Below are 576716 nucleotides of genomic sequence, written 5' to 3' on the forward strand. Positions count from 1 at the left end.
ACAGAAGTAAGTGTCGGCCTGTATAGGCCCCAAAAAATAAGCCCACATGGGTTTACCTGACAGCTAAGAACGTAGTATTCTGTGGCTTAAGGTACATTAGGCATTCACAGGATACAGAAGTAAGTGTCGGCCAGTATTGTCCCCAAAAATTAGCCCACATGGGTTTACCTGACAGCAAAGAAAGTTGCATTCTGTGGCTGGAGGTACATTAGGCATTCACAGAAAAAATAATTGTCGGCCCTGAAAGGCCCCAAAAATTTGCCATTCAATGGACATGAAATGCCTTTTATGCCGCTGCATTTAGACAAGGACCAGGAATTGTTGTGGGTGGATGGCGGTCTGGCAGATATTTGTGGCCTGGCATGAGGAATTTCAATGAAACATGGTCTACTGGTCACATGTGTTGAATTCCTCAGAGATCCATGCCTCATTCATTTTTATAAATGTGAGGTAGTCTACACTGTCATGAGCTAGGCGAGTGCGCTTATCGGTCACGATCCACCCTGCTGCGCTGAACGTCCTTTCAGACAGGACACTGGACGGGGGGCAAGCCAACATTTCCATTGCAAATTGTGCAAGCTCTGGCCAGAGGTCAAGCCTGCCCACCCAATAGTCCAGGGGTTCATCACTCCTCAGAGCGTCCACATCGGCCGTTAACCTGATGTAGTCTGACACCTGTCGGTCTAGGCGTTCCCTGATGCTGGATCCGGAGTACAGCAGTCGATGGTTCGGCTGAAAGAAGGATCTCATATCTGAAGTGACCAAGACATCTTCAAACCGCCCTCTTCTTGCAGGCGCTGTTGGATTGCTACCCGCAACTGTCTCTCTGTGACTGGAAATTCCTCTACCAGCACATGCAAAAGCAGAATGCAGCATTTCCCGCAGCAAGGCCTGGAAGTGCTGCATTCTGACCGCCCTCTGTGATTGTGGTAACATTTCCACCATTTTTTGTTTGTACCGGGGGTCTAAGTACGTTGCCACCCAGTACTGGTCCTTGGCCTTTATGCTTTTTATACGGGGGTCCCCCTTAAAACACAGGAGCAAGAAGGCCCCCATTCGCACTAAACTGGAAGCGGTGTAGTGGCCTGCTTCCAGCTCATCATCCAGGATAATGTTGTCCTCGCTCTCCTCCCCCCATTCACGGATAACACCAGGGATCCCAGAAAGTTTTAAAGCATGCTCTTCTTGCTTCTTATCCCCCCCCCAGCACCATCCTCCTCTGACCCTCTTCAGACCTTTGCAGTTGACTTGTCTCAGATGCAGTAGCACCCACTGGGAATTTATCCAACATTGCGACTTCCTCATCTTCCCGCTCCTCGACGGCTTGTTCAATGACGCGACGCAATGTACGCTCCAGAAAGAAGGCGTACGGTACAATGTCACTGATGGCGCCCTGGCCGTGCCTGACCAGTTTGGTGATCTCATAGAATGGCCGTAGAAGTCTGCATGTGTCCCGCATGAGCAGCCACTGGCGAGGTGAAAAAAACCCAAGGTCCCCAGAACCTGTCTTGCCGCAAAGTTCGTACAGGTAGCCGTTAACTGCACGTTTCTGCTGGAGCAGAATATCAAGCATATGCAACATTGAGTTCCATCGCATCGGGCAGTCACAAATAAGACACCTGATGGGCAGGTTGTGTCGCCACTGAATGTCTGCAAGGCGAGCCATGGCTGTGTAAGATCATCTGAAATGGCCCGAGATTTTCCTGGCCTGCTGCAAGACATCCTGGACCCCAGGGTATTTGGCAATGAATCGCTGCACCACCAAGTTCAGGACGTGTGCCATGCATGGCACGTGTGTTATTTTGCCCTGTTTCAGCATGCCCAGCAGATTGGCACCGTTGTCGCACACCACTTTACAAACTGTCAAATTCAGCGGTGTCAGCCACTGATCTGCCTGTGAATGCAAAGCTGAAAGGAATGCAGGACCAGTGTGGCTCTTGGCTTCCAGGCACAACAGATGCAGCACAGCATGGCAACGTCTCACCTGGCATGTGGAATAGGTTCTGGGGATCTTGGGCGGAGCAGCAGAAGAGACGGTAGCAGCGGAAAAGGAGGAGTCCGCCGAGGAGGAGAGGGAGGATGGAGGAGGAGGAGGAGAAGAAGAGACAGGCCTGCATGCAATCCGTGGCAGTACAACCAAATCTACACCGGTGCCACGGGTTACATGCTTGACGGCCGTCAGAAGGTTCACCCAGTGGGCAGTAAAAGTGATATACCTTCCCTGCCCATGTTTGCTAGACCATGGGTATGTGGTCAGATGTATCTTGGCACCAACACTGTGTCCCAGAGATATATTCACTTGCCGCTAAACATGGCCATACAGCTCTGGAATGCCCTTCTGCGAGAAATATTTCCTGCCTGGGACCTTCCATTGTGGTGTTCTAATTGCCACAAATTTACAAAAGGCCTCCGAATCCACCAGTTGATATGGCAGTAGTTGGCGGGCTATCAGTTCCGACAAGCCAGCAGTCAAACGTTGGGCAAGAGGGTTATCCGGCGTCATTATTTTTTTCCTCTCCAACATTTGGGCCACAGAAGCCTGCCTTTTTCAGGAACAACGTGACGACGGCATCATCGAAGGTGGAGTGGAGGACAAATGTGAGTAGAGAGGAGAAGGAGGAGAAGAGGCTGGACGGTTAGAGCCTGGAGTGTGGCTTTGTGGGTTCTGACGGTGTTGCTCCCACTGGGCTTGGTGATGGGAGTTCAGGTGCCTTCTTAAGGCGGTTGTCCCTAGGTGAGTGTTGGGCTTGCCGCGACTTATGCGTTGACTGCAAAGGCTGCAGATGGCAACACTGTTGTCAGCAATGGACTCATTAAAAAAAGCCCCCACTGCGGAGCCATGTGCGTCCTGGGAGCGCCAGATGTGACTGTACATGGTTGATGGCTTGCTCCTGATACATTTGCAGTCTGCTTTGTACCTCTTGTGCAATGCAGGTTCTGCCTGCCTCTCCTCCCTATCTGCTGGTCCGTCTCTCCCTCTGAAGTCCCCTCCTCTTCCTCTCTTGTGGCCATCCACGTGACGTCCATAGACATGTTATCATCCACGTCACCTTCCCAACCACAAACAATCGAGATCTCGGAGTAGGTAGCAATAGCGAGGACCAACCTCCTTGGGCTGATCTGGGTACTGTCTTTAGACTGCTGAGTGGCGGCTGTTGCTACTTCCTCTTCCTAATCCGATGCCAACAATGGCTGCGCATCGCAAATGTCTTGTGATGGATCGGAAAATAATTCCAGTGACTCAAGCGGAGGGTAGGTGGTTGTGGTGTCTTTGGGGGTGCACAAAGCAGAGAGTGAAGGGGGTGCAGATAGAGAGGATGAGGAGGGTGCAGAAGAGGAAGGCTGAGTGAGCCACTCAACCAAGTCTGGTGCGTCCTTTGACGTAATCGAACGCGCCTTCTGAAGCTTCACACTTTGGCTCCGGCCTACTGCTCCTGCCCTACCTCTACCACCCCTGCGTAAGTGCCTGCCTCTTCCTCTGCCTGTCATATTTTTAAATTACCCTGTGACAAAAGTCTCTAGAGAATCACAGTATATCTGGAAAAAGGTATATAACACCACGCTTCAATCTGTGGTATTGGGGGCCACAGGTTTATCACACCAGTTCTACAAATAATTGGCCAGTAACTGTTGTCACTGTGTGTAGCACAGTTAACACAGCAAAAGAGGCCAACTATTTGCATGACTTAAATACAATCTTAGAAAAGTGTACTGTTAAATAACACCCCACTTCAATATGTGACATTGGGGGGCCACTGGTTTATCACACCAGTTGTTCAAAAAATTGGCCAGGGAGTTTGGCACTGTGTGTATCAGAGTTACCACAGCAAAAAAAGGAATTTGTTGCAGGACACAAATACACTTGTAAAAGTATACTCAGATAACACCCCACTTCAATATGAGGTATTGGGGGGCCACTGGTTTATCACATCAGTTTTTCAAAAAATTGGCCAGGGAGTTTGGCACTGTGTGTATCAGAGTTAACACAGCAAAAGAGGCAATATTGTTGCAGGACACAAATACACTTATGAAAGTATACTCAGATAACACCCCACTTCAATATGTGGTATTGGGGGGCCACTGGTCTATCACACCCGTTGTTCAAAAAATGGCCAGTGAGTTTGGCACTGTGTGTAGCAGAGTTAACACAGCAAAAGAGGCAATATTGCTGCAGGACACAAATACACTTTTGAAAGTATATTCAGATAACACCCCACTTCAATATGTGGCATTGGGGGGTCACTGGTTTATCACACCAGTTGTTCAAAAAATTGGCCAGGGAGTTTGGCACTGTGTGCATCAGACTTAGCACAGCAAAAGAGGCAATATTGTTGCAGGACACAAATACAATTGGAAAAGTATACTCAGATAACACCCCACTTCAATATGTGGTATTGGGGGGCCACTGTTGGTTTATCACACCAGTTATAATACATTAAAAGTGCTTTTGTCACTATTTGTAGTATTGCTGCAGCAAAGCTCACCACACCAGTCACAATGCTGCACAGTGCACAAAACAAATCTACTATTATATGCTTTCTATATTACAAAGTATATTATACCGTGGAATACACCCCTATATAATGCACTGCACACCAATACCAAAAAAATTCCAGCCCTTTAAATTACTTTTGTTTACATTAACAGAGCGATTTGTGTCACGGCAGATCTGTCCCTAGAGCACACTGGATACCTGTCCCTAAACTGAACAGAAACTGCACACCAATACCAAAAAAATTCCAGCCCTTAAAATGACTATTATGGACATTAACAGAGCGATTTGTGTCACTGCAGATTTGTCCCTAGAGCACACTGGATACCGGTCCCTAAACTGAACAGAAACTGCACACCAATACCAAAAAAATTTCAGCCCTTTAAATTACTTTTGTGGACATTAACAGAGCGATTTGTGTCACTGCCGATCTCTAACTGTCCCTTAAGCACAGACTGTATACCTGTCCCTAAACTCAAAAGAGACTGTAGTAGATCTATACCGAAATACCAGCCCTGAAAAGGACTTTTGTGGATCTTAACAGAGCTATTTGTGTCTGGCAATCTCTCCCTCATGAACACAGCAGACCTTTACCTACGCTGACAAAAAGCAGAATGGGAAATGGCCGGCTGCTCTGGTCTATTTATAAGGTAGGGTGCATGTCCATGTGCTGAAATGTTTCAATTGGCTGTCCCGTTTCACCTGACGGCTGCGTCATGGGTCAAAGTTCCCTTAATGTAAACTAATATGGCCGCTGTGAACAACGCCATGTGTTCGCAAAATTTGCCGCGAACCAATCACTGGGCGAACTGCAAGGCCATCTCTAATCACAAGTGCTCAGCGGCAATCGCTAAATAAAACAAGACTTTACTTGAGTATGCACTACACAGACACTCCACTGACACTCTACAACATACTGCAGTAAAACTGCACTGCTGCACTGCAATATACTGTGTAAATGTGCAATAAGGCACTGAAATCTACTGCCTTAAACGTGCACCTATGCACTAAATTATACAGCGTCAAACATGCAGTAGCGCACTGAAATATACTTTGTTAAACTTGCAGTAATGCACTGAAATATACATTGTTAAACGTGCAGTAAGGCACTGAAATATACTGCGTTAAACGGGCAGTAATGCACTGAAATATACGGAGTTAAATGTGCAGTAACGCACTAAAATATACTTTGTTAAATGTGCAGTAACGCACTGAAATATACTTTGTTAAATGTGCATTGACCACTTAAGCCCCGGAGGATTTGGCTGCTCAAAGACCAGGGGGTATTTTGCGATTCGGCACTGCGTGACTTTAACGGACAATTGTGCGGTTGTGCAACACTGTACCCAAATGAAATTGACATCCTTTTTTTCCCACAAACAGAGCTTTCTTTTGGTGGTATTTGATCACCTGTGCAATTTTTACTTTTTGCGCTATAAACAATAATAGAGCGACAATTTTGAAAAAATAACAATATTTTTTCACATTTTTTTTATATGAAATCCCCCCCCCCCCCCAAAAATGTAAAAATCAATATTTTTTAACATTTTAGGCCAATTTGTTTTCTGCTACATATTTTTGGTAAGAAAAATCGCAATAAGCGTATTTTGATTGGTTTGCGCAAAAGTTATTACGTTTACTAACTAAGGGAAAGATTTTTGTCATTTTTATTATTTTTTTTTTAACGAGTAATGGCGGCGATCTTTTTTTGCGGGACTGCGACATTGCGGCGGACAGATCGGACCCTTGACTGACATTTTTGACACTTTTGGGAGTACCAGTGACATTACTACAGTAATTAGTGTTATACATATGCACTGTTACTGTAAAAATGGCACTGGCAGGCAAGGGGTTAAGTGTGTCCCTAGGGGCGTGCTTCTAACTGTAAAGGGGCTTGGCTTTTGATGTAACCACAGAGACATACAATCCTACATAGCAGGATCGTATGATCTCTGCTGTTACATCAGGGAGAATGACAGGCGGCTTTGTTTACATTAGCCACCTGCCTTTCTCCCTCTCTAGCGGGAGATCGTGAGTGACCGGCGGAAATTGGACCCGCCGGTCACTCGCGCGGGGATGCCCGTGAACGGACGGGCCGGGAGCGCGCCTCCGGCAGCGCGCGCTCGCCCCCTATTGGCTCGCAGACGACTGTTGTACCCATACGCCACTTTGCCTGCATGGGGCTGACCGCCGCAGTATATGTACTTGCGGCGGTCGGCAAGTGGTTAAGGCACTGAAATATACTTAGTTAAATGTGCACTAACACACTGAAATATACTTCGTTAAACATGCACTAATGCGCTGAAATATACTGCGTTAATCATGTAGTAACGCACTGAAATGTACTGCGTTAAAATAATGCACGGAAATACGCTGCATTAAACGTGCAGTAATGCACTGAAGTATACTGGGTTAAACATGCAGTAACACACTGAAATCTACATTGTTGAACATGCACTAATGCACTGAACTATACTGTGTTAAATGTGCAGTAACACACTGAAAAATACTGTGGTAAACGTACTCTAACGCATTGAACTATATTGCACTAAACATGCAGTAGCATACTGAAATATACTGCGTTAAACGTGCAGTAATACACTGAAATGTACTGCGTTAAACGTGTAGTAATGCACTGAAATATGCTGCATTAAACGTGCAGTAACACACTGAAGTATATTGGGTTAAATATGCAGTAACACGCTGAAATCTGCTTTGTTGAACATGCACTAACGTACTGAACTATACTGAGTTAATCGTGCAGTAATGCACTGACATATACTGCGCTAAACACGCAGTAGCATACCGATATATACTGCGTTAAACGTATAGTATCGCACTAAAGAGTATTGAGTTAAATGTGCAGTAGCGCTTGACGTGTACAGCGTTAAACGTGCACTAACACACTGAACTATACTGCGTTAAACAAGCAGTAACGCACTGAAATCTGCAGTGTTAAACGCGCACTAACGCATTGAAATATATGTCGTTAAATGTGCACTAACACACTGAAATACACTGCATTAAACGTGCAGTAACACACTAAAATATACCTTGTCAAATGTGCAGTAATGCACTGAAATATACTTCGTAAAACGTGCACAAATGCACTTAAATGTACTGCGTTAAACGTTTACTACCGCACTAAAACATACTGAGGTAAACGGGCAGTAACACACTGAAATATACTTAGTTGAATGTGCAGTAACATATTAAACTATATTGCGTTAAATGTGCAGTAACACATTGAAATATACAGTGTTAAACGTGCAGTAACTTACTTAAACATTTGATAAATGAGTAGGGGTACTATACCCCATACTCATTCACATGGAGGGGTAGGATCTGGGAGTTTCTAGATTATGATAAGTCCTCGCTGACCCTTTCCAAAAGCGCATTGGCAGAAAAAAGCATAAATGTGAACATGTACCATTGGAAACCATGTCAAATGGACTGTAGAACGTTTCTGCAAACTGCGAAACACACTACAAAATGCATAGGTGTGAACCTAGACTTAAGGTTGCATTCAATAACTAAGTGTTTGAAAAAAGATAATCACTTTGGGCTAACACTGGTAAATATTGAGAGGAAACAAAATGAAGTTAAGTAAAGGTGTGAGAAATTAAAGTTAATTACATGCAGTTCAATAAATAATTTTTTTAGCATTTTTCCTACACATTGCTATTTTGTTCTGAATTTATTATTTAAGGCTAGGTTTACATCTGTGCATGTGGTTCCTGCAGCAGGTTCACACCTGTTCCCACAGCTAAAACCACCCACACAGAAAAACACGCTGGATGCATGCGGGTGCCATTAATCTCAATGGCACGCCAAACGCAGTGTAAATTGCACCCACACTGGGAACCTCACTGCACAAAAATGGGTACGTTCAAAACGTAGTGTTTTTGTGGCCCACGTTTGCGCGGGCACAGCAGGCTTTTGAAATGAATGGGCTGGCATGCTAGCGTTTCCACAAAAAAAGGTACAGGCATCCTTTTCAAAAATGGGATGGCAAGGAAATCGCATGGAATTTTTGACCATGGGATTGCCCTGCGTTTCCAGCACCTGCAAATGCGCTGCGTTTTTACATGCATGAGGCTGCCATTCACTCACTGTGAGTGTTTTTGGGAATTACTGCGATTCCCACAGCCACACGCATAGGTGTGAACCTAGCGTAAGGGAATGCGTAGTGTTTTCATACATATTTGGTCAAGATTACAAACAACTAAAATGTAAACACCTGTTACTTTTTTGAAACCCGGTAAACAGAATATTTCATATGAATACTATGCAGAGTTTTATCTAGCCAGAAGATAAGCTCTGGGCTTTTTGTAAATGCTTTACGGTTTCTTTTAACCAAGATGTGCAAATGATGTGCAACGTCTTACAATTTGTTTTCTTTAGAAAGCAGCAGCATCCCAAGTAGAAAGGTCTTTCCCCATCAGCATGTAAAGCAGTGGTCTCTCTGCAGAAGTATGACACCCCCCCTGCTGAGTCAACCAGTAATGGCTCATACACACTTTAAGAAAATCGGACAAACATTTTCATCTGAGGAAGGATCATACAATTTTCTGATAGTGTGTACACAACTTTCGACAGCCGATTCCGAACAAAAATTTCCAAAGGGACAAACTCCAAAATGTTTTTGTATGGGAACAAAATAAACAATTTTTGTTTATTATTGAATTGAGGCACTGAGGACATTCATGGTACAGTATGAACTCACAGCACAGTGATTATATAAAAGTATACAAGAGTTTATTATATCAATGGATATTTCAAAAAATCACCCAAAGAGGGAAAAGGGAACAGGAGAAATGATTGTTCACTTAAAGACAGATTCACAATTAAAGCAGTTGTATCCTCACAACATAAAAAAAAAAACCTGCAAGACAAAGGCATAATGAGCTAGTATGCATCGCATACTCGCTCATTATGAAATACTTACCTTAGAACGAAGCCCTGACACGGTCGCCCGGACAACGCTGAGGGAGCTGTTATGTTCCCTCGGTGTCTTTTCCGGGTTCAGCGGCCCTGGTGTTGTGAGTGGCTGGAGCCGCGATGATGTCATCGCATTATATGTGCGGGAGTTTACTTTCTGGCAAGGAGCCGGCAAAGAGCGCTGAAGGTCCGCCAGACCTTCAGAGCGCATGCGCCGCTGCTGTCAGCAGCTGCATGCAGGGTGAATATATTCATTTTACCTACAGGCAAGCCTTATTATAGGCTTACCTGTAGGTAAAAGTTTAATGGCGGAGTATACTTCCGCTTTAAAATAGAACACCACAAAATTCCTCTAATACAGATTGGATATTAACCACGGTGTCCACCCAAGTATGCGAGACCTCTAATAGTATATCTCCAATCATACTCTACATGTTTCATGGAATTTATATTGATGTGGTCCCTGGTGAGTATGCTTTGCTACCCCTTGTCACACATGGGAGTAAGTCACACATGTGCAAGTCACAAGCAAGTCTCAAGTCTTTACCTTCAAGTCTCAAGAAAGTCCCAAGTTACTGTGGCAAAAAGTCAAGTCAAGTCCCTGCTAGAAGTCAAGCAAGTCAAGTCAAGTCATTTATTTTGGTCAAGTCACACATCAAGTCAAAATACTGATCTAACCCAATTTTCACCTTTAAATCAGTTAAAAGTCAGTGGTCAGGAAAGGTTTTGTTTTATTTTTCAACATTAACAAAACTGCTTAGTGCTTTTTTCTTGGCATATTAAAGAAACACTTTGAATGCCCAAACAGCTCAAAATCCTCCATCCGGTCATGTTTCAACGCCACAGTCACTAAAAAATGTTAAGTATTTCCACTGTTAAACAGCCAGTGTCCTAAAAATCAGAACACACTGAGGTGTTTTAAGTGACTGTGGTGTCAGAAACATAACAGGCACATTAATTTTGCTTTAACACATCTTGAGAAAATGCAAATATTTAATAACTTAAAAGTAAAGTCATTTCAAGTCATATGTCTCAAGTCAAAGTCAAGTCTCAAGTCATGAATACCAAGTCAAAGTCAAGTTGAGTCTTTTATTAATTTTAGTCAAGCAAGTCTCAAGTCCTCAAACTGGTGACCTAAGTTTGACTCAAGTCAAGTCAGTGACTTAAGTCCCCCACCTCTTCCCCTTGTGGCATTTGGGTATCATTGGGGACAGAATCTGGGTCTTGTAAGAATATTTAATAATAAATATCTCGCGCTCGTACTTAATTATGTCAGAATATTTATACTGCTCTGAATAAAGCAGTGTATTTATTTATGGTCAATAAGCAAAGATCTGTGCGGTAGGAGAGTCTCCACTTATTCCATAAATCAATGTCGTGAATTCTTTTTAATTGATTAATTTCTTTTTAAAAGCATATACCAATCTTAGTGAGTACAGTCTACAGTATGGAATATATATATAAAATATTTATTCTCAAGACATGTAAATCACAATATATGATCAAACAAGAAGTGACACAAAAAGATAACTTCTACAGAAAATACTAACTTCAAATAATCAATGCAATGTGATGTTTAGCTCAATAATGAAAGTGAAACTAAAACAAAGTGAAAGTGAAACCAAAACGAAAGCAAGATTACCATTTCTTCCCAGGTATAGTATAAGCCATACATTTATGTTCTATATAAACAGACTACAATGGTCTGCGTAATCACATAGCCCAAAGTCATTCCACTGCAGATGGAATGAGAATAAGCCATGCAAAACGGAAGACTTAAAATTGCAAATAATGCACTGAATCTGATATTAATAAAAGTGTATAAAAACAAAAATCAGCTTTTTAGAGAAAAATCTACCATGGTTTATAAGGCTGGGATTGTAATCTCATTACCCTTAAATATGCAATATAAAACATATAAGGAAGGAATAAACAATTGTTGAATAAACGCTCTCATAAATTATCTTTGGCATCTGATACCCTAGAGGAGCTCACTAAGACCCGTCAGGAGTTGCTGGAGGACCTTGGTAGATCGGTTCGCAGGAACTTTGCCCTCTCTCATGGCTTTTTCTACGAGCATTCCAACAAGTCGGGCAGGCTCCTTGCCAGAGCTCTCCAAAAGCGTAGGGCGGCCAACACCATCCATTCCATTTCCGACTCTTCGGGCAAGGCGCACGCTTCTACTCCCGATATAGCGGCCCAATTTGTACGCTATTACACGGACCTATACAATTTGCCGCGAGTGAACTCGCCTGATCTTTTGCAATCTAGGGCGCATGAGATTCGCCAATTCTTGTCCCAACACTCTCCTCCGCCGCTTTCGGAGGAGGTGTTGGTCTCCCTCAATGCTCCTATATCAACTACGGAAGTTTTGACGGCCCTCAAGCAGTCCAAGCCCGGGAAATCCCCTGGTCCGGACGGATTGACGGTTGGTTACTACAAGACTTTTGCGGATCAACTGATTTCACACATGGTGAGGGCCTTTAATGCCTTCTCCGATGTGCCTACCTTGGGACCGGACTTTTTGGAGGCCCATGTCGCTGTCCTCCCTAAGCCTGGGAAGGACGCGACGTTAGTGCCAAATTACCGTCCCATATCTCTACTCAATGTGGATATCAAATTGTTTGCGAAAGTACTAGCTAACCGCCTTCTTCCCTCCATTCCCGAGGTGGTGTCCCTTGATCAGGTTGGTTTTGTCCCCGGACGCGAGGCGCGGGACAACACTACCAAGGCGATTCATTTACACCACTGGTTGTCCACGTCGCGTACGCCTGGCTTCTTTTTGTCCCTCGATGCGGAGAAGGCGTTCGACAGGGTGGCCTGGGACTACATGTCCGCTGCGCTTGAGGCCCTTGGCTTAAGAGATAGGTTCTTGCGCTTTGTCTCTATCCTTTACTCCAACCCCTCTGCTAGGGTCAAGGTGAATGGATCCCTGTCGGACACCTTCTCTGTGTCGAACGGTACCAGACAGGGTTGCCCGCTATCTCCCCTGATTTACATTCTCACTCTGGAACCCCTTTTGCGCCAGATTCAGGCTAGTTCGGACATCAAGGGGGTTTCACTGCAGGGAAAGACATACAAACTAGCGGCATACGCTGACGATGTTTTGCTCTTCCTCACTGATCCTCTGCTTTCGGTCCCCAACCTTTTATCCGTTCTTGCACGTTTCCAAGATCTTTCCAATTTAAAAATCAATTACTCCAAATCTCGGGCACTCAACATTTCCCTCCCTCCCTCTCTCTTACAACTTTGCCAATCCAATTTTCCATTTGAATGGGACCCCCACTCCATCACATACCTCGGCGTTCAATTGCCTAGCTCCCTCTCCGACCTTTATTCCAAGAACCACCTGGCGATCTTAAACACAGTGGAAAGAGACTTGCACTCCTGGACGCAGGGTCGCTTCTCCTGGTTTGGCAGGGTCGCCATCGTCAAGATGAACATCCTCCCCCGCCTGCTCTACATCCTTCAAGCCCTACCCATACGTATACCGCCTGCTTTCTTTAAATCTTTTAGGCTCCTGTGCACTAAATTCCTGTGGGCCTCTAAGAAACCCAGGCTTAGTTGGGATCTGCTTACCCGTCCTAAACAGGAGGGCGGATTGGGATTCCCTCATTTACTCAAGTATTATCAGGCATGCCATTTATCCAGGGTGGTGGATTGGCATGCCCATGCGAGGTCTAAGGACTGGGTGTCTCTCGAGGGGGCCTTGGCGTCCTTCCCCGCCCACCACTTACCTTGGTCGGCTCCGTCCAAGATTCCGCGCTCCACCTTAGCTAACCCCCTGACTGGAGCTACTATACGGGTATTTCACGCCCTTCGTGAGCAGCTGGATCTCTCACCGCGGCGCAGCCCTTTAACTCCCCTACATTCCACCCCTGATTTCCCCCCTGGTCTCCCGTTTGTGCCTGCCGAGGGCCCCTCTTCGGACGTACCCTTTCAGGCTCGCCACTTCCTTGACGGCCCTGGACTACTGTCATATCGGGATCTTTGTCAGCGTTTTCCGAAGGCATCTATCCCTTTCTATTGCTACCTCCAAATTCGTCACTTCCTGACTCACACGCAGAAACTATCGGAATGGGGCCGTTCCCTGACTTCTTTGGAGCGTCTCTGTGATGCCCCTGGTCCGCACCGGCATATGGTCTCGATCTTATATTCTATGCTGTTTCCTTCCTCTCACGCACATACAGAGGCTCTTTGGGCGCGATGGACTCGGGAGCTGGGAGTGGACCTCTCAGAAGACGACTGGTCTCGGGTGCTTTTCCACATGCACAAGGGTTCCCTGAACGTATTGACCCAAGAAACTGGGTATAAACTCTACTCCAGGTGGTATAGGACTCCAGATCTTCTGCACAAATTTTCTTCCTCCAATTCTCCGCAGTGCTGGAGGTGTCTGCAACACAAAGGAACCCTACTACATGTATGGTGGGACTGTCCCGTTCTGCAACCGTTCTGGAAAGAGGTTCAAGCCTTAATCTGCCGTATTACCACGTACACGCCGGACTACTCGCCGGCACAATATCTTTTGCACCACACCTCACTCTCCTACGCCAGCTACAAAAAGTCCCTGACCTTACATCTGATCAATGCAGCCCGGATGTGCGTGCCGTGCCATTGGCTGTCCACCACACCCCCGTCGGTTGCTGAATGGCTTCGCAGGGTTCGGCGGGTGGCGGAGATGGAGGACATCGTGGCCCAAGCCAAGGACTCACACCATCAGTACCGCACAACCTGGGCACCCTGGACACACTTTCAAACGTTGCCAGAATTCCAAACCTTGAGCACTTGAAAATCGCTGGCTAATTTGTAATCCTCTTGTTTTGCACCGAGGATATACCCCTTATTCTGGGGTGCTTTCATCGATGTTCAGTTCCCTATGACTCTTTTGATGCTTGTCCCCTGCCGGAGTGCAATGCCCCCCCCCCCCCCCTGTGTTACCCTCCCCCTCCTCCCCTTTGTGTTTTCCTCATTCGCCCCACTTGGCCCCTTTCCTATATCCCTTCCCGATCCCCTTCACTCGTGCCCTCCCTCCCTCTTAGGCCTCTCACTAAATCACTCAGGGTTCTCCATTTAGCACTCTGCGGTGGCTCTGGTTCCACCGATGACGGATGTGGCGCCCATGTTCAGAGATGTCCATACCGGATTCCTCACTCTTCTGCGGTGGATCCCCCACTCTCTGACACAGGTAGCTCCCTTTAAGGGGTGTCGGGTTTGGGGGAACCACTAGGCTTTCTTACAGGTAACCCTCATATTCCGGTTCCCACCAGGTGGGAGGGTGCTCTACCCAACGAACCCTTCCAATAGACCCATATTCCCTTGGCACTCCCACGAGCTCTCTATTTTTACACCTTGGTGCTATATGTCACTTTATGGGTTTGCCTATGTTCTCTTATTGTCCCTCACGTGCATTGTACTGCTTACCTGTATATCACTTTTGTACTTGCTCATTTTTGTGGGCTTTGTCAAATGCCCATTACTGCCTTGATCTTTTTTGTACTATGTATGCTTTTTACCTTAATAAACTGTTTGGAAAAAAAAAAAAACAATTGTTGAATAAAATCAAATATCATAGCATATTATATTTACCACACTTAAGATGGCCGCTAGCTTCAAATGGGCGTTACCAGAGTCCTAAGATGGACGCCTTTCTTAAGATGGTGGCTTCCCTTCAAGTTTCAGATGAATGATGGACAAATAGAGTATGTCTGGATGAGTCTATCGAGGAATGTAATAGCGTGTGTGGTGTAAGTGAGAGGTGTGTTGTCAGTAGTGTAAAGTGATGTGTTCTATCTCTCATCTGGGTTGGTCTTTTATATGGTAAGAACAAAGAGCTATAAAAATTACCATAGGTAAAACCCAGAGGGATGAAACATTATCCCAATTGGTCGGGATATTCTATACCTAAACTGGTGAGGTCAGAGACACACCTCTTTTGATAATTAACCCAATACTTGGTATAATAAAATTAAAGGACGATTTCTCTATATGTAAGAGTAATCATAAAACACATAAAACTTTGTCCAGACTCCCAGTACATACATAAATGCCCATCTGTATCTCCATCATTCACCTTGGCAAGTAATGCCATTTCAATAATTATATTATTTAACACAATATAATATTTTTATATGGGAATATCTCAAATTATCTCAAGACTGCACCCGGTATTTCGTCTACAGGAGGCAGTATTGCACCGTTCATTAGATTTTGTATTTAACATACGTCACAACATACAATGACCTACTATTTGCAAGTGACCTTGTTGACCTGTTGACTAGTGAAAGCCCATTAAATCACTTGTCTGTGTCTTACACTGTCAATTAAGATGTCTGGCCTGTAGGATTTACAACACCTTGAACACTTAGACTAGACTAAAACAATTCTTATATAAACACTCCTACCACATACCTTAAAATGAAGTAATTAGTATTCACTTTAGTTTTAAGTCTAAGTAAGATTACTACTATGAGAATATAAACCCAAAATGTGATACAATATTCCAAAATATATATATGTATATGCCTTACATAATATAATGACATAATTATGGCTAATATCTTCTCACATATAATAATGTATCTTTAAAAAAACTTATATAGTTCTCATTTTAAAATGTCTGATGAAAAACACTGAGCCATTGTCTATTGTTAAATACTTATAAACAGACTGGCACTACCATCCCCTTAACATCTGGTCAGACTGACTAAGTCTTATCTGATAGAGATGTCAAAAAGGCCTCTTATTTATGATTTTAAAAGAAATACAAAGATCTTTGTTGAAACCATAGACCCTTTGTAAACTTGTAAGAGACATTTTGCAACAAGACATATATGAACCTTCTTTCACCTTAAAAACAAGATGGATCCTGTCCTGTTCAGAACCTTTTATGCATAATATGAATATACATGGCTTTTAAAATCATTTTTATTTTACCTATTATTATTTGAATCGATCACCCCCAATAATCCCAACATACCCCCCCCCCTTTCTTCCCAGTAGGCAAGTGAGCAACTTAGGCATATCTGGGGAGAAAGCTTTTAGAAGGAGTAGCAAAAGAAAAAAAAATGTCTTGTTCTCTTTTTGTAAGAGAATAGTTCATATTGGGAATTGTTCATAACTTTTAAGTAAAGCGGTAAAAAAAAAAATTGAGAAAAAAAAATCAGTTCAAAATGTCAGTTTGTAGCAACTTTGCCAGTGTTAGCTATGTCACAAACTGTTCCTTATTAGTCTCTTTGAATTCTGATCTCCTGGTAAAGAAACACAAATGTTCCTTGAAATCTGCATCTCCAGTTTGCAAAGTTTTAATGGAGACAGAAATTAACTGCTGCAATGGCATTGGCAACTACCATTCAAAGCGCAGTAAAACAATGTTAGCAATCAGGAATCTGAGAAATCGGTTTGGACGTTCAACCTTGGATGTTGGTTGTATAATGAATGGTTTCAGCATGGTCTAGAGTGTCATACACCCAGACTGAGGTTTGCTCACACCATTCTCACATCTCCTTCAACTGAAAACAGGAGGTAGTGCGATTCCTCTCAATGGATCTCCTCAGATCAAGTGCACAAAGATCTGTAGAAACAAATCTTCCTCTCCGTCAACAAGAATCTGGGGCGTCTCGCAGCTTGATTCCTGAAGAGGGATACGATTCAATGAGGGGTTCCGTCCTGAGCTGGGCTCTAAGGAGAGATGACCCATCCGATCGCTGTGTCTTTGGCAAACATCATCGTCTGTACCAATCAACGACCTGGCATGGAAGGTTAATCTCTTCCTATTGGATGAAACATATAGTATGAATATACATTCTTATCAATTGACATTTTAATGCGATGTTGGTACCCTAAGCTTTCTCAGAGTTCTCCTTTAATCCACCGTGTGATTAGTCTTTTATATGACCTCAATGGAAGGTGAGACTATATATGGGACCTTTCCTAGGGCGACTGACTTCCGGGGCTTATTAACATGGGAATGTATTTATCACCATGGATACTACGCATTGGACAATTAAACAATGATACAATATTTTGTTTAAAATTTACCTACTACTTAGGAGAAAAAAATATATATATCTCCCCCTATGGGGCATCAATGCAATTTATTGGAGGCAATAAAACTACCTGGCATTGAGGATTCCTTCTTGGTTACCGTATACAACCTTTAACCTCTTGACTTCATTACGTCATTAGGGTTTGATCCTCCTTGGTGTCACCGTCATTGGCGATTTTTCGAAATATGTCCGCTTTAAGTGACCTGTTTGAGTCAGAGGGATGAAGTGACCACTGAAAAATAGGAGGGTAGTTAGTATCTAACAACCAAGATTCCCCTGGCAGAGATTTCAGGATCCTCAATGCTGTGACCTGGGATAAAATGGTGTTAGAACCTCTGTATCCTATGCCTCTATTCAGTGTATCCCTTCTGATTCCTGCCATTTGGGCATTTAAGGATTTTGTGGCCTTTGGCTGGCCATAGGATTTGTTCCTAAAGAGGAATTATTTTAATTCTGGGTTGCAGTGCCCTGAGTGAACCAAGTGATCAGCTGATCAATTTTTACAGAATTAAATTATTGGCTCCGCCTCCTGCGGTACCTATGTCTCTCGGGTTCAGACAAATGGGACAGATCCCCATCAGAACCAGTTGCTGGGTTCTGGCGTGAGGTCTGGGCCTTAATGTCTCTCGATCTTCCCGAGGATTTTGGGGATCCCTAAGATGGGGCAAATCCCTATTTATTTGTGGGTGTCCCCCCCTTGTTGATGGGATGTCCGGTGTCCTCCTTTAGGTATCCGGTGTCCCCTTGGGGCCTAGGTGGCATGTCTTGCTCCTTTGCCAAACTTATTATTATGTGCATGGGCAATGCCTCAAAGTACAGGGATTTAAATTCCAGGTGGTTGTACTCAGGCTCCTTCATTGAAGGGTGTTAGGCACTTTTGAGTACAGCAAATAAAAAAAAATCAATGGGGTTTTGGTGCTGTGTACATTTTTAAATTGTAGATAACAGCTCTAGCAGCAGTAAAGTTTTTGTATGGGCTGGATTTTAAATTACATCCTTGAGGCACAACACAGAAAGTTGTTTTCATAGGCCTCAAGATGATCAATAATGTCTAAGGACCTTTTCTTTAAAAAAAATCAGGACAGTACTCTTTTTAAAACTTTTTTTCCTGGAGGTGTATGGTGTCTTTTTAGGGGTGCTAGTCTTTTTGCAGTGACCTGATATGACTCATACCTATTTATACATGGCTGCCCAATTTCTGCCTTCCTATTTTAGGAATATGGCTGGGGTAGGACATGGACTCTTTGCCTGACTATCCCCCCTTGTCTGGGTCATAACCATCAGACTGGGAATCATATCTGGGTCTATGAATAATTATTTCATATTTTAAAATGCAGGACTAATTAAGCATTGCCCTTATGCATGGACACCATGACCTTTTGGACCTCTTTTATTTAGTTACTAATGAGTTCCTGTCATGACATGAACTGTTACATTTTTATTTTATTTATTTTTTTTTAATTTTCCACTGCTGGTTACTCGGCAACTTTTTGCTAGAAAAATATTTTTCCTTGCTCAAAACTTCCTTATTATTGCATTAATCATTTACATTTCACTTTCAAATGGTTACTTTCATTACAGTTTACTTTATAAGACTTCTACCACAGTTCTACTTCATTTTGCAGTTTCACGCTACATTCTCTTAACTTATGTGTCCCAATAGAAGTTACTTTCACCTGCTCAAGGAGGTTCCTAACCTCATTCTCTCATTTATTTGGAGTGGAGATCAAAACTTTACTAAACTCCTTTTTGCTGAGCCTTTTGGTGCAGTTCCTCACAGAAATACAGTAAGATTGGCCATGACTCTAAAAGTATGTGATCACGCCTCCTGACGTCTTTTGGTGTTAGATAAGCTTATTGGTGAGTTCATACAGCGGGTTGTCCTCTACCCAGTCAGATGCCCATTTTTTGGCCTGACAATTGAGGATTTTGATATATGACTCTAACCAGCATTTACATATTCCACCATTTCAGACTCAGAGAGGTGTTTCCACACATTTATGATCTGTGCCGAATCTACTGGGGTTGTGGCATTACCACTAGGGATTTACACCTTGCCAGAGTTGGCAGCGTGAACATTACCTGCTGTAGACATTTTTAAGGCATTTCTATCACATTCACAATTAATAAAAAAAAAAAATTCCAAAAATTTTTTTTTTTTTTTTAAAGTTATTGATTATGTCACCTGATCATAATTATGATTGGCATATGTAAGAAATCAATAATTATCTCGCTGGGGCCTCCATTATATGTAAGCATATTTAATAATAAATATCTCACGCTCGTACTTAATTATGTCAGAATATTTATACTGCTCTGAATAAAGCAGTGTATTTATTTATGTTCAATAAGCAAAGATCTGTGCGGTAGGAGAGTCTCCACTTATTCCATAAATCAATGTCGTGAATTCTTTTTAATTGATTAATTTCTTTTTAAAAGCATATACCAATCTTAGTGAGTACAGTCTACAGTATGGAATATATATATAAAATATTTATTCTCAAGACATGTAAATCACAATATATGATCAAACAAGAAGTGACACAAAAAGATAACTTCTACAGAAAATACTAACTTCAAATAATCAATGCAATGTGATGTTTAGCTCAATAATGAAAGTGAAACTAAAACAAAGTGAAAGTGAAACCAAAACGAAAGCAAGATTACCATTTCTTCCCAGGTATAGTATAAGCCATAAATTTATGTTCTATATAAACAGACTACAATGGTCTGCGTAATCACACAGCCCAAATTCATTCCACTGCAGATGGAATGAGAATAAGCCATGCAAAACGGAAGACTTAAAATTGCAAATAATGCACTGAATCTGATATTAATAAAAGTGTATAAAAACAAAAAACAGCTTTTTAGAGAAAAATCTACCATGGTTTATACGGCTGGGATTGTAATCTCATTACCCTTAAATATGCAATATAAAACATATAAGGAAGGAATAAACAATTGTTGAATAAAATCAAATATCATAGCATATTATATTTACCACATTTAAGATGGCCGCTAGCTTCAAATGGGCGTTACCAGAGTCCTAAGATGGACGCCTTTCTTAAGATGGTGGCTTCCCTTCAAGTTTCAGATGAATGATGGACAAATAGAGTATGTCTGGATGAGTCTATCGAGGAATGTAATAGCGTGTGTGGTGTAAGTGTGAGGTGTGTTGTCAGTAGTGTAAAGTGATGTGTTCTATCTCTCATCTGGGTTGGTCTTTTATATGGTAAGAACAAAGAGCTATAAAAATTACCATAGGTAAAACCCAGAGGGATGAAACATTATCCCAATTGGTCAGGATATTCTATACCTAAACTGGTGAGGTCAGAGACACACCTCTTTTGATAATTAACCCAATACTTGGTATAATAAAATTAAAGGACGATTTCTCTATATGTAAGAGTAATCATAAAACACATAAAACTTTGTCCAGACTCCCAGTACATACATAAATGCCCATCTGTATCTCCATCATTCACCTTGGCAAGTAATGCCATTTAAATAATTATATTATTTAACACAATATAATATTTTTATATGGGAATATCTCAAATTATCTCAAGACTGCACCTGGTATTTCGTCTACAGGAGGCAGTATTGCACCGTTCATTAGATTTTGTATTTAACATACGTCACAACATACAATGGCCTACTATTTGCAAGTGACCTTGTTGACCTGTTGACTAGTGAAAGCCCATTAAATCACTTGTCTGTGTCTTACACTGTCAATTAAGATGTCTGGCCTGTAGGATTTACAACACCTTGAACACTTAGACTAGACTAAAACAATTCTTATATAAACACTCCTACCACATACCTTAAAATGAAGTAATTAGTATTCACTTTAGTTTTAAGTCTAAGTAAGATTACTACTATGAGAATATAAACCCAAAATGTGATACAATATTCCTAAATATATATATGTATATGCCTTACATAATATAATGACATAATTATGGCTAATATCTTCTCACATTTAATAATGTATCTTTAAAAAAACTTATATAGTTCTCATTTTAAAATGTCTGATGAAAAACACTGAGCCATTGTCTATTGTTAAATACTTATAAACAGACTGGCACTACCATCCCCTTAACATCTGGTCAGACTGACTAAGTATTATCTGATAGAGATGTCAAAAAGGCCTCTTATTTATGATTTTAAAAGAAATACAAAGATCTTTGTTGAAACCATAGACCCTTTGTAAACTTGTAAGAGACATTTTGCATCAAGACATATATGAACCTTCTTTCACCTTAAAAACAAGATGGATCCTGTCCTGTGCAGAACCTTTTATGCATAATATGAATATACATGGCTTTTAAAATCATTTTTATTTTACCTATTATTATTTGAATCAATCACCCCCAATAATCCCGACAGTCTATCTATGCTTATATTCACTTTCTGGTAGTGAATTAATCTCTGTGATTTTATGTATATACAGCATTTGTACATTCGTATGTCTATGTCTGTTTTATTGTGTTTGCTGTTTATATACATTATTTTGGGTTTGTATCTTTCCACAGATTACACATTCCTCTTGAATCAAACTCCTGAAGAAGCGGACATTCCGCGAAACATGTAGAGTGTGATTGGAGATATACTATTAAAGGTCCCCCATACTTGGGTGGACACCTTGGTTAATATCCAATCTGTATTTGAGGAATTTTGCTGTGTTCTATTTTAATTGTGTGACTGTCCTTCAGTAGAAATCATTTATCCAGTTCACTTTTCCCTTTATGGGTGATTTTTTTTTATTATCCCTTGATGTAATAAACGTTTGTATATTTTTATATAATCACTGTTTTGTGAGTTCATACTGTACCATGAAAGTCCTCAGTGCCTCATACCAATTTTCTACTCTATATGGGAATATATAGGACGAAGGTACATTTTTCATCTGTTAGTTCATGTAGCATACACCTTATGTTTTGATTTTCATTTAATGTGTACCATTTTTGTATGATTTCCATACGAGAAAAATCAGAAAGGAGGGGGCGTGGCTTGCGCGCGTGCTGGATGGCTGCATGAGCTGAGAGCTCTCGGTAGCCGGCCGGAGAATCTATCAGCATCGGGGAAGCACAGACTACCACAGCACCTCTTTCTACTCCACATACCCTCCTGATCATCTAGGGAGATATCCGGTCGCAAAAGGAAGGATGAGAGAGGCCCGAAGAAACTTACGGCCTTCTTCTCTAAACCGCCCGCACAGCCTGGGAGAACCCAAGATGGCGCCGACACGATGGCGGATCGCGGCCGCGCCACGGCCTATACGGACCTACCTGATGCGGTCCCTCTTTCAGCGGAGCCCCTGTCTTTCACCACAACACCGGACTCCTCTCCTGCAACACCGGTCTCATGCAGCCCTGCGAAAACCCGCATGCGTTTGGACCCGGAAGACCCCTCTGAGCCTGCAGTGAGTACTCCATTACCTTCCATGCAATCTATGTCTGCACTACAATCATCTATTGCTGCCTTTCCTAACACGGGCTAGCCTGTACTGGATACCACTATGAAAAATATGCTGATCACTTTTCAATCTTCTCTTATGGCTAATCTCACCACTATCATGCACAAATTCTCCTGTGATATGAAACATGTGGGTAATAGGGTGTCACATATAGAGCACAGAATGGAGGAATGCACAGAGACAGTGAATGATCTCATAGATGCCTACACTGAACAGAAAGATGACAATGAGTGGATTAAACACAAGTTGGAAGATCTAGAAGATCAATCATGCCATAATAACATTAAAATTAGAGGCATTCCGGAATCGGTTCAACCTGCTGAACTGTTACAGCATGCATCTACTATGTTTTCCACGATGGTGCCAGAATTGACTCCTATAGAACTGACCATTGACAGGATTCACAGACTTCCCAAACCACACCACCTGGAGGATTCTGTCCCTAGAGACGTGCTACTACGCATGCACTTTTATCCTGCTAAAGAAAAAATACTACAAGTATCCAGACAACTAGGCACACTGCCTGCACCTTATGCAGAAATAAAACTTTTTGCAGACTTGTCCCAACACACACTGCAGTAAAGAAGACAATTGAAGACCCTAACCAAGGCTCTCTTCAATCATAAGATTATGTATAAATGGCGACACCCTGCAACCCTGCTCGTTACCTACAATGGGATCCCCCACGCCATTTCCACTATTGAAGGCGGCATGAAACTTCTCCACTCATGGGGCATCATACCAGAACCACCTAAAGGTTTCCAAGATGGGCCAAGGCAATCTTCCTCTCCTAGCTCCAGGGCCCATCTGGGGCCCATAAAGCAGAAATTTCACCCATGATACCCTGCGCTTCCCCTCCTCAACACTAATTAGTCCGGCTGGGCTACTACTATACGCCTACTCTTCTCCAAACACTCTCTGCCCACCTTTGGTGGAGAACCCCCCACTTCACTGTCAGCAAGCCTACAACAGGGTACCTCTTGCTGACTACTGTTCACCATTTGGTGACTTGGTTTGCTATCATATTGAACTGCCCTAGTTCATTCTCATACATACATTCAGTTATCTTTTTTTTTTTTTTTATTGCTCCCTTTCACTGGGGCTGCTGTGCCTGTTCTCCTTTTTTCTATTTTTTGTTTTTTGCTTACCGCACAGTACTTACAGTTTGTTGCAGTAACATCAGACCTTCAAGACCACAAGTGCCCACAGTTGAGCTTCAGTGCAAGAACTTTCTCGCCCTAATCACCCCATCGGAGAGAGGGCGTTCTCATCCAACATCACCTCGACAATTAAGGTTACCATCAATCTCATTTCAACAGGTATAAACTTCCTCTTTACTGTCATTACCATCAGGATACCATGTCTTTTACTATCCTATCCTTGAATGCTAGAGGACTTAACCACCCTGCAAAGCGGGCCTCATTGTGGTCCACAGCCAATTCTCTACATGGCGACATCATCTGTGTACAAGAGACACACCTTTCCCAATCTGCAACCCCAAAGTGCAGCCATAAACATTTCCCCTTTTTTTATCTGGCCTCTGGGAAAAAGAAACGTAAAGGAGTCCTCATAGCTGTTAAACACTCTTTGGCCTTCCAATATCACAAATCTATCTTAGACCCCAAAGGTCGCTACATCATACTCAGGTGCTCGATAGACAATCAAAACTATACCATTGTCAATCTTTATGCTCCCAATAGCCACCAAATGACATTTATTCGTTCAGTGGTTCAAAAAGCTAAGTCCCTCCAGTGAGGTAATTTACTTATCTGTGGTGACTTTAATCTAGCGCCAGACAGCACTTTGGACACATCTGCCACCCCTAGGAGGCATAACGCATCTCTTTCCAGATTCATATGGGCTAACGATCTCTATGACATGTGGAGGTGCTGTCATGCAGCGGAGAGGGACTATTCTTACCTTTCCCCTCCTCATGGTACCTACTCACGCATTGATCTATGCATATCTGATAAACAAATATTGGAACGTGTTTCTGCTGCAGAGCTCCACACGGCCACCTGGTCGGATCACTCCCCGCTGACCATCTCAGTGAAACATGGCCCCCCTGCACAATCCACCTTTGTATGGAGGTTGCACAATCATGTTTTATCTAATCCAACATACACAAGTGAAATCCAATCCCATTTGGACAACTTCATGTCCGAAAATTGTCTCCCTGAGTCTGACCCGTTGGTCATGTGGAACGCTCATAAAGCTGTCTTAAGAGGAGTATTTCTGCAAATAAGTGCTAGGGATAGGAAGAGGAGGATGCAGCAGCTGGATGATATCACTAAAAAACTATCTTCCTTAGATTCCCAAAACAAAGAAAATCCTTCTCCCACACTACAGTCGCAAATTTTCGCTCTCAGACAAGACCTTAGAGCCTTCCTACTGGACAAATTTAGTTATAATCTCAAGAAGTGGAAAGCTACTATGTACTCCACTAGCAACAAAGCCACCAAAGCTATGGCCTTTCGCATTAAGGGGCAGAGGCTTAAGTCTAGAATCCCCTACATGTATTGTATCATCCCAAATCAAAAGAAAAACTACTCAAACCCAATCTTATAGCTGATGCCTTTAGCACTTATTACGAGTTCCTCTACAACCTCAAAACTGACCAAGCGACACACCAACCTTCCCCCTCCGACATCCACAACTTTCTCGAACGCATCGACTTACCATCTATTCCTCTCCATGACGTTGAGTCACTCAACCGACCCTTCTCCGACCTGGAAATAACTAATGCCATCTCCACACTCCCCAACCTGAAATCACCAGGACCAGACGGTTATTCGGCCGAATACTATAAGAAATTCAGTAATTCCTTAATTCCCCTTTTACGTGCGGTATTCAATTCTGCTGCCTCCTCCTCAGCCTTCCCAAAAGAGATGCTAAGTGCCATGATTGTAACCCTACCCAAACCTGGAAAATAACCAAACCAGCCCCAAAACTTTAGGCCCATCTAAATATTGACGTGAAGATTTATGCCAAGGTGATAGCCACTAGATTAGTAGACCTCTTTCCCACTATAATCCATAAAGACCAATCAGGTTTTACCAAGGGCCGGCAGGCTTCGGACGCTACCAGACGCGTTATCAACGCTATACATCATGCGGGCCTCTGTGGAACGCTTTCTCTGCTCCTATCCTTGGATGCGGAGAAGGCGTTCGACAGGGTCCATTGGGGATTGCTCTCGGCCGGTCTACAGAAATTTGGATTTCGGGGCTTTATTCACAATGCCATAATGGCCCTATATTCCACGCCTTCTGCAATAGTCCGTACAACGGAAGCAATTTCCACCCGTTCAATATTTCAAACGGCACCAGACAGGGGTGCCCCCTCTCCCCCTTGATATTCAACATGATTATGGAAACCCTAGCCGAACATATCCATTCCAATCCTAAAATATCAGGAATAAGTATGGCAGACCAACATCATAAAATGAGTCTCTTTGCGGACGACGTAATCCTTATGATTACTAACCCCACTGCCTCCTTACAGGAAATTCAGAGGATACTAAAATGGTTTGGGGAGGTCTCATTTTATAAAGTTAATGAATCCAAGTCCAATATATTGGGTATCAGCAACAGCAATTCCCGTATACGTGGGCAGACCACAGCATATCATATCTAGGTGTGCAGCTAAACGCATCCACTAAAACATTTTTTAAACATAACTTCATTTCAGCACGTGCTAAATTACAGGACAACCTTAAGCAAGTGGCCTCCTCTGAATTCTCCTGGTTAGGAAGGTTGGCAGCTTTCAAAATGATGTATCTCCCACAGCTGCTATATTTATACAGGGCTCTCCCAATCCCGATACCAAAACAGTACTTCAGATCTCTCCAAACCTTACTATCTACATATATATGGCAGGGTAAAAAATCCAGATGTGCACATACTAAATGAATCAAACATCGTTCTGCCGGGGGCACTGGGTATGTGGATATACATGACTATTATCTAGCATCAGTCCTCACTCCATTGCAGGACTGGTTTAAACCAACCCCTACCACTTTATGGAGCACCATGGAATCTACTTATTGCAATAGAAAATACCTATTTGCTAGGCTCATGGCAACTACCTTGGGTGCAAAAATTCCTTCCTACCTTTCCCCATTTATGGTTGCTGCAGCCAAGGCGTGGAAGATACTAGTGACACAGGATTCCTCCCCTCATCTCCAAATTCCACTTAAGATTCTGTTATCGGCCCTGCACTCACTCATGGACCAAGTATATATTTTGGATTGGCAGAAGAAAGGCATTACTCACATCAACGACCTATATCACGACTCCAAACTTCTCCCATTTGGGACTCTACAGACCAACTTTAATCTTTCACACTCTGCGTTATTTACCTACATGAAATTGACCCATTTTTTAACCTCCCTCCCACCTTGGTCAAAGTTTATCCATGTCCATGCATGGCTATACCTCACAAGCAGAGGGCCCCCTAAACAGAAACGCATAACCACCTTTTATAACCTCCTTCAACATAAAACCTCTTTTGTTAAAACCTCCCCCCATCTACTATGGGAACGAGACATGGGTACACAATATACGGACAAACAATGGACTCGAGCACTGCAATCCGTATATTTGGCCACTAGCTGCTCCAATTTATGGGAGCTTTCCATTTAATTCTCCCTTAGATGGTATCTGACACCTTCTAGAATCCACAAATTTGATCCAAATAATGATGGTACATGCTGGCGACTTTGCGGACATGATGGTACTCTATTCCACATATTATGGCAATGCCCACATCTTACCCGATACTGGAAGGCCGTATTCACAATTTTCTAAGAAATTACACAAATCTCTATAACTCATACCCTTGGACTTGCACTACTGTCCCTAGAGATAGATCAGTTTACCAAACCCCTAAGACACACCGTGACACATATCCTACTTGCGGCCAGACTCAATCTTACACGAGCCTGGAAACAAGAACTGCCACCGACAACTCAGGGAGTTATTGACCTCACCAACACGCATTACATGTTTGAACGCACCCTGTCTCTTAAAAACCGATCTGCACAAACTACATCTCAACTATGGCTACCTTGGACCGATTGGCTTGAGCGTCTAATGGCCAATTCCTCCCCCCAATAATCTTTCCATCCCCCTCTTTACTCCCCTCTTGTTCCACCACTGGAGAGCCACTTCCTCCTTTCCCCTTCTGCACTTGGGCACAGTATAGTTCCCCATAGGGGTGCCCAAGTGTAGGGGGTAAATAGGCGTCAAGTTGCCGTTTTCTCTCTTTAGTAGGGGAACTAGCGTGATTCTCTATTACTGCAGGTATCTCACATGCCAATACATTGCTATTTGCTGGTGGGTACTGATTCCATCACATATTGTACGATGTCCTTAGATGTTACTGCTTGTACTTCTTGCCACATATAGTGGCTAGTTTAAAGATTTATAAGGACTTTGTTGCGCTTGTTATTTTATGTTATATTTCCAACCAATGTAATTGACATATTGCTTATTACTTGTATATCATATGCTCTGTATTTACTTGAAAATCCAATAAAAACAGTTTTGAAAAAAGAAAAATCAGAAAAGAAACGCATGATCCGAAACAATAAACAACAAAAAAAAGCCTTGGTCGTAGAAGAATTTTCGTACATCTTTCTTTCTTCAGTTCTGACTTTGCTGTGATACAAGGAAAATTGGGCGTTCATTCTCCCGATTTTCTTAGTGTGTACCCCACTTAAAGCTTAAGATCTGGTTCTGCCTTACACACTGCTCACTGACAGAAAACATACTGGAGGAATCCCTATTGCACTGGAAGAAATCATATTGCAATATATACCATATAGGATATGTAAAAATTAAAAAAAATATAAAAAATCCAATTAAAAGTTCATTTTATTGAAGCAAGCAATAGTAAATAGAAATGACAGACTTAAAACTATATATAGTTATTCACACTATTTCTGCTACTGCCTTAGACATTTTAATTTATATTCAGCAACATGTTCATAATAGAATATAATTCATGCATTATGCCTACAAACAGGTTTAATATTTCATCATCATGAAAGGAGGAAGAGGCTAAGAATTGTGATTCATCTATTTTAGTAAGGCGAATTTCCACCTTCCAAGTGCACTTTCACGGGGCTATGCATTTTAAAGAGATCCATCACCAATGACATTGTAATACTCAGTTGTAACTGGAACATTTGTAATAAACACAGCCTCAGTGTTCCCCTATTCTCATTGTTGCAAATCATAAACAAAGTCACAGCAGAAAGTCACAAATGACACAAGCAGAATTTACAGATGAACTCCTAAAATTTGATAGCAGTACATTTTGTATAAAGCAGCAGTCTAGTTTACGGTTAATAAGATGCCCTTGTATCACAGTGCATGTTTTGTCTTTCTTCAGAAATGAAGTAGTGATGGATAGCATACACTGAAAAGGAGAAAGGATGTTTTGACTTTTTAAATAATTTATAGAAATAATTTATAGAAAGCAGTAACATGTTAAGATTGTGTATACTAGTCAAAATACTGGGGTACTGAGAGAGAACCACAGACAGGGGAAATTTCTAACTAATTAAATTATCTTTCCCTTTTTTCTGTAAATAGAAATTCCCTTGATGTACCCCATACAGGATTTCTTGTATATCAGTTAGATGTTAAAACTGCTCCCTGATAGTATAAAATAGTAAAATATACAGTATACTGTATACACTGTGTGTATGTGTGTATATATATATATATATATATATATATATATATATATATATATATATATATATATATATACACAATGGATTTGAAATGAAACAAACAAGATGTGCTTTAACTGCAGACCTTTAGCTTTCATTTGAGGGTATTTACATCCAAATCAGTTGAACAGTGTAGGAATAACAACAGTTTGTATATGTGCTTCCCACTTTTTAAGGGACCAAAAGTAATGGGACAGATTAACAATCATAAATCAAACTTTCACTTTTTAATACTTGGTTGCAAATCCTTTGCAGTCAATGACAGCCTGAAGTCAGGAACGCATAGACATCACCAGACGCTGGGTTTCATCCCTGGTGATACTCTGCCAGGCCTCTACTGCAACTGTCTTCAAATCCTGCTTGTTCTTGGGGCATTTTCCCTTCAGTTTTGTCTTCAGCAAGTGAAATGCATGCTCAATCAGATTTAGGTCAGGTGACTGACTTGGCCATTGCATAACATTCCACTTCTTTCCCTTAAAAAAGTCTTTGGTTGCTTTCGCAGTATGCTTCGGGTCATTGTCCATCTGCATTATGAAGTGTCGTCCAGTGAGTTCTGAAGCATTTGGCTGAATATGAGCAGATAATATTGCCAGAAACACTTCAGAATTCATCCTGCTGCTTTTGTCAGCAGTCACATCATCAATAAATACCAGTTCCATTGGCAGCCATACATGCCCACGCCATGACACTACCACCACATGCTTCACTGATGAGGTGGTATGCTTTGGATCATGAGCAGTTCCTTTCCTTCTCCATACTCTTCTCTTCCCATCACTCTGGTACAAGTTGATCTTGGTCTCATCTGTCCATAGGATGTTGTTCCAGAACTGTGAAGGCTTTTTTAGATGTTGTTTGGCAAACTCAAATCTGACCTTCCTGTTTTTGAGGCTCGCCAATGGATTACATCTTGTGGTGAACCCTCTGTATTCACTCTGTCGAAGTCTTCTCTTGATTGTTGACTTGGACACACATACACCTACCTCCTGGAGAGTGTTCTTGATCTGGCCAACTGTTGTGAAGGGTGTTTTCTTCACCAGGGAAAGAATTCTTTGGTCATTCACCACAATTGTTTTCCGTGGTCTTCCGGGTCTTTTGGTGTTGCTGAGCTCACCGGTGTGTTCTTTCTTTTTAAGGATGTTCCAAACAGTTAATTCTGCCACACCTAATGTTTTTGCTATCTCTCTGATGGGTTTGTTTTGTGTTTTCAGCCTAATGATGGCTTGCTTTACTGATAGTGACAACTCTTTGGATCTCATATTGAGAGTTGACATGCAACAGATTCCAAATGCAAATAGCACACTTGAAATGAACTCTGGACCTTTTTTTCTGCTCATTGTACATAGGATAATGAGGGAATAACACAGACCTGGCCATGGAACAGCTGAGCAGCCAATTGTCCCATTACTTTTGGTTCCTTAAAAAATGGGAGGCACATATACAAACTGTTGTAATTCCTACAACTTTCACCTGATTTGGATGTAAATACCCTCAAATTAAAGCTGAAAGTCTGCAGTTAAAGCACATCTTGCTTGTTTCATTTCAAATCCATTGTGGTGGTGTATATAGCCAAAAATATTATAATTACATAGTTACATAGTAGATGAGGTTGAATAAAGACAGTAGTCCATCCAGTTCAACCTGTGTAGGTGTGTGTGGCTGTAATCATCTCACATAGCCCTGAATGTTCTGATCCTTGAGATGTATGTCTAAGAGTCTTTTGAAAGCCACCATACTTCCCGCAGAAGCCACCTCTTGTAGTAGAGAATTCCACAATCTTGTAGCCCTAACAGTAAAGAACCCCTCACGTTGCCTGGGGTTAAAACGCTTCTCCTCCAATCGCATTGTATGCCCTCTAGTCCTCATGCAATCCCTTCGACTGAACAGCTTTTTTTCTATGCTGAGATCCCCATTGAGATATTTATAAATTGCTATCATGTCCCCCCTCAGGCGTCTCTTCTCCAGGGAGAATAAATCAAGCGATTGCAGACGCTCTTCATAATTAAGGTCCTCCAATCCCCTAATCAGTTTAGTTGCCCTTCTCTGGACTCTCTCCAGCTCCAGCACATCCCTCCTGAGGACTGGCGACCAGAACTGGACAGAATACTCCAGATGCGGTCGGACCAGAGTTTTATAAAGTGGAAGGATTATAGTGTTATCTCTGGAATACATCTCTTTCTTTATGCATGCTAATATTCTGCTGGCTTTGGCAGCTGCCGCTTGACATTGCATGCTATTGCCTAATCTAATGCTATTGCGTAATCTATCATCAACCAAGAACCCAGATCCTTCTCCATTTTTGATTCCCCCAAGGGTTCCCCTCCTAATGTGTATTGTGCTTTTATGTTTTTAGTCTCCAAGTTCAAAACCTTACACTTCTCCACATTAAACCTCATTTGCCATGTCGATATCTGCTTCATGCTGTGCAGTTATTGCCCTGGCCAATTTTGTGTCATCTGCAAAAACTGATAACGAACTACTGATCCCGACCTCAATGCTGTTTATGAATAAATTGAACAAGGTCGGTCCCAGGACTGAGCCCTGGGGGACCCCGCTTACTACCTCAGACCAGTCTGAGTATGTGCTGTTTATTACCACCCTTTGGACACGCCCTTTTAGCCAGTTGCGTATCCAAGAGCAAACCCTGCTGTCGATACCTGCAGACCTTATTTTATAAATTAAGCGCTTGTGGGGAACTGTATCAAACGCCTTAGCGAAATCCAAGTACACCACATCCACTGGTCTGCCCCTATCTAGCTCACAGCTCACCTCCTCGTAGAATGTTAAGAGATAGGTTTGACAAGAACGCCCACTTGTAAACCCGTGCTGATTACTGCTGATGATGTTGTTGTCTTTAGCAAACTCTACGATATAGTCCATTATCATCCCCTCCAGAAGTTTACATACTAATGATGTCAAACTGACAGGCCTATAATTTCCGGGGATATGCCTCTGTCCCTTTTTGAATATCGGAATCACGTTAGCTTTCTTCCAATCCCCTGGTACATCTCCTGTCCTAATACTGTCAGCAAAGATCAGGAACAGTGGCCTAGATATAACCTTACTGAGTTCTTTGAGTACTCTCGGATGTACGCCATCCGGGCCTGGTGATTTGTTTGTGTTAAGTTTATCCAGCCTTTCCCTGATTTCACCCTCTGTTAGCCATAGTGGCAAGTCCTGTGTTACTACTAACCATACAGTCATGGTCATTGAACGCCTCCGTTTCCTGTGTAAGGACTGACGAGAAAAAAGCATTCACGGTTGCTTTTTCAGTGTCCTCTGTAACCATCCTCCCATCATCGTTAATTATGTGTGCAATATGCTCTGCCCTAGTTTTTTTGCTGTTGATATATTTAAAGAATTTCTTTTTTTTTTTTTTTTAATATCCTCCGCTATTTGTGTCTCAAAGTTGATTTTAGCTATCTTGATTTTGTGTTTACTTTTCTTATTTGCCTCCTTGTATTGCTCGAAAGCCGATACTGTGCCCTCTGATTTATATTTCTTGAAGGCCAATTTTTTTCCCCTAATAAGTTTTTTAACTCTAAGGTTTAGCCAGCCAGGTTTGGCTTTGTCTCTTCTAAATGTATTTCCCATTGTAATGCACTGCAAGATGCATTTGCTTAATATGTTCCTAAAGCATTCCCATTTTTCCTCTGTGGTCAGTGATCCCAGGGCTTGGTCCCAGTTTACCCTTTCCATCAATGAGTACATTTTTGGAAAGTTTGCCCTTCTGAAGTTTAGGGTTCTTATGTTCCCCACTTGCCTTGTTATATTGTTATTTACACTAAATGTGATCATCCTGTGATCGCTAGAGCCCAGGTAGTCCTGGACTCCTACCTCCGAGATTAGGTCTGGGTCATTAGTGATCAATAGATCCAGGACTGCATTTTCTCTAGTCGGATAGTACACCAACTGTGACATGTAATTATCCTGTAAGGTTTCCGTGATAATAATTGTGTCAATGTCCCAATATTTATGGACCTGACTTTATATATATATACAGTAATCCCCCGCTCCATCGCGGTTCAGTTTTTGCGGTCCCGGTAATTCGCGGTTTTTTTTGTAATGTTATTTTACTATATAAATCATTAAAAATGAAATATTTTTGTGTTTTCCATAGCTCTTGCTCTGTCTCTTAGTATCTTTTATGTGTTTAAATGAGTTTCTATTGTTTTAAAAGTGTGTTTAAAGACCTTAAAATGCTTCTACACGTACAGTGACAGTAAAATAAACATGCCTACAATGCATTTTAATAGGGTTTTTCTATTTCGCAGAATTTCACTTTTCGCGGCTGGGTCCGGAATGTAACCCCCGCAATGGAGGGGGGTTTACTGTATATATATAAATAGATATATATATATATATATATATAGTATCTCACAAAAGTGACTACAATCCTCACATTTTTGTAAATATTTTCTTATATCTTTTCATGTGACAACACTGAAGAAATTACACTTTGCTACAATGTAAAGTAGTGAGTGTACAGCTCGTATAACAGTGTAAATTTGCTGTCCCCTCAAAATAACTCAACACACAGCCATTAATGTCTAAACCGCTGGCAACAAAAGTGAATACACCCCTAAGTGAAAATGTCCAAATTGGGCCCAATTAGCCATTTTCCCTCCCTGGTGTCATGTGACTCATTAGTGTTACAAGGTCTCAGGTGTGAATGGGGAGCAGGTGTGTTAAATTTGGTTTTATCGCTCTCACTCTCTCATACTGGTCACTGGAATTTCAACATGGCAAAGAACTCTTTGAGGATCTGAAAAAAAAAGAATTGTTGCTCTACGTAAAGATGGCCTAGACTATAAGAAGATTGCCAAGATCCTGAAACTGAGCTGCAGCACGGTGACCAAGACCATACAGTGGTTTAACAGGACATGTTCCACTCAGAACAGGCCACGCCATGGTCGACCAAAGAAGTTGAGTGCATGTGCTCAGCATCATATCCAGAGGTTTTCTTTGGGAAATAGACATATGAGTGCTGTCAGCATTGCTGCAGAGGTTGAAGGGGTGGGGGGTCAGCCTGTCAGTGCTCAGACCATACGCCGCACACTGCATCAAATTGGTTTGCATGGCTGTCATCCCAGAAGGAAGCCTCTTCTAAATATGATGAACAAGAAAGCCCATAAACAGTTTTCTGAAGACAAGCAGACTTAGGACATGGATTACTGGAACCATGTCCTGTGGTTTGATGAGACCACGATAAACTTATTTGGTTCAGATGGTGTCAAGCGTGTGTGGCTGCAACCAGGTGAGGAGTACAAAGACAAGTGTCTCTTGCCTACAATCAAGCATGGGGGTGGGAGTGCCATGGTCTGGGGCTGCATGAGTGCTGCCGGCACTGGGGAGCGACAGTTTATTGAGGAAACCATGAATACCAACATGTACTGTGACATACTAAAGCAGAGCATGATCCCCTCTCTTCGGAGACTGGTCGTAGGGCAGTATTCCAACATGATAGCGACCCCAAACACACCTCCAAGATGACCACTGCCTTGCTAAAGAATCTGAGGGTAAAGGTGATGGACTAGTCAAGCATGTCTCCAGACCTACACCCTATTGACCATCTGTGGGGCATCCTCAAATGGAAGGTGGAGGAGTGTAAGGTCTCTAACATCAACCAGCTCCCTAATGTCATCTTGGAGGAGTGGAAGAGAACTCCAATGGCAACCTGTGAGCTCTGGTGAACTCCATGCCCAAGAGGGTTAAGGCAATGCTGGAAAATAATAATGGCCACACAAAATATTGAAACTTTGGGTCCAACTTGGACATTTTCACTCAGGGGTGTACTCACTTTTGTTGTCAGCGGTTTAGACATTAATGGCTGCGTGTTGAGTTATTTTGAGGGGACAGCAAATTTACACTGTTATACAAGCTGTACACTCACTACTTTACATTGTAACAAAGTGTAATATCTTCAGTTTTGTCACATGAAAAGATAGAATAAAATATTTACAAAAATGTGGGGGGGGGGGGAACTCTTTTGTGAGATACTGCAATATACATATATGTATATATATATTGCAGATCACTGGTTCTTAGATGATGTGGCTGTATTTGTTTTTTGTTCTTTTGCTTTTCTCCTGTTTTCACTTACTGATAAGACACTTACCTTCCTAGGGTGGCAACAATCACTTACTATAATGTATCTATGGAGCAAGAGAAATGCGCATAATCACATAGATCTACGTAGTTATAGTGCCTTGCGAAAGTATTCGGCCCACTTGAACTTTGCGACCTTTTGCCACATTTCAGGCTTCAAACATGAAGAAATAAAACTGTATTTTTTTGTGAAGAATCAACAACAAGTGGGACACAATCATGAAGTGGAATGAAATTTATTGGATATTTCAAACTTTGTTAACAAATAAAAAACTCAACAATTGGGCGAGCAAAATTATTCAGCCCCTTTACTTTCAGTGCAGCAAACTCTCTCCAGAAGTTCAGTGAGGATCTCTGAATGATCCAATGTTGACCTTAAGGACTAATGATGATAAATAGAATCCACTTGTGTGTAGTCAAGTCTCCGTATAATTGCACCTGCACTGTGATAGTCTCAGAGGTCCGTTTAAAGTGCAGAGAGCATCATGAAGAACAAGGAACACACCAGGCAGGTACGAGATACTGTTGTGAAGAAGCTTAAAGCCGGATTTGGATACAAAAAGATTTCCAAAGCTTTAAACATCCCAAGGAGCACTGTGCAAGCGATAATCTTGAAATGGAAGGAGTATCAGACCACTGCAAATCTATGAAGACCTGGCCGTCCCTCTAAACTTTTAGCTTATACAAGGAGAAGACTGATCAGAGATGCAGCCAAGAGGCCCATGATGACTCTGGATGAACTGCAGAGATCTACAGCTGAGGTGGGAGACTCTGTCCATAGGACAACAATCAGTCGTATACTGCACAAATCTGGCCTTTATGGAAGAGTGGCAAGAAGAAAGCCATTTCTTAAAGATATCCATAAAAAGTGTCGTTTAAAGTTTGCCACAAGCCACCTGGGAGACACACCAAACATATGGAAGAAGGTGCTCTGGTCAGATGAAACCAAAATCAAACTTTTTGGCAACAATGCAAAACGTTATGTTTGGTGTAAAAGTAACACAGCTCATCACCCTGAACACACCATCCCCACTGTCAAACATGGTGGTGGCAGCATCATGGTTTGGGTTCACAAATAAACATATCCAGGTGTTAGAATGGCCAAGTCAAAGTCCAGACCTGAATCCAATCGAGAATCTGTGGAAAGAACTGAAAACTGCTGTTCACAAACGCTCTCCATCCAACCTCACTGAGCTCGAGCTGTTTTGCAAGGAGGAATGGGCAAAAATTTCAGTCTCTCGATGTGCAAAACTGATAGAGACATACCCCAAGCGACATACAGCTGTAATCGCAGCAAAAGGTGGCGCTACAAAGTATTAACTTAAGGGGGATGAATAATTTTGCACGCCCAATTTTTCAGTTTTTTATTTGCTAACACAGTTTGAAATATCAAATAAATTGTGTTTCACTTCATGATTGTGTCCCACTTGTTGTTGATTCTTCACAAAAAATTACAGTTTTATATCTTTATGTTTGAAGTCTGAAATGTGGCAAAAGGTCGCAAAGTTCAAGGGGGCCGAATACTTTCGCAAGGCACTGTATGTAAATGTGGTCTCGGACCACCGCTGGCCTCCGGCGATCTTCAGGGAGACTGACAGGAGAGCCGCCTGCCTTTTTAAACAAAGCAGGCAGCTCTCCTGTCACACAGGCACAGTGAGATTGTGTGTTTCAGCTAAGCACCGATCTCTGTGTGTCTGTCACAGGGCCTTCCCCCCCCCCCCCCACAGTTAGTAAGCACAATTTAGGTGCACACTTAATCCCTTTAATTCCCCCCCCCCCAGTATTAATCTCTTCCCTGCCAGTGTCATTTATATAGTAACAGTTCATATTATTTAGCACTGATCACTGTATTGGTGTCACTAGCCCCCAAAAAGTGTCACTAAGTGTCAGATTCGTCCATCGCAATGTCACAATCCAGCTAGAAATCGCTGATCGCCGCCATTACTAATAAAAACAATAAAAAGAATAAAAAGTCCAAAAATCTATCCCATAGTTTGTAAACGCTATAACTTTTGCTCAAACCGATTAATATACGCTTTTTGGGATTTTTTTTTACCAAAAATATGTAGCAGAATACAAATTGGCCTAAACTGATAAAAAAATTAGATTTTTTAAATTTTTTTATTGGGAATGTTTTATACCAGAAATTAAAAAAAAATCAAAAACCGCAGAGGTGATCAAATACCACCAAAAGAAAGCTCTAATTGTATTTGGGTACATCATCGAACGACCGCACAATTGTTAGTTAAGTCAACCCAGTGCCGAATCACAAAAAATGAACTGGTCATTAAGAGGGTAAAACCTTCTGGGGCTGAAGTGGTCAAAGTGGTTGTACACCCTCACATATACCCAGTGAAGTGAACAGCCTGAGATGATACACAGAGAGTAAACAAATTCTCCTACATAGATTTTACCTGTTTATCTGCAGTCTTCTCTACCGTACACCCCTTCAAAAGGGCAGAAAAGTGTTAAAATCTTTCTTCATCTGTCAGAAGCACAGAGGAGGGGGCAGACTTCAGTAGCAGTGTGTGAGAGCTGATTGGAGGAAAGGCACACCCCCCCCCTCCCCTCCACACAGCCGAAGAACTGTGTTCTGAATAGGCAAGCTCCATTCTGAGATCCCTTCCGACACAAATTTATTTCAAGTGTCGGGAATGCTTCTCAGAAGTGATTCATGCTGATAAGAGAGGAACAAAGCAACAGAGAGAAAGTTCACTTAGAGCTTTGGGGAGAGATAAATAAACACTGCAGATATATGTACTTTGTTCAGATTCCTTTACTGGGGTTTACAACCACAGGGAAGTATGTGCAGACTACAGAACACTTCCTCCACTCCTCAACTCCATATCACAGAGCTGGATGGCATGGCCAATAACAAAAAAATGATTGATATAAGGTTGCAGAGTGCATATGAAACAAGCCAGCACTAGTAATCTGGCAGGATCAACTGTTTTTTTCCTTATCAAATATAACAAAATTATTTTAATGGCATTATTAATGGACCATAAGGGAGAAAATAATAGAAGTATAAAGTTAGGGTTTATATACATTTATTGTCCCTCAGCACAATTTCTTGTGCTGGAGGGACCATAGTCTGCCTTCCCTTTTACAACGGAAGCCTGCAGCAGTACAAGGTCAGAAACCGTGCTGTCACTATCTCAGCCAAGTTTTCTGACTGGTTCCTAATCCACTGATCACAATGACAGCCAATTATAGTGATCACATGTTTTTTTTTGCACACAGGTCTTTTAGCTCAGCAGGTACTTTCACAGCAACAGCCAGCAGGCTGTAGATGTTAACATGATGTACAGGCTGCATTTTTTTAATTATTTAAGCTGTTGGAAGTTTAAATGACATTTTCCTAAACATTTTGACATAAAAGCAAAATGTATAGATTGGCAGTAGTAGCAGTGAGCACCTCAGCAACCTGTGAACAAGGAACAGACAGGGCTGCTGTGTGCATTCACAGTAATGCAGTTGAAAACCTTTGGTGTACATTAAAATAAATAAACAAATTGTACATGTTGCGAGTAAAGCAGCAGGTTCAAATAAACCTGCATGCTAGAAAAGGCAAAAAGCAACGTACATAAGGGTATTTATCAATGAACCCTGGCATTTGCCAAGGCCACAAGGCACAGTGAAATATCAAACATTTTTATTTTGACTTTTTTTTCTCACCTTTAACCTCCCTGGCGGTAATCCCAAGTGTGGCTTGGGGTTAATTTTCATTACCAAAAGCCATAACTCCGAGCCACATTCGGGATTTCCCTGTAGTGAAACTTACCTGTCATTATGATACCCCGATGTCCTCCGGCCGATGCCGGTGTTCTATCAGAATACCGCTACCTATCAGATTCTGCAACTGGAAGTAACGTTTGGACGAGTAAACTTACTGCGCTTGTGCCATGCATTCCAACATGGGCACTATGCGTTCTAATAGCTTTCCTAATGTGACAGAACATGATGCAGCATTAGACATGTTCTTCTTACACCCAAGCAACTCTTGAATTTCAGAATGATTTTAGCAGTAAACTCACCTTATATACTGAAATAGACTATTTCACTGCGACTGAGTGAAATAGTCTATTTCACTATAAAATCAGTTTGTCGCTGAGCAGTGCAGGGTGTACCAAGATGGCCGTCACCACCTTCTACCTGTAGGTTTCTCGCTATATTTACTATATTATCATAATAATAGAAATGTAATACTGTTATTCAGTCTGTAAGGTGAGTTTACTGATAAAGTAAATCTTAAATGTAAGACTTGCATGGGTGTAAGAAGATGTCCGCAGCTTCTTCGTGTTCTGTCACATCAGGAAAGCTATTGGAACGCATAGTGGCCATGTTGGAACGCATGGCGCATGTGCAGTAAGTTTTTCTTTCTGAATGCCACTTCCGGTTGCAGAATCTGATAGGTAGCGGTATTCTAAAAGAACACTGGCATCCATTTTCCAGGTTCCCTTCCCTGCGAGCGCTGCAAATTTAAAAAGTACACAAAACATGACATGATACATTGTAATCTGTTAGGATTACATTACTGTAGTAAACCATTGAACCTCAGTTTTGTCCCTAGTGCTTTGTCCAGTGCCCTACCTGCACTTTTACGGTTTTATTCCTTTTTTTATTAATATTTTTTTATTATTAATTTATTAGTTTATTTACTAATTTAATTTGTTAATTTATTAATTTATTCATATATATATATTTTTTTTACTTTTATAGTTTTATTCCTAAGAATTACAGGCCTACAATATAAAACAACAGATTCCCATGCAAAACAATGTACCACTTTGTTAATTTTATTATTATCACTGCATGCTTACTCTTAGCTCTATATTTATATATATTTATATGTATATATATTGTTTTGATAGAGCATCTATTTTACACAAAAGTATATTTTATGTTGAAAAGTCATTGGCAAAACACCTTTTTTGCGGATCTGTATGTTGTGGCCTATTTACATGTATGTTTTATTATGGCATTTATCCAAGCGGGAGTTCTAATACTACAGCCCAGCCCATTGTGGGAGGGACTTGTGGTTTAGGGTCATCTATGTATGACTATTTAAAGATCAGCTGCCCACACTCCAAATCCAGCTCTGAGGAAGAGGGGCTACCCCACGAAACGCATCAGCTTCCTTTGGAGATATTCATTCCATGACTGCCGTTGATTAGCAGACCATGCTAGGTGGAAATCTGGGTTTATTTATACCTTTATCTGCTTGTCTTCCTTATTTGTGAGTATGATGTGTATATATTTTAACCACTTTAAGACCGGAAGGATTTGTCCCCTTAATGACCAGGCCTCTTTTTTCAACTTGGCACTGCGTGAATTTAACTGACAATTGCGTGGTCGTACGACGCTGTACCCAAACAAAATATATGTCCTTTTTTCCACAAATAGAGCTTTCTTTTGGTGGTATTTGATCACCTGTACGATTTTTATTTTTTGCGCTATAAACAAAAAAAAGAGCGACAATTTTTTAACATTTTAAGCCAATTTGTTTTCTGGCACATATTTTTGGTTAAAAAAAAAAAACGCAATAAGCATATTTTGATTGGTTTGCGCAAAAGTTATTGTGTCTACTAACTACAGGAAAGATTTATGTCATTTATATTGTTTTTTTTTTACTAGTAATGGCGTCGATTTGTGATTTTTTTGCGGAACTGCGACATTGATCGAACCCCTGACTGACATTTTTGACACTTTTGGGGTGACCAGTGATATTACTACAGTAATCAGTGCTAAAAATATGCACTGTTACTGTAATAATGACACTGGCAGGGAAGGGGTTGACATTGTTGGTGATCAAGGGGTTAAATGTGAGCCTAGGGGAGTGATTCTAACTGTGGGGGGTGTGTGGCTTGTGAAATGACCATAGATACCTGTGTTCCTATATAAAAGGATCACAGGGGCTCTATGATCATTCCAGGGAGAAGAACGGTCAGCTGTGTTTACAACCATACTTCTCTCTCAGCGGGGAACGATCGCGGGTGTCAGGCGGCCATCGGAGCCGCCTGCCCACTGCATTGGCTTCCCCGCTGACTCTCCCCCTGCTTGCGACCAACATACAGTTACGGCAGTTCGTGCAGGAGCTGCTGCCTGCCGCAGTACAACTGTGGCGGGCGGTCGTAAATCGGTTAAATAATTTTTTTTTTGCAAAGGTAATGCGCTAGGCGGCTGCGCCCTCGTTACTTTTTCTTTTCACAGAAGACAGAGGATCCTGGGACAGGTTAGTGTGGGTTTATTAACAGACAGCTGCTACAGTTTTTGTAGCTGCTGATGTTAAACAAACAGAAAATGACTGGAGTTCCTCTTTTGGAAACTTTTAAAGACCTTGTCAATGAACATGGGAAGTGGAGGGAGAGGGGCCTATTCCCTGAGACCCCAGACACGCAAATTGTAAGAAATTTAATCAATGTGTCACATCGCACTTCAACCCCAGGAGAGACATCCCTTTTATCCAAGGGTTTAGGATTCTGTCCTTCTCAGCATTTTGACCTTTTTGGGACACTACTTGACGTCAATAAATTTATTAGAAACATTACCATAAAAAGACACTTTTTTAAAGAGAATAATGATTCTGAGGATTCTTCTGTTTTGGAATTGACATATGAAGAACAACCAGATTGCTTTTCTTTCCAAGAAACATGTTCTCTCATGGATTTAACAGAGCTGGCCTTGGAGAGCAATGAGACTGGACGCATTGGCAATATAATTAATGAAGATATTATTAAAGTGGAGATGAAAAATAAATCTGATTTTTATCCAGTCAATGCATGCACAGACAGCATGGACAGATTTCAAAAATGCATAGAAAGGGATCTGACACAGTTGAGCAATCACCTCAATCCCGGTGCAGATGGCGCACATATAGACAACCTAACACGGGAAGAAAGGTCTGCCCTCCATAGCTTACAAAAAGATGATTCTATAGTCATAAAAAATTCCGACAAAGGAGGGGCAGTAGTCGTTATGGACGCCGCCATGTACCGGGAAGAGGCCTTGAGGCAACTCTCAGATAATAATACCTATAAAATTCTATATAATGATCCTACATTGCTGTTCAAGGGTGCTCTGAGTAATTTAATCCAGAAGGGCATATATTTAGGCATATTTAGTGTTAAGGAGGCAGAAACATTGATACCTACACATCCCATCATACCCATTTTCCACCACCTACCAAAGACGCATAAATCCCTTTAGATTAGATCCCTTATATGGTAGACCCATTGTGGCAGGTATAGGGTCCTTAAATGAAAAGTTGGGACAATGGCTGGATAGCCAGTTACAGCCATTAGTCAAGTCTTTACCCAGTTTTTTAAAAGACACGAAACACTTATTGTCCATCATGCAGGAGGTGGCGTGGAAGCAGGAATATGTATGGGTCACTTGTGATGTGGCCAGTTTGTACTCATGTATTCCACATCATCTGTCCATATCTGCAGTGTCCTTTTATTTGGAGCATTTTTCAGCTTTGCCTCCTACCCACAGTGCCTATATTTTGGAAGTCTTGGAGTTTTTGTTGTCACATAATTACTTTTCGTTTGATGGCTCTTTCTATCTCCAGAGGTGTGGGGCTGCGATGGGCGCTAAGTTTTCGCCCTCACTCGCCAACCTCTTCATGGGTTGGTGGGAGTGGTCCCACATCTTTGGAGATAGAAATCCATTTAGGCAATACATACATTTATTTTTTCGCTATATAGACGATTTGCTGTTTATTTGCGACAGCAAAATGGGCAGCTTGGATTTTTTTTTTAATTATTTGAACCTCAATGAAAAAAATTTGACTTTTACTGGTTGCAGTAATGATCATCAAATATGCTTTCTTGGTGTTCTTCTCACCTCCTCTAATGGCCGGGTCATCACTAATTTATATAGAAAGCCTCTGTCTGGGAACACTCTTCTTTTGGCCCAATCTAACCATCCAATCCATACTATTAGAGGCATACCAATCGGCCAATTTATCCGATTGCGCCGCATATGCAGCGAAGACATTGACTTTGAGCGGGAGTCAAATTAGTTGTTTTTGCGTTTCAGACAAAGAGGGTATCCTGTTTGGATGCTCAAACGGGCAAAAAAGATTGCAGAAAGCAAAGACAGGTGCCAGCTCCTTTCTGAACATCAGAAATGTAGAAACAAACCAAGACTTTCAGCAAGTGAGAAATATAATCAATAAGTATTTGCCAATTTTATTTGAGGATGAAATACAAATGAAAATATTAGAGAATGGGATCAATGTCATTCCTAGATGAGCACGCTCTTTAGGTACATCCCTCTCGCCAAGTCTTTTTTGTCCAGGAGGTAAACCCCAGACCACATGGCTATATTTTAAGGGCAACCACAAATGTGGTGGTAATGACTGTTCTAGTTGTCCCCACATACTTGGGGGCCAAACGGTTGTCTCTAATTCAAACGGCAAAAGTATCCAATTGAAACAATTTTTTAATTGCAATACTAGCAATGTGATTTACATCATTACTTGTGGGATATGTGGTATGCAGTATATTGGACGCACCACTCGCCGTTTGCGGGAGAGATTCCGGGAGCATTTAAGTGCCATCAGGACAAAAAAATCCACCAATATAGCGAGACATATCAATAACCTACATAATGGAGATTTTAGCTCCTTGCATGTCCAGGTGATAGAAAAAGTCAAACTCCCCTTTAGAGGTGGGGATCTGTTCAGGAGCTTATGTAAAAGAGAGGTATATTGGATATTCCATCTAGGTAATCGCATTCCAAGTGGAATGAATTTTGAATGGGATGTTTCCCACTATTTTGAGTAAAGGATAATACCATTTCACCCCCCCTCCTCTCCTTTCCCCCTCCTTCCCCCCTCCCCTCCCCTCTCTACCATCTCTTTCCCTCCCTCCTTTTCCCCTCCTCTCCCCCCCCCTTCCCCCCCCCTTTTTTTTCTTTCCCCCCCTTCTCCCTTCCTTTTTTATAAGCTTATTTGTTTATATACAATAACGACTGAACTTGTAGCCATTTTTTGACTGAAAGGATTTTATATAATATATTCCCTCCAATACGGGTAAGATGGCTTTTTTTTTTTTTGTCTCTTTTGGGGGTGGATACATATATGTATAAGGAACCTCCCCTTTACATTAGATATTATGGTTCCACACAGGTCTTGACATGCTTTGTTTGTTGGGTGGGATCAGAAATGATGTATGACTGGAATGTGTATTCACTTAGACATATAGAAGAGTCTCCCCTCATGAGCCGTGGATATGTTTTTGCTTTGTTTAAAGCGACTACAAAATCGCACGTGATTTTTTTTAGACTTCACTAAATTATTTTGCCATATAAACATATATGTGAAGGGTTCTCTGGTTGTTTTGCTCCCAGTGGGTTGTCAGGGCTTAGCTGGTTTTGAATAGGAGTAGATATATATGGTGCGCATAAAAAATGTTTTATATATTTTTTTATATATATATATTTTTTGTTTAAATAGTGAATTGATCTTTTTTCATCATGCGCATCATGTGTATTTATTCCTCCTCCTCCTTTTGTATCTATATACATGTATTCATTTATTTGGTTATAGATAGTTTTTTTGTATCTTTCTGCTAAAATTTTATATTGAATGTTTGATACTATGTTTGTTTGTTTATATATGGAATATTGTGGGTCTTTGCATACACATTCAATCTATATGTTGTTCATGGATTTATTGTTTTCTTGGAGTAAAAAAGTTTTTTTGCAAATTTTTGAACAACGATTGGAACAATCGGATTGAATGTGTATGTCCTCTTTTATGCAGCCAGACCAATCGGTCTTCATCTATTTGAGCCAGGTGTCTATGTTCCGGAAACCACTTGTTTGATTGGACAAGATAGTGCTGCCTGGCTCATAAATGATCACACATGTCTGCTTGCAATCAGCAATGAATAAGCACATGGTGTGAAACGCGTTTGCTGCTATCCTGTTTGTCTTGCACATGTCGATGTTGGACTTTTTGATTTGAAGAAATAAAACTCAATTAACCCTTTGATCTCCCCCCCCAGCGGACATGTCTCCGCTGACATCCGATGCCCCGTAGAGATGCATGAGGCATCCGTTCAGATCCGCCAAAAAAACGGACAGGCGGATCTGAATGGTCCGCCTGTGTGAAAGGGGCCTTAGACAGATTCACATTATCAGTAGGGTTGAGCGAACACCTAGATGTCCGTGTTCGACGGGTTCGGCCGAACTTTAAAAAAAAGTCCGGGTCCGTGTCCCGGACTTTTACCGAACTTTTCCCGGACACCGAACCCCATTGAAGTCAATGGGGACCCGAACTTTAAGGCACTAAAATGGCTCTAAAACACCAAAGGAAAGGGCTAGAGTGCTGCAAATGGCAGCAAAACGTAATTAAGAGCATGGCAAGTGCTCTGCAAACAAATGTGGATAGGGAAATAACTTAAAACAACAAAAAAAAAACAGAAAAATAAAACAATGTTCTTCTTCATCTCTGAAGGACGAGGCCCATATGGAGTAGGAGGGAGGTTGAGGTGGTGGTGGATGTGGCGGTGACATAGGCGTGCGCACAGGGTGTGCTGGGTGTGCCTGGGCACACCCTAATCACCTAGGGCACATAGCATTGCCAGTGAGGAGATGGGAAAGATCTCCCTGGGACCTGCTCTGCTCTATTTCTCCTTGCCTACAGGTACATGGCCCCGATACATTACTCTCCCTGCTGGCAAACACATGCATGTGTATTTCAACTTTGGGGTGCACACCTTAATGCAATAGGCTGCGCACACCTATGGGCGGTGTAGGTGGAAGCGGCGGTGGAGGAGGACCAGGGCCGGATTAACAGCATCATGGGCTTGGTGCTGAGGATTTTGAAGGGCCTTAAGGGCCGTGCCTTGCCATGCACCCAGAGGAGGAAGGGTGCAGCCATGCATGCCTAATTCAACATGGGATGCTGTCTCTGAAGCCCATAAACACATCCATGCATCGCCAACTGTCCCTCCTTGTCCGGCCTTCACGCTGTGTGGGGAGGTTCTGAGGGTGCTGCCTGGGGAAGCGAGCATAGAAGCCAGACTTCTGTGTTTACAAGTGACAGAAGAGCGGTAACAGTGAATATGGCCAACCCGGGGCCTATATAAAAGGTAGGGGCCTGGAGCTGCAGCTCCAATAGCCCCTACATTAATCTGGCCCTGAGGAGGAGGACGAGGTAGCCAACACTGCTTCTTTTCAAAAATTTTAAATGAGGGTACACCCCAAAAGAGTGAGAAAGAGCAAAAATGGAACAATGGGTGGGTAAGGTCGGTATCCATTGCTATTCTGCATAAGGTACGGAAAAGTCCCGTGGGATCCATGCCTGGTTCATTTTAATGAACGTGAGCTTGTCCACATTGTCTCTGGACAGGCGGCTGCGCTTGTCTGTTATAACGCCCCCAGCCGTGCTAAATACCCGTTCAGATAATACACTGGCTGCAGGGCACGCCAGCACCTCCAAGGCGTAAAGGGCAAGCTCAGGCCATGTGCCCAATTTGGAGACCCAGAAGTTGAAGGGGGCAGACCCGTCATTCACTACATGTAGGCGTGTGCACACATACTGCTCCACCATGTTGGTAAAATGCTGCCTCCTGCTAAGACGTTCCATCTGAGCTGCTGGTGCTGCTGTTTGTTGTGGCGTGCTGACAAAGCTTTTCCACATTTCGGCCATGCTAACCCTGCCTTCTGAGGTGCTGGCGGTGCCCTGGTTGCGTTGGCGACCTCCTCCTCCTCCTCCTCTGCCTTGTGCTTCCACTGTGGCCCCGCTGTCAGATGGGAATGCCAGCAGCATGGCGTCTACCAGTGTGCGCTTGTACTCGCGCATCTTGCGATCGCGCTCCAGTGAGTGAATTAAGGACGGTACGTTGTCCTTGTAACGGGGATCCAGCAGCGTGGCCACCCAGTAATCAGCACAAGTTAGAATGTGGGCAACTCGGCGGTCGTTGTGGAGACACTGCAGCATGTAATCGCTCATGTGTGCCAGGCTGCCCAGAGGCGACGAAAGGCTGTCCTCTGTGGGAGGTGTATCGTCCGTGTCCTCTGTATCCCCCCAGCCACGCACCAGTGATGGCCATGAGCTGGCCTGGGTGCCACCCTGCTGTGAACATGGTTCCATCTCCTCCTCCAGCTCCTCCTCCTCCTCATCCTCCTCATCCTCCAGAACTGTGCCCCTGCTGGACAATTGCGTCCCTGGCGTTTGCGTGTGCAGGAACCCACCCTCGGAGCCCCTTGCGAATGACTGCCCTGAAAGCCTTGGAAATGTTACCTCTTCATCCTCCTCCTCCTCCTCATCCTGTGCCACATCCTCTTCCATCATCGCCCGAATTGTTTTTTCAAGGAGGCATAGAAGTGGGATAGTTAAGCTGAGAACGGCGTCATTGCCACTGGCCATGTTGGTGGAGTACTCAAAACAGCGCAACAAGGCACACAGGTCTCGCATGGAGGCCCAGTTATTGGTGGTGAAGTGGTGCTGTTCCGCAGAGCGACTCACGCGTGCGTGCTGCAGCTGAAACTCCACTATGGCCTGCTGCTGCTCGCACAGTCTTTCCAGCATGTGCAAGGTGGAGTTCCACCTTGTGGGCACGTCACATATGAGGCGGTGAGCGGGAAGGCCGAAGTTACGCTGCAGCGCTGCCAGGCGAGCAGCAGCAGGGTGAGAACGCCGAAAGTGCGCACAAACGGCCCGCACTTTCTGCAGCAGCTCTGACATATCGGGGTAGTTTTTAAGGAACCTCTGCACCACCAAATTCAGCACATGCGCCAGGCAAGGGATGTGCGTCAAACCGGCTAGGCCCAGAGCTGCTATGAGATTTCGCCCGTTATCACACACCACCAGGCCGGGCTTGAGGCTCGCTGGCAGCAACCACTCATTTGTCTGCTGTTCCATGCTCCTCCACAACTCCTGCGCGGTGTGTGGTTTGTCCCCCAAACAGGCAAGTTGTAAAACTGCCTGCTGTCGTTTACCCCTGGCCGTGCTGAAGTTGGTGGTGAAGGTGTTACGCTGTCCGGATGAGGAGGCGGTAGAGGATGAGGAAGCGGAGTAGGAGGAGTTACGAACAGGAGGCAAACTGAAGCGCCCTGCAATCCTCGGTGGTGGAAGGACATGCGCCAAATTGCTATCCGCCTCAGGCCCATCCGCCACTGCATTTACCCAGTGTGCCGTTAGGGAGATATAACGCCCCTGACCGTGCTTACTGGTCCACGTATCCGTAGTTAGGTGGACCTTGGCACAGATGGCGTTGCGCAGTGCACACCTGATATTTTCCCCCACTTGGTTGTGCAGGGAAGGGATGGCTTGCCTGGAAAAGTAGTGGCGGCTGGGCACGACGTACTGTGGGACAGCCACCGACATAAGGTTTTTAAAACTGTGCGTCTCCACCAGACGGAATGACAGCATTTCAAAGGCCAATAATTTTGAAATGCTGGCATTCAGGGCCAGGGATCGCGGGTGGGTAGGGGGGTACTTCCTCTTCCTCTCAAGTGTTTGGGAGATGGAAAGCTGAACGCTTCCACGGGACATTGTGGAGATGGTTGTTGGTGACCCAGGTGGTGGTGTTGCTGACAGATCGTCTGTTTGCGGGGTGGCAGGTGCCGGTATCACTACAGATGTGGCTGGAGCGGCCGAGACTGCAGCAGAAGAGGAAGCAGGATGAGCCAGAGACGTTTCTTGGTTTTGAAGGTGTGTACTCCACTGCAGCTCGTGCTTTGCACTTAGATGCCTGATCATGCAGGTTGTGCTCAGGTTGAGAAGGTTCATGCCTCGCTTCAAGCTCTGATTGCACAGGGTGCAAACCACTCGTGTCCTGTCATCAGCACATTTTCTAAAGAACTTCCACGCTAGAGAACTCCTTTGAGCTGACTTTGGTGCGCTCGTTCCCTTGCTGCGTTGGGCAGTAGCGGGCGTAGTGTCTAGGGCACGGCCGCTCCGCTTCTGCACCCTGCTCCCTCTTCTGCTGTGCTGGTGGCTCTGTGCGACCACCGCCTCTTCCTCCAAACTACTCAGGTCACCTGCATGACGTTCATTCCATGTGGGGTCGAGGACCTCATCGTCCTCCACATCATCTTCCACCCAGTCTTCACCCCTGCCCTCCTTGTCGGTCTCCACAATGCTGAACGCCGCAGCAGTTGGCACCTGCGTTTCGTCATCATCGGAGACGTGCTGCGATGATCCTTGCATGTACTCATCTTGAGAAATAAGTGGTTGGGCATCGCTGCACTCAATCTCTTCCACTTCTGGGGCAGGGCTAGGTGGATGGCCCTGGGAAACCCTGCTGACAGAGTCCTCAAAAAGAATAAGAGACTGCTGTATGGCTTGGGGCTCAGACTGCTGGCCTGATTTGCAAGGGGGTGAGGTGAAAGACGGTTGGACATTGGCTGCAGGTGCCAACTCTGACCTTTCTGCAGTAGACTGGGTGGGAGACAATGTGAAGGAACTGGAGGCACTGTCAGCAGCAAACCAATCTACTATCGCCTCAACTTGTTCTGGCCTCATCACTTCTAGGGGCGTTTGATGCCCTACCAAATACTGATGCAGGTTCTGTCGCCTACTCACACTTGAGGAAGGTGTTTCACTTGTGCGTGTAGCTGGCACAGATCGACCATGTCCTCTCCTTGCAACAGGAGCTCTACCAGCAGCACCACGACCCAGGCCACGGCCCTTATTTGACGGTCTCCTCATATTTCTGTAATTTAAGATCTTGCCCTAGAAAGGTTTTTATTGAATAGCGGAATAGAAAATATGATCCAAAAAAAGTGTATGTATATCACACGTACACAACCACACTAGGCCCCAATTACTATTGTTTGTACCCCTAAAAGGCTAGATGAGGAGTAGGGGGAGTATGGAACAGGCAGCACCCTCAAACCTTCAGAAGTATGAGATGAACCCCAACAACTTGGAAAGGTGGATCTCTCTCACACGTACCGACACAGACTATCCCGCAATTCAATTGATCCTCAAAGGTTTTTATTGAATAGCGGAATAGGAAATATGATCAAAAAAAGTGTATGTATCTCGCACGTACACAACCACACTAGGCCCCAATTACTATTGTTTGTACCCCTAAAAGGCTAGATGAGGAGTAGGGGGGGTATGGAACAGGCAGCACCCTCAAACCTTCAGAAGTATGAGATGAACCCCAACAACTTGGAAAGGTGGATCTCTCTCACACGTACCGACACAGACTATCCCGCAATTCAATTGATCCTCAAAGGTTTTTATTGAATAGCGGAATAGGAAATATGATCAAAAAAAGTGTATGTATCTCGCACGTACACAACCACACTAGGCCCCAATTACTATTGTTTGTACCCCTAAAAGGCTAGATGAGGAGTAGGGGGGGTATGGAACAGGCAGCACCCTCAAACCTTCAGAAGTATGAGATGAACCCCAACAACTTGGAAAGGTGGATCTCTCTCACACGTACCGACACAGACTATCCCGCAATTCAATTGATCCTCAAAGGTTTTTATTGAATAGCGGAATAGGAAATATGATCAAAAAAAGTGTATGTATCTCGCACGTACACAACCACACTAGGCCCCAATTACTATTGTTTGTACCCCTAAAAGGCTAGATGAGGAGTAGGGGGGGTATGGAACAGGCAGCACCCTCAAACCTTCAGAAGTATGAGATGAACCCCAACAACTTGGAAAGGTGGATCTCTCTCACACGTACCGACACAGACTATCCCCCAATTTAACTGATCCCCAAAGGTTTTTGATTAAATAGCGGAATAGAAAATATGATCCCAAAAAAGTGTATGTATATCACACGTACACAACCACACTAGGCCCCAATTACTATTGTTTGTACCCCTAAAAGGCTAGGAGTAGGGGGAGTATGGAACAGGCAGCACCCTCAAACCTTCAGAAGTATGAGATGAACCCCAACAACTTGGAAAGGTGGATCTCTCTCACACGTACCAACACAGACTATCCCCCAATTTAACTGATCCCCAAAGGTTTTTGATTAAATAGCGGAATAGAAAATATGATCCCAAAAAAGTGTATGTATATCACACGTACACAACCACACTAGGCCCCAATTACTATTGTTTGTACCCCTAAAAGGCTAGGAGTAGGGGGAGTATGGAACAGGCAGCACCCTCAAACCTTCAGAAGTATGAGATGAACCCCAACAACTTGGAAAGGTGGATCTCTCTCACACGTACCAACACAGACTATCCCCCAATTTAACTGATCCCCAGAGGTTTTTGATTAAATAGCGGAATAGAAAATATGATCCCAAAAAAGTGTATGTATATCACACGTACACAACCACACTAGGCCCCAATTACTATTGTTTGTACCCCTAAAAGGCTAGGAGTAGGGGGAGTATGGAACAGGCAGCACCCTCAAACCTTCAGAAGTATGAGATGAACCCCAACAACTTGGAAAGGTGGATCTCTCTCACACGTACCAACACAGACTATCCCCCAATTTAACTGATCCCCAAAGGTTTTTGATTAAATAGCGGAATAGAAAATATGATCCCAAAAAAGTGTATGTATATCACACGTACACAACCACACTAGGCCCCAATTACTATTGTTTGTACCCCTAAAAGGCTAGGAGTAGGGGGAGTATGGAACAGGCAGCACCCTCAAACCTTCAGAAGTATGAGATGAACCCCAACAACTTGGAAAGGTGGATCTCTCTCACACGTACCAACACAGACTATCCCCCAATTTAACTGATCCCCAAAGGTTTTTGATTAAATAGCGGAATAGAAAATATGATCCCAAAAAAGTGTATGTATATCACACGTACACAACCACACTAGGCCCCAATTACTATTGTTTGTACCCCTAAAAGGCTAGGAGTAGGGGGAGTATGGAACAGGCAGCACCCTCAAACCTTCAGAAGTATGAGATGAACCCCAACAACTTGGAAAGGTGGATCTCTCTCACACGTACCAACACAGACTATCCCCCAATTTAACTGATCCCCAGAAGTTTTTGATTAAATAGCGGAATAGAAAATATGATCCCAAAAAAGTGTATGTATATCACACGTACACAACCACACTAGGCCCCAATTACTATTGTTTGTACCCCTAAAAGGCTAGGAGTAGGGGGAGTATGGAACAGGCAGCACCCTCAAACCTTCAGAAGTATGAGATGAACCCCAACAACTTGGAAAGGTGGATCTCTCTCACACGTACCAACACAGACTATCCCCCAATTTAACTGATCCCCAAAGGTTTTTGATTAAATAGCGGAATAGAAAATATGATCCCAAAAAAGTGTATGTATATCACACGTACACAACCACACTAGGCCCCAATTACTATTGTTTGTACCCCTAAAAGGCTAGGAGTAGGGGGAGTATGGAACAGGCAGCACCCTCAAACCTTCAGAAGTATGAGATGAACCCCAACAACTTGGAAAGGTGGATCTCTCTCACACGTACCAACACAGACTATCCCCCAATTTAACTGATCCCCAAAGGTTTTTGATTAAATAGCGGAATAGAAAATATGATCCCAAAAAAGTGTATGTATATCACACGTACACAACCACACTAGGCCCCAATTACTATTGTTTGTACCCCTAAAAGGCTAGGAGTAGGGGGAGTATGGAACAGGCAGCACCCTCAAACCTTCAGAAGTATGAGATGAACCCCAACAACTTGGAAAGGTGGATCTCTCTCACACGTACCAACACAGACTATCCCCCAATTTAACTGATCCCCAAAGGTTTTTGATTAAATAGCGGAATAGAAAATATGATCCCAAAAAAGTGTATGTATATCACACGTACACAACCACACTAGGCCCCAATTACTATTGTTTGTACCCCTAAAAGGCTAGGAGTAGGGGGAGTATGGAACAGGCAGCACCCTCAAACCTTCAGAAGTATGAGATGAACCCCAACAACTTGGAAAGGTGGATCTCTCTCACACGTACCAACACAGACTATCCCCCAATTTAACTGATCCCCAGAGGTTTTTGATTAAATAGCGGAATAGAAAATATGATCCCAAAAAAGTGTATGTATATCACACGTACACAACCACACTAGGCCCCAATTACTATTGTTTGTACCCCTAAAAGGCTAGGAGTAAGGGGAGTATGGAACAGGCAGCACCCTCAAACCTTCAGAAGTATGAGATGAACCCCAACAACTTGGAAAGGTGGATCTCTCTCACACGTACCAACACAGACTATCCCCCAATTTAACTGATCCCCAAAGGTTTTTGATTAAATAGCGGAATAGAAAATATGATCCCAAAAAAGTGTATGTATATCACACGTACACAACCACACTAGGCCCCAATTACTATTGTTTGTACCCCTAAAAGGCTAGGAGTAGGGGGAGTATGGAACAGGCAGCACCCTCAAACCTTCAGAAGTATGAGATGAACCCCAACAACTTGGAAAGGTGGATCTCTCTCACACGTACCAACACAGACTATCCCCCAATTTAACTGATCCCCAGAGGTTTTTGATTAAATAGCGGAATAGAAAATATGATCCCAAAAAAGTGTATGTATATCACACGTACACAACCACACTAGGCCCCAATTACTATTGTTTGTACCCCTAAAAGGCTAGGAGTAGGGGGAGTATGGAACAGGCAGCACCCTCAAACCTTCAGAAGTATGAGATGAACCCCAACAACTTGGAAAGGTGGATCTCTCTCACACGTACCAACACAGACTATCCCCCAATTTAACTGATCCCCAAAGGTTTTTGATTAAATAGCGGAATAGAAAATATGATCCCAAAAAAGTGTATGTATATCACACGTACACAACCACACTAGGCCCCAATTACTATTGTTTGTACCCCTAAAAGGCTAGGAGTAGGGGGAGTATGGAACAGGCAGCACCCTCAAACCTTCAGAAGTATGAGATGAACCCCAACAACTTGGAAAGGTGGATCTCTCTCACACGTACCAACACAGACTATCCCCCAATTTAACTGATCCCCAAAGGTTTTTGATTAAATAGCGGAATAGAAAATATGATCCCAAAAAAGTGTATGTATATCACACGTACACAACCACACTAGGCCCCAATTACTATTGTTTGTACCCCTAAAAGGCTAGGAGTAGGGGGAGTATGGAACAGGCAGCACCCTCAAACCTTCAGAAGTATGAGATGAACCCCAACAACTTGGAAAGGTGGATCTCTCTCACACGTACCAACACAGACTATCCCCCAATTTAACTGATCCCCAAAGGTTTTTGATTAAATAGCGGAATAGAAAATATGATCCCAAAAAAGTGTATGTATATCACACGTACACAACCACACTAGGCCCCAATTACTATTGTTTGTACCCCTAAAAGGCTAGGAGTAGGGGGAGTATGGAACAGGCAGCACCCTCAAACCTTCAGAAGTATGAGATGAACCCCAACAACTTGGAAAGGTGGATCTCTCTCACACGTACCAACACAGACTATCCCCCAATTTAACTGATCCCCAAAGGTTTTTGATTAAATAGCGGAATAGAAAATATGATCCCAAAAAAGTGTATGTATATCACACGTACACAACCACACTAGGCCCCAATTACTATTGTTTGTACCCCTAAAAGGCTAGGAGTAGGGGGAGTATGGAACAGGCAGCACCCTCAAACCTTCAGAAGTATGAGATGAACCCCAACAACTTGGAAAGGTGGATCTCTCTCACACGTACCAACACAGACTATCCCCCAATTTAACTGATCCCCAGAGGTTTTTGATTAAATAGCGGAATAGAAAATATGATCCCAAAAAAGTGTATGTATATCACACGTACACAACCACACTAGGCCCCAATTACTATTGTTTGTACCCCTAAAAGGCTAGGAGTAGGGGGAGTATGGAACAGGCAGCACCCTCAAACCTTCAGAAGTATGAGATGAACCCCAACAACTTGGAAAGGTGGATCTCTCTCACACGTACCAACACAGACTATCCCCCAATTTAACTGATCCCCAAAGGTTTTTGATTAAATAGCGGAATAGAAAATATGATCCCAAAAAAGTGTATGTATATCACACGTACACAACCACACTAGGCCCCAATTACTATTGTTTGTACCCCTAAAAGGCTAGGAGTAGGGGGAGTATGGAACAGGCAGCACCCTCAAACCTTCAGAAGTATGAGATGAACCCCAACAACTTGGAAAGGTGGATCTCTCTCACACGTACCAACACAGACTATCCCCCAATTTAACTGATCCCCAGAGGTTTTTGATTAAATAGCGGAATAGAAAATATGATCCCAAAAAAGTGTATGTATATCACACGTACACAACCACACTAGGCCCCAATTACTATTGTTTGTACCCCTAAAAGGCTAGGAGTAAGGGGAGTATGGAACAGGCAGCACCCTCAAACCTTCAGAAGTATGAGATGAACCCCAACAACTTGGAAAGGTGGATCTCTCTCACACGTACCAACACAGACTATCCCCCAATTTAACTGATCCCCAAAGGTTTTTGATTAAATAGCGGAATAGAAAATATGATCCCAAAAAAGTGTATGTATATCACACGTACACAACCACACTAGGCCCCAATTACTATTGTTTGTACCCCTAAAAGGCTAGGAGTAGGGGGAGTATGGAACAGGCAGCACCCTCAAACCTTCAGAAGTATGAGATGAACCCCAACAACTTGGAAAGGTGGATCTCTCTCACACGTACCAACACAGACTATCCCCCAATTTAACTGATCCCCAGAGGTTTTTGATTAAATAGCGGAATAGAAAATATGATCCCAAAAAAGTGTATGTATATCACACGTACACAACCACACTAGGCCCCAATTACTATTGTTTGTACCCCTAAAAGGCTAGGAGTAGGGGGAGTATGGAACAGGCAGCACCCTCAAACCTTCAGAAGTATGAGATGAACCCCAACAACTTGGAAAGGTGGATCTCTCTCACACGTACCAACACAGACTATCCCCCAATTTAACTGATCCCCAAAGGTTTTTGATTAAATAGCGGAATAGAAAATATGATCCCAAAAAAGTGTATGTATATCACACGTACACAACCACACTAGGCCCCAATTACTATTGTTTGTACCCCTAAAAGGCTAGGAGTAGGGGGAGTATGGAACAGGCAGCACCCTCAAACCTTCAGAAGTATGAGATGAACCCCAACAACTTGGAAAGGTGGATCTCTCTCACACGTACCAACACAGACTATCCCCCAATTTAACTGATCCCCAAAGGTTTTTGATTAAATAGCGGAATAGAAAATATGATCCCAAAAAAGTGTATGTATATCACACGTACACAACCACACTAGGCCCCAATTACTATTGTTTGTACCCCTAAAAGGCTAGGAGTAGGGGGAGTATGGAACAGGCAGCACCCTCAAACCTTCAGAAGTATGAGATGAACCCCAACAACTTGGAAAGGTGGATCTCTCTCACACGTACCAACACAGACTATCCCCCAATTTAACTGATCCCCAGAGGTTTTTGATTAAATAGCGGAATAGAAAATATGATCCCAAAAAAGTGTATGTATATCACACGTACACAACCACACTAGGCCCCAATTACTATTGTTTGTACCCCTAAAAGGCTAGGAGTAGGGGGAGTATGGAACAGGCAGCACCCTCAAACCTTCAGAAGTATGAGATGAACCCCAACAACTTGGAAAGGTGGATCTCTCTCACACGTACCAACACAGACTATCCCCCAATTTAACTGATCCCCAAAGGTTTTTGATTAAATAGCGGAATAGAAAATATGATCCCAAAAAAGTGTATGTATATCACACGTACACAACCACACTAGGCCCCAATTACTATTGTTTGTACCCCTAAAAGGCTAGGAGTAGGGGGAGTATGGAACAGGCAGCACCCTCAAACCTTCAGAAGTATGAGATGAACCCCAACAACTTGGAAAGGTGGATCTCTCTCACACGTACCAACACAGACTATCCCCCAATTTAACTGATCCCCAAAGGTTTTTGATTAAATAGCGGAATAGAAAATATGATCCCAAAAAAGTGTATGTATATCACACGTACACAACCACACTAGGCCCCAATTACTATTGTTTGTACCCCTAAAAGGCTAGGAGTAGGGGGAGTATGGAACAGGCAGCACCCTCAAACCTTCAGAAGTATGAGATGAACCCCAACAACTTGGAAAGGTGGATCTCTCTCACACGTACCAACACAGACTATCCCCCAATTTAACTGATCCCCAAAGGTTTTTGATTAAATAGCGGAATAGAAAATATGATCCCAAAAAAGTGTATGTATATCACACGTACACAACCACACTAGGCCCCAATTACTATTGTTTGTACCCCGAAAAGGCTAGGAGTAGGGGGAGTATGGAACAGGCAGCACCCTCAAACCTTCAGAAGTATGAGATGAACCCCAACAACTTGGAAAGGTGGATCTCTCTCACACGTACCAACACAGACTATCCCCCAATTTAACTGATCCCCAAAGGTTTTTGATTAAATAGCGGAATAGAAAATATGATCCCAAAAAAGTGTATGTATATCACACGTACACAACCACACTAGGCCCCAATTACTATTGTTTGTACCCCTAAAAGGCTAGGAGTAGGGGGAGTATGGAACAGGCAGCACCCTCAAACCTTCAGAAGTATGAGATGAACCCCAACAACTTGGAAAGGTGGATCTCTCTCACACGTACCAACACAGACTATCCCCCAATTTAACTGATCCCCAAAGGTTTTTGATTAAATAGCGGAATAGAAAATATGATCCCAAAAAAGTGTATGTATATCACACGTACACAACCACACTAGGCCCCAATTACTATTGTTTGTACCCCTAAAAGGCTAGATGAGGAGTAGGGGGAGTATGGAACAGGCAGCACCCTCAAACCTTCAGAAGTATGAGATGAACCCCAACAACTTGGAAAGGTGGATCTCTCTCACACGTACCAACACAGACTATCCCCCAATTTAACTGATCCCCAAAGGTTTTTGATTAAATAGCGGAATAGAAAATATGATCCCAAAAAAGTGTATGTATATCACACGTACACAACCACACTAGGCCCCAATTACTATTGTTTGTACCCCTAAAAGGCTAGATGAGGAGTAGGGGGAGTATGGAACAGGCAGCACCCTCAAACCTTCAGAAGTATGAGATTGTGTTCACTGTACCCCACAAAGATTGAGTTCACTGCACCCCACAATGATTGTGTTCACTGCACCCCACAAAGATTGTGTTCACTGCACCTCACAAAGATTGTGTTCACTGTACCCCCCAAAGATTGTGTTCACTGCACCCCACAAAGATTCTGTTCACTGTACCCCACAAAGATTGTGTTCACTGCACCCCAAAAAGATTGTGTTCACTGCACCCCAAAAAGGATGTTGTTCACTGCACCCCAAAAAGGATGTTGTTCACTCCACCCCAAAAAGATTGTGTTCACTGCACCCCACAAAGATTGTGTTCACTGCACCCCAAAAAGATTGTGTTCACTGCACCCCAAAAATGATTTTGTTCACTGCACCCCAAAAAGGATTTTGTTCACTGCACCCCAAAAAGGATGTTGTTCACTCCACCCCAAAAAGATTGTGTTCACTGCACCCCAAAAAGATTGTGTTCACTGCACCCCACAAAGGATTTTGTTCACTGCACCCCAAAAAGATTGTGTTCACTGCACCCCAAAAAGGATGTTGTTCACTGCACCCCAAAAAGGATTTTGTTCACTGCACCCCAAAAAGATTGTGTTCACTGCACCCCACAAAGGATTTTGTTCACTGCACCCCACAAAGATTGTGTTCACTGCACACCAAAAAGGATTGTGTTCACTGCACCCCAAAAAGATTTTGTTCACTGCACCCCAAAAAGATTGTGTTCACTGCAGCCCAAAAAGATTGTGTTCACTGCAGCCCAAAAAGATTGTGTTCACTGCAGCCCAAAAAGATTGTGTTCACTGCAGCCCAAAAAGATTGTGTTCACTGCAGCTCACACACAGAAAAATGGATGTGGATCACTGACACCTGCCTCCAATCCCACACCACACAGCAATATCGATTGTAGTTTGTAGAACACAGTTTCCCTAAAATTCAGCAGACTCTGTCCCTAACAGGATTGAGAAGAGATCGTAGATCAGGATTGAGTGCAGATTCACCCCACCCCCCACACAGCAATATCGATTGTAGTTTGTAGAAGACACTGACCCTATAATTCAGCAGACTCTATCCCTAAAATGCCTACAACTCGCCCTGCCTAAACACTCCGACCTGTCCCTCAATTCTATCCGGACACAAATGGTTTTTTCCTGCCTATCTTTCCCTAATCAGCAGCCAGCACGTTGATGTGTGCTCTGTCCCTGAATCTAAGCAGCATAATGACGCCGCTGCGGCTGCCTCGAACTTATAAAGACTTGGTCACATGCTTCAGACGGCCAATCACAGCTACTGAGACATTTGCAGGCATGGCTGGGATGGCTTAAGGCACACCAGTTAAACGATTGTTGATTGGCTGTTGAAAGCCCGCCATGAAAAGAGCGCCAAAGCATGCAAAACCCGGAAATAAAACGACCGAACACGGATTTTTACCCGAACATACAGTAAAGTGTCCGTGTCCGTGTTCGGGTACAAAAAATCCAATTATTCGGTACGAACACGAATAATACAGTCCGTGTTCGCTCAACACTAATTATCAGTTGTAACTAGATTTGAACATTGTCTGTTCTAACAAAGAGTGAATAGTGCAGTGACTGGGCCTTTTGCATTGTATATTAATAAGCACAGACCTGGGACGGGCTCACTCTTTACATTTAAAAAAAAAAAAAAACTTGCAGTCAGCCAAGACACCCCCTTCCAAAAAACATCTAAAAGGTAATAAAACATTTTGACATTTTTTGCTGTGCGAATAGGAACACATAACAAACATTAAGTGGGTTTTTCCTCAAATTTGACTGCAAAAGTGGAAATATGCTTTAAGCTTTAATTAAAATAGTATGCAGCTATAGCATGCTATTTTGTCCCCTAAATGGGATGGATGCACATAAACCTTTTTAGATGGACTTAAAAACATTATGGAAAATCACATTTTTATTTTAGGCACACCATGCCTTAGTTACTCTAAGGTTACTTCTAATTTACCCTGAAAGGATTTGGATAGAAAGTGATTTTGGTATCTGAGGTGTAGAGTTTTTTTTTTTTTACTATACTTGATTTACTTCAAAGATTTATATCTATTACATTTCTCTGCCTTTTATCTTTGACATGTGTTGTACTTTTTAGTATGCCAGTACATTGCTCATTGTAGGTAGAGTCCAGCATGTAACACTATCACAGAAATTAAAACTGAAGAAAAAAGCACAAAAAGGTATTGAACAATACATAACAATTCCTGATGGATGCAAATAAATACTTTTAGCTACAATATGATCTGTTTTAATGGGAAACATTACAGACTCTACCACACAAAGCGATGGGAGAAGACTGGAAGAGGAACTTTACAGAATCTTTACTATAGCGATAACCATAACATAGTGCATCAACTAAGCTAACCACCTGCCGACCAGTCGCCCCACATATACTGCGTCAGGTCGGCTTTATTACGTGAAACGACTTACCTGGACCTTGTATCTTTTGATTGGCCAGAGGGGGAGCCAATCAGCAGGCCACCTGCGATTGCTCCCCATAGAGACAGAATGGCAGTCTGCCTATGTAAACAAGGCAGAGCGCCGTTCTGTCACAGATGAACACAGGGATCCTGTGTTCCTGCTATTCAGAAACACAGATTTCTATATTCATCTACTTAGTCCATCCCCCACACAGTTAGAAAGCATCCCCTAGGGACAGACTTAACCCTTTGATCTCCCCCCTGGTGTTAACTCCTTCACTGGCTGTTTCGTTAGTACAGTAACAGTGCATATTTTTAGCACTGATTACTGTAGTAATGTCACTGGTTCCCTCAAAAGTGTCAAAAGTGTAAGTTAGGTGTCCAATCTGTCCACCTCAAGGTCGCAGTCCCGCTAAAAATTTCTGATTGCCGACATTAATAGTAAAAAATAAAGAAATAAATACAAATGCCATAAATCTATCCCCTAGTTTGTAAACGTGATAGCTTTTGCGCAAACCAATCAATATACACGTATTGGGATTTTATTTTACCAAAAATATGGCAGAATATATATTGGCCTAAAATTATGAAAACATTTTATTTTTTTTATTTTTTTTTATTGGCTGTGTCTTATAGCAGAAAGTAAAACATCTTGTTGTTGTTTGTTTGTTTGTTTTTTTCAGAATTGTCGCTCTTTTCTTGTTTATAGCTTAAAAAATAAAAACCACAGAGGGGATCAAATACCACCAAAAGAAAGCTCTATTTGTGGGGAAAAAAGGACATCAATTTTATTTGGACACAGCGTCCCAAGATCGCGCAATTGTCAGTTAAAATAATGCATTGCCGTATAGCAAAAAAAATGGCCTGCTCATTAAGGGGGTAAAAACCTTCCGGTCCAGAAGTGGTTAAACAACCCAAAAATGATTGTACCTTTTTAAAGGATCTTTATAAACTCTAACAATGTTTCAATGTTATTTTTACCTGGAAAAAAATGATGTTCTTTATATGTTCAATTAATTTAATTTGCTTGCTTCCCTTTACACTATTTAAATATGTCTACATCTTTGAACTTTTCATTATGTCTCCTGCTTTGTTTTATAAATGTATATGCAAATGTAATGTGTGACAAATATATTTGTATAGGTTGCTTAACAAATCTATTACATACATTTTTCTTTTCACACTTCCTAATAAATACCAACAGTCTAATGGAGCTGCGGGTGTAAGTAAACAAAATGAAAATGAATGTTCCAAAACTGGCCTATCTTTTTAGCAAATAGGGCAGAAGAGCTGCTTTTAAATGACAGGACGATGTCCTTGTTTATAGCAGCATTAATGAAATATCACATAAGTCAAATAACACTGCACATCTCCTGGGTAAAATGCTGTACTAGACAAAAAAAAAAAAACTTGTTAAACAGAATGCCTGCAAACATAACACATTTATCTTACTGGGAGCTGTCATGACCTCCCACCAGAGCATAATACGAAGCAAATTATTTTTTAGATGAAAAAATACAATTTGGCTTTTGGGTGGAGAGATTTTGTAGTTCACTGATAGAGTCCCAGGCATTTGGTTATAAGTCATTATTAAAAGCTAATTCATTTAGTTTGGTTTGTAAAAAAAAAAAAAAAACTACTGCTAAAAAAAGAGAACAAGAAACTGTTTAAAAAGAAATGCCCTTGAAAACCTTCATTATTCATAAACACATGACATAACATTCTTGCTGTCTTGTTAATGCTGCACTTAGTGATACCCATAAGAATAGAAGGTCACTTTCTATCAATGCTAAGCTTAATGTTGCAAGTAGATTCTGCAGTAGATGTTCTGTCCACTAAAACAATTTATTTACTTTTGTCCTCATTTGCTTCTTAAGCAACCTAGCAATACTCGGAAGTAAAAGGCAATAAAGCTAGTAGAAGTTAAGAACAAATGAGCTCTTCCTAACCTAAATGGAATGTAAAATTGATATTAACATTTTAGAGCTGTTTAAGATTCCATTTAGAAAATATTAGTACCATTACAAAATATTTTTTTAGAATTAAAGTTGCCTATAGGAGCCTAGGCTCCCATCCAGTACTGGTGGCTTCTATTTTCTAATACAATACATTGGAAGTATGCCACTTTTGCAGAGTTCTGCTCCTGCAACTAGCTCTGCTTTTGGAATTCAGGTAATCATTACACTCCAGCACTGTATGAAATGTGGGGTTGTCACTAGGGATGATCGAACGGTTCGGGTCGACCATCGGTTCGGCCCGAACATTGGGTGTTCGAGGTTCGGCCGAATTTAGAACTTTTTGCCCAAAAAGTTCGGAATTCGGCAACCAGAACCGCCCAAAATGCAATGCTTCAGGAAATGGGCTTTAAAAGCCCGTGATTGGACCAGAACCATTAGCAAAAGCCAATTGAGGGGGCAGGAGAATGTGATTGGAGTGACTAGGGGGTCCCTAGACCAATCATTAGTGAATACGCCCCCCAGTATACAAGATCGCCCCCGCCATATTCCTAGCATTGTTATACTGGACATGGAAGAGAGTGGAAGCAGTTCTGTTCATTTTACTTTAAAAGTGTCATTTAGCTATTTTTAGTGTGAGGAAAGGGATATCTAGTGTAGTTAGAGTGCTCCTTTACACTTAAGTTAGCTTCAAAAATTTAGTTTCTGTAGGGAAAGTGTTAAGTGTAAGGGGACCGTAGTGTAGTGTAGGGTTAACTGGCAGTGACTGCTATGGCAGGGTGACAAAACCCTTCCATAGCAGGGTGACCGCTATAGAGAAATGATCATTTCTCTGAATTGCTTCGGCACACCCATAAGGCTTCTCACCAGCCAAGCATTTTTTATGCTGCAGGGGCTGCCACTGCCAGTGCTTTTTTGAGGACATGTTTGATGTCAGACATGACATCTGAACATGTGTATAGGGGGTATATACATACACATATATGTCTGAATATATACCCCTAGACATATATAGGTGTGATAGTAGCAGAAATAAATGTTTGCGCTAATGAAATCATTTACAGTAATATATTTCTGCTACTATCACACCTATACATGTCTAGGGGTATATATTCAGACATATATGTGTATATATACCCCCTATACACATGTTCAGATGTTTTGCCTGCCTCAAAAGAACCCAAAAAACAATGCCAAAAAAACGCTAGCGTCAAAAAAAAAAATGCCCAGGTGTGTTTTTGCTGGCATTTTTTGGGGGGTTTTGGAGGCAGGCAAAACATCTGAACTTGTGTATAGTGGTGTATATACACACATCCATATATTTATATACACACCTAGACATATATAGGTGTGATAGTAGCAGAAATATATGCTTGCGCTAATGAAATCATTTAGAGTAATATATTTCTGCTACTATCACACCTATATATGTCTAGGTGTGTATATAAATATATGGATGTGTGTATATACACCACTATACACAAGTTCAGATGTTTTGCCTGCCTCCAAAACCCCCCAAAAAATGCCAGCAAAAACACACCTGGGCATTTTTTTTTGACGCTAGCGTTTTTTTGGCATTTTTTTGGGTTCTTTTGAGGCAGGCAAAACATTTGAACATGTATATAGGGGGTATATATACACATATATGTCTGAATATATACCCCTAGACATATATAGGTGTGATAGTAGCAGAAATATATTACTGTAAATGATTTCATTAGCGCAAGCATTTATTTCTGCTACTATCACACCTATATATGTCTAGGGGTATATATTCAGACATATATGTGTATATATACCCCCTATACACATGTTCAGATGTCATGTCTGACATCAAACATGTCCTCAAAAAAGCACTGGCAGTGGCAGCCCCTGCAGCATAAAAAATGCTTGGCTGGTGAGAAGCCATATGGGTGTGCCGAAGCAATTCAGAGAAATGATCATTTCTCTATAGCGGTCACCCTGCTATGGAAGGGTTTTGTCACCCTGCCATAGCAGTCACTGCCAGTTAACCCTACACTACACTACGGTCCCCTTACACTTAACACTTTCCCTACAGAAACTAAATTTGTGAAGCTAACTTAAGTGTAAAGGAGCACTCTAACTACACTAGATATCCCTTTCCTCACACTAATAAATAAAAATCAAAAAATCTTTTTTTTTTTTTAATTTTTCAATAATTGGCTTTTTTATCAAAAATGGCAATTTTTAAGAACTTTTTTTTGTGTGATTTTGTGTCTGGGGGGTCTAAAAGGTGTACCTGTAAAGTTTCAGCTCTGTAGCATGTCCAGAACCAGAAAAAAATGAAAATTTATATCAAATACTTACCGTAATTTTCCTTTCCTGATGGACTCCATGGCAGCATATGTATCGGGTTTGGCCCCGCCTCCAAACCTACCCATAGGACATCACTCCCATAAATCTTTGCACCTGTTCAGCACACGTGTTCTGTAACTATCCTCCTCAGAATCCGGGAGGGAACTCCTGCTGCCATGGAGTCCATCAGGAAAGGAAAATTACGGTAAGTATTTGATATAAATTTTCCGTTTTCCTGACATACGTATCGGGAAATAACTCGCCGTACACAAAAGGGTGGGCAGGTGCTGAACAAAAGTTTAATTTTACTCTGTCAAACAGACAGGACTTGTAAACCAAAGTTAACAGAAGAAAGAGCCGCCGGCTCAACACAATAGTGAGACAAAAAGTATTTATAGAGGACCTGGACGCTGCTCTACAAATCACTTCAGGGGAGACGTGTCTGGACACTGCCCAGGACGTAGAGACACTCCGAGTTGAATGAGCCGTAATCGCCACTGAAGGGGTCAAGCCCTTAGCCCTATAAGCCCATTGGATAGTTTGGATGATCCAAGAAGAGATGGACCTTGAAGAAGCCTGAAGACCCTTGTTCTTTCCACTGAAAGTGACAAACAAATGATCTGACTGTCGAAAGGAGACCGTAGCTTCCAGATACTGCTTGAGGCGATTTCAAACATCCAGCAGATGGACAGAAGAATCTTCTTCTTGCCTAAAGGTAGGCAGAACTATTTCCGTGTTTTCATGAAAAACTGAAGTAACCTTTGGTCTAGCCTCCAGCATAGGGATTAATACTACCCTGTCTGGAAAGAAGGTTAGAAAGGGCTCCTGTGCCCCTAAAGCTCCGATTTCAGAGGCTCTCTTCGCCGATGTAATGGCTACCAGGAACACGGTCATCAATGTCAACTCCTTGATGGTAAGAGTTTCATCTGTGTCACGTAATCGTTGTGATAGAAAGTCCAGAACTAAGGGGAGATCCCATTTGGGAAACCTTGGCTTTTTCTGGGGCCTGAGTCTCATTGCCCCTTTGAAGAATTGTCGGACTAGTGTATGGGTAGCCCAAGAAATGCCGGTAAAGGCTGAAATAGCCGACACCTGAACTCTCAGAGAACTCACTGATAGAGGAAGATCTAGACCAGACTGTAGAAAGTTTAGCACATCCTGAATCCTGATGGATGAATGAGGGTTGAACCTAGTGGCCAGATGAGAGGAAAATCTTGACCAAATTCTCTCATACACTTTATTAGTTTAACTCCCTCTGGCACTCAAAAGTGTAGAGATGGCCTCTTCAGAGCACCCTAAGGCTTGTAGCCTTCCCCTCTCAACAGCCAAACCTTCAGATGCAGCCGGGCTGGACAAGGATGCAATATGGTGCCTTGAGATAGTAGATCCTGCATGAGAGGCAGCGGAATCATTTCTTGAACGCTGAGAAGTGTTAACAGAGGGAACCAAGGCCTGTTGGGCCAGAATGGAATCACCGCCACTATTTCCGCTGCTTCCGACCTGAGTCTCCGGAGAAACTGAAGGATTATGGGAACTGGGGGAAAGGCATATGCCCTGTTGAACCTACAACAATCCGTGAGGGCGTCCAACCCCAGAGCCTGAGGATCCCTGAACCTCGCACAGTATTTTTTCAACCTGTGGTTGCGAGGAGAGGCAAACAGGTCTACCCCTGGGGAGAACCCCAGGCTCAGGATCCACTCGAAGACCTCCTCGTGGAGAGACCACTCGTTGTTGTCCAACTGCACACGAGATAGAAAGTCGGCTTGGACACCTTGGACTCCCGGAACATACACTGTTGACAGGTCAGACAAGTTCTTTTGAGCCCAGACCATAATTGGCTCCACCTTTCGCAGCAAGGTCCAACTGCGTGTCCCTCCTTGCTTCCTTATGTATGCGACTGCTGAGGTGTTGTCCAGTCTTAGCATCACTGGAAGACCTTTTGTCAAGTGAGGGAACGCTTTCAGAGCTTGAAGGGCCGCCAGTAGCTCCAGAATGTTGGACATTATCCCCTGGGAGGGGAATTTCCATTTGCCCTGAGACACTTCCGAGAGGCAATGAGCCCCCCCAACCTGTGCTGCTGGAATCCGATGTTATCACAACCCATGAGGTCTGTACAAGAGAATGGCAGCACAGAAGATGCTCCCGCTGCAGCCACCATGGAAGACTTGCTCTCACGGCTGGGATCAGGAAGATGGTATGATCCAAATGCCAGGTGTCCCATTGACGAAGAAAGCCTTTTTGGAAAGGCCTCATTCTCCATAGGGCCCACTTTACCATGGGAGCTACAGCCACCATGATCCCAATTATTCTCAAGCAATGACGCGCTTGGAGGTGAGGTGATGCGAGGGCACGGAGAATCCTGTCCCTGACCACCGTGATTTTCTCCTCCGGAAGGGATACTGTCGCTGTTAGTGTATTGAACAAGGCCCCGAGGTAGACGAGAGACTGGGTGGGAATTAGATGACTTTTCTCTAGATTTAGCAGCCACCCAAACATCTGAAGGGTGGACACCACCTGGTCCAGGTGCTTCAACAGCCAAGATTTGTCTTGGGACAAGAAGAGCAGATCGTCCAAGTAATGATGTAAGCGAATGCCCTTTGTTCTCAATAGAGCTACCACAGCCAGCAAAACTTTCGAGAAGGTTCGTGGAGAAGTGGAGAGCCCGAAGGGGAGGCAAGTGAACTGAAGGTGTAATTAATTGACGGAAAACCGGAGGTATTTCTGGAAATCTTCTGCAACAGGGACATGGAAATAGGCGTCCTTTAAGTCTATAGACACCATCCAGTCCGCAGGTTGGACCGCCTGTTGAATAGAAAGAAGAGTTTCCATCTTGAACCTTTCCTTTCTGATGAATTGATTTAGAAAGGTCGGATCGATGACTGGCCTCCATGTTCCATTTTTCTTGCGAACCAAGAAAAGAGGGGAGTAGATTCCCTGGCTGCACTCTGGTTCTGGTACGGAGACGACAGCCCCTTGAGAAACTAGTGACTATGTAGGAAAATAGTGCCTGGCGCTTCTCTCCTGAGGGTGGCAGGGAGGTAGGAAGAAACCTTGATCTTGGAGTTTCTCTGAAAATCCACTTGTGCCCGTACGTGACTGTCCTGACAGTCCAGGAGTCTCGGACTGAGGCCGCCCAGACATGCCGGAAGTGTAGCAACCGAGCCCCCACCCGACATGTCTGAGCCGGCCCAATCTCAAAAAGACTTGGTCTTATCACGTTCACCGGAGGGGACACTCTTAGAAGGTTTCCGCGAGGAGGTTTGTCATGATCTCCAGTTGCAACCAAATTCTCTGCCAGGCCTATAGGTACGTGCTTCCCTGGCACGGTCAGGAACATACCTTCTGGGTTATCCTTTCCTTGGATTTAGAGGGCATCGAGCCTGAGGGAGAAAACCAGACCTGCTGCCCGTGGCCCTGGTTATCGCCTCATCCAGCTTATTCCCAAAGAGGGAGGAGCCTCCAAAAGGAATATGGCTTTAGACTTGTTTGGAAGCTGGGTCAGCCATCCAAGGGCGGAGCCACAAAGCCCTCTTGGCCGTTACTGAGGACAGCATAACCCTGGCCAACAGACGTATAAGGTCAATAGATGCCCCCCCCCCAGAAAAGACAAAGCCATCTTAAGTTCCTGAATCGGGGAACTTCTGGCAGCCTCCTCAGAAAGGCTTCAGAAGGACTCATCCACTAAGTCAGACCATAACTCCATTGCTTTGGATAATGAGGCTAAGGCCAGTGCCGGCTTGCAGGCCATTCCCGCAGTCAGGTAGATTCTTAAGATCAGAATCCATCCTCCTATCCAAAGGATCTTTAAAGGAGGCTGTGTCCTCTAGTGGGAGGGTCACATGTTTGACCAGCCTCATGACTGCGGCGTCCACCAAGGGAGGAGATTCTAGATGTTTTACATCTTCTTCCTTGAAAGGATATAACCGGGACATTTTGGAAAGCATGGAATTCTTCCTTTCCACTTTATTCCATTCTTCAGTAATGATATCCCCTAATTCACCCAGAAAAGGGAAGGTGAGTCGCTCTTTGCAGAGCTGCTTAAATAATCTCTTCTGTTTTTGGCGGAGAAAACAGCAGAGTCTTCCCAATTCAGGGTCTCTCTTACCGCTCTGACTAAGGAGGGGACGAGAGCATACTCAAATCCCAAGCAGAGATCTTCAATCTCTGAATCACTCTCTGACAGGTGACTAGGTTGAGAGGTTTCAGGATCTTCCCTAGGCTGTCTTCCAAGGGGAGGGCTTGGAGGAGTCACTTCTGGGCTATGCGCCCGACCTACTCCCATGTCTGCCAGGGAATCCTTGACGACCCTCTTGACTAGGGCCTCCAGTCGCTGGTCTGGATTGTCCCTCTCTCCCGCAGCTTGAGAGAAGCATTTGTCACACATTGACTTGCTTTCAGGGACACATGCACCACAACCCCAACAGCCCACTCTATCTGGGCGTCGCGAGGGGCCTGCTGAGGCAGATGATTTCCCACGATGATGGGAGCCTGACTGTGACCTCTGAGCAGATCTCGAGGAGGAGTGCCGGTGGTGAGAACTTGAGCGATGCTCACTCTTGCGTGAGGAATGCCGTTCCGACCTAGGAGGGCTGTAAAACAAAGGAACAAAGCAAGACAAACAAGGAGCCAGGACATAAATGATGCCCTAATCCCCCCCTCTCTACACACCCCAACCCCCAAGCCCCATATACCTATTAAGGGCGGGCTGAGGGTGAGGAGGCTTCCATCTGGCGCTGACCTGCAGGGATGAGCCGGACAATGGGATCAGAGAGGAAGAAAGAGGAGAGGGGGAATAACTCCCAAAAACCTGGGGCCGGTACTCACCAGGAAGACCGTATGGGCAAATGCAGAGCAGAAGCGGATGCCGCAGGTAGACACACAGAGAAACCGACAGCAAAATACAGACTTCCAGCAACAGAGTGTATGATCTACACACTCTGCTGACACCTGAAGGATTTTCAATATGGCACCCGCTGACATCATCAAGCAGCGCCGAAAAACCCAACTGCACATGCTCCACATCGTCACTGAGCATGTGCGAGAACCAAGCCTCGTTCTGAGGCGCCCGCACATGCTCAGTAGCCCTAGCCACCAGGAAATAACAGGAAATAAGGAAAGAACATACAAAACCAGCTGAAATAAAAACTTAAGCTGCCATGGAGTTAAACAAATATGACAGGCAAGAAGTACTCACGACCACCAACGAACCGCTAGCCACCAGGGATGGATGAGCATACAGCACACACCGGACTTCATGATTCTTTCAGGGTACCGGCCACCCGCAGCAGCTGGGCTTTTTGGCCAAGGTGCACGTCAGAAGAATCTTCGCCCCTGCTCCATACCCTGCAACAGCTGGGGCTTATTGGAGAACTCAATACCCGAATGGTAGAGACATCCATCTCCTGGAATCCATCTTCAGGTAGGATACAGGTAATCCATTAGGAGGACAAAAAAAGAACATGTGTGCTGAACAGGTGCAAAGATTTATGGGAGTGATGTCCTATGGGTAGGTTTGGAGGCGGGGCCAAACCCGATACGTATGCTGCCATGGAGTCTGTCAGGAAAAAGATCATATAGGTGTTAAAGGAGGGTCCCACATCCCTGTTCTACTGAAAAATTATCTTTTTTTTTTCATGGTTCTGGACATGCTACAGAGCTGAAACTTCACATGTACACTTTTTAGACCCCCCGGATACTAAATCCAAAGTCAAAATCAAAAAATCTCTCTCTTTTTTTTTTTCAATAATTGGCTTTTTTATCAAAAATGAACATTTTTAAGAACTTTTTTTGTGTGATTAATAGTTAATGGGGCATGACCCAGAACCCTAGGCACTTTTTAGGGGCATTTATTGGGTTTTAGGGCTTAAAAATTGTGTTTTTTGATTACCGAAGTTCGGGTCCCATTGATTTCAATGGGGTTCTGAAATCTGAACCGAACTTTTGGAAAATTCGGGTGTTCTGGTCGAACCGAACTTTTCAAAAGTTCGATCATCCCTAGTTGTCACTACTGTGCTGCTTGCCTTATGAGGGAGTTATACCTAAAAACCTGCACTTCATGTTTTCCCTGCTTCTGCTTTATTAGCTCTGTAGATCTGAGATTCCTACAACTCTAGTACTACTTTATGAATATTCCCCCACCGTCTTCAGGGGGGGTGGCTTTGAAATGAGGAAGCAAAGTCCTGCACCTGTACCAAGATATGAACAAGACCACAAAAATCTCTTGGAAATCACATAAAATTAATGCATCATTAAAAAAAACACCAAACAAGAACCAGGAGATAGTACCAAAATGTCCCACCTATATAGGGCACTACCTTCAAGTTAGAGACTCCAGGATATTAAGTTTACAGAGGTGCTGATAATCCTTTTCTGTGTACTAAGGGTTAAAACGTGTGGAACCTGATTCCATGCATACCCTGAAAACAGAGTCTAAGAAGTGAGGGAAGACCTTACCATGCTTGTCAAGTTCTACAGGTATAGTGCCCTACAGGGCTCAGACTTAAAGGCAGTGCTCTATATAAGGACTTTTTGGGACTATCATCATCCGGTCATTTGTGGAGGGTTTTTCCCTATACATTTACTTATTGTTACTGTCAAGTGGTATTTGTGCTCTCTTCTGTGGTTTTGTTAAGACCTTTTATGTCTTTCCCAGGTTAATCTATAGTAGAGTTGAATTTCTTTTCACTTTAATCCAGTCCTTTCAGACACTGTGGTGTGCTAAGGAATACTGTGCTTGTTTAATTGTTCTGGCCATCTCCATGTACCACACAGTGTCAAACAAGAAATGGCAAGCCAATAACAACAGAGCCACAGGCAATACTGACAGACCACTGTAAATACTTCTGGAAAATAGGAAAATGAAAACATCTAGCTTGAAGGAGTATATTCACACATAAACTACAGGGAATGTTTCAACTTAGTTAACCTGTTGAAAACTGTGTCACATATACACTATATTACCAAAAGTATTGGGACGTCTGCCTTTACACACACATGAACTTTAATGGCATCCCAGTCGTAGTCCGTAGGGTTCAATATTGAGTTGGCCCTCCCTTTGCAGCTATAACAGCTTTAACATTTCTGGGAAGGCTGTCCACAAGGTTTAGGAGTGTGTCCATGGGAATGTGACATACTGAAGCAGAGCATGATCCTCTCCCTTCAGAGACTGGGCCGCAGGGCAGTATACCAACATGATAACGACCACAAACACACCTCCAAGATGACCACTGCCTTGCTAAAGAAGCTGAGGGTAAAGGTGATGGACTGGCCAAGCATGTCTCCAGACCTAATCCCTATTGAGCATCTGTGGGGCATCCTCAAACGGAAGGGGGAGGAGTGCAAGGTCTCTAACATCCCCCAGCTCCGTGATGTCGTCATGGAGGAGTGGAAGAGGACTCCAGTGGCAACCTGTGAAGCTCTGGTGAACTCCATGTCTAAGAGGGTAAAGGCAGTGCTGGAAAATAATGGTGGTTAAACAAAATAGTGCACTTGGGCCCAATTTGTAAAAGTTTCATTTAGGGGTGTAATCAATTTGTTGCCAGCGGTTTAGACAATAATGGCTGTGGGCTGAGTTATTTTGAGGGGACAGCAAATTTACACTGTTAAACAAGCTGTACACTCACTACTTTACATTGTAGCAAAGTGTCATTTCTTCAGTGTTGTCACATGAAAAGATATAATAAAATATTTACATAAATGTGGGGGTGTACTCACTTTTGTAAGATACTATATATATATATATATATATACATACATACATACTGTGTGTATGTATATATATATATATATATATATATATATATATATATATATAGTATATATGTGTGTATGTAGAAACATTATATAAATAAATAAATAAAATAAAAATATATATATATATTATATATATACTGTATATATATATATATATATATATATATATATATATATATATATATATATATATATATATATATATATATAATGTTTCTACATACACACAAGCTTGCTGTTTACCTGTGTTTGTATGATATCTTTCTATAGTCAAAGAAAGAAAAACAGCTAAGAGTAAGAGTAAAAATAAAATAAATTAATATCACCTGATACAAGCTGAGCACTTTCCCTAAGAGGTTCCCCCCCATCAAGCTAAATACATATATTCATTTCTAATGGCAATTTACTCTGTTCCTTTATTGTATATGCCTTAAAAATATTATACCAATTTTCCTATATTCTATCTTTTGTGTGTTGTGAGGGATGGCTGGATATGGCCATTCTTTCTTTCATATGCTATATATACTATTCTCTTCTGCAACAATGCATGTTCCATTTACTCTGCCTGTACTTTTAATATGCCATTTGTATTTTAAATAGTCAGCTAAGGGTTTTCATTATAAATGACCCTGGAGTCCAGCATTTCCCACTTACTAGGCAAACATAAATACATTTCCCAGCATTTCCCTTCCATTCTATTTGTTCCTTCTTATGTTGTATCTTGAGCATTTGACAATTGCTTTATTCCATGCTTTGTAAACATCAAAGTCACCAGATTACAAAGCAAGTTCTCATCACCATCTGCGTGCATAGTTAATACATCACAGTATTTTGACAATTACCTGTATATTAATAGAAAGCAGCATGCCAAATCATGTTTTTTCTTTGCTAAAAAATTGAAGGTGAGAATCAGGATATTTTCCTAGATGAATTATATTATTTTAAGATGCATAAAGTTTTGCCAAATTTCTAGCACATGAGCAACTTCTAAAAAAAACACAAATTGTAAACCAGAACTTTATAAATATCCTAACATGGTCAATATGGGTAATATTAACTACTGTATTGTAAAATGCCATTGGATAACAGTAAAAAAATCTTAACAGGTAACACATTGCTAAAATAATCCAGATGTAAAAACAATTGTGGTACAGAATAATGTTTTCAAATAATTTTCCTTATAGAAGTTGGAAGATAAAAAGTCTTTCAAGTGCCATAGATTCCATTACCCAGAAATATCCTCTCTATGTATCTTAGATTGCAGAAATAACTCCAGGGTATGTAATAATAATGGAAAGTTTAATTAAAAAAAAAAAGCAAAACATCTATAAAACTGAACTCCAGGAAGGAAACAAACACTACAAAATGAAAGCCAAAGGCTTACCTTTGCCCCATGTGTCCTTTTACGTGATATAATCTGCAGATTTGGCAGCAATATTGTGCCAGAAACATGTCCTTTGTAAAGTCTGTGCAGGACTGTTTACATTTTGAACGACATATTACAGCTTTTCTCTCCCCATGGAAAATAGCTAGCTATTGTGTTTCTTCCTTCTTGAAGTTCAGTTGCTGGGACAGATCACCACAGTATTGATTGATATCCATTTCAAATAGTTCTTCTAGGCAGAGATGCATAGTAACTAAGTAGAACTACTTCACTACTGTACTTAAGTACCGAAAGGCGGTAACTGTACTTTCCTGGAGTAGAATTTTTTTCTCCTACTTCCACTTTTACTTCACTACATTTTTTCGATGATTTCAATACTTCTACTCCATTATTTTTTTTTTTTTGTGCTGCATAGTTACTCGTTACTATTATAAAAATTACCACTGCCAGAACAGTAGATGGCAGGTTTCATGAAGTTCAAAAAAATGTGTATAATGTCATGTGTAAATCAGCGCATATGAAAATAAATGCTACTGTATGTATAAATAAAATGGTCTACATATCTGCTGTTAAGGGGAAAGAGAACCTCCCCCAACCAAGGAGAGTCACAAGCGTACATAGACTTTTTTTCTGGTAAGAGGCTGATTTTGCTTTTTTCACTGGAAGTTGAGAGCACAGGTTTTGCAGTTTTGTTTCACTGGAAGAGTCTATTTGGATATTATTTTGCACTTAACTTCATCTGCCGGGTAAGGGGGAAATCCATAAGGTGGTGGGAGTCTGCACCTATTATTTGGAATAGCACCTGTTTGATTCCTGCACCTTTGAAAAATATATTCATCTTGTTTTGTCACATATATATGGTATTATGGCATTATGGCATTATATATATATGGACTTTTTATTGACTTTGATTTCATACACTCTTCCTTTTTTTCATTATTGGAATATATTGTTGTATATCACATTGGTTTATATATGATTTTGCGCACCAATAAGCTATGGGGAAAAAAAACATGCAGGGAAGAGAAGGAGGGATGCTTTAAAGGGGAAAGGAGGGACATACTTTATCTGTTTTTGTTTACAAAAAGTTACAGCCAAAGGAATTGCGATTGTCCTTTAGGTTAATCATTTGAAATAATAAAAAACAATATGATATTCAAACGTCAAACGTTTGACTTCTTTCTTTAATAACTACATAACACAGTACTTGTACTTTTACTTTCAGTACTTGAGTAGCATTTTTTTTAAAAAAACTACTGGTACTTTTACTTTCAGTACTTGAGTAGCAAAATTTAAAAAAAAAACTACTTGCACTACTTAAGTACAAAAAATGTTGAATACTTTAGTACTTCAGTCACTTTTTGATAGAGCACTTCCACTTCTGCTCAAGTCACTTTTTGATCGAGCACTTGTACTTTTACTCAAGTATGGGTTTTGAGTACTTTATACAAGTGTACTTCTAGGTGACAGCATGGTTCTTCACTGCCCACAGATTCGCCCACCAATGCCACTACTTTCCAATGAATCATGTTTCCTTTGGCACAATCAAGCACATTGGTTGTGATATGTGGTTCCATTATAGGTCCTCCTCCAGGTGTTCAGCCATGCCAAAAATCTGGGCTGCCAGTGACGATATCACGAGCAATTAAAACATTTAAAAGAAACTGAGGTATACATTTTAAATGTTTTATTAAATGTGCATGGAGACAGGGAGTTAATACAGAAAAGTTCAGTTTTATTTATTAAGAAGCAGTCAAGCTCCAGCCAAAAAATTGTATATAAACCCGAGAGGAGCAGCTTGGGGAAACAATGTCATTGGTTTTTCAACTTCTATCCTCTGGTAACCACCCACTTAGATTGTTTGACATTTCTGCCAGCTCACAAAGAGAGGGGCCACTGCAAAGGGCTGAACTGTGTAAGGCAACATGTGAACATAACCATGAACAAAAAGGAACCATAATTTACATGACTGTGTCATCAATGGATCAGCATCTAAGATAGAGGTAGATTGTGATCCTGGCTGGTGCCCTAGATAAATGGAAGTTGTGTCAAGGAGGGTACTGTTATCAATTTGAGTTTTACATTTGCACAATACATATACAAAAACATACGGCCATTCAGTTCAACCAACAGAAAATAAAAACAAATATAAAACCTCCATATACACAATCTTATACCTACAGTTAATTAAGAGGAAGGTAGAAATCCCTATTAAGCATGATCCAATTTGCTCCAGCAGGGGAAAAAAGATTCCTTCCTGATCCCTGCAGCTCTTAGAAATCCAGATCTTTTTTTAACCAAATCTTCTGAGCTGGCCAGAATTGGTTATTGATGGAATCTATTCCACATTTTCACAGCTGTTACAGTGAAAAATCCTTTACATATGTGGAGGCTAAATTTCTTTTCCCTCTGACATAAAGAGTTCCCATTGTCCTAATGACCTGAAAGTCAGTGCCTAATGACCTGAAAGTGAATAATTCTGCACCAAGTTCACTATATAGACCACTTATGTATTTATACATATTTAATAGGCGTAATTTGGCCCAAAGTAGTTGGAAGTTCTCAACTTTATTGTCAGGATCCACCCCCATGGATGACCTGCAGCTGGCTCAGCTGCTCAGCATTAGGGACGATCGAACGGTTCAGGTCGACCATCGGTTCGACACGAACATTGGCTGTTCGAGGTTCGGCCGAATTTAGAACTTTTTGCCCAAAAAGTTCCGAATTCGGCAACCAGAACCGACCAAAATGCAATGGGACAGGAAATGGGCTTTAAAAGCCCATGATTGGACCAGAACCATTAGCAAAAGCCAATTGAGGGGGCAGGAGAATGCTAGGAATGTGATTGGAGTGACTAGGGGGTCCATAGACCAATCATTAGTAAATACGCCCCCCAGTATATAAGATAGCCCCGCCAAATTCCTAGCATTGTTATACAGGGACATGGAAGAGAGGGGAAGCAGTTCGTGGACTTCTGCTACAAAGTGTCATTTAGCATTTATTAGTGTGAGGAAAGGGATATCTAGTGTAGTTAGGGTGCTCTTTTACACTTTAGTTAGCTTTAATAATTTAGTTTCTGTAGGGAAAGTGTTAAGTGCCAGGGTGACCGTAGTGTAGTGAACTGACAGTGACTGCTATGGCAGGGTGACCAAACCCTTCCATATCAGGTGACCGCTATAGAGAAAAGCTAGTTTCTCTGAAGTCACTTTCGCTGCAGTAATATGGCTTCGCCCCTGTCAGCTTGCTTTTTGGCTGCAGGCGTCTATAGGGATTTTTTGAGCACATGTTTGGAGTCAGGCATGACATCTGAACATGTGTATAGGGGGTATATATACACACCCATGTATGTATATATACACCTGCACATACAGTGGGTACGGAAAGTATTCAGACCCCCTTAAATTTTTCACTCTTTGTTATATTTCAGCCATTTGCTAAAATCATTTAAGTTCATTCTTCTTCCTCATGAATGTACACATAGCACCCCATACTTACAGAAAAACACAGAATTGTTGACATTGTTGTAGATTTATTAAAAAAGAAAAACTGAAATATCACATGGTCCTAAGTATTCAGACCCTTTGCTCAGTATTTAGTAGAAGCCCCCTTTTGATCTAATACAGCCAGGAGTCTTTTTGGGAAAGATGCAACAAGTCTTTCACACCTGGATTTGGGGATCCTCTGCCATTCCTCCTTGCAGATCCTCTCCAGTTCTGTCAGGTTGGATGGTAAACGTTGGTGGACAGCCATTTTTAGGTCTCTCCAGAAATGCTCAATTGGGTTTAAGTCAGGGCTCTGGCTGGGCCATTCAAGAACAGTCACGGAGTTGTTGTGAAGCCACTCCTTCGTTATTTTAGCTGTGTGCTTAGGGTCATTGTCTTGTTGGAAGGTAAACCTTCGGCCCAGTCTGAGGTCCAGAGCACTCTGGAGAAGGTTTTTGTCCAGGATATCCCTGTACTTGGCCGCATTCATCTTTCCCTCGATTGCAACCAGTCGTCCTGTCCCTGCAGCTGAAAAACAACCCCACAGCATGATGCTGCCACCACCATGCTTCACTGTTGGGACTGTATTGAAAGGGGATGAGCAGTGCCTGGTTTTCTCCACACACACCGCTTAGAATTAAGGCCAAAAAGTTCTATTTTGGTCTCATCAGACCAGAGAATCTTATTTCTCACCATCTTGGAGTCCTTCAGGTGTTTTTTAGCAAACTCCATGCGGGCTTTCATGTGTCTTACACTGAGGAGAGGCTTCCGTCGGGCCACTCTGCCATAAAGCCCCGACTGGTGGAGGGCTGCAGTGATGGTTGACTTTCTACAACTTTCTCCCATCTCCTGACTACATCTCTGGAGCTCAGCCACAGTGATCTTTGGGTTCTTCTTTACCTCTCTCACCAAGGCTCTTCTCCCCCGATAGCTCAGTTTGGCCGGACGGCCAGCTCTAGGAAGGGTTATGGTCGTCCCAAACGTCTTCCATTTGAGGATTACGGAGGCCACTGTGCTCTTAGGAACCTTAAGTGCAGCAGAAATCTTTTTGTAACCTTGGCCAGATCTGTGCCTTGCCACAATTCTGTCTCTGAGCTCTTCAGGCAGTTCCTTTGACCTCATGATTCTCATTTGCTCTGACATGCATTGTGATCTGGAAGGTCTTATATAGACAGGTGTGTGGCTTTCCTAATCAAGTCCAATCAGTATAATCAAACACAGCTGGACTCAAATGAAGGTGTAGAACCATCTCAAGGATGATCAGAAGAAATGGAAAGCACATGAGTTAAATATATGAGTGTCACAGCAAAGGGTCTGAATACTTAGGACCATGTGATATTTCAGTTTTTCTTTTTTTAATAAATCTGCAACAATGTCAACAATTCTGTGTTTTTCTGTCAGTATGGGGTGCTATGTGTGCATTCATGAGGAAGAAGAATGAACTTAAATGATTTTAGCAAATGGCTGCAATATAACAAAGAGTGAAAAATTTAAGGGGGTCTGAATACTTTCCGTACCCACTGTATATAGGTGTGAAAGGAGCAGAAAACACTACTTGCGCTAATGAAATAATTAACACCAATATAGTTACGCTCCTATCACACCTATATATGTCCTAAGTGTAAAATACATATAAGTATGTGTGTATATATACCACTATACACAAGTTCAGATGTTTTGCCTGCCTCCAAAGAACCCAAAAAAATGCCCAAAAAAACGCTAGCGCCAAAAAAAAACACCCAGGTGTGTTGTTGCAGGCATTTTTTGGGGGTTTTGGAGGCAGGCAAAACATCTGAACTTGTGTATAGTGGTATATACTGTATACACACATACTTATATGTATTTTACACTTAGACATATATAGGTGTGATAGGAGCGTAACTATATTGGTGTTAATTATTTCATTAGCACAAGCATATATTTCTGCTACTATCACACCTATATATGTCTGGGTGTATATATACATATAAGTATGTGTGTATATATACCCATATACACAAGTTCAGATGTTTTGCCTGCTCCAAAGAACCCAAAAAAATGCCCAAAAAAACGCTAGCGCCAAAAAAAAAAACGCCCAGGTGTGTTGTTGCAGGCATTTTTTGGGGGTTTTTGGAGGCAGGCAAAACATCTGAACTTGTGTATAGTGGTATATATACACACATACTTATATGTATTTTACACTTAGACATATATAGGTGTGAAAGGAGCGTAACTATATTGGTGTTAATTATTTCATTAGCGCAAACATATATTTCTGCTACTATCACACCTATATATGTCTAGGTGTATATATACATATAAGTATGTGTGTATATATACCCATATACACAAGTTCAGATGTTTTGCCTGCCTGAAAAGACTCCAAAAAATGCCCAAAAAAACGCTTGCTACTAAACCGGCAAGGTGTGAAAAGAGAGAAGCCACTAACCTGTTCTATAAGTGACAAAATACAAACAATCTTTTTTTATGGTTCTGGACATGCTACAGAGCTGAAACTTCACAGGTACACTTTTTAGACCCCCCAGATACTAAATCCAAAGATTTTTTTTTTTTTTTTTTTTTAATTTTTTCAATAATTGGCTCTCTATCAAAAATGACAATTTTTAAGACCTTTTTTTTTTGTGATTAATAGTCCCTGGGGTATGACCCAGAACCCTAGGCACTTTTTAGGGTCATTTATTGGGTTTTAGGGCTTCAAAATTGTGTTTTTTGATTACTGAAGTTGGGGTCCTATTGATTTCAATGGGGTTCTGAAATCCGGGCCAAACTTTTGGGAGGTTCGGGTGTTCTGGTCGAACCAAACTTTTCAAAAGTTCGATCATCCCTACTCAGCATGCTGCCGAGAGCCTGTGCAAGCCATTCTCACCCCCTGAACTTCCCGGCATTCCAGTGAGTTCTGGAGGGACAGAACAGAGAGCCGTGACCGAAACTCATCGGCTCTCTGCTTAGTGAAGTTTGAGAAATGAGAGATCAGCGGTCCTTGAATGCTCATTTTTGGTCTTAGAGGCAGCAGGGGACAGATGTAGCATTGGATTCATGCTGAATACACCTGTGTGGTGAGTATGAATGTTTTTAATCCTATATTTCTTTTTACTCTTAATAATGCCTTTGAAGGTGTGCATCTCTGTGATTGCAAGCAAATGACATGCACAAGCACCTTTCCAAGGGTCTGCAGTGTATGGATTTTGGGGGACCTTTGGAGGGGTTTGTGTGCTGTTTAAATAAAAAGTAAAGGCTGTCAATGGCATGTCATTTGTAAGGAATGTTTATATATATATATATATATATATATATATATATATATATATATATATATATATATATATATAAATAATGCATGAGGTCCCCCAGGAATTCTATACCAGACCACCTTTCAAGCTGCAGAAATCTGATTTTGGAATGAAAGGTGCCAATTTATAACCAAGATGATTTAACCTTCTATTAAACTATAGTTCAATAAAATCAGCAGTTTAAGCCCAAATAAATGAGAACCTTGAACTCATCTTTGTTACTTTTGAACTTCTCTGCTTAAACAAAGCCTGTGGTGTGGCATCCTTTCTCAATATACCCTTAACATTAAAATAATATATAAACCACTTCAGCCCCGGAAGATTTTACCCCCTTCCTGACCAGGCCCTATTTTGCAATTCGGCACAGCATTACTTTAACGGACAATTGCACAGTCGTGCGATGCTGTACCCAAACTAAATTTACGTCCTTTTTTTCCCACAAATAGAGCTTTCTTTTGGTGGTATTTGATCACCTGTGCGACTTTTATATTTTACGCTATAAACAATTTTGAAAAAAAAAAAAACAATATTTTTCATATTCTGCTATATAACATTCCCCCAAAAAATTTAAAAAACAAAATTGTTTTTACATTTTTAGGCCAATTTGTTTTCTACTACATATTTTTCACAAAAAAAATCACAATAAGCGTATTCTGATTGGTTAACTATGGGAAACATTTATGTCATTTTTATTGTTTTTTTTTTTTTTACTAGTAATGGTGGCGATCTGCGATTTTTTGCGGGACTGCGACATTGCGGCGGACAGATCGGACCCCTAACTAACATTTTTGACACTTTTGGGGGTACCAGTGACATTACTACAGTAATCAGTGCTAAAAATATGCACTGTTACTGTAATAATGCCATTGGCAGGGCAGGGGGTTAACCCTGTGAGTGATCAAAAGATTAAATGTAAGCCTAGGGGAGTGATTCTAACTGTGGGGGGGTGTGGCTTTTGAAATGACCAGAGAGACATGTGATCCTATATAGCAGGATCACATGTGCTCTATGATTATCACAGGGAGAAGGACGATCGGCTGTGTTTACAACAGCCGACCGTCCTTCTCTCTCAGCGGGGAATGACTGGGGAGCAATCGCAGCATCGGCTTCCCTGCTGATGAGCGGGGGCGGAAGTGTGCCTCCGGTGGCACGCGCTTGCCCCCTAGACCCCCCGAGAGCGAGCGACGTACATGTACGGCGATTTGTCTGGGAGCGGCTGCCTGCCGCAGTACATCTGCGGCGGGCGGGCGTAAACACGTTAACCAATGCAATTTTAAACTTTGACATCTTATCTGATATCAATAATTGAATAATAGAGTGCCCTTGGTTCCTGAGCCGTCCAAAAAAAATTATATTCTATTCAAATGTGAGTTTACTAACGTAAGGTTTAGAATAGGTTCACTTTAAATTCACACAAAAGGGACAAACTAGTTTCAAGAGGACACACTAGCAGGTTGAAGCACTGCCTGGAAATCACTAGGACATAAGGAGCAAATTACTCCTGCTGATGGTTGTATCCCTACATAGAAATTATTTTATTAAAACTAACCTATGGCTGCCTCACTAAGTTAGTTATAGTAAGTAAAATGTATAGCTCTGCCTTTTTAAAGATTTAGAAGCTGCATGGTAATTTTATAAAGCAAAGCATATTCTGGATTGTAATTGAGATTGAAACATGTTTTGTGACCGTTAATAACCCTTATTTTGCATGTATGCCAATTATTGAGTAACCTTGATGCTCCATTTATAAATCTGCTGCAATTGCCATTCACAAATAATTACTTTAGTGCAGTTATAAGCTGTTGGAACGATAATCAATTATAAATGAAAGCAACTATGTCAGCCTTACAGCGTTTTTGCTGCAATCAAATGTCAACCATAATAAGACAATAACCTGCAAAAAGTTTATAACAGTACTAATACAATGAAACATAAAATAATCAGCACACGTTTGTATCCCTCTCCAGTTGACCCAACCCTTGTAATCAATACATGAAGATGTATATCAAAACTATTATTATATCACAAACTTCCAAAATTTCAAATGCTAATTAGATTGGTGTAAAAGATTGTTTTGTAAAAAAAAGTTTTCTAAAGTGCAATGTACACTGTGTCAAAGGAGAGAAAAAAAAAGTGCAAGTGTAAAATAAATAAGCAAAAAATTCTTAAATATCACAAAAACTGTGTAAATAATTCATAAATATGTTAATCCTAAAAAACTGCAAAGTATGGTAAAAACCTTTCAATTCATATAGAAAAATCTTGTGAAAAAAATGATTTAAAAAACAATCAGTGTAAAAGAGTCCCAAAGTATAAACAATGCTTTCTCTTCAGTGTCCACTCGTGAAAAAACACCCAGTGTGCTCCTTCCAACGTATCCCCCAAACTGATTTACCAGAAATAGAGCCAATCAAATTATAAACCAGCAAACACACTTCAAATAGTATAAATATTCTCCAGCAGGATGGTCTAAAATTCACAGATTTGCTCTTCCGACTTTCTCCATAGATATTATATAGGGATGATCGAACGGTTCGGGTCGACCATCGGTTCGACCCGAACATTGACTGTTCGAAATTCGGCTGAATTTCAAACTTTTTGCTGAAAAAGTTCAGAATTTGGCAACCAGAACGGATCAAAATGCAATGGGACAGGAACTGGGCTTTAAAAGCCCGTGATTGGAACAGAAGCATCAGTAAAAGCCAATTGAGGGGGTGGGAGAATGCTAGGAATGTGATTGGAGTGACTAGGGGGTCCAGAGGCCAATCAGTAGTGAATATGCCCCCCAGTATATAAGATAGCCCCGCCAAATCTCTAGCATTGTAATACAGGGATGTGGAAGAGAGTGGAAGCAGTTCTGTTACTCCTGCTTCAAAGTGTCATTTAGCAATTATTAGTGTGAGGAAAGGGATATCTAGTGTAGTTAGGGTACTATTTTCCACTATAGTTAGATTTAATAATCTAGTTTCTGTAGGGAAAGTGTTAAGTGTCAGGGGGACCGTAGTGTAGTGTAGAGTTAATTGACTCTGACTGCTATGGCAGGGTGACCAAACCCTTCCATGTCAGGGTGAACGCCATAGAAAAAAGATCGTTTCTATTAAAATTGCAGTAGAGCAGGATAGTGGCTTCGCTACTTTCACACCTGGGTGTTTTTGTTGCAGGCATTTTTTGGGGCATTGTTTGGGCATCTTTGGAGGCAGGCATGACATCTGAACTTCTGTGTAGGGGTATATATACACACACACATGTATGTATATATACACATACACATATATAGGTGTGAAAGTAGCAGAACCCTATGCCTGCGCTAATGAAATAATTTGCAGGCATAGGGCTACGCTCCTATCACACCTATATGTGTGTATGTGTATAAATACATATAAGTGTGTGTGTATATATACCCCTATACAGAAGTTCAGATGTTATGCCTGCCTCCAAAGACGCCCAAAAAATGCCCAAAAAAACGCCTGCAACAAAAACGCCCAGGTGTGTTGTTGCAGGCGTTTTTATGGGCATTTTTTGGGCATCTTTGGAGGCAGGCATAAGATCTGAACTTCTGTATAGGGGTATATATACACACACACACATATATGTATTTATACACATACACACATATAGGTGTGATAGGAGCGTAGCCCTATGCCTGCAAATTATTTAATTAACGCAGGCATAGGGTTCTGCTACTTTCACACCTATATATGTGTATGTGTATATATATATACATGTGTGTGTATATACCCCTACACAGAAGTTCAGATGTCATGCCTGCCTCCAAACACATCCACAAAAAAGCCCTATAAACGCCTGCAACAAAAACGGCCAGGTGTGAAAATAGCGGAGCCACTATCCTGCTCTACTGCAATTCTAATACAAACAATCTTTTTTTTTTTCTGGTTCTGGACATGCTACAGAGCTGAAACTCCACAGGTAAACTTTTTAGACCCCCAAGACACTAAATTCAAAGAAATCTATTTTTTTTTCAATAATTTTTTCAATAATTGGCTTTCTATCAAAAATTACAATTTTTAAGAACTTTTTTTTGTGTGATTAACCACTCTGCAACCGCTCACAGTAATACTACTGTGGCAGAGTGGTTCGTTATCGTCCAGCCACGTAGTATTAACGTGACTGGACACTCCCCCTTCTGGGCGGCGCTTGTGCGCCGCCGGAGGCTCGCTCCCGCTGTTTTCATTCACAGCGGGAGTCGGGCCAGGGGAGGAGCAGCGGCGATCGCCGCTGCTCTTACCCGATCGTCGGGGATCGAGTCTGGAGATCCGCCCGCTGTGTGTAAACACAGCGGGCGGATCTCCATAGTGACAGGGAGTGACAGATCGGACTGTTCAGCATAGCTGGACATCCGATCTGTCCATGACTCACACAGTCACCTCCCCCCCTACACGTCAGTAAGCACCAGGCATACATTAACCCCTCCCTCTCCAATAAAATTAACCCCTTCCCTGCCAGTGTCATTTTTACAGTAACAGTGCATATTTATAGCACTGATTACTGCAGTAATGTCACTGGTACCCCCAAAAGTGTCAAAAATGTCAGTCAGGGGTCCGGTCTGTCCGCCGCAATGTCGCAGTCCCGCAAAAAAAATCGCAGATCGCCGCCATTACGCGTTAAAAAAAAAACACCAAAAATGACAGAAATCTTTCCCTTTGTTAGTAAACGCAATAACTTTTGCGCAAACCAATCAAAATACGCTTATTGCGATTTTTTTTACCAAACATATGTAGCATAAAACAAATTGGCCAAAAATTTTTAAAAAAATTGGTTTTTACATCTTTTTTGGGGGGAATTTCATATAAAAAAATGTTAAAAATATTGTTATTTTTTCAAAATAAACGCTCTTTTTTTGTTTATAGCGCAAAAAGTAAAAATCGCACAGGTGATCAAATACCACCAAAAGAAAGCTCTGTTTGTGGGAAAAAAAGGACGTAAATTTCGTTTGGGTACGGCGTCGCACGACCGCGCAATTGTCAGTTGAAGTCGCACAGCGCCGAATCGCAAAAAGTGGCCTGGACGGAAGACAGCAAAATCCTCCGGTGGTAAAGTGGTTAATAGTCCCTGGGGCATGACCCAGAACCCTAGGCACTTTTTAGGGGTATTTATTGGGTTTTAGGGCTTCAAAATTGTGTTTTTTGATTACCGAAGTTCTGGTTCCATTGATTTCAATGGGGTTCTGAAATCCGGGCTGAACCTTTGGGAAGTTTGGGTGTTCTGGTCGAACCGAACTTTTCAAAAGTTCGATCATCCCTAATATTATATTCTCAGAGGTATACCAGGTAGGGTTAAAAAAAGAGAAGGAAGGATTCCATAGTGTAAATCCGTATAATCAATGATTTATTGAAACATATTTAAAAGAACTCACATTTCTGTGTGTCTACCCTACACTGGGATGAATCGCTTGTTAAAACCTATGGCCCCGGGGGGCATGGCGATCGCCAACGAACATGGCCGCATAGCTTCTGAGCTCTGCTCCACACAGGGACAAATCGGCACACATCTAACCTCCCTCTCCCGCCCGACTCACCGCAAATCGCCCGCTAGACTCCCCGCACTGCTCGCCGCTCCGGGATATGAGGAGACACCGCCTGGATCCTCCGCCAGTGCAGACACTCTCAGCCTTCTTCCTCATCATGCAGCGTGGACACAGCCAACATGGCACCGCTGACAAGCTCCAACCTGCCAGCTCCGCATCCACGTCCATCCGTGGTGGGATCCACTCAGGAGCAGCTGCATCTGCAACATCAGGCAAGTGCTCAGCCTTCCTCCTCTCCTCCTCACTCTGAGCCCTCCTCTCCCACATCCAGAAGCCCAGTCAAATCTAGGCCGCGGATTGAGCATCCCCATCATAAGGCCTCCATCTCCCCCATGGACACCATTGCGGCTCCATCTCCGGACCCCTTCCTGAACTTTCCCTCTTCTGACCAACCACTTTCAGTAGCGCTAATGAAGGAAATGCTCCAATCCCTTAGAACATCCATCCACCTTGATATGCAATCCTGCATCAGAGAGTGCAAAGCAGACATGGGGGATAGGGTTAACCACGTTGAACAACAAATGTGTGACTTTAACTCCTCATTTAACACATTGGTGGACTCCCATTCCGCTCATCATGAAGTTATCTCCTCTATGCAAGCAAAAATAGCTGATCTGGAGGACAGACCCGCAGGAACAATATGAAGATCCATGGTATCCCTGAGAATATCCTGCCGCAACAACTCCCCCATTTTGCCAAAGACCTTTTCCTTGCGGTGCTCCCCTCCCTCTCCTCTGCGGATCTAACAATTGACAGGATCCATCGGGTCCCCAAACCCTCCTTCCTGCCCTCTGAAACCCCCCCGAGCTGTGCTGATGCACATACACTTTTTTCAAGAGAAGGAAAATATCCTGTCAGCATTGATCTGCCACCTCAAGCTGCCAACCTTCAGGTTTTACCTGATCTATCCCAATTCACCCTCCAGAGATGCCGCAATCTCTCCTCCACAGGGCCGGATTAACATAGGGGCTATTGGAGCTGCAGCTCCAGGCCCCTCCCTGAATATAGGCCAATGCCAGTGGCTTATCGATATCTACCTGTGCTGTCTTGAAGAAGGAGAATCCCACTCTGCACTGCACACGTGAAGGAAAGAAGTCTCAGCTGCTGCAGCTGAGTCCGGTTCCTGCCGATGCCTGGCTCCTATAACAGGATCTGTTACACTCACACAGATCCTCAGTGTAAAGGAGATGCAGGCAGCTGTCTGGGGGAGGGGTGCTGATGTCATACTAACCAGCAGAAGCCCGGGAGAAAGGAAATATTTCATGCTGCTGAGGTTAGTAAACTTATTAGGAAGAGAGGATTGTGCAAAAACTCTCCTGGGGGCTGTGATGATTGTGGGAGAGACTGCTGCTTCCCACCATGTAATGTGTTCCCTTTTGCCCACAATGTAATGTGTTATGCCATACAGTTCCCTCCATGTCATATGCTGTGCCATGCAGTGCCTGCCATGTAATATGCAGTGCCCACCATGTAATATACTGTGCCATGCAGTGTCCACTATTTTATGAGCAGTGCCCACTATGCCATATGATGTACCATGCAGTGTCCACCATGTCATGTGCTGTACCATGCAGTTCCCACCATGTAATGTGCTGTGCCATGCAGGGCCTACCATGTAATGTGCAGTGCCCATCATGCCATGTGCTGTGTCATGCAGTGGCCACCATGTCACGTGCAGTGCCCACCATGTCATGTGCAGTTCCCACCATGTCATGTGCAGTGCCCACCATGTCATGTGCTGTGCCATGCAGTGGCCACCATGTCACGTGCAGTGCCCACCATGTCATGTGCTGTGCCCAGCATGCAATGTGTTTTGCCCACTGTGTAATGTGCTATGCAGCAGTGTCCATCATGTCATGTGCTGTGCAGAGCCCACAATGTCATCTGCTATGCCATGCAGTGCCCACCATGTAATGTGCTGTGCAGTGGTCACCATGTCACATGCAGTGCCCACCATGTAATTTGCTGTGCCCAGCATTTAATGCGTTGTGCCCACCCTGTAATGTGCTGTGCAGCAGTGCCTACCATGTCATATACAGTTCCCACCATGTAATGTGCTGTGCACTGCCCACCATGTCATGTGTATTGCCCACCATGTAATGTGCTATGCCATGAAGGCCTCTCATGTCAATTGCTGTTCAGTGCCCACCATGTCATGTGCTGTGTTGTGCCTACCTTGTCATGTGCTGCACAATGCAATGCCTACCATGTAATGTGCTGTACCCACCATGTAATGTGCTGTGTATTTCCCACCATGTCGTGTGCCGTGCAGTACCCACTATAAAATGTGCTGTGCCGTGCAGTGCTCACCATGTCATGTGCTTTGCCCACCATGTAATGTGCTGTGTTTTGCAGTGCCCACCATGTCATGTGCAGTGCTCACCATGAAATGTGGTGCACCCACAATGTATTGTGGTGCCGTGGAGTGCCCACCAGGTAATGTGCTGTCCAGTGCCCACCATGCCATGTGCAGTACCCACCATATATTGTGCTGTGCCCACCATATGATGTGCAGTGCCCACTTGTAATGTGCAGTGCCCAAAATGTAATGTGTTCAGCTGTGCCAGCCATGTCATGTGCTGTGCCCACCATATAAGGTGATGTGCCCACCATGTGAGGTGTTGTGCCCACCATGTCATGTGCTGTGCAGTGCCCACTATGTCATGTGTTGTGCCCACCATGTAATGTGCTGTATCCATGTATCCACCATTTAGTGTGCTGTGCCCACCATGTAATGTACTGTACTTTGCTATTACCCCATGTATTGTACTATACTGTGCCCCCCCCCCCCCCCACAGACTCACCTCCCCTCTACCCTTTCTCTCTCTCTCTCCCCCTTACCCCCCTCTTTCCTACCACCCACTCTCTCTCTCACCCTCTCTCTATCCCCATTTTTCTCACCCCCTCTTTCTCTCTTTCTTTCTCTCACTCTCACTTTCACCCCTCTCTCTCTCATCCCCTCGTTTCAGCCCCCTCTCTCTCTTTCAACCCCCTTCTCTCTCTCTCAGCCCATCTCTTACTCTCTTTAATTTGTTTTAACAAAAAAATGTTTGCGTTTTCATTTTATTTTTTATTTTGTTTTTCATTTTATTTGTTTTTATAAAAAGGCCCACCAAAATCCTCAGCACCAGGCCCATGATGCTCTTAATCCGGCCCTGCTCCTCCATCACAAAGGCCTTATGCAACCATAAGCTTATCTACCGCTGGAAATACCCAGCTAAGTTGGAAATAACCCACAACGGTTTAAAGCACATTGTTTCCTCCTTGGAGGAAGGAATTCGCCTTCTTCGTTCCTGGAACTTCCTGCCTGAAGAACAGGATGGACACAGGAATGTGGCTCCTCCCCCACCCACTCACCTTCGCCAAGAATGGCACACAGTCTCCCACAAAAAGTCTTCCAAGAAGAATAAGGGAGCTAGGGAGGACTTGCTACCTACCTCATCATCTTTCATTCCCTGAGAGTGCTGCGGGTACATGTTGATGTACCCTCTACCCTCCGTACCCTGCAGTGATCACTGCCCTGGCCCTACCAAGGCCACTTTTCTTATTGTTGCATTTTTTTTTTTCATACTGTTTTTGCATCCATACGGACAGATTCACTTTTCTACTGCACGTCTGTTTTTTTTGTACCAAACTTCTTTTTACCCACTCAATTTCAACATCCCGTTCCCATCCCATTGCTTCCAACGATGGCAATAATTGCTGCCTTTTGGCATGCAACCTGGACACCAATCCCTGTGTTAATGGCCTATCCTCATCTTCTCTACGGGACTCCTACCTCAGCTTTCTTCTGCCTACTCTACATCTACTGAACTCTGACACCTTCCTCATCCCCCTACCATGGGTATTAGGTACATGGGCACAAGAAACTCACTTCAACCTCCATGCGTCCCCGAACTGTTCTCATCCGGCTTTCCCACACATCTTCCAAGCCTCTGCACCTGAAAAAAAGAGAGGGGTTCTTATTGCTATCTGTGACACCATCACGTTCTCCCTCACGGACTCCACGATTGATCCTGATGGTCGGTATATTATTTTGAAATGTATTATCAACAATCTTCCTCTTACGTTAGTATCAATTTATGCACCTAATGTACGGCAGAAAAAATTTCTCCGTAAACTGCTAAAGAAGGTTTCCTCCTCCAAATATGGTAACCTACTTGTCTGTGGCGATCTGAACGTGCCGGTCAACCCGGACCTCGACACATCCTCCCCTCACAGCAGGCGTTCCCTCTCCCTGGGGGATCTGCTTGAGGTTAAGGATCTGTACGATGCCTGGCGTTGCTTGAACTCTACTGACAGGTTCTATACCTATTACTCCCCGTGTCACAACTCATACTTCTTTCTTGTAGACAAAATTTTACTCCAAAGAGTCTCTGCTGCCTCTATCCATGATATAATATGGTCAGATCATGCTCCGATATTGCTCCAAATTGAGGATGGTAATTCCTTTTCCACGGCAAGAGTTTGGAGGTGTAATGCGTCCCTTTTCCAGGACCCTAACACTCAACAACTTGTCTCCCAGAATTTGCCACAAATCTTCACACTTAATTCCCCCTCAGATACCAACATATTTAACAACTGGTGCGCTCATAAAGTGTTTATGAGAGGCATACTTCTTAAACGTAACTCCCAAGTCCGTAAAGCATATCGTTCTAAACTGGATACCCTGCTTGCTGACATCCGCTCCCTGGATGCCCAAAATCAATCCTTCCCTACCCAAGCTCTACCGGATAGACTAGCCACCCTCAGTCATTCCCTTAGAGAACTCTTATCTTCCCAACACGATCTCTACATGCGTAAACTAAAACTCACCTATTATGCCAACAACAATAGGGCCGGTAAAGTCTTGGCCAATCGGGGGGCAAAAATGAAAATCTCCTCCCTCACCCATCCCCACACCCAGACCAACTTTACTTCCCCCAAGCGATAGCTGACGCATTCCCGGACTACTACGGTTCCCTTTATAACTTATCGAACTGCGCTAATACCCCACAACCCACAAGTGCTAACATTACTGATTTCCTCTCCAAGCTCCATCTCCCATCCCTCTCGACGTCCCAACTTGACACCTTAAATGCACCCTTTACCATTGAGGAAATTTCCTCAGTCATACACTCATTACCAAATGGCAAATCCCCTGGTCCTGATGGTCTCTCCTCAGAATACTTTAAAACCTACCTCCCCATATTGTCCCCACACCTCCTTTCTGTGTTCCAAGCAGCAGTCACTAGTGGTTCATTCTCTAAGGAAATGCTAATGGCCCATGTTGTCACTATCCCCAAACCTGGGAAGCCCCCAACACCCCCTCTAATTTCCGCCCGATTTCTCTCCTCAATGTGGATGTAAAAATCTACGCAAAACTCCAAGCAACTAGACTCCAAACTATACTTCCCTCCCTGATTGCCCTTGACCAATCTGACTTTATGCAAGGCCGTCAACCCTCGGGCGCTACCCGTCGTATGATCAACCTTATCCACCATGCCAAATGTAGTCGAACACCTTCTCTCCTTCTATCTATAGATGCGGAGAAGGCGTTCTACAGAGTCCACTGGGGGTACCTTAGAGCAACGCTCCATAAGTTTGGCTTCCAGGGACCGATTCTCTCGGCCATACTAGCGCTGTATTCTTGCCCCTCAGCTAAGGTATTGACCAATGGCATGCTCTCTGTATCAAATGGTGAATAACAACAAAATTTATAATTCAGGTATACTGGACAGCCACTGACATATCTCGTGAATATTTACAATGAAAAGCAGGCACCAAGAGCAGTTTTGATAAAACAAAACTTTACTGGACATCATAAACACAAAGCTTCCTTACACATCTTAACCACTTAACGACCGGCGCACGACGATCTACGTCGGCACTCAGCCCCGGCCAGGCAAACTGACGTAGGCCTACGTCAGCACTTTTTGCCGGCCCTGTGCGCGCTCCCGTGCCCCGCCGCCGCCGCCGATGACTCGATTGGGTTCAGAACCGATCAGTCATCAGGTCCAGGCCAATCATTTTTGGTCTGGACCTGTTGATCGGTCCTGCCCAATCAGATCATCCTCTAAGCCTGTGAAATGTAAACACAGGCTTAGAGGAGATGTGCCCTCCCCCCACAACGGTCTTTTTGGATCCAGCGTGAGAGGAGAGCACATCTTACTGTGAGTATTGCACCAAGCACACCCACACACAGTTAGATAGGCACATTTCACCCCCGATCGCCCCCCCAATTAACCCCTACAGCACCTGACACAACACACACTATATACAGCATATAGCATATACCTATATACCTGTATAAGTGTGATTTGTGAACAGGTGTAGCCCTTGCGACCCCCCCTTTTCCACTCAAATTACCCCCCACCCCCCCCTAATAAAGATTTAACCCACTGATCCCCCCTGAACCCCCCCTGATCACCGCCGTTAACCCCTACACCCTCTGTCACATCAGCACTAATACAAACGCAATATACGGTGTTATTGTATTTTTGTATTAGTGTTATTGTGATCAGAATTAGCGCAGGCGACTAAGTTTCTGTCCCAAGAAGGTTTAGGGTCCCCGCCACCCGACCAATAAAGATTTAAGCCCCTGACCCCCCCCTGATCACCCCTACACCCCCTGCCATAACACACACCGTATACAGTATATAGCATTTTGCTATATACCCGTATAAGTGTGATTTGTGGTCAGGTCTAGCGCTTGCGACCCCCCCTTTTCCACTTGAATTACCCGCCACCCCCCCCTAATAAAGATTTGAGCCCCTGATCCCCCCTGATCCCCTCCTGATCACCGCTAGTTAACCCCTACACCCTCTGTCACATCAGCACTAATACAAACGTAATATACTGTGTTTTTGTATTTTTGTATTAGTGTGATTGTGATCAGAATTAGCGCAGGCGACTAAGTTTGTGTCCCAAGCAGGTTTAGGGTCCCCCCCACCCGCCCAATAAAGATTTAATCCCCTGATCCCCCCCTGATCACCCCTACACCCCCTGCCACAACGCACACTGTATACAGTATATAGCATTTTCTATATACCCGTATAAGTGTGACTTGTGACCAGGTTTAGCGCTTGCCACCGTTCCTTTTATCCTTAGGATACCCGCCAGCCCCTTCCAATAAAGATTTAAACCCCTGATCCCCCCCTGATCACATCCCGTTAACCCCTACACCCTCTGTCACATTAGCACTAATACACACATAATATACTGTTTTTACTGTATTTTGTATTGGTGTCATTGTGACTTGAGGTTGTGCTAGCTAGCTAGTTTCTTTCCCAAAGGAGGTTTAGGGTCCCCGCCACCCCCCCCCCCAGATCCCCAGCGCATAGTTTAGAAATAACCCCTTGATTGCCACACACACACGCACGCACGCACGCACATACACTTCCATTTCTAGTATAGTGTTTGAACAGATCAATATCTGATCTGATCAGAACTATACTAGCGCCCCCATAGTTTAGGGTTCCCAAAACGCAGTGTTTGCACGATCAGCACTGATTCCTGCCAGCACCTGCGTTTAACCCTTTCACCCAGGTAAGTGTAGTAATCAACAGATTACTGTCACTTACAAAAAAACACAAGACACAAAACCGCTGTGTTAGCAGAGTCAGGCCTGATCCCTGCTAGCATTAGCAGTTTTTTTGGTAGCGCTTGAAAAAATCTTCGACAACCAGGTGCTTTTATTACCTGTGAGTCGCATCACTGTACGGGTAAATTTAGTTACCAAAATGTCTAAACGTTCGTACAGTGATGAAGCTATTTACAGTATAATGACCATGTCAGGTGAGAGCGATGGGGAAGCCTCACCGGCAGAATCAGGGTCAGTATACGAACCAAATGACAGCAGCGGCTCCCTGACAGATAGCTCCGACGACAGATGGGTCCCTGTTAGACCCAGGCGTACCCGACCCCATTCTGGTGTTGTTGAGATGCAGGAATCGCAGGGTGCTCGTATGGAGCAGAGTGTGGGTACTAGTGCCGCTCATCCTTCTGGCGACCTGGCAAGCGCCAGCGGCCTAGTACACCCTGGACCTAGTACAACCAGCACTGCAGTAAGACCTGGTGACGTGGCGAGTCCCCTAAGTGCAGTTGAAGCTGGTGCGGTGGCTAGCACAAGTAGTGGCCCGCAGCCACCGCGTATTCGAAGACAGGCCCGTAGAGCCCATAGTGCCCTCCCTGATGCGCTGGCATTTCCTAATTGGCAACCCACTGATACTACAGCGCCAGTACTTCCCCCATTCACCGCCCAACCTGGAATCCACGTGGAGACAGCTGGTTTTACGCCCCTGAACTTTTTTGAGCTGTTCTTCACGGAAGATCTTTTCAGATCTATTGTGGATCAATCAAATTTATATGCTCAACAATTTATCGCCGCCAACCCAAATTCGCCCCTTGCCAGACAATTCGGCTGGAAACCTTTAACGGTTTCCGAATTTAAGATCTTTCTGGGTCTTTCCCTCCACATGGGCATAACTAAACAGAGTGAATTGCGGCTATATTGGTCCACTAGCCCACTTCACCATATGCATCACATGTACTCTGCCTCCATGTCCAGGGCGAGATATGAGCAAATTCTGCGATTCATGCATTTCAGCGACAATGAAATCTGTCGTCCTCGGGGAGACCCTGCATACGATCGGCTCCACAAAATTCGGCCCCTCATAGACCACTTCAATCAGCGGTTTGCAGCCTTGTTTACCCCCGAGCAAGTTGTCTGCGTTGACGAGTCCCTGATTAAATTTACTGGCCGCCTTGCTATGAAACAGTACCTCCCCAGCAAGCGTGCCAGATACGGGGTCAAACTGTATAAATTGTGTGACAGGGCCACAGGCTATACAGTTAGTTTCCGGGTCTATGAGGGAAAAGATAGCTGTGTGGAGCCCCCCAACTGCCCAGACTACATAGGGAGCAGCGGTAAGATCGTTTGGGACTTGGTGTCACCCTTATCCGGAAAGGGGTACCATTTGTACGTGGACAACTTTTATACAAGCATGCCACTATTTAGTCACCTGCTCGAATTACAAATTGGCGCATGTGGCACCGTGCGACCTAATCGCCGGGGCTTCCCCCAACGGCTTGTAGATTCCCGTCTTAGTCGGGGGGCGAGAGCCTGCTTGAAAACGGACAAATTGCTTGCGGTGAAGTGGAAGGATACACGGGATGTTTATGTTCTGTCCTCCCTTCACGCAGACACGACAATCCAAATCACTACGGCAACTGGCGTTGTGGAGAAACCCCTCTGTGTCCACGAATATAACCTTAACATGGGAGGGGTGGACCTTAACGACCAGATTTTGGCGCCGTATTTAGTTGCCCGTAAAGCCAGACGCTGGTACAAAAAAGTGTCTGTTTATTTATTCCAATTGGCGATGCTGAACGCCTTTGTCCTATACAAGGCGTCAGGACGAACTGGATCTTTCCGAGAATTCCAGGAAGAGATCATCCTTGCCTACCTGTACCCAGGAGGCATGCCTGCCCAACTTCCCCTTCCAGATGCAGTGAGCCGGCTGCATGAGAGGCATTTTCCTTATGCCCTCCCGAGTACCCCTACCCAAAGATGGCCCCAAAGAAGATGTCGTGTCTGTCGCAGGCGCGGATTTAGGCGTGACACCCGTTATTATTGTCCCAAATGTCCTGACCAACCTGGTCTCTGCATCGGGGAATGTTTTGAGCGCTACCATACACTAGTGGAGTATTAGTGTAGGGTACAGCACGACACAGTGTAGGGCACACAAACACAGGGTCTCGAAGGATGTTGGATGTCCATCGACATTTTGAGAGACCCAAGCTGGAAGAGAAGATCGCAGAAGATCGCAGTCCCAAATCAAGACATGAAGAAACAGTTAGAAAGAAAAATAAAAGGATCCAAAAACTGTTGTTGTGTCAGTCATTTTATATGTCCTTCTACTCTTCTTACTGTACATTTAGATGTCCTTTGTTTGTTTTTTCATTCTTTTGTGACCTGTTTCTCCTGCAGGTACTCGTCGGCTACCACGCATTGATTTTATATATTCTGACACAAACAGTGTTTGCGCTCAGCATATATGGATACCTTTGCTGATAGCAGCTGTGGTGATTTTCTGATTTCAGCACTGCAGTTAAAATCCTATTTTGGTATACGTGGATAGCGCCGTGTATACCCATCATTAAATTCAGTGGGTGGTTGTTTGGGCGGTTAATGATGAGAATCCAAAAACTTTTGTTGTTGTCAGTCATTTTATATGTCCTACTCTTCCTAATGTACTTTTTTTTAATGTACTTTGTTTTTTCATTCTTTTGTGACCTGTTTCTCTTGCAGGTACTTGTCGGCTACCACGCATTGATTTTATATATTCTGACACAAACAGTGTTTGCGCTCAGCATATATGGATACCTTTGCTGATAGCAGCTGTGGTGATTTTCTGATTTCAGCACTGCAGTTAAAATCCTATTTTGGTATACGTGGATAGCGCCGTGTATACCCATCATTAAATTCAGTGGGTGGTTGTTTGGGCGGTTAATGATGAGAATCCAAAAACTTTTGTTGTTGTCAGTCATTTTATATGTCCTACTCTTCCTAATGTACTTTTTTTTAATGTACTTTGTTTTTTCATTCTTTTGTGACCTGTTTCTCTTGCAGGTACTTGTCGGCTACCACGCATTGATTTTATATATTCTGACACAAACAGTGTTTGCGCTCAGCATATATGGATACCTTTGCTGATAGCAGCTGTGGTGATTTTCTGATTTCAGCACTGCAGTTAAAATCCTATTTTGGTATACGTGGATAGTGCCGTGTATACCCATCATTAAATTCAGTGGGTGGTTGTTTGGGCGGTTAATGATGAGTAATACTACGCATTATTCCTGTGCTGATTTCTGATAGGTTCTCTTTTTTCCCGTTCAGCCCACAGGCTGCATGAAAAAAAAAAAAAACCTATATGCCAAACAAGGACTAGCAATGTACTGGTACGTTGCTGGACTTTGAGTGGTTATACCAGGATGATGCCTGCAGATTTAGGCATCATCTTGGTATAGTTTTTTACAGCCAGCGGTCGGCTTACATGTAAAAGCAATCCTAGCAGGTAATTGGCCGCTAGACTGCTTTTACATGCAGTGGGAGGGGCCTCCCCCCCCACCGCCGCCTTCCGCAGCCTTCCGTGGTTTTTCCCGGGCTCTCCTGTCCCACCAGTTAACCCGAGAGTGCAGCCGGTGGTTCAGTTATCTAACCATAGAGCTAATTGAAGATTAGAATGGCTCCAATCATCTCTATGGCCTAAGATGCCGGAGGCTACGAGCATTTCATGACTTCTTTTTCGCCAGAAATAAACAGGGCCATTGGGAAATTGGGAAAGTATTTTATCACACCAATTTTGGCGTGGTCAGAAGCATTAAGGTCAGAGGAGAGATCTAGAGTATAAAAGACCCCAATTTTTAAAAAAAAGAGTACCTGTCACTACCGATTGCTATCATAGGGGATATCTAAATTCACTGTGATAGCAATAAAAATGATTTAAAAAAAAAAAAATTAAAGGAAAGGTGTCAAAATAACATAAAAGAGCAAAAAAAAAAAAAAAAAAAAAAATCGAGCTCCGCCCCCTTTCCCCCGTGCTTGCGCGCAATGGCACACGCAAGCGTTGGTCTAGTGTCATATGTAAACCGCAATTTCAGCATGCATGTGAGGTATCGCCGCGATCGCCAGATCGAGTGCAGTAATTCTTGCAGTAGACCTCCTCTGTAAGTCTAAAGTGGTAACCTGTAGAGACTTTTAAAGGTTTTTAAAAATGTACGTACGTTTTTGCCGCTGCGCAGGTGTGCGCAATTTTTAAAGCATGTCATGTCAGGTGTCTATGAACTCGGCATAAGATCATCTTTTAAATTTTACCAAACAAATTGGAATTATATAGTGTATTTGTGCAATAAATTTAAAAAAAATGTATTTTTTTCGCAAAAATTGCGTTTGGAAAATCTGTGCGCAAATACCGTGTGACAAAAAAAATTGCAACATCCACCATTTTATTCTATAGGGCCTCTGCTTTAAAGAAATATATAATGTTTGGGGGTTCAAAGTAATTTTCTAGTAAAAAAAAAATATTTTTTCATGTAAACAAAAAGGCACAGAAAAGGCTTGGTTTTCAAGTGGTTAGAAGAGTGGGTGATGTGTGGCTAAGATTGAGCGTAAAATGCCGGGACTGTTCAAACACCCCCCAAATGACCCCTTTTTGAAAAGTAGACACCCAAAGCTATTTGCTGAGAGGCATGGTGAGTCCATGGAATATTTTATATTTTGCTACAAGTGTCGGGAAAATTATTATTTCTTTTTTTTTTGTTGTTTTTTTACAGAAAGTTGTCACTAAATGATATATTGCTCACACATGCCATGTGTATATGTGAAATGACACCCCAAAATACATTCTGCTGCTTCTCCTGAGTACAGGGATACCCCATGTGTGAGACTTTTTTGCAGTCTAGCCGAGTACAGGACCCCGAAATCCAACCTCCACTTTCAGGCTTTCCAAGGGCGTAAATTGTTGATTTCACTCCTGACTACCTATCACAGTTTCGGAGGCCCTAAAATTCTAAGATAGCACAAAACCCCCCCAAATGACCCCATTTTGGAAAGTAGACACCCCAAGCAGTTTGCTGAGAGGCATGGTGAGTCCATGGAATATTTTATATTTTACCACAAGTTCCGGGAAATATATATATATATATATATATTTTTTTTTTTTTACACAAAGCTGTCAGTAAATGATATATTGCTCACACATGCCACGGGTATATGTGAAATGACACCCCAAAATACATTCTGCTGCTTCTCCTGAGTACAGGGATACCCCATGTGTGAGACTTTTTTGCAGTCTAGCCGAGTACAGGACCCCGAAATCCAACCTCCACTTTCAGGCTTTCCAAGGGCGTAAATTGTTGATTTCACTCCTGACTACCTATCACAGTTTCGGAGGCCCTAAAATTCTAAGATAGCACAAAACCCCCCCAAATGACCCCATTTTGGAAAGTAGACACCCCAAGCTGTTTGCTGAGAGGCATGGTGAGTCCATGGAATATTTTATATTTTACCACAAGTTCCGGGAAATATATATATATATATATATATTTTTTTTTTTTTTTTTACACAAAGCTGTCAGTAAATGATATATTGCTCACACATGCCACGGGTATATGTGAAATGACACCCCAAAATACATTCTGCTGCTTCTCCTGAGTACAGGGATACCCCATGTGTGAGACTTTTTTGCAGTCTAGCCGAGTACAGGACCCCGAAATCCAACCTCCACTTTCAGGCTTTCCAAGGGCGTAAATTGTTGATTTCACTCCTGACTACCTATCACAGTTTCGGAGGCCCTAAAATTCTAAGATAGCACAAAACCCCCCCAAATGACCCCATTTTGGAAAGTAGACACCCCAAGCTGTTTGCTGAGAGGCATGGTGAGTCCATGGAATATTTTATATTTTACCACAAGTTCCGGGAAATATATATATATATATATATATATATATATATTTTTTTTTTTTACACAAAGCTGTCAGTAAATGATATATTGCTCACACATGCCATGTGTATATGTGAAATGACACCCCAAAATACATTCTGCTGCTTCTCCTGAGTACAGGGATACCCCATGTGTGAGACTTTTTTGCAGTCTAGCCGAGTACAGGACCCCGAAATCCAACCTCCACTTTCAGGCTTTCCAAGGGCGTAAATTGTTGATTTCACTCCTGACTACCTATCACAGTTTCGGAGGCCCTAAAATTCTAAGATAGCACAAAACCCCCCCAAATGACCCCATTTTGGAAAGTAGACACCCCAAGCTGTTTGCTGAGAGGCATGGTGAGTCCATGGAATATTTTATATTTTACCACAAGTTCCGGGAAATATATATATATATATATATATTTTTTTTTTTTTTTACACAAAGCTGTCAGTAAATGATATATTGCTCACACATGCCACGGGTATATGTGAAATGACACCCCAAAATACATTCTGCTGCTTCTCCTGAGTACAGGGATACCCCATGTGTGAGACTTTTTTGCAGTCTAGCCGAGTACAGGACCCCGAAATCCAACCTCCACTTTCAGGCTTTCCAAGGGCGTAAATTGTTGATTTCACTCCTGACTACCTATCACAGTTTCGGAGGCCCTAAAATTCTAAGATAGCACAAAACCCCCCCAAATGACCCCATTTTGGAAAGTAGACACCCCAAGCTGTTTGCTGAGAGGCATGGTGAGTCCATGGAATATTTTATATTTTACCACAAGTTCCGGGAAATATATATATATATATATATTTTTTTTTTTTTTACACAAAGCTGTCAGTAAATGATATATTGCTCACACATGCCACGGGTATATGTGAAATGACACCCCAAAATACATTCTGCTGCTTCTCCTGAGTACAGGGATACCCCATGTGTGAGACTTTTTTGCAGTCTAGCCGAGTACAGGACCCCGAAATCCAACCTCCACTTTCAGGCTTTCCAAGGGCGTAAATTGTTGATTTCACTCCTGACTACCTATCACAGTTTCGGAGGCCCTAAAATTCTAAGATAGCACAAAACCCCCCCAAATGACCCCATTTTGGAAAGTAGACACCCCAAGCTGTTTGCTGAGAGGCATGGTGAGTCCATGGAATATTTTATATTTTACCACAAGTTCCGGGAAATATATATATATATATATATTTTTTTTTTTTTTACACAAAGCTGTCAGTAAATGATATATTGCTCACACATGCCACGGGTATATGTGAAATGACACCCCAAAATACATTCTGCTGCTTCTCCTGAGTACAGGGATACCCCATGTGTGAGACTTTTTTGCAGTCTAGCCGAGTACAGGACCCCGAAATCCAACCTCCACTTTCAGGCTTTCCAAGGGCGTAAATTGTTGATTTCACTCCTGACTACCTATCACAGTTTCGGAGGCCCTAAAATTCTAAGATAGCACAAAACCCCCCCAAATGACCCCATTTTGGAAAGTAGACACCCCAAGCTGTTTGCTGAGAGGCATGGTGAGTCCATGGAATATTTTATATTTTACCACAAGTTCCGGGAAATATATATATATATATATATTTTTTTTTTTTTTACACAAAGCTGTCAGTAAATGATATATTGCTCACACATGCCACGGGTATATGTGAAATGACACCCCAAAATACATTCTGCTGCTTCTCCTGAGTACAGGGATACCCCATGTGTGAGACTTTTTTGCAGTCTAGCCGAGTACAGGACCCCGAAAACCAACCTCCACTTTCAGGCTTTCCAAGGGCGTAAATTGTTGATTTCACTCCTGACTACCTATCACAGTTTCGGAGGCCCTAAAATTCCAAGATAGCACAAAACCCCCCCAAATGACCCCATTTTGGAAAGTAGACACCCTGAGCTATTTGCAGAGAGGCATGTTGAGTGTTTTGCAGATCTCACTTTTTGTCACAAAGTTTTGGAAATTGAAAAAAGAGGAAAAAAAATGCATTTTCCTGTTTTTTCTTCATTTTCCAAAAAAAATGAGAGCTGCAAAATACTCACCATGCCTCTCAGCAAATAGATTGGAGTGTCTACTTTGCAAAATGGGGTCATTTGGGGGGGTTTTGTGCCATCTTGGCCTTTTATGGACTTCAAAAGTGTGATAGGTAGTAAGGAGTGAGATCAACAATTTACGCCCTTAGAAAGCCAGAAGGTGCAGATTGGTTTTCCGGGTCCTGTACGCGGCTAGACTGCAAAAAAGTCTCACACATGGGGTATCCTTGTACTCAGGAGAAGCAGCAGAATGTATTTTGGGGTGTCATTTCACATATACCCATGGCATGTGTGAGCAATATATCATTTACTGACAACTTTGTGTAAAAAAAAAAAAAATATATATATATATTTCCCGGAACTTGTGGCAAAATATAAAATATTCCATGGACTCACCATGCCTCTCAGCAAATAGCTTGGGGTGTCTACTTTGCAAAATGGGGTCATTTGGGGGGGTTTTGTGCTATTTTGGAATTTTAGGGCCTCCGAAACTGCGACAGGTAGTGCAGAGGTGACATGAACAATTTACGCCATTAGAAAACCTGAGAGTGTTGATTGGTTTTCGCGGTCCTGTACACAGCTAGGCTCCCAAAAAGTCTCACACATGGGGCATCCCCATACTCAGGAGAAGTGGCAGAATGTATTTTGGGGTGTCATTCCACATATACCCATGTCATGTGTGAGAAATTTATCTTTTAGTGACAACGTTGTGTAAAAAAAAAAAATTAAAAAAAAAATTGTAATTTTCCCGAAACTTGTGGCAAAATATAAAATATTCCATGGACTCACCATGCCTCTCAGCAAACAGCTTGGGGTGTCTACTTTCCAAAATGGGGTCATTTGGGGGGGTTTTGTGGTATCTTGACATTTCAGGGCCTCCAAAACCGTTATAGGTAGTGAGAAAATGCAATGAAAAATGTACGCCCTTTGAAATTCTGATGGTGGTGATTTGTTTTCCGGCTCCCGTACACAGCTACGCTCCCAAAAAGTCTCACATATGTGGTATCCCTGTACTCAGGAGAAGCAGCAGAATATATTTTGGGGTGTAATTACACATATACCCATGGCATGTGTGAGCAATATATCATTTCAATGACAACTTTGTGTAAAAAAAAAAAAAAAAATTATTTTTGTCATTTTTCAAACACCTGTGACAAAAAAATAAAATATTCAATGAGCTCAACATGCCCCTCAGAACATTCCTTAGGATGTCTACTTTCCAAAAAGTGGTAGTTTGGGGGGGTTTTGTACTGCCCCGCCATTTTAGCACTTCATGAAATGAGATAGGCAGTCAGAAATTAAAGCTTCGTAAATTTCAGTATTTACACCATAGTTTGTAGACGCTATAACTTTTGCGCAAACCAATAAAAATACGCTCATTGATTTTTTTTTTGTCAAAGACATGTAGCTAAATATATTTTGGCCAAAAAAAATGACATAAATTGAGTATATTGGATATTTTTTAAAAGACAAAGTTGAAAATGTCATTTTTTTGCAAAATTTTCGCTCTTTTTTTATTAATATCGCAAAAAATAAAAAGCGCAGAGGTGATCAAATACCACCAAAAGAAAGCTCTGTTTGTGGGAAAAAAAGGACGTAAATTTCGTTTAGGTACTGCATTGCATGACCGCGCAATTATCAGTTAAAGTCACGAAGTGCCAAGTTGAAAAAAGGGGTCTGGACCTTTAGCAGCCAAATCCTCCGGGGCTTAAGTGGTTAAAAGTTACCATTATTGGACATCATAATACATAAAGCTTCCTTACACAGAAAAGTTACCATGAACAAATACACTTTAAACATACAACTCTTGTCCCAAGAATATTGAATAAATACTTAGCTTTGGTAGTTGTAACAGCTTCCAATAGATCTCTGCAACAAAAAGGGGTCTTGGCCACATGTTTCCAAATAGCCAACCTTCCAAACGAACAAACAAGCAAGGCTACATCATAATGGATGTGAAAGGGCCAAAGGGTGAGGTAGAAGAAAGGCTTTCTCATGCAAATTGACCCTTTTATAATCCTGTACACAGAAAGACCTCCCACAGGATGTGGTCATATCTTTTGACCACTCCTAGGTAGTGAGGTCATCCACACATGGCTGCACCTCCCCCCTACAAGCACATGGTTCATTAAATATGCGGCAGCCATTTTAAATTATTACACATGGATGGCAACATTTGTAAAAAAATCCACAACTGATACACTCTCCAAATTGTTTGACATCACAAATGGCACCCGTCAAGGATGTCCCCTCTCCCCATTTATTTTCAATTTGGCCATTGAGTCACTTGCCGAAGTGGTTCGGTCGCATCAACATATCACGGGCTTTAAATTGAACCACCAATCCCATACAATCAACCTTTTTGCAGACGACATCATCCTCTCCCTGTCAAACCCTACCGTGTCACTCCCATTTGCTCACGACCTCCTTCAGAAAGTTAGCGCCATCTCCTTCTATAAGGTAAACTTCTCTAAATCAGTAATCCTAGACCTAGGAGTTAGTACCCCTGCTAAATCCCACCTAGCTTCCTCCCTTCCCTATATATGGACAGATCAAAGCATTTCCTATTTAGGTATCTCCCTTGAGCCCTCCATCCCCAAAATGACCTCTATAAACCTGGATCACCTCCTGCTCCAGCTCCATAAAGATTTGGATTCCCTGGCTAAATTTGAGATCTCCTGGGTAGGTAGGATTGCCACTTTTAAGATGCTTCTATTACCAAAGATTTTATACCTCTTTAGAACCCTACCGATCCCCCTTTCCATCTTCTATCTCAATAAACTCTCCAAATGTTTGAAACAATTCCTCTGGCAAGGAAAGAAGGCCAGCTGTGCACTTAAACATCTGACTCTCCACAGGAAAGCCGGAGGTCTCGGTCTGCCGGACATTGGGGATTACTACACTGCCTCGCTCCTAGCACAACTGCCCCGATGGTTTGCAGACCCGAGACTCTCCTGCTGGACACACCTCGAAACAGCCTGTTCATTCACCTTGGACCTTTGCCTCCTACTCCTTGCGGACTCCTGGAGACCAGTTAACCTCCTCAACCCCTCTCCTCCCATGCACGCATCCATTTCACACTCTAAGAATACCCCCAATAACACAAAGGTTAGGCTCCTGCTTAAACAACTGTTGACATTTGAAGCCCTGTCTTCTCGTCACAACCTCTGTAACACAGCTTTATTCTCCTACACCCGCATCACATCCTTCTTGCACAAATACCCCCCACCAGTCGTCAAAATAGACTTCCAGGCTTGGAACCACATTACTAATCCCCAAATCCACACCAAAGGCATAACCCTGTTTTACTCCCTGCTCCATCAGAAATGCCAGCTGAGCAAGACCCCCCTCATGCTAGCTTGGGAAACTGACCTCCATAAAGAGTTCACACTCAACCAATGGGCAAAGGCACTCCATTTTGGCTATCACTCTTCCCACTGTATAAACCATTGGGAAACCTTTCAGAAGCTGCTAACACGTTGGTACAGAACTCCTCACATAATAGCTCGTTATTATCATTTCCAATCTCCATTGTGCTGGAGGGACTGTGGACAACAAGGGACCATCCTCCATACCTTTTGGTCCTGTAAATCACTCACCAGCTACTGGAAGAAGATATTCTCAATCATCTCAACTATCACTAATACGTCTGTTCCTCCGGAACCAGCATTGGCACTGCTGCTCCTAGGAATAGACTCCTTCCCATCTGCATACATAACTCTCACCTCCCACATATTGGTTGCCTCTAACCTAGCTATCACACATCACTGGTGTAGCTCCTCGCCCCCTAACCCTTCTGAAGTCCTCTCGCAAGTTCAACTAAATTGCCAATACGAACGTCTCCTGGCACTCAGATCTTCCTCCTACCAATCTTTTGAAACCATCTGGAAACCCTGGTGGGTTTGGTGGGGAGGGTCTCCCTCCCCTCAACTATCACCCCAGACCACCTTGTCCCATCCTGGCCAAAGCGCCTCTTCTCTGTTTCCCCCTTAACGCAGATTTACTTCCCCCACTGTTCCCCTTAAAAGTCCTCCTGGTACACTATTTGTTCTTTCTCCACATTTGTGGTACAACTGATGTTCTATTTCTGTTGATGACTTGAAACATTTATCTCAGTGTTCATAATCCGTATGCTTTGATCAATCTTCATTTTCATGCAGTACTTGTTTTTTTTTTTCCTTTTTTTGTTTTTTTACATTTGTTACTTCTCCTTCATTTCCTTGTCTGCGGCTGCGTCCGCAAGCTTGTTTTCGCTTTTTATGACTTTGTTAAAACTTTAATAAAAATTATTTGAAATAAAACCTCTGGCCCCGCCCTACTAGTTTCGTCACTCGACGTCCATAGCAGGCCAGGACAACGACCAACACTGCAACACAGCATTGTCTGACACTCCGGGCTTGCAGCTGGAGCCAGAGAGAGGTTTTAACAAGCGATTCATCCCAGTGTCAGGTAGACACATTCCGAGTCAGTTTGGGGGGATAGGTGGAAGGAACACACTGGGTGTTTTTTCACGAGTGGACACTGAAGAGAAAGCATCAAATGAATTATATATTTTGGCACTGTTTGCACTTTGGGACTCTTTTACACTGATTGTTTTTAAAACATATTTTTTCACAAGATTTTTCTATATGAATTGAAACGTTTTTACCGTAATTTGCAGTTTTTTTTAAGATTAACAAATTCATGAATTATTTACACAGTTTTTGCAATATTTAAGAATTGTTTGCTTATTTATTTTACACTTGCACTTTTTTTCTCTCCTTTGACACAGCGTACATTGCACTTTAGAAAATTTTTTTTTACAAAACAATCTTTCACACGAATCTAATTAGAATTTGAAATTTTGGAAGTTTGTAATATAATAATATTTTTTGATATACATCTTCATTTATTGATTACAAGGGTTGGGTCAACTAGAAAGGGATACAAACGTGCGCTGATTATTTTTTTTTTTTTTCCAAAATATTTTTATTAAATGAAATTGAACAAGTCATACAGCAAGACTGGAAAGGCATTTGGTGAACATAAAGTATTGCATTGAACAAGGAGAATACAATAATCTTATAACCAAGAATGGATAACAAGTCAACCTAAACATATCGTCAAGAGGAAAGGTATTTGACAAATAACGAAAAGTCAAGTACATCGTGAGAAAGGATTTATCTTGAACATGCCAAAATTAGAGAGCTAAATAAAGATCGGTTCATGGGTGTGAGTGAAAGGCATAAAGGGTTGGTAAAGATCCGACTATAAGAATAGGATCTCCTTGTGGTTTATTCCATAGCTGAGATCTGAAGGGTATGGAGAAGGTGTTGTCTAAGTGATAGGTAGGTCAGCTATGTTGATTATGTAATAATCTAGGGGTAAATAAATGTATGACTGGGCGCTTGTGGAGGGTCAAGGTGGTACCCTGATGTGGCCAAATTAACCCTCCGTTCAAATGCGGTTGGGAGGGAGGTAAGGGGGGGGGTAGGAGAGGGTTAGGGGGGGAGTCTGACTCAGTCCCTGTTCCGGGGTCGTTCACACTTAGTCTAATGTTAGAGGGAGGGGTTGGGCAGAGTGAGTACTATTAAGGGCGGTATGGAGGGTTCTCGTCCGATGAGAAAGGAAAAAGACACGATGAACTCCCACTTTCCACCCTTGTTTAGGGATGGGAGCATCATATAGTTGGAAAAATAAAATTCGGATGAGTCCTCCACTTTTCAATGTGTATCGGATAAAGAAAAATTAAGGGGTATGTGTCAGGATGGTCCAGTGTCACAAGTCATTATTGGGAAGAGAAACGTTGGTGTTATTATGCGACATAAGTGCGTTATAGGTAGAGGATGATTTAAAAGTGGACCATGTAGCCCAAATGTGAGCGTATTTATCAGGTGAGTCGCGTGCAATTGCTATGAGTTGTTCAAATTTTGCAATTTTATCTATTCTTTGGATCCATTCCTTTATGGAGGGTGGGGATTGAGACTTCCAGTGTAAAGGGATGCATGCTTTTGCGGCATTGATCAGAAATGGTGTTATAGATTTGCAGTAGCGGCGTGGAGGGGTTGTGGTGTGTTGTAGTAGGAAATGTGCCGGTGCGTAACGTAGTGAGATATTTAGATGTGTCGTTATGATTTCATGGATTTTGGACCAGAAAGGTTGGATTCTGGGACAAGTCCAGAAAAGATGAAGAAGTGTTCCTTGATGTTCGTGACATCTCCAGCAAGTCGGGGGTGAATCAGGGTAGAATTTGTGTAGGATCGTTGGGGTCCTGTACCACCTGGTCAAGAGTTTGTAGCATGATTCCTGCATTGAGACGTTGAGGGAGCTTTTATGTGTAATAAAGCAAATATTTTCCCATTCGCGTTTAGTGAGTTGAATGTTCAGGTCTGATTCCCAGGTATGTATAATTTTGGCTGTGACTATCTCCGAGTCTGCGAAGAGCATATTATAGGTTGTGGAAATCATATGTCGTTGGGGGGTGTTGCTCGTGCATAGAGTTTCGAATGGAGTTAGAGATCTGGTTAGGTCATTGGAGCGGTTCTGCGTGTTTAGGAATCTAAAATTCTTGTCAAGTGGCAAGCCCAATAGTATTTTTTCATATCTGGGAGACCGATACCACCCATAAGTTTCGGTTTAGACAAAAGATCAAATGAGAGTCTTGGTCTGGATTGGTGCCAAAGAAATTTAATACATGTGGATTTGAAGGCTTGAAAAAAGGTGGATGGTAATTTAATGGGGATTGTCTGTAGTAGGTATAGGATGCGGGGAAGGACATTCATTTTAATGATAGCTGCTCTACCGAACCACGAGAAATGGGGTTTGGACCAATTGCCAATGTCTTCTTTAATGGTTTTTAATACAGGGAGGAAGTTTTTGGCAAATAGGTCTTTTAAGTTTGTTGGTAGGTGTATGCCCAGGTATTTTATGGACTCTTGTTGCCATTGGAAGGGAAAGTTGCATTTACATTGAGCTACTATCTTCGAGGGTAAGGAAATGTTCAGTGCATGGGACTTTGAAAAATTTATTTTAAAATTCGAAATGCTTTGAAAAAGTTTAAATTCGTGTAGTAATGTAGGGATGGATAGTAGTGGTTGGCCAAGGAAAAGATGAATGTCGTCTGCGAAGGCAGCTATTTTATATATTTTGGAGCCAATTGTGATACCATGGATATTTTGGTTGGCGTCTAAGGAGCGCAAGAAGGGTTCTAGAGTGAGTATGAATAAAATAGGGGATAGGGGACAGCCCTGTCTGGTGCCGTTACCGATGGAAAAGGCGTCTGACAGGTGTCCGTTGACCTTGACTTTCGCTGAAGGGGTGGAGTATAGAGACATGATAAACCGTAATAATCTATCTGGAAAGCCTAAGTGTTTTAGAACATCAGCCATATAGGTCCAGTCAAGCCTGTCAAACGCCTTTTCAGCATCTAAGGACAGCATAAAGCCTTCAAGTTTGGAAGTAGACATGCAATTGTGTACATTTATTGCTTTTATCGTATTGTCGCGGGCCTCGCGGCCTGGAACGAAACCTACTTGGTTTTTATTGATTAGGTTTGGGATGATAGGGAGAAGTCTGTTTGCTAGGATTTTAGCAAACAATTTGATATCAACATTCAATAAAGAAATGGGTCTATAATTCGTCACTGAGGTGGGGTCCTTTCCTTCTTTGTGTATGACAGTAATATGGGCTTCTAGCAATCTGTTTGGAGGGAGAGGTGGAGATGACAATGAATTAAAAGTCTTTATCATGGGGCCAGAGAGAATGTCTAGATAGGTCCTGTAATATGGGGCGGTAAAGCCGTCTGGGCCCGGGACTTTTGCCAACTTTAAGTTGTTTAACTGCTATATTAAGTTCATCCTGGGATATGGGTTTTTCTAGATCTTGGGCTGTTTCAGGAGTGATGGGAGCCGGGCAATGCTTAAGGAGGAAATCACGGATCAGGGTGGGTTTGTCAGTCTCAGCAGGAGAAGGGTTAAGATTGTATAGTTTAGAATAATAATGTTGAAATTGGGCAGCGATATCTGGGGAGCTAGCGGAAACATGACCTTGGCCGTTTTTAATATTGCGAACAGAAAGCGACGCTTTTTTGGCCTGGAGGGCTCTTGCTAGATATTGGCCGCTTTTGTTACCGTGCTCATAGAATAATTTCTGTTGCAAGATGAATTTGCGTCTGACTCTAAGATTCAGTTCGTCTAGGAGAAGTTGTCTATTTTTGATAAGGTCATTATAGGTGTCTTCAGCTTGTGTACGCTTATGTGAGGCCTCAAGGGATTTAATTGTCTGAATGAGTGAATTGGTTTTGGTTTGGTGTGCTTTTTTCTTAGAGGCTTTCAGCGCTAGTAGTACTCCTCTTATAACGCATTTATGTGCTTCCCAGATGGTAATGGGAGAGGTATCTGCGTTATCGTTCAACGTGAAGAAGTCAGAAATCGCCGAGCGGATGTGTTGGACGTCTGAATCAAGAGTCAGCAGCGAAGCATCTAGTCTCCAGAATTTGGAGTGGTAGGTATGGGATGGGAGAGAGAGTGTCAGCGATACAGGATGGTGATCAGATAAGATTAAGGGTTCGATTGTGGCTTTTTTGATGTAGGGGAGATCTTTTTGAGACAGAAAAATATAGTCGAGTCTGGAATATCTGTTGTGGGGGGAAGAGAAAAAAGTATAATCTTTTGTGGATGGGTGGGTAGTGCGCCAGGAGTCATGAAGTAAGAGATCTGAAGCTGTTTTCTGATCTGTTTCAGGGCTCTATAGGGCAGAGAGGATGAGCCTGTGGAAGTGTCTAGTAGTGGATATAGAGCGACATTGAAGTCACCGCCTAGAATCATGATACCTTTTTGGAAGCCCGAAAGGGTGTGTGCAATTTTCCTGAAAAAGGAGATCTGGGCCGTGTTTGGACTGTAGATGTTGGCCAGTGTGAAAGGTTTATTGTCTATTTGGCCCTTGAGAAAAATAAATCTACCTTCCGGGTCAATCACCGAGTCATGGAGCGTCCAGTCAAGCTTTTTGGAGATCAATATAGCTACCCCTTTAGTTTTGCCTAGGGGGTTTGTAGATAGATAAACCGTGTTGTATATGTGGTTTGAAAATTTAGGAGTGTCTCGGGAGCGGAAGTGTGTCTCTTGGAGGTAGACAATATCTGCTTTGAGTTTTCTCATAAGGTCAAGGACTTGTGAACGCTTTTGTGGAATATTCAGGCCTTTGACATTCAGAGATACTATTTTAAGTGGGACTGAATTCTGAGTAGTGGGAGTAGAAGTCATGTTGAATGTCAGAAGTAGGTAGCGTTGGTGTAGGGGTATAGATCTGATGGGATTTTCTTGTACTCGAAAGGGGCTTAGTTTGAGTTTGAATGTAGACGGTGGAACAGGGACCGGTCAGAGTTTGGGGGGTAGTGGGTGGGGGGGATGGGTAAGTTAAGGTTATATATGGGGGATGAGTAAACGAGACTAGGGAGGTGGAGTATATCCCACCCTAGTTGAGTATTTACAGTTCGAGAGAGTTCGACAGGGAAGAGAAAAAATCAATTCCTGTCTCTTGGAGGTGTAAATGACTCTCGGGTTGGAAATGGATCCCAAGGGGTCCCATGCCAGCCCAGGGGATGGGTGGTAAGGTTTGGTGTACGGCTCGTCTGGTAAAATAATTTGCTTAAGGGATATGACAGGTTGCCGGGGAGCGAACAAGGGGGGATGAGGGGATGTATACGGAGGAAAGTTTATTTTACCAAAACTGGAAGATATATTGGCCAGAAGGAGGATCAGAGGAGTGTATAGGGACTTCTGAGTGTATCCCAATGTCAGTCCAGAGAAGTTAGTTAGAGGAGAAAAAAAAAAAAAAAAAAAATTTAAAAATTTAAAAATTAAAAAAAAAAAAAAAAAGGGGGGTGGGTCTTCAGGTGGGGGGGTATAAAGACTATGGGAGTACGTGTGAAGCCAAGAGGGATCAGTAATGGAGAAGGTTAAATAGTGTGTATGATTACTTGTACAGGGGAAAAGAGGTAATTACACAAATATATATACCTGTTAGGACATATTTCGAGGCATGTGTATAGCAATACAGGAGGGAAGGAGGTAGGAACCAGGGGAGAGTGGTGCATCAAATGAGAACCATAACATACATGAAGGGTCAGTGTTCCGGAACCTCTGTTTATATTAATTAAAGGATAACAAGGGTCTAACAGACTTCCTTTATTTTTTAATTTTTCTCTTCCTTTCTTTTTTTTTTTTCCCTTTCCCCTTCTTCCTCATCTCTCCTTTCCCGCCTCTCTCTTCTTGGGGAGGTGGAGGAAAAGGGTACCTTAAAGTAGGTGGTTTATATTGCGAGTAGGATTGGGAGGGAAAGGAAGTTTTTAGGCTTAAGTTTAGCATATCTGGAATATGGGGTAATTGTGTAACAGTGGAACTGTGGGGGGACCGGAACACTGATTCCCACTATATTAAAATACATTACCAACAATGTCAGGATCAACGATAGAAAATGCTGGTAACAAAATTAACAGTAGGTATAAGACAATCAATGTTGTCAATTTCAAAACTAGGTATTCAAACAGTGATCACAACTGCGATCCTTGACAAGGTCCATTGAAATGAAGAGTAGGTTGATCAGGGTGTAGAATGAGGTGGAGTTGTATTAGTCTTTTAAATTGGGATTGCAAATTGGGGGGGGAGGGGGGGGGGAACTTTAGGTCCGTATTTCAAGATGGACATAGTCTGTAGTTTGAGGTGGGGAGAGGGATATCTTTGGATGGGGCAATGCGGGATGAATCAAACATAAGAGGGAGTGGGTGGTCCGGAGACTTAAGATGAGTGTGTGAAACCAAATAATACATTACCAGTCCCTAAGTGGAAGGTAGAGGCAGGTCTTTAGAAGAGCAAGTGAACCTTCAAGTTCGGAACTTGGTGAAGTCTGTGGGTGTGCGGTAGCTTTGCAGAGATGAGACTTCTTACTTATGCATAGATGAAGGTAATGTTCTTGTGGCTGAAGGAGTCTTTAAGTTGAGAATATTGTATCTGTAAAAAGAGGGTTAATGTAAGAGAGAAAAAAAAAAAAAAACGAAAAGAAAAAAAAAGAGAAGGGGGGGGGGGTGGGAGAAAAACAAGGAGAAAGAGAGTCTCTGGGAAAGGATTTTCCTGAAGAGGTGGTTTCTGTGTGTTTTAGATCGGATCTTCATGACAAGGTTTTCTATGGACTGGAGATGCTGTTGGGCTTCCATTGTTGTTCCTGTGGGGTTGAGATTGAGAGAAGAGTTCACGTCTCGGGGAGGCTGATCTTTGGCGTCTCTGGTGAATATCCTCTCTCTCCGGAATAGTGTCCATAGACGTCACCCTCCGAACGGAAGGGAGTTGTGGAGGTCTGTACCAGTCGGGGAGGTCGATGCGCGGGAGATCTAGGATAGCGCAAAAAGAACGGCAGATCTTCCGGGAAGCGTAGGGTTGCAGTTCGGCCATTAGAGGATGCTTGCAGGCAAAACGGGAATTTCCAACGGTATTGGATATTTTTGTTGCGGAGTGATTCCAGTAGGGGACGAAGGTCTCTTCTCCTTTGTAATGTGATTGGGGATAAATCTTGATAGATTTTGATTTCGGAACCCTGGAATAGGAGTGTATGGCGGTCTCTGGCCCGTCTAAGTATATCTTCCTTAAGTCTAAAATTCACCAGACAGCACACTATGTCCCTGAGAGGATCAGTGTCTCTCGACCTAGGTCTCAGGGCCCTATGTAGGCGTTCAAATTCAATTGGGACTTCTGGTGGTCTGCCAAGGATGTCGTTGAAAATCTGTGTCGTTGCATTAGTGATTTGGCTTGGTTCCACTGTTTCAGGGAGACCTCTTACCCGAAGGTTATGACGACGACCCCTGTTGTCCAGATCCTCCATGTGTCGCTGTAATTCTCTCAGTTGGGAGGAGTGGGCAATGGATGTGGTGTTAAGCGCAGTGATCTCTTCCGACTGTAGTTCAGATCTCTCCTCAATTGAGTCAATTCTGACTGTGATGTTCTGGATGTCTCTTTTTATGTCTGTCACAGCCAAGGCCAGAGAGGCTTTTATTTCATCTGCTATGGCTCTCAGGTGAGTGAAATTGAGCGGCGTTGTAGTCGGAGTTATTGTTAGGGGATTCTGGTCCATAATCATATGTGGTTCAAGGATCCCATAATTGGAGCAAGGATTGTTAGCAGATTGGGTAGTGGGGAGAGAGTTGGTAAGATTTGCAGGAAGTGCAGCGGTGGCGGTTCCCTTCGTGACATCAGAATAGGCTCGGGTTGAAGCTGGGGCCTCGCGTGCTTGCTGTTGGCGGAACAGATCGGGGATGCTTTTACACGATTGCATCGTCGGGTCGCGGGGGGACCGAGAGCGGGAAGGTGAGGAGTGGGTGGACGATTTCCCCTTGCCTGTCATTAGCGTAGTTGAGGACGAGCAGCGCTAATTGTGGTGCTTAATCCCCTGGGCTGGCTGGGAGCTATGGAGTTAGGCAGCCATGACCAATGATCGCCAATTCACGCCCCTCAGGGTTCGCTTTGGGTGAGCAGTGTGGGGTGTTGAGTGCTTACCCCGTGGCTGATGTGTGGATGGAGTCTGCAGAAAAGATCACTGCATCCAGGGCTGCTAGGCCTCCGCTTTGGGTGTCTTTCTGATGCTAAATAGAGTCACTGGCAGGTGGATGGCGGGTCCTGTGGGCTCTAGCAGGAGTCGGATGCCTGTGAGGGGGAGGCAGTGAGTCTAATTGGGCCTGTGTAGCCGCCGCCGCGCCGGACGTCGGACCGCGGCGACCGCTAGGAAAGTCCGCGGCTTCAACAGGTGTGTAGGCCTCAATCTCGGAGCTCCGGATCCCGGCCGCCTAGGACGAAAATAGGCAGATCGGTCTGCACAGGGGATCGCGGAGGATCAGTGGCAGCCCAGTGGGTATATTAATTGGGGGTCTAGGCGGAGGATGCTAGAGGATTGTATGGCAAGATAGCCAGAGCTCTCTCTGATTATTTTATGTTTCATCTTGATGTAGTACATCTGCAGTAAATCAGCAGCAGTTTGTGGTGATTTTCCCTCTTTTTGTTTTACAATTTAACCATTGATTTCCAAGGTGCTTGATCAAAAAAAAAATGTTCTTTTTATTACTAATACAATGTTTTATTTAATAGTATATTTATAATATACAGTCAGGCCCATAAATATTGGGACATTGACACAATTCTAATCTTTTTGGCTCTATACACCACCACAATGGATTTGAACGGAAACAAACAAGATGTGCTTTAACTGCAGACTTTCAGCTTTATTTTAAAAGTATTTACATCCAACTCAGGTGAACAGTGTAGGAATTACAACAGTTTGTATATGTGCCTCCCACTTTTTAAGGGACCAAAAGTAATGGGACAGATTACCAATCATAAATCAAACTTTCACTTTTTAATATTTGGTTGCAAATCCTTTGCAGTCAATTACAGCCTGAAGTCTGGAACGCATAGACATTACCAGACGCTGGGTTTCATCCCTGGTGATGCTCTGCCAGGCCTCTACTGCAACTGTCTTCAGTTCCTGCTTGTTCTTGGGGCATTTTCCCTTCAGTTTTTTCTTCAGCAAGTGAAATGCATGCTCAATTGGATTCAGGTCAGGTGATTGACTTGGCCATTGCATAACATTCCACTTCTTTCCCCTAAAAAACTCTTTGGTTGCTTTCACAGTAGGCTTCAGGTCATTGTCCATCTGCACTGTGAAGCGCCGTCCAATGAGTTCTGAAGCATTTGGCTGAATATGAGCAGATAATATTGCCCGAATTAATTCAGAATTCATCCTGCTGCTTTTGTCAGCAGTCACATCATCAATAAATACAAGAGAACCAGTTCCATTGGCAGCCATACATGCCCACGCCATGACACTACCACCACCACCACTTCACTGATGAGGTGGTATGCTTTGGATCATGAGCAGTTCCTTTCCTTCTCCATACTCTTCTCTTCCCATCACTCTGGTACAAGTTGATCTTGGTCTCATCTGTCCATAGGATGTTGTTCCAGGACTGTGAAGGCTTTTTAGATGTTGTTTAGCAAACTCTAATCTGGCCTTCCTGTTTTTGAGGCTTGCCAATGGTTTACATCTTGTGGTGAACCCTCTGTATTCACTCTGGTGAAGTCTTCTCTTGATTGTTCACTTTGACACACATACACCTACCTCCTGGAGAGTGTTCTTGATCTGGCCAACTGTTGTGAAGGGTGTTTTTTCCACCAGGGAAAGAATTCTTCAGTCATCCACAACAGTTGTTTTCCGTGGTCTTCCGGTCTTTTGGTGTTGCTGAGCTTACCGGTGCATTCTTTCTTTTTAAAGATGTTCCAAACAGTTGATTTGGCAACACCTAATGTTTTTGTTATCTCTCTGATAGGTTTGTTTTGTTTTTTCAGCCTAATGAGGGCTTGCTTCACTGATAGTGACAGCTCTTTGGATCTCATATTGAGAGTTGACAGCAACAGATTCCAAATGTAAATAGCACACTTGAAATTAACTCTGGACCTTTTATCTGCTCCTTGTAAATGGGATAATGAGGGAATAAACACACACCTGGCCATGGAACAGCTGAGCAGCCAATTGTCCCATTACTTTTGGTCCCTTAAAAAGTGGGAGGCACATATACAAACTGTTGTAATTCCTACACCGTTCACCTGATTTGGATGTAAAAACCCTCAAATTAAAGCTGAAAGTCTGCAGTTAAAGCACATCTTGTTCGTTTCATTTCAAATCCATTGTGGTGGTGTATAGAGCCAAAAATATTAGAATTGTGTCCATGTCCCAATATTTATGGACCTGACTATATTAACATGGCCAAAGCTTTTTTGGTCATATTTCTCTTGTAGGCCACAGGAGTGCATTTGTGCACTCCTATGACCCAGAATCAGCCAGCAGTGTACCAAAGCCTCCTGTTGGCTAAAATCACAGAGCTGTTTCCAACCTCTGGAAGGATACTGTATTTACTATTTTGTCTGGATCCATTCAACTGCTTGACTGAGAGCCAGCTGCACCCACCCCTCTCCAGCCTGGTGCCCCAATGAGCACTGGAGGAGCAGAGCACAGAACGGTGGCTGACAGTCCCCACTATCTGCTCAGAGTAGACCGAGTAATCAGTGGTCATGTGATCACTCATTTCAAAGGGTTAGTGCTCTCCCTAAACTTCTCCTTTGCATATGCCATATTTGCTTGAAGGGCAAAATCACATTACCAAAGTTTAAAAGTACTTGCTCAAAAGATGTAGTGCTTCTTTTAGGAGCTCTGAAAAAAAGTATAATTGTTTAGAAGGTGGCTGCACACTTAAGGCCACTTTCACACTGCAGCACCACAGTGTGGGTGTACCTGCAGTTTTTATATTCATATTTTTATCATGTCCTGTGTAGAGTTGAGCGGACACCTGGATGTCCCTGTTTGGCGCGTTCGGCCGAACTTGAAAAAAAAGTCCGGGTCCGTGTCCCGGACTTTTTCCGAACTTTATACGGACACCGAACCCCATTGAAGTCAATGGGGACCCGAACTTTCAGGCACTAAAATGGCTCTAAAACACCAATGAAAAGGGCTAGAGTGCTGCAAATGGCAGCAAAACCTAGTTAAGAGCATGGCAAGTGCTCTGCAAACAAATGTAAAATAAAACAATTTTCTTCATCTGTGAAGGACGAGGCCCATATGGAGTAGGAGGGAGGTTGAGGTGGCGGTGGATGTGGTGGTGTAGGTGGAAGTGGCGGTGGAGGGGGACGAGGTAGCCAACACTGCTATTTTTCAGTCATTTTAAATTAGGGTACACCCCAAAAGAGTGAGAAAGATCAAAAATGGAACAATGGCTGGGTAAGGTCGGTATCCATCTCTGTTCTGCACAAGGTACGAAAAAGTCCTGTGGGATCCATGCCTGGTTCATTTTAATGACCGTGAGCTTGTCCACATTGTCTCTGGACAGGCGGCTGCGCTTGTCTGTGATAACGCCCCCAGCCGTGCTAAATACACGTTCAGATAATACACTGGCTGCAGGGCACGCCAGCACCTCCAAGGCGTAAAGGGCAAGCTCAGGCCATGTGCCCAATTTGGAGACCCAGAAGTTGAAGGGGGCAGACCCATCATTCACTACATGTAGGCGTGTGCACACATACTGCTCCACCATGTTGGTGAAATGCTGCCTCCTGCTAAGACGTTCTATATGAGCTGCTGGTGCTGCTGTTTGTTGTGGCGTGCTGACAAAGCTTTTCCACATTTCGGCCATGCTAACCCTGCCTTCTGAGGTGCTGGCGGTGCCCTGGTTGCGTTGGCGACCTCTTCCTCCTCCTCCTCCTCTGCCTTGGCCTTGTGCTTCTTCTGTGGCCCCGCTGTCAGGTGGAAATGCCAGCAGCATAGCGTCTACCAGTGTGCGCTTGTACTCGCGCATCTTGCGATCGCGCTCCAGTGAGTGAATTAAGGACGGTACGTTGTCCTTGTAATGGGGATCCAGCAGCGTGGCCACCCAGTAATCAGCACAAGTTAGAATGTGGGCAACTCAGCAGTCGTTGTGAAGACACTGCAGCATGTAATCGCTCATGTGTGCCAGGCTGCCCAGAGGCAACGAAAGGCTGTCCTCTGTGGGAGGTGTATCATCTGTGTCTTCTGTATCCCCCCCAGCCACGCACCAGTGATGGCCATGAGCTGGCCTGGGTGCCACACTGCTGTTAACATGGCTCCATCTCCTCCTCCATCTCCTCCTCATCCTCCAGAACTGTGCCCCTGCTGGACAATTGTGTCCCTGGCGTTTGTGTGTGCAGGAACCCACCCTCGGAGCCACTTGCGAATGACTGGCCTGAAAGCCTTGGAAATGTTACCTCTTCATCCTCCTCCTCCTCCTCTTCCTGTGCCACATCCTCTTCCATCATCGCCCATTTCGTTTTTTGAAGGAGGCATAGAAGTGGGTGGAGTACTCAAAACAGCACAACAAGGCACACAGGTCTCGCATGGAGGCCCAGTTATTGGTGGTGAAGTGGTGCTGTTCCGCAGAGCGACTCACGCGTGCGTGCTGCAGCTGAAACTCCACTATGGCCTGCTGCTGCTCGCACAGTCTTTCCAGCATGTGCAAGGTGGAGTTCCACCTTGTGGGCACGTCACATACGGCCCGCACTTTCTGCAGCAGCTCTGACATATCGGGGTCATTTTTAAGGAACCTCTGCACCACCAAATTCAGCACATGCGCTAGGCAAAGGATGTGCGTCAAACAGACTAGGCCAAGAGCTGCTATGAGATTTCGCCTGTTATCGCACACCACCAGGCCAGGCTTGAGGCTCGCTGGCAGCAACCACTCATTTGTCTGCTGTTCCATGCTTCTCCACAACTCCTGCGCAGTGTGTGGTTTTTCCCCGAAACAGGCAAGTTTTAAAACTGCCTGCTGTCGTTTACCCCTGGCTGTGCTGAAGTTGGTGGTGAAGGTGTTACGCTGACCTGATGAGCAGGCGGTAGAGGATGAGGAAGCGGAATAGGAGGAGTTAGGAACAGGAGGCAAACTGAAGCGCCCTGCAATCCTCGGCGGTGGAAGGACATGCACCAAATTGCTATCCGCCTCAGGCCCATCTGCCACTGCATTTACCCAGTGTGCCGTTAGGGAGATATAACGCCCCTGACCGTGCTTACTGGTCCACGTATCGGTAGTTAGGTGGACCTTGCCACAGATGGCGTTGCGCAGTGCACACCTGATTTTTTTCCCCACTTGGTTGTGCAAGGGAAGGGATGGCTTGCCTTGAAAAATAGTGGCGGCTGGGCACGACGTACTGTTGGACAGCCACCCACATAAGGCTTTTAAAACTGTGCGTCTCCACCAGACGGAATGACAGCATTTCAAATGCCAAGAATTTTGAAATGCTGGCATTCAGGGCCAGGGATCGCGGGTGGGTAGGGGGGTACTTCCTCTTCCTCTGAAGTGTTTGGGAGATGGAAAGCTGAACGCTTCCACGGGACATTGTGGAGATGGTTGGTGACCCAGGTGGGGGTGTTGCTGACAGATGGTCTGTTTGCGGGGTGGCAGGTGCCGGTATCACTACAGAGGTGGATGAAGAGGCAGAGACTGCAGCAGAAGAGGAAGCAGGAGGAGCCAGAGACCTTTCTTGGTTTTGAAGGTGTCTACTCCACTGCAGCTCGTGCTTTGCACTTAGATGCCTGATCATGCAGGTTGTGCTCAGGTTGAGAAGGTTTATGCCTCGCTTCAGGCTCTGATTGCACAGGGTTATAACCACTCGTGTCCTGTCATCAGTACATTTTCTGAAGAACTTCCACGCTAGAGAACTCCTTTGAGCTGGCTTTGGTGTGCTCGGTCCCTTGCTGCGTTGGGCAGTAGCAGGCGTAGTGTCTAGGGCACGGCCGCTCCGCTTCTGCACCCTGCTCCCTCTTCTGCTGTGCTGGTGGCTCTGTGCGACCACCGCCTCTTCCTCCAAACTACTCAGGTCACCTGCATGACCTTCATTCCATGTGGGGTCGAGGACCTCATCGTCCTCCACATCATCTTCCACCCAGTCTTCACCCCTGCCCTCCTTGTCGGTCTCCACAATTCTGAGTGCCGCAGCAGTTGGCACCTGCGTTTCATCATCATCGGAGACGTGCTGCGATGGTCCTTCCATGTACTCATCTTGAAAAATAAGTGGTTGGGCATCGCTGCACTCAATCTCTTCCACTTCTGGGGCAGGGCTAGGTGGATGGCCCTGGGAAACCCTGCTGACAGAGTCATCAAAAAGAAGAAGAGACTGCTGCATGACTTGGGGCTCAGACTGCTTGCCTGATTTGCAAGGGGTTGAGGTGAAAGACGGTTGGACATCGGCTGCAGGTGCCAACTCTGACCTTTCTGCAGTAGACTGGGTGGGAGACAATGTGAAGGAACTGGAGGCACTGTCAGCAGCAAACCAATCTACTATCGCCTCTACTTGTTCTGGCCTCAACACTTGTAGAGGCGCATGATGCCCTACCAAATACTGCTGCAGGTTCTGTCGCCTACTCACACTTGAGGAAGGTGTTTCACTTGTGCGTGTAGCTGGCACAGATCGACCAGGTCCTCTCCTTGCAACAGGAGCTCTACCAGCAGCACCACGACCCAGGCCACGGCCCCTATTTGACGGTCTCCTCATATTTCTGTAATTTATGATCTTGCCCTAGAAAGGTGTTTATTGAATAGCGGAATAGAAAAAGGGATATAAAATGGTGTATCTCAAACGTACAAACACAGACTAGGCCCCGATTACAAGTTTTTGTACCCTAATCGAGGATGAGGAAGAAGAGTAGGAGGAGTTCGGAACAGGAGGCAAACTGAAGCACCCTGCAATCCTTGGCGGTGGAAGGAGATGCGCCAAACAAATTTAAAAGGCGTATCTCACACGTACCGATACAGACTATGCGGTAATTTAATTTTTTACACTCCAAAAGGGTGTATATTGAATAGCGGAATAGGAAAAATTTTATAAAACGGTGTATCTCACACGCACAAACACAGACTAGGCCCCGATTACAATTTTTTGTACCCTAAAGGGAGGATGAGGAAGAGGAGTAGGAGTAGTTCGGAACAGGAGGCAAACTGAAGCGCCCTGCAATCCTTGGCGGTGGAAGGAGATGCGCCAAACAAATTTAAAAGGCGTATCTCACACGTACCGATACAGACTATGCCGTAATTTAATTTTTTACACTCCAAAAGGGTGTATATTGAATAGCGGAATAGAAAATTTTTTATAAAACGGTGTATCTCACACGTACAAACACAGACTAGGCCCCGATTACAATTTTTTGTACCCTAAAGGTAGGATGAGGATGAGGAGTAGGAGGAGTTCGGAACAGGAGGCAAACTGAAGCACCATGCAATCCTCGGCAGTGGAAGATGCGCCCCAAAAATTTGGAAGGTGTATCTCACACGTACCGATACAGACTATGCCGCAATTTAATTGTTTTTACCCCAAAGGGTGTAGATTGAATAGCGGAATAGAAAATATGATATAAAAAGGTGTATCTCACACGTACAAACCCAGACTAGGCCCCAATTACAATTTTTTGTCACCCTGCAATCCTCGGCGGTGGAAGATGCGCCCCAAAAATTTGGAAGGTGTATCTCACACGTACCGATACAGACTATGCCGCGATTTAATTCTTTTTACCCCAAAGGGTGTAGATTGAATAGCGGAATAGAAAATATGATATCAAAAGGCGAATCTCACACGTACAGACCCAGACTAGGCCCCGTTTACTATTTTTTGTACCCTAAAGGCAGGATGAGGAGTAGGAGGAGTTCGAAACAGGCAGGAGGCAAACTGAAGCACCCTGCAATCCTCGGCGGTGGAAGATGCGCCCCAAAAATTGGAAAGGTGTATCTCAAACGTATCTCACACCGATACAGACTATCCCGCAATTTAATTGTTTTTACCCCAAAGGGTGTAGATTGAATAGCGGAATAGAAAATATGATATAAAAAGGTGTATCTCACACGTACAAATCCAGATTAGGCCCCAATTACAATTTTTTGTACCCTAAAGGCAGGATGAGGAGTAGGAGGAGTTCGGAACAGGTAGGAGGCAAACTGAAGCACCCTGCAATCCTCGGCGGTGGAAGATGCGCCCCAAAAATTTGGAAGGTGTATCTCACACGTACCGATACAGACTATGCCGCAATTTAATTCTTTTTACCCCAAAGGGTGTAGATTGAATAGCGGAATAGAAAATATGATATAAAAAGTTGTATCTATCTCACACGTACAGACCCAGACTAGGCCCTGATTACTATTTTTTGTACCCTAAAGGCAGGATGAGGAGTAGGAGGAGTTCGGAACAGGCAGGAGGCAAACTGAAGCACCCTGCAATCCTCGGCGGTGGAAGATGCGCCCCAAAAGTTTGGAAGGTGTATCTCACACGTACTGAAACAGACTATGCCGCAATTTAATTATTTTTACCCCAAAGGGTGTAGATTGAATAGCGGAATAGAAAATATGATATAAAATTGGTGATTTTTCAATAGCACATGTGAACACAGCAGTGTCTTGTGTTTTATGTCACGGTCAGTTCTGCAGCAGGCTATGAAGGGAAAAAAAAAAGAAAATTCCCCTTTAAGTTTGTAATTTTTAAATAGATTAGTACAGACTATGCCACAATTTAATTTTTTTTTAACCAAAAAGGGTGTATATTGAATAGTGGAATTGAAAAAAGTGTATAAAATTGAAAATCACTCAATAGCACATGTGAACAACACAGCAGTGTCTTATGTCATGATCAGCTCAGAGAGAGTCACCAGCAAGCAGGCTATGAAGGGGAAAAAAAAATATTCCCCTTTAACTTGTAGTAAAATATAGCTGATGAACATGTACATGATGAAAATATAGCTGCACACAACTGACTGATAAAAATAGATTTTTTTATCCCTCCTCCTCCTCAGTGGGCTCAAGTGAGGGCAAAAAGATTGTTCACTGCACCACCCCCCACACAGCAAAATCGATGTAGATCGCTAACGGACGATTGTTCTGTCCCTGCTTACTCGCTCCAGCCTGTCCCTAATATGCTCAAATAACTGTCCCTGCCTACACTCCGACCTGTCCCTGCATTCTTTTTGGACACAATACAATTTTTCACTGTCTGTCCCTAATCAGCAGCCAGCACGTATGATGTGTGCTCTCTCCCTAATCTACAGCAGAATGACGCAGCGCGCTGGGGCTCTCGAACTTATAAAGACATGGTCACATGCTTCAGATGGCCAATCACAGCTACTAATACATTAGTAGGCATGGCTGGGATGGCTTAAGGCACACCAGTTAAACGCTTGTTGATCGGCTGTTGAAAGCCCGCCATTAAAAGCGCGCCATTACATACAAAACAGGAAATAAAATGACCGAACACGGATTTTAAACCCGAACATACAGTAAAGTTTTCGGGTCCGTGTTCGGGTAACAAAATTCCAATTATTTGGTACGAACACGAATAATACAGTCCGTGTTCGCTCAACACTAGTCCTGTGTTTTTGGCACATTTTCTGGAAGCGCACCAAAAGTCCTCCATGCTGCATCTTTGGTGCTCTTTCAAAAACGTGGGACATAGCAGTGTAAACGTGGCCTTAGAGATTAAATCCTATTACTTATGAAGAGCCACCTGATTCATTTTGATTCTTCGAGACCAAATTGTGAATGGTGGTAGACAGTTATTTATTATGTCAGTCTAGTATGTAACAAAAGTGCAAAGTAACTCAATAATTGCTTTCATGTTTCTTGTTAAATTGTTTTTATTAAGATTATTTCAAATAGTAACAAACAGGGAAAGTAAATCATAATAATAACAGAGGAAGGAAATCATAATAATAACAGAGGAAAGCAAACTCATAAAACATTGATATTATGGCCAGTAGCACATAGGTGCAGTTATGTAATCTAACTTCATGCCCATGTAGATAAGCCATTACAGCATTAAGCAATCTAAATATACGAATAGCATTAATACTTATAAGATGGGGTCGCTGATGGCCATTCTCTAATAGGGCCACCCCCAACCCCCTAAACACCCCAAATGGGTACACACTGTGTCCAGTTAGGGGGGAGGGGGTAGACCCTCCGACAGCTAAACATCCGTGGACCACCATATATTAGACTGACATGTACATAGTTCTACAAGGTGTTATTTGTGACACTAACAGAGAATACATGAAAGGTAAAGTAAAGGGAATACTCTTTGGTAGTAAATCAAAGCAGGCTAATTGGGCTTGAGACCAGGAGCGGCATTAGGATGCTTTAACCAGTGAATCCATTGTTTGCTAAAGGTAGGCATTCTATGATCTTTAACAGCTAGTAACTTCTCAAAATGACATTGTGTGTTTACCCGTGAAGTAAGTTCCTGAATTTTTGGTGACTCAGGTGATTTCCAATGGTGAGTGATGGTCAATCTGGCAGCAAACAAGATGTGGAGTACTATAGTCTGGTACTTCGGAGGGATCAGATCTATTCCCAAGTTCAAAAGTGCCAAAGCCGGCCAGATAGAGAAGGTCGTGCCCAGAAAAACTCCAAGCAAAACCTCCACTTCCTTCCAAAGGGTTGAACAAAGGTGCAATCCCAAAGGATATGATACAGTGTTCCTACCTTATTGCACCGTCTCCAACACAACGCACTGGAGGAGGGATAGATTTTAGATAGCCTATGAGGTGTTAAGTACCATCCATGGTATATTTTCAGAAATTGTTCCCAATGATCAATACATTTAGACAGTTTATAGTTGACCGTGATGGCCTTATGCCATTGTGAATCTGTAAAGGTCAATTGGAATTCAGATTCCCATTTAGTCCTACTTGGGCCCAATGAAGGTGCTTGGGTATTCATATACAAGTTGTAAAAAAAAGATATGCCCCGTGTGCCAGATATAGCGTGGCCCCTAAGGAAGTCCCATGCCGTAGCAGGGATGGATAACTGGAAGGCAAGTTTGTTAGTTTTGTGAAAATGGCAAATTTGTGCGGTTTTAAAGCAGTCTGCGGGAAGAGAGCTATCCTTAACGCTGAGCCAATAGTTGTGGCCATTTTTTTTCCAATCTAATGTCGAGAAGGATGGAATGATCCATTCGTAAGCCCCCAATGGAATATCTAAATTACGCCTTTCAAGGGTCTGATGGCGAATGGACAGTAAGGATCGCCAGGCAGTTAGTGTGGCCGTATAGTAGGATGATGGATGCGGTGGGTCGAGGAGGACAAGGATGAGGCAGCTAATAGTGCCCCTAGATCCTGGTGCACTAGAAGGGATCTCTCCATGAAAACCCAAAGTTTGTCTGAAGGTTCCTGTAGCCAATATTGCATTTGGTCAAGGAGTGAGGCGGTATGATAAAAGGGGATGTTGGGGAGCCCCGCACCTCTGTGGGTTCTCTTGCTCACCAGCGTTTTAAGGGCTATTCTCGGCCTTTTGCCAGACCATATCAAGGTCCTAAGAAGGGTATTACATTTCGCAAAGAAACTAGATGGTAGTGATATTGGGAGGGTGCGGAAAAAATATAATAGTTTGGGAAGAAGCTGCATCTTAAATGCAGCCATTTTACCTAGCCAAGATAGTTGTGCTTTATTTATCTGCTTCATATCATGTTCTATGTTACGGAGTAGAGGTGGGAAATTAGCCTCATATAGTTCAGAGGTGGATGGTGTCAGCTGGATGCCTAGGTAGGAAATGGTGCCATGTTCCCATTGAAAGGGGAATTGAGCTTTCAAATGGGCCAAGTTATCTTGGGTTAAATAAAGTGGGAGTGCTTGGCATTTGGTTGTGTTAAGTTTGTAGTACGATACTTGGCCAAAGGTGTCTATTACTTGTTGAACTTGGGCGAGAGATGTTTGTGGATCGGAAAGCGACAGAATAACGTCGTCTGCAAAAAGCCCTATTTTGTGCTCCTGGTTACCTATTGTTATCCCTCTAATAAGAGGGTCTGCTCTAATAGCTGCCGCTAACGGTTCGATGGTTAAAGTGAATATCATTGGGGACAACGGACAGCCCTGTCGGGTGCCGTTGGATAGGTCAAAAGATCTAGATAAAGAACCAGAGGTAAATACCTTTGCAGAAGGGTTTTTGTATAAGGTCATTATGGCAGAGTAAAGCCGGCCTGAAATGCCGAATTTATATAAGACTCTGTCCAGGTACTGCCAATGGACCCTATCAAAAGCCTTTTCCGCGTCCAAACTAAGGAGCACGGAAGGCAATTGATGGGTCCCAACCTGGTGAATTAAATTAATCATCCTCCTAGTGCCGTCTGGTGCTTATCTGCCTTTAACAAAGCCGACCTGTTCAGGACTTATAAGAGTCAGGGTAACTTCCAAGAGCCTATTTGCGAGTACCTTTGCGTATATCTTCACATCAGAATTTAGTAAAGATATAGGCTGGTAGTGTTGAGGGAGAGTGGGGTCTTTCCCTGGTTTCGGTAGAGTAATAATAATAGCTTCCATCATTTCTTTGGGAAATTGCTCGGTGGAGACTGCCTCGTTAAAAAGATTAGACAAGTGAGGAGTGAGAATGTCAGAGAACGCTTTATAATACTCTGAGGACAGGCCGTCTGCGCCTGGCGCTTTATGGGATGGAAAATCTTTAATTACCTTGGTGATTTCTTGAGGGTCTATAGGTCTATTTACTAATTCTAGGGTCGATGCATCTATTGCGGGTAACCTCAATTTGTCCAAAAAAGTGTTAATTTCCTCTAGAGAGGGCTGATGTACACCAGGGTCCTCCCGCAAATTATACAATGAGGAGTAGTAATCGCTAAAGTTCTGTGCTATGTCATGTGGGCTAATAGCCAAGGTACCTTTGGCGTGATGAGCCAGTTGGGAGATCCGGGTTCTAGTGCGTTGTTGCTGCAACTGTCTGGCTAACCATTTCCCTGCTTTGTTTCTCTGCGAATAGGAGGATGCTTTTAATTTTAGGATATACCTATCATGGTTATCTAACAGGGCCAATCTAAGATCAGATCTAACCTTAGTGAGTTCTGTCAGTACCGAGTCCTGTAAATTAATTTTATGCAAATTCTCCAGCCGAGCAATCTCCGCCAGAAGAGACGATATATATTGTGTTTTTTTACGTTTAACTCTGGCATTCATCTGTATTAGCAATCCCTGAATGAATGCCTTGTGAGCACACCATAGATTAAATATATCAACCGAGCCCCCTGCATTGAAGAAAAAAAACTCCTGAAGGCGGACCTTCAATTCCCCAGTGCAAGCCGGATCAGCCAGCAAAAAGGTATTATTCCTCCATAAAGAGGTATTGAACCTGGGGTTACCATCCGTGATCTCAAGAGAGACCGGCGCATGGTCAGACCAGGAAATGTTATCAATTGTTGCATCAGATACTTTCAACAACAGCTTACGATCAACCAGGAAATAGTCAATTCTGCTATAAGAGGAATGCGGATTAGAGAAAAAAGTGAAGTCCTGTCCAGTGGGATTCAAACACCGCCAGGGATCGTGGAAGTCCTCTTAAAAAACATAGGGAGCCAGACCTAACTTTTTCTTGCGAGTTCTAGCTGTGGAATCTATAGATGGGTCCATGGTGATATTAAAGTCTCCACAAAGAAGAACATACCCCCTCTGCACTGATCTCACCTTCTTCATCACTTTCCGAACAAACTTTTGTTGATGGGTATTAGGAGCATATAGTGTGACCAGGGTATAGGTAATGTTATTGACGGTTGCCACAACAATCAGGAACTGGCCATTGACATCCCTAACTAGGTCCAGTAAGTGAAAGGACAGAGTGTCCCTGAATGCCATCATGACAACCCTTTGTTTTTTAGAAAAGTTTGCCTGAAAAATATGTGGAAAAGATCTGTGAGAGCATTTAGGTGGGTTCAGTGCTGTGAAGTGCGTCTCCTGTACGCATAGAATATGTGCTTGTTTGTTAACAGCGTCTTTCCAAAGAGATCTCCTTTTGTGTGGGCTATTTAGCCCCTTTGTATTAAGAGATACTAGTTTCAGTACCATGGCAACACAATAGAAAAAGTATACAAAGGGAGTGCCACAAAGTCACATCAGGTGATAAAGAAGTGCACGGTGCACCAACAAAAGGTTTGCTGATGAAATAAAAATAAAATATATATATATAAGACAACAAAAAAGGGGAAAATTTGAACATACAGGCAGCCGCCCTGGCAACAGAGGGCCTCCAGCGGCCCATTGTACAGGCGAATCCTATACGCATCTCTAAGGGGTTAAGATCAATAGTCCAGCCGGACGGGATCTGTCAATTTAGGAGGGGAAAAGCAACTTAAGGGAGTACAGTCAGGTAGGGGCCCAGAGAGCTCGGTGTAATAATTCCAAGGCGGAGGAACCACAGCGCGGTGTGGTAGGAGGGTCAGCGACCCGAATTGCCCGCTTGGGAGGGTTGGTCCGCGATGTCTTCATCATCCTCTGGGGGGAGTAGTCCCCATTTTCTCATTAAGAGGAGGCCCTCATCCAGGTCAGAAATCCAAAAGGTCCTGTTGTTCCTTTCAATTTCAAGTTTAGTCGGGAACTTCCACCTGTACTTGATGTTATTGTTGCGCAGGATTTTTTGTGATGGTGTTAAGATTTTTCCTGGCAGCTACAGTGGCTTGGGAAAGATCTGTGTAGAGTGAGATACCTGCATATGGTTCAGGCAGGGAGGCACGTTGTCTTGCATATTGCATTAAGCGATCTTTCACATGAAAGAAATGTATTTTTGCAATGACGTCTCTAGGTACTCTCTCAGGCAAAAAGGACGGCTTAGGGAGCCTATGAACCCTGTCAATTGTCAAATCCTGACCTTGCACATCAGGGAGGAGTTCAGCAATCATCTTTTGTAGATAGGAACAGAGTTCCACCGCAGGAACCAACTCAGCAATGCCGCGAAACTTAATATTGTTGCGGCGGGAGCGGTCCTCCAAGTCCGCCATTTTTATTTTCATGGTGCGCATTTCATCCAACAGAGCATAATGGGCATCTACTAATGCATTGTGAGCCTGAGCATAATCACTCATATTAAATTCCACTTGATCAACCCTATTACCTAGAGCTTCCATTTCAGCTTTAGTTTGTTTCATAAAGCTTGACATGTCATGTTGCAAAGCTCCCCGCAGTGTAATAAGCATATCCTTCATTGTGGAATCAATTATGGGCTGGCCAGCAGTGGGAAAAGCATCCAGTTTTTCCCCAAAGAGATTTGTGTCAGGTGGAGTAATTACAGAGGAGGGAGAGGTACTCACTTGAGTAGTTGTAATGTCCAGCTTCCTCTGTTTCACTGGGCTCTGGAAAATCAAGGTGTCAGGGTGACCATTCCCCTCATGTGTATATTCTTGCCTTAAGGAATCTGTCTCATGAGACACAGCAGCAGCAGCTGCTGCTGTGTGTCTGTGTGGCAGTGCTGTGAGGCAGGTGCCATTTTGACTTCTCTGAGGCCCCGCTGTACTGAAGAAATTTTTACGTTTGCGGGGTCCTTCCCGCGACTTGCGTTTCCTCATGTGAAAAGTAAAGTTGTGGGGTAATAGTAGAGGTGTCTAGGGATGAATTTGCTACCTTCCTTGTCGCTGTGAGCCACCTATTGCTTTCATGTTTCATTGTTCTTACTCACTGCAAAAAATCCCTAACAAAATAACGTATTTGTAAATATGCAGAAAAGTTGTCAAGACACATACATTGCTGTTTTGATAGAGTTGGCCTTAATACACCATTTGTTTTTTTTTTTTTGGCAAACAACTGCAAACAATTACATCTAAAGTATTATTATAATAATATGTCTGGAGACACTCCAAAACGTGACTAGCAATGTCTTTGCCAAGCAGGGGGAAGCAGCACATTCACTTTAATACAACCCTCTCTAATAGCATATTTTAAATATACCCTGAGTTGAAGTTATTGTTCCATCAGTTGACAGCTTGTCTCTTTTCTGTATGTGAGTAGGTGCAGAGTGATGGATGCAGCAGCCAGAAAACACATGAAGTCTAAGTGCCGTAACAGGAATATATTGTAACAAAAGTCCAGCAACACACAACAGATCCAGCAGGAAGGCAACCCAACTGGCAACACTCACAAGCTGTAAGAGTGATGAAATAGCAGATTGAAGACTCAGAAGTGCCAGCAGTGTCTCAAGGAGTGGAATGCTGCCTGGCCAGTATGTACGCAAATAAGGAGGCCTCCAGAAAAGATGGCATGTCCCTGCACTTTCCTTACTTCTCCGTAACCTTTCCCTGATAATAAGCATTGTCCCTGACAGATAGGTACCCTCTCCTTATACTGCTACTTGCAAAAAAGTAGTCTTTAATAGACTTTTATTTACCCAAGAAGGTCACCAAAGCCACATAAGGTTCCAGCATCCAATCTAAGTGTCACCTTCCAGCGTCTGCGGAAACCATAGAGAAAGTAGGTTCCCCTTGACTTCCTCCCCCCTCTGCATTGCTGCTGCGGGCAAGCACCACCTCTAGTGGAGAAAATAGACTGCACCTGTCTACATGCATTCTAATGTCTTTTACTCATAGATTAAATGTAATTTCCTAACAGAAAAAACTATCATAAATGTTTTTCATTTCTATCAGTTAGTCATTTCCCTTGGACCTCTGAAAAGAAGTCTGGATATAATGAAACCATTGTGCTAATTATTAGGATATTCTCCAGACCTTGGTGTTTTAAAAAAAAATTATCTCTGTCCTGATAACTAAAAAGTTGGACTAAATCAGCTTTGGCAATATTCCAGGTTGAGGAGGTGAAACGGAACTCGATGTGCCCTATCAACTGCGAAAAGGGGATGTAAAAGTTTCTTTCACAAATATAGAGAAAAAAACATTTCAGCTACATCTCCCTCTATGGATTTCTTTGGAATTCAATCAATTTTAATGCTTTTAGTATTTCAGTGAAATCAATTTTCACAATTATTCAATTTGTTGGTATTTGCATGTGTTTGTAACATAGGACAATGTATTTCTTGCTTTACAGATTGTATAACATGTGCTATATCACTTATGTTATTTTCCAAAACTCAAATCTTTTCAGTGACTTTCTTTAAATCCTGTCTGACAAAAGTCATTCCTTCTGGTCATTGAATAAAGCAATAGGAGAGTCACACACCTGCACTGCCAGCAGAGCAGGTTCCTTCTCCCTTGGGTTGATTGTCAAGATAAATGTTCTTACAGTCCCTGGAATTCATAAACACTGGCGCAGATAGATTTTACAAAAGTGTTTCCCATGCATTCTAAAAGTGGTGTAGAATACTTAAAATTCATGTACCTGCCTAAAACTTGTACTCGAATTTGACGCATGCTACATGCAAATAATTCATGGAAAATCTGTCTGTGCCAGGCTTTATAAGTAGAGATGGACGAACATCGGCCAGGGCAGTTCGCGAACGTCAGCCGCAAATTTTCTCAAAAGTCCAGGAACCACAAGTTCACGGTGGGACCACTGACTTTAATGGGAGGCGAACTTTAAAAACCTTTAGGTCATATTTGCAGCCACAAAAGACCTACTAGCTGTGCACAAATAGTCCCAGCACATGGACAATGTCATAACAGAAGTATTGCAATTGGAAAAATTGCCCTAAATTTTTTTATTTATTTTTTTTTTTTTACAGCAAAAATGTATTATTATTTTTTTCATAAATCAGCCAGAACTGACAGCAGCCGGTAAATACATGTCTAATACATATAGAGTCCATTCACACATCTGTAAAATGGGTCCGCATCCATTCCACAATTTGGTGGGACCTTTACAGACCCATTGCTTTTCATTTCCAGTCTGAAAAATTAGGCATGCACAGGATAAAGAAGTAAGTGTCGGCCATTCCAGGCCCCTAAAATTAGCCCACATGCCTTTACCTGACAGCTAAGAACGTAGTATTCTATGGCTGAAGGTACATTAGGCATTCACAGAATACAGTAGTAAGTGTCGGCCAGTATTGGCCCAAAAAAATAGCCCACATGGGTTTACCTGACAGCTAAGAATGTAGTATTTTGTGGCTGAATGTACATTAGGCATTCACATGATACAGAAGTAAGTGTCGGCCATAAAAGGCCCAAAAAATTAGGCCCAGATGTGTTTACCTGACAGCTAAGAATGTAGTATTCTGTGGCTGAAGGTACATTAGGCATTCACAGGATACAGAAGTAAGTGTCGGCCAGTATTGGCCCCAAAAATGAGCCCACATGGGTTTACCCAACAGCTAAGAACGTAGTATTCTAGTACATTAGGCATTCACACAGGATACAGAAGTAAGTGTCGGCCTGTATAGGCTTCAAAATTAGCTCACATGGGTTTAACTGACAGGAAAGAACGTAGTATTTGGTGGCTGGAGGTACATTAGGCATTCACACAGTATACAGAACAGAAGTAAGTGTCGGCCTGTATAGGCTCCAAAAATTAGCCCACATGGGTTTAACTGACAGCTAAGAACGTAGTGTATTTCATAGCTAGAGGTACATTAGGCATTCACACAGTATACAGAATAAAGTGTCGGCCTGTATAGGCTCCAAAAATTAGCTCACATGGGTTTAACTGACAGCAAGGAACATAGTGTATTTGATGGCTAGAGGCACATTAGGCATTCACAGGATAAAGAAGTAAGTGTCGGCCTGTATAGGCCCCAAAAATTAGCTCACATGGGTTTAACTGACAGGAAAGAACGTAGTATTTGGTGGCTGGAGGTACATTAGGCATTCACACAGTATACAGAAGTACAGTAAGTGTCGGCCTGTATAGGCTCCAAAAATTAGCTCACATGGGTTTAACTGACAGCAAAGAACGTAGTGTATTTGATGGCTGGAGGTACATTAGGCATTCACAGGATACAGAAGTAAGTGTCGGCCTGTATAGGCCCCAAAAAATTAGCCCACATAGGTTTAACTGACAGCAGAGAACGTAGTGTATTTGATGGCTAGAGGTACATTGGGCATTGACAGTATACAGAAGAAAGTGTCGGCCTGTATAGGCCCCAAAAATAAGCTCATATGGGTTTAACTGACAGCAAAGAACGTAGTGTATTTGATGGCTGGAGGTACATTAGGCATTCACACAGTATACAGAAGTAAGTGTCTGCCTGTATAGGCTCCAAAAATTAGCTCACATGGGTTTAACTGACAGCGAAGAACGTAGTATTTGGTGGCTGGAGGTACATTAGGCATTCACGCAGTATACAGAAGTAAGTGTTGGCATGTATAGGCTCCAAAAATTAGCTCACATGGGTTTAACTGACAGCAAAGAACATAGTGTATTTGATGGCTAGAGGCACATTAGGCATTCACAGGATACAGAAGTAAGTGTCGGACTGTATAGGCCCCAAAAATTAGCTAACATGGGTTTACCTGACAGCAGAGAACGTAGTGTATTTGATGGCTAGAGGTACATTGGGCATTGACAGTATACAGAAGAAAGTGTCGGCCTGTATAGGCCCCAAAAATAAGCTCAGATGGGTTTAACTGACAGCAAAGAACGTAGTGTATTTGATGGCTGGAGGTACATTAGGCTTTCACACAGTATACAGAAGTAAGTGTCGGCCTGTATAGGCTCCAAAAATTAGCTCACATGGGTTTAACTGACAGCGAAGAACGTAGTATTTGGTGGCTGGAGGTACATTAGGCATTCACGCAGTATACAGAAGTAAGTGTTGGCATGTATAGGCTCCAAAAATTAGCTCACATGGGTTTAACTGACAGCAAAGAACATAGTGTATTTGATGGCTAGAGGCACATTAGGCATTCACAGGATACAGAAGTAAGTGTCGGCCTGTATAGGCCCCAAAAATTAGCTAACATGGGTTTACCTGACAGGAAAGAATGTAGTATTTGGTGGCTGGAGGTACATTAGGCATTCACACAGTATACAGAAGTAAGTGTCGGCCTGTATAGGCCTCAAAAATTAGCCCACATGGGTTTAACTGACAGCAAAGAACGTAGTGTATTTGATGTCTAGCGGTACATTAGGCATTCACAGTATACAGAAGTGTCGGCCTGTATAGGCCAAAAAATTAGCCCACATGAGTTTAACTGACAGCAAATGGTGGTTCTAGGGAGGGATGCCTACCATTCGGAAATGTTGAGCATCCTCTCGGATGATACCACCTACGCCCCCTTACAGGTTAATCCCACTCGTAAATATAAATCCTCTCTTTTGAAAATAGTGGAGGAAGGTTTTTCTAGTGGGATTCTTAACAAAAAAGAAAAAGCCTTTTTGGTCCCTGTGGCCCCCAGGGTTCCAATTATGTACATCTTACCGAAGATCCACAAGGATCCAGTCCGGCCTCCGGGTAGGCCTATCATCAGTGGCCTGGACTCCGTGACTTCCAGAGTGGGGAGGTATGTGGACCATTTTCTTCAGCCACTTGTGTCGTGCATGCCTTCATATTTGAAGGATACGACACAGGTGATTAATACCTTGAAGGAAATTGTGTGGGAGGAGGGATGTCTGCTGGTGACAGCGGACGTCACCTCCCTTTACACAATCATCTCCCACTCTGATGGTATGGAAGCAGTTGATTTTTTCTTGTCTAGGGATTCACCAATACCTAAAAGACAGCAGGATTTTATCCTTTGTTTACTTAATTTTGCTATGAAGCACAATTATTTTTGGTACGGGGGACAGTACTACCTCCAACAAAGAGGAGTTGCCATGGGAGCCAAATTCGCTCCTTCTATGGCTAACTTATTTATGGCCAAGTGGGAGGATGATGTCGTCTATTCGGGGGTGTTCCCGGAGCTCCTCTTATGGAGGCGCTATATAGACGACATCATCCTCCTTTGGAGGGGGGATCACCCCTCTTTGGATCGGTTCATGTGTACTCTGAATACCAATACCAGGGGCATAGAGCTCAAATATGAGGCCAGTGAGTGTGAGATCAATTTTTTGGATCTTTGTATCAGAGTTGAGGGGAGTCATTTGATTACCTCGACACACTTCAAAGACACCGACCACAATGGCTACATTAGCTTGGACAGCTGTCATCACCGCCCATGGCTTAAAGGGGTGCCGAAAAGTCAGTTTCGACGCATCAGGCGGAACTGTTCCAGGCTATGTGACTATTGGGACGAGGTCGGTGTCTTGAAGGAACGTTTTGTCTCCAAGGGGTATAACCCTGATGAACTCAATTCCATCGCTAGGGAAATTGGGTCCATGCAACGTGAGCATATTCTGGATCCGGCATCCAGACCATTGGTTCCGGTGGATTCCTCTGTACCTTTTAGGGCCCCCACTAAATTTACTTTCTTTACAAGCTATTCGTCCCAGCATTATCTGGTAAAGAAACTCCTAAGGAAACACTGGAGTGTTCTGAGGAGCGACAGAGTCTTGGGGCCGTTACTACCTGAGGTTCCAGCTATTACATACAGAGGTTTACCCCCGTTGCGACTATCTATTGCTCCCAACATTGTGGATCCCCCTAAAAGACCAGTCCCTTTCTTTCAGATGAAGGGTTTTTACCCTTGCAGGCGTTGTTCCACCTGTAAAATAAATGAGTTGAAATCTAGGAAATATACCAACTTTTCATCTAATGTCACTGGGAACACCTACCAGATTGAGCATTTTGCCACTTGCACCACCAAAAATGTGGTGTATCTAATTACGTGCTCATGTGGACTCCACTATGTTGGCCGCACCATTCAACCTTTTCAGGTGCGGATGAATGAACACGTGGCCAATATTAGAAAGGGATTCCCCAAACATTCCCTTTCTAAACATTTTGCTCTAAAACATGCCAAGGATCCCAAAGGCACCTCCTTCATGATCATTGACGTATTACAGCCCCATTGGAGAGGGTGTCATATCAGGAGAGAGGTGTCACGACTTGAAACAAAATGGATATACCGTCTCAAGGTATACAGGCCATTTGGCCTAAATATCGAATGGGACGTCAATGCGTTTTTGAATAATAGTTAGTGTCCTTTGAGTATCCAATTTTGTTTACATCCATTACCTTTTCTCCTTAAGGGTGTGTTTCATGGCTGGATTATTTTATTATATTTTTGTAATATTTGAGTTAAGTGTTTTGATGATTGTAATTTCATATTATTACATGTTTTATGGTTGTTTAAAAGTTATGTAATTTTTACCTCTTATCAATTTTATTCTTTTTTAACTTTTATGCCTTAGCCCATTGTGTTGCTTGGATTGAGGGGGCCTTTCCGGTGTACCGGGTTAAAGGGGTGATTTCATTCAATTTTGCTTCCCCGGCTACGTTTGCAGCCGCATGAACTTTATATTTTGCAGCCGGTGTGTTCATTTGCGCCCCTGCACTTATCACTTCCGGGTATATTTAGCTGTTTGCGCTCCATGTTTGAAGCGCTGAGGTCATTTCCGGTGCTTCCTGTCCCACTCGTTTTGACAGCTGTATGCTATTGGCCTCATTAGGTGTCCTTATATGTAGTATGACACCAACGCTCGCTCACGCCCCCTTGAGAACGTCCATCCGACGAAAAGCTTCGGGGAGGAGCGGAACGAGCGTCACTCCGTCATACCCGGAACCTGGAAGTACCCTGCACCGTTCCACTGCCCATGATGTGGCTAGAGGCTTGATGTTATTGTATTTGGGTGAGTGCAATACCTTTTTCTACCTAATAAAATACCTAGACAGTATCACGCTATGGGCCGCTTTTGTCTTTTTCCACATTACACTCTGAGAGCGGGTCCTTAAAGTGTCAGCACATCTTTTACATTGGTGAACACCGGATGATTGGATTCGTACCGGAGCTGACTTGCTGGATACAGGCGAAGTAGTCCTCTAACTACTTACCGTGTATGCCCCGTCTCTCTCTGGTAAGAGGCTATATGTGGTGAAGGGTTTCACAAGCGTCTGTCTGCAATTTACACCTGGGTGGAAATTTACCTTGCATTCTCATGAACTGTATACCCATCAAGGCTGAATGTGGCTGTGATGTGATTCCCAGTCATTGCTGCTCTTCTTCCATGGGATTTATTGACTGTTCTACTGAGCGCGACTCCTTTCTCATCAAAGAATGTAGTGTATTTGATGGCTAGAGGTACATTAGGCATTCACAGGATACAGAAGTAAGTGTCGGCCTGTATAGGCCCCAAAATTTAGCCCACATGGGTTTAACTGACAGCAAAGAACGTAGTGTATTTGATGGTTAGAGGTACATTAGGCATTCACAGGATACAGAAGTAAGTGTCGGCCTGTATAGGCCCCAAAAATTAGCTCACATGGGTTTAAGTGACAGCAAAGAACGTAGTATTTGGTGGCTGGAGTTACATAAGGCATTCACACAGTATACAGAAGTAAGTGTCGGCCTGTATTGGCTACAAAAATTAGCTCACATGGGTTTAACTGACAGCAAAGAACGTAGTGTATTTGGTGGCTGGAGGTACATTAGGCATTCACAGGATACAGAAGTAAGTGTCGGCCTGTATAGGCTAGGGATGATCGACCGGTTCGGGTCGACCATTGGATCGACCCGAACATTGGCTGTTCGAGGTTCGGCCGAATTTAGAACTTTTTGCCCAAAAAGTTCGGAATTCGGCAACCAGAACCAACCAAAAGGCAATGGGACAGGAAATGGGCTTAAAAAGCCCATGATTGGACCAGAACTAGAGTTGAGCGGACACCTGGATGTCCGTGTTCGGCGGGTTCGGCCGAACTTGAAAAAAAAGTCCGGGTCAGTGTCCCGGACTTTTTCCGAACTTTACCCGGACACCGAACCCCATTGAAGACAATGGGGACCCAAACTTTCAGGCACTAAAATGGCTCTAAAACACCAATGGAAAGGGCTAGAGTGCTGCAAATGGCAGCACAACGTAGTTAAGAGCATGGCAAGTGCCCTGCAAACAAATGTGAATAGGGAAATAACTTAAAACAACAAAAAAAACCCAGAAAAATAAAACAATTTTCTTCATCTGTGAAGGACGAGGCCCATATGGAGTGGGAGGGAGGTTGAGGTGGCGGTGGATGTGGCGGTGTAGGTGGAAGCGGCGGTGGAGAGGGACGAGGTAGCCAAAACTGCTTTTTTTCAGTCATTTTAAATTAGGGTACACCCCAAAAGAGTGAGAAAGATCAAAAATATAACAACAATGGCTGGGTAAGGTCGGTATCCATCTCTATTCTGCACAAGGTATGGAAAATCCTGTGGGATCCATGCCTGGTTCATTTTAATGAACGTGAGCTTGTCCACATTGTCTCTGGACAGGCGGCTGCGCTTTTCTGTGATAATGCCCCCAGCCGTGCTAAATACACGTTCAGATAATACACTGGCTGCAGGGCACGCCAGCACATCCAAGGCGTAAAGGGCAAGCTCAGGCCATGTGCCCAATTTGGAGACCCAGAAGTTGAAGGGGGCAGACCCGTCATTCACTACATGTAGGCGTGTGCACACATACTGCTCCACCATGTTGGTGAAATGCTGCCTCCTGCTAAGACGTTCCATATGAGATGCTGGTGCTGCTGTTTGTTGTGGCGTGCTGAAAAAGCTTTTCCACATTTCGGCCATGCTAACCCTGCCTTCTGAGGTGCTGGGCGGTGCCCTGGTTGCGTTGGCCACCTCTTCCTCCTCCTCCTCTGCCTTGGCCTTGTGCTTCCAATGTGGCCTCGCTGTCAGGTGGGAATGCCAACAGCATCGCGTCTACCAGCGTGCGCTTGTACTCGCTCATCTTGCGATCGCGCTCCAGTGAGTGAATTAAGGATGGTACGTTGTCCTTGTAACGGGGATCCAGCAGCGTGGCCACCCAGTAATCAGCACAAGTTAGAATGTGGGCAACTCGGCGGTCGTTGTGGAGACACTGCAGCATGTAATCGCTCATGTGTGCCAGGCTGCCCAGAGGCAACGAAAGGCTTTCCTCTGTGGGAGGTGTATCGTCTGTGTCCTCTGTATCCCCCCAGCCACGCACCAGTGATGGCCATGAGCTGGCCTGGATGCCACCCTGCTGTGAACATGGTTCCATCTCCTCCTCCATCTCCTCCTCCTCAACCTCCTCATCCTCCAGAACTGTGCCCCTGCTGGACAATTGTGTCCCTGGCGTTTGTGGGTGCAGGAGCCCACCCTCGGAGCCACTTGCGAATGACTGCCCTGAAAGCCTTGGAAATGTTACCTCTTCATCCTCCTCCTCCTCATCCTGTGCCACATCCTCTTCCATCATCGCCCGAATCGTTTTTTGAAGGAGGTATAGAAGTGGGATAGTTAAGCTGACAACGGCATCATCGGCACTGGCCATGTTGGTGGAGTACTCAAAACAGCGCAACAAGGCACACAGGTCTCGCATGGAGGTCCAGTTATTGGTGGTGAAGTGGTGCTGTTCCGCAGAGCGACTCACGCGTGCGTGCTGCAGCTGGAACTCCACTATGGCCTGCTGCTGCTCGCACAGTCTTTCCAGCATGTGCAAGGTGGAGTTCCACCTTGTGGGCACGTCACATATGAGGCGGTGAGTGGGAAGGCCGAAGTTACGCTGCAGCGCTGACAGGCGAACAGCAGCAGGGTGAGAACACCGAAAGTGCGCACAGATGGCCCTCACTTTCTGCAGCAGCTCTGACATATCGGGGTAATTTTTAAGGAACCTCTGCACCACCAAATTCAGCACATGCGCCAGGCAAGGGATGTGCGTCAAACTGGCTAGGCCCAGAGCTGCTATGAGATTTCGCCCGTTATCACACACCACCAGGCCGGGCTTGAGGAGGCGGTAGAGGATGAGGAAGCGGAGTAGGAGGAGTTAGGAACAGGAGGCAAACTGAAGCGCCCTGCAATCCTCGGTGGTGGAAGGACATGCGCCAAGTTGCTATCCGCCTCAGGCCCATCCACCACTGCATTTACCCAGTGTGCCGTTAGGGATATATAACGCCCCTGACCGTGCTTACTGGTCCACGTATCGGTAGTTAGGTGGACCTTGGCACAGATGGCGTTGCGCAGTGCACACCTGATTTTTTCCCCCACTTGGTTGTGCAGGGAAGGGATGGCTTGCCTGGAAAAGTAGTGGCGGCTTGGCACGACGTACTGTGGGACAGCCACCGACATAAGGCTTTTAAACTGTGCGTCTCCACCAGACGGAATGACAGCATTTCAAAGGCCAAGAATTTTGAAATGCTGGCATTCAGGGCCAGGGATCGCGGGTGGGTAGGGGGGTACTTCCTCTTCCTCTGAAGTGTTTGGTAGATGGAAAGCTGAAGGCTTCCACGGGACATTGTGGAGATAGTTGGTGACCCAGGTGGTGGTGTTGCTGACAGATCCTCTGTTTGCGGTGTGGCAGGTGCCGGTATCACTACAGAGGTGGATGAAGAGGCTGAGACTGCAGCAGAAGAGGAAGCAGGAGGAGCCAGAGACCTTTCTTGGTTTTGAAGGTGTCTACTCCACTGCAGCTCGTGCTTTGCACTTAGATGCCTGATCATGCAGGTTGTGCTCAGGTTGAGAAGGTTTATGCCTCGCTTCAGGCTCTGATTGCACAGGGTGCAAACCATTCGTGTCCTGTCATCAGCACATTTTCTGAAGAACTTCCACGCTAGAGAACTCCTTTGAGCTGGCTTTGGTGCGCTCGGTCCCTTGCTGCGTTGGGCAGTAGCAGGCGTAGTGTCTAGGGCACGGCCGCTCCGCTTCTGCACCCTGCTCCCTCTTCTGCTGTGCTAGTGGCTCTGTGCGACCACCGCCTCTTCCTCCAAACTACTCAGGTCACCTGCATGACCTTCATTCCATGTGGGGTCGAGGACCTCATTGTCCTCCACATCATCTTCCACCCAGTCTTCACCCCTGCCCTCCTTGTCGGTCTCCACAATTCTGAGTGCCGCAGCAGTTGGCACCTGCATTTCGTCATCATCAGAGACGTGCTGCGATGGTCCTTCCATGTACTCATCTTGAGAAATAAGTGGTTGGGCATCGCTTCCCTCAATCTCTTCCACTTCTGGGGCAGGGCTAGGTGGATGGCCCTGGGAAACCCTGCTGACAGAGTCATCAAAAAAAACAAGAGACTGCTGCATGACTTGGGGCTCAGACTGCTTGCCTGATTTGCAAGGGGGTGAGGTGAAAGACGGTTGGACATTGGCTGCAGGTGCCAACTCTGACCTTTCTGCAGTAGACTGGGTGGGAGACAATGTGAAGGAACTGGAGGCACTGTTAGCAACCCAATCTACTATCGCCTGTACTTCTTCTGGCCTCATCACTTCTAGAGGCACATGATGCCCTACCAAATACTGCTGCAGGTTCTGTCGCCTACTCACACTTGAGGAAGGTGTTTCACTTGTGCGTGTAACTGGCACAGATCGACCACGTCCTCTCCTTGCAACAGGAGCTCAACCAGCAGCACCACCACCCAGGCCACGGTCTCCTCATATTTCTGTAATTTATGATCTTGCCCTAGAAAGGTGTTTATTGAATAGCGGAACAAAACAACAACAGTATCGCACGGGTGTATCTCACAGTCAAATATGCAAACTATGCCGCAATTTTATTTTTTACACTCCAAAAGGGTGTATATTGAATAGCGGAATAGAAAAACATTTATAAAACGGTGTATCTCACACGTACAAACACAGACTAGGCCCCGATTACAATTTTTTGTACCCTAAAGGGAGGATGAGGATGAGGAAGAGGAGTAGGAGGAGTTCGGAACAGGAGGCAAACTGAAGCGCCCTGCAATCCTCGGCGGTAGAAGGAGATGCGCCAAACAAATTTAAAAGGTGTATCTCACACGTACCGATACAGACTATGCCGTAATTTAATTTTTTACACTCAAAAAGGGTGTATATTGAATAGCGGAATAGAACATTTTTTATAAAACAGTGTATCTCACACGTACAAACACAGTCTAGGCCCCGATTAGAATTTTTTGTACCCTAAAGGCAGGATGAGGAGTAGGAGGAGTTCGGAACAGGCAGGAGGCAAACTGAAGCACCCTGCAATCCTCGGCGGTGTAAGATGCGCCCCAAAAATTGGAAAGGTGTATCTCACACGTACCGAAACAGACTATGCCGCAATTTAATTCTTTTTACCCCAAAGGGTGTAGATTGAATAGCGGAATAGAAAATATGATATAAAAAGGTGTATCTATCTCACACGTACAGACCCAGACTAGGCCCCGATTACTATTTTTTGTACCCTAAAGGCAGGATGAGGAGTAGGAGGAGTTCGGAACAGGCAGGAGGCAAACTGAAGCACCCTGCAATCCTCGGCGGTGGAAGATGCGCCCCAAAAATTTGAAAGGTATATCTCACACGTTCCAAAACAGACTATGCCGCAATTTAATTCTTTTTACCCCAAAGGGTGTGGATTGAACAGCGGAATAGAAAATATATCAAAAGGTGTATCTATCTCACACGTACGGACCCAGACTAGGCCCGATTACTATTTTTTGTACCCTAAAGGCAGGATGAGGAGTAGGAGGAGTTTGGAACAGGCAGGAGGCAAACTGAAGCACCCTGCAATCCTCGGCGGTGGAAGATGCGCCCCAAAAATTGGAAAGGTGTATCTCACACATACCGATACAGACTATGCCGCAATTTAATTATTTTTACCCCAAGGGTGTAGATTGAATAGCGGATTAGAAAATATGATATCAAAAGGTGTATCTATTTAACACGTACAGACCCAGACTAGGCCCCGATTACTATTTTTTGTACCCTAAAGGCAGGATGAGGAGTAGGAGGAGTTCGGAACAGGCAGGAGGCAAACTGAAACACCCTGCAATCCTCGGCGGTGTAAGATGCGCCCCAAAAATTGGAAAGGTGTATCTCACACGTACCAATACAGACTATGCCGCAATTTAATTATTTTTACCCCAAGGGTGTAGATTGAATAGCGGAATAGAAAAAAGTATATAGAATTGGTGATTTTTCAATAGCACATGTGAACACAGCAGTGTCTTATGTTTTATGCCACGGTCAGCTCAGCTGCAGGCTATGAAGGGAAAAAAAAAATTCCCCTGTAACTTTGTAATTTTTAAATAGCAGATTAGTACAGACTATGCCACAATTTAATTTTTTTTAACCCAAAAGGGTGTATATTGAATAGTGGAATATAAAAAAGTGTATAAAATTGAAAATCACTCAATAGCACATGTGAACACAGCAGTGTCTTATGTCACAGTCAGCACTGGAGCAAAAAGGCTATGAAGGGGTAAAAAAAAAAAAAAATCCCTTTTAACTTGTAGTATAATAGATCTAAGATGAACACTGCACACAACTGAGTGATAAAATTAGATTTTTTTTTCTCCCTCCTCCTCCTCCTCCTCAGTGGGCTTAAGTGAGGGCAAAAAGATTGTTCACTGCACCACCCCCACACAGCAAAATCGATGTATACTGTCCCTACCTAATTTCCAGCCTGTCCCTAATATGCTCAATAAGATTGTTCACTGCACCACCCCCCACACAGCAAAATCGATGTAGAAGACTGACCCTGCCTAATCTCCAGCCTCACCCTAAAATGCTCTAATAACTTCCCTGCCTGCACTCCGACCTGTCCCTGCATTCTTTTCGGACACAATTTTTCACAGAATCACTGTCTGTCCCTAATCAGCAGCCAGCACGTATGATGTGTGCTCTGTCCCTAAACTACAGCAGAATGACGCGGCGCGCTGGGGCTCTCAAACTTATAAAGACATGGTCACATGCTTCAGATGGCCAATCACAGCTACTAATACATTAGTAGGCATGGCTGGGATGGCTTAAGGCACACCAGTTAAACACTTGTTGATTGGCTGTTGAAAGCCCGCCATTAAAAGCGCGCCATTACATACAAAACAGGAAATAAAATGACCGAACACGGATTTTAAACCCGAACATACAGTAAAGTTTTCGGGTCCGTGTTCGGGTAATAAAAATCCAATTATTCGGTATGAACACGAATAATACAGTCCGTGTTCGCTCAACACTAACCAGAACCATTAGCAAAAGCCAACTGAGGGGGCAGGAGAATGCTAGGAATGTGATTGGAGTGACTAGGGGGTCCATAGACTAATCATTAGTGAATACGCCCCCCAGTATATAAGATAGCCCCCGCCAAATTCCTAGCATTGTTATACAGGGACATGGAAGAGAGTGGAAGCAGTTTGTGGACTTCTGCTACAAAGTGTCATTTAGCATTTATTAGTGTGAGGAAAGGGATATCTAGTGTAGTTAGGGTGCTCTTTTACACTTTAGTTAGCTTTAATTTATTCAGTTTCTGTAGGGAAAGTATTAAAGAGGTTGTAAACTCGCATTTTTTTTTCACCCTGCAAGAGAAAGACACAATGAGCTAGAATGCATCTCATACTAGCTCATTATGCAATACTTACCTTAGAACGAGCCCCCGCCGTGCCGCTCACTCACCTCTATGACGGGCGACATGTCCAGTCGCCCGTCTTCCGGGATCGCGGCATCCGGCCATCTGATTGGCCGGTGCCGCGGTGACGTCACTCCCGCGCACGCGTGCGAGAGCCGACAGTCACAGCACGAGCGGCCGTTCCTTCAGAGCGCATGCGCCAGTGACGTCACTGGCTGTATGTAAGGTAAATATCTCCTAAACGGTACATGTTTAGGAGATATTTACAGTACCTATAGGTAAGCCTTATCATAGGCTTACCTATAGGTACAAGTTGTAGAGGAGGGTTTACTTCCCTTTTAAGTGTAAGGGGACCATAGTGTAGTGAAGGGTAGGGTTAACTGACAGTGACTGCTATGGCAGGGTGACAAAACCCTTCCATATCAGGGTGACCGCTATAGAGAAAAGCTAGTTTCTCTTGTGTCACTTTCGCTGCAGTAATATGGCTTCGCCCCCGTCAGCATTCTTTTTGGCTGCAGGCGTCTATAGGGATCTTTTGAGCACATGTTTGGAGTCAGGCATGACATCTGAACATGTGTACAGGGGGTATATATACACACCCATGTATGTATATATACACCTAGACATATATAGGTGTGAAAGGAGCAGAAAAAAACTACTTGCGCTAATGAAATAATTAACACCAATATAGTTACGCTCCTATCACACCTATATATGTCTAAGTGTAAAATACATATAAGTATGTGTGTATATTTACCACTATACACAAGTTCAGATGTTTTGCCTGCCTCCAAAAACCCCCAACAACACACCTGGGCGTTTTTTTTTTTTTGGCGCTAGCGTTTTTTTGGGCATTTTTTGGGGTTCTTTGGAGGCAGGCAAAACATCTGAACTTGTGTATAGTGGTATATATACCACTATACACAAGTTCAGATGTTTTTCCTGCCTCCAAAGAACCCCAAAAAATGCCCAAAAAAATGCTTGCTTCTAAACCGGCAAGGTGTGAAAAGCGAGAAGTCACTAACCTGTTCTATAAGTGACCTAATAAAAACAATTTTTTTTTATGGTTCTGGACATGCTACAGAGCTGAAACTTCACAGGTACACTTTTTAGACCCCCCAGATACTAAATCCAATTAATTTTTTTTTTTTAATTTTTTTTTTAATTTTTTAAATAATTGGCTCTCTATCAAAAATGACACTTTTTAAGAACTTTTTTTGTGTGATTAATAGTCCCTGGGGTATGACCCAGAACCCTAGGCACTTTTTAGGGGCGTTTATTGGGTTTTAGGGCTTCAAAATTGTGTTTTTTGATTACCAAAGTTCGGGTCCCATTGATTTCAATGGGGTTCTGAAATCCGGGCCGAACTTTCGGGAAGTTTGGATGTTCTGGCCGAACCGAACTTTTGAAAAGTTCGATCATCTTTAGTATAGGCCCCAAAAATTAGCCCACATGGGTTTAACTGACAGCAAAGAACGTAGTGTATTTGATGGCTAGAGGTACATTAGGCATTGACAGTATACAGAAGTAAGTGTCGGCCTGTATATGCCCCAAAAATTAGCCCCCATGGGTTTAACTGACAGCAAAGAACGTAGTGTATTTGATGGCTAGAGGTACATTAGGCATTCACAGGATACAGAAGTAAGTGTCGGCCTGTATAGGCCCCAAAAATTAGCTCAGATGGGTTTAAGTGACAGCAAAGAATGTAGTGTATTTGATGGCTGGAGGTACATTAGGCATTAACACAGTATACAGAAGTAAGTGTCGGCCTGTATAGGCTACAAAAATTAGCTCACATGGGTTTAACTGACAGCAAAGAACGTAGTATTTGGTGGGTGGAGGTACATTAGGCATTCACGCAGTATACAGAAGTAAGTGTCGGCCAGTAAAAGCGCCAAAAATTAGCTCACATGGGTTTAACTGACAGCAAAGAACGTAGTGTATTTGATGGCTAGAGGTACATTAGGCATTCACAGGATACAGAAGTAAGTGTCGGCCTGTATAGGCCCCAAAAATTAGCTCACATGGGTTTAACTGACAGCAAAGAACGTAGTATTTGATGGCTAGAGGTACATTAGGCATTCACAGGATACAGAAGTAAGTGTCGGCCTGTATAGGCCCCAAAAATTAGCTCACATGTGTTTAACTGACAGCAAAGAAGGTAGTATTTGATGGCTAGAGGTACATTAGGCATTCACAGGATACAGAAGTAAGTGTCGGCCTGTATAGGCCCCAAAAATTAGCTCAGATGGGTTTAAGTGACAGCAAAGAATGTAGTGTATTTGATGGCTGGAGGTACATTAGGCATTCACACAGTATACAGAAGTAAATTTTGGCCTGTATAGGCTCCAAAAATTAGCTCACATGGGTTTAACTGACAGCAAAGAACGTAGTGTATTTGATGGCTAGAGGTACATTAGGCATTTACAGTATACAGAAGTAAGTGTCGGCCTGTATAGGCCCCAAAAATTAGCCATTCAATGGACATGAAATGCCTTTTATGCTGCTGTATTTAGCGAAGACAAGGACCAGGAATTGTTGTGGGTGGATGGCGGTCTGGCAGATATTTATGGCCTGTGATGAGGAATTTCAATGAAACATGGTCTGCTGGTGGTCACATGTGTTGAATTCTTCAGAGGTAGTCTACACTGTCATGAGCTAGGCGAGTGCGCTTATCGGTCACGATCCCCCCTGCTGCGCTGAACGTCCTTTCGGACAAGACACTGGATGGGGGGCAAGCCAACAGTTCCATTGCAAATTGTGCAAGCTCTGGCCAGAGGTCAAGCCTGCCCACCCAGTAGTCCAGGGGTTCATCACTCCTTAGAGCGTTCACATCGGCCATTAACCTGATGTAGTCGGACACCTGTTGGACACGTTTTTTTACACTCCAACATTTGTGCCACAGAAGCCTGCCTTTTTCCAGAACAACGTGACGACGGCATCATGGAAGGTGGAGTGGAGGACAACTGTGAGGAGACAGGAGAAGGAGAAGAGGCTGGACGGTGAGAGCCTGGAGTGTGGCTTTGTTGGTTCTGACGGTGTTGCTCCCACTGGGCTCGGTGATGGGATTTCAGGTGCCTTCTTAAGGCGGTTGTCCCTAGGTGAGTTTTGGGCTTACCGTGACTTATGCGTTGACTGCAAAGGCTGCAGATGGCAACACTGTTGTCAGCAACGGACACTTTAAAAAAAGCCCACACTGCGGAGCCATGTGCCGGCGTCCTGGGAGCGCCAGATGTGACTGTACATTTTTGATGGCTCGCTCCTGATACATTTGCAGTCTGCTTTGTACCTCTTGTGCAATGCAAGTTCTGCCTGCCTGTCCTCCCTATCTGCCGGTCCGTCAGTCCGCCAGTTCTACAAATAATTTTCCAGTAACTGTTGTCACTGTGTGTAGCACAGTTAACACAGCAAAAGAGGCCAAATTTTTGCAGGACTAAAATACAATCTTAGAAAAATATACTGTTAAATATAGCCCCCCTTCAATATGTGGTATTGTGGGCCACTGGTCTATCACACCAGTTGTTCAAAAAATTGGCCAGTGAGTTTGGCACTGTGTGTACCAGACTTTACTCAGCAAAAGAGGCAATATTGTTGCAGGACACAAATACACTTGTAAAAGTTTACTCAGATAACACCCCCTATAATATGTGCGCTTGGGGGGGCCACTGGTCTATCACACCAGTTGTTCAAAAAATTGGCCAGTGAGTTTGGCACTGTGTGTATCAGACTTAACACAGCAAAAGAGGCAATATTGTTGCAGGCCACAAATACACTTGTAAAAGTATACTCAGATAACATCCCACTTCAATCTGTGGTATTGGGGGGCCACTGGTTTATTGCACCAGTTCTACAAATAATTGGCCAGTAACTGTTGTCACTGTGTGTAGCACAGTTTACACAGCAAGAGGCCAATTTTTTGCAGGACTAAAATACACTCTTAGAAAATTATACTGTTAAATAACACCCCACTTCAATATGTGGTATTGGGGGGCCGCTGGTCTATCACACCAGTTCAAAAAAATGGCCAGTGAGTTTGGCACTGTGTGTACCAGATTTAACACAGCAAAAGAGGCAATACTGTTGCAGGACACAAATACACTTGTAAAAGTTTACTCAGATAACACCCCACTTCAATATGTGGTATTGGGGGGCCACTGGTCTATCACACCAGTTGTTCAAAAAAAGTGGCCAGTGAGTTTGGCACTGTGTGTACCAGACTTAATACAGCAAAAGAGGCAATACTGTTGCAGGACACAAATACACTTGTAAAAGTATACTCAGATAACACCCCGCTTCAATCTGTGGTATTGGGGGGCCACAGGTTTATTACAACATATCTACAAATAATTGGCCAGTAACTGTTGTCACTGTGTGTAGCACAGTTTAAACATCAAGAGGCCAAATTTTTGCAGGACTAAAATACACTCTTAGAAAATTATACTGTTAAATATAACCCCACTTCAATATGTGGTATTGGGGGGGCATTGGTCTATCACACCAGTTATAATACATTATACGTGCTTTTGTCACTGTGTGCAGTATTGCTGCAGCAACGTTCAGTCACACCACACCTGTCACAATGCTGCACAGTGCACAATAATACTACTAATCCACTATAATATGCTTTCTACAAAGTATATTATACTGTGGGTTACCCCCCCCCCCCCTTTTAGTGCACTGCACAGCAATACCAAAAAATTTGCAGCCCTTTAAATGACTTTTGTGGACATTAACAGAGCGATTTTTGTGACTGCAGCCAATCTCTCTATCTGCCCCTAAAGCACAGACTGGATACCTGTCCCTAACCTGAAAAGAGGCTGGACCTATACCGAAATACCAGCCCTGAAAAGGACTTTTGTGGACATTAACAGAGCGATTTGTGTGACTGCTGCTGTGCTGATCTCTAACTGCCCCTAAAACACCAACTGGATACCTGCCCCTAATCTGAAAAGATACTGTAGTAGACCTATACTGAAATAGCAGCCCTGAAAAGGACTTTTGTGGATCTTCCCAGAGCTATTTGTGTCTGGCAATCTCTCCCTCATGAACACAGCAGACCTCTCCCTACGCTAGCAAAAAGCAGAATGTGAAATGGCCAACAGCTCAGGTCTATTTATAGGGTTGGGGGCATGTCCATGTGCTAAAATGTTTTAATTGGCTGTCCCGTTCCACCTGACGACTGTGTCATGGGTCAAAGTTCTACCCAATTTAAACTAATATGGCCACCGCGAACAACACCATGTGTTCAAAAAATTGGCGGGTAGCGAACAACCAAAATTCGCCCCGAACCAACCGCCGGGCGAACCGCAAGGCCATCTCTATTTATAAGTTCCAGGGACTGTGAGTACATTTATATTGCACATAATGGCAAACAGCCAGGGGGGTAGGAGAAACCTGTTTTGGTGTCAGTTCTGGAACAGTTTCTCTTTTTATTCTGAGAGTGAGTTGGTTCTAGTTACAGTAGATCCACTTTTGTAAGATACAAAGTGTCGATATTTTATTTTAAAACTACCTGAATTTGGTGCATGAGTCACCGGTAGAACCAAAGGTGTCTCAAATTCTGTATGAATATGAAGCAGTACATTCACAAAAGGGGTTAACTGCAGAAAGGTGGCGATGCAGCTTTATTGAATTCACCCCCAGTAGCTTTAGGTTCAACATTCCCCACATCGCCCAAATCTAAAATGGTGGACTGTGTTTGTTTTGTCAGCTTTGGAGAGAAGATATAGTTGAAAACAACTCTGTAGGACATCTTATTTTGACCTTGAGCAGATTTTTCCTTCCCATCTCAAAGGATGGATGGATCTCAATCAGAACATTCTTCATATTGAGGCAGAATGGACTAATACCCTGAGGGCTACACATCATCTAGGGCTTAACTATCAACTTAGTTTTACATCTTTCTTGTAGAAACATATAGTCATATAGGGAGCTAGGTGATCTCTACTTCTGTTCTTTTCTCTTATTAATTGAATATAGGAGCTATTTGTAAGATGATCATTCATCTAGATTACGAACCTCCCAACTACAAGCAAGTCACCTCTTGGGTCTATTATTACTTTTTTGTTGTTTTATGTCTCTTTTTGCGGCACTTGTCTTATATGATGGGATATAATATGAGAGTTCTTGCACAAGTGGTGGTGGTAATTAGGGATGATCGAACGGTTCGGGTCGACCATCGGTTCGACCTGAAAATTGGCTGTTCGAAATTCGGCCGAATTCCAAACTTTTTGTGGTAAAAGTTCGGAATTCGGCCACCAGAACCGCCCAAAATGCAGTGGGACAGGAACTGGGCTTTAAAAGCCTGTGATTGGCCCAGAAACATCAATAAAAGCAGATTGGAGTGACTAGGGGGTCCAGAGGCCAATCAGGAGAGAATACTCCCCCCTATACGCCCCCCAGTATATAACATAGCCCTTCCAAATCTCTAGCACTGTAATAGAGAGGCTGTGCAATAGAGTGGAAGCATTTCTGTTACTCCTGCTGCTCCAGTGTCATTTTGCAATTATTAGTGTGAGGAAAGGGATATACAGTGTAGTTGGGGTACTATATACCACTATAGTTAGATTCAATAATCTAGTTTCTGTAGGGAAAGTTTTAGTGTCAGGGTGACCGTAGTGTAGTTTAGGGTGAACTGACTCTGCTATGCCACGGTGACCGAACTCTTCCTTGTCAGGGTGACCATAATGTAGTTTAGGGTGAACTGACTCTGCTATGCCAGGGTGACCGAACTCTTCCATGTCAGGGTGACCGTAATGTAGATACAGTATATACAGTATATATATGGAATCAAAAAACACCATTTTGAAGCCCTAAAACCCAATAAATGCCCCTAAAAAGTGTCTAGGGTTCTGGGTTATGCCCCAGGGACTATTATTCACACAAAAAAAGTTCTTAAAAATTGTCGTTTTTGATAGAGATATATATATATAAATATATGTGTGTATATATATATATATATATATATATATATATATATATATATATATGGAATAAAAAAGCCTAGGGTTCTGGGTCATGCCCCAGGGACTATTATTCACACAAAAAAAGTTATTAAAAATTGTCGTTTTGATAGAGATATATATATAAATATATGTGTGTGTATATATATATATATGGAATCAAAAAACACCATTTTGAAGCCCTAAAACCCAATAAATGCCCCTAAAAGGTGCTTAGGGTTCTGGGTCATGCCCCAGGGACTATTAATCACACAAAAAAAGTTCCTTAAAATTGTCATTTTTGATAGAGAGCCAATTATTGAAAAAATTATTGAAAAAAAAAATTAGATTTCTTTGGATTTAGTGTCTGGAGGGTCTAAAATGTGTACCTGTGAAGATTCAGCTCTGTAGCATGTCCAGAACCAGAAAAAAATTATAATTTTTCTTAGAATTTCAGTAGCGCAGGGATGGGGTTACGCTCCTTTCACACCTAGGCGTTTTTGTTTCAGGCGTTTATTGGGCATTTTTTGGGCGTCTTTGGAGGCAGGCATGGCATCTGAACTTCTGTATAGGGGTATATATACACACACACACACACACACACACACATATATATATATATATATATATATATATATATATATATATATATATATATATATACACACACATATAGGTGTGAAAGGAGGGTAACACCATCCCTGTTCTACTAAAATTCTAAGAAAATTTATCTTTTTTTTCTGGTTCTGGACATGCTACAGAGCTGAAACTTCACAGGTACACTTTTTAGACACCCCCCCGACACTAAATCCAAAGAAATCTCTTTTTTTTTTTCAAAAATGTTTTCAATAATTGGCTCTCTATCAAAAACGACAATTTTTGAGAACTTTTTTTGTGTGATTAATAGTCCCTGGGGCATGACCCAGAACCCTAGGCACTTTTTAGGGGCATTTATTGGGTTTTAGGGCTTCAAACTGGTGTTTTTTGATTCCATAAGTTCGGGTCCCATTGATTTCAATGGGGTTCTGGAATCTGAACCGAACTTTTGGGAAATTCGGGTGTTCTGGTCGAACCAAATTTTTCAAAAGTTTGATCGTCCCTAGTGGTAATATGATTTTTTTTACATTAGGGCACTATAAGGAGTAGGGGGGGGGGTGCAAATGAGTGGATGGGGCTTACGGTGGTGATAGCTGGTAGAGGTTTATGATCCTTTATGTGGTACATATACCTATGCTTGTGAGGGCTTGTTCTTTTTTTTTTTTTTCTGTCATTGCTCTTGATGTCCTTTGTAGGTCCTGACTTATGGTCACCACACCGCAGAGTCTGTGTTTCTGGTTGTTCCCCTTTGCTGGTCTACCAATATTGTTGGTGGCCCTTTGTGTAGGACGTTTTTGGCAGGAATCTCCTGGCCAATATTCCAACTTTGAACGACCAATGATCAGGGAGCGAGAACCCACTATGTGTCAATTTCAGTTGGGATGGATGTGTTTCAATCTAGAACACATGCTTATTTTCACTGTGCTACTACCCTTACGTATAATGCAACTTCCAACACTGGGAAATGTTGGGTGGCAGCCATGGTGTACCCTATCTTTGGCAGGGACTTTTGGACAGTAGTCTGGGAGTTCTTGCATGGCATGGTAACACACACTGCTGTTTCCTCATACTGTAAATGCATAATTGATACTCCCTGGTAATTTCTCTACATTAAGTCCAATATGTGCAAAATAGTGGCAGATGTTATTACCGATCAGGTTCATATGATAGTTACATAGTCAGGTTGAAATATGACACAAGTCCATGTAGTTCAAACAATAGCAAAAAAATAAATAAATAATAATATTAACAATAATAAATAAAAAATGAATAGAAAACCTACATTTTTAAAATCCTAAACCCACTATTGATCCATGGTAAAGTAGAAAATAAATCCTTTAAAGCATGGTCTAATTCACTCCAGCAGGGGAAAAATAAATTCCCTTCTGATCCCATAGAAGGTTAATGGATATACAGTATCCTGGATCAACCATCTCTATACCTATATATGTCAAATCACCTAGATTTGTTTTTAGGAATGCATACAGCCCTTTTCAAACCAACTACTGAGCTGCCACATGATTACTTGCTGTGCTCTTGCAATTGATTGTTATCTTTTGTATTGGTAATACTATTAAACGGAGGTTGGCTTGTTTGTTTCATAAATGCCAAGTCTGATAAAAGACTGGATTTGTGATGTGAAACATAGATATGAAGAAAAAATTATCATATAATTTTTTTCTGCCTTTCTTCATATAAATCACTTGTAATCATTCACAAAGCGGGTCTCAGGCTAAAGCAGCCCATACATTCATCATTTTTTGCTGTTCAACCAGCAGGTTTAACAAAAAAAGATCTGATTCCCCCATCTACACATTCAATGTGGTTGGGGGAATCCCCCCGCTGTGCTATTGTGTTATGACAGTTGAGAGCCTTTCTCGCCATCAGAATACAATGATCAATACTGCTAGATATAGCCAGTGACACTGATCGACCAGGAAAAAAAACTTGACAGCCTGGTTGCACAGAAGTCGATCCATGCCCATACATTTGTCTGGTCCCTGCTGAACTGGCCACATTTTGAACCATGTATGGCTCCCTTTAGGGAGTGTATACTGCTACCAATATAATGGTTTGATGGGCTTACAGGAGAAAATACTTAGGGATGACCTCCTAGGTGGGCTGCTGATTTATCATTGTCTAATCAGCAGTCCAGAAATGTGACCCTAACTAACTTGCACTGCCTAACTACTATATTGACATTATCACATAAACCTGATGTGGTACCAACTGGCATTCTTAACAGCATGTTACACAACCCATCTTTCAAAACTAAAAAAAAAAAATCTAAACATATTTGCAAAGCAAGTTTATAATCACAATTCATATTTATCAATTAATATTTTGATGTGGCTTTTTATTTGTTGCCTCATGGCACTTGTGAATTTGGCATGTCACCTACTTTGTCTTCATTTATAGAGTAGTCCTTCATGTGGAAGCATTGATTTGTTTGTGTTTATTGATCTCTGTTCCCTTTGTACATACCACCACCCTCTGGGGTAAAATATAGAGCTTGTTGTTTAGGATTTACATGTCTTGACCATGCAGCAATGACCACCCAAAGGAGCTGAAATATTGGTTTCTCTTATACAGCGCTGTGAAAAAGTATTTGCCCCCTGCAGTTTTTAAATGATGATTTCATTTGTTAAGGGAAAAAAGCTGTCCAAACCTGACTGGCCCTATGTGAAAAAGAATTTGCCCCTTAAACCTAATAAGTGGTTGTGCCACCCTTAACTGCAAGAACTGCAATCAATAATTTGCAATAACTAGCAATGAGACTTTCACATCACTGTGGATGCATTTTAGACCACTCTTCTTTGCAGAAGTGTTTTAATTCAGCCACATTGGAGGGTTTTCAAACATGAACGGCCTTTTTAGGTTCATGCCACAGAATTTCAATCCAATTTAAGTCCGTACTTTAAATAGGTCACTCCAAAATCTTAATTTTGTTTTTTTTTAATTGAGCCATTCAGATGTGGACTTGCTGGTGTGTTTCAGATCATTGTCCTGCTGCATAACCCAAGTGCGCTTGAACTTGAGGTCACAAACTGATGGCCAGACATTTTCCTTCAGGATTTTCTGGTAAAGCACAGAATTACAGGTTCCATCAATTATGGCAAGTCGTCCTGGTCCTGAAGCTGCAAACCAGCCCCAGACCATCACATTACCACCCCCATGTATGAATGTTAGTATGAGGTTCTTTTTATCAAATACTGTGTTTGTTTAATGCCAGATGTAACAGGACGTACACCTACCAAAAAGTTCAACCTTTGTCTCATCGGTCCACAGAATATTTGCCCTAAAGTCTTGGGGATAATGTGGATGTTTTTGGAAAATGTGAGATGAGCCTTTGTGTTATTTTTGGTCAGCAGTGGCTTTCGCCTTGGAACTCTCCCATAGATGCCATTTTTGACCAGTCTCTTCCTTATTGTTGAATCATGAACACTGACCTTAACTGAGGCAAGTGAGGCCAGCAGTTCTTTATATGTAGTTCTGTTTTCTTTTATTACCTCCTAGATAAGTCGCCGTTGTGCTCTCGGAGTAATTTTGGTAGGCCAATCCCGGGAAGGTTCACCACTGTTTCAAATTTCTCCATTTGTGGATTATTATTTTTCGATGGGGTTCCAAAGCCTTAGAAATGGCTTTGTAACCCTTTCCAGATTGTTAGATGTCAATTACTTCGTTTCTCATCTGTTCTTGAATTTCTTTAGATAGCGGCATGATTTGTTGCTTTGCTAGATCTTTTTAGCGTGCTTCACTTTGTCAGACAGCTTCTATTTAAGTGATTTCTTGATTCAACAGGTCTAGCAGTAATCAGGCCTGGATGTGATGACTGAAATTTAACTCTGCTTTCCGAAAAATTTGGTTAATCACAGTTCATTCATGATTTAGCAAGGGTTGGGGGGGGGGGATTGTTTTTCCTGATAGGGCCAGGGCAGGGTTGGAAAGCTTTTTTCCCTTAATAAATGAAGTCATCATTTCAAAACTGCATTTTGCATTTACTCTGGTTATCTTTGTTTAATATTAAAATTTTTTGGTCATCTGAATAATTTAAGTGTGACAAACTTGCAAAATAAATAAAAAAAGGAAGGGGCAAATACTTTTTCACAGCACTGTACAATACATTGACACACCAATGGAGATACATAATCTTTACTAAAATAGAGATATACCCTTTAGAAATGCACTGGTTAAAAAGGTTTGAAATTAGTAAAGGCAACAATGAGGTAAATATGACTAGTATTCACTCTTTTCTAAAAATAAAAGGCCTTGTCTAAAACACACTAGGAGAGTTGAGAGCGACACTGCAGGCAATAGTAAATTATACAGTGCAACCAATATCCCCAATATGGAGTAAAGAGGATGCACCTAACCATGGGGCCTAACTGCCATTTTCAGTACCCTTGCTAATCACTGGCAAGTGGGTAAATGTGCACAAAGTATACTGGCAGTGGAGTCAGTCCAAAGAGGTGTAGGTATAGCTCAGTACAATAAAGGGTGTTTGGAGGTTACTCACCAATTTGACTTAAAATTATATTAAAAGTTCGAAAATGTTTTTTTTTTTAAAATAAAAAAATAAAATAAAAAACATATTATACTTACCTGCCCTGTGCAATAGCTTTGCACAAAGCAGCCTCGTTCCTCCTCTTTTACACAGTGTTAGAATTGCTAGATGCAATTTCTTGTGTACTCCTGCCTATATCTTTGGATTCAAGTCTTCCGGTCTAAAATCATCTCTCTGGGACTTTTTATTTTTGGATTCAGATTTACCACCTCATGGACTTTGCTGTTCACTGTTTTCATTTAGTGTTATTTATTTAATACTTCACCTTTATGTATATGGGTAGAGTTGAGCGGACACCTGGATGTCCGTGTTCGGCGGGTTCAGCCAAACTTGAAAAAAAAGTCCGAATCCGTGACCCAGACTTTTTCCGAACTTTACCCGGACACCGAACCCCATTGAAGTCAATGGGGACCCAAACTTTCAGGCACTAAAATGGCTTTAAAAAACCAATGGAAAGGGCTAGAGTGCTGAAAATGGCAGCAAAATGTAGTTAAGAGCATGGCAAGTGCTCTGCAAACAAATGTGGATAGGGAAATAACTTAAAACAACAAAAAAAACCAGAAAAATAAAACAATTTTCTTCATCTGTGAAGGACGAGGCCCATATGGAGTAGGAGGGAGGTTGAGGTGGCGGTGGATGTGGCGGTGTAGGTGGAAGCGGTGGTGGAGAGGGACGAGGTAGCCAACACTGTTTTTTTTTGTCATTTTAAATTAGGGTACACCCCTAAAGAGTGAGAAAGATCAAAAATATAACAATGGCTGGGAAAGGTCGGTATCCATCTCTATTCTGCACAAGGTACGGAAAAGTCCTGTGGGATCCATGCCTGGTTCATTTTAATGAATGTGAGCTTGTCCACATTGTCTCTGGACAGGCGGCTGCGCTTTTCTGTGATAATGCCCCCAGCCGTGCTAAATACACGTTCAGATAATACACTGGCTGCAGGGCACGCCAGCACATCCAAGGCTTAAAGGGCAAGCTCAGGCCATGTGCCCAATTTGGAGACCCAGAAGTTGAAGGGGGCAGACCCGTCATTCACTACATGTAGGCGTGTGCACACATACTGCTCCACCATGTTGGTGAAATGCTGCCTCCTGCTAAGACGTTCCATATGAGCTGCTGGTGCTGCTGTTTGTTGTGGCATGCTGACAAAGCTTTTCCACATTTTAGCCATGCTAACCCTGCCTTCTGAGGTGCTGGCGGTGCCCTGGTTGCATTGGCGACCTCTTCCTCCTCCTCCTCCTCTGCCTTGGCCTTGTGCTTCCACTGTGACCCCGCTGTCAGGTGGGAATGCCAGCAGCATCGCGTCTACCAGCGTGCGCTTGTACTCGCGCATCTTGCGATCACGCTCCAGTGAGTGAATTAAGGACGGTACGTTGTCCTTGTAATGGGGATCCAGCAGTGTGGCCACCCAGTAATCAGCACAAGTTAGAATGTGGGCAACTCGGCGGTCGTTGTGGAGACACTGCAGCATGTAATTGCTCAAGTGTGCCAGGCTGCCCAGAGGCAACGAAAGGCTGTCCTCTGTGGGAGGTGTATCGTCTGTGTCCTCTGTATCCCCCCAGCCACGCACCAGTGATGGCCCTGCTGTGAACATGGTTCCATCTCCTCCTCCATCTCCTCCTCCTCATCCTCCAGAACTGTGCCCCTGCTGGACAATTGTGTACCTGGCGTTTGTGGGTGCAGGAACCCACCCTCGGAGCCACTTGTGAATGACTGCCCTGAAAGCCTTGGAAATGATCCCTCTTCCTCCTCATCCTCCTCCTCCTGTGCCACATCCTCTTCCATCATCGCCCGAATCCATTTTTGAAGAAGGCATAGAAGTGGGATAGTTAAGCTGACAACCGCGTCATCGGCACTGGTCATGTTGGTGGAGTACTCAAAACAGCGCAACAAGGCACACAGGTCTCGCATGGAGGCCCAGTTATTGGTGGTGAAGTGGTGCTGTTCCGCAGAGCGACTCACGCGTGCGTGCTGCAGCTGAAACTCCACTATGGCCTGCTGCTGCTCGCACAGTCTTTCCAGCATGTGTAAGGTGGAGTTCCACCTTGTGGGCAAGTCACATATGAGGCGGTGAGCGGGAAGGCCGAAGATACACCGCAGCGCTGACAGGCGAGCAGCAGCAGGGTGAGAATGCCGAAAGTGCGCACAGACAGCCCGCACTTTCTGCAGCAGCTCTGACATATCGGGGTAATTTTTAAGGAACCTCTGCACCACCAAATTCAGCACATGCGCCAGGCAAGGGATGTGCGTCAAACCGGCTAGGCCCAGAGCTGCTATGAGATTTCGCCGTTATCAAACACCACCAGGCCAGGCTTGAGGCTCGCTGGCAGCAACCACTCTGCTGTTCCATGCTCCTCCACAATTCTTGCGCGGTGTGTGGTTTTTCCCCCAAACAGGCAAGTTTTAAAACTGCCTGCTGTCGTTTACCCCTGGCTGTGCTGAAGTTGGTGGTGAAGGTGTTACGTTGACCGGATGAGGAGGCGGTAGAGGATGAGGAAGCGGAGTAGGAGGAGTTAGGAACAGGAGGCAAACTGAAGCGCACTGCAATCCTTGGTGGTGGAAGGACATGCGCCAAATTGCTATCCGCCTCAGGCCCAGCCGCCACTGCATTTACCCAGTGTGCCGTTAGGGAGATATAACGCCCCTGACCGTGCTTACTGGTCCAAGTATCGGTAGTTAGGTGGACCTTGGCACAGATGGCGTTGCGCAGTGCACACCTGATTTTTCCCCCCCACTTGGTTGTGCAGGGAAGGGATGGCTTGCCTGGAAAAGTAGTGGCGGCTGGGCACGACGTACTGTGGGACAGCCACCGACATAAGGCTTTTAAAACTGTGCGTCTCCACCAGACGGAATGACAGCATTTCAAAGGCCAAGAATTTTGAAATGCTGGCATTCAGGGCAAGGGATCGCGGGTGGGTAGGGGGTACTTCCTCTTCCTCTGAAGTGTTTGGGAGATGGAAAGCTGAACGTTTCCACGGGACATTGTGGAGATGGTTGGTGACCCAGGTGGTGGTGTTGCTGACAGATCCTCTGTTTGCGGTGTGGCAGGTGCCGGTATCACTACAGAGGTGGATGAAGAGGCCGAGACTGCAGCAAAATAGGAAGCAGGAGGAGCCAGAGACCTTTCTTTGTTTTGAAGGTGTCTACTCCACTGCAGCTCCTGCTTTGCACTTAGATGCCTGATCATGCAGGTTGTGCTCAGGTTGAGAAGGTTTATGCCTCGCTTCAGGCTCTGATTGCACAGGGTGCAAACCACTCGTGTCCTGTCATCAGCACATTGTCTGAAGAACTTCCACGCCAGAGAACTCCTTTAAGCTGGCTTTGGTGCGCTCGGTCCCTTGCTGCGTTGGGCAGTATCAGGCGTAGTGTCTAGGGCATGGCCGCTCCGCTTCTGCACCCTGCTCCCTCTGCTGCTGTGCTGGTGGCTCTGTGCGACCACCGCCTCTTCCTCCAAACTACTCAGGTCACCTGCATGACCTTCATTCCATGTGGGGTCGAGGACCTCATCGTCCTCCACATCATCCTTCACCCAGTCTTCACCCCTGCCCTCCTTGTCGGTCTCCACAATTCTGAGTGCCGCAGCAGTTGGCACCTGCGTTTCGTCATAATCGGAGACGTGCTGCGATGGTCCTTTCATGTACTCATCTTGAGAAATAAGTGGTTGGGCATTGCTGCACTCAATCTCTTCCACTTCTGGGGCAGGGCTAGGTGGATGGCCCTGAGAAACCCTGCTGACAGAGTCATCAAAAAGAACAAGAGACTGCTGCATGACTTGGGGCTCAGACTGCTTGCCTGATTTGCAAGGGGGTGAGGTGAAAGACGGTTGGACATTGGCTGCAGGTGCCAACTCTGACCTTTCTGCAGTAGACTGGGTGGGAGACAATGTGAAGGAACTGGAGGCACTGTCAGCAACCCAATCTACTATCGCCTGTACTTCTTCTGGCCTCATCACTTCTAGAGGCGCATGATGCCCTACCAAATACTGCTGCAGGTTCTGTCGCCTACTCACACTTGAGGAAGGTGTTTCACTTGTGTGTGTAGCTGGCACAGATCGACCACGTCCTCTCCTTGCAACAGGAGCTCTACCAGCAGCACCACGACCCAGGCCACGGCCCCTATTTGACGTTCTCCTCATATTTCTGTAATTTTTGATCTTGCCCTAGAAAGGTGTTTATTGAATAGCGAAACAAAACAACAACAGTATCGCACGGGTGTATCTCACAGTCAAATATGCAAACTATGCCGCAATTTAATTTTTTTTACCCCAAAAGGGTGTTTATTAAATAGCGGAATAGAAAAACAGTATACAAATACAACGGGTGTATCTCACAGTCAAATATGCAAAGTATGCCGCAATTAAATTTTTTTCACCCCAAAAGGGTGTATTTTGAATAGCGGAATAGAAAAAAGTATATAAAACGGTGTATCTCACACGTACAAACACAGACTAGGCCCCAATTACAATTTTTTGTACCCTAAAGGGAGGATGAGGATGAGGAAGAGGAGTAGGAGGAGTTCGGAACAGGAGGCAAACTGAAGCGCCCTGCACTCCTCGGCGTGCAAGGAGATGCGCCAAACAAATTTAAAAGGTGTATCTCACACGTACCGATACAGACTATGCCGCAATTTCATTTTTTCCACCCCAAAAGGGTGTATATTGAATAGCGGAATAGAAAAAAGTATATAAAAAGGTGTATCTCACACGTACCGATACAGACTATGCCGCAATTTAATTTTTTTTACCCCAAATGGGTGTATATTGAATAGCGGAATAGAAAAAAGTATATAAAACGGTGTATCTCACACGTACAAACACAGACTAGGCCCCGATTACAATTTTTTGTACCCTAAAGGCAGGATGAGGATGAGGAAGAGGAGTAGGAGGAGTTCAAAACAGGAGGCAAACTGAAGCGCCCTGCAATCCTCGGCGGTGGAAGATGCGCCAAACAAATTTAAAAGGTGTATCTCACACGTACCGATACAGACTATGCCGCAATTTCATTTTTTTTACCCCAAAAGGGTGTATATTGAATAGCGGAATAGAAAAAAGTATATAAAATTGGTGATTTTTCAATAGCACATGTGAACACATCAGTGTCTTATGTTTTATGTCACGGTCAGCAGCAGGCTATGAAGGGAAAAAAAAAATTCCCCTTTAAATTTGTAATTTTTAAATAGCAGATTAGAACAGCACTCTGTAGTTAAATATAGCTGAACGCTGCACACAACAGACTGATAAAAATATTTTTTTTCTCCCTCCTCCTCCTCCTCCTCCTCCTCAGTGGGCTCAAGTGAGGGCAAAAAGATTGTTCACTGCACCACCCCCCACACAGCAAAATCGATGTAGATCGCTAACGGACGTTTGTTCTGTCCTGTGTCTCCTAATCTCTCCCTGCCTACTCTCTCCAGCCTGTCCCTAAAATGCTCTTCTATCTTTCCCTGCCTCCACTTCGACCTGTCCTTGCATTCTTTTCAGGCACAATGTTTTTTTTTCCCTGTCTGTCTCAAATCAGCAGCAGCCAGCACCGTTGTGTGTGCTCTCTCCCTACACTAGAGCAGACTGACGCACAGCGCGCTGTGTCTCTAGCTTATAAAGACCTGGGTCACATGCTTCATCTGGCCAATCACAGCAATGCCATTAGTAGGCATGGCTGTGATGGCTTCTATGGCACACCAGTTAAACGCTTGTTGATTGGCTGTTGAAAGCCCGCCATTAAAAGCGCGCCATTACATACAAAACAGGAAATAAAATTACCGAACACAGATTTTAAACCCGAACATACAGTAAAGTTTTCGGGTCCGTGTCCGGGTAACAAAAATCCAATTACCCAGTATGGACCCGAATAATACAGTCCATGTTCGCTCAACACTATATATGGGTTACACCAGATCTGATAGCGCTGCACTATTTTTTGCTTTATACTGTTGATTTACTATTGATCAAGTGTTTTCAGCTGCTTTCACCAATATCAATTCATTTGATCGCTTATTTACTCACTTTTAGCGCAGGATTTTTTTGTATTTGTGTATTTATTTTATAGAACTGCAAGCCTCAAGGAACAAATACATTAAGAACAGTTTGCCAATGTATTGGATAAAAAAAAAACTTGTTTCTAAAGTCTTGCTCAGCAAGACTCTGCCTTTTACCCTCACTGGTACTGATAATTTACAAGGCTGGCTGTTGAGACATTTGTTTGCTAGGTTATTATGATGTTAGCAGAGCAGGTGGTGATATATTGAGCAGTTTACTCTGCTTCCACCGAGAAATTTGGCTGAATGTATGCTTGGCTCCAATGGTAAAGTTATAATCTTAATATCCTCAATAAACAGGTCTAGCTTATTTAAGTAAATAAGACATTACTGCTGTAAAGAAAATTGTATTATATTTGTCTTTAAATTCATACAGGGATAAGACTTGTTTTTTTTCCACTTGCCTACACTCACAGGCAATTGTTTCATCCATTTTAATTCCACTGTTGATTGCTGATTTGTAAAACATTCACATGCAGAAAGAATTTTGTCTGGGCAGAACAATCCACATGACAAACTACATTAATTGCTAGGCATAAGCCAACTTACCCTTATCACATTACAAAGAAAATTCTCATTCACATTCTGATGAGAGTTACAATGACTTCTGTGAGTGTCTAAATGTATGATATCACTGGCTTCACTATGGTAATAAATTACACTGTCAAATGTCAAATGTCTTTGATTAAAATAAAATAAAGATTTATTTTTTTACAAGCAAACTTACAAACTAATGCAAGCACAATGAAATGCATTGCTTTCATAACCAAATTGATGTTTATATATATATTTATTTTAATTACTAGAAAAAAGCCTACTGGTACTGTTTCATAATATGCTGAATATTATCTTAATGCTCCCTAAGTTCTAATACTAATTACTTGAATTGGATGCATTATTTTTTCATACTTACTAAGCAAATTTATATACACACACCAGTTAATAAAAGAACAATCTACAGTTAATTAATCTATGTTTCATATTTTATATCACAAAAGTTATATTATACAGACAATGCGTTTTGTCAGTGTGGGTCATTTAGGGAAGGCTAGATCCCTTCTTTTCAACTGCACCAGGGACCACTAATGAGGAGAAACATTGCCATGAGTGGTACATTGGGAACTGGGTTTAGGTGGGCAGGTACCTTTTATTCTATCTGAGGAATAGGGCTGAGGTAAGAAAGGAGGAAGAAATATGACTAGGCTAGGAGCAGGAAAGGGTGTTATAAATAAGCAGCCAAAGATACTGATAGAACTGTGTTTAAAGTGTATGTCCAGTCAAAAGTGTTCTCAAGGTTTTGGATTGCATTGGGAAGGATTAGCATCTGTGTAAAGTTTGTTTTCTGCCATGCAGTGATGCCACGAAATAAAATTAAGGTGGGGAAATATGAGCACCCATCCAGGGATTATGTCCTGAGGCAAACTGAGGTCCTAAAATGTTTTTGACATTCCACTTAGGCAGGCCATACACGATGCGAATTTCGATTGATCCATCAATCGATAAACAAAAGTGGCACTCACGTACAGCATGCAAATGTACCATCAATGAGATTTGAAAATCGTGCTTCCAAATGCTATTTTTTATGCCAGTATGGGAAGTGATGCAATGTTGTTTTCATCTTTTAACCACACGTCTACTGTGATACCAACTATATTTACAACACTTCATGTTTCCTATGTAGTACATGATTTAACCACTTCCCACCAGCAATATAACAGAATGACGGCCGGAAAGTGGTTAAGTAATCCTGACTGGGCGTCATATGACATCCAGCAGGATAAGCCTTTCGCGTGCACCTGCGAAGGCGTGCAGATTGGCGATTGGTGGTGCGGTGTGTCACTCTGGCACACCGCATCTCCAATCCCGGTAAAGAGCCTATGACGTAGGCTCTTTACCATGTGATCATCTGGGACCAATCACCTGTGGCCACCAGGCATGCCAATCAGTGTTAATTAAAGATGCCAATCAGTGCCTATTAGGGATACCAAAGAGATCCCATTTTTTGATCCAAAAATTATGTCATCTGGGGGTCACCTTACTACTAAAACCTACAGGAAGGAGACAGCAGCGAACACGGTGCTACATGCAACTAGTCATCATCCAAATTCACTCAAAAATGGTATCCCAATCAAACAGTTCCTTCGTATTTGAAGTAACTGTACCGAAATTGGACAATTCCATAAGGAAGCCATCCAGTTATATCAGAGATTTCGTGAAAGGGGTTATTCCCATAGAGTCCTAAGAAAAGCTAAAAAAGGGCCCTTGATATAGATAGAGGAACATTATTAACCACCATTACAACTGATAACAGGACAATATCTAAACAACCCCAAGGATATTCGAGATTTATAACAAAATATGGTAAACAGTGGGGCAGAGTGCATATGGTATTTCAGAAACACTGGCATATCTTGACTAACAATCCTTCCATTGCACAAATCGTGGGACCTCGACCCCTGATGGTTGCCAATAGAGCCTCCAATTTAAAAGACATATTGGTTCACTCAGAATTCAAGAGAGATCGCCAAGAAAATTGGCTCACGGACCTACCTGAAATACTGGATATGTTTGCGTGTGGCCTTTGCCAAATGTGCCCTTTTGTGGAGAAAACCAAGATTTTTACTAATGCCAAACAAGATAAAATCTTCAATATCAAAAAGTTTATTAACTGCTCTTCCTCCAAAATAATCTACATGCTGGAATGCCCTTGCCAAAAATTATATATCGGTAAAACGAAACACCAACTAAAGGTGCATTTTGGGGAACATCTCAGAGACATTAGGAAATTGCGTGACCCTGGGAAAGAAAGCACTCCTTAATTAATTAATTCCCAGTTGCACAACATTTTAGAGATTATCATGCGGGAAAAACTGATGGTCTTAAAGTCAAGGGGATTTACTCTCTAGACTTACCCTCTAGGAGGGGTGATTTTGACAAGGTATTACTCCGTAAGGAGAAATTTTGGATATATACCTTAGATACATTGGTGCCTAATGGGTTAAACACCAAATTTAACCTCAGTGTTTTCCTCAATGATAAAATCAGGGAATGATCATTATTAGTGTCCGGAAGGCTTTTATCCGTTCAAAAATATTGATCGTGGGATATAGAAATATGTGTCTCCCTTAATATCCTTAAATATTAATATAGATGTGTTTAGTTCCCCCCCAAAATCTTTAACTCCGGGTACAAAAATGGAAAAACGTATCTTTTCCCAATTTGTATCTGTTCCTTAATGATCTAGGTTTACTGGGGTCCTTTCTCTCCAACTCCTATTTAATAACAAACCCCGCATATATTACTCTATTTGAATGACATTGTATAGATTCTCGGTATTCCCTTTTTTTCTGACATTATAATCACCAGGGTTGCTCTTTCTTCAAGAAAAATATGTTTATGGAATCAATTCCTATATATCCCTTTATATGTTACATTAGGTGTGCCATGATGTTGCAACTACTTAATTGTTTTTTCTGACGATCGTCCTGTGAATGGGGATTGCTAATTAGCATTAGGTGTCCGTATGGTATAAAAGACAATCCGTGGAACCTCCCCATTGATCTGAAGAAGTTTGCTGATTGGGCAAACAAAACGCGTCATCAGTTGACTTCAGAAGTTCCCAGGTGGTGAGCCCGATTGCCCTGTGTTCCACCTGAGCCTTCTCTGGCCTGTTTGCACAGCAGAGGATGATTGGCCGCACTGGTTACAACTTCGGGATCCGCTGAATGCAATACCTTCAGGCTACTCTACTAAGGGCTAACTTTGGCTGCTGCTATTTCTACCCATCAATTCAAATTGCCCCTTCACAGGAGGCTCCCGACTTCAGGATAATCTATCCATGCCGGAAGGATTGGAGTGGAAATCTCAATGAATGAATGGACGCTATCTATCAGTCTATGAGGGTTGGAAAAATGGTCTCCAAGCAGTGAGTAACAAACTCCCAAATTGCAATTACATGTTTTGGTGAATCCTTTTTGGGTTCCTGCAAAGTACCTACACCCTCCCCTTCATTCATCAGTATACAATGGACTGTATTATACACCTGATTAACCACTTGCCGTATGCTTACGTTGATAGTACTGCGGCAAAGTGGTCTGTTATCGTCTGACGACGTAGATCTACGTCATCAGACACTCCCCTTTCTCGGCGGCGCGCGCGCGCCACCGGAGGCTCGCTCCCGCGCGCCACCGGAGGCTCGCTCCCGCTGTATTCAGTCACAGCAGGAGTCGGGCCAGGGGAGGAGCAGCGGCGATCGCCGCTGCTCTTCCCCGATCGTCGGGGATCTAGTGTGGAGATCCGCCTGCTTGTGTAAACACAAGCGGGCGGATCTCCTAAGTGAAAGGCAGGGTCAGATTGCAGGGTTCAGCATAGCTGAACCCTGGATCTGTCCTTGTGTCACACAGTCACCTCCCCCCACACACGTCAGTAAGCACCAGGCATACATTAACCCCTCCCTCTCCAATAAAATTAACCCCTTCCCTGCCAGTGTCATTTTTATAGTAACAGTGCATATATATAGCACTGATTACTGCAGTAATGTCACTGGTACCCCCAAAAGTGTCAAAAATGTCAGTCAAGGGTCCGATCTGTCCGCCGCAATGTCGCAGTCCCGCAAAAAAAAAAAACAAAGATCGCCGCCATTACTCGTTAATAGTGTTGAGCAAACACGGACTGTATTATTCGTGTTCGTACCCAATAATTGGATTTTTGTTACCCGAACACGGACCCGAAAACTTTACTGTATGTTCGGGTTTAAAATCCGTGTTCGGTCATTTTACTTCCTGTTTTGTATGTAATGGCGCGCTTTTAATGGCGGGCTTTCAACAGCCAATCAACAAGCGTTTAACTGGTGTGCCTTAAGCCATCCCAGCCATGCCTACTAATGTATTAGTAGCTGTGATTGGCCATCTGAAGCATGTGACCATGTCTTTATAAGTTCGAGACCCAGCGCGCTGCGTCATTCTGCTGTAGTATTAGGGAGAGAGCACACATCATACGTGCTGGCAGGGCGAGACTGGAGAATAGGCAGGGTCAGTGTTCTACATCGATTTTGCTGTGTGGGGGTTGGTGCAGTGAACACAATCGTTTTGCCCTCAGTTAATCCCGCTGAGGAGGAGGGAGAAAAAAAAATCAATTTTTATCAGTCAGTTGTGTGCAGCGTTTTTGCTTCAGTGCTGACTGTGATAAGACACTGCTGTGTTCACATGTGCTATTGAGTGATTTTAAATTTTATACACTTTATTCTATTCCACTATTCAATATACACCATTATGGATTAAAAAAATTAAATTGTGGCATAGTCTGTACTAATCTATTTAAAAATTACAAACTTAAAGGAGAATTTTCTTTTTTTTTTCCTTCATAGCCTGCAGCAGAGCTGACTGACATAAGACACTGCTGTGTTCACATGTGCTATTGAGTGATTTTCAATTTTATACATTTTTTTCTATTCCACTATTCAATATACACCCTTTTGGGTTAAAAAAAATTAAATTGTGGCATAGTCTATACTAATCTATTTAAAAATTACAAACGTAAAGGGGAATTTTCTTTTTTTTTTCCCCTTCATAGCCTGCAGCAGAGCCGACTGACATAAGACACTGCTGTGTTCACATGTGCTATTGAGTGATTTTCAATTTTATACACTTTTTTCTATTCCACTATTCAATATACACCCTTTTGGGTTAAAAAAAATTAAATTGTGGCATAGTCTGTACTAATCTATTTAAAAATTACAAACTTAAAGGGGAATTTTCTTTTTTTTTTCCCCTTCATAGCCTGCAGCAGAGCTGACTGACATAAGACACTGCTGTGTTCACATGTGCTATTGAGTGATTTTCAATTTTATACACTTTTTTTCTATTCCACTATTCAATATACACCCTTTTGGGTTAAAAAAAATTAAATTGTGGCATAGTCTGTACTAATCTATTTAAAAATTACAAACTTAAAGGGGAATTTTCTTTTTTTTTCCCCTTCATAGCCTGCAGCAGAGCTGACTGACATAAGACACTGCTGTGTTCACATGTGCTATTGAAAAATCACCAATTTTATATCATATTTTCTATTCCGCTATTCAATCTACACCCTTTGGGGTAAACAGAATTAAATTGCGGCATAGTCAGTATCGGTACGTGTGAGATACACCTTTCCAATTTTTGGGGCTCATCTTACACCGCCGAGGATTGCAGGGTGTTTCAGTTTGCCTCCTGCCTGTTCCGAACTCCTCCTACTCCTCATCCTGCCTTTGGGGTACAAAAAATAGTAATCGGGGCCTAGTCTGGGTCTGTACGTGTGAGATAGATACACCTTTAGATATCATATTTTCTATTCCGCTATTCAATCTACACCCTTGGGGTAAAAAGAATTAAATTGCGGCATAGTCTGTATCGGTACGTGTGAGATACACCTTTCCAATTTTTGGGGCTCATCTTACACCGCTGAGGATTGCAGGGTGTTTCAGTTTGCCTCCTGCCTGTTCCAAACTCCTCCTACTCCTCATCCTGCCTTTGGGGTACAAAAAATAGTAATTGGGGCCTAGTCTGGGTCTGTACGTGTGAGATAGATACACCTTTTGATATCATATTTTCTATTCCGCTATTCAATCTACACCCTTGGGGTAAAAATAATTAAATTGCGGCATAGGCTGTATCGGTACGTGTGAGATACACCTTTCCAATTTTTGGGGCTCATCTTACACCGCCGAGGATTGCAGGGTGTTTCAGTTTGCCTCCTGCCTGTTCCGAACTCCTCCTACTCCTCATCCTGCCTTTGGGGTACAAAAAATAGTAATCGGGGCCTAGTCTGGGTCTGTACGTGTGAGATAGATACACCTTTTGATATCATATTTTCTATTCCGCTATTCAATCTACACCCTTGGGGTAAAAAAAATGAAATTGCGGCATAGTCAGTATCGGTACGTGTGAGATACACCTTTCCAATTTTTGGGGCTCATCTTACACCGCCAAGGATTGCAGGGTGTTTCAGTTTGCCTCCTGCCTGTTCCAAACTCCTCCTACTCCTCATCCTTCCTTTGGGGTACAAAAATTAGTAATCTGGGCCTAGTCTGGGTCTGTACGTGTGAGATAGATACACCTTTTGATATCATATTTTCTATTCCGCTATTCAATCTACACCCTTGGGGTAAAAAGAATTAAATTCCGACATAGTCAGTATCGGTACGTGTGAGATACACCTTTCCAATTTTTGGGGCTCATCTTACACCGCTGAGAATTGCAGGGTGTTTCAGTTTGCCTCCTGCCAGTTCCAAACTCCTCCTACTCCTCATCCTGTCTTTGGGGTACAAAAAATAGTGATCGGGGCCTAGTCTGGGTCTGTACGTATGAGATAGATACACCTTTTGATATCATATTTTCTATTCCGCTATTCAATCTACACCCTTTGGGGTAAAAAAGAATTAAATTGCGACATAGTCTGTATCGGTACGTGTGAGATACACCTTCCAATCTTTTGGGGTGCATCTTCCACCGCCGAGGATTGCAGGGTGCTTCAGTTTGCCTCCTGTTCCAAACTCCTCCTACTCCTACTCCTCATCCTGCCTTTAGGGTACAAAAAATTGTAATCGGGGCCTAGTCTGTGTTTGTACGTGTGAGATACACCGTTTTATAATTTTTTTTCTATTCCGCTATTCAATATACACCCTTTTTGAGTGTAAAAAATGAAATTACGGCATAGTCTGTATCGGTACATGTGAGATACACCTTTTTAAATTTGTTTGGCACATCTCCTTCCACCGCCGAGGATTGCCGGGCGCTTCAGTTTGCCTCCTGTTCCGAACTCCTCCTACTCATCATCCTCATCCTGCCTTTAGGGTACAAAAAATTGTAATCGGGGCCTAGTCTGTGTTTGTACGTGTGAGATACACCGTTTTATAAAACTTTTTCTATTCCGCTATTCAATATACACCCTGTTTGAGTGTAAAAAATTAAATTACGGCATAGTCTGTATCGGTACATGTGAGATACACCTTTTAAATTTGTTTGGCGCATCTCCTTCCACCGCCGAGGATTGCAGGGTGCTTCAGTTTGCCTCCTGTTCCGAACTCCTCCTACTCCTCTTCCTCATCCACCCTTTAGGGTACAAAAAATTGTAATCGGGGCCTAGTCTGTGTTTGTACGTGTGAGATAAACCGTTTTATATCCTTTTTTCTATTCCGCTATTCAATATACACCCTTTTGGGGTGAAAAAAATTAAATTTGCGTCATACTTTGCATATTTGACTTTGAGATACACCCGTTGTATTTGTATACTGTTTTTCTATTCTGCTATTTTATAAACACCCTTTTGGGGAAAAAAAAATTAAATTGCGGCATAGTTTGCATATTTGACTGTGAGATACACCCGTTCAATACTGTTGTTGTTTTGTTCCGCAATTCAATAAACACCTTTCTAGGGCAAGATCATAAATTACAGAAATATGAGGAGACCGTGGAAGAGATTGAGTGCAGCGATGCCCAACCACTTATTTCTCAAGATGAGTACATGGAAGGACCATCGCAGCACGTCTTCGATGATGACGAAACGCAGGTGCCAACTGCTGCGGCACTCAAAATTGTGGAGACCGACAAGGAGGGCAGGGGTGAAGACTGGGTGGAAGATGATGTGGAGGACGATGAGGTCCTCGACCCCACATGGAATGAAGGTCATGCAGGTGACCTGAGTAGTTTGGAGGAAGAGGCGGTGGTCGCACAGAGCCACCAGCACAGCAGAAGAGGGAGCAGGGTGCAGAAGCGGAGCGGCCGTGCCCTAGACACTACGCCTGCTACTGCCCAACGCAGCAAGGGACCGAGCACACCAAAGCCAGCTCAAAGGAGTTCTCTAGCGTGGAAGTTCTTCAGAAAATGTGCTGATGACAGGACACGAGTGGTTTGCACCCTGTGCAATCAGAGCCTGAGGCGAGGCATAAACCTTCTCAACCTGAGCACAACCTGCATGATCAGGGATCTAAGTGCAAAGCACGAGCTGCAGTGGAGTAGACACCTTCAAAACCAAGAAAGGTCTCTGGCTCCTGCTGCTTCCTCTTCTGCTGCAGTCTTGGCCTCTCCATCCACCTCTGTAGTGATACCGGCACCTGCCACCCCGCAAACAGACGATATGTCAGCAACACCACCACCTGGGTCACCAACCATCTCCACAATGTCCCGTGGAAGCGTTCAGCTTTCCATCTCCCAAACACTTCAGAGGAAGAGGAAGTACCCCCCTACCCACCCGCGATCCCTTGCCCTGAATGCCAGCATTTCAAAATTCTTGGCCTTTGAAATGCTGTCATTCCGTCTGGTGGAGACGCACAGTTTTAAAAGCCTTATGTCGGTGGCTGTCCCACAGTACGTCGTGCCCAGCCGCCACTACTTTTCCAGGCAAGCCATCCCTTCCCTGCACAACCAAGTGGGGGAAAAAATCAGGTGTGCACTGCGCAACGCCATCTGTGGCAAGGTCCACCTAACTACCGATACGTGGACCAGTAAGCACGGTCAGGGGCGTTATATCTCCCTAACGGCACACTGGGTAAATGCAGTGGCGGCTGGGCCTGAGGCGGATAGCAATTTGGTGCATGTCCTTCCACCACCGAGGATTGCAGGGCGCTTCAGTTTGCCTCCTTTTCCTAACTCCTCCTACTCCGCTTCCTCATCCTCTACCGCCTCCTCATCCGGTCAGCGTAACACCTTCATCATCAACTTCAGCACAGTCAGGGGTAAACGACAGCAGGCAGTTTTAAAACTTGCCTGTTTGGGGGAAAAAACCACACACCGCGCAGGAGTTGTGAAGGAGCATGGAACAGCAGACAAATGAGTGGTTGCTACCAGCGAGCCTCAAGCCCGGCCTGGTGGTGTGCGATAACGGGCGAAATCTCATAGCAGCTCTGGGCCTAGCCGGTTTGACGCACATCCCTTGCCTGGCGCATGTGCTGAATTTGGTGGTGCAGAGGTTCCTTAAAAATTACCCCAATATGTCAGAGCTGCTGCAGAAAGTGCGGGCCGTCTGTGCGAACTTTCGGCGTTCTCACCCTGCTGCTGCTCGCCTGTCAGCGCTGCAGCGTAACTTCGGCCTTCCCGCTCACCGCCTCATATGTTACGTGCCCACAAGGTGGAACTCCACCTTGCACATGCTGGAAAGACTGTGCGAGCAGCAGCAGGCTATAGTGGAGTTTCAGCTGCAGCACGCACGCGTGAGTCGCTCTGCGGAAAAGCTCCACTTCACCACCAATAACTGGGCCTCCATGCGAGACCTGTGTGCTTTGTTGCACTGTTTTGAGTACTCCACCAACATGGCCAGTGCCGATGATGCCGTTGTCAGCTTAACTATCCCACTTCTATGCCTCCTTCAAAAAACGATTCGGGCGATGATGGAAGAGGATGTGGCACAGGATGAGGAGGAGGAGGATGAAGAGGTAACATTTCCAAGGCTTTTAGGGCAGTCATTCGCAAGTGGCTCAGAGGGTGGGTTCTTGCACCCACAAACGCCAGGGACACAATTGTCCAGCAGGGGCACAGTTCTGGAGGATGAGGAGGAGGAGATGGAACCATGTTCACAGCAGGGTGGCACCCCAGGCCAGCTCATGGCCATCACTGGTGCGTGGCTGGGGGTATACAGAGGACACAGACGATACACCTCATACAGAGGACAGCCTTTCGTTGCCTCTGGACAGCCTGGCACACATGAGCGATTACATGCTGCAGTGTCTCCACAACGACCGCCGAGTTGCCCACATTCTAACTTGTGCTGATTACTGGGTGGCCATGCTGCTGGATCCCCGTTACAAGGACAACGTACCGTCCTTAATTCACTCACTGGAGCGCGATCGCAAGTGCACGCTGGTAGACGCGATGCTGCTGGCATTCCCACCTGACAGCGGGGCCACAGTGGAAGCACAAGGCCAAGGCAGAGGAGGAGGAGGAGGAGGTCGCCAACGCAACCAGGGCACCGCCAGCACCTCAGAAGGCAGGGTTAGCATGGCCGAAATGTGGAAAAGCTTTGTCAGCACGCCACAACAAACAGCAGCACCAACAGCTCATATGGAACGTCTTAGCTGGAGGCAGCATTTCACCAACATGGTGGAGCAGTATGTGTGCACACGCCTACATGTAGTGAATGACGGGTCTGCCCCCTTCAACTTCTGGGTCTCCAAATTGGGCACATGGCCTGAGCTTGCCCTTAACGCCTTGGAGGTGCTGGCGTGCCCTGCAGCCAGTGTATTATCTGAACGTGTATTTAGCATGGCTGGGGGCGTTATCACAGACAAGGGCAGCAGCCTGTCCAGAGACAATGTGGACAAGCTCACGTTCATTAAAATGAACCAGGCATGGATCCCACAGGACTTTTCCGTAGCTTGTGCAGAATAGAGATGGATACCGACCTTACCCAGCCATTGTTCTACTTTTGATCTTTCTCACTCTTTTGGGGTGTACCCTCATTTAAAATGACTGAAAAAAAGCAGTGTTGACTACCTCGTCCTCCTCCACCGCCGCTTCCACCTACACCGCCACATCCACCACCACCTCAACCTCCCTCCTACTCCATATGGGCCTCGTCCTTCACAGATGAAGAACATTTTTTTATTTTTCTGTTTTTTTTTGTTTTTTTAAGTTATTTCCCTATCCACATTTGTTTGCAGAGCACTTGGCATGCTCTTAACTACGTTTTGCTGCCATTTGCAGCACTCTAGCCCTTTCCATTGGTGTTTTAGAGCCATTTTAGTGCCTGAAAGTTCGGGTCCCCATTGACTTCAATGGGGTTCGGTGTCCGGGTAAAGTTCGGAAAAAGTCCGGGACACGGACCCGGACTTTTTTTTCAAGTTCGGCCGAACCCGCCGAACACGGACATCCAGGTGTCCGCTCAACTCTACTCGTTAAAAAAGAAAACACCAAAAATGACAGAAATCTTTCCTTTAGTTAGTAAACGCAATAACTTTTGCGCGCACCAATCAAAATATGCTTATTGTGAATTTTTTTACCAAACATAGGTAGCAGAAAACAAATTGGCCAAAAATTTAAAAAAAATTAGATTTTTACATTTTTTGGGGGGGGATTTCATATAAAAAAATGTGAAAAAAATTGTTGTTTTTTCAAAATTTACACTCTTTTTTTGTTTATAGCGCAAAAAGTAAAAATCGCACAGGTGATCAAATACCACCAAAAGAAAGCTCTGTTTGTGGGAAAAAAAGGACCTAAATTTAGTTTGGGTATGGCGTCGCACGACCGCACAATTGTCAGTTAAATTTGCACAGCACCGAATCGCAAAAAGTGGCCCAGACCTAAGACAGCAAAATCCTCTAGTGGTAAAGTGGTTAATGTAAATGTTACATCTGTCTAGCTACAAACAAATCTTAGGATTAATCCTGCACACTGTAAGGCAGCTGCATCAATATCTCTTGGTGGGAAAATCCAGCGCCCTTTTATGGGACCCAAGGGACTGTATCGTGTACATGTCCCATTATAACACTGGCTGGGTCTCCCCGAGATTGATCATCAATTTGTTCATTTGTTTTGATCGCCACTAAGCCAATTCTTGGAAAACCTTTTCTATTTGAACTATGAACATTGGCCTTTAGCACCTCCACACAGGAATTACATACGGCTATTTTTTGACACTTACAGACTTTTCCATCCATTTGATCGCACTGATCAGATCGGCTTCTAGATATGTACAGTATGTTACCTGCCAAGGGTTCAGCAGCTGAAGGCGAGGCCATCTAGTTTGATTATATACACGGCATGGTAACATTTTACGATCAGTATTGCAAACTTGCATAGCTGTTTACATATACCTTATTGTTCATTGATCAGTCCACTGTTCCATAATATCTGGCTTACCACCTGCGGTATTATAATAATTGTTTGTATGTCTTTGTTTTGTGACCACTTTTTACTTCTTTCAATAAAGGAATTATTCTTTAAGCCTAATACCGCTTGGGTTTCTTTCCCTACTCTTTTGTATATAATTTTTTGCTATCTGTTTTTTGTTACTGATTATGGTTGAGTGAACCCAGACTGTATTGTTTGTGTTCGTACCAGACTTTTGGGTATTCGGTACCCGGACCCGAACATTTCAGTGTATGTTCGGGTACTGTCTGTTATTCGATAATGTTATTTGATGTTTTGGCGTGGTTTTAATGGTGCGGTTTCAACAGGTGCAAGGCAGCAAATCAGCAAGCGTTTAACTAGTGTGCCCTAGAAGCCATCACAGCCATGCCTACTAATGGCATGGATGTGATTGGCCAGTGCAGCATGTGACCCAGACTCTATATAAGCTGGAGTCACACAGCGACGCGCGACACTCTGCAAAACTATACTAGGGAGAGGTTCCTGATACTGCTGAGGGAGAGATAGGAGTTTACTGTAGGGCGAGGCTGGAGAGATTGCTTGTAGGGAAAGCATAGGATAGGATCAATCTGCTTTAATCAGACAGCGATCTACATTGATTGGTTGTGTGGGGGTGCAGTGCACGATCTTTATGCCCTGACCTGAGCCCAGTGAGGAGGAGAAAGGAGAAAACAAAAACTTTTATCAGCCTGTTAGGCGTACGGTGCTGCACATTTCATGCAAGCTCAGTGCATATGCGTGTGCTTAATCTGCATTTAAAAAAGAAAAAACATTTTTCCTTCATATATAACTTTGACATACAGTCTTTAGACAGACACTGCTTTTCTAACCTGCTCTTCAAAAATCACCAATGTGAGGGGAAAATAATTATTTTTCAGTATTTAGGGTAAAAAATAATTTTTCAATTTTTCATTCAAATTGTTTTTTTTTTTTTTAATTCAATAGCGGAATAGAACAACAACAGTATCCAACCTGCTAGGCGTGCGGTGTGTAGCGGGCATTTCCTGCAACCTCAGTGCATATGTGTCTAGAGATGGCCTTGCGGTTCGCCCGGCTGTCGGTTCGCGGCAAATTTTGCTTGTTCGCTACCCGCCAATTTTGCGAGCACATGGCGTAGTTCACGGCGGCCATATTAGTTTACATTGGGGTGAACTTTGACCCATGACACAGCCGTCAGGTGGAACATGGACATGCCCTCTACCCTATAAATAGACCTGAGCTGTCGGCTGTAGGGAGAGGTCTGCTGTGCTCATGAGGGAGAGTTTGCTAGACACAAATAGCTCTGTGAAGATCCACAAAAGTCCTTTTCAGGGCTGGTATTTCGGTATAGGTCTACTAGTATCTTTTCAGGTTAGGGGCAGGTATCCAGTCGGTGCTTTAGGGGCAGTAAGAGATTGGCTGCAGTCACACAAATCGCTCTGTCAATGTCCACAAAAGTCCTTTTCAGGGCTGGTATTTCGGTATAGGTCCAGTCTCTCTTCAGTATAGGGTCAGGTATCCAGTCTGTGCTTTAGGGGCAGTTAGAAATCGGCATCTGCAGTGACAGAAATTGCTCTGTTAATGTCCACTAAAGTCATTTAAAGGACTGCAATGTCGGTATAGGTCTATTACAGTCTCTTCAGTATAGGGTCAGGTATCCAGTCTGTGCTTTAGCGGCAGTTAAAAATTGGCATCTGCAGTGACAGAAATCGCTCTGTTAATGTCCACAAAAGTCATTTAAAGGACCGCAAATTTTTTGGTATTGCTGTGCAGTGCACTAAAAAGGGAGAGGGGGGTAATCCACAGTATAATATACTTTGTAGAAAGCATATTATAAGATATGGATTAGTAGTATTATTGTGCACTGTGCAGCATTGTGACAGGTGTGGTGACTGAGCGTTGCTGCAGCAATACTACAAACAGTGCCAAACTTCCTGGCCAATTTTTAGAACAACTGGTGTGATAGACCAGTGGCCCCCCAATACCACATACTGAAGTGCGGTGTTATCTGAGTATACTTTTACAAGTGTATTTGTGTCCTGCAACAATATTGCCTCTTTTGCTGAGTTAAGTCTGATACACACAGTGCCAAACTCCCTGGCCAATTTTTTCAACAACCGGTGTGATAAACCAGTGGCCCCCCAATACCACATATTGAAGTGGGGTGTTATTTAACAGTATACTTTTCTAAGAGTGTATTTTAGTCCTGCAAAAATTTGGCCTCTCTTGCTGTATTGACTGTGCTACACACAGTGACAACAGTTACTGGCCAATTATTTGTAGAACTGTTGTAATAAACCTGTGCCCCCCCAATACCACATATTGAAGCGGGGTGTTATCTGAGTATATTTTTACAAGTGTATTTGTGTCCTGCAACAATATTGGCTCTTTTGCTGAGTTAAGTCTGATACACACAGTGCCAAACTCCCTGGCCAATTTTTTCAACAACTGGTGTGATAAACCAGTGCCCCCCCAATACCACATATTGAAGTGGGGTGTTATTTAACAGTATACTTTTCTAAGAGTGTATGTTAGTCCTGCAAAAATGTGGCCTCTCTTGCTGTGTTGACAGTGCTACACACAGTGACTACAGTTACTGGCCAATTTTTTGAACAACTGGTGTGATAGACCAGTGGCCCCCCAATACCACATATTAAAGTGGGGTGTTATCTGAGAAGACTTTTACAAGTGTATTTGTGTACTGCAACAATATTGCCTCTTTTGCTGAGTTAAGTCTGATACACACAGTGCCAAACTCCCTGGCCAATGTTTTGAACAACTGGTGTGATAGACCAGTGGCCCTCCAATACCACATATTGAAGCGGGTGTTATTTAACAGTATACTTTTCTAAGAGTGTATTTTAGTCCTGCAAACATTTGGCCTCTCTTGCTGTGTTGACTGTGCTACACACAGTGACAACAGTTACTGGCCAATTATTTGTAGAACTGTTGTAATAAACCTGTGCCCCCCCCAATACCACATATTGAAGCGGGGTGTTATCTGAGTATACTTTTACAAGTGTATTTGTGTCCTGCAACAATATTGCCTCTTTTGCTGAGTTAAGTCTGATACACACAGTGCCAAACTCCCTGGCCAATTTTTTCAACAACTGGTGTGATAAACCAGTGGCCCCCCAATACCACATATTAAAGTGGGGTGTTATTTAACAGTATACTTTTCTAAGAGTGTATGTTAGTCCTGCAAAAATGTGGCCTCTCTTGCTGTGTTGACATTGCTACACACAGTGACAACAGTTACTGGCCAATTTTTTGAACAACTGGTGTGATATACCAGTGGCCCCCCAATACCACATATTGAAGTGGGGTGTTATCTGAGTATACTTTTACAAGTGTATTTGTGTCCTGCAACAATATTGCCTCTTTTGCTGAGTTAAGTCTGGTACACACAGTGCCAAACTCACCGGCCAATTTTTTTAACAACTGGTGTGAGAGACCAGTGGCCCCCCCAATACCACATATTGAAGTGTGGTGTTATTTAACAGTATACTTTTCTAAGAGTGTATGTTAGTCCTGCAAAAATGTGGCCTTTCTTGCTGTGTTGACATTGCTACACACAGTGATAACAGTTACTGGCCAATTTTTTAACAACTGGTGTGATAGACCAGTGGCCCCCCAATACCACACATTGAAGTGGGGTGTTAACTAGTGATGTCCCGAACATAAAATTCGCCGTTCGCGAACGGCGAACGCGAACATCGGCGAATGTTTGCGAACCGGCGAACATTGCGAACCGCCATAGACTTTAATAGGCAGGCGAATTTTAAAACCCACAGGGACTCTTTCTGGCCACAATAGTAATGGAAAAGTTGTTTCAAGGGGACAAACACCTGGACTGTGGCATGCCGGAGGGGGATCCATGGCAAAACTCCCATGGAAAATTATGTAGTTGACGCAGAGTCGGGTTTTATTCGATAAAGGGCATAAATCACCTAACATTCCTAAATTGTTTGGAATAACGTGCTTTAACCGCTTGCCGACTGCTCACAGTATATTTACTGCGGCAGTCAGCCCCTCACAGGCAGAGTGACGTAGGTCTACGTCGCTAGCCTGTGAGGCTCTGGGGAGCGAGCGCGCGCCCGCGGAGGCGCGCTCCCGCTCCCGCGCGGTCACGGACCCCCCCGTGCGTGTGACCAGCGGACCCGATGTCCGCCGGTCACTCGGCGATCGGCGGGGGAGAGGGAGAAAGTCAGGCAGCTTGTGTAAACAAGCCACCTGTCATTCTCCTCGGTGTAAAGACACTGATCACACGGATCTACTATGTAGATCCCTTGATCAGTGTCCTTACAGCTCAAGCCACAGCCATTCACAGTAGAAAGCACGCCCCTAGGGACACACACAGCCCCTCCCTCCCAAATAAAGTTAACCCCTTCACTACCAGTGTATTTTTACAGTAACAGTGCATATATAGAAAAAAAGGGAGGGTTGAGACTTTAAATGAGACGTGTGACAAAGGCCATGGGTATTGAAATAGCATCTGAGCTGCCCTGTAAGTAGATCTGGGTGGAATTTTTCCATTTTTGATTTTCTGTTATATATTTTTTTCAATTTTATATCTACTCTGCTGCAACCCTTTTTGTATTTTTTGCAATATCTTTTATACATATATTCCTTGCAGATTCGCATCACATTCTCCTGCTGAAGTGGAATACCAGTCCACAGAAACGCGTCGAGCTTACCTTGATGCAGACATTCACTCATATCATGGGTTACCTTGATATACTCATGCTGTACATCTTTGATTAATGTATTGTGCAATTTTTGATATATGTATGTACTCCAGTTCAGAATCATTGCTTTTTATTTTATTCCTATATTTAATTTTAATGTATTTATAACTGTTGTGTATATGTGCATTTTTACATTAAATCTGCTATTTCAATACCCATGGCCTTTGTCACACGTCTCATTTAAAGTCTCAACCCTCCCTTTTTTTCTATATATTGAATCGGGATGGAGATGTTCATGCATCTCATTTAAAGTCCCAAAAAAACCCTTCTTTTTATTGCTATGCAGCATAGAGATGGAGACGTGTGACCATATTTGCCTTATACTTCCTGACTATTAGTGATTTCCCATTATGGTTTTCACTAGTCAGATTCCTCCTTTTCATTAGGTGGTTCTACAAATCATGACCAATATACATAGTTATTCAGTTTTGATAACAACCATATTTCTTATTTCTTCATTTTTTCTTTTTACATCTGTGTCCCAAATTTCTGACATTTTTTTCTACAGTCTTGCAGTCATGAGGGCCACTTTTGCTGGGATGTTTGAGCCCTCTCATCCCCGGGAGCTGTGACGCACACCGAGACTCCTCCCCTTCCCCCTAGCCCATCTGGGCGTGGTGGATAGGGTAGTTGTCCCGCTGGGCGTCGGCGCCACGCTTCGCGCCATACCTGTGACGCCATTTCCTGGCGCCGCGGGATTGGTGGCGCGCTTTCCATCTGGCGTGTTTTAAGGCACCCCTCGGAGGTTGATCGCCAGCTGGCGTCTACACTCCACGAGGTATGCCTTCTCCTTCACACGCCTGTGTGGCGTTGGGGATGCTGAGGGGGCCGATGGCTGATACCTCCGGTGCATTTTTCTTCAGGATTTCTATTCCAACTCTGGCTACACTGTCTTATGGACTTGGCACACCCCATGATATAACTTCAACCACCATCTATGGTATGTTAGCCAATACGGCTACCTTCAAACATTTCCACACTATTGATCACTCCCCTATTTTTTCACGGGGTTATCCTGGGAACTCCTTTCTTCCTTACTATTTTTTTTATTTATTTTTTTTGGTGACAACTTTCCACTTTTTCATTTCCTCTGGGTTATTTGGCATCTGCCCTAGACACTATTTCGTATCATTTATATTTCGGCACCTACCTAGGATTATCTCTCAGTATATATTTTTTTGATCCCATGCTAATTTAGCGATACTCTGTATGAACTTCATTACCAGTCTACTTATAATTTCCTAGGTATGTCCCAACAACACCACTTCCTTCACGGTCTCACTCCCTTCACCTCTTTTCTCTTCCTTTTCTTATGTTTCTCCTTTTTCCTTTTTTTCTTTTACATCTATGCGCCATGTTTCATGCCCGTTTTTCGCCCTTCCTTTGCGTCCCCACAGCTCCCGGTGAGACTGGTTGTTTCACCATTGCCAGCACTATGTACCCACATGACTTATATGATCTGAGCTGCCCTGTAAGTAGATCTGGGTGGAATTTTTCCATTTTTGATTTTCTGTTATATATTTTTTTCAATTTTATATCTACTCTGCTGCAACCCTTTTTGTATTTTTTGCAATATCTTTTATACATCTATTCCTTGCAGATTCGCATCACATGCTCCTGATGAAGTGGAATACCAGTCCACAGAAACGCGTCGAGCTTACCTTGATGCAGACATTCACTCATATCATGGGTTACCTTGATATACTCATGCTGTACATCTTTGATTAATGTATTGTGCAATTTTTGATATATGTATGTACTCCAGTTCAGAATCATTGCTTTTTATTTTATTCCTATATTTAATTTTAATGTATTTATAACTGTTGTGTATATGTGCATTTTTACATTAAATCTGCTATTTCAATACCCATGGCCTTTGTCACACGTCTCATTTAAAGTCTCAACCCTCCCTTTTTTTCTATATATTGAATCGGGATGGAGATGTTCATGCATCTCATTTAAAGTCCCAAAAAACCCCTTCTTTTTATTGCTATGCAGCATAGAGATGGAGACGTGTGACCATATTTGCCTTATACTTACTGACTATTAGTGATTTCCCATTACGGTTTTCACTAGTCAGATTCCTCCTTTTCATTAGGTGGTTCTACAAATCATGACCAATATACATAGTTATTCAGTTTTGATAACAACCATATTTCTTATTTCTTCATTTTTTCTTTTTACATCTGTGTCCCAAATTTCTGACATTTTTTTCTACAGTCTTGCAGTCATGAGGGCCACTTTTGCTGGGATGTTTGAGCCCTCTCATCCCCGGGAGCTGCGACGCACACCGAGACTCCTCCCCTTCCCCCTAGCCCATCTGGGCGTGGTGGATAGGGTAGTTGTCCCGCTGGGCGTCGGCGCCACGCTTCGCGCCATACCTGTGATGCCATTTCCTGGCGCCGCGGGATTGGTGGCGCGCTTTCCATCTGGCGTGTTTTAAGGCACCCCTCGGAGGTTGATCGCCAGCTGGCGTCTACACTCCACGAGGTATGCCTTCTCCTTCACACGCCTGTGTGGCGTTGGGGATGCTGAGGGGGCCGATGGCTGATACCTCCGGTGCATTTTTCTTCAGGATTTCTATTCCAACTCTGGCTACACTGTCTTATGGACTTGGCACACCCCATGATATAACTTCAACCACCATCTATGGTATGTTAGCCAATACGGCTACCTTCAAACATTTCCACACTATTGATCACTCCCCTATTTTTTCACGGGGTTATCCTGGGAACTCCTTTCTTCCTTACTATTTTTTTTTTTTTTTTGGTGACAACTTTCCACTTTTTCATTTCCTCTGGGTTATTTGGCATCTGCCCTAGACACTATTTCGTATCATTTATATTTCGGCACCTACCTAGGATTATCTCTCAGTATATATTTTTTTGATCCCATGCTAATTTAGCGATACTCTGTATGAACTTCATTACCAGTCTACTTATAATTTCCTAGGTATGTCCCAACAACACCACTTCCTTCACGGTCTCACTCCCTTCACCTCTTTTCTCTTCCTTTTCTTATGTTTCTCCTTTTTCCTTTTTTTCTTTTACATCTATGCGCCATGTTTCATGCCCGTTTTTCGCCCTTCCTTTGCGTCCCCACAGCTCCCGGTGAGACTGGTTGTTTGACCATTGCCAGCACTATGTACCCACATGACTTGCTATGATCTGAGCTGCCCTGTAAGTAGATCTGGGTGGAATTTTTCCATTTTTGATTTTCTGTTATATATTTTTTTCAATTTTATATCTACTCTGCTGCAACCCTTTTTGTATTTTTTGCAATATCTTTTATACATATATTCCTTGCAGATTCGCATCACATTCTCCTGATGAAGTGGAATACCAGTCCACAGAAACGCGTCGAGCTTACCTTGATGCAGACATTCACTCATATCATGGGTTACCTTGATATACTCATGCTGTACATCTTTGATTAATGTATTGTGCAATTTTTGATATATGTATGTACTCCAGTTCAGAATCATTGCTTTTTATTTTATTCCTATATTTAATTTTAATGTATTTATAACTGATGTGTATATGTGCATTTTTACATTAAATCTGCTATTTCAATACCCATGGCCTTTGTCACACGTCTCATTTAAAGTCTCAACCCTCCCTTTTTTTCTATATATTGAATCGGGATGGAGATGTTCATGCATCTCATTTAAAGTCCCAAAAAACCCCTTCTTTTTATTGCTATGCAGCATAGAGATGGAGACGTGTGACCATATTTGCCTTATACTTCCTGACTATTAGTGATTTCCCATTATGGTTTTCACTAGTCAGATTCCTCCTTTTCATTAGGTGGTTCTACAAATCATGACCAATATACATAGTTATTCAGTTTTGATAACAACCATATTTCTTATTTCTTCATTTTTTCTTTTTACATCTGTGTCCCAAATTTCTGACATTTTTTTCTACAGTCTTGCAGTCATGAGGGCCACTTTTGCTGGGATGTTTGAGCCCTCTCATCCCCAGGAGCTGCGACGCACACCGAGACTCCTCCCCTTCCCCCTAGCCCATCTGGGCGTGGTGGATAGGGTAGTTGTCCCGCTGGGCGTCGGCGCCACGCTTCGCGCCATACCTGTGACGCCATTTCCTGGCGCCGCGGGATTGGTGGCGCGCTTTCCATCTGGCGTGTTTTAAGGCACCCCTCGGAGGTTGATCGCCAGCTGGCGTCTACACTCCACGAGGTATGCCTTCTCCTTCACACGCCTGTGTGGCGTTAGGGATGCTGAGGGGGCCAATGGCTGATACCTCCGGTGCATTTTTCTTCAGGATTTCTATTCCAACTCTGGCTACACTGTCTTATGGACTTGGCACACCCCATGATATAACTTCAACCACCATCTATGGTATGTTAGCCAATACGGCTACCTTCAAACATTTCCACACTATTGATCACTCCCCTATTGTTTCACGGGGTTATCCTGGGAACTCCTTTCTTCATTACTATTTTTTTTTTTTTTTTTTGGTGACAACTTTCCACTTTTTCATTTCCTCTGGGTTATTTGGCATCTGCCCTAGACACTATTTCGTATCATTTATATTTCGGCACCTACCTAGGATTATCTCTCAGTATATATTTTTTTGATCCCATGATAATTTAGCGATACTCTGTATGAACTTCATTACCAGTCTACTTATAATTTCCTAGGTATGTCCCAACAACACCACTTCCTTCACGGTCTCACTCCCTTCACCTCTTTTCTCTTCCTTTTCTTATGTTTCTCCTTTTTCCTTTTTTTCTTTTACATCTATGCGCCATGTTTCATGCCCGTTTTTCGCCCTTCCTTTGCGTCCCCACAGCTCCCGGTGAGACTGGTTGTTTGACCATTGCCAGCACTATGTACCCACATGACTTGCTATGATCTGAGCTGCCCTGTAAGTAGATCTGGGTGGAATTTTTCCATTTTTGATTTTCTGTTATATTTTTTTTTCAATTTTATATCTACTCTGCTGCAACCCTTTTTGTATTTTTTGCAATATCTTTTATACATATATTCCTTGCAGATTCGCATCACATGCTCCTGATGAAGTGGAATACCAGTCCACAGAAACGCGTCGAGCTTACCTTGATGCAGACATTCACTCATATCATGGGTTACCTTGATATACTCATGCTGTACATCTTTGATTAATGTATTGTGCAATTTTTGATATATGTATGTACTCCAGTTCAGAATCATTGCTTTTTATTTTATTCCTATATTTAATTTTAATGTATTTATAACTGTTGTGTATATGTGCATTTTTACATTAAATCTGCTATTTCAATACCCATGGCCTTTGTCACACGTCTCATTTAAAGTCTCAACCCTCCCTTTTTTTCTATATATTGAATCGGGATGGAGATGTTCATGCATCTCATTTAAAGTCCCAAAAAACCCCTTCTTTTTATTGCTATGCAGCATAGAGATGGAGACGTGTGACCATATTTGCCTTATACTTCCTGACTATTAGTGATTTCCCATTATGGTTTTCACTAGTCAGATTCCTCCTTTTCATTAGGTGGTTCTACAAATCATGACCAATATACATAGTTATTCAGTTTTGATAACAACCATATTTCTTATTTCTTCATTTTTTCTTTTTACATCTGTGTCCCAAATTTCTGACATTTTTTTCTACAGTCTTGCAGTCATGAGGGCCACTTTTGCTGGGATGTTTGAGCCCTCTCATCCCCAGGAGCTGCGACGCACACCGAGACTCCTCCCCTTCCCCCTAGCCCATCTGGGCGTGGTGGATAGGGTAGTTGTCCCGCTGGGCGTCGGCGCCACGCTTCGCGCCATACCTGTGACGCCATTTCCTGGCGCCGCGGGATTGGTGGCGCGCTTTCCATCTGGCGTGTTTTAAGGCACCCCTCGGAGGTTGATCGCCAGCTGGCGTCTACACTCCACGAGGTATGCCTTCTCCTTCACACGCCTGTGTGGCGTTAGGGATGCTGAGGGGGCCAATGGCTGATACCTCCGGTGCATTTTTCTTCAGGATTTCTATTCCAACTCTGGCTACACTGTCTTATGGACTTGGCACACCCCATGATATAACTTCAACCACCATCTATGGTATGTTAGCCAATACGGCTACCTTCAAACATTTCCACACTATTGATCACTCCCCTATTGTTTCACGGGGTTATCCTGGGAACTCCTTTCTTCATTACTATTTTTTTTTTTTTTTTTTGGTGACAACTTTCCACTTTTTCATTTCCTCTGGGTTATTTGGCATCTGCCCTAGACACTATTTCGTATCATTTATATTTCGGCACCTACCTAGGATTATCTCTCAGTATATATTTTTTTGATCCCATGATAATTTAGCGATACTCTGTATGAACTTCATTACCAGTCTACTTATAATTTCCTAGGTATGTCCCAACAACACCACTTCCTTCACGGTCTCACTCCCTTCACCTCTTTTCTCTTCCTTTTCTTATGTTTCTCCTTTTTCCTTTTTTTCTTTTACATCTATGCGCCATGTTTCATGCCCGTTTTTCGCCCTTCCTTTGCGTCCCCACAGCTCCCGGTGAGACTGGTTGTTTGACCATTGCCAGCACTATGTACCCACATGACTTGCTATGATCTGAGCTGCCCTGTAAGTAGATCTGGGTGGAATTTTTCCATTTTTGATTTTCTGTTATATTTTTTTTTCAATTTTATATCTACTCTGCTGCAACCCTTTTTGTATTTTTTGCAATATCTTTTATACATATATTCCTTGCAGATTCGCATCACATGCTCCTGATGAAGTGGAATACCAGTCCACAGAAACGCGTCGAGCTTACCTTGATGCAGACATTCACTCATATCATGGGTTACCTTGATATACTCATGCTGTACATCTTTGATTAATGTATTGTGCAATTTTTGATATATGTATGTACTCCAGTTCAGAATCATTGCTTTTTATTTTATTCCTATATTTAATTTTAATGTATTTATAACTGTTGTGTATATGTGCATTTTTACATTAAATCTGCTATTTCAATACCCATGGCCTTTGTCACACGTCTCATTTAAAGTCTCAACCCTCCCTTTTTTTCTATATATTGAATCGGGATGGAGATGTTCATGCATCTCATTTAAAGTCCCAAAAAACCCCTTCTTTTTATTGCTATGCAGCATAGAGATGGAGACGTGTGACCATATTTGCCTTATACTTACTGACTATTAGTGATTTCCCATTATGGTTTTCACTAGTCAGATTCCTCCTTTTCATTAGGTGGTTCTACAAATCATGACCAATATACATAGTTATTCAGTTTTGATAACAACCATATTTCTTATTTCTTCATTTTTTCTTTTTACATCTGTGTCCCAAATTTCTGACATTTTTTTCTACAGTCTTGCAGTCATGAGGGCCACTTTTGCTGGGATGTTTGAGCCCTCTCATCCCCGGGAGCTGCGACGCACACCGAGACTCCTCCCCTTCCCCCTAGCCCATCTGGGCATGGTGGATAGGGTAGTTGTCCCGCTGGGCGTCGGCGCCACGCTTCGCGCCATACCTGTGACGCCATTTCCTGGCGCCGCGGGATTGGTGGCGCGCTTTCCATCTGGCGTGTTTTAAGGCACCCCTCGGAGGTTGATCGCCAGCTGGCGTCTACACTCCACGAGGTATGCCTTCTCCTTCACACGCCTGTGTGGCGTTGGGGATGCTGAGGGGGCCGATGGCTGATACCTCCGGTGCATTTTTCTTCAGGATTTCTATTCCAACTCTGGCTACACTGTCTTATGGACTTGGCACACCCCATGATATAACTTCAACCACCATCTATGGTATGTTAGCCAATACGGCTACCTTCAAACATTTCCACACTATTGATCACTCCCCTATTTTTTCACGGGGTTATCCTGGGAACTCCTTTCTTCCTTACTATTTTTTTTATTTATTTTTTTTGGTGACAACTTTCCACTTTTTCATTTCCTCTGGGTTATTTGGCATCTGCCCTAGACACTATTTCGTATCATTTATATTTCGGCACCTACCTAGGATTATCTCTCAGTATATATTTTTTTGATCCCATGCTAATTTAGCGATACTCTGTATGAACTTCATTACCAGTCTACTTATAATTTCCTAGGTATGTCCCAACAACACCACTTCCTTCACGGTCTCACTCCCTTCACCTCTTTTCTCTTCCTTTTCTTATGTTTCTCCTTTTTCCTTTTTTTCTTTTACATCTATGCGCCATGTTTCATGCCCGTTTTTCGCCCTTCCTTTGCGTCCCCACAGCTCCCGGTGAGACTGGTTGTTTCACCATTGCCAGCACTATGTACCCACATGACTTATATGATCTGAGCTGCCCTGTAAGTAGATCTGGGTGGAATTTTTCCATTTTTGATTTTCTGTTATATATTTTTTTCAATTTTATATCTACTCTGCTGCAACCCTTTTTGTATTTTTTGCAATATCTTTTATACATCTATTCCTTGCAGATTCGCATCACATGCTCCTGATGAAGTGGAATACCAGTCCACAGAAACGCGTCGAGCTTACCTTGATGCAGACATTCACTCATATCATGGGTTACCTTGATATACTCATGCTGTACATCTTTGATTAATGTATTGTGCAATTTTTGATATATGTATGTACTCCAGTTCAGAATCATTGCTTTTTATTTTATTCCTATATTTAATTTTAATGTATTTATAACTGTTGTGTATATGTGCATTTTTACATTAAATCTGCTATTTCAATACCCATGGCCTTTGTCACACGTCTCATTTAAAGTCTCAACCCTCCCTTTTTTTCTATATATTGAATCGGGATGGAGATGTTCATGCATCTCATTTAAAGTCCCAAAAAACCCCTTCTTTTTATTGCTATGCAGCATAGAGATGGAGACGTGTGACCATATTTGCCTTATACTTACTGACTATTAGTGATTTCCCATTACGGTTTTCACTAGTCAGATTCCTCCTTTTCATTAGGTGGTTCTACAAATCATGACCAATATACATAGTTATTCAGTTTTGATAACAACCATATTTCTTATTTCTTCATTTTTTCTTTTTACATCTGTGTCCCAAATTTCTGACATTTTTTTCTACAGTCTTGCAGTCATGAGGGCCACTTTTGCTGGGATGTTTGAGCCCTCTCATCCCCGGGAGCTGCGACGCACACCGAGACTCCTCCCCTTCCCCCTAGCCCATCTGGGCGTGGTGGATAGGGTAGTTGTCCCGCTGGGCGTCGGCGCCACGCTTCGCGCCATACCTGTGATGCCATTTCCTGGCGCCGCGGGATTGGTGGCGCGCTTTCCATCTGGCGTGTTTTAAGGCACCCCTCGGAGGTTGATCGCCAGCTGGCGTCTACACTCCACGAGGTATGCCTTCTCCTTCACACGCCTGTGTGGCGTTGGGGATGCTGAGGGGGCCGATGGCTGATACCTCCGGTGCATTTTTCTTCAGGATTTCTATTCCAACTCTGGCTACACTGTCTTATGGACTTGGCACACCCCATGATATAACTTCAACCACCATCTATGGTATGTTAGCCAATACGGCTACCTTCAAACATTTCCACACTATTGATCACTCCCCTATTTTTTCACGGGGTTATCCTGGGAACTCCTTTCTTCCTTACTATTTTTTTTTTTTTTTTGGTGACAACTTTCCACTTTTTCATTTCCTCTGGGTTATTTGGCATCTGCCCTAGACACTATTTCGTATCATTTATATTTCGGCACCTACCTAGGATTATCTCTCAGTATATATTTTTTTGATCCCATGCTAATTTAGCGATACTCTGTATGAACTTCATTACCAGTCTACTTATAATTTCCTAGGTATGTCCCAACAACACCACTTCCTTCACGGTCTCACTCCCTTCACCTCTTTTCTCTTCCTTTTCTTATGTTTCTCCTTTTTCCTTTTTTTCTTTTACATCTATGCGCCATGTTTCATGCCCGTTTTTCGCCCTTCCTTTGCGTCCCCACAGCTCCCGGTGAGACTGGTTGTTTGACCATTGCCAGCACTATGTACCCACATGACTTGCTATGATCTGAGCTGCCCTGTAAGTAGATCTGGGTGGAATTTTTCCATTTTTGATTTTCTGTTATATATTTTTTTCAATTTTATATCTACTCTGCTGCAACCCTTTTTGTATTTTTTGCAATATCTTTTATACATATATTCCTTGCAGATTCGCATCACATTCTCCTGATGAAGTGGAATACCAGTCCACAGAAACGCGTCGAGCTTACCTTGATGCAGACATTCACTCATATCATGGGTTACCTTGATATACTCATGCTGTACATCTTTGATTAATGTATTGTGCAATTTTTGATATATGTATGTACTCCAGTTCAGAATCATTGCTTTTTATTTTATTCCTATATTTAATTTTAATGTATTTATAACTGATGTGTATATGTGCATTTTTACATTAAATCTGCTATTTCAATACCCATGGCCTTTGTCACACGTCTCATTTAAAGTCTCAACCCTCCCTTTTTTTCTATATATTGAATCGGGATGGAGATGTTCATGCATCTCATTTAAAGTCCCAAAAAACCCCTTCTTTTTATTGCTATGCAGCATAGAGATGGAGACGTGTGACCATATTTGCCTTATACTTCCTGACTATTAGTGATTTCCCATTATGGTTTTCACTAGTCAGATTCCTCCTTTTCATTAGGTGGTTCTACAAATCATGACCAATATACATAGTTATTCAGTTTTGATAACAACCATATTTCTTATTTCTTCATTTTTTCTTTTTACATCTGTGTCCCAAATTTCTGACATTTTTTTCTACAGTCTTGCAGTCATGAGGGCCACTTTTGCTGGGATGTTTGAGCCCTCTCATCCCCAGGAGCTGCGACGCACACCGAGACTCCTCCCCTTCCCCCTAGCCCATCTGGGCGTGGTGGATAGGGTAGTTGTCCCGCTGGGCGTCGGCGCCACGCTTCGCGCCATACCTGTGACGCCATTTCCTGGCGCCGCGGGATTGGTGGCGCGCTTTCCATCTGGCGTGTTTTAAGGCACCCCTCGGAGGTTGATCGCCAGCTGGCGTCTACACTCCACGAGGTATGCCTTCTCCTTCACACGCCTGTGTGGCGTTAGGGATGCTGAGGGGGCCAATGGCTGATACCTCCGGTGCATTTTTCTTCAGGATTTCTATTCCAACTCTGGCTACACTGTCTTATGGACTTGGCACACCCCATGATATAACTTCAACCACCATCTATGGTATGTTAGCCAATACGGCTACCTTCAAACATTTCCACACTATTGATCACTCCCCTATTGTTTCACGGGGTTATCCTGGGAACTCCTTTCTTCATTACTATTTTTTTTTTTTTTTTTTGGTGACAACTTTCCACTTTTTCATTTCCTCTGGGTTATTTGGCATCTGCCCTAGACACTATTTCGTATCATTTATATTTCGGCACCTACCTAGGATTATCTCTCAGTATATATTTTTTTGATCCCATGATAATTTAGCGATACTCTGTATGAACTTCATTACCAGTCTACTTATAATTTCCTAGGTATGTCCCAACAACACCACTTCCTTCACGGTCTCACTCCCTTCACCTCTTTTCTCTTCCTTTTCTTATGTTTCTCCTTTTTCCTTTTTTTCTTTTACATCTATGCGCCATGTTTCATGCCCGTTTTTCGCCCTTCCTTTGCGTCCCCACAGCTCCCGGTGAGACTGGTTGTTTGACCATTGCCAGCACTATGTACCCACATGACTTGCTATGATCTGAGCTGCCCTGTAAGTAGATCTGGGTGGAATTTTTCCATTTTTGATTTTCTGTTATATTTTTTTTTCAATTTTATATCTACTCTGCTGCAACCCTTTTTGTATTTTTTGCAATATCTTTTATACATATATTCCTTGCAGATTCGCATCACATGCTCCTGATGAAGTGGAATACCAGTCCACAGAAACGCGTCGAGCTTACCTTGATGCAGACATTCACTCATATCATGGGTTACCTTGATATACTCATGCTGTACATCTTTGATTAATGTATTGTGCAATTTTTGATATATGTATGTACTCCAGTTCAGAATCATTGCTTTTTATTTTATTCCTATATTTAATTTTAATGTATTTATAACTGTTGTGTATATGTGCATTTTTACATTAAATCTGCTATTTCAATACCCATGGCCTTTGTCACACGTCTCATTTAAAGTCTCAACCCTCCCTTTTTTTCTATATATTGAATCGGGATGGAGATGTTCATGCATCTCATTTAAAGTCCCAAAAAACCCCTTCTTTTTATTGCTATGCAGCATAGAGATGGAGACGTGTGACCATATTTGCCTTATACTTACTGACTATTAGTGATTTCCCATTATGGTTTTCACTAGTCAGATTCCTCCTTTTCATTAGGTGGTTCTACAAATCATGACCAATATACATAGTTATTCAGTTTTGATAACAACCATATTTCTTATTTCTTCATTTTTTCTTTTTACATCTGTGTCCCAAATTTCTGACATTTTTTTCTACAGTCTTGCAGTCATGAGGGCCACTTTTGCTGGGATGTTTGAGCCCTCTCATCCCCGGGAGCTGCGACGCACACCGAGACTCCTCCCCTTCCCCCTAGCCCATCTGGGCATGGTGGATAGGGTAGTTGTCCCGCTGGGCGTCGGCGCCACGCTTCGCGCCATACCTGTGACGCCATTTCCTGGCGCCGCGGGATTGGTGGCGCGCTTTCCATCTGGCGTGTTTTAAGGCACCCCTCGGAGGTTGATCGCCAGCTGGCGTCTACACTCCACGAGGTATGCCTTCTCCTTCACACGCCTGTGTGGCGTTGGGGATGCTGAGGGGGCCGATGGCTGATACCTCCGGTGCATTTTTCTTCAGGATTTCTATTCCAACTCTGGCTACACTGTCTTATGGACTTGGCACACCCCATGATATAACTTCAACCACCATCTATGGTATGTTAGCCAATACGGCTACCTTCAAACATTTCCACACTATTGATCACTCCCCTATTTTTTCACGGGGTTATCCTGGGAACTCCTTTCTTCCTTACTATTTTTTTTTTTTTTTGGTGACAACTTTCCACTTTTTCATTTCCTCTGGGTTATTTGGCATCTGCCCTAGACACTATTTCGTATCATTTATATTTCGGCACCTACCTAGGATTATCTCTCAGTATATATTTTTTTGATCCCATGCTAATTTAGCGATACTCTGTATGAACTTCATTACCAGTCTACTTATAATTTCCTAGGTATGTCCCAACAACACCACTTCCTTCACGGTCTCACTCCCTTCACCTCTTTTCTCTTCCTTTTCTTATGTTTCTCCTTTTTCCTTTTTTTCTTTTACATCTATGCGCCATGTTTCATGCCCGTTTTTCACCCTTCCTTTGCGTCCCCACAGCTCCCGGTGAGACTGGTTGTTTGACCATTGCCAGCACTATGTACCCACATGACTTGCTATGATCTGAGCTGCCCTGTAAGTAGATCTGGGTGGAATTTTTCCATTTTTGATTTTCTGTTATATATTTTTTTCAATTTTATATCTACTCTGCTGCAACCCTTTTTGTATTTTTTGCAATATCTTTTATACATATATTCCTTGCAGATTCGCATCACATGCTCCTGATGAAGTGGAATACCAGTCCACAGAAACGCGTCGAGCTTACCTTGATGCAGACATTCACTCATATCATGGGTTACCTTGATATACTCATGCTGTACATCTTTGATTAATGTATTGTGCAATTTTTGATATATGTATGCACTCCAGTTCAGAATCATTGCTTTTTATTTTATTCCTATATTTAATTTTAATGTATTTATAACTGTTGTGTATATGTGCATTTTTATATTAAATCTGCTATTTCAATACCCATGGCCTTTGTCACACGTCTCATTTAAAGTCTCAACCCTCCCTTTTTTTCTATATATTGAATCGGGATGGAGATGTTCATGCATTTCATTTAAAGTCCCAAAAAACCCCTTCTTTTTATTGCTATGCAGCATAGAGATGGAGACGTGTGACCATATTTGCCTTATACTTACTGACTATTAGTGATTTCCCATTATGGTTTTCACTAGTCAGATTCCTCCTTTTCATTAGGTGGTTCTACAAATCATGACCAATATACATAGTTATTCAGTTTTGATAACAACCATATTTCTTATTTCTTCATTTTTTCTTTTTACATCTGTGTCCCAAATTTCTGACATTTTTTTCTACAGTCTTGCAGTCATGAGGGCCACTTTTGCTGGGATGTTTGAGCCCTCTCATCCCCGGGAGCTGCGACGCACACCGAGACTCCTCCCCTTCCCCCTAGCCCATCTGGGCGTGGTGGATAGGGTAGTTGTCCCGCTGGGCGTCGGCGCCACGCTTCGCGCCATACCTGTGACGCCATTTCCTGGCGCCGCGGGATTGGTGGCGCGCTTTCCATCTGGCGTGTTTTAAGGCACCCCTCGGAGGTTGATCGCCAGCTGGCGTCTACACTCCACGAGGTATGCCTTCTCCTTCACACGCCTGTGTGGCGTTGGGGATGCTGAGGGGGCCGATGGCTGATACCTCCGGTGCATTTTTCTTCAGGATTTCTATTCCAACTCTGGCTACACTGTCTTATGGACTTGGCACACCCCATGATATAACTTCAACCACCATCTATGGTATGTTAGCCAATACGGCTACCTTCAAACATTTCCACACTATTGATCACTCCCCTATTTTTTCACGGGGTTATCCTGGGAACTCCTTTCTTCCTTACTATTTTTTTTTTTTTTTGGTGACAACTTTCCATTTTTTCATTTCCTCTGGGTTATTTGGCATCTGCCCTAGACACTATTTCGTATCATTTATATTTCGGCACCTACCTAGGATTATCTCTCAGTATATATTTTTTTGATCCCATGCTAATTTAGCGATACTCTGTATGAACTTCATTACCAGTCTACTTATAATTTCCTAGGTATGTCCCAACAACACCACTTCCTTCACGGTCTCACTCCCTTCACCTCTTTTCTCTTCCTTTTCTTATGTTTCTCCTTTTTCCTTTTTTTCTTTTACATCTATGCGCCATGTTTCATGCCCGTTTTTCGCCCTTCCTTTGCGTCCCCACAGCTCCCGGTGAGACTGGTTGTTTGACCATTGCCAGCACTATGTACCCACATGACTTGCTATGATCTGAGCTGCCCTGTAAGTAGATCTGGGTGGAATTTTTCCATTTTTGATTTTCTGTTATATATTTTTTTCAATTTTATATCTACTCTGCTGCAACCCTTTTTGTATTTTTTGCAATATCTTTTATACATATATTCCTTGCAGATTCGCATCACATTCTCCTGATGAAGTGGAATACCAGTCCACAGAAACGCGTCGAGCTTACCTTGATGCAGACATTCACTCATATCATGGGTTACCTTGATATACTCATGCTGTACATCTTTGATTAATGTATTGTGCAATTTTTGATATATGTATGTACTCCAGTTCAGAATCATTGCTTTTTATTTTATTCCTATATTTAATTTTAATGTATTTATAACTGTTGTGTATATGTGCATTTTTACATTAAATCTGCTATTTCAATACCCATGGCCTTTGTCACACGTCTCATTTAAAGTCTCAACCCTCCCTTTTTTTCTATATATTGAATCGGGATGGAGATGTTCATGCATCTCATTTAAAGTCCCAAAAAACCCCTTCTTTTTATTGCTATGTAGCATAGAGATGGAAACGTGTGACCATATTTGCCTTATACTTACTGACTATTAGTGATTTCCCATTATGGTTTTCACTAGTCAGATTCCTCCTTTTCATTAGGTGGTTCTACAAATCATGACCAATATACATAGTTATTCAGTTTTGATAACAACCATATTTCTTATTTCTTCATTTTTTCTTTTTACATCTGTGTCCCAAATTTCTGACATTTTTTTCTACAGTCTTGCAGTCATGAGGGCCACTTTTGCTGGGATGTTTGAGCCCTCTCATCCCCGGGAGCTGCGACGCACACCGAGACTCCTCCCCTTCCCCCTAGCCCATCTGGGCATGGTGGATAGGGTAGTTGTCCCGCTGGGCGTCGGCGCCACGCTTCGCGCCATACCTGTGACGCCATTTCCTGGCGCCGCGGGATTGGTGGCGCGCTTTCCATCTGGCGTGTTTTAAGGCACCCCTCGGAGGTTGATCGCCAGCTGGCGTCTACACTCCACGAGGTATGCCTTCTCCTTCACACGCCTGTGTGGCGTTGGGGATGCTGAGGGGGCCGATGGCTGATACCTCCGGTGCATTTTTCTTCAGGATTTCTATTCCAACTCTGGCTACACTGTCTTATGGACTTGGCACACCCCATGATATAACTTCAACCACCATCTATGGTATGTTAGCCAATACGGCTACCTTCAAACATTTCCACACTATTGATCACTCCCCTATTTTTTCACGGGGTTATCCTGGGAACTCCTTTCTTCCTTACTATTTTTTTTATTTATTTTTTTTGGTGACAACTTTCCACTTTTTCATTTCCTCTGGGTTATTTGGCATCTGCCCTAGACACTATTTCGTATCATTTATATTTCGGCACCTACCTAGGATTATCTCTCAGTATATATTTTTTTGATCCCATGCTAATTTAGCGATACTCTGTATGAACTTCATTACCAGTCTACTTATAATTTCCTAGGTATGTCCCAACAACACCACTTCCTTCACGGTCTCACTCCCTTTACCTCTTTTCTCTTCCTTTTCTTATGTTTCTCCTTTTTCCTTTTTTTCTTTTACATCTATGCGCCATGTTTCATGCCCGTTTTTCGCCCTTCCTTTGCGTCCCCACAGCTCCCGGTGAGACTGGTTGTTTGACCATTGCCAGCACTATGTACCCACATGACTTGCTATGATCTGAGCTGCCCTGTAAGTAGATCTGGGTGGAATTTTTCCATTTTTGATTTTCTGTTATATATTTTTTTCAATTTTATATCTACTCTGCTGCAACCCTTTTTGTATTTTTTGCAATATCTTTTATACATATATTCCTTGCAGATTCGCATCACATGCTCCTGATGAAGTGGAATACCAGTCCACAGAAACGCGTCGAGCTTACCTTGATGCAGACATTCACTCATATCATGGGTTACCTTGATATACTCATGCTGTACATCTTTGATTAATGTATTGTGCAATTTTTGATATATGTATGTACTCCAGTTCAGAATCATTGCTTTTTATTTTATTCCTATATTTAATTTTAATGTATTTATAACTGTTGTGTATATGTGCATTTTTACATTAAATCTGCTATTTCAATACCCATGGCCTTTGTCACACGTCTCATTTAAAGTCTCAACCCTCCCTTTTTTTCTATATATTGAATCGGGATGGAGATGTTCATGCATCTCATCTAAAGTCCCAAAAAACCCCTTCTTTTTATTGCTATGCAGCATAGAGATGGAGACGTGTGACCATATTTGCCTTATACTTACTGACTATTAATGATTTCCCATTATGGTTTTCACTAGTCAGATTCCTCCTTTTCATTAGGTGGTTCTACAAATCATGACCAATATACATAGTTATTCAGTTTTGATAACAACCATATTTCTTATTTCTTCATTTTTTCTTTTTACATCTGTGTCCCAAATTTCTGACATTTTTTTCTACAGTCTTGCAGTCATGAGGGCCACTTTTGCTGGGATGTTTGAGCCCTCTCATCCCCGGGAGCTGCGACGCACACCGAGACTCCTCCCCTTCCCCCTAGCCCATCTGGGCATGGTGGATAGGGTAGTTGTCCCGCTGGGCGTCGGCGCCACGCTTCGCGCCATACCTGTGACGCCATTTCCTGGCGCCGCGGGATTGGTGGCGCGCTTTCCATCTGGCGTGTTTTAAGGCACCCCTCGGAGGTTGATCGCCAGCTGGCGTCTACACTCCACGAGGTATGCCTTCTCCTTCACACGCCTGTGTGGCGTTGGGGATGCTGAGGGGGCCGATGGCTGATACCTCCGGTGCATTTTTCTTCAGGATTTCTATTCCAACTCTGGCTACACTGTCTTATGGACTTGGCACACCCCATGATATAACTTCAACCACCATCTATGGTATGTTAGCCAATACGGCTACCTTCAAACATTTCCACACTATTGATCACTCCCCTATTTTTTCACGGGGTTATCCTGGGAACTCCTTTCTTCCTTACTATTTTTTTTTTTTTTTGGTGACAACTTTCCACTTTTTCATTTCCTCTGGGTTATTTGGCATCTGCCCTAGACACTATTTCGTATCATTTATATTTCGGCACCTACCTAGGATTATCTCTCAGTATATATTTTTTTGATCCCATGCTAATTTAGCGATACTCTGTATGAACTTCATTACCAGTCTACTTATAATTTCCTAGGTATGTCCCAACAACACCACTTCCTTCACGGTCTCACTCCCTTCACCTCTTTTCTCTTCCTTTTCTTATGTTTCTCCTTTTTCCTTTTTTTCTTTTACATCTATGCGCCATGTTTCATGCCCGTTTTTCGCCCTTCCTTTGCGTCCCCACAGCTCCCGGTGAGACTGGTTGTTTGACCATTGCCAGCACTATGTACCCACATGACTTGCTATGATCTGAGCTGCCCTGTAAGTAGATCTGGGTGGAATTTTTCCATTTTTGATTTTCTGTTATATATTTTTTTCAATTTTATATCTACTCTGCTGCAACCCTTTTTGTATTTTTTGCAATATCTTTTATACATATATTCCTTGCAGATTCGCATCACATGCTCCTGATGAAGTGGAATACCAGTCCACAGAAACGCGTCGAGCTTACCTTGCTGCAGACATTCACTCATATCATGGGTTACCTTGATATACTCATGCTGTACATCTTTGATTAATGTATTGTGCAATTTTTGATATATGTATGTACTCCAGTTCAGAATCATTGCTTTTTATTTTATTCCTATATTTAATTTTAATGTATTTATAACTGTTGTGTATATGTGCATTTTTATATTAAATCTGCTATTTCAATACCCATGGCCTTTGTCACACGTCTCATTTAAAGTCTCAACCCTCCCTTTTTTTCTATATATTGAATCGGGATGGAGATGTTCATGCATTTCATTTAAAGTCCCAAAAAACCCCTTCTTTTTATTGCTATGCAGCATAGAGATGGAGACGTGTGACCATATTTGCCTTATACTTACTGACTATTAGTGATTTCCCATTATGGTTTTCACTAGTCAGATTCCTCCTTTTCATTAGGTGGTTCTACAAATCATGACCAATATACATAGTTATTCAGTTTTGATAACAACCATATTTCTTATTTCTTCATTTTTTATTTTTACATCTGTGTCCCAAATTTCTGACATTTTTTTCTACAGTCTTGCAGTCATGAGGGCCACTTTTGCTGGGATGTTTGAGCCCTCTCATCCCCGGGAGCTGCGACGCACACCGAGACTCCTCCCCTTCCCCCTAGCCCATCTGGGCGTGGTGGATAGGGTAGTTGTCCCGCTGGGCGTCGGCGCCACGCTTCGCGCCATACCTGTGACGCCATTTCCTGGCGCCGCGGGATTGGTGGCGCGCTTTCCATCTGGCGTGTTTTAAGGCACCCCTCGGAGGTTGATCGCCAGCTGGCGTCTACACTCCACGAGGTATGCCTTCTCCTTCACACGCCTGTGTGGCGTTGGGGATGCTGAGGGGGCCGATGGCTGATACCTCCGGTGCATTTTTCTTCAGGATTTCTATTCCAACTCTGGCTACACTGTCTTATGGACTTGGCACACCCCATGATATAACTTCAACCACCATCTATGGTATGTTAGCCAATACGGCTACCTTCAAACATTTCCACACTATTGATCACTCCCCTATTTTTTCACGGGGTTATCCTGGGAACTCCTTTCTTCCTTACTATTTTTTTTTTTTTTTTGGTGACAACTTTCCACTTTTTCATTTCCTCTGGGTTATTTGGCATCTGCCCTAGACACTATTTCGTATCATTTATATTTCGGCACCTACCTAGGATTATCTCTCAGTATATATTTTTTTGATCCCATGCTAATTTAGCGATACTCTGTATTAACTTCATTACCAGTCTACTTATAATTTCCTAGGTATGTCCCAACAACACCACTTCCTTCACGGTCTCACTCCCTTCACCTCTTTTCTCTTCCTTTTCTTATGTTTCTCCTTTTTCCTTTTTTTCTTTTACATCTATGCGCCATGTTTCATGCCCGTTTTTCGCCCTTCCTTTGCGTCCCCACAGCTCCCGGTGAGACTGGTTGTTTGACCATTGCCAGCACTATGTACCCACATGACTTGCTATGATCTGAGCTGCCCTGTAAGTAGATCTGGGTGGAATTTTTCCATTTTTGATTTTCTGTTATATATTTTTTTCAATTTTATATCTACTCTGCTGCAACCCTTTTTGTATTTTTTGCAATATCTTTTATACATATATTCCTTGCAGATTCGCATCACATGCTCCTGATGAAGTGGAATACCAGTCCACAGAAACGCGTCGAGCTTACCTTGCTGCAGACATTCACTCATATCATGGGTTACCTTGATATACTCATGCTGTACATCTTTGATTAATGTATTGTGCAATTTTTGATATATGTATGTACTCCAGTTCAGAATCATTGCTTTTTATTTTATTCCTATATTTAATTTTAATGTATTTATAACTGTTGTGTATATGTGCATTTTTATATTAAATCTGCTATTTCAATACCCATGGCCTTTGTCACACGTCTCATTTAAAGTCTCAACCCTCCCTTTTTTTCTATATATTGAATCGGGATGGAGATGTTCATGCATTTCATTTAAAGTCCCAAAAAACCCCTTCTTTTTATTGCTATGCAGCATAGAGATGGAGACGTGTGACCATATTTGCCTTATACTTACTGACTATTAGTGATTTCCCATTATGGTTTTCACTAGTCAGATTCCTCCTTTTCATTAGGTGGTTCTACAAATCATGACCAATATACATAGTTATTCAGTTTTGATAACAACCATATTTCTTATTTCTTCATTTTTTATTTTTACATCTGTGTCCCAAATTTCTGACATTTTTTTCTACAGTCTTGCAGTCATGAGGGCCACTTTTGCTGGGATGTTTGAGCCCTCTCATCCCCGGGAGCTGCGACGCACACCGAGACTCCTCCCCTTCCCCCTAGCCCATCTGGGCGTGGTGGATAGGGTAGTTGTCCCGCTGGGCGTCAGCGCCACGCTTCGCGCCATACCTGTGACGCCATTTCCTGGCGCCGCGGGATTGGTGGCGCGCTTTCCATCTGGCGTGTTTTAAGGCACCCCTCGGAGGTTGATCGCCAGCTGGCGTCTACACTCCACGAGGTATGCCTTCTCCTTCACACGCCTGTGTGGCGTTGGGGATGCTGAGGGGGCCGATGGCTGATACCTCCGGTGCATTTTTCTTCAGGATTTCTATTCCAACTCTGGCTACACTGTCTTATGGACTTGGCACACCCCATGATATAACTTCAACCACCATCTATGGTATGTTAGCCAATACGGCTACCTTCAAACATTTCCACACTATTGATCACTCCCCTATTTTTTCACGGGGTTATCCTGGGAACTCCTTTCTTCCTTACTATTTTTTTTTTTTTTTGGTGACAACTTTCCACTTTTTCATTTCCTCTGGGTTATTTGGCATCTGCCCTAGACACTATTTCGTATCATTTATATTTCGGCACCTACCTAGGATTATCTCTCAGTATATATTTTTTTGATCCCATGCTAATTTAGCGATACTCTGTATGAACTTCATTACCAGTCTACTTATAATTTCCTAGGTATGTCCCAACAACACCACTTCCTTCACGGTCTCACTCCCTTCACCTCTTTTCTCTTCCTTTTCTTATGTTTCTCCTTTTTCCTTTTTTTCTTTTACATCTATGCGCCATGTTTCATGCCCGTTTTTCGCCCTTCCTTTGCGTCCCCACAGCTCCCGGTGAGACTGGTTGTTTGACCATTGCCAGCACTATGTACCCACATGACTTGCTATGATCTGAGCTGCCCTGTAAGTAGATCTGGGTGGAATTTTTCCATTTTTGATTTTCTGTTATATATTTTTTTCAATTTTATATCTACTCTGCTGCAACCCTTTTTGTATTTTTTGCAATATCTTTTATACATATATTCCTTGCAGATTCGCATCACATGCTCCTGATGAAGTGGAATACCAGTCCACAGAAACGCGTCGAGCTTACCTTGCTGCAGACATTCACTCATATCATGGGTTACCTTGATATACTCATGCTGTACATCTTTGATTAATGTATTGTGCAATTTTTGATATATGTATGTACTCCAGTTCAGAATCATTGCTTTTTATTTTATTCCTATATTTAATTTTAATGTATTTATAACTGTTGTGTATATGTGCATTTTTATATTAAATCTGCTATTTCAATACCCATGGCCTTTGTCACACGTCTCATTTAAAGTCTCAACCCTCCCTTTTTTTCTATATATTGAATCGGGATGGAGATGTTCATGCATTTCATTTAAAGTCCCAAAAAACCCCTTCTTTTTATTGCTATGCAGCATAGAGATGGAGACGTGTGACCATATTTGCCTTATACTTACTGACTATTAGTGATTTCCCATTATGGTTTTCACTAGTCAGATTCCTCCTTTTCATTAGGTGGTTCTACAAATCATGACCAATATACATAGTTATTCAGTTTTGATAACAACCATATTTCTTATTTCTTCATTTTTTATTTTTACATCTGTGTCCCAAATTTCTGACATTTTTTTCTACAGTCTTGCAGTCATGAGGGCCACTTTTGCTGGGATGTTTGAGCCCTCTCATCCCCGGGAGCTGCGACGCACACCGAGACTCCTCCCCTTCCCCCTAGCCCATCTGGGCGTGGTGGATAGGGTAGTTGTCCCGCTGGGCGTCGGCGCCACGCTTCGCGCCATACCTGTGACGCCATTTCCTGGCGCCGCGGGATTGGTGGCGCGCTTTCCATCTGGCGTGTTTTAAGGCACCCCTCGGAGGTTGATCGCCAGCTGGCGTCTACACTCCACGAGGTATGCCTTCTCCTTCACACGCCTGTGTGGCGTTGGGGATGCTGAGGGGGCCGATGGCTGATACCTCCGGTGCATTTTTCTTCAGGATTTCTATTCCAACTCTGGCTACACTGTCTTATGGACTTGGCACACCCCATGATATAACTTCAACCACCATCTATGGTATGTTAGCCAATACGGCTACCTTCAAACATTTCCACACTATTGATCACTCCCCTATTTTTTCACGGGGTTATCCTGGGAACTCCTTTCTTCCTTACTATTTTTTTTTTTTTTTGGTGACAACTTTCCACTTTTTCATTTCCTCTGGGTTATTTGGCATCTGCCCTAGACACTATTTCGTATCATTTATATTTCGGCACCTACCTAGGATTATCTCTCAGTATATATTTTTTTGATCCCATGCTAATTTAGCGATACTCTGTATGAACTTCATTACCAGTCTACTTATAATTTCCTAGGTATGTCCCAACAACACCACTTCCTTCACGGTCTCACTCCCTTCACCTCTTTTCTCTTCCTTTTCTTATGTTTCTCCTTTTTCCTTTTTTTCTTTTACATCTATGCGCCATGTTTCATGCCCGTTTTTCGCCCTTCCTTTGCGTCCCCACAGCTCCCGGTGAGACTGGTTGTTTGACCATTGCCAGCACTATGTACCCACATGACTTGCTATGATCTGAGCTGCCCTGTAAGTAGATCTGGGTGGAATTTTTCCATTTTTGATTTTCTGTTATATATTTTTTTCAATTTTATATCTACTCTGCTGCAACCCTTTTTGTATTTTTTGCAATATCTTTTATACATATATTCCTTGCAGATTCGCATCACATGCTCCTGATGAAGTGGAATACCAGTCCACAGAAACGCGTCGAGCTTACCTTGCTGCAGACATTCACTCATATCATGGGTTACCTTGATATACTCATGCTGTACATCTTTGATTAATGTATTGTGCAATTTTTGATATATGTATGTACTCCAGTTCAGAATCATTGCTTTTTATTTTATTCCTATATTTAATTTTAATGTATTTATAACTGTTGTGTATATGTGCATTTTTATATTAAATCTGCTATTTCAATACCCATGGCCTTTGTCACACGTCTCATTTAAAGTCTCAACCCTCCCTTTTTTTCTATATATTGAATCGGGATGGAGATGTTCATGCATTTCATTTAAAGTCCCAAAAAACCCCTTCTTTTTATTGCTATGCAGCATAGAGATGGAGACGTGTGACCATATTTGCCTTATACTTACTGACTATTAGTGATTTCCCATTATGGTTTTCACTAGTCAGATTCCTCCTTTTCATTAGGTGGTTCTACAAATCATGACCAATATACATAGTTATTCAGTTTTGATAACAACCATATTTCTTATTTCTTCATTTTTTCTTTTTACATCTGTGTCCCAAATTTCTGAAATTTTTTTCTACAGTCTTGCAGTCATGAGGGCCACTTTTGCTGGGATGTTTGAGCCCTCTCATCCCCGGGAGCTGCGACGCACACCGAGACTCCTCCCCTTCCCCCTAGCCCATCTGGGCGTGGTGGATAGGGTAGTTGTCCCGCTGGGCGTCGGCGCCACGCTTCGCGCCATACCTGTGACGCCATTTCCTGGCGCCGCGGGATTGGTGGCGCGCTTTCCATCTGGCGTGTTTTAAGGCACCCCTCGGAGGTTGATCGCCAGCTGGCGTCTACACTCCACGAGGTATGCCTTCTCCTTCACACGCCTGTGTGGCGTTGGGGATGCTGAGGGGGCCGATGGCTGATACCTCCGGTGCATTTTTCTTCAGGATTTCTATTCCAACTCTGGCTACACTGTCTTATGGACTTGGCACACCCCATGATATAACTTCAACCACCATCTATGGTATGTTAGCCAATACGGCTACCTTCAAACATTTCCACACTATTGATCACTCCCCTATTTTTTCACGGGGTTATCCTGGGAACTCCTTTCTTCCTTACTATTTTTTTTTTTTTTTGGTGACAACTTTCCACTTTTTCATTTCCTCTGGGTTATTTGGCATCTGCCCTAGACACTATTTCGTATCATTTATATTTCGGCACCTACCTAGGATTATCTTTCAGTATATATTTTTTTGATCCCATGCTAATTTAGCGATACTCTGTATGAACTTCATTACCAGTCTACTTATAATTTCCTAGGTATGTCCCAACAACACCACTTCCTTCACGGTCTCACTCCCTTCACCTCTTTTCTCTTCCTTTTCTTATGTTTCTCCTTTTTCCTTTTTTTCTTTTACATCTATGCGCCATGTTTCATGCCCGTTTTTCGCCCTTCCTTTGCGTCCCCACAGCTCCCGGTGAGACTGGTTGTTTGACCATTGCCAGCACTATGTACCCACATGACTTGCTATGATCTGAGCTGCCCTGTAAGTAGATCTGGGTGGAATTTTTCCATTTTTGATTTTCTGTTATATATTTTTTTCAATTTTATATCTACTCTGCTGCAACCCTTTTTGTATTTTTTGCAATATCTTTTATACATATATTCCTTGCAGATTCGCATCACATGCTCCTGATGAAGTGGAATACCAGTCCACAGAAACGCGTCGAGCTTACCTTGATGCAGACATTCACTCATATCATGGGTTACCTTGATATACTCATGCTGTACATCTTTGATTAATGTATTGTGCAATTTTTGATATATGTATGTACTCCAGTTCAGAATCATTGCTTTTTATTTTATTCCTATATTTAATTTTAATGTATTTATAACTGTTGTGTATATGTGCATTTTTACATTAAATCTGCTATTTCAATACCCATGGCCTTTGTCACACGTCTCATTTAAAGTCTCAACCCTCCCTTTTTTTCTATATATTGAATCGGGATGGAGATGTTCATGCATCTCATTTAAAGTCCCAAAAAACCCCTTCTTTTTATTGCTATGCAGCATAGAGATGGAGACGTGTGACCATATTTGCCTTATACTTACTGACTATTAGTGATTTCCCATTATGGTTTTCACTAGTCAGATTCCTCCTTTTCATTAGGTGGTTCTACAAATCATGACCAATATACATAGTTATTCAGTTTTGATAACAACCATATTTCTTATTTCTTCATTTTTTCTTTTTACATCTGTGTCCCAAATTTCTGACATTTTTTTCTACAGTCTTGCAGTCATGAGGGCCACTTTTGCTGGGATGTTTGAGCCCTCTCATCCCCGGGAGCTGCGACGCACACCGAGACTCCTCCCCTTCCCCCTAGCCCATCTGGGCATGGTGGATAGGGTAGTTGTCCCGCTGGGCGTCGGCGCCACGCTTTGCGCCATACCTGTGACGCCATTTCCTGGCGCCGCGGGATTGGTGGCGCGCTTTCCATCTGGCGTGTTTTAAGGCACCCCTCGGAGGTTGATCGCCAGCTGGCGTCTACACTCCACGAGGTATGCCTTCTCCTTCACACGCCTGTGTGGCGTTGGGGATGCTGAGGGGGCCGATGGCTGATACCTCCGGTGCATTTTTCTTCAGGATTTCTATTCCAACTCTGGCTACACTGTCTTATGGACTTGGCACACCCCATGATATAACTTCAACCACCATCTATGGTATGTTAGCCAATACGGCTACCTTCAAACATTTCCACACTATTGATCACTCCCCTATTTTTTCACGGGGTTATCCTGGGAACTCCTTTCTTCCTTACTATTTTTTTTTTTTTTTGGTGACAACTTTCCACTTTTTCATTTCCTCTGGGTTATTTGGCATCTGCCCTAGACACTATTTCGTATCATTTATATTTCGGCACCTACCTAGGATTATCTCTCAGTATATATTTTTTTGATCCCATGCTAATTTAGCGATACTCTGTATGAACTTCATTACCAGTCTACTTATAATTTCCTAGGTATGTCCCAACAACACCACTTCCTTCACGGTCTCACTCCCTTCACCTCTTTTCTCTTCCTTTTCTTATGTTTCTCCTTTTTCCTTTTTTTCTTTTACATCTATGCGCCATGTTTCATGCCCGTTTTTCGCCCTTCCTTTGCGTCCCCACAGCTCCCGGTGAGACTGGTTGTTTGACCATTGCCAGCACTATGTACCCACATGACTTGCTATGATCTGAGCTGCCCTGTAAGTAGATCTGGGTGGAATTTTTCCATTTTTGATTTTCTGTTATATATTTTTTTCAATTTTATATCTACTCTGCTGCAACCCTTTTTGTATTTTTTGCAATATCTTTTATACATATATTCCTTGCAGATTCGCATCACATGCTCCTGATGAAGTGGAATACCAGTCCACAGAAACGCGTCGAGCTTACCTTGATGCAGACATTCACTCATATCATGGGTTACCTTGATATACTCATGCTGTACATCTTTGATTAATGTATTGTGCAATTTTTGATATATGTATGTACTCCAGTTCAGAATCATTGCTTTTTATTTTATTCCTATATTTAATTTTAATGTATTTATAACTGTTGTGTATATGTGCATTTTTACATTAAATCTGCTATTTCAATACCCATGGCCTTTGTCACACGTCTCATTTAAAGTCTCAACCCTCCCTTTTTTTCTATATATTGAATCGGGATGGAGATGTTCATGCATCTCATTTAAAGTCCCAAAAAACCCCTTCTTTTTATTGCTATGCAGCATAGAGATGGAGACGTGTGACCATATTTGCCTTATACTTACTGACTATTAGTGATTTCCCATTATGGTTTTCACTAGTCAGATTCCTCCTTTTCATTAGGTGGTTCTACAAATCATGACCAATATACATAGTTATTCAGTTTTGATAACAACCATATTTCTTATTTCTTCATTTTTTCTTTTTACATCTGTGTCCCAAATTTCTGACATTTTTTTCTACAGTCTTGCAGTCATGAGGGCCACTTTTGCTGGGATGTTTGAGCCCTCTCATCCCCGGGAGCTGCGACGCACACCGAGACTCCTCCCCTTCCCCCTAGCCCATCTGGGCATGGTGGATAGGGTAGTTGTCCCGCTGGGCGTCGGCGCCACGCTTCGCGCCATACCTGTGACGCCATTTCCTGGCGCCGCGGGATTGGTGGCGCGCTTTCCATCTGGCGTGTTTTAAGGCACCCCTCGGAGGTTGATCGCCAGCTGGCGTCTACACTCCACGAGGTATGCCTTCTCCTTCACACGCCTGTGTGGCGTTGGGGATGCTGAGGGGGCCGATGGCTGATACCTCCGGTGCATTTTTCTTCAGGATTTCTATTCCAACTCTGGCTACACTGTCTTATGGACTTGGCACACCCCATGATATAACTTCAACCACCATCTATGGTATGTTAGCCAATACGGCTACCTTCAAACATTTCCACACTATTGATCACTCCCCTATTTTTTCACGGGGTTATCCTGGGAACTCCTTTCTTCCTTACTATTTTTTTTTTTTTTTTGGTGACAACTTTCCACTTTTTCATTTCCTCTGGGTTATTTGGCATCTGCCCTAGACACTATTTCGTATCATTTATATTTCGGCACCTACCTAGGATTATCTCTCAGTATATATTTTTTTGATCCCATGCTAATTTAGCGATACTCTGTATGAACTTCATTACCAGTCTACTTATAATTTCCTAGGTATGTCCCAACAACACCACTTCCTTCACGGTCTCACTCCCTTCACCTCTTTTCTCTTCCTTTTCTTATGTTTCTCCTTTTTCCTTTTTTTCTTTTACATCTATGCGCCATGTTTCATGCCCGTTTTTCGCCCTTCCTTTGCGTCCCCACAGCTCCCGGTGAGACTGGTTGTTTGACCATTGCCAGCACTATGTACCCACATGACTTGCTATGATCTGAGCTGCCCTGTAAGTAGATCTGGGTGGAATTTTTTCCATTTTTGATTTTCTGTTATATATTTTTTTCAATTTTATATCTACTCTGCTGCAACCCTTTTTGTATTTTTTGCAATATCTTTTATACATATATTCCTTGCAGATTCGCATCACATGCTCCTGATGAAGTGGAATACCAGTCCACAGAAACGCGTCGAGCTTACCTTGATGCAGACATTCACTCATATCATGGGTTACCTTGATATACTCATGCTGTACATCTTTGATTAATGTATTGTGCAATTTTTGATATATGTATGTACTCCAGTTCAGAATCATTGCTTTTTATTTTATTCCTATATTTAATTTTAATGTATTTATAACTGTTGTGTATATGTGCATTTTTACATTAAATCTGCTATTTCAATACCCATGGCCTTTGTCACACGTCTCATTTAAAGTCTCAACCCTCCCTTTTTTTCTATATATTGAATCGGGATGGAGATGTTCATGCATCTCATCTAAAGTCCCAAAAAACCCCTTCTTTTTATTGCTATGCAGCATAGAGATGGAGACGTGTGACCATATTTGCTTTATACTTCCTGACTATTAGTGATTTCCCATTATGGTTTTCACTAGTCAGATTCCTCCTTTTCATTAGGTGGTTCTACAAATCATGACCAATATACATAGTTATTCAGTTTTGATAACAACCATATTTCTTATTTCTTCATTTTTTATTTTTACATCTGTGTCCCAAATTTCTGACATTTTTTTCTACAGTCTTGCAGTCATGAGGGCCACTTTTGCTGGGATGTTTGAGCCCTCTCATCCCCGGGAGCTGCGACGCACACCGAGACTCCTCCCCTTCCCCCTAGCCCATCTGGGCGTGGTGGATAGGGTAGTTGTCCCGCTGGGCGTCGGCGCCACGCTTCGCGCCATACCTGTGACGCCATTTCCTGGCGCCGCGGGATTGGTGGCGCGCTTTCCATCTGGCGTGTTTTAAGGCACCCCTCGGAGGTTGATCGCCAGCTGGCGTCTACACTCCACGAGGTATGCCTTCTCCTTCACACGCCTGTGTGGCGTTGGGGATGCTGAGGGGGCCGATGGCTGATACCTCCGGTGCATTTTTCTTCAGGATTTCTATTCCAACTCTGGCTACACTGTCTTATGGACTTGGCACACCCCATGATATAACTTCAACCACCATCTATGGTATGTTAGCCAATACGGCTACCTTCAAACATTTCCACACTATTGATCACTCCCCTATTTTTCACGGGGTTATCCTGGGAACTCCTTTCTTCCTTACTATTTTTTTTTTTTTTTGGTGACAACTTTCCACTTTTTCATTTCCTCTGGGTTATTTGGCATCTGCCCTAGACACTATTTCGTATCATTTATATTTCGGCACCTACCTAGGATTATCTCTCAGTATATATTTTTTTGATCCCATGCTAATTTAGCGATACTCTGTATGAACTTCATTACCAGTCTACTTATAATTTCCTAGGTATGTCCCAACAACACCACTTCCTTCACGGTCTCACTCCCTTCACCTCTTCTCTCTTCCTTTTCTTATGTTTCTCCTTTTTCCTTTTTTTCTTTTACATCTATGCGCCATGTTTCATGCCCGTTTTTCGCCCTTCCTTTGCGTCCCCACAGCTCCCGGTGAGACTGGTTGTTTGACCATTGCCAGCACTATGTACCCACATGACTTGCTATGATCTGAGCTGCCCTGTAAGTAGATCTGGGTGGAATTTTTCCATTTTTGATTTTCTGTTATATATTTTTTTCAATTTTATATCTACTCTGCTGCAACCCTTTTTGTATTTTTTGCAATATCTTTTATACATATATTCCTTGCAGATTCGCATCACATGCTCCTGATGAAGTGGAATACCAGTCCACAGAAACGCGTCGAGCTTACCTTGATGCAGACATTCACTCATATCATGGGTTACCTTGATATACTCATGCTGTACATCTTTGATTAATGTATTGTGCAATTTTTGATATATGTATGTACTCCAGTTCAGAATCATTGCTTTTTATTTTATTCCTATATTTAATTTTAATGTATTTATAACTGTTGTGTATATGTGCATTTTTACATTAAATCTGCTATTTCAATACCCATGGCCTTTGTCACACGTCTCATTTAAAGTCTCAACCCTCCCTTTTTTTCTATATATTGAATCGGGATGGAGATGTTCATGCATCTCATCTAAAGTCCCAAAAAAACCCTTCTTTTTATTGCTATGCAGCATAGAGATGGAGACGTGTGACCATATTTGCCTTATACTTCCTGACTATTAGTGATTTCCCATTATGGTTTTCACTAGTCAGATTCCTCCTTTTCATTAGGTGGTTCTACAAATCATGACCAATATACATAGTTATTCAGTTTTGATAACAACCATACTTCTTATTTCTCCATTTTTTCTTTTTACATCTGTGTCCCAAATTTCTGACATTTTTTTCTACAGTCTTGCAGTCATGAGGGCCACTTTTGCTGGGATGTTTGAGCCCTCTCATCCCCGGGAGCTGCGACGCACACCGAGACTCCTCCCCTTCCCCCTAGCCCATCTGGGCGTGGTGGATAGGGTAGTTGTCCCGCTGGGCGTCGGCGCCACGCTTCGCGCCATACCTGTGATGCCATTTCCTGGCGCCGCGGGATTGGTGGCGCGCTTTCCATCTGGCGTGTTTTAAGGCACCCCTCGGAGGTTGATCGCCAGCTGGCGTCTACACTCCACGAGGTATGCCTTCTCCTTCACACGCCTGTGTGGCGTTGGGGATGCTGAGGGGGCCGATGGCTGATACCTCCGGTGCATTTTTCTTCAGGATTTCTATTCCAACTCTGGCTACACTGTCTTATGGACTTGGCACACCCCATGATATAACTTCAACCACCATCTATGGTATGTTAGCCAATACGGCTACCTTCAAACATTTCCACACTATTGATCACTCCCCTATTTTTTCACGGGGTTATCCTGGGAACTCCTTTCTTCCTTACTATTTTTTTTTTTTTTTTGGTGACAACTTTCCACTTTTTCATTTCCTCTGGGTTATTTGGCATCTGCCCTAGACACTATTTCGTATCATTTATATTTCGGCACCTACCTAGGATTATCTCTCAGTATATATTTTTTTGATCCCATGCTAATTTAGCGATACTCTGTATGAACTTCATTACCAGTCTACTTATAATTTCCTAGGTATGTCCCAACAACACCACTTCCTTCACGGTCTCACTCCCTTCACCTCTTTTCTCTTCCTTTTCTTATGTTTCTCCTTTTTCCTTTTTTCTTTTACATCTATGCGCCATGTTTCATGCCCGTTTTTCGCCCTTCCTTTGCGTCCCCACAGCTCCCGGTGAGACTGGTTGTTTGACCATTGCCAGCACTATGTACCCACATGACTTGCTATGATCTGAGCTGCCCTGTAAGTAGATCTGGGTGGAATTTTTCCATTTTTGATTTTCTGTTATATATTTTTTTCAATTTTATATCTACTCTGCTGCAACCCTTTTTGTATTTTTTGCAATATCTTTTATACATATATTCCTTGCAGATTCGCATCACATGCTCCTGATGAAGTGGAATACCAGTCCACAGAAACGCGTCGAGCTTACCTTGATGCAGACATTCACTCATATCATGGGTTACCTTGATATACTCATGCTGTACATCTTTGATTAATGTATTGTGCAATTTTTGATATATGTATGTACTCCAGTTCAGAATCATTGCTTTTTATTTTATTCCTATATTTAATTTTAATGTATTTATAACTGTTGTGTATATGTGCATTTTTACATTAAATCTGCTATTTCAATACCCATGGCCTTTGTCACACGTCTCATTTAAAGTCTCAACCCTCCCTTTTTTTCTATATATTGAATCGGGATGGAGATGTTCATGCATCTCATTTAAAGTCCCAAAAAAACCCTTCTTTTTATTGCAGTAACAGTGCATATGTTTAGCACTGATTACTGTAGAAATGTCACTGGTAACCCCAAAAGTGTCAAAAATGTCAGTCAAGGGTCCGATCTGTCCGCCCAATGTCGCAGTACCGCAAAAAAAATCGCAGATCGCCGCCATTACACGTTAAAATAAAAACAACAAAAATGACAAAAATCTTTCCCTTTGTTAGTAAACGCGATAACTTTTGCGCAAACCAATCAAAATACGCTTTTTGCGATTTTTTTTACCAAACATAGGTAGCATAATAGTATAAAATAGTGTAGCGCAGTCCATATATAAATAAACTCAATTGGTAATAAATAAATTAAAACCAAACAATTAATAAAAATGGCATTATGATGAATAAAGGAGAAAGTTCATATGGTGATGTAAAAGATGATAAGATGATAAAAGAGACACAGTCCACTGGTGATCCGGTGAAAAAAAATAGCAGCAAGTGTGACTTCTGTGCTCATAAAATTCCCATCACCTGGCACTATCTGCCTCTCACCTCCACAACTCGACCCCAAAGGGTCAAACAGCATGAACAATCACCACGATATTCAGCCAATGATAATCAAATGGAAAACAGGACCACAGCCTCCAGCATAAAACCGCCTAGAAATCGATTATGGCAGAGGATACAGCTTCCCAGATCGTGCTCAAACATAAGGAAAAAAAGAACAGATCTAGTGCTCTCTGTTGCGGTTTAAACGATTTATTGCTCAAATAAAAGTATTGCACTTACATTATATTGCACAGAAACGAGCATGTAATGCAGAGCCTGCAGCGTGCTGGATGGTGCCTGATTTCCGGGTTGTTAGACAGCCTTCGGACCGTGTGACCAATCCCCCGTACGCGTTACGTCATGTGGGCGTAGACTTCTTCAGCGGGGATGCTGATAGGTCAATGGTCCGGCTCTTTATACTGTCCTTGGGCAGTACCTATTGCGTCATGTCTGGCGTTTCACCGTCGCCACGGAGATCAAACGTCTCTCTGGACAGGAAGCAGATGGGCGGGCCCCGATCGTGTTGTTTACTGTATAGATCTCCATGGGGACATTGCAATATCTCCCACAGCCAGCAAGATCTTTATAAGACAAATTAAATTCCTTATGTTTAGCAAATACTTATGTGGTATTGTCTTAGGTGTTTAATCCTAAAGGGCAATTATTAATCATTTACTGATTATTTATGATATGATCAAACGGACCTGACGGCTGTACCTGACATCAGACACCAGATGGCAGCATTCTGCTCACTCCATAGAAAACAATGCAAAGTACAATACATTACAAACAGATTAGATAAAAACATTTGCACATTACTACAAATATATCTACAAGGTATTTTATACCTTTTTATTCACTTTTTATTTTAGACATTAATCAGATTTTATGTATCTGTAGATATATTTGTAGTAATGTGCAAATGTTTTTATCTAATCTGTTTGTAATGTATTGTACTTTGCATTGTTTTCTATGGAGTGAGCAGAATGCTGCCATCTGGTGTCTGATGTCAGGTACAGCCGTCAGGTCCGTTTGATCATATCATAAATAATCAGTAAATGATTAATAATTGCCCTTTAGGATTAAACACCTAAGACAATACCACATAAGTATTTGCTAAACATAAGGAATTTAATTTGTCTTATAAAGATCGTGCTGGCTGTGGGAGATATTGCAATGTCCCCATGGAGATCTATACAGTAAACAACACGATCGGGGCCCGCCCATCTGCTTCCTGTCCAGAGAGACGTTTGATCTCCGTGGCGACGGTGAAACGCCAGACATGACGCAATAGGTACTGCCCAAGGACAGTATAAAGAGCCGGACCATTGACCTATCAGCATCCCCGCTGAAGAAGTCTACGCCCACATGACGTAACGCGTACGGGGGATTGGTCACACGGTCCGAAGGCTGTCTAACAACCCGGAAATCAGGCACCATCCAGCACGCTGCAGGCTCTGCATTACATGCTCGTTTCTGTGCAATATAATGTAAGTGCAATACTTTTATTTGAGCAATAAATCGTTTAAACCGCAACAGAGAGCACTAGATCTGTTCTTTTTTTCCTTATGTTTGAGCACGATCTGGGAAGCTGTATCCTCTGCCATAATCGATTTCTAGGCGGTTTTATGCTGGAGGCTGTGGTCCTGTTTTCCATTTGATTATCATTGGCTGAATATCGTGGTGATTGTTCATGCTGTTTGACCCTTTGGGGTCGAGTTGTGGAGGTGAGAGGCAGATAGTGCCAGGTGATGGGAATTTTATGAGCACAGAAGTCACACTTGCTGCTATTTTGTTTCACCGGATCACCAGTGGACTGTGTCTCTTTTATCATCTTATCATCTTTTACATCACCATATGAACTTTCTCCTTTATTCATCATAATGCCATTTTTATTAATTGTTTGGTTTTAATTTATTTATTACCAATTGAGTTTATTTATATATGGACTGCGCTACACTATTTTATACTATATTACTGTGAAGGTGTTGGATTACCCTTTTAGTGTTAGCTGCTGGTCCTTGATAATTTATTCAGCGCTGAATCTTTTACAATAATAGGTAGCATAAAACAAATTGGCCAAAAATGTTAAAAAATTTTGATTTTTACTTTTTTTTTTGGGGAATTTCATATAAAAAATGTGAAAAATATTGTTATTTTTGCAAAATGTATGCTCTTTTTTTGTTTATAGCGCAAAAAGTAAAAATCGCACAGGTGATCAAATACCACCAAAAGAAAGCTCTGTTTGTGGGAAAAAAGGATGTCAAATCCGTTTAGGTACAGCATCGCACGACCGCGCAATTGTCTGTTAAATTCACGCAGTGCCGAATCGCAAAATACCCCCTGGTCGTTTAGCAGGAAAATCCTCCGGGGCTTAAGTGGTTAAAACATCCAGTGTGTGTATACGATCAGGTATGATGTTGTATCGATCAGGTAGTGTAAGGGTTACGCCCGCTTCACAGTGACAGACCAAACTCCCCATTTAACGCACCGCAAACAACTGCAAACAGACCAGAACCGACCAAAATGGGACAGGAACTGGGCTTTAAGGGTTAGGGTTAGGTTTAGTGTTAGGGGCTAGGGTTAGGGTTACGGTGAGATACTTAGGGTTAGAGTTAGTAACCCTACCCCTACGCCTCTAACCCTAACCGTCTAACCCTAAGCACTAAAAAGAACCCTAACCCTAGACCTAACCCTAACCCTAGCCCTAACCCTAATTCTAATTTTTTTCTGGTTCTGGACATGCTACAGAGCTGAAACTTCATAGGTACACTTTTTAGACCCCCAGACACTGAATCACACAAAAAAAGTTCTTAAAAATTGTAATTTTTTGATAGACAACCGCAAACAGACCAGAACCGACCAAAATGGGACAGGAACTGGGCTTTAAGGGTTAGGGTTAGGTTTAGTGTTAGGGGCTAGGGTTAGGGTTACGGTGAGATACTTAGGGTTAGAGTTAGTAGCCCTACCCCTACCCCTCTAACTCTAACCCTCTAACCCTAAGCACTAAAAATAACCCTAACCTTAGCCCTGACCCTAACCCTAGCCCTAACCCTAACCCTAACCCTAGCCCTAGCCCTAACCCTAATTCTATTTTTTTTCTGGTTCTGGACATGCTACAGAGCTGAAACTTCACAGGTACACTTTTTAGACCCCCCCCCCCCCAGACAAGAAATTTTTTTTTTAGGTTTTTTTCCAATAATTGGCTCTCTATCAAAAATGACAATTTTTACGAACTTTTTTTGTGTGATTATGGGCCGGATTTAAAGAAACTGCAGCTTCAAACATCTATGACGTGTTTCAGTTTCGCCGCGTTCAAATCAATTAACTGGCGCTGCGGCGAATTGGCGAGTAAAACAGCAATAATGAATTCCGCCGTCAGCGGGATTCACTTACGATCGCGGCTTCGCCAATTCGCAAACTTATGTCTTCCTGCTTATAGCAGTTTCACATAGCGATGTGGGCTAGTGGATTAGTGCTCACATCACATGTCTGTAATTCATCTCCCTCTGCTGTAGGTTCGAGGCTTACCATCTCCACCTACTTTTTTTATTTTCTTTTTTTGTTTATATTGCTAAAATGGAACGGATTACATCATATATATTGCTAAATAATGTTACACTCAGAAGCGCTTGCAAGCTTACACCATTTTAAGTGTTTTTTTGATCTTGTCTGTGTGTCGAATCGATCTTATGAAGGAAAGTACCAAAGGCAAGTGACCAAACCCCTACCCTACTTCAGGGCAAGATGAAACCTCACAATTTTACCATGGTCTTCTTCCCACATTCCATACAATGTTTAGTTCTTTAGCTATATGTGCTTTTTAGCCTTAACACACTCCATTTTTTCCACCATACAGCTTTATTCTGCACAATAGCTAAGTGCTTTGCAACTTCACTGCAGTTCACAACGTCATGGGTTCAAATCACATCACTACACTTGGGATCTCTTTTCACTCTCATTTTTTTAAACAGTTTTTTTAAACTATCTTGAATTTGGGGGGGGAGGGGGGTGTCCTACCCAAATTTCAAGCACATCAATGGAAACAACACAATTTTGATTTTATGAGTGTGGTCCTAGTTTTATCGAGATGCAATTCTTTACATATTTACCATGGTTCTTACAATTTCTTGACCAATAAACATAGGTGTCTGATATTGGACTCTCTCCATATTTCAACAACACAGGCCCTCATAGTCCAACACTACATTTGCCTCACACCTCAACACAACACTGATACATCCCTACTCTACATTACAACCCCTCACATCACCAGTACAAGCAGCATGCAAAGTGCAAAACTCCGGCCTTGGCAGCTTAATGGGCCATACACTAACAATTTGTCTAGACTTTTTCCTGTAGACTTAACCAAACCATATAATAGAAGCTCAAACCTCAACACTTTCAATTTGGATGCAATCAGGCAGGCCCTTGCACTACATAGAAAATGTCAATCGGAAGGATAAAGTCTTCTCTAAATCTTACAGTGTGGATGGCCCTTTTGTCTGTAGGCACCCACACAAAACAAAAAAACACATGTTCAATTCTAATGTATTTATTTATTTGAGAATGACAGCAGAAGGAGGGATGCAGCAAAAGAATATTGTCACTCTCCAGTCCGTGTGCCTTTACAGCGCCAGACCACGATCTTTGCTCCATGGCTACGGGATTCTGATGTCTTCCACAACTTCCGGCAGAGTTCAGAATCCATTCTGCACCTCTACCAGCTCATAGGGGACAGGCATGGCAAGGTTGCTGGGCAGCTTCCAAGCCACTTTCGAAGTTCCAGGGTGTTCATGTTGGTCATTGGCCATGTGCCTTACCAAATATCCACTGACCACAAAAGAAAATGAGTGGAGTCCATCAAGGTGGGTTTCTACCACCTACACCCGCAAGCAGTACCACTCCTGGAAAAATAAAACAAAGGATAAGACATTTCATTATGAAAATCACATCTTAATGCCTGTTTGCTTCATTCTGAACTTCATTTAATTTCGACATCACGAGTGAAATAACACATTTTATGCCAACTTACACAATCCAGAAATCATTAATGTAAACATTTGAATACACACCTGTGACGCCAGACAGCCCATCACCACAGGCTTCCCATGGTACGTGCCATGATTCCAAGATGTTGATGTTCTGGAAAATTACAACACCATAAGATACCAAGCAGCCGTTCATGTTATCAATAACTACACAGGTGGCATAGACACAAATAAACACCTGCCAGCTCTTCTCAGCCCTTTACACTATTCACAATACCAACATGTTTATGGTTAGAGGTGCATGTTTTTGCTCAAGTAACACAATTTTACCAATGTTGACTACACTTTATCTACAATGGCAAGTGTCATTGGCAGATGATAATCACCCTCTGTCTCCCTGTGAGTGGCACCTCTGCTAACTAGCTAATTAATACACATGCCCTATCTTGACCGGTTACAGTACTTACATGTAAAGTGGCTAGCAACCAGGGTATTCCGGGTGGCCATACCGGCAGCGGTGCTCCGCCGCCTGGGGGCCGCCGGCTGACGGACCTCTGGCTCCCTCTCCTCCGTCAGCTCCCAAGAATCATCCCGGGCAACGCACATGTTGTGCAACACGCAGCACGCCAGGATGATCTTGGAAGCCTTGGTAGGAGAGTACAGGAGTTCACCCCCAGGCCGGGCCAAGCAGAGAAACCGGGACTTGAGAAGACCTATGGTCAACTCAATGATACTCCGGCTTCTCCGCAAGGCCCTGTTGTAATTCCTCTCTGCTGGGCCCTGGGGGTACCTGATTGGAGCCATCAGCCACGTCAGCTGCGGGTAACCAGCATCCCCTGAAAAATAAGAAAAATATAAATTAGTTATTCATATCATGTGACTTTAGATGACTCCTCAAAATGGGAGACAATTAGGCATTTTACTAAACAACCTGCTCGTCTGTTTGCAAAAAATCATATGAAACATCTCAACTCTGTCTAACTGCCTAAATCACTAATACAAATGGGAAAAAGGACACACAAAGTGGTGGGTTTCTCTTGCAAGTTACAACTTGGCCCCTATTCTGTTCCTATTACATTAGCCTAGGTCTTACTTCTGGAATATATCTGCAACTAGAGTGAGGAAACCAATATTGACTCACTTATGCAAAGTACTTTGGGGATATGGCAATACCATTGGAATCATTTGTAGGTTTTCTTTGGGTGGCTAGAGGACACCATTTACACATTGGTTAACCACCTTCATTGGACTCAAAGACAACTTTGCAAATCTTTCTTTTGTGAGCTGCTAAGCTGCTGATCTGGTTGTGTGTGAACAGCCTGACAACTAATAACACATCCATTTTAGGTAGGCTTTGCTTAAATCAGGGTGTACACCGATGTAGCTTATTCCTATGTCTATGTAATCTTACAGTTTATGTTGTTAAGACAAAATACTTTACCAATAAGCCACCCTTCGGGCATTTGTCCACTTTCAAACACCTCGTACAGAGTACTTGTTCTTAACATACTGGAATCATGGCACGACCCTGGGTGACCAGTGTTGACACTCATGATGCGCTGTTTGGCGTCACACACTAATTGGACGTTCACAGAGTGGTACTGCTTGCGGTTCCGGTATTCACTTTCGTGGCTCCTTGGGGGCCTAATGGCTATGTGGGTGCCATCGATTGCCCCTAGGATTTGCGGCATGTGTGCCCGCCGGTAGAAACCCAACTTGACTTCATTCCACTCATTTTCATTCTGTGGCCAGTGGATAAAATTGGGCACTATATCCACTATGGCATTAATGACCAACATGAACACCCTTGAAACTGTGGGCTGGCTAATGCCCATGATACTTCCCGAAGTGGCTTGGAAGCTGCCACGCCCTAAAATATACAAAGTGGCCAGCAATCTGGCCATGCCGGGCACCGCATGGCCGCGCTGTGTGTCCGGGTCAATTTTCTCTGCTATGAGCTGGTAGAGGTGTAGAATAGTTCCTCGCTCGAGCCGGAACTTCCTCCTGACATCAGAATCCCGCAGCTTGTCCAAATAGATCCTTGGAGCAAAAATGCGTGGCTGGCGAGGTAAGGGCACACGGACTGGAGGTGCTGCTGCTGAAGGTGCTGCTGCTGCTGCTGCTGCAGCTTCCCCACCTTCTGCTGCCTCCTGTGCCAGGGCCTCCTCAAACAAGGCACCAATAAATGCCAGCATTGCACCATCTAATGCGTCTGGGATATCGTCCTCCATTTTGAACGCGCAAATTCGCGAATGCGCAGATATATATAGAAACGGCCGCTAATTATCACACCTGTGAGCCAGCTATAAAAGGAGCACATGGCCAATATGGCTGCTGGATGTTATAGATCGATGTTTCTTATGTGCTAGCAAGACCCTGTGACCCACAACCTACATTATCTGGAGGTAAGACAATTGTATCTCTCTCTCCCAAAAAAAAGGAAGGAGACAATTTGTACTTATCTTGGGTGTGCTTAAGTTGTCTATGGTGAATCCCCTCCAACCCACAATAGCTTGGGAACCCCTCAAGTGTCTTTTAATCATTGGCAGTTGGCCCCATGTGCATGTGGTTTGGACATGTGTTTTCTCATGTTTGTTAAAGGTGTGCAGTCTAGATTTGGCATCTAAACCTGCCCCCTTACCTTCCCAGCTTCCAAAGACACCATTTTTGCTTTCCTGATAACTGTAATTTATTATGTGCACGTATGTAGGTCATGCGATTTCTCATGTATGTTTAATGTTTGCAGCCTCCTTTTGCCTATAAAGGATTACACCACCACCACCACCACCACCACTGTGTTTGTGACATTAGGTAAGTGTTTGGAGGGCCTCGTGTGATTTGTACCCCTATGCGTTTTCTTATGTGTTTTTTTTTTACATTTCTTTGCAGCCTCTTCTGCTCTTTAACACCACCACCACCACCACCACCACCACCACCACCACCACCACTGTGTTTGTGACATTAGGTAAGTGTTTGGAGGGCCTCGTGTGATTTGTACCCCTATGAGTTTTCTTATGTGTTTTTTTTTTACATTTCTTTGCAGCCTCTTCTGCTCTTTGCCACCACCACCACCACCACCACCACCACCACCACCACCACCACCACCACTGTGTTTGTGCCATTAGGTAAGTGTTTGGAGGGCCTCGTGTGATTTGTACCCCTATGAGTTTTCTTATGTGTTTTTTTTTTTACATTTCTTTGCAGCCTCTTCTGCTCTTTGCCACCACCACCACCACCACCACCACCACCACCACCACCACTGTGTTTGTGCCATTAGGTAAGTGTTTGGAGGGCCTCGTGTGATTTGTACCCCTATGAGTTTTCTTATGTGTTTTTTTTTTACATTTCTTTGCAGCCTCTTCTGCTCTTTGCCACCACCACCACCACCACCACCACCACCACCACCACCACTGTGTTTGTGCCATTAGGTAAGTGTTTGGAGGGCCTCGTGTGATTTGTACCCCTATGAGTTTTCTTATGTGTTTTTTTTTTTACATTTCTTTGCAGCCTCTTCTGCTCTTTGCCACCACCACCACCACCACCACCACCACCACCACCACCACCACCACCACTGTGTTTGTGCCATTAGGTAAGTGTTTGGAGGGCCTCGTGTGATTTGTACCCCTATGAGTTTTCTTATGTGTTTTTTTTTTTACATTTCTTTGCAGCCTCTTCTGCTCTTTGCCACCACCACCACCACCACCACCACTGTGTTTGTGCCATTAGGTAAGTGTTTGGAGGGCCTCGTGTGATTTGTACCCCTATGAGTTTTCTTATGTGTTTTTTTTTTTACATTTCTTTGCAGCCTCTTCTGCTCTTTGCCACCACCACCACCACCACCACCACTGTGTTTGTGCCATTAGGTAAGTGTTTGGAGGGCCTCGTGTGATTTGTACCCCTATGCGTTTTCTTATGTGTTTTTTTGGTACATTTCTTTGCAACCTCTTCTGCTTTTTTTGCCACCACCACCACCACCACCGTGTTTGTGCCATTAGGTAAGTGTTTGGAGGGCCTCGTGTGATTTGTACCCATATGCGTTTTCTTATGTGTTTTTTTTTTTTCCTTTTCTTTGCAGCCTCTTCTGCTCTTTGCCCACTACTACCACCACCACCACGACCAAGTCTGTTTGTGCCATTAGGTAAGTGTGTTCTGTAACTGTTCACTAATTATACTGTATATGAAGAGCAATCTGCAAATCCTGTTTTTTCTGTTTTCTCTTTTGTCATTTCAGATTTAGGAGTTTGGGGCTCTTTGCTGCTGCTGGACAGCCAGATTCTCTGCCCACCTCGTGCTCCCATGGCCCCACCCACTGGAAGGATGAGAAGGGCCAGGGGGGCCAGGGGGGCCAGGGGGGCCAGGGGGGCCAGGGGGGCCAGGGGGGGCAGGGTGGGCAGATCGTCTGGCTCTGGTGTGAGGGAGGCTCCAGCTGTATCCATGAGGGAGTCCACCATCCCCATCCCGGAGGAGGAAGCCGGGGGAGGTGTTAACACACCAAGTGGACAAGCTGGCTCTTCTGACAGTAGTCCTGGAGAGGGTCCGTCCACCAGAGTCAGCTTGTCCACATTAACCCGGCTTCCCCGTTTCACCCACAATCAGTGCTGTGCCCTGGTCCACGCCTATATGGCCAGATATCAGGCGATACATGGGACCAGGGCCGCGTCTTACTCAGTAACAGAGAAGAACAGATTGTGGGATGAAATCCGGGATGCTGTAAATGCACTGGGTGAAGCACCTCGCCACCGTGACAGTGTGCGGAAGAAGGTCAACGACATCTGTGGGTCCGTTCGGAAGAAGCTAATTGCATGGGCTGCGGAGGGTCTTTATGACCGTCAAGGTCGGCTGGATGAACGTGCACGAAGTTCTCTCTGGGATTATCAATTACCTTTCTTGAACATCATAGGACCCGATACCATCTTTACCAGAGAGGACTTAGATTCGGATGCTTTGCACCGAGGTAGGATATTATCTTGGATGTCAATTGTGTGAGTTGTTTGGAAAAGATTAACTACTATCCTATGTGTGACATTAAGAGAATGTGATACTTGCCCTTCCAATTGTCCTTTTTTTGTTTTCCCCAACCTGCAATTTGTTCATCTGTAGCACGGATCTCAGCCCCTCCACAGCCCATGCAGCTTGGCGAACCAGACGGACTCACAGGTGTTGACATCAGTGCTGACCCTCCTCCTGGTAGGTCCAATATCATACTGTGCCAAACAATGTAGATGTTTTTTTTTGGCCAAGATAGCTCATATTGCTATGTCCTTTACAGAAGATCCGCAGCAGGGAACACACCCAGTGCAGCTAGGCCTGGAGGAAGGTGTTGGTATGTCTAGTCAAATAATGTTTTTTTGAATCTTATTAACCCCATTAACACACATGTTTTTTCTTAGGAAAGAGTGTTGCCTTTTAGATGTTTACCCTGCAAAACACAGTTGACAGCATTAATGGGTGCCGTCATTAGTAGGCAGACCAAGCCTTCTTAACCTTTGGGAGGGTTTAGCAAGTGTCCTATGAGCCCAGGAAAGCACTTTTGAATGTTTGGCCTCAATGCTTCATTCATGAAGCTAGGAGGGCAATCTGGCCATAATCATTACTGACTAAGGTTATGTACTAAACATGTTTTTTTTTTTATTTTTTAAAAGAACATCAGGCCCCTCTTGACGTTGCAGCTGGAGTTGGATCAGGAGCTGGCGACGATTCTGCATCCAGTGCTGTGGTATGTGATATAAGGGAACAAGGTGCACATGTAACATTTCAATGGTAGCATTGATTTTGGACTAGATGTGGCTTACATTGTGTGTGTTAAATTAGTGCTATGACATTCTGACGATGCACCAGCACAACAAGAGTTCTATCTTGAACATCAGGGAATTATGTTATAATTTGGTGTGCCACTAATGTTCCAAAAACATCCAGGATCTTTAAAGTCCGGCCCGTCTTTGATTTTCCAGGTCCAAATTCATGGGTATCGTTTGGTTGGGTTGTCCTCTAGCCGATTGATGGCAAGATTTTAGACAACATACGTAGATGTATAAAGTCATTGGTGTAGTAACAGATTTACCAAAAGCATAAACAACCTACCACACCAGGGTTAATTGGGAACACCTTCATGTTGAATCTTTTTTGCCTTTGTCATATTAGTCCTACCAATATAATATGTACCCATTATCAGAAGTGTTGCTAGCTTGGATAATCTTACAATGAACAAGTACTCATTAGAAGCACATCAAACTTTTCAACGTTCTGCTTGGGGTGTTAAGTTGTCAAACTAATCTGAAATATTTAGTCATGATGTTTGATAATGATTTGGTCTATTTCTTCTGCTTTCAGGTAGCCTTAGATGCAGAGGGATTGTCACCTACCCAACTTCGTCCATCTATGCTGGATGTAGCCGAGAGGCTGCTTGATGAGTATCAGGTCCAAAATGAGTTAAGGAGGCGTACTCAGCAATCTACTGAGGCAGTACGTCTGCTCGGGCTCATACAGGAATCTGTAGCAACAATGGTACAGGTTCACCAGGATATGTTACAGGTTCAACAGGATATGCGTAACAGCTTGGTAAGTTTAGCAGACCAGCATCAACGGGATCGGCAAAGTGTTGACACTCAGGTGCTGGCCACACGCCAATGCCTGTTTGGATCTGAAGATGCCCCATTGGCAGAGCCCTCCCAAACATCTCACTCACCTGCCACTGCAGGTTGTGGTAGTGGGAGGGTAATGCCAGTGTTGGCCACTTGTCAGGCAGCTGGGGATGGGACAATTCCTCCTGTAGCCACTCCTAGCACTTCACACTCCGTTCGGACTCCCACACCCCTCAATGAGCAATCCTCCTGCACAACCTCAATGCGCACTGGTTCCACAGTACCCCTTCCACCTGACTACATTCCCTCCACACCTTTATCACTTCACTCCTCCCCAGGCCGTTCTTCTTTTTTGTCACCAATGCGACATGTCGTTTGCCCCCGCACCGTGGACCACAACAACCAATCAACCACCACTCCCCACACATCTTCACAACCCTTGCACCACCAGCAGCATCAAATAGCCTTGGAGCAGCAACGATCCCATCTCATGGTAATGGCACACGTTACCCAAATTCTTAGGCTGAGCACAGAGCAGATGGGACTATTGGCACAAGATCTTCAGTCTGGGACATTTCCAGGGTTCAACACCCTGCATCAGCAGCAGCCTCAGACACGGGATCTGATTCTAATGGGCCACTTTACCAGAACTCTAAGGCTAACCCCAGAGCAGATGGGACTATTGGCCCACCATTTGATGGCAGGAACCTTTCCATTGCTCACCACACTGCTTCAGTCACCACCACCACCACCAACTTAATTTCTTTTTTTTTTTTTTTTTTGGTTTTGTTAATGATTGTTACATTGGCCAATTTGTGGGGCCATTTTTTTTTTAAATTTGAGGGTGGCACAATATGATTTCTTATAGTGCTTTTTTTGGGGATGAAATAAAATTTTATGCAAAATGATTAGTTTGTGTTTGCTCTTTGGTTTTTTAGGAGTGTTGGTGGCCAAGTAATGGCCCTGGTTAATGTAGGCATTTATACACACGTGCTTCTCGATCTCCAAACATATGATTTCATGTAAATTTAGATAACTCAATGTTCACATAACGACCCAAGAAAAGGTCTCCCTTCAAATGTAGCTTCAAAACAAGTCTCAAGGCTAACATAAACCAAAGCCAACATACTAACAATTACAGACCACACCACTCAAGTAAACAAATACAACACAAAAGACATTCGATGTGTACACCAAAAAGAAAACTTGGGTAATAAAATAAATGTTTTAATAACACATGTGGGTGTCTACCAACTGTAGCGTACAAAAAATATATTACAATATATAATAGAATGAACTAAATTGCCAATGTAACATTTGTGTTGCAAAGAGCAACATACTTAAATTTAATTTAGATAAACATTTTAAACATTTTTTATGTTTTGACATCATTTTTTGGAAGGTTTTCACAAAAACAATTCTTTTTTGTAAACATTTGTGGTTTTGTCGGTTGCCATAAAAACAACAAGGCTTTTTTGTAAACATTTTTGGTTTAGTTTGTTACCAAAAACAACAAGGCTTTTTTGTAAACATTTTTGGTTTTGTCGGTTGCCATAAAAACAACAAGGCTTTTTTGTAAACATTTGTGGTTTTGTCGGTTGCCATAAAAACAACAAGGCTTTTTTGTAAACATTTGTGGTTTTGTCGGTTGCCATAAAAACAACAAGGCTTTTTTGTAAACATTTGTGGTTTTGTCGGTTGCCATAAAAACAACAAGGCTTTTTTGTAAACATTTTTGGTTTTGTCGGTTGCCATAAAAACAACAAGGCTTTTTTGTAAACATTTTTGGTTTAGTTTGTTACCAAAAACAACAAGGCTTTTTTGTAAACATTTTTGGTTTTGTCGGTTGCCATAAAAACAACAAGGCTTTTTTGTAAACATTTGTGGTTTTGTCGGTTGCCATAAAAACAACAAGGCTTTTTTGTAAACATTTGTGGTTTTGTCGGTTGCCATAAAAACAACAAGGCTTTTTTGTAAACATTTGTGGTTTTGTCGGTTGCCATAAAAACAACAAGGCTTTTTTGTAAACATTTTTGGTTTTGTCGGTTGCCATAAAAACAACAAGGCTTTTTTGTAAACATTTGTGGTTTTGTCGGTTGCCATAAAAACAACAAGGCTTTTTTGTAAACATTTGTGGTTTTGTCGGTTGCCATAAAAACAACAAGGCTTTTTTGTAAACATTTGTGGTTTTGTCGGTTGCCATAAAAACAACAAGGCTTTTTTGTAAACATTTGTGGTTTTGTCGGTTGCCATAAAAACAACAAGGCTTTTTTGTAAACATTTTTGGTTTTGTCGGTTGCCATAAAAACAACAAGGCTTTTTTGTAAACATTTGTGGTTTTGTCGGTTGCCATAAAAACAACAAGGCTTTTTTGTAAACATTTGTGGTTTTGTCGGTTGCCATAAAAACAACAAGGCTTTTTTGTAAACATTTTTTTTTTGGTTGCCAAAAACAAGGCATTTTTTTTTTTTTTTTGGTTTTTTTGGTTCCCAAAAAAAGGGTTTTTTATAAATTTTTATATTTTTTTTGGTTGCCAAAAACAAGGCTTTTTTTGTTTTTTTTTGGTTTTTTTGGTTCCCCAAAAAAGGGTTTTTTATAAATTTTTATATTTTTTTTGGTTGCCAAAAACAAGGCTTTTTTTGTTTTTTTTTTTTTTTGGGTCCCCAAAAAAAGGGTTTTTTATAAATTTTTATATTTTTTTTGGTTGCCAAAAACAAGGCTTTTTGTTTTTTTTTTTTTTTTGGGTCCCCAAAAAAAGGGTTTTTTATAAATTTTTATATTTTTTTTGGTTGCCAAAAACAAGGCTTTTTTTTTTTTTTTTTTTTTTTTGGGTCCCCAAAAAAAGGGTTTTTTATAAATTTTTATATTTTTTTTGGTTGCCAAAAACAAGGCTTTTTGTTTTTTTTTTTTTTTTTGGGTCCCCAAAAAAAGGGTTTTTTATAAATTTTTATATTTTTTTTGGTTGCCAAAAACAAGGCTTTTTGTTTTTTTTTTTTTTTTGGGTCCCCAAAAAAAGGGTTTTTTATAAATTTTTATATTTTTTTTGGTTGCCAAAAACAAGGCTTTTTGTTTTTTTTTTTTTTTTTGGGTCCCCAAAAAAAGGGTTTTTTATAAATTTTTATATTTTTTTTGGTTGCCAAAAACAAGGCTTTTTTTTTTTTTTTTTTTTTTGGGTCCCCAAAAAAAGGGTTTTTTTTTAAACTGTTTTTGATTTTTTTGTTAGATTTTTGTTTATAATGGGCAACAATTACAAATGGGACATTTCTTTGTGTTGCAACGTGCAACATAAGTAAACAAACCACAAAAAAAAAATACTAGGATCTTTTTAAAGGTGTGACATTCCTAACGAATGGCTCCTTAGGGTCTGGATCCACGCCACAAAGGTGTTCCAAATATAGAATTCGGTCTCCGCACCACCTCATATAATCCAGGAGGACCTCGTAGGTGAGGTGGGTGTGCCCTGGGTAGAAAAAAACATGACAATTAGTTTTAGGCAAAATGATCCAAACAAGGATTGTAATTAATGTGCCTCAACAAATATGCTTAGGAGTCTATTGGTTGGCTTTTATCAACACTCTGAAGCAAATATGCTAAATTGCTGTTGTAAACCTTAAACTCAAACTTTCACAGCAAATTGTTCAAAAGGTTACATAAGATGGCTTGGAATGTTAGTAGCAGTTCCACCAAAGCTAAGTAAAATGCTTTTCTGCATGTAAACACAAGCAATCATTTTGAAGAATGTAAGGTGTTTTGGGTTCAATTGGTCAACACGATACATGTGCACACATTTATCTCTATCACCATTGGAATCTGTGGAGCGTTCTCTCTCACTCTTACTGTCTATAGATTGAACCTGACACATAGTAGAGACTCACCCTTAGGAATTTTGAGGGCCAGTTCTGGACGGAGCAGATGTGTCTGCTCCCCTGATCTCCTTTCCGCCATCCCAGCTGTGTTAAGAGAGAAGAAAAAGTTTATCAACAAATGGACTCACGCTAACTGTAGGTTACGCAGTCATGAAAACGCTCTAACACCCACTCATTACCCCTCCACATTTCCCTGAAAGTTTTATTTAGACATTGATATGGTGGTGATGCAGATTTGTACAGTGCAAGCGTCATTCTTCTGGGTGAAGCTTGTAGCGTTAAGGATACGTACTCCCTGCTTTTGTGCTGATTGTGTTTTTCTGATGTTTTTGGTGCCTCAGCCCTGCCTGTTCTAAGTGTTGGAAACATATCATTTTGGGAGGGCTGCGGAAAACTAATCAGGTTAGACTTACACTCTCTAGGTTTTTGGGGACAAGAGAAATAACAATCCTCCTTTTTACATGGCCCCTGTACACACCTCTAGGCACCTCCCTCCTGTTGTTTGACCCCACAGCAGGCAGCTTGCTATGGAGGCACATGAGATGAAGCCAAGCACCCTGTGCCTGTTCAGGCACTAGGCTGTGAGCCAGCCTTGCCCCCCTCCCTTCCATTGGTCTCAATGATTAGGAGTGACAGCATCAGGAGGCAATATTGGCATGCTGTCACCTCAGTTAAGGAGGAGGGGGAGTCTGTTCCAGACAAGTATTAGTGCAAACATTTGGACCGTAAAAAATGGTCCCAGTAAGTCTTAGGGGGAATATGCACACCTATCACTTGGAATACTAATGCATAGAATGCATTCACATAAAGAACCCGCTGCCTTTAGAACAACTTGAAGCCTGAGCGGGGACATACACAGTTAGCATTTCTCCACTTACTAAGTAGACACATTACTGGAAAAGCACACAACTTACCATCATCAGGTTTTTTTGGGGCCCCTGAAGTGGATGGCGTGGCTGGCTCTGGAGAAACTGCACAAAAAGAACACAAATTGTGAACTGGAATGTGGTACATTACCGAGGAAGAGTATTTATGAAAGATTGACAAACACACATTTTCAGTGTTGACTAAATCAGGACATGATTAAATTACAATGTCCCCTAAAAATTTACAAGTACAAAGCACACCATTTCCAATGTAGAGAAACTAACACCAATTTAGAATAGGGTGGCTTGAGATAACTTACAAAAGATAACATGTCCTGTAAAGCTCCCCAAAACCACCTTTCAAACATGAAGGTTAAGCAAGAGTGTTTCATGACCAACCTTCCTGTCACATATAGCAAAACTACACTTGCTTTGACTCCAACTTAGATTATCCTAGATACACATCATCCTAGCACACACAATTCATGTGAGAATCTAATTTTAGGTACTTACAGACTAGTTCAGGGGAGCCTGGAGTGGGGGAGGATGGGGGAGACCCTACATGGGGGGATGGTGTCCCTTCATGGGGGGATGGCGTTGTATCTCCTAGAAACACAAAGACACAAATACAATCCTTGAACAAAAGCTATTTGATAAAGGCACACAGAAAGTAGTCTGGAAACATTGAAGGTAGTAGTTACAGTGGACTGGGTAAGCAGTGGCCCCTCTTCCCCAGTCCTCCACAACAAACATCCTCAATGTCAGCTGCTACAAAACCCCAATGTCAAAATATATATATTACAGCCCTTATATTTACCAGGACACATTGAACACACAAACACATGTAGAATACTTACTTCCCCTTTGAGGAGAGCCCAGGTCCTCATCCGAGTCGGACCAATTGGCCTCTTCTTGGCCAACAGTTTGTTCCTGGCCCGGATCCAGGCGACTCGGCCCTGCCTGAGGCTCCTCTCTTGCTGAAGTTACATCAACCACAAAAGAAAACAAAACAAACAATCATTCCTCCAAGTTCGACCTAATACACAACACACCAGCACATCCACATTACTTACAGGGGGCCTGAGAAGGCTGAGCCGCAACATCCTGATCACTGGTTTCTAAAATAAAAGAAAAACATTATATATTATTTATGGACACAAATAGGCAGTAACCTCTCATCATGCTAGCACCATACTCAATGCCCCTACAATTCAGAACATAGAAGTGCACTTACACCAATGAGATGCATTGACCATGTTTTAAAACAGGAGGGCACCATGCAAATTAAGCGGGCGCCTAAGGCCTCGCACCTACAGGGGCCTTGCGGCCAGTGGCGGAGCACCAACATTTCGAAGGGCGCAGTCAGGGAAATCTCCCAAGTAAAAGATTGCTTTCAATCCTCGGATCAAAAAGTTGCAGCAGTGTGCTGCAGTCCCTTCACTGCGTCTGCCAGGTGTCTGTTGTCCGCTGACACTTACTCCTCCTTCTCTGCCTGGGGATTGGCCGTCTGATCATGTTATCCTAAGATGTGGAGGAATCGGTAGGTGTGTACCTGCACCAGTAGGAAGTGACTGGCCGGTCAACTCACTCTGCTATCATCAGTTGTTGCTCTGGGAGGAGAGCTCCGCCCTGGACCCGGAACATACAGGTAACCAGGCCCAGACTTGATATTTTGCAGGCTGGTCATAGATTTGTTGTGTCCACTATGCAAAGTGGTTGAGTAGCCCCAGGGAAGTTGGAAGAGTCTGAAAATGGTTGGTGGAGGAGGAGGAGAAGAAGGCCCTGGGTGGCTGGGGGACAAGGAGAGGGCCCCTGGGGGTTTTCTAGAGGAGGAAAGATCCACAATGACGCCAGAGTCAATTGCCAAGGAAGAGAGTGGAGCTGAGCAAGTCCTGCCTATCTGACATGAAAGCCAAACATGGTGTAGATGGAGCCCTTTGCCCTACACAATGACAGCACCAGAGGTGGAAGGTGAGTGGTAGCGGGTCTTTGACATTATAGAGCATATGGACTCTGTCCATTATTGGTAGTTTTGTTTGGAGTTGTCCTTTAGATGTTTAACTGTGTTGTTTTTGACCCGAGCTGTGAGGGACTGAGGTATGACAGCCCACTATGCTGAGACTTATAGTGCCCTAGAATGTTGAGGACTGAGGAATCCTTAGTCCCTAACAGAGGGCACTACAAGTCTTAGCATAGCAGGCAGTATTTCCTCATTCCCCTACAGAGAGGATTACAAGTCCAAGCAGGTAGCCTTCTGCAGTGGGACTTGTTGTGCCCTTGACTGTGGTGGACTGAGGAAGGGAAGTGTAAGAGGGTCTCTGTAAGCTCAGATGTATGGGGGAGCTTTGGGGAACACAGAGTTCCCTTTTACACCAGAGTCCCCAGCTTCCCCCCTCAAATAATGGTTCCCAAACTCTCCTTATATCAGAGTCTTCACACTTCCCTCTTACAGTGTAGTAAGTCTGGAGACTCCGATGTAAAGGGGGCTCTGTAAAATGTGATTAGAGATTAGAAATTTCTAACATTTTTATTTTCTACTTACGATCCACAATTTTCAGCTGCTCAAAGGGCTCGCTGCCTCGGACTGCATATTGGAGTGTGGCCGTCCTCCTCCTCCCCTTCTTCACCAAAATCACAAGAGGGTGCCGTCCGTCCGCTTTGGCTAGAAGCAGAAGAAAAAAAAAAACATAAAAAATACGAATGTACATAGTAGTATTAAAGGTTGTGAAGAGACACTTGATGGAGGTAGGAAAGGTAGGAGCGAGAGGGAGGGGGGGGGGGGGTGTTGGTATTAGTGTTGTTGCATAGCTAAACACATGTCCACCTACCCAAAAAATTGTAACCTATCTGGTCACATGTAATGTATATTTTTACTTACCGGAGATTTGCTCCACAGCCTTTAGCAGGAGCCTGGGTGAGCGCCTTTTGGCATCACTCCAGGCCCGCTGCAGATCCACTATATCAGCCTGGAACTGAAATCTCCGCTGCAGCCTCATCCGGAGACGACACATCATCTTGTGCTTTTGGTGAAGATGCGTATAAACTTTATCATACCCCCAGAGGAGGAGGAGCTGTGGAAAGAGCAGTGTATGTTTGAGTCCAAGTATGTCCAAAATAGTACAGTCTTCAAATAACATGCTAGGTCGTCTTTGAGATATTGTAGAACAAAGAATTCCATTTCTGGTGATACATATACATCGATGTCCAAATCTACCTCCATGACATAGGTTGCCCCACACTGGTGATTTCCTCTACATGATATAGCCATTTTCTCAATTGGCCTTTCATGACACACCCAGGGCCGCCATCAGGGGGGACAGGCAGTCACTGTATTTACAACCTTATTGCTGTGCATTTAGCAGGGTGCAAGTAACTTTACACACATGTAGCATAGGTATCAACTTTTGTCACCATGTTAAAAGGACAGCAGTATGGGTAGCATTACAGTGACTGTTATTAGTCCAGGCTCACTAAACTAGCCAATGCTTGGAAAAGCAAGCCATGCAGATTGCTTTTCAGGTCCCTTTTAACACGAGCTGTCTGATTGGGTGTGGCTGTTAATTTTTGACGCAGACCTGATAAGCCCCTCAATTCTCCTTTATGGAGTGTTATATGTAAATGGGATTGCTTCATTTGAGATGCAGATTTAAACTGTGTATGGCCAGGCTGAAGGTACCCAAGTTGATTGGTCGATCACCTGGAGGACAACGTACAACCAGTCTGTCAGATTTTACACACACTTATCGCTAGCATCTCTTGTAGCCACTAGCAATAATCACTGTGTTTTCCTGGCAGGGGCAGCACCAGGAGAACACAATGGCTCCGCAGGAGGGTTTCCCCTGTCTGTGTTGATGGTGGAATCAAGGCAAAATGTTTTTCCTGCAAGCCACGGGACAAACAAAGATATTTTTTTAATGAATCCATGATTTTGCCAAAATGGAAAAAAAAAGATGTTTGCTTTGTATATTCTTAAGTTTGCTACATAACTAGAACATGTAACAGTGTTATATCATTGCAGGAGATTTCCCTTCACTTCCTGTCTTGGTGTCACCAGGACAGGAAGTGAGGGAATCTCCCGTGGGGATACAGCCAGCAATTCTTTCCTTTTATATATACTATGGACATTATAAGGCAACAATTGCAAGCTATTTCCCCACAGTGATATTCCCCTCACTTCCTGTCTTGGTGACACTAAGACAGGAAGTGAGGGAAAATCTCATGCAATGATATCACCCTACTAGAAATTGTAGTTCCGTCTAAAAAGTATACATAAAGTAAGCACTTGGTTTCCAAAGTGGCAAAATTATGGAGGAGTTAAAACCCCATAGTGTGATCGGGTAATCTGACGGTGTGTTCCTACACTCCTCAATGTGTCTGTTCATTAAGCTGTGCTGAATTATCCTTGATTCACAATTCCTGCAAGAGTTGCACATGGTATGTGGGAGATGCAAATTTAAGGTGGCATAATTATCCACACAATCACACATAATCCTTTTTAAAGGTCACCAGCAGAATTTGATGGCATAGTGGTTCACAGCAGTGCCATCATATTCCAGTTAGATCTGTCAATTAACAAAGCAATGGGATCTGGGGGTGTATTTAACTTGCAATGGACACCCCCATTCATTATCATATGGCAGTGTGAGATGGGTCTGTTGGGAATGTGATCCATTGAGACAAGTGATTATACACTCATGTGTTTCTTTTAGAGGTGATTTGTTCAAGGCAATCCTTTGAAGACATGACCATTCCAGATTTTTGTGATCACTGATTCCATCTCAGGTGAACCAATTAGCTGCTGTGTGCAGATCCAGCTTATGATGGTAAGAGTGTCAGACAAGACAAACGGGGCCGAGCTTGCAGTGTGTATGGATGTATGTAAGGCAATAATTTTTTGCATTATGCATTTAGGGAATATAATGTTTCTAATCTTGCATATATGAAAAGGGTCAATACATTTGTCTTTATCTAGATAGATTCCAAAGCGTCAGAGCAATCTGTCACAGATAATTGGGTTTCATTTTGTGTAAAAGTTGAAACGAATCAAATCTATCTATATACAGGCATAGCCCACTTTAAGTACACAATGGGACCAGGGCATGTATGGAAACTGAAAATGTACTTAAAGTGAAGCAATACCTTTTTTCTTTTCTCGATGCATGAAAATACACCAGCTCCATTGTAAATTTTGGCAACATTGACATAGCCTTACTCCCAAACCATGTGGGAGCATGTTAAGGGGATCCAGGACTATGACATGATAGATTACCTAGGCAAGCTGGCCAGCCACAAAATGGATATGGTGTAGTCCTGGGTACCTGGGTACCCTGTCGTTGCTCCCTAAGTTTGTTATCCCTGTCACTTATGGTTTGTGAGCAGTGTCATGGCAAGCTGAACAAGCTGTGTCCTTACTCACGATTGTATATAAAGTGAGTGTACTTAAAGCAGGGTATGCCTATCTATATCTATATAGAAAGTTCAGAGATGTGAACCTGTTCCCTATTATATACACTAATATATGGTATATAACATTCTATAATGTATCTAATGTATATATATTGTATATAATATATACATAGTATATATATTGTCTAATATATATATTTTTTAGATACACATACATACATCTATATATATACACATAATATATATATATACATATAATATATATACATATATATATATATATATATATATATATATATATACATATAATATATATACATATATATACATATAATATATATATATATATACATATATATACATATATATACATATAATATATATATATATACATATAATATATATATATATACATATATATACATATAATATATATATATACATATAATATATATATATATATATATATATACACATATAATATATATATATATATATATTAATATATATATATATATATATATATATACATATAATATATATATATATATATATATATATATACATATAATATATATATATATATATATATATATATACACATATAATATATATATATATATATATATACACATATAATATATATATATATATATACACATATAATATATATATATATATATATATACACATATAATATATATATATATATATATATATATATATATATACACATATAATATATATATATATATATATATATATACACATATAATATATATATATATATATACATATAATATATATATATATATATATATATATATATAATATATATATATATATATATATATATATATATATATATATATACACATATATATATATACACACATACATATATATATATATATATATATATAGGGAACAGGTTCACATCTAGGAAGTTTCTATAACAGGAAGCTTCTAGATCACGTCTAATAGGCAGAAAGTGCATGCGCAGATCAGCAGACCAAAAGTTTCTTGCACACCCGCTAGATAAGCGACCCACCCTGCCACCATCCCCCATCCCGCACCCTGCACACTCACACCCCCTCCTTACCTTACACACAAATGCCACGATTTCGTCTGTAAACAGTGCAGGAGCCATGATGCACACTTACGACAGGGCCTGGACAATTTCCGGAAACGTGTGCACGCAGCAAAAGTTTCGTTTCCGGTTTCATGTATAAATGTGAGAACGCGGTTTTGTATATTCGCGAATTCGCGAATAGTGAACATACACAACCATTAAGCAGATTTAACTTAGAAAAAGAAATACAAATACATACATTTGTGGACACCAGAAAACTTTATTTAGACACATGAAGACATTTTCAAAAAAAAATTGGAAACATGCTGTTTATTACATTTGTATTTTTCAAACCAAAACAACCTTTGTACAACATTTAGACCATATACATCGACAAAGAGCCCATAATCAACAGATGCATGTGCAGATTGACAGAATTATGTTAACAGCAATAAATACTTACAGAGAGTCAACACACAACACAGCCAAATCTCACCTCCATAAATAACAAAGGGCCAAAAATGTTACCCATAAAACATGTGACACACAAATATATTGGACCTCTTCGTAGGTCAAATCTTTCCTGATGTCTGAGTGAGCTATATATAATCCAAGCAAACACACCCAGAATGGTAACGCCCAGTCCAAAAATTAACTGTGTGTATCCTGTGTGTTTTGGAGCATGCTCAGTTGCCAAAACAAGGGAAATAGAAATGAGGAATAGAAATGTATGTAGGTGTGTATAGTATATGTGAATTGAAAAAATTCTCTCTTGAAGTTTGCTAGTCATTATTTAGAATGTTTAGATACAGGAATACATACATATATATACAATTACGTGAGAGAGAGAGAAATATATATTTAGGGAAACAATTGAAACACACCTTTTGGGATTTGAGAAGTGAGATTGTGACGATTGACCAGATATGTAAGCCAACAATCTGACTCATCACTCATGAACATCCCTAAATTTGGCGTGGCAATTATATCAGGCGTTCTTATGTGCATTTTGGCTGGCGTTTTCCCAGGCGTTTTGACATGCATTTTTTGGGCAGGCATTGTTATATGAAATCACCTACAAAAGCCCCAAAAACAGACCACAAACACGTACATGTGAACGTAGCCCGTTTGGGGGCGTTTGAGGGGGATTTGTCCAGCTCAAGGATCAGCTCCCAAAACAGGCAAAAAATCCAATCCTATTCAGTTCAATGGCCCCTGTTCCCATGTGAGCATTTTGACGGCATGAGGAAAACACCCAACGCTCACTGAGAAATAGCACAATGATTAGGGAGTCTGCCTTCCTGCTGTAGGTTTGTAAGTTCGAATCCGGAAGGTGCCCTCTGTATGGGCAACACTTGGATATCTCCAATCCTCCAAATGTTGACATCATTAATTTTGTTCATGTTTGAAAAAGGCATGTGTATCAGCAAACTTTTAATCCAAAGACATGAACAAAATACAAAAGATGCCCCATAAAGTCAATATGTAGCAATATTGTGAGCTAAAGCTCTATTTGTTTGTTGGGCATACTTTGCTAATTAGCCAAGTATAAGGGATATATATATATATACCTTCAGTTAAATGTGTAGTAAAATGGTAACACTTGGCCATACCCATATGGAAGAAAAGGTAGTATTTGCAATATATTTCTAAAAACATTCTTTGGAAACACATAAAATATTGTCAAAATTGTGACATTTCCTTGATATGTGTGAAATGCTAATAATCTTTCTTTGAAATATGTTTTACATCTATTTTTTTTCTATCTGACGACCAATTCCCCAATGTAATATTTTGTGGGTTTTTTCAGAGAATGTGGAGGTTCTATATAAACACTGTAGATTTGACTGCTATGATTTCGGAGTTAGCAGGAAAGGTGTATGGAATGTGATGGTGTTTACTAAAGGATCCCTTGTTGGAAGTGTGCATGTTTTTCCAATTCCGCCGGTTTTTGCCATTTTCTATGGGCGAGACAGCGGATTTGCAAGCGGTATTCAAAAAAAAATTGACCCAAAATCGCGCTGGCGAAATTTTTTGAGCCAATTTGACGTTGCGCATGCGCACATTCGCGAGTTCGCAGCTCGCGGCTGGAGGAGCTGTTTAACCTTTCCACACTTTCGCAGATATCTCTCTTTCTAAGTCAGTTTTTGAGATTTTTTAAACGCAAGTCATCTCCAAATTGACTTCCACACCTTCCACAGTGATTTGGGATTTTTGGGGGTACAGGGGAAAATTTGGCTAAACTTTAGTCGAGCTTTTAGCTGGCGTGGTTTTAAGTCGCGCTCTGACCATATTGCATCTTAATGAATCTCACACTAGGCGCTATTTTCCGCCCGCCGTTCTTTGAATGCCAATTTCAGACTTAAATAATCGCCGCTTCGCAAAATCACGCCGAAACGCCAATTCGCCGTACTATGAATCAGGCCCTTAGTGTCTAGGGGGTCTAAAAGGTGTACCTGTGAAGTTTCAGCTCTGTAGCATGTCCAGAACCAGAAAAAAAGATAATTTTTCAGTAGAGCAGGGATGATGGGAACCCCTTTTACACCTATATGATCTTTTTTTCTGGTTCTGGACATGCTACAGAGCTGAAACTTCACAGGTACGCTTTTTAGACCCCCCAGACAATAAATACAAAGAATTTTTTTTTTTTTTAAGGTTTTTTTTTTTTTAAATTTTTCCAATAATTGGCTCTCTATCAAAAATGACAATTTTTAAGAACTTTTTTGTGTGATTTAGTGTCTAGGGGGTCTAAAAAGTGTACCTGTGAAGTTTCAGCTCTGTAGCATGTCCAGAACCAGAAAAAAAGATAATTTTTCAGTAGAGCAGGGATGGTGGGAACCCCTTTTACACCTATATGATCTTTTTTTTCTGGTTCTGGACATGCTACAGAGCTGAAACTTCACAGGTACGCTTTTTTAGACCCCCCCAGACACTAATCCAAAAAAAGTCATGCCTGCCACCGTATATATCAGTGGTGGGTGGGCAGTGGCACTGCAGTGGGCACAGTACACTCTGTGGACCTGACAGTCACTGGCACCCAGGCAACTGCAATTATAAAAAAATATATATATTTTTACTTTGCAAGCTGTTGTGCCACCGTATATATATCAGTGGTGGGTGGGCACGCAGTGGCACTACAGTGGGCACAGTACACTCTGTGGACCTGACAGTCACTGGCAGCCCAGGCAACTGCAATAATAAAAAATATTTTTTTTTTCAATTTGCAACAAGATGCTGTGCCACCGTATATATATCAGTGGTGGGCAGTGCACTGCAGTGGGTACAGTGCACTCTGTGGACCTGACACAGCACTCACTGCAATTATGACAGAGGAAAAAAAAAATATTTTTTAAAATGCAAGGTACTGTGCCTGTGCCACCCGAAATGAGTGTGGTGTGCACACAGTACAGTCTGTGGTGGGTCTGTGGCCTCTCACACACAGCGGGCAGGCAACTGCAGTGTACAATATATATATATATATATATATATATATATATATATATATATAATACTCAATTACCAGCCCTAAAAAGGGCTTTTGGGGACACTAGATTATATATATATATATATATATATATATATATATATATATAAAAAAGAAAAAACTCAATTACCAGCCCTTAAAAGGGCTTTTGGGGACACTAGATATATATATATATATATATATATATATATATATATATATATATATATATATATATATATATTATATATATATATATATATATATAAATTACACAAATACCAGCCCTTAGAAGGGCTTTTTGGGGTGCTGTCAGGATGCTGTCCTTACAGCAGTAGTGGACCAAGAACACTGACTAGCAAGACCAGGAACACTGACTAACAACTGTCCCTAGCTATTAACAGCAGCAGCAGCAGCAACACTCTCCCTGCTCTCACTAACACACTGCTTCAGAATGATCTAAGATGGATGCTGCCCTTGCTTATTTATAGGAGGTGGGAGGGTGTGGGAGGGAGGTATGCTGATTGGCTGGAAATGTGCCTGCTGACTGTGAAGTTCAGGGTCAAAGTTTGCCTCAATGATGTATTATAGGGGGCGGACCGAACATCGCATATGTTCGCCCGCAGCGGCGAACGCGAACATGCTAAGTTCGCCGGGAACTGTCCGCCGGCGAACAGTTCGGTACATCTCTAGTGTTGACTGAGTATACTTTTACAAGTGTATTTGTGTCCTGCAACAATATTGCCTCTTTTGCTGAGTTAAGTCTGGAACACACAGTGCCAAACTCACTGGCCATTTCTTTGAACAACTTGTGTGATAGACCAGTGGCCCCCCAGTACCATATATTAAAGCAGGGGGGTTATCCGAGTAGACTTTTACAAGTGTATTTGTGTCCTGCAATAATATTGCCTCTTTTGCTGAGTTAAGTCTGATACACACAGTGCCAAACTTCCTGGTCAATTTTTTCAACAACTGGTGTGATAAACCAGTGGCCCCCAATACCACATATTGAAGTGGGGTGTTATTTAACAGTATCGTTTTCTAAGAGTGTATGTTATTACTGCAAAAATGTGGCCTCTCTTGCTGTGTTGACAGTGCTACACACAGTGACATCAGTTACTGGCCAATTATTTGTAGAACTGGTGTGATAAACCTGTGGCCCCCCAATACCACAGATAGAAGCGGGGTGTTATCTACATTTTTCCAGATATACTGTGATTCTCTAGAGACTTTTGTCACAGGGTAATTAAAAAACACGACAGGCAGAGGAAGAGGCAGACACATACGCAGGGGTGGTAATGGTAGGGCAGGAGCAGTAGGTCGGAGCAAAACTGTGGACGACTTAGTTGAGTGGCTCACTCAGCCTTCCTCTTCTGCACCCTTTTCATCCTCTCTATCTGCACCCTCTTCACGCTCTGCTGTGTGCACCCCCAAAGACACCACCACCACATACCCTCGGCTTGAGTCACAGGAATTATTTTCTGATCCATCACAAGACGTTTGTGATGCGCAGCCATTGTTGGAATCGGATCAGGAAGCAGTCTGACGACAGTACCCAGATCAGCCCAAGGAGGTTGGTCCCCGCTGTTGCTGCCTACTCCGAGATCTCGAATGTTAGTGGTGGGGAAGGTGACATGGATGATGACGAGTCTATGGACATCACTTGGGTGGCCACAAGAGAGGCAGAGGGAGAGACGGACCGGAAGATAGGGGGAAAGGCAGGCAGAACTTGCATTGCACAAGAGGTACAAAGCAGACTGCAAATGTTTTAGGAGCGAGCCATCAACCATGTACAGTCACATCTGGCGCTCCCAGGATGCCGGCACATGGCTCAGCAGTGTGGGCTTTTTTTAATGTGTCCGTTGCTGACAACAGTGTTGCCATCTTCAGCCTTTGCAGTCAAGCCCAACACTCACCTAGGGACAACCGCCTTAACCACTTAAGCCCCGGAAGGTTTTACCCCCTTCCTGACCAGGGGTTTTTTTGCGATTTTTTACTGCGTGATTTTAACGGACAATTGCGCGGTCGTGCGACGCTGTACCTAAACAAATTTCACGTCCTTTTTTCCCCACAAACAGAGCTTTCTTTTGGTGGTATTTGATCACCTGTGCGATTTTTTGATCATACGCTATAAACAAAAAAAGAGCGTAAATTTTGCAAAAATAACAATATTTTTCCACATTTTTTTATATGAAATTCCCCCCCAAAAAAATGTAAAAATCTAAATTTTTTAACATTTTCGGCCAATTTGTTTTATGCTACATATGTTTGGTAAAAAAAATCACAAAAAGCTTATTTTGATTGGTTTGCGCAAAAGTTATCGTGTTTACTAACAAAGGGAAAGATTTTTGTCATTTTTGGTGTTTTTTTTTAACGAGTAATGGCGGCGATCTGCAATTTTTTTTGCGGGACTGCGACATTGCGGCGGACAGATCGGACCCTTGACTGACATTTTTGACACTTTTGGGGTGCTATACATATGCACTGTTACTGTAAAAATGACACTGGCAGGGAAGGGGTTAACTGTATTGGAGAGGGAGTGGTTAAGTGTGTCCTAGGGGCGTGCTTCTAACTGTGATGGGACATGGCTACTATTGTAAAAACAGAGATCAATGGTTCTACATAGTAGAACCGTCTGATCTCCATTTTTACACAGGGGAGAATGACAGGCGGCTTGTTTACATAAGCCGCCCGCCTTTCTCCCGCTCTACCGACGATCGTAGTGTGACCGGCGGACCATCGCTCGCCTGCTATTGGCTCACAAGCCGGTCACAGGCTAGTGACGTATATATATACGTCACTTTGCCTGGCCGGGGCTGACCGCCGCAGTTTATCTACTTGCGGCGGTCGGCAAGTAGTTAAGAAGGCACCTGAACTCCCAACACTGAGCCCAGTGGGAGAAACACCAACAGAACCCACAAAGCCACACTCCAGGCTCTCACCGTCCAGCCCCTTCTCCTCTCTCCTCACATTTGCCCTCCTCTCCACCTTCCATGATGCCGTCGTCACGTTGTTCTGCAAAAAGGCAGGCTTCTGTGGTCTAAATGTTGAAGCGGAAAAAAATGATGACGCCGGATAACCCTCTTGCCCAACGTTTGACTGCTGGCTTGTCGGAACTGATAGCCCGCCAACTACTGCCATATCAACTGGTGGACTCGGAGGCCTTTCGTAAATTTGTGGCCATTGGAACACCACAATGGAAGGTCCCAGGCTGGAAATATTTCTCGCAGAAGGGCATTCCAGAGCTGTATGGCCATGATCAGTGGCAAGTGAATATATCTCTGGCACACAGTGTTGGTGGCAAGATACATATGACCACAGACACATGGTCTAGCAAATATGGGCAGGGAAGGTATATCACTTTTATTGCCCACTGGGTGAACCTTCTGACGGCCGTCAAGCATGTAACCCATGGCACCTGTATAGATTTAGTTGTACCGACACGGATTGCAAGCAGGCCTGCCTCTTCTTCTCCTCCTCCTCCATCCTCCATCTCCTCCTCGGCTGACTCCTCCTCTTCCGCTGCTACCGTCTCTTCCACTGCGCCACCCAAGATCCCCAGAAGATATTCCACATGCCAGGTGAGAGGATGCCATGCTGTGCTGCATCTGTTGTGCCTGGAAGCCAATAGCCACACTGGTCCTGCACTCCTTTCAGCTTTGCGTTCACAGGCAGATCAGTGGCTGACACCGCTGAATTTCACAGTTGGTAACATGGTGTGCGACAACGGTGCCAATCTGCTGAGCGCGCTGAAACAGGGCAAAATAACACACATGCCATGCATGGCACACGTCCTGAACTTAGTGGTCCAGTGATTCGTTGCCAAATACCCTGGGGTCCAGGACGTCTTGCGGCAAGCCAGGAAAATCTCGGGCCATTTCAGAAGATCTTACACAGCCATGGCTCGCCTTGCTGACATTCAGCGGCGACACAACCTGCCCCTCAGGAATCTTATTTGTGACTTCCTGACACGATGGAACTCAACACTGCATATGCTCGATAGGCTGCTCCAGCAGAAGCGTTCAGTTAACGACTACCTGTTCGAACTTGGCAGCAGGACAAGTTCTGGGGAGCTTAGGTTTTTTTCACCTCGCCAGTGGCTACTCATGCGGGACACACGCAGACTTCTGCGGCCACTCGATGAGATCACCAAACTGGTCAGTCACGGCCAGGGCGCCATAAGTGACATCATACCTTACGCCTTCTTTCTGGAGCATGCATTGCATTGTGTCATTGATCAACCTGTCGAGGAGCAGGAGCAAGAAGATGAGGAAGTCGCAATGTTGGATGAATTCCCAGGGGGTGCTACTCCACCTGAGACAAATCAACAGCAGGAGTCTGAAGAGGAGTCAGAGGAGGATGGTGCTGGGGGGGATGAGGAGGAGCAAGAAGAGCATGCTTTAAACCTTTCTGGGATCCCTGGTGTTATCCGTGGATGGGGGAAGGAGAACAAGGACAACATTATCCTGGATGATGAGGTGGAAGCAGGCCACTACACCGCTTCCAGTTTAGTGCGAATGGGGGCCTACATGCTCCAGTGTTTTAAGGGGGACCCCGTATAAAACGCATAAAGGCCAAGGAGCAGTACTGGGTAGCAACGTACTTAGACCCCCGGTACAAACACAAAATGGCGGAAATGTTACCACAATCATAGAGGGCGGTTAGAATGTAGGGCTAGCAGGTCTTGCTGCGGGAAATGCTGCATTCTGCTGGCAGAGGAATTTTCAGTCACAGAGAGACAGTTGCGGGTAGAAATCCAACAGCACCTGCAAGAAGAGGGCGGTTTTAAGATGTCTTGGTCACTTCAGATATGAGATCCTTCTTTCAGCCGAACCATCGACAGCTGTACTCTGGATCCAGCAACAAGGAATGCCTAGACCGACAGGTGTCCGACTACATTGGGTTAACGGCCGATGTGGACGCTCTGAGGAGTGATGAACCCCTGGAGTACTGGGTGGGCAGGCTTGACCTCTGGCCAGAGCTTGCACAATTTGCAATGGAAATGTTGGCTTGCCCCCCGTCCAGTGTCCTGTCCGAAAGTACGTTCAGCGCAGCAGGGGAGATCGTGACCGATAAGCGCACTCGCCTAGCACATGATAGTGTAGACTACTTCACATTTATAAAAATGAATGAGGCATGGATCTCTGAGGAAGTCAACACATGTGACCAGTAGACCATGTTTCATTGAAAATCCTCATGCCAGGCCACAAATATCCGCCAGGCCGCCATCCACCCACAGCAATTCCTGGTCCTTGGCTTCGCTACATACAGTGGCATAAAAGGCATTTCATGTCCATTGAATGGCACATTTTTGGGGCCTTTCAGGGCCGACAATTATTTTTTCTGTGAATGCCTAATGTACCTCCAGCCACTAAATACTACATTCTTTGCTGTCAGTTCAACCCATGTGAGCTAGTTTTTGGAGCCTATACAGGCCGACACCTACTTCTGTATCCTGTGAACGCCTAATGTACCTCTAGCCATCAAATACTATGTTCTTTGCTGTCAGTTCAAACCATGTGAGCTAATTTTTGGAGCCTATACGGGCCGACACTTACTTCTGTATACTGTGAATGCCTACTGTACCTCCAGCCATCAAATACACTACGTTCTTTGCTGTCAGTTAAACCCCTGTGGGCAAATTTTTGGAGCTTATACAGGCCAACACTTACTTCTGTATACTGTGAATGCCTACTGTACCTCCAGCCATCAAATACACTACGTTCTTTGCTGTCAGTTAAACCCATGTGGGCTAATTTTTGGGGCCTATACAGGCCGACACTTACTTCTGTATCCTGTGAACGCCTAATGTACCTCTAGCCATCAAATACTACGTTCTTTGCTCTCAGTTAAACCCATGTGAGCTAATTTTTGGAGCCCATACAGGTCAACACTTACTTCTGTATAGTGGCAATGCCTAATAAACCTCCAGCCATCAAATACACTACATTCTTTGCTGTCAGTTAAACCCATGTGGGTTAATTTTTGGGGCCTATACAGGCCGGCACTTACTTCTGAATCCTGTGAACGCTCAATGTACCTCTAGCCATCAAATACTACGTTCTTTGCTCTCAGTTAAACCCATGTGGGCTAATTTTCGGGGCCTTTTATGGCCGAAACTTACTTCTGTATACTGTGAATGCCTACTGTACCTCCAGCCATCAAATACACTACGTTCTTTGCTGTCAGTTAAACCCATGTGGGCTAATTTTTGTTGCCCATACAGGCCGACACTTACTTCTGTATCCTGTGAACGCCTAATGTACCTCTAGCCATCAAATACTACGTTCTTTGCTGTCAGTTCAACCCATGTGAGCTAATTTTTAGAGCCTATACAGGCCGACACTTACTTCTGTATACTGTGAATGCCTACTGTACCTCCAGGCATCAAATACACTACGTTCTTTGCTGTCAGTTAAACCCATGTGGGCTAATTTTTGGGGCCTATACAGGCCGACACTTACTTCTGTATACTGTGAACGCCTAATGTACCTCTAGCCATCAAATACTACATTCTTTGCAGTCAGTTCAACTCATGTGAGCTAATTTTTGGAGCCTATACAGGCCGACACTTACTTCTGTATACTGTGAATGCCTACTGTACCTCCAGCCACCAAATACACTACGTTCTTTGCTGTCAGTTAAACCCATGTGGGCTAATTTTTAGGGCCTATACAGGCCGACACTTACTTCTGTATCCTGTGAATGCCTAATGAACCTCCAGCCATCAAATACACTACGTTCTTTGCTGTCAGTTAAACCCTTGTGGGCTAATTTTTGGGGCCTATACAGGCCGGCACTTACTTCTGAATCATGTGAACGCCTAATGTACCTCTAGCCATCAAATACTACGTTCTTTGCTCTCAGTTAAACCCATGTGGGCTAATTTTAGGGGCCTTTTATGGCCGACACCTACTTCTGTATCCTGTGAATGCCTAATGTACCTTCAGCCACAGAATACTACGTTCTTAGCTGTCAGGTAAACCCTTGTTGGCTAATTTTTGGGGCCAATACTGGGCGACACTTACTTCTGTATCCTGTGTATGTGCCTAATGTACCTCTAGCCATCAAATACTACGTTCTTTGCTGTCAGTTCAACCCATGTGGGATAATTTTTGGGGCCTATACAGGCTGACACTTACTTCTGTATCCTGTGAACGCCTAATGTACCTCTAGCCATCAAATACTACGTTCTTTGCTGTCAGTTCAACCCATGTGAGCTAATTTTTAGAGCCTATACAGGCAGACACTTACTTCTGTATACTGAGAATGCCTACTGTACCTCCAGCCATCAAATACACTACGTTCTTTGCTGTCAGTTAAACCCATGTGGGCTAATTTTTGGGGCCTATACAGGCCGACACTTACTTCTGTATCCTGTGAATGCCTAATGTACCTCTAGCCATCAAATACTACGTTCTTTGCTGTCAGTTCAACCCATGTGAGCTAATTTTTGGCGCCTATACAGGCCGACACTTACTTCTGTATACTGTGAATGCCTACTGTACCTCCAGCCATCAAATACACTACATTCTTTGCTGTCAGTTAAACCCATGTGGGCTAATTTTTGGGGCCAATACTGGCCGACACTTACTTCTGTATCCTGTGAATGCCTAATTTTTCAGACTGGAAATGAAAAACAATGGGTCTGTAAAGGTTCCGCCAAATTGTGGAATGGATGCGGACCCATTTTACAGATGTGTGAATGGACCCTATATGTATTAGACATGTATTTACCGGCTGCTGTCAGTTCTGGCTGATTTATGAAAATAAAAATTATAGTTTTTTGCTGTAAAAAAAAAAAAATTTAGGGCAACTTTTCCAATTGCAATACTTCTGTTATGACATTGTCCATGTGCTGGGACTATTTTTGCACAGCTAGTACATCTTTTGTGGCTGCAAATATGACCTAAAGATTTTTAAAGTTCGCTTCCCATTAAAGTCAATGGGGCCCGCTGCGAACTTGCGGTTCACGGACTTTTGAGAAAATTTGCGGCTGACGTTCGCGAACCGCCCAGCCCGATGTTCGTCCATCACTATACGTGTCTGCCTAATCTGCATTTTAAAAAGAAAAAACTTTTTTCCTTCATATTTTACTGTGACTTACAGCGTTTAGACAGACACTGCATTTCAAATCTGCTATTTAACAAGCACCAATTAAGGGGACAATTATTTTTCAGTTTTTCACTCATACATTACAGTGCGATACACCCATCGCATACTGTTGTATTGCGCATTGCAATAAAAAAAACATTTAGGGACAAAATAAGTTGATTGCGGCCCTGTCTGCATATGTTACAGTGAGATACACCCATTGCATACTGTTGTATTGCGCCTTGCAATAAAAAAAACATTTAGGGGACAATAGAGTTTATTGCGGCCCTGTCCACATATGTTACAGTGACATACACCCAGTGCCTTCTGTTGTATTGCGCATTGCAATAAAAAAAAAACATTTAGGGGCAAAAAAAGTTGATTGCGGCCCTGTCTGCATATGTTACAGTGATATACACCCATTGCATACTGTTGTATTGCGCCATGCAATAAAAAAAAACATTTAGGGGACAAAAGAGTTTTTTTGCGGCCCTGTCCACATATGTTACAGTGACATAAACCCATTGCATACTGTTGTATTGTGCATTGCAATAAAAAAAACATTTAGGGGCAAAAAAAGTTGATTGCGGCCCTGTCTGCATATGTTACAGTGAGATACACCCATTGCATACTGTTGTATTGCGCCTTGCAATAAAAAAAACAATTTCAGGGACAAAAGAGTTTATTGCGGCCCTGTCTGCATATGTTACAGTGAGATACACCCATTGCATACTGTTGTATTGAGCCTTGCGATAAAAAACCCCATTAAGGGGACAAAAGAGTTTTTTGCGGCCCTGTCTGCATATGTTACAGTGAGATACACCCATTGCATACTGTTGTATTGCGCCTTGCAAAAAAAAAAAAAACATTTAGGGGACAAAAGAGTTTATTGCGGCCCTGTCTGCACATGTTATAGTGAGATACACCCATTGCATACTGTTGTATTGCGCATTGCAATAAAAAAAAACATTTAGGGGCAAAAAAATTGATTGCGGCCCTGTCTGCATATGTTACATTGACATACACCCATTGCAATACTGTTGTATTGCGCATTGCAATAAAAAAACCCATCTAGGGGACAGAAAGATACTAAATTGCGGCTTAGTCTGTATCTGTACGTGTGAGATACACCCGTTGTACACTGTTGTTCCAGTCCGCTATTCTATAAACACCCATTTAGGGAAAAAATATTAAATTGCGGCCTAGTCTGTATCTGTACGTGTGAGATACACCCGTTGTGTACTGTTGCTCTAGTCCGCTATTCAATAAACACCCATTTAGGGAAAAAATATTAAATTGCGGCCTAGTCTGTATCTGTACGTGTGAGATACACCCGTTGTATACTGTTGTTCTTTTCCGCTATTCAATAAACACCTATTTAGGGAAAAAATATTACATTGAGGCTTAGTCTGCATATTTTACTGTGAGATACACTCGTTGGATACTGTTGTTCTATTCCGCTATTCAATAAACACCCATTTAGGGAAAACATATTACATTGCGGCTTAGTCTGCATATTTTACTGTGAGGTACACTCGTTGGATACTGTTGTTCTATTCCGCTATTCAATAAACACCCATTTAGGGGAAAAAAATTACATTGCGGCTTAGTCTGCATATTTTACTGTGAGATATACCCTTTGGATACTGTTGTTCTATTCCACTATTCAATAAACACCCATTTAGGGAAAAAATATTACATTGCGGCCTAGTCTGCATATTTTACTGTGAGATACACCCTTTGGATACTGTTGTTCTATTCCGCTATTCAATAAACACCCATATAGGCAAAAAATATTACATGGCGGCCTAGTCTGTATATTTTACTGTGAGATACACCTTTTGGATACTGTTGTTCTAATCCGCTATTCAATAAACACCCATTTTGTGAAAAAATATTACATTGCGGCCTAGTCTGCATATGTTACAGCGCAACAAGGTACACAGATCTCGCATGGAGGCCTAGTTACTGGTGGTGAAGTGGTGTTGTTCCGCAGAGCGACTCATGCATGCGTGCTGCAGCTAAAACTCCACTATGGCCTGCTGCTGCTCGCACAGTCTGGCCAGCATGTGCAAGGTAGAGTTCCACCTTGTGGGCACGTCACATATGAGGCGGTGAGCGGGAAGCCGAAGTTACGCTGCAGTGCTGACAGGCGAGCAGCAGCAGGGTGAGAACGCCAAAAGTGCACACAGATGGCCCGCACTTTCTGCAGCAGCTCTGACATATCGGGGTAATTTTTAAGGAACCTCTGCACCACCAAATTCAGTACATGCGCCAGGCAAGGGATGTGTGTCAAACCGGTTAGGCCCAGAGCTGCTACGTGATTTCGCCCCTTATCGCACACCACCAAGCCGGGCTTGAGGCTCACTGGCAGCAACCACTCATCTGTCTGCTGTTCAATGCCCCTCCACAACTCCTGCGCGGTGTGTGGTTTTTCCCCCAAACAGGCAAGTTTTAAAACTGCCTGCTGTCGTTTACCCCTGGCTGTGCTGAAGTTGGTGGTGAAGGTGTTATGCTGACCGGATGAGGAGGCAGTAGAGGATAGGGAAGCGGAGTAGGAGGAGTTAGGAACAGGAGGCAAACTGAAGCGCACTGCAATCCTTGGTGGTGGAAGGACATGCACCAAACTGCTATCCGCCTCAGGCCCAGCCGCCACTGCATTTACCCAGTGTGCTGTTAGGGAGATATAAAGTCCCTGACCGTGCTTACTGGTCCACTTATCCGCAGTTAGGTGGACCTTGCCACAGATGGCATTGCGCAGTGCACACCTGATTTTGTCACCCACTTGGTTGTGCAGGGAAGGGATGGCTTGCCTGGAAAAGTAGTGGCGACTGGGCACGACGTACTGTGGGACAGCCACTGCCATAAGGCTTTTAAAACTCTGTGTCTCCACCAGACGGAATGACAGCATTTCAAAAGCCAGGAATTTTGATATGCTGGCATTCAGGGCCAGGGATTGCGGGTGGGTAGGGGGGTACTTCCTCTTCCGCTCCAGTGTTTTGGAGATAGAAAGCTAAATGCTTCCACGGGAAATCACGTGGAGATGGTTGTTGGTGACCCAGCTGGTGGTGTTGCTGGCAGATCCTCTGTTTGCGGGGTGGCAGGTGCCACTGTCACTGCAGAGGTGGATGAAGAGGCCAAGACTGCAGCAGCAGAAGAGGAAGCAGGAGGAGACAGAGACCTTTCTTGGTTTTTGAGGTGTCTACTCCACTGCAGCTCGTGATTTGCACTTAGATGCCTGGTCATGCAGGTTGTGCTCAGGTTGAGAAGGTTTATGCCTCACTTTGGGCTCTGATTGCACAGCGTGCAAACCACTCGTGTCCTGTCATCAGCACATTGTCTGAAGAACTGCCACGCTAGGGAACTCCTTTGAGCTGGCTTTGGTGTGCTCGGTCCCTTGCTGCGTTGGGCAGTAACAGGCGTAGTGTCTAGGGCACGGCCACTCCGCTTTTGCACCCTGCTCCCTCTTCTGCTGTGCTGGTGGCTCTGTGCGACCACCGCCTCTTTCTCTAAACTACTCAGGTCACCTGCATGACGTTCATTCCATGTGGGGTTGAGGACCTCATCGTCCTCCACATCATCTTCTACCCAGTCTTCACCCCTGCCCTCCTTGTCGGTCTCCACAATTCGGAATTCCGCAGCAGTTGGTACCTGTGTTTCGTCATCGACGTGCTGCAATTTTCCTCCCATGTTCTCATCTTGAGACATAAGTGGTTGGGCATCGGTGCACTCAATCTCTTCCACTTCTGGGGCAGGGCTAGGTGGATGGCCCTGGGAAACCATGCTAACAGAGTCATCAAAAAGAAGAAGAGACTGCTGCATGACTTGGGGCTCAGACTGCTTGGCTGATTTGCAAGGGGTGAGGTGAAAGATTCATGGACATCGGCTGCAGGTGCCAACTTTGACCTTTCATCAGAAGACTGGGTGGGAGACAATGTGAAGCAACCCAATCTACAATTGCCTGTACTTGTTCTGGCCTCAACATTTGTAGAGGCGCATTAGGCCCTGCCAAATACTGCTGTAAGGTTCTGTCGCCTACTCGCAGCTGAGAAAGGTATTTCACTTGTGCGAGTAGCTGGCACAGATCGACCACGTCCTCTCCTTGCAACAGGAGCTCCACCAGCAGCACCACGACCCAGCACTAACATGGTGGAGCAGTATGTGTGCACACGCCTAGACGTACTGAATGACGGGTCTGCCCCTTCAACTTCTGGGTCTCCAAGTTGGGCACATGGCCTGAACTTGCCCTTTACGCCTTGGAGGTGCTGGCCTGCCCTGCAGCCAGTGTATTATCTGAACGTGTATTTAGCATGGCTGGGGGTGTTATCACAGACAAGCGCAGCCGCCTGTCCAGAGCCAATGTGGACAAGCTCACGTTCATTAAAATGAACCAGGCATGGATCCCACAGGACTTGTCCGTACCTTGTGCAGAATAGACATGTATACCAGCCTTACCCAGCCATTGTTGGATTTGATCTTTCTTACTCTTTTGGGGTGTACCCGAATTTAAAAAAAAAAGTAATTAAAAACCAAAACCAGTGTTGGCTACCTCGTCCTCCTCCTTCACTGTCACCGCCACTTCCACCTACACCGCCATATCCACCGCCACCTCAACCTCCTACTCCATATGGGCCTCGTCCTCCTCCTACATCATTCAAGATGATTATTTTTTATTGTTCTGTATTTTATGTTATTTTAAGCTATTTCCCTGTCCACATGTGTTTGCAGAGCACTTGCCATGCTCTTAAGATGATTTTCTGCCATTTGCAGCCCTCTAGCCCTTTCCATGTTTGTTTTAGAGGCATTTTAGTGCTCAAAAGTTCGGGTCTCCATTGACTTCAATAGGGTTCGGGATCCGGGCAAAGTTTGGGTTAAGTCCGGTTCACGAACCCAGACTTTTTTTTCAAGTTCAGCCGAACCCGCTGAACACGGACATCCAGGTGTTCGCTCAACTCTATTACTGATTCCAATCAGTGCCCATTAGTAATGCCTGTCAGTGCCTCATCAGTGCTGCCTATTAGTGCCATATATAAGTGCCGCCCATCAGTGCCGCCTATTAGTGCCCATCAGTGCCGCTTATCAGTGCCCACCAGTGCCACCTATAAGTGCCCATCAGTGCCGTCTAGTAATGCCTATCAGGGCCACCAACAGCGCCCATTAGTGCCTCCTATCAGTGTCCATCAAGGTTGCATATTGGTGCAAACTATCAGTGCTACCTATCAGTGCCCATCAGTACCACTTTATCAGTGACTATCAGTGCCACCTCATCAGTGCCCCTCAGTGCAGCCTCATCAGTTCTCATCAGTGCAGGAGAAAACTTACTTATTTACAACATTTTTAACATAAACAAAGAAAAACTTTTTTTTTTCAAAACTTTCTGACTTTTTTTATTTGTTTAGCAAAAAAGAAAAACCCAGAGATGATCAAATGCCACCAAAAAAAGCTCTATTTGTAGGGGAAAAATGATAAAAATTTTGTTTGGGTACAGCTTTGCATGACCGCGCAATTATCATTCAAAATGTGACAGCGCTAAAAGCTAAAAATTGGCCTGGGCATGAAGTGGGTGAAAGTGCCCTGTATTGAAGTGGTTAGGAAAGGTCCATTCAACATGCACAGAGATTTGTGTTTATTAGACTTTACTTGCAGACATGTCTGCACCTCCTGTATGAAGCAGACTTGCTGTACCCTTTTTTTCTGCAGTGAATGAGGTGTAAAACACTGCAGTAGGTCATTATTGGCTGCTTCTTTTATATTTTTTCCTGCCATTGCTTTAAAGGTGTACAAGGTCCATTATACAGTGCCTTGCGAAAGTATTCGGCCCCCTTTAACTTTTCAACCTTTTGCCACATTTCAGGTTTCAAACATAAAGATATAAAACTGTATTTTTTTGTGAAGAATCAACAGCAAGTGGGACACAATCATGAAGTGGAATGAAATTCATTGGATATTTCAAACTTTGTTAACAAATAAAAAACTGAAAAATTGGGCGTGCAAAATTATTCAGCCCCTTTACTTTCAGTGCAGCAAACTCTCTCCAGAAGTTCAGTGAGGATCTCTGAATGATCCAATGTTGACCTAAATGACTAATGATGATAACTAGAATCCACTTGTGTGTAATCAAGTCTCCGTATAAATGCACCTGCACTGTGATAGTCTCAGAGGTCCGTTTAAAGCACAGAGAGCATCATGAAGAACAAGGAACACACCAGGAAGGTCAGAGATACTGTTGTGGAGAAGTTTAAAGCCGGATTTGGATACAAAAAGATTTCCCAAGCTTTAAACATCCCAAGGAGCACTGTGCAAGCGATAATATTGAAATGGAAGGAGTATCAGACCACTGCAAATCTACAAAGACCTGGCCGTCCCTCTAAACTTTCAGCTCATACAAGGAGAAGACTGATCAGGGATGCAGTCAAGAGGCCCATGATCACTCTGGATGAACTGCAGAGATCTACATCTGAGGTGGGAGACTCTGTCCATAGGACAACAATCATTCGTATACTGCACAAATCTGGCCTTTATGGAAGAGTGGCAAGAAGAAAGCCATTTCTTAAAGATATCCATAAAAAGTGTTGTTTAAAGTGTGCTACAAGCCACCTGGGAGACACACCAAACATGTGGAAGAAGGTGCTCTTGTCAGATGAAACCAAAATCGAACTTTTTGGCAACAATGCGAAAGGTTATGTTTGGTGTAAAAGCAACACAGCTCATCACCCTGAACACACCATCCCCACTGTCAAACATGGTGGTGGCAGCATCATGGTTTGGGCCTGCTTTTCTTCAGCAGGGACAGGGAAGATTGTTAAAATTGATGGGAAGATGGATGGAGCCAAATACAGGACCATTCTGGAAGAAAACCTGATGGAGTCTGCAAAAGACCTGAGACTGGAATGGAGATTTGTCTTCCAACAAGACAATGATCTAAAACATAAAGCAAATTCTACAATGGAATGGTTCACAAATAAACATATCCAGGTGTTAGAATGGCCAAGTCAAAGTCCAGACCTGAATCCAATCGAGAATCTGTGGAAAGAACTGAAGACTGCTGTTCACAAACGCTCTCCATCCAACCTCACTGAGCTCGAGCTGTTTTGCAAGGAGGAATGGGCAGAAATTTCAGTCTCTCGATGTGCAAAACTGATAGAGACATACCCCAAGCGACTTACAGCTGTAATTGCAGCAAAAGTATTAACTTAAGGGGGCTGAATAATTTTGCACGCCCAATTTTTCAGTTTTTTTTTGTTAAAAAAGTTTGAAATATCCAATAAATTTCGTTCCACTTCATGATTGTGTTCCACTTGTTGTTGATTCTTCACAAAAAATTACAGTTTTATATCTTTATGTTTGAAGCCTGAAATGTGGCAAAAGGTCAAAAAGTTCAAGGGGGCCGAATACTTTCTCAAGGCACTGTACATGCACATATTGTACATTCGTGCTTATTCCACCTTTCTTGCAGACATGTTGGCACCTCAGCAGACTTTGCTGTAACCTGTAGTGCTTCCTGGAGTATTATCATTATATGTTGTAGACAAACAGTCGTTCGTGTGTTGTTGTTTATTTCATAATTTTTTCCTTCCAGTTCGAACTTTTTGGGAATCATGCACAGTTGTGTTTTGTTAGGTCAAATCATACAACTCCCCCATTAATGATACGAAATTTGGCCAATTTTCCCCCCCCAAAAAAAACCCAATATGTTAGATCAGTCAATTTTGGCTGTCGTACGAAAATCGTGTGTCGCACATACCACACTAACGATACGAAAAACAAACTATTTTACTTTAGTTTTGTATTTTTGTTCGAAATTCACATCGTGCCTTACTCTTTCCTACTCTCCAAGCTCGTCTGCAATAAAGCTATATAAAAGTCACCCAAGGATTGGACTGCATTTGTTAATGATTTACAGGATTTAAAACTAAAACCAGGTCATTAGGAAGAAGAGAATAAATAAAAATGGGGGGAAAGAGGGGAAAAGGAAAGGAAAAATGGGTTAAGGGGAAAAGAGACCATGGGTGTACTTACAATTTGAAAAAATCCAGGAACACCTATAGAGTATTTATGCAATCAACAAAAAAATGACATGACACCCACAAGCACAAAACCATGAAGGGAAGGAAAAAGGAGGCAGGGAATGGGAAAGGAAGTCAGCTAGTCCACACTGTCCTTTCTGGCAGTTGTGAAAATGGGGGAACAAGGCTACCAAGAAAAGCTGATGAAAAAGGTTCATGGAAGATAGCGGCTTTGAAAGTTGTGTGAGTGTTTGTTTGTTTTTTTAAATCTTTTGTTTTTGCTTTTGCCACCTAGCTTTTAACTTACTTTTCACGTCACCTATATAGTAGATGTCCAGCATTTTTTCACTATTTACTCACTATCTTATCTTTCATGGTTACTGCAGTCTGTGAGACCCTGAATTTAAAACATTTGTTACCCTAAAAAAAAAAAAAAAAAAAAAAAAAAAACAGATACTGTTTTGTTAAAGCATGTTATACAGCACAGTGCTTGTGCTGTTTCATTTGACCCCCTGTATCACCTAAAAAAACCTGGCTGATCCTGCCAGTTTCTACCCTCCCCCCTGTAAACTGACCACAATGTATAATGGCTGCTGAGCCCTGACACCGTGGTCAGTGTACGTGCCTCCATCATCTGCAGCCCCACTCTCTGTCTCCTGTGTCTTCCTCTCCCTGCCTATCTGCTGTGTCAGCGCCCGCCCCTCCACTCCTGCTGCTTTCATTTTTATTATAAAATAATCCCATCCACTCTGCAAAATAACACAAAGTGCTCCTGTGCCTGTCTTATAGAAAAAATATGCCGAGCTGTACCTATATCAGATCACATGACTGGTTGGCTCTCTCTCTTCTCTCTTCCCCTCCTCCCCGACTGACGTCAGTGCTCAGGCCCCACCCACTGGAGCTGTTAATCGCTTTGAGCCAGGCAGAGAAGAAAGCCAAGGGATCAGCTGATCGCTTGGAGCCACTCTGATACAGGTACAGATTGGCATATTTTTTCTATAAAACAGGCACAGGAGCACCTAGTGTTATATTACAGAGTGGATTAGATCATTTTATAGTAGTGGCTTAACAACCACTTTAATGTATTTAATGTATATACACAGTGGCGGCTGGTGCTCAAAAATTTTTTTTTTTGGGGGGGGGCCAAAAAGGCGATAAAAAAAATGTGTGACTTTGAGGTCATAGTACAGGCATGGCACAGGTGATGGTACAGGCATGGCACATGTGATGGTATAGGCATGGCACAGGTGATGGTATAGGCATGGCACAGGTGATGGTATAGGCATGGCACAGGTGATGGTACAGGCATGGCACAGGTGATGGTATAGGCATGGCACAGGTGATGGTATAGGCATGGCACAGGTGATGGTATAGGCATGGCACAGATGATGGTATAGGCATGGCACAGGTGATGGTACAGGTGATGGTACAGGCATGGCACAGGTGATGGTATAGGCATGGCACAGGTGATGGTACAGGCATGGCACAGGTGATGGTATAGGCATGGCACAGGTGATGGTATAGGCATGGTACAGGCATGGCACAGGTGATGGCACAGGTGATGGTATAGGCATGGCACAGGTAATGGTATAGGCATGGCACAGGTGATGGTACAGGCATGGCACAGGTGATGGTATAGGCATGGCACAGGTGATGGTATAGGCATGGCACAGGTGAGGGCACAGGTCGGCTTCAATCACTTACCTGCTCTCCTCCTGGGCTGCCTGCGAGACATCCACGGTGCTGCTCCTCTCCTCGAGTCCTCTTCTTCTGACGGCGTCGGGATTCCGGGAACCGTCCACGGCGCTGCTCCTCTCGTCCTCTTCTGTCTTCCTCTTCTGGCTCTTCAGATCCGTCCGGCGGGAAGGAGATCGGGCGGTGATGGTGCGTGACTGACGCACGCCCCGGCACTACCCCCATTGCGACGTCAGCGGGGTCAGCAATCGGATGTCCTGGATGATGATTGGTCCAGGCTGGAGACTGGACCAATCACAGCCAGGATATCACGAAAGTGGGGGTGTCCTAGTGCTATGACCTGTGCCCAGGTTACACCCCAGAAGGCAGCCAATCGGCGCCTCTGCTGGGTCGTAAACCACCCCCCCCCATAGCCACCACATAGACCGGCGACCGGGATTTTTTTTTTTTTAAACTTTATTTTTCTTTTTGTAATCTTTTTTTTCTTTCCTTTTTTTTTAGGGGGGGCGGCGCCCTGGCCCCCCCTATGCACAGGCCACCACTGTATATACATATATATCTCTGACACTTTAATACACACTTTATTTTGATTTTCATCTCACCATTCCCCTAGGCTCCCTTTGGGAATCATGTTGCACTGATTGGGAATTAGCAATTTTTTCTCCTCACTTAATTGCCTCTTTTATTTTTTCAGTTCTAGCTTGTTGGTGACTCAGCCACCATCTTTCATGAGGGTTTTGCCATCAGCTTTTCTTGGTGGCCTTGTTCCCCATTTTTCCCAGAAAGGACAGTGTGGACTAGCTGGCTTCCTTCCCTATTCCCTCCCTCCCTTTTCCTCCCCTATATGTTTTTGTGCATGTGGGGGTCATGTCATCATGTCATCATCGAATTGTAAGTATACCCATTGACTAATTTCCCCTTCCCCCAATTTTCTTTTCCCTCCCCCCTCTTTCATCCCCTTCTTTATTTTTATTATTTTCTTACTCTCCTGAGGAATCAAGTGTTAGCTCAAGAAACGCATCGAGAAATATGTTTGAAAACTCTATCCTCATGGATTATATCTACTATGTGCAATGTTGAAAATGTAAGTAACTATTTCTACTTTTTCTGTATATCACCATTACAGGGTTTAACTTCTTAGATTTTGAATCATGTATTTTCAATAAAATGTAACATATTTTAATAATTTAATGTGTCTATCAAAGTCACTTGGGCATTGTTGTTCTCTGTATTATTATACTGTTTGGGGGTGAGACACACAATGCTCATACATACCAGCCATCATATATACTGTATGTATTGTTATGTAATCTAAAAAAAAAAAAAGACACAGTTTTAACTATGGTAAAAAAATAGCAACTATTCATGAAGATTTGTTATTTTTTTTACATAAATTTTATTAGTTTTTCACATTACATAAGTTACACATTATTCATAAAACCATAAAGAACTTTTACAAGTGTAACAAATATGTTTCCCTTCCCATCCCCCCTTTTCCCTTCCCCTTGATCCCGTCTATATCTCCCCTTGCAAAGGTAAGGATAAACCGGTCAAATCTGGTCATTCTTTCTGCCAAAATTTATCTCAGGAAGTGTGCCCATGGGTCAGGTAGGAAATCTGGAGGTAAATTCATGGGTAGTGTCTGAAGGAGGTATAGTAGGCATGGTAAGATGTTCATTTTTACGGCTCTGTTTTGACCAAACCCCATGAATGCTATTTTTGTCCCAGCATTGCAGATCTGTTTTCATAATTTTGGTTAAGGATCAAAAGTTAAGTTAAAAAACCTGTTTAAGGAAGGTAGGAATTTTAGTTCCTAGGTATCTGATATGGAAAGTGTACAATTTAAGGGTATTGTTTCTAGGGTTGAGCGGACACCTAGATGTCCGTGTTCGACGGGTTCGGCCGAACTTTAAAAAAAAGTCCGGGTCCGTGTCCCGGACTTTTACCGAACTTTTCCCGGACACCGAACCCCATTGAAGTCAATGGGGACCCGAACTTTAAGGCACTAAAATGGCTCTAAAACACCAATGGAAAGGGCTAGAGTGCTGCAAATGGCAGCAAAACGTAGTTAAGAGCATGGCAAGTGCTCTGCAAACAAATGTGGATAGGGAAATAACTTAAAACAACAAAAAAAAAAAACAGAAAAATAAAACAATGTTCTTCATCTCTGAAGGACGAGGCCCATATGGAGTAGGAGGGAGGTTGAGGTGGAGGTGGATGTGGCGGTGTCATAGGCGTGCGCACAGGGTGTGCCTGGTGTACCTGGGCACACCCTAATCACCTAGGGCACATAGCATTATCGCTCTGTTTGCCAGTGAGGAGATGGGAAAGATCTCCCTCGCACCTGCTCTGCTCTATTTCTCTTTGCCAGCAGGGAGAGTAATGTATCGGGGCCATGTACATGTAGGCAAACACATGCATGTGTATTTCAACTTTGGGGTGCACACCCTAATGCAATAGGCTGCGCACACCTATGGGCGGTGTAGGTGGAAGCGGCGGTGGAGGAGGACCAGGGCCGGATTAAGAGCATCATGGTCTTGGTGCTGAGGATTTTGAAGGGCCTTAAGGGCCATGCCTTGGCATGCACCCAGAGGAGGAAGGGTGCAGCCATGCATGCCTAATTCAACATGGGATGCTGTCTCTGAAGCCCATAAACACATCCATGCATCGGCAACTGTCCCTCCTTGTCCGGCCTTCGCGCTGTGTGGGGAGGTTCTGAGGGTGCTGCCTGGGGAAGCGAGCATAGAAGCCAGACTTCTGTGTTTACAAGTGACAGAAGAGCGGTCACAGTGAATATGGCCAACCCGGGGCCTATATAAAAGGTAGGGGCCTGCATGGAGCTGCAGCTCCAATAGCCCCTACATTAATCTGGCCCTGAGGAGGAGGACGAGGTAGCCAACACTGCTTCTTTTCACAAATTTTAAATGAGGGTACACCCCAAAAGAGTGAGAAAGAGCAAAAATGGAGCAATGGCTGGGTAAGGTCGGTATCCATTGCTATTCTGCACAAGGTACGGAAAAGTCCCGTGGGATCCATGCCTGGTTCATTTTAATGAACGTGAGCTTGTCCACATTGTCTCTGGACAGGCGGCTGTGCTTGTCTGTTATAACACCCCCAGCCGTGCTAAATACCCGTTCAGATAATACACTGGCTGCAGGGCACGCCAGCACCTCCAAGGCGTAAAGGGCAAGCTCAGGCCATGTGCCCAATTTGGAGACCCAGAAGTTGAAGGGGGCAGACCCCTCATTCACTACATGTAGGCGTGTGCACACATACTGCTCCACCATGTTGGTAAAATGCTGCCTCCTGCTAAGACGTTCCATCTGAGCTGCTGGTGCTGCTGTTTGTTGTGGCGTGCTGACAAAGCTTTTCCACATTTCGGCCATGCTAACCCTGCCTTCTGAGGTGCTGGCGGTGCCCTGGTTGAGTTGGCGACCTCCTCCTCCTCTGCCTTGTGCTTCCACTGTGGCCCCGCTGTCAGATGGGAATGCCAGCAGCATCGCGTCTACCAGCGTGCGCTTGTACTCGCGCATCTTGCGATCGCGCTCCAGTGAGTGAATTAAGGACGATACGTTGTCCTTGTAACGGGGATCCAGCAGCGTGGCCACCCAGTAATCAGCACAAGTTAGAATGTGGGCAACTCGGCGGTCGTTGTGGAGACACTGCAGCATGTAATCGCTCATGTGTGCCAGGCTGCCCAGAGGCGACGAAAGGCTGTCCTCTGTGGGAGGTGTATCGTCCGTGTCCTCTGTATCCCCCCAGCCACGCACCAGTGATGGCCATGAGCTGGCCTGGGTGCCACCCTGCTGTGAACATGGTTCCATCTCCTCCTCCAGCTCCTCCTCCTCCTCATCCTCCTCATCCTCCAGAACTGTGCCCCTGCTGGACAATTGTGTCCCTGGCGTTTGTGTGTGCAGGAACCCACCCTCGGAGCCCCTTGCGAAAGACTGCCCTGAAAGCCTTTGAAATGTTACCTCTTCATCCTCCTCCTCCTCATCCTGTGCCACATCCTCTTCCATCATCGCCCGAATTGTTTTTTCAAGGAGGCATAGAAGTGGGATAGTTAAGCTGAGAACGGCGTCATTGCCACTGGCCATGTTGGTGGAGTACTCAAAACAGCGCAACAAGGCACACAGGTCTCGCATGGAGGCCCAGTTATTGGTGGTGAAGTGGTGCTGTTCCGCAGAGCGACTCACGCGTGCGTGCTGCAGCTGAAACTCCACTATGGCCTGCTGCTGCTCGCACAGTCTTTGCAGCATGTGCAAGGTGGAGTTCCACCTTGTGGGCACGTCACATATGAGGCGGTGAGCGGGAAGGCCGAATTTACGCTGCAGCCCTGCCAGGTGAGCAGCAGCAGGGTGAGAATGCCGAAAGTGCGCACAGACGGCCCGCACTTTCTGCAGCAGCTCTGACATATCGGGGTAGTTTTTAAGGAACCTCTGCAGCACCAAATTCAGCACATGCGCCAGGCAAGGGATGTGCGTCAAACCGGCTAGGCCCAGAGCTGCTATGAGATTTCGCCCGTTATCGCACACCACCAGGCCGGGCTTGAGGCTCGCTGGCAGCAACCACTCATTTGTCTGCTGTTCCATGCTCCTCCACAACTCCTGCGCGGTGTGTGGTTTGTCCCCCAAACAGGCAAGTTGTAAAACTGCCTGCTGTCGTTTAGCCCTGGCCGTGCTGAAGTTGGTGGTGAAGGTATTACGCTGTCCGGATGAGGAGGCGGTAGAGGATGAGGTAGCGGAGTAGGATGAGTTAGGAACAGGAGGCAAACTGAAGCGCCCTGCAATCCTCGGTGGTGGAAGGACATGTGCAAAATTGCTATCCGCCTCAGGCCCATCCGCCACTGCATTTACCAAGTGTGCCGTTAGGGAGATATAACGCCCCTGACCGTGCTTACTGGTCCACGTATCGGTAGTTAGGTGGACCTTGGCACAGATGGCGTTGCGCAGTGCACACCTGATTTTTTCCCCCACTTGGTTGTGCAGGGAAGGGATGGCTTGCCTGGAAAAGTAGTGGCGGCTGGGCACGACGTACTGTGGGACAGCCACCAACATAAGCTTTTTAAAACTGGGCGTCTCCACCAGACGGAATGACAAAAATCTTCCAGTCTTAAAGCGGTTAAAAATACATCATACTCATTGAGAATTTTTTTGTCAAAGACATGTAGCTAAATACATTTTGGCCTAAATATATGACAAAAATTGAATATATTGGATATTTTTTAACTGTCAAAGTTAGGGTTGAGCGGACACCTGGATGTCCGTGTTCGGCGGGTTCGGCCGAACTTGGAAAAAAAGTCCGGGTCCGTGTTCCGGACTTTTTCCGAACTTTACCCGGACACCGAACCCCATGGAAGTCAATGGGGACCCGAACTTTCAGGCACTAAAATGGCTCTCAAACACCAATGGAAAGGGCTAGAGTGCTGCAAATGGCAGCAAAATGTAGTTAAGAGCATGGCAAGTGCTCTGCAAACACATGTGGATAGGGAAATAACTTAAAACAACAAAAAAAAACAGAAAAATAAAACAATTTTCTTCATCTGTGAAGGACGAGGCCCATATGGAGTAGGAGGGAGGTTGAGGTGGCGGTGGATGTGGCGCTGTAGGTGGAAACGGCGGTGGAGGGGGACGAGGTAGCCAACACTGCTTTTTTTCAGTCATTTTAAATGAGGGTACACCCCAAAAGAGTGAGAAAGGTCAACAATATAACAATGGCTGGGTAAGGTCGGTATCCATCTCTATTCTGCACAAGGTACGGAAAAGTCCTGTGGGATCCATGCCTGGTTCATTTTAATGAACGTGAGCTTGTCCACATTGTCTCTGGACAGGCGGCTGCGCTTGTCTGTGATAACGCCCCCAGCCGTGCTAAATACACATTCAGATATTACACTGGCTGTAGGGCACGCCAGCATCTCCAAGGCGTAAAGGGCAAGCTCAGGCCATGTGCCCAATTTGGAGACCTAGAAGTTGAAGGGTTCTTTTGAGGTGCTGGCGGTGCCCTGGCTGCATTGGCGACCTCCTCCTCCTCCGCCTTGGCCTTGTGCTTCCACTGTGGCCCCGCTGTCAGGTGGGAATGCCAGCAGCATCGCGTCTACCAGCGTGCGCTTGTACTTGCGCATCTGGCGATCACGCTCCAGTGAGTGAATTAAGGACGGTACGTTTTCCTTGTAACGGGGATCCAGCAGCGTGGCCACCCAGTAATCAGCACAAGTTAGAATGTGGGCAACTCGGTGGTCGTTGTGGAGACACTGCAGCAAGTAATCGCTCATGTGTGCCAGGCTGCCCAGAGGCAACGAAAGGCTGTCCTCTGTGGGAGGTGTATCGTCTGTGTCTTCTGTATCCCCCCCAGCCGCGCACCAGTGACGGCCATGAGCTGGCCTGGGTGCCACACTGCTGTGAACATGGTTCCATCTCCTCCTCCATCTCCTCCTCCATTTCCTCCTCCATCTCCTCCTCATCCTCCAGAACTGTGCCCCTGCTGGACAATTGTGTACCTGGCGTTTGTGGGTGCAGGAACCCACCCTCGGAGCCACTTGTGAATGACTGCCCTAAAAGCCATGGAAATGATCCCTCTTCCTCCTCCTCCTCCCCCTGTGCCACATCCTCTTCCATCATCGCCCAATGCGTTTTTTCAAGGAGGCATAGAAGTGGGATAGTTAAGCTGACAGCGGCGTCATCGGCACTGGCCATGTTGGTGGAGTACTCAAAACAGCGCAACAAAGCACACAGGTCTCGCATGGAGGCCCAGTTATTGGTGGTGAAGTGGTGCTGTTTCGCAGAGCGACTCACGCCTCTGGCTTGCTGAATTTGGTGGTGAAGGTGTTACGCTGACCGGATGAGGAGGCGGTAGAGGATGAGGAAGCGGAGTAGGAGGAGTTAGGAACAGGATGTAAACTGAAGTGCCCTGCAATCCTCGGTGGTGGAAGGAGATGGGCCAAACAAATTGAAAGGGTGTATCTCACACGTACACATACAGACTATGCCGCAATTTGATTTTTTTCACCTGCATGGGTGTATATTGAATAGCGGAATAGAACAAAAGAATATAAAAGGGTGTATCTCACACGTACAGACTAGGCCACAATTTAATTATTTTCACCCGCATGAGTGTATATTGAATAGAGGAATAGAACAATAGTATCTAAAAGGGTGCATCTCACATGTACAGACTATGCCGCAATTTAATATTTGTCACCCGCATGGGTGTATATTGAGTAGCGGAATAGAAAAATAGTATCCAAAAGGGTGCATCTCACACATATACTGTAGACTATGCCACAATTTAATTTTTGTCACCTGCATGGGTGTATATTGAATAGCGGAATAGAACAAAAGTATATAAAAGGGTATATCTCACACGTACAGACTAGGCCGCAATTGAATTATTTTCACCCGCATGGGTGTATATTGAATAGAGGAATAGTTCATCCAGGAGGAAACTGCTTTGCAGGTTTTCTGGGAGTGCCCCTTTGCACAGAGCCTGTTTAGGGCCTTGGAACCTGAACTTAAGGACTTTGTACCACAGACTGCCATCACACACTTTGGTGTGCTAAATGGATTATTTGGTGGAACTTTTTCCCAAGAGGACATTGACAACGCCTGGCAGGTTCTGTGTTCCTTTAAGGACGCTTTATGGTGCGCCAAAAAGTGCCTTATCTACCAGCGAGAGAGGATGCCCATTGAGGACTGTCACAGACTGGTCCATAGTCTGCTCAGAGACTATAACCTAATGGATCTCATGGAGGAAGAGGAGGTCTAGCGATTTCCCCTTCCCCAACTCTCCCTTGTGTGCTTTTGTCCTTTCATTAAAGCTTTGGGCTTGCACTTCTCCACCTCCCTTTCCCCCACTCTTTATTGTTTGTGTGTTTCACGTTTGTCTTTTTGTAATGTGGCGGTACACTTTATTTGCACACATAATCTGATTAGTAGGGTGTAGGTCCTTGGGACTGTCCCTGAACATCTTGGGGGGGGGGGGTGTGTATGGATATGGCCTTTTGGCTTGGTTCACCCACCTAGTACTTTGCCAGTGTAAGTACACCAGTCCCTGTCAGCAGCCTTGCGCCCTGGGGGATCAGGGTCAGGGTCCTTCCTCTTTAGGGAGGAGGACCATGTGTACACCCTGTGTACTTTTTTATGCACCCGCCGGGTGATAGTCTGAGTGTGTTCACACACCACGGGCTTATAAAAAAAACGGCGGGTGGTCCTGGTTTTTGTGGCGTGCCGACAAACCTTTTCCACATTTCATACATGCTAACCCTGCTCTCTGAGGTGCCGGCGGTGCCCTGGGTGCGTTGGCGACCTACTCCTCCTCTGCCTTTGCCTTGTGCTTTCAATGTGCCCCTGCTGTCATATGGGAATTCCACCAGCATCGCTTCTCGACCTTTTGGCTAAGATCAAGTGTAGTATCAGTTGTTATAAGTTATACAGTGGGGGCGCTGTGATGTCATTCTGCCTGACCAAGATTGGGTGGCGGCTATGGAAACCTGCAGGAGTGATGGGGGCTTGGAAGGTTTGATGTGTTGCCCTCAGGTTCCTTCCTCCTGGGGGGGGGGTGGGGGGGTCTCTCTTTGGGAGAGCACCCCTGACCTAGTATTCAAGGTGGCTTCGGCTACCATGAAGAACGGGGTTCTGCCAGGCCTTCTGGCTAGGCAGATCATGGAAACCCTATGTCCCCGTCAGGAGACTTTCCAACCAGTAATCAGCACAAGTTAGAATGTGGGCAACTTAGCGGTCATTGCACAGACATTGCAGCATGTAATCGCTCATGTGTGCCAGGCTGCCCAGAGGCAACGAAAGGCTGCCCTCTGTGGAAGGTGTATCGTTTGTGTCCTCTGTATACCCCCAGCCACGCACCAGTGATGGCCACTGGTTCCTCCTCCTCCTCATCCTCATCCTCATCCATCATCCAGCAATTTTTCAAAAAGGTATACAAGTGGGATAGTAATGCTGAGAACGGCGCCATAGGCACTGTCCATGTTGGTGGAGTATTCGAAACAGCGCAACAAGGCACACAGCTCTCGCATGGAAGCCCAGTTATTGGTGAAGTGGTACTGTTCTGCAGAGCGACTCACGCGTGTGTGCTGCAGCTGAACCTCCGCTATGGCCTGCTGCTGCTCGCACAGTCTTGCCAGCATGTGCAGGGTGGAGTTCCACCTTGTGGGCACGTCACATATGAGGCAGTGAGCGGGAAAGCCGAAGTTACGCTGCAGCGCTGACAGGCGAGCAGAAGCAGGGTGGGAACGCCGAAAGTGCTCACAGGCGGCCCGCACTTTCTGCAGCAGCTCTGACATATCGGGGTACTTTTGAAGGAACCTCTGCACCACCAAATTCAGCACATGCGCCAGGCAAGGGATGTGCGTCAAACTGGCTAGGCCCAGAGCTGCTATGAGATTTCGCCCGTTATCGCACACCACCATGCCGGGCTTGAGGCTCGCTGGCACCAACAACTCATCGGTCTGCTGTTCCATGCTCCTCCACAACTCATGCGCGGTGTGGGATTTTTCCCCCAAACATGCAAGTTTTAAAACTGCCTTCTGTCGTTTACCCCTGGCTTTGCTGAATTTGGTGGTGAAGGTGTTACGCTGACCGGATGAGGAGGCGGTAGAGGATGAGGAAGCGGAGTAGGAGGAGTTATGAACAGGATGTAAACTGAAGCGCCCTGCAATCCTCGGTGGTGGAAGGAGATGCGCCAAACAAATTTCAAAGGTTTATCTCACACGTACCGATACAGACTATGCCGCAATTTAATTTTTGTTTACCCCAAAAGGGTGTAGATTGAATAGCGGAATAGAAAATATGATATAAAAAGGTGTATCTCAGACGTACAAACACAGACTATGCCGCAATTTATTTTTTTTTACCCCAAAAGGGTGTATATTGAATAGCGGAATAGAAAAAAATTTATAAAACGGTGTATCTCACACGTACAAACACAGACTAGGCCCCGATTACAATTTTTGTACCCTATAGGGAGGATGAGGAGTAGGAGGAGTTTGGAACAGGAGGCAAACTGAAGCGCCCTGCAATCCTCGGCGGTGGAAGAGGCACCAAACAAATTTAAAAGGTGTATCTCACACGTACCGATACATACTATGCCGCAATTTAATTTTTTTCACCCCAAAAGGGTGTATATTGAATAGCGGAATAGAAAAAAGTATACAAAAAGGTGTATCTCACACGTACCGATACAGACTATGCCGCAATTTAATTTTTTTTACCCCAAAAGGGTGTCGATTGAATAGCGGAATAGAAAATATGATATAAAAAGGTTTATCTCACACGTACAAACCCAGACTAGGCCCCGATTACAATTTTTTGTACCCTAAAGGCAGGATGAGGATGAGGAGTAGGAGGAGTTCGGAACAGGAGGCAAACTGAAGCACCCTGCAATCCTCGGCAGTGTAAGATGCGCCCAAAAAATTGGAAAGGTGTATCTCACACGTACCGATACAGACTATTCCGCAGTTTAATTATTTTTACCCCAAAAGGGTGTAGATTGAATAGTGGAATAGAAAATATGATATAAAAAGGTGTATCTCACACGTACAAACCCAGACTAGGCCCCGATTACAATTTTTTGTACCCTAAAGGCAGGATAAGGAGTAGGAGGAGTTCGGAACAGGAGGCAAACTGAAGCACCTTGCAATCCTCGGCGGTGGAAGATGCGCCCCAAAAATTTGGAAGGTGTATCTCACACGTACCGATACAGACTATGCCGCAATTTAATTCTTTTTACCCCAAAGGATGTAGATTGAATAGCGGAATAGAAAATATGATATAAAAAGGTGTATCTCACACTTACAAACCCAGACTAGGCCCTGATTACAATTTTTTGTACCCTAAAGGCAGGATTAGGAGTAGGAGGAGTTCGGAACAGGAGGCAAACTGAAGCACCCTGCAATCCTCGGCGGTGGAAAATGCGCCCCAAAAATTTGGAAGATGTATCTCACACGTACCGATACAGACTATGCCGCAATTTAATTTTTTTAACCCAAAAGGGTGTAGATTGAATAGCGGAATAGAAAATATGATATAAAAAAGTGTATCTCACACGTACAAACCCAGACTAGGCCCCGATTACAATTTTTTGTACCCTAAAGGCAGGATGAGGAGTAGGAGGAGTTCGGAACAGGAGGCAAACTGAAGCACCCTGCAATCCTCGGCGGTGGAAGATGCGCCCCAAAAATTTGAAAGGTGTATCTCACACGTACCGATACAGACTATGCCGCAATTTTATTTTTTTACCCCAAAAGGGTGTAGATTGAATAGCGGAATAGAAAAAAGTATATAAAATTGGTGATTTTTCAATAGCACATGTGAACACAGCAGTGTCTTATGTTTTATGTCACGGTCACCTCAGCAGCAGGCTATGAAGGGAAAAAAAAAAAAATTCCCCTTTAACTTTGTAATTTTTAAATAGCAGATTAGAACAGCAATCTGTAGTAAAATATAGCTGAACGCTGCACACAACAGACTGATAAAAATATATTTTTTTCTCCCTCCTTCTCCTCCTCAGTGGGCTCAAGTGAGGGCAAAAAGATCGTTCACTGCACCACCCCCCACACAGCAAAATCGATGTAGATCGCTAACGGACGATTGTTCTGTCCCTGCCTAATCTCTCCAGCCTGTCCCTAAAATGCACAAATATCTTTCCCTGCCTACACTCCGACCTGTCCCTGCATTCTTTTCGGCACAATTTTTCACTGTCTGTACCTAATCAGCAGCAGCCAGCACGTATGATGTGTGCTTTCTCCCTTCACTACAGCAGAATGATGCACCGCGCTGTGTCTCTCGAACTTATAAAGACATGGGTCACATGCTTCAGATGGCCAATCACAGCTACTAATACATTTGTAGGCATGGCTGGGATGGCTTAAGGCACACCAGTTAAACGATTGGCTGTTGAAAGCCCGCCATTAAAAGCGCGCCATTACATACAAAACAGGAAATAAAATTACCGAACACGGATTTTAAACCCGAAGATACAGTAAAGTTTTCGGGTCCGTGTCCGGGTAGCATAAATCCAATTATCTGGTACAGACCCGAATAATACAGTCCGTGTTCGCTCAACACTAGTCAAAGTAGAAAAATATTGTTATTTTTTCAAAATTGTTGCGCTTTTTTATTAATATCGCAAAAAATTAAAAGCACAGAGGTGATCAAATACCACCAAAAGAAAGCTCTTTTTGTGGGAAAAAAAGAACGAAAATTTAGTTTAGGTACGGCGTTGCATGACCGCGCAATTGTCAGTTAAAGTCGCAAAGTGCCGAATCGCAAAAAGTGGCCTGGACGTAAAGCAGGAAAATCCTCCAGTGGTAAAGTGGTTAAACATTATGCCAAAACCCCTGAGTACCATCAGCAGAGCTTGGTTTTTCTAGAAGTGAACCTAAACTTTTTGCATATTAGTGCTTACCTTCTTTATGCTATCCCATCTTCCCAATTCTGAACCAGCTCCCAAAAACCCCTGTGTAAGATTACAGCTCATACAAATTTACACATCTCTATACATCAGTCCCTCCTTCATACCCTTATGTGATTACACTTGGGCACTGTATTGTAGGCACCAGTTCTTTCATACATGGACTTTTTTGAGGTTTCAGCAATGGATCAGGTAGTAGAGAACAGAGAATACTTACCTCGCATGCCATACAGTAAATTATTTTGCCTCTATGGGCAAAGTCCAGGTTAACTAGAACTACAGTGAAAAAAGTGAGGCTTCTAAATTGACTCTAGCATGGCATGAATGTCTGGTTTAAAAGACTATCTAAACAGAAATCTAAATATTTTGGCAGTAATGCTGTCTATATACAGTATAATCTAATTGTATATTTGATTTCCTGTTTTCTGCTTAATTTTAGAGGAAATTATTTTCAGCTGTGTTTTCAAGCACGCTGTGCAGTTTTCATTCTATGCATCGTTTGGTTCTGATGCAATTTGTTTTTTAATCACTTAATATAGTACACAATGTATGAAATAATTACAGTTAATGGATAGAGTAGTGATTAAACAGTTCATTTATAATGTGCACTATCACTGAACATACTTCCAAGAATATTAATTTAAAATTTTGTGAAAATTAAAAATGATGTGAATCAATTATTAGAGAATAAAAAACATACATACTAACACGACTGACTTAAAAATGCAGAATCCAAAGTATTTAAGAAACTATTTAATAAACTTTCTTTCAAATGGTAACAGAACAAAAAAAACGGAACCAGAAGATCAGCAGATCCAGCAGCATTTATTGTAAAAAAAAAAAATATGAAATCCTAATACATTATACAGTCAAAATGTAAAATACATTTGCTCAGACACATGTAACTAGCAATTTAGTATTAATTTTGATTGTTCCACTTCCTAATGTTCATCAATTTCAGACAACTGATGAAATTATAATAATTGTAATTTATCAAGGATTATCTTTACTGTTATTGTTAATCAGTTAATTCATAGGCAAGATAAAGCTTGTTTTCAGAGCAAATCCATTCATCTAAATTAGGTATACTAAATGAACAAAGGAAAGGAAAATAATTTAGGTTAAATACAATTTTATTTTCTACGTATTAGAGATTAAAGCTCAACTCTGGGCTGATTTTCTATAAAATTCTCCCCCAGTAGTCCTCTGCAGTACTTTTTCTTCAGCAAAAGGAAGACTGAGAACTTAGGCTCTGTTCACACTAGTGTAACTTTTCACGTGACTTTGGACCCAAAAGTCTCATGACAAATCGCACCCCATGTTTCCCAACGAGTACCATTCATATTTGTGTGACTTAAAATTACAGTGACTTTAAAGTAGTTCCTGCACTAAGTTGGTCCAATTTTCATGCGACTTAAGGGCCGCAGACTTCTCTCTAAAGTCACATGAAAGTCGCACCTGGGAGATATACATGCAACTTGTGTGCGACTTGTGAAAAAATGCTGGCAATTAAAAATAAATGAAAAAAACAGCGTGGGGTCTTCCAACCCAGAAGTTCAGAAAAGGGAGAGGTGCACAAATCCCTCCTCCCTCGGAAACATAGCAAGCCACATGCCGCTCAACATGGGGGAACAGCATGATTGATGATGGATCTACACCGAGGGACATTTATTTTATATTTATTTTTTAAATAAAGGAATTGTCAAAAACTGCCTACTATAATTTTTACACTACATTTTTTTGGTGAATAAGTACCCCATACTCATTCACATTGGGGGGTGGGATTTGGGGGGGACCCCCACAACCACCAGCCAGAGTTGTGGGGAAGAGGCCCTTGTCCCCATCAACATGGGGACAAGGTGCTTTTGGGGGGATGGAGCCCCCCTGCCCCAAAGCACCCATCCATGTTTAGGGTATGTGGCCTGGTATGGTTCAGGAGGGGGGGGCGCTCACTCACCACAATCCTTTCCTAACTTGCTGGGCTACATGCTCAGATAATGGTCTTGTATGGTTTGGCCATACCAGACCCCAAGGGTGGGGACAGACGCACTTTTTTTTCATTTATTTTTCATTGCCGGCATTGTTTTGTTTACATTCAGCTGTCAGCAGGGAAACCTGCCGCAGCTGATGAATTATGGGTTGTTAAGGACGAGGCGGCCAGCTTCGCAGCCCGCTCTTTAACAACCAATTATTTTTCAAACAGAATTTGAAACAGTCAATCAATTTTTGACCAATTTTAATTTGAATCATTCTGAAAATTTAAAATATATTAAAAAATTAAGAAACCAAACAAAATGAAGCACTGATGCCTCTATGGCCTGATCTTAGGCTTTTTGCTGCCCTAGACAGGGCGGCTATTCCCCTACCCATGGGGTAGTGATTTTGGTACCTTATCACATTGCTATGGAACGTTGGCTTTGTCTTTTTGATATTATTGACTATATTTTTTCTCTTGACTGTTCAGTTTTTTCTTTTGCTGGAGAGTTGACGGGTCCCCTCTTTTCTGGAGTTCATATGTTGGAGGCACTCATGTCGCCCTATCTAGCCCAAGGCCTCGGCCTTGGACTCCTGAGACGCTTTTGCCTCTCAGGCCTCTTACTGATGTTTTTGATTGTGTTTTTTTTTTTTATTTTTTTTTCTCTCCTCTTTTTTCTTTCCTTTTTTCCCGAACCTTTTTTGTTTAGGGTTCGGGCCTGTGTATTTGATACTCTGTATTGGTGCCTCTGTGGCTTGTTTCTTGGCTCGCCACAGACAGCACTGGGGGGTGGTCGCTTATATTGTTGTTCTGTTCTATCTTCCTACTTGGCTTCATTATCCATTGCTTCTGTCCTCTGCTCATATTTCCTACAGATATGGCATTAAGGTTTCTCTCATATAATGTGAAGGGTTTAAACTCAGCTGGCACTTAAAGAGTTTAGATCCTCCAGGGCGGATGTGGTCCTGGTTTAGGAGACGCATTTCCGCTCTGGGGGCTCACTTAAGTTTGCCTCCAAATATTTTCCAACCTTATTCTTTGCCTCAGACCCTACTGGGAAGGCTGGGGGGGGGCAATTCTGGTTAATAAATCTTGCCCCTTGCGTGTTAGGGACACCTATCCTGATCCACATGGGAGGTTTATTGTCCTAGTTTGTGACTACATGTCTTCCTCGTTTACATTGGTTAATATTTATGCCCCTGACTCCGGTCAATTGGAATATCTAGATGAGTCGTTAAATTCTATTCAATGCTATTCTCAGCCATTTATGATAGTTGGTGGTGATTTCAATATGGTCATGTCCCCACACAGAGATAGACAGACCCTGAATCAGGGAACTCCTCCCCGTAGAGTGTTATCCCAGGCAAAATCGTTTCGTAAGTGTGTTAGATCTCATCGACTGTTTGACTCTTGGAGAATTAAGCACCCCCTACAGAGGCAGTTTTCCTTCTACTTGGCTGCTCATAAAATGCATTCTAGACTAGACCATTTCCTCGTATCTGCCCCTCTTATCTCGTGTATTGTGAATTCAGACATATCCTCTATTACTTGGTCTGACCACACGCCTATTGTTTTAGATGTTACCTTGTCTTCCTCACACCCCAAAACTTGCCATTGGTGCCTTAACGACCACCTCCTACAATCCCAGTTTGTTCGTGATAGATTGGCAAAGGGTTTGATGGAGTTCTTTACATTAACTAAGGATTCGGTCCAGGATGCCTTCATGCTGTGGGAGGCCCACAAATCCTTCTTTCGGGGCACTTGCATTGCTGAGGGCACCTGACAGAAGAAGGAGGCAGAGGGCCTTAAACGTTCTTTGTTGGCCAACTTGCAGTTGGCAGAACGTGGGCTTGTGGGTGCTCCCTCAGTGTCGAACCTCCAAAGAGTCACGTACATCCGAGAGCGTATTAAGACACTTGACATGTCAAAAGTTGCCAAATCTCTACTGTGGGCTAACCAAAAGTTTTATGAATTTTTCAATAAGCCTCATAGAATAAACTAAAAAATAAACTCCGTCCATGCCCTTTTCACTCAATCCCAGACCTCCTTGTGCAGTCTGACGGCACCCCGACTCACTGTCCTTACACTATGGCTAAGACTTTTGGATCGTTCTATAGCAAACTCTGTAATTGTTTAACTCCAGAGAATCATTTTAGTTTCACACAGGAAAACTTTGAAAACATTTTTAGTGACCTATCCTTGCACAGGTTGTCCGTGTCGGACTTGGCAAAGCTGGGGGGAGGGCTCAGAAGTAGAGTCAGTCAGGAGGGAGCAGAGGACAGAAGGCAGCTGTAGTGTCAGCAGCGACAGTAGGTCCACAATGTCAATTGGCAGGTCTGTGCGGGAAAATCTCAGACCAAACAGGAATAAACATAACCGCCAATTGCGCTTAACTTCCGTAAAACTAAGAGGGGTATATGCTAATGCCAGGAGCCTAGCTAATAAAATGGATGAATTGGAAATGTGGGAATAACAGAAACTTGGTTCGACCCCTCACATGACTGGCTGGCCAATATCCAAGGGTATTCGGTGTACCGGAAGGACAGGGTAGGAAAAAGAGGGGGAGGGGTATGTCTCTATGTCAAGAACAATATAAAGGTGATAGAAAGGAGTGACATTACGGATGGGATGAGCATGGATTTAGAATCTGTGTGGGTTGAACTCCATAAGGAAGGAGAAAAGGGGAAAGTAATTGTGGGGGTTTGCTATAGGCCACCTAACCAAGGGGAGGAGGTAGAGCTGGAATTTTTAGCACTAATGGGTAAAGTGGCAAAATTGGGATCAATCATCATATTGGGGGACTTCAATTATCCCGACATTGACTGGGAAGAGGGGACTGCACACTCGCAGAAGGCCCGTCTATTCACTGAAACCTTACAGGATAATTACATGTCACAGCTGGTGGATTCCCCTACCAGAGAAAACGCAGTCCTGGGTCTATTGCTCACTAATGAACCAGACCTAATCTCGGAGGTAGGAGTCTAGGACAACCTGGGCTCTAGCGATCACAGGATGATCACATTTAGTGTAAATAACAATATAACAAGGCAAGTGGGGAATATAAGAACCCTAAACTTCAGAAGGACAAACTTTCCAAAATTGTACTCATTGATGGAAAGGGTAAACTGGGACCAAACCCTGGGATCCCTGACCACAAAGGAAAAATGGGAATGCTTTAGGAACATATTAAGCAAAGGCATCTTGCAGTGCATTCCTATGGGAAATAAATTTAGAAGAGACAAAGCCAAACCTGGCTGGCTAAACCGTAGCGTCAAAAAACTTATTAGGGGAAAAAAATTGGCCTTCAAGAAGTATAAATTAGAGGGCACAGTATCGGCTTTCGAGCAATACAAGGAGGCAAATAAGAAAAGTAAACAAGAAATCAAGATGGCTAAAATCAACTTTGAGAGACAAATAGCAGAGGATAGTAAAAAAAACCCAAAGAAATTCTTTAAATATATCAGCAGCAAAAAAACTAGGGCAGAGCATATTGCACACATAATTAACAATGATGGGAGGATGGTTACAGAGGACACTGAAAAAGCAACTGTGCTGAATGCTTTTTTCTCGTCAATCTTTACACAGGAAATGGAGGGGTACACTGACCATGACTGTATGGCTAGTAGTAATACACAGGACTTGCCACTATGGCTAACGGAGGGTGAAATCAGGGAAAGGCTGGATAAACTTAACACAAACAAATCACCAGGCCCGGATGGCGTACATCCGAGAGTACTCAAGGAACTCAGTAAATTTATATCGAGACCACTGTTCCTGATCTTTGCTGACAGTATTAGGACAGGAGATGTACCAGGGGATTGGAAGAAAGCTAACGTGATTCCAATATTCAAAAAGGGCCAAAGGCATATCCCGGGAAATTATAGGCCTGTCAGTTTGACATCAATAGTATGTAAACTTCTGGAGGGGATGATAAGGGACTATATCGTAGAGTTTGCTAAAGACAACAACATCATCAGCAGTAATCAGCACGGGTTTACAAATGGGCGTTCTTGTCAAACCAATCTCTTAACATTCTACGAGGAGGTGAGCTGTGAGCTTGATAGGGGGAGACCAGTGGATGTGGTGTACTTGGATTTCGCTAAGGCGTTTGATACAGTTCCCCACAAGCGCTTAATTTATAAAATAAGGTCTGCAGGTATCGATAGCAGGGTTTGCTCTTGGATACGGAACTGGCTTAAAAGGCGTGTCCAAAGGGTAGTAATAAACAGCGCATACTCAGACTGGTCTGAGGTGGTAAGCGGGGTCCCCCAAGGCTCAGTCTTGGGACCAACCTTGTTCAATTTATTCATAAACAACATTGAGGTCGGGATCAGTAGTTCGATATCAGTTTTTGCAGATGACACAAAATTGGCCAGGGCAATAACTTCACAGCATGAAGCAGATATCCTACAGAATGACCTGGACAAAATTACAGAGTGGGCAACGACATGGCAAATGAGGTTTAACGTGGAGAAGTGTAAGGTTTTGCACTTGGGGACTAAAAACATAAAAACACAATACACGTTAGGAGGGGAACCCTTGGGGGAATCAAAAATGGAGAAGGATCTGGGAGTCTTGGTTGATGATAGATTAGGCAACAGCATGCAATGTCAAGCGGCAGCTGCCAAAGCCAGCAGAACATTAGCATGCATAAAGAAAGGGATGCATTCCAGAGATAAGACTATAATCCTTCCACTTTATAAAACTCTGGTCCGACCGCATCTGGAGTATTCCGTCCAGTTCTGGTCGCCAGTCCTCAGGAGGGATGTGTTGGAGCTGGACAGAGTCCAGAGAAGGGCAACTAAACTAATTAGGGGATTGGAGGACCTTGACTATGAAGAGCGTCTACAATCGCTCGATTTATTCTCCCTGGAGAAGAGACGTCTGAGGGGGGACATGATAGCAATTTATAAATATCTTAATGGGGATCCCAGCTTAGAAAAAAAGCTGTTCATTCGAAGGGATTGCATGAGGACTCAAGGGCATACAATGCGATTAGAGGAGAAGCGTTTTAACCTCAGGCAACGCGGGGGGTTCTTTACTGTTAGGGCAACAAGATTGTGGAATTCTCTACCACAAGAGGTGGTTTCTGCGGGTAGTATGGTGGCTTTCAAAAGACTCTTAGACTTACATCTCAAGGATCAGAACATTCAGGGGTATGTGAGATGATTACAGCCACACACACCTACACAGGTTGAACTGGATGGACTATTGTCTTTATTCAACCTCACCTACTATGTAACTATGTATGTAACTATGAATGCTGATATTTCCATGGAGGAGCTTACGGCCACAGTTAAAGACTTGCCCTCATGCAAGTCACCAGGACCAGATTTTCTTCCTTATATTTACTACAAGACCTTTTTGTATATTTTAGCACCTCATTTTCTAGAGCTTTATGCCTCTCTGCTCCAGGGAAAAGGCTCTCATCCCCAATCCACACACTCTTACTGTAACGGAACAGGGCACCCTGGACCGGGTGCCTCCGTTGAAAGATGCTCCTAGTGCTTTCCGAGGACTCCAAGCACTCCACCAGACACTGTAACCACTTCAGATCCCACGAACCGCCACAGCTTGGTTAGGGTCTCGCAATCTCCTACCCACCCTGGACCTACGACAAGGCTCCAGGTTCCTGTGGGTGAACCTCTCTTTCCCCAGAGAGTGCAGCAGAACAAGCTCTACACAAGCTCTTAAAAGAGCTCAGTGATTCTCTAAGGGAGTATGGAGGTCCATAGCAATCCCTTGCAGCATATCCCCCAATAAGAGACAGAACTCTAGATTGAGGTTGAATGAACTCTCCACAACTTTATTGAACACGACTTATATACAGTTTTCAGCCACAAAGTTACCACCCAGATGGACCTTGTTGAAGACTGAACATAATATTCACCATCCAATAGGAACAGAGTTTTACACTCTCATACAGTGTACAAAAATATACAATGTGGGATAATCCCCCCTCCCTCTTAGCATCTAATCAACATTCCTATAAGTTTCTCTTAAAGCAGACAGACAGACAGGTGGGCTCATTAGCACAGTTAACAATAGGTGAATGTAAAAGGTGTCTCAGACCCTATTTTAGACAAAAGCACTTCAATGATTAGCAGCCATGCTGTCTCTACCAGTTCCTGGATGCCCATATTAGGAGTGGACTTCCTGTACCTTACAGTTTACAGGAATAAAGGTTTAGCTTCTAGGATAGAGGCAAGACTCCATTAGCCCCATGACTTATCCGTCTTTAAATTCCAGTGACGGTGAGTCCCGTCACACATCTTCCCCCCAAAGGTAGACTAATCCAGGCACTAGACCTCCAATCGGTCTGTGCCTGAGTTAGTCGGGTAACCAGTCCCAAAGAGTCCATCCATCATGGCAGCTTCCTTGACAAAGTTCCACATAGTTTGTAAGTTTGTCCTGGCAAGGCGCATGGAGCTCTCATAGCCGATCAGTCTGTGAAAGTCTGGTTTGGGCAGGCCAGACTGGGCTTCTTGGGCACCCTGTGTCCCTCTAAGACACAGGGTGATTTAGACATAAGAGGAGCCTAGTAGGCTGAGAGAAGAACTTTCCAACCTCTCTAAGGTAGGCTGTGTTCCACAGGCCCTCCCAATGTCTGCACCCACCCAGTACCCCAAACAAATTGTCGGGAAAACAGTGTTACTCACCCAGCCAACCTCTGCCTCTCTCGCAGAACATACCCGCTGCTGGGGATAAGTGTGGACTGGCCCTTCTCCTGGAAGTCCTTTCAGGCGCTGGAGAGAAGACAGGTTGGTGGGGCTCACTTCGTCAGGCTGTTGGGGATCTGGGCCGACTGTCCAGCATCCCCGGGGTGTACAGATGAAGACTGTAGCTTTTGCAGGTGCTGGGCAGAGGTTGGTAGCACTCTGCCCTGTTGCCAGCTCTTCTGCTGGGTTGGGGTTTGCGAATACTACCCCCAGAAACTGGTTGGGGGTCTGCTGTAGAGAGGAGGGATCGCCTACCTCCTCCTCCTGGTATTCCTGCGGGACAGGTTGGGGATCTGGACCAGCCATCCAGCATCCCTGTAGGTCTGGTGCAGAGACCGCGGTCCCATCTGTACCATTGGGGTCAGGGCTGTTGCCTCCCTGTGGTTGGGGAGAAGGATTTGTGGTCTCCTCTCCCTGGAAGGTACACTGCTGCTGGGAAGGAAGGATGACACCTTCGGCTCCCTGTAACTCCTGCTGTAGCTGGGGAACTGGGCCGGCTGCCCAGCCTCCCTGTAGGGCCGGTAGAGAGACCTCGGTCCCATCTCCACCTGCCATCGGTGGGTCTTCACAGTACCACCAGTCTGTACTGTCTCTCCAACTCAAGGGTTGTGGGTCTGGATCTGCCACCCAGGACTCCGGCTCTGCTTGCAGGGTAGATTGGGGTGGAATGGAGCAGAGCAGGCGTTGGTAGTCCTGCTCCAGTTCCCACTCCATTGTGACCAGATGAATCAGGTCTAACACCAGGTCATCTACTCTGGGGAGATCCAGTAGGGCTTCCCTGGTGTCCTGGATTTCCCAGCGCCGAAACTCTGCTGGACATCCAAAGTCCCTCTCTTCAAAGGCCTCCCACAGCAAGCCCGGGCCACTATAGTCCTCACCTTCCGGCATATTGTTGTCAGCCATCCAGTGGTCGTGCCGGGTAGCGTACCACTTTAGTGCCCGGTAAGCTTCATCCAGCCACAACTCCTTCCAAATCAGGTTCCACAGCTCCGTCACCCACTCATCCAGGGGTTGCTCTCCTAGGAAAGGTAACCGCAGGGCAACGTATACCTGGAACCGCTGTTCTTCGCTGGGAAGGTTCTCTCTCCGCCTCCACTGCGCATCGTCTAAGGCCTCATACCACATTTCCTTTCGAGTGAAATCTCTCCAGTCCAGTATGGCTTCCTCTGATACAGGCCCATCCTGTTGGACCAAGTGTTGCTGCAACCTCCAGACAAACTCGTCCTCATATGGGGACGCTGCACGGTTGTTATCTCGCTCCATAACGTTACCGGTGTCTCTGAGCTGCTTCTCCTCACACTAGGACGCCACCCCACCGCTTGCCACCAATGTAACGGAACAGGGCACCCCGGACCGGGTGCCTCCGTTGAAAGATGCTCCTAGTGCTTTCCGAGGACTCCAAGCACTCCACCAGACACTGTAACCACTTCAGATCCCACGAACCGCCACAGCTTGGTTAGGGTCTCGCAATCTCCTACCCACCCTGGACCTACGACAAGGCTCCAGGTTCCTGTGGGTGAACCTCTCTTTCCCCAGAGAGTGCAGCAGAACAAGCTCTACACAAGCTCTTAAAAGAGCTCAGTGATTCTCTAAGGGAGTATGGAGGTCCATAGCAATCCCTTGCAGCATATCCCCCAATAAGAGACAGAACTCTAGATTGAGGTTGAATGAACTCTCCACAACTTTATTGAACACGACTTATATACAGTTTTCAGCCACAAAGTTACCACCCAGATGGACCTTGTTGAAGACTGAACATAATATTCACCATCCAATAGGAACAGAGTTTTACACTCTCATACAGTGTACAAAAATATACAATGTGGGACAATCCCCCCTCCCTCTTAGCATCTAATCAACATTCCTATAAGTTTCTCTTAAAGCAGACAGACAGACAGGTGGGCTCATTAGCACAGTTAACAATAGGTGAATGTAAAAGGTGTCTCAGACCCTATTTTAGACAAAAGCACTTCAATGATTAGCAGCCATGCTGTCTCTACCAGTTCCTGGATGCCCATATTAGGAGTGGACTTCCTGTACCTTACAGTTTACAGGAATAAAGGTTTAGCTTCTAGGATAGAGGCAAGACTCCGTTAGCCCCATGACTTATCCGTCTTTAAATTCCAGTGACGGTGAGTCCCGTCACACTTACATCTCTATCACTCCCAATCTCTATCGCTACCTGATAACTATAGACCTATTGCCCTGTTGAACTCAGACTATAAGATATTCACCAAGATCTTGGCCTCTAGATTATCAAAACTTATCCCCAAACTGATTAATGGGGACCAGGTGGGATTTGTTGCATCTAGACACGCTGGGGACAACACCAGACCTACAGTTGATTTCCTCAATTTTTCCTCAAGATTGATCTCCTTAACAGGTTTCCCCATCCGACCCTAATTTTGAGTTTAGATACCCAGAAGGCCTTTGATAGGCTGAGTTGGCCTTATATGTTTTCTACCCTGTCACGTTTTGGCTTTCGGGACCCCTTTTTTAAAGCCTTGGACGCACTATACTCCCCCACTACTGCTCAGGTCTGAATGTCGTCTACCCTTTTGTCGCCTCCATTCTCCATTTTCATTGGCTCTTGGCAGGGGTGTCCTTTATCCCCTTTGCTTTTTATATTATGCTTGGAACCACTAGCCGAGGCCATTCGCTCCCACCCGGATATCAGTGATGCGACATAGAGACTACAAGTTGTCTTTATTTGCTGACGATATCTTGTTGACCCTGACCAACCCCTTATTGTCTCTCCCTTCCCTACATTCCTTATTGTCCTCCTTTAGTGCTATTTCAGGATAAAAGGTTAATACTACCAAGAACGAAGTCAATGATTACATGGTGCTCTCTGATGGTGGGTGGCATACCATGAGGTAAAAATATAGAAAGTAAAAAATGGGTAGAAAAATATAAAAAAGGATGAGGTGGAAGGGGGGAGGGGGCCCATGAAAAGCGGCTGCCAGCTGGAGCAAGGAGAGGCTCTGAGGAGAATAAACAAAAATAAAGCAGCGCCAGCTTAGTGAAGCATAAGGTTTATTAATACAAAAAACACATAGTGACTTACTCTTAGGTAAGTAAAGGCCGGTAGGGTAGGTGAATGGGATCATCCATCTTCTTGTCCTGGATACCGTTGCAGAAAGGAGGGGTGCGGGTTGCCGGTGGTGAGTGGAGGCTGTTGTCTGGCAGCCTGTCTGATGGTGCTGTGGTGGTGGAGGACTCTCAGTGGGGCTCCACTTCCTACTTCCTGTCAGCCCGACATCACTTCCTGTGAGGCGGAGGGAAAGATGGGCGTTGCTAGCTTTCGGAGCATCCGTACTCCTTCATTAGGCAGTGGGGGGGGGGGGGGCTTATCAGGGACAGGGAATATATACCCTGTTGATAAGTAGCTCATTGGAGCATAAGTCCGGAGAGGGTGGGCCCCAAAAGAGGCGGGCCGAGGTGCTAGTGTGGCTTCAAACATAAACTCTGCATTAGGTTTAACAGAGAAAATTCCTGGAGGCATGACAGGAGCCATGATAAGTCCATATAAAAAGCATATACATGAATACAACGGTGGGGAAACACAGAATATCATATTACAAGAGAGGAGAAAAGAAAAAAAAAAAGAAAAAAAGGTAAAAAGAGCTTATAAGGGTAATGTGCCAAGGTGCACCTGGGACAGTGCATACCCTAGCAATGGGGTTATGAGTGTGAGGTGTATGGCAATAAGTGCGTGATGCCACCAGGGTGTATCAAAATATATCTGAACATGTACATATGTGAGGATGTATGGTCACAAGTATGTATAGGACATGATTTTGGGGGTTCACCCGGTATGGGTATATGATTTTGGAGGTTCACCACCCATGACCCCGGGCAATTGGTAGGCGCACTTACTTGCCATTACTTAGCCCATGGGGGGGGGGGGGTGACAATATTGCAGTACACCCATAGGTGTGGGAATGGAGATCAAGATGATGATGATGAACGGGTAAGATTGAAAATGAAAGATGTAAAAATGGGAAAAATCTAAAAATAAAGATGGAGATGAAATTAAGAGAAACATGAGGCAGTGGACTGGGCCTCCGTTCAGCAGATTCTATGAACGATGGCTTCTCTATTGTGTACAAGAACACTGACGAGCATGCGTGTGGAAAGGTGTACGTCCGTGTGTACGTCCGTGTGTACGTGCGCGCGCATATCTGTTACAGTGTAATATTAATTTCTAATGTCCAAGGTGTATATCCAGTAGTTTTCCCTAACACATAATCTTTTGAAACGTTCGGCAGGGGGAAAGTGTGCGGGGATAGATTCCAAGAACGAGGCTATGCTGCTTCACATGTCACAAGTAGGGTTGAGCGGACACCTGGATGTCCGTGTTCGGCGGCTTCGGCCGAACTTAAAAAAAAAAAAGTCCGGGTCCGTGTCCCGGACTTTTTCCGAACTTTACCCGGACACCGAACCCCATTGAAGTCAATGGGGACCCGAACTTTCAGGCACTAAAATGGCTCTAAAACACCAATGGAAAGGGCTAGAGTGCTGCAAATGGCAGCAAAATGTAGTTAAGAGCATGGCAAGTGCTCTGCAAACAAATGTGGATAAGGAAATAACTTAAAACAACAAAAAAACAGAAAAATAAAACAATTTTCTTCATCTGTGAAGGACGAGGCCCATATGGAGTAGGAGGGAGGTTGAGGTGGTTGTGGCGGTGTAGGTGGAAGCAGCGGTGGAGGGGGATGAGGTAGCCAACACTGATTTTTTTCAGTCATTTTAAATGAGGGTACACCCCAAAAGAGTGAGAAAGATCAAAAATATAACAATGGCTGGGTAAGGTCGGTATCCATCTCTATTCTGCACAAGGTACGGAAAAGTCCTGTGGGATCCATGCCTGGTTCATTTTAATGAACGTGAGCTTGTCCACATTGTCTCTGGACAGGCGGCTGCGCTTGTCTGTGATAACGCCCCCAGCCGTGCTAAATACACGTTCAGATAATACACTGGCTGCAGGGCATGCCAGCACCTCCAAGGCGTAAAGGGCAAACTCAGGCCATGTGCCCAATTTGGAGACCCAGAAGTTGAAGGGGGCAGACCCGTCATTCACTACATGTAGGCGTGTGCACACATACTGCTCCACCATGTTGGTGAAATGCTGCCTCCTGCTAAGACGTTCCATATGAGCTGCTGGTGCTGCTGTTTGTTGTGGCGTGCTGACAAAGCTTTTCCACATTTCGGCCATGCTAACCCTGCCTTCTGAGGTGCTGGCGGTGCCCTGGTTGTGTTGGCTACCTCTTCCTCCTCCTCCTCCTCTGCCTTGGCCTTGTGCTTCCACTGTGGCCCCGCTGTCAGGTGGGAATGCAAGCAGCATCGCGTCTACCAGCGTGCGATTGTACTCGCGCTTCTTGCGATCACGGTCCAGTGAGTGAATTAAGGACGGTACATTGTCCTTGTAATGGGGATCCAGCAGGGTGGCCACCCAGTAATCAGCACAAGTTAGAATGTGGGCAACTCGGCGGTCATTGTGGAGACACTGCAGCATGTAATCGCTCATGTGTGCCAGGCTGCCCAGAGGCAACGAAAGGCTGTCCTCTGTGTGAGGTGTATCGTCTGTGTCCTCTGTATCCCCCCAGCCACACACCAGTGATGGCCATGAGCTGGCCTGGGTGCCACCCTGCTGTGAACATGGGTCCATCTCCTCCTCCATCTCCTCCTCCTCATCCTCCTCATCCTCCTCATCCTCCAGAACTGTGCCCCTGCTGGACAATTGTGTACCTGGCGTTTGTGGGTGCAGGAACCCACCCTCAGAGCCACTTGTGAATGACTGCCCTGAAAGCCTTGGAAATGATCCCTCTTCTTCCTCCTCCTCCTACTGTGCCACATCCTCTTCCATCATCGCCCGAATAGTTTTTTGAAGGAGGCATAGAAGAGGGATAGTTAAGCTGATAACGGCGTCATCGGCACTGGCCATGTTGGTGGAGTACTCAAAACAGCGCAACAAGGCACACAGGTCTCGCATGGAGGCCCAGTTATTGGTGGTGAAGTGGTGCTGTTCCGCAGAGCGACTCACGCGTTCGTGCTGCAGCTGACACTCCACTATGGCCTGCTGCTGCTCGCACAGTCTTTCCAGCATGTGCAAGGTAGAGTTCCACCTTGTGGGCACATCACATATGAGGCGGTGAGCGGGAAGGCCGAAGTTACGCTGCAGCACTGACAGGCGAGCAGCAGCAGGGTGAGAACGCCGAAAGTGCGCACAGATGGCCCGCACTTTCTGCAGCAGCTCTGACATATCGGGGTAATTTTTAAGGAACATCTGCACCACCAAATTCAGCAAATGCGCCAGGCAAGGGATGTGCGTCAAACCGGCTAGGCCAAGAGCTGCTATGAGATTTCGCCCGTTATCGCACACCACCAGGCAGAGCTTGAGGCTCGCTGGCAGCAACCACTCATCGGTCTGCTGTTCCATGCTCCTCCACAACTCCTGCGCGGTGTGTGGTTTTTCCCCCAAACAGGCAAGTTTTAAAACTGCCTGCTGTCGTTTACCCCTGGCTGTGCTGAAGTTGGTGGTAAACGTGTTACGCTGACCGGATGAGGATGCCGTAGAGGATGAGGAAGCAGAGTAGGAGGAGTTAGGACCAGGAGGCAAACTGAAGTGCCCTGCAATCCTCTGTGGTGGAAGGACATGCGCCAAATTGCTATCCGCCTCAGGCCCATCCGCCACTGCATTTACCCAGTGTGCCGTTAGGGAGATATAACGCCCCTGACCGTGTTTACTGGACCACGTATCGGTAGTTAGGTGGACCTTGCCACAGATGGCGTTGCGGAGTGCACACCTGATTTTTTCCCCCACTTGGTTGTGCAGGGAAGGGATGGCTTGCCTGGAAAAGTAGTGGCGGCTGGGCACGACGTACTGTGGGACAGCCACCGACTTAAGGCTTTTAAAACTGTGCGTCTCCACCAGACGGAATGACAGCATTTCAAAGGCCAAGAATTTTGAAATGCTGGCATTCAGGGCCAGGGATCGCAGGTGGGTAGGGGGGTACGTGCTCTTCCTCTGAAGTGTTTCATAAATGGAAAGTTGAACGCTTCCATGGGACATTGTGGAGATGGTTGGTGACCCAGGTGGTGGTGTTGCTGACGGATCGTTTGTTTGCGGGGTGGCAGGTGCCGGTATCACTACAGAGGTGGATGAAGAGGCCGAGACTGCAGCAAAAGAGGAAGCAGAAGGAGCCAGAGACCTTTCTTGGTTTTGAAGGTGTCTACTCCACTGCAGCTCGTGCTTTGCACTTAGATGCCTGATCATGCAGGTTGTGCTCAGGTTGAGAAGGTTTATGCCTCGCTTCAGGCTCTGATTGCACAGGGTGCAAACCACTCGTGTCCTGTCATCAGCACATTTTCTGAAGAACTTCCACGCTAGAGAACTCCTTTGAGCTGGCTTTGGTGCGCTCGGTCCCTTGCTGCGTTGGGCAGTAGCAGGCGTAGTGTCTAGGGCACGGCCGCTCCGCTTCTGCACCCTGCTCCCTCTTCTGCTGTGCTGGTGGCTCTGTGCGACCACCGCCTCTTCCTCCAAACTACTCAGGTCACCTGCATGACCTTCATTCCATGTGGGGTCGAGGACCTCATCGTCCTCCACATCATCTTCCACCCAGTCTTCACCCCTGCCCTCCTTGTCGGTCTCCACAATTCTGAGTGCCGCAGCAGTTGGCACCTGCGTTTAGTCATCATCGGAGACGTGCTGCGATGGTCCTTCCATGTACTCATCTTGAGAAATAAGTGGTTGGGCATCGCTGCACTCAATCTCTTCCACTTCTGGGGCAGGGCTAGGTGAATGGCCCTGGGAAACCCTGCTGACAGAGTCATCAAAAAGAAGAAGAGTCTGCTGCATGACTTGGGGCTCAGACTGCTTGCCTGATTTGCAAGGGGTGAGGTGAAAGATGGTTGGACATTGGCTGCAGGTGCCAACTCTGACCTTTCTGCAGTAGACTGGGTGGAAGACAATGTGAAGGAACTGGAGGCACTGTCAGCAGCAAACCAATCTACTATCGCCTCTACTTGTTCTGGCCTCAACACTTGTAGAGGCGCATGATGCCCTACCAAATACTGCTGCAGGTTCTGTCGCCTACTCACACATTAGGAAGGTGTTTCACTTGTGCGTGTAGCTGGCACAGATCGACCACGTCCTCTCCTTGCAACAGGAGCTCTACCAGCAGCACCACGACCCAGGCCACGGCCCCTATTTGACGGTCTCCTCATATTTCTGAAAATTTATGATCTTGCCCTAGAAAGGTGTTTATTGAATAGCGGAACAAAACAACAACAGTATCGCACGGGTGTATCTCACAGTCAAATATGCAAACTATGCCGCAATTTAATTTTTTTTTTTACCCCAAAAGGGTGTTTATTAAATAGCGGAATAGAAAAACAGTATACAAATACAACGGGTGTATCTCACAGTCAAATATGCAAAGTATGCCGCAATTTACTTTTTTTCACCCCAAAAGGGTGTATATTGAATAGCGGAATAGAGAAAAGGATATAAAACGGTGTATCTCACACGTACAAACACAGACTAGGCCCCGATTACAATTTTTTGTACCCTAAAGGGAGGATGAGGAAGAGGAGTAGGAGGAGTTCGGAACAGGAGGCAAACTGAAGCGCCCTGCAATCCTTGGCGGTGGAAGGAGATGCGCCAAACAAATTTAAAAGGTGTATCTCACACGTACCGATACAGACTATGCCGTAAGTTAATTTTTTTCACCCCAAAAGGGTGTATATTGAATAGCGGAATAGAAAATATTTTATAAAACGGTGTATCTCACACGTACAAACACAGACTAGGCCCCAATTACAATTTTTTGTACCCTAAAGGGAGGATGAGGATGAGGAAGAGGAGTAGGAGGAGTTTGGAACAGGAGGCAAACTGAAGCGCCCTGCAATCCTTGGCGGTGAAAGGAGATGCGCCAAACAAATTTAAAAGGTGTATCTCACACGTACCGATACAGACTATGCCGTAATTTAATTTTTTACACTCCAAAAGGGTGTATATTGAATAGCGGAATAGGAAAAATTTTATAAAACGGTGTATCTCACACGTACAAACACAGACTAGGCCCCGATTACAATTTTTTGTACCCTAAAGGGAGGATGAGGAAGAGGAGTAGGAGGAGTTCAGAACAGGAGGCAAACTGAAGCGCCCTGCAATCCTTGGCGGTGGAAGGAGATGCGCCAAACAAATTTAAAAGGTGTATCTCACACGTACCGATACAGACTATGCCGTAAGTTAATTTTTTTCACCCCAAAAGGGTGTATATTGAATAGCGGAATAGAAAATATTTTATAAAACGGTGTATCTCACACGTACAAACACAGACTAGGCCCCAATTACAATTTTTTGTACCCTAAAGGGAGGATGAGGATGAGGAAGAGGAGTAGGAGGAGTTTGGAACAGGAGGCAAACTGAAGCGCCCTGCAATCCTTGGCGGTGAAAGGAGATGCGCCAAACAAATTTAAAAGGTGTATCTCACACGTACCGATACAGACTATGCCGTAATTTAATTTTTACACTCCAAAAGGGTGTACATTGAATAGCGTAATAGAAAACATTTTATAAAACGGTGTATCTCACACGTACAAACACAGACTAGGCCCCGATTACAATTTTTTGTACCCTAAAGGCAGGATGAGGATGAGGAAGAGGAGTAGGAGGAGTTCAGAACAGGAGGCAAACTGAAGCGCCCTGCAATCCTCTGCGGTGGAAGGAGATGCGCCAAACAAATTTAAAAAGGTGTATCTCAAACGTACCGATACAGACTATGCCGTAATTTAATTTTTTACACTCCAAAAGGGTGTATATTGAATAGCGGAATAGAAAACATTTTATAAAACGGTGTATCTCACACGTACAAACACAGACTAGGCCCCCGATTACAATTTTTTGTACCCTAAAGGCAGGATGAGGAGTAGGAGGAGTTCGGAACAGGAGGCAAACTGAAGCACCCTGCAATCCTCGGCGCTGGAAGATGCGCCCAAAAATTGGAATGCTGTATCTCACACGTACCGATACAGACAATGCTGCAATTTAATTCTTTTTACCCCAAATGGTGTAGATTGAATAGCGGAATAGAAAATATGATATAAAAAGGTGAATCAGTTTATAAATATGATATAAAAAGGTGAGTCAGCCCCAATTACAATTTTTTGTACCCTAAAGGCAGGATGAGGATGAGGAGTAGGAGGAGTTCAGAACAGGCAGGAGGCAAACTGAAGCACCCTGCAATCCTCGGCGGTGTAAGATGCGCCCAAAAAATTGGAAAGGTGTTTCTCACACGTACCGATACAGACTATGCCGCAATTTAATTCTTTTTACCCCAAAAGGGAATAGATTGAATAGCGGAATAGAAAATATGATACAAAAATGTGTATCTCACATGTACAAACCCAGACTAGGCCCTGATTACAATTTTTTTGTACCCTAAAGGCAGGATGAGGAGTAGGAGGAGTTCGGAACAGGAGGCAAACTGAAGCACCCTGCAATCCTCGGCGGTGGAAGATGCGCCCCAAAAATTTGGAAGGTGTATCTCACACGTACCGATACAGACTATGCCGCATTTTAATTCTTTTTACCCCAAAGGGTGTAGATTGAATAGCGGAATAGAAAATATGATATAAAAAGGTGTATCTCACATGTACAAACCCAGACTAGGCCCCGATTACAATTTTTTTGTACCATAAAGGCAGGATGAGGAGTAGGAGGAGTTCGGAACAGGAGGCAAACTGAAGCACCCTGCAATCGTCGGCAGTGGAAGATGCGCCCCAAAAATTTGGAAGGTGTATCTCACACGTACCGATACAGGCTATGCCGCAATTTAATTATTTTTACCCCAAAGGGTGTAGATTGAATAGCGGAATAGAAAATATGATATAAAAAGGTGTATCTCACACGTACAAACTCAGACTAGGCCCCGATTAAAATTTTTTGTACCCTAAAGGCAGGATGAGGAGTAGGAGGAGTTCGGAACAGGAGGCAAACTGAAGCACCCTGCAATCCTCGGCGGTGGAAGATGCGCCCCAAAAATTTGGAAGGTGTATCTCACACGTACCAATACAGACTATGCCGCAATTTAATTCTTTTTACCCCAAAGGGTGTAGATTGAATAGCGGAATAGAAAATATGATATAAAAAGGTGTATCTCACACGTACAAACCCAGACTAGGCCCCGATTACAATTTTTTGTACCCTAAAGGCAGGATGAGGAGTAGGAGGAGTTCGGAACAGGAGGCAAACTGAAGCACCCTGCAATCCTCGGCGGTGGAAGATGCACCCTAAAAATTTGGAAGGTGTATCTCACGTACCAATACAGACTATGCTGCAATTTAATTCTTTTTACCCCAAAGGGTGTAGTTTGAATAGCGTAATAGAAAATATGATATAAAAAGGTGTATCTCACACGCACAAACCCAGACTAGGCCCCGATTACAATTTTTTGTACCCTAAAGGCAGCATGAGGAGTAGGAGGAGTTCGGAACAGGAGGCAAACTGAAGCACCCTGCAATCCTCGGCGGCGGAAGATGCGCCCCAAAAATTTGGAAGGTGTATCTCACACGTACCGATACAGACTATGCCGCAATTTAATTTTTTTACCCCAAAAGGGTGTAGATTGAATAGCGGAATAGAAAAAAGTATATAAAATTGGTGATTTTTCAATAGCACATGTGAACACAGCAGTGTCTTATGTTTTATGTCACGGTCAGCTCAGCAGCAGGCTATGAAGGGAAAAAAAAAAATTCCCCTGTAACTTTGTAATTTTTAAATAGCAGATTAGTACAGACTATGCCACAATTTAATTTTTTTAACCCAAAAGGGTGTATATTGAATAGTGGAATAGAAAAAAGTATATAAAATTGGTGATTTTTCAATAGCACATGTGAACACAGCAGTGTCTTATATTTTATGTCACGGTCAGCTCAGCAGCACGCTATGAAGGGAAAAAAAATTCCCCTTTTAACTTTGTAATTTTTGAATAGCAGATTAGAACAGCAATCTGTAGTAAAATATAGCTGAACGCTGCACACAACAGACTGATAAAAATATATTTTTTTCTCCCTCCTCCTCCTCCTTAGTGGGCTCAAGTGAGGGCAAAAAGATTGTTCACTGCACCACCCCCCACACAGCAAAATCGATGTAGATCGCTAACGGACGATTGTTCTGTCCCTGCCTAATCTCTCCAGCCTGTACCTAAAATGCTCAAATGTCTTTCCCTGCCTACACTCCAACCTGTCCCTGCATTCTTTTCGGGCACAATTTTTCACTGTCTGTCCCTAATCAGCAGCAGCCAGCACGTATGATGTGTGCTCTCTCCCTACACTACAGCAGAATGATGCACCGCGCTGTGTCTCTCGAACTTATAAAGACATGGGTCACATGCTTCAGAGGGCCAATCACAGCTACTAATACATTTGTAGGCATGGCTGGGATGGCTTAAGGCACACCAGTTAAACGCTTGTTGACTGGCTGTTGAAAGCCCGCCATTAAAAGCGCACCATTACATACAAAACAGGAAATAAAATTACCGAACACGGATTTTAAACCCGAACATATAGTAAAGTTTTCGGGTCCATGTCCGGGTAGCAAAAATCCAATTATTCGGTACGGACCTGAATAATACAGTCCGTGTTCGCTCAACACTAGTCACAAGCCCTACTGACACAACTGCAACAGATCTACCCGTATAGATGGTATCCATCCGCGCTTACTTATTTTTGTGTAAATTGACCCCCTCCTATTCCACTCTCTACTCAACTAACTATACCCCTTTGTTCTGAGAGGTTGTTCACTCTTTGCATTAGTGGACATGGTATCCCCTGTCTCTCTTGGGAAGGATCAATGTTTTGAAAATGTCAATTTTGACTAGGCTACTCTACTTCTTTGAGACTCTACCGGTTGCTATTCCTATGTCCCAATTAAGGCTCTTCAGAGGGGCTTTCTTTAATTTATTTGGAATAATAGGGCACACCGCATTGCTAGCTCAGTGGTATTTTCTCCAAGGAGGCAGGGGGGTTTGGGTTCTCCCGATATTGTTAGATATTATTATGCATCTCACCTCCGTGTGGTGGCCTCCTGGTCCTCTTTGGTGGCCCTCGATCAGTGGTTGGAAATAGAGAGGGGTTTGGTTTTCCCAGTTCATCCATGTTCTATGGTACGGTCTCAGGCACTACATGTAGATCAGGTCCTGAAACATATGTGCCTTGCACCTATGCTTTTCACCCTAGAAGTATGTTTTTGGAAGTTCTCTCTCTCCTCACTATGCTCCCCACTTACCAATATATTGTTCAATCCCCTGCTGCCGGATAGTCTGCAGATCAGTCGTACGTGGACATGGTCACAGGCCAATCTGTTCCAACTCCATAACCTGGTCCACCCGGTGTCTCCAACTCTATATCCTTTCAAGACGCTACCGGAAAAGTCTGCTATTCCGAAACACACATTTCATTTTTATTTACAAATTCAACACTTTTTCCATTCTATGTCACTGTCCCTGACTTTGAAGAAGCCCACCTCATTTGAATATTTATGTGCCAGGGGCACTTAGTGTCCTCTATTTATTGCATTCTTTACGATGCAGCCCCACTCACTGAGGAGTCTCACCCCCTATATGCGTAGGTGGTCACGTTTGCTGCAACTACCCATATCTCTACAGATGTGGGATAAGATATGGACCCCAGCTTTTAAATCCTCCAGATGTGTGGTGCAGAAAGAGACTACTTTAAAAATGTTACTGTTTTGGTATAGGACCCCTGAACACCTACACAAAATGGATCCGTCCTGCACTGACCAATGTTGGAGGTGTGGCCTGGATCTGGGTTTGCTCTATCATATTTTTTGGCTTTGTCCTCACATACAACCCCTTTGGACTGCAGTGATGTCCCTAATTCAATCAGTGACAGGTTTATCCTTGCCGCTTGATCCGATTCATTACCTACTGGGTCTTCCATTCTCTGGTGTCTCCAAGTCTGTCAATCGTTTGATTTCCTATCTTCTCTTGGCCGCCAGGAGGGCCATCCTGCTCTGTTGGTTGTCAACGGAGGCCCCTGATAGATCTCTTTTTCTCCGACTGATGGCGGAGATCCAGGGGATGGAATTATTAATGGCTACAGTTCATGATGATGTCCCTCGGTTTAATGTAATTTAGGAAAGTTGGGACCTTTTTGACTTTAATACTGACTAATTTTCTGAGGTTCCCTCCATTTTGCAGAAACTGTACCGCACCTATCTCTTCCATTATGAGACCTTCCCCCGAGCCTGGATTAGACCCAGGGCTTTTGCACTGTTTTTTGCTGGCACTACTGGTTAGATTGTTCTTCCCCCTCCTGGGGTACAGCCCTTGCACTTATCACAGGAAGTGTTACATGTTGCTTGTTCTTCTGATACTTTTCATTCCCCCCTTTTTCTTTCTTCGTATATATGTACATGTCTTGATACTACGGTTATTTGCACTATGTTCTGTTTCTCATTTGTGTTTTATTATTCTGTTATATATGTACTGTTCAAAATACTTAGCCCCCGTTCACATTAGGTCACTCCGACTTCGTGGGCGACCTGTGAAGTCGCGTGCAGCGTGACTTTGGCGCGACTTGCACGGACTTCACATAATGGAAGTCAATGCAAGTCGCCTCCAGGTCGCCCTGAAGTAGTACAGGACCCTTTTTCTAAGTCGGAGCGACTTGTGTCGCTCCTATTAGAACGGCTCCTGTACTACACAGTGGGAGCGACGGTGCACGACTTGTCAGGCTGACCAAGTCGCCTGACAAGTCGTGCCAATGTGAATGGACTCTTAGGGGCTTTTTGTCCCTTGTTAGTATGCTATTTTCAAAATAAATAAAAAATACAATTTCAAAAAACAAATGAAGCACATTTTTCCATTCTGCACATATCTAGCGACTGTTGAGCACAAACAAAACTATCACATTGGTCAAAGTTAGAACAAAGTCGTACTCATCCAAAGTCACATCAAAATCTAATAAAAGTCGCATAAAAGTTACATCAAGTTGCACAGAAAAGTCACAATGGAAATTGTACTATTTTGAGGTTGCACAAGAGTGAAAGGACACAGTAAGAGCATCATGGACCTAAATATTATACACAAATACGCAATTGAGGGTGAGCCCAGAAGAATGTTTGCTATACCTAAATCTTTAAAACCCAATTGAATGCTGACATCTTTTTTTCTCCTTGCAGTATTGTACCCCTTCATTTTATATTGCGTCACTGATTACTGGAAATGCCTTAAAATACATTTTCTTTTTATGATAATGCTACTTCCTACACTCCCACTCTAGACTATTCTAGTCATATCCATATTAAAGAAAGAACAAAATATGTAGAAAACTACCATGCAATACTTTTAAAAGAAAAATGTACCTTGTAATATGACTATTTTCATTTATATTATGTGTTTTATCTTATTTTGACATTTTTTATTTTGTATTTCTTATTCATTAAGACATATTGAGGCAGTATTTTCTGAACCAAAGCTACAAATTAAAAAAGTGTAATTATGAAATTATCTTTCCTTGTAATGTCATTTGAGTATCCAATTCCAGCAATAACCATAGACAGAGATTAGCATTTTATAGACCTTGGTAAGTAAGCAAAAGTACAGTATACATTATCAGTCTTTTTTTTTTTAAGAAATATTTTATTGAATTTCAACTCTGTACAACAAAAGAACAGTGCAACTGATATGAAAGTGCAATATACAATTAAGTTACAACCACAGACAAACGGTCATAGAACAAAGGCCCGCTAGGAAGCTTGAGGAACTTCTAGTTTAGCAGCAACAATAGTAAACGAGAAGTGTGCTGGTATGGGTGATACCAGTTAATACGATTATGGAGAGGGAGGGGAAGGGGAAGGGGGGGGGGGGGAGTAGAGAAAGAGAGATGCATTAATCAAGCAATGTTTAAGAGGGGGGCAAGGTGTCCACGGGGAGAACTCTATTAGATGACACGTAAGTATAGCACCATAGGCCACCGTCTCAGCTAACCCTTGCACAGTGTAAATTATTATATTATATTAGGAAACACTAGTGCCAAACATCCCCTATACACAATTCGTCAAACAGTGATGGCACTTGACTCCAGACAAGGTTTTTGAAAACAATGGAGTGAAGGGTCATCAGCATATAGAGAAATAGCTCAGAAATATCAATCATAACATTAGTGAGGGGTTAAGTCAGGTCAGGTGAGAGATTACCCTTCCCTGGGGGGAAGGCAGACCATTTTCTGACAAAACGTGCATTGCTATTTGACGAGATTTGCTGCAGGCCTATAAGTTCCTGTTCTCGGAGGAGGAATAAATCAGTATGTGCTTCAGTGAGCATGGGAGGGGAGGTATCCATCCAATGTTTGAGGATCAATCTTCGGGCTACCATGAGACAAGATATCATCCAAGGCTTGTAATTGAGCAGTTGTGTCCGAGATCGACTGGGCATTTGCAGGCTCGGCAGGGAGAGGTTACCAAACAGAAGAAGATAAATGTCTTTCGGTAGTGACAATCCCGTGTGTCTAGTCACATATCTCATAATTTTGTCCCAGAAAGAGGATATGGGAGGGCACATCCAGAATTTATGAAGTAAGGAGGGATATCGGGAATTGCATAGCGTACAGAAATGGTGAGAAATATCTGAGGACCATCGGATATGGGGGAGATATGCCCGGTGTAAGATTTTAAACTGTTGCTCCCTCCAAAATTTGTTTGTGATAAATTGACGGGTGGTTAAGTAGCCTGATAAGATGTGATGATGAGCAGTATCAGAGTGGAGCAGGTCGTTCCAAGGCTTTGCTATCTGGTTGGACACCCCCGGAAAAGTTCTGTGTGTAAAGGTTTGTATAAATGCAATATCTTGTGCTTGCCATGCTGCAACCAGGTGTCCAGAAGAGAAGTTTGAAAACGATTTAGAGGTGTGTGTCAAACAGAGTCCACAAAGCTGACGCATTGTCGATAGTATAGATAGTGTCCAGGTGGGAGGTTAAATTGAGCTGAGAATGCTGCAAAAGGGAGAGTGCCGGTGTGTATATCAAACAACTGAGCAAATTTAGTGATACCTCACTTTGACCATTCCTCATAAGCGGAGCACTGCTGAGCCTGTGGGAACATGGGGTAGTTACGGATAGGTAAGTACCTGGAGAGACGCTGGGATAACTTAAAACGCTTCCGCAGCTCCCTCCACGCCATCACAGTGTTCCTTATCAAAAGGTTATGTCGCAAGGACAAAGGAAAGTCCGCAGTCCCACAGTGCAACAATGCTGCTAGATCATAAGGTGCGGCCAATTGCATTTCTAGAGTATAGTTAGTATATCTAGATTCACGGCTCAACAAGTCCATTCAGGTCCTCATGAGGCAGACCACATTATAAATGCAGGTAATTGGAAGATCCAAGCCCCCTTCACGTTTAGATAGGTGCAATTTATTCAGCGATATTCTAGAGCGTTTCCCCTTCCAGATGAAAGAGGAAACGGCTTTGTGTAGTCTAAGAACATCAGCCGGTTTTAGGAGAAGCGGTATGGTTTGGAGAGGATAGAGAAGTTTGGGGAAAGTGGCCATTTTGTACAGATGACATCTGCCCATAAAGGACAGATGCAAGTTTGCCCAAGTTTTCAATTCCACAATCATCTTGTCGATGACCGGAGTAAAATTCAGTCGATATAGGGAGGATGGAAAGCGTCCTATTTTTATACCCAGATATGTGATGTGGCTGGTGTTAATGCGGAGGGTAGAGGAGGAGGCCCACTGTGGAGTGCGGACGGTATGGAGTGGGAGGATCTCGCTCTTGGCGAAGTTGATGCGTAAACCTGAACACAATCTGTATTCCGCAAAAATTTGCTGTATGATGGGCAGATCGTGTTCGGGGTCTAATGTAAAAATCAATACATCATCCACGAACATTGCTGTGCGTAGTTCCTCTTGGCCCACCTCAATGCCCCGGAGCTCAGGATGACTCAGCATGAATCACGACAAAGTTTCCAGGGCCAGGTTAAACAGCAGGTTGTCTGGTGCCCTTGTATAGTTTGAATGATTGCAAGATATGCCCTGCTACTACCACCAGGGCTTCGGGGGAGGCATACATAGCCCTAATCAGGTGTAGAAAAGGGCCAGAGAAGCCAAGATGTATTAGCACTTTGTCTAACCACTGTATGTTGACATTGTCAAATGCCTTTTCGGAGTCCAAGGTGATTATAGCTGCCTGATTATCGGGATTTGCTTTAGAAATTTCAAGGGCCGTTAATACTTTTCTAATATTGGAGGTGGTAGTGCGGCCTTTGGTGAAACCTGATTGGGCCGGGTGTATGAGGGTAGGTAGTAGGGATGCCAATCTGTCTGCTACAATTTTGGAGCGTAATTTCAAGTCTACGTTCAACAACGAGATTGGTCTATATGAACCAGGGTCCTTTGGGTCTTTTCCCTTTTTGTAAATCAACTTAATATGTGCCTGGTAGCCAGTGGGCAGATAGGGATGTCCGATATAATGTGGTTGAAGACTAGTTGCAAGGTGGGGGTGACATGATCTATTGCCAATTTGTAAAATTCTGGGGTGTAACCATCAGGGCCAGGCGATTCCCCTGGCGATAAGCCTTGAATAGTTTTCCACACCTCCTCCAAAGAGATGGGAGCGTTCAGAAGTGCTAATTGGTCATGGGATATTTTAGGAAGGTCCACGGAGGATAGCCACCGTGAAGCTGCTGCGTCATCGCAGGGTTCATGACCATATAAGGATGTATAAAAATCTGCAAATATTTTGTTAATTTCCGAGGGCGACTCCACTAGCCGGCCATCAGTGTCCCTAAGGGAGGATACGTGAGTGGGTACGAAGGGACTACGGCACAATGAGGCCAGCAGTTTCCCAGGCTTGTTCCCAAAGGAATGGTATTTCCAATCTAGGTGGGATTTGTAGAGGCGCTCCCTGGTTTCGGCCCATGAATCAAAGTCAGCCTTTGCTTTACGCCATGTTTCCCTGTGGGGTGAGGAGTTGGTTTGGTTTAGGTCAGGCTGGGCTTTCCTCAAGGAAGCGCTGGCCGCCAAGTAGGCCTTGGCAACATTCTTTTTATATGCTGATGCATAGGATATGATGCGTCCCCTGAGGACTGCTTTCCCAGTTTCCCACAAAAGAGTGGGGAAAATGGAGGGGGAGGTGTTATGGTCTACAAAGTCAGACCAGGTGTCTCTGATGAGTGTGGCGACCCCAGGGTCCTTTGCCAAGTATGAGGGGAACCTCCAGTGTTTAAAGGACGGAGCATGTGCGCATATGGAAATGTTGTGCGTCTGACCGGGCTGTGCGACTGAGAGTGTTGTGCGTCTGACCAGGCTGTGCGACTGAGAGTGTTGTGTGTCTGACCGGGCTGTGCGACTCAGTGTTGTGCGTCTGACCGGGCTGTGCGACTCAGTGTTGTGCGTCTGACCGGGCTGTGCGACTTAGTGTTGTGCGTCTGACCGGGCTGTGTGACCCAGTGTTGTGCGTCTGACCGGGCTGTGCGACTGAGTGTTGTGCGTCTGACCGAGCTGTGCGACTGAGAGTGTTGTGCGTCTGACCGGGCTGTGCGACTCAGTGTTGTGCGTCTGACCGGGCTGTGCGACTCAGTGTTGTGCGTCTGACCGGGCTGTGCGACTCAGTGTTGTGCGTCTGACCGGGCTGTGCGACTCAGTGTTGTGCGTCTGACCGGGCTGTGCGACTCAGTGTTGTGCATCTGACCGGGCTGTGCGACTTAGTGTTGTGCGTCTGACCGGGCTGTGCGACTGAGAGTGTTGTGCGTCTGACCAGGCTGTGCGACTGAGAGTGTTGTGCGTCTGACCGGGCTGTGCGACTCAGTGTTGTGCGTCTGACCGGGCTGTGCGACTCAGTGTTGTGCGTCTGACCGGGCTGTGCGACTTAGTGTTGTGCGTCTGACCGGGCTGTGTGACCCAGTGTTGTGCGTCTGACCGGGCTGTGCGACTGAGAGTGTTGTGCGTCTGACCGGGCTGTGCGACTGAGAGTGTTGTGCGTCTGACCGGGCTGTGCGACTCAGTGTTGTGCGTCTGACCGGGCTGTGCGACTCAGTGTTGTGCGTCTGACCGGGCTGTGCGACTCAGTGTTGTGCGTCTGACCGGGCTGTGCGACTCAGTGTTGTGCGTCTGACCGGGCTGTGCGACTCAGTGTTGTGCGTCTGACCGGGCTGTGCGACTCAGTGTTGTACGTCTGACCGGGCTGTGCGACTCAGTGTTGTGCGTCTGACCGGGCTGTGCGACTTAGTGTTGTGCGTCTGACCGGGCTGTGCGACTCAGTGTTGTGCGTCTGACCAGGCTGTGCGACTGAGAGTGTTGTGCGTCTGACCGGGCTGTGCGACTCAGTGTTGTGCGTCTGACCGGGCTGTGCGACTCAGTGTTGTGCGTCTGACCGGGCTGTGCGACTTAGTGTTGTGCATCTGACCGGGCTGTGTGACCCAGTGTTGTGCGTCTGACCGGGCTGTGCGACTGAGAGTGTTGTGCGTCTGACCAGGCTGTGCGACTGAGAGTGTTGTGCGTCTGACCGGGCTGTGCGACTCAGTGTTGTGCGTCTGACTGGGCTGTGCGACTCAGTGTTGTGCGTCTGACCGGGCTGTGCGACTCAGTGTTGTGCGTCTGACCGGGCTGTGCGACTCAGTGTTGTGCGTCTGACCGGGCTGTGCGACTCAGTGTTGTGCATCTGACCGGGCTGTGCGACTTAGTGTTGTGCGTCTGACCGGGCTGTGCGACTCAGTGTTGTGCGTCTGACCGGGCTGTGCGACTCAGTGTTGTGCGTCTGACCGGGCTGTGCGACTCAGTGTTGTGCATCTGACCGGGCTGTGCGACTTAGTGTTGTGCGTCTGACCGGGCTGTGCGTCTGACCGGGTGGTGCAACTGGGAGTGTTGTGCGACTGACTGGGCTGTGAGATTGTGAGTGTTGTGCAACTGAGCGTCAAGTGAGTGAAGCGGAATACCACAGGGTGAGAAGGTAGCGTTAGGAAGCCAGGAAATAGCCACATAGGATAGACTTAAATCGCTGAATCCCCATTAGATTAGATTAGTAGGTACAATGCCCGGCGGGTGTGGAGATGCGACTCGGTGTACATCTTGTGATATGTATGCGTTCCTCGGACAGGTGATCGAGGGCGAATACAAATGCGCAAAATGTAAGCACGTTGCTTCCCTGGAAGCTCAGGTCCTGAATCTAGGGAAGCAGCTGGCAACACTGAGACGAATGTCCATACTGGAGGAGAGCCAGGATTGTACCAGTCAGGTGCAGGCAGGGGTCTGCACAGAGGTGGGCGGAGTATCGGAAGTACAGGCATCAGAGCAGAGTAGAGGGGTGACAGTTAGGAGGGGTAGAAGGGAACAAGGCAAGGAGGCTGATCATGGGCTGGAGCACCCCAACAGATTCGCCCCGTTGAGTGATGTTGGGGAAACCAGTCAGGGACCAGCATTGCTGGAGCAGAGTGACGCCCCTAGCTGCCAGGGGAAGAACTCCTCCAGTGAGGCCGGGAGAAAGGGAAAGGAAAGACAGGTGCTGGTGGTAGGGGACTCAATTATTAGAAGGGCAGACAGTGTAATCTGTGACATAGACCGTGTGCGCCGAACAGTCTGTTGTTTGCCGGGCGCTCGGGTTCGGCACATCGCGGATCGGGTGGACAGATTACTGGGTGGGGCTGGGGAAGACCCAGCTGTCATGGTACACGTGGGTACCAATGACATAGGCAGAGGAAGACGGAGAGTCCTAAACGATTTCAGGGACTTAGGCGCTAAGTTGAGGACTAGGACCTCCAAGGTAGTATTTTCCGAAATACTACCTGTACCTCGAGCCACACCAGAGAGGCAGCGGGAGATTAGGGAAGTTAACGAGTGGCTGAGGAGCTGGTGTAGTAAGGAGGGTTTCGGGTTCCTGGAGAACTGGGCCGACTTCTCAGTCGGTCACCGGCTCTTTGGTAGGGACGGATTGCACCTAAATGGGGTGGGTGCAGCCGTACTGGGTGCGAGGATGGCCGAAAAGTTAGAGGGGCTTTTAAACTAGGGAATGGGGGGGGGAGGGTACAGATGTAGAATTAGCCAGTGGAAAGCAAGATTCAGAGGGCAGAAATGGGGGCATTAGCGGTAGGGTGTTCGGAGCTCCTAAACCCAGGGTGGGTACGGGGAAAAATCAAGAGAGCAGCCTAAAAACATCAAATGAGGATAAATGTAACCGATCTAAATTACGAGGCTTGTATACCAATGCCAGAAGCCTGGCCAACAAGATGGGAGAGCTGGAGCTGCTGATGTTTGAGGAGGACTTAAATTTTGTGGGGATAACTGAGACTTGGTTCGACAGCTCTCATGATTGGATGGCGACCATTCAGGGGTATTCCCTTTATCGCAGGGATAGAGAGGGTAAAAAAGGGGGAGGGGTATGTCTGTATATTAAGAACAGTATACAGGTAAATATGAGGGATGATATTAATAATGGAGCTATGGACGAGGCAGAATCCCTATGGGTAGAGCTTCAAAGGGAAGGCACAGTGGGGAAGGTAATATTGGGCGTATGCTATAGGCCCCCCAACCAGAGTGAGGAGGGGGAGGCGGACCTCATGTTACAGATAGCATTGGCAGCAAGGATGGGAAATGTCATTATAATGGGGGACTTTAATTATCCGGATATAGACTGGGCAGAAGGAACCGCGCACTCAGCCAAGGCTAGGCAGTTCCTAAATATTTTGCAGGACAATTTCATGGGTCAGATGGTGAATGCACCGACAAGAAACAATGCGGTACTTGACCTACTGATTACCAACAATGCAGACCTGCTCACGGATATAGAAATACGGGAAAACTTAGGGAGCAGTGACCATAGGTCAATTGGTTTCAGTATTAATTACAGTAATAGGAAACACAAGGGTAATATTAAGACGCTGAATTTCAAAAGAGCCAATTTCCCTAAACTGCGCTCACTGCTAGAAAATATAAAATGGGATAGAACCCTGGGAACAAAGAAAACGGAGGAAAAATGGGAGTGCTTCAAGAGCATACTTAACAAGGGGGTGGGCCAGTGCATTCCACTGGGAAATAAATTTAAAAGAACAAAACTAAACCCTGGGTGGCTAAACTCCAACATAAAAATGTATATTAGAGCTAAAGAAAAGGCCTTCAAAAAATACAAGACTGAGGGGTCAGTGGCAGCATTTAAGCATTATAAAGAGTGTAATAAGAAATGTAAAGATGAAATCAGGGCGGCTAAAATAGAACACGAGAGACATATAGCGGAGGAGAGTAAAAAGAACCCCAAGAAGTTCTTTAAGTATATAAACAGTAAGAAAGCGAGGCCAGAACACATTGGCCCCATAAAAGATGATAAAGGAAAAATGGCCACTGAGGACAGAGAAAAGGCGGAAGTGTTAAATAATTTCTTTTCTTCAGTCTTCACAAAGGAATCGGGGGTCTACACGAACCCAGCTTGTAAGGCCGAACTAAATAATACACCTCAGGAAGTGCCGCCATGGCTAACAGAAGATAGACTTAGAGCTAAACTAGAGAAGCTTAACATAAATAAATCCCCGGGACTGGATGGCTTGCACCCGAGGGTTCTTAAAGAGCTCAGCCAGGTGATTGCCAGACCATTATTCTTGATCTTTAAGGATAGTTTACAGACGGGTATGGTGCCAGCTGATTGGAAAAAAGCCAATGTGGTACCAATATTTAAAAAGGGGCCGAGATATATCCCGGGTAACTATAGGCCGATCAGCCTAACATCTGTAGTCTGCAAAATATTGGAGGGGATGTTAAGGGACCACATACAAGACTTTAGTAATGAAAACGGTATTATAAGTATTAATCAGCACGGATTCATGAAAAATCGTTCGTGCCAAACCAATCTATTAACCTTCTATGATGAAGTGAGCTGCCACCTAGATAAAGGTAAGCCTGTGGATGTGGTGTATCTGGACTTTGCAAAGGCCTTCGACACCGTTCCCCACAAACGCTTACTGTACAAACTAAGGAAGATAGGTATGGACCATAAGGTGAGTACCTGGATAGAGAACTGGCTCCAGGGGAGAGTACAGAGGGTGGTGATTAATGGGGAGTACTCGGATTGGGCGGGTGTGGAAAGTGGGGTCCCCCAGGGTTCTGTCCTGGGACCAATCCTGTTTAATTTATTCATAAATGATCTAGAGGAGGGGATATCTAGTACAATCTCAGTATTTGCGGATGATACTAAATTAGGCATGCCAATATCTTCTATGCAGGATGTGGAAACCTTGCAAGCGGACCTGAACAAAATAACGGAGTGGGCAACTACATGGCAGATGAGATTTAATGTTGAAAAATGTAAAGTAATGCACTTGGGGGCCAGAAACCAGAAAGCAAGCTACTCGCTAGGGGGGGAACCTCTGGGTGAGTCTAGGATGGAAAAGGACCTAGGGGTACTGGTAGACAACAGGCTTGGCAGTGGCATGCAATGCCAGGCCGCAGCAAGCAAAGCCAACAGAATACTGGGATGTATAAAAAAGGGGATTCACTCCAGAAATAAAGAGATTATTCTCCCGCTCTACAAGACTCTGGTCCGGCCACATCTGGAGTATGCTGTCCAGTTCTGGGCACCGGTCCTCAGAAAGGATGTGCTGGAACTGGAGAAAGTCCAGAGAAGGGCAACAAAAATAATTAGGGGGATGGAGGACATCAGCTATGAAGAAAGACTACAAGCCCTGAACTTATTCTCTCTGGAGAAGAGACGATTGAGGGGGGATATGATATCAATGTACAAATACTGTACTGGCGACCCGAGCATAAGGAACAAACTATTCAGAGAAAGGAGATACAATAAGACACGTGGCCACTCACTAAAACTAGAGGAAAGGCGGTTTAACCTTAAAGTGCGTAAGGGGTTCTTCACTGTAAGAGCGGTAAGGATGTGGAATTCTCTTCCACAAGCAGTCGTATCAGCAGGGAGCATTGATAGTTTCAAAAAACTGTTAGATGGACACCTTAAAGACCACAACATACAGGGGTATACAATGTACGGCTAAAAGCAAACACACACACACATCATAGGTTGAACTGGATGGACTGATGTCTTTTTTCAACCTCACTAACTATGTAACTATGTAATAGATATGGGGGCATGGTCCAAAATGGCGATATCATGGATTTTAGGTGAGCTGGTATAAGGAAGCAACTTATCATTTGTAAAAGCATAGTCTATCCTCGTGAGCATGTGGTGGGGATGGGAAAATAAGGTGTATTCCCTGCCAGCCGGGTTGGATAAACGCCAGACGTCTGTGAGGTGAAAGCTCTCCACCATATGGAGCATCAGGGGGGAGCGGTTGGAGGTTAAAGTTCCTGTGGCCTGTGACCTGTCTTCTGAGGGATGCAAAAGTTGATTAAAATCACCGGCTACGAGCAACGGCAGATGTAGGAAGGGCGCTAAATCGTGAGATAGTGCTTGGAAGAAAGGCGTAGATGGAGTGGTGGGGGCGTATACCCCAGCCACCACCAAGTCCTGTTGTGTGTTTGTGAACTGCAGGATGGCAATGCGGCCTTCCTTGTCAAAGTGTGTGGATTGGACCGTGGCCGGGTAATTTTTATGAATTAAAGTCAGCACTCCCAATTTGCCTTTCACCGCTGGTGAACCATATACCTGCCCCACCCAGAGCTTTTGCATTCTATGAAAATCTTTGGCTTCCAAGTGTGATTCCTGCAGTATAGCAATGTCCGCCCTTAGATGTCTGAGGACGGCCATTCATTTGTGTGGTGACCTAAGCCCCTTAACATTCCACGAGATTATAGTCATGGGGGATCATATGTGTAGGATTCAGCCGTGAAGTAGTTCAAATAGAAAGGGGAGTGAGACGGTGCCGAGAGTAGTATGGCATTTGAATCAAAAAACATTTGGTGCATAAAGTATGGTAGAATGCATCTAGCAAACATAGAGGAAGAGGTAGGAGAAGAAATAACCCAACAGGGGCCAGGAGGGACAGGTAGTGGGAACAAAACATGTAACATAGGGACTTCTCTTCTTTCCTCATGTAAAGAGACATGCGGACGGACAGCGTTACCGGAATCTCTATGATCGGCGTCCAGTATGGATGGTAAGTACACGGTCAATGCCGACCCTGCTCAGGAGTGGATAACACCGATCATAGATGCCTGGGGTATTACCAGAGCCCAGATAACCGTAAGGTTGTGTGAACTGAAAATATCAAGCAACATCCAAAATAGCATAACAAAACAAAAAGGCAAACATTAGTATTGGAAATATAAGGGAGGTAGTTTTTATCGAACAAGCTGTTAGGGGCAACAGCACCCGCATAGTCTGTGCCTAGCAGTAAGCATTAGGTGGCAACAGGAGCATGCAAAGTGCCATTATATACTGAACACATAGAAAAGGATATGCGACTTGTGGAAGTGTCATCGACATGACAGACGATCCTGGTCTGGATCAGAAATCTAAAAAGTCCAATGTCAAACCCCAACACAAAGAAGGGTTATCCCTCTTTCCACCACCTGCAGAACTCCCACTGCCTAACACACCCATTTCACAACCAGCACAACCCTTCACTAGTTCTAATTCTTCTAATTTGCCCACACATCACTCCTCTATCACCAACCTACAAGATCAAACTTTTTTAGATCTTATCCACCAACGAGCCCTACAACTCACACCAACACCACCACCGCCCCCTCCCCCCACCTAACCCACCTCCCTCAGATTGCGGCACACGACCCTGCCGACTTTTCCATCATCAACTTATCTAAATATAAGTTATCGGAAAAGCAGAATTATCTATACTACAAAAAGGTTTAAATTTTTGTCCCACATCCAACATGAACAAATTTGAAATTATTAAAGATCTCCACTTGTTCGCCCGTAAACTTAATTTTAAACATATTCATCATAAAGAAAATAAAAAAATAGACAAACATGATCCAATTTTAGATAGTTTGATCTCTCTACTTGAAGAGAACGAAGATCTTATAGATCGTGTGGACCTCACCTCTCTTTTGGCGGGCATCCCCTCTGAACCTATAGAGCAAAAAATAGCAGGCACCGATTTTCGCAAAAAATCTGATGCCAACCCTCCAATCCAGAATGCGAACATCAACGCATTTCTGAAAGTTGTATCTAAAGACATCGAAAAGCTTAATCCACGTCCCATGTCTCAATCTAACATCTCTCAGGCACAAAGAGAGGCAATCAACAAATTAGCCACCAACAAGCTTATTACCATCAAGCAGGCTGATAAAGGTGGTAACATTGTGATAATGGACAACACCCAATACATACGGATGTGCACCAACATCCTAAACAATGTAAATTGGTATAGGCGTGTTACACCTGATATAGTCACCAAATATAATTTGGAATTCTATCAACTAGTGGATACTGCCTATTTAAATAACGTCTTCTCTAAACAAACTTGGGAATTCATCCGAACCAAATTCCCCATCACCCCGACATTTTATGGGCTTCCTAAAGTGTACAAAAGCACTACTGATCCACCTGGAAGACCCATTATCTCGGGGCCGGGTCAATCACGGACAATGCGAGTAAACTCGTGGACGCTTACCTCCAACCCTTAGTTCACAGGCTACCCTCATTTACGAAAGACACCATCCACTTTCTAAACAAAATCGAGGACCTATGGGTTCCCCCCACTGCTTCCCTGGTCACCATCGATGTAGAGGCCCTCTACAGCTCAATCCCCCATTCCAGGGGAATTGCAGCTGTTAAACACATCATATCTTGCCAAGGCCAACTTGATGCTTATGGTGAGTTTATCCTGGATCTTCTGCTACACATTCTCACTCACAATGTGTTCACTTTCAACGGGTCCCACTACCTCCAGGTACAGGGAGTAGCGATGGGCACATGTTGTGCCCCATCCTACGCTAACCTGTACCTGGGGGAGTGGGAGCAATTATTTTTGGATGATGACGCATTGTCAGTATACACCGACCACATAACTTTTTGGACCAGATACATCGATGATGTATTCCTCATCTGGGATGGCCCTATAGAGTCTCTTGAAGCATGCTTAGCTCGCATGAACAAGAATGACTTCAACCTTTCATTTACTATGAACGTCGATTCCCATCACATCACCTTTTTGGATGGTGAAATCACACGTAGTGAGAATGGTACCCTCCACAGCAATCTATATCGGAAGCCCACTGCGGGAAACACCATCCTGCATGGATCAAGCTTCCATCCAACTTCCTTACTCCGGTCCATCCCAACCAGTCAGTATTTGAGGCTCAGACGCAATTGCTCGGACCTCAAATCATTCTAAGTGGCTGCCGATGCACTCCAAAAGCGACTCCAACGTAGAGGCTATTCAAACAAGTCCCTTAAACAAGCATACCAATGAGCTCTATCCAGTGACAGGAATAAACTATTAGCCCCGACAACAGCTAAAACTTCGGACAATAGGGACATACTTAGGATCATTACCCCCATTATGCAGCAACACCACAAGGTCAGACGGATCGTGTCCAAGCATTGGCATCTCTTGTCCTCAGATCCAGTGTTGGGCCAGTACGTGTCCGACTCACCTAATTTCACCTTCAAAAGAGCTCCTGCATTGAGAGATAAGGTAGTCCGCAGTGAATTTCTGGATAGTTCAATGTCTACCTGCTGCAAGTATAAGGGGACTTATATGTGCGGCAGTTGCAAGTACTGTGGCTACATGCTTACACAAAAGTGCCCTACATTGCCCAATGGAATTATCCATCAAGCAAAACATTTTGCCAACTGCCGAACTGTTGGCGTAGTCTACCTTTTACTCTGTACCTGCCAATGTTTTTACTTTGGCAAAACTAAACAAGAATTTTGGCAACGCGCCTACCGCCACATTTTGAGCATGAGAAAATCAGATCCAGATTTGCCTTTGGGTAGGCATGTAGCCGCAGTGCATGCCGGCAAAATGCCCAGGATCAAGTTCTTGATCTTGGACCGAATCCACCCTGGCTCTAGAGGAGGAGACTGGAATAAGGCCCTCCTCCAACTTGAGCTAAGGTGGATTTACCTCCTTAAGGCCACCGAACCCCCAGGGTTAAATGGGACCATATCATTTAAGCCATACCTCGAAGGATTTAGCTCCGGGGGTATGGAAACATAAATATATTGTTTTTCCAGCTCAATACTATCCCCTTATATGTCATCTTTCACAACAATGGGGTTCGTTCTGTATTATGTTTTCATAACTTTTTATCTATGTCTTTTTTTATGATGAATCATACCAACTTTTGGATTGTTTGCATTTAATGTCGATGTTTTGCATCATTTATCATAACAGTTCTGTTTCTAATGATTGCCCCTTAATAATATGTCTCTATGTATACGGTTTAACTGTTCACCTGTTTCTTGACAATATATCTATGCAGCATGTGTTAGAATACTGCTGTCTTTTACAGCATTGTTCCCTAAAAATGTGTCTATATGCGACAATTATCCATCTACATTATGTTATATCCCACCCTGTCAAATCCCCCTTTGATCCATGTTGCCATTGTGCACCAGTGACCAATATGATGTCACATCTGTTGGTTGATCCTTTGGCGTCATATACATGCTCATATATTAATAGTTATCTCTTGTTTAATGTATCCGTTTACTTCACGGTGCATTTAGCCTACTATGCCCAATGTAGCATCTTTGCTATGTTCAAGGTTAACATTCCCAGCTAATTACAGTGCCATCCCGGCACGGTGAGACACACATCGCGCATCAGCGATGTGTCATTTTGGTCTAGTTTCCATCTACTCTGTTCCCTCGTGGTCCAGCGGTGACCAATCAGCAGCCGCAGTGTCTCCACACACTTCCGGCTTCGATCGCCGTGCCGGTGGAACGCAAATGCCGGCCCCGCCCACACTACGTCACGCCGCTGCGTGACACACGTGGGCTGGGGGCGGGTCCGGCATCAGCGCTCCAGGAAGCCCTCCCTGTGATGCCAGCTGCAACACATCTCCAATCATCGGCGTGCACTTTAATAGTGCACCTCTCCTAACACACAGCCAGCGCATTCGTTTGCTGGCTGCAGTGTGGAGAGGACGCCGATATCCATATTTGTCTCAACATCAAGGTATTTTTAGCATTTACTCCCTTCCTTGCCTTATCATCAAGCAATCTATTGATCTAAAACCGTGGCATTTCATGCAGTTCCTTCTCTACACTCAGAAATATTGCTATATATTTTATCCCACATTTTTGAATCAGGATATAAGTTAACCAGTCGCTGTCTGCCTATCTTTCAGATCGGTAGCATTTACACTGGACACATTCCCATCATAAGAGACTGCTCCTGGCTCCTCCTTTTGAGGACTTCAGATGTCCAGCTAATTGTGGGACACTCGTCTGGCCTAACAGCTTGGGGTTTCAACTACTCTACCCATCTACAATTTATATTGCTACATATGACGCCAAATAGATCCACACCAACCAGATGCTTTTAATTCCTGTGCATGCTACGTAAGCTCAGTTATGACTTAACTCTGTAAGTACTCGCCTTATTTGTTATATACTATGTGAACTGCAAAAATCACTGTGTAACATGAAAAAAAAATTTACAATTCATGGCTCTTACACATCCATTTTTCTATTATTAGAGTACCGCTTTGAACCACCCCTGAAGAAGGAGCAAGCATTTTGGCTTCGAAACATGTCGGGTTTCAAAGTTCTAGCGATATGAGTTATTTCCTTCTGCCCTTTTTATGCTTGCACATGTCTTTTTAACTTATTATTGTTGTATTCAATAAAATTTATTATTTTTCTACTATCCATTTTTCTTATTTTCATGTGCCTTAAAAGTCCCAATTAGGGGAACCCCAGTTTTTTGTATCGACATGACAGAGAGCACCTTATGGAAAAAAAAAGAAAGGCCTGCACCAGAAGATGATGTGGAGCGATCAACGATGCCTGTGACGGGACGAGGATCCGCTAGTGCGTTGTTTTTTCGCCGGGTCCTTCCTCAGTTTCCTCTCCTCTGTTCTCTCACCCCCTGTGGGCGCTGGGGAGACGGCGTCGCTGGGGTTTTCACCTGAATGTTGAAGTGGCGGTTGAGAAGGTGCGTGGCTTCCTTTAGGATGCGTGAATGATTTTTGTTTCCCGGATAAGTCTGATAAACGTAGGGTGGAACGGTACGCCAAGGTAAATTTAATGGCTTTGTGGTATAAAGCTTGGCATAACGGTTGAAATGCTTTTCTACGCCTTGTAACCTCCTGCGAGTAGTCTGCAAAGACCAACAACTTGTGGCCATCAACTTGGAACGTTTTAGATTTCCGAAATAATTTGAGGATGTTTTGCCGATCCATATAGTTTAAATATCTCACTATGAGAGTGGTTTTCCTATCATTCGATGGGGCCCCCAGGTGGTGGGCTCTTACCGCAATGCACGTGGTGTGAATCTCCAGGGCCAGAGGAAGGCGGGTAGTGGCCAGATCCAGTAAAGTGTCAGCTCCATAGGATTCAGGGAGGCCTATGATCCGGAGGTTATTCCTCCTGGATCGATTCTCCAAATCGTCCAGTTTATCCAGCAGATAGCGTTGAGTCTGCCTGGCTTGTTGATCCATGGAGAAAGAGCTTTGGAGCTCATCCTCCACATCTAAGACCCTGTGCTCAAGTTCCTGCAGTCTGCGGGAATGTTCCCCTATTTCCCTCTGCAACTGGGCCATCCCCTGGGCTATAGCCTTATCCACTGCCTCAGTGATGGTAGGGGAGAGGAGGCTGGCTACTGCTTGTACCAGGGAGGCTATCTGGGCATCTGGCATGGGTGGTGGCGACTGACCTTGCCGGGCTGCAGAGTGTAAAGGGGCGGCGTCCGCCATATCCGCTTCTGTGGAGGCCGGAAATGAAGCCGCGGGCTCGATTTGCGGCGGGGCGGAGGATCCGCCGGGGCGAAGAAAACAGTCCATCCTGCTTGATCCCCGGGGGGTGGAGGTCAGGATCGCGGGGTCGGATGGCATGCCCGGACTGCTAGGAGCGTTTTTTTTATGCTGAATCGACCCGGAGCCGTTGTCCCACACAGCCGCTCACATGGGCGCCGGAACCGGAAGTTACATTATCAGTCTTAAAGTGTACGTCAACACAAAAAGTTTTTTTTTTGTTTTGGATATTGTGATACAGTGGGTAAGGATTAGAACCCCTTTCAGGCAAGTCACTAAAGGCATGCATCAAGAACACGGAGCACATAGCTATTTATTCCTAAATGTCGCATTTGTTACTTCCCAAAGCAAGCAAGACAAGATTTTAGAAAGGAATATTTTAAATGAATGCCAGGATTGTATGCATGTAAATTCCAATAAGATAAAATAAAACTCTGCATGCCACATTTTATTAAATGAATCATTGATAACGTTATACTTACACCATAGCTAATATGAATATTATAATATTAAAAACACATGTAAAAAAAAAGAAAAGCAGAGGAAAAGGTCAAAAGTATTACCTAAATTTGGCCATTTTAAACAGGCAAAAAATGATTTCACATATCTAATTACTATTGACTGGATAGGGCTATTGATAAAGATCATAATGGATCAAAGGATGTAACAAATAATGTTAAGGGTAGGTTAAATATACTATGCATAAATATTTCACCACCAACATATTTAGAAACATAGAAACGTTACAGCACAAAAAAGACAGAGTGGTCTATCGAGTCTGCCTGTTTTTTTTAACACAGGTTTGGTAATTTTTGTTTTTTTTCCTTAACTTCTTTGTTTGAGTATAGATCGACAGTATGTTTTTCCCAAGCATGTTTGAAGCCATTTACTGTTGACTGTCTCACTACCTTTGCTCAAAGTCGTTTTCAAGCATCAACTAACCTTTTAGTAAAATAATACTTTCTAAGATTAGTTTTAAACTTTCCTCCAGTTAGTTTGAGGTCATGTCCCTGTGTTCTTGATCTTGGTTTCATATTGTAGATACTGCCCTTTTGAAATGTAGCCACCCCCTTGATGTATTTAAAGGTTTCAATCATGTCTCCCCTTTCCCTTCTTCTCTCCAAACTGTACAGACTAGGTTCCTGTGTTACCTGTCTCTGGGCTCACTTTATTTTATCAATATCTTTTTTTAAGTAAAGTCTCCACAACTGAACACAGTATTCTAAATGAGTTATCACTAAAGATCTGTAGCACTGCCCCGGTAAGGACTGCAAGTTATTCACTCTACGGGTCCCCCTGAGTTACTAGCACACAGTCGTGACCGATGCAATTTCTTAATTCCACCACTCGGCTCACTCCAATAATCAGTCCAGGGGTATTTGGTTGTGTTGTGGTTTATTGTATATTGGAGATAGGAGAAGGAAACAGTGGGATACTCCAATTTAACTATAGACAATGTTGAGGACTCCTATCTTCTGATACAGCCAGGCTGTTGATTCACCCTGCCACTTTGGATGAATTTGGATTGAGTCTCTTTTCCTAAGACGACTCAGTGAACAAACAATTATCTTCAGGACACTCTCCCCAGTATCCTCTTTCTCTATCTCTGCTGACACCCACCCATTGACTATCCTATGATCAGGGGTGGCCCCCCTCAGGTCAGGCACCTTGACACGTGTCCCTGTACTCATGATACTGCAGTCCTAGGGTCTCCAGTGCCTCCCCTCTTAGTCAGCTCTCCTGGACCTCAGGGTTCAGCTCCTCTCGACTGCTCCTCTGGTCCATAGGATGACCTCCTGCGACCGCATGACACCTCTACAGAGGAGGAGGCAGCCGTCCCCCTCCCTCTGAGACTCTGCTCTCCAGCCAAAGACCCCGCAGAACATGTGCTCCTGACTTTTATACAGTATCCCAGAATGCACAGAGGCGACCTTCCCTCTGCAACTTACCAGGACTGTAGAAAAAGCCTATGCACCCATTCTTCAGGTTTCCTCCCACCGTCCAACATGCGTTCCTATTGGACCAGCATGAAACACTCTTCAGACTGAAAAATCGCATACTGAGCACATTGAGCAGACCTCACTAATAGATCCTGATCTCTGATAGGCAGAGAGCAATATAGATTTACCTGCAGCTCCTCTGGTAAGCAGACAGAGCTCAAAACTATACTCTCTTACTAGCACCTACCTAGGAGGGTGCTACAGATCTATATGGGGGAATCACAACCTCCTTCCCCCTGCTGGTGATCCCTCTAGTAATGCATCCTAGAATTCTATTTTCTTTTCCAACAGCCTGGCAAAACTGTTTGTTCCTTTTGCAATCGTCTAAAATAAGTACCCCTAAATATTTTTCCTGTAGAGTGCTGGCCAAAACTGCACCCCAATGCTGTACTCGCTCAAGGGAATTCTTTTTTCCTGGGTGCATTCATTTACATTTAGAAACATTGAACTGCAGTTTCCACTGCTTTGATCAATCTTTCAGCAATGCTAAATCATGGTTTCATGTTACAGACACCAGAGGTGTATAGTTACACTTCAAGTCCACTATCAGCTAGAAATAATGAAGTCCTGATAATGGGTCAGACCAGGGGCTACCTGTATATGCAAGTGGCTTACACAGATCAAAAAAGGAAAAATGCAGTCCATTATAAGTGCACAGCTCCAGCATTGGTATTATTGTGTTTGAAGATTAGATGTTCGCATCTGGCTCTCAAGAAATTTTTAAAATTGTGGCTTTCTTTTTCTGGTTACAAGTTTACCAAGGGTGCACTGACTTTTTCACCATTTCAACACAGAGGGGAAGGAGCAGAGTTTGGTATAGGGATATAAGATGGGTAGGAATAAATTGCAAAGTTAAGTAGAATTTCAGGTTTATTATTAATTATTTCTATTTAAAGCTTCCTTTTTATTACTTGATGGATTAAACCTTTAACTGTGGAACCTAAAAATGGGCAATTTTAAATAATAGTTTAAGGTGTAAATCATAGGTTAGGCATTTTTTTGTTTTAATCAACTGAAAAAATAATTTATCCTCTCAAGACTTAGCAAAACTGATTGAATTCCAGGATATATCTGTTTAATCTTGGCACAGTAAGACTATAAAATGTAATTTGCTGCAGATGTTAACTCATTGAATTATAAATTCACACGTACCTTCGCTAATATGTAAAACAACTTCTTCCTTACAACTTCCTATCAATTTACCATCCAGAATATTAGTGTCTCTACCCAATTTAGCTTTTAAACTGGGTATTAGAAATCGCACTGGCTCCTTTCGTCTGGCCATAGTCATAATACAGTATTGCTTTTTTTTTAGGTGAAATAAATTAATTGATATGTCCGGCACAAGAAATGATTTTAAAAGATAAACACACCAAAAATCTTTCAAAAGCACTAGTCCTACAGCTCTGTGATAACTATCCACGTGTGCCTACTCAAATAAAAAAAAATTAACTGGCTGAATTTTGATCAGTGGTATGCTGTTCCTGTATGACAGAAGTCAGTTGCTAGATCAATTTCTGTCAGACAAGTTGGAAAGCGTTTTCCAGTCAGCAGTTGCAGCCAACTGACTGTAGCCACTGATGAGTATATTTAGACAGCACCAGGTCCAGCTTTCAGAATTCAATGGGGGAGAGAGGTTCTTCCATTCACCTTGTTTGTGTGAATAGAGGAATCTGTCTGTTTTTCCCTAATCGTCTTTTAGAACAGCCACCTCTGAGAAACCTTGTTTTCTCCCTTCACAGGAAAGACCACCTTAGCTTCAAGATTTAGGGCCCTCCCTCAGGAGTTCTGGTCTGCACCGAGTGCTTGGATCTCTATACTAAATTTGGTATCAACATGGTGCCTTTTGGGGAGCCTGGGGCCCCATGTTGTCCTAAGGAGGGATGAATCAGCCCAGGTTGGAAACAGAACAGGTCAAAACCCCCATACTGATCAGTAGTAGGATTGCACCTTTGAATGGCTAGTATAGAGCAGCTTGGACCATACAGTGAGACAACGTTTTTTTTTTTTTTTCCAAATAATTTTTATTGGTTTTAAACGACAGATACAAGAAATGCAGTCAGCGTTGCAAGATATGACGTAAATGCAGTTACACAAACAACAAGCGGTATGAAATATAACATGTCAGAAAACAGAAGTAGAAACAGTTAACAATCATTTATCATTCCAAGTGGTCCATGGTTCCCAGTGTTTGGTATGTTGCGGAAGGGATTGAGAGCGTAGTGCCAGTGATTTCTCAAATTCAAACGTGGTCATCACTGATGCTACAACCTCCGAAAGATTTGGGGCTTCCGTGTTTTTCCATCTCCTAGTAATGGTGGCCCTAGCGGCCAGTAGTATGTGTGAGACCACCCATCTGGTTTTACTAGGAATCAAGTCAATATCTAGAGTAAGGAGGGCCAGAGCCGGAGTGAGACAACGGTTTTAAAAAGAGCTTTCTAACACCTTTCAGTTGTTTTAAAACACTGTTTTCTGGTTTTCAGATCCCGCAGCCCCAGGCTAGCCCTCCGCCAGCACAGCAGAGTGTTGCACCAGACCCGCCGAACCTACCCTTCACTAGTGGAGGGGCACCGGGGGGGGCACTAGAGAGGAAGCTAAAGGAGAAGGCAGTTAGCCCTTCCTCAGGCTCCCAGGTGGATTCACGGTAAGTCCTCTAGACCCTCTCACTACAAGCTTTCCCTGGAGGAGGTAGAGGATCTCTGGGGAGCCGTCAATACCACCCTAGGAATTCCAGAGGAGGAGAAGCTGCTATCCCAGTCCATGAAGCTCTGGTGGAAGCCATCAAGAAAGAATGGCAAGACCCGGAGAGGAAACCCTTCTTTTCAAGGTTTCCTTTCGCGGAGTACGGTGCATCAGTCTGGAATAAGATCCCTAGACTGGACCCAGCCTTCTCTCAGGTTACCAGGCATACAGAGAGGATATGGGGGCACTCTCAGATCCATGGACAAGAGGGTAGATTCGCTCTAGTAGAAAACCTGTAGAAAAACTCTACCCTGGGGTGCGCATAGAGTCAGGGACTCCTCATGGACAAGAGGATAGATTCACTCTAGTAGAAAACCTGTAGAAAAACTCTACCCTGGGGTGCACATAGAGGCAGGGACTGTGACGGAGACATTATTGTTGTCCTTTCCCTTGCTCTTGTGGGGGGTGGCATATATTGCCGATGCCTCGGCAGAATCAGTGTATAGGTCTGCCAGATCCTCAGCCCTAGTCAGCTCGGCAAGAAAGGCTTTGTGGCTTAAAGCTTGGCAGGGGGACATTGCGTCCAAGGCTAAACTCTGCAAGATTCCATTCACGGAGACCCTTTGTTTGGTCCTGGTCTGGAAATCATTTTAGATCTGACAGTCGATAGGGAAAAATTCCTTTTCTGTCAAGCGTAGAATGGGGAGCAAGCAAAGAACAATTCTGGGGCCCCGAAGACTGACAGGCTAAAGAGATTTTGAGGTCAAGAAGGCAGGGCTAAAGGGGGGCCATTTTTGTGCCCTCCTGAACAGCCCTGAGAGATACAATGACAGCCCGCTGACGAATTCGATGACGCAACGCGTACGGGGGAGGAGCCTGCACGTCATTACGCTGGTCCGGAGGTACCAGGAAGTGTTTGGAGGCAATTGCTAGCTGGCACGGCTGAAGTGCCCGTCTATGTAAGTGCAATATATATACTGATAATAAATAACCCCCCAATCAACACAGAGAGCATTAGATCTCCTTTATTTGTTTTTCATCCACCACATCCCTGGAGTTTGAGAGATTGGTTGGAGGTGAAGGCAGAGGTGATCACCAGGCGATTGTGAATACTGCTTTATGTGCCTGACTTGACTCATTTGAGTCTCCATTTGAGGTGAGCTGCTAATCTCACTATCTGTCACTGGAGCACTGAGAGTGAAGCATGCAGCACATTTTGCACAGATGAAGATTTGTTTATCTTTATATCACTGAAACTGCACTGTTTATTGGGACTTTTGTTATATTATTCAAAGTCACTGCCCACCTATTGGGACACTTTATTCAAGTGATTTATGATTATCACAATATTATTTGTTATCTTTTTCAAGTGTTATTGATTCACCGTTATCACAGCATTATTTGTCACATATTTAAGCGATATTTTTATTCACTTAGCGCAGCAATATTACTTTATTGATTACTGAGGGTGTTTTGTGTTTGGCACTGATTGCTTGCAGCTTTGTGTTTTTCACTTTATTTTGAGGATTGCGCTGATTATTTTCACTTTATTTGATACAATGACAGCTTGACCACAGTGGGTGGAAGATTGGGGGGGGGCCTTCCTCCCATAGTGAGTAGTGGTCTCCTCCAATCGATTTATTCTTGGGGATCATAAAGAGGGGTTACCAGATGGAATTTGCAAGTCCCCCACCCCCCTGCTCGTCACCAATTTTCCAAGGTGCACGGCAAAAGCGGCAGCCTTACAATCCTCCCTGAGAGATCTGGAGGAACAGAGGGCCATGGTACGGGTGCCGGCAGAGGAGGTAGGCAGAGGTTTCTACTCCCACAATTTTGTGGTGCAGAAACTTTCAGGGAAGTTCAGGCTCATCTTGAACTTAAAGCCTCTAATTGCCTTGGTAACTTAGAGAAGGTTAATGACTCTTCTCCCCCAAACTTCTTCATGGCATCCATAAACCTGAAAGATGCTTATCTGCACATTCCCATGGCGGAGAGCTGTCAAAAGTTCTCAGGCCTGGGGCAGTAGAACCAGGGAAGGCACATTCCTTCTTCAGTTTCAAGCCCTCCCCTTTGACCTATCCTCATGGTCATGGCATTTCAATCATCGCCTATCTGGACGACCTGCTCCTATTTTTGCCTCAAAAGATCCAAAAGGTAGACAAAGCAATGCGGTTACTGCAGGGCAATAATCTGATCTCAATAAGGCATGTCATGTCAGCACTGGGCCTGTTGTCTGCCGCGATTCTACTTCCGTCCCTTGCAGCTCTGTGTGTTCACATGGAAGTAGTCCCCAGGTGGGTCGAGACCAGCGTTCTCTCCCTCTCAGGGGTGCATTTAAAGGGGGAGTTGAACCAAGTGGCCAATTTCCTCAGCAGGAGGACATTAAGGGCCCCCTTTCTACCAATATAATTTTTTAGACAAATCCAGCCTTTTTGAGGAAGGTGGCCTCGAAGTTTCACAGAGGCCAAGAAATTATTTGGTCAACTTTCTGTTGTAATTCTATGGGTGAACAGGAATGTAATTTTCATAAATTGGATGTTAAAATGTGTATCCTATAGTATTTAGATAGCACAAAGGAACTTAGGAAGCCTGATTCTTTTTTGTTTGGTTTTCAGGGGCTGGAAAAGGGGTTTAAAGCCTCCAAACATTCAATAGCAAGATGGCTTGAATCAGAGTCAAGCCTGTATGGAAAGTGGGAGGGAGGTCCTGGAGGGGATCAGGGCCCACTGCACCAGGGCTATGGCAACTTTTCAGATGCAGAGGGCTGGGGTTTCACCACAGCAGATCTGTCAGGTAGCAAATTGGTCCAGTCTTAGCACCTGTCAGACACTGGAGGATGGATCTGTTGTTACCTGCTAAGGATCAGGTCTTCGGAAGAAAGGTCCTGCAAGCGGTAGTCCCACTCTAAGGTTAAGTGCTTGTTTATCCTCTCAGAGGTGGCTGTCCTGAAAGTTGATTAGGGAAAATCAGAGTTACACTTACCGGTAACGTCTTTTCCAGGAGTCTTTCAGGACATAACCGGTACCCACCCGAAAAAGTGTTTGCAAGAAGAAGTTCCTGGCAGGGGAACAGACAGGAGGATTAAAGATTTGTGTGATGTGTTATTGTGTCTCCCCAGACGTACTTTTGAAAGACTGAGGGTCCAGTGGAGCAGGAGGGGCTTAAATCCTAAAGCTAAGGAGGTGTTTCCAGTGAAGGGAGGAATCAAGGTCTCTCAGAGGTGGGTGTCCTGAAAGACTCCTGGAAAAGACGTTACCGGTAAGTGGTGGCTGAGCAAAAAAACAACAAAAAAACAAAATACTCATCTATGACTAGTTTAGGCTTTGATAACCCTTGTCAACAGCTCCTGACTACACTCCTAGCTTTTACATGGACTGGCTATGATGATTTGCTTGAACCTCGATTTATAACTAGTGATGAGCCGAACACCCCCATGTTCGGTTCGCACCAGAACAGCTCGAACAGGGGAAATGTTCTAGTGAACATGCGAACTCTATTAAAGTTTATGGGACACGAACATGAAAAATCAAAATTCCTAATTTTAGAGGCTTGAATGCAAGTTATTGGCTCAAAAAAGTGTATGGGGACCTAGGTACTGCCCTGGTGGACATGAATCCACACAAAAAAAAATGATTAAAACTATAGTTTTTACAGGAGCAATGATTTTATAATGCTTAAAGTGAAAAAATAAAAATGAAATATATTTTTAACTATAGAATTCCACTTATAAAACAACAGATGATCAAGGGAATCAGACCCACAACCTCGCAATTGCAAGCCTGGCATTCTACCACCTATGCCACCATCAAGCATATTAAAGATGAACACACTCTCCCTGCCTAACTAACTTCTATCTCACTCTACACACAGTGAATGATATAGAAATAAGGAATAGTGTGTTCAGCTTAAGCAGGCTTGATGGTGGTGTAGGTGGTAGAATACCAGGCTTGCAATTGAGATTGTTGTGGGCTTGAATCTCCTGGCCTGCAGGTGATTTATTGGAATCCAGAGGTCAGAGTCCATGATAATGTGGGAACTTAAATTTCCTGTGAAGAAGCCCATTTGTTCGCCATTTGACGAAAGAGCGAACATTGGCTGTCCGAGTTGAACTATAAAACTTACGTTCGACTCGAACTCGAAGCTCATCCCTACTTATCACAGTGTTTACACCCTTGGCACTGTGCTGTCTATGATTACACATAGGCCTGCTCTGTACTTTTTACTCACAGCCTGCTTCCCTGTGAGGTCCTAACCTAGACACCACAGTTCAGCTGACCTATTTACTCAATCTTAGCTTTTATAGGTGAAGGATGCTGCAGCCTTGAAGTGTACGTTGTATATAAACTTTTACAACAACTTTATGTTACTAGAGGGTGAACAGTATTATCTTTTGGTGTAAGATCACATTTATTAATGCATTAATGTACACAGTTTAGTACTTTATATAGGAGAGCACAATTGTGTTTCTGAGTTTTGGTAGGAAAATATAAATTAATGGTCACAGGGGGAGGAAGGTCCTACTACTGTGAGAAAATGCCTACTACTGCTTGCAGCAGACTGATTACATTAACATTTTATGGTGCTTCTCACAGGATATTGTAGAATCAACTTGAGCACACTTTTCTGTTTATTGAGATGAGTAAGTAATGTACTAGGCAGACAAAATTAAAGTCCACTTTAAATTGACCTGCTTCCAGCTAATACTGGCATTTTTATGTGTAATTAGTAGGTACTTTTAAAGTCTACAACAACTAGATTATTTGTCAATATGGTTCACTGAAGAGGTAAGTAGGATAGTAAAGGAAAAAAATATCATATAGAAGATTCAAGGAAACTGGAGGGGTAGCTGACAGAGAAGAGTATAAAAATAGAAAAAAGGAGACCAAACACTGTTAATATGTTCCATTGTTACCTTTTTACTATTAATATATTTGAAAAAGGGTTTTTTTTTTGTTTTTTTCACTTTTTTTTGGCAATGCTCCTTGTAATCTATTATAGTTGCCTTAAAAGTAATGCACTTCCTATTGCATTATTTGTAGATTTTGAATCCTAAAGATGACCCTTTGGTTTTATATTTGTTAAAGGACAGTTTTTTTTTCTTATTTCTATGCCTATTTACCTTAGTATTTAGCCACCCAGGTATAAACTTTTTTATTTGATATTTTTTGTCCAGTGGAATGTACTGGTGAATGCCTATGTTTATTATGTCCTTAAAATACTTTCACTTAGAGGGGTCTTGTGGGTCCCTGACCTCCTGAAATATTTTCAAGCAGCAAAATTGTCTCAATTGGCCCACTTTCACACTAGTAAAGCTTTACTGCCTTGGATGTCAACAGAGTCCATGGCCATGACCCCCAGATCACCTTGCCACCTGATGTATTTGCCGTCCAAGACTAAGCCACCTCTTTTGTGCCCCAGTCTTTATTTTTCTTTGAGTTTATGGGACAGACTTAATGCATTATACCATCTTAAGTCTTCACAAAATCCCCTAGTTCCAATATTACCTAATCCATCTTTCACCCGGGTCTTACCCCTGCACCATTTCAATGGTGGACAAACAAGAGATTTCAGTTTAATTTTGTGTGAGGAAACCTTGCAACTTCCAGATACAGAACCATGCCACTATATAAAATTGACTTGCAAAATCAGGGAGATATATAGATCATGTGACTTACAATCTGGTATAATTTCAGCAATATGTTCCATTTTTATGTCACAATCCATCAAACAACAGTATGTGCTTAAGTAGGAAAAGGACCTGAATGTGGAATTTGAACTTGTTGAACAGTAAAAGTTAGCAGGATATGTTTCCAGATCATATAATAATACATCTTTCATAAAAGCTAACGATAAAGTCTATGATTCTGACAAGGTTGGCCTCTTACTTTCCTGGAGCCTCATCGTGATGCTTTAGCGGTAATGGCCAGAAAGGCTTGTTCCTCCATGTTTGGTGGGAATAGCAAAAATCTTTCAGTGTAAACAATTTTATATATTCCATGACAGGAACAAATCCTAAAACAACCCTACAACAAGCTTTATTGGGCCAACCCATTCTAGAGTCTCTGAGACATATAAGGAGGCTGATTTCCTTTATGTTCATAGCTGCCTATATTGCAATAGCTAGGTCATGGAAGTCCCCCACTATTTCATTAGATATGATTATGACCAAACTCTCCTGGATAATGGTCAGTGAGAAACTCTCACCCATCCTGAATGATAAACTATCCCTGTTTAAAAAGACTTGGGAGCCCTGAATCCAATATCTTTCAGGAAACACTTAGAGCCCACATGTGTTCCTTGTGCCTTGGTATAGACTATAGAGCATTCTGGTTGCACAGACTACTTCGTTCTATTTTCCCCCCTTTTTTTTCCCCTATCATGATATGCCTCACTTTCTGGACTAGTTCACCTAATCGCCACCTTACGAGTGGGGGATTGCTTAAGCACATGGGATTAGATCTCCTTACTTGTTGTTTGTTTTTATTTTTTTCAGTTTTTTTGCATTATTCTATTCGACTCTTTTGTGGAGTATAGTGTATTGGGGGGGAGCTGTTGTCCTCAGACCTCTGCGTGCCCAACACTACGTGGGCGTAGGAGGCTGGGGATTTCCCTCTCTCACTATGGTACATGACTATGAAATGCAGAATGGTCTATATCCATTTTCTTGTGACATGCTCACTAGCTCAAGTTGATTTGATTAAGTTACTGAGAAAAAGAAAAATCTCCCACTTTTCTTCATTGTTCCTTTTTGAAAGACATTCCCATTTAATATCATGCAATATAGCATGCATGCATCTTAGAAAAGCTGGCCCTTCTGAAATTTAGTGTTCTTCTCTTACCTACAGTATATGTCTCTCTTTCCCTTGTATCACTGCTACCTACAGTATATATAAAATGCTATAAATTCATTTTAAAGGAAGCCTGAACTAAATAAAAAACACTGACGTTCTTTTAAAAATGCTTGTTGCATTTTATATCTCTGGCACTGAAGTCTATTAGTAAAAAAAAACAAAACACATTTTTGGATACTGTAAAAACACAATATGCACTCACATGACATAAATGGTGACAAGTATAAGATGAAGATTTCCTCACTACTCTCTTGAGACACACAGTGGTAGGCAAAGGTTTTACATCTGCTGGCAATCTTGCAAAATTCTGGACTGGCATGCTGAGTACTGAGCTGTCAGTCGGAGTGCAAGGATTCATCAGCTGCAGGAACCCACACGTGGAGGACAGGAAGGACCTGGCCAAGATAGGCAATATGTTTCATCCCATCCCTTTTTTCAAGCCTTTTAGCAGTATATGTTTGGCAAATTTAAACAATGGTGAGGAGAAGAACTACAAGGTTCTGCAAAACTATTACTAAAATACTTAAAACACAGCAGATGTAAAACTAGGAACACAACCTAAGTACATACCTGTGGGGTACATGAGAGTCCTAATACTAATATTACAGGGGAACTTCAAGGAAGTCAGAGAAATTGCAGAGGAAGGGGACTACAATGCTCAGCATGAAAATTTGCCACATAGGCTACAAAAAGTGTATTTGATAGCTCGGAATATGCAAGCATGTACACTAATAGATGTACCAAAAACTGAAAAAGTTTAGAACATATGGAAATGATACAATGAACATTGTAAAGTATAAAAATGGTAACATAAAGATAAAAGTTGTAAAACTAAAAATAGAAGCTGGCAGAATGGATACAAAAAGTAATTATAAAATAAAAATCAGAAAATAGTGTAAATTGTATGAGGGAGATCCTACTTATATGTTATTATTCTTATATGGCTAAACTAAAATTAAAACATTACAACGTTTAAAAACTATTTCTACTGTTTCAAGGTCAACAGCAATGTGGAAATATTTTTTTCATATTACCTAAAATAGACTCCATAAAAAACCTTCTCCAATATTATTTATCCCTTTAAAATAGGAAAATAAGGAGGACTGTTTTCTGTCCCTTTTTCATCAGTTCATTTGCATTCTTACCTTTGCAGTTGTAGAGATTTTGTACTGCTGATTCTGTGGGGGTGCTTGATCAAATCAAAATGGGAGTGATAGATTCAAAATACTGTAGATTCAGGCTGCAGTAAATAAAATATTAGTGTGTTTTAAGGAACACAGGTAAATAGCAGTGCTATACTTACAAAGATTTTGTTGTACCATTAAAACATCAGGAATACAATATTTCTCTGTTCTCTATAAAATAAGATTATTGAAAAAAAAATGCTCTAGCCATGACTTGGTTAACTGTCCTAGGTTTGGAGAAACAAGCAAGATTTGTGGGAATCTAACTAGATAAACCCTAGTTGCTATGGAGCTGACTGAATATTTTAATTTTTTTATGTTTTGTTTCACAGTTCTCTGGCTTAATTCTGTCATGGATGCATTTTTAATGAGGCAAAAGAGAAAAAGGGAAGCCCCCAGGGAAAACATGAGCAGTAGCCATAATCATCTCAAACTTAGAGGCCCGGTCATGGCTGTGATCCTGTTAACAAGCTAACAAGGCTATCCATGCCTTCTACAAGACAATCCAATCCGTAGCTGTCTTGTACCTGACTGTGGGGCCCAAGATGACATAGGTTGCTTCTTGCACAATTCTCATCCAAGCACCCCTGGTGGTGAGACAGAAACTGCTAGGGTAGCAGAAGGGGAGCTTGCAGATGCTGAGGTTGGATGAGCAGAAGCGAGGAGTCAAGACACAAGCCAGATTCAATAACAGCTAGGAAAGTAGGTACAGAATCCAGGTCAGAGACAGGCAAGGGCAGGCAATGAGCTGGTAACAAGGTTAAAACTCAGCTTTCAGAATGTTAGTCAAAAATCATGGCCAGGGTCGGTAACCTGAATCAGTAGCAGACATAACAGGCAAGGGGAATCTGAAGAGTGTAAGACATAGCAGGGTCAGTAGAAAGATCAGCAGGCTTTCAGGAGTACAGAACACAGAGATCAGAGCTGGGGAAAAAACAGCAATGGAACTTTGCAAACCTCAGGTTTAAATAGGACAATGGACGTCAGGATCTCTGAGCGCACATCTTGTCCTTTCACATCTTGCTTCTATGTCAGGTCCTTGCACATGCACACATAAATGAACACTTGGGCATGGGCATTAGCACTTGCTGCACAAGGTTCCTAGCAATAACCTTTTAAAATCAACTACAGTATTTTAAATATTTCTACTATTGTGTTAGGGAGTCAATAAACAAATAGGATTGTGCCTAATATGCACACAAATATATGGAGTACTAACTCTATATACACTGTGTCAGAAACAATATGCCAGCCATGAGAAAATATCAGCCATAAGGCTCATGGGCAGACATGCTCATGAATGCATATGCATGTCCACCATAGGTACTGGTGCATAATGGGATATTTTATTTTTTTATCAGGTAACATCTTTATTGGCATAAAACAATGTACACATTGCCTTGCCAGTGGGCTCAGCAGTATAGCAGGTAATGCATACAAACAGTGTTAAATGCGTGTGAGACATGACCATGAGGTACAGAGTTTAACCATGTAAATTCCACAATCCAGAATAAAACCATTACAAGTGTAATTAACCATAATGGCCTAAAGAGCAATAAGACTAAATTTGGAATACAATAAAAGACGTGGACATGTACCCATGGTTTAGGACAATGCAACCTTGAGAACAGAATTGTTTGAGGGCTACAGAAAGCCTAGTAGCATGGACCCGAAAGTGTTACATTTGTAACAATCATTGTAGTGAAAGTTGCGGGAATCTGGATGGCTAAACCTGGGGTGTCAAGGCAACGTTGCCATATATTCATACATTTTTTAAGGGAATTTCTATGTTGACAGGGATTTGTCTTCCATATTTAAAAGGTGTTCACTTGTTTAACCCATTTGCGGCAAGTAGGGTGGCTATTAATTTCCTGGCAAGTTACAGAAGCCGCGTGAGTGCTAATTAAATGACTGCTGTGTACAGTTATTTATCTAATGCCCCAAAGAGGCATATCAGGGGATCAAATGTGACTTGTACTGTACAGGCTTGAAATTCCATAGCATCAGTATTGCACTTGGGACTATGGATGGGCCAAACAAACCCCTGTTCGGTTCGCACCAGAACTTTCGAACATTGCGAACGTTCAGAACCACATAACGAACCCCATTGAAGTCTATGGGACCAAAACTGTAAAAATCAAAAGTGCCCCTTTTGAAGGCTTATATGCAAGTAAGTGGGCATACAATGGTTATGGGGTCCGGGTACTGCCCTGGGGGACATGTATCAATAAAAAAATAATTTGTAAAAAAAATGTCGATTTTAAATGAGCAGTGATTTACTTATGCTTAAAGTGAAAGCATAAAATGAGAAATAAAAATAAAAATTAAATATTCCTTCTATAGTGCCTTGGGGGTCCCTTTAGTTTGCCTGTAAAGTGGCACATCTGCACTGTGTATAGAAGCTGCTGCAGCAATAATTGCATTTATTAATGCTACAATGTAGTGCACTGGGAACAAGATTAGAGATTATTTGGATAAATTCTGGTGTCTCTTTTGCATACTTTGGATAGAAGTAACAGGTGTGAAAAAATTGGTTTTTAGATGTCAGAGGTGCCTTCACTCTGTAACCCTGTAGAGGTACTCTTGAAGAAAGCAAGAATTGGCCTTGCTGTCAAAAAGGTAAATAATATGCATCTGTCTTACAGGTGTGGAAAAATTGCTCTTTGGGTGTTAATTGTGCCTATGACACCTACACCAAAGTTTGTCTTCCAGATAAAATCAACACCCACAACGCTAGGCAGCCTAGAAATCTTCCAGAGATTCCACATCCCAAGAACACTTAATCAGCGACATCAGGGGCTTCATAGCTGCTTGAAATCCAGGACTGATTCATTTTGATAAATGTCAGCCGGACCACGGAGTCTGTGGACAGACGCACTCTATTATTAGTAACAAAACCGCCGGCAGCACTAAATGCCCATTCAGAAAGCACACTGGATGCAGGGCAGTCCAGCAGCTCAATTGCATGCTGGGCAAGTTCTGGCCAGTGGTCTATTCTCATGACCCAGTAACCCATTGGATCATCAACTGGAAAGCTCTCCATCTCAGTTTTCACCCCTAGAAAATTGTCCACCATATGATGCAGATGCTGCCGATGGGATGTGAAAGCTGACAGCCCTGGGTGCCAAGGACTAAACAAATTGTGAAATGCATCATTTAGTTGGCCCCCTTCCCACCGCTCCTCTCTTGACCAACAAAAGCCTAAAAACAATGTTTTTTTCACAACTCTGTAACCTACCAGAGAAAATGTTAGATAAACTCCTCTTTAAGGTGTTCTCAAGAGATTTCATCTTCTGCTCCCTCTGTGGGGATAGGATGAGTTCTGTGACTTTCGCCTTGTAGTAGTGGTCAAGAAGGGTTTCCAACCAATAGTGATCCTTCTCCTTAATGCCACCTTTTCTTGGGTCCTTTCGCAGGCTTTGAAGCATTAGAGAGTCCATGCACTGCAAGTTTGTAGAGGTATGAGAAGACTCCTTGGGGTCACTGAGGATTACAGCATCTGGAACAGCCTCTTCCCAGCCACGTACTACTCTCAAGGTTTCTGGGGAGAGAAATCCATCTCTTAAGGTTTGACATATGTCTTCCTCTGCTTCAATGCCTCAAAAACTGCCAGAATCCTCCTCCTCCTCCCTTCCTTCTTGTGTGTTCTGTGGTGTGGCAAGAATGGTGTCTGCATAAAGCGGACCTCTTGTTCCTCCCACTCGTTTGCCTCGAGAGCCCTGTCCTTAAGTCCATGCAGAGTCTGTGTCACGTACCTTGTGGCTGAGCCTGATGCGCAGAAGGAGGCCACTGATTTTATGACAGTGGTTGCAGGAGTGCGGTGAGTTACCGGTGCCCCTGTGATCTCTTCTCTCCACTAAGTGAAGAGGTGAATGGTAGATCCATCACAGAGCTGGATGGTAAGCTGGAACTGAGGACAGCAGGCAACGGATACCCAGTTGGTGGTAGCGACAGCAGCAGTAGTGGCAGCAAGCCAGGTCAGTAACAAATGGGCAGATGCAGGCACAGAGAGCAGGCGAGGAATAATCAGGAAACAGGCAGAGGTTCGGCAACACAGGATCAGGCAGATATCAGGAGGCAAAACAAAGGAGCAAGTCAAGGCCAGGCTAGGTAGCAATCAAGCAAAGTCCGGGGCAAGCTGGGTCAAACACAAGAATCAATAGGATCAGATGCAAGGATACAGGAACAGCTGCAGATCAAACAGCAAAGGATTAGTGCAGCTGCTGGACTTATATAGGCCACTAAGCACCAATTTAAATGGTTACCGCACACACACTGGCAATGTCTATTCACAGCTGGATGGGTATCAGCAAGTCCTTGCCTGCAAGCTTCTGTGCACCTCACTGCAGTATCTTGACCAGTATGTTCCTGACATTGCCCCCTCCTTATGGGCAACCTCTGGATACCCAATTGATCTATCTTATGTGGGTGGCTGCGAATGAAGGCATGGAATAATTCCTTGGCATGAACATTCTGCTCAGACTCCCAGGAGTTTTATTCTGGGCTATATCCCTTCCACTTAAATAAATATTGTAGCTGATTCCTTCTTTTCCTGCAATCCACAATAGCCTCCACCTCAAATTCCTCATCACCATCGAAAATCACAGGTTCAGGTTGCCCCGATCCCCTGTCTGGGAAGGGATCTGGTACAGTGGGTTTCAATAAGGACACGTGGAATACTGGATGAATTCTGAGCGAGTCTGGTAAGGACAACTCGTATGACACCTCATTTAGTCTCCTCTTTACTGAGAATGGTCCAATAAACTTGGGTGCCAGCTTCTTCAAGGGACAAGCCAATTTAAGGTTAGTTGTAGATAGCCACAGGTTGGAGAATCAATTCCCCTCTCCTTTTTTTTTTTGTCAAAAATCCTCAAGTTAGTCGCCTGTGCCTTGACTGCTTCTTGCAGCAACTTACTATTGCGATTAAGGAAAAAAACAGTGCTCTGCACTGCTGGGACTTTGGATTCGGGAAGAAAGTCAGGTAAGAAAGATGGATGGAACCCATAGTTAGAAAAGAATGGAGACTGACCTGTAGCTACGTGATTGACATTATTGTAGGTAGGATTCCGTCAATGGTAGCAGTGATACCTAATCATCCTGAACAAATGTGGTGAAGCACCAGATATACTGCTCGAGTGCCTGATTAGTCCTTTCTGTTTGCCCATTAGTCTGAGGATGGTAAGCAGAAGACAGACAGTTCAATCTCCCCAGAAACTAGAGGGGAATTGAACCCATGGGACCCAATGAAGCCTTACAATCTCCCTAATGAAGACCTGGGCAGTTTCCATAGCAGAAGGAGTATTCATTGGTGGCAAGAAATGGGCCATTTTTGACAAGCTGTAAACCACTACAAAGATAGCTGACCATCCTTCTGATGGGGGAAGCTCCATTATAAAATCCGCAGCAATTATTCTCCAAGGCCTGTCAGGAACTGATAGTGGTTTGAGCAAGCCCCAGGTCTTGCTTCTAGCAGTCTTGCTCTGAGCACAGATGGCACATGCATTTATGTATTCTTTACAATTCTTCTCCAAGTCCGGCCACCAAAACATACATTGCGACAAATTGAGGGTCTTGTGGACTCCAAAATGACCTGCCAGGGGATAGTCATGACAAAGCCCCAAAACCGTTACCAGATATTCACTGGTACAAAATCTTTGTCTCCCAGCCATAGCAACCCATCCCTGGGTACCAACTAACTCCAGGGGGACAGGGAGCATTCACTGAAGCCTTTTTCATATGAGACATAAGGTTAGTCTGTAAAAGTAGAAAATTACTTTTGAACAAGATGGTATCCGGTACTGAAACTTCCTTTGGATCATTGAACATGCGGGTAAGGGCATCTGGCTTGACATTCTTTGAACCCGGCCGCTAAGTAATGTGGAATGCGAACCACAAAAAAAACCACGAAAAGAATAACGCCCATCGTGCTTGACGCGGATTCAGGCGTTTGGCTGAATCAGCAGATATTCAAGGTTCTTGTAATCCATGTAAATGAGTATGGGGTGTTGTGCCCCTTCTAACAGATACCTCCATTCTTAAAGAGCAGTTTTGATGGCAAGGAGCTCTCAATCCCGCTCATCATAATTTCTCTCCGCTGGGGAGAGATTACGGGAGAAGAAGGCTACCGGATGTATTAAGTCCTTGACACCCTGGCATTGAGAAATAACTTCCCCCACTGCCGTTTCTGAAGCATCCACCTCAAGAAAATAAGGCAGAGCAGGATCTGGATGACTCAGGATAGAAGCAGTTGTAAAAAGTCCCTTTAGAGTTGCAAAGGCAGGCCTGTACTCCTGGAGTCCAACAGAACCAAATATTCTGTTTTGTCAGTTGAGTCATAGGGGAGATGATAGCTTCTTGTCTGAGGGTGCAGGCCAGTCCAGGATGGCAGAGGCTTTTTGTGGATCCATCCTAATCCCCTCTGTAGAGATCACCAGGCCTAGGAACTGCAAATTCATATTTTTCTGGCTTGGCATATAGCCCATGTTGATGGAGCTGGCAGAGAACGTTTTGACATGTCCCCGATGCTGTTTAAGGGATGCAGAAAAGATTAAGATATCGTCTAGGTAAACGATTACGAAGGGTATCCAAACAGTCTCTGAAAATGTCATTGATAAAATGTTGGCAAGGTGGCAGGAGTGTTGCATAGTTAGAAGGGCATCCCCAGATATTCGTAATGGCCAAACCTGGAACGCAGTCTTCCATTCATCCCCTTCGTGAATACAGACCAAGTTGTAAGTCTAAATAAAGGCAGCCCTTGGTCTTTGAAAGAGTTCAGGTACCAAGGGGAGGGGATAACAATTCTTGACAGTAATTTTATTTTGTTCCCGGTAGTCCACACAGGGTCGAAGAGAATGTTTTTTCTTTTCTATGAAGAAAATTCCTGCAACTGCTGGAAAAGTGGATGGATGGATGAACCCTCTTTTTAGATTTTCATCCACATATTCTTTTAGTGCCTCCAAGTCTCGTTCTGACAATGGGAAAATTTGTCCGAAAGGAACCTCGGCCCATGGGAGCAGTTTGATCGGGCAATCATAAGGGTGAGGGGGAAGAGTTACAGCCCCCCCCCATTTACTGAAGACATCCAGATACCCGTGATACGGCTCAGACACTATAGAACGTATTTCCACATCCGAGTCCATACACAACAGAGTGCTAGAAGTGCTGGGGGGTGTTCGCAGGCAATGATTCTGACAGTAGGAGGACTGGAACTTGATATTTTCTGAAAATCCAGTCAATTTGCAGATTGTGTGCCTGCAGCCAGGGTAGCCCCAGGATGTGTACAGATATGTTCACTTCCTGTGGGTATATATGTTACCCTAATCCCTTGACAACTTTTGTAAGGATAGAACCCTCTATTTGATGGGACTTTATGGTAACCTAATTGATCAGACTAAAAATATCCTCCAATAAATATTATGAAATGTTATTATGAAATGTTATAAATTTCAACAAACTACAAAAAGTAGTGGATAATCAACATAATATCCATGTGAACATCAAATAAATATTAATTTTACAAAAAATTGTACAATACATATTGATACATATAGAACTACTGATTGGAGTGGTGTATACTTCCAACGCCTTTCGGTAGCAGAACATAGATAGAGATATCTTCATCAGGGATTTAATACTCCACTACTGGAAAGCATAACAGTAATCAGTACATTTACAAAATACAGAAATCCATTATTCAAAACATGCAATGAAAGGCATGCTCCTAAAAAAAGAGCATTTCCCCCCATCCCTCTCCCCATCAAGGTGCATACCTAGAGTCCAATTCCTCTGGATCTCCCCCTGTGCTCCTCTCCACCGTATAGATGCAAGAGTCATTTTAAATTAGGGTACACCCCAAAAGAGTGAGAAAGAACAAAAATATAACAATGGCTGGGTAAGGTCGGTATCCATCTCTATTCTGCACAAGGTACGGAAAAGTCCTGTGGGATCAATGCCTGGTTCATTTTAATGAATGTGAGCTTGTCCACATTGTCTCTGGACAGGCGGCTGCGCTTGTCTGTGATAACGCCCCCAGCCGTGCTAAATACACGTTCAGATAATACACTGGCTGTAGGGCACGCCAGCACCTCCAAGGCGTAAAGGGCAAGCTCAGGCCATGTGCCCAATTTGGAGACCCAGAAGTTGAAGGGGGCAGACCCGTCATTCACTACATGTAGGCGTGTGCACACATACTGCTCCACCATGTTGGTGAAATGCTGCCTCCTGCTAAGACATTCCATATGAGCTGCTGGTGCTGCTGTTTGTTGTAGCGTGCTGACAAAGCTTTTCCACATTTCGGCCATGCTAACCCTGCCTTCTGAGGTGCTGGCGGTGCCCTGGTTGCGTTGGCGACCTCTTCCTCCTCTGCCTTGGCCTTGTGCTTCCACTGTGGCCCCGCTGTCAGGTGGGAATGCCAGCAGCATCGCGTCTACCAGCGTGCGCTTGTACTCGCGCATCTTGTGATCACGCTCCAGTGAGTGAATTAAGGACAGTACGTTGTCCTTGTAACGGGGATCCAGCAGCGTGGCCACCCAGTAATCAGCACAAGTTAGAATGTGGGCAACTCGGCGGTCGTTGTGAAGACACTGCAGCATGTAATCGCTCATGTGTGCCAGGCTGCCCAGAGGCAACGAAAGGCTGTCCTCTGTGGGAGGTGTATCGTCTGTGTCCTCTGTATCACCCCAGCCACGCACCAGTGATGGCCATGAGCTGGCCTGGGTGCCACCCTGCTGTGAACATGGTTCCATCTCCTCCTCCATCTCCTCCTCCTCATCCTCCTCATCCTCCAGAACTGTGCCCCTGCTGGACAATTGTGTACCTGGCGTTTGTGGGTGCAGGAACCCACCCTCGGAGCCACTTGTGAATGACTGCCCTGAAAGCCTAGGAAATGATCCCTCTTCCTCCTCCTCCTCCTCCTCCTCCTGTGCCACATCTTCTTCCATCATCGCCCGGATCATTTTTTGAAGGAGGCATAGAAGTGGAATAGTTAAGCTGACAACGGCATCATCGGCACTGGCCATGTTGGTGGATTACTCAAAACAGCACAACAAGGCACACAGGTCTCGCATGGAGGCCCAGTTATTGGTGGTGAAGTGGTGCTGTTCCGCAGAGCGACTCACGCGTTCGTGCTGCAGCTGAAACTCCACTATGGCCTGCTGCTGCTCGCACAGTCTTTCCAGCCTTTGCAAGGTGGAGTTCCACCTTGTGGGCATGTCACATATGAGGCGGTGAGCGGGAAGGCCGAAGTTACGCTGCAGAGCTGACAGGCGAGCAGCAGCAGGGTGAGAACGCTGAAAGTGCGCAGAGACGGTCCGCACTTTCTGCAGCAGCTCTGACATATCGGGGTAATTTTTAAGGAACCTCTGCACCACCAGATTCAGCACATGCCCCCGTTATCGCACACCACCAGGCCGGGCTTGAGGCTCGCTGGCAGCAACCACTCATCAGTCTGCTGTTCCATGCTCCTCCACAACTCCTGCGCAGTGTGTGGTTTTTCCCCCAAACAGGCAAGTTTTAAAGCTGCCTGCTGTCGTTTACCCCTGGCTGTGCTGAAGCTGGTGGTGAAGGTGTTACGCTGACCGGATGAGGAGTCGGTAGAGGATGAGGAAATTTTTTTCACCCCAAAAGGGTGTATATTGAATAACGAAATTGAAAAAAGTATATAAAACGGTGTATCGCACACGTACAAACACAGACTAGGCCCCGATTACAATTTTTTGTACCCTAAAGAGAGGATGAGGAAGAGGAGTAGGAGGAGTTCGGAACAGGAGGCAAACTGAAGCGCCCTGCAATCCTCTGCGGTGGAAGATGCGCCAAACAAATTTAAAAGGTGTATCTCACACGTACCGATACAGACTATGCCGCAATTTAATTTTTTTCACCTCAAAAGGGTGGATATTGAATAGCGGAATAGAAAAAAGTATATAAAACGGTGTATCTCACACGTACAAACACAGACTAGGCCCCGATTACAATTTTTTGTACCCTAAAGGTAGGATGAGGATGAGGAAGAGGAGTAGGAGGAGTTCGGAACAGGAGGCAAACTGAAGCGCCCTGCAATCCTCGGCGGTGGAAGATGCGGCAAAAAAATTTGAAAGGTGTATCTCACACGTACCGATACAGACTATGCCGCAATTTAATTTTTTTCACCCCAAAAGGGTGTATATTGAATAGCGGAATAGAAAAAAGTATATAAAACGGTGTATCTCACACGTACAAACACAGACTAGGCCCCGATTACAATTTTTTGTACCCTAAAGGCAGGATGAGGAATAGGAGTAGGAGGAGTTCGGAACAGGAGGCAAACTGAAGCGCCCTGCAATCCTCGGCGGTGGAAGATGCGCCAAAAAAATATGAAAGGTGTATCTCACACGTACCCATACAGACTATGCCACAATTAAATTTTTTTCACCCCAAAAGGGTGTATATGTAACGCTCCTGCGTTTCTTATATGGTGTGGATTTTCAGCTGCAGAAATAGATCCACGTCAGTAGTCATGTAAGAGATATGCTGAGATACCATTCCCAACCTCAATGACTCATCATGTGTGGAAGGTCCGTGAATATATAAGTATATCGTCCAGATATACCACAACACAGACATCTAGTAAGTCTTTAAAAATATCATTTATAAATCGTTGGAAAACTGCAGGGGCATTGCATAGGCCGAATGGCATCACAAGATATTCGAACAATCCGTATCTAGTTCTGAATGCAGTCTTCCACTCGTGTCCATCACGGATTCGTATGAGATTGTATGCTCCTTTCAGGTCTAATTTTGAAAAATAGGTAGCTCCACGCACCTGCTCAATGAGCTCAGGGATAAGCGGTAGAGGATAGCGATCTTTTATTGTGATAGCATTCAATTTCCTGTAGTCGATGATAGGTCTGAGACTTGAATCTTTATTGCGAACAAAAAAGAGTCCTGCTGCTGTGGAAGAAGTGGAAGGTCTAATAAAACCTTTTTCCAAGTTCTCATCCAAATAGGTTTTGAGATGGGCAAGTTCATCCTGTGAAAGAGGATAAACATGACTGAACGGCAATTTGCTATTTGGGAGTAGATCAATGCTACAATCATAGTCTCGATGAGGAGGTAATGCTTGAGCATTTTTCTCAAGAAAAACCTCAGAAAGATCCTGATAACATAGTGGTGCAATCTCATCTGTCACCACAGACAGAATCTTCCCGGAAAACGGGAGGTTACACGTTTCCTCGCAATAACAAGAAGGGAAGGTCAAGGACCGTTTCTTCCAATCTATGGTTGGTTGGTGTGTGTGCAACCAGGGAAGTCCCAGCACAATGGGAAAGTGGGGTGATGGTATTAAATCGAAGGTAGAAGTCTCCCTATGAGACTCGTTAATAGTGACTAGAAGTGCTTGTGTCTGATCGGTGATCGGACCAGAGGATAACGGAACACCGGTAATAAGACTTACTGAGACAGGTTTGAGTTTAGAAATAATAGGAATTTTATTTAAAGCAGCAAAACATATATCCATATAATTTCCACAAGATCCTGTGTCAATCATGGCCTTAGTAGTAATCCTGTTCTGGTCCCACTGTAATGTCAAAAAAACAGAAATGTAGGGGTTAGTGAATGAAGTTGTCAATCCTCCTAGAGAGACATGTGAACACTCACCCTTCTTTTTGTTGACTAGGGGACAGACGTTTATCTTGTGATCCGGGGATGCACAGTACAAGCAGAGATTTTCATTTCGTCTTTTGGCTTTTTCCATAGTTGATAGCGGTGGGCGTATGGTTCCTACCTCCATAGGAACAGCCAGACTCCGAGAGGAAACGGATAATGGCATTCCCATATTTTCAGCCTTTCTTTCTCGTAGTCTTCTATCTATGGTAATACTGAGTTGTATTAATGCATCCAGGGTTTTTGGCAGATCCGCTCAGGCGAGCTCGTCCTTAACGGCTTCTGATAGGCCAAGCCTAAATTGGGTTTTCAGAGATGCATCATTCCATTCTGAATCAAGGGTCCATCTCTTGAACTCTGCGACAAAGTCTTCTACAGGCCTCCTTCCTTGTTTCAAGGATTTTAACTGAAGATCAGCAGTACTCTGCCTATTGGGGTCATCATATAGGCTAGTGAGCTCTGCCAGGAACAAGGCATAGGAGTTGAGAAGCTGGTCGTTTTTCTCAAAAAGAGAATCTGCCCAGGCTCGAGGATCGCTTGATAAGTAAGAAATAATAGTACAAACCTTAATGTGATCAGTAAGGTAGGTACGAGGTTTTAGCAAAAAAAGTAACTCACATGCGTTTTTAAATTCGCGAAATTTTTTGCGATCGCCTGTAAATACCAAAGGGGGATTTATCTTGGGTTCAGGGGACTGAGCAGAGGTAAGTTGTGTCAGTCTAATTACCTGCTGCGACAGAGCCTGATTGTCTTCTTTTAATTCAGCAAGTGCGTGTATTAACGCAGATACTTGCTGTTTTAATTGTGTCACCTGAGTGGTTATTTCTGCTGAATCCATTTTAGGTTCGTTCAATCTGTAACGCTCCTGCGTTTCTTATATGGTGTGGATTTTCAGCTGCAGAAATAGATCCACGTCAGTAGTCATGTAAGAGATATGCTGAGATACCATTCCCAACCTCAATGACTCATCATGTGTGGAAGGTCTTATTTCAGCCAGTAAATACACACAGTTAGCAAGCTGGTTCCTAGAATGACTTTATGTATGTGGTAACACAATGATGAAGGTTGAGGGATAGGTTGAGTGGAGGTGATAGGTGATAGACACTTGAAGGTGAGACAGTAGCAGATGGATGCAGGAAGGTTTAGCAATGTTGTATGATAGCAGATGATAGAATAGCAGGTGGACATACAAAAGAGATCAACCCAGTGCAGAAAAGTAGCAGTAGTCTCAAGAGCTAGCAATCTAGTTTATGCAGATGTAATAAACAGTCTTTACTATGCAGAGCTAGATAGTGTAAGCTTAGTATAAGTTTATAGAGAATTCCCCTGCGGGGTACTTAGCACTATTAGCGATACAGCCGAAGGGTGGTTCAGGAGAGGCGAATGATCCAGTAGCGGGATAAAGGGATCAGCGCAGCGAGGTTCCGTCAGCGAAGTAAGCTTGCAAGCATGGAAGCTTCAAGCAAGGTTAGCATCCAAGTAAGGGTGTTTGAACGAACACATGTGAGTGAGAACCGACGCCCTAAATAGCCATCTAGTCCGGCGCTGGGTGATGACAGCTCCAGTCTTAAAGGTGTATGCGCACCTTTCCAAAAGTAAATGGTGGGGCGCATACACTTGTGGAAAGTGTAATTTAGGGTACCAAAGGTACCGGAACATTACAGTATATTGAATAGCGGAATAGAAAAAAGTATATAAAACGGTGTATTTCACACGTACCGATACAGACTATGCCGCAATTTAATTTTTTTTACCCAAAAGGGTGTATATTGAATAGCGGAATATAAAAAAGTATATAAAATTGGTGATTTTTTAATAGCACATGTGAACACATCAGTGTCTTATGTTTTATGTCACGGTCAGCAGCAGGCTATGAAGGGAAAAAAAAAAATTCCCCTTTAACTTTGTAATTTTTAAATAGCAGATTAGAACAGCACTCTGTAGTAAAATATAGCTGAACGCTGCAAACAACAGACTGATAAAAATATTTTTTTTTCTCCCTCCTCCTCCTCCTCAGTGGGCTCAAGTGAGGGCAAAAAGATCTTTCACTGCACCACCCCCCACACAGCAAAATCGATGTAGATCGCTAACGGACGATTGTTCTGTCCTGTGTCTCCTAATCTCTCCCTGCCTAATCTCTCCAGCCTGTCCCTAAAATGCTTAAATATCTTTCCCTGCCTACACTCCGAACTGTCCCTGCATTCTTTTCGGGCACAATCTCGTTTTTCCCTGTCTGTCCCTAATCAACAGCAGCCAGCACCGTTACGTGTGCTCTCTCCCTACACTACAGCAGACTGACGCACAGCGCGCTGTGTCTCTAGCTTATAAAGACCTGGGTCACATGCTTCATCTGGCCAATCACAGCCATGCCATTAGTAGGCATGGCTGTGATGGCTTCTATGGCACACCAGTTAAACGCTTGTTGATTGGCTGTTGAAAGCCCGCCATTAAAAGCGCGCCATTACATACAAAACAGGAAATAAAATTATCGAACACGGATTTTAAACCCGAACATACAGTAAAGTTTTCGGGTCCGTGTCCGGGTAACAAAAATCCAATTATCCGGTACGGACCCGAATAATACAGTCCGTGTTCGCTCAACACTATAGAAGATATATCGTCCCCAGCCTTTATCCTCTGCCACTTGCCCAGATATATTATATAAAAGAGAGGGGGATCCAATGTAATGCCTGGTCACCAGAATAGCGGTAATATTTTACCTCCATTAAGCTGTAAATTCGTTGAAGCAGTGTACTTACAGATAGAGGGTTTAATTCCATGGTAGATCGGTCCAAGGAGACCCCGCGAACGGCTTCCTCCTACACGTGTAAGGGAGAGAGATCCATCTCCCTAATGGCTCCCGGCGTCTCCTTAAGAACACTGCGCATGCGCCGTACGGCATGACACAGTGTATGTAGACATATTGACATCACTTCGGGTATGCCGATTTCCTGTTTCCACCGCTCCAAAGCTTTATGTTGCTTAGCAACTTCTACCTATCTATACAGGCAGTTTCACTACTCTCCGTATGGACCTAAAAGAGCCCACAACTCCTGATGCACTCATCCAGCATCCGCAGATCCACCATGTATACACATTAAGGTGATACATGGTATAAATTGGGCTATTTTCAGAGGAGGACATCTCAATGAAATCGATTCAATTACCAAAATTTAAAGGAGCATTTTTTTAGAAAAAAAGGAGAAAAGAGAAGAAAAAGGAGCAGACGCCCTGACACTGGTAAAAGCGGTACCCCAACCCCTTAGAGTATGAGACATACCCCAATGAGGGAGGGGATAAAAAATCTCTGCTTATGTGCCCCAGATGAAAAGAGTTACTTAAACCCCTAGGGGCTTACCAGTGCCGGGCATCTCGGTGGAGACGGAGCTACATGGGGGACAAAAAAGAACAGAGCCCAGAGAACCGAGACATAGCATGCATAAAGGGACGGGAGAGGATTAGATTAGGAATGATATAACTTTTCAAAAGTTCGGTTCGACCAGAACAACCGAACTTCCCAAAAGTTCGGCCCGGATTTCAGAACCACATTGAAATCAATGGGACCCGAACTTCTGTAATCAAAAAACACCATTTTGAACCCCTAACACCCAATAAATGCCCCTTAAAAGTGCCTAGGGTTCTGGGTCATGCCCCAGGGACTATTAATCACACAAAAAAAGTTCTTAAAAATTGTCATTTTTGATAGAGAGCCAATTATTGAAAAAATTATTGAAAAAAAAAAGAGATTTCTTTGGAATTAGTGTCTGGAGGGTCTAAAAATTGTACCTGTGAAGTTTCAGCTCTGTAGCATGTCCAGAACCAGGAAAAAAAAGGTCTTGTAGTAAGTGTTTTCTTGGGCATTTTTTGGGGGTTATTGGAGGCAGGCATAACATCAGAACTTCTGTGTAGGGGTATATATACACACAAACTTATATGTATATATACACATACACATATATAGGTGTGAAAGTAGCAGAAAACTATACTTGCGCTAATGAAATAATTAACACCAATATGTCTCCGCTCCTATCACACCTATATATGTGTATGTGTAAAATACATATAAGTGTGTGTGTATATATACCCCTATACAGAATTTCAGATGTTTTGCCTGCCTCCAAAGACCCACAAAAAATGCCCAAAAAAACGCCTGCAATAACACACCTGGTCGTTTTTTTTGGCGCAGGCGTTTTTTTGGGCATTTTTTGTGGGTCTTTGGAGGCAGGCAAAACATCTGAACTTCTGTATAGGGGTATATATACACACACATGTATGTATATATATATATATACACCTACACACATATAGGTGTGAAAATAGCAGAACACTATGCTTGCGCTAATGAAATAATTAACAGGCATATGTCTCCGCTCCTATCACACCTATATATGTGTATGTGTATATATACATATAAGTGTGTCAGTATATATACCCCTATACAGAAGTTCAGATGTTTTGCCTGCCTCCAAAGACCCCAAAAAAATGCCCAAAAAAAACGCCTGCGCCAAAAAAAAAATGCCCAGGTGTGTTATTGCAGGGCGTTTTTTTGGGGCATTTTTTGGGGGTCTTTGGAGGCAGGCATGACATCTGAACTTCTGTATAGGGGTATATATACGCACACATGTATGTATATATACACCTACACATATATAGGTGTGAAAATAGCAGAACACTATGCTTGCGCTAATGAAATAATTAACAGGCATATGTCTCCGCTCCTATCACACCTATATATGTGTATGTGTATATATACATATAAGTGTGTGTGTGTGTGTATATATACCCCTATACAGAAGTTCAGATGTTTTGCCTGCCTCCAAAGACCCAAAAAAATGCCCCAAAAACCCCTGCAATAACACACTTGGGTGTTTTTTTTTGGCGCAGGCGTTTTTTTGGGCATTTTTATGGGGTCTTTGGAGGCATGCAAAACATCTGAACTTCTGTATAGGGGTATATATACACACACACTTATATGTATATATTCACATACACATATATAGGTGTTATAGGAGCGGAGCCCTATGCCTGTTAATTATTTCATTAGCGCAAGCATAGTGTTCTGCTACTTTCTGTAACGCTCCTGCGTTTCATGTATGGTGTGGATTTTCAGCTGCAGAAATATTCCACTTCAGTAGTCATGTAAGAGAGATGCTGAGATACCATTCCCAACCTCAATGACTCATCATGTGTGGAAGGTCTTAATTCAGCTAGTAAATACACACACTCAACAAGCTGGTTCCTAGAGTGACTTTATGTATGTAGTAACACAGTGATGAAGATTTAAGAGACAGGTTGAGTGGAGGTGGTAGGTGACAGACACTTGAAGGTAAGACAGTAGCAGATGGATGCAGGTAGGTTTAGCAATCATGTATGGTAGCAGATGACAGAGTAGCAGGTGGACATACAAGAGAGATCAACCCAGTGCAGGAATAAGTAGCAGTAGTCTTAAGAGCTAGCAATCTAGATATGCAGATGTGATAAATAGTCTTTACTATGCAGAGCTAGATAGTGTAAGCTTAGTATAAGTTTATAGAGGGTTCCCCTGCGGGGTACTTAGCACTAATAGCAATACAGCCGAAGGTTGGTTCAGGAGGAGCGGATGATCCGGAAGCGGGATACAGGGATCAGCGCAGCGAGGTTCCATCAGCGAGGTATGCTTGCAAGCACGAAAGCTTCAAGCCAAGTTAGCATCCAGGTAAGGGTGTTTGAACGAACACATGTAAGTGAGAACCGGCGATTTAAATAGCCATCTAGTCCGGCGCTGAGTGATGACAGCTTCAGTCTTAAAGGTGTATGCGCACCTTTCCAAAAGAGAATGGTGGGGCGCATACACTTGTGAAAAGAGTAATTTAGGGTACCAAAGGTACCGGAACATTACAATACCCCCCCCCTTAAGGCCGGCTCCTGAAGGCCTCTGGAGCTGGTTTGTCTGGGTATCTCGCATGAAAATTGCGGATTAATCTAGGGGCATGTATTTCAGAGGTGTTTAGCCAGGTGTCGTCTTGGGGCCCATAGTTCTTCCATCTAACCAAGTACTGAAGTCTTCTTCTGTAGATACGAGAATCCAGAATCTCTTTTATCTCGTATTCTTCTCCACCTTCAACTTGTACAGGAGGCGGAGGTGGAATATTAGGCCTTATTCCTTGGTCCGGAACATGGGGCTTCAGTAGCGACACATGGAAAATGGGATGGATTTTTAGGTCTATTGGCAATGTAAGCTGTACTGCAGCTTTTCCAATAAGTTTTTTGATTGGGAAAGGTCCCAAGAACAGAGGTCCAAGCTTTTTGCTAGGGATCTTCAGTCTTACATTTTTTGTTGAGAGCCAAACGAGGTCCCCGATAGTGTACTGTGGAGAAGGTCTTCTGCGAAGATCATAGTACTTCTTTTGTTGACTGTGAGCGTGTGCAATGGTAGTATTTAATAAACACAGAGAATCCTTTATTTGGGTAAGATAGTCTGAGGCTACTGGGTTGTTTGAAGGAAGGATGCGTGGTGGAAGAATAGAGGGATGAAACCCATAGTTCAAGTAGAACGGACTCTGCTTGGTTGTACTGTGGGTTGCGTTGTTGTAGGCAAATTCTGCCAGAGGGAGAAGATCCACCCAATCATCCTGTTGGTAAGAAGTGTAACAACGTAAATACTGTTCGATGCATAGGTTGACTCTTTCAGTCTGTCCGTTGGTCTGCGGATGGTAAGGAGAAGTGAGCTTCCTCTCAATCCGTAGTATGTGACATAGTTCTTGCCAGAACTTAGAAATAAATTGGGATCCACGGTCAGACAGAAGAGTTTTTGGGATACCATGTAATCTAAAGACATGTTTCATCAGGAGTTCTGCCGTTTGTTTGGACGAAGGTAGTCTGCGAATAGCAATGAAATGTGCCATCTTTGTCAGATGGTCCACTGACACCAAGATGGTATTAAATCCTTTGGAAAGAGGCAATTCTACGATGAAGTCCAAGGACAAAACTTCCCATGGAGTTTGGGGTATTGGTAGACTGCATAGTAGACCGGATGGTCTCGTAGTGTCAATTTTGGACCTGGCACAGACATTGCATGAAGAGACGAATTTTTGTATAGATGTTTTCATGTCAGGCCACCAGAATTGCCGGGAAATCAAATTAAGAGTCTTTGTCATACCCATATGTCCTGCCATAGGCACATCATGAGATAATTCCAAGATCTTGGTGCATAGGGTAGGTGGTATGTAAAGTTTGTCGTTGTAGTAGAGGAAGCCTTCTGCATCAGTATTTAGTTGTGGTGGGGGTGAATCCAAACTTATACCATGCAAAACCTCTTCCTTCAAGGAACGGACAACTCCAATAATGCGTTTGTGAGGTATTATAGGAACGGAAGGGATTTCAAAGTAGTTTTCTTCAGTTAGTCGTGATAGTGCATCCGCCTTTTTGTTCTTATCTGCAGGTGTGTAAGTCACTAGGAAGTTAAACCTTAGAAAGAATAGTGACCATCGTACCTGTCGGTGCGAGAGAGTTTTGCTAGTCTGAAGATATTGGAGGTTTTTATGGTCCGTGTTTATAATTATTGGTAATTGGGTGCCTTCGAGTAAATGTCGCCAATTCTCCAGAGCCAATTTTATAGCAAGCAGTTCCTTTTCACCCACGGGGTAATTTATCTCGGGACTGCTTAGGGATTTAGAAAAAAAGGCGACTGGTGAAGTGTGGGTTGGTCGTTGAGAGAGTATTGCTCCTACTGCCATGTTTGACGCATCTACCTCCAGAATATATTGGAGGGATGGGTCTGGATGGCGTAATATGGGAGCGGAAGTAAACCTTGTCTTTAACAAGTGAAAAGCTTTATTTGCTTCTTCAGACCATTTGAATGTTTTTTTTATGCTAGTGAGCTGTGTGAGGGGTCTCACAATAGCAGAAATGTTTTTAATGAACTTCCTGTAGAAATTTGAAAATCCCAGGAATCGCTGTAGCGCCTTGCGTGTGGTTGGTGTAGGCCAATCCTGAATGCAGGATATTTTACTCATGTCCATCTCGATTCCTGTTTTGGATATGATGTAGCCTAGAAAGAGTACCTCATCTTTATGAAACAAGCATTTCTTCAGTTTCAAATAAAGGTTATGTGCAAGCAATCTCGATAGTACAAGTCTTACATGTCTTATGTGTTCAGACAGGGATCGTGAATATATAAGTATATCGTCCAGATATACCACAACACAGACATCTAGTAAGTCTTTAAAAATATTGTTTATAAATCGTTGGAAAACTGCAGGGGCGTTGCATAGCCCGAATGGCATCACAAGATATTCGAACAATCCGTATCTGGTTCTGAATGCAGTCTTGCACTCGTGTCCATCACGGATTCGAATGAGATTGTATGCTCCTTTCAGGTCCAATTTTGAAAAATAGGTAGCTCCACGCACCTGCACAATGAGCTCAGGGATAAGCGGTAGAGGATAGCGATCTTTTATTGTGATAGCATTCAATTTCCTGTAGTCGATGATAGGTCTGAGACTTGAGTCCTTATTGCGAACAAAAAAGAGTCCTGCTGCTGTGGAAGAAGTGGAAGGTCTAATAAAACCTTTTTCCAAATTCTCATCCAAATAGGTTTTGAGATGGGAAAGTTCATCCTGTGAAAGAGGATAAACATGACCGAACGGCAATTTGCTATTTGGCAGTAGATCAATGCTACAATCATAGTCTCGATGAGGAGGTAATGCTTGAGCATTTTTCTCAAGAAAAACCTCAGAAAGATCCTGATAACATAGTGGTGCAATCTCATCTGTCACCATAGACAGAATCTTCCCGGAAGACGGGAGGTTACACGTATCCTCGCAATAGCAAGAGAGGAAGGCCAAGGACCGTTCCTTCCAATCTATGGTTGGTTGGTGTGTGTGTAACCAGGGAAGTCCCAACACAATGGGAAAGTGGGGTGATGGTATTAAATCGAAGGTAGTAGTCTCCCTATGAGACTCGTTAATAGTGACTAGAAGTGCTTGTGTCTGATCGGTGATCGGACCAGAGGATAACGGAACACCGGTAATAGGACTTACTGAGACAGGTTTAAGTTCAGAAATAATAGGAATTTTATTTGAAGCAGCAAAACATATCAATATAATTTCCACAAGATCCTGTGTCAATCATGGCCTTAGTAGTAATCCTGTTCTGGTCCCACTGTAATGTCAAACAAACAAAAATGTAAGGGTTAGTGAATGAAGTTGTCAATCCCCCTAGGAGGACATGTGAACACTCACCCTTCTTTTTGTTGACTAGGGGACAGACATTTATCTTGTGATCCGGGGATGCACAGTACAAGCAGAGATTTTCATATCATCTTTTGGCTTTTTCCATAGTTGATAGCGGTGGGCGTATGGTTCCTACCTCCATAGGAACGGGGTTAACGGCCGGAATCCGAGAGGAAACGGATAATGGCATTCCCATTTTCTCAGCCTTTCTTTCTCGTAGTCTTCTATCTATGGTAATACTGAGTTGTTGGGTTGGTGAAATTCTCGCGCTGTCACTCTATATGAATCCTAAATTCCTTTAAAGCTGCAGGTACTGTTATTGGTAACCTACGCAATTCAGAAATGTATAACAGGGGGGAGTACCGCGCTTAAAAGGTGCTTAGTGCATGTTATTCATACATTTAATAATTTACTTTCAGTGCTTTCAAATGTTTATAATAAAATATAAATATTCTCCAGTGCATAAAATTATATAAATATTCTCCAGTGCATAAAATTTAAAAAAATTCTCATTAATAAATAAAATATTTCTTACAAGTGATGTAGATATGTGCTATAAACAATCCTTAAATATATCAAAATTTGTATAAATGAAAATAAAAATAAAATGCCAGTGATAAATTATGTGCTTATAAGTTTCCAATAATTAAATAATTCAAAAGTGAAAAAGTGCCAAAGTGTCCTTGTATATATAAATAAAATGGTGTATATTCAAACGCCTTTTCTTTCCCAAAATTCATGCAGGTGCTCTTCCATGCAGTGGCCACTAGGTGTCCTAAGCGCTCACCTCAATTGGCTTTATAACCAGCTTTGTATGGTATCATATGTAATCCTCCTTTTCTATGGTTGATGGGTCCGGTCACTAATTCTCACACTTATCCCTTTTAACACGATATTCCAGGGGGTGTGTGTGGAGCCTTTGAATCTCCAAAATAAATGGGGCCACAATAGTGAGGTACCGTTTGGTGATTTTATTAAAAGAGATAAAAGTAACAGACTCACATTTTCCTTCGTCTTTGCCAATGCATAACAATTGTAATGTCGCTACGTCACTTCCGGTTTGGCGTCCTACGCGTTACGCTGCGTGCCCACACAGCTTCTACCAGATCCCTGGAAGAAGCTGTGTGGGCACGCAGCGTAACGCGTAGGACGCCAAACCGGAAGTGACGTAGCGACATTACAATTGTTATGCATTGGCAAAGACGAAGGAAAATGTGAGTCTGTTACTTTTATCTCTTTTAATAAAATCACCAAACGGTACCTCACTATTGTGGCCCCATTTATTTTGGAGATTCAAAGGCTCCACACACACCCCCTGGAATATCGTGTTAAAAGGGATAAGTGTGAGAATTAGTGACCGGACCCATCAACCATAGAAAAGGAGGATTACATATGATACCATACAAAGCTGGTTATAAAGCCAATTGAGGTGAGCGCTTAGGACACCTAGTGGCCACTGCATGGAAGAGCACCTGCATGAATTTTGGGAAAGAAAAGGCGTTTGAATATACACCATTTTATTTATATATACAAGGACACTTTGGCACTTTTTCACTTTTGAATTATTTAATTATTGGAAACTTATAAGCACATAATTTATCACTGGCATTTTATTTTTATTTTCATTTATACAAATTTTGATATATTTAAGGATTGTTTATAGCACATATCTACATCACTTGTAAGAAATATTTTATTTATTAATGAGAATTTTTTTAAATTTTATGCACTGGAGAATATTTATATAATTTTATGCACTGGAGAATATTTATATTTTATTATAAACATTTGAAAGCACTGAAAGTAAATTATTAAATGTATGAATAACATGCACTAAGCACCTTTTAAGCGCGGTACTCCCCCCTGTTATACAATACTGAGTTGTATTAATGCATCCAGGGTTTTTGGTAGATCCGCTCGGGCGAGCTCATCCTTAACGGCTTCTGATAGGCCAAGCCTAAATTGGGTTTTCAGAGATGCATCATTCCATTCTGAATCAAGGGTCCATCTCTTGAATTCCGCGACAAAGTCTTCTACAGGCCTCCTTCCTTGTTTCAAGGATCTTAATTGAAGATCGGCAGTACTCTGCCTATTGGGGTCATCATATAGGCTAGTGAGTTCTGCTAGGAACAAGGCATAGGAGTTGAGAAGCTGGTCGTTTTTCTCAAAAAGAGAGTCTGCCCAGGCTCGAGGATCGCTTGATAAGTAAGAAATAATAGTACAAACCTTAATGTGATCAGTAAGGTAGGTACGAGGTTTTAGCAAAAAAAGTAACTCACATGCGTTTTTAAATTCGCGAAATTTTTTGCGATCGCCTGTAAATACCAAAGGGGGATTTATCTTGGGTTCAGGGGACTGAGCAGAGGTAAGTTGTGTCAGCCTAATTACCTGCTGCGACAGAGCCTGATTGTCTTCTTTTAATTCAGCAAGTGCGTGTATTAACGCAGTTACTTGCTGTTTTAATTGTGTCACCTGAGTGGTTATTTCTGCTGAATCCATTTGTGGGTTCGTTCAATCTGTAACGCTCCTGCGTTTCATGTATGGTGTGGATTTTCAGCTGCAGAAATATTCCACTTCAGTAGTCATGTAAGAGAGATGCTGAGATACCATTCCCAACCTCAATGACTCATCATGTGTGGAAGGTCTTAATTCAGCTAGTAAATACACACACTCAACAAGCTGGTTCCTAGAGTGACTTTATGTATGTAGTAACACAGTGATGAAGATTTAAGAGACAGGTTGAGTGGAGGTGGTAGGTGACAGACACTTGAAGGTAAGACAGTAGCAGATGGATGCAGGTAGGTTTAGCAATCATGTATGGTAGCAGATGACAGAGTAGCAGGTGGACATACAAGAGAGATCAACCCAGTGCAGGAATAAGTAGCAGTAGTCTTAAGAGCTAGCAATCTAGATATGCAGATGTGATAAATAGTCTTTACTATGCAGAGCTAGATAGTGTAAGCTTAGTATAAGTTTATAGAGGGTTCCCCTGCGGGGTACTTAGCACTAATAGCAATACAGCCGAAGGTTGGTTCAGGAGGAGCGGATGATCCGGAAGCGGGATACAGGGATCAGCGCAGCGAGGTTCCATCAGCGAGGTATGCTTGCAAGCACGAAAGCTTCAAGCCAAGTTAGCATCCAGGTAAGGGTGTTTGAACGAACACATGTGAGTGAGAACCGGCGATTTAAATAGCCATCTAGTCCGGCGCTGAGTGATGACAGCTTCAGTCTTAAAGGTGTATGCGCACCTTTCCAAAAGAGAATGGTGGGGCGCATACACTTGTGAAAAGAGTAATTTAGGGTACCAAAGGTACCGGAACATTACACTTTCACACCTATGTATGTGTAGGCGTATATATACATACATGTGTGTGTGTATATACCCCTATACAGAAGTTCAGATGTCATGCCTGCCTCCCAAGACCCAAAAAAATGCCCCAAAAAAATGCCTGCAATAACACACCTGGGCGTTTTTTTTTTGGCGCAGGCGTTTTTTTTGGGCATTTTTTTTGGGTCTTTGGAGGCAGGCAAAACATCTGAACTTCTGTATAGGGGTATATATACACACACACTTATATGTATATATACACATACACATATATAGGTGTGATAGAAGCGGAGACATATGCCTGTTAATTATTTCATTAGCGCAAGCATAGTGTTCTGCTACTTTCACACCTATGTATGTGTAGGTGTATATATACATACATGTGTGTATATATACCCCTATACAGAAGTTCAGATGTCATGCCTGACTCCAAACATGTCCTCAGAAAAGCCCTATAAATGCCTGCAGCAAAAAGCAGGCTGACCGGCGATAAGCCATATCGCTGTTCTATAAGTGACCTAAGAGAAACAATCTTTTCTCTATAGCGGTCACCCTGACATGGAAGGGTTTGGTCACCCTGCCATAGCAGTCAGAGTCAGTTAACCCTACACTACACTATGGTCACTCTGGCACTTAACACTTTCCCTACAGAAACTAGATTATTAAAGCTAACTAAAGTGGAAAATAGCACCCTAACTACACTAGATATCCCTTTCCTCACACTAAAAATTGCTAAATGACACTTTGAAGCAGAAGTAACAGAACTGCTTCCACTCTCTTCCACAGCCCTGTATTACAATGCTAGGAATTTGGCGGGGCTATCTTATATACTGGGGGGCGTATTCACTAATGATTGGCCCCTGGACCCCCTAGTCACTCCAATCACATTCCTAGCATTCTCCTGCCCCCTCAATTGGCTTTTACTGATGGTTCTGGTCCAATCACAGGCTTTTAAAGCCCATTTCCTGTCCCATTGCATTTTGGTCGGTTCTGGTTGCCGAATTCCGAACTTTTTCAGCAAAAAGTTCGGAATTTGGCCGAATTTCGAACAGCCAATGTTCGGGTCGAACCGATGGTCGACCCAAACCGTTCAATCATCCCTAGATAAGAGGTGTTATTATCCATTGCATGTGCATACAATATACTTAATATACTTAATTTTACACTTTTAAACAACCCAAAGTAGGATATATGCGAACATATATTTGGCATAACGTTTAAGGGTAAAGTGCATCAGACAAGAGGAATAGCAAAAAGCATTCAGGGTCGGTAGGGAGGTAAAAGTGCCTCCATACAGAGAATTTTCTTCCAGTAATCACTCACATAAGCCTCATATGGAGATCATTTTGAGTAAACACCAAAACATAGAATAATGAATGAAAATATAACTAAATAACAAAAAAAATACAATAAATGTATAAAATAATATGAAAAATAATGATAATAATAATATATGTAAATAAAACTAAAAATTAATTAAAAATGAAAATATAATAATGTAATATAAATTCCCCTTTTAATCTGTTCAACCCGAGGAAAAGCCCTCAACAAAGGGTCTATAGCTCTCCGTTTCATTCAGACCAGGGGGGTGGTTGCCGCAAGCCTAGCAATCCAGCGCATTTCGCGCTGGAGTAGCTGCTTATTCCAATCACCCCCCTCCTGGCTGGTATATGTATGCGATCCAGGGCATGAAATGTAACTTTGGGGACTCTATACTTATGAAATTTGGACATATGTCTACCCAAGTGTAGATATAAATTGCCAATTTTAATGCTTTGCATGTGTTTGTTGACACGTTTAGCAAATTTCTGCTTCGTCTTGCCCACATAAAATGCATTCACAGTGCATTAAATATATCACCCCTTTTGCCTTACAGTTGACAAAGTTTTTTGGGAAAAACACCTCGTCATTGGGTAGGACCATGGTTTTACATTTAATGATGACTTGGCATTGTTCACAGTTCCCACAAGGGAAAGTGCCGAAATCCCACCACGGATCCTTTCTATTTGCGCCCCTGTATTCGCTTTGTCATACTCTTGTAGTAGTCGTTTACTAGACCATCTGGGCCAGTGGATTTCCCAGTTGGCAAGGACCCTATGGCTGCCTGAACTTCTTCCACTGTGAAGGGGGCATTAAGTTGTGTGGTTTGTACGGGCGAGAGGGAAGGTAGCGAAATACTATCTAGAAACTGCTTTATATGGTCGGAGGTGGGGGGGGGAGGGTACAGAATCCTTCAAGTTATAGAGGGATTCATAGTAGCTGCTGAAAGCGTTAGCTATGTCCCTAGGGTCGTGCAGTCGTTCGTTCGTATGGGGGTGGACGATGGATTTGATTTTAGTTTTAGTACGTTGGCCTTTAAGCTTGGCAGCCAAAAGCTTGCCAGCTTTGTTGCTGGTGGCGTAGTACGTCGCCCTGGCTCTTTGGAGGTTACGTTCGTACGTGTCTAGGAGATGAGATCGGAGTTCTCGCCTGAGCGTCAAGAGTCTGGATTTTAAGTCTGTGGAGGGTTTGGTCTGGTTCTGGGTATCCAGAGCGGCAATGTCTTTCGTGAGTTTATCTACCAATTGGGAGCGTTTCCTATTAGTCCTACGCTGCAATTGAATGAGTACCCCTTACTGAATGCCTTGTGGGCTTTCCAAAGAGTCGCGGACTCAGATACCGACCCCTGATTGGTCTCAAAAAATTCGATTAGGGAGTTTTTTAGAAAATCGACATTGTCCGGGCGTTTGAGCAGAGCAGCATTAGCTCTCCAGGGTTTTGTCGCTGTGGGTTTTTGTGACAGTGAGAGTTCAACACTCACTGGGGCGTGATCGGACCATGTGATCGGGGTTATCTCTGAGTCCACTGCCCTTTGGAGTAGAGTCAAATCAGACAAAATGACATCAATACGCGAATACGTGTTGTGCACCACAGAGTGGTGGGAGAATTCCCTATAGGAGGGATGATGGCACCTCCAGACGTCATATAGGTCATGTTTGTGGATGAAATTTTGCAAAGACGGAAGGCATCTGGTGGTGGCAGCTGAAGTGTCCACTGTTCTGTCTTGGGGGAGGTTAAAGTCACCACACAGCACCAAGGGGCCTTTTTGGACCGAACGGATTTTAGTCATAGTTCTGTTCAGGAACCGGAGTTGGTGAATGTTGGGAGCATATATAGAGACCAAAGTTACTGTAAATCCATCAATGGAGCAGACTATGATCAAGAATCTGCCGTTGGCGTCTGTGACTGAGGTGATTAATTCGAAATCCAAGTCTTTGTGTATAGCCATTAGTACACCCTTACGTTTCTTAGAGCAGGAGGCTGTGAAAACCGTGGGGTATTCTCTATGGGAGCAAAGGGGAGCATGTTGGTCTAAGAAGTGAGTCTCTTGTACACAAACAATGGCAGCTCTGTTCTTAATGGCAGTGCACCACAAAGAAGTGCGCTTAGCTGGGTGATTGAGGCCGTTGGCATTGACAGATAGGATTTTAACCGTCATGTGTGCGTGGAGGTGAGTGCGAGGGATCAGTACTCACGGAACCATCGATAGACATAGTGTAGTTAGATGGATGAGTGGAGAGTCGGGAGTTGACAGTGTAGTCTCCTGTAGTCATGTAGAGGGATCTTGCAGATATGCGGAGCTTGAGGGGTTTCCCGGCGATTCCGGGGACAGACACATCTTCTCGAGGCAAATCAGAGTCTGTTACACCTGCAGAAGAGGGAGAAAGGGAACAACACAAGACCAGACAATACAGACATAGAACACAAAAGCGGAAGGAAACCATAGGCTGGGGTAGCCGTCTCCAGTCGGGGGTGAGAACAGTTCAACAGCCAAACGGGCTAAACGCCTCTAGACGACAAGCTGGAGGTGGAACAGGACTCCAGAAAAAAGTCCAGAGAGAAAAAAAAAAAAAACAGGATTGCGAGCCCAGTCAATCAAGTGTCTCTCGAGGTGCGTTGCGGCATGGATTGCCATTGTGGGGGAACTCTGCTCGGGGATTTTTTCGCTCCCGGGGGGGGTACTGGGTCGGGGATGATGTCCCATGAGTGGAGCAGGGATATGCCCCTATCTAGCGTGGTGATCATGTATGATTCTCCATCCCTCTACACCGAAATCTTGGAGGGGTGTTTCCATTTGTACGGCAGGTTGTGGTTTCGCAGAGCCTTGGTGATAGTAGAAAGTTGTCTACGTGTGTCCAGAGTATGCTTAGACAGGTCTGCAAAAATTTGTACAGCGGAGTAGGGATCAGGTAGATTGCCCAAGGACCTAGCCTTGTTCAGGATGGCTTCTTTGGTCTGGTAGAAGTGCACACGGAGCAACGTGTCGCGTGGCACATGTTGCGGGAGAAAAGGGGGTTTAGGAACCCTGTGGATACGGTCAATCGTCAGCTCCAGGGGAGTCGCTCCAGGCAAAATCGCTAAAAACGCATCAGTAGCAAATTTGTGTAGCTCAGCAGGAAGTACAGTCTCAGGAATGCCACGGATCTTAAGATTGTTCCTTCTGGAGCGGTCCTCCAGATCTGCGATTTTAGCTTTCAGCCATTGTCGCTCATCCAAATTTTCTTCATGCGCTTCCACCAAATCATTTACTGTAGTTACAATCTCAGATACAGAGGATTCCACAGTGTGAACCCTTTCCCCTAAGGAGAGAACTTCAGCAGAAAATTTTGTAGCAAGGGAGACTATATCTGCCTGGAGGGAGGTATGGAGGGCATACATCATGTCCTTTAATGCCGTGTCCATGATAGGTTGGCCAGCTGTGGGGAAGGCAGCGAAGGGAGAGGACCCCAGGGAGATGGGCAGTAGCGGGTTACTCGAGCTCCCAGGCTGTGAGGCCTTGTCTTCGGGATCCAGCCATATTTTAGATTTGGCCGGGCTTGTACATGCAGGGCTGGATGGTGCAGAGGCGAAAGGAGAAAGGGTACCTGGTTGCTGGGTGCCAGAAGGGGCTGTATCTTCCGGCAGGTCGGTATAATGGACCCTTTGCTTCCCCGAGGCGGCAAGGCCCGGAGCGCCGGCGCCATCTTGTCGACCGCCTCGGGCCGGCATCGGGAAGAACGCCGTCAGTTTCTTCGGTCCCTTTACATCCTTGCTCTTGCGGGACATCGCGGTATGTAGCCACAAGCAGCCGGAGTCAGATGAGGGTGAAAATCCTGTTCACGTCGCTGGGGATGGCGCTGGATGGAGTCGTCGGCTGGCGGAGCTAGAGCTCAAGCGTCCATCACTGTCCCGCGCTGGCCACGCCCCCCTGTATTCGCTTTGTAATAGATTTTCTTTCAGAGAACCAGCTCTCCTATATGTGATGGAAGGGGAAGGGGCAACTCATTTCTGGAGAATGGGGTCATCCATTAGGATCCCCCAATGTTTTTTAATGATTTTGTAAATGTCTTGGTGTTCTGTAGAATAATTTAAAATAATTCTTGGAGGATTTTTTATGACCTGTGTTTTCTTTTGATCTTTTTCTTTAAATAGCAGATCTTGTCTTTTAAGGTTGTTCACTCTGTTAAATGTTTTTCTTAGACAGAAAGCTCTCTGCGTGCAAAAGAGTGTTGCCAGCTGTTTCCTTTCTGAAGAGCTTAGTGATTAATTGTCCTTCATTTCCTTTTATGATGCTAATATCCAGAAAATCAATCTGATGTGAATCATACTTTATAGTGAAGAACAGGTTCATATCATTTTGGTTGAACTTCTGTAAACATTCTTTCAAAAGCTTTACCGGGCCATCTCAGACCAGGAAGATGTCGCCGATATACCTCTGCCACATAAGAAAGTCTTCACTGGAAAGAAAATTCTGCTCCCACTCCCCAAGGTACAGATTGGCGTATGATTGGGCACAACAGGTCCCTATCGCCACTCCCTGTACCTGGAGGTAGTGGGAGCTTTGAAAAAAGAAGACATTATGACACAGTATAAATTCCAGAATGTCTAGAATAAATAGGTTATAACTCCACTCATGTAACCTTATTTGTTGCAAAATGGTTTTTATTGCATTGAGGCCTTTATCATGAGGGATAGAGTTATACAAGGATTCCACATCTACAGTCACCAGAAGAGCATCCTGTGGTATTGTCACATTTTCCAGAATTTGTAGCATGTGAGTTGTATCTTTTGTACAAGACACAAGACTGGTGACATGTGGTCTGAGGTGGTCATCAACTACACGGCTCGCTGTCTCAGAAATACAGCCATTTCCAGAGACAATGGGATGGCCTGGTGGATTTTTGGGGTCTTTGTGGATCTTGGGGAGAGTGTAAAATGTGGGAAAGCAGAGGTGCGGTGTCCGCATATACTCCCACATTTCCAGTGTAATTATTCCATCTCCCCTGGCTTTATCAACAATGTTGTACAGCACATTCTTTACATTAACGGAATGGGGAAGAATCCACCAGACAGAAAGGCAGGAGTTGTAAAGCCAGCAGCTATGACAAGTTTGCCTTTAGACACTGGGCATGTGGGTGGCAGTGACTGTTTTTTTTTTCATTGCAGCAGATGGGGCAGAGAAATTTTCCGGCTATAGTCTACAGCTGGTGGTGTGCTACTGGCAGATGTGCTGCAAGGACCTGGGACACCCTGCACTTTACCATCATCCCTGCCAGTGGAGGCTGCTGAGAGGTCATGAGTAGAGTTGAGCAGACCAGACACCTGGATGTCCGTGTTCGGCGGGTTCGGCCGAACTTGAAAAAAAAGTCTGGGTCCGTGTCCCCGACTTTTTCCGAACTTTACCCAGACACCGAACCCCATTGAAGTCAATGGGGACCCGAACTTTTAGGCACTAAAATGGCTCTAAAACACCAATGGAAAGGGCTAGAGTGCTGGAAATGGCAGCAAAACGTAGTTAAGAGCATGGCAAGTGCTCTGCAAACAAATGTGGATAGGGAAATAACTTAAAACAACAAAAAAAAAACAGAAAAATAAAAAAAATGTCTTCATCTGTGAAGGACGAGGCCAATATGGAGTAGGAGGGAGGTTGAGGTCGTGGTGGATGTGGCGGTGTAGGTGGAAGTGGCGGTGGAGGAGGACGAGGTAGTCAACACTGCTTTTTTTCAGTCATTTTAAATGAGGGTACACCCCAAAAGAGTGAGAAAGATCAAAAGTAGAACAATGGCTGGGTAAGGTCGGTATCCATCTCTATTCTGCACAAGGTATGGAAAAGTCCTGTGGGATCCATGCCTGGTTCATTTTAATGAACGTGAGCTTGTCCACATTGTCTCTGGACAGGCGGCTGCACTTGTCTGTGATAACGCCCCCCAGCCGTGCTAAATACACGTTCAGATAATACACTGGCTGCAGGGCACGCCAGCACCTCCAAGGCGTAAAGGGCAAGCTCAGGCCATGTGCCCAATTTGGAGACCCAGAAGTTGAAGGGGCAGACCCGTCATTCACTACATGTAGGCGTGTGCACACATACTGCTCCACCATGTTGGTGAAATGCTGCCTCCTGCTAAGACGTTCCATATGAGCTGCTGGTGCTGCTGTTTGTTGTGGCGTGCTGACAAAGCTTTTCCACATTTCGGCCATGCTAACCCTGCCTTCTGAGGGACTGGCGGTGTCCTGGTTGCATTGGCGACCTCTTCCTCCTCCTCCTATGCCTTGGCCTTGTGCTTCCACTGTGGCCCCGCTGTCAGGTGGGAATGCCAGCAGCATCGCGTCTACCAGCGTGCGCTTGTACTCGTGCATCTTGCGATCGCGCTCCAGTGAGTGAATTAAGGACGGTACGTTGTCCTTGTAACGGGGATCCAGCAGCATGGCCACCCAGTAATCAGCACAAGTTAGAATGTGGGCAACTCGGCGGTCGTGGTGGAGACACTGCAGCATGTAATCGCTCATGTGTGCCAGGCTGCCCAGAGGCAACGAAAGGCTGTCCTCTGTGGGAGGTGTATCGTCTGTGTCCTCTGTATCCCCCCAGCCACGCACCAGTGATGGCCATGAGCTGGCCTGGGTGCCACCCTGCTGTGAACATGGTTCCATCTCCTCCTCCATCTCCTCCTCCTCATCCTCCTCATCCTCCAGAACTGTGCCCCTGCTGGACAATTGTGTCCCTGGCATTTGTGGGTGCAGGAACCCACCCTCGGAGCCACTTGCGAATGACTGCCCTGAAAGCCTTGGAAATGTTACCTCTTCATCCTCCTCCTCCTCATCCTGTGCCACATCCTCTTCCATCATTGCCCGAATCGTTTTTTGAAGGAGGGATAGTTAAGCTGAGAACGGCGTCATTGCCACTGGCCATGTTGGTGGAGTACTCAAAACAGCGCAACAAGGCACACAGGTCTCGCATGGAGGCCCAGTTATTGGTGGTGAAGTGGTGCTGTTCCGCAGAGCGACTCACGCGTGCGTGCTGCATCTGAAACTCCACTATGGCCTGCTGCTGCTCGCACAGTCTTTCCAGCATGTGCAAGGTAGAGTTCCACCTTGTGGGCACGTCACATATGAGGCGGTGAGCGGGAAGGCCGAAGTTACGCTGCAGCGCTGACAGGCGAGCAGCAGCAGGGTGAGAACGCCGAAAGTGCGCAGAGACGGCCCGCACTTTCTGCAGCAGCTCTGACATATCGGGGTAATTTTTAAGGAACCTCTGCACCACCAAATTCAGCACATGCGCCAGGCAAGGGATGTGCGTCAAACCGGCTAGGCCCAGAGCTGCTATGAGATTTCGCCCGTTATCGCACACCACCAGGCCGGGCTTGAGGCTCGCCGGCAGCAACCACTCATTTGTCTGCTGTTCCATGCTCCTCCACAACTCCTGCGTGGTGTGTGGTTTTTCCCCCAAACAGGAAAGTTTTAAAACTGCCTGCTGTCGTTTACCCCTGGCTGTGCTGAAGTTGGTGGTGAAGGTGTTATGCTGACCTGATGAGGAGGCGGTAGAGGATGAGGAAGCGGAGTAGGAGGAGTTAGGAACAGGAGGCAAACTGAAGCGCCCTGCAATCCTCGGTGGTGGAAGGACATGCGCCAAATTGCTATCCGCCTCAGGCCCATCCGCCACTGCATTTACCCAGTGTGCCGTTAGGGAGATATAACGCCCCTGACCGTGCTTACTGGTCCACGTATCGGTAGTTAGGTGGACCTTGGCACAGATGGCGTTGCGCAGTGCACACCTGATTTTTTCCCCCACTTGGTTGTGCAGGGAAGGGATGGCTTGCCTGGAAAAGTAGTGGAGGCTGGGCACGACGTACTGTGGGACAGCCACCGACATAAGGCTTTTAAAACTGTGCGTCTCCACCAGACGGAATGACAGCGTTTCAAAGGCCAAGAATTTTGAAATGCTGGCATTCAGGACCAGGGATCGCGGGTGGGTAGGGGGGTACTTCCTCTTCCTCTGAAGTGTTTGGGAGATGGAAAGCTGAACGCTTCCACGGGACATTGTGGAGATGGTTGGTGACCCAGGTGGTGGTGTTGCTGACAGATCGTCTGTTTGCGGGGTGGCAGGTGCCGGTATCACTACAGAGGTGGATGGAGAGGCCGAGACTGCAGCAGAAGAGGAAGCAGGAGGAGCCAGAGACCTTTCTTGGTTTTGAAGGTGTCTACTCCACTGCAGCTCGTGCTTTGCACTTAGATGCCTGATCATGCAGGTTGTGCTCAGGTTGAGAAGGTTTATGCCTCGCTTCAGGCTCTGATTGCACAGGGTGCAAACCACCCGTGTCCTGTCATCAGCACATTTTCTGAAGAACTTCCACGCTAGAGAACTCCTTTGAGCTAGCTTTGGTGCGCTCGGTCCCTTGCTGCATTGGGCAGTAGGGATGATCGAACGGTTCGGGTCCACCATCGGTTCGACCCGAACATTGGGTGTTCGAGGTTCGGCCGAATTTAGAACTTTTTGCCCAAAAAGTTCGGAATTCGTCAACCAGAACCGCCCAAAATGCAATGCTTCAGGAAATCAGCTTTAAAAGCCTGTGATTGGACCAGAACCATTAGCAAAAGCCAATTGAGGGGGCAGGAGAATGCTAGGAATGTGATTGGAGTGACTAGGGGGTCCCTAGACCAATCATTAGTGAATACGCCCCCCAGTATATAAGATCGCCCCCGCCATATTCCTAGCATTGTTATACTGGACATGGAAGAGAATGGAAGCAGTTCTGTTAATTTTACTTTAAAAGTGTCATTTAGCTATTTTTAGTGTGAGGAAAGGGATATCTAGTGTAGTTAGAGTGTTCCTTTACACTTAAGTTAGCTTCAAAAATTGAGTTTCTGTAGGGAAAGTGTTAAGTGTAAGGGGACCGTAGTGTAGTGTAGGGTTAACTGGCAGTGACTGCTATGGCAGGGTGACAAAACCCTTCCATAGCAGGGTGACCGCTATAGAGAAATGATCATTTCTCTGAATAACTTCGTAACTGGAATATGGCTTCTTACCAGCCAAGCATTTTTTATGCTGCAGGGGCTGCCACTGCCAGTGCTTTTTTGAGGACATGTTTGATGTCAGACATGACATCTGAACATGTGTATAGGGGGTATATATAGACATATATGTCTGAATATATACCCCTAGACATATATAGGTGTGATAGTAGCAGAAATAAATGCTTGCGCTAATTAAATCATTTACAGGAATATATTTGTGCTACTATCACACCTATATATGTCTAGGGGTATATATTCAGACATATATGTCTATATATACCCCCTATACACATGTTCAGATGTTTTGCCTGCCTCAAAAGAACCCAAAAAAATGCCAAAAAACGCTAGCATCAAAAAAAAAAAAAAATGCCCAGGTGTGTTTTTGCTGGCATTTTTTGGGGGGTTTTGGAGGCAGGAAAAACATCTGAACATGTGTATAGGGGGTATATATAGACATATATGTCTGAATATATACCCCTAGACATATATAGGTGTGATAGTAGCAGAAATAAATTTTTGCGCTAATGAAATCATTTACAGGAATATATTTCTGCTACTATCACACCTATATATGTCTAGGGGTATATATTCAGACATATATGTTTATATATACCCCCTATACACATGTTCAGATGTTTTGCCTGCCTCAAAAGAACCCAAAAAAATGCCAAAAAAACGCTAGCGTCAAAAAAAAATGCCCAGGTGTGTTTTTGCTGGCATTTTTTGGGGGGTTTTGGAGGCAGGCAAAACATCAGAACTTGTGCACAGTACCACTATACACATGTTCAGATGTTTTTCCTGACTGCAAAGAACCCCAAAAAATGCCTGCTATTAAACCGGGAGAGAAGCTAACTACCTGTGTTTAAAGTGTTTTCTGGTTCTGGACATGCTACAGAGCTGAAACTTCACAGGTACACCTTTTAGACCCCCCCGACACCAAATCACACAAAAAAAGTTCTTAAAAATTGTCATTTTTGATAAAAAATTATTGAAAAAATTAAAAAAAAAAGAGATTTTTTGATTTTTACTTTGGATTTCAGATCTGGGGGGTCTAAAAGGTGTGCATGTGAAGTTTCAGCTCTGTAGCATGTCCAGAACCAGAAACAAAAGATCGTTTGTATTAGAACACTTTCTTTCAGGACAGGTAGTTAGCTTCTCTCCCGGTTTAATAGAAGGCATTTTTTGGGGTTCTTTGCAGTCAGGAAAAACATCTGAACTTGTGTATAGTGGTACTGTGCACAAGTTCTGATGTTTTGCCTGCCTCCAAAAACCCCCAAAAAATGGCAGCAAAGACACACCTGGGCATTTTTTTTTGGATGCTAGCGTTTTTTTTGGCATTTTTTTGGGTTCTTTGCAGTCAGGAAAAACATCTGAACTTGTGTATAGTGGTACTGTGCACAAGTTCAGATGTTTTGCCTGCCTCCAAAAACCCCCAAAAAATGGCAGCAAAAACACACCTGGGCATTTTTTTTTGGACGCTAGCGTTTTTTTTTGGCATTTTTTTGGGTTCTTTGCAGTCAGGAAAAACATCTGAACTTGTGTATGGTGGTACTGTGCACAAGTTCTGATGTTTTGCCTGTCTCCAAAAACTCCCAAAAAATGCCAGCAAAAACACACCTGGGCATTTTTTTTTGACGCTAGCGTCTTTTTTTGGCATTTTTTTGGGTTCTTTTGAGGCAGGCAAAACATCTGAACTTGTCTATAGTGGTGTATATACACACATACATATATTTATATACACACCTAGACATATATAGGTGTGATAGTAGCAGAAATATATGCTTGCGCTAATTAAATCATTTACAATATATTTCTGCTACTATCACACCTATATATGTCTAGGTGTGTATAAACATATAAGTATGTGTGTATATATACCACTATAGACAAGTTCAGATGTTTTGCCTGCCTCAAAAGAACCAAAAAAAAATGCCAAAAAAAACGCTAGCGTCCAAAAAAAAAAATGCCCAGGTGTGTTTTTGCTGCCATTTTTTGGGGGTTTTTGGGGACAGGCAAAACATCTGAACTTGTACACAGTACCACTATACACAAGTTCAGATGTTTTTCCTGACTGCAAAGAACCCAAAAAAATGCCAAAAAAAACGCTAGCGTCCAAAAAAATGCCCAGGTGTTTTTTTGCTGCCATTTTTTGGGGGTTTTTGGAGGCAGACAAAACATCAGAACTTGTGCACAGTACCACTATACACAAGTTCAGATGTTTTTCCTGACTGCAAAGAACCCCAAAAAATGCCTGCTATTAAACCGGGAGAGAAGCTAACTACCTGTCCTGAAAGAAAGTGTTCTAATACAAACAATCTTTTTTTTCTGCTTCTGGACATGCTACAGAGCTGAAACTTCACATGTACACCTTTTAGACCCCCCAGATCTGAAATCCAAAGTAAAAATCAAAAAATCTCTTTTTTTTTTTTTCAATAATTGGCTTTTTTTTATCAAAAATGACAATTTTTAAGAACTTTTTTTGTGTGATTTGGGGTCTGGGGGGTCTAAAAGGTGTACCTGTGAAGTTTCAGCTCTGTAGCATGTCCAGAACCAGAAACAAAGATCATATAGGTGTTAAAGTTAAAGGAGGGTCCCGACCCACATCCCTGTTCTACTGAAAAATTATCTTTTTTTTTTTCATGGTTCTGGACATGCTACAGAGCTGAAACTTCACATGCACACCTTTTAGACCCCCCAGATACTAAATCCAAAGTAATTTTCAATATAATATTCAAAATAAAAAAATCTCTCTTTTTTTTTTTCTTTTTTCAATAATTGGCTTTTTTATCAAAAATGACAATTTTTAAGAACTTTTTTTGTGTGATTAATAGTTAATGGGGCATGACCCAGAACCCTGGGCACTTTTTATGGGCGTTTATTGGGTTTTAGGGCTTAAAAATTGTGTTTTTTGATTACCGAAGTTCGGGTCCCATTGATTTCAATGGGGTTCTGAAATCTGGGCCGAACTTTCGGGAAGTTCGGATGTTCTGGCCGAACCGAACTTTTCAAAAGTTCGATCATCCTTATTGGGCAGTAGCAGGCGTAGTGTCTAGGGCACGGCCGCTCCGCTTCTGCACCCTGCTCCCTCTTCTGCTGTGCTGGTGGCTCTGTGCGACCACCGCCTCTTCCTCCAAACTACTCAGGTCACCTGCATGACCTTCATTCCATGTGTGGTCGAGGACCTCATCGTCCTCCACATCATCTTCCACCCAGTCTTCACCCCTGCCCTCCTTGTCGGTCTCCACAATTCTGAGTGCCGCAGCAGTTGGCACCTGCGTTTCGTCATCATCGGAGACGTGCTGCGATGGTCTTTCCATGTACTCATCTTGAGAAATAAGTGGTTGGGCATCGCTGCACTCAATCTCTTCCACTTCTGGGGCAGGGCTAGGTGGATGGCCCTGGGAAACCCTGCTGACAGAGTCATCAAAAAGAAGAAGAGACTGCTGCATGACTTGGGGCTCAGACTGCTTGCCTGATTTGCAAGGGGGTGAGGTGAAAGATGGTTGGACATTGGCTGCAGGTGCCAACTCTGACCTTTCTGCAGTAGACTGTGTGGGAGACAATGTGAAGGAACTGGAGGCACTGTCAGCAACCCAATCTACTATCGCCTGTACTTCTTCTGGCCTCATCACTTCTAGAGGCGCATGATGCCCTACCAAATACTGCTGCAGGTTCTGTCGCCTACTCACACTTGAGGAAGGTGTTTCACTTGTGCGTGTAGCTGGCACAGATCGACCACGTCCTCTCCTTGCAACAGGAGCTCTACCAGCAGCACCACGACCCAGGCCACGGCCCCTATTTGACGGTCTCCTCATATTTCTGTAATTTATGATCTTGCCCTAGAAAGGTGTTTATTGAATAGCGGAACAAAACAACAACAGTATCGCACGGGTGTATCTCACAGTCAAATATGCAAACTATGCCGCAATTTTTATTTTTTTTTACCCCAAAAGGGTGTTTATTAAATAGCGGAATAGAAAAACAGTATACAAATACAACGGGTGTAACTCACAGTCAAATATGCAAAGTATGACGCAAATTTAATTTTTTTCACCCCAAAAGGGTGTATATTGAATAGCGGAATAGAAAAAACTGAAACACCCTGCAATCCTTGGCGGTATACGATGAGCCCCAAAAATTGGAAAGGTGTATCTCACACGTACGATACAGACTATGCCGCAATTTAATTATTTTTACCCCAAGGGTGTAGATTGAATAGCAGAATAGAAAATATGATATCAAAAGGTGTATCTATCTCACACGTACAGAACCAGACTAGGCCCAGATTACTATTTTTTGTACCCCAAAGGCAGGATGAGGTGTAGGAGGACTTCGGAACAGGCAGGAGGCAAACTGAAACACCCTGCAATCCTCTGTGGTGTAAGATGAGCCCCAAAAATTGGAAAGGTATATCTCACACGTACCGATACAGACTATGCCGCAATTGAATTCTTTTTACCCCAAAGGGTGTAGATTGAATAGCAGAATAGAAAAAATTTTACGAAACGGTGTATCTCACACGTACAAACACAGACTAGGCCCCGATTACAATTTTTTGTACCCTAAAGGTAGGATGAGGATGAGGAGTAGGAGGAGTTCGGAACAGGAGGCAAACTGAAGCACCCTGCAATCCTCGGCGGTGGAAGATGCGCCCCAAAAGATTGGAAGGTGTATCTCACACGTACCGATACAGACTATGCCGCAATTTAATTCTTTTTACCCCAAAGGGTGTAGATTGTATAGCGGAACAGAAAAAATTTTATAAAACGGTGTATCTCACATGTACAAACACAGACTAGGCCCCGATTACAATTTTTTGTACCCTAAAGGCAGGATGAGGATTAGGAGTAGGAAGAGTTCAGAACAGGAGGCAAACTGAAGCACTCTGCAATCCTCGGCGGTGGAAGATGCACCCCAAAAGATTGGAAGGTGTATCTCACACGTACCGATACAGACTATGCCGCAATTTAATTCTTTTTACCCCAAGGGTGTAGATTGAATAGCGGAATAGAAAATATGATATCAAAAGGTGTATCTATCTCACACGTACAGACCCAGACTAGGCCCCGATTACTATTTTTTGTACCCCAAAGGCAGGATGAGGAGTAGGAGGAGTTCGGAACAGGCAGGAGGCAAACTGAAACACCCTGCAATCCTCGGCGGTGTAAGATGAGCCCCAAAAATTGGAAAGGTGTATCTCACACGTACCGATACTGACTATGCAGCAATTTAATTCTTTTTACCCCAAAGGGTGTAGATTGAATAGCGGAATAGAAAATATGATATAAAATTGGTGATTTTTCAATAGCACATGTGAACACAGCAGAGTCTTATGTCAGTCAGCTCTGCTGCAGGCTATGAAGGGAAAAAAAAGAAAATTCCCCTTTAAGTTTGTAATTTTTAAATAGATTAGTACAGACTATGCCACAATTTAATTTTTTTTAACCCAAAAGGGTGTATATTGAATAGTGGAATAGAAAAAAGTGTATAAAATTGAAAATCACTCAATAGCACATGTGAACACAGCAGTGTCTTATGCCAGTCAGCTCTGCTGCAGGCTATGAAGGGAAAAAAAAAAGAAAATTCCCCTTTAAGTTTGTAATTTTTAAATAGATTAGTACAGACTATGCCTCAATTTAATTTTTTTTTTAACCCAAAAGGGTGTATATTGAATAGTGGAATAGAAAAAAGTGTATAAAATTGAAAATCACTCAATAGCACATGTGAACACAGCAGTGTCTTATGTCAGTCAGCTCTGCTGCAGGCTATTAAGGGAAAGGAAAAGAAAATTCCCCTTTAACCACTTACCTACAGTGCACTTTCACCCCCTTCCTGCCCAGACCGATTTTCAGCTTTCAGCGCTCTCACACTTTGACTGAGAATTACTCAGTCATGCAACACTGTACCCATTCAAAAATTGTGTCCTTTTTTTCACACAAATAGAGCTTTCTTTTGATGGTATTTAATCACTACTGGGTTTTTTATTTTTTGTGCTATAAATAAAAAAAGACTGAAAATATTGTGAAAAAACGCATTTTTCTTTGTTTCTGTCATAAAATTTTGCAAATTAGTAATTTTTCTTCACAAATTTTGGCCAAAATTTATACTGCTACTTATCTTTGGTAAAAATAACCCAAGTAAGTGTATATTATTTGGTCTTTGTGAAAGTTATAGAGTCCACAAGCTATGGTGTGAATCATTGAAAATTGATCACACTTGATCACACCTGATGTACTGAAGGCCTATCTCATTTCTTGAGACACTAAAAAGTCAGGAAAGTACAAATACCCCCCAAATGACCCCTTTTTGGAAAGTAGACATTCCAAGGTATTTAATAAGGGGCATGGTGAGTTTTTTGAAGTTGTAATTTTTTCCCACAATGCTTTGCAAAATGAAGATTTTTTTTTTATTTTATTTTTTTTTTACAAATTGCCGTATTAACAGGTTATTTCTCTCACACAGCACATGTATACTTGCAACTACACCCCAAAACACATTCTACTACTCCTTCTGAGTATGGCGATACCACATGTGTGAGACTTTTTCACAGCCTGGCCACATACAGAGGCCTAACATCCAACCAGCACCGTCCGGCATTCTAGGAGCACAAATTTCACATATAATTTCCTGACAACCTATCGTACTTTTGAAGGCCCTGGAGCACCAGGACAATGGAAACCCCTATAAAATGACCCCATTTTGGAAAGCAAACACCCCAACGTATAATTTTTGAGGCATAATGAGTCTTTTGAATATGTCATTTTTTTCCACAAGTTTTTGGAAAATGTGGAAAGAAAATGAAAACACATTTTTTTTTACACAAAGCTGTCCATTTATGCAATATTTCTAACACATAGCATGTACATAGCAAAAATTGCACCCCAAAATACATTCTGCTATTCCTCCTGAGTATGGCGATACCACATGTGTAACACTTTTTCACAGCCTGGCCACATACATAGGCTTAACATCCAAGTAGCGCTTTACACAAAGTTGTCCATTTATCCACTTTAAGACTGGGCCTATTTTTGACACTTGGTGTTTACAAGCTAAAATCATTTTTTTGCTAGAAAACTACTTGGAACCCCCAAACATTATATATTTTTTTTTAGCAGAGACCCTAGAGAATAAAATGGAGATCGTTGCAATATTTTTTATCACACCATATTTGCGCAGCAGTCTTCCAAATGCGATTTTTTTTGAAAAAAAATCACTTTTTTGATCTAAAAAATAAGAAAACAGTAAATTTAGCAATTTTTTTTTCCATAATGTGAACGATAATGTTACGCCGAGTAATTAGATACCCAACATGTCATGCTTCAAAATTGCGCATGCTCACAGAATGGCGCCAAACATTGGTACTTAAAAATCCCCATAGGCAACATTTTAAAAATTTCTGCAGGTTACTAGCTTAGAGTTACAGAAGAGGTCTAGGGCTTAAATTATTGCTCTCGCTCTAACGATCGCAGCGATACCTCACATGTATGGTTTGAACACCGTTTACATATGTGGGCGGGACTTGCGTATGCGTTTGCTTCTGCGCGCGAGCTAACGGGGACAGGGCGCTTTAATTTTTTTTTTTTTTTTTTTTTCCTATTTATTTTATTTATTATTTTTTTATTTTTACACAGTTTAAAAAAAAAAATGTTTTGATAATTTTTATTCCTATTACAAGGAATGTAAACATCCCTTGTAATAGAAATAGGCATGACAGGTCCTCTTTATTGTGAGATCTGGGGTCAAAAAGACCTCACACCTCACAACTACACTAAAAAAGAAAAAAAAAAAAAAAAATTGTTGAAAGAGGAAAAAAAAAAAAGCAAAAAAAAAAAGCGGCCCTTTAAACCGGTTGCTAGGCAACATCTTTTGACGTAGCTCCGGTCCTCCAAGACCATAGAGTTGAGTGAGGGCCATCTTGCCCTCACTCGACTTCCTGTCTCTGAGGATCCGGGACCGGATAGTTTTCCCCGCTGCCGGCGGGTCCGGTAAGCTGGGAAAACGTCTGGGACGCGGCAGGAGGGGGGGGGGGCACCTCTTCCCCTGCACCGTAAGGGTAATTCCGCGGCGAATCCGCCACTGGGACCACCCTTATCTGAAAGCCGACCGCCCGCCGTTTCAAAAAATACCGGGGTTATGGGGGCTATCTTCTGCCATAACCCCAGTATTTAGCTTTTAATGGCCGACGCATATAGTCGTTAGGCGGTCAGTAAGTGATTGCATGTATATGGCAAACAGGTGACGATGACTGATGGGGTGACAGGTGACGATGACTGATGGGGTGACAGGTGACGATGACGGATGGGGTGACAGGTGATGATGACTGATGGGGTGACAGGTGATGATGATTGATGAGGTGACAGGTGACGATGATTGATGAGGTGACAGATGACAATCACTGACCGGGTGACATGTGACGATGATTGATGGGGTGACAAGTGACGATCACTGATGGGGTGTCAAGTGACGATGATTGATAGGGTGACAGATGACGGTGACTGATGGGGTGACAGGTGACGATGACTGATGGGGTGACAGGTGACGGTGACTGATGGGGTGACAGGTTACGATGACTGATGGGGTGACAGATGACGATGACTGATGGGGTGACAGGTGACGGTGATTGATGGGGTGACAGGTGACGGGGCGATGGTCACTGATGGGTGACAGGTGACGGGCGATGGTGCACGGCGGTACTGATGGCAGTCTCTGGTGACCGGTGAACTTTAGGCTACATTCACATGTGAGCGTAGCGATCACGGGCAGAATCACTGCGATTCTGCCCGCGATCCAGAAATCATTGCAAATGGCGGGACGCCTGTGCGTTGCCCGCTGTGCGATGTTGCTGCGATTTCCGCCTGCCGAATCGCGGTAACATCACGCAAACAACGCATGACGCCCCAAAGAAACTCTTGTACTTTTTTGGGCGTCATGCGATGTTTGCGCGATGTTACTGCGATTTGGCAGGCGGAAATGGCGGCAACATCGCACAGCGTTTGGGGTGCTATTGCAAATCACGGGCAACGCACAGGCGTCCCGCAATTTGCAATGATTTCCGGATCGCGGGCAGAATCGCGGTGATTTTGCCCGCGATCGCTGCGCTCACATGTGAACGTTATGGGTGTCAATTTCTGGGCACTGATGAGGTGACTGTTGGGTGACAGGTGACATTGGGGGGGGCTGGGGACTGTGTGGGGACCTTTATTACTGTGATTTTAGTGTGATTTTACTTTTTACATGTGTACAGAGCAGTAACTCACTATTTCTAGCTCTTCTCCCCTCATACTGGAAACTGTATGAGGGGAGAAGAGCTAGTAACAGTCAGTTACTGCTCTGTGTTTACATTTTGTGATCGGCTGTGAATGGATTCACAGCCGATCACTTAGTAAACAGTCACTGTCAGTGACTGTTTACTACCGCCGGTGACAGCTGTGTTCCTACGGAACACAGTGCCACCGACATGACCGCGCTGCGCGCTCCCGATCGCGCATGCGCGGTCATCTCCCGGCCGCCTCCATTGTGATCGGCTGTGTCATTGGAACACAGCCGATCACGTGGGAAACAGCCATGCCTATTGGCTGTTTCCCCCCTGCCGGTGACCGGCTGTGTCCCGGGGACACGCCGACACCGGCAGTGCACGGCGGCGCGCCCGCGATCGCGCGCCTGCCGTGCATTTACTGGGTCACGTCATATGACGTCCGCCCAGGATAATAGCCGCACCGTCCCGCCGTCATATGACGGCGGGCGGGCGGTAAGTGGTTAAGTTTGTAATTTTTAAATAGATTAGTACAGACTATGCCACAATTTAATTTTTTAACCCAAAAGGGTGTATATTGAATAGTGGAATAGAAAAAAGTGTATAAAATTTTAAATCACTCAATAGCACATGTGAACACAGCAGTGTCTTATCACAGTCAGCACTGAAGCAAAAACGCTGCACACAACTGACTGATAAAAATAGATTGTTTTCTCCCTCCTCCTCCTCAGCGGGCTTAACTGAGGGCAAAACGACTGTGTTCACTGCACCAACCCCCACACAGCAAAATCAATGTAGAACACTGACCCTGCCTATTCTCCAGCCTCGCCCTAAAATGCCCTAATAACTCGCCCTGCCTGCACTCGGACCTGTCCCTGCATTCTTTTCGGACACAATACAATTTTTCACTGTCTGTCCCTATTCAGCAGCCAGCACGTATGATGTGTGCTCTCTCCCTAATACTACAGCAGAATGACGCAGTGCGCTGGGTCTCGAACTTATAAAGACATGGTCACATGCTTCAGATGGCCAATCACAGCTACTAATACATTAGTAGGCATGGCTGGGATGGCTTAAGGCACACCAGTTAAACGCTTGTTGATTGGCTGTTGAAAGCCCGCCATTACATACAAAACAGGTCATGAGTAGTGTTGAGCGAACACGGACTGTATTATTCAGGTCCGTACCGGATAATTGGATTTTTGTTACCCGGACACGGACCCGAAAACTTTACTGTATGTTCGGGTTTAAAATCCGTGTTCGGTAATTTTATTTCCTGCTTTGTATGTAATGGCGCGCTTTTAATGGCGGGCTTTCAACAGTCAATCAACAAGCGTTTAATTGCTGTGCGCCATCACAGCCATACCTACTAATGTATTAGTAGCTGTGATTGGCCAGTTGAAGCATGTGACCCAGCTCTTTATAAGCTTTCTTTACATATGTATGGCTAATCATTGATTTGGATGAGGTGGTTGGTGCTTTGTGCTTGTTGGACGTGGCAGATCCCTATTTCCAATAGGACCCGGTCAGGAGAGGAGTTTCCATTACAGCTGGCCATTTAGAGATCATACAATGCTGTTAACCCTTTCCTATCTGGTAAGCGCATACCCCTAGCATGCTTCACTGCGGCTGATAGAAGTGATCTTTGGTGGCGGATTTACCATTCTCTGCATCTGCACTTTGGAACCCTTCATTGTTGGACTTTCTTACCTTAATGCTTATGCTTAATTTGTGTTATTTGCTTGGACTTTATATACGATTTATGAACATTTGAACCATTGCTGATTGACTTTGCAGTGTATCAATTCTGTAGCGCAGCTTTTCCATTTACATATCTATCTATAGTGTTTCCCACGACAGCTGCAGCTTTTTGTTTGTATAGCTTAGCGCAGTTATTTACACTTTACATACCCTACAGATTAATGTTTGGAAGAGAAGCTCGATTGCCAGTGGATCTGGCTTTTGGAATGTCGCCTGATCATACTTCACAGAATTCTTATAAGGGTTATGTAGATCGACTTTGGAGAAATTTGAAAATAGCTTATGAGAAGGCCCTTGAAGCATCTGCCTTAAGAGAGCGACAGAATAAGAAGAATTTCAATTTAAAAGTAAGAATTCAGGATCTACAGCCCAGTGCTCGAGTTCTGTTGAGGAGTTTGGAAGTGCCTGGGAAACACAAACTGGCTGACCGTTGGTATTCTCAACCCTTTGTTGTTTGCAAGACGCTGTCTGGCCTGCCTGTGTATCAGATCTGTCCAGAGGGGAAGATTGGCCCCGTGAGGCCATGGCACCGGAATCACTTGTTGCCTATTTCAGATGCCATTAGGGTACCATCCGTTTCTGATGCTGATATTCCTAAGACTCCCACTCTACAGTCTGGGACGCAGCGGGCGTCAACGTCTTTAAGTCAACAAGAAGAGGAGGAAGATAGTGAAGATGAGGAAGTAATATTTGACTGGTGGTGGCCTTCAACAGAGAGTACGTTCGGAAGCAGTGGGCCGTCTGTGGGAGATTGACCAATGTTACCCTTACCTGAGAGAGAGAGATCTCGGCCTAAGGACTTACAACAACCTAAGGATACAAGGAACCCTGTTTTGACGCTGAAAAGGGATATTCAGGATGATGGGACAGAGCTTGTTGAGCCTATGGGCATGCCATATTTTGAAGAGGCTCCAGTTATCCTTTCACCATCCAGCCTGAATTATTGAGTACTGAGGACCCTGACCCTGTCCCGGAGGAAAATATAGGGACACCTATAGTGGATGAGGACTTGATGTTGCCTTCAACGGAAGATCAGAGAGATACATCTAGTAAGCTAGAAGAGCCACAACCAGGATGTAGTTCATGGGGGCCAGAGTCCAGACAGGTGGCAATATATCCTCTAGACTTAGAAGATAAATTCATCCTCCAAAAAGACTTACTTATAATACTCTCACAGAGAGCTCAGGATATCATTGCAACTACTCAACGTCCTAATATAACACCGACCTCTTCCACGGAACCTTTGGTGAAAGATGATCCTGCTCCGCCCGCTGACACTATTAGGTGGGCCACCAATTTATTATTGGCCTGTTGTGAGAGTGACTCAGATTTTTCTAATGCTTTGCATAGTCAATCAGCCGAAAGTTCTTTCATTGATCAGTTATCAACCACTCTAATTGCTATTCAGGGTTGTTATTGACTTGTTTCGTTTAAAGACTAATGGATGTTTAATTCTCATAAGGAGAATTCCTTCATCTTTGGGGACCAAAGAATTTCAAGTGGGGGGAGCATGTAGCCATGCTGGGACTACTATATAAGTATATACACCATGGATATATAATATATATGACTGAGTTACCATTATAATGCAGTTAGAGTGCTCCTTTAAGATTTTGAAAGAGGATCGGCTTGCTCCGGAAATGGAAGAAGTGGATTGTGGGAGATATAGTCCAGGAAAGAGAACAGGTTATTGTGTGGATTGTAGAAAGAACTACACTCCCAAGGAGCCACGGAAGAGTGAAGGATCATGGGAGAGGGAATTGTCATGGTCTTACCTTCTTGCTGTTCTCCTTCATTTGACATGTGCTGGCGGCCATCTTGGTTTCTGGGTTTCTTGTAGCCTCCCACTCTGCGGCTCCTCCTTCCCACTGGGAGGAGCTGGATGCCTAGCTCATATATATAGGAGGTCTGTGGCTTCAGTTCCTTGCTTGGTCCTCCTGTGTTCACATGCTTCTAAGACTGCTGCTGCTTCTGGTTCCTGATTCTGGCTTCTTCTGACTACCCTACTGGTTCCTGATCCTGGCTTTGTCTGTCTACCCTGCTGGTTCCTGATCCCGGCTTCGTCTGACTACCCTCCTGGTTCCTGACCTCTGGCTTCGCAAGAACTCTGCCTCGGTTTCGCCATCCGTTTGGACTTTTGCTTTACAGCTTGATTTTCAATAAAGCCTTCCTTTTTTCACTTATCTGTTGTTGTACGTTTGGTTCATGGTTCCGTGACATTAGGACCAAGCCATGAATTCTGACGGTACAGGGCCATCCTCGCTACCCACGCTGGTTGCCAGACTTGATCAGCAGGATCACCTGTTGGGTCGGTTCGCCGTGGCGTTGCAAACCCTGCTTGAACGCACGGCTCATTTCGCTCCCGTTGCCGATGGGTCGGTTGTCGCTCCTGGGCCCGCTCCTACTGCCGCTCCGGTTGTTGCGCCAGAGTCTACCCCGACACCTGTTGTTGCGCCTGCGGTGTTTCGGGGTATGACCGGTTCTGCCCCCCTTCCACAGCGCTTTGGGGGAGAGCCAACTCAGTGCCGAGGTTTCCTTAACCAGGTGGGCATTTATTTCGAGTTGCTGCCACATGCCTTTCCTACTGAGAGATCAAAGGTGGGCTTCTTAATTTCGCTGCTCTCGGACAAGGCCTTGGCCTGGGCCAGCCCTTTATGGGAGAACAACAATCCGGTGGTTGCCGAGTTTTCCGGTTTTGTTGCTTCTCTTCGGAGGGTATTCGATGTGCCGGCTCGTGCTGCCTCTGCTGCGAAGCTCCTTATGTCCATCAGACAGGGTTCACGATCCGTAGCTGAATACGCCATTGAGTTTCGTACCCTGGCAGCAGAGGTGGGCTGGAATAATGAGGCTCTGGTCGCTGCTTTCTCTCATGGTCTCTCGGATGCCTTGAAGGATGAGGTTGCAGCTAAGGACCTACCAGTGGAGCTCGAGTCTCTTATTTCTTTCCTGATTTTGATTGACACCAGACTCAGGGAGAGACCTTCCTTTAAGGAGAGTCTGCGGAGGCCTCCTAACAGATTGGCGCCTACCTTTGCTGTCCCACCCGTGCCTCCCTCTCCTCCCACGCCTCCTGGGGATGACTTGGCTGGGGATGAACCCATGCAGCTGGGCTTTGCTCGCCTGTCCGAGGGGGAGAGGGTACTCCGGAGACGCAAGGGCCGATGCATGTACTGTGGTCTCGGTGGGCATTTTCGGTTGGCATGTCCGAACCGTCCGGGAAACGCTCGCACCTGAGATCCTGTCGGGGGCAGATCTTGGGTGGAGTCTCCTCGTCCCCGGTTTCCCGTGTTGACAAACCACTGATCACTGTTGTCCTCTCCTGGGTCGGGGGCTCAGTGACGACCCAGGCGTTGGTGGACTCTGGTGCTGGTGGTTTGTTCATTGATAGTGTGTTCGCTGCCGCCAATTCCATTCCTCTGCAGGCCCGAGGTTCTCCACTGGCTCTTGAGGCGATAGACGGCAGACCCCTTCTGCCACCACACGTGACTCATGAGACCCTTCCAGTGGAGATAGCCATTGGTGCCGTTCACAGAGAGTCGGTCTGCTTCCAGGTTATTTCGTCTCCACACTACTCGGTGGTCTTGGGGTACCCCTGGCTCCAGAAGCATAATCCGACTTTCGATTGGAGATCGGCCGAGATCCTCTCGTGGTCACCACAGTGTGGGGCTAGTTGCATCCATGGGCCTGTCAAGTTGCTGTGTTCTTCCTCGGACTCTCTGTTGCCTCCTGAATACGAGAAGTACCGGGATGTATTCAATAAGGTGCGCGAGGTTGCCCTACCTCCGCACCGCCCATACGATTGTGCCATCGAGTTACAACCTGGTGCCGTTCCTCCTCGTGGCAAGGTCTATCCACTGTCGGTAGCGGAGAATGAGGCCATGGAGGAGTACGTGAAGGAGGCGCTTTCACGCGGACACATTCGCAAATCCTCGTCCCCAGCAGGGGCTGGATTTTTCTTTGTGAAAAAGAAGGGCGGTGAGTTGAGGCCTTGCATCGATTACAGGGGTCTCAATCGCATCACGATCAAGAACGCTTACCCGATACCCTTGATTTCCGAGCTGTTCGATCGCCTTAAAGGGGCCACGGTCTTTACCAAACTCGACCTGAGGGCGGCATATAACCTCGTAAGGATCAAGGCGGGTGATGAGTGGAAGACCGCGTTTAACACCAGGACCGGTCATTATGAATCCTTGGTTATGCCCTTTGGGTTGTGCAATGCACCCGCAGTCTTTCAGGAATTCATCAACGATGTTTTCCGTGACCTGTTGCAGCAGTGTGTGGTGGTCTATTTGGATGACATCTTGGTATATTCTGAATCCATGGAGACCCACATTCTGGATGTCAGACGAGTGTTGCAACGGTTACGAGAGAACAAGCTGTTCGGTAAGCTTGAGAAATGCGAATTTCACCGATCCCAGGTAACCTTCTTAGGTTACATCATTTCCGCTGAGGGGTTCTCCATGGATCCTGAGAAGGTTTCGGCTGTCTTACAGTGGCCCCAGCCCAGTGGTCTTCGCTCCCTGCAGCGCTTTTTGGGCTTCGCCAATTATTATCGGAAGTTCATCAGGGACTTTTCCATGCTAGCCAAGCCTCTCACGGATCTGACCAGGAAGGGCAGTAATTCCCAGGTCTGGCCGCTCGAGGCCATCCGAGCTTTTGAGGCTCTAAAGTCCGCCTTTGTGTCGGCTCCGATTCTGTCGAATCCCAACCCTGGGTTGCCCTTTGTCCTCGAGGTGGACTCGTCTGAGACGGGAGTAGGCGCCCTTCTGTCTCAGCGTAGAACACCAGAGGGTCCTCTGCTTCCTTGTGGGTTTTACTTCCGGAAACTGTCTTCCGCGGAGTGCAACTATCAGATTGGTGACAGGGAGTTATTGGCCATCGTGCAGGCCCTTAAAGAATGGAGGCACTTGCTCGAGGGTTCAGTGGTTCCGGTCCTCATCCTGACGGACCACAAGAATCTGACCTACCTTTCTGAGGCCAAGAGATTGACACCACGTCAGGCCAGATGGGCTCTGTTCTTGTCACGTTTTAATTACGTGGTCTCCTACCTACCCGGTTCCAAGAACATCAGGGCGGATGCCTTATCACGGCAGTACTCCGACCTGTCCAGGGAGGAGTCGATTCCGACTTCGGTCATACCTCCGAATCAGATCCTGGCCGCCATTCGCACCAGCCTGACCTCTCCCCTGGGTGAGCAGATTTTGGCGGCTCAATCTGGTGCTCCCTCTGGGAGACCCAACGGCAGATGTTTTGTGCCTGAGGAGTTGCACACTCGGTTGTTGCGAACCTACCATAACTCCAAGACCGCGGGGCATCCTGGAAAGAATCAGCTGTCCTGGGCTGTTTCACGTCTGTTCTGGTGGCCTTCCCTACGTTCCGACATCGCCGCATATGTAGCGGCATGCTCCGTTTGTGCCCAGAGTAAGTCCCCTCGGCACCTTCCGTTGGGCCTTCTGCAACCCATAGCCACCGGGGAGCGCCCATGGTCACACCTGGGGATGGATTTCATTGTGGACCTCCCTGCATCCCGAGGCCATACGGTCATTCTCATGATTGTGGATCGGTTTTCCAAAATGTGCCACTGTGTTCCTCTCAAGAAGTTACCCTCTGCACAGGAGTTGGCCACGATTTTTGCCAGGGAGGTCTTCCGGTTGCACGGTTTGCCCAAGGAGATTGTGTCGGATCGGGGGAGTCAGTTTGTGTCCAGGTTCTGGCGCGCCTTTTGCTCCCAGTTGGGGATTCATCTCTCCTTCTCCTCGGCCTACCACCCTCAGTCCAATGGGGCTGCAGAACGATCTAATCAGGCCTTGGAGCAATTCCTTCGTTGCTATGTCTCCGATCACCAAGACAATTGGGTTGACCTCCTGCCTTGGGCTGAGTTTGCCAGGAACACGGCGGTGAACTCTTCCTCTGGGACGTCTCCCTTCATGGCCAATTATGGGTTCCAACCTGCCGTGTTACCGGAGGTATTCTCTCCCCAGGATATTCCGGCTGTGGAGGATCACCTTTCCGTCCTACGTGCTTCTTGGGTACAGATCCAGAAGTCCCTTGAGGTCTCTGCGCAGCGCCAGAGACTCCAGGCTGATCGCAGACGAGCGCCTGCTCCTTCCTACCAGGCCGGAGACCGTGTATGGTTGTCCACCCGCAACCTCAACCTTCGAGTGCCCACTCCCAAGCTGGCGCCTCGCTTTGTTGGTCCCTTCCGAGTGCTTCCCGGTAACCTATGCCCTTGCGCTTCCTCCTGGCATGCGGATCTCCAACGTGTTTCATGTCTCCCTGTTGAAGCCACTGGTGTGTAATCGTTTCACTTCCTCGGTTCCTCGGCCTCGTCCGGTCCAAGTGGGCAATCGTGAGGAGTATGAGGTGAGCAATATCCTGGACTCACGCCTGGTCCGTGGTCGGGTGCAGTTTTTGGTTCATTGGCGTGGTTATGGTCCAGAGGAGCGTTCCTGGGTTCCCTCCGCAGATGTCCATGCTCCTGCCTTGCTCCGTGCCTTCCACGCACGCTTCCCTCAGAAACCGTTCTTTACTCCGCGGAGGAGGGGCCCTTGAGGGGTAGGTACTGTCATGGTCTTACCTTCTTGCTGTTCTCCTTTGTTTGACATGTGCTGGCGGCCATCTTGGTTTCTGGGTTTCTTGTAGCCTCCCACTCTGCGGCTCCTCCTTCCCACTGGGAGGAGCTGGATGCCTAGCTCATATATATAGGAGGTCTGTGGCTTCAGTTCCTTGCTTGGTCCTCCTGTGTTCACATGCTTCTAAGACTGCTGCTGCTTCTGGTTCCTGATTCTGGCTTCGTCTGACTACCCTGCTGGTTCCTGATCCTGGCTTCGTCTGTCTACCCTGCTGGTTCCTGATCCCGGCTTCGTCTGACTACCCTCCTGGTTCCTGACCTCTGGCTTCGCAAGGACTCTGCCTCGGTTTCGCCATCCGTTTGGACTTTTGCTTTACAGCTTGATTTTCAATAAAGCCTTCTTATTTTCACTTATCTGTTGTTGTACGTTTGGTTCAAGGTTCCGTGACAGGAATATACCTATCTCTTGCTTCCGGGACTCGTGGAGGTTGGATCGGTCTGAGTGGTGCGAGAGGAAAGTCAGTGAGGGAGGCCTGAGTGTGTGGCCTGGAGAGAGCGGAGCCCATCCTCAGTGGTGCGAGGATGGAAGACACAAGGAGGTGGCGAATCCAGTTGAGCTGAGTGGAGTACGGGTAAAGCCGAACTGACTGACCAGAACAGAGAGAGCCGGACATTCCCCATGGCGCAGCATCTTGAGATCTTCTACCGGAGGACCAGATAGTCACATGTGGACGCTGTCGTTGTGAAAGAGTGCCTGGTGACATCCATTACCTGCAAGTATAAACCTGCATCCCTGACATACAGACAGTAGATAGGATTGCTCATGCACCACTATATTGGATTAAAAATATCACACCAAAGAGTGATAAAGAGCTCCAACTGCTGGCGAAGATTCTGATTACTAGTGTAGGGACTGCACTGTTTGTTATCCTTAAAGGGGACTCATTGGCATAATGAAAGATGATAATCAGATGCACATGAGGTACTGCCAGTTCTGATTTTTGGCGAGTTTAGTCAAGACTTATGGTAAATACATTTAGTAGTAGGCTTTACAATTAACACTGATAGTTCTTTTAGTCACTCTCACTCTTTAAATACAATACTTGTTGTTTATGCCATTGTACCTGTGGTGTTGGACACCTGAGCCCCTTTATATATATCGGGGTTCAGGGGAGTAACACTGCCAAATCTGTCATTACAGAATCCTGTTGTGTTTATTAGGTTGTTTGATTTACTTTTATCTCAGTAAACAATCAAACGTTATTTTGCTGTGTCAGTATATCTTCGAAAATCATCTTTGAAATGTCTGAACCTATAGTGCCTAGTGGGTTGGATACTTTGCAGGGTCAGGTGAGTGCAGAGGAACTTCCACTAACCAGCAGCCCTCAAGGGGGTCATGCTACACAGGGATCATCTAAAGATGGATAGATTAGGAGACAGTCAGACAGATTGGGGTGGAGAGTTCCAAAGGATGGGAGAAGCTCTGGAGAAATCCTGGAGGTGAGCAAGGGGAGCTAGAGAGCAGGAGGTCTTGGGAAGCCCAAAGAGAGCAACTTTGCTGATATTTGGAGATCAGCATGGCTTTGTAAACTATTGTTAGTACTTTGAATGTTATTCGTTGGTTAAGTGGAAGCCAGTGGGGGGATTGGCAGAAAGGGGTGGAGGACACTAAACGGTTGGTAAGGTGGATTATATATGGCGGTGACGTATGATGTCATCGCGATGTGTGCGCCATCATGCTGATCATTGTGCATCGGCATTCTGGGCAGCCATTTAGTTGGTTATTTTTGCTATATATTTAGAAACCATGCCTCATTTGTTTGTTGCCTCTGATGCAGCCGGCTTATTTATTGAAACCGGTCAGACTTTTTATCCTACAACCAGTTCCACCTTTTTTTTTGGACACCAGCTGAGAACAGCTATGGCTACGATAAGTATATCCCAAAGAGTAGTTATTTACAAGACACTCACTGTATGAGGAGACCTCTGTTTGGAATCTGTTGTGGAATGGAGGTTTGAGATGTTTAATTTTTGCTATTGTTGAACATGCAAGATTCTATGAACTTTTGTGGATGAGACCCTGCACGGTTTATTAACACATTTGCCTATTTGCATTGGATGTCTTCAATGAAGGTCACTAGTGTCCCTCAGATTGTTTACACTTATGGATTACAGTAACTTTATATATATATGTCTCTGTGACATTGAGCGGATTGAAATCCCTGCATTGAATATATAGATACTCGTGCGAGGGAGGTGGCTAATACTTATGGAGATATATACATTCCAACGCTTTATATACATTCATAACCTCCTCTGGACCAGAGTATCCTAATGAATGCTCAATCTTCAAGTTCTCTGCTTTATACACTTTAATTACTGTAAGTGGGAGGTGACCTTCGTTTGCTAAGACAAATATACTTGAATATTTTTGGGCCCCTAATACCTCCTCTGGACCACAGTACCTGCTTAACTCATTTGTTCCATCTGCAGTATAATAAATGTAGCACTACTCCCTTGGGAGCTGCTGATTACGGGTCCCCCTGGGTTACCATTAGCAACAGCATGACAGTTCAACATTTTCCAAGTGATTTTGGCACAGTCAGGAAACAGTCTAGGAGCTTTGGTTTTTGTAATTTTTTTGAGAACTTGGATAGGAGAAGGGATTGAGTGGGATACTCCAACTTATATAACTATGCACAATTAGCTGGGACGACTGAATAATGCTGAGTGCGGCTAGGCCGCTGCTTCACCTTTTCAGTAGCAGTGAAGTAGTAAGAAATGAACTGTCTGAGGTAAACTGTACTGTACTGCAGAACAATCTTCAGGACCCTTCCTGGCACCCCCTTTGTTCCTATTCTTCAGGGTCAACTACACGGCACCCCCTTTACTGTTACACTTCCTGTGTGAGCTAGCTCCTTGATCACCCTGACTTCTCTGGAGTGGTCCCCCTTCCTGGGCCAGACCCTTTGGAAGGTCCCTCAGTACTCATGGACACTGTTTTTCCCAAGAGACTCTGCCAGCAGCTCCACCGTCAGCACTCTGGATCCTCTGAAGCTCAGCTACACACCTGGTTCACTAGGCCGACCGCCTAAGACCACCCTCCTCACATCTTGCAAGAGGAGAGACCATCCGTCTGCCTCCTCCTGGGACTCTGCTTCCCACAAAGACACCCTGTCACATGCCCTCTCCGTATTTATGGTCAATCCCAGGATGCATTGCAGGAATGCCCTCCCACTGGGACTGCCATAAAACATGTGTCACTGGCTAGGTTTCCTCCACTGTCCAATAAGCTCCCTTATTGGATACAGTGGGGACTCTCCCTCAGACCCAGTGAATCACACCTGGAAACATGTGACAGGCAAACTAACAGATCAGACTCCCCTGATAAGCAGAAGGAGCAACTAGATACTTTTTCCTAGCACCTACCTAGGAGGGTGCTACAATCCTATGGTTAATTTCCAATTTAAATAAAAGTTGACCTTTAAGAAATTTCATGTGAACAATATTTTTATATTATGCAATTCCTATCAAAGGGAGAAAAACTATAAAATTGCCACCTGTGAGAGGGAAGCAATTGCAGTTGAAATTTTGGAATATATCCACACAAAATGCATGTAGAAAAGCATACAGATTTCATAAGAAAAGTGTGAAAATCTTTGGGACCATATATTATCAGCATCTTTCATACATTGATGCCATCAGACAGATGGGGAAAGATTGGGTTTGCAGATTATCTTGCGCTTTGGTTATGGAGTCTTTGATCAGCATTATACAGTATGTTTATACTGCATTCAATTTCCTTTGGCTATGACATGCTATATCAGAGGAGTTAGTGGGATACCCTTCTATCTCCTCATACAGTATAGTATTCCACTGAAAGCTCAGTAGCCTATAATATAATACAGTAGTAGCTGGTAGTTCCTTTGTTGTCCGCCAATGTAATACACATGGTATACATATATACAAAGTTGATATTAAATATGTAGACCTATTGAAACCATTGTAATAGGTGGAGATTTGGTGGTAGGTAGCTTTTTAATATTTTTTTGTTTATTTGCATTACTTTGTTTATTTTTAATCTAGTTGAATAAAGGTATTATAAGCTTTTTAATCAATTGGGTGCCTTAATGAAGTTCATGTCATGCGTTTTATGAGAATAATTATATTTTTAAAACCAGGGGTAGGGATGAGCCCATATCAATTTTCCTTGGGTTTTTAAAATATTGAATTGTGTGGAAGGCTCCCCCACTTGGGTAAAATCTATATATATATATATATATAAAGTCGCGCTAAATATAAATGAGAAAAATATCAAATGTCCTTTAGTGAGTCCATAAAAATTAAATAGTGACGTAAAGATACAGGAAATTTTCAGGTGAAGATTCCTGATGGTATTGTGCTTACCAGAAAGCCAAATATACAGTGCCTTGCGAAAGTATTCGGCCCCCTTGAACTTTGCGACCTTTTGCCACATTTCAGGCTTCAAACATAAAGATATAAAACTGTAATTTTTTGTGAAGAATCAACAACAAGTGGGACACAATCATGAAGTGGAATGAAATTTATTGGATATTTCAAACTTTATTAACAAATAAAAAATGGAAAAATTGGGCGTGCAAAATTATTCAGCCCCTTTACTTTTAGTGCAGCAACCTCTCTCCAGAAGTTCAGTGAGGATCTCTGAATGATCCAATGTTGACCTAAATGACTAATGATGATAAATAGAATCCACCTGTGTAATCAAGTCTCCGTATAAATGCACCTGCACTGTGATAGTCTCAGAGGTCCGTTTAAAGCTCAGAGAGCATCATGAAGAATAAGGAACACACCAGGCAGGTCCGAGATACTGTTGTGGAGAAGTTTAAAGACGGATTTGGATACAAAAAGATTTCCCAAGCTTTAAACATCCCAAGGAGCACTGTGCAAGCGATAATATTGAAATGGAAGGAGTATCAGACCACTGCAAATCTACGAAGACCTGGCCGTCCCTCTAAACTTTCAGCTTATACAAGGAGAAGACTGATCAGAGATGCAGCCAAGAGGCCCATGATCACTGTGGATGAACTGCAGAGATCTACAGCTGAGGTGGGAGACTCTGTCCATAGGACAACAATCAGTCGTATACTGCACAAATCTGGCCTTTATGGAAGAGTGGCAAGAAGAAAGCTATTTCTTAAAGATATCCATAAAAAGTGTTGTTTAAAGTTTGCCACAAGCCACCTGGGAGACACACCAAACATGTGGAAGAAGGTACTCTGGTCAGATGAAACCAAAATCGAACTTTTTGGCAACAATACAAAAGGTTATGTTTGGCGTAAAAGCAACACAGCTCATCACCCTGAACACACCATCCCCACTGTCAAACATGGTGGTGGCAGCATTATGGGTTGGGCCTGCTTTTCTTCAGCAGGGACAGGGAAGATGGTTAAAATTGATGGGAAGATGGATGGAGCCAAATACAGGACCATTCTGGAAGAAAACCTGATGGAGTCTTCAAAAGACCTGAGACTGGGACGGAGATTTGTCTTCCAACAAGACAATGATCCAAAACATAAAGCAAAATCTACAATGGATGGTTCACAAATAAACCTATCCAGGTGTTAGAATGGCCAAGTCAAAGTCCAGACCTGAATCCAATCGAGAATCTGTGGAAATAACTGAAAACTGCTGTTCACAAACGCTCTCCATCCAACCTCACTGAGCTCGAGCTGTTTTGCAAGGAGGAATGGGCAAAAATTTCAGTCTCTCGATGTGCAAAACTGATAGAGACATACCCCAAGCGACATACAGCTGTAATCGCAGCAAAAGGTGGCGCTACAAAGTATTAACTTAAGGGGGCTGAATAATTTTGCACGCGCAATTTTTCAGATTTTTATTTGTTAAAGAATTTTGAAATATCCAATAAATTTCGTTCCACTTCATGATTGTGTCCCACTTGTTGCTGATTCTTCACCAAAAATGACAGTTTTATATCTTTATGTTTGAAGCCTGAAATGTGGCAAAAGGTCGCAAAGTTCAAGGGGGCCGAATACTTTCGCAAGGCACTGTAAATAGCAGGAAATCAAGGTCAGGATATCTTGATGCCTTTAACCAACGAAAGCCCTTATGATGTAGTGATGGAGACTCCCCAAAGGTTCAGATGCATTAAATTCATAAAATGAGAAAAAAGAACGCAATAGCATAAAACCAAACAACAAGGGGAAAAATAGAAAATAAGATGCACTCACAAATAAAAGTGCAATGCCTTCCCCAGTGAGTAAACGCCAATAAGTGAATCAAGCACATGCATGTACTCTTTACCAAAAAATATAAAATAAGTGCTCATTGAAAAATGCCAAGAGGTTGCCGACAGACAAAAGGCTACTGAATCCACCACTAATATCAGCGCTTCTTACCGGATCCCCGGAGGTTATGCGCATATAACATATGTTCTGATGTTGGACATAAAACTCCAAAGGGCATAGGAAATTCAGCTAGCTCCAAAGATGCGCTCAAGATATTGACACCCAGGCGTATGTCACTGTTTATGAGGCCAATATGCCTTTACCAGGCATCGCATCTGTTCAGACCGGCCAATCCTGAACAAATCAGCGGCTAATGAGAGAAAGCCCAGCTACAGACTCATCCTTCCCAGCTATATATGCAGACCTTGTAGGATTGGGTAGGATTTTTTATGTATTCGCCACTATAGCACTTGTCGACGTAAATATACATTGCGATTTGCAAGTGGTTTACCGGGATTATGGCTGAGACTATCGCCATAATCCGTTTTTTTCTTTTTTTTTGGGGGGGGTTTCAGCCGACAGCTGGCTTTCTAATGAAAACATTCCGAGCAGCTCATGACTGCCCTCCCACCGGTGTTTCTTGGGCTTATTGTTTTTACTGGGGCACCCAGGAAATGATCAGATGGTGAAGCCAGCTGGTCATAGAGGACATAAAAGTCTAGATCGTCTTTGATTGTCTCTATGGCCTTAAAGGACCGGAGTGACGCTGTGACATCACTTCTGGTCCAGGCTGGGAGTAAACTATTTTTTTAAATTTTTGACTCCAGATCTCCCTATAAAGATCACCTGTCATCCCTATATCTATTACACATGATGTTTACATTCCTTGTAATAGAAATAAAAGTGATTAAAAAAAGATTAAAAAATTAAAAGTAAACGTAGCACCTTACAGGGTAGGTGCTAGGTAAAAGTATAGTGGGCCTTGGCTGCCTAACAGCAGGGCCATAATTTCAGCTGGACTCTCATGTCTCCCAGGTGTGTCTGCTGAGAGGGAAATCTCCCCACTGGCTTCCATGAGAGGATTCTCATTGGGCAGTGGAGGAAATCCAATCAGAGACACATTCAGGCCTGTATCTACCCCAGAAGGCAAATCTGCCGCAGAGGATTCTGGGAGTGGGTATATGTTTGAGGGGAACGCATGTTTGGCGGGAAGCAGAGTCCCAGGAGGGAGAGTACGGCTGTCTCTCCTTCTGTCAGAAGGACCGGGTGTTCCGGGTGTTCTGGGTGTTCCGGGTGGCTGCCTGGGAATCCAGAGGATGCTGAGTTGAGCTGCAGGAGGGATCCGGTGTGCCGAGGACCAGTGGAGGAAGAGGGGTTCAGTCCCAAATGTGTGCTAACTAAACCCCTGTTTTGACGCAAACTGTTAGACAGGTTAATTTGGTTGGTAAGCAAACTGGTTAGCAAATTGAACTGGGAATTTTATTTTTGTTTTTCTCATGTGCCTTGCCCTTCCATGTGTTCTTTGCTATGAAGGCCAGTTAAAGGTGGGGGCAGAGGCCATTTTCTTTGTTGTTAATGTATACTAGTGAGTGGACATACTGGATGCTGTAATACCATTGGCTGGGCTTCCATTATGCCCCCAATTACCTTTCAGGAGGGATGGGCTACCTCCAGACTCACCTGCCCCCTATCTATCCATTAGCTTGCATGTGCTTCCATTGTGAAGACTCTTATAAATTCACTAGAGTTAGGACTGCAGGTAATACAGGGTGCCGTGGAGTGGCCCTGCAGCTTACACATGCGTTTGCAAATGTGTGCTAACTAAACCCCTGTTTTAACGCAAACTGTTAGACAGGTTAATATGGTTGGTAAGCAAACTGGTTAGCAAATTGAACTGGGAATTTTATTTTTGTTTGTTTCAGTTCCAGGAAAGCCTGCCAAGGTCGTGAGTACTGTGAACTGCCCCTAGGGGTCTGCCAAGTTTTTGAGGGGACCCCTCCAGAGAAGGTTCTAGGGATCCAGGAGTCAGATAGCTGTTAAAGGGGGTGCCTAGTCAGAGGACCCTGAAGTGTCAGAGGGGGTACCAAGTCAGAGGACCCTGAAGTGTTAGAGGGGGCGCCAGCAGTTGGGCCCTAAAGAGCTAATGTGTACAGTGTGTAGTGTACAGTCAAGAGTTGCAGCGGCACAAGCAATGACAAGGAGCTACTTCAGTCAGTGAAGGGCTGAAGGGAGCTGTTCAGTGACTTTTGAGCTAAATTTATTGTCAGTAGTCAAGTATTCTACAGTCCTGGATCTTCTGAGTTAACAAACAAGGTAAAGTTGAGGTTCCAGCACTAGTTCAGCAAAGCAGTATCTTCAAACGTCAGGAAGCGCTGGTCGGCATTCAGCTGGCGTCAAGACAGAGCCAACAGGAATTTTTGTACAGAGTCCCAGTTAATCTAGTTGAGCCAGAGGAGTATCCCACTCATTCCCTTCTCCCATCCCCAAAATACAATAAACAAAACCAACCAAAGATGCAGGAGTGGTCAATGTCTCAATTCTCACACTTGGGGGTTCACAATTAAAATGTGTTGAAGGTGTCACCGGTAACAATGGCAGACCCACATCAGGCTCAAGGCCTGGAAATATTGCTACATAAATATAAAGGGACAGTGTAAAAATTTAATAAATAAGAAAAAACATAGGTCGCGTAAACGGTGTTTGTATCACACATTTGAGGTATAGCCGCAAACGTAAAAGCAATAATTCTAGCGCTAGACCTCCTCTGTAACTCTAAACAGGTAACCTGTAAAAATTCTTGACTCACTTTCCCGCCACCTGCACTTGTTGGCGGGTTTGATTCTAAAACCTGTGTTCGCGTCCATCCTGGTTTCTCAGACGGTCACAGAATGGGTCAGGGTGATTAAGAGCCGCTTGGACGCTAAGTCGACCTCCCTCCAACTCTGATTGAGCTCACAGATCAGATGGCCCAGGCCATGGTATACCTGTGTGATGCGGCCCTGGACACGGCTCCTCTGGCGGCAAGAGCGTCTGCGGTGGGAATCGCTAAACGCCGCATGGTGAGGCTGAAGAGATGGACCAGGCTTCTAAGAAGGCCATTACTGATCTTCCCTTTTTAGGTGAACACCTCTTTGATGACTCCTTAGATGAGTTAATCAAGGGTTTAACATGGGGTAAGAGTACTCTTCTCCCCCAATCTGCAAAAGGCAAGGCACCTCGCGGTAAGCAGGGGGCCTTCCTTCAAGGCTCATAGGACGTCTCGGAATCAAGACAAATGGGTTCATGAACTGATTAGTGCGGGGTACAAGATCAAATTTCGGTCTCACCCAGCAGACAGGTTATTTCCATCAAATCTCCATCTGTCTCCGAATCGTTTGTCAGATCTGAGGTTGGCAGTGCAGGATCTCCTTGCACAGAGCGTAATCATCCCGGTTCCTCGGCAGGACAGGTTTCGAGGCTTTTACTCAAACCTGTTCACGGTGCCCAGGAAGGAGGGCAAGGTGTGTCCTATTCTGGACCTCAAGTCGCTGAACTGCTTTGTGCGGGTGCAGAAGTTTCGGATGGAATCCATTCGGTCGGTGGTGGCGTCCTTACAACAAGGAGACTTTTTGGCCTCCATTGATTTGAAAGACGCGTATCTGCACATCCCGATTTACGGAGGTCACCAGCGGTATCTCCGTTTCACTGTGGCGGAGGAGCACTATCAAATTGTGGCATTACCCTTTGGTCTAGCTTCCGCTCCCAGAATCTTCACCAAGGTTTTGGCCCCGGTGCTGGCATTGCTCCGCAAAATGGGGATTGCAGTCCTCGGCTATCTGGACAATCTCCGGTTAAGGGCGAACTCTTGTGTCACCCTGTCGGGCGACCTGTCTTTCGCAGTCCAGATACTTCATGAGTCCGGGTGGACCATCAACTTCCAGAAGTCTGCGCTGACTCCGTCAGTACGTCTGAGCTATCTGGGCATGATCTTGGACTCCCCTCTAGCGAGGGCCTTTCTTCCGGAGGACAAACTCCAGACCTCGCAGGGCAAGCTCAGGATCCTGATGGACAATGATCTCTCCTCCCCGCGGACATGTATGAGGGCCCTGGGGCTGATGGTGTCGGCCTTCGAGGCAGTCCCATTTGCTCAATTTCACACAAGGCCTCTACAAGCAGAGATTCTTGCCAAGTGGGACAAGGATCCACAGTCCTTGGACAGGATGATCTTTCTGAGCCGTCTTATGAGGTCGGAGCTTTCATGGTGGCTTCTCTCCACTCTGAGCCAGGGCAGGTCTTTTCTGGCGCTGTTGTGGACAGTGATCACCACAGATGCCAGCCTTATGGGCTGGGGTGGAGTGCTGGACACTCTTTGTGCCAAAGGAACGTAGTCACAGGTGGAATTATCTTCTACCGATAAATGTCCTGGAGCTCAGGGCGATCAAGCTCTGCCTGCTCCATTGGACGCCTTGGCTGCACAGTTGCCCGGTTCGGGTTCAAACTGACAATGCCACGACTGTGGCTTACATAAATCACCAAGGGGGCACCAAGAGTGCCCGGGCAGCCAGGGAAGTGGCCAAGATTCTGACTTGGGCCGAGGCGCATGTTCCGGCTCTTTCCGCAGTCCACATTCCAGGGGTGGAGCACTGGCAGGTGGATTACCTGAGTCATCAGACTCTGGATCAGGGGGAACGGTCCCTGCATCCGGAGGTTTTTTGCCTCCTGTGTGCCCGATGGGGAATTCCGGAGGTATATCTGTTTGCATTTGTCTAAACAGAAAGGTAGAGCGGTTTCTGGCCAGGGCTTGAGATCCTCTGGCCGACGCCGTGGATGCACTGGTGGTGCCTTGGAGCTGCTATTGGCTGCTTTATGCCTTTCCTCCGATACATCTGTTGTCAAGGTTCCTCAGCAGGTTGGCGATGGAGAAGGTGCAGGTAATTCTGGTGGCTCCAGACTGGCCTTGCAGGTTTTGGTACGTGGACCTGGTAAAGTTGGCCGCCGAGGCTCCCTGGCAGCTGCCTCTGAGGGAGGATCTGCTGTCTCAAGGACTGATCTTCCATCCTGCTTTATGGTCACTGGCTTTACCAGCTTGGCTGTTGAAGGCCAGGTATTGAGAGACAAGGGCCTCTCAGATTCTGTGATTCCTACCTTGTTGAGGGCTAGAAAGGCGACTTCCAGGAAGATATATCATCGTACTTGGAAGATGTACATTGCCTGTTGTAAGTCGCAAGGGTTGCATCCTCGCTCTTTTTCTGTAGCGAGAGTCTTGGCCTTCTTGCAGAAGGGTGTGGAGTAAGGCTTTGGGCATAATTAAAGGTCAGGTGTCGACTAATTCCTTGATTTGCACCTTTATTCAAAGGGTGCGTCATCTGGCTCTGCCAAGGAGATCCCCTCTTCCTCCGTGGGATCTGAATTTGGTTTTGCCCTTTCTTCAACCGCCTCCCTTTGAGAATATCAGGGAGATTTCTCTGCCTTCGCTGTCTCAGAAGGTTGCCTTCTTGGTGGCTATCACCTCTGCTCGTAGGGTGTCTGAGTTGGCGGCTCTGTCTTGCCGCTCACCATATCTGGTGGTTCTGCGACCTAACCAATCCTTTCCTCCTAAGGTGGTGTTGGCTTTCCAACTTAATGAAGATATTGTTTTACCTTTGCTCTGTGCTAAGCCTAAGCATCCAAAGGAATTTGCCTTGCATTCACTGGATGTGGTTCGGGCGATCAGGGTTTACCTGCCGGCCACGGAATCCTTTCGGATGTCTGATTCTCTTTTTGTTCTTCCTGAGGGATCTCATAAGGGTTCAGCTGTGTCTGCTGAAACCATATCAAAATGGATCAGACAGACTATTGTTCAGGCCTATTCATTGAAGGGTCAGGTTCCTCCTTTCCCTGTGAGGGCGCATTCTACGAGAGCACTGAGTGCCTCTTGGGCTTTTCGCCATCAGGCTTCTGTGGCTCAGGTGTGTAAAGCGGCGACCTGGTAGTCTGTGCCCACCTTTACAAAATTCTACTGGCATCCTCAGATGCTTCCTTTGGCTGCAAAGTTTTTCAGGCTGCTGTTTGACGAAGAGACTTGATTTTTCTCTTTAGGGGTTTATTTTCATTTTGGGGTCAGCTCCTGTTGGTTTGGTTGAGCTTCTGTTGCCCTGTTGGCTATGTTTTTAGTCTTGTAAAATACCTGTTTTTTTGTTGCGTTTTTCCCACCCCTCATTCCTACACTGCTTTGGGACGTCCTATTCGTGAAGAAACATTGAGAGCTGCGTCTGTCAGAGGACATAAGAGAAAATTGGATTTTTGTAAGAACTTACCATAAAATCCTTTTCTCTGAGTCCTCTGACAGACGCAGCCCCCGCCTCTCTATTTTGGGGTTGGTTGTGTTTTTTTCACTGCTTGCTACAAAACTGAATAGTGAGCACAGTGTGTCAGGGGTAATGTCATGAGGGACAGCCCCTATAGGCGTGTCAAGTGAAAAGTTTTCACTGCCTAGTCTACTCCTGTACATGGCGCATTACCCATTCGTGAAGAAACATTGAGAGCTGCGTCTGTCAGAGGACTCAAAGAAAAGGATTTTACGGTAAGTTATTACAAAAATCCAATTTTTACTGGGGAATTCAATGGATTTTAAACCGCATTGCCTATGGAGATTTGTAAGTATTGTAGTTTGTCGCCATTACACTAGCGCAAGCAATTTTAAAGCATGACTTGTTAGGTGTCTGTTTATTCGGTGTTACATTATTATTCATATTTAAAAAAAAAAACCTGAGGTTTATATATATATAGTGTTTTTTTTAATTAATTAAAGTGTATTTTTTCCAAAAAAAATTGAGTTTGAAAAACCGCTGGGCAAATACTGTGTTTCATAAAAAATTGCAACAATCACCATTTTATTTCCTAGGATGTCTGCTAAAACAAAAATATATAATGTTTGGGAGTTAGAAGAAATTTTCTAGCAAAAAATACTGATTAAAACTTGTAAACAAAAAGTGCCAAAAAAGGCTTGGTCTTCAAGCGGCTAATTTGACTGAGATCCTGGACCTGATTTACCAAAGTAAATGAGCAAGAGCAGCGACAACTTGCTACAGTAACAAACATAAAAAAACTGGCGCAACAGGACTCAAAAATTAACCTCAATAGCCTCCTAAGAATATTATAATGGGAAGATGAACGGACCTGGATGTTGTGTGGCAAAGTCCAAAAAGTCCATAAGAAACACCGGTCTGTGCACTCCAGAAGGCTGCTGACTCTCAAGTTGAGAAGAAAACTTGCAAAATACTGGAAAAGAAGAACAGCGCCACTCTAAGTGCAATAGACTCAGTACTTTATTAGACATCTACTATACTGGGTACTCACAGGATAGAACGAATAAAAACATGGTGAATGTGTTTAAAAGATCGATTGTTCCGGTGCCTGGGCGAGGAGGGGCTGATGTGCTCCAAACGAGTCCGTCCGACTGCGGGAGTAAGCAATATCCGGACCCCGAGGACACCTGCAACGCCTCCGGCGGCGGACTTCCGGGTTGGGCGTAGAACATGGGCGTGATGACGTAGGCGACGCGTTGTCGGAGGCCTGAGGAAGGAGCGCATTCCCCCGACAACGCGTCGCCTACGTCATCACACCCACGTTCTACGCCCAACCCGGAAGTCCGCCGCCGGAGGCGTTGCAGGTGTCCTCGGGGTCCGGATATTGCTTACTCCCGCAGTCGGACGGACTCGTTTGGAGCACATCAGCCCCTCCTCGCCCAGGCACCAGAACAATCGATCTTTTAAACACATTCACCATGTTTTTATTCGTTCTATCTTGTGAGTACCCAGTATAGTAGATATCTGATAAAGTACTGAGTCTATTGCACTTAGAGTGGCGCTGTTCTTCTTTTCCAACTTGCTACAGTATGCTTGCATAGCGAGTCTCCATAAATATGCATGCCCAGCTATCACAATCTGGCTGTACTTCCAAATAATGCTGCTTTTGTGTCCTGCTGTTTGTATTCTAATAAAGTACTCTAAGTAATGCACGTGTTAACATTTTATCTGACAATGAGAAAAAAAAAATGTAAAAGTAAAAAACACTAATTTGGGTAGCATGCTAAGCAGCAAGTCTAAAAGGAAAAAAAATGTATGCTATGCTATCAGAACAAAAAAGGTCATGTTTATACAGGTATTTATCATAACAATCTCTATTTCAAACTCTGCTTCTTCTTATTAGAAAATATCTATAAAATATACAATATATATAATATTCTTACATACAAGTAACAAAAGGAAGAAAGTACAATTTATGTATGAATTTAAATGTATTAATATTACATTATTTTTAACACTATTATATAGAAATCATGTTTTTTTATAGTTTCTTAAAAGGGATCTTTGGAGATGTGTTCTCTTTTTCATTTACACATTTGCTTATATTTCTGATTATGAAAATGTATGAAACCTTGGTTAGACATATCAGAATCTGATTTTACATTTTTTATTGAATTTGTAGTTTTTTTCAGCTGTACATTTTTACTTTTGTTTTTTTCTAATTTTTCTACAACATGGTGGGCAAGACCATACAGCGTTTTAATAGGACAGGTTCCACTCAGAACAGGCCTCGCCATGGTAGAACAAAGGAGTTGAGTGCACGTGCTCAGCGTCATATCCAGAGGTTGTCTTTGGTAAATAGATGTATGAGTGCTGCCAGCATTGCTAAAGATGTTGAAGGGGTGGGCCTGTCAGTGCTCATACCATACACCACACACTGCATCAAATTGGTCTGCAAGGCTGTCGTCCCAGAAGGAGGCCTCTTCTAAAGCTGATGCACAAGAAAGCCTGCAAACAGTTTGTTGAACACAAGCAGACTAAGGACATGAATTACTGGAACCATGTCCTTTGGTCTGATGAGACCACGATAAACTTCTTTTGTTCAGATGGTGTCAAGCGTGCTTGGTGGCAAGCAGGTGAGGAGTACAAAGACAAGTGTGTCTTCCCTACAGTCAAGCATGGTGGTGGGAGTGTCATGGTCTGGGGCAGCATGAGTGCTGACGGCACTGGGGAGCTACATTTCATTGAGGGAACCATAAATGCCAGCATGTACTGTGACATACTGAAGCAGAGCGCGATCCTCTCCCTTTGGACACTGGGCTGCAAGACAGTATTCCAACATGATAACGACCCCAAACACACCTCCAAGACGACCACTGCCTTGCTAAAGAAGCTGAGGGTAATGGTGATGGACTGGCCAAGCATGTCTCTAAATCTAAACCATATTGAGCATCTGTGAGGCATCCTCAAATGGAAGGTGGAGGAGCGCAAGGTCTCTAACATCCACCAGCTCCATGAAGTTGTCATGGAGGAGTGTAAGAGGACTCCAGTGGCAACCTGTGAAGCTCTGATGAATTCCATGCCCAAGAGGGTTAAGGCAGTGCTAGAAAATAATGGTGGCAACACAAAATATTGACACTTCGGGCCCAATTTGGACATTTCCACTTAGGGGTGTACTCACTTTAGTTGCCAGCATTTTAGACATTATTGGCTGTGTGCTGAGTTATTTTGAGGGGCCAGCAAATTTATGTTATACAAGCTGTACACTCACTACTTTACATTGTAGCAAAGCGTAATTTCTTCAGTGTTGTCACATGAAAAGATATAATAAAATATTTACAAAAATGTGAGGGTACTGTATGTATATATACACACGTGCACACACACACACACTCAATTTGTACCAGCATCACTGTGGGCATTGTGACAGACAAAAATGCAGCCGCACGGCCATCTCATTAGACACACAAGTAACCTAGAGCTGAAGTATTTTGTGGGGAAAAAAGGCCAAAAATTGCCTTAGGAGAACCTAAAGGGAAAAAATGAAAACAGCACTGATGGTTTAATACTACTTTTAATTACTGTATGAAACAGGAAATGATAAACAAAAGTGAAAGGCTACATTGCTGCAATACTGAAATGTGATGGCTGGAGTTATGACTAGTGGTATTGAGTCAACTTGGGGTTAAATCAGGTGAGGTTTAAAAACCCTGTGCTGGTGGGAGTTGTGTACTACATGCAAGAGAGTAAGATATATTGTACGTAAGCAGAGAAGGCTTTGCTACGACTTTTTGGTATTGATGGATATCAAATTTGCATTCATGAATATGCAGACCTGTTTAGCAGAGAAACAAGAGTCTGGTGGGTCTTGTAAGCGAAAAATAAACAAAGTAACACATTTTAACTAATTTTAAGATTTATGACTATTGTATTGACGAGGCAGTGCAGGGCAGGCTATATACCAAACATGGACTCCAAAAAACGATATAAAGAAGTACTGAGAACATTTAAACTTGTGTGTGGAATCAAAAGTAGGAAAACATCAAACAAGCTCAATAGGTCTGGCAAGGCAGCATGTACACAGTAAGGCTTCCCTCAATGAACACCAGATTGTAGCTCAAACCACAGAAATACATAGAGACGCACCATATCATCAATGAATGAAAGATTCCAGGATCATATTAATTGTTGGTAAATAAGTCATAATAAACATTCAACACAGCACATTGGCAATATGCTCTATGTATGGTCGGACTGCCCTAAAATCAGAGGTTTCCGGAATAAAATCTTTAGTATGCACCATAAGATCACAGGTCTCCCTGTGCCGAAGTCCCCTTAAATTGCTCTTCTCAATTTCCCAGTTGACTCAGCCTCTAAGAGTTTTCAAAGCCTTATTTCTTTTATTCTCACAGGGGCCAAATTAACCATTGCCAGGGCCTTGAAAAAACCCTGTGTATCCTTTAACATGGTGAAGAAGAAAATTTCCTGGATTACGGCTCAGGAGAAGATGGTTAGCATGCTTTTAGACTCAACGTGGAAATTTGAGGCCATTTGGGAACCATGGGCAACATATATGTACATTTCCTCTCCCTTTGTTAGAGCGCATTAAATCAGTCACTGGAATCATCTCTCTCTTTCTCTCCCTGATCCCTATTTTCCTTTTCTTTGTCTTCTTTCTCTCTTGCTGTTTTTTTGTGTTTTGTTATTGTGATGGTACTAACCGTCACTTTGAGTGTAAAACAGATAAATACTGGTTTGAATTGCTTCAGATGGGACAGTCATATTTGTCAGCAATATCTTCATATAGAAATATGAAGATTTATTCCCATTGCCATGAAATCTGTTATTCCTAAATAATGTGTGTATTACATATCCCTCAATGTCAGACAGGTTTTCCCTATTGGTTGTGTAATGAGATTATGTGTATTCCAGCTTCAATGTGAGAGAGACACACAGACGGAAAAGCGGGCGAAAGAATTAGCGCTCGCAGACATGGAGAAGGGGATGCGGCTAACAATTTAGTTTTTAAAAGAAAAATAATAATAGGAACATTTAAATGTGCTGTAAGGAATTTGGGACGCTGCCCCTTTAAGAAATCAGCGCAGTTCGGGCAGGAAAGTGCTATCCGCGTGCCCGTTCTGGAACTTTCAGTCACCCTCTATATAAGGTGGTCCGCACTGGGGGTCTCACACATTCCCTGACTGGAGGCTGCCTGAGAAGCTCCCTGTACTGCGGCATTCTATCCCCTCAGGTTCCCTCAGAACATGAAGACCCTGGTTTCGCAGGATACTAGAAAGAGCGGCTGAAGAAGGGGGAGAGGAATGGCTGCTGAAGTGCCTGGAAGGAGAATTCCCAGTACCTGTAGAGGACCTGAGTGAGGGTGAGTGCCTACCTGCTGAAGCTGGCCATGGTGCAGTGTCCACTGAAGGGGTGGGTTTCGTCCCGCCTGAAGCCAAGAGCCAGGTAGCGCCGCAGCTGTCCCAGGAATCGAGGAGGAAGCAAGTGAGGCAGACACAGAGGAGCCGGCCTCCTGAGCGGCCGGCGCCTCACTCACAGCACAGCCGCACAAGAGACGGCAGAAGAATGTGAGAAGCCGAGGCAGAGCCGAAGATGCCTAAAGAGGAGGCGAGTTTCTTCTCCATCACCGCCACCTAGTGGTGAAAAGCAGGAACTCTCCCGCCACTCAATAGAAGAGCAGGGAAACCTGCACAAGTACAGGTTGGTATGCAACCTGAAACAGTCACCAACACTTCATTTAAAATTATGAATGAACCTGTTCAACCTGAGGTCCAAAGTACAGCACCATTACAGGGCTCCACACTGCTGACTAATGTGGCAAAACAGGGTAATATTTTAATTAATTTAATTGATTCTTTATCAAAAATTGCACATTTTTTGAATGTTACTAACAATTCTATTTCTAGTGGTGTTCCTTTACAATCTCCTTCCCCTGTCATTGTGTGGTCCCCAATTAACACTCAAACAGCTGCAGTGGTAAGTAATGCCTCTCCTGTCATGCCTAGTGTACTGAATGTGGAAGGGTCTCATAGAACCAGTTCTATTCCTGAGACCTGTTTAAAAGATGTCTTACTATGTGACGTTTCGCCTTTGGGCTATCATCTCGCACAATCGGTGAAAGAGAAAATTTGGAGAGGCGAATTCATTGATTTGTTGTCCTTATTACCATCTTCAAAAGAATTTATTTTTAAAAGTGATAAAAAACCGGATGAAGTGGGAGATGATAATCGTAGGCGTCCTATTTATAGGTCTTTCCATAATTGCCTGCAGGCATACTGCATTTTTTCAGCAGTGATGGGTGAAAAAAGCCCGGAAAAATGCAGCGGCCTCTTTCAACACCTTGAGCATATCCTGTATGTTGTGGTCTTTAACCACTTAAGCCCCGGAAGATTTTACCCCCATTCCGACCAGGGGTTTTTTTGCGATTTTTTACTGCATGATTTTAACGGACAATTGCGCGGTCGTGCGACACTGTACCTAAACAAATTTCACGTCCTTTTTTTCCCACAAACAGAGCTTTCTTTCGGTGGTATTTGATCACCTGTGTGATTTTTTGATCATGCGCTATAAACAAAAAAAAGCGTAAATTTTGCAAAAATAACAATATTTTTCACACTTTTTTATATGAAATTCTCCCCCCCAAAAAAAATGTAAAAATCAAATTTTTTTAACATTTTCGGCCAATTTGTTTTATGCTACGTATGTTTGGTAAAAAAAATCGCAAAAAGCGTATTTTGATTGGTTTGCGCAAAAGTTATCGCGTTTACTAACAAAGGGAAAGATTTTTGTCATTTTTGGTGTTTTTTTTTTTTAACGAGTAATGGCGGCGACCTGCGTTTTTTTTTTGCGGTACTGCGACATTGCGGCGGACAGATCGGACCCTTGACTGACATTTTTGACACTTTTGGGGTTACCAGTGACATTACTGCAGTAATCAGTGCTAAAAATATGCATTGTTACTGTAAAAATGACACTGGCAGGGAAGGGGTTAACTGTATTGGAGAGGGAGGGGTTAAGTGTGTCCTAGGGGCGTGTTTCTAACTGTAGTGGGACAGGTCTCCTATTGTAAAAACAGAGATCAACGGTTCTACATAGTACCGTCTGATCTCCATTTTTACACCAGGGGAGAATGACAGGCGGCTTGTTTACATAAGCCGCCCGCCTTTCTCCCGCTCTACCGCCGATCGTAGTGTGACCGTGAATGAGCCGCGGTGGGCGCGCGCCTCAGCGGGCGCGCGCTCGCCCGCTCGCCCGCTATTGGCTCACAAACCGGTCACAGGCTAGTGACGTATATATACGTCACTTTGCCTGGCCGGGGCTGACCGCTGCAGTATATCTACTTGCGGCGGTCAGCAAGCGCTTAAGGTGCCCATCTAATAGTTTTTTTAAACTATCGATGCTCCCTGCTGATACGACTGCTTGTGGAAGAGAATTCCACATCCTTACCGCTCTTACAGTGAAGAACCCCTTACGTACTTTAAGGTTAAATCGCTTTTCCTCTAGTTTTAGTGAGTGGTCACGTGTCTTATTGTATTTCCTTTCTCTGAATAGTTTGTTCCTTATGCTAGGGTCGCCAGTACAGTATTTGTACATTGATATCATATCCCCCCTCAATCGTCTCTTCTCCAGAGAGAATAAGTTCAGTGCTTGTAGTCTTTCCTCATAGCTGATGTCCTCCATTCCCCTAATTATTTTTGTTGCCCTTCTCTTGACTCTTTCCAGTTCCAGCACATCCTTCCTGAGGACTGGTGCCCAGAACTAGACAGCATACTCCAGATGTGGCCAGACCAGAGTCTTGTAGAGTGGGAGAATAATCTCTTTATTTCTGGAGTGAATCCCCTTTTTTATGCATCCCAGTATTCTGTTGGCTTTGCTTGCAGCGGCTTGGCATTGCATGCCACTGCCAAGCCTGTTGTCTACCAGTACCCCTAGGTCCTTTTCCATCCTAGACTCAACCAGAGGTTCCCCCCTAGTGAGTAGCTTGCTTTCTGGTTTCTGGCCCCCAGGTGCATTACTTTACATTTTTCAACATTAAACCTCATCTGCCATGTAGTTGCCCACCCCATTATTTTGTTCAGGTCCGCTTGTAAGGTTTCCACATCCTGCATAGAAGATATTGGGATGCCTAGTTTAGTATCATCTGCAAATACTGAGATTGTACTAGATATCCCCTCCTCTAGATCATTTATGAATAAATTAAACAGGATTGGTCCCATGACAGAACCCTGGGGGACCCCACTTTCCACACCCGCCCAATCTGAGTACTCCCCATTAATCACCACCCTCTGGACTCTCCCCATGGAGCCAGTTCTCTATCCAGGTACTCACCTTATGGTCCATACCTACCTTCCTTAGTTTGTACAGTAAGCGTTTGTGGGGAACGGTGTCAAAGGCCTTTGCAAAGTCCAGATACACCACATCCACAGGCTTACCTTTATCTAGGTGGCAGCTCACTTCATCGTAGAAGGTTAATAGATTGGTTTGGCACGAACGATTTTTCATGAATCCATGCTGATTACTACTAATAATACCATTTTCATTACTAAAGTTTTGTATGTGGTCCCTTAACATCCCCTCCAAAATCTTGCAGACTACAGATGTTAGGCTGACCGGCCTATAGTTACCCGGGATATATCTCGGCCCCTTTTTAAATATTGGTACCACGTTGGCTTTTTTCCAATCAGCTGGCACCATACCCGTCTGTAAACTATCCTTAAAGATCAAGAATAATGGTCTGGCAATCACCTGGCTGAGCTCTTTAAGAACCCTCGGGTGCAAGCCATCCGGTCCCGGTGATTTATTTATGTTAATTTTCTCTAGTTTAGTTCTAAGTCTATCTTCTGTTAGCCATGGCGGCAGTTCCTGAGGTGTGTTGTTTAGTTTGGCCTTACAAGCTGGGTTCGTGTATCCCCCCGATTCTTTTGTGAAGACTGAAGAGAAGAAATTATTTAACACTTCCGCCTTTTCTCTGTCCTCAGTGGCCATATTTCCTTTGTCATCTCTTATGGGGCCAATGTGTTCTGGCCTCGCTTTCTACTGTTTATATATAGGGTTGAGCGGACACCTAGATGTCCGTGTTCGACGGGTTCGGCCGAACTTTAAAAAAAAGTCCGGGTCCGTGTCCCGGACTTTTACCGAACTTTTCCCGGACACCGAACCCCATTGAAGTCAATGGGGACCCGAACTTTAAGGCACTAAAATGGCTCTAAAACACCAAAGGAAAGGGCTAGAGTGCTGCAAATGGCAGCAAAACGTAATTAAGAGCATGGCAAGTGCTCTGCAAACAAATGTGGATAGGGAAATAACTTAAAACAACAAAAAAAAACAGAAAAATAAAACAATGTTCTTCTTCATCTCTGAAGGACGAGGCCCATATGGAGTAGGAGGGAGGTTGAGGTGGTGGTGGATGTGGCGGTGACATAGGCGTGCGCACAGGGTGTGCTGGGTGTGCCTGGGCACACCCTAATCACCTAGGGCACATAGCATTGCCAGTGAGGAGATGGGAAAGATCTCCCTGGGACCTGCTCTGCTCTATTTCTCCTTGCCTACAGGTACATGGCCCCGATACATTACTCTCCCTGCTGGCAAACACATGCATGTGTATTTCAACTTTGGGGTGCACACCTTAATGCAATAGGCTGCGCACACCTATGGGCGGTGTAGGTGGAAGCGGCGGTGGAGGAGGACCAGGGCCGGATTAACAGCATCATGGGCTTGGTGCTGAGGATTTTGAAGGGCCTTAAGGGCCGTGCCTTGCCATGCACCCAGAGGAGGAAGGGTGCAGCCATGCATGCCTAATTCAACATGGGATGCTGTCTCTGAAGCCCATAAACACATCCATGCATCGCCAACTGTCCCTCCTTGTCCGGCCTTCACGCTGTGTGGGGAGGTTCTGAGGGTGCTGCCTGGGGAAGCGAGCATAGAAGCCAGACTTCTGTGTTTACAAGTGACAGAAGAGCGGTAACAGTGAATATGGCCAACCCGGGGCCTATATAAAAGGTAGGGGCCTGGAGCTGCAGCTCCAATAGCCCCTACATTAATCTGGCCCTGAGGAGGAGGACGAGGTAGCCAACACTGCTTCTTTTCAAAAATTTTAAATGAGGGTACACCCCAAAAGAGTGAGAAAGAGCAAAAATGGAACAATGGGTGGGTAAGGTCGGTATCCATTGCTATTCTGCATAAGGTACGGAAAAGTCCCGTGGGATCCATGCCTGGTTCATTTTAATGAACGTGAGCTTGTCCACATTGTCTCTGGACAGGCGGCTGCGCTTGTCTGTTATAACGCCCCCAGCCGTGCTAAATACCCGTTCAGATAATACACTGGCTGCAGGGCACGCCAGCACCTCCAAGGCGTAAAGGGCAAGCTCAGGCCATGTGCCCAATTTGGAGACCCAGAAGTTGAAGGGGGCAGACCCGTCATTCACTACATGTAGGCGTGTGCACACATACTGCTCCACCATGTTGGTAAAATGCTGCCTCCTGCTAAGACGTTCCATCTGAGCTGCTGGTGCTGCTGTTTGTTGTGGCGTGCTGACAAAGCTTTTCCACATTTCGGCCATGCTAACCCTGCCTTCTGAGGTGCTGGCGGTGCCCTGGTTGCGTTGGCGACCTCCTCCTCCTCCTCCTCTGCCTTGTGCTTCCACTGTGGCCCCGCTGTCAGATGGGAATGCCAGCAGCATGGCGTCTACCAGCGTGCGCTTGTACTCGCGCATCTTGCGATCGCGCTCCAGTGAGTGAATTAAGGACGGTACGTTGTCCTTGTAACGGGGATCCAGCAGCGTGGCCACCCAGTAATCAGCACAAGTTAGAATGTGGGCAACTCGGCGGTCGTTGTGGAGACACTGCAGCATGTAATCGCTCATGTGTGCCAGGCTGCCCAGAGGCGACGAAAGGCTGTCCTCTGTGGGAGGTGTATCGTCCGTGTCCTCTGTATCCCCCCAGCCACGCACCAGTGATGGCCATGAGCTGGCCTGGGTGCCACCCTGCTGTGAACATGGTTCCATCTCCTCCTCCAGCTCCTCCTCCTCCTCATCCTCCTCATCCTCCAGAACTGTGCCCCTGCTGGACAATTGCGTCCCTGGCGTTTGCGTGTGCAGGAACCCACCCTCGGAGCCCCTTGCGAATGACTGCCCTGAAAGCCTTGGAAATGTTACCTCTTCATCCTCCTCCTCCTCCTCATCCTGTGCCACATCCTCTTCCATCATCGCCCGAATTGTTTTTTCAAGGAGGCATAGAAGTGGGATAGTTAAGCTGAGAACGGCGTCATTGCCACTGGCCATGTTGGTGGAGTACTCAAAACAGCGCAACAAGGCACACAGGTCTCGCATGGAGGCCCAGTTAAATTAAATAGCGGAATAGAAAATATGATCCAAAAAAAGTGTATGTATATCACACGTACACAACCACACTGGGCCCCAATTACTATTGTTTGTACCCCTAAAAGGCTAGATGAGGAGTAGGGGGAGTATGGAACAGGCAGCACCCTCAAACCTTCAGAAGTATGAGATGAACCCCAACAACTTGGAAATGTGGATCTCTCTCACACGTACCAACACAGACTATCCCCCAATTTAACTGATCCCCAAAGGTTTTTGATTAAATAGCGGAATAGAAAATATGATCCAAAAAAAGTGTATGTATATCACACGTACACAACCACACTAGGCCCCAATTACTATTGTTTGTACCCCTAAAAGGCTAGATGAGGAGTAGGGGGGGTATGGAACAGGCAGCACCCTCAAACCTTCAGAAGTATGAGATGAACCCCAACAACTTGGAAAGGTGGATCTCTCTCACACGTACCAACACAGACTATCCCCCAATTTAACTGATCCCCAAAGGTTTTTGATTAAATAGCGGAATAGAAAATATGATCCAAAAAAAGTGTATGTATATCACACGTACACAACCACACTGGGCCCCAATTACTATTGTTTGTACCCCTAAAAGGCTAGATGAGGAGTAGGGGGAGTATGGAACAGGCAGCACCCTCAAACCTTCAGAAGTATGAGATGAACCCCAACAACTTGGAAAGGTGGATCTCTCTCACACGTACCAACACAGACTATCCCCCAATTTAACTGATCCCCAAAGGTTTTTGATTAAATAGCGGAATAGAAAATATGATCCAAAAAAAGTGTATGTATATCACACGTACACAACCACACTAGGCCCCAATTACTATTGTTTGTACCCCTAAAAGGCTAGATGAGGAGTAGGGGGGGTATGGAACAGGCAGCACCCTCAAACCTTCAGAAGTATGAGATGAACCCCAACAACTTGGAAAGGTGGATCTCTCTCACACGTACCAACACAGACTATCCCCCAATTTAACTGATCCCCAAAGGTTTTTGATTAAATAGCGGAATAGAAAATATGATCCAAAAAAAGTGTATGTATATCACACGTACACAACCACACTAGGCCCCAATTACTATTGTTTGTACCCCTAAAAGGCTAGATGAGGAGTAGGGGGGGTATGGAACAGGCAGCACCCTCAAACCTTCAGAAGTATGAGATGAACCCCAACAACTTGGAAAGGTGGATCTCTCTCACACGTACCAACACAGACTATCCCCCAATTTAACTGATCCCCAAAGGTTTTTGATTAAATAGCGGAATAGAAAATATGATCCAAAAAAAGTGTATGTATATCACACGTACACAACCACACTGGGCCCCAATTACTATTGTTTGTACCCCTAAAAGGCTAGATGAGGAGTAGGGGGAGTATGGAACAGGCAGCACCCTCAAACCTTCAGAAGTATGAGATGAACCCCAACAACTTGGAAAGGTGGATCTCTCTCACACGTACCAACACAGACTATCCCCCAATTTAACTGATCCCCAAAGGTTTTTGATTAAATAGCGGAATAGAAAATATGATCCAAAAAAAGTGTATGTATATCACACGTACACAACCACACTGGGCCCCAATTACTATTGTTTGTACCCCTAAAAGGCTAGGAGTAGGGGGAGTATGGAACAGGCAGCACCCTCAAACCTTCAGAAGTATGAGATGAACCCCAACAACTTGGAAAGGTGGATCTCTCTCACACGTACCAACACAGACTATCCCCCAATTTAACTGATCCCCAAAGGTTTTTGATTAAATAGCGGAATAGAAAATATGATCCAAAAAAAGTGTATGTATATCACACGTACACAACCACACTAGGCCCCAATTACTATTGTTTGTACCCCTAAAAGGCTAGATGAGGAGTAGGGGGAGTATGGAACAGGCAGCACCCTCAAACCTTCAGAAGTATGAGATGAACCCCAACAACTTGGAAAGGTGGATCTCTCTCACACGTACCAACACAGACTATCCCCCAATTTAACTGATCCCCAAAGGTTTTTGATTAAATAGCGGAATAGAAAATATGATCCAAAAAAAGTGTATGTATATCACACGTACACAACCACACTGGGCCCCAATTACTATTGTTTGTACCCCTAAAAGGCTAGATGAGGAGTAGGGGGAGTATGGAACAGGCAGCACCCTCAAACCTTCAGAAGTATGAGATGAACCCCAACAACTTGGAAAGGTGGATCTCTCTCACACGTACCAACACAGACTATCCCCCAATTTAACTGATCCCCAAAGGTTTTTGATTAAATAGCGGAATAGAAAATATGATCCAAAAAAAGTGTATGTATATCACACGTACACAACCACACTAGGCCCCAATTACTATTGTTTGTACCCCTAAAAGGCTAGATGAGGAGTAGGGGGGGTATGGAACAGGCAGCACCCTCAAACCTTCAGAAGTATGAGATGAACCCCAACAACTTGGAAAGGTGGATCTCTCTCACACGTACCAACACAGACTATCCCCCAATTTAACTGATCCCCAAAGGTTTTTGATTAAATAGCGGAATAGAAAATATGATCCAAAAAAAGTGTATGTATATCACACGTACACAACCACACTAGGCCCCAATTACTATTGTTTGTACCCCTAAAAGGCTAGATGAGGAGTATGGGGAGTATGGAACAGGCAGCACCCTCAAACCTTCAGAAGTATGAGATGAACCCCAACAACTTGGAAAGGTGGATCTCTCTCACACGTACCAACACAGACTATCCCCCAATTTAACTGATCCCCAAAGGTTTTTGATTAAATAGCGGAATAGAAAATATGATCCAAAAAAAGTGTATGTATATCACACGTACACAACCACACTAGGCCCCAATTACTATTGTTTGTACCCCTAAAAGGCTAGATGAGGAGTAGGGGGAGTATGGAACAGGCAGCACCCTCAAACCTTCAGAAGTATGAGATGAACCCCAACAACTTGGAAAGGTGGATCTCTCTCACACGTACCAACACAGACTATCCCCCAATTTAACTGATCCCCAAAGGTTTTTGATTAAATAGCGGAATAGAAAATATGATCCAAAAAAAGTGTATGTATATCACACGTACACAACCACACTAGGCCCCAATTACTATTGTTTGTACCCCTAAAAGGCTAGATGAGGAGTAGGGGGAGTATGGAACAGGCAGCACCCTCAAACCTTCAGAAGTATGAGATGAACCCCAACAACTTGGAAAGGTGGATCTCTCTCACACGTACCAACACAGACTATCCCCCAATTTAACTGATCCCCAAAGGTTTTTGATTAAATAGCGGAATAGAAAATATGATCCAAAAAAAGTGTATGTATATCACACGTACACAACCACACTAGGCCCCAATTACTATTGTTTGTACCCCTAAAAGGCTAGGAGTAGGGGGAGTATGGAACAGGCAGCACCCTCAAACCTTCAGAAGTATGAGATGAACCCCAACAACTTGGAAAGGTGGATCTCTCTCACACGTACCAACACAGACTATCCCCCAATTTAACTGATCCCCAAAGGTTTTTGATTAAATAGCGGAATAGAAAATATGATCCAAAAAAAGTGTATGTATATCACACGTACACAACCACACTAGGCCCCAATTACTATTGTTTGTACCCCTAAAAGGCTAGATGAGGAGTAGGGGGAGTATGGAACAGGCAGCACCCTCAAATCTTCAGAAGTATGAGATTGTGTTCACTGTACCCCACAAAGATTGAGTTCACTGCACCCCACAATGATTGTGTTCACTGCACCCCACAAAGATTGTGTTCACTGCACCTCACAAAGATTGTGTTCACTGTACCCCCCAAAGATTGTGTTCACTGCACCCCACAAAGATTCTGTTCACTGTACCCCACAAAGATTGTGTTCACTGCACCCTAAAAGGATGTTGTTCACTGCACCCCACAAAGATTGTGTTCACTGCACCCTAAAAGGATGTTGTTCACTGCACCCCAAAAAGATTGTGTTCACTGTACCCCCCCAAAGATTGTGTTCACTGCACCCCACAAAGATTGTGTTCACTGCACCCCAAAAAGATTGTGTTCACTGTACCCCCCAAAGATTGTGTTCACTGCACCCCAAAAAGATTGTGTTCACTGTACCCCCCAAAGATTGTGTTCACTGCACCCCACAAAGATTGTGTTCACTGTACCCCACAAAGATTGTGTTCACTGCACCCCAAAAAGATTGTGTTCACTGTACCCCCCCAAAGATTGTGTTCACTGCACCCCACAAAGATTCTGTTCACTGCACCCCACAAAGGATTTTGTTCACTGCACCCCAAAAAGATTGTGTTCACTGCACCCCAAAAAGGATTTTGATCACTGCACCCCAAAAAGGATGTTGTTCACTGCACCCCAAAAATGATTTTGTTCACTCCACCCCAAAAAGATTGTGTTCACTGCACCCCACAAAGATTGTGTTCACTGCACCCCAAAAAGATTGTGTTCACTGTACCCCCCAAAGATTGTGTTCACTGCACCCCACAAAGATTCTGTTCACTGTACCCCACAAAGATTGTGTTCACTGCACCCCAAAAAAGATTGTGTTCACTGCACCCCAAAAAGGATGTTGTTCACTGCACCCCAAAAAGGATGTTGTTCACTCCACCCCAAAAAGATTGTGTTCACTGCACCCCACAAAGATTCTGTTCACTGTACCCCACAAAGATTGTGTTCACTGCACCCCAAAAAAGATTGTGTTCACTGCACCCCAAAAAGGATGTTGTTCACTGCACCCCAAAAAGGATGTTGTTCACTCCACCCCAAAAAGATTGTGTTCACTGCACCCCACAAAGATTGTGTTCACTGCACCCCAAAAAGATTGTGTTCACTGCACCCCAAAAATGATTTTGTTCACTGCACCCCAAAAAGGATTTTGTTCACTGCACCCCAAAAAGGATGTTGTTCACTCCACCCCAAAAAGATTGTGTTCACTGCACCCCAAAAAGATTGTGTTCACTGCACCCCACAAAGGATTTTGTTCACTGCACCCCAAAAAGATTGTGTTCACTGCACCCCAAAAAGGATGTTGTTCACTGCACCCCAAAAAGGATTTTGTTCACTGCACCCCAAAAAGATTGTGTTCACTGCACCCCACAAAGGATTTTGTTCACTGCACCCCACAAAGATTGTGTTCACTGCACACCAAAAAGGATTGTGTTCACTGCACCCCAAAAAGATTTTGTTCACTGCACCCCAAAAAGATTGTGTTCACTGCAGCCCAAAAAGATTGTGTTCACTGCAGCCCAAAAAGATTGTGTTCACTGCAGCCCAAAAAGATTGTGTTCACTGCAGCCCAAAAAGATTGTGTTCACTGCAGCTCACACACAGAAAAATGGATGTGGATCACTGACACCTGCCTATCTCCAATCCCACACCACACAGCAATATCGATTGTAGTTTGTAGAACACAGTTTCCCTAAAATTCAGCAGACTCTGTCCCTAACAGGATTGAGAAGAGATCGTAGATCAGGATTGAGTGCAGATTCACCCCACCCCCCACACAGCAATATCGATTGTAGTTTGTAGAAGACACTGACCCTATAATTCAGCAGACTCTATCCCTAAAATGCCTACAACTCGCCCTGCCTAAACACTCCGACCTGTCCCTCAATTCTATCCGGACACAAATGGTTTTTTCCTGCCTATCTGTCCCTAATCAGCAGCCAGCACATTGATGTGTGCTCTGTCCCTTAGCTAAGCAGCAGAATGACGCTGCTGCGGCGGCTGCCTCGAACTTATAAAGACTTGGTCACATGCTTCAGACGGCCAATCACAGCTACTAAGACATTTGCAGGCATGGCTGGGATGGCTTAAGGCACACCAGTTAAACGATTGTTGATTGGCTGTTGAAAGCCCGCCATGAAAAGAGCGCCAAAGCATGCAAAACCCGGAAATAAAACGACCGAACACGGATTTTTACCCGAACATACAGTAAAGTGTCCGTGTCCGTGTTCGGGTAAAAAAAATCCAATTATTCGGTACGAACACGAATAATACAGTCCGTGTTCGCTCAACACTATTTATATACTTAAAGAATTTCTTGGGGTTCTTTTTACTCTCCTCCGCTATATGTCCCTCGTGTTCTATTTTAGCCGCCCTGATTTCATCTTTACATTTCTTAATGCACTCTTTGTAATGCTTAAATGCTGCCAATGACCCTAATGCACTAATATGCATTTTTATGTTGGAGTTTAGCCACCCAGGGTTTAGTTTTGCTCTTTTAAATTTATTTCCCTTTGGAATGCACTGGCCAATCCCCTTGTTAAGTATGCTCTTGAAGCACTCCCATTTTTCCTCCGTGTTCTTTGTTCCCAGGGTTCTATCCCATTTGATATTTTCTAGCAGTGAGCGCAGTTTTGGGAAATTGGCTCTTTTGAAATTCAGTGTCCTTATATTACCCTTGTGTTTCCTATTACTGTAATTAATACTGAAACTTATTGACCTATGGTCACTGTTTCCTAACTTGCCACGTATTTCTATATCCGTGAGCAGGTCTGTATTGTTGGTAATCAGTAGGTCAAGTACCGCATTGTTTCTTGTCGGTGCATTCACCATCTGACCCATGAAATTGTAATGCAAAACATTTAGGAACTGCCGAGCCTTGGCTGAGTGTGCAGTTCCTTCTGCCCAGTCTATATCTGGATAATTAAAGTCCCCCATTATAATGACATTTCCCATCCTTGCTGCCAATCCTATCTGTAAAATGAGGTCCGCCTCCCCCTCCTTCCTCTGGTTGGGGGGCCTATAGCATACGCCCAATATTACCTTCCCCACCCTGCCTTCCCTTTGAAGCTCTACCCATAGGGATTCTGCCTCGTCCATAGCTCCATTATTAATATCATCCCTCATATTTACCTGTATACTGTTCTTAATATACAGACATACCCCTCCCCCTTTTTTACCTTCTCTATCTCTGCGATAAAGGGAATACCCCTGAATGGTCGCCATCCAGTCATGAGAGCTGTCAAACCAAGTCTCTGTTATCCCCACAAAATCGAAGTCCTCCTCTAACATCAGTAGCTCCAGCTCTCCCATCTTGTTGGCCAGGCTTCTGGCATTGGTATACAAACCTCTTAATTTTGACCGGTTACATATATCCTCATTTGATGTTTTTAGGCTGCTCTCTTGATTTTTCCCCATACCCACCTTGGGTTTAGGAGCTCCGAACACCCTACCGCTAATGCCCCCATTTGTGCCCTCTGAATCTTGCTTTCCACTGGCTAATTCTACATGTGAATTATCAGCGCACACGAAAATAAATGCTACTGTATGTATAAATAAAAGCTGCATTTGAAATAATAAAAAACAATATGATTGTTCAAACTTTTGACTTCTTTCTTTAATAACTACATAACACAGTAGTTGTACTTTTACTTTCAGTACTTGAGTAGCAATTTTTTATTCAAAACTAATGGTACTTTTACTTTCAGTACTTGAGTAGCAAAATTTTAAAAAAAACTACTTGCAATACTTAAGTACAAAAAATGTTGAATACTTTAGTACTTCTACTCAAGTCACTTTTTGATCGAGCACTTCCACTTCTACTCAAGTCACTTTTTGATTGAGCACTTGTACTTTTACTCAAGTATAGGTTTCGAGTACTTTATACAACTCTGATGAAATCTAACAAATTTGAGTTCACATTTTTTTATGTTTTTTTTTTTGGAAGGTTCTGACGACCAGAGGCCATCAACCTCCCAGGGCCATGGCCAAGTTGTTGAAGGTAAGTAATCTGTGCTTTTGCTAGATTGTCCAAAATTTGTTAGGGTAAAGTCTAAATGTGTATGGGACAGAGCAGACTTAAAGTGGTTGTAAAGGCATCAGGTTTTTTCTGTTAATGCATAAGGAATAAAAGTATGTTGTGTGCATCAGCCCCCTTATACTTACCTGAGCCCATCTCACTAAAGCAATGTTGCAGGAGACTCTTGGCTGGTCCAGACTCTCCCTCCTCCTTGGCTGAGATGGCAGCATGGCAATATTGCCTCCTGCTGCCAGTCCAAATCATTGAGACAATCAGGAGAGAGAGTTGACAGAGCTGGGTCACAGCTCAGTGCCTGAATGAACACTTGGCTTTATCTCAGGTAAGTCCATAGCAATTATTGCTGAAAATGTATTGTATTAAACTACTTAAACCATATTCAATTGTGATGTATTATCCACTGTGAAGTGCACATACAACTCTGTGTATCAATGACTAAAATATATAAATAAAATAAATAAATAAATACAATAAATATATGTGTGATTTAGGTAAGCAAGAATAAATAACAATAAATAGCATAAATAATAGTTCGTGAATGATTATACTTTTAAGTGCCAAAAAAAACGTGCTCATAAAGTCTCTGAAGTGCTGGGTTGGTTCGTGCAGAACAGTGATTCTTAAGGTTCTATCACTCTGTGCCAAATGGGGTAAGGTAGCACACTTACCAGATGGTGTGGATTCCAATGGCGTACGCCGAATGGAATCTAACAGGCTTAATGCTGCTGCTCCTGTGTATGGATACATGGGTGGACGTTTCTCCTTATGGACATAGGATGGACACTCCGCATGGAAGAAAGAAATTGATGCTCCTCATAGTGTAAAAAGGTTTTTCCTTTTATTGAACTCTCTTAACAATGCACATCAATATTCACACACAATGTCCAAATAAAAACTCCATAAAACCCCCGATCAAAACTGCAGCTGATACTTTAAAAATCCTAAGTGATAAAAGCACTCCAAAAAGAACGTGGGTGACACAGCAAAACAAAATAGCCCCAAACAATGTTGGGGTCGATATGCAAAAAGCCGCTGCTGAGCTCCTAAGTTGCCTTACGGCTGAGTAAAACCATAGGACGCTGACTATCTCCGCTCTCCTCGCTGAACCCGGAAGTAGGAGACTCGGTGTGCGGTTCAGCTAGCTCAGAGCGAGGCAACGTGCGTGCCAACTTGACCCGTTTCGTCAGAGTGTGACGTCTTCGGAAGTGGCACGTACGTTGCGTTTCAGCTTGGTTATATGCAGAGATGTGGACTCATTTCCGCTTATTTGCACCTGCTCGTATTTCCTTTCCATAACGATCTGAACCGGAAGCAATTCACTAAGTTCAGTGATCTGTATGGTGCTAGTGATCTCTTACCGCAATATATATTAGACAAAATCCCGGTGCAGCAAATTAATAAACCCTGAGGGAATTCAGAATGGCAAATATTTTTATGTGTTTGCAATTGCGATATTTTAATAACATTCCCAAATGCCTGTTATTGACATTGGGATATTGCACTTCACTATAGTGTGGGTTAAAATTACTATGCAATATTGTAAACAAAAAAGTGCTATATATTACAAAAAATTTAATCGTGAGCTGTGATGAATCAATAATAGAAAAGTATAAAAACCAAAAACTATCGATCCATGAACTAATGTTATGCTTCCGTTTACATGCATACCCTCAATACATTAAAAAATTAAAAAATTAGATAATTGATTGATAACCCCATATATTGGACATTAGATAGCATATTACATATGCCCATACACAAACTATTTTTAATATAGTAAATAATATGTAATATAATATAAATACTATTCAGTGCAAAATATTGGAATATTTGGGCACTGGGTGGGGGGTTTCCCCCAAATGTCCCTGACCCTCCATATTTCCCCCATCTCACCAAATATGGTGGAAAAAAAACTAATGGGTAATTCCCCCATATTTTGGAAAAAATGCTTTACAATAGTCCTAAAAAAATGTTTTATTTGGTTCAACTGTGTCTATGCCACAGAATTGTGCTAATGTGGGGTCTCTATTGTGGTGGGTTCTGAAATGCATGGAGAGACTATGTTTCTTGAGACCCTTTCTTATGTTGTTTAAATGTTCCCCTATTCTGATGTGCAATTTATGAGTCATGCGGCCCACATATTGTAGGCCGCATGGACAGGTAATTAAATAGGTTACATGGGTGGTAGCACATGTGATAAGTTTTTTGATTTGATATTCTTTGGATGTGGTATGAGATTTAAAAGAGGTTTGTTTCCTATTTTTTGTTTTTACTGTATTACATGCTTTGCATTTTTTGCAAGCATAAAAACCTTTAAAATCTAAAAAAGTTGACCCCAAAGTCTTAGGGGGGTCTGGGATATTATGAACCAATTTGTCTCTTAAGTTCGGTACTCTACGATATATAAAGGCAGGTTTTGGAGGCAATATTGATTTGAGAGTATTATCTCCCATCAATATATGCCAATGGCGTTTGATTACTTTCTCTAATTGTCTATGACTTCTATGGAATTGCGTGATAAATGCTAGGTTAAAGTGACTGGTGCTTGGTAAGGGGTTCTTCTTCTTATCTGCTAATATTGTTGTTCTATCCATATTTCCAATATTGTCTCTCAATGTCACTAAAGCTTTTTCATTATAGCCCTTGTCTGTGAACCTGCCTATTAATGTGTTGGCTTGTTGCACATAATCATTATCATCTCGGCAGTTCCTCCGCATTCTTAACAGTTGTCCCTTGGGGATGGCACTGATCCATCTCGGGTGGTGACAACTGTGAGTGGGTATGTACCCATTGCGGTCTGTGCCTTTAAAAAAACTCTTAGTATAAAATTTTCCCTCTTTAAGATTGATGGTCAAATCTAAAAAATTGGCTTCATTTTTATCATATGTCCCTGTAAAATTTATATTATAATTGTTAATGGTCATGTCATGCATGAAGATTTTTAAAGCTTCCTCCGTTCCTGACCAAATAATAAAGATATCATCGATATACCTTTTATAGACTACAAGGTCCTTGATATTTTTTTGGAATATTTCTTCTTCCTCCCATTTACTGAGAAATATATTAGCTACACTGGGGGCGTACTTAGCCCCCATGGCTACACCTCTATGTTGCCTGTAATATTGACCCTCATGCCAGAAGTAATTACTACCCATGGCAAGGTCCAACATTTCTCCTAGTAAGATTTGTTGGTCATGTTTAAGATCTGTTTTTTCTTTTAAAGCCCACATAACTGCTCGTAGGGCATCTGTTTTGTCAATATTGGTGTACAACGACTCAACATCAATGGTGGCCATTATTACATTGGAGGTGTCTTGTGTTTCATTTAAAATGTTTATTAGTTGTTTACTATCTCTCAAGTACGCCGGATAGGTCTGTGCTAACGGCTGTAAGTAAAAATCCAGGTATTCCCCTATTCTGGAGAAGATGGAATCTATTCCATTAATAATGGGTCTGCCTGGTGGTGCTGTAATACTTTTGTGTATTTTTGGGACTTGGTAAATAACGGGAAGTCTAGGATGATCCGGGATGAGGTATCTGTATTCCTTTTTTTTCAGAATTCCTCTTTTATGTGCCTTTTTCAATAATAATTTACATTTAGTTCTATATTTAGTAGTGGGATTACTTTTGAGTTTTTCATATGTCGCTATATCTTGCACCAGTCTATTCAGCTCCTGTCTATACATGTCCTTAGTTAAAATAACTATCCCGCCCCCCTTGTCAGCGGGGCGGATGACTATGTTTTTCCTCTTTTCTATTTGTTTAATACCTTCCCAAATATCTTTCTTAGTTCTGCCTTTAATCTTGGCTTCATCTTTTTAACAATTTGTTCTCAGGAGGACAAGTCGAAACAAAAATTCCTAATTTGGAACAATTGTTTAAAACACTTAAAAACAACATGGATAAACAGATTCGCACCTGGTGGGATATCACTACTTTGGAAAAATATATAAAGGAGGATATCACACCCAGACGTCTAAGGTGGGATCTAGCCCCCAACGATGGGATTGAAGATAAAAAGCTAGAGGAAGATTGGTATAATTTTTTTAAAGCCAGTGAAACCAAACTTCTAGAATTAATTGTAACCAGACGCAAGAATAAACTGGGAGTTATTAAAGAAAAAATTAAAAATATAAAAGAACAATTAGAACCTCATGCATCATCAGTGGAATATAAAGAGAGATATAAACATCTCAAAGAATTTTTAGACAAACTGGATAGGGACACACAAAACAAAAAAATTAAAAAATATCAAAGAGACATCAAAGATTATCAGAGCAAATTAGTCTATAAATGGCAGGAATTACTGGAAGAACCACAGGCCATTTCCAGGGACTCATCTCCAGCTAGGGACCAACAGGAACCACCAGGGGAAAAAAATTCCCCAAATAGACCAATAACACCTAGTCTACAGAGGAAAAACCCTACACCAAAGGGCCCACAACCGTTAAGGACCCCTAAACAACCAACTCACGGGTATTACAACAGCCCACACAATAGGAACGAGAGACAGGAAAATTATCAGCAGCCACAATACCCTGCTCAATCTGGCCCACGGGATTTTCAACACAGGGGATATGGCAATCCACCAGGACCACCCCAGTATTACAGAGGAAACAGGGGTTGGAACCCCAACTACCGAGGAAGGGGCAGGGGAGGAAGGGGGAAACCCTGGTACCATCCCCACCCCTACCCACAACATCCACCTCCACAATACCCTCCCCCACCCCCTCCTTCCTACCCAGAGTATGGAGGGGGGGACAGAGAAGGAGAGGATGCAGGGGGAGCCGCCTCAAAAAGAAAAAGGGAACACTAGGTCAGGGAATATTTAACCTGATCAGTGAATCCTTTACTGAGACAGAACTTATGGTCCTTGATCAAGGACTAAAATTTGCCCCTGACATTAAATTCAATGAATTCCAAACCTATATAGACTTGCAAAAGTTTATAAGGAAGTTTAATATTAAAAAACATTACCATCTGAAAGAAAATGATATAATCCCTGACCCTAACCCTTCAAAAACCCCCCCTAGTGGTTTTAAACATAGTCATTTTAAAAACAAATCTACCTTCAACCCCAAACCCCCAAATAATCACTTCACGGAAACTTTTAAAAATATGGTAGCCCAGGATTTAAAAGATGTAGCCAAGATTAAAGGCAGAACTAAGAAAGATATTTGGGAAGGTATTAAACAAATAGAAAAGAGGAAAAACATAGTCATCCGCCCCGCTGACAAGGGGGGCGGGATAGTTATTTTAACTAAGGACATGTATAGACAGGAGCTGAATAGACTGGTGCAAGATATAGCGACTAGTGTTGAGCGAACACGGACTGTATTATTCGTGTTCGTACCGAATAATTGGATTTTTTGTACCCGAACACGGACACGGACACTTTACTGTATGTTCGGGTAAAAATCCGTGTTCGGTCGTTTTATTTCCGGGTTTTGCATGCTTTGGCGCTCTTTTCATGGCGGGCTTTCAACAGCCAATCAACAATCGTTTAACTGGTGTGCCTTAAGCCATCCCAGCCATGCCTGCAAATGTCTCAGTAGCTGTGATTGGCCGTCTGAAGCATGTGACCAAGTCTTTATAAGTTCGAGGCAGCCGCAGCGGCGTCATTATGCTGCTTAGATTCAGGGACAGAGCACACATCAACGTGCTGGCTGCTGATTAGGGAAAGATAGGCAGGAAAAAACCATTTGTGTCCGGATAGAATTGAGGGACAGGTCGGAGTGTTTAGGCAGGGCGAGTTGTAGGCATTTTAGGGATAGAGTCTGCTGAATTATATAGGGTCAGTGTCTTCTACAAACTACAATCGATATTGCTGTGTGGGGGGTGGGGTCTGCACTCAATCCTGATCTACGATCTCTTCTCAATCCTGTTAGGGACAGAGTCTGCTGAATTTTAGGGAAACTGTGTTCTACAAACTACAATCGATATTGCTGTGTGGTGTGGGATTGGAGATAGGCAGGTGTCAGTGATCCACATCCATTTTTCTGTGTGTGAGCTGCAGTGAACACAATCTTTTTGGGCTGCAGTGAACACAATCTTTTTGGGCTGCAGTGAACACAATCTTTTTGGGCTGCAGTGAACACAATCTTTTTGGGGTGCAGTGAACAAAATCTTTTTGGGGTGCAGTGAACACAATCCTTTTTGGTGTGCAGTGAACACAATCTTTGTGGGGTGCAGTGAACAAAATCCTTTGTGGGGTGCAGTGAACACAATCTTTTTGGGGTGCAGTGAACAAAATCCTTTTTGGGGTGCAGTGAACAACATCCTTTTTGGGGTGCAGTGAACACAATCTTTTTGGGGTGCAGTGAACAAAATCCTTTGTGGGGTGCAGTGAACACAATCTTTTTGGGGTGCAGTGAACACAATCTTTTTGGGGTGGAGTGAACAACATCCTTTTTGGGGTGCAGTGAACAAAATCCTTTTTGGGGTGCAGTGAACAAAATCATTTTTGGGGTGCAGTGAACACAATCTTTTTGGGGTGCAGTGAACACAATCTTTGTGGGGTGCAGTGAACACAATCTTTTTGGGGTGGAGTGAACAACATCCTTTTTGGGGTGCAGTGAACAACATCCTTTTTGGGGTGCAGTGAACACAATCTTTTTGGGGTGCAGTGAACACAATCTTTGTGGGGTACAGTGAACAGAATCTTTGTGGGGTGCAGTGAACACAATCTTTGGGGGGTACAGTGAACACAATCTTTGTGAGGTGCAGTGAACACAATCTTTGTGGGGTGCAGTGAACACAATCATTGTGGGGTGCAGTGAACTCAATCTTTGTGGGGTACAGTGAACACAATCTCATACTGAAGGTTTGAGGGTGCTGCCTGTTCCATACTCCCCCTACTCCTCATCTAGCCTTTTAGGGGTACAAACAATAGTAATTGGGGCCTAGTGTGGTTGTGTACGTGTGATATACATACACTTTTTTGGGATCATATTTTCTATTCCGCTATTTAATCAAAAACCTTTGGGGATCAGTTAAATTGGGGGATAGTCTGTGTTGGTACGTGTGAGAGAGATCCACCTTTCCAAGTTGTTGGGGTTCATCTCATACTTCTGAAGGTTTGAGGGTGCTGCCTGTTCCATACTCCCCCTACTCCTAGCCTTTTAGGGGTACAAACAATAGTAATTGGGGCCTAGTGTGGTTGTGTACGTGTGATATACATACACTTTTTTGGGATCATATTTTCTATTCCGCTATTTAATCAAAAACCTCTGGGGATCAGTTAAATTGGGGGATAGTCTGTGTTGGTACGTGTGAGAGAGATCCACCTTTCCAAGTTGTTGGGGTTCATCTCATACTTCTGAAGGTTTGAGGGTGCTGCCTGTTCCATACTCCCCCTACTCCTAGCCTTTTAGGGGTACAAACAATAGTAATTGGGGCCTAGTGTGGTTGTGTACGTGTGATATACATACACTTTTTTGGGATCATATTTTCTATTCCGCTATTTAATCAAAAACCTCTGGGGATCAGTTAAATTGGGGGATAGTCTGTGTTGGTACGTGTGAGAGAGATCCACCTTTCCAAGTTGTTGGGGTTCATCTCATACTTCTGAAGGTTTGAGGGTGCTGCCTGTTCCATACTCCCCCTACTCCTAGCCTTTTAGGGGTACAAACAATAGTAATTGGGGCCTAGTGTGGTTGTGTACGTGTGATATACATACACTTTTTTGGGATCATATTTTCTATTCCGCTATTTAATCAAAAACCTTTGGGGATCAGTTAAATTGGGGGATAGTCTGTGTTGGTACGTGTGAGAGAGATCCACCTTTCCAAGTTGTTGAGGTTCATCTCATACTTCTGAAGGTTTGAGGGTGCTGCCTGTTCCATACTCCCCCTACTCCTAGCCTTTTAGGGGTACAAACAATAGTAATTGGGGCCTAGTGTGGTTGTGTACGTGTGATATACATACACTTTTTTGGGATCATATTTTCTATTCCGCTATTTAATCAAAAACCTTTGGGGATCAGTTAAATTGGGGGATAGTCTGTGTTGGTACGTGTGAGAGAGATCCACCTTTCCAAGTTGTTGAGGTTCATCTCATACTTCTGAAGGTTTGAGGGTGCTGCCTGTTCCATACTCCCCCTACTCCTAGCCTTTTAGGGGTACAAACAATAGTAATTGGGGCCTAGTGTGGTTGTGTACGTGTGATATACATACACTTTTTTGGGATCATATTTTCTATTCCGCTATTTAATCAAAAACCTTTGGGGATCAGTTAAATTGGGGGATAGTCTGTGTTGGTACGTGTGAGAGAGATCCACCTTTCCAAGTTGTTGGGGTTCATCTCATACTTCTGAAGGTTTGAGGGTGCTGCCTGTTACATACTCCCCCTACTCCTAGCCTTTTAGGGGTACAAACAATAGTAATTGGGGCCTAGTGTGGTTGTGTACGTGTGATATACATACACTTTTTTGGGATCATATTTTCTATTCCGCTATTTAATCAAAAACCTTTGGGGATCAGTTAAATTGGGGGATAGTCTGTGTTGGTACGTGTGAGAGAGATCCACCTTTCCAAGTTGTTGAGGTTCATCTCATACTTCTGAAGGTTTGAGGGTGCTGCCTGTTCCATACCCCCCCTACTCCTCATCTAGCCTTTTAGGGGTACAAACAATAGTAATTGGGGCCTAGTGTGGTTGTGTACGTGCGAGATACATACACTTTTTTTGATCATATTTCCTATTCCGCTATTCAATAAAAACCTTTGAGGATCAATTGAATTGCGGGATAGTCTGTGTCGGTACGTGTGAGAGAGATCCACCTTTCCAAGTTGTTGGGGTTCATCTCATACTTCTGAAGGTTTGAGGGTGCTGCCTGTTCCATACTCCCCCTACTCCTCATCTAGCCTTTTAGGGGTACAAACAATAGTAATTGGGGCCTAGTGTGGTTGTGTACGTGTGATATACATACACTTTTTTTGGATCATATTTTCTATTCCGCTATTTAATTTAACTGGGCCTCCATGCGAGACCTGTGTGCCTTGTTGCGCTGTTTTGAGTACTCCACCAACATGGCCAGTGGCAATGACGCCGTTCTCAGCTTAACTATCCCACTTCTATGCCTCCTTGAAAAAACAATTCGGGCGATGATGGAAGAGGATGTGGCACAGGATGAGGAGGAGGAGGAGGATGAAGAGGTAACATTTCCAAGGCTTTCAGGGCAGTCATTCGCAAGGGGCTCCGAGGGTGGGTTCCTGCACACGCAAACGCCAGGGACGCAATTGTCCAGCAGGGGCACAGTTCTGGAGGATGAGGAGGATGAGGAGGAGGAGGAGCTGGAGGAGGAGATGGAACCATGTTCACAGCAGGGTGGCACCCAGGCCAGCTCATGGCCATCACTGGTGCGTGGCTGGGGGGATACAGAGGACACGGACCATACACCTCCCACAGAGGATAGCCTTTCGTTGCCTCTGGGCAGCCTGGCACACATGAGCGATTACATGCTGCAGTGTCTCCACAACGACCGCCGAGTTGCCCACATTCTAACTTGTGCTGATTACTGGGTGGCCACGCTGCTGGATCCCCGTTACAAGGACAACGTACCGTCCTTAATTCACTCACTGGAGCGCGATCGCAAGATGCGCGAGTACAAGCGCACGCTGGTAGACGCCATGCTGCTGGCATTCCCATCTGACAGCGGGGCCACAGTGGAAGCACAAGGCAGAGGAGGAGGAGGAGGAGGTCGCCAACGCAACCAGGGCACCGCCAGCACCTCAGAAGGCAGGGTTAGCATGGCCGAAATGTGGAAAAGCTTTGTCAGCACGCCACAACAAACAGCAGCACCAGCAGCTCAGATGGAACGTCTTAGCAGGAGGCAGCATTTTACCAACATGGTGGAGCAGTATGTGTGCACACGCCTACATGTAGTGAATGACGGGTCTGCCCCCTTCAACTTCTGGGTCTCCAAATTGGGCACATGGCCTGAGCTTGCCCTTTACGCCTTGGAGGTGCTGGCGTGCCCTGCAGCCAGTGTATTATCTGAACGGGTATTTAGCACGGCTGGGGGCGTTATAACAGACAAGCGCAGCCGCCTGTCCAGAGACAATGTGGACAAGCTCACGTTCATTAAAATGAACCAGGCATGGATCCCACGGGACTTTTCCGTACCTTATGCAGAATAGCAATGGATACCGACCTTACCCACCCATTGTTCCATTTTTGCTCTTTCTCACTCTTTTGGGGTGTACCCTCATTTAAAATTTGTGAAAAGAAGCAGTGTTGGCTACCTCGTCCTCCTCCTCAGGGCCAGATTAATGTAGGGGCTATTGGAGCTGCAGCTCCAGGCCCCTACCTTTTATATAGGCCCCGGGTTGGCCATATTCACTGTTACCGCTCTTCTGTCACTTGTAAACACAGAAGTCTGGCTTCTATGCTCGCTTCCCCAGGCAGCACCCTCAGAACCTCCCCACACAGCGTGAAGGCCGGACAAGGAGGGACAGTTGGCGATGCATGGATGTGTTTATGGGCTTCAGAGACAGCATCCCATGTTGAATTAGGCATGCATGGCTGCACCCTTCCTCCTCTGGGTGCATGGCAAGGCACGGCCCTAAGGCCCTTCAAAATCCTCAGCACCAAGCCCATGATGCTGTTAATCCGGCCCTGGTCCTCCTCCACCGCCGCTTCCACCTACACCGCCCATAGGTGTGCGCAGCCTATTGCATTAAGGTGTGCACCCCAAAGTTGAAATACACATGCATGTGTTTGCCAGCAGGGAGAGTAATGTATCGGGGGCCATGTACCTGTAGGCAAGGAGAAATAGAGCAGAGCAGGTCCCAGGGAGATCTTTCCCATCTCCTCACTGGCAATGCTATGTGCCCTAGGTGATTAGGGTGTGCCCAGGCACACCCAGCACACCCTGTGCGCACGCCTATGTCACCGCCACATCCACCACCACCTTAACCTCCCTCCTACTCCATATGGGCCTCGTCCTTCAGAGATGAAGAAGAACATTGTTTTATTTTTCTGTTTTTTTTTGTTGTTTTAAGTTATTTCCCTATCCACATTTGTTTGCAGAGCACTTGCCATGCTCTTAATTACGTTTTGCTGCCATTTGCAGCACTCTAGCCCTTTCCTTTGGTGTTTTAGAGCCATTTTAGTGCCTTAAAGTTCGGGTCCCCATTGACTTCAATGGGGTTCGGTGTCCGGGAAAAGTTCGGTAAAAGTCCGGGACACGGACCCGGACTTTTTTTTAAAGTTCGGCCGAACCCGTCGAACACGGACATCTAGGTGTTCGCTCAACCCTAATAGCGACATATGAAAAACTCAAAAGTAATCCCACTACTAAATATAGAACTAAATGTAAACTATTATTGAAAAAGGCACATAAAAGAGGAATTCTGAAAAAAAAGGAATACAAATACCTCATCCCGGATCATCCTAGACTTCCCGTTATTTACCAAGTCCCAAAAATACACAAAAGTATTACAGCACCACCAGGCAGACCCATTATTAATGGAATAGATTCCATCTTCTCCAGAATAGGGGAATACCTGGATTTTTACTTACAGCCGTTAGCACAGACCTATCCGGCGTACTTGAGAGATAGTAAACAACTAATAAACATTTTAAATGAAACACAAGACACCTCCAATGTAATAATGGCCACCATTGATGTTGAGTCGTTGTACACCAATATTGACCAAACAGATGCCCTACGAGCAGTTATGTGGGCTTTAAAAGAAAAAACAGATCTTAAACATGACCAACAAATCTTACTAGGAGAAATGTTGGACCTTGCCATGGGTAGTAATTACTTCTGGCATGAGGGTCAATATTACAGGCAACATAGAGGTGTAGCCATGGGGGCTAAGTACGCCCCCAGTGTAGCTAATATATTTCTCAGTAAATGGGAGGAAGAAGAAATATTCCAAAAAAATATCAAGGACCTTGTAGTCTATAAAAGGTATATCGATGATATCTTTATTATTTGGTCAGGAACGGAGGAAGCTTTAAAAATCTTCATGCATGACATGACCATTAACAATTATAATATAAATTTTACAGGGACATATGATAAAAATGAAGCCAATTTTTTAGATTTGACCATCAATCTTAAAGAGGGAAAATTTTATACTAAGAGTTTTTTTAAAGGCACAGACCGCAATGGGTACATACCCACTCACAGTTGTCACCACCCGAGATGGATCAGTGCCATCCCCAAGGGACATCTGTTAAGAATGCGGAGGAACTGCCGAGATGATAATGATTATGTGCAACAAGCCAACACATTAATAGGCAGGTTCACAGACAAGGGCTATAATGAAAAAGCTTTAGTGACATTGAGAGACAATATTGGAAATATGGATAGAACAACAATATTAGCAGATAAGAAGAAGAACCCCTTACCAAGCACCAGTCACTTTAACCTAGCATTTATCACGCAATTCCATAGAAGTCATAGACAATTAGAGAAAGTAATCAAACGCCATTGGCATATATTGATGGGAGATAATACTCTCAAATCAATATTGCCTCCAAAACCTGCCTTTATATATCGTAGAGTACCGAACTTAAGAGACAAATTGGTTCATAATATCCCAGACCCCCCTAAGACTTTGGGGTCAACTTTTTTAGATTTTAAAGGTTTTTATGCTTGCAAAAAATGCAAAGCATGTAATACAGTAAAAACAAAAAATAGGAAACAAACCTCTTTTAAATCTCATACCACATCCAAAGAATATCAAATCAAAAAACTTATCACATGTGCTACCACCCATGTAACCTATTTAATTACCTGTCCATGCGGCCTACAATATGTGGGCCGCACGACTCGTAAATTGCACATCAGAATAGGGGAACATTTAAACAACATAAGAAAGGGTCTCAAGAAACATAGTCTCTCCATGCATTTCAGAACCCACCACAATAGAGACCCCACATTAGCACAATTCTGTGGCATAGACACAGTTGAACCACACTGGAGAGGGGGAAACAGGAAAATTGCCATATCAAAGAATGAAACCTTTTGGATATGTGAATTGGATACTTTACAGCCGAGGGGAATGAATAAAGATTTGGACATTAATTGCTTTTTAACAAATTATTGATTTTAAAACATTTTTTAAATCAAATAAAAAAATTTTTTAGGATTATTGTAAAGCATTTTTTCCAAAATATGGGGAAATTACCCATTAGTTTTTTTTCCACCATATTTGGTGAGATGGGGGAAATATGGAGGGTCAGGGACATTTGGGGGAAACCCCCCACCCAGTGCCCAAATATTCCAATATTTTGCACTGAATAGTATTTATATTATATTACATATTATTTACTATATTAAAAATAGTTTGTGTATGGGCATATGTAATATGCTATCTAATGTCCAATATATGGGGTTATCAATCAATTATCTAATTTTTTAATTTTTTAATGTATTGAGGGTATGCATGTAAACGGAAGCATAACATTAGTTCATGGATCGATAGTTTTTGGTTTTTATACTTTTCTATTATTGATTCATCACAGCTCACGATTAAATTTTTTGTAATATATAGCACTTTTTTGTTTACAATATTGCATAGTAATTTTAACCCACACTATAGTGAAGTGCAATATCCCAATGTCAATAACAGGCATTTGGGAATGTTATTAAAATATCGCAATTGCAAACACATAAAAATATTTGCCATTCTGAATTCCCTCAGGGTTTATTCATTTGCTGCACCGGGATTTTGTCTAATATATATTGCGGTAAGAGATCACTAGCACCATACAGATCACTGAACTTAGTGAATTGCTTCCGGTTCAGATCGTTATGGAAAGGAAATACGAGCAGGTGCAAATAAGCAGAAATGAGTCCACATCTCTGCATATAACCAAGCTGAAACGCAACGTACGTGCCACTTCCGAAGACCTCACATTCTGACGAAACGCGTCAAGTTGGCACGCACGTTGCCTCGCTCTGAGCTAGCTGAACCGCACACCGAGTCTCCTACTTCCGGGTTCGGCGAGGAGAGCGGAGATAGTCAGCGTCCTATGGTTTTACTCAGCCGTAAGGCAACTTAGGAGCTCAGCAGCGGCTTTTTGCATATCGACCCCAACATTGTTTGGGGCTATTTTGTTTTGCTGTGTCACCCACGTTCTTTTTGGAGTGCTTTTATCACTTGGGATTTTTAAAGTATCAGCTGCAGTTTTGATCGGGGGTTTTATGGAGTTTTTATTTGGACATTGTGTGTGAATATTGATGTGCATTGTTAAGAGAGTTCAATAAAAGGAAAAACCTTTTTACACTATGAGGAGCATCAATTTCTTTCTTCCATGCGGAGTGTCCATCCTATGTCCATAAGGAGAAACGTCCACCCACGTATCCATACACAGGAGCAGCAGCATTAAGCCTGTTAGATTCCATTCGGATTACGCCATTGGAATCCACACCATCTGGTAAGTGTGCTACCTTACCCCATTTGGCACAGAGTGATAGAACCTTAAGAATCACTGTTCTGCACGAACCAACCCAGCACTTCAGAGACTTTATGAGCAAGTTTTTTTTGGCACTTAAAAGTATAATCATTCACGGACTATTATTTATGCTATTTATGCTATTTATTGTTATTTATTCTTGCTTACCTAAATCACACATATATTTATTGTATTTATTTATTTATTTTATGTATATATTTTAGTCATTGATACACAGAGTTGTATGTGCACTTCACAGTGGATAATACATCACAATTGAATATGGTTTAAATAGTTTAATACAATACATTTTCAGCAATAATTACTCATTTAAGGAGTGGGTACACGTTTGCACGTGCACTTTTTCTTGATCTTTCACATTAAGGTTAGCGCAGTATATATTACCCGTTCCATATTTCTTGAGATCACTCCTTGGACAGTTAGTGATTTTTGAATACTTGCTGCTTCCCTATAGATATTGATAATTGTACACCTAGGCGCGAGTACATTCATTATTTAAGTCCATAGCAAGTTGCCTGCTGTGGGGGCACTCAACAGGAGGAAGGTGTTTAGAGGGGTGGAGAGGGACCTGTGAAGAGGAGGATCAGGACTGCTCTGTGCAAAACCACTAAACAGGCGGCAGCGGGTAAGTCTAACCTAATTGTTTTTTCAAAACACCAAAAAAGGAGATAGTCAAAACACTTTGATGTTGTTGGTGCCTCATCCATACCTTTTCAGAGAACCACCTTCAGCACAGAAGCATGGAGTACATATCTTTAAGCCTACATACTTGTCCCTGAAGCAGGAAGCTTGCAGTGTAGAAATCAGATTCAGCACTGAAAAGGTGCAAAAAGCAACCTTTCAGGGGAGGGTGGAGGGGGTAAAGAGAGAGAGAGAGAGAGACTTAGGTGGGAGAGAAGAGGATGGGTGAGAGAGAAAGGTGTAATTAATTAATTAATTAATCCTCCCTTCCCTTAAACGCTTGCCGACCGCCGCACGACTATTTACGTCGGCAGTCAGCCCCTCACAGGCAAAGCGACGTAGGGCTATGTCGCTATCCTGTGAGGCTCTAGGGAGAGAACGCACGCCGCCAGAGGCACCACGTGTGTGCCCGGTGGACCCGATGTCCGCCAGGCACTCACGATCATCCGTTAGAGCGGGAGAAAGGCAGGAGGCTAATGTAAACACAGCCGCCTGTCAGTCTCCCCTGTGTAATAATGGAGATCAGACGGTTCTACTATGTAGGACCATTGATCTCTGTTCTTACACTAGTAGCCACAGCCAATCACAGTTAGAAACACGCCCCTAGGACACACTTAACCCCTCCCTCTCCAATACAGTTAACTCCTTCACTGCCAGTGTCCTTTTTACAGTAACAGTGCATATGGGGAATTTCATATAAAAAAATGTGAAAAATATTGTTATTTTTGCAAAGGACGTCAAATTCGTTTAGGTACAGTGTCACACGACCGTGCAATTGTCCGTTAAAGTCACGCAGTGCTGAATCGCAAAAATAGGCCCTGGTCAGGAAGGGGGTAAAATCTTTCGGGGCTTAAGTGGTTAATTAATCCAGTTAATTAATCCTCCCTTCCAACACATCTGATTAATCAAACCATCAGGGCAATAGGAAACTCTCATCCTGTGTGGATCGAATAGGATAGCATTCCTAACATAGATACTGTATATCAATGGAGATTGAAGTTAAAAATGTCTTCTTGTTGGCCAAGGAATTCACCTTACACCTGCCCCAAACATGTTTGTGGATTAAGCATTTGAGTGTAACCATGTAAACCAGCAATCTATCATCTTTGAGCAAGTGTAGAGAAAACAGGGCAAATATGCTCCAGTGCCTAATTTTTGATGTATTGGTTTTGTCAATCCTTTGTTTTGGCATTTTGCCTCAAGGTAATTATCTTGTCTCTTTTTCTTCACAGGGGTCCAGGACATCACGTTGCCCATTGCACTTTTGGCGCTGAGGTGGGCCAGTGACCGCATCCAGTTTTTGGAGCTGCTGGCAGGGGTTGATCCTGCTGTTGACCAACCCTTTTTTCTGGACTGTTTCCAGATTTATTTAGTAAAATTTGTATTATTTTTATGTTTTCAATAAAACATTTTTGTTATGAAAGAAACTAGTTTGTGTGTTTTCCCCCCTAGAAAATACAAATCCAACACACAACTGATTCAAAGTGGTGGGGGCTGGAATTGGTTGTGTGTTGGATTTGGTTTGTGTTCTCCCTGAGAAATTAATTGGAGAAGAATTAGAAGGGACACCTTTTAGGATTTCATTATGTGAAGATTGTGTTAAGCAAGACGAAATGTAACCACATGTTTGCAGTAAGAGAGGCACCTGTGTAGAACGGCTTACATTAACAAGCCAGGGACATTTCTTGCCCAGCAGTGCTGTACATAGCTTCATAAAAATATATCGGAGTGAGTGGACCCAGCTTGGCATACGCCCAGTGGGTCGGCTCATGTGTTGGTGTAGTACCTGGAGTACCGGGGAAAATGTTGAATGGCACCTCACATCAGTCTCCTTCACAATTCCATTTCAGGAATTGGCGTATGCCAAGCTGGGTCCACTCACTCCAATATATTTTTAGGAAGCTATGTACAGCACCCTACTTGCTCCCTCACCAGTCATGATCTGCATGAATTGTATTGAGAAGCACAGAGATCCATTGATGATGCCTCTGTATGTCTCTCATGAACTGTATGGTAAAAGGGAAACAATCAGGAAACAAAAGCAGCCGGTGTTTGAACCCTTAACATCATTGGTCCCTACAAGCATCAACCAAATTAAGAATGAAATGGTAACCTTACAAAGACAACTTTAAAAACTTGCCATTAGCAGGAAGCAAAAAAAAACTCCAAAAGCTACACCAAGAGCAGGCCTTGTGGATACAACTCAAACAACATAAAACAAACACAACATCTATAACTTCTGCTATCAGTGACTTGGAATCAGATTCAGAATCCCAAGGTATAATCTGTGTAAATGCTGACCTGACTGAAAATGCGGATATAACAGAGGAACTTGGAATCATTAACCACTTAAGCCCCGGAGGATTTGGCTGCTAAAGGACCAGGGGTTTTTTTGCGATTTTTTACTGCGTGACTTTAACGGACAATTGCGCGGTCGTGCGATGCTGTACCTAAACGAATTTGACGTCCTTTTTTTCCCACAAACAGAGCTTTTTTTTGGTGGTATTTGATCACCTGTGCGATTTTTTGATCACGCGCTATAAACAAAAAAAGAGCGTAAATTTTGCAAAAATAACAATATTTTTCACATTTTTTTATATGAAATTCCCCAAAAAAAAAAGTAAAAATCAAAATTTTTTAACATTTTTCGGCCAATTTGTTTTATGCTACCTATGTTTGGTAAAAAAAATCGCAAAAAGCGTATTTTGATTGGTTTGCGCAAAAGTTATCGCGTTTACTAACAAAGAGAAAGATTTTTGTCATTTTTGGTGTTTTTTTTTTTAACGCGTAATGGCGGCGATCTGCGATTTTTTTTTCGGTACTGCGACATTGCGGCGGACAGATCGGACCCTTGACTGACATTTTTGACACTTTTGGGGTTACCAGTGACATTACTGCAGTAATCAGTGCTATACTTATGCACTGTTACTGCAAAAATGACACTGGCAGGGAAGGGGTTAACTTTATTGGACAGGGAGGGGTTAAGTGTGTCCTAGGGGCGTGCTTTCTACTGTGTAGGGACATTCCTATTGGTGTAAAAGCAAAGATCAACCGTTCTACATAGTAGAACGGTCAGATCTTTACTTTTACACAGGGAGAACTGACAGGCAGCTTGTTTACACAAGCTGCTCTGTCTTTCTCCCTTCACAGGAGCGATCGCAGTGTGACTGGCGGACATCGAGTCCGCCGGTCACACGCACTGACTTGCCTGTGAACGAGCCGCGGCGGGCGCGCGCCTCGGCGGGCGCGCGCCCGCCCGCGATAGGCTCGCAAGTCAGTGACAGGCGAGTGACGTACCGATACGTCACTCTGCCTGGCCGGGGCTGACCGCCGCAGTATATAGTCGTGCGGCGGTCGGCAACCGGTTAATTTGTCAAATCATAAACTTTCTCAACCAGAAATAACAGTCCTCTCCAAAGGCCCCACATTCTGCCCAACCACCAAATTGGATAATTTGCAGGTATTGTCAGATATGGAGGAATTCTTCAGGAGACTAAGGCTCAAAGAATATTTTCACAGTAATGAAAGGTATCCTAGGACAACAGAGGGTGACAAAAAGAAAAAGAACAGCAACTTCACACCTCCACAAGGACGCAACCCCAAACTGGACACATATATTGACAGCTTCAGACTGCGAGTTACATCCCTGATATCCACCCAGCAAAAGAAAATTCTATACAACCTTTCACCACTGGAGCGAAGAGCTGTACACGATTTGCGCAATAATCAGGCCATCACCATCAAACCAGCAGATAAAGGGGGAGCAGTCGTTGTGATGGATACAAACAAATATATACAAGAAGGCCAGATGCAGCTGGCAAATACTATTTACTATAAAACCTGGATTATGATCCAACCCAGGATTTTACTAAGCAATTAAAAGTTCTCATTAAAACTACACAAACCCACCTACATTCAGAACTTATCAATGCTATTCCGGATAATCCCGAAATTGGGGACTTCTACATGCTGCCCAAGATTCACAAGCCAGGAAATCCAGGCAGACCCATCATAACAGGTATGAATACACTTACCGAACATATCTCAGGCCTTGTAGAAAATATGTTAAAACAATTAGTCATGAATAGTGTTGAGCGAACACGGACTGTATTATTCGTGTTCGTACCGAATAATTGGATTTTTTTTACCCGAACACGGACACGGACACTTTACTGTATGTTCGGGTAAAAATCCGTGTTCGGTCGTTTTATTTCCGGGTTTTGCATGCTTTGGCGCTCTTTTCATGGCGGGCTTTCAACAGCCAATCAACAATCGTTTAACTGGTGTGCCTTAAGCCATCCCAGCCATGCCTGCAAATGTCTTAGTAGCTGTGATTGGCCGTCTGAAGCATGTGACCAAGTCTTTATAAGTTCGAGGCAGCCGCCGCAGCAGCGTCATTCTGCTGCTTAGCTAAGGGACAGAGCACACATCAATGTGCTGGCTGCTGATTAGGGAAAGATAGGCAGGAAAAAACCATTTGTGTCCGGATAGAATTGAGGGACAGGTCGGAGTGTTTAGGCAGGGCGAGTTGTAGGCATTTTAGGGATAGAGTCTGCTGAATTATAGGGTCAGTGTCTTCTACAAACTACAATCGATATTGCTGTGTGGGGGGTGGGGTGAATCTGCACTCAATCCTGATCTACGATCTCTTCTCAATCCTGTTAGGGACAGAGTCTGCTGAATTTTAGGGAAACTGTGTTCTACAAACTACAATCGATATTGCTGTGTGGTGTGGGATTGGAGATAGGCAGGTGTCAGTGATCCACATCCATTTTTCTGTGTGTGAGCTGCAGTGAACACAATCTTTTTGGGCTGCAGTGAACACAATCTTTTTGGGCTGCAGTGAACACAATCTTTTTGGGCTGCAGTGAACACAATCTTTTTGGGGTGCAGTGAACAAAATCTTTTTGGGGTGCAGTGAACACAATCCTTTTTGGTGTGCAGTGAACACAATCTTTGTGGGGTGCAGTGAACAAAATCCTTTGTGGGGTGCAGTGAACACAATCTTTTTGGGGTGCAGTGAACAAAATCCTTTTTGGGGTGCAGTGAACAACATCCTTTTTGGGGTGCAGTGAACACAATCTTTTTGGGGTGCAGTGAACACAATCTTTTTGGGGTGGAGTGAACAACATCCTTTTTGGGGTGCAGTGAACAAAATCCTTTTTGGGGTGCAGTGAACAAAATCATTTTTGGGGTGCAGTGAACACAATCTTTGTGGGGTGCAGTGAACACAATCTTTTTGGGGTGGAGTGAACAACATCCTTTTTGGGGTGCAGTGAACAACATCCTTTTTGGGGTGCAGTGAACACAATCTTTTTGGGGTGCAGTGAACATAATCTTTGTGGGGTACAGTGAACAGAATCTTTGTGGGGTGCAGTGAACACAATCTTTGGGGGGTACAGTGAACACAATCTTTTTGGGGTGCAGTGAACACAATCTTTGTGGGGTGCAGTGAACACAATCTTTTTGGGGTGGAGTGAACAAAATCATTTTTGGGGTGCAGTGAACAACATCCTTTTTGGGGTGCAGTGATCAAAATCCTTTTTGGGGTGCAGTGAACACAATCTTTTTGGGGTGCAGTGAACAAAATCCTTTGTGGGGTGCAGTGAACAGAATCTTTGTGGGGTGCAGTGAACACAATCTTTGGGGGGGTACAGTGAACACAATCTTTTTGGGGTGCAGTGAACACAATCTTTGTGGGGTACAGTGAACAGAATCTTTGTGGGGTGCAGTGAACACAATCTTTGGGGGGTACAGTGAACACAATCTTTTTGGGGTGCAGTGAACACAATCTTTGGGGGGTACAGTGAACACAATCTTTTTGGGGTGCAGTGAACACAATCTTTGTGGGGTGCAGTGAACACAATCTTTGGGGGGGTACAGTGAACACAATCTTTTTGGGGTGCAGTGAACAACATCCTTTTAGGGTGCAGTGAACACAATCTTTGTGGGGTGCAGTGAACAACATCCTTTTAGGGTGCAGTGAACACAATCTTTGTGGGGTACAGTGAACAGAATCTTTGTGGGGTGCAGTGAACACAATCTTTGTGGGGTGCAGTGAACACAATCTTTTTGGGGTGGAGTGAACAACATCCTTTTTGGGGTGCAGTGAACAACATCCTTTTTGGGGTGCAGTGAACACAATCTTTTTGGGGTGCAGTGAACACAATCTTTGTGGGGTACAGTGAACAGAATCTTTGTGGGGTGCAGTGAACACAATCTTTGGGGGGTACAGTGAACACAATCTTTTTGGGGTGCAGTGAACACAATCTTTGTGGGGTGCAGTGAACACAATCTTTTTGGGGTGGAGTGAACAAAATCATTTTTGGGGTGCAGTGAACAACATCCTTTTTGGGGTGCAGTGATCAAAATCCTTTTTGGGGTGCAGTGAACACAATCTTTTTGGGGTGCAGTGAACAAAATCCTTTGTGGGGTGCAGTGAACAGAATCTTTGTGGGGTGCAGTGAACACAATCTTTGGGGGGGTACAGTGAACACAATCTTTTTGGGGTGCAGTGAACACAATCTTTGTGGGGTACAGTGAACAGAATCTTTGTGGGGTGCAGTGAACACAATCTTTGGGGGGTACAGTGAACACAATCTTTTTGGGGTGCAGTGAACACAATCTTTGGGGGGTACAGTGAACACAATCTTTTTGGGGTGCAGTGAACACAATCTTTGTGGGGTGCAGTGAACACAATCTTTGGGGGGGTACAGTGAACACAATCTTTTTGGGGTGCAGTGAACAACATCCTTTTAGGGTGCAGTGAACACAATCTTTGTGGGGTGCAGTGAACAACATCCTTTTAGGGTGCAGTGAACACAATCTTTGTGGGGTACAGTGAACAGAATCTTTGTGGGGTGCAGTGAACACAATCTTTGGGGGGTACAGTGAACACAATCTTTGTGAGGTGCAGTGAACACAATCTTTGTGGGGTGCAGTGAACACAATCATTGTGGGGTGCAGTGAACTCAATCTTTGTGGGGTACAGTGAACACAATCTCATACTTCTGAAGATTTGAGGGTGCTGCCTGTTCCATACTCCCCCTACTCCTCATCTAGCCTTTTAGGGGTACAAACAATAGTAATTGGGGCCTAGTGTGGTTGTGTACGTGTGATATACATACACTTTTTTTGGATCATATTTTCTATTCCGCTATTTAATCAAAAACCTTTGGGGATCAGTTAAATTGGGGGATAGTCTGTGTTGGTACGTGTGAGAGAGATCCACCTTTCCAAGTTGTTGGGGTTCATCTCATACTTCTGAAGGTTTGAGGGTGCTGCCTGTTCCATACTCCCCCTACTCCTAGCCTTTTAGGGGTACAAACAATAGTAATTGGGGCCTAGTGTGGTTGTGTACGTGTGATATACATACACTTTTTTTGGATCATATTTTCTATTCCGCTATTTAATCAAAAACCTTTGGGGATCAGTTAAATTGGGGGATAGTCTGTGTTGGTACGTGTGAGAGAGATCCACCTTTCCAAGTTGTTGGGGTTCATCTCATACTTCTGAAGGTTTGAGGGTGCTGCCTGTTCCATACCCCCCCTACTCCTCATCTAGCCTTTTAGGGGTACAAACAATAGTAATTGGGGCCTAGTGTGGTTGTGTACGTGTGATATACATACACTTTTTTTGGATCATATTTTCTATTCCGCTATTTAATCAAAAACCTTTGGGGATCAGTTAAATTGGGGGATAGTCTGTGTTGGTACGTGTGAGAGAGATTCACCTTTCCAAGTTGTTGGGGTTCATCTCATACTTCTGAAGGTTTGAGGGTGCTGCCTGTTCCATACTCCCCCTACTCCTCATCTAGCCTTTTAGGGGTACAAACAATAGTAATTGGGGCCCAGTGTGGTTGTGTACGTGTGATATACATACACTTTTTTTGGATCATATTTTCTATTCCGCTATTTAATCAAAAACCTTTGGGGATCAGTTAAATTGGGGGATAGTCTGTGTTGGTACGTGTGAGAGAGATCCACCTTTCCAAGTTGTTGGGGTTCATCTCATACTTCTGAAGGTTTGAGGGTGCTGCCTGTTCCATACTCCCCCTACTCCTCATCTAGCCTTTTAGGGGTACAAACAATAGTAATTGGGGCCCAGTGTGGTTGTGTACGTGTGATATACATACACTTTTTTTGGATCATATTTTCTATTCCGCTATTTAATCAAAAACCTTTGGGGATCAGTTAAATTGGGGGATAGTCTGTGTTGGTACGTGTGAGAGAGATCCACCTTTCCAAGTTGTTGGGGTTCATCTCATACTTCTGAAGGTTTGAGGGTGCTGCCTGTTCCATACCCCCCCTACTCCTCATCTAGCCTTTTAGGGGTACAAACAATAGTAATTGGGGCCTAGTGTGGTTGTGTACGTGTGATATACATACACTTTTTTTGGATCATATTTTCTATTCCGCTATTTAATCAAAAACCTTTGGGGATCAGTTAAATTGGGGGATAGTCTGTGTTGGTACGTGTGAGAGAGATCCACCTTTCCAAGTTGTTGGGGTTCATCTCATACTTCTGAAGGTTTGAGGGTGCTGCCTGTTCCATACCCCCCCCCTACTCCTCATCTAGCCTTTTAGGGGTACAAACAATAGTAATTGGGGCCTAGTGTGGTTGTGTACGTGTGATATACATACACTTTTTTTGGATCATATTTTCTATTCCGCTATTTAATCAAAAACCTTTGGGGATCAGTTAAATTGGGGGATAGTCTGTGTTGGTACGTGTGAGAGAGATCCACCTTTCCAAGTTTTTGGGGTTCATCTCATACTTCTGAAGATTTGAGGGTGCTGCATGTTCCATACTCCTCTTCCTCATCCTCCCTTTAGGGTAGGAAAAAATTTAATCGGGCCTAGTCTGTGTTTGTACGTGTGAGATACACAGTTTTTTATCCTATTCCGCTATTCAATACACACCCTTTTGGTGTAAAAAACATTAAATTGCGGCATAGTTTGCATATTTGACATTTGCATATATTGTGCCTTGTTGCGCTGTTTTGGGTACTCCACCAACATGGCCAGTGGCAATGACGCCATTCTCAGCTTAACTATCCCACTTCTATGCCTCCTTGAAAAAACAATTTGGGCGATGATGGAAGAGGATGTGGCACAGGATGAGGAGGAGGAGGAGGAGGATGAAGAGGTAACATTTCAAAGGCTTTCAGGGCAGTCATTCGCAAGGGGCTCCGAGGGTGGGTTCCTGCACACACAAACGCCAGGGACACAATTGTCCAGCAGGGGCACAGTTCTGGAGGATGAGGAGGATGAGGAGGAGGAGGAGCTGGAGGAGGAGATGGAACCATGTTCACAGCAGGGTGGCACCCAGGCCAGCTCATGGCCATCACTGGTGCGTGGCTGGGGGGATACAGAGGACACGGACGATACACCTCCCACAGAGGACAGCCTTTCGTCGCCTCTGGGCAGCCTGGCACACATGAGCGATTACATGCTGCAGTGTCTCCACAACGACCGCCGAGTTGCCCACATTCTAACTTGTGCTGATTACTGGGTGGCCACGCTGCTGGATCCCCGTTACAAGGACAACGTACCGTCCTTAATTCACTCACTGGAGCGCGATCGCAAGATGCGCGAGTACAAGCGCACGCTGGTAGACGCCATGCTGCTGGCATTCCCATCTGACAGCGGGGCCACAGTGGAAGCACAAGGCAGAGGAGGAGGAGGAGGAGGTCGCCAACGCAACCAGGGCACCGCCAGCACCTCAGAAGGCAGGGTTAGCATGGCCGAAATGTGGAAAAGCTTTGTCAGCACGCCACAACAAACAGCAGCACCAGCAGCTCAGATGGAACGTCTTAGCAGGAGGCAGCATTTTACCAACATGGTGGAGCAGTATGTGTGCACACGCCTACATGTAGTGAATGACGGGTCTGCCCCCTTCAACTTCTGGGTCTCCAAATTGGGCACATGGCCTGAGCTTGCCCTTTACGCCTTGGAGGTGCTGGCGTGCCCTGCAGCCAGTGTATTATCTGAACGGGTATTTAGCACGGCTGGGGGCGTTATAACAGACAAGCGCAGCCGCCTGTCCAGAGACAATGTGGACAAGCTCACGTTCATTAAAATGAACCAGGCATGGATCCCACGGGACTTTTCCGTACCTTATGCAGAATAGCAATGGATACCGACCTTACCCACCCATTGTTCCATTTTTGCTCTTTCTCACTCTTTTGGGGTGTACCCTCATTTAAAATTTTTGAAAAGAAGCAGTGTTGGCTACCTCGTCCTCCTCCTCAGGGCCAGATTAATGTAGGGGCTATTGGAGCTGCAGCTCCAGGCCCCTACCTTTTATATAGGCCCCGGGTTGGCCATATTCACTGTTACCGCTCTTCTGTCACTTGTAAACACAGAAGTCTGGCTTCTATGCTCGCTTCCCCAGGCAGCACCCTCAGAACCTCCCCACACAGCGTGAAGGCCGGACAAGGAGGGACAGTTGGCGATGCATGGATGTGTTTATGGGCTTCAGAGACAGCATCCCATGTTGAATTAGGCATGCATGGCTGCACCCTTCCTCCTCTGGGTGCATGGCAAGGCACGGCCCTTAAGGCCCTTCAAAATCCTCAGCACCAAGCCCATGATGCTGTTAATCCGGCCCTGGTCCTCCTCCACCGCCGCTTCCACCTACACCGCCCATAGGTGTGCGCAGCCTATTGCATTAAGGTGTGCACCCCAAAGTTGAAATACACATGCATGTGTTTGCCAGCAGGGAGAGTAATGTATCGGGGCCATGTACCTGTAGGCAAGGAGAAATAGAGCAGAGCAGGTCCCAGGGAGATCTTTCCCATCTCCTCACTGGCAATGCTATGTGCCCTAGGTGATTAGGGTGTGCCCAGGCACACCCAGCACACCCTGTGCGCACGCCTATGTCACCGCCACATCCACCACCACCTCAACCTCCCTCCTACTCCATATGGGCCTCGTCCTTCAGAGATGAAGAAGAACATTGTTTTATTTTTCTGTTTTTTTTTGTTGTTTTAAGTTATTTCCCTATCCACATTTGTTTGCAGAGCACTTGCCATGCTCTTAATTACGTTTTGCTGCCATTTGCAGCACTCTAGCCCTTTCCTTTGGTGTTTTAGAGCCATTTTAGTGCCTTAAAGTTCGGGTCCCCATTGACTTCAATGGGGTTCGGTGTCCGGGAAAAGTTCGGTAAAAGTCCGGGACACGGACCCGGACTTTTTTTTAAAGTTCGGCCGAACCCGTCGAACACGGACATCTAGGTGTCCGCTCAACCCTAGTCATGAATACTGCGAGTTTCCTTCAAGACACAACTGACTTTCTTAACAAGCTTAACAATATACAACAATTACCACCAAATACACTTCTAGTCACTATGGATGTAGAATCGCTGTATAGTAACATCCCTCACAAGGATGGATTGGCTGCATGTCTGTAACGCTCCTGCGTTTTTGTTATAGGCTGGATTTACAGCTGCAAAATCTCCACTCAGTAGTCATGTAGAGATGTGTTGAATACCAGATCCAACTCTCCAGGACTCATCACCGTGGACCTGTCAGCTTCAACATGCAGATATATACACACTCAATGAGATGTTCCTGGAGTTATAGGATGTATATGATAGTATGAAGGTGATGTGCTGAAGGGACAGGTGTGAACAGTGACAAGGATGGTAAGCACTTGATAGGTTTGTACAGGAGAGTTCAAGATGGTATTTAGGAATGCAGATAGGTTAGTATCGAGTATGCTAACAGGTGGTGAGGACAGCAGATGACAAATATAGGATAGACTAACCCAGTGCAAGGATAGATAGTAGTAGACAGGAGAGCTAGCAATCTATGCAGCAGTGCAGATGATAGATGGTAGTAGACAGGAGAGCTAGCAATCTATGCAGCAGTGCAGATGATAGATGGTAGTAGTCTCAAGAGCTAGCAATCTATGTAACAGTGCAGATGATAGGATAGTATGGATAGGTAGTAACAGTCCTTAATGCAATAGTAGTAGTGTAAGTTATGGAGGTTTCCCCTGCGGGGTACTTATCACTATAGTATAGTAGTAGAAGGGTCCGGTGATGAGGAAGTGATCCAGTAGCGAGATACAGGGATCAGTAGCGAGGTTCGGGTCTGAAGAAGTGATCCTGGTAGCGAGATACAGGGATCTGTAGCGAGGTTCCACAGCGAGACACGCTTGTAAGCATAGATGCAAGGCAGGTTGAATGAACATGTGAGTGAGAACGCCGGCGGTTGAAATAGCCACTCTGCGGCGCTCAGTGATGACAGCATCGGTCTTAAAGGTGTATGCGCACCTACCAGAAGAGAATGGTGGGACGCATATACGGAATGGAAAGTGGAATAAGGGTACCAGAGGTACCAGAACATTACAGTACCCCCCCCTTAAGGCCGGCTCCGGAAGGCCTCTAGAACTTGTTTTTCCGGATATTTCACGTGAAAATTGCGAATCAGTCTAGGGGCATGTATATCAGAGGTATCCAGCCAGGTGTCGTCTTGGGGCCCATAGTTCTTCCATCGTACTAGATATTGGAGTCTTCTTCTGTGGATACGAGAATCCAGAATCTCCTTTATCTCATATTCTTCTCCGCCTTCAACTTGTACAGGAGGTGGAGGTGGGATGGTAGGCCTTATTCCTTGGTTAGGAACATGTGGCTTCAATAGCGACACATGGAAGATGGGATGGATCTTGAGATCTGCTGGTAAGGTGAGCTGTACTGCAGCTTTTCCAATTAGTTTCCTGATTGGGAAGGGTCCCAAGAATAAAGGCCCAAGCTTCTTGCTAGGGATCTTTAATCTTAAATTTTTTGTTGATAGCCAAACGAGGTCCCCAATAACATACTGAGGAGAAGGTCTTCTACGAAGGTCGTAGTACCTTTTTTGTTGACTATGAGCGTGTGATATGGTAGTATTGAGTAAACCCAAAGAGTCTTTTATTTGGGTAAGGTAATCCGAGGCTACTGGGTTACTCGATGGCAGGATGCGCGGTGGAAGAAGAGTGGGATGAAACCCATAGTTCAAGTAGAACGGACTTTGCTTCGTAGTACTGTGGGTTGCGTTGTTGTAAGCAAATTCCGCTAGAGGAAGGAGATCCACCCAATCATCCTGCAGGTATGATGTGTAGCAGCGTAGGTATTGCTCAATGCACTGGTTGACTCTTTCAGTCTGTCCGTTGGTCTGAGGATGGTAGGGAGAAGTGAGCTTTCGCTCAATGCGTAAAATTTGACAAAGTGCTTGCCAAAATTTAGAGATAAATTGTGAACCACGGTCAGACAAAAGAGTCTTTGGAATTCCATGCAACTTGAACACATGTTTCATCAGTAGTTCCGCTGTTTGTTTGGGTGAAGGTAGTCTACGGATAGCGATGAAATGTGCCATCTTTGTCAAGTGGTCCACTGACACTAGGATGGTATTAAATCCTTTGGAAGGTGGTAGTTCTACTATGAAATCTAAGGACACAACTTCCCATGGAACCTGGGGTATTGGTAGACTACAAAGTAGTCCAGATGGTTTTGTAGTGTCAATTTTGGACCTTGCACAGATGTCACATGAAGAAACAAATTTTTGTACAGACGTCTTCATATCAGGCCACCAAAACTGCCTGGTGAGCAAATTAAAGGTTTTCGTCATACCCATATGTCCTGCCATGGGTACATCATGCGATAACTCCAAGATCTTGGTGCGCATAGTAGGGGGTATGTAAAGTTTGTCATTGTAATAGAGGAAGCCTTCTGCATCAGTACTTAGTTGTGGTGGAGGTGAATCCATTCCTATACTGTGCAAAATCTCTTCCTTCAAGGATCGGACAACACCAATAATGCGTTCATAGGGTATTATGGGAATGGAAGGGATTTCGGCGCAGTTATCTTCGGTTAGTCGTGATAGCGCATCCGCTTTTTTATTTTTGTCTGCAGGCGTATAGGTCACTAAGAAATTAAATCTTAAAAAGAATAATGACCATCGTACCTGCCGGTGGGAAAGAGTCTTGTTAGTCTGGAGGTATTGAAGGTTTTTATGATCTGTATATATGAGTATTGGTAACTGGGTACCTTCGAGCAGATGTCGCCAATTCTCCAGTGCCAATTTTATGGCAAGCAACTCCTTTTCACCCACTGGGTAATTCTGCTGAATCCATTTTTAAGGTTCGTTCAATCTGTAACGCTCCTGCGTTTTTGTTATAGGCTGGATTTACAGCTGCAAAATCTCCACTCAGTAGTCATGTAGAGATGTGTTGAATACCAGATCCAACTCTCCAGGACTCATCACCGTGGACCTGTCAGCTTCAACATGCAGATATATACACACTCAATGAGATGTTCCTGGAGTGATAGGATGTATATGATAGTATGAAGGTGATGTGCTGAAGGGACAGGTGTGAACAGTGACAAGGATGGTAAGCACTTGATAGGTTTGTACAGGAGAGTTCAAGATGGTATTTAGGAATGCAGATAGGTTAGTATCGAGTATGCTAACAGGTGGTGAGGACAGCAGATGACAAATACAGGATAGACTAACCCAGTGCAAGGATAGATAGTAGTAGACAGGAGAGCTAGCAATCTATGCAGCAGTGCAGATGATAGATGGTAGTAGTCTCAAGAGCTAGCAATCTATGTAACAGTGCAGATGATAGGATAGTATGGATAGGTAGTAACAGTCCTTAATGCAATAGTAGTAGTGTAAGTTATGGAGGTTTCCCCTGCGGGGTACTTATCACTATAGTATAGTAGTAGAAGGGTCCGGTGATGAGGAAGTGATCCAGTAGCGAGATACAGGGATCAGTAGCGAGGTTCGGGTCTGAGGAAGTGATCCTGGTAGCGAGATACAGGAATCTGTAGCGAGGTTCCACAGCGAGACACGCTTGTAAGCATAGATGCAAGGCAGGTTGAACGAACATGTGAGTGAGAACGCCAGCGGTTGAAATAGCCGCTCTGCGGCGCTCAGTGATGACAGCATCGGTCTTAAAGGTGTATGCGCACCTACCAGAAGAGAATGGTGGGACGCTTACACGGAATGGAAAGTGGAATAAGGGTACCAGAGGTACCAGAACATTACAATGTCACAGATTCTTATCATCCTCACCAAATCACAAATACAGTGCTGAGGATTTTACACAGCTCATCAAATTCATTCTTACACACAACTACTTCACTTTCAATAATGACATCTATCTCCAGTGTATGGGTACTGCTATGGGAAGTAAAATGGCACCCCAGTATGCAAACCTATTTATGGCTGATCTGGAGGACATATTCCTAAACAGCATACAACATAAGCCATAAGATATTCTCGCCATATTGATGATATCTTCATCATATGGACAGAAGGTGATGAAAATCTCAAACAATTTTTTTCATTGATCAACACCTTTCAGCCATCTATCAAACTTAAAATGGATTATTCTAACAGGCATGTCAACATCCTAGACACCAGCTTCATACTTCGATATACAGGAAACCGACTGACCGATGCAGCTATCTCCACAGTTCCAGTTTTCACCCCAACACACTAAACGGGCCATCATACACAGCCAGGCCATCAGATACCACCGAATGTGTTCAGGCCCAGAAGACAGAGATAAACATCTCAGAACACTAGCAAACTCCTTCCGTAAGAAAGGTTACAAAAACCAAACCATCAACACCAGCATAAACACAGCCTTGAAAACCCAAAGTGAAAATCTTCTCCAATACAAAGAGAAAAAAACAAATAACCGTGTACCTCTAGTCACCACATACAATCCAGCTTTAGAAGGGATAAGAAAGATAATCAAAGATTTACAACCCATCATAACAGAGGATGAAACTCTGAAAGGAATATTACAACAACCTCCAATACTGGCTTTCAGACAACCACACAACCTCAGACATAAACTAATCAGCAGGAAACTTCATTCTGATTATGAAGTCCCAAATAATGGGAGCAAACCCTGCCATGAAAAATGCTGCAAACTGTGCAATCAGATCAATCTGTCTAAAAATGTCACACACACAAATGGGACCTTTAATATAACAGGATCATACAACTGCACCTCCAGTAATGTTGTGTACCTCATCCAATGCAAAAGATGTAGCAAAGGATCTTATGGCGAAACAGGACAGAAGTTGCAAGCGAGGATGAATTTGCACAGACATACCATCAAGGAACATAGAGAAGATAGTTTCTGCACACCTGTGGGACATAATTTTTCACAACCGGACCACACTATAGAAGACCTCAAAGTTTTAGTTCTTAAAGGGAATTTCAGAACTATCCAGGAAAGGAAAACTTTTGAATTAAGAATGATACTTATTTTTGACACAAAAAATAACGGCTTAAATTTAGATATGGGCTTCCTTACTCATTATCCTACAGTTTTACAACCCCCTCTGTGACTACCCCCCCCCCCCCACCTTCCCCCCTGTCTTCAGCTCTCCCTCTGTCTTATCTCACTAACTATGCTAGTTTTATTACCATTGCCAGTTAAATTTGTTTATGCTTGTTTGGTTTTCTCTTTTTTTTCCTTTGGCTTAGAGATTGTGTGTTTTTTTACCATTCTGCTAAACATTTTGTGAATCAGTACTGCTTGGATCTTGATGAAGGGGACATACCCCGAAAGCTGGTCCTGAAAAATTGTATGTTAGTGCAAATAAAAAAAGTATCAAGGACAGTACTCAGTTGTCTCTGTCGCAAGTGCACTAATACGGCTACAATGACCTCAAGCTATTACTTTTAGAACTAGATATGGACATTTTGAGTCTTTGGTTATGCCCTTGCAATGCTTCTGCAAGGTTTCACCATTTCTTCAATAATGTCCTGCAGAATCTGTTGCACAAGGTTGCTTACCTGGATGCATGTTTCCTCTTTTTTTGAAAGACTAAGAAAGAGTCAACATTCCATCAAATTGGAAAAATGGGAGTCTGAACACACTTAGATCCAGTTCTCGGGATACATAATTTTTCCAGAAAGAATAAACATGGATCCTGGTAAGACTAAAGCAGTTGTGGATTGGCAGGTCCTTAGAAGAATTAGGGAAATACAACAATTTGTGGTATTTGCCAACTTCTACAGAACATTCATAAGGAACTTTTCTAAGGTGATAGCACTAATTACACAGCTGACAAAGCTGCCATTAGTAAACCAAAGGCTCTTTTCACTTCTGCACCAATATTGGTACATCCTGATCCTGAACTACCTTTTATGGTAGATTCTGCTGTAGGAGCCTCTCTTTCTCAGCAAAAAGGGCAAAAAACCCAGCTTCATCCTTGTGCTTGTTTCACTTGATGTCTTCAGCTAAAAATAATTTCTGAAACTGAGTAAAAGAAGTTCCAGGAAAACAAGGAAACTTTTTCCAAATGGAGGCATCTACTGGAAGGGGTCAATCATCCTGTAACTGTTCTCACTAAACATTAAAATGTTGAATTAATTTGTTCTGCCAAAAGATTGTCTTATAAACAAGTATATTAAAATCTGTTCTTTTCCAGGTTCAATTTTTTTAATCTTATATTGACCTGGGTCAAGGAATGGTAAAGCAGATGCCTTATCGCCGATGTTGTCTGGGCCTCTCCAGGAAAACATGATTCTGCCTCAAGTTCCAGGACATTCCTGAATTTTCTAAAGGATGGTTACAACAATACCCAATCCTCAATAATCTACTTAACCACTTACCGACCGCCCGCCGTAGTTTTACTGTGGCAGGCTGGCTCGGCTGCATGACACCACGTAGAGGTACGTCAGTCGCAGGAGTGGTGGTGGGGTGGGGGGCAAGCGTACGCCGTCGGCAGCACGCTCCCACCCCCACTAGGCAGCGGGGATACCGATCCATGGAACCAGCCCCCGCAATCGCTCCCTGTTAAGATAGAAGGACAATCAGCTGTTGTAAATAGGGTTGAGCGAACCCGGACTGTATTGTTCGTGTTCGTACCGGACTTTTGGGTATTTGGTAGCTGGACCCGAACCCGAACCCGAACATTTCACTGTATGTTCGGGTACTGTCCCTTGTTTGGTAATGTTATTTGATGTTTTGGCGTGGTTTTAATGGCGTGGTTTCAACAGGTGCAAGGCAGCCAATCAGCAATAGTTTAACTAGTGTGCCCTAGAAGCCATCACAGCCATGACTACTAATGGCATGGCTGTGATTGGCCAGTGCAGCATGTGACCCAGACTCTATATAAGCTGTAGTCACCCAGCGACGTGAGTCGCTCTGCTATAGGAAGAAGTTCCTGATACTGCTGAAGGAGAGATAGGAGTTTACTGTAGGGCGAGGCTGGAGAGATTGCTTGTAGGGAAAGCATAGGATAGGATCAATCTGTTTTAATCAGACAGCAATCTACATTGACTTGGTCGTGTGGGGGTGCAGTGCACAATCTTTTTGCCTAGAGGGAGAGATAGGAGTTTACTGTAGGGCCAGGCTGGAGATTGCTTTTAGGGAAAGCATAGGATAGGAACAATCTACTTTAATCAGACAATGATCTACATTGATTTGATTGTGTGGGGGTGCAGTGCACGATCTTTATGCCCTGACCTGAGCCAAGTGAGGAGGAGAAAGGAGAAAAATAAAACTTTTATCAGTCTGTTTGGCGTGCGGTGCTGCATATTTCATGCAAGCTCAGTGCATATGTGTCTGCTTAATCTGCATTTAAAAAATAAAAATAAATGTTTTCCTTCATATTTAACTTTGACATACAGTCTTTAGACAGACACTGCTTTTCTAACCTGCTCTTCAAAAAGCACCAATGTAAGGGGAAAATAATTATTTTTCAGTATTTAGGGAAACAAAAATATTTTTCAGTTTTTCATTTAAATGGGTTTTTTTTGTATTCAATAGCGGAATAGAACAACAACAGTATCCAACCTGATAGGCGTGCGGTGTGTAGCGGGCATTTTCTGCAACCTCAGTGCATACTGTATGTGTCTGCTTCATCTGCATTTTAAAAAGAAAAAAACTTAGACAGACACTGCATTTCAAATCTGCTATTCAACAAGCACAAATTCAGGGGACAATTATTTTTCAGTTTTTCATTCATACGTTACAGTGCGATACACCCATTGCATACTGTTGTTGTATTGCGCTTTGCAATAAAAAAAAAACATTTAGGGGACAAAAGAGTTTATTGCGGCCCTGTCTGCATATGTTACAGTGACATACACCCATTGCATACTGTTGTATTGCGCGTTGCAATAAAAAAAAACATTTAGGGGCAAAAAAGTTTTTTGTGGCCCTGTCTGCATATGTTACAGTGACATACACCCATTGCATACTGTTGTATTGCGCGCTGCAATGAAAAAACCCATATTGGGGCAAAAAAAAGTTGATTGCGGCCTTGTCTGCATATGTTACAGTGACATATACCCATTGCATACTGTTGTATTGCGCGTTGCATTAAAAAAAACCCATATAGGGGCAAAAAAAGTTGATTGCGGCCCTATCTGCATATGTTACAGTGAGATACACCCATTGCATACTGTTGTATTGCGTGTTGCAATAAAAAAAAAACATTTAGGGGACAAAAGAGTTGATTGCGGCCCTGTCTGCATATGTTACAGTGACATACACCCATTGCATACTATTGTATTGCGCGTTGCAATAAAAAAAAACATATAGGGGCAAAAATAGTTTATTGCGGCCCTGTCTGCATATGTTACAATGAGATACACTCATTGCATACTGTTGTATTGCGCATTGCAATAAAAAAAACCCATATAGGGGCAAAAAAAATGTTGATTGCGGCCCTATCTGCATATGTTACAGTGACATACACCCATTGCATACTGTTGTATTGCACGTTGCAATAAAAAAACATATAGGGGCAAAAATAGTTTATTGCGGCCCTGTCTGCATATGTTACAATGAGATACACTCATTGCATACTGTTGTATTGCGCATTGCAATAAAAAAAAACATATAGGGGCAAAAAAAGTTGATTGCGGCCCTGTCTGCATATGTTATAGTGAGATACAAACATTGCATACTGTTGTATTGCGCGTTGCAATAAAAAAAACATTTAGGGGACAAAAGAGTTGATTGCGGCCCTGTCTGCATATGTTACAGTGACATACACCCATTGCATACTGTTGTATTGCGCGTTGCAAATCAATAAAACATTTAGGGGCAAAAAAAGTTGATTGCGGCCCTGTCTGCATATGTTACCTGCAGCCAGTGTATTATCTGAATGTGTATTTAGCACGGCTGGGGGCGTTATCACAGACAAGCGCAGCTGCCTGTCCAGAACCAATGTGGACAAGCTCACGTTCATTAAAATGAACCAGCCATGGATCCCACAGGACTTGTCCATACCTTGTGCAGAATAGACATGTATACCGGCCTTACCCAGCCATTGCTGGATTTGATCTTTCTTACTCTTTTGGGGTGTACCCAAATTTAAAATTTTTTTTATTAAAAACCAAAACCAGTGTTGGCTACCTCGTCCTCCTGCTCCACTGCCGCTGCCGCTTCCACCTACAACGCCATATCCACCACCATATCCTCCGCCACCTCAACCTCCTACTCCATATGGGTCTCGTCCTCCTCCTACATCATTCAAGATGATTATTTTTTATTTTTCCATTTTTTATGTTCTTTTAAGTAATTTACCTATCCACATTTGTTTGCAGAGCACTTGCCATGCTCTTAAGATGATTTTGCTGACATTTTCAGCACTCTAGCCCTTTCCATGTTTGTTTTAGAGGCATTTTAGTGCTCAAAAGTTCGGGTCTCCATTGACTTCAATGGGGTTCAGGATCGGGGCAAAGTTCGGGTTAAGTCCGGTTCACGAACCCAGACTTTTTTTTCAAGTTCGGCCGAACCCAACCGAACACGGACATCCAGGTGTTCGCTCAACTCTAGTTGTAAACACAGCTGACTGTTCTTCTCTCTTAAATGATCACAGAGCGCCTGTGATCCTTCTATATAGGATCACAGGTCTCTGTGGTCAATTCACAAGCCCATCCCCCATACAGTTAGAAAACACTCCTCTAGGCTCACACTTAACCTTTTGATCACCACTGTGTTAACCCCTTCCCTGCCAATGTCATTATTACGGGTATCAGTGCATATTTTTAGCACTGATTACTGTAGTAATGTCACTTGTTCCCCCCAAAAGAGTCAAAAATGTCAGTTAGGGATTCGATCTGTCTGCCGCAATGTCGCAGTCCCTCTAAAAATCGCAGATTGTCACCATTACTAGTAAAAAAATAAATAAATAAAAATGACATAAATCTTTCCCTTAGTTTGTAGATGCGATAACTTTTGCGCAAACCAATCAAAATATGCTTATTGCTATTTTTTTTACCATAAATATGTAGCAGAATACAAATTGGCCTAAGAGGATGAAAAATTTAGATTTTTAATTTTTTTTTTTTTTTTGGGAATGTTATATAGCAGAATGTGAAAAATACAGTTTTGGTTTTCTTTTTTCAGATTTGTCGCTCTTTTTTTGTTTATAGCACAAAAAATAAAAATCCCAGAGGTGATGAAATACCACCAAATAAAATTTTATTTCAGTACAGTGTCGCACGACCACACAATTTTCCATTAAAGTAACGCAGTGTCAAATCGCAAAAAATGGCAAATACTTCCGGTCCAGAACTGGTTAAAGATGATAACTTCAATTACCAGAAGGGCATTTGGCAGTGGCGGCTGGTGAAGTTTTAAGATGGGGGGGGCGCAAGACCCCACCCTTCCATTTTGACCCCTCCCATTTCTCAGAAGCCCCACCCCTTATAGACTCCACCCATTTTGTCCCCTGTATTTTGCTTGCGTGAACCAATTCTCCCAATATATCACATATTAAGGGGTCCATCAGTACTATTATATCCCATAATAGGGAACAGGGGCCCTATTATGGGATATACTGTGAGAGACATCCTATTATGGGATACATGGACTGAGAGAATAAATAGTCGCTCATTTTGCATAAATCCCCACGGTGCCACATCCCAAAAAGTAGCTACAAAACCAAAAGGAATTCCCCTTGGGTGGGACTTTTTAGGCACCAAATTTCATATATAAACAACAAAAAAATATGTATGTAAAAATACGTTCTTTATTAATTGAACAAATTTGTTAAAATCAGATAAGCAAGCTGTATAATACTTCACATATACAGTAGAACTTGAAACCACATGACCCCCGGGTAGTCACCCGACGCGTTTCGGAGTGTGAAAGTGAACTCCTTCTTCAGGGGTGCCCTTGGAGGGTGGTACAGTTCACTGTGATGATAAGCATAGATAGCTTGCCTGAAGATTAAAAGCAAATGGTCAGCATGCCAATGTTGTCCATCAGAAGTGCCGTTGTGATTGTCTTACGGACAGTTGGAATCATAAGCACAGTCCCGGATAAGTGGTATCAGAGTTTATAAGCTGACCAGTCTCAAAATGAGGCTGGGTGAGAGCAGCTGAAACCTCATGTGACAGCAAATCTAAAATCTATAGTCTCAGCAAGATGTTTTTCACAAAGAGCATAGAAGCCCAGGAAATCCTGTGTGTCCCCAATGCAGAGCTATGTGTGCATGCATCCAATGCAGTGACCACCAGTGTACATGTCCCCAATGCAGAGCTATGCGTGCGTGCCTTCAGTGCAGCCAGTGACCACCAGTATACATGTCCCCAATGCAGAGCTATGCATGTGTGCCTCCAGTGCAGCCAGTGACCACCAGTATACATGTCCCCAATGCAGAGCTATGCGTGCGTGCCTCCAGTGACCACCAGTATACATGTCCCCCAATGCAGAGCTATGCGAGCGTGCCTCCAGTGCAGCCAGTGACCACCAGTATACATGTCCCCCAATGCAGAGCTATGCGTGCGTGCCTCCAGTGCAGCCAGTGACCACCAATGGCACCGCCCCATTGCGACGTCAGCGGCGTCACAATCGGATGTCCTGGATGATGATTGGTCCAGGCTGGAGACTGGACCAATCACAGCCAGGATATCACGAAAGTGGGGGTGCCCTAGCGCAATGACCTGCGCCCAGGTTACGCCCCCAGAAGGCAGCCAATCGCCGCCTCTTCTGGGTCATAACCCCCCCCCCCCCCCATAGCCACCACAGGCCGGCGAACGCAAAATTTTTTTTAAAACTTTATTGTTCTTTTTGTAATTTTTCTTCCTTTTTTAGGGGGGGGCGGCGCCCTGGCGCCACCTATGCACAGGCCGCCACTGGCATTTGGACTTAACAGCACTGTCTCTGTACCTTAATCTGCCTGGATAAGGGTCCTCAGGTTGGTTCATGATTCAAAACATGCTGGGCATTTTTGTTTTTTTAGGACAGATACATACATATATTTTTGTAAATAATGCAGTGAGGTGCTTCGAAACAAAAGGCAGCGGACTATTAGAAACAACAGCCTGGTTGCTGTAATCACTGCAAGTCAAAAGTTCAAATCTAAAAAGAAGGGAAAAGACCCCAATTAAATGAAAAAAGCAGCCAAGGTGTTAACAAGTGAGCTAGTTATCAATCAGTTTTTGTGGACACATATTGGTCTTTAAAATGATTTTGGGGTCTACAAATCTGTGCACACATGAAGGGCACATAAGAAAATGTGCACCAGCACTGAAATTCAAAGAAGTAAAGCATAGTTTATTAAAGTATAAGTGTTAATATAAAAATTTCACTAAGAAGGCCTCTTTTGTACATGCTAGTTTTCAAGAAAATACCAGTTTTTTTTTTTTTACTTTACTTGACTCAGTCTTGGCTTCAAATGCTCCTGGGAAGCACAAGTGATGTCAATATATTTCTCCACTTGGGATAGCTGGGTGGATAGCTCAAAATCCCACTACAATATGCCACTGCAACGGGCTGGAGTGGATTGTTTCGGAATTTCAAGTACCCAACTTTCCCAAGAGGCAGAAGTGAGGCACGACTCCCAGAAGGGTCAAAAGCTGGGGCCAAAATAAATTTTTTTTTAGCAAAAGATTTATTTTTAGATATGCAAGAGACTGGGGTGTGGTTGATTTCAATAGATTGAACCTTCCATTTCTATGGAAAGTCCACATCGCAATAAAGGCCTGTGAGGAAAAAAAAACATTGCAGGCAGCAATGATTAGAAAATATGCTCTGTGATAAAACACATTTAGCCAGTGGAGGACAGGGACCCGTTATAAAGAGGACGCAGGACATCAGCAGCATTACGATGAAACAATGGATGAACAAAAGATAACCCTTCCCTCCACCCCTAATTTCTCCAAGATATACAGCATTTGCTACCTACAGGCCATTCATTAAGAGTTTACATCTACTATATCATCTACTTTATTAATCCACTGCCAGTGCCTTTGTAGCCTATATTAATTTTTCAAAAATGCTCTTCATCAACAGCACTCCCTATGCTTTCTCTATCACAGTTGAAGCACAGTGTCAGTTTGGCTGCTGTGACCCCATCATTTTATAGAGAGGAGGCTAGCTTATCCAAAAGCTCCTTTATTGGCCCATCTAGGCCAGTCGGCCTAAGTTCAGAGGCCAGACACTGCCTGCTGAGTTCCCACATTAGTTCGCTTGGACTGTAAACCTCAAACACACAGTATTCGCTGCAAACCCATGGTAGCAGTGAACCCGAACTTTATTTCTTAGGACATATAGATATTAAAGAATAAACTGAAGACAAGCTTATTTGAAGTTTAGCCTATAATTTTTTAAATGTATAGTGCAAAAAAGGAGGTAAAAAATTACACAGGACAGCTGAGGACCTCCAATGTGTCAAACGTACAGAAAATAATTTAAAAATATAGTACGGTAAGTTAAAAAAGAATAGGTGAAAATAAAATATTTCAATAAATTATTAATCAGCATCTGAGTTACACATATGTATACTTTTCAACTTTTCAATTTGAAAATGGCCAGTCAAGGATGGGAACATGTTATGTGTGTGGTGGCAAAAGGTGAGCGTAGTTACATAGCACTAAATGTTAGGTATAGCTTGAAGAGCCATAGTTAGAGTTAAAGCCTTCTAGCAGCATACACTGCAATAGCTTTCTGTGTTTGCTGTTCACAACATAGCTGTGTGGTGTGCAGAGAAGCACAGCTCAATGAACGTGTCATGAACAAGCCCTTGTAAAGTAAGTCCTTATTGTCTCCAATAAAGAAGAAACTATGTATTCTTCCAAGGCTATTTAAACAAGTCTCCACTGCCTTGAACTGAACCAATGCTTGATTTGGAGTAAGTAATAAGCACTCCAAATGCTGACTAAAAGACTTAACAGGGGGAAAAGCACAAAACAAACTATCATAGTGTAATACCATGTATTAATTAGGATGTTACATAAAAACTGTGAACACATTCACGTTTGCTGTTGCATGTCTCCCACAGTATAGGAAAGCTCACTGTCTGTTACAGACCCACTTCCTCCTCTTCCTGTCTAGTTTTCTTTTAAAAAGCTTTGCTCTTCAGAAAGCCTTTTGCAATGAAACTAGTGCAACAGTTAGGATTACGTAACACTGCAGGTCCATAGGAGGGAAAAAATTACCCAAGAACGACGGGAGTAAAAAATACCATGGCAATACTGGCCAGTGGGAAGAAAGAATGCCCTAGCATCGATAAGAAGAAAACTGCCCCAGTGGTAGTGAAAGGAAATATTTCCCAGTGGAATTGGTCACAGAGGTAGGAAAAATGCCCTGTCATCAGTAGGGTAAAAAAATATCCCAAACATGTATTCCCATAGACTGGAAAAATACTTTGTTTTACATTAAAGTGTTACTAAACCCATAACAGGGGGGCGTGGCCGAGCTGCTGATGTGAACGGTCGCAGGCACCGCTAGCTCCGCCGAGACTCCGCTCAAGTATCCTGATTCTAGACTTACCTGCCGGTTCTTCAGCTCCCGATTGACTCCGGAGCCTCCCTGGACGCTGCTGCTGCCTCGGTGAGTCCTCTCTTCCCCCTCCGCGATCTCCAAGGCAGCGAAAGCAGGAAAATCCGCCGCGGGGGTGCAGGCCCAAGATGGCGCTCCCGCGCAGCGTGCCTCCCAGAAGGAGAAGTACATGGAGGCCGCTCAGAAATTATTCGCCAAGCCGGCTCCCAGGGACCCCCTTGTATCCTCCGAACTGTCGCCCAGTACATCTCCCTCTCCTCCGACCGAGGCGGATGATACAGTGCCGCTGGGGGACCTCTCAGGACAGCTCCAGGACTGGGATCCGGCCTGCACAGACCGGGCTGGGCTGCACTCCACCCCTTCTCCTGACCCAGAGCCCACTCTGAGGGATGTTATGTCTGCTGTTAATACGTGCAATACTTCTATTACTGCTCTGACTGCAGAGCTCAGGGGAGTGAAAGCTGAGATATACTTTCTCAGGCATGACATGCAGAAGCTCAGGGAGAGGACATCGGCTGTAGAGGGGAGGGTGAGCTCTCTGGAGGACGACATGGTCCCCCTGCAGAGGGAGGTGAAGCACACTTCCCAGTTAGCTGCACAACAGGCTGCTCGTTTGGATGACTTGGAAAACAGGATGAGAAGGAGTAACATTCGGGCTATTGGCATCCCTGAAAGAGCGGAGGGTAAGAACCCTGTTAACTTTATCGAGCACTGGCTCACTGCCACATTTGGCCAGGAATCCTTCACTCCAATGTTCTCCGTGGAACGGGCCCATAGAGTGCCCATGCGCCCCCTTCCTCCAGGGGCCCCCCCCTCGCACCTTTATCTTTAAACTTCTGAACTACAAGGATAGAGACATCATTCTCACTAAGGCTAGAGGCATGCAGGGGAAGTTGGTGGTCGACAATGCAAAGATCTCTTTGTTTCCGGACTATTCCGCGGAGGTACAGAAACAGAGAGCCAAGTTTGGTGATGTTAAGAGGTGGCTCAGAGACTTGAACCTACAATATGCAATGCTCTACCCATCTAAGCTCCGGGTTGTTGCTGGTGAAGAGGTCCTGTTCTTTGATAAACCCGCGGCTGCGGCACAATGGCTGGACGCCAATGGCAGGGCATTGAGAGCGCCCCCCTCCCCGAGACGAGGATCCCCGTGACCCTGAAGACTAACGCTCCTGGACGGCTGCATGTCACCTTGGTTTGGGTTTTTTTTTGTTTACCTGGGACACTTGAAGTCTGGAAGATATTTTGGTCTCCTTATTAGGCGGTTGCTACCCTGTTCTATCTATAGAGATGTGTCTGGAACTTGCACTTCGTGCTGCTCATGAGGATATCACTGTGCCAGCTGTGATCCCTCCATGGATTCCCCCTATTAGTCCTGGTTGGACACACCCTGATGTCTCTCCCCCCCCTTCCTGTGATTTCCTTCCATCTTTCAAGAGCCATTACTTTCCTCTATATCCTGCATTCTGGCCTCACCGGAAGCTGCTCCTGGGAACTTTTCCTTACTGCCTGTGTGTGGACTTCTTTGCTAATGTGCTTTACCTCTGCTGACCCGTGGACTGGTTCTCATGTCTGCCCTCGCTGGGCTGTGCCACTCTCGTGGACCCTGATGTTGCTTCTCTCACTGGTTCGCTCATGTGCTCGGACTTGGACTGTGGGCGGCTGCCCTCCATGTCCTATGGAACTCATGCTCTGTTCTCCTAATGGCTGATACTAAACCCATAACAGTAAAATCAGTCTGTGTAAAGCCTGCTTGTTATACTCACTGTGGAACCTAAGGGATTAATCCTGCTCATTGTGAAAAAAAAGGTTATTTGATCCTGTCTTCTCTGATCCTCCCCTTCTTCCACAGTCCCCAATCTATCTCCTGATAGAACAGAACATTGGGGGCACTCTGCCCATGCTCAGTTTGGTGTATGTTGCTGGAGAGTTTTTTTTTCTTGGGAGGGTGCATGTGTTCAACACAGGGCCAATCAGCACTGTCCTGATAGAGGGTCAGGGGTCCTGCAACCTCACAGGACAGTCAGAGTAGAATGAAAACCCCTCCTACAAGCTTTAATCAGACACTGACAGAAGTCATAAGACTGCTATATACTGCTGATGAGAAAAGGTATTTAGAAGTTTATATTTACTTAAATAATTGCACTTCCATGTTCTGTGAACTTTGGCAGAGCTGATATAGTGAATGCAGGGTCCTGGATAGGGATGGCCTTGCGGTTCGCCCGGCGGTCGGTTTGCGGCAAATTTTGCTTGTTCGCAGCCTGCCAATTTTGCGAACACATGGGGTTGTTCACGGCTGCCATATTAGTTTACATTGGGGAGAACTTTGACCCATGACACAGCCATCAGGCGGAACGGGACAGCCAATTGAAACATTTCAGCACATGGACATGCCCCCTACCTTATAAATAGACCAGAGCTGGCGGCCATTTTACATTCTGCTTTTTCTCAGCATAGGGAGAGGTTGGCAAGTGCATCAGAGACAGATTGCCAGTGACACAAAAAGCTCTGATCCACAAAAGTCCTTTTCAGGGCTGGTATTTGGTATAGGTCTACAGTCTCTTTTCAGTGTAGGGACAGGTATGCTGTGTTCATCAGGGACAGATCGTCAGTGACACAAATAGCTCTGTTAAGATCCACAAAAGTCCTTTTAAGGGCTGGTATTTGGTATAGGTCTGCAGTCTCTTTTCTTTTTAGGGACAGGTATGCTGTGTGCACCAGGGACAGATTGTCAGTGACACAAATCGCTCTGTTAAAGAGGAAGTAAACCCTCCTCTGACACTTCCACCTATAGGTAAGCCTATAATAAGGCTTACCTATAGGTACTGTAAATATCTCCTAAACATGTACCGTTTAGGAGATATTTACCTTTCATGCAGCCAGTGACGTCACTGGCGCATGCGCTCTGAAGGAACGGCCGATCGTGCCGTTCCTTCAGAGCCCCGTGCCGTGACCGTCGGCTCCCGCGCGCGTGCGCGGGAGTGACGTCACCGCTGCTCCAGCCAATCAGATGGCCGGATGCCGCGATCCCGGAAGACGGGCGACTGGACATGTCGCCCGTCATAGAGGTAAGCGAGCGGCGCGGCGGGGGCTCGTTCTAAGGTAAGTATTTGATAATGGGCTAGTATGCGATGCATACTAGCTCATTATGTCTTTCTCTTTCAGGATGTAAAGAAAAAAAAAATTTCTCGGTTTACAACCTCTTTAAGGTCCACAAAAGTCATTTTAGGGGCTGCTATTTGGTATAGGTGTGCAGTCTTTTGTCAGTGTAGGGACAGGTATGCAGTGTGCACCAGGGACAGATCGTCAGTGACACAAATCGCTCTGTTAAGGTCCACAAAACTAATTTTAAGGGCTGGCATTTGGTATAGGTATTTAGTGCACTATATAGGGTGTAATCCACGTATACTATACTTTGTAATATAGAAAGCATATTATAGTGGATTTGTATTGTGCACTGTACAGCATTGTGACTTGTGTGGTGAGCGTTTCTGCAGCAATACTACAAACAGTGACAAAAGCACTTTTAATGTATTATAACTGGTGTGACAGACCAGTGGCCCCCCAATACCACATATTGAAGTGGGGTGTTATTTAACAGTATACTTTTCTAAGAGTGTACAAATTTGGCCTTTTTTGCTGCGTTAACTGTGCTACACACAGTGACAACACTTACTGGCCAATTATTTGTAGAACTGATGTGATAAAACTGTGGCCCCCCAATACCACAGATTGAAGCGGGGTGTTATCTGAGTATACTTTTTAAGTGTATTTGTGTCCTGCAACAATATTGCCTCTTTTCCTGCGTTTACTCTGCTACACACAGTGCCACACTCACTGGCCAATTTTTTGTACAACTGGTGTGATAGACCAGTGGCCCCCCAATACCAAATATTGAAGTGGGGTGTTATCTGAGTCTACTTTCATAAGTGTATTTGTGTCCTGCAACAATATTGCCTCTTTTGCTGTGTTAACTGTGATACACACAGTGCCAAACTCACTGGCCAATTTTTTGAACAACTGGTGTGATAAACCAGTGGCCCCCCAATACCACATATTGAAGTGGGGTGTTATTTAACAGTATACTTTTCTAAGAGTGTATTTTTGTCCTGCAAAAATTTGGCTTCTTTTGCTGTGTTAACTGTGCTACACACAGTAACAACAGTTACTGGCCAATTATTTGTAGAACTGGTGTGATAAACCTGTGGCCCCCCCAATACCACAGATTGAAGCGAGGTGTTATATACCTTTTTCCAGATATACTGTGATTCTCTAGAGACTTTTGTAACAGGGCAATTTTAAAAATGACAGGAAGAGGCAGGCCCTTCCGCAGGGGTGGTAGGGGTAGGGCAGGAGCAGTAGGCCGGAGCCAAAGTGTGAAGTTTCAGATTACGTTCAGATTACGTTCGATTACATCAAAGGACGCACTAGACTTGTTTGAGTGGCTCACTCAGCCTTCCTCTTCTGCACCTTCTTCTATCTGCACCCTCTTCACTCTCTGCTGTGTGCTCCCCCAAAGACACCACCATATACCCTCCGCTTGAGTCACTGGAATTATTTTCCGATCCATCACAAGACATTTGCGATGCGCAGCCATCCATTGTTGGCATCGGATCAGGAAGAGGAGGTAGCAACAGCCGCCACTCAGCAGTCTGACAACAGTACCCAGATCAGCCCAAGGAGGTTGGTCCCCGCTGTTCCTGCCTACGCCGAGATCTCGAATGTTAGTGGTGGGGAAGGTGACGTGGATGATGACGTGTCTATGGACGTCACGTGGGTGGCCACAGAGGAGGGGAGTTCAGAGGGAGAGACGGACCAGCAGATAGGGAGGAGAGGCAGGCGGAACTTGCATTGCACAAGAGGTACAAAGCAGACTGCAAATGTATCAGGAGCGGCCCATCAACCATGTACAGTCACATCTGGTGCTCCCAGGACGCCAGCACATGGCTCCACAGTGTGGGTTTTTTTTAATGTGTTCGTTGCTGACAACAGTGTGGCCATCTGCAGCCTTTGCAGTCAACGCATAAGTCGCGGTAAGCCCAACACTCACCTAGGGATGACCGCCTTAAGAAGGCACCTGCAATCCCATCACCGAGCCCAGTGGGAGCAACACACTCAGAGCCCACAAAGCCACACTCCAGGCTCTCACTATCCAGCCTTTTCTCCTTCTCCTTCTCCTCTCTCCTCACAATTGTCCCCCACTCCACCTTCCATGATGCCATCTTCACGTTGTTCTGGAAAAAGGCAGGCTTCTGTGGCCCAAATGTTGGAGCGGAAAAAAATGATGACCCCGGATAACCCTCTTGCCAAATGTTTGACTGCTGGCTTGTCGGTACTGATAGCCCACCAACTACTGCCATATCAACTGGTGGACTTGGATGCCTTTCGTAAAGTTGTGGCCATTGGAACACCACAATGAAAGGTCCCAGGCTGGAAATATTTCTCGCAGAAGGGCATTCCAGAGCTGTACGGCCGTGTTCAGCGGCAAGTGAATATATCTCTGGCATACAGTATTGGTGCCAAGATACATCTGACCACAGACACATGGTCTAGCAAACATGGGCAGGGAAGGTATATCACTTTTACTGCCCACTGGGTGAACCTTCTAATGGCCGTCAAGGATTTACCCCTTGGCACCCGTGTAGATTTCGTTGTACCGCCATGGATTGCATGCAGGCCTGCCTATTCTTCTCCTCCTCCTCCTCCTCCATCCTCCCTCTCCTCCTTGGCTGACTCCTCCTTTTCCACTGCTATCGTCTCTTCTGCTGCGCCTCCCAAGATCCCCAGAACCTATTCCACATACCAGGTGATACATTGCCTTGGTGTGCTGCGTCTGTTGCACCTGGAAGCCAAGAGCCACACTGGTCCTGCACTTATTTAGCTTTTATGTTCACAGGCAGATCAGTGGCTGACACTGCTGAATTTGACAGTTGGTAAAGTGGTGTGCGACAACGGTGCCAATCTGCTGAGCGCACTGAAACAGGGCAAAATAACACTTGTGCCATGCATGGCACACATTCTGAACTTGGTCGTGCAGCGATTTGTTGCCAAATACCCTGGGGTCCAGGACGTCTTGCGGCAGGCCAGGAAAATCTCAGGCCATTTCACAAGATCTTACACAGCCATGGCTCGCCTTGCTGACATTCAGCAGCTATACAACCTGCCCGTCAGGCGTCTTATTTGTGACTACCCGACGCGATGGATCTCTATGTTGCATAGGCTTGATAGGCTGCTCCAGCAGAAACGTGCAGTTAACGACTACCTGTACGAACTCTGCGGCAGGACAGGTTCTGGGGAGCTTGGGTTTTTTTCACCTTGCCAGTGGCTGCTCATGCGGGATGCATGCAGACTTCTGCGGCCATTCGATGAGATCACCAAACTGGTCAGTCACGGCCAGGGTGCCATCAGTGACGTTGTACCTTATGCCTTCTTTTTGGAGCGTGCATTGCGTTGTGTCATTGATCAAGCCGTCGAGGAGCAAGAGCAGGAAGATGAGGAAATCGAAATGTTGGATTTCCCAGTGGGAGCTACTCCATCTGAGACAAGTCAACAACAGGAGTCTTAAGAGGAGTCAGAGGAGGATGGTGCCGGGGTGGATGAGGAGGAGCAAGAAGAGCATACTTTAAACCTTTCTGGGATTCCTGGTGTTATCCGTGGATGGGGGGAGGAGAACGAGGATGACATTACCCTGGATGATGAGCTGGAAGCAGGCCATTACACCGCTTCCAGTTTAGTGCGAATGGGGGCCTTTTTGCTCCAGTGTTTTAAGGGGAACCCGCGTGCAATGCCAAGCCGCTGCAAGCAAAGCCAACAGAATACTGGGATATATAAAAAAGGGGATTCACTCCAGAAATTAAGAGATTATTCTCCCGCTCTACAAGACTCTGGTCCAGCCACATCTGGAGTATGCTGTCCAGTTCTGGGCACCGGTCCTCAGGAAGGATGTGCTGGAATTGGAAAGAGTCCAGAGAAGGGCAACAAAAATAATTAAGAGAATGGAGGACATCAGCTATGAGGAAAGACTACAAGCACTGAACCTATTCTCTCTGGAGAAGAGACGATTGAGGGGGGATATGATATCAATGTACAAATACTGTACTGGCGACCCTAGCATAAGGAATAAACTATTCAGAGAAATGAGATACAATAAGACATGTGGCCTCTCACTAAAACTAGAGGAAAGGCGGTTTAACCTTAAAATGCGGTGGGGGTTCTTCACTGTAAGAGCGGTAAGGATGTGGAATTCTCTTCCACAAGCAGTCGTATCAGCAGGGAGCATTGATAGTTTCAAAAAACTATTAGATGGGCACCTTAGAGACCACAATATACAGGGGTATACAATGTACGGTTAAAAGCAAACACACACACACATCATAGGTTGAACTGGATGGACTGATGTCTTTTTTCAACCTCACTAACTATGTAACTATGTATAAAAAGCATAAAGGGCACGGACCAGTACTGGGTGGCAATGTACTTAGAACAAACAAAAAATGGCGGAAATGTTACCAGCATCACAGAGGGCAGTCAGAATGCAGAACTTCGAGGTCTTGCTGCGAGAAATGCTGCATTCTGGTTTTGCGTGCGCTGGCAGAGGAATTTCCAGTCACAGAGAGACAGTTGCGGGTAGCATCCAAACAGCGCCTGCAAGAAGAGAGCGGTTTGAAGATGTGTTGGTCACTTCAGATATGAGATCCTTCTTTCAGCTGACCCATCGACAGCTGTACTCCGGATCCAGCATCAGGGAACGCCTAGACTGACAGGTGTCTGACTACATCGGGTTAACGGCCGATGTAGATGCTGTGAGGAGTGATGAACCCCTGGACTACTGGGTGGGCAGGCTTGACCTCTGGCCAGAGCTTGCACAATTTGCAATGGAACTGTTGGCTTGCCCCCCGTCCAGTGTCCTGTCTGAAAGGACGTTCAGCTCAGCAGGGGGGATCATGACCGATAAGCGCACTCGCCTAGCTTATGACAGTGTAGACTACCTCACATTTATAAAAATGAATGAGGCATGGATCTCTGATGAATTCAACACATGTGACCAGTAGACTATGTTTCATTGAAATTCCTGATGGCAGGCCACAAATATCCACCAGACCGCCATCCATCCACAACAATTCCTGGTCCTTGTCTTTGTTACATACAGTGGCATAAAAGGCATTTCATGTCCATTAAATGCCTAATTTTTGGGGCCTTTCATAGCCGACAGATATTTTTTCTGTCAATGCCTAATTGTAACGCTCCTGCGTTTCATGTATGGTGTGGATTTTCAGCTGCAGAAATATTCCACTTCAGTAGTCATGTAAGAGAGATGCTGAGATACCATTCCCAACCTCAATGACTCATCATGTGTGGAAGGTCTTAATTCAGCTAGTAAATACACACACTCAACAAGCTGGTTCCTAGAGTGACTTTATGTATGTAGTAACACAGTGATGAAGATTTAAGAGACAGGTTGAGTGGAGGTGGTAGGTGACAGACACTTGAAGGTAAGACAGTAGCAGATGGATGCAGGTAGGTTTAGCAATCATGTATGGTAGCAGATGACAGAGTAGCAGGTGGACATACAAGAGTGATCAACCCAGTGCAGGAATAAGTAGCAGTAGTCTTAAGAGCTAGCAATCTAGATATGCAGATGTGATAAATAGTCTTTACTATGCAGAGCTAGATAGTGTAAGCTTAGTATAAGTTTATAGAGGGTTCCCCTGCGGGGTACTTAGCACTAATAGCAATACAGCCGAAGGTTGGTTCAGGAGGAGCGGATGATCCGGAAGCGGGATGCAGGGATCAGCGCAGCGAGGTTCCGTCAGCGAGGTATGCTTGCAAGCACGAAAGCTTCAAGCCAAGTTAGCATCCAGGTAAGGGTGTTTGAACGAACACATGTGAGTGAGAACCGGCGATTTAAATAGCCATCTAGTCCGGCGCTGAGTGATGACAGCTTCAGTCTTAAAGGTGTATGCGCACCTTTCCAAAAGAGAATGGTGGGGCGCATACACTTGTGAAAAAGAGTAATTTAGGGTACCAAAGGTACCGGAACATTACAATACCCCCCCCTTAAGGCCGGCTCCTGAAGGCCTCTGGAGCTGGTTTGTCTGGGTATCTCGCATGAAAATTGCGGATTAATCTAGGGGCATGTATTTCAGAGGTGTTTAGCCAGGTGTCGTCTTGGGGCCCATAGTTCTTCCATCTAACCAAGTACTGAAGTCTTCTTCTGTAGATACGAGAATCCAGAATCTCTTTTATCTCGTATTCTTCTCCACCTTCAACTTGTACAGGAGGCGGAGGTGGAATATTAGGCCTTATTCCTTGGTCCGGAACATGGGGCTTCAGTAGCGACACATGGAAAATGGGATGGATTTTTAGGTCTATTGGCAATGTAAGCTGTACTGCAGCTTTTCCAATAAGTTTTTTGATTGGGAAAGGTCCCAAGAACAGAGGTCCAAGCTTTTTGCTAGGGATCTTCAGTCTTAAATTTTTTGTTGAGAGCCAAACGAGGTCCCCGATAGTGTACTGTGGAGAAGGTCTTCTGCGAAGATCATAGTACTTCTTTTGTTGACTGTGAGCGTGTGCAATGGTAGTATTTAATAAACCCAGAGAATCCTTTATTTGGGTAAGATAGTCTGAGGCTACTGGGTTGTTTGAAGGAAGGATGCGTGGTGGAAGAATAGAGGGATGAAACCCATAGTTCAAGTAGAACGGACTCTGCTTGGTTGTACTGTGGGTTGCGTTGTTGTAGGCAAATTCTGCCAGAGGGAGAAGATCCACCCAATCATCCTGTTGGTAAGAAGTGTAACAACGTAAATACTGCTCGATGCATTGGTTGACTCTTTCAGTCTGTCCGTTGGTCTGTGGATGGTAAGGAGAAGTGAGCTTCCGCTCGATCCGTAGTATGTGACATAGTTCTTGCCAGAACTTAGAAATAAATTGGGATCCACGGTCAGACAGAAGAGTTTTTGGGATACCATGTAATCTAAAGACATGTTTCATCAGGAGTTCTGCCGTTTGTTTGGACGAAGGTAGTCTGCGAATAGCAATGAAATGTGCCATCTTTGTCAGATGGTCCACTGACACCAAGATGGTATTAAATCCTTTGGAAAGAGGCAATTCTACGATGAAGTCCAAGGACAAAACTTTTCATGGAGTTTGGGGTATTGGTAGACTGCATAGTAGACCGGATGGTCTCGTAGTGTCAATTTTGGACCTGGCACAGACATTGCATGAAGAGACGAATTTTTGTATACATGTTTTCATGTCAGGCCACCAGAATTGCCGGGAAATCAAATTAAGAGTCTTTGTCATACCCATATGTCCTGCCATAGGCACATCATGAGATAATTCCAAGATCTTGGTGCGTAGGGTAGGTGGTATGTAAAGTTTGTCGTTGTAGTAGAGGAAGCCTTCTGCATCAGTATTTAGTTGTGGTGGGGGTGAATCCAAACTTATACCATGCAAAACCTCTTCCTTCAAGGAACGGACAACTCCAATAATGCGTTTGTGAGGTATTATAGGAACGGAAGGGATTTCAAAGTAGTTTTCTTCAGTTAGTCGTGATAGTGCATCCGCCTTTTTGTTCTTATCTGCAGGTGTGTAAGTCACTAGGAAGTTAAACCTTAGAAAGAATAGTGACCATCGTACCTGTCGGTGCGAGAGAGTTTTGCTAGTCTGAAGATATTGGAGGTTTTTATGGTCCGTGTATATAATTATTGGTAATTGGGTGCCTTCGAGTAAATGTCGCCAATTCTCCAGAGCCAATTTTATAGCAAGCAGTTCCTTTTCACCCACGGGGTAATTTATCTCGGGACTGCTTAGGGATTTAGAAAAAAAGGCGACTGGATGAAGTGGTGAAGTGTGGGTTGGTCGTTGGGAGAGTATTGCTCCTACTGCCATGTTTGACGCATCTACCTCCAGAATGTATTGGAGGGATGGGTCTGGATGGCGTAATATGGGAGCGGAAGTAAACCTTGTCTTTAACAAGTGAAAAGCTTTATTGGCTTCTTCTGACCATTTGAATGTTTTTTTTATGCTAGTGAGCTGTGTGAGGGGTCTCACAATAGCAGAAAAGTTTTTAATGAACTTCCTGTAGAAATTTGAAAATCCCAGGAATCGCTGTAGCGCCTTGCGTGTGGTTGGTGTAGGCAAATCCTGAATGCAGGATATTTTACTCATGTCCATCTCGATTCCTGTTTTGGATATGATGTAGCCTAGAAAGAGTACCTCGTCTTTATGAAACAAGCATTTCTTCAGTTTCACATAAAGGTTATGTGCAAGCAATCTCGATAGTACAAGTCTTACATGTCTTATGTGTTCAGACAGGGATCGTGAATATATAAGTATATCGTCCAGATATACCACAACACAGACATCTAGTAAGTCTTTAAAAATATTGTTTATAAATCGTTGGAAAACTGCAGGGGCGTTGCATAGCCCGAATGGCATCACAAGATATTCGAACAATCCGTATTTGGTTCTGAATGCAGTCTTCCACTCGTCTCCATCACGGATTCAAATGAGATTGTATGCTCCTTTCAGGTCCAACTTTGAAAAATAGGTAGCTCCACGCACCTGCTCAATGAGCTCAGGGATAAGCGGTAGAGGATAGCGATCTTTTATTGTGATAGCATTCAATTTCCTGTAGTCGATGTTAGGTCTGAGACTTGAGTCCTTATTGCGAACAAAAAAGAGTCCTGCTGCTGTGGAAGAAGTGGAAGGTCTAATAAAACCTTTTTCCAAGTTCTCATCCAAATAGGTTTTGAGGTGGGAAAGTTCATCCTGTGCAAGAGAATAAACATGACCGAACGGCAATTTGCTATTTGGGAGTAGATCAATGCTACAATCATAGTCTCGATGAGGAGGTAATGCTTGAGCATTTTTCTCAAGAAAAACCTCAGAAAGATCCTGATAACATAGTGGTGCAATCTCATCTGTCACCATAGACAGAATCTTCCCGGAAGACGGGAGGTTACACGTATCCTCGCAATAGCAAGAGAGGAAGGCCAAGGACCGTTCCTTCCAATCTATGGTTGGTTGGTGTGTGTGTAACCAGGGAAGTCCCAACACAATGGGAAAGTGGGGTGAAGATATTAAATCGAAGGTAGTAGTCTCCCTATGAGACTCGTTAATAGTGACTAGAAGTGCTTGTGTCTGATCGGTGATCGGACCAGAGGATAACGGAACACCGGTAATAAGACTTACTGAGACAGGTTTAAGTTTAGAAATAATAGGAATTTTATTTGAAGCAGCAAAACATATATCAATATAATTTCCACAAGATCCTGTGTCAATCATGGCCTTAGTAGTAATCCTGTTCTGGTCCCATTGTAATGTCAAACAAACAAAAATGTAAGGGTTAGTGAATGAAGTTGTCAATCCCCCTAGGAGGACATGTGAACACTCACTCTTCTTTTTGTTGACTAGGGGACAGATATTTATCTTGTGATCCGGGGATGCACAGTACAAGCAGAGATTTTCATATCGTCTTTTGGCTTTTTATATAGTTGATAGCGGTGGGCGTATGGTTCCTACCTCCATAGGAACGGGGTTAACGGCCGGAATCCGAGAGGAAATGGAAAATGGCATTCCCATTTTCTCAGCCTTTCTTTCTCGTAGTCTTCTATCTATGGTAATACTGAGTTGTATTAATGCATCCAGGGTTTTTGGTAGATCCGCTCGGGCGAGCTCGTCCTTAACGACTTCTGATAGGCCAAGCCTAAATTGGGTTTTCAGAGATGCATCATTCCATTCTGAATCAAGGGTCCATCTCTTGAATTCCGCGACAAAGTCTTCTACAGGCCTCCTTCCTTGTTTCAAGGATCTTAATTGAAGATCGGCAGTACTCTGTCTATTGGGGTCATCATATAGGCTAGTGAGTTCTGCTAGGAACAAGGCATAGGAGTTGAGAAGCTGGTCATTTTTCTCAAAAAGAGAGTCTGCCCAGGCTCGAGGATCGCCTGTTAGGTAAGAAATAATAGTACAAACCTTAATGTGATCAGTAAGGTAGGTACGAGGTTTTAGCAAAAAAAGTAACTCACATGCGTTTTTAAATTCGCTAAATATTTTGCGATCGCCTGTAAATACCAAAGGGGGATTTATCTTGGGTTCAGGGGACTGAGCAGAGGTAAGTTGTGTCAGTCTAATTACCTGCTGCGACAGAGCCTGATTGTCTTCTTTTAATTCAGCAAGTGCGTGTATTAACGCAGTTACTTGCTGTTTTAATTGTGTCACCTGAGTGGTTATTTCTGCTGAATCCATTTGTGGGTTCGTTCAATCTGTAACGCTCCTGCGTTTCATGTATGGTGTGGATTTTCAGCTGCAGAAATATTCCACTTCAGTAGTCATGTAAGAGAGATGCTGAGATACCATTCCCAACCTCAATGACTCATCATGTGTGGAAGGTCTTAATTCAGCTAGTAAATACACACACTCAACAAGCTGGTTCCTAGAGTGACTTTATGTATGTAGTAACACAGTGATGAAGATTTAAGAGACAGGTTGAGTGGAGGTGGTAGGTGACAGACACTTGAAGGTAAGACAGTAGCAGATGGATGCAGGTAGGTTTAGCAATCATGTATGGTAGCAGATGACAGAGTAGCAGGTGGACATACAAGAGTGATCAACCCAGTGCAGGAATAAGTAGCAGTAGTCTTAAGAGCTAGCAATCTAGATATGCAGATGTGATAAATAGTCTTTACTATGCAGAGCTAGATAGTGTAAGCTTAGTATAAGTTTATAGAGGGTTCCCCTGCGGGGTACTTAGCACTAATAGCAATACAGCCGAAGGTTGGTTCAGGAGGAGCGGATGATCCGGAAGCGGGATGCAGGGATCAGCGCAGCGAGGTTCCGTCAGCGAGGTTTGCTTGCAAGCACGAAAGCTTCAAGCCAAGTTAGCATCCAGGTAAGGGTGTTTGAACGAACACATGTGAGTGAGAACCGGCGATTTAAATAGCCATCTAGTCCGGCGCTGAGTGATGACAGCTTCAGTCTTAAAGGTGTATGCGCACCTTTCCAAAAGAGAATGGTGGGGCGCATACACTTGTGAAAAAGAGTAATTTAGGGTACCAAAGGTACCGGAACATTACACTAATGAACCTTCAGCTACAGAATTCTACGTTCTTAGCTGTCAGGTAAACCCATGTGGGCTAATTTTTGTGGCCTATACTGGCCGACACTTACTTCTGTATCCTGTGAATGCCTAATGTACCTCCAGCCACAGAATACAATGTTCTTAGCTGTCAGGTAAACCCATGTGGGGTAAATTTTGGGGCCAATACTGGCCGACACTTACTTCTGTATCCAGTGAATGCCTAATGTACCTTCAGCCACAGAATAAAACATTCTTAGCTGTCAGGTAAACCCATGTGGGCTAATTTTTGGGGCCAATACTGGCCGACACTTACTTCTGTATCCCGTGAATGCCTAATGTACCTTCAGCCACAGAATACAACGTTCTTAGCTGTCAGGTAAACCCATGTGGGCTAATTTTTGGGGCCAATACTGGCCGACACTTACTTCTGTATCCTGTGAATGCCTAATGTACCTTCAGCCACAGAATACAACATTCTTAGCTGTCAGGTAAACGTATGTGGGCTACATTTGGGGCCTGGAATGGCCGACACTTACTACTTTATCCTGTGAATGCCTAATTTTTCAGACTGGAATTGAAAATCAATGGGTCTGTAAACGTTCCGCCAAATTGTGGAATGGATGCAGACCCATTTTACAGATGTGTGAATAGACCCTAAATGTATTTGACATGTATTTACCGGCTGCTCTCAGTTCTGGCTGATTTATGAAAAAAAATTTTAGGGCAACTTTTCCAATTGCAATACTTCAGTTATGACATTGTCCATGTGGTGGGACTATTTGTGCACAACTGGTAAGTCTTTTGTGGCTGCAAATATGAGCTAAAGGTTTTTAAAGTTCACATCCCATTAAAGTCAATGGGGCCCTCCGCGAACTTGCGGTTCGTGGACATTTGAGAAAATTTGCGACTGATGTTTGCGAACCGCCGATGTTCGTCCATCACTAGTCTTGGATTTAGTAACACTTTAAAAATTTTCATTAAACAAAGGCTTAAGTCCCCGTTCACATTAGGTCGCTCCGACTTAGGGGGCGACCTGTGAAGTCGCATGCGGCGCGACTTCGGCGCGACTTGCACGGACTTCACATAATGAAAGTCAATGCAAGTCGCCTTACACTTACTACTTTATCCTGTGAATGCCTAATTTTTCAGACTGGAATTGAAAATCAATGGGTCTGTAAACGTTCCGCCAAATTGTGGAATGGATGCAGACCCATTTTACAGATGTGTGAATAGACCCTAAATGTATTTGACATGTATTTACCGGCTGCTCTCAGTTCTGGCTGATTTATGAAAAAAAATTTTAGGGCAACTTTTCCAATTGCAATACTTCAGTTATGACATTGTCCATGTGGTGGGACTATTTGTGCACAACTGGTAAGTCTTTTGTGGCTGCAAATATGAGCTAAAGGTTTTTAAAGTTCACATCCCATTAAAGTCAATGGGGCCCTCCGCGAACTTGCGGTTCGTGGACATTTGAGAAAATTTGCGACTGATGTTTGCGAACCGCCGATGTTCGTCCATCACTAGTCTTGGATTTAGTAACACTTTAAAAATTTTCATTAAACAAAGGCTTAAGTCCCCGTTCACATTAGGTCGCTCCGACTTAGGGGGCGACCTGTGAAGTCGCGTGCGGCGCGACTTCGGCGCGACTTGCACGGACTTCACATAATGAAAGTCAATGCAAGTCGCCTTCAGGTCGCTCCTATTAGAACGGCTCCTGTACTACACAGTGGGAGCAACAGTGCACGACTTGTTAGGCTGACCAAGTCGCCTGACAAGTCGTACCAGTGTGAATGGACACTTAAGGTCCTCTTTGTGGGCCAGTTTACTGAATGCTGGAGAGTTTTGTATTGAGCATCTGTAATAAACAAAATTAAAATATAGAAAATTTGCCAGCACAATATGGTGTTATAGAACTGCAATGACATTGTCTATCATTGCTTTTGATTAATGAAAAGGATCTTTTTCTTATTATTAGCTGCCAGGATGATTGGCAATCCAGTGCTTGCACAGACTTTAAAGCATCGTAATTATTTCAGCTCTTAAAGCATTTTTACACAGTTTGCACTGATTGTTTTTCATTCCAATGCCAATTTCCTATCAAACCTGTTAAGAATGGGTGTAATAAAAGCCATTTTGCCTGGTTTTATTTTCTTAAATGTTTTGTTTTGAACATATCAGGATTTTGATGAGTTAAAATATTTGAAAGTATTTGTTTATATATAATTTGTGTAGCAGCTAAATGATCTATGATATTATGACTGTTTCAAGAAAAGTGTTCAGTTATGGAATACCTCCTAAACATTTGTCTAAAAAATACAGTTTTTGTTGAAAAATTTATTTTTTTTAAAAGTAAAATGGTAGTAATAGTGATAAAATATTATGTGCTTTAAGGGATCTATGTATAAAAAAAAATAATAATAATAATAACTCAACATTCTCACCAAAGTCATAAATAATACTTATAATGTTTTTAATGTGTGTGACATGTCATTTTCTATTTCTTCTTTTTTTTCAGGGTGAATCTAATTCAAAGAGATTCTAAGAGAAAAAAAGCCTTAGTTCCTAACATTCCAACAGTGAACTTGTCAAACAATGGATACCTAGCTGTGCAACTATAGTATCAATTCTTTATATCAGTTCACTCTTTACAGCAGCTGAATCATTTCAATGTCAATAAATCTCCATACACTTTGTACACAGTGCAGATATAACTCTCCATATTATTTCCTCTTCAGGTCAAATATGTTTAGCCTGTTGTATTAGCTATCTTCTCTATTGGTCAAATGTTCTTTAATTCTCCTTATTAAATGTTTATGAGACTTTATTACCTTAAGATCAAATTTTACATTCATCCCATCAAAGGGATGAATGGAAACTGACATGCCACACATATTACAAACATTACTAGGGTTATTTTTTATGTAGCAAGTTTTCCAGGCCTATGGCCTGATGTGGGTCTGCCATCAGTACCAGTAACCTCTCTAGCCCATGTGAGCTGCGACCCTGGGTGTGAGAACTGAAGCAGCGACAACTCTTTGTTTGTGGTTTTTATTGAATTTAAGGGGATGGGAGAAGGGAATGAGTGTGATACTCCTTTAGGCTCCAACTAATTACACTTGGGACTTTGCTTCTGAAAAATGCCTGTTGGCGCTACCTTGATGCCAGCCGGCGCCAGCCAACGCTCACTACCTCTGAGAACACTCTGTAGAACCATAAATGTGCTAAATCCTCGACTTGTAGTCCAGAAGATCCAAGACTGAGAACTGTAGAACCTCTGGCACTATTGTACTGTAAAATTCACTGAATACTTTCATCCGCCCTGCCTGGCTTGAGGTAGTATGATGTAGAATCCTGCATGGCTGTAGCTTTAACTGACACACTCTGTACACTTCAGGGCCCAATTACAGGTGCCCCCTTTAACCTTGAACTCTTCAGGGTCCACTGACTATGTACCTACTTTACAGCTAGCTGACACTGGATCCCAGAACCTCTTCCGGAGTGGTCCCCTCTAACTTCAGGCAGACCCCAGGGGCAATCCGCAGTACTCATGACCTGTGTAGGCTTTCCTGGGACTTAACCCTTCTCACTCTCCGCAGGCTCTCGGCACACCGGATTCCCGCAGCTCAACTCAGCTCTCTCTCTCTGGACACTCAGGCGACACCCCGAGACATCCACTTTCCTCAGACAGGAGGAGAGACAGCCACACTCTCCTTCCTGGGACTCTGCTCCCGCCAAAGACACCGTGCCACAGACTTCCCTCCATACTTATACCCACTCCCAGAATCCCTTGCAGCATAATCTGCCTTCTGGGGTAGTTACAAGTTGGGATGTGTCCCCTGATTGGGCTTCCCACACTGCCCTATGAGAAGCCTCTCACAGGAGTCAGTGGGGATACTTCTCCCCTCAGCAGGCACATCTGGAAGCCATGACACCCTAGCTAGATAATCACAACCCTGCTGTTAGGCAGACAAGGCCCACTATACATTTACCTAGCACCTACTATACCTGTAGGGTGCTACATTTACTTTTGTAAGACATTCACACAGCATTTTTATTTTATAAATAGACCCCTAAGTGTTAGGGCTCCTTTGCACTAGCCCCATTTGCCTGCATTGGGCAGGGTTTACTATCACAGTCCTAATACATAGACAAAGTAATTTGCCCTATTTTCTGTTGTTTCAGTTCAAACTAAAGCACTGAATCGCTGCACAGAAAAAAGTAAGACAGAATGATGCCATGTACTACACAGCACCACAATACACAGTGGTGCAAAGAGTTAAAAAAAAAGTAATTTTTGACATTTCTGTCATGTACAGTACCTCAATGTAGGACATGAGATAATGATGGTAGTCTCAGAGTGACCTGTTCGCAGTTCCCGTCCAGGCACCCCTTGACATTGAGACGGGGGGCCGGATTTAAAGAAACTGCAGCTTCAAACATCTATGACGTGTTTCAGTTTCGCCGCTTTAAAATCAATTAACTAGCGCTGCGGCGAATTGACTAGTGGAACAGCAACAATGAATTCTGCCGTCAGCGGTATTCACTTACGATCGCGGCTTCGCAAATTCGCAAACTTATGTCTTTGTGCTTACAGCAGTTTCACATAGCGATGTGGTCTAGTGGATTAGTGCACACATCTCGTCTGTAATTCATCTCCCTCTGCTGTAGGTTCGAGGCTTACCATCTCCACCTAACTTTTTTTTTTGTTTTTTTGTTAATATTTCAAAAATGTTACGGATTACATCATATATTGGTAAATAATGTTACACCCAGAAGCGCTTGCAAACTTACAACATTATAAGTGATTTTATGATCTTGTCTGTCTGTCGAATCGATCTTATGAGTCTTATGAGTCAAAGTAGCAAAGGCAAGTCACCAAACCCCTACACTACTTCAGGTCAAGATAAAACTTAACAATTTTACCATGGTCTTCTTCCCAGATTCCATACCATGTTTAGTACTTTAGCTATATGTGCTTTTTAGCCTTAACACACTCCTTTATTTTCACCAAACAGCTCTATTCTGCACAATAGCTAAGTGCTTTGCAACTTCACTGCAGTTAACAACGTCATGGTTTCAAATCCCAACAATCACTACACTTGGGATCTCTTTTCACTCTCATTTCTTTTAGAGTTTTTTTAAACTATCTCGAATTTTGGGGGGGGTGTTCAATCCCAAATTTCAAGCACATTAATGGAACCAACACAATTTTGATTTTATGACTGTGGTCCTAGTTTTCTCGAGATGCAATTCTTTACATATTTACCATGGTTCTTACAATTTTTGGACCAATAAACATAGTTGTCTGATATTGGACTCTCTCCATATTTGAACAACACAGACCCTCATAGTCCAACACTACATTTGGCTCACACCTCAACACAACACTGTCACATCCCTACCCTACATTACAACCCTTCACATCACCAGTACAAGCAGCATGCAAAGTGCAAAGCTCCGGCCTTGGCAGCTTAATGGCCCATACACTAAGAAGTTTTCAACACTTTTTCCTGTAGACTTAACCAAACCATATAATATGAGGTCAAACCTCAACACTTTCAATTTGTATGCAATCAGGCAGGCCCTTGCACTACATAGAAAAGGTCAATCTGAAGGATAAAGTCTTCTCTAAATCTTAGAGTGTGTATGGCCCTTTTGTCTGTAGGCACCCACCCCAAACAATAAACACATGTTCCATTCAAAAGTCTTCATTGATTATAGAATGACAGCATAAGGAGGGATGCAGCAAGCTAATATTGTCAGTCTCCAGTCCGTGTGCCTTTACAGCGCCAGCCCACGATCTTTGCTCCATGGCTACGGGATCCTGATCTCTTCCCCAACTTCATGCAGAGTCCAAAATCCATTCTGCACCTCTACCAGCTCATAGGGGACAGGCATGACCAGGTTGCTGTTCAGCTTCCAAGCCACTTTGGAAGTTCCAGGGTGTTCGTGTTGGTCATCGATGCTGCTTCTGGCCATGTGCCTCACCAAATATCCACTGACCACAAAAGAAGATGAGTGGAGTCCATGAAGGTGGGTTTCTAACAGCTACAACCGCAAGCAGTACCACTCCTGGAAAAATAAAACAAAGGATAAGACATTTCATTATGAAAATCACATCTTAATGCCCGTTTCCTTCATTCTGAACTTCATTTAATTTCGACATCACGAGTGAAATAACACATTTTCAGACAACTTACACAAACCAGAAAACATTAATGCAAACATTTGAATACACACCTGTGACGCCAGACAGCCCATCACCACAGGCTTCTCAGGGTACATGCCATGATTCCAAGATGTCCAGGTTCTGAAAAATTAGAACACCATAAGATACCAACCAGCCGTTCATGTTATCAATAACTACACAGGTGGCATAGACACAAATAAACACCTGCCAGCTCTTATCAGCCCTTTCCACTATTCACAATACCAACATGTTTATGGTTAGAGGTGCATGTTCTTGCTCAAGTAACACAATTTTACCAATGTTGACTACACTTTATCTACAATGGCAAGTGTCATTGGCAGATGAGAATTACCCTCTGTCTCCCTGTGAGTGGCACCTCTGCTAACTAGCAAATTAATACACATGCCATATCTCGACCGGTTACAGTACTTACATGTAAAGTGGCTAGCAACCAGGGTATTCCGGGTGGCCATACCTGCAGTGGTGCTCTGCCGCCTGGGGGCCGCCGGCTGACGGACCTCTGGCTCCCTCTCCTCCGTCAGCTCCCAAGATTTATCCCGGGCAACGCACATGTTGTGCAACACGCAGCACGCCAGGATGATCTTGGAAGCCTTTGTAGGAGAGTACAGGAGTTCACCCCCAGGCTGGCCCAAGCAGAGAAACCGGGATTTGAGAAGACCTATGGTCAACTCGATGATACTCCGGCTTCTCCGCAAGGCCCTGTTGTAATTCATTTCTGCTCGGCCCTGGGGGTACCTGATTGGAGCCATCAGCCACGTCAGCTGCGGGTAACCAGCATCCCCTGAAAAAAAAGAAAAATATACATTAGTTCTTCATATCATGTGACTTTTGATGACTCCTCAAAATGGGAGACAATTAGGCATTTTACTAAACAACCTGCTCGTCTGTGTGCAAAAACTCATATGAAACATCTCAACTCTGTCTAACTGCCTAAATCACTAATACAAATGGGAAAAAGGACACACAAAGTGGTGGGTTTCTCTTGCAAGTTCCAACTTGGCCCCTTTTTTGTTCCTGTTACATTAGCATAGGCCTTAGTTCTGGAATATATCTGCAACTAGAGTGAGGAAACCAATATTGACTCACTTATGCAAAGTACTTTGGGGATATGGCAATACCATTGGAATAATTTGTAGGTTTTGTTTGGGTGGCTAGAGGACACCATTTACACATTGGTTAACCACCTTCATTTGACTCAAAGACAACTTTGGAAATATTTCTGTGGTGAGCTGCTAAGCTGCTGATCTTGTTGTGTGTGAACAGCCTGCCAACTCCTAACACATCCATTTTAGGTAGGCTTTGCTTAAATCAGGGTGTACACCGATGTAGCTTATTCCTATGTCTATGTAATCTTACAGTTTATGTTGTTAAGACAAAATATTTTACCAATAAGCCACCCTTCGGGCATTTGGCCACTTTCAAACGCCTGGTACAAAGTACTGGTTCGTAACATACTGGAATCATGGCACGACCCTGGGTGACCAGTGTTGACACTCATTATGCGCTGTTTGGCGTCACAAACCAATTGGACGTTCAGGGAGTGGTACTGCTTGCGGTTCCGGTAGTCAATTTTGTGGCTCCTTGGTGGCCTAATGGCTATGTGGGTGCCATCTATTGCCCCTAGGATTTGCGGCATGTGTGCCCGCAGGTAGAAGCCCAACTTCACTTCATTCCACTCATTTTCATTCTGTGGCCAGTGGATAAAATTGGGCACTAGATCCACTATGGCATTAATGACCAACATAAACACCCTTGAAACTGTGGGCTGGCTAATGCCCATTATACTTCCAGAAGTGGCTTGGAAGCTGCCACGCCCTAAAATATACAAAGTGGCCAGCAATCTGGCCATGCCGGGCACCGCATGGCCGCGCTGTGTGTCCGGTTCAATTTTGTCTGCTATGAGCTGGTAGAGGTGTAGAATAGTTCCTCGCTCGAGCCGGAACTTCCTCCTGACATCAGAATCCCGCAGCTTGTCCAAATAGATCCTTGGAGCAAAAATGTGTGGCTGGCGAGGTAAGGGCACACGGACTGGAGGTGCTGCTGGAGGTGCTGCTGCAGCTGCTTCCCCACCTTCTGCTGCCTCCTGTGCTCGGGCCTCCTCAAACAGGGCACCGATAAATGCCAACATTGCACCATCTAAAGCGTCTGGGATTTCGTTCTCCATTTTGAACGTACAAAATCGCGAATGCGCAGATATATATAGAAACGGCCGCTAATTATCACACCTGTGAGCCAGCTATAAAAGGAGCACATGGCCAATATGGCTGCTGGATGTTATAGATCAATGTTTCTTATCTACTAGCAAGACCCTGTGACCCACAACCTACATTATCTTGAGGTAAGACAATTTTATCTCTCTCTCTCGCAAAAAAATATAACAAATTCTCTCTCTCTATATATATATATCGAGATATGTCTGTTTGTGTGTTCTTGCTCACTGTTATTGTTTACTGAAGGAGATAATTTATACTTATCTTGGGTGTGCTTAAGTTGTCTATGGTGTATCCCCTCCAACCCACAATAGCTTGTGAACCCCTCAAGTGTCTTTTAATCATTGGTAGTTGGCCCCATGTGCATGTGGTTTTGACATGTGTTTTCTCATGTTTGTTCAAGGTGTGCAGTCTAGATTTGGCATCTAAACCTGCCCCCTTACCTTCCCAGCTTCCAAAGACACAATTTTTGCTTTCCTGATAACTGTAATTTATTATGTGCACGTATGTAGGTCATGCGATTTCTCATGTATGTTTAATGTTTGCAGCCTCCTTTTGCCTATAAAAGATTACACCACCAGCCCCACCAAGTCTGTTTGTGCCATTAGGTAAGTGTTTGGAGGGCCTCGTGTGATGTTTGACCATATGCGTTTTCTTATGTGTTTTTTTCTCAATTTCTTGGCAGCCTCTTCTGCTCTTTCACCACCACCACCACCACCACCCCCACCAGCCCCACCACCGTGTTTGTGCCATTAGGTAAGTGTTTGGAGGGCCTCGTGTGATATTTGACCATATGCGTTTTCTTATGTGTTTTTTTCTCAATTTCTTGGCAGCCTCTTCTGCTCTTTCACCACCACCCCCACCAGCCCCACCACCATGTTTGTGCCATTAGGTAAGTGTTTGGAGGGCCTCGTGTGATGTTTGACCATATGCGTTTTATTATGTGTTTTTTTCTCAATTTCTTGGCAGCCTCTTCTGCTCTTTAACCACCACCACCCCCACCAGCCCCACCACCGTGTTTGTGCCATTAGGTAAGTGTTTGGAGGGCCTTGTGTGATGTTTGACCATATGCGTTTTCTTATGTGTTTTTTTCTCAATTTCTTGGCAGCCTCTTCTGCTCTTTCACCACCACCACCACCCCCACCAGCCCCACCACCGTGTTTGTGCCATTAGGTAAGAGGAGGGCCTCGTGTGATGTTTGACCATATGCGTTTTCTTATGTGTTTTTTTCTCAATTTCTTGGCAGCCTCTTCTGCTCTTTCACCACCACCACCACCACCCCCACCAGCCCCACCAGCCCCACCACCGTGTTTGTGCCATTAGGTAAGTGTTTGGAGGGCCTCGTGTGATGTTTGACCATATGCGTTTTCTTATGTGTTTTTTTCTCAATTTCTTGGCAGCCTCTTCTGCTCTTTCACCACCACCACCACCCCCACCAGCCCCACCACCGTGTTTGTGCCATTAGGTAAGAGGAGGGCCTCGTGTGATGTTTGACCATATGCGTTTTCTTATGTGTTTTTTTCTCAATTTCTTGGCAGCCTCTTCTGCTCTTTCACCACCACCACCACCCCCACCAGCCCCACCACCGTGTTTGTGCCATTAGGTAAGTGTGTTCTGTAACTGTTCACTAATTATACTGTATATGAAGAGCAATCTGCAAATCATGTTTTTTTATGTTTTCTCTTTTGTCATTTCAGATTTAGGCGTTTGGGGCTATTTGCTGCTGCTGGACAGCCAGATTCTCTGCCCACCTCGTGCTCCCATGGCCCCACCCACTGGAAGGCTGAGGAGAGGGGGCAGGGTGGCCAGGGTGGCCAGGGGGGGCAGGGGGGCTGCCAGGGGGGGCAGGGGGGCTGCCAGGGGGGGCAGGGTGGCTAGGGGGGGCAGGGTGGGCAGATCGTCTGGCTCTGGTGTGAGGGAGGCTCCAGCTGTATCCAGGAGGGAGTCCACCGTCCCCATCCCGGAGGAGGAAGCCGGGGGAGGTGTTAACACACCAAGTGGACAAGCTGGCTCTTCTGACAGTAGTCCTGGAGAGGGTCCGTCCACCAGAGTCAGCTTGTCCACATTATCCCGGCTTCCCCGTTTCACCCACAATCAGTGCTGTGCCCTGGTCCTCGCCTATATCGCCAGATATGAGGCGATACATGGGACCAGGGCCGCGGCTCACTCCGTAACAGAGAAGCGCAGATTGTGGGATGAAATCCGGGATGCTGTAAATGCACTGGGTGAACCACCTCGCCACAGTAACAGCGTGCGGAAGAAGGTCACCAACATCTGTGCGTCCGTTCGGAGGAAGCTAATTGCATGGGCTGCGGAGGGTCTTTATGACCGACAAGGTCGGCTGGATGAACGTGCACAAAGTTCTCTCTGGACTTATCAATTACCTTTTTTGCAGATCATAGGGGCCGATACCATATTTTCCAGAGAGGACTTAGATTCGGATGCTTTGCATCAAGGTAGGATATTATCTTGGATGTCAATTGTGTGTTTTTTTGAAAAGATTAACTACTATCCTATGTGTGACATGAATAGAATTTGATACTTGGCCTTCCAATTGTCCTTTTTTTCTTTTCCCCAACCTGCAATTTGTTCATCTGTAGCACGGATCTCAGCCCCTCCACAGCCCATGCAGCTTGGCGACCCCGACGGACTCACGGGTGTTGACATGAGTGCTGACCCTCCTCCTGGTAAGTCCCATATCGTACTGTGCCAAACAATGTAGATGTATATTTTATTATTTTGAAGATAGCTCATATTGCTATGTCCTCTTTACAGAAGATCCGCAGCAGGGAACACACCCAGTGCAGCAAGGCCTGGAGGAAGGTGTTGGTATGTATAGCAATTTTATATTTTTTTACGAATCTTATTAACCCAGTTAACACACATGTTTTTTCTTTAGAAAGAGTGTTGCCTTTTAGATGTTTACCCTGCAAAACACCGTTGACAGCATTAATGGGTGCCGTCATTAGTATTCAGACCAAGCCTTCTTAACCTTTGTGAGGTTTTAGCAAGTGTCCTATGAGCCCAGGAAAGAAATTTAGAATCTTTGGCCTCAATGCTTAATTCCTGAAGCTAGGAGGGCAATCTGGCCATACTCATTACTGCCTAAGGTTATGTACTAAACATGTTTTTTTTTTTTATTTTTTTTCAAAGAACATCAGGCCCCTCTTGACGTAGCAGCTGGAGTTGGATCAGCAGCTGGCGACGATTCTGCATCCAGTGCTGTGGTATGTCATATAAGGGAACAAGGTGCACATGTAACATTTCAATGGTAGTAATGATTTTGGGCTAGATGTGGCTTACATTGTGTGTGTTAAATTAGTGCTATGACATTCTGACGATGCACCAGCACAACAAGAGTTAGATCTTGAACATCAGGGAATTATGTTATAATTTGGGTTGCCACTAATGTGCCAAAAACATCCATGACCTTTAAAGTCCGGCCAGTCTTTGATTTTTCAGGTCCAAATTCATGTGTATCGTTTTGTTGGGTTGTCCTGTAGCCGATTGATGGCGAGATTTTACGTAGATGTCGAAAGTCATTGGTGTAGTAACAGATTTACCAAAAGCAAAAACAACCTACCACACCAGGGTTAATTGGGAACAGCTTCATGTCTAAACTTTGTTGCCTTTGTCATATTAGTCCTACCAACATAATATGTACCCATTATCAGAAGTGTTGCTAGCTTGGATAATATTACAATGAACAAGTACTTATTAGAAGCACATCAAACTTTTCTACGTTCAGCTTGGGGTGTTAAGTTGTCAAACTAATCCGAACTATTTAGTCATGATGTTTTATAATGATTTGGTCTATTTCTTCTGCTTTCAGGCAGCCTTCGATGCAGTGGGATTGTCACCTACCCAACCTCGTGCATCTCTGCTAGATGTGGCTGAGAGGCTGCTTAACGAGTATCAGATACAAAATGAGTTAAGGAGGTCTACTCATCAATCTAGTGAGGTAGTACGGCTGCTAGGGCTCATACATGAATCTGTAGCAACGATGGCACGGGTTCAACAGGATATGCGTGAAAGCTTGGTAAGTTTAGCAGACCAGCATCAACGGGATCGGCAAAGTGTTGACACTCAGGTGCTGGCCCCACGCCAACGCCTGTTTGGATCTGAAGATGCCCCATTGGCAGAGCCCTCTCACTCACCTGCCACTGCAGGTTGTGCTAGTGGGAGGGTAATGCCAGTGTTGGCCACTTGGCAAGCAGCTGGGGATGGGACAATTCCTCCTGTAGCCACTCCTAGCACTTCACACTCCGTTCGGACTCCCACACCCCTCAATGAGCAATCCTCCTGCACAACCTCATTGGGCACTGGTTCCAAAATATCCCTTCCATTTGACTACACTCCCTCCACACCTTTAGAACTTAAATCCTACACAGGCCGTCACCCTTTGTCACCAGCCCCACACGCCGTTTCCACCCGCACCGTGGACCCCAACAACCAATCAACCACAACTCCCCACACATCTTCACAACCCTTGCACCACCAGCAGCATCAAATAGCCTCGGGACAGCAGCAGCAGCTACAAAATCTAATGGTAATGGCACACTATCCCCAAATTCTGAGGCTGAGCACAGAGCAGATTGGACTATTGTCCCAAGATATTCTGTCTGGTACATTTCCAGGGTTGACCACATTGCATCAGCAGCAGCCTCATGGACAAAATCTGCTAATAATGGCCCATTATACCAAAACTCCAAGGCTGAGCACAGAGCAGATTGGACTATTGGCCGAACATTTGATGTCTGGAACCTTTCCAGTGTTCACCACACTGCATCAGTCACCACCACCAGCACCTTAATTTGATATTTCTTTTATTTATTTGTGTTATTTTTGTTAATGATTGATACATTGGCCAATTTGTGGGGCCATTTTTTTGGTTCAATTTGAGGGTGGCACAATATGATTTGTTATAGTGTTTTTTTTTTTGGGTTAAGCAATAAAAATTTCTGCCAAATTAATAGTTTGTGTTTGATCTTTGTTTTTTTGGGAGTGTTGGTGACCAAGTAAGGGCCCTGGTTAATGTAGGCATTTCTACACACGTGCTTCTCTATCTCCAAACATATGGTTTCTAGTGATGTCGCGAACCTAAAATTCGGCGTTCGCGAACGGCGAACGCGAACATCGGCAAATGTTCGCGAAACGGCGAAACCGGGCGAACCGCCATAGACTTCAATAGGCAGGCGAATTTTAAAACACACAGGGACTCTTTCTGGCCACAATAGTGATGGAAAAGTTGTTTCAAGGGGACTAACACCTGGACTGTGGCATGCCGGAGGGGGATCCATGGCAAAACTCCCATGGAAAATTACGTAGTTGACGCAGAGTCGGGTTTTGATCCATAAAGGGCATAAATCACCTAACATTCCTAAATTGTTTGGAATAACGTGCTTTAAAACATCCAGTGTGTGAATACGATCAGGTATGATGTTTTATCGGTCAAGTAGTGTAAGGGTTACACCCGCTTCACAGTGACAGACCAAACTCTGACAGACCAAACTCCCCGTTTAACAGTCAGTCAATCCATTTGCACAACCGCAAACTCCCCATTTGCACAAGGTTGGATACCAAGCTAGCCATGTCCCGTTCCTTGTCCTCACTGACATCATTGAAGGTCTCTTCCTCCACCCAGCCACGTACAACACCAAGGGTCCCTGAAAGGTGAGAACAAGCCCCCTGGGACGCCTGCTGTGGCTGGTATTCCACCTCCTCAAAGCCACCTTCCTCCTCTGACTTCTCTTCTTCAGACTCCTCTCTCTGCGTTGCAACAGGTCCAGCAATTGACAACGACAAGGCTGCTTCTGGTGGTGATGGGGACCACAACTCTTCCTCTTCATGCTCATCTACAGCCTGATCCAGTACTCTTCGCAGGGCACGCTCCAGAAAAAACGCATATGGGATGAGGTCGATGATGTTGCCTTGGGTTCGACTGACCACCAGGGTTGTCACCTCCGCAAAAGGACGCATGAGCCTACAGCCATTGTTCATGAGCATTCAGTAACGCGGCCAAAAAATACCCAGCTCCGCAGAAAGAATGAAAGAAAATGAATGTTTTTTCTATGAAAAATTATCCTGCGGATCGCTTTTGGTCTGTTCACAATGAAGCAACGACCTTATCATCTGGGGTGTGCCAACACACTCCTAGAGGTGATCGCTTCATTGTGATACGCAAGCCCCTTCACCACGACAAGGTAACGATCACGAAGGGGAATTGACACACGTATGTGCCTTTTTTTTTGTTTTTTGTTTTTTTTGCAGCCACAGTGTAGCACCAGAGGCCAGAAAAATTAGGCATGTACACACATGCATGAAAAAGTAGGTATTGTTGCAGCCGCTGCTGTAGCAGCGGCCTGAAAAATTGAGGTTTTCAAGGCAGAAAGTGCACTAAAACATTGCGGCTTGAACCGTAGTTGGTGGCGGAGACGTCACGTAAGTCATCCGACATGCAGAGAATGATTAAATACAGCAGCGTGTGGACCATTTTTAGCCCAAGGCATCTCAGTCATCACCAGGCCTTTTTTAGTCAAATGCATCCCCCACTGTCAGTCCCTTCGGGATCCATGCCTCATTCATCTTAATAAACGTGAGGTAATCAAGACTTTTTTGACCTAGGCGACTTCTCTTCTCAGTGACAATACCTCCTGCTGCGCTGAAGGTCCTTTCTGACAGCACACTTGAAGCGGGGCAGGCCAGAAGTTCAATGGCAAATTGGGATAGCTCAGGCCACAGGTCAAGCCTGCACACCCAGTAGTCAAGGGGTTCATCGCTCCTCGAGTGTCGATATCTGCAGTTAAGGCAAGGTAGTCTGCTACCTGTCGGTCGAGTCGTTCTCTGAGGGTGGACCCCGAAGGGCTGTGGCGATGCATAGGACTAAAAAAGCTCCGCATGTCCTCCATCAACAAGACGTCTGTAAAGCGTCCTGTCCTTGCCGGCGTGGTTGTGGTGGTAGGAGGAGGATTACTTTCACCTCTTCCCCTGTTGGATTCCCGTTGTGCTGTGACATCACCCTTATATGCTGTGTAAAGCATACTTTTCAACTTATTTTGTAGCTGCTGCATCCTTTGCGACTGCCGGTAATTGGGTAACATATCAGAGACTTTCTGCTTATACCGGGGGTCTAGTAGCGTGGCCACCCAGTACAGGTCTTTCTCCTTCAGCCTTTTTATACGAGGGTCCCTCAACAGGCATGACAGCATGAAAGACCCCATTTGCACAAGGTTGGATGCCGAGCTACTCATGTCCAATTCCTTGTCCTCACTGATGTCATTGAAGGTGTGTTCTTCCCCCCAGCCACGTACAACACCACGGGTACCAGATAGGTGACAACGAGCACCCTGGGATTCCTGCTGTGGTTGGTGTTCCTCCTCCTCAAAGCCACATTCCTCCTCTGACTCCTCTTCCTCACACTCCTCTTCCAGTGTTGCTGCAGGTTCAGCAAGCGATGGTAAGGCTGTTTCTGGTGGTGGTGATGGTGACCATAACTCTTCCTCTTCCTCTTCACGCTCATCTACGGCCTGATCCAGCACTCTTCGCAGGGCACGCTCCAGGAAAAAAACATATGGGATGATGTCGCTGATGGTGCCTTCGGTGCGACTCACTAGGTTTGTCACCTCCTCAAAAGGACGCATGAGCCTACAGGCATTGCGCATGAGCGTCCAGTAACGTGGCAAAAAAATACCCAGCTCCGCAGAGGCTGTCCTAGCACCCCGGTCATACAAATACTCGTTGACCGCTTTTTCTTGTTGGAGCAGGCGGTCGAACATTAGCAGTGTTGAATTCCAACGTGTCGGGCTGTCGCAAATCAAGCGCCTCACTGGCATGTTGTTTCGCTGCTGAATATCTGCAAAGTGCGCCATGGCCGTGTAGGAATGCCTGAAATGGCCACACACCTTCCTGGCCTGCTTGAGGACGTCCTGTAAGCCTAGGTACTTCTGCACAAAGCGTTGCACAATCAGATTCAACACATGTGCCATGCACGGCACATGTGTCAACTTGCCCAAATTCAATGCCGCCAACAAATTGCTTCCGTTGTCACACACCACTTTGCCGATCTCCAGTTGATGCGGGGTCAGCCACTGATCCACCTGTGCGTTCAGGGCGGACAGTAGTGCTGGTCCGGTGTGACTCTCTGCTTTCAGGCAAGTCAACCCCAAGACAGCGTGACACTGTCGTATCCGGCATGTGGAATAGCCCCTGGGGAGCTGGGGGGGTGCAGTTGGTGTGGAGCAAGACGCAACAGCAGAAGAGGACTCAGCCGAGGAGGTTAGCAAAGAGGATGGAGTAGGAGGAGTAGAGGAGGTGGCAGCAGGCCTGCCTGCAAGTCGTGGCGGTGTCACCAACTCCTCTGCAGCAGAGCCACGCATTCCATGCTTGGCAGCCGCCAGCAGGTTTACCCAATGCGCAGTGTAAGTTATATACCTGCCCTGACCGTGCTTTGCAGACCAGCTATCAGTGGTCAGATGGACCCTTGCCCCAACACTGTGTGCCAGACATGACATGATTTCCTTTTCCACAATAGAGTACAGGTTGGGGATTGCCTTTTGTGAAAAATAATTTTGGCCGGGTACCTTCCACTGCGGTGTCCCAATAGCGACAAATTTTTTGAAGGCCTCAGACTCCACCAGCTTGTATGGTAAAAGCTGGCGGGCTAAGAGTTCCGACAAGCCAGCTGTCAGACGCCGGGCAAGGGGGTGACTCTGTGAGATTGGCTTCTTATGCTCAAACATTTCCTTGACAGACACCTGACTGTGGGCAGGTGAGCAGGAACTGCTGAAGGTGAGAGGCGGAGAGGCGGGTTGTTGATAGGGGGCATGGAGGACAGCAGTGGTTGACGTGGCTGAAGATGCTGGACCAGGAGGAGGATGGTGGCTTTCAGTTTGTGTGCTGCTTTTACTCATGTGTTGATCCCATAGGCGTTTGTGATGTGAGATCATGTGCCTTCGCAAAGCAGTTGTACCTAGGTGGGTGTTGGACTTCCCAGGACTCAGTTTCTTTTGGCACAGGTTACAAATGGCATCGCTGATATCAGAGGCAGACACACAAATAAAATGCCACACTGCTGAGCTTTGCAAGGATGGCATTCTGGTGGTGGCAACAGCTTGCGTTGATTGGCGTGCTGTCTGGCTGACCCCGGGTGCCGAATCTACATGCTGTCTGACTGCGCCACTAGCTCCTTGCGATGACCTCCTCCCCCTGCTTCCAACTCGTCTCCTCCTCCTCTCTGTCTCCCCATCTGAACTTTCCCCCTCTTCTTCTGCTCTTTGAGCAGGCACCCAGGTGACATCCACAGACACATCGTCATCATCAGCCGCTTCACTTGACAACTCAGCAAAGGCAGCAGCAGCAGGTACAACATCATCATCATCATCACAATGTACGTCCATGTGTATAATGCTGCCTGACTGAGACATATCCCCGTTATCTACATCCTCTGGCACTAATAGTTGCGCATCACTTATTTCTTCCAACTGATGTGAAAATAACTCCTCTGATGGATCAAGTGAAGCGGCTGTGGTGCTAGTGTTGGTGGTGGTGCCGGCGGGCTGGCGAGTGGTAAATTGAGAGGTGCCCGAAGCTGAGCTGGAGGAGGATGGTGCATTAAGGTACCGAGCGGAAGCTGTAGACGATTGGGTGTCCTGTGTAAGCCAGTCAACTATGTCCTCAGAATTTTTTGAGTTCAGGGTCTGTGGTGGCCTCTGAACACTGAGCATTATTCTAGGGCCTAAGGAAATCACAGCACCACGACCAAGACGGCCCTTGCGGGGTGGCCTGCCTCTGCCTGTCATTTTTTTTTAATGTGTGTGTTGTACTATGAGTGCAAGGTGCTGTGCCACCCTATAGGAGTGTTGGGCAGTGGGTACAGTACACTCTGTGGACCTGACAGTCACTGGCACCCAGGCAACTGCAATTATAAAAAAAATATATATTTTTTACTTTGTAAGCTGCTGTGCCACCTTATATATCAGTGGGTGGGTGGGCAGTGGCACAGTACACTCTCTGTGGACCTGACAGTCACTCTGGCAACCAGGCAACTGCAATTATAAAAAGAATATTTATTTTTTTACTTTGCAAGCTGCTGTGCCACCTTATATATCAGTGGGTGGGTGGGCAGTGGCACAGTACACTCTCTGTGGACCTGACAGTCACCCTGGCACCCAGGCAACTGCAATTATAAAAAAAATATTTATTTTTTTACTTTGCAAGCTGCTGTGCCACCTTATATATCAGTGGGTGGGTGGGCAGTGGCACAGTACACTCTCTGTGGACCTGACAGTCACTCTGGCACCCAGGCAACTGCAATTATAAAAAAATATTTATTTTTTTACTTTGCAAGCTGCTGTGCCACCTTATATATCAGTGGGTGGGTGGGCAGTGGCACAGTACACTCTCTGTGGACCTGACAGTCACTCTGGCACCCAGGCAACTGCAATTATAAAAAAAATATTTATTTTTTTACTTCGCAAGCTGCTGTGCCACCTTATATATCAGTGGGTGGGTGGGCAGTGGCACAGTACACTCTCTGTGGACCTGACAGTCACTCTGGCACCCAGGCAACTGCAATTATAAAAAAAATATATATTTTTTTACTTTGCAAGCTGCTGTGCCACCTTATATATCAGTGGTGGGTGGGCACACAGTGGCACTGCAGTGGGCACAGTACACTCTGTGGACCTGACAGTCACTGGCAGCCCAGGCAACTGCAATAATAAAAAATATTTTTTTTTTCAATTTGCAACAAGATGCTGTGCCACCGTATATATATCAGTGGTGGGCAGTGCACTGCAGTGGGTACAGTGCACTCTGTGGACCTGACACAGCACTCACTGCAATTATGAAATTATGAAAAAATATTTTTTAAAATGCAAGGTACTGTGCCACCCGAAATGAGTGTGGTGTGCACACAGTACAGTCTGTGGTAGTAGGTCTGTGGCCTCTCACACACAGCGGGCAGGCAACTGCAGTGTACAATAGATATATATATATATATATATATAAAAGAAAAAAACTCTATTACCAGCCCTTAAAAGGGCTTTTGGGGACATTAGATATATATATATATATATATATATATATATATATATATATATAAATAAAAAAAAATCCTCAATTACCAGCCCTTAAAAGGGCTTTTGGGGACACTAGATGTATATATATATATATAAAAATTACACAAATACCAGCCCTTAGAAGGGCTTTTTGGGGTGCTGTCAGGACAGTGGCGTCACTAGGGTTGGTGTCACCCGGTGCGGTAACTCACGGTGTCACCCCAACCCCTTTCAATAATGTTTTTTTTTTGTTTTTTTTTACTAATGTAACTTGTAAATCATAGCTCCAATATAACACTAAATGTAATGGCAATAGCGACATTAATAACTAGGAGAATTAAAATTACCTTTAAATTACAATATCATATAAAAATAATAAAACACAGCTGTCAGGTCCCCATGCATCTCTATGGGGGAAATCGGATGGGAACGTCTGTCTGTTCTCATCCGATCCTATCCAATCCGATCCCCTGGACAGATGGAAAATAGGGTTTCCATCTGTCCAGATTTAATGGATCGGATTGGATGTCAGCGGTACAAAACAGGTATCGGTGCAACCCCAGTGTGTACCCAGTTACACAATGTGTCAGAGTGTTTAATGGACTCAAAGACAAAGCTCCTGGGCAAACAAATCTACATAGATAAAAATAAAGATAACAGGAAAAACATTTGTCATTGTTAGTACTCATGAACAAGAACACTATGGGTGAACATACACTATACAATCTGATTGTACAATCTCTGCACAATCTCTTTTAGATTTACCAAAACTTTGTAATATATGAACAAACCTAAACAATTAATTTAAATAGTATCCAATCAGGCAGGCCTTTGTACTACATCGTTGGTGGTAGATCCAAAAGATATTGTACAATCAGATTGTATAATGTATGGATAGCTGAAGGCTGTCCATAGATGGATGTTTGGTGCTGTGTGCGTCCCTGTGCCAGCTTCCCATTCATTCCTATTGGCACCTGCATCTGTGTGTCATATTAGAATACAGAGGCTGTGTCCAGGCAGACTCATGTCCCAGTAGAAATTAATGAGGTGGTGGCACAGGGATGCGCACACCTATGTACCCTCGTGCTGATAAAAGACAGCCCAGCATGGGAGACACATTGTTTGCACCCCTTGTTAAGAGTCCATTCAGACTAGCGCGACTTGTCAGGCGACTTGGTCTTCTGACAAGTCGCCGTCGGTCGGTCGCTCGCCATTGAGTAGTACAGGACCGGTTCTAATAGGAGCGACACAAGTCGCTCCGACTTCGAAAAAGGGTCCTGTACTACTTCGGGGCGACCTCGGAGCGACTTGCATAGACTTCAATTATATGAAGTCCGTGCAAGTCGCATCGAAGTTTGCGATGCACACCGTGCACCGCGACTTCACAGGTCGCCCCACAAAGTCGTGTCGTGCCAGTCTGAATGGGCTGTAATAGGTTCTTACTAAAAAAAAGAATGTGAAAGAACAGTTGTCTGCACACCTATATCAGTGATTAAAAAGCCTGAATTTTTACCTGTTAGCTGAGTAGATAGTGGTAGACTCAGCAGCACAGAGACAGGAGGAGGGAGAGCACCATTCAACTTTGCTGTACAGCTAGAGAGGAGGGAGTCAGAGGAAAGGGCACAGGAGGAGGGGGGGGGGGTCACTACACAGAGGAGGAATGAGCTCTGAGATCGTCCAGAGCAGGGAGAGATAAAAACAGAAGGCTGGGGGGGGAGGTGGTGCTGATGTCCCACGGACATCGGAAAACTGTGACAGAAAGCAGGAGTGATAGAAAGGATTAGATAGGGGAGGGGGAAGCCGCTGTTGAGAAGCAGGAAAGTTGTGTACAGTGTGCATCTATTCTGGAATCAATTGGGAAGCACTGATAGTCGGAGCTTTCCCACCCTTACCTGCCCCTCCTCCTCCACTCTGTCACTGGGGGAATAGTATAGCGCGCTGTGCAGGCAGGGGGCGGGTGCTACCATCTATTCTACATGCAGGAAGGAACATAGCCAGCCGCTCTCTGTCTCTTACATTCGGCAGCATAATCTGTGCAGGGCAGGGTTGTACCCAGCAAACTGCGCCCTCTTCCCATACCGGTCCTGCTCAGTAGTACTATGCAGTGCAGCGGCGATGCGATGCCAGCCCGCATAGATGAGAGGCAGAGTGGTGTCACCCTCCCCCCATGGACACCCTGGTGCGGTCCGCCCCCCCCGCACCTGCCTTGTGACGCCTCTGTGTCAGGATGCTGTCCTTACAGCAGTAGTGGACCAAGAACACTGCTAGAGCAGAAAGACCAGGAACACTGACTAACTGTCCCTAGCTTAACAGTAGCAGCAGCAGCAGCAGCTCTCCCTACTCTCACTAACACACACTGCTTCAGAATGATCTAAGATGGATGCTGCCCTTGCTTATTTATAGGAGGTGGGAGGGTGTGGGAGGGAGGTATGCTGATTGGCTGGAAATGTGCCTGCTGACTGTAAAGTTCAGGGTCAAAGTTTGCCTCAATGATGTATTATGGGGGGCGGACCGAACATCGCATATGTTCGCCCGCAGCGGCGAACGCGAACATGCTAAGTTCGCCGGCGAACAGTTCTGTACATCTCTAATGGTTTCATTTACATTTTCCAAACTCAATGTTCACATAATGACCCAAGAAAAGGTCTCCCTTCAAATGTAGCTTCAAAACAAGTCTCATGGATAACATAAACCAAAGCCAACATGCTAACAATTACAGACCACACCACTCGACTAAACAAATACAACACAAAAGACATTTCGATGTGTACACCAAAAAAAACTTTGGTAAGAAAATATCAAATCTTTTTAATAACACATGTAGGTGTCTAACAACTGTAGCGTCAAAAAAATATATTATTAAAATATATAATGTTAAAAAATTAAAAAAGGAACATTTGTGTTGCAACGTGCAACATAAGTAAAAAAAAAAATTAAATCAAAAATAACATTATAATCTTTTCAAAGGTGTCACATTACGAACGAATGGCTCCTTAGGGTCCGGATCCACACCACACAGCTGCTCCAATAAAATGATGCGTTCTCCGCACCACCTCAAATAAGCCAGCATGACCTCGCTGGTGAGGTGGGTGTGCCCTGGGTAGAAAAAGACATGACAATTAGTTTTATGCAAAATGATCCAAACAAGGATTGTAATTAATGTGCCTCAAGAAATATGCTTAGGAGTCTATTGGTTGGCTTTTATCAACACTCTGAAGCAAATATGCTAAATTGCTGTTGTAAACCTTGAACTCAAACTTTCACAGCAAATTGTTCAAAAGGTTACATAAGATGGCTTGGAATGTTAGTAGCAGTTCCACCAAAGCTAAGTAAAAGGCTTTTCTTCATGTCAACACAAGCAATCATTTTGAAGAATGTAAGGTGTTTTGTGTTAAATTGGTCAACACGATACATGTGCACACATTTATCTCTATCACCATTGGAATTTGTGTAGCGTTCTCTCTCCCTCTTACTGTCTATAGATTGAACCTGACACATAGTAAAGACTCACCCTTTGGAATTTTGAGGGACAGTTCTGGCCGGAGCAGATGTGTCTCCTCCCCTGATGTCCTTTGCTCCATTCCAGCTGTGTTAAGAGAGAATAAAAAGTTTCTCAACAAATGGACTCATGCTAACTGGAGGTTACGCAGTCATGAAAACGCTCTAACACCCACTCCTTACCCCTCCACACTTCTCTGAAAGTTTTATTTAGACATTGATACGGTGGTGATGCAGATTTGTACAGTGCAAGCGTCATTCTTCTGGGTGAAGCTTGTAGCGTTAAGGAGACGTACTCCCTGCTTTTGTGCTGATTGTGTTTCTCTGATGTTTTTTGTGCCTCAGCCCTGCCTGTTCTAAGTGTTGGGAACATATCATTTTTGGAGGGCTGCGGAAAACTAATCAGGTTAGACTTACCCTCTCTAGCTTTTTGGGGACGAGAGAAATCACGATCCTCCTTTTTACATGGCCCCTGTACACACCTCTAGGCACCTCCCTCCTGTTGGTTGACCCCACAGCAGGCAGCTTGCTATGGAGGCACATGAGATGAAGCCAAGCACCCTGTGCCTGTTCAGGCACTAGGCTGTGAGCCAGCCTTGCCCCCCTCCCTTCCGATGGTCTCAATGATTAGGAGTGACAGCATCAGGAGGCAATATTGGCATGCTGTCACCTCAGTTAAGGAGGAGGGGGAGTCTGTTCCAGACAAGTATTTGTGCAAAATTTGGGACAGTAAGAAAATGGTCCCAGTAAGTCTTAGGGGGAATATGCACACCTATCACTTGGAATACTAATGCATAGAATGCATTCACATAAAGAACCTGCTGCCTTTAGAACAACTTGAAGCCTGATCGGGGACATACACAGTTAGCATTTCTCCACTTACTAAGTAGACACATTACTGCAAAAGCACACAACTTACCATCAACAAGGTTTTGTTGGCCCCCAGAACATGATGGGATTGCCGGCTCAGGAAAAACTGCACAAAAAGAACACAAATTGTGAACTGGAATGTGGTACATTACCGAGGAAGAGTATTTATGAAAGATTGATAAACACGCATTTTCAGGGTTGACTAAATCAGGACATGAGTAAATTAACATGGCCCCCAAAAATTTAGAAGTACAAAGCACACCATTTCCAATGTAGAGAAACTAACACCAATTTAGAATAGGGTGGCTTGAGAAAGCTTAAAAATAATAACATGTCCTGTAATGCTCCCCAAAACCACCTTTCAAACATGAAGGATAAGCAAGAGTGTTTCATGACCAACCTTCCTGTCACATATAGCAAAACTGCACTTGCTTTGACTCCAACTTAGATTATCCTAGATACACATCATCCTAGCACACACAATACATGTGATAATCTAATTTTATGTACTTACAGACTAGTTCAGGGGAGCCACAAACATCATCCGCCTCCACCCCTGGAGTGGGGGAGGATGGGGGAGACCCTTCATGGGGGGATGGTGTCCCTTCATGGGGGGATGGTGTCCCTTCATGGGGGGATGGTGTTGTATCTCCTAGAAACACAAAGACACGAATACAATCCTTGAACCAAAGCTATTTGATAAAGGCACACAGAAAGTAGTTGGGAAACATTGAAGGTAGTAGTTACAGTGGACTGGGTAAGCAGCGGCCCCTCTTCCCCAGTCCTCCACAACAAACATCCTCAATGTCAGCTGCTACATAACCCCAATGGCAAAATATATATATTACAACCCTTATATTTCCCAGGACACATTGAACACACAAACACATGTAGAATACTTACTTCCCATTTGAGGAGAGCCCAGGTCCTCCTCATTCCCGGAAAAATTGGCCTCTTCATCCTCCTGGCCCGGATCAAGGTAACTTGGCCCTGCCTTAGGCTCCTCTGTTGCTGAAGCGACATCAACCACAAAATAAACAAAAAAAAACAATCATTCCTCCAAGTTAGACCTAATACACAACACACCAGCACATCCACATTACTTACAGTGGGCCTGAGAAGGCTGAGGCTCCCGATCCTCATCACTGGTTTCTAAAAAAAAAAAAGAAATAACATAAAAAAAATACATTATATATTATTTATGGACACAAATAGGCAGTAACCTCTTATCATGCTAGCACCATACTCAATGCACTTACACCAATGAGATGCATTGACCATGTTTTAAAACAGGAGGGCACCATGCAAATTAAGCGGTCGCCTAAGGCCTCGCACCTACAGGGGCCTTGCGGCCAGTGGCGGAGCACCAACATTTCGAAGGGCGCAGTCAGGGAAATCGCCCAAGTAAAAGATTGCTTTCAATCCTCGGATCTAAAATTTGCAGCAGTGTGCTGCAGTCCCTTCACTGCGTCTGCCAGGTGTCTGTTGTCCGCTGAAACGTACTCCTCCTTCTCTGACTGGGGATTGGCCGTCTGATCATGTTATCCTAAGATGTTGAGGAATCGGTAGGTGTGTACCTGCACCAGTAGGAAGTTACTGCCTGGTCAACTCACTCTGCTATCATCGGTTGTTGCTCTGGGAGGAGAGCTCCGCCCTGGATCCAGAACATACAGGTAACCAGGCCCAGACTTGATATTTTGCAGGCTGCTCATAGATTTGTGGTGTCTACTATGCAAAGGGGGTGAGTAGCCCCAGGGAAGTTGGAAGAGTCCGAAAATGGTTGGTGGAGGAGGAGGAGAAGAAGGCCCTGGGTGGCTGGGGGACAAGGAGAGGGCCCCTGGGTGTTTTCTAGAGGAGGAAAGACCCCCAATGACGCCAGAGTCAGTTGCCAGGGAAGAGAGTGGAGCTGAGCAAGTCCTGCATATCTGACATGAAAGCCAAACATGGTGGAGATGGAGCCCTCTGCCCTACACAATGACAGCACCTGAGGTGGAAGGTGAGGGGTAGCGGGTCTTTGACATTATATAGCATATGTCCATTATTGTTAGTTTGGTTTGGAGTTGTCCTTTAGATTTTTAACTCTGTTGTTTTTGCCCCGAGCTGTGAGGGACTGAGGTATGACAGCCCACTATGCTGGGACTTATAGTGCCCTAGAATGTGGAGGACTGAGGAATCCTTAGTCCCTAACAGAGGGCACTACAAGTCTTAGCATAGCAGGCAGTAGTTCCTTAGTCCCCTACAGAGAGCAGTACAAGTCCAAGCAGGTAGCCTTCTGCAGTGGGACTTGTTGTGCCCTTGACTGTGGTGGACTGAGGAAGGGAAGTGTAAGGGGGTCTCTGTAAGCTCTGATGTATGGGGGAGCTTTGGTGACCACAGAGTTCCCTTTTACACCAGAGTCCCCAGCTTCCCCCCTCAAATAATGGTTCCCAGAACTCTCCTTACATCAGAGTCTTCACACTTCCCTCTTACAGTGTAGTAAGTCTGGAGACTCCGATGTAAAGGGGGCTCTGTGAAATGTGATTATAGATTTGACATTTCTACAATGTACATTTTTCTACTTACGATCCACAATTTCTAGCAGGTCAAATGGCTCGCTGCCTCTGAAGGCATATTTCAATGTGGCCGTCCTCCTCCTCCCCTTCTTCACCAAAAGTACAAGAGGGTGTCGCCCTTCCGCTTTGGCTAGAAGCAGAAGAGAAAAAAGAAACATCAAAAATACTAATGTACATAGTAGTATTAAAGGTTGTGAAGAGACACTTGATGGAGGTAGGAAAGGTAGGAGCGAGAGGGAGGGGAGGGGGGGGGGTTGTTGGTATTTGTGTTGTTGCATACCTAAACACATGTCCACCTACCCACAAAATTGTAACCTATCTGGTCACATGTCATGTATATTTTTACTTACCGGAGATTTGCTCAACAGCCTTTTTCAGGAGCCTGGGTGAGCGCCTTTTGGCATCACTCCAGGCCCGCTGAAGATCCACCACAAGAGGCAGGAAGTTGAATCTCCGCTGCAGCCTCATCCGGAGACGACACATCATCTTGTACTTTTGGTGAAGATGCATGTTCACCTTATCATACCCCCAGAGGAGGAGGAGCTGTGGAAAGAGCAATGTATGTTTGAGTCCAAGTATGTCCAAAAAAGTACAGTCTTACAAAAACATGCTAGGTCGTCTTTGAGATTTTGTAGAACAAAGAATCCCATTTCTGGTGATACATATACATCGATGTCCAAATCTACCTCCATGACATAGGTTGCCCCACACTGGTGATTTCCTCTACATGATATAGACATTTTGTCAATTGTCCTTTCATTACACACCCAGGGCCGCCATCAGGGGGGGACAGCCAATACACATGTAGGGGGCCCGAGTGCCTGTAGGGGCCCCGGACCCGCCATCCATGAAGTGTGCTTGAGACAGTAGCCAGTTGACACATAAGGCAGGAGAAGCGCCGAAGGATAAATGCATAGTAAGCACACTAAACTAGCTGGCAGGGCTGGGACTCAGGAGATGTTAGGAGGAAGGGACTTAAGAGCCTTTCAGCTACTCATTGGCTGAGGAGGTAACAGGAGGCAGGCTGATCCGCTTCCTGCTGCCTCCTTAGCCAATGGGTACACAGGGTGCACTGTCCATCACTGCACAGCCTTGTGCTTCCTCTGCTGATGGGATAGAGTTCCTCTGCCAAAATAACATGCAGCAGAGATGGAGATAAGAGAGATGAAAAATAAATGTTTCCTAATGAAGCTGCTATATTTAGCTAGAATACATGTACAATTCATAGCCCTTGGCATGTTAATTACAGTCACTGTATTTACAACCTTATTGCTGTCCACTTAGCAGGGTGAAAGTAACTTTACACACATGTAGCATAGGTATCAACTTTTGTCACCATGTTAAAAGGACAGCAGTATGGGTAGCATTACAGTGACTTATTAGTCCAGGCTCACTAAACTAGCCAATGCTTGGAAAAGCAAGCCATGCAGATTGCTTTTCAGGTCCCTTTTAACATGAGCTGTCTGATTGGGTGTGTCTGTTCATTATGCTGTGCTGAATTACCCTGGATTCGCAATTCCTGCAAGAGGAGCACATGGGATGTGGGAGATGAGAATTTAATGTGGCAGAATTATCCACACAATCACACATAATCCTTTTTAAAGGTCCCCAGCAGAATTTGATGGCATAGTGGTTGACAGCAGTGCCATCAGATTCCAGTTAGATCTGTAAATTAACAAAGCAATGGGATCTGGGGGCGTATTTAACTTGCAATGGACACCCCCATTGAATCACATATGTCAGTGTGAGATGCGTGTGTTGTGAATGTGATCCATTAAGACAAGTGATTATATACTCGTGTGTTTCGTTTAGAGGTGATTTGTCCAATGCAATCCTTTGAAGACATGACCAGTCCATATTTTTGTGAGCACTGATTCCATCTCAGGTGAACAAATTAGCTGCTGTGTGCAGATCCAGCTTATGATGGCGAGTCTCCGACAAGACAAACGTTGCAGAGCTTGCAGTGTGTATGTATGTATTTAAGGCAAGAACTTTTGGCATTATGTATTTAGGGAATATAATGTTTCTAATCTTGCATATATGAAAAGGGGCAATACATTTGTCTTTATCTAGACAGATTGAAAAGCGTCATGGCAATGTGTCACAGATAATTGTGTTACATTTAGTGTAAAAGTAGAAACTAATAAAATCTATCTATATACAGGCATACCACACTTTAAGTACACAATGGGACCAGGGCATGTATGTAAACCGAAAATGTACTTAAAGTGAAGCAATCCCTTTTTTATTTTCTCAATGCATGTAAATACACCAGCTCCATAGGAAATTTTGGCCACATTGACATGGCCTTGCTCCCAAACCATGTGGGAGCATGTTAAGGGGATCAAGGACTATGACATGATAGATTACCTAGGCAAGCTGGCCAGCCACAAAATGGATATGTTGTAGTCCTGGGTACCCTCTCGGTGCTCCCTAAGTTTGTTATCCCTGTCACTTATGGTTTGTGAGCAGTGTCATGCCAAGCTGAACAAGCTGTGTCCTTACTCACGAGTGTATGTAAAGTGAGTGTACTTAAAGCAGGGTATGCCTATCTATATCTATATAGAAAGTTCTGAGATGTGAACCTGTTCCCTATTATATACACTATATTGTATATAATATATTGTATATATGTATAAAATCTATAGATTTTATACATATATATATATATATACATATATATATATATATATATATATATATATATATATATATATATATATATATATATATATATATATATTGTCGATATATATATATATATATATATATATATATATATATATATATATATATATAATATATATATTGTCTATATATATATATATATTTTTTTTTTGGTGTGTGTGTGTATATATATATATATACACACATTATATACATTATATACAATATATTATATCTATATCTATATCTATCTCTATCTCTATATATCTATATCTATATATCTATATCTATATCTATATATTATATACAATAAATATATATATATATATATATATATATATATATATATATATAGTGTAGGGAACAGGTTCACATCTAGGAACTTTCTATAACAGGAAGCTTCTAGCTCACGTCTAATAGGCAGAAAGTGCATGCGCATATCAGTAGACCAAAAGTTACTTGCACACCCGCTAGATAAGCGACACCCAGCCCCCCAGCCACCATCCCCCATCTCGCACATTCACCCCCCCCTCCTTACCTTACACACAAATGCCACAATTTCGGCAGTAAAGAGCGCAGGAGCCATGATGCACAGACTTGCGGGAGGGCCTGGACAATTTCCGGAAACGTGTGCACCCACAAATAGTTTCGTTTCCGGTTGCATTTACAAATGTGAGAACGCTGTTTTGTATATTAGCGAATTCGCCAACAATAGTCACCTTACACAACCATTAAGCATATCTAACTTAAAAAATTCAATAAAAATACATACATTTGTGGACACCAGAAAACTTTATTTAGACACATTAAGACATTTGAAAAAAATATTAGAAACATGCTGTTTATTACACAGAGAATACACAGCTCAAACATTTCACATGACATATTTTTGGCACAGTCTCCACAGTATCCCATTGAAGCCACAGATTTGTATTTTTTAAACAAAAACAACCTTTGTACAACATTTATACCATATACATCGACAAAGAGCCCATAATCTACAGATACATGTGCAGATTGACAGAACAATACACAATTATGTTAACAGCAATAAATACTTACAGAGAGTCAAGTGGACTTATGTGTCTTTGGACATAACACACAACACAGCCAAATCCCACCTCCATAAATAACAAAGGCCCCCAAATGTTAACCATAAAGCATGTGACACACAATATATTGGACCTCTTCCTAGGTCAAATCTTTCCTGCTGTCTGAGTGACCTATATATAATCAAGGGAAACACACACCCAGAATGTTAACTCCCAGGCAGAAATTTAACTGTGTGTGTCCTGTGTGTTTTGGAGCATGCTCAGTTGCCAAAAAAAGGGAAATAGAAATGAGGAGGAGGAGAGAGACCTCAACAACCCAAATACATGTATGTATGTATGTAGGTGTGTATATATGTGAATTGATAAAATTCTCTCTTCAAGTTTGCTAGTCATTATTTAGATACAGGAATACATACATATATATACAATTACATGAGAGAGCGAGAGAGAAAGGAATATATATTTAGGGAAACAATTGAAACACACCTTTTGGGATTTGGGAGTTGAGATTGTGAAGATTGAACAGATATGTAAGCCAACAATCTGACTCATCACTCATGAACATCCCTAATCTTGGCGTGGCAATTATATCAGGCGTTCTTATGGTCGTTTTTGCTGGCGTTTTCCCAGGCGTTTTGACATGCATTTTTTGGGCAGGCATTTTTATATGAAATCACCTAAAAAGCCCCAAAAACAGACCACAACACCTACATGTGAACGTAGCCCGTTTGGGGGCGTTTGAGGGGGATTTGTACAGCTCAAGGATCAACTCCCAAAACAGCCAAAAAGTCCAATCCTATTCAGTTCAATGGCCCCTGTTCCCATGTGAGCATTTTGACGGCATGAGGAAAACACCCAACGCTCACTGAGAAATAGCACAATCATTAGGGAGTCTGCCTTCCTGCTGTAGGTTTGTAAGTTCGAATCCAGAAGGAGCCCTCTGTATGGGCAACACTTGGAGGTCTCCAAACCTCCAAATGTTCACATCATTAATTTTGTTCATGTTTGAAAAAGGCATGTGTATCAGCAAACTTTTAATCTAAAGACATGTACAAAATACAAAAGATGCCACATAAAGTCAATATGTAGCAATATTGTGAGCTAAAGCTATATTTGTTTGTTGGGCATACTTTGCTAATTAGCCAAGTATGGGGATATATATATATATATATATACCTTCAGTTAAATATGTAGTCAAATGCTAACACTTGGCCATACCCATATGGAAGAAAATGTAGTATTTGCAATATATTTAGAAAAACATTCTTTTGAAACACATCGAATATTGGCAAAATTGTGACATTTCCTTTATATTTGTGAAATGCTAATAATCTTTCTTTGAAATATGTTTTACATCTATTTTTGTTCTATCTGACGACCCGTTCCCCAATGTAATATTTTGTTGGATTTTTCAGATAATGTGGAGGTTCTATATAAACACTGTAGATTTCACTGTTATTATTTCAGAGTTAGCAGGAATGGTGTATGGAATGTGATGGTGTTTACTAAGGGATCCCTTGTTGGAAGTGTGCATGTTTTTCCAATTCCGCCGTTTTTTTCCATTTTCTATGGGCGAGACAGCGGGTATTCAAAAAAAATATTGCCCAAAATCGCGCTGGCGGAATTTTTTGAGCCTATTTGGCGTTGCGCATGCGCACATTCGCACGTTCGCAGCTCGGGGCTGGAGGAGCTTTTTTACCTTTCTACACTTTTACAGATATCTCTCTTTCTAAGTCAGTTTTTGACATTTTTTAAAAGCCAGTCATCTCCAAATTGTTTTCCACACCTTCCACAGTGATTTGGGATTTTTGGGGGTACAGGGGAAAATTTGGCAAAACATTAGTCGAGCTTTTAGCTGGCGTGTTTTTAAGTCGCGCTCTGACCTTGTATCATCTTAATGAATCTCACACTAGGCGTTATTGTCCGCCCGCCGTTCTCTGAATACCAATTCAGACGTACTAATTCGCCGGTTCGCAAAAAACCCATCAAAACGCCAATTCGCCGTACTATGAACCAGGCCCAGTGCCTGCAGTGGTGAAGGAAAGACACAGGTGACAAGGTGTAGAGGCTTTGAGCAGGAATTTGGAAACACTCTTATCTAATAGGTAGAGGTACAGCTGTTGATGCACCATGGAGATGATGAGTCCATTTGAGGGTGGAGTCAGGTCCCAAACCTGGTTAAGTGATAGCTAAATGGGATGACACCAGGACATGTGAAAAATTAGAGTAAGTAACAGGCAGAAGTTGGCAACAGTCAGGCAGTGAGGTACAGATTTACTAGGCAAAAGCATAGAGAGAGGAAGCTGGATCAGTAACAGGATCAAAATGCACTGATATCTAATGGGAAGAGGTACAGCTGATGATGCACTGTGGGGATGCCAAGTCCAGTTGAGGATGGAGTCAGGTCCCAAACCTGGTCAAGTGATAGCGGAATGGAATGACACAAGGACGTGTGAAAAATTAGAGTGAGTAACAGGCAGAAGTTGGCAACAGTCAGGCAGTGGGGTACAGATTTACTAGGTAAAAGCATAGAGAGAGGAAGCCGGGTCAGTAACAGGATCAAGATGCACTGATATCTGATGGGAAGAGGTACAGCTGATGATGCACCATGGAGATGCCAAGTCTAGCTGAGGATGGAGTCAGGTCCCAAACCTGGTAAAGTGATACCTGAATGGAATCCGGGTCAGTAAAAGGATCAAGATGCATATTGGGAACTGGATCACAAGAACAAGACTGAATACCATTAAGCAAACAACTGGTGCAGATTCCAGGTTTTACACAGCATCACAATACACGGTGGTGCATAGAGTTAAAAAAAAGTAATTTTTGAAATTTCTGTCATGTACCTGTATGTAGGACATGAGTACTTCAACGAGTAAAGCTGCAGGGTTTGCAACCAGTTAGAACTATTTAAAGTGGTTTAAGACCTGAGACATGAAAGCTGAATAAAGCACATCCTTCTACACTGTGCACTTATCTTTATCCAAAGCTCTGAGTGTGATTTCTCTCTGCTGCCTCGTTCTACTGTTATCTGTATGAGTCACTTCTGACAGCTTTTCCCCGACACCAAAAGAAAAATTGTGGCGAGAAAGAAGAGCTCCAGCATACAGCCTGTGACTGATATCCACAGCTGTGCATGTTCTCGGTGTAGTGCCTTAAGAAGGGGGGGGGGGGGGGTTACACTTCCCTCCAATCAGTGCACAGTGTTCTTCTCCCTAAGTCGTGCAGCATGCAAATTCAGATCCATGCCACCTGCTTTATGCTGCTGAGAGATGCTAAGGGATTCTGTGTAAATTCTTTGTTTTACAAGACTGTAGAGAACAGATGGCTGCAGATAAACATAAACACCTTCTGTAAGAGTTTTTTGATTATCTCTCTGTATTGTCTCATGCTAGTTACTTCACTGGTTATATGTAAGGATTCTAAACCACTTCAGGAAGGCAGAGGATAAATCACTGCTCCAGGTGAGCCAAGGAGATCTCACAGCAGGTAACCCCACAGGTGCTGGGCCAGCTCGCCACCGCAACAAACAAGGAAACTTGGAAAAGGCAGCCGCACACAGCAACTAGAGGCCAATAATACATCTTGTGCTTTGTCACAAGGTAATGACTAAGCACAAAATGTGTAAAACATGTTAACCTTCCATTCATTCACGTGACTGCATCTGTCTGCATTACAATAAAGAAGTTTTATTGGTATCCCATTGTGGTATGCAGCTGCCTTTTCAAAGTTTCCTTCTCAACCACTGAAAAGTTTTACAAAACTGAAATTCCTATTGCAAAAGGTGCCTAAAATGTGACTTGTATCTTAGTACAAAATAATTACACAGGAATAAAATTACAATTCTGCGGGTGTCATGTACACCAGCAGCATACAGATTGCCATGTTGCATTGAATTTTACAGAAAATTGCAGCAACTGTAAATTGAAAAGGAAAGATAATTTTTAAAGGTCAAATTAAAACATGGCATATGTAGCAATTGTATACGGGCGGTCCCTGGGGTTACAAACAAATGACTTCTATGACGACTCCTACTTACAAACGAAGGGTGATAACTAGTGTTGAGCGAACACGTACTGTATTATTCGTGTTCGTACCGAATTATTGGATTTTTGTTACCCGAACACGGACCCGAAAACTTTACTGTATGTTCGGGTTTAAAATCCGTGTTTGGTCATTTTACTTCCTGTTTTGTATGTAATGGAGCGCTTTTAATGGCGGGCTTTCAACAGCCAATCAACAAGCGTTTAACTGGTGTGCCTTAAGCCATCCCAGCCATGCCTACTAATGTATTAGTAGCTGTGATTGGCCATCTGAAGCATGTGACCATGTCTTTATAAGTTCGAGACCCAGCGCGCTGCGTCATTCTGCTGTAGTATTAGGGAGAGAGTACACATCATACGTGCTGGCTGCTGATTAGGGACAGACAGTGAAAAATTGTATTGTGTCCGAAAAGAATGCAGGGACAGGTCGGAGTGCAGGCAGGGCGAGTTATTAGGGCATTTTAGGGCGAGGCTGGAGAATAGGCAGGGTCAGTGTTCTACATTTTGCTGTGTGGGGGTTGGTGCAGTAAACACAATCGTTTTTCCCTCAGTTAAGCCCGCTGAGGAGGAGGAGGGAGAAACAAATCTATTTTTATCAGTCAGTTGTGTGCAGCGTTTTTGCTTCAGTGATGACTGTGATAAGACACTGCTGTGTTCACATGTGCTATTGAATGATTTTAAATTTTATACACTTTTTTCTATTCCACTATTCAATATACACCCTTTTGGGTTAAAAAAATTAAATTGTGGCATAGTCTGTACTAATCTATTTAAAAATTACAAACTTAAAGGGGAATTTTCTTTTTTTTCCCCCTTCATAGCCTAAAGCAGAGCTGACTGACATAAGACACTGCTGTGTTCACATGTGCTATTGAAAAATCACCAATTTTATATCATATTTTCTATTCCGCTATTCAATCTACACCCTTGGGGTAAAAATAATTAAATTGCGGCATAGTCTGTATCGGTACGTGTGAGATACACCTTTCCAATTTTTGGGGCTCATCTTACACCGCCGAGGATTGCAGGGTGTTTCAGTTTGCCTCCTGCCTGTTCCGAACTCCTCCTACTCCTCATCCTGCCTTTGGGATACAAAAAATAGTAATCGGGGCCTAGTCTGGGTCAGTACGTGTGAGATAGATACACCTTTTGATATCATATTTTCTATTCCGCTATTCAATCTACACCCTTGCCTGTTCCGAACTCCTCCTACTCCTCATCCTGCCTTTGGGGTACAAAAAATAGTAATCGGGGCCTAGTCTGGGTCTGTACGTGTGAGATAGATACACCTTTTGATATCATATTTTCTATTCCGCTATTCAATCGACACCCTTGGGGTAAAAAGAATTAAATTGTGGCATAGTCAGTATCAGTACGTGTGAGATACACCTTTCCAATTTTTGGGGCTCATCTTACACCGCCGAGGATTGCAGGGTGTTTCAGTTTGCCTCCTGCCTGTTCTGAACTCCTCCTACTCCTCAACCTGCCTTTGGGGTACAAAAAATAGTAATCGGGGCCTAGTCTGGGTCTGTACGTTTGAGATAGATACACCTTTTGATATCATATTTTCTATTCCGCTATTCAATCTACACCCTTGGGGTAAAAATAATTAAATTGCGGCATAGTCTGTATCGGTACGTGTGAGATACACCTTTCCATTTTTTGGGGCTCATCTTACACCGCCGAGGATTGCAGGGTGTTTCAGTTTGCCTCCTGCCTGTGTCAAACTCCTCCTACTTCTCATCCTGCCTTTGGGGTACAAAAAAATAGTAATCGGGGCCTAGTCTGGGTCTGTACGTGTGAGATAGATACACCCTTTGATATCATATTTTCTATTCCGCTATTCAATCTACACCCTTGGGGTAAAAAGATTTAAATTGCGGCATAGTCTGTATTGGTACGTGTGAGATACACCTTTCCAATTTTTGGGGCTCATCTTACACCGCCGAGGATTGCAGAGTGTTTCAGTTTGCCTCCTGCCTGTTCCGAACTCCTCCTACTCTTCATCCTGCCTTTGGGGTACAAAAAATAGCAATCGGGGCCTAGTCTGGGTATGTATGTGTGAGATAGATACACCTTTTGATATCATATTTTCTATTCCGCTATTCAATCTACACCCTTTGGGGTAAAAAGAATTAAATTACGGCATAGTCTGTATCGGTAGGTGTGAGATACACCTTTCCAATCTTTTGGGGCGCATCTTCCACCGCCGAGGATTGCAGGGTGCTTCAGTTTGCCTCCTGTTCCAAACTCCTCCTACTCCTCATCCTCATCCTGCCTTTAGTGTACAAAAAATTGTAATCGGGGCCTAGTCTGTGTTTGTACGTGTGAGATACACCGTTTTATAAAATGTTTTCAATTCCGCTATTCAATCTACACCCTTTGGGGTAAAAAGAATTAAATTGCGGCATAGTCTGTATCGGTACGTGTGAGATACACCTTCCAATCTTTTGGGGCGCATCTTAAAACCGCAGAGGATTGCAGGGTGCTTCAGTTTGCCTCCTGTTCCGAACTCCTCCTACTCCTCATCCTCATCCTGCCTTTAGGGTACAAAAAATTGTAATCGGGGCCTAGTCTGTGTTTGTACGTGTGAGATACACCGTTTTATAAAAATTTTTCAATTCCGCTATTCAATCTACACCCTTTGGGGTAAAAATAATTAAATTGCGGCATAGTCTGTATCGGTACGTGTGAGATACACCTTCCAATCTTTTGGGGTGCATCTTCCACCGCCGAGGATTGCAGGGTGCTTCAGTTTGCCTCCTGTTCCGAACTCCTCCTACTCCTCATCCTCATCCTGCCTTTAGGTTACAAAAAATTGTAATCGGGGCCTAGTCTGTGTTTGTACGTGTGAGATACACCATTTTATAAAATTTGTTCTATTCCGCTATTCAATATACACCCTGTTTGAGTGTAAAAAATTAAATTACGGCATAGTCTGTATCGGTACATGTGAGATACACCTTTTTAAATTTGTTTGGCGCATCTCCTTCCACCGCCGAGGATTGGAGGGCGCTTCAGTTTGCCTCCTGTTCCGAACTCCTCCTACTCCTCTTCCTCATCCTCATCCTGCCTTTAGGGTACAAAAAATTGTAATTGGGGCCTAGTCTGTGTTTGTACGTGTGAGATACACCGTTTTATACATTTTTTTCTATTCCGCTATTCAATATACACCCTGTTTGAGTGTAAAAAATTAAATTACGGCATAGTCTGTATCGGTACATGTGAGATACACCTTTTAAATTTGTTTGGCGCATCTCCTTCCACCGCCAAGGATTGCAGGGCGCTTCAGTTTGCCTCCTGTTCCGAACTCCTCCTACTCCTCTTCCTCATCCTCCCTTCAGGGTACAAAAAATTGTAATCGGGGCCTAGTCTGTGTTTGTACGTGTGAGATACACCGTTTTATATCCTTTTTTCTATTCCGCTATTCAATATACACCCTTTTGGGGTGAAAAAAATTAAATTTGCATCATACTTTGCATACTTGACTGTGAGATACACCCGTTGTATTTGTATACTGTTTTTCTATTCCGCTATTTAATAAACACCCTTTTGGGGTAAAAAAAATTAAATTGCGGCATAGTTTGCATATTTGACTGTGAGATACACCCGTGCGATACTGTTGTTGTTTTGTTCCGCTATTCAATAAACACCTTTCTAGGGCAAGATCATAAATTACAGAAATATGAGGAGACCGTCAAATAGGGGCCGTGGCCTGGGTCGTGGTGCGGCTGGTAGAGCTCCTGTTGCAAGGAGAGGATGTGGTCGATCTGTGCCAGCTACACGCACAAGTGAAACACCTTCCTCAAGTGTGTTTAGGTGACAGAACCTGCAGCAGTATTTGGTAGGGCATCATGCGCCTCTAGAAGTGAGGAGGCCAGAAGAAGTACAGGTGATAGTAGATTGGGTTGCTGACAGTGCCTCCAGTTCCTTCACATTGTCTCCCACCCAGTCTACTGCAGAAAGGTCAGAGTTGGCACCTGCAGCCAATGTCCAACCGTCTTTCACCTCACCCCCTTGCAAATCAGGCAAGCAGTCTGAGCCCCAAGTCATGCAGCAGTCTCTTCTTCTTTTTGATGACTCTGTCAGCAGGGTTTCTCAGGGCCATCCACCTAGCCCTGCCCCAGAAGTGGAAGAGATTGAGTGCAGCGATGCCCAACCACTTATTTCTCAAGATGAGTACATGGAAGGACCATCGCAGCACATCTCCGATGATGACGAAACGCAGGTGCCAACTGCTGCCGCACTCAGAATTGTGGAGACCGACAAGGAGGGCAGGGGTGAAGACTGGGTGGAAGATGATGTGGAGGACGATGAGGTCCTCGACCCCACATGGAATGAAGGTCATGCAGGTGACCTGAGTAGTTTGGAGGAAGAGGCGGTGGTCGCACAGAGCCACCAGCACAGCAGAAGAGGAAGCAGGGTGCAGAAGCGGAGCGGCCGTGCCCTAGACACTACGCCTGCTACTGCCCAACGCAGCAAGGGACCGAGCGCACCAAAGCCAGCTCAAAGGAGTTCTCTAGCGTGGAAGTTCTTCAGAAAATGTGCTGATGACAGGACACGAGTGGTTTGCACCCTGTGCAATCAGAGCCTGAAGCGAGGCATAAACCTTCTCAACCTGAGCACAACCTGCATGATCAGGCATCTAAGTGCAAAGCACGAGCTGCAGTTGAGTAGACACCTTCAAAACCAAGAAAGGTCTCTGGCTCCTCCTGCTTCCTCTTCTGCTGCAGTCTCGGCCTCTCCATCCACCTCTGTAGTGATACCGGCACCTGCCACCCCACAAACAGACGATCTGTCAGCAACACCACCACCTGGGTCACCAACCATCTCTACAATGTCCCGTGGAAGCGTTCAGCTTTCCATCTCCCAAACACTTCAGAGGAAGAGGAAGTACCCCCCCTACCCACCCGCGATCCCTGGCCCTGAATGCCAGCATTTCAAAATTCTTGGCCTTTGAAATGCTGTCATTCCGTCTGGTGGAGACGCACAGTTTTAAAAGCTTTATGTCAGTGGCTGTCCCACAGTACGTCGTGCCCAGCCGCCACTACTTTTCCAGGCAAGCCATCCCTTCCCTGCACAACCAAGTGGGGGAAAAAATCAGGTGTGCACTGCGCAACGCCATCTGTGGCAAGGTCCACCTAACTACCGATACGTGGACCAGTAAGCACGGTCAGGGACGTTATATCTCCCAAACGGCACACTGGGTAAATGCAGTGGAGGATGGGCCTGAGGCAGATAGCAATTTGGCGCATGTCCTTCCACCACCGAGGATTGCAGGGCGCTTCAGTTTGCCTCCTGTTCCTAACTCCTCCTACTCCGCTTCCTCATCCTCTACCGCCTCCTCATCCGGTCAGCGTAACACCTTCACCACCAACTTCAGCATAGCCAGGGGTAAACGACAGCAGGCAGTTTTAAAACTTGCCTGTTTGGGGGAAAAACCACACACCGCGCAGGAGTTGTGGAGGAGCATGGAACAGCAGACAAATGAGTGGTTGCTGCCAGCGAGCCTCAAGCCCGGCCTGGTGGTGTGCGATAACGGGCGAAATCTCATAGCAGCTCTGGGCCTAGCCGGTTTGATGCACATCCCTTGCCTGGCGCATGTGCTGAATTTGGTGGTGCAGAGGTTCCTTAAAAATTACCCCGATATGTCAGAGCTGCTGCAGAAAGTGCGGGCCATCTGTGCGCACTTTCGGCGTTCTCACACTGCTGCTGCTCGCCTGTCAGCGCTGCAGCGTAACTTCAGCCTTCCCGCTAACCCCCTCATATGTGACGTGCCCACAAGGTGGAACTCCACCTTGCACATGCTGGAAAGACTGTGCGAGCAGCAGCAGGCCATAGTGGAGTTTCAGCTGCAGCACGCACGCGTGAGTCGCTCTGCGGAACAGCACCACTTCACCACCAATAACTGGGCCTCCATGCGAGACCTGTGTGCCTTGTTGCGCTGTTTTGAGTACTCCACCAACATGGCCAGTGCCGATGACGCAATTCTCAGCTTAACTATCCCACTTCTATGCCTCCTTCAAAAAACGATTTGGGCGATGATGGAAGAGGATGTGGCACAGGATGAGGAGGAGGAGGATCAAGAGGTAACATTTCCAAGGCTTTCAGGGCAGTCATTCGCAAGTGGCTCCGAGGGTGGGTTCCTGCACCCACAAACGCCAGGGACACAATTGTCCAGCAGGGGCACAGTTCTGGAGGATGAGGAGGATGAGGAGGAGGAGATGGAGGAGGAGATGGAACCATGTTCACAGCAGGGTGGCACCCAGGCCAGCTCATGGCCATCACTGGTACATGGCTGGGGGGGATACAGAGGAGACAGACGATACACCTCACACAGAGGACAGCCTTTTGTTGCCTCTGGGCAGCCTGGCACACATGAGCGATTACATGCTGCAGTGTCTCCACAACGACCGCCGAGTTGCCCACATTCTAACTTGTGCTGATTACTGGGTGGCCACGCTGCTGGATCCCCGTTACAAGGACAACGTACCGTCCTTAATTCACTCACTGGAGCGCGATCGCAGTGGAAGCACAAGGCCAAGGCAGAGGAGGAGGAGGAAGAGGTCGCCAACGCAACCAGGGAACCGCCAGCACCTCAGAAGGCAGGGTTAGCATGGCCGAAATGTGGAAAAGCTTTGTCAGCACACCACAACAAACAGCAGCACCTGCAGCTCACATGGAACGTCTTAGCAGGAGGCAGCATTTCACCAACATGGTGGAGCAGTATGTGTGCAGACGCCTACATGTAGTGAATGACAGGTCTGCCCCCTTCAACTTCTAGGTCTCCAAATTGGGCACATGGCCTGAGCTTGCCCTTTACGCCTTGGAGGTGCTGGAGTGCCCTGCAGCCAGTGTATTATCTGAATGTGTATTTAGCACGGCTGGGGGCGTTATCACAGACAAGCACAGCCGCCTGTCCAGAGACAATGTGGACAAGCTCACGTTCATTAAAATGAACCAGGCATGGATCCCACAGGACTTTTCCGTACCTTGTGCAGAATAGAGATGGATACCGACCTTACCCAGCCATTGTTCTACTTTTGATCTTTCTCACTCTTTTGGGGTGTACCCTCATTTAAAATGACTGAAAAAAAGCAGTGTTGGCTACCTCGTCCTCCTCCACTGCCGCTTCCACCTACACCGCCACATCCACCACCACCTCAACCTCCCTCCTACTCCATATGGGCCTTTTTTTATTTTTCTGTTTTTTTTGTTGTTTTAAGTTATTTCCCTATCCACATTTGTTTGCAGAGCACTTCCCATGCTCTTAACTATGTTTTGCTGCCATTTGCAGCACTCTAGCCCTTTCCATTGGTGTTTTAGAGCCATTTTAGTGCCTGAAAGTTCGGGTCCCCATTGACTTAAATGGGTTTGGTGTCCGGGTAAAGTTCGGAAAAAGTCCGGGACACAGACCCGGACTTTTTTTTCAAGTTCGGCCGAACCCGCCGAACACAGACATCCAGGTGTCCGCTCAACTCTATTGATAACAAGAAGTGAGAGAAAATCTACCCCTAGGAAGAGAAATTCACTCCTGTAAGAGTTCTCATGGGAAAAAGATGTCTCCGCTGAAGCTTTATCACCATTCCTTGTTTCCACAACAATCCAAAATTTTCAAAATCCAATTGTCATAGGGACAGAAAGTGAGGTGAAATCTTCTGAACAGGGGTACAGACAGCAAAACAAATGTTACAGGGGTGTTAACCCTTCCCTATGCTATCCAAAAAATGTAAACTTTTTTTTTTTTTTTTTTGGTTTGAGCTACACTTAAAAAATGTACCTGTTCCGACTAACAAACAAATTAAACTTAAGAACAAACCTGCAGAACCTATCTGGTTTGTAACCCGGGGACCGCCTGTATGCTATATTAATATAATTATTATTATTATTATTACTAATTGTAACAGATCAACCTGCACCCCGACCGGGCACCTCCATTGACGGATGCTCCTAGTGCTTCCCGAGGGCTCCAAGCACTCCACCAGACACCATAACCGCCTCAGATCCCATGAACTGCTGCAGCTTGGTTAGGGTCTCGCCATCTCCTACCCACCCTGGACCTACGATAAGGCTCCAGGTTCCCGTAGGTGAACCTCTCTCTACCCAGAGAGGGCAGCAGGAACAAGCTCTACAAAAGCTCCTACAAGAGCTTAGTGATTATCTAAGGGAGTATGGAAGACCATAGCAATCCCTTGTAGCATATTCCCCCAATAAGAGACAGGACTCTAGATTGAGGGCGAACTAACTCAACTTTATTGATCAAGAAACAAACTTATATACAGTTTTCCCCCACAAGGTTACCGCCTAGGTCAGTGATGGTGAACCTTGGCACCCCAGATGTTTTGGAACTACATTTCCCATGATGCTCAGTTACATCACAGAGTGCATGAGCATCATGGGAAATGTAGTTCCAAAACATCTGGGGTGCCAAGGTTTGCCATCACTGGCCTAGGTGGACCTTGTTGAGGACTGGATGTGACATTCACAATCCAATAGAAACAGGGTTTTACACTTCCATACAGTGTACACAAAAATAGACAATGTGGGACAACCCCCCTCCCCCTTAGCATCCAATCCACATGCATATATACATCCCATAATAAGCTTCTCTTAAGGCAGAAAGACAGAACAATGCAAGGTCATTAACATTTAACAATGAGACAGGGGCAATCCACATTCCCTCCCAATTCACAAACACTAGGGAAAACCTGTCTGACATTGAGGGATATGTAATACACACATTATTTAGGAATTACAGATTTCATGGCAATGGGAATAAATCTTCATATTTCTATATGGAGATATTGCTGATAAATATGACTGTCCCATCTGAAGCAATTCAAACCATTAATTATCTGTTTTTAACTTCCAGTTACGGTGAATACTGTCACATATCTTCCCTCCAAAGGTAGACTTACCAGGTACCAGACCTCCAATCGGTCTCTGCCGGAGTTAGTCGGGTGACAAGTCCCAAAGAGTCAATCCATCATGGCAGCTTCCTTGACAAAGTTCCACATAGTTTGTAAGTTTGTTCTGGCAAGGCGCATGGAGCTCTCATAGCCGATCAGTCTGTGAAAGTCTGGTTTGGGCAGGCCAGACTTGGCTTCTTGGGCACCCTGTGTCCCTAAGAGACACAGGGTAACTTAGACATAAGAGGAGTCTAGTAGGCTGGGAGAGAAACTTTCCAACCTCTCTAAGGTAGGCTGTGTTCCACGGGCCCTCCCAATGTCTGCACCCACCCAGTACCCCAAACAAATTGTCCAGAAAACAGCATTACTCACCCAGCCAACCTCTGCCTCTCTCGCAGAACATACCCGCCACTGGGGATAAGTGTAAAGTTGCCCTTCCCCTGGGAGTCCTTTCAGCTGCTGGAGAGAAGACAGGGTGGTGGGGTTCACTTCGTCAGGCTGTTGGGGATCTGGGCCAACTGTCCAACATCCCTGGGGTATAAAAGTGAAGACTGTAGTCCCATTCACTATCACAGGAACTAAATTTTTTGTATGTTTAGGCTGCACTTGAGGAGAACTGCTGTGGGAATATAAGCCCGTCATTCACTAAGGTTCAGGGCTTCAGCATTTTTTGCTAGCCTTGTCCCTGTTTGAGCTTGCTTCTGAAACCTTATCCTGAACCCTTCTTTGCTAGCCTTGTCCCTGTCTGAGCCGGATCCTGAACCTGTATCCTATACCGGTATCCTGTAACCTTTACCCTTATCCTGAGCTCTGTTCCTTGTACCCTGTTTCCTGTACTTGGCTCCCCACTTTCCTTGTCTCCTGTTCCAGTCCTGTCTTGCTATTGTTTGCTCCTTGTGTAGTTAGTTTGTTAGGTTACTATTGGGGTTTGCTGTTACATTTATATTTTAAAAATAAAAATAAAGATGTGTGAGTGCCCGTTCACATACGAGCGACGCTACTTCGCACCGCGACCTCCGAGGTCGCGGTGCGAGCAGCGCACCGCGACCTCGGAGCGGCCGCCACCGACTTCATAACATTGAAGTCTATGGAGGTCGTCTCTAGGTCGCCCCAAAGAAGCTCCGGACCCTTTTTCTAAGTCGGAGCGACTTGTGTCGCTCCTATTAGAACGGGTCCGCAGCTTCCCTATGGGAGGCGACCTACGGTGACCTGTGAGGCGACCAGGTCGCCTCACAGGTCGCCTTAGTGTGAACGGGGGCTAATACTCCTCAGGTGTCAGTCCAGACAGAAAAGTCAAACACATAGGCAGCGCTGGTATGTATTAAGCAATGATATGCACTGGTAGGTATGCAAACAGTTCATGCACTGATATGTATGTAAAATCACCACGGAGTGAAGATGTAATTATTGAAACTTCCACCGCACCTCATGACCCCCTAAGGTAATGCACACTCACCAGAAATATGCTATAATAAGCCTTTTAAAGGTATCTTTTCTCAAGATGGATCCCCATCCAGACCGTTCAGGAGGGAAAGTGCTTCAAAATCCAGCTCTTAGGTATAAGCACAATACCATGACCGTAACACTTCCACCAGGATCACATGTGAGCATATGGAAGAAAGAGACTCATAGGGCAGTAGTCCAAAAACACTGATTTATTAACTCACAAAGCCCCTTCCCCTTCACATTAAACTCACAAGATAAATCTTTAAAAGATGCAAAATTATATAGGCATCAAACGAGCAGAGACAGATAGAATACTGTGTCTCCGAGATCTCACCGCCCCTCGCTTCGTCAGCGTTCATAACATTTTGGTCACATGTTTTTGTCCACTGGTGTTGCTATTGGAATATGTCACTTGCTTATTAAATGTATTTGCACCTTTATTTGTTTGTGTCCTGATTCCTTAGTGCAACCAGCTGATCTAATCACCCTTGAGGGATACCTTCTATATGGAGATATTGCTGACAAATATGACTGTCCCATCTGAAGCAATTCAAACCATTAATTATCTGTTTTTAACTTCCAGTGACGGTGAATACTGTCACACTAATATTACTATTATATTAGAGTTACTCTTTTAAGTGAAATCTATTTCACTTTTCTGCACTTAACCTCACTTTACAGCTTAATAAATTCCCCACCATGGTGGACAATCATGGCAGATTTACATGTCTGATAAAATTCCCAGCGTACGGGAAAAATTAAATAGAAAATATTCAACATTAAACCAGCTTGTACTTCATGATTCCTGATGTGGTATATTTTCATACTGGTGTGTTTGTTTCCAGCTTGAACAATAACTCAGATGAAATGAGTACATATGGATTGAAATTAATGTAACACAGCAACTGCCTTATCTGAACTTTATCTTCTGTACCTCATTTGCACTTCTGCAATTCAGTATTGGAAATGTGCACTTGAGAAAATTGTTTTTCAAATAAATAAAATATTTATAGAGGCATCGGGATATAAAATATTTCGCAAGGTTTTCTTTTTCAGTAGAAGACAGCAATCATCCAACTTCAAGTGTATTTAAATAAAATAGAATTCCTTGTGTCTCGAAGATATGCACACATTTTGTATAAAAAAATCCCTTTCTTTCTGCTGAATAATGCTATGATAAAATATAACAAGTCCAGGCTTGTGCTTTGGCCTTGCAGGCAAAGAAACTGGTCTACTGTAATGCCACTTCTTCTGCTTTATTCTGTTTCCAGGAGTGTCAAAAATACATTTCTGTCAAAGCACACAGAGCTTACACAGGGAAAAGATAATCTCCCTGTTCCATCCTGTGTGACATGCTCCTTTATACCTGGAAGTACCGGGTATTTTCTCAGCTCCCAGAGGCTGAACATAGCATCAGGAGAGCATTAGAAATGTGATTCTTTGCTGCTGGGAAGCAAGCCATTAATGCAAAGCAGTTGTTTAGCCTGGTATGGACAAAACACAAGCTTACATCAAGGGTGCCCTTACAAGAGATGAAGAGCTGTGATTTTTACACCCACTTTCCTGTTCTGACTTTGTAAGTGTCAAGAGGCATCTGTGGAACTCCATCTCTATGATGAGTGGAACTTACCTTGAGGCACACTGCCTGTCAGCACAGAGCTACATGTCAGTGAAGCAAGAATACCAGTCTGTATATATTTGGTCTACCATGCAGTCAGCATAGAAGAGCACCATATGTCTTCCACTTCACCTTAATTAATATTAATATCCTTGTTTGGAGCTGCAATAGACAACATTTCACCACTCTATGCAATGCCAATAAAATCCCAGAAGCACACCGAGATCATTATCCATTTGTTTAGGGTCTGTAATCATTTGAGTATTTTTATGAGATTGGAGCATGGTAAAGATGCAAATACTCTTTCTCAATGGAACAGAGAAATCCCTGTGACTGGAGTAGAACAAGCCACATAACTTAGACAGATCGCATAGGGCAGGCTCTACTAATTTTTTTTTATTTTACAGAACTCTCATTCAGCTCTCATTCAACTCTGTGCTTCATCCACTTAGCGACCGTCCTTTAACAGTTTTACTGCTACAGGGCAGCTGCGGTGTGCAGGATCAAGTATATATACATGACCCTGCACTTCAGGGTAGCGGGCGCGATTGCTGTGATTATTCAAAGCGGTAGCCAATGGTTGGGTACCCGCTGATCACTCGGTACACAGGCCGAAACAAGGAAGATTGCCATTCTGTCAGAAGGGAAGACATTTATTCTGTGTTCATGCAAAGCACGGACATGAATCTATATCTTTGCCTAGTACAAGCACCTCCCCCACAGTAAGAAAACACCAGCTAGGCACACATTTAACCCTTTGATTCCCCCCCCGCCATGTCTAACCCCTTTCCAGCCAGTGTCACTAGTACAGTGACAGGGCATATTCTTAGCACTGATCACTGTATTAGTGACACTGGTTCCCAAAAAAGTGTCAAAAATGTCAGTTAGTGTCTGATTGTCTGCTGCAATATCACAGTCCTGCTCTAAGTCACTGATTGCCGCCATTACTAGTAAAAATGAATAAATAAATAAAAATATCCCATAATTTGTAAACGCTATACCTTTTGCACAAACCAGTCAACATATGCTTATTTGGATTTATTTTTACCAAAAATATATAGCAGAATACATAATGACCTAAATTTATGTGCAAAAAATAACAAAAAATGCAGCTGTGATCAAATACCCCCAAAATACCCCCAATGGCAAAAAAAAGGACATCAATTTTATTTGGGTACAGTGTCATACGACAGCATGATTGTCACTTAAAGTAATGCAGTGCCCTATTGCAAAAAATGGTCAGGAAGAGGAGTAATTTTTTCGGAGGTCATGGGGTTATAAAAGTATAGTGCTTGTGGTTTTTTTTACGCATCAGCATTTCTACCCTTTAGAACTGTTAGCAGAGTAGGGGGTAACTTGTCATGAATTTGTTTGTTTTGGCAAACTGTTTTTCCACTTTTGTAGCCAAATTGGGATAACACCTACATTACATTTGTTACATGTCCTCATTCACCAAGCATAACCTAAAATAATTATTTAAAATTGCAGGTTTTTTAGATTCTCCATTCTAGATCCTCCAGCGAGGAAAAATCTTACTAGTTCTCTTTGTTTATGAGGGCACTGGGCAGCTGTGTTTACCATAATTATTACAACATATAAGTAGAGCACTGTCAATTATTGGCAAAAAATTTAAATAACACAATACAACCAGTACTAAATCATGTATGTGATAACAAAAAAAAATATATATGTCAAAGTCCCATTCGTAGAATTCCACCGTAGTGCAAATATAGTGACTTAAAATGGTTGTATCCAACATGTTCTCTGCCTACCACCTTCAGGCAAAATTCCTGCTCACCTCCAATATCTGACCCCACCACAGAGTCAAATCAGCCTTAGTGTCCTACACTTAAGATAGTACTGGATGATAATGGAACATTCCCTCTGGTAGCACCCCTGAATCATTAATCCTCTGTCTCTTACTCACGATTAGTGATGGGCTGAACACCCCCGGTTCAGTTCGCATCAGAATCTCTAACAGGGGAAAAGTTCTAGTGCACATTCGAACCCTATTAACCACTTGCCGACCCCCGCACGACTATCTACGTCGGCGGTCAGCCCCTCACAGGCAAACTAACGTAGGGCTACGTTGCTTGCTTGTGAGGGTCTAGGGAGCGAGCGCGCGCCCCCGGAGGCGCGCTCCCGCTCCCGCGTGGTCACGGGCCCCCCGCGCGTGTGACCAGCGGACCCGATGTCCGCCGGCCACTCGGCGATCGGCGGGGGAGAGGGAGAATGTCAGGCAGCTTGTGTAAACAAGCTGCCTGTCATTCTCCTCGCTGCAAAGACACTGATCACATGGATCTACTATGTAGATCCGTTGATCAGTGTCCTTACAGCTGAAGCCACAGCCAATCACAGTAGAAAGCACGCCCCTAGGGACACACACAGCCCCTCCCTCCCAAATAAAGTTAACCCCTTCACTACCAGTGTATTTTTACAGTAACAGTGCATATATATAGCACTGATTACTGTAGAAATGTCACTGGTAACCCCAAAAGTGTCAAAAATGTCAGTCAAGGGTCCGATCTGTCCGCCCCAATGTCGCAGTACTGCAAAAAAAATTGCAGATCGCCGCCATTACGCGTTAAAAAAAAAACAACAAAAATGACAAAAATCTTTCCCTTTGTTAGTAAACGCGATAACTTTTGCGCAAACCAATCAAAATACGCTTTTTGCGATTTTTTTTACCAAACATAGGTAGCATAAAACAAATTGGCCGAAAATGTTAAAAAATTTTGATTTTTACATTTTTTTTGGGGGAATTTCATATAAAAAAATGTGAAAAATATTGTTATTTTTGCAAAATTGACGCTCTTTTTTTGTTTATAGCGCGTGATCAAAAAATCGCACAGGTGATCAAATACCACCAAAAGAAAGCTCTGTTTGTGGGAAAAAAAGGACGCCAAATTCGTTTAGGTACAGCGTCGCACGACCGCGCAATTGTCCGTTAAAATCACTCAGTGCCGAATCGCAAAATACCCCCTGGTCGGAATGGGGGTAAAATTTTCCGGGGCTTAAGTGGTTAAAGTCTATGGGACACAAACATGAAAAATCAAAGTCCTCATTTTAAAGGCCTTTTATGCAAGTTATTGCAAAAAAAAAAAAAGGGTATGGGGACCCTGAGGGACGTGCATTAATGCAAAAAAATGTTTATACGATAGTTTTTAATTGAGCAGTGATTTTAATGATGCTTAAAGTGAAAAAATAAAAATGAAAAATTCCTTTAAATATCGTGCCTGGGGGTCTCCTTAATGTGCCTGTAAAGTGGCACATTTGAACGATGTATGTAGGCCGTTGCAGCAATACTGACATTTCTAAAGGAAAAAAATGTAAGTTAAACTTGCTTGCGGCTGTAATATATTGTTGGCTCCTGGAAATACAGATTAAAAAAAATGAAAAAAAAAATTGCATAGCCCCCCCCCCCCCAGTCTATACCAGGCCCTTCGAGTCTGGTATGGATTTTAAGGGGAACTCCACGCCAAAATGTTTTTTTTAAAAAAAGGGTCCCCCAAGCTGTTTTTACCCCAATGTTTTTTCATTTACATTTTCATTTTACAAATATTTTTTTAAATTCAGCTCTCAGCAGAGAAGCTTTAACAACCTATTAACTGTGTGCTCGGCAGGCAAACATCCCACTAAGTGCCGAGAAAGTTCAGGAGTTAAGCGAGTACCTTAATGGGCGATGTTTAAGCCAAACCTATGCTCGGCCCAAACCGTTCACCCATCCCTAGTGGTGCTTGAACACTGTAGGCCCTCATAATTACTCTTGCTGGGCGCAGGAACAGGCCCTGCTGTTAAAATTAGAAACAAAAATTTAAATTACATGCACCTGTGATGCAGGTGCAGAAAAACTGGGCCTTGCGTGTTGTTTGTGCCTGAACACTGCAACCCCTCACAATTACTTTTGCTGGGCGCAGGAATGGGCCCTGCTGTTAAAAATTTGAAACAAAAATTTAAATTACATGTACTTGTCATACAGATGCAAAAAAATTGGGCCTTTGGTGTTGGTGGTGCCTGATCACTGTAACCTCTCACAGTTACTCTTGCTGGGGACAGGAATGGGCCCTTCTGGTAAAAATTAGAAACAAACATTGAAATTACATGCACATGTGGTACAGGTGCAGAAACATTGGACCTTGGGTGTTGGTGGTTCTGTAAACCAAAAACATTGTTGGAAGCTAGCATAATCATGATTCAGGAATAGGATAGGCAGCATAGACTTCAAGCAGTGGTGGGATTCGGCCGGTTCGCACCAGTTCGTGCAAACCTGTTACTAAAATTTTACAAGTTCGCCGAACAGGTGCAAGCTGAGATCGGGCCGGTCCGATTCTCTTATAAAAATGCTGCAGCACTCAGCTTGCCCTTTCCTCTATGAGCCGGGTATAAGACAGTGCAGCCAGACTTTGTTTCCTGGTTAGTAATGACGTTTTCCCCCCATAGGAAGCTGGCTGGGCTGAGACTCAGCTACCTATTGGCTGAGCAGGAGGCGGGCTGCAACGCCTTCCCTTGCCTCTCAGCCAATGGGTGCATTGCCCATTAGTTTCAGCAGGCTTTCTGTGAAGTGGCATGGAGCTGCTCTGCATCTGCAAAAGGAGGTGAGGAAGGAGAAGCGTGTTATGCTCCAATATGTTTAAAAATTGCTAAAAGTGCCTTCTTTCCTCCCTCACTGCCTCTTTCTTTCTCTCTCCTTCCATCCCTCTTTCTTTCCCTCTCTCTCTCTCTCTCTCTCCCTCCCTCCCTCCCTCCCCCTCTCTCTCTCACTCTCCATCCCTGTTTCTTTCTCGCTCTCTCTCTCTCCCTCTCCCTCTCCCTCTCTCCCAATCCCTCTCTCTCTCTCCCCCCTCTCTCTCCATCCCTATTTCTTTCCCTCACCCTCTCTCTCTCTCTCTCTCTCTCTCTCTCCTTCGCCCCCCTCTCTCTTTCTCTTCACCCTCTCTATCCACCCCTCTTTCTTTCCCTCTCCCTCTCTCTCAATCCCTCTCTCTCTCCCTCCCTCCCTCCCTCCCCCCCCCCTCTCTCTCTCCATCCCTCTCCCCCCCCTCTCTCTTTCTCTCTCTCCCTCCCTCTCCCCCCTCTCTATCTCCACCCCTCTTTCTTCCCCCCTCTCTCCCTCTCTCTCCATCCCTCTTTCTCCCCCCCCTCTCTCTCTCTCTCTCTCTGCATCCCTCTTTCTTCCCCCCCTCTCTCTCTCTCTCGCTCTATTTCTTTCCCTCTCTCTTTCTCCATCCCTCTTTCTTTCCCTCTCTCTTCATTCCTCTTTCTCCATCCCTCTTTTTTCCCTCTCCTTCTTTCCATCCCTCTTTCTCCATCCCTCTTTCTTTCCCTCTTTCTCTCTCCATCCCTCTTTCTTCCCCCCCCTCTCTATCTCTCTCTCTCTCCATGCCTCTTTCTCCATTCCTCTTTCTTTCCCCCTCTCTCTCCACCCCCCTTTCTTTCCCCCTCTATCTCTCCATCCCTCTTTCTTTCCCCCTCTCTCTCTCCATCCCTCTTTCTTCATCCCTCTTTCTTTCCCTCTCTCTCTCTTGATCCCTCTTTATTTCCCCCTCTCTCTCTCCATCCCTCTTTCTCCATTCCTCTTTCTTTCCCTCTCTCTCTCTCCATCCCTCTTACTTTCCCTCTCTCTCTCTTCCTCCCTCTCCCCCCTCTCTCTTTCCCCCTCTCTCTCTCCATCCCTCTTTCTTCATCCCTCTTTCTTTCCCTCTCTCTCTCTCTCTCTCTCTCTCTCCATCCCTCTTTATTTCCCCCTCTCTCTCTCCATCCCTCTTTCTCTCTTTCTCCATTCCTCTTTCTTTCCCCCTCTCTCTCTCTCTCCATCCCTCTTTCTTTCCTCTCTCTCTCCCTCCCTCCATCCCTCTTTCTTTTGTTGTTTCTTTCATCCTTTCTTTCCTCTTTCTCTTATACTCTCTTCCTCCCTCCCTCTCTTTTTTTCCCTTTCTCTCTCTCTCTCCCTCCGTCTTTCTCCCTCCCTCCATCACTCTTTCTTTCTCTCTCTCTCTCTCTCCCTCCCTCCACCCCTTTCTTTCCCCCTCTCTCTCCCTCCCTCCGCCCCTTTATTTCCCCCTCTCTCTCCCTCCCTTCATTCCTCTTTCTTTCCCTCTCTCTCTCCCTCCCTTCATCCCTCCTTCTTTTTCTCTCCTTCCATCCCTTTTTATTTCCCTCTTTCTCTCTCTCCCTCCCTCCATCCCTCTTACTTTTGTTCTTTCTTTCATCCTTTCTTTCTCCATCCCTCTTTCTCTTATACTCTCTTCCTCCCTCCTTCTCTTTTTTCCCTTTCTCTCTCTCTCTCTCTCTCTCTCTCTCTCTCTCTCTCCATATAGGAAAAGGGGGGAGGTTGCTGTGGTCCACCACCACTCACTGATGTACTAACTCCCTGCTTTTAATTTAATCAGTTATGGACTGGAAGATTTCCCCCCTTTCATGACCAGGCTATTTTTTGCGATTCTGCACTGTGTTATTTTAACTGACAATTGCGCGGTCGTACGACACTGTACCCAAATAAAATTGATGTCCTTTTTCCCCACAAATAGAGCTTTCTTTTGGTGGTATTTGATCACCTGTGAGATTTTTTTTTTTCGCTATAAACAAAATAAATAAAAAGAGCGACAATTCTGGAAAAAAAAAACAATATTTTTTACTTTCTGCTATATAACATTCCCTAATCAAATCTTTTTATCATCTTAGGCCAATTTGCATTCTGCTACATATTTTTGGTAAAAAAAAATCCCAATAAGGGTATTTTGATTGGTTTGCGCAAAAGTTATTGCATCTACAAACTAGGGGAAAGTTTTTTGTCATTTTTATTTATTTTTTTACTAGTAATGGTGGCAATCTGTGATTTTTAGCGGGACTGCAACATTGCGGCGGACAGATCGGACCTCTAACTGACATTAGATAAAAAAAATTACACCATGCTTGAAAGTCGGAACTGGTTACTAAAATTTTTGAATCCCACCACTGTCTTCAAGGGATGGCAGACCCTAGCAAATTAAATCAGTTACATCAGCATCAGGGGCTTGATAGCTGCTGTTGATCCAGGACTGATTCATTTTGATAAATGTCAGCCTGTCAAGGGAGTCTGTGGACAGATGCACTCTTTTATCCGTCACAAAACCTCCAGCAGCACCAAATGTCCAATTGGGAAGCATGCTGGAAGCAGGACAGGCCAGTAGCTTTATTACATGTTGAGCAAGTTCTGGCCAGTGGTCCATCTTCAAGACCCAGTAACCCAGTGGATGCTCAGTTTGAAAGGTCTCCAAGTCTGCTCTTGCCCCTAGATAATCCTGCACTATATGCTGCAGACACTGCCGCTGGTTGCTGAAACCTAAGAGCCCTGGATGCTGAGGACTAAAGAATTGTTTAAAGGCATCGGTCAGTCGGCCGCTTTCTTCACTGCTCCTCCTTTGACCAAATGAAACCTCAGAAACACGTTGTCCCAGAAATGGTAACCTCCCAGTGTCTGGAAAGGTGTTACACACATTTTTTCTTCAAGGCATTCTCAAGATGTTTCATCCTCTGCTCCCTCTGCGAAGGCAGGATGAGCTCTGCAACTTTACCCTTGTAATGTGGAACAAGAAGGGTTGCCAACCAGTAATAATCCCTCTCCTTGATACCATGAATCATGGGCATCCCCGAAGACCGCACAACATGGCCCCGCCAGACCCAGAAAGGCATACTTAAGAAAAATCCCATAACCTGTTAAAACAAAATAATCAGAAATCAACAGATATAGGGGAACCTAAGTCCCCAAGCTAAGACATCCGGAAGAGAGTAAATTAGTCCCACAGAGGATCACCACAGAATGACAACTTGTAGCCTTCAGAGGAGATGTTCAAGGTGCTGGTGAGTCCCTAGAGCAGCGAGATCTTGCCTCCCGCCACAGAGGTGAGATGGGGCATGGAGGAGAGGGCCTTTTAGCTTGACTCGCCCCCCATTCTTGCTGGACATGTGGGGGGCTCAAGACTGATGACCCCAAGCTGAAGTAAAAGCTGCTCCCCCTCTGCCAAGGACAAGAAGGAGTAAGATTTGTTCTGCATAGTAAAGGACAGTATGAACGGGAATGACCAGCGGTATGTCACCCACTTTTTCAAAAGGGCCAGCAGGAGGGGCTTGAGGGCTCTTCTCCTTTAGATAGTATATGGGGACAAGTCTGAGAAAATCTGAACTTCATGTCCCTGGATAGAGAGGAACGGAGAGGCTCAGGAACACTTCATCACTGCTTCCTTTACCTTGTAATAGTGTGGCTTCACAATGATGTCCCAGAGCAGACCATCTGAGGAAAGCGGCTGCAGAGCTCTGTGCGCTCTATCCACCTCCAACTGGTTTTCAGGGAGGGTGGGTAACAAATCCCTCATAAAATCATGTACCATTGCTGAAATTTCTTAGACGGATTCAGGGAGCCCCCTGATCCTGAAGTAATACCTTCTGGAGCAATTCTCCAGGTCATGAATATTAGCCATTGCCACATCCAATTGCTCTTGTAGGGATTGAATGCAGTTAGTATTCTGATTCATTCCAGTCACAGTAACATCCAACTTACTAAAAACAGAATGGTGTAGTGCTAAATTATGAATGACAAACACTTATACTGATTCAAAGTATGATGTTAACATATACAGTCCAAAAAATGAACACTGAAGTCCACAAAGGAAGGTATTGGCTAAAACAGATTCCCAGGAAAGGAAAAGCTCCAAACAAATGAAGAAAGGTGAAGATCAGGTGTACCCAGGAGTAGAAATGAATCCACCAGACAATATAGTGAGAGATGGGTCCTTCCCAAATAGCACTTGCCACTAGATTATAGGTGGCTGAACGCTCATATGAAAGAGAGATCCCCCAATGTAGTGGAATGGCCAGGCAGGAGCATAGGTCACTCTCTCCAGGCACAACCAATCATAGGTCACAGGGATATCCAGTATATAACCATGGAAATAAAAATGGGAAACACTCCCATAGTGCATTACCAATGTATAACTTTAATAAACAAAAAGGGATGCACTCACATGTAAAAACTTCGTATGTCAGCCGAACAAACAATGACATGCAGCCACAGCGTTCCTGCAGAACATTCCTCCTCGGATCGTGGGTCACCCGGCAGTATGGTGGAGAGCTAACGCTGATGATCCATCTAAACTCCAGAGACCAATACGAACTCTCGCGCCGTCAGGATAAACCACTACATGTTTCGTGATAACTCACGTCCTCTGGGGGGGTTTTCATTATTTTATTTGGAACTTGTACTATTGTTTCAGGTGTTAGCTGCTTCTCCTAAAGCGCAGTGTTTTTTCTGTTTTTATAAACATCCAACTTACGTTCGGCTTGCTCTATACGTGAGCCTAAGCCTACAAGGTCAGCCTTTATAACAGAAGTAATCTGGGCTGCAATTTTAGTGAGCCTGGAGTACAGCATCTCTGGAAATTTAGTAAAAAGAGAGTCCACACAGTCAGAGGCCAGGGCATTTGTAGCTGATATGGGGGGTGCTGTGCTATGAGGCTGCAGCTGGGAAAGTATTATATCTTCCATGGTGCGGTCTATTAGGGACTTCGTGGAAGCAGGGGAACATCCACCACAGAGTGCAGAGTGTCCCCAGAGGGTCCTCTGATTTCCCTGGCTGAGCAGCCGACCTGACCCGACATATGTGGAGGCTGAAGGCCTGGGCGCCATCTTGGTCTTACCGGCCTATGTTTTGTCTCCCGGCGAAGGTCGGGATTGGGCCCTTCGACCTGTGCCCTTGGGCATAATCGTGTATAGGGGGACTTCTCCTCTCCCCCACTGTCAAGTGGAGTGCGACCCAGGGTCTGTGTGCGCTGTATTGGTTGGCTTTCGGCTGGTCCAGGACAGAGTTCTCGGCTTACGCAGCCATGTCAGCATGCGCCGACGAGGGGCCAAACTCTCTGGAGCTGGTCACATTCAGGGTCACCCCCCGAGGACGACAGCATTCATGGTCATTGAAATGCATGAACCGCAAGATTTGCTCAAATCCAATCCTGGTCATGACAGTGTAACGCTCCTGCGTTTTACGTATGATGTGGATTTTCAGCTGCAGAAATATTCCACTTCAGTAGTCATGTAGAGAAACGCTGAGACACCATTCCCAACTCTCAATGACTCATCATGTGTGGATGATCTCAATTCAGCAAGTAAATACACACACTCAATAAGATGTTTCCTAGAGTGACTTATGTATATAGTAACACAGTGATGATAGGCTGAAGAGACAGGTTGGGTAGAGATGGTAGATGACAGACACTTGAAAGGAAATGTTCTTGAAAGTAAGATAGTAGCAGATGGGATGCAGATAGGTTTAGCAATCATGTATGGTAGTAGATGACAGAGTAGCAGGTGGACATACAAGAGAGATCAACCCAGTGCAGGAACAGGTGGTAGTAGGCTCAAGAGCTAGCAATCTTAGATAATGCAGATGTAGTAATAGTCCTTAGTATGCAGAGCTAGATAGTGTAAGCTTTAGTATAAAGGTTATAGAGGTTTCCCCTGTGGGGTACTTATCACTAATAGCAATGTAGCAGAGGAGAGGTTCGGCAAGAGCGGATGATCTGGTAGCGGGATACAGGGATCAGCGCAGCGTGGTTCCGACAGCGAGGTATGCTTGCAAGCATGTGAGCTTCAAGACAGGTTAGCATCAAGGCACAAAGCAGTTTGAACGAACACATGTGAGTGAGAGCCGGCGATCTAAATAGCCATCCAGTCCGGCGCTCAGTGATGACAGCATCAGTCTTAAAGGTGTATGCGCACCTTACCAAAAGAGAATGGTGGGGCGCATACACTTATGAAAGAGTAATTAGGGTACCCAAAGGTACCAGAACATTACAGACAGCAGAGAACACGGGCATATGATGGTGCAGTATTAGAATGGATTAATTTACTTAATGCGGGTAAAAACACTTACAAGAGTATATAATGCATGTGCTCATTTGAAAATGTGTGGTCTGGTTGTTCCACTGAGTTTCTGGGGACTGTGTCACTCCAAACGCTATTGAAGATGAAAGGCTTGCTCTCCTGTGTTGTGCTTCCACATTGGGCCAGCATGGGAAGCGGAGGCAGAAGTGATGCCACCGGTGTGGCGCAGGGAGTCCAGAGGCACTCAACCCCTGTAGACAGGAAAGGCTACGTGATTGGAGCTGACGGCTCCTCCTGAAGGCAGAAAACTGTAAAACCAGCAGCAGATCATTAATTGTATGCAAATAGCACCAGCACAGTTTCTATTATAATTTTAGGTTTTGCTTCACACATTGCACTGAACTTAATAGCTCACAATTTTACATGGTAATATTTAGCAACCACCCTTACTATTTTCCATTTGGGAAAAGGAGCTGTACAGCAGCTTACAACACTCCATTTTGCACATTATTTCCAGAGGTGCAGAGGTTCATTGTATTATATTACGGTAAATTTTTGCAGTTGTAATTTTTTCCCACAATTCCTTGGAAAAAAAATTACAGAACTAATTTCCTGACTACCTACTCCACAAGTTTTTGGAAAATATGGAAAATGAAAACTTATTTTTTTACACAAGGTTGTCAGTTTATAAGATATTTCTAACCCCCCTGCATGGACACGCAAAGAATTACACCTAAAAATGCCTTCTGCTACTCCTCAACATCTGTGAGACTTTTTCACAGCCTAGCCACATAGAGGACCTAACATCCAAGGAGCACCTTCAGCGTTGTAGAGACATAAATTACACATCTAATTTCCTGACTACCTATAAAATGTTTGGAGGCCCTGGAGCACCAGGGCAATGGAAACACCCACAAAAGTTACCACATTTTGGAAAGCAAACACCCCAACATATTTTCTGTGAGGCATAATGAGTCTTTTGAGCATGTAATTTTTTTCCACAGTTTTTTGGAAAATGTAAAAAGAAAAATTAAAACAGTAATTTTTTTTTTTACACAACATTGTCAATTTATAAGATATTTATAACACACAGCATGGACACAGACACAGCATGGACATAGTTAGATTTACACCCCAAAATGCATTCTGCTACTCTTCCTTAGTATGGTGATACCACATGTATGAGACTTTTTCACAGCCTAGCCACATAGCGAGACCCAGCATCCAAGGAGCACCTTCAGGCATTCTAGGGGCATAAATTACACATCTAATTTCCTGACTATGTATCACATTTTTGGAGGCTCTCTCTGGAGCATCAGGACAGTGGAAAAATCCATAATAAGACCACATTTTGGAGAGAAAACACCCCAACATATTTTATAAGTGACATAATGAGTCTTTGTAAATGTAATTTTTTTGCCACAAGTTTTTGGAAAATAAGTAACGAAAATTTGATTTTTTTTTTTACACAATGTTGTCAAATAACAACATAATTCTAACACACAGCATAAACATACTTAAAAATACACCTCAAAATACATTCTGCTATTCCTCCCCGAGTATGAAAATACTACAAATGTAAGAACTTATCAATTTCTGGACTGATTATGTATTCAACGTTGTAACCTGTGTAACACAAAATCAACCAACACTTTAAGAACATGTACTGTAAAGGTCACCTCTGTATGAGTGGACAGTGAATATGCCGTTATTGACTCTTTACCCTGATCTGTAATGAGCGCCACTGCATGCACCCGGAGGGTGCACACAAGCAGAAAGTGTGGTAGGACATCATGTGAAGTCCACCAAGGATAAAGAAGCTCCCACCTGGCCATATTATTATAATAGACTGGACGGGACGTGGTTAATTATAAGCACCACATTGGTCCTGCACTAAACTAGTGGTTCTGAGATAGTCATTAAAGAGTCTCTAAACATTATAAACAATGGCTTTGAAATAACAGATCTCAACTCTTTGAGGATACATGGGTCTAAGCCATCTGGTCAAATTACTTTATTCACCTTTGTTTTGCCTAAATGTTTCTGAAACATATCAATTTAATACCATTTGGGTAAAAGTTGGCCTTTTAACCACTTTACCACTGCTCACTGTGCTGCTACTGCGGCACAGTGGCTTGTTATCGTCTGGCGACGTAGACCTACGTCACCAGACATTCCCCTCTCTCAGCGGCGTGCGCACGCCGCCAGAGGCTCGCTCCCGCTGTTTTCAGTCACAGCGGGAGTCGGGCCAGGGATCGAGTGTGGAGATCCGCCCGCTTGTGTAAACAACGCGGGCAGATCTCCTAAGTGACAGGCAGTATCAGATTGCAGGATTCAGCATAGCTGAACCTGCGATCTGTCCCTGTGTCACATAGTCCCCTCCCCCCACACACGTTACATAGTTACATAGTAGGTGAGGTTGAATAAAGACAATAGTCCATCTAGTTCAACCTGTGTAGGTGTGTGTGGCTGTAATCATCTCACATACCCCTGAATGTTCTGATCCTTGAGATGTAAGTCTAAGAGTCTTTTGAAAGCCACCATACTACCCGCAGAAACCACCTCTTGTGGTAGAGAATTCCACAATCTTGTTACCCTAACAGTAAAGAACCCCCCGCGTTGCCTGAGGTTAAAACGCTTCTACTCTAATCGCATTGTATGCCCTCGAGTCCTCATGCAATCCCTTCGAATGAACAGTTTTTTTTCTAAGCTGGGATCCCCATTAAGATATTTATAAATTGCTATCATGTCCCCCCTCAGACGTCTCTTCTCCAGGGAGAATAAATCGAGTGATTGTAGACGCTCTTCATAGTCAAGGTCCTCCAATCCCCTAATTAGTTTAGTTGCCCTTCTCTGGACTCTCTCCAGCTCCAACACATCCCTCCTGAGGACTGGCGACCAGAACTGGACGGAATACTCCAGATGCGGTCGGACCAGAGTTTTATAAAGTGGAAGGATTATAGTCTTATCTCTGGAATACATCATCCCTTTCTTTATGCATGCTAATGTTCTGCTGGCTTTGGCAGCTGCCGCTTGACATTGCATGCTGTTGCCTAATCTATCATCAACCAAGACTCCCAGATCCTTCTCCATTTTTGATTCCCCCAAGGGTTTCCCTCCTAACGTGTATTGTGTTTTTATGTTTTTAGTCCCCAAGTGCAAAACCTTACACTTCTCCACGTTAAACCTCATTTGCCATGTCGTTGCCCACTCTGTAATTTTGTCCAGGTCATTCTGTAGGATATCTGCTTCATGTTGTGAAGGTATTGCCCTGGCCAATTTTGTGTCATCTGCAAAAACTGATATCGAACTACTGATCCCGACCTCAATGTTGTTTATGAATAAATTGAACAAGGTTGGTCCCAAGACTGAGCCTTGGGGGACCCCGCTTACCACCTCAGACCAGTCTGAGTATGCGCTGTTTATTACTACCCTTTGGACACGCCTTTTAAGCCAGTTCCGTATCCAAGAGCAAACCCTGCTATCGATACCTGCAGACCTTATTTTATAAATGAAGCGCTTGTGGGGAACTGTATCAAACGCCTTAGCGAAATCCAAGTACACCACATCCACTAGTCTCCCCCTATCAAGCTCACAGCTCACCTCCTCATAGAATGTTAAGAGATTGGTTTGACAAGAACGCCCATTTGTAAACCCGTGCTGGTTACTGCTGATGATGTTGTTGTCTTTAGCAAACTCTACGATATAGTCCCTTATCATCCCCTCCAGAAGTTTACATACTACTGATGTCAAACTGACAGGCCTATAATTTCCCGGGATATGCCTCTGGCCCTTTTTGAATATTGGAATCACGTTAGCTTTCTTCCAATCCCCTGGTACATCTCCTGTCCTAATACTGTCAGCAAAGATCAGGAACAGTGGTCTCGATATAACTTTACTGAGTTCCTTGAGTACTCTTGGATGTACGCCATCCGGGCCTGGTGATTTTTTTGTGTTAAGTTTATCCAGCCTTTCCCTGATTTCCCCCTCTGTTAGCCATAGTGGCAAGTCCTGTGTATTACTACTAGCCATACAGTCATGGTCAGTGTACCCCTTAGTTTCTGGTGTAAAGACTGACGAGAAAAAAGCATTCAGCACAGTTGCTTTTTCAGTGTCCTCTTTAACCATCCTCCCATCATTGTTAATTATGTGTGCAATATGCTCTGCCTTAGTTTTTTTTGCTGTTGATATATTTAAAGAATTTCTTTGTTTTTTTTTTACTATCCTCTGCTATTTGTCTCTCAAAGTTGATTTTAGCCATCTTGATTTCTTGTTTACTTTTCTTATTTGCCTTCTTGTATTGCTCGAAAGCCGATACTGTGCCCTCTGATTTATACTTCTTGAAGGCCAATTTTTTTCCCCTAATAAGTTTTTTGACGCTACGGTTTAGCCAGCCAGGTTTGGCTTTGTCTCTTCTAAATGTATTTCCCATAGGAATGCACTGCAAGATGCCTTTGCTTAATATGTTCCTAAAGCATTCCCATTTTTCCTCTGTGGTCAGGGATCCTAGGGTTTGGTCCCATTTTACCCTTTCCATCAATGAGTACAATTTTGGAAAGTTTGCCCTTCTGAAGTTTAGGGTTCTTATATTCCCCACTTGCCTTGTTATATTGTTATTTACACTAAATGTGATCATCCTGTGATCGCTAGAGCCCAGGTTGTCCTGGACTCCTACCTCCGAGATTAGGTCTGGGTCATTAGTGAGCAATAGATCCAGCACTGCGTTTTCTCTGGTAGGGGAATCCACCAGCTGTGACATGTAATTATCCTGTAAGGTTTCAGTGAATAGACGGGCCTTCTGTGAGTGTGCAGTCCCCTCTTCCCAGTCAATGTCGGGATAATTGAAGTCCCCCAATATGATGACTGATCCCAATTTTGCCACTTTACCCATTAGTGCTAAAAATTCCAGCTCTACCTCCTCCCCTTGGTTAGGTGGCCTATAGCAAACCCCCACAATTACTTTCCCCTTTTCTCCTTCCTTATGGAGTTCAACCCACACAGATTCTAAATCCATGCTCATCCCATCCGTAATGTCACTCCTTTCTATCACCTTTATATTGTTCTTGACATAGAGACATACCCCTCCCCCTCTTTTTCCTACCCTGTCCTTCCGGTACACCGAATACCCTTGGATATTGGCCAGCCAGTCATGTGAGGGGTCGAACCAAGTTTCTGTTATTCCCACAAGGTCTATGTCCTCCTCATGTACTAACATTTCCAACTCATCCATTTTATTAGCTAGGCTCCTGGCATTAGCATATACCCCTCTTAGTTTTACGTAAGTTAAGCGCAATTGGCGGTTATGTTTATTCCTGTTTGGTCTGAGATTTTCCCGCACAGACCTGCCAATTGCCATTGTGGACCTACTGCTGACACTACAGCTGCCTTCTGTCCTCTGCTCCCTCCTGACTAACTCTACTTCTGAGCCCTCCCCCCCGTCTCCTAGTTTAAAAGCCCCTCCAACTTGGTGGCCATCTTTCTCCCCAAAAGAGCTGTACCGCCCCCATTAAGGTGCAGCCCATCCTTACTAAAGAGCCGGTAGCCGACTGAGAAGTCAGCCCAGTTCTCCAGGAACCCAAACCCCTCCTTCCTACACCAGTTCCTCAGCCACTTGTTAAGTTCCCTAATCTCCTTCTGCCTCTCCTGTGTGGCTCGAGGTACAGGCAGTAGGTCCTTTTCCTCAATCTATTACCGAAGTCCCTGAAATCGTTCTTAAGGATCCTCCACCTACCTTTAACTTTGTCATTAGTGCCCACATGCACCATGACCGCTGGGTCATCCCCAGCCCCACACAACAATCTGTCTGCCAGATCTGCGATATGCCGAACGCGGGCGACCGGTAAACAACAAACTGTTCGGTTCACAAGATCTTTTTCACAGATTGCCCTCTCTGTCCTCTTGATAATTGAGTCCCCCACTACCACAACCTTTCTAACCTTTCCTGAGTTACGGCCCCCCTTCTTCCTGGAGCCGTCCCTCCCATGGCAGCTGGGGGAGGGCGCATGCTCCAGCACTGCCACCCTGAGTTGATATCCCCCTCAACCTGCAACTCGGCAGGTTTGTTAGGGTGTACCAACTCAGGATTGGCCTCCCTGACTCTCCTCCCACTAACATTCCTAACGGTCACCCAGCTGCGTACCTCTGCTGCTTGCGTCTCCTCTATTCCTCCATCCTCTATGCTGGCCCCTGCCAGCGCCTGATAGGTAATGTCCAAGCTCCTTTCCAGGTTGTTGATGCCACGCAGCGTTGCCACTGTGTTCTGTAGGTCCAGGATCTGGTCTACCAGAGCAACAAGTCGCTCACATCTTGCACAGCAGTATTCGCCCTCGAATGGTTCATCAAGGAACGCATACATGCAGCAAGAAGTGCACTGAGTGGCATCCGCAATCCTGTCGGACATTATTACCCACTACTCTATGGGGATATATTAACGACCTGCTCTTCCTTACCTACACTACCTCTGTCTCCCCTGGTACTAAACCTGGGGTCCTCACCAGTCGCTAATATACTAACCAGTCACTAAGATACTCACCAGTCGCAAAGATCCAACAGACGCAAAGATACTCACCAGTCGCAAGATATTCACCAGTCGCAACGATACTCACCAGTCGCAAAGATACTCGCCAGTCGCAAGATACTCACCAGTTGCAAAGATACTCACCAGTTGCAAAGATACTCACCAGTCGCAAGATACTCACCAGTCACAAAGATACTTACCAGTCGCAAAGAATCTCACCAGTCGCAAGATACTCACCCGATACACACCAGTTGCAAATATACTTACCAGTCGCAAGATGCTAACCCTCGCAAGATGCTAACCAGTCGCCAGATGCTCACTAATCGCTAAGATACTCACCAGTCTCTAAAATACTCACGGTCGATCAGTCAAGAGCGCCGTCGGTCAGTCGCAGAGCACCGTCGGTCGGTCGCAGAGCAGTCTGTCAGTCGCAGAGCAGTCTGTCAGTCGCAGAACAGTCTTGTCAGTCGCAGAACAGTCTGTCAGTCGCAGAACAGTCTGTCAGTCGCAGAGCAGTCTGTCAGTCGCAGAGCAGTCTGTCAGTCGCTGACGGTCGCAAGCAAGGTCAGTCAGTCACAGATCCCTATGGTCAGTCAGTCACGGGTTGGTCTGTCAGTCCGTCAGTCACAGGTCCCAAAGCACCGTCACACAGCTGCAGAGAGATACTCACCAGTCGCCGCTGCTCCTCCTTCCCTGCTTCCGTGAACACTCACCTCCTCAATACTGTGCGGTGTCCGTTCTCCGCCGCAGCCGCCGCTCCACCGTCTACTGCCGCGGCTTACAGTCCTGGTCCCTCACGTCCCGGTCCCGCTGCTCTTAGTCCCGGTCCCGCCGCTCTCTGTCCCGGTCTCTCTGTCCCGGTCCCCTGCACCCGCGCCGGCTTCTGGTGACCTAGTGCGGCTCCCCCGCACGTGTCGCCCGGCTCTCCTCCACGCACACTCCTCCAGTTGCTCGCTGCTGCTTGCTCCTCCCACTTCCGGATACCGCTTGGGAATACGATACCGCCGATACGTTAGTAAGCACCAGGCATACAGTACGATACATACCGATACGTTAGTAAGCACCAGGCATACATTAACCCCTTGATCACCAATAAAAGTTAACCCCTTCCCTGCCAGTGTCATTTTTACAGTAACAGTGCATATTACTGATTAATGTAGTAATGTCACTGGTACCCCCAAAAGTGTCAAAAATGTCAGTCAAGGGTCCGATCTGTCCGCTGCAAAAATCGCAGATCGCCGCCATTACTAGTTAAAAAAAAAAAACAATAAAAATGACATAAATTTCCCGTAGTTAGTAGCTGCAATAACTTTTGAGCAAACCAATCAAAATACGTTTATTGCGATTTTTTTTACCAAAAATATGTAGCAGAAAACAAATTGGCCTAAAATGTTAAAAAAAAAATATTTTTACATTTTTTTGGGGGGGAATTTCATATAAAATATGTGAAAAATATTGTTATTTTTTCAAAATTAGAAAAATAAGCCGCGCTGCGTGATATGGGTAAACAAAAATAAATGTCCAAACAGAAATCAATGTCCCAAATATCAACTTGATTGACGCTGAAAACATAGATCACAGTCCACGGTCTCTATAGGAAATGTGCTTACCAAATAGCCACTAAAAATCTGCAAGATTCATGTGCTGAGATGTAGTCACAGATCCTCAGCGAATAATGTGAATAATATGCAAAAGAAAAAAACTTGCATAGTGTGATACCGTAAATTATAATAAATTCCACCACCAATGAGGAATCCCTATCAATTGTGCAGCAGCTCACCAAATGAATATGATTGCAAACAGTGAATAGCCCAGTGTCAAAGGGAATGAATGTGGAAAAGAACCACCACCAATTGTGAAGCCTCTTACCGAAAGATAGGTCAAATGAACAGACAGGTCAATCCAGATAGCCAAGATATCAGAAACGTCACTCAAAAGCACTACAAGCCTCTTACCAGACGATAAATATTCCAAGCAGTAAAACTCTATTAGCGCTTTCCCATCATATGTGAAGCTCCAGGACCAACAGCATCAATGGTGTTAGCTGTGAAACTCAGTATATATACCAGCCCGAGTAAAAGAGAGAGCGCCAATAGTGTAATAAAATAATGACTGATTTATTAATTAAAAGGAAGAACACTCACAAACAATGTAGATAAAATCGCGATGGATGGAAGCCGCCGGCCGGACGGCAAAGCACATCCGCTCCTAGGATAACTTCCGGGATGACGGCGTTTCGTCCAAGAAGACGTTATCAAAGGTACGGACGGCGTGCTGACGCCATCTCTTATAGGAAAGACCTGATTGTAATACCCGGAAGTGTTTGAACAATTCCGCCCTGAAGCTGTGAACCGGACATCCAGTGACCGGAACCAGGATAGATCTATCCCACCATTTTGGTTAATGGCACATATCAACTTCACAAACCCGAAGTGTCCCATATTAAGGGCAAACATATTTAAAGGTGTAGCGGGCCTATTGGCACAGCCGATGTGAAATTGGAAAATTAGTATAAATCATAAAACCATAGATGTAAACAAATTAAAACATAAGGACAAATATGGGCATTATGTATGACAGCGTCATCTTGTGCTCAGATAAAGAACATTGTGGGCAAAGCGGCACTGAGACCACAAAAAAGCAATTGACCATATTGGATACAATTACAAGTCAAACTACAGCGGAATGAGTTCAAACTCTAACCGGGGATCAGCCTCATAAATATAAGACCAAATATTAGATGTTACAAATACATTAGGAGGCTAATCAAGAAACTAAACAGTTTGATTTTAAATTAGTAGGAACAATATCCCCAATAGATGAATATATAACAATAAATAATTTTTACCACACAACAGAGTGTGATGGCTAACATATAGTGTGTTGCCAATTCTACTTAATAGACACTATAATGTATGATATTGAAAAAAGGGGGAGGGGTAATTTAATCTACATCCAGTGATTGAAAATGATGTGACAATTCCCAAGGGTAGATCACACAAAAAAATTATAAATATATTAGGAATAAATGAGAAACATACACCTAAATGATAAAGAACTAAGAATTATCCAAAAAAGCATTAACCTCAACATCAACATTGAGGCCATATGGCACATAGCATTTTACACGGTGTATCCAGGACATCTCAAGTTTTGAGATGCCCCTCACAAGAGGTTCACTCCTCCAATGTGGCACAAAACGGTCTATGCCCAGAAAAAGGGTGTGTCTAGGGTCTTTATTATGTACTGCTGCATAGTGTTTGGATACTGAGTGTTTAGGAAAGCCCTTCCTTATATTCGCCACATGTTCATTTAGTCTTACGTTAAGTGGGCGTTTTGTCCTTCCTATATATTGGTGTCCACATGGACACTGAAGTAGATAGACAACCCCAGTAGTTGTGCATGATATAAAAGGCTCTATATCATGCTTACGTCCTGTACTATTAGATACAAATTCTTGAACTCTTCTCCATTTATTGGAACTAAGGGTGCAAATTTGGCAACAGTTGCACCTATAGTATCCAGTAAGTTGTTGCAAAAAACTGGGTTTGGGGACAGGGGGTTCCAAGATATTAGGAGAAACTTTGTCCCTCAAAGAGGGGACTCCCCTAAAAACCACCTTAGGTTTAGTAGGTAAGTTTTCTCGAAGCACCAGATCATTGTTTAGTATATGCCAATGACGAGCAACTAAATTCTTTATGGTCATATGTTGACTAGAGTATGTGGTCACAAATGGCAGAGTAAAGGAGTCTGTCTGATCCTGCCTCCTAGACTTACTCAACAAAGCCTGTCTGTCGGTTGATCTCACTTCAGACAGAGCATGTTGAAGGAACTCCTCATTATATCCCTTATCCAGGATTCTTGCTGTTAATGTTTGTGCCTGTCTATCAAAGTCACGAATATCGGAACAGTTCCGTCTGATGCAAAGGTATTGTCCCTTGGGGATAGCTCGCAACCAAGGAGCATGGTGGCAACTCTCGACAGGAATATAAGAATTCCTGTCGGTGGATTTGAAATGGGTGGAGGTAACAAATTGTCCATCCCTGATGGAAATATTCAAATCCAAATAATTTACACCTAATTGACTACATTCATAGTTTAAATGTATGCCTCTATCGTTAGAGTTAAGATCCTCCAAGAATGAGGATAGATCGTCATGTGTGCCATCCCATAGGAGGAGGACGTCATCGATATACCTAGCCCACAGAAGAATCTGTGGGCGGTGATATGCATAGATGACGTCCTCCTCCCATTGGGCCATAAAGAGATTGGCCAGGGACGGGGCATATTTGGCCCCCATGGCCACGCCAGTGATCTGACGATAAAATTGGCCGTTATACCAGAAGTAGTTATGCTGTGCTGCAAATTTGAGTAACTCCATGATAAAGGAAATTTGGGCTTCTGGTAAGTTTGAATCATGAGTTAGAAACATGTTGAAGGCATTAAGGCCCACCTCATGCGGAATTACCGTGTAGAGGGATGAAACATCGGCTGTGACCAGCCATAGATGTTCTGTAGGGCTTAAGTCGGCCAACATATTAATGACATGTTTAGTGTCCTTAATGAATGAAGGTGTGGCTTGAACCAAAGGTTGCAAATACGTGTCTATATATTTCCCCACCCGGGACGTCACAGAGTCAATGCCACTGACTATGGGACGCCCCGGGGGGGAAACAAGACTTTTATGTAATTTAGGCAAATAATATATCACTGGAGTGCGAGGGCACTTAGGGACCAAAAATGCCTTTTCCTTGTTGTTAAGGATACTGGAGTTATAGCCCCTCTCTACCAATGATTGTAAAGTTTTTTTATATGAGGCTTTAGGGTCCTTAGGTAACAACACATATGTTTGTCTGTCACCAAGGATGAGCTGCATTTCATCCTCATAGTCTTTCTTATCCAGTACCGTGATACCTCCCCCCTTGTCTGCAGGCCTTATCACTAAGTCCTTACGTGCACACAGGGAGTCTAGTCCCTTTTGTAAATCAGATGACAGAGAAGATTTATGCACTTGAATATTATCCAGATCTCTTAACATGACGTCCCTGAACACTTTCAATGAAGGGGCCAAACCACCAGGGGGATTAAATAGTGACGCATTAGCAAGACCAGAATGTTGAAACTCCGTGCTAACCACTCTATTTTCTTTGATAGGATTGCTCAAGACATAACGCTTAATATTAACCTTACGGACAAATCTGTGAATGTCCATATAGGTCTTGAACTTGTCCAGCCTCTTGGGCGGGGCAAATTTCAAACCCTTGTCCAAAATCAACTTTTCTTCACAACTCAATTCAATACTACTTAGATTAAAAATCCCCGTGCCTGCTAGCTTTTTGCTTTTTTTTGAGTTGACACTTCCTGCCTCCTTTAGTTCCTCTTCTGATTCTGCCGGACGTTTTACTCCTTGTAGGGCCCTGGGAAAACCCCAACCGGGGTAAATTGAGCCAGGATCAGTGGAACTGTGGGGCTTGCTGTTATCCCCTACTAGTTCCCTTGAAGAGTGAGAGGTGGGGTCATTATGAAAGCCCACTGTGTTGGTCTTATGGGAGGATTGTGCACCACTCGGGGCCTCATTGTCCTTGAGTGGATAAAATCTGTTCTGGATCGGAACATTATATTGGCGATTATCTGCCCTATTAAAGGAATGTTCTCTATCCTGCCACTGGCGATCACTTCCTCTTCCTTGCATGGGTTCAGAGGGAGGGTCATACCATTGGGGGCCAGATCTTAATGGACTATAATCAAATCGTCCTTGGACCTGTCTCTGTGGACCATAGTCAGGACCCTGATTCCTTTGTGAATGGCGAGGGTCTGAATACTGATCAGGTCCCCGTCTCCATTGAGGTGTATTGGAGTAAGGGGGTTGAGTATAAGTCCCTGATTGATGGACAGGACCATCATAATAATCCCGATTCTGATGTTGCCAACTGATGTTGGGACCTGGGGGATTAAAATTACCATTAGGTCTCCCTTGATATGGTTGATGATGACTGTCCTTATTCGCATTCTGCCCTCTGTAAGGGGATTTGAAAGATGGACGTCGGCCTTTATTGCGGGCTCCTTTCTTTTGTTTTTGAGAAGTTGGGGGGACTACGGGTACTCCCACTACTTGAGTGGCTGATGTATCCATTGTCTCTACCTCAACGTTCAAATTACCCAGTAATTTTTTTTGCCACTCAAAAACAGTACAAGTTAAATAGTCTTGTAAATCCCTATTGTATTTTTTCCGTTTTTTTATTTTTTGGTCCTTTTCCTCCTTCTCTAGATTTTTTAATAATTCCGCTGAGGCATTTTTGTATTCCTCACTTTCTTTGAAGGGGGTCAACTTTTCTTTGACTAATTTGATCTCCTCATCCAATCTGGAGAGTTTGGCGTTTTTTCTGCCTGTCAAATATCTTAAAAAATTGACCCCAGCTTCGTTGAAATATTTGTACCAATCCTCCAAGTCCACTTCATCAAGTTGGGGACTGACCTCCCACCGGAGGCTTCTAGGTACCATGGACTTCTTGGTATAAGTATCCAAGAAGGCGATGTCCCACTGGGTGTGTGTTTCAGACATGAGTAGATTCTTCAATCGCATGAACAGGCCACTCATGTCTGTCTCACCAGTGGGGATGGATTCAAAAACTCCATCTGTATTAACAGATCTGGAATCTCTATATTCGAAAATATCCATGTGATGGATTAACTTAAGCTGCAGTTAAAGGTCAAAAACAGAAGAATAAAAAGAGAAAAATAACCGCGCTAAAGTAAATAATGTACTAAAAAGCAGCGACTTCAAGTGCGACCACACCCTCAGATAATGTATAGAAAAATAAGCCGCGCTGCGTGATATGGGTAAACAAAAATAAATGTCCAAACAGAAATCAATGTCCCAAATATCAACTTGATTGACGCTGAAAACATAGATCACACTCCACGGTCTCTATAGGAAATGTCATACATAATGCCCATATTTGTCCTTATGTTTTAATTTGTTTACATCTATGGTTTTATGATTTATACTAATTTTCCAATTTCACATCGGCTGTGCCAATAGGCCCGCTACACCTTTAAATATGTTTGCCCTTAATATGGGACACTTCGGGTTTGTGAAGTTGATATGTGCCCTTAACCAAAATGGTGGGATAGATCTATCCTGGTTTCGGTCACTGGATGTCCGGTTCACAGCTTCAGGGCGGAATTGTTCAAACACTTCCGGGTATTACAATCAGGTCTTTCCTATAAGAGATGGCGTCAGCACGCCGTCCGTACCTTTGATAACGTCTTCTTGGACGAAACGCCGTCAGGTCGCGGCGTGCTGACGTCATCCCGGAAGTTATCCTAGGAGCGGATGTGCTTTGCCGCCCGGCCGGTGGCTTCCATCCATCGCGATTTTATCTACATTGTTTGTGAGTGTTCTTCCTTTTAATTAATAAATCAGTCATTATTTTATTACACTATTGGCGCTCTCTCTTTTACTCGGGCTGGTATATACTCTGGTACTGAGTTTCACAGCTAACACCATTGATGCTGTTGGTCCTGGAGCTTCACATATGATGGGAAAGCGCTAATAGAGTTTTACTGCTTGGAATATTTATCGTCTGGTAAGAGGCTTGTAGTGCTTTTGAGTGACGTTTCTGATATCTTGGCTATCTGGATTGACCTGTCTGCTCATTTGACCTATCTTTCGGTAAGAGGCTTCACAATTGGTGGTGGTTCTTTTCCACATTCATTCCCTTTGACACTGGGCTATTCACTGTTTGCAATCATATTCATTTGGTGAGCTGCTGCACAATTGATAGGGATTCCTCATTGGTGGTGGAATTTATTATAATTTACGGTATCACACTATGCAAGTTTTTTTCTTTTGCATATTATTCACATTATTCGCTGAGGACTCTGACAACTCCAATCTCCCAGATCTGTGACTACATCTCAGCACATGAATCTTGCAGATTTTTAGTGGCTATTTGGTAAGCACATTTCCTATAGAGACCGTGGAGTGTGATCTATGTTTTCAGCGTCAATCAAGTTGATGTTTGGGACATTGATTTCTGTTTGGACATTTATTTTTGTTTACCCATATCACGCAGCGCGGCTTATTTTTCTATACATTATCTGAGGGTGTGGTCACACTTGAAGTCGCTACTTTTTAGTACATTATTTACTTTAGCGCGGTTATTTTTCTCTTTTTATTTTTTCAAAATTGTCGCTCTTTTTTTGTTTATAGCGCAAAAAGTAAAAATCGCACAGGTGATCAAATACCACCAAAAGAAAGCTCTATTTGTGGGAAAAAAAGGACATCAATTTAATTTGGGTACAGCATTGCACGACTGCGCAATTGTCCGTTAAACTAACGCAGTGCCGAATCGCAAAATATGGCCTGGTCAGGAATGGGGTAAAATCTTCCGGTCTTAAAGCGGTTAAAAATATGCTCATTGAGAATTTTTTTGTCAAAGACATGTAGCTAAATACATTTTGGCCTAAATATATGACAACAATTGAATATATTGGATATTTTTTAACTGTCAAAGTAGAAAAATATTTTCAAAATTGTCGCTTTTTTTTATTAATATTACAAAAAATAAAAATCTCAGAGATGATCAAATACCACCAAAAGAAAGCTCTGTTTGTGGGAAAAAAAAGGACGTAAATTTTGTTTGGGTACAGCATTGCATGACCGCGCAATTGTCAGTTAAAGTCGCACAGTGCTGAATCGCAAAAAGTGGCCCAGACGTAAGACAAAAAAATCCTCCGGTGGTAAAGTGGTTAAAATGATTCCCCATTTTTTGTAGTGTGTTTGCATACAGTCGATTTGAAACATTACCGTTTCTGCTGTGTTCTTTGATGACAATATTCTCTTCCAGTCTTAGTTTTTGAGAGCAGCCCTCAGCCTTGGAAAATTTTCTCTCTAAAATGTAAGTGTTTTTATCTTTCTGGTATTTGTTGGTAGACAGCATAATTTAAATACAATCATAATATATTCAATGCTGTTTAAATTTTGATTTATATGATCATTAGTCATGCTCTGCATTGTTTAGGATTACCAGGTTCAGCAGGGGTTCTATAAACTGTACTATAAAAATGTCTTGTAATAGGTTTCTAAATTTCCTCCCTTTTACTGTTACAGCAGTTCCATTACAGCAGTCAATTTTACTGTAGTTAAAATCTTCAATTATTATCATTGTCCCAGCCTATGCAGCCCATTCTATTTGAGCAAGAAACTGAGTCTCTCCGTTTTCATTAACACTGGATGGTGTGTAACATACTATGACATTTAACTTTGCAGTACATACATCCATATGCAATTCCACCCTTAACATCCTGCCATCCGCGCTACAGCCTATATACGGCTGCAGCGCGGATTCGAATTTTCGGGAGGCCGTTTTTAAACTGCCTCCCAGTGACACGCCCCCCGCGCGCTCCTGCGAGCGCGCATCGGGGGGAATCTGTGTCGGCCGTGTCCCTTGGACACAGCCGATCACAGATCGTGGTGAATGGCCAATCACAGCGGCCATTCACCACGTGATCAAGCCGTCCAATGAGAGATGATCTCATATGTAAACATATGAGATCATCTCTCATCGCCGGGGACACAGAAAAAAGTAATCAGGGCACCGATCACCAGTGCCCTGATTACTAGAGGTACACCAAACACACCTTCGATGCCCACAGTGCCCACCATCAGTGTCCCCCATCAGTGCACACAATCAGTGCCCATAGTGCTGCCAGTCAGTGCCCATCAGTGCCTGCTCATCTAGGCACTGATGAGCACTGACTGGCAGCACTATGGGCACTGAGTGTGGGCACTGATGGTGCTGCCCATCAGTGCTCATCAGTGCCGCCCATCAGTGCTCATCAGTGCCACCCGCCAGTGCCCATCAGTGCCGCCCGCCAGTGCCCATCAGTGCTGCCCGCCAGTGCCCATCAGTGCCGCCCGCCAGTGCCCATCAGTGCTGCCCGTCAGTGCCACCTCTCAGTGCCTGTCAGTGCCACCTCTCAGTGCCCAGCAGTGCCACCTCTCAGTGCCCAGCAGTGCCGCCTATCAGTGCTCATCAGTGCCGCCTATCAGTGCTCATCAGTGCGGCATATTAGTACCTCCTCATCAGTGCCACCTCATCAGTGCCTATAAGTGCCACCTCAGCAGTGCCCATAAGTGCCACCTCAGCAGTGCCCATAAGTGCCACCTCATCAGTGCCCATCAGTGCAGCCTATCAGTGCCCATCAGTGCCGCCTCATCAGCGCACATCAGTGAAGGAGAAAAATTTATTTATTTTCAAAATTTACTCGCAAAAAATAAGAAAAACTTTTTTTTTTTCAAAATTTTCTGTCTTTTTTCTTTTTTTTTTATAAAAAATAAAAAACCCAGAGATGATTAAATGCCACCAAAAGAAAGCTCTATTTGTGTGAAAAAAATGATAATATAATGATATATGGGTACAGTGTAGCATGACCGCGCAATTGTCATTCAAAGCGTGCGAGCGCTGAAAGCTAAAAATTGGTCTGGATGGGAAGGGTGTTTAAGTGCACAGAAGGCAAGTAGTTAATGCTTCAACACTATAATACTCTCCATCAACCAGATTATCTTTCACTTTTAGGTCACTTCTTACATAGAGAGAAAAACTAACACCTTTCATGTTTAACCCGGTCTCTCTGATAGTCAGTACCCTTAATACCCAGTTGCCTTAAGATTTAAGCCAAGATTCAGCAATATCAATAAATCATAGTTGACTTCATGCATCAAATCTTCCAACATTTCTATTTTGATTGACGGACTTCTAGCATTGGTGAACTAACTGTTAATTTATTTGTTACAATTTGCACCTGTATTTCCTATATCTTATTTTAAAGTACAAATAGTACTGTAATCGCCAATAGTCGTTTCTAACATGGGAAACACTTTATCACCTGCCATAACCATCCCCCCATCTTCCCCCATTCCACCATCTATTAATGTCTAACACATGTATGGCTTTTCTACCCCATTATATTCTAATTCTCTTTCCCTGCCTCAATTCTAGTTTAAATACTTATCCAATCTTCCCTTAAACCTCTCCCTTGGCACAGTGAACCCCACCTTCATTAGGTTTGTGGTTAACTTTACTGGTGTCTAAGTAAAACGTAAATGTCAGTTTTGTATGACTTTCTGTTTTAAGACTTGCAACGATCTCACAAGAGCTTTAATCCAAACTTTATGAGGTGCTTAAGGACTGCTTGGAAAGCTCTTATAAATATTTCTTAGGCTTGAAATCAATGTGCATTTACATAGAGTAAGTTACATTTGGCAAAGCTAAACACATAGCAGATTTCCAAGACGGTTAAACATGATGAAAAAATTAGGAAATTATTTTGCTGACATTTATGTTTTCTTATTACATTAGTTTATATCTAGTGAAATTAATTTTTGATTTTTCTATAAAACATGCCTAAGTTTCTCAATGGCAACATGTAATAAAATGTATTTAACTATCTTGTTCAAATAAAATATTTTATAACCAATAAGTATCCAATGGCTTTAAGAATTAATACTGCTGTATATTAACAATAAGCATGTTTTTTTAACTGGCCATAATTACTTTTTTACATAAATTAATTTAATTGCATGTTTGTTTTCCTTAGCTGGAAAAAAAACCTAAGTGGCCTTTTACTGCAAAATGTTAACTATTCATTTGAGATATAATGTAGGAACATATGAACACATTAAATATAAATGCATAGAAATATTTCATACAGTTAGATTGTTTAATACATTAGTTTTACTCAGATAATTGCAGTACATAGTATATTTTTCAGTCTTTGGAAGTGTAAGAAGATAACGACTTCCCTAAGCCCTGTCTCTGTGATGCTATACCTGGGCAACAGGGGAGCAGGAAGTGTTTAGCTAGAAACTTAATTAACATAGGAGGGGGAAACAGAGTAACGTGCCAAAGGCACAAATAAACAAGTTAATTTGGCAGGACACACCTCACCTGCCATCAGTAGATATTTTATATTCAATAATATAATGCAATACAGTACATTGCAACCACAATATAGAACATATGTGGGACACTACACTTTATATCTAAAATCTTTAAATTCCTCTATTATAAATATATTATTAAATTAAAGCGGAGTTCCGGGCAAAAAAATGTTTTTACCTAAAAATAACCCCGGGACAGTCAGGGCTAGTGCATTTAAGCAACGATAGCCTCTAAACTGTCCCCTGTTTCACTTATATGTAAGAAGAAATACTTACCTTGAAAACGTCTTGTCCAGCGCTGCCATCTCAGGTGTGGGCAGCCGAAGCTGGAGCGTCCCTTTTCTTGTCTTCTTCCGTGATGTCGGAGCCCCAGAATGCCCTGCTCGTCACTTCCGGGGCAGGCGCGTCATCCCTGCACAGCTTCTGGGCATGCTTCCGGTGCAGGCGCATTGACTCCTGGGATCGATGACGCTCATCTCCCAGGAGTCAATGCAAGGAGGAAGTGATGTTGTGCGCCGTGTCCGCAGAGGGAGGAAGAGGAAGGAAGGTAAGTATATTTTCATTAACCGCTTGCCGACCGCCGCAAGTACATATACTGCGGCGGTCAGCCCCTCACAGGCAGAGTGACGTATCGGTACGTCACTAGCCTGTGAGGCTCTGGGGAGCGAGCGCGCGCCGCCAGCGGCGTGCTCCCGCTCCCGCGCGGTCACGGACCCCCCCGCGCGTGTGACCAGCGGACCCGATGTCCGCCGGTCACTCTGCGATCGTCGGGGGAGAGGGAGAAAGTCAGGTGGCTAGTGTAAACAAGCCGACTGTCATTCTCCCCTGTGTAGAAACACTGATCATACGGTTCTACTATGTAGGACCGTTGATCAGTGTTCCTACAGCTCAAGCCACAGCCAATCACAGTTAGAATCACGCCCCTAGGGACACACACAGCCCCTCCCTCTCAAATAAAGTTAACCCCTTCACTGCCAGTGTAATTTTACAGTAACAGTGCATATATATAGCACTGATTACTGTAGAAATGTCACTGGTAACCCCAAAAGTGTCAAAAATGTCAGTCAAGGGTCCGATCTGTCCGCCCCAATGTCGCAAAAAAAATCACAGATCGCCGCCATTACGCGTTAAAAAAAAACAACAAAAATGACAAAAATCTTTCCCTTTGTTAGTAAACGCGATAACTTTTGCGCAAACAAATCAAAATACGCTTTTTGCAATTTTTTTTACCAAACATATGTAGCATAAAACAAATTGGCCGAAAATGTTAAAAAATTTTGATTTTTACTTTTTTTTGGGGGGAATTTCATATAAAAAAATGTGAAAAATATTGTTATTTTTGCAAAATTTACGCTCTTTTTTTGCTTATAGCGCGTGATCAAAAAATTGCACAGGTGATCAAATACCACCAAAAGAAAGCTCTGTTTGTGGGAAAAAAAGGACATCAAATTTGTTTAGGTACAGCATCGCATGACCGCGCAATTGTCCGTTAAATTCACGCAGTGACGAATCTCAAAATACCCCCTGGTCTTTTAGCAGCCAAATCCTCCGGGGCTTAAGTGGTTAAAAACAAGGTAAGTGAAACAAAAAAAAATGTATTATCTAATTCTTTTTCTGGTTTGTGTAAGCTATCGGATGATGAAAAGCTTTTTTTTTTTAGGGTGGAACTCCACTTTAAGTTCATAAGTATAAATGCCTTATCCTCTGAACCTGAAAAAGTCCATAGGAAAAGGATGAAGTCCCAGATGATTCTTTGATGTCATGAACACTCAATGATGACATCAGCTCACTTTAAGGTGGCAAGGCTTTTAAGGTTCTTTATAGTGAAAGGTAGAATTATATCTCGAGTAGGTTGAAGAGCCTTTCTGAAAAGTCCACTGTAGCATTTGGCTACACTCAATGAGTGCAGGAAGATGGATTTCTTAAGCTTCTTTTATGTCTGGAATATTGGATTCTTTAGCAGGGGCACATTTTTATGTGGTTTCTATTGTGCAAGCTCATGTGTGCAGGATGTAGGATAGTACTTCTGGCTTAACATTAAACATGTTGAAGACCTCTAGTGTTTCAAGTGAATGCATGCTTTGGTCAGCAAAAACAGCATATATCCTGACAGTTTTCTTTGACCTTGGGGGATACTCCTTAATGAAAAAATATTTTGGAATTGTTTTTCTTTGAAAGATTCTTTATGGGATGGCAAGCATCTATATTAAAGATTTAATAAATAACTTACACCAGACAGCTTTCTTGGATAATAACTTGGCCACGGCCTTTATTTATTGGTTTATAAATTAATTAACTCATTAATCCATCAATCAATAATTTTTCACTTTTACCATTAGCATAACTTTGCAATACATAACACAACTACCCAGCTTTGACGCTCGGGTTATCACTTAACCATATAAAGACACCTCCATATTTTTGTCCCCCTTTCGAAAAAGGTGACCCTACCACATAAATTTATAAGGCCGTGACTTAATAATATTTGGGCGGGCGGGCGGGAAGCTCCACTCCGGCTGATCTTCTGAGGCGACTGACTCCACGCCCTCGCTCCCACTCCTATATATAGCCTGCCTCGGTTCCAGAAACTTCGGTCACCTGACCTTCCGCAGGCAGCTATTTTTAGCCAATCAGAATCCTCCAACCTCCGTATCTCCCGCCTAAACGCTCTATACAGGGGGGAGCTAGAAACTGCCTATCTGCAGCCCTCCCATGAGGAAAAAGTAGGAAAATGGGGTCCCTTGAAACCCCTTTCCCTTTTTCCATTCATGGGATGGCAAGCATCTATATTAAAGATTTAATAAATAACTTACACCAGACAGCTTTCTTGGATAATAACTTGGCCACGGCCTTTATTTATTGGTTTATAAATTAATTAACTCATTAATCCATCAATCAATAATTTTTCACTTTTACCATTAGCATAACTTTGCAATACATAACACAACTACCCAGCTTTGACGCTCGGGTTATCACTTAACCATATAAAGACACCTCCACTAAGTCAGGAGGTACTAACCTCCTGACTACCCCACCAGCCCGCGGCCAATTCTATAGCTGTCTGTAAGCCTAAATTCATTATATCCAAACCTATATCCGAAAGATGTATCCCATCTTTCCAATACAGGCCCGGAATACCCCCTTCCAAGTCCATATGCCTAAAGGATATGCCATAACCTATACTCATGAATTTCTCTATTCTATGATTGATTTTTCTCCTAATCTTCTCAAACACCTTTCCTACGTTATCTTGCAACCAAATAAGTCGAGGGATGATCTCAGAAAATACTACAACTGTACCAGGTGAAAAGGCCTTCCATTTTTTGATAACAAAACATATTTTAAAGAATAGCCTCACTGTTTTTATTCTCCCGATGTCATTACCTCCTAGGTGGATTAACAGTATGTCCGGTAATGGCCAACCATAACTCAGTCTACCTAGCTCGGTCATCAGATTGTCCCAGATCATCCCTCCCTTACCACACCAATATAATTCAAATAAACTTGGGTCCAGATCCAGATTGGTTCCATAAATTCTTTCTGCAGCTCTTTTGTGGGCCCAGCGGGCAAGAGTGCCCAACGATCCAAACTATTAACTTCTTACCTGGAAATAGAATGCACATAGTTAGATCTGACATATCTCTGATAGACATTGGACTTCCACCTGCCAATTTTCTTTATGTTATCACCTCCCATTCCTAAGTTTGCCGCAGCCGTGGCTGCCCCAATTCTGAATGAGTGGCAAGATAAGCCTTTATTGCACAGCCCTAAGACAGCTAAAATTTTTCCGAAGATCCTTCGAAACTGAAACCCAGTCAGAGGAGACGAATCTCTATGAATAAAGAGCCGTGCCTCCTTTCCAGGCCTCACCTCCAAGTATGTCTTCAATGTTTTTATCGGGCATATGGATTCCACTGTACACTTTCCTAGTAATATCCATGTCCCCTTACCTGACTGGTCTGTCTTAGACTTGCGCAAAAATAATTTTAATTTATCCTTTTCAAAAACTACATCCTCAAATAACAAACCACCCTCATCTCTTTTCGATCTAGGAACCAATTCTGATATTCGAAAGGCTGCAAAAAAACAAACAGAAAATGCTGCTCTCAACAATTTAACTTCATATTCTGAAAAACATACTCTATCAGCATATTTACAAATATCTATTAGGTTATTCACAGAGATTGGGCCTTGATAATTTATCCTAGTTTGTTTCTTTTTGTATCCTTTTAAAGCTTGTTGTACCGAAAAGAAGGATAATATAGACTCAAAACCCTTCAGTTTCATAAAATACGATACTCCATATAAGGTTTTGTTAACATGTGACCAAGACCATTTCTTTTGAAGTAAAGATTCGAGGAAACACAATACCAATCTCTCTGAAATTGCCATCCGTCCATTATTGGTCTCATGTAAGAATGATAACCACAGTGACCAGGAGCTGCAATAGCTTTTCCATGTTGAGTACGCCATGGAGTTACGAATATTCTCTTGGACTAAACTAAGTCCCATAGATGCCCGGGACATTTCATACCCACTTTGTTGGCCTCCGGCACCAGTTCGAAGAATTTGCTCATCTGTAAACGTGAGAGAGCATCAGCAATAACATTTAGTTTACCTGGAATATAGCGAGCTTTTAACCAAATGTTATACAACAGGCACCTGGAAACTAAATATCGAATCATTGAAATAACTGGTTGTGATCTAGAATTTAAACAATTTATTGCGAATAATACTCCCTTATTATCCGTACTCAATAGGATTCTCCTGTTCTGAAACTTCCGTCCCCAAATCTCTACTGCCACTATGACTGGAAATATTTCCAACAATACAATGTTTTGTAACAGACCTTTTACTTTCCATTTTTCCGGCCATCTCTCTGCACACCACTCATTTCTCCAAATGGCCGAGAACCCGATAGAACCTGCTGCATCCGTGAACAAACAGAATTGTGAGTCTGTAATTAATTCTTCTTGGATCACTGTTCTACCATTGAATGTTTGCAAAAATTGTGTCCATATCAGCATATCCTCACGAATATCCTGAGTCAGCCTAATATGCGAAAATGGACTTTTCAATCCTGCCATTTTAAGATACATACGCCTTGAGTATATTCTCCCAACTGGCAGGATTCTAGTAGCAAAGGCCAGATTACCCAAAAGCTTTTGCAGTTCTTTCAGCAAAACCTTTTTCTTCCTAATCAATATTAAGATGAGATTGTAAATTTTATCCAACTTGTTCTTAGGTAATCTAAATTCCATGCTATTTGAATCTATCAAAATTCCCAAAAATTCTAATTTTTGAGAAGGAGGTACAGTTTTTTCTTCAGCTAGTGGGATGTTGAACTGGGCACAAATATCTCTGAACGAGTTTAATAGCTGTAAACAGCCACTAGAATTTTTTGGGCCCAGAAATAAAAAATCGTCCAGATAATGCATTGTATATTTGGAACCTGATTTTTCTTTCAAAACCCATTCCAGAACACGATAATGAGCACCCCATAGGTAGAAACATGTCAAAATAAAATTTATCTTTAAACATGAAACCTAGCGAGTTGAAACAACTCGGGTGAATGGGCAACAACCTAAATGCTGACAAAATATCAGCTTTGCTCATCAGTGCTCCCTTGCCCAGTTCCCTCAACAAAACTATCGCCTGTTCGAATGAAGCATATTCCACCGAACAATCGTTCGGGTCTATCTGGTCATTAAGGGAACTGCCCAAGGGAAAAGATAAGTGATGGATTAGCCTAAATTTATTCGGCTCTTTCTTCGGCAGGATACCCAAAGGTGAAATTCTAAAGTTATTAAATGGTGGATTACAGAATGGGCCTGCAACCCTACCCTCTGCAATTTCTTTATTTATTTTGTCTTCTACTATATGCGGTAATTCCTCAATTGACTTTAAATTTCTCACCTTTATACAACCTTTTCCTTCAAAGATAGGTAGTCTAAAACCCTCTGCAAAACCCTCATAAAGTATGTTGGCCCTCTGTTGATCTGGGTATTTGCACAGCCATGTTTGCATTTCTTGCAGGTTCACCAGGAGTTTGCCCCTTAAGAAATGGCTCTTTTCCTGATAGAGTATTGGCTGCCATCTTTTTAAAACATTTAGACACGCTATGCGCTCCAGCGCAAAAAGCACACTCGTGTCTAAAACGGCAATCATGTAGCCACTTACAAGTAGAATCATTAAATGCAAAGCATATACCTTTCTTATAACTTGTGACCTGATTTGCTCCCATACTCACTGGTCTGGCAATTTGTGGTCTCTGTGGGATTAATAGGTTAAGCCACAGACCCACATCTTTACAACCCCACTGTAGCTCTTTATGCACAGACAACTTTTGCCGGAAAGATTCATCATATGAAAACCAACCAACACCTCCAAAATTCTTGTATGCCTCAAGAATGATTTCCACATGATGGAAAAGGCCCACTGCTTTACTAGGCTGTTTTTCACACAATACACCTGCAAATATGCAGAAAGCCTGCAGCCAGTTACTAAAAGTTTTAGCAACCGGTCTTCGCCTATCCTCATCATTTTTCTCCGGCTTTAGGAATTCCTTGCTAGATGGAAGCAGGGATAAGATATCCACGAATTCCCCATTCCAAATCTTTTCCTTAATACCCGCACCCGGGTGAAAGCCCAGAGGAGAAGGTGAACAGGGCATACTTTCTGTTATATTCTCCGTGTTGTGAGAGACACAGGACTCTGGTCTGGAACAACGGATGTTTATTCAGGACTCACTGTACAGCATTACAGGACAGCTCTGCATATCAATACATCTCTGCATGTGTCTAAAGATGGCCACTCTGCCCCTTGACCCTTGTCATCACTCCTGGGTGGAGCCAGCCTTAAAGTGACAGTACATGTGAAACCCTTCAGGTATAACACCTTCCATCCATACCTAAAAAAAAAAAAAACAAAAAACAAAAAAAAAAAACAACAAAACGAGAACAGGCATAAAACAGTAACTCATAATTGTCCAATACAGTCCTCGAACTCAGGAGATTTACATGGTTTCTTCCATGTCCGGATGTGAGAACAACTTCCAGGGAAGCTCCGGGGAGAAAATGGCAGCGGATCACTTTCGGCGGGCCCGTCGAAAGTCTCGTAACCGGTCTTGCATTTGAAACCGGGCAGGAGGGCGACAGTGTCGTTGAGGACGGGCACCCAGCGACTCGGGGCTGGAGGAAGCAGGGCTGGCCGGAATGGACACCGGCGGGGCCAAGAGGGGATTCCCTAGCTCAGAGGGTGAGCAGACCTCTGGTCCAGGGCTGGAGGGCTCTGTTGAAGCTGAGTTCAAAAGTTCAGAGTCTCCCCAAGCATCAGTCTCAATGCCTCCTGATCCGGTAGGAGCAGATCCTTGAGACACTGGAGGTGCAGCCGATGTCAGGGATTCGGGCAGCTGAGAACGAGGACGCAATTGGTCCGCATGCCTTCTGCAAATGGAACCATCTTCCAGGCAGACCCTATACATTTTGGGTCCCAAAGTCTCTGCAACGATAGCAGGAAGCCAACGAGTGTTGGAAGCGCCATAAGATCGGGCCCATACCTTTTGCTGGGCTGTAAACCGGGGAATCTCGTCGTGTTTGACCCTCTTGTCTTGGGACTGCCGTACATGTTCCTGGACCGTTTGAGGGCGGAGCATATCCAAAACAGTCCATGGCTGCCGACCCAAAAGAAGTTCAGCTGGAGTTTTCCCAGTGGTTGCATGTGGTGTGGTTCTGTAAGCAGAAAGGAAGGAGTCCAGCTGCTGGGGTGACAGGGACTGTTGTTTACTTGTAGCCACAGTAGCTTTGAAATAGCGTTTGAAGGTCTGTACAAACCTTTCTGCTTGACCATTTGTAGCCGGGTGGTAAGGTGCGGTCAACTTGTGTTTGATGTTGTGGGCAGTCAGGAAACCCTGAAACTCCTGGCTTGTGAATTGTGCACCGTTGTCTGTGACAATTTCTCTGGGGTATCCAAACGTAGCAGCGAGATGTAACAGTATGGAAATCGTCGCCTTAGTCGTTGGCTGAGTAACAGGAACGACCTCAGGCCACTTTGAATGGGCATCAATAATGATCAAAAAGGTGTGTCCTCTGATCGGGCCTGCAAAGTCCAAGTGTAGGCGAAACCAGGGAACCGTGGGCCAAGTCCAGGGCTGGACGCACCCTCGAGGAGGGTCTCTCGCAGTTTGTGCACATCCAGCACACGCATTCACATATGTCGTGATATCGGAGTCGAGGTTCGGCCACCACACATAGCCTCGGGCCTTTTGTTTCATACGTGTGCCCCCGGGATGACCAGTATGTAGCAATTCCAGAATGTGTCTCCGGAGGGTCTGTGGAACGATCACTCGGTCTCCCCATAAAACACAGTTGCCAGACACAGTTAATTCCAGACGCCTACGGAAGTAAGGCTCATAATCCTGTGTGACAGTTGCAGGCCAACCGTACCGTACCCAGGAGAGTATTGTCTTAAGGAAGGTATCCTTGGCTGTATGGGCTGCTACTTCCCCGGAAGACAGAAAGGACAGGCTGGTGTAACGACAACTCTTGACAGGTGGAGAAGAGTCTGTTAATGTCCTTGTCAGACGGGACATGGCGTCTGCATTAGCGTTGGCATCATGGCTGCGATACTGGATTTTGTAGTTATATGCTCCCAAGAATAGGGCATAGCGTTGAAGACGGGCTGCAGTCGTCTGGGAGATGCCTTTGTCAGGGCTAAAGATCTGAAGGAGTGGTTTATGATCAGTCAGTATGGTGAATTCCCTACCATACAGGTAAAGATGAAACTTCTTAATTGCCCATATGAGCGCCAGAGCCTCTTTGTCAATGTGAGAGTAATTGCTTTCTGCTTTTGTCAAGGACCTGGAGGCGAATGCCACAGGTTTCTCTGACCCATCTGGTAAAACGTGAGATAGTACAGCCCCTAGACCATAGGGTGAGGCATCACAAGCCAAGGTGAGAGGCCTTTGGAGGTCATAGTGCACGAGCATGCGTGACGCCAACAGCTTTCGCTTAGAAACTTCAAAAGCACGTTGGCATGCAGCCGACCAGTTCCATCTGGAGTGTGTCTCCAAAAGCTTGTTTAATGGAAACAAAGTGTGTGCTAGATCCGGCAGGAATTTGTGGTAATAGTTCAGCAAGCCCAGGTATGATCGCAGCTGCTGGACGTTGGTCGGGGCTGGAGCTTTTACTAAAGCATCAACTTTGGCTTCCGTGGTGTGTATACCCTCTGCATCCACAAGGTGGCCACAAAACTCCAATTTAGGTACCATGAATTGGCATTTCGCCAAGTTCACTTTTAGACCCTGTTCTTGCAGTCTCGCCAACACAAGCTCCACGTTATGCTTGTGTTCCTGGTCCGTCAGGCCCATGATGAGCATGTCATCTAACAGGCACTGTGTGAAAGGAATGTCCGCCAAAATCTCATCCATTTTGCGTTGCCAAATGGCTGGGGCGGAGGCTACCCCAAACACCATCCGATTGTATTCATACAGTCCCTTGTGAGTGTTGATTGTTAGAAACTTGCGGGACGAAGGGTGGACCTCAAACTGTAAATAAGCTTGCCTGAGATCAAGCTTGGTGAACTGTTGACCTCCTGCAAGAGAGGCAAAAATGTCATCTACTCTGGGTAGGGGATACTGGTCTATCTCCAGTTGAGAATTTAGTGCCATGCGGAAATCGCCACAAATGCGTAAGTCCCCATTTGCTTTCTTTACTGGTACAACTGGTGATGCCCACTCACTGTGCTCTACCTTTGAGATGACACCTTGTTCCTCCAGCCGGCTTAGTTCAGCTTCCACACCTGCTCGGAGTGCGAAAGGTACCGTCCGAGCTTTGAAGAACCTAGGCTGGGCATTGGGTTTCAGCCTGAGTCTCACACAGTCATGCTTTATTTTTCCCAAATGGTTATCAAAGACTTGCGGGAATCGCTGTTTCAGGGACTTCACCCATCCCTCTTCATCCCCTGATGGGATGGTCACGCTGTTGCAGGGGTTAATGGCGATGTCTGGCATGCCAAAGTGAGCAATCCAGTCTCTCCCAAAAAGAGGGGGTCCCCCATGTTCTAGGATATATAATGGCATTCTCTTTGTCTGACCCTTGTAGGATACCTGTACTTTCACGTACCCCAGTGGGTGGAGTATCTGCTTTGAGTATGTCTGCAGTTTGATTGGTGTTGGACGGACAGTTGTTCGGATCAGAAGTTTTCTCCATTGTTTCTGGGTGATAACTGAAACTGCTGCTCCTGTGTCTACATCCATCTTGAGTTTCTTTCCTTCCACGGTTACCTCTACAGTCATTGCTGAGGGTGCTGAATGCATATGATGTATGTCCAATCTGTGGAGCAATTCCTCATCCTCTGATTCAGATGACGATGTATATCTTCCCACCATATATGCCTTTGTCCTGGGGTTCAGAGGTTGTTTATTTCGCACCTTCTTACTACGGCAGACTCGTTTCAGATGGCCTGCCTTACCACAATTATGACAGAGCTGATCCTTAAACCGGCAGACTTTGTGATCATGGTCTGTATTCCCACAATGGTAGCAAGCTGACGTCCTGGTTGGTGAGGGTCTATATTTACCGTTAGCTGCAGTTTGCTTGACTGCTGTTCTGAAAACTTCCTCTTTAACCTCTTCCCTTCTGCTCTGGGGGTTCAAAGCTTCTGTATCTTTCACAGCCATTTCCATCACTGAAGCTATCTCAATTGCCTTTGTAAGGGTAAGGTCTTTCTCTGTTAACAGTCTCTTTTGGCTAGACTCACTATTCAGTCCCATGACAAACTTATCCCTCAGTGCAGTTGGTAAGTACTCCCCAAAAGAACAGGTTGAGGCTAGTCTGCGAAGGGCGAGCACATAAGCCTTAATATCTTCACCTGGCTGCTGCTGCCGCTGATAGAACCGGAATCTCTCTGCAATCTCTAGTGGTTTAGGCTGGAAGTGATTCCCTAACAGTGTCAGGAGCTCTGCCAAAGTCTTAGTTGCTGGTTTTTCAGGGAAAAGGAGATCCCTAAGAGTGTCATATGTCCTAGCACCAACCAGTGTCAGAAAAACTGCTACTTGCCTGTCGTCTGGGATGGCATTTGCACAGAAATATTGTTCTAATCTTTCAATCCAAGAAATCCACGTTGTCTGTTCGCCATCAAATTCACTTAATGTCCCGATCAAAGACATTTTCCTGCTGGGCTCTGTGGGTGTTTGTATTCCTGACAATCCAGAGTTTTTTTTCTTCCTTTCCTTTCTCACACGGATAGTAACCTTGAAAATCCCATCCTCGTCGCCACTGTTATATTCTCCGTTTTGTGAGAGACACAGGACTCTGGTCTGGAACAACGGATGTTTATTCAGGACTCACTGTACAGCATTACAGGACAGCTCTGCATATCAATACATCTCTGCATGTGTCTAAAGATGGCCACTCTGCCCCTTGACCCTTGTCATCACTCCTGGGTGGAGCCAGCCTTAAAGTGACAGTACATGTGAAACCCTTCAGGTATAACACTTTCCTTCAACACAATTTCAGGTACTTTCTCTCTGAAACCTGTTGATCTCTCTGGCACCAATTTCCCCTCCTCAGGGTTTTGCCACACTGAAGATACATTCCCAGGTTGTACTTTACTGTGTAGACTATTTAAGGAATTGACTATAAGATTTAAGGACTGGTTCAAGTTTTCAAATATAGCCACATTTAACTCACCCGGCCCGGCAGTACCCGGTTCTTCCAAAACCTGCATTTCTTCTGCCGGCCAATACAAAGGGCTGTCTTCTCTATCGCTCCTCCGGCAGCTGCCACTGAGGCCAGCAGTGGACCTCCCTCCGACAGCTCCGGCCTCTGTTACTTCATGTTGCCACAACGCTGCACCTGCCTCTTCTTCTCTCGCTGCTTCTTGACTTCCCCGCCTTCTTCCAGCCTTCCGTTCTTTCACCGGTGGGCTGTATTGTCTTCTTGGCGTCCTTGTTCTCTTCAGCCACTCTTCGGTAGTTGCGGCACTCTCTTGTTGTTCCAGTCCTGGTCCTGTAGCGTTCCGGTCTGTCATGTTTTCTCCTGCAGTCGCCTCCTTTTTGCCCCGCCGTCCTCCGCTCGGCCTATCTGCAGCCCTCCCATGAGGAAAAAGTAGGAAAATGGGGTACCTTGAAACCCCTTTCCCTTTTTCCATTCATTACATAGCTTGCTGCATGTCCAACTGATTTTTGCAGGTGACTGTTCATGGTTTAATCTCTTTAACATGAGTATCACGGCTGTGCTCTATGCAATGATTACAGCCTTATTTTTAGCATACCAAGTGCTGGAATCCTGCAAAAGCAGATGGAACAAAATTTATGTAGCTACACAAAGAAGACTAGACTTGAACTAAAGGAATTAAAAATAGGATTTATTTCTAATAGAGCAGGTGACAAAACCATCAAACACCACAAACATATACAAGCAGAAGTTAATATATGTGGCAATTAAAACCTAATGATAAACAAACTATCTAGACTATTTACAATCAGGAAATCAGATATGACTGGGTCAGTTGAGGGTTGTAAGAGACAGTGGGCAAGATAGGCCAGAAAGGGGATCAGAACATGGGTCAGTACAAAAAAGTACAAAAGTAAAATGAGCTATTACAGATGCTAAATATGTGATGCCAGAATATGTTTTTTCCTAAAGGTTTTCATGAGAACTGTACTGCTTAGTAACACTGTATAGACATCTTCCAAGCAGTTCACTTTGGAAACTGCAGCTTGGTATTGCATGCTATTATTAAGCCTATGATCTACCAGAGCACCCAGATCCTTCTACAGCATTGACTCCCCCAGCTGTTTCTAGCCCCCAAGTGCAAAACTTTACATTTATTAATAGGGATGGGCCAAACACCCCCCTGTTCAGTTTGCAGCAGAACTCCCGAACAGGGGAAATATTCTAAACCAAATGGCAAACCCCATTGAAGCCTATGGGAGCTGAACAGTAAAAATTAAAAGGGCCTATTTTGAAGGCTTATATGCAAGTAAATGGCCATAAAGGGGTATGGGGGTCTGGGTAGTGCCTTGGGGGGCATGTATCAATAAAAAAATAAAAATGATAATTTTTTTTTAGGAGCAGTGATTTTATTATGCTTAAAATACAGCAATAAAAATGAAAAATTCCTTTAAATATAGTGCTGGGGGAGGGTATCCCCTTAATGTGCCTGTACGGTGGCACATCAGTAGCATGCTTAAAATATAATACAGCAAAGATTTAATTTCTAATGAAAAAAAAAGGAAAATCCCATTTAAAATGACTCGCAGTTACAATTGCCAGCACCCAACTACAGAAAAAAAAAAAAACAACATGAGGTCCCCCCTCCCCAGTCCATACCAGGCCCTTTTGGCCTGGTATTGATTTTAAAGGGAACCTCACACCAAAATAAAAAAACATTGTGGGGTCCCCCCCCCCAAAATCCATACCAGACCCTTATCCGAGCATGCAGCCTGGCAGGTGAGGAAAGGAGAGGGGGCGAGTGAGAGAGCGCCCCCCCTCCTGAACCATACCAGGCCACATTCTCACACCTTGTTGATGGGGACAAGGGCCTCTTCCCAACAACCGTGAGCTGTGGTTGTCGGGGTCTGCTGGTTGGGAGCTTATCAGAATCCGAAAGCCCTCCTTAACAAGGGGGCTCCCAGATCATGGCTCCCCTCTACGTGAATGGGTGTGGGGTACATCTTAGCAATACCCACTCACCAAAAAAAGTGTCCAAAAGTAATAACCACAAGAAACTGTTTTTGACAAGCCATTTATTAAAAAAATAAAAAATAGCGTCCCTCGATGTAAATCCATTGTCAATCATGCCGCCTGCCAGACTCAGAAAAAAAGAGGACATCAGAAGGGGCGGTGCCGCCCGCCCATTGCCTATAAAAGAAATGTCAAATAGCAGAGCGGGCATACGGCAGGAGGCCTCCCAAGAGGCGTGAGTGACAATGGATTTACATCGAGGGACACTATTTTTTTTAATAAAGGACTTGTCAAAAGCTGTTTCTTGTGGTTATTACTTTTTGATGAATAGATAGGGGGATGATATAAAATAAATTAATAGTGCAGCACCTATTAATGATGATGAAAACTAATACATAGATGCACATAGGTAATATGAATGGATATGTAAGAACAATCCAATACAAAATCATAGATGATCACAGCTAGTGTGCATATGAATAATGAAACATAACAGTCCTGATAATAGAGAGTCTCTGTATCTGGTGAATCTGGTGAAAGGAGAAGTGATCATAGGAAGCCGCTGCAAACAACCGGGGTACTCTTACCAGACGAGGTGGACCTTCAAATTAGTGAAAGGTCAATCGGGCATAGATTGAGTATCTGGTGTCAGCTTAGCAGATGACCAGTCATCAACCTCCTTAAACTCTTAAGCCGGAATGGATATATACTTATCAGATGTAAACATCCCCAACTCCTCCACAAGTACCTGGGTTCTGTTCAACAATGGTTCAGCAAATCCTTTGTGAAGATTGGCAAACCCGAACTGAAGTCCACTGAAGTCTTCCTGCGGATGGTGTGGTGAATACACCAGGGCAACAGGGGGATGATATAACCAATACCCATTTACATAGGGGGTAGTGGGATCTGGGGGCCCCCCGAAGACCCCGACAATCACAGCCCAGGGTTGTCAGGAAGAGGACCTTCTTTCCACTGCGTTTTTTTTATTTTGTTTTATTTTGGCATGGGGTTCCCCTTAAAATCCACACCAGAAACGAAAGGCCTAATATGGGCTGGAGTAAAGGGACTCCATGCCGTTTTTTTCTTAATTTTTTTTAACGGCACTTTCTTTTTTTATTCAGCTGTCAGTGGGGAAACCCATTGACAGCTGATGACTCAATGGTTGTTAAGGGCGCCGCGGCTGGCTTCCCAGGCCTGCTCCTTTTCAACCAATTTACACTGTGTGAAACAAACAGGGTGTAACCCTTCAACCTGCGCACTCTGAATTCAACCAATTCCAAAAAACTCCAGAAAATATTTTAGTGTAAACCATCAAGAATAGATATAAAATAATATATACAGAATATAATAAACACTTTTTAATCAGAGTATAGCATCAAGTCAATTAAACTCCTTGGATATTGGTCTGGTCAGTTGAGTAGCAGAGGGGTTGTTAATCAGTTTCAGCTGCTTTGGTGTTAATGAAATTAACAACAGGGGCACTAGATGGGCAACAATATCTGTTATCTGTTTTGGAGATAACCTCCAAAACAGAATGGTTTTACAGGTGGAGTCCACTGAAATTGTTTTCCCTACTCATCTTTTCTGACTGTTTTTACTGGTTTTCCATTTAGCTAGGGTCAGTGTCACTACTGGTAGCATGAGGTGATACCTGGACCCTATAGAGGTTGCACAGGCATTCCAACTCCTCCAGGATGGCACATCAATACGTGCCATTGCCAGAAGGTATGCTGTGTCTCCCACCACAGTCTCAGGAGCATGGAGGAGATTCCAGGAGACAGGCAGTTACTCTAGGAGAGCTAAACAGGGCCATAGAAGGTCTTTAACCCATCAGCAGGACTGGTATCTGCTTCTTTGTGCAAGGAGGAACGGTATGAGCACTGCCAGAGCCCAAAAAATGACCTCCAGCAGGCCACTGTTGTGAATGTCTCTGACCAAACAATCAGAAACAGACTTCATGAGGGTGGCCTGAGGGCCCAACTTCCTCTAGTGGGCCCTGTGCTCAATGCCAGGCACCGTGAAGCTCGATTGATATTTGCCATTAAACACCAGAATTGGCAGGTCCACCACTGGTGCCCTGAACTTTTCACAGATGAGAGCAGGTTCACCCTGAGCACATGTGACAGACATGAAAGGGTCTGGAGAAGCTGTGGAGAACATTATGGTGCCTGTAACATTGTTCAGCATGACCGGTTTGGTGATTGGTCTGGGGAGGCATATCCGTGGAGGGATGCACAGACCTCTACAGGCTAGACAATTGCACCCTGACTGCCAATAGGTATTAGGATAAAATCTTTGGACCCATTGTCAGACCCAATGCTGGTGCAGTGGGTCATGGGTTCATCCTGACGCACGACAATGCCCGACTTCATGAGGCGAGAGTATGCAGCCAGTTCCCGGAGGATAAAGCAACTGATAACTTTGAATAGTGATGGACGGACATCTGCGGGCCCCATTCATATTTAAATGGCAGGCGAACATGAAAAACCTCCAGGTCATATTTGCAGCCACAAACAACTTACTAGCTGTGCACACATAGTCTCACAACATTGACACTGACATACCAGAAGTATTGCTATTGGAAAAGTTCCCAAAGAAAAAAAAAAATTTCAGCAAAAAAATATATATAAATTTTTTTCTAAATCAGCCAGAACTGACAGCAGTCGGTAAATACATGTCAAATACATATAGGGTCCATTCACACGTCTCTAAAATGGGTCCTCATCCGTTCCACAATTTAGCGGAATGTTTACAGACCCATTGATTTTCAATTCCAGTCTGAAAATTAGGCATTCGCAGGATAAAGAAGTAAGTGTCGGCCAGTACAGGCACCAAAAATTAGCCAACAGGCGTTCACCTGACAGCAAAGAACTTTGTATTCTGTGGCTGGAGGTACATTCGGCATACACAGGATACAGAAGTAAGTGTCGGCCAGTACAGGCCCCAAAAATTAGCCAACAGGCGTTCACCTGACAGCAAGGAACTTTGTATTCTGTGGCTGGAGGTTGCTGTGTGGAGCAGGGACAAAGTGTTAGTGACTCAAATCGCTAGCTAATAGGTCCACAAAAGTCTTTTGTCAATGTAGGGAGAGGTTGCTGTGTGGAGCAGGGACAACCCTCTTGCCCAACGGTTGACTACTGGCTTGTTGGAACTGATGGCCCACCAACTACTGCCATATAAACTGGGTCTGAGACCTTTCGAAAATTTGTGGCTATTGGAACACCACTATGGAAGGTCCCAGGGAGGAAAAATTTCTTGTAGAAGAGCTTTCCAGAGCTATATGGCCATCTTGGTGAGTTAGCCATTGAAAATTCAGTAGCTACCCCAAGTCTTAATGCTACACATTCCCTTAAGATGAGTCACAGCACAGTGGTGAATAATGAAATTCGCACGGCACCTATTTTTCAGCCCTCAAAAAATCTATCTAGTTAGCAACTACCTTCTGAGCTTCAGACCTCAGATTCTGATGCCTTGAAAGTTATTAATTTATCCAGTACAAAACTTGATGAAACCCAAATATATGTTCTATCTCTTGGTCTAACCTTTTGTCCTACTCAAAAAATTGATACCTTCGAGCTAATTAAGGATGTTCACCTGTTTGCTCGTAGATTGATGTTTAAAGTAAATTATGACAAAGACAATCAATCCATAGCAGAGCAACTGACCAAATCTAATTGCTTACCCGCACAAGACCAGGAATTGTCCCTGGCCGAAATGCAGGCACTCAATGATTTGATGGAACTCTGGGAAGAAGGAGACTCATCAGGTTGGCCTTTTTCTGATGAATTAATTGATCAGATGGCCACTCTAGAAAATTGTGAAGTGGAGCCCATTTTTCCTCCTCCATCTTCATATAAATCCAAATCCCAATTTTTTCCTCTATTGCAATCTAACCCTAACATTTGGGCCTTTACCCAATTAGGGAAATTCAGAAGACTAAGTGGAAAGATGTGAATTCCTCTAACCTGAATGATAGTCAGATTAGGGCTATTCAATCACTTCAAAACGACTCCTCCCTTACAATAAAACCCTCAGACAAGGGCGGAAACGTCGTTGTAATGGACACATTAGGGTATGAAGCCATGGTTTTGGACATTTTGAATAACAAAGACTGGTATAGAAAAATTTCTGAAAGTTTCCTAGCAAGAATAATCATCAAATATCGTCAGCTTATCTTTGAAGCCTATTCTAGAGCCTTGATAGACAAGAAAACTTGGGAATTTTTGAATATCAAGGATCCTAAAACGCCTACTATGTATGCCTTACCTAAGGTTCATAAAAACCTCAAAAAACCCCCAGGGAGACCAATAGTCTCTGGTAATGCCTGTCTAACGGAACGAGCGAGCCAATTAGTGGATGATTACCTGCGTCCCCATGTACTGGCTTTGCCTTCCTACATTAGGGACACCAGTGATCTCATCAAAGCCATTGATGGCATCCAAGTCCCTGAGGAGGCATGGTTAGTGGGCATTGATGTAGAGGCCCTCTACAACTCCATCCCACATCTTTGTGGGGTTCGAGTTGTGGAGGGCTTCTTATCAGAAAGAGGAGGTTCTTCAGTAGAATATAATGCCTTTGTCATCTCACTCCTTAGATTTATTTTGTCCAACAATGTCTTCTTGTTCAATGGCTCCCATTACCTCCAGGTGCAGGGTGTGGCTATGGGGACCAAGTGTGCCCCCTCATATGCCAACTTGCACCTGGGGGGATGGGAGCGTGACCTTTTTTCCAGGGATAACCTGGAGTCTCTTTTATCTTGTATACTCCTTTGGAGAAGATTTATTGATGACATTTTTATGATTTGGACAGGTTCTCTAAGCATGTTGCTGAGATTTTTTGAGGTGTTGAAAGTCAATGACTTCAATCTCAAATTTACCTACACTTATAGCCAAAGGTCTTTGGACTTTTTGGATATTACCATTTATGTAGATGAAGATGGCATTTTGGGTTCCACCCTCTTCCGTAAAACCACTGCAGGTAACACTATACTGAGGGCAGACAGTTCCCATCCTCAACCTTTGGTACCCAGTATACCATATAGCCAGTATTTAAGATTACGGCGTAATTGTACGAAATCTGAAGATTTCGAGAGAGAAGCCAAAAACTTACAGAGGAGACTTTTATGTAGAGGCTACAGTAGGGCCTGTCTGAAAAAATCTTATCATAGAGCGAAAAAATGGAACAGGACTGACTTGATTTTTGGCAAAAAGACGAAAAATAAAACCAATACTGATGGGGTACGTCTAATTACACGATATTCTGGTCAACATGACCAGGTACGGTCAATTCTTAAAAAATTTTGGTACCTCTTAGAGGCAGATGAAAAGGTATCTAAATTTATTGATAACTTTTAAAAGGTCTCGCTCCCTAAGGGACCAATTGGTTCATAGTCACTATGCTCCTTCAAATAAATGTAAAAAAAACACTTACAGGCACATATTCCTGCAGAAAATGCAATTTCTGCAGATATCTGCCTAATTTCAGTGAAATTATTCTTCCCAACGGAAAATTGTATAGACCGAATTTCTATGCAAACTGTCAAACAGTAGGAATTGTCTATATAATGTATTGCAGTTGTAAAGCCTTCTACATAGGCAAAACAAAAAGGCCTTTTTTTAATCGAATTCGTGATCATGTCAAACTTGTCAAGAACAAAAAGTTTGAAAGTCCCATTAGCCAACATATGGGTTTATACCATGGCTTTGATGATAGGATGATGACCTTCTTTGCTTTGGAACACATCCCACTCAATGAAAGAGGTGGAAGTGTAGATAGAAATTTATTGCAACGTGAAACCAAGTGGATATTTAATTTATCGGCTATTCAATATCCTGGTATAAATGAATCCATTAGTTTCAAACCCTTTCTTGGCTAGGTAATGTCAATTGCATTTATTGCTGATTCAGTACAGGATTTCTGATGCTGGCCAGCATTTTGGATTTTGAACTCTTGTTTCAAAGTCCCCTTTTTGGTGCCTATATTGGCACATGACATATATTTCGGTAAAATTACCTTACAACAATTATATGTTTATATTTTTTCAGATGTAGTTCATCTACTTTTCAAAGAACAAGAACATTTTGTGATTTGCCCATTGGATATTTTTTCCTGACCCCTGCCGTCATGTGGATGCGATTGTGGGTGGCAGACCCTAAGGTGAGCACATTGGGGGACCCATTGGATCCGAGCCTATTTCCAGCTCTCTGTCTTTGTTGCCCATATGGGCACCCGCGGTGCCCTACACTTATTTTCCAGGAAAATTGGTCCAACCTGGTCAGTAGCAGCACCGCTTTCAAACTCCCAGGTGTCCTTTAATGGAGTTTCATAAAACCTCTTTTTTCTAATTTTCATTTCTATCATAATACTGGCTGATTTACTAATTGGGTTAATCTTCTTCTTCATGACCCCTTGTGTCCTTAGATTTTCCCCATTATACAGGCATTGTGGATATATCTTTTTAAATCTGGCCTTTAATAATGCTGTCAGCTTTATTTGGATCCATTTCAGATTGTCCCTGGCGATCTGTTACCTCCTCTGCATACATTATGTCCGGACCGGATGTTGTCATCCCCGACCTTCCGGTTCCGGCGGAACAATGCGATGCGGTCGCGTCTTGATGACGCACTTCCTCTTTGGTCTCCATTGGACCACTGGGCGTACCTCGCTCTCACTCCCTCGGTGACGTCAGACGCAGAGGGAGTGGAGAGGGTGTATAAATGCCGGCGCAATACGGTCAGTATTACACTAGACCACCGGGGAACGACATGTGAGCTTCGAGACCATTTGCGGTAAATGAAATCTTCCAAACCCTGCTTTTCTCCTTACATCTTTTGTATATTAGATGCTGACTATGTCCTTCCAGGCTTCTCTTTTCTCTCTCCTCCCGTGCAGTCTCTTTCATTTTGAGCGTACTATTGGACAATTTGTTCATCTACAATGGCGGTGAACTTTTGAATACTGCATGATAATCCATGTGCCCAATTCTGCCAATTTTGGGTAAGTATGCATACCCTCAAAACTTGACAGACCCGCATTGCGTTTGTCATTGTTATTAATAAATTCAATTTTTCTCTTTAAGGGATACCTCCCATTTGGGGATACTAAGGAAACTTTGTTTTCCCTCCCTGCTTTTTTACATTGAGGTACCTAGTGAATCAACTGCACATTCATTTTAATCAGGTGAATATTTTAGCAACTTTTCAACCTGATATTTAGTCCTAGACAACTGGAGATATAGCAATCTTGGGTTGAAGTGTATTTCCATGCTCTGGTCTCATTATTTCTATCCATCATTCCTAGCTTGGCTGTCACCCTCTCTATGGGTCAACCTTAAGAGGTTTGATGTCTCGGTTCCCCTCCCCCTCTGTGCTCGCTTGGGTGGCGTCACCTTCATTACCTCCACCTTCGGCATAAGAAAGGGTTCAGGTCATCTTAAGGTACTTTTATTGGTATCATTGTCTTCCCAATATGTAAATCAATTGGGCACTCAACTTTAGGACCATTGAGATAAGCCCTATGTATACATACAGGCTATGTTATTTATGTTTTTTCTGTTTGTTACCTAGAAATGTTCACTCTCCAGAAATGTCTATGAAAACTCCTGAAGAAGCTATTATGAAGATGGCGAAACATGTAGAGTTGATATTTTCGAGTGCATTTTTTTGATTTTATCATTTTATATTGATGTACTGTCTTGTCCTCACCCCCTATATGTAATAAAATGTACAATTTTTGAGAATTCAGATTTTTCTCCATCATTTTGCACCGTTAAAGTCCCACTTTGCCCCCCTTTATTGTAGCTATATGGCCATGTTCAGTGGCAAGTGAATGTATCTCTGGCACACAGTGTCGGTGCCAAGATACATCTGCCCACAGACACCAGGTGAGGCAAACACGGGCGGGAAGTTATATAACTTTTACTGCCCACTGGGTGAACCTTCTGACGGCCGTCAAGCATGTAACCCGTGGCACCCGTGTAGATTTGGTTTTACCGTCACGGATTGCATGCAGGCCTGCCTCTTCTTCTCCTCCTCCTACTCCATCCTCACTCTCCTCCTCGGCTGACTCCTCCTTTTCCACTGTGAAAGAGTGTATCAATATGCCCTAATAAAAATATTGATATCCCACGATACCAAAGTCATACATTGACAAGTACAGACATATTAACACATCTCATTCATACCTACTGGTCACTGAACAGTTAGACTTTGCATATAGATTACAGACACCTGAATACATTGACAAGTACAGACATATTAACACATCTCATTCATACCTTCTGGTCACTTAACAGTTAGACTTTGCATATAGATTACAGACACCTGAATACATTGACAAGTACAGACATATTAACACATCTCATTCATACCTTCTGGTCACTTAACAGTTAGACTTTGCATATAGATTACAAACACCTGAATACATTGACAAGTACAGACATATTAACACATCTCATTCATACCTTCTGGTCACTTAACAGTTAGACTTTGCATATAGATTACAGACGACACCTGAACACATTGATAAGTACAGACATATAAACACATCAGACAGCTCAGCATAGACGGGAAGGCCCTTCCACAAAAGCAACTTCAAACACAAGACGTCTCACATTTACATCAATGTGTTAGGGACAACAAAACATTTTCATTTTTTGTCTTAGTAGATATATTCTATTGTTAAACTGACCCATGGATTGTACACCAGTTTAAACATTTTTTTCCCGCTCAAATGGCCCATAAATATGTGAGCTGAAATTAAATAAATCAGATGTATTTCCATTAAGCTTGAGTGCTGTATGCGTGTACATCTCCTGGCCAGAGGAGGGAAAATTCACTGCACGAGGGAGTCAGAACTGAAGGGTCTTAGGTCCGGGACCTAAATGCAAAATCATCTTGCAACTGCCTCTGGACGTAAACGAGCTAACACGCTGCTACCGTCTCTTCCGCTGCGCCGCCCGAGATCCCCAGAACCTATTTGACATGCCAGGTGAGACCTTGCCATGCTGTGCTGCGTCTGTTGTGCCTCGAAGCCAAGAGCCACACTGGTCCTGCACTCCTTTCAGCTTTGTGTTCACAGGTAGATCAGTGGCTAACACCGCTCAATTTGAGAGTTGGTAAAGTGGTGTGCGACAACAGTGCCAATCTGCTGAGCGCGGTGAAACAGGGCAAAATCACACATGTGCCATATATAGCACACATCCTGAACTTGGTTGTGCAGTGATTCGTTGTCAAATACCCTGGGGTCGAGGACATTTTGCGGCAGGCCAGGAAAATCTTGGCCCATTTTAGAAGATCGTACACAGCCATGGCTCACCTTGCTGACATTCAGCGGCGACACAACCTGCCCATCAGGTGTCTTATTTGTGACTGCCCGACGCAATGGAACTCAACCTTGTATATGCTTGATAGGCTGCTCCAGCAGAAACGTGCAGTTAATGGCTACCTGTACGAACTCTGTGGCAGGACAGGTTCTGGAGAGCTTGGGTTTTTTCACCGCGACAGTGGCTGCTCATGCGCAATGCAAGCAGACTTCTGTGGCCATTTGATGAGATCACCAAACTGGTCAGTCACAGCCAGGGCGCCATCAGTGACATCTTACCTTACGCCTTCTTTCTGGAGCGTGCATTGCGTTGTGTCATTGATCAAGCCATCGAGGAGCAGGAGCAGAAAGATGAGGAAGTCGCAATGCTGGATAAATATAGAAAGCATATTATAGTGGATTTGTATTGTGCAGCATTGTGACTGGTGAGTGGTTCTGCAGCGATACTAAAAACTACAAAGAGTGACAAACGCAATTAGAAAAAAGTATTATAACTGGTGTGATAGACCAGTGGCCCCCAAAATGACAGATTGAAGCGGGGTGTTATATAACAATATACTTTCATAATAGTGTATTTGGGTACTGCCGAAATTTTGCCTCTGCATCATCGACCTCACCTTCCCCACCAATAACATTAGAAATCTCGGAGTAGGCAGCAACAGCTGGGACCAACCTCCTTGGGCTGATCTGGGTACTGTCGTCAGACTGCTGAGTGGCGGCTGTTGCTACCTCCTCTTCCTGATCCAATGCCAAGAATGGTTGCGCATTGTAAATGTATTGTGATGGATCAGAAAATAATTCCTGTGACTCAAGCGGAGGGTATATGGTGGTGGTGGTGGTGTTGGTGGTGTTGGTGGTGGTGTATTTGAGGGTGCACACAGCAGAGAGTGAAGAGGGTGCAGATAGAGAGGATCAGGAGGGTGCAGAAGAGGAAGGCTGAGTGAGCCACTCAACCAAGTCTGGTGCGTCCTTTGACGTAATCGAACGCATCTTCTGCAACTTCCCACTTTGGCTCCAGGCCTGGTGCTCCTGCCCTACCCCTACCACCCCTGCAGAAGGGCCTGCCTCTTCCTCTGCCTGTCATTTTGTAAATGACCCTGTAACAAAAGTCTCTAGAGAAGCGCAGTATATGTGGAAGAAGGTATATAACACCCCGCTTCAATCTGTCGTTTTGGGGCCACTGGTCTATCACACCAGTTATAAAAAAAAATTCCCAGTAACTTTTGTCACTGTGTGTAGCAGAGTTAACGCAGAAAAAGAGGCAAAATTTCTGCAGTACCCAAATACACTATTATGAAAGTATATTGTTATATAACACCCCGCTTCAATCTGTCGTTTTGGGGGGCCACTGGTATATCACACCAGTGATAATACTTTTTTTCCCCAGTAACGTTTGTCACTGTGTGTAGCAGAGGTAACGCAGCGAAAGAGGCAACATTTCGGCAGTACCCAAATACACTATTATGAAAGTATATTGTTATATAACACCCCGTTTTAAATCCACTATAATATGCTTTCTATATTAGAAAGTATATTATAAGTGTATTACACCCCTATATACTGCACACCAAACAATAGTACACCTATACCAGTCCTTAAAAGGACTTTTGTGGATCTATTAGCTAGCGATTTGTGTCACTAACAGTCTGTCCCTGCTCCACACAGCAACCTCTCACCAGTCACAATGCTGCACAATACAAATCCACTATAACATGCTTTCTATACTAGAAATTGTATTATAAGTGTAGTACACCCCTATATACTGCACACCAAACAATAGTACATCTATACCAGTCCTTAAAAGGACTTTTTTGATGCCCCCCCCCACATTTGCTTGACCAAAATCCAATAGAACACCTCTGGGACATTATGTTTTGGTCCATCTGACGCCACCAGGTTGCACCTCAGTCTGTTCAGGAGCTCAGTGATGCCCTGGCCCAGATCTGGGAGGAAATACCACCATCTGTCCTCTCAAAAGGAGCATGCCCCGACGTTGTTAGGCATGCATATAAGCATGTGGGGTCCATACAAACTATCAAGTACAAATTTGAGTTGCTGCAATGAAATTTCAGCAAAATGGACTAGCCTGCTGCATAATTTTTTCACTTAGATTTTAATTCAGCCCTCTGTAGGTTGATATTAATTTTCATTTCCATTAAACGATGTAGCATTCTTTAGTTCCTAACACATTACCCCGTCCATATCAGTACAGATATCTTTCATGATATTTTTTCCCTTTGAGATCTGATGTGTTATGTGTTTTAAAAGTGTTGCATTATTTTTTTATATATATAATGTATATGAAGTTAATGAATTTATAAAAATTTGAAATACTGGAGCAGCTTATTATGAGGCTATAACCACTTTACGACCAGCCACGTAGACCTACGTCGGCTGACTTTGCGTGGTTGTACCGGGGTGATGCCTCTAGCTAGAGGCATCATCCTGGTACTGTTTTTTAGAGCCAGCGGTCGGCTTTCCGGCAGTAATGACCGATGCGGCTCGGGAGCTGCTCGATCATTACCCCAGCGAGCGGGAGGGACGTCCCCCCCTCCCGCCACCTTCCGCGGCTCTGCCCGGGTCTCCCGTCCCACCTGGAGACCCGAGCAACCAGCCAGCACATCTGCTGGCTGGATGGAGTCCCGATCAAAGCTGGAAGTGGCTTTGATCGGGTCTTCAATGACGTAACCCGGAGGTGGCATCCATGAAGTCACATCTGGGTTACTTGGCTGCTTAAGGCAGCAGCTTTAAAAAGTGAATGTATTCAAAAATGCAGCTTTTGGAGTTTTGAATACATGGAAGTGTAGTGGAGGGGTCGAGGGTCTTTTAGACCCTCGATCCATCCATAAAGAGTGCCTGTCACTGCATATTGCTGTCACAAGGGATGTTTACATTGCTTGTGACAGCAATAAAAGTGATCAGATTTTTTATTTTTTTTTAAAACCTGTGTTAAAATGAAAAAAAAAAATAAATATAAAAAATTTTTTAGCCGCCTCTATTGCCGTTAGCTCGCGCACGAAAGAAAACATATACTGAAGTTGCTCCGCAAATTAAATCGCTGTTCAGACCACACATGTGAGGTATCGCCACGATCGCCAGAGCGTGAGTAATTATTTTAAAAAAAAGAGTTACACTCTAACTCTAAACTGGTAACCGTTAAAAAACTTTAAAGCATTGCCTATGGAGATTTTTATTGACTGTAGTTTGTCGCCATTCTGCAGGTGTGCGCAATTTTAAACCGTAACATGTTGGGTATCTATTTACTATTTACTCAGTGTGACATCATCTTTCACATTATGCAAAAAAAATGGGCTAACTTTACTGGTTAGTTTTTTTTAAATGCAGTGAAATGTGATTTTTCGTTTGAAAGACAGCTGCGCAAATAATGCGCGACAAAAAATATTGCAATGACTGCCATTTTATTCTCCAGAGTCTTTGCTAAAAATATATATATATATATAATGTTTGGGAGTTTTACGTAGTTTTCTAGCAAAAAATACTGATTTTAACTTGTAAACAAATAGTGTCAAAAATAGGCTTGGGGCTAAAGTGGATAAACAAGCTAAAAATGTGAAAAAACAAGGTACAGTACTTAATAAAAACGCTCTTTATTGCATAAATTGTAAGTGATTAATGTCCATCAAAAAATATGGAAAACTTGTGCAAACATATAAAATTGTCCATAGACGACCACCATGTGCTTCAATCCAAAATGTGAATAAATGGTGATAAATAATCTTCTTAAAGTGGTTCCACACATAAGAGTGAGCTGTGCTTTTTTCCACCACATTCAGATACACTTCCTACTCAACAGACACAGGTAATTGGGATGCATAGTAATGTATGGGAATAGATCCTCTCAAATGAGAGACTGTCCTGCAAAAGCAAGCCAATCCAGCCAGGGGATAACTCAGAGTGTGTATGCCACATGCAATCAGGAAGAAGACAGAATGCTTCTGATAGTGCAGTAAAACAATTTATTGGTCACACACTTTAAAATAACACTTACAGTATTGTCAATCAAAGGGAGCCTGGTAAAACTAGCAGGGATGCCAGTTTGTGTTTCACCTGCATTCCAAGATGGTGGAAGTGATGAGTCACGTATGTTCCACCCAACGCATTTAGTCAGCAACGTCTGCCGTCATCAGGGGTCACATGAACGGACACGTCCCTTCCTCCTTTATTTATGACCACCATAATAGGATACCCAATCTACTTCAATCCTTCAATACCCTGAATAAAAACAATCTACTGGATATACCAATGGTTCACTGTAACTCGTAGAAATATTTTACTGCCCATATTACTAAAATATATATTTATATATATAAAACAAATTAAAATTACAAAATTAAAAATGCATTATGTTCACCTATACATTGCTCTCTATGTAAATCACATGCATATGTGTCAGTGTGGGTGACAATTTAGTATTACATCCATCCAAAGTTTTTTACCCCATCTAGTGGGGATTTTAAAAACCACAGCCAAATAAATATATAAAGAAAGGCTACAGGATTGAAACTATTTGGGACACCTTTACATTCATTAACTGTAAATGTAACAATTGAAATCAATATCCACATTTATTCCTGCTGGATTTATAGTATATAATTCAAGTATCCATTCTGTCTAATTTTTTTGATATTCTCTGTCTCATTTTACCTCCTCTCCAATGCAGTTCAACCCTATCAATTCCACAAAAAAATGGAAATCACTTATAATTTATGCAATAGGGAGCATGGTTATTAAGTATATTGATTATTCACAATTTACACCGCACCCAAAGCTTTTCCCAATCAGAGCGCAGAATGCACTATCCAGCGCTCAGTGTATTGCAAGGTGTTTGTCGGGGCAAACATCCTGCAAATTCGGGTGTTCGACGAACAGCCGAACAGGCAAATGTTCGGCCCGAACTCATGCTCAGGCTGATCCATTCGCCCGTCCTATATTATTAACATTAAACCATATTTGCTACATAATTGATTTGTGAACAATATTTGAGAGAAAAAGGGGCCTTTTGTGTACATAGAAAAGTGTTGCGTTTATAATTTTGTTCAGTGTAGGTTGAAGTCTTAATAATGATTTATAAAGGGGCAAAATTATGTCTTTCTTTTTGCAGTCCATGCCTCTCCTAATGCAAGAAAGGATTTTGCTTGCTTTGGAAACTGCAGCTTAGCATTGCATGCTATTATTAAGCCTATGATCTACTAGAACACCCAGATCCTTCTGCACCATTGACTCAGTAGGGATGGGCCGAACACCCCCCTGTTCAGGAGTTCTGCTGCGAAATGTTCTATCCCCGAACGGGGAACCCCATTGAAGTCTATGGGAGCCGAACAGGAAAAATCAAAAGTGCCCATTTTGAAGGCTTATATGCAAGTAATTGGCCATAATAGGGGAGTCTGGGTACTGCCCTGGGGGGCATGTATCAATAAAAATAAATAAAAAAAATAAAAAAAAAATAAAAAAAATAAAAAGCATAGTTTTTTCAGGAGTAGTGATTTTAATTATGGTTAAATGGTTAAAGTGCAACAATAAAAATGAAAAATTCCTTTAAATATAGTGCCTGGGGGGTCCCCTAACATCTATAGCATGCATAACACATGCTACATCAAAAATTACATTTTTGAAGAAAAAAAAAATCATATCCTAATTAAAAGGACTCGCGGTTACAATTGCAGGCACCTGACTACTGAAAAAATAAAGAAAATAATGATGTGGGGCTCCCCCAAAATCTATACCAGACCCTTGTCCGAGCATGCAGCCTGGAACGTCAGAGAAGAGTAGGGGACAAGCGAGCGGCTGAAGTGACGTCAGAAGTAGTGTTGAGCAAACACGGACTGTATTATTCAGGTTCGTACCAGATAATTGGATTTTTGTTACCCGGACACGGACCCGAAAACTTTACTGTATGAAAGTTTATAAAATTTGTGTTCGGTAACTTTATTTCCTGTTTTGTATGTAATGGCGCGCTTTTAATGGCGGGCTTTCAACAGCCAATCAACAAGCGTTTAACTGGTGTGCCATAGAAGCCATCACAGCCATGCCTACTAATGGCATGGCTGTGATTGGCCAGCTGAAGCATGTGACCCAGGTCTTTATAAGCTAGAGACACAGCGCGCTGTGCGTCAGTCTGCTGTAGTGTAGGGAGAGAGCACACATAACGGTGCTGGCTGCTGCTGATTAGGGACAGACAGGGAAAAACAACATTGTGCCCGAAAATAATGCAGGAACAGGTCGGAGTGTAGGCAGGGAAAGATATTTGAGCATTTAAGGGACAGGCTGGAGAGATTAGACAGGGAGAGATTAGGAGACACAGGACAGAACAATCGTCCGTTAGCGATCTACATCGATTTTGCTGTGTGGGGGGTGGTGCAGTGAACGATCTTTTTGCCCTCACTTGAGCCCACTGAGGAGGAGGGAGAAAAAAAATATTTTTATCAGTCTGTTGTGTGCAGCGTTCAGCTATATTTTACTACAGAGTGCTGTTCTAATCTGCTATTTAAAAATTACAAAGTTAAAGGGGATTTTTTTTTTTCCCTTCATAACCTGCTGCTGACTGTGACATAAAACATAAGACACTGCTGTGTTCACATGTGCATTGAAAAATCACTAATTTTATATACTTTTTTCTATTCCGCTATTCAATATACACCCTTTTGGGGTAAAAAAAAACTTAAATTGCGGCATAGTCTGTATCGGTACATGCGAGATACACCGTTTTATATACCTTTTTCTTGTACAAAAGTTTTTATTTTGAAAAAAGGCATTAACATACATCAAAAACACGATACATGTGTACAATTAGATAAGAGAAACTGGAACTCAGAGAAATAGATATTGGCAGAACATGTTACAGACAGTACGTGCGCCAACCGGGAAAAAACACGGACCAAATAATGAATATCGACAGGAAAAGGTTCATTACGTTCCAACGAGCAAACAAAGGCTGGACCTGAGAGTACCAAGCCAGGAAGGAAAACATCAGTACGAGACAAAGAAAAGAAAGAAAGGAAGAGTGAGAAGGTAGGACAAACAATAAGAGAGACGACAAAGAGAGAAGCTAAAGAAAAGATGGGGAAGAGGAAGGGGGGGGGAATAGGTCCTGCGGGGTGCGCGCCCAGGAGGCAATTAAAGAAAGAGAAGGGTGGTCTGGAATCTAGAAGGGGCAACGGTTGAGATCCAGGGGTCCCACACCTTAAGAAACTTAGCTTGAGTATCAGAAACTATCGCAGTCAACTTTTCATTAACGAGAATATCATTCATACGGTTTTTGCCCGCCTCAAAACTAAGCAACGGGGTCTTCCAAGATCGGGCAATGGTCAATTTCGTAGCTGTAAACAAGTGCTGAGCCAACTGCCGCTGTGCACGAGTCAAATCAGGTATAGGCTTACACAAGAGAGCCTCATACGGGTCCTTCAGGGTGACTTGGAAAATATTACGGAGCAAGGCATAAATCCTAATCCACAGTCTGCGCACCCTGGGACATGTCCACCAAATATGTGCCATAGTCCCCTCCTGAGCGCATCCCCGGAAGCACAGGGGGGAATAGGCGGGTATAAATTTAGCCAGTCTAGCCGGAGTATAGTACCATCGGTAAAATACCTTATAAGCATTTTCCAGAATCAAGACATTGCGGGAACACTTAGAGAGAGCCGCCGTCATGTGCTGCCAATCTTCCCTGTCCAAACCGCCCCCCAGTTCTAGTTCCCAGTTAGAATGATAGGCCGTGAAAGGGGGTGTATCGCAGGAGATAATGGAGGCATATAGAAGGGATATGAGTCCCGGCGAGAGGGGCCGTGCCCTACAGATGCTTTCAAATGGCGTAAGCGTATAGGGTAAGGGTCTATGCTTAATGAGTTGCTGAAGAAAATGATGGAGTTGCATATAACGAAAATGCTCTCGCAAAGGTATATCATGCGAGGGGCGAAAGGCCCCAAAGGGAAGTATCTTCGTGGGGGTAAATAACGAGTGGACATCCACAAAGCCATGGTCAGTCCACCAGGAAAACACACGCGGATTAGTGAGACCAGGTGGAAACATAGGGCAAGGGAAGAGACGCAGTAAAGGTAAGTGGGGTGAAATCAAGTTAGCGGAGTACTTGACGGAGTCCCAGAGGCGGAGAGAATGAAGGAGGCAAGGGCGCAAGTCCGGCGGTCGAAATTTAGGAGGGAGCCAAGGAATAGAAGGTCAATCGTGGCCCATAGTGGTAACTGGAACGTGTCATGTAAGTGAGAGAGAGGGGCTATCGACGCCGCAGTGTAGTATGCCTTCAAGTTCGGTACCGAGAACCCCCCAGAAATCTTCCGAGCATACAGAACGCGTTTATTAATATGGGGTCTGGAAGAGCCCCAAACAAATTTCAGAATCTTGCGTTGATGAATACGTAAGATATGAGAGGGGATCGGAACCGGCAACACCCGGAAATAGTACAATAGTTTAGGAAGATAGGTCATACGAACGGCTGTGATCCTGCCAAACCAGGACAAGGAAAGGTGAGACCAAGAATAAAGCAAGGATGTCAAATGGCGAAAGAGAGATGGATAATTAACCGCATAAAGACCTTCATACATAGGAGATAGTTTAACACCCAAATAGGGTAAAGCAGGGTGCCATTTGAAAGGAAAGGCTGCTTGAAGGGCCACCACCTCATCAGGAGGCAAAGTAACTGACATCGCGTTCGATTTGGCAGGGTTGATACGCAGGCCAGAGAAAACAGCAAACTCATCCAGCAAAGCCAGAAGGTTAGGCAGCGAAATCCTAGGTGAAGTAAGAGACAGCAAGATATCGTCCGCAAATAGCGATATTTTATGCGGGGAGCCTGCCACTTCAATGCCCGAGATGTCATGATGGGTACGTATTGCTTCAGCTAAGGGTTCCAAGGCCAGGACAAACAGCAGGGGGGGCAACGGGCACCCCTGCCGCATACCCCGGCCAATGGAGAAAGGGAGCGACTCGAATCCGTAATATTTGATACGGGCCTGAGGGGAATCGTAGAGGGCAGCGAGCCAGGACAGAAAAGAGGGGCCAAAGCCAAAGTGGCGGAGAACAGTCATGAGATAAGGCCAAGACAGGGTATCAAAAGCCATCTAGGGATAAAAGCATAGTGGGTATACGTCGTTGAAGAGCAAAATGCTGTAGTTGAATAATCCGCCGAATGGCGTCCCCTGCCTGTCGGCGGGGCACAAAACCAACCTGATCCTTCTTGATCAGGCGAGGAAGGAAGGAATTCAGGCGCGTAGCCAGTATTTTGGTTAATAGCTTCATATCAATATTGATAAGCGAAATTAGCCCATGAAGAGTGATCCCTATCCGGTTTAGGTAACATGACAATGTTGGCTGTCAACAAGTCTGGAGTAAGGGATTGTCCATTTTTAACAGCGTTGAACATCGCAGTCAGATGAGGGGCCAGGACAGTGGCAAACTTCCGATAAAACAATGCGGTAAAACCATCTGGGCCAGGCTTCTTCCCTATCTTCAGTTCCTTGATGCATTGTAAAACTTCAGACTCCTGAATATCGCGATCCATAAGAGTCGTATGAGAAGCCGAAAGCGTCCTCTCCGCCTTATCAGTAAGGCATAAGTCCAGCTCAGTCCGGCAAAGAGCCAGTAATCTGCAATTGGTAGAAGTCGGAGCCTGCTTAAAGGCGGAGGAAAGACGGTCCAAACGAGCCTCCAACGTTTGCTGAAGCTTCAGCCGTTCCCGCTTCCGTCGGGAGGCTATTTGAATAACCCGACCCTGCAGCACTGCTTTATATACTTCCCACAGTGTCACTGGGGAAGAAACCGAGCCCGCATTGAGATCAAAATATTCCTTGGAAGCTTGTAAAAGCTCAGTTTGAATATCCGCAAAAGATAACAGAGAGTCATTCATTATCCAGGAGGAACGCTGAGGCATACTTAAAATGGAATTGCATTCCACCAGAAGAGAGTCATGATCCGACCAGGGGACGGCCAAGATGGAAACAGAATGAACCAGGGGGAGGTGCTTCCGCAACATAAAAACATGGTCAATACAGGAGTGTGAACAGTGAGGGTGAGAGTAATGTGTATAGTCCCTACCGTTGGGGTGCAACTCACGCCACAGGTCCACAAAATCAGAAGATTGCAAGGAGGAAACAAAGCGCTTGGCAGCAGACGAAGGAGCAGCTCTCTCAGGGGGGTATTTATCCAGGGAAGGGTTCAGTACGGTATTTGAATCTCCCGCTAGGAGAAGAGTGCCCTTGGCATGGGACAAGAGAAGGGAGCAGACATGGGACAGGAAGGGGCCCGGATTAGAGTTGGGAGCATAGTAACTCAAAATTGTCACCTCAGTGTCCTGAAGAAGGCCCTGGAGCAAGAGGTACCTACCCTCAGGGTCTGCTATTTGCTTGTCACAGCGAAAGGGGACAGCTTTGCGAAACGCGATCAATACCCCCTGTTGCTTAGTTTGACCAGTTGCCAGAAATACTTGTGGGTAATGAGCATCAAAATATTTGGGGTGCGAGGAGGAGGAAAATGGGTTTCCTGGAGCCAAGCTATATCTATATGTTTCTGGCGGAGGAACCAAAAAACTTTAACCCTCTTTTGGGGGGAGTTCAACCCCTGCACATTCAGGGATAACCAGTTAAGCGTCATTTAAAAAGGAATACAAAAAAAAGAGCAACTTACCCTGGATCGTCCGCCCCACAGGACCTGGGAAGGGAAAGAAACGAGACGGAGAAGAAGAGGAGAGAACCACAAGAAGGAGAGACAGGGACAAAAAGGAAAACAGAGAGACACAAAGACGAAAAAACATATCATTAGCACAAATATGGTAACGCACAAATGCATCTAAGCGTGGACCCGAAGGACCACAGATGCGTCGGGGGTTGGCCAGGACCATGATCCTGGACAAGACTCGACACAACGGGAGGGTGGTGGTCCACCAGACCCCTCCGCATGAGAAAAAAAAAGGAGAGCTTCTGCGGGCACCCAGGGGGGCACAAAAGTACCTGACCCCCAGGCGCCGCAAAAACCCCATAAGAAAGAAAAAAATTTTAGCACTGCAGCGACGACAGCTTAATAATAGCAAAAAGGAAAGGGATCATCAGGTAAGCATTATAAGGCACCAAAAACAGAGAAAAAGAAAAGGTGATACAAAAAGGACCCCTCAATAGTACAGTATTGCAATAAAATAAGTGAGATACACTTTCAAAAACCAGAGAGAGTCATACCCAGAGGGTGCAAAACGGCACAGTATAACAATAAGAAATAAAAAAAAGAAGAAAAGGGGACAACAATGTCCGTATAACAAAAAGTGAAACCAGGGGCAGGGTGCAAACCCCCAGCCCCCCAGTACCTGAGGGGTGTAACGGGGGGGGGGCACCCAACCCAACAAGATGTCCCAGAGACCCCTACAAAGTCATCCAACGGCGGGATATACCCGGAAAGTAGAAAAAAGGAGGGCAAAAGGGCCCAAAAAATGGAGTTCGGTGTTGATCACTTGATGGGAACATCATGGAAACGTTGAGCCTGAAGGGAGCGAAGGGCCTGGGAGCCATGATGAGATCCCTGAGATGACGACTTGGAAGGTGGGGAGGATGTAGATGTGGATGGTTTTGCCTTGGAAGCCGAGGATGAGGACCTGGGTGTCGCCTGTGAGGAGGGGAGATCCAAGTTTAGTTCCTGAAAGTGGCTACGCAGATCAGCCAGGGAGGTAGCATGGAATTGGCGGCCCTGTACCGTGAATGAGAGCTTGAAGGGGAAGCCCCAGCAGTATTTAATTTTGTGGGACTGCAGGATCTGCAGATAGGGCTTCAGGGACCGCCGCCTGGCAATGGTGGCCGGGGAAAGATCCGCAAATAGTTGGAGTGAGTAGCTCTGGAAAGAGAGATCAGGGTGCTCCCTGGCTGCTTGCATGAGTCTTTCCTTAGTGCGGTAGTAGTGGAACTTGATAATGACATCCCAAGGGGGGCCCTCAGTAGGTTTAGGTGCCAGAGATCTGTGAATCCTGTCAAATTCCAGGCGTTCCAGGGGAATATCAGGGGCCAGTTCTTGGAAAAAGGCTGTAGCTGTGCCCTGAAAGTCAGTGACAGACTCTGGGAATCCTCGGATCCGGAGATTATCCCTGCGGGCCCTATTCTCAGCATCCTCCAGTTTATCACGGAGGGCATTAAGTTCCCCAGTAAGCCTGTCCACCTCGTCCTCATGGCCCTCCAGTACAGTCGTGGTCAAGTCCATCCTGTGTTCTAACCGGTTAGTGCGGCCTCCAAGCTCATTCAACCCCTGCATGAGGTCAGAAGAAAGTTTGCGGGATGCAATAGCTATCTCATCCCTAATGATGGCCCGGAATTAAGCTAGCATGGCATCTGAGTCCGGGGGAGCAGGGCTTACCAAGTCCATGGGGAACTGCTGCAGGCTGTCCACCAGGGAGGAAGAGGAGAGCCGTGTGGAGTCATCAGGCTCCGGAGGTTCGGGCGCCATCTTGCCCTTCCCGGCCGGAGTTGTTTTCACCTGGGGCCGCTTTCTCTGATTGCGTTGGGACGATCGGCGCATACCCCCGTGTGCCCGATGGTGTGAGCAGGCCGATGGGGCTGAGGAGTCGTCGCTGGAGCTGTGCAGTGCCTCAAATAGCGGAGGCGCGGAGCATGGAAGCTAAGCGGCCATCTTCCGCGACCTCACGCATGCGCCCCTTTATATACTTTTTTCTATTCTGCTATTCAATATACACCCTTTTGGGGTGAAAAAAATTAAATTGCGGCATAGTCTGTATCGGTACGTGTGAGATACACCTTTCAAATTTGTTTGGCGCATCTTCCACCGCCGAGGATTGCAGGGCGCTTCAGTTTGCCTCCTGTTCCGAACTCCTCCTACTCCTCTTCCTCATCCTCCCTTTAGGGTACAAAAAATTGTAATCGGGGCCTAGGCTGTGTTTGTACTTTTGAGATACACCATTTTATATATTTTTTTCTATTCCGCTATTCAATATACACCCTTTTGGGGTGAAAAAAATTAAATTACGGCATAGTCTGTATCAGTACGTGTGAGATACACCTTTTAAATTAGTTTGGCGCATCTCCTTCCACCGCCGAGGATTGCAGGGCGCTTCAGTTTGCCTCCTGTTCCGAACTCCTCCTACTCCTCTTCCTCATCCTCCCTTTAGGGTACAAAAAATTGTAATCGGGGCCTAGTCTGTGTTTGTACGTGTGAGATACACCGTTTTATATACTTTTTTCTCTTCCGCTATTCAATATACACCCTTTTGGGGTGAAAAAATGAAATTAAGACATAGTCTGTATCGGTACGTGTGAGATACACCTTTTAAATTTGTTTGGCGCATCCACTTCCACCGCCGAGGATTGCAGGGCGCTTCAGTTTGCCTCCTGTTCCGAACTCTTCCTACTCCTCTTCCTCATCCTCCCTTTAGGGTACAAAAAATTGTAATCAGGGCCTAGTCTGTGTTTGTACGTGTGAGATACACCGTTTTATATATTTTGTTCTATTCCGCTATTCAATATACACCCTTTTGGGGGGAAAAAAATTAAATCGCGGCATACTTTGCATATTTGACTGTGAGATACACCCGTGCGATACTGTTGTTGTTTTGTTCCGCTATTCAATAAACACCTTTCTAGGGCAAGATCATAAATTACAGAAATATGAGAAGAACATCAAATAGTGGCCGTGGCCTGGGTCGTGGTGCTGCTGGTAGAGCTCCTGTTGCAAGGAAAGGACGTGGTCGATCTGTGCCAGCTACACGCACAAGTGAAACACCTTCCTCAAGTGTGAGTAGGCGACAGAACCTGCAGCAGTATTTGGTAGGGCATTATGCGCCTCTTGTTGAGGCAAGAACAAGTACAGGCGATCATAGATTGGGTTGCTGACAGTGCCTCCAGTTCCTTCACATTGTCTCCCACCCAGTCTACTTCAGAAAGGTCAGAGTTGGCACCTGCAGCCGATGTCCAACCGTCTTTCACCTCACCCCCTTGCAAATCAGGCAAGCAGTCTGAGCCCCAAGTCATGCAGCAGTCTCTTCTTCTTTTTGATGACTCTGTCAGCAGGGTTTCCCAGGGTCATCCACCTAGCCCTGCCCCAGAAGTGGAAGAGATTGAGTGCAGCAATGCCCAACCACTTATTTCTCAAGATGAGTACATGGAAGGATCATCGCAGCGCGTCTCCGATGATGATGAAACGCAGGTGCCAACTGCTGCGGCACTCAGAATTGTGGAGACCGACAAAGAGGGCAGGGGTGAAGACTGGGTGGAAGATGATGTGGAGGACGATGAGGTCCTCGACCCCACATGGAATGAAGGTCATGCAGGTGACCGGAGTAGTTTGGAGGAAGAGGCGGCGGTCGCACAGAGCCACCAGCACAACAGAAGAGGGAACAGGGTGCAGAAGCGGAGCGGCCGTGCCCTAGACACTACGCCTGCTACTGCCCAACGCAGCAAGGGACCGAGCGCACCAAAGCCAGCTCAAAGGAGTTCTCTAGCATGGAAGTTCTTCAGACAATGTGCTGATGACAGGGCACAAGTGGTTTGCACCCTGTGCAATCAGAGCCTGAAGCGAGGCATAAACCTTCTCAACCTGAGCACAACCTGCATGATCAGGCATCTAAGTGCAAAGCACGAGCTGCAGTGGAGTAGACACCTTCAAAACCAAGAAAGGTCTCTGGCTCCTCCTGCTTCCTCTTCTGCTGCAGTCTCGGCCTCTTCATCCACCTCTGTAGTGATACCGGGCACCTGCCCCCCCCCCCCGCAAACAGAGGATTTGTCAGCAGCACCACCACCTGGGTCACCAACCATCTCCACAATGTCCCGTGGAAGCGTTCAGCTTTCCATCTCCCAAACACTTCAGAGGAAGAGGAAGTACCCCCTACCCACCCGCGATCCCTGGCCCTCAATGCCAGCATTTCAAGATTCTTGGCCTTTGAAATGCTGTCATTCCGTCTGGTGGAGACGCACAGTTTTAAAAGCCTTATGTCGGTGGCTGTCCCACAGTACATCGTGCCCAGCCGCCACTACTTTTTCAGGCAAGCAACGCCATCTGTGGCAAGGTCCACCCAACTACCGATACATGGACCAGTAAGCACGGTCAGGGGCATTATATCTCCCTAACGGCACACTGGGTAAATGCAGTGGCGGCTGGGCCTTAGGCGGATAGCAATTTGGCGCATGTCCTTCCACCACCGAGGATTGCAGGGCGCTTCAGTTTGCCTCCTGTTCCTAACTCCTCCTACTCCGCTTCCTCATCCTCTACTGCCTCCTCATCCAGTCAGCGTAACACCTTCACCACCAACTTCAGCACAGCCAGGGGTAAACGACAGCAGGCAGTTTTAAAACTTGCCTGTTTGAGGGAAAAACCACACACCGCGCAGGAGTTGTGGAGGAGCATGAAACAGCAGACTGATGAGTGGTTGCTGCCAGCGAGCCTCAAGCCCGGCCTGGTGGTGTGCGATAACGGGCGAAATCTCATAGCAGCTCTGGGCCTAGCCGGTTTGACGCACATCCCTTGCCTGGCGCATGTGCTGAATTTGGTGGTGCAGAAGTTCCTTAAAAATTACCCCGATATGTCAGCTGCAGCACGAACGCGTGAGTCGCTCTGCGGAACAGCACCACTTCACCACCAATCACTGGGCCTCCATGTGAGACCTGTGTGCCTTGTTGCGCTGTTTTGAGTACTCCACCAACATGGCCAGTGCAGATGACGCCATTGTCAGCTTAACTATCCCACTTCTATGCCTCCTTCAAAAAATGATTCATGCGATGATGGAAGAGGATGTGGCACAGGAGGAGGAGTAGGAAGAGGGATCATTTCCA

The sequence above is a fragment of the Pelophylax lessonae genome (assembly GCF_965119305.1).
Source record: "Pelophylax lessonae genome assembly, chromosome: 3".
Classification (NCBI taxonomy): Eukaryota; Metazoa; Chordata; class Amphibia; order Anura; family Ranidae; genus Pelophylax; species Pelophylax lessonae.